At 41.3% G+C, this 465574-nt stretch overlaps 3 protein-coding genes across 7 annotated transcripts; 2 read left to right on the top strand and 1 right to left on the bottom strand.

Annotated features, from left to right (window-relative positions):
* Positions 1–35481: 35481 nt before the first annotated feature.
* PLCB1 (phospholipase C beta 1) lies at positions 35482–370579 on the bottom strand. Its single transcript, XM_062490621.1, has 32 exons — positions 370481–370579; positions 359457–359534; positions 276893–276961; positions 173638–173778; positions 167664–167743; positions 165124–165177; positions 164537–164612; positions 159378–159478; positions 157860–158026; positions 142180–142326; positions 135525–135682; positions 132186–132268; positions 126453–126537; positions 125806–125983; positions 120055–120125; positions 119384–119480; positions 115661–115745; positions 114439–114563; positions 114013–114167; positions 112105–112269; positions 110884–110983; positions 108755–108859; positions 108143–108252; positions 103654–103786; positions 102779–102832; positions 102034–102253; positions 98739–98919; positions 96580–96656; positions 96400–96489; positions 94250–94307; positions 93188–93274; positions 35482–38793 (listed from the first exon to the last, which is right to left on the bottom strand). Exons 1-32 carry the CDS (start codon positions 370577–370579, stop codon positions 38563–38565), a joined length of 3660 nt encoding a protein of 1219 aa, XP_062346605.1. The 3' UTR covers positions 35482–38562.
* A 46127-nt stretch (positions 370580–416706) lies between these two features.
* Positions 416707–437635, top strand: TMX4 (thioredoxin related transmembrane protein 4). 3 transcript variants are annotated; one of them, XM_062490619.1, is made up of 8 exons: positions 416707–416968; positions 425630–425745; positions 428870–428915; positions 429571–429699; positions 430395–430440; positions 431854–431955; positions 433624–433687; positions 434121–437635. In XM_062490619.1, exons 1-8 carry the CDS (start codon positions 416784–416786, stop codon positions 434402–434404), a joined length of 972 nt encoding a protein of 323 aa, XP_062346603.1. In that variant the 5' UTR covers positions 416707–416783; the 3' UTR covers positions 434405–437635. The 3 variants fall into 3 exon arrangements, with proteins under 3 accessions (XP_062346603.1, XP_062346602.1, XP_062346604.1); XM_062490618.1 differs by having other exon boundaries at positions 434118–437635; XM_062490620.1 differs by lacking the exon at positions 416707–416968 and adding an exon at positions 422321–423425 and having other exon boundaries at positions 434118–437635.
* Positions 437636–441830: 4195 nt separating this feature from the next.
* On the top strand, positions 441831–464255 carry HAO1 (hydroxyacid oxidase 1). Of its 3 annotated transcripts, none has more exons than XM_062490614.1 (8): positions 441831–442018; positions 448253–448404; positions 454908–455163; positions 458550–458725; positions 459214–459305; positions 461839–461997; positions 462270–462339; positions 462719–464255. In XM_062490614.1, exons 1-8 carry the CDS (start codon positions 441882–441884, stop codon positions 462787–462789), a joined length of 1113 nt encoding a protein of 370 aa, XP_062346598.1. In that variant the 5' UTR covers positions 441831–441881; the 3' UTR covers positions 462790–464255. The 3 variants fall into 3 exon arrangements, with proteins under 3 accessions (XP_062346598.1, XP_062346599.1, XP_062346600.1); XM_062490615.1 differs by lacking the exon at positions 441831–442018 and adding an exon at positions 445016–446023; XM_062490616.1 differs by lacking the exon at positions 441831–442018 and adding an exon at positions 446612–447676.
* The last annotated feature ends 1319 nt before the right edge of the window (positions 464256–465574 follow it).

Here is a 465574-nt window from a genome sequence, read left to right as displayed (position 1 = left end):
CGAAGCTTGGAATGAGAGCCCCCATCCCGACACCAGTACTAGGTGCCTTCTGCCTTCAACGCTCCTAGGAAGAACTAAGCAAAGGGGGGAACTGGGAACAACAGCAAGGATGACACGTGATTCCAGGGACAGCCTGTCAGCAGAGCAGACCTGCAGTCTGAGGGGTTTCTGCAGCCGAGGCAAGTGCTGTGTTAAGCAGATGTTTGTGTTTGCTTAAGTATCCTCAGTTAGAAATTCCTCACGGGCACGGTGGCAGAGGCAGGGCTTTAGAAACCCACGAAGGGCAGTAAGGCTGCAGCGAGGGCTGGGGTGGGCTTATCACGCCAAAGGAGGTGCAGGAAGGAAATAACAAAGGAACCTGAATGAGAAGCACGTGAGCTGGATGAAGGCCAGTATTGCTGGCAGGGCTAAAGGGATCTAGTTAACAGGATATGGGAGCAGCAATTACAGCTGTTAAAGATGGAGAGTACCAGCTTGAATGTCAGATGGACGGGGGTTAGCGAGGAGGTTTTCTCGTCTGTGGTTCCAAAGTGTTTTTTTCTATATGAACAGGGAGATGGATGCATTTGTGGGTACACAAATGAAGTGCTCCATGTCCTTTTCATTGCTTTCTTTTCCTTTAATTTGCTTTTTCTTTTTGTCATTGGACTGTATGTAAATTAAGTAAGTTATTATATAAGTAGTAACAAAAAAGTATTTTAATTCTAGTGAGGCATAATCAGTTACTCACTAGAAAACAGCATTGGATTCTCCTTAGGAATCCCTGTGTGGCTTCCCCTCAGATCTCTAGAGCTAACAGAATCTGTAAGCACTGACATTGTTATTCTGGTCCATAACTCTATCTTGGCTTTTCCCATGATTTCTTATCTCCTTTTCCCCAAAAAATGGATTCTACATGACAATAGATCATGGTGGCCTGCCTGTGCAAGTAGATTTTATTCTAAAATTAGGTAAAATTAGGCCTATTATCTTCATTATTGTTGTTCTAAAAACAGTTTTAGCAAAATCTAGGGACCTGAAATGTTTGGGTAACTGCATGAAATGTAGGCAAGTAGTGGAATCTCAGAATTAGTGGAAGTACAGTTTCTTTAGAAAAAGCTACTCTTTGCTCTTTCCCAAACAGTCCTTCCGCTGTCATTCCTTGACCTGGCTTATCCACTGAAAGAAGGGCAGCCATCAAAGAAACCCGTGTCAGGACCCTGGGTCTGTGAGGGAACAGAGATACTGAAAATGTCAGTTTTAATAGAAGGGTTCTGCACACTAAAAGGTGTTTAAAGTCATAAAAAATGAGGCTGTATCAAGGGTCTGAAACTCCCCACACAGTTGAAAATGGCTGGGTCAGGCCCCCACATCAAGATTAATTCTCACTTCTGTGAATTTTGTTGTGGTACAACCCTGTTTGCACACTTAGATTTCTAAACGCAGCACAACTGGTGACAAAAGTTTCATCTTTGTTTCTCCACTGATTCCCTCCTGACTTCAGCAGTCAGTGTGAGCTGGCTTGTTAGGGGTAAGCAAGGAGTGAATCCAAGAGCCTCCAATTTTCTATCTAGTTCTTAGGTTGACTTGCTGCCTTGCTGTGGACAACAGCTGTCCTGTTTCATTTTCTTCCAACAGGACATTTGGTAGTTATAGCTTTAGGAACAGTAAATATAAACATATGCAAATGCTAAAGATTATACCCTCATGGCTGAGTAAAAAGATTTAGGGAAAGATGAACTGTGCCAACAATTCATATCAGCTGAAAACAGTATGTCCCAGGAAACACAGCAGAACAGTCCTATCCTCTGCAGTAATCAGTTGAAACCTGGTACAGTTAAAATGGTTGCCTCATAAAGGTAGAGTGCCACCTCACCTAACCATAGTCAGCAAAAAAACTACAGATGCCTTCACAGCTCAAGCTGCAGCATACTCAGAGTGAAAAATATTTTTCCAAAGACATAGAAATTTTGGTAAGGTAATATAATTTTCTATTGTTATTTCTTCTGTGATACAAGGGTGCAGGACATTTCATAATCTCAGCTCCACTGGGTCTTAGAACATCCACCCAAAGGAATTTATTTTCAGCAGTTTGTTTTTGGGCTGTGAAAGGCAAAATATTCCTTGGATATCAGCATGTGCAGTGATCAAAAGCAGGCAACAGACATAGAAACATGGCAGGTATTGGAGTCTGAACCTGCAAAATTCAGTGAGAATGTTGAAGCTGTGGTTCTATACCATTAGGTCACTGACAATCTCTGACAGATCCTGTGTTGATCTAACCTGTATGTGCTTCTCGGTGATTTATGCCACCTCTTGGTCAGGCCATTGATTATTTTATTTCTCAACATGGATGGCTCTAGTTAAAATTGTTGACACTGAATACTAAGGTAAGTTTCACGTACATAATTAATTGCCATAAAAGTATGGTTTATTAACCTGGGCTCATTGCTGCACACAGCAGCTCCAGTGTGTGTAGCTATGTGGATTTACATCCACACTCTCCCTAGGGAGAGCATGGCTGCTGTCCATGCTGCCACAAGGCTCTGCTGGATGTGTTATTATCTGCCACTAATGGTGCTGAGGTTGGTATTGATGGGGAAAACACTGGCCCCGCAGAGTCAATAGCAAAGCATCCACTTAAAGCAGTGATTTTACAGGTCTCACACTGCAGCCAGGTCTGAGCATCTGCAATGCAAAACGGGTAATCAAATGGTCACTCGATGGGCAAATTGCAAGCTGAAGTAGACAAGTAATTTCAGGTCTACTTCCAAAAAAAAAAAAAACAAAAAACCTTTTGGTTTTTTTTTAAGCTGTTTTTGTGCACATTGCTGGGCCATTTTGTTGCAGCTTGAGGCAGAGAGCAAACATAGAATATTTTAGTCTGGTAGTTAAAATTCTGGCAAAATACTGGAAGTCTTGGCAGTTTTAACTGTAGATGTCTCTACCAGCTCTCCCTTGCAAAATGTTCATCTACACAAATATTTTGGTTAGGCAGGACACAGCAAAATTAGAGATTTTAGATTTGAAAGTATCCTTTCTTGTAGGCTTTTTGCTCAAGATTGTTAACTTTTCACACCCATAAATACCATCCTGTTCCAGACCTTCATAGCCCCAATCATTTGTATCAGCTGCAATCCCTTTGTTTTGTGCACCCATATCCCATCAAATGCTTTGATTTAGAAAAATCTGAGGTTACTTTACTGAAGGCAGGCTCTCTGAAGAACCAAAATTTCCTCTAGTATCAGATCTTTGATTTATTATAAAATAAAATTATCTGTGATCATTTCTCAAAATGACTGTTAGCTTCCTTCTAGTCTTTTCAGCAATACATACAGAGACTGATCTAATAGGAATGAGTGGGAGCAAAGGGAATGTTTTTCCTCTGTCCACAATGTAATATGAATGACAGACATTGCAATTATTTTTTTTGAGGTCTTTCTTATTAAAGGAGTGAATATTACTAATCAAGAGTGCCGTAGTGGATCTTTCAGGATGTTAATTAGGCTCTTCATTGTGCTGGGATATATTTATCTTCAGGCTTGTGCTCCAGGTCTTCTGAAAGCAGCACAACAGAAGCTCAGGGCTTGAGAAGAGTTCCTCCAGTAGCTGCATAATGCAGCAGAGAGGAAAACAGACCTTTCAGGGTAATGCTGCTAATAAGATTGTGTTTTTCCGTTTAGATGTTAGGGGAAGAAAAGGGTTGAGTTTCTTTGTCTGATTTAATGACAAGAAATTAAATTTACCATTGAACAATACTTTTTGTATCTTTTAAGGTACCACTAAGGCATCTCCACCTTCCAAAGAAATGGCATCATTATCAAAAATAGCACAGTATTGTTCAGCCTTTTAGACAAGGAGACAGTCAAGGTTTATGTGTGCAAGACAAGGGGCTCTGTCCTTCATCAGCATCCCTGTCCCATCCACCATGACCCAAACACGATTTGTCCCTGCCAGACTTTGCTACATGCCAGGTTCAGCAGCCCAAGTAGGGAGCCCTGGGTCTCATTCCTCACTTTTTAGAGCTCATTCCTGTCTGTAGAAGAACAAAGCCACACTGCTCCAGTGTATTAGAGAGTGCATTTCACCTCCAGTCTCACCCTCCGTGTATTTACATGGCCAATGAGACTCAGACTGCCTGCTGAGCTCTCAAACCTGCTTCTGCTCCTCCTCCTCAGCTGAGTGGCTGCAGGGGTGCAAATCAAGTTGACTTTTGCCTAAGTGTTCAGGAGAGGTGAATGCTTCCACCTGCAAGGAAATTGTGAGTGTACAGGCACAACCAGGCTGAAACAACAGTGCTCAGTGTTGTAAATGAGGTACAGAAAGACAAGCAGGTAAAAAATGCTCTTTGAAAATCGTAAAGGAAAACTTATTAATAAACTGTAACAAATTTGTGTTCACTCAGAAGTACTCTGCTTTAAATATTAATGCAAAATGCAATAATTTTTTAGTTCAGGATTTCTCTGTCTAGAAAAAGGCTTTAAAGAAGTCACAGAAGACAAAAGCAGTCCAACCGATGAACCTTCCTGTGTGACTTTTAGTTCTGTAGTTGACAGTCCTTTGTTTTCAGTCCCATTAGATGCTTTTCAAAACCCATTTTCCTAGTATCTAAGAACTTGTGATTTGTTTATAGTGATGGAGGTAAATTCATCATCAGTGAATTTTAGTGGGACATCCAAAATTGCTCTCTGACACCAGCAGCAAGTTTTTCCATTAGCCCTCCAGTGTAAACATTGAAGTCTAGGGACTCTTCTACTTGTGGAGTTTGTTTTTTTATTGTGGATTGTATGATACAATGCTTGCAGTGGAAGGTCCCTTCCAGATGTCTGTACACATTTTCTGTATCTGTTTCTCTGTATTTTCCATTAGATGTTCTAGGAAAGGTAACTTATCCAATAACATTACTCTATATGTTTCCCCTCCTATAAGCATGTTCCTGTTCTTCCTGTCCAGGGCTCAGGTTGTTTTCTCTTGAAACTTCTCTGAGTTGTTGGATGATGTCATTGATCTTTCTAAGGAACAGAAAGCATTTAGATGGCACCTGAGTTTGTATTTGTACAATGCAAGTTTAAGTGCTTGTAGAGCATCCAGAGGCTTTCCATACTGCTTCAGCATCAGAGATGACCCTTGAAAATGGCAGTGTGTGTAGTCAGATGTGATTCTGGATAGAATAGTGAATAAACAAACAAACAACAACAAAAAATCACATCAGCACACTGTCTGAATAGCCGTGATATCTCAATTCTTCTGCCACTTGTCATGTTTCTGCTCTGGTACTATTGCAAAAAGTCAGGTGGACTCGCCTGTGTTTGCTCCTCACCCAGGGGAGGGGGACAAGCTCCCTGGGACCCAGCTAGCCATGTTTTGTGTGAAAGCGAGTTCCTGTTGTACACTTCACCTGACAGGAACAAGGGGCAAGGCTGTCAGCTGGTGAAAGGACAGGGTGGAAGGACAGGGCAGGGCACCTGTGTGCCAGAGGAGCCCAAAGATATTAATGCCACCCACTGCTGAGCCATCTGCAGGTTATTACATGACTTGACAGACAGTCAGTTATTAGAAAGGAGTCACACCAAGTCCAGTGCGTGGGCTTAAGCACATCTCCTCCTGCTATGCTGTTATTTATCTCTTCCCTGTACTTCCAGCATTTATTTTTAATTCATATACTGACAGTAACACATAGCAGGAGTCCACAAATGCATAAGATAACAGCTGGCTGAGCCCCAAAGGGACTGTCTTCTGGCAATAAATCTGAGGAGCTGACAGCAAACCACACTTTGATAGGAACAGAGCAGGTTGGTCACTTGAATGCTTATGTACCTGCTTGCTGCAGGGCATGCACATCCTCAGGCAGCAACAACGCACCATCAGTGCCCTCCCAAAGCAGTCCCTGGGGACCAGTGAGGTGAGGATCACACAAAGTCCACCAGGTTACCACAGGGGAACTGCGTTTATCTTCCTCCTCCCTCCTTTTGACGTGAATCGTTGCCACATCCTCTTCTTCCATAATTAAACTACAGCTGAATAATTCAGAGTCTATTCAGATTGTCTATTGTCTGGTGCTGAGCAGGGGATAACTGGCTGCAGCAGCACACCATACACAACAATGCTGTAATAAAATATTCTTGCTAACTCCAAGGGTAACTTTCTTTACTACAAAGCCACCTTTGGAGTTTTTGGTGTTTGGTTTGGGGTTTTTTTTTTGCTCCCTCCCTTCTCTATACTAACACTGCCCACAACCACGGATCTTGAGATATCAGTGATCAGTCTGCCTTTGCCCTAAAGAGGAGAGCAGTCTCCAGTATCAGGCTCGTAAAAAACTTCCTTCAAACGTCACCTGGACAACAAACTGCATCAGAAAAACAATGTGGTGTCATTGCTAGCAGCCTTGTTCAGGCATGCAATAGGGAGGTTCTGGATTTCTCCTCAGGCTGTGTGACAGGGCCCTAAAGAGCTGACAGTGGATGGGCTTGAAAGGGGCTTTGTGATTGCAGCCAGGAGAACATGACACGCAAAGGGAGATTCCCACTTGTCTCAAGTAGGAATTGGTGGGAGCAGCACCATCTTCACCAGTCTTCATCCCTACCATTGCTCCAGTGGGGTGTGTTTCCTCTGCACTGGGAGCACAGGACCTGATCCTGCTTGTTGTTTTGACTCCAGGCTGGAGGGTGAGATACACTCATTAAAATTCATAATTGCCAGCCTCAGAACATATTCAAAACGGATAGTAAATATATTGTTTCTGTCTTTCTTTTTCTGTCATCCTCCCCTCCCCCTCACTTTCCTTTCCATCATCTGTTGCTACTGCTGCCCCCCACAAGGCTTTCCCCATGTTCTGCTCTCCCAGCAAAGGCAGGGGCTCTCCCTGTGGAGCAGTGAGTCTGCCCCAGCAGCACAAAGGGATTTGCAGCAGCAAGACCAGGCACTCACTGGCTGTGAGGAGCAGAGATAGGTACCAAAAGTCACCTGGGCTCAGCAGAAGCTGGGGACAGAGCACATGCCATGCCAAGCAAGCAGTTCTGAGCAAATGAAATCAAATAAATTACTGATGAAGTATCACCAGTTTCACCAGCTCTGCTGAGGATGGATTTGGCCCAAGGAAACAGCAGGAAGGCAGCACATGAAAAAGCCACCCTGGGGACCGGAGAGCTGAGCTCCACAAACCACACTGACTAGGCTGTGCACACAAGAGGAGCCGCGCAGCTCCACAACTGCTCATCTTCTGTTCTCCAGCTCTGTAGTATCCTCAGACTAAAACCTTAATGAGTGCTTGCCAAGTTCTTGTAATCACACCAAATTTCATAATTTAAACATGTTTTGAAGCTCCAGAGAAAAAAAGTACATCAGTGGGAACCAGCCATCTGGAAAGCTTTGGAGTCTTTTTTTGCTCATTTGTTTGTTTGCAATTCAGCTATTCCAGTCCTGTAAGGGTAATTTAGTTATTTATTTAATTATAAAGTTTTAGGTTACAACATGAGTTTTAGCTAATAGATGAAGGCACAACTCAAGCAGGGCTAAGTCACCACTATGAAAAGTAAATGATTCCTGAACGATGAATGAGGTTTGTGGTTATGCCAAGGTTTGGGCCATACTGTTAAAACCCATTACTTCCTGATGCTCTTTGCATAATTGTTTTCTGTAATGTCATTTTTCTCTTGCATCCAAGTTGTAAGAGAGGGGTAGGGTCATAAACTTAGGGCACAATAGAAGAGACAAGCAGCCTCACCAGCCACGACCTACTCAAAGGTCAAATCATCAAAAAGAAAGATAGTGATACAGAATGCCTTCTGAAAACATCCTTTGCAATACCCCATGATCCCAGTCCAGGTGCACTGTATTTTATGAAATTATGTACTACAGTATGTGCCAGCTCTGCTTTCAAACAAAATCAAAACTGCTTTAAGTAAGTGATTAGATTATCTCTTCCATATTCACACATTTTTTCAAAAAATTATTTATCCTTGCTGACATGAGTTTAAGTACCATATTATTCCTTTCATTTTCTGGACGGTGTTTTTTTGTGATGATTTGTTTCAGTGGTCCTCTTGAGGCACCTAAACAAGAAAAGAGTCAGGAGAATTCAACATGAATTAAAGTGAAGGAAGAGAGAGACTAACAAGTGAGCTATGACAGCAAAGATTACTTTTTGGGGAAGGAAGTCAGCACAAGCAGGGGAATGAATGGACACAGAGGAAGAAATAATGACAAGAGAGAAAGAGAAGACACAGTAAAAGATAAGCGGTGCAGGATGTGTAATACGGAAGAAAAAGGTACACAGCAATCTGCTGTAGGGGAAAGAAAACCATTAGGCTACAGAGAAAACTGAAACGGAAGTCAAAAGAATACACAGTTTTATTCCAAAGCCAATTGAGAGGCCAATAAAGTGTCAAATATAGAACAAAATCAAATAATCTTTTAAATGACAAAACACATGACCTTGAAGAAAAGGTGGCAGTTTTCAGGGTTTTATTTCCCAGCCATATCTCAGGCAAAAACTGGAGGTGTTGAGTAAATTTTTAATTGAGAGCATAAATTATTTACATGTTCTCAGCAATGTAAATCATCCCTCTTTCCTCTGCCACCAAGAGAAATTCTTTCACAGCAAGCATCAAACCTTGATTTCCAATGTCATTGTCATGAATAAAGGCTACTCCTCTAAGCTTTCTCTCCTTTCTGACAGTACATTGCTTTGTGCCCACTGTCCAATTGAGAAATTTCTCTTTGAAAGTGTGTATTGTAGAAGAACATGGCAATCCAATCAAAAATAGCTGTTTATAGCCTTGGGAGGCAAAAAAAAAAAAAAAACAACTGTTAGCATTTGGATGTTTCTACAATTAATGTTTGTGTGATCTTACATCTTAATGTGAATATATTTGAATGCTTTTGGGTGCTGCATAATAAAGAGCTGGTTACTAAACTTAGCACTTCATGTAGATTAGACATTATAATTGATACTTACAGAATAGGACCCAGAGAAATGAATTTTATGCTGCTCCAATTTCACTGGTTTAAACTAAAGAGTTCAACAAAACAAAAGGTCTTTATGCCATGCAGGAAGAAAAAAGAAGTATGCGTATACACGTGTGATGACAATTATTTGTTCTCTGGAAGTGGATGATGTCTTGTTATTCCTGCCCAGGGTGAGCTCTCCCAGCTCAATTCCCTGTGCTGCAGTCTTGCTGCACCAGACTTTAGCCTCCTCCTCCAGCATCCCTGGTCTCTGATATTTTCCCTGTTTCCTTGCCCTTTGCTTCAGTTCTTAAATAGTGACCGTATTACAACCTTGAGAGACACCCCTGTCCTGAAAAGCCAGAAGAATACTGCTCACACTGAGGTTTTCTTCAATTCTGTACCCACCCTTTTCCAGCCTGAGACCTTTGATGTGCCATGGGTTTTCAGGTCACAATTCGGGAGCAGGCTGGCTTGGCTTGCCTCCTTTGGCTGGCCTCCCCAAAATCCTATTGTACTGGTGCATATTCTTCTGCCCCCTTCCTTCCCCATCTCTGCTCCCCTTCATGCTTCATTCAGCTCTTCCAAAAATCCAAATTTTTGGGTCCAAATCTGTTCTAACACCTCCTGTTAGTCGAAGCTTTAGCAATTTTTCAGTCAAAGACCTGGGTTCATGCACAAAGTTTGGAAGAGAAGGCTTTGCCTAGAACAGAAATACTCTCTTTTTCCAGAGCCTGTTTATGTGCCAAAAGCCTTTATTGATCAACCTATATAGATCTGCTGGCATTATGTTTTGCCTTCAGCAGAAGAAAGACTGCCAGAGGCATAAAGTGGGAATAATTAATATTAGTCAGGCTGTATATTAGGATAGATAACCCAAATCATCCCAATATGATCTTCGTGGAAGACAATTTCCTGTCCAGATGCCAGACCTGAGGTCAAGCAGTGAGATTTTCACCTCCTGAGCCAGGAATGTAATTCAACTGCAGCTGATCAATGACAGCCTGAAGCAGATAGAACAGCTGCAGGGCTGTACCCAGGTACAAAGCCCTCATCCTGAGCACAGACTGCAGCCTTGGCCAGCTCCCTCTCAAGCAGATGCCACAAGGCTCCCAGTCCAGCATTGAAAGGCAAAGTGGAACCGCCACGGTATGGAGCAAAGGAATGACTGGGATATCTGTCCCCAGGAGAAGGCTTTGAGTTGTGCTGGATTCATAAGACACTAAGGACAGAAGCCTCATCCTTCTTTGCATATCCCACAAAGAAATATCACAGAAGATGTTTTGGATGCCAATAAGGAAGAAGGAACTCCCTGAATTTAGACTTTACCACCATCACAAATAATCCTGAATAAACACCATTAATGAGAACTGACAATGCTAGTATGAAATTCTGTCCCAGCAGTTCCTTGTTAAGATGGCCTGTTCCAAACACTCTAATCTAAAATTATGTTTATCAGGGAAGTCATAAAAGCAGGAACTCCAATTACCAATGTTTGATGAAAGAAAGGAATAGATAAGATTTTTTGTATGCCTAGTTAAATAATGGCAGAAAAGAGACATGAAGACAACCACAGGCAGGGGAAAACCTGTAATCATGCCTCATTAATACTATAGTTAATTGATTTTCTGCTCAGATTCCAAGGAGGAGCAGGAAGCTTTCTTTAAGGTGGGTAATAGATTAACAAACACTGTGAATTAGAGAAACAAAAAAGAAGAGGAAGGGACACATGTATGTAAACAATGTGAACTTTTCCAGTTTTGAAAACTTCATTTGCTTCAGAAGTTGGCATGAAACTTGTTGGTACAACGTTCACAGACAATTTTAAACCTTAAAAGATTTTTTTCCCAAGTTTTGCATTCTTAACAAAAAAATTGTTTTTCCCTTTTTGTGAGTCTTCTCTCTTTTTATCACATCTGTGGAGCCACAAATTGAAGAAGCCAGTGTTACTCAAGTCTGCTAGTCACTTGGCCTACATTTGATTCTCTTTTCAAGTGGTGATTCAGATGCTATGACTAGTGAGACATGGAGAACCAAAAACTATTTTCCCAGAAAGAAAAAGGCCTGTTTTAATTCAGTTCAGGTAAACTATATAGATTTCTTAAGTGTTTGCTGCTGACTGAGATTAAATAGGAACAATACAGTGCCAGAAGCATTGTCCAAGAATATTACCAAAGTAATGGTTTATCTAAATACATAAATGTCTATATGGGATAGTGCTCTTTGAAATCCCATGGGCTGCACAACAGGCAGAGATATCCCATGGCATCTCCCTCAAGCCCTGATATGTCCATTATGGCAATGCTGAATTTATCCCAGTAGTCCAAATCCAAGAGTAATGCTGCCTTACATATCTGTTTACCTCAAAAATGCACCCTCTTTTCCCCCACCTCTAAAACCTTTCCCTATTTATGCCTTGCTTCAACAGCTGTGCTTTATTCCCCATTCAACAACCATTTTCCCTTAAGAGAGAAAATTAATTTAGAACTCCAGGCAGTCAGACATAGGCGAGAAACCAGCTTTCCCAATGTTGCCTTTCTTTTCTTTGTCATTAAATGGTGCAATTTTGCCTCACATTTACATGAGAACAAGGGAATACACCCAAAATCAAAACCAGAAAATAATTCCTTTTAATGCTATGCTAACATAATGAGCCATCAAAGCGCAGAAGTCATATTCTTCTACTACAGTATTAATTCATCCTGGGTTCCTAGGTACTAGAAAATCTAGAACTGACAAAATCAGTCTTTGATGTGTCATTTTCATTTAAGCAACCAAATGCTTGCCCAAGTAAATAGTTTCCAGAAGTGTTTTCAGGAACCTCAGGTGCAATAATATTTCAGAGATTTCTTTTTCCCCATCAGAGCAGAGCAGCCTGTTTACATTTATTGAAGCTTTCTGTACAGGCTCCCTGCTTTTAGTCCTGAAGGCTGCCAGCAGTCAGGTGCTTCAGTTACAGGGTGAATCTCAGCCCTTCCTTACCCAAAGTGATGGATGCAAAAGATCACATTGACACTGCAAACAGGAAAAATTAGTACCCAGGTAATGTGTTCTGTCAGCTTAGGCGTTTTGTCTGAACTGGTCTTGGGGTATTATAGACCCTTAGAAAGAAACTCATCCTCTGGGACTTGAAGAGGGGAACCAGGAAACAGTTGATGTCACTCTTCTCTCAGGTTTTAGTCTCAGATTATGGGATTATCTTCCTTGCTGCCTTCAGTGACCTTGGTGCTCTCAGCCACCTTGTCCTGCTATCTCAGAGAAGGAATACAATGCAGGAATCAGGTCAGAGGTGTCCTAAGAACATATAAATGGACACATATTGGTGATCTCAGTTATTTAATGAGGTCTGTGCTCATGTTTCATAACCCTAGACTGAGGTCAAATCCTCTTTTGCTTTTAGTGCATAAAAATCTGTTTCTTGATGCTGTAATTATATTATTTATTCCATAGCTTGAATGCAATGAGTGACTTCTGCTAGCCTGCTTTTTGCATGATTTCCCTTTAGAGCTAAAACTGTTGCAATAGTGAAAAATATATTACTTGTAACCTCCCACCCCTCCAGTATTGGCATAGTGTGCAAAGCAGGAAAGCGAAAACATTCACACATGCAGCGTTCTATCACAGTGAGTCTACATGGACTCCTCTTTTAATAAAATCCAGGTGATTCCATGTGATTCTACCTTTGCAACACAGCATGTGCTCAGGCTGGATGCACTGTGTTTTGCAGACACTGCGGGAGAAGCCTGATGGAGAGGGGCTTGTGGATGAGAGCGAGAGAAAACCACATTTCCATAAATAAAAGCATCACACACAGAGGATCTCTCAACTCAGTGACCTTTGAAGTTGCAAGGATGCATGGCCTAGACAGGTAAGGGAATTACATTACTCGTTATTTTAAGGTGGTTTTGTGCTGTGAAACATGCTCATATAAGGAAAGAGCAGTTTGCAAAACTGTGTTTTAAAAAGAACTGAATTTGTCAGCCATGACAACAGCTAGGGGAAGATTGAAATAAAATAATAGGTGTTTTTTGCCTTTAATGTCTATAATTACTCAATGCAGCATAAAAACAAGCACATTATTACTCTTCCTCTCTCCACTAGAAAGAAAGAAAAAACACCCATGCAAACCTAGTATTTTTTAACTTGTCTTTTAAGAGCCTGGCTCCTGTTTAGTATGTGTTTAGTAACGATGCATTCAAATGAATAATTTAGACCTTTGATGACAACTTTTTAAGAGCAGTTTTATCAATGTCAGACAGCTTCCTGTTTTTTACCATACAAACACAAGACAGAAACCACCATTGCCATTATTAGTTTTGGCTCATCTCCCTGCTGTTTGGATAGGAAAGCCCCATTTTATTTTTTTTTCTGAGAGTGAATTGGCATCATTACTTTTAGAACTTCCTGATTGTAAAAGCTGAATCAAATGTATTACTACAAAATAAAAAAAAAAAAAAAAAAAAAAAGCCCAAGCCAGACACTCCCGGGAAATGTTAGAATTTGAACTGTCTTAATTTTGCAGGTTATTATTATTACTTCTGTGTTCTACAGCACAGACAGTCACCTTACAGGCTTGCTTGTAACAGACCCAGTGATGCCACATTTACTCACAGATGCTGGAAGAGGGAACCATCCCCACTCAGCAGAGCAGTTTCAATTGACAGTACTTTTGGTGGCAGACGGGTGAGGAAGGATTATTTTAAGGAATTTTATGTTCAGCTGCACACAATTTCTCCACATTCTGGTGTTCATACCGACCAGCCTCACAGGGGTTAGTTTTAAATAAAGGACTGTGTCTGTCCCTTCCTGTTATGGTCTATGGATCTAGCAGGTGTAAGGAGTTCAGCTTGCCCGACATGAAACAGCTAAAGGCAAAACAAGCTCCAAACCTTGTATGAATTTTTCCAATCCCTGTGGTTTTTTTTTTTGGGTTTTTTTTTTCAGGTTGTAGCTTACTACTTCATTTACTTAGGGGAGGATATTTAGAGTAAAAAAAACTTTGAAATCAAGAGATAAGCTAAAAAGATGACTAACATTCCCTTCCACATGCTCATGGAGATTTTTCTAGCTTTTTCTTTGAACCTTATTGATTCCTGTTATGAACATAATCTTATGTAGGTGCACACCTTGCATGAGGTGCCAAGCTGCACAGTGTTCTGTTGGATTCAGTAATAGACTTAAATTTAGCAATTTTCTGATTGGAAATAATGCCATTATTCATGTGCCCTTGTACCAACTCCCAAGCTGCTGCCTGGCTCTCTTGACAATATGACGTTCCTGATGCACATTATCTCAGAGGTCAGTGCAGAAGGAAAGGTGTTATACAACACTCAAGAACAAATCCTCCAAGGAGGAGGTCTCAGGCACAAAAATGTTATATACCAATCTTGGCACAATATCTGCTGGGTCCTTACACACATTAAATATATGCAGTGCTCCCTGACTGGGAGTTACACCTGAGACATCAGCACTAGCTCAGTACACACAATAGAGTCATTGGGACAGCTGGCCACAACAATGGTGAGGAGCAGTGACTGGTGGGCTAAACTGGGGAGCACATGAGCTTATTCTTAGTTTCTGAGGTTGCATGGAGGTTTTTCTTATAGCTTATATTACTTTGTGAGCAACCTGCTAAAGCAACTAAAGACAGCAATCTAAATCCACATCACCTGAGCAGCAGCAGTTTGTATTCAGAATTTTGTTTCCCCCTCAGATCTAATTTTAAGATTTTGGGTCCAGTTTATCAGTGACTTGATTGCTATATCTGAAAGTTATATGAAGTCTTCAGAGTATTGTGAAAAAAGCAAAGGCTAGGTCTTCAGCAACCCAGCAGCTTAGGTGTGAGCACAGAGTAAGCTGGGGGTAGGAGAGATATCCTTGGAGCAGCCTGGGAAGCAGGACACAGCTTGGCCTACCCTGAGCATCCCACTGCTGCAGCCAGCCTTCTTCCTGCCTCCCTGAGCTGCAGCTCAGGCACAATTCAGGGCTGACACTGCAAAGGGAGAAGCTGTGTAGCTGCAAACAGTTCACACAGCCTGAGACAAGGAGCCACCAGCTCAGGAGCATTAATGGGGACATGAGCACCTTCCGGCTCTGACCTGCCCAGCCCCACAGCCTCTTCATTTAGGGCCTTGCATGCAATTCAGCACAAAAGCTGTGAGGACCTGGAAAATAAAATATTTGATTTGCTAGAGCAGAAAGGACATACTGAAGCAAACCAGGGCCTGTGATGAGATCTTGTTTACCAGGCAAGTGTGAGGCTGGAAATCAATATACCAAAATTGCTGTGACCAGAAATTAAACTCGCTTAGTGAACAAAATTCATTAAAACAAGCTATGCCTTACATTGCACCTTTCGCATGACTGATTTAACACTGTTACTTCCTTCTTGCTTTCTCCCAGAATGACCTTTTTAAGAGCAAAACATTCGTAGAAAGTCACTTGTAAAAATTATGAAGGAGAAAATAATAAGAAATGAGTTTTATAATGAGGCATTTGCTAATAAAGGCTTTAATTAAATGATGTTGAAAAACATAAAAGAATTTAAATACTACAGATGTATGCAGCAAGTCAACAACTTGTGCAACATCTTTAGCAATTTCTTTCAAGAACCTTTGATGGGTTCTCTTTATATCAAAACTTTCTTTATTCCTTTCCCTTTAAACATCAGTTGCCCCACACTTGCACTGGCCATAGTCTCATTAAATAAGTTTAAAAGATTTTATTACCAGGAGTTACTCTGCAAAAGTGCTCTGAAGCCAAAGGAAAAAGCTTTGTGATTCAGAGATGCAGAAGACAACAGCAGGAGTGTGTGAAATCGTAGAACAAGGGGAGAGGCAGGAGCTGGTGACTGGATTACTAATGGAGCTGGGAGAGAACCAAGTTTCAGTAGCTGATAAAGTCCTTATATCTCTTATACTAGCGTGCTTTTCTTCAGAAAAAGGACAGAAAGCACCAAGGCCCTGCTCACAGAAGTTGGAGTTGTGCTGCTGACTAATACCACCTCTGGCTAATTTAGGCAAGCATGTTAAAATAAACCTGATAAAAGCAACAAAAGGAAAGGTTTGAATCCCTTGTATCTTCCTTTCAGGTTGAGATTCTTAGTACGGAAAAGGAGAGGGGGCAGGACCACCAGTTTGTGGTACAAGCATTTGGTGTGTGTGCTGTATACATGTTTTTATGAAGCACATTTTGGGGGCTGACACTTCTTTTTCTCTAACTCCTTCATCCAAACAGAAATATTCTCTAGCTAGTGCTCATCGCAGCAAGAAGAGTAGTAGTACAGCTACACATAGATGGTAGAGAAAAAGAGCTTCAGTATCCATTGTAGTGTTGGCAATCAGCAGAAATTGAGAACTGTCTTTTCTCTCCTAAATCCTCATCTGCAAGCTCATCTTTCACCTAAACACGTTGTGTGTGGTGCACAAACCTGCTGAACCCTTAGGCACAGTTATATGAGAGATGTTCATTGCCAGCAGATTAAAACTCAGTTTAACTTCTCTTTGCCCACACAAAGCTGAACTGGTAGCAAGGAGCAGGTCTCATTAGCACTCTGCCATGCTGCTCTGCAGACCCAGGAGCTGACAGTAGTTATTTTCACTTCTGGAAAGTAGGTATAAACCACAGAAATTACTACAGCTGTGCTTAGACTGGGACGTAGAAATTATGTCAAGACAGACTGGACTGACACCATCATCAGTCCTTCATTAAAAACTTTTCATGCCTTCTTTTAATGGACTACTTTCACACAACTCTGACTCCTTCCCTCACAGGCAACTCTACACAGCACTGACTTCTCCCTGCAAGATTCCTTCTTCATGACCAGCTAACTCCAAGTCATCCCTTACCCAGCCCCCTAACTCCATCTGTCCTTTACACAGCATCTTCTTACCTTACCTGTCCCTTAGCACAGCCAGCATACTCCATCCCAAACTCCAGCAGATTCTGGTTCTGTAACTTTTAGCTTGCTAACCCACTCTTTTATAACCCCCATCCTCATTGGACAAGTACGGCTGTTTCCACTCCTCAGAAATCAGTACAGCTGTAATTCATTGGGGAAGACTGCCTTCAGCACTATCCTTACAAACCATCCTCCCATACCAGGAGACAAAGGTGTGTTGGCTCACTCTTTGGTGCTAGGTCCCCCAGGATCTGGGATGTAAAGCTGAATAAGGGATATGCAGGGAGAGAACATGTGATTCACTTGATTGCAGAAGCCAAGAGATGCTATGGAATCCTATGGTCAGGCCATGGCTCTGGGCAGCATCTAACAGTGACAGGCAAGTCCTCTGAGTTACATCAAAAGAAAGATTTTTATTAGGAAGAAACCCTCTTCTGACATGGAAATCACGCTTTTACTATTATTAAATATTAATTTTTTAAAAAAAAACAGTAGGACCAGGACTTCTAATTTCTGAAGGCACAGAGGTCCAGAGCTATAGAGCTACAGTAACTGACTTTCATTACAACTGGTTTCAGACTGGGATTTTAAGAACCCCATTCTTTGTACAGGTCTTTCTTCCCAGATTTCAAAGAAGAATGGAAACTAAGTTGCATTTGAAGCTTGACTACGAGCTGTTCATCCGCACGTCCCACACATTTGGTAGACAGGATATGGCATTACATTTGCATTTTGCCTTTCTGATTTAAACAATGGCACAACTTACCTAGGAAACCAGCAGTATTTAGGTGCTGAATTACAAGCGACACTGAAGAATCTGGTTTTGCAAGGAAAAAAATATGAAAAAATTGCATTGATTAAAGTTACCAGCTTAAAATTATTTGTTCAAAGTTCATCTACTGCAGTGAAAGCCCCCATAAAACCAACCTGCAATAGAAAGTGTATGCATATAATTTGCATAGAGCCAGACAGTGTAGGAAATAAGAGGTTGCATGCTATTCAAGCTCTAACCCCAAGCCTCAACTCCTTCCACAGTCTCAGCACAGCTGGAGGTTTTTTGCTAAATTTGTCATCAGTGTAGTAAGGAACAACCAAGAAAGATGGAAAGAGCGTAATTAGGCTTCAGGCTCAGTATCTTAGGGGTGGGAGCAGAGAAGCTCACCACCCCTTTGGAACTAAAAGGTGATCTCAAGACATATCATAAACCCAGCCAAAAAAAAAAAAAAGATGTCACTAAGTGGTTGCATTTATATTTAGGATAGTTAAAAAGACAGAACTGTATTCAGTTGCACTGTTGAAAGAGAGAGTTTAAACCAGCTAAGGGTTTGATTTGAAACTGAAATGCTGAGTTCTGTTTAGTTTTATGAATGTCCATAAATGCTGCACTTTTGGGGGATTTAAAAAAAAAATAAGTTGGTGAAATATAGCAACGCTTTTTTCAACATTTTTAATGAAATAATGCTTCAGGGGTAGTGAAGTTACGGTACATTTTCTGAAGGGTGGATTAACATTGGGCAGGACTTCCCATGAATGCCAAATCCTACTGTCTTCTACATTATTGAAGCATATCTTCATGTTTTGGAAAAGGAAAAAGCAGTCTATCTTGAAAATTTTTCCTATTCATCCTTTAGTTTCTAAAAAACCCCACTTCATTTAGGGTGGTATTTCTGAAGTGGATATTGAAAAAAATGCTTCTCTGATGTGAGGATCCCCAGTTTCTCATGGAATCAATATTGTGTATTAGCTGTCCTCTCCATCTCTGAAAAAAATCCAGTCATAAATCTTCCTGGCACCTCTATTCATACTCCTGATTACACCATATAATGATGAGGAACAAAGCAAGCATTTTTTGTTTGCTAAATTGCATGTCTGGAGAGACTTGTGAGGGGGACTGTGTAGCTGTGGAGATAAAGCATCTAACTCCACATTAATATATAGCTCAGAAAGAAAAGAAATTGGAACAGCCATGAAATATGGAGTACAGGATACACCTTGCATTAGTATTTCTGAGCTGAAGGAATGGGCTATCAAGATTTAGGTGGCATAATATTCTGAATTCTATTTTAAAAGGATCATTATCATCAGAGAACACTTAATATAAATCATTCCTACAGATTCCCTGCAGGAATAAGGTGGCCTAGCTAACAAAGCCTTGATTTATTCAATAAAACATACTCCATTTTCCTATGAAATGTAGACAAAGCACCTGCTTCTACCATCTCCATGGCTCAGCTGTCACTGCACAAATATTCCTTTATATCCAAGGAGTACCTGGGCACTACCACATGCCCTGATGTACAAAGGTCTCCATTCACATGCCTTGCAAGAAAGAGCAAACAAGGACACCACAACTACTGAACACACAGGAACTTGTTCAGCTCCAACAGATACAGCATTTCCCACCCCCTGCCAGGATTTGCACATAGCAACGCCGTAGCAAGCACATGAAGGAAGCCAAAACAAGAGCAGGATTTGCTGCCTTAGCTCTTCCCTTTTACAGCCTTGCAGGAGGGAAGGGAGACAATCAGGGTCCTTGTAACCCATAACCTGTAAAACCAGGGTCAGTGTACCTTTACGTGTACTCCAGAGAGAATTTTGCTTCTCATTTATTAATCCTGCCTCATGAAGATGCTGTGCCATAAACATATGTTGATCTCTCAGTCGTTATATGCTGTCACTAGAAGCATGAATGCTTTTTTACCCATTAAATGCCACAGACTGGGCACACCACATAGCTGGGGCAATCCAGCAGATTTGGATCTGGTCTGTGTTGTGGGCTCCTGCTGGCAATGCCCATCAGGGCCAGTCTTCGGGGTGATCTAAAATAGCAGGTCTATAGACTGAGTAGGTCTAACTTTTCAGTAGCCTGGTGGGTGCCGACTCGCTGGCAAATTTCAGCCCTAAATTGGGCACACAAGGAGCCTCACTGAGGTCAGGGAGACTGCTCAGCTGAGCAAGGCTTATGTACAAGAACTGCAACACAAGCTTCTGCTAATTGCAGTGAGAGCAGACTTGGCCCCAAGGAAGGGATGTACCAAAAACATCCAAGAGGATTCTCTCTGAGTCCTTGCGTGAATTCACCTGTGGAGTACATGCCAAACATAGATGTGTACTAGGAGTGAGAGATACAGAAGCTTGAATGGCATCCAGGCAATATCCCTATCATGCAGTACACTGATTATCCTCCTAGATCCAGCCCACTGTGTTACAGCCCTGCTTCAAACCAGTGTCTTACATTAGCACGATTTTTCCAAGGCGGACTTCCCAGTGACCACGCACCAAAATATATTTCATGAAAGAAGCTGTGATGCTGCTTCTGGTACAGCAATCAGAAACCCAACAGGGAGAGGAATGCAGCTCACCGAGTGTAACTCAGAATTCCATTGCTGCAAGATGTCTACTCTTAAGTCTATGACTCTGATCAGATCATAAAGAGCACCTGTTGAAGAGTAACCTCCAGACACTCACCAATGAATCTCTAAATGCACATGTTGCCACCACAATCAGGCTGAAGACACAGGGGGGTTTGGTACTCTCATTACAGATTAGAACAATGGATCACTTCCATTCCCACAGCTTTCACAACCTGACTTTAAGAAAGTAAATTGCAGCATAGGGAACCAGTGAGTTACAGTCCGTGTTTAAAAGAGGAGGAGATGGCAAATAGCTATGTGTAATGTTTAGTGATTTATGAAACCCTTCCCTATTTTTGTCTAAACAATTATGAATAAAATAACATCCTGTTTTAACACACCAAACCCAGCTCCTCTATGATAAGGATTTAAAGGTGCTTAACCTAGTTTGTAAGCAGCTTTGATTCTGATTAGGATTAAAATGTATCCTGAGTGTTAATCTTGAATTCTTCAGTAAGCTTAAAAGAAAGGAAAATATATAGTCAAAAATTCTTCACTAACCAATCAACCAGCCAACATTAGTGTCAGGATGGCTACAAAATTGCTTTCTACGTGTTTGCGATAATTCAATTATCATTTGTGCTTGTGAAGGAACATGAAGTGTTGGTTACTTTGGGACAATACTTTTTCCCAGCTCACTTTGGAAACCATTTGTGCTATTAAATTATTTATTCCCAGCACTGTGCTCAGCTGACAGTCCCATACATCAGCTCATCCTGAACAGAAGATCTATATAAATCTTTGGGCAGCTCTTCCCCAGCACAGGATGCTCATGTCTTGTCTGCGGCCAAGAGTTCGGTACAATACAGCACCACCTTCTTTGGTTTCATCAAACCTCAAGAAGGCTGGCAATTTCCATTTCCCCCCTCAACATCCAGACCTACTTTCCTTTAAAAACTCTGATCTTTGCATCCCTTTCCACCCCCTCGTACACCGCAGTTTCTATAATCATCACCTTATATAAGAGACCCAGAACCGGGAGCAGTTATTTATCCATGTTTGCGTGCCTCGCTTTCTCCCCAGAGAGCACCAAAATAACCTAACAGGTCCCCATTTGGTACATGTGGGCTGGCATACCCTTGTAATCAGTGGTGTCCGCTGTCACCCTAAGGGGAACAATGCTGGGGACAGAGAAAAAGGGTTCACGCTGAAGGTATCATATAGGATCCTTGCTCTGGTGTTGTTTTTCCAAATATTCAACTCTACTTGTGTGCTACACAGCAGGTGATGGGGTGCCTAGCTCTGCCAGTGCCCTGGGTTTGCACAAAGGGATTCATGCAGGAAAGCAGGAAGGAGCATCCACTGTCCCAGAGCCACTACAGCAGACAAAGCTGCACCCACCCAGAGAGTCAGGCTTCTGACTCGGCCCTTGTGCAGCTTTTATCGTTAACCTGTTTATTTTCAGGTGGCCCTGTTGCAGCATTGTGACTCAGCTAGTTTCTAACTGACCTGGCAGATTTTTACTGCTCTTCTGTCCTGCTTGCTGGCAGAACAACAAAGTCTGGGGGATTTATGTGCCACGACACCCACACAGGAGCTGTGAGAGAGACCTCCTCCCAAGGAGAGAAAGTTTTTGCTGACAGATGCCTCTGCTTGAAGTGTCCATATGTATTTAGGCCCTGATCCATCGGAGCATGGGAGCACTCAGCCTTAGGCACATCCATATTGCTGTCACCAAACTATGTAAAGTAAGGTGGGTGTTTAAGTCTTTCCTGGGCTTAAAGCTTTGGTTTATTGTCCTGGCAGCTCTTGTAGCCTGCAGTGCTCTAGGCTTATGATTTACAGAGTAGCAAAAGAAGAAAGTTTGCAGCATAAACATATTTCTGCAGTGAAAAAGCGCAGGATAACTTGTTTAAAACCATTTTGGGGAAGGGCTTTTACAAGTAAGCAGGCATTTACCCTTTTTTATTAGGCATTTCAGCCACAAAATTTATGACCTCAGCACAGTTGTGCCCTGTGCAGAGCACCTGTAGGCAAGAGTTGCTGCAGAAGTCAGTGGTGCATGGCCTATAAATGCCTGTAGGACAATGTAAAGGGTGCTAAAGTGTAAAGTGTAAAGGGGTTAGCAGCAGCTTCATAGGGGTAGACACATCCCACATTTAGTCACTGTTTCAACCCACTCCTTATCTTGCCAATTTGGTTCCTGCCAAGCTCTCCACTGACTTGGTTATTTTGAGGGAAGCAGATGAGAACGAATGGTATTCCAGAAGTTCCCCAGAAACTGGAGGAGTTTCTAATGGGCTCAGACAAGTTTCACAGCAAAAATCTAGTCCTGAAGAAATGCTTTTCTCCTTTAAACAAAAACAAAACAAAACAAAACAGACAAACAAACAAACAAAAAAAAAACAAACAAAAAAGTTTGAATTTATTGGGAAAGAATCTCAACTTATTATCAACATGCAGATTTTTTAGTGCAAACCAGCACCCCAGCTTGAGCTTTGTGCTGCCAGTACCCTCCATCAGCTTTGCTCTTTGGCCAAACCATTTCTTCAGTGAGCTGCTCTAGTCTGGTGCCCTCAAAAGCTGATTGTCCCTGCCACTTTCCAGACCATCTTCCTTCAGTTTCTCCCTCATTTCTGCAGAAGTGAGCTCCAGACTCTACAATCCAAATTAAAAGACTTAATTTTTATAACTTATCAGCCAGACAAAATTAGTTTCGCTGATAAGGGAAATCCGCTTGTTTGCTGGGAGAGAGACGGAAAGTAGCTGTGCCAGCTCAGGGGATCATACCCAGCCAGGACTGGAAATAGCAGCACTCAGCCTCAGAGTTCATCAGTGAACCACTTCTTCAGTAAAATCACCCAAACAATTTCCTGATGCTTCCCTAATCATGCCTCTCTGAAATTCTTCTCCCACCCTCCTCCCCCCACCCCCCCCACCCCCACCAACCCACTGATTTGGAAAATTAAGTCCCTTTTTCTTCTCTTCAGAAACTACATTTCTTTTCTGACAGGGCTGAAAATGGACATTATGGTTCTTGACTGTCTTATTCACTCATCTTCCACAGTGGTGGCATACAGCAGTGATAAGTAAATATAAGTTTTTACATTTGAAATGTAAGGCTACCTGGTATCATCATCACCTCTATCTGTGTTGTAATAATGCTTGGTTTTCACCTGACCTTTAGAAATCATCAGATTCAACTACTTGTAGCATTTGCTGAAGATCCTTCAGGGATCTCACCATCAACTGTACTGTATTCTACAAATAGATATGACAACACTAATCAGCAAATTAAATGACAGTGATCATTCCTGCAAAGATACTTAAACATCTGGTTGAGCTGGTGCATTGGATCTATGCAGCCTTCAGCTTCAGCCTGCAGAGCCAGTGCTCTCATGCACAGGAAATGCTGACCCTGCAAGTAGGCATCTGTAGGTTACTGAAGATGTCTGATAAAAGAAGGGACAAAAAGCCTGATGCCTCCAAGCAAATGGAAATTGATGGATGGCTGCTCCAGTCCCTTCATTAATGTTTTGCTCTAATATTGCCACCCATTTGACTTTACACAATTACTCCCAGACAGAGAAGGTCTAGACACTTCCTAACACTCTTTTCCCCAGGCATGGGAGAGCCATTACTACCCAGCACCAAGATGCTGCCTCCCTTCAGGCAGTCATTTCCAGGTAGTCCTAAGGCACTTCCTCCTTGAGATATATTCCATAGCCTCCTCAACAGCCATTTTGCAGTGGATAAGGACTAGATCTTGTCCCACTTCTACCCTCATTGATTGCCCTGTCAAGCTGCAGCAGAATAATACTTGCCAAAACTCCAAATTATCAGCTGACTGCATCTGTGACTGTGGTCCATGTGTTGCCTGCACAGTGTGGTTAGATCAAAAATGCTGGGCAGGAAGGGCAGGATCAGCAGAACTGTGAGGCTGGAAGGTGCAAAAGACCTTCTACAGATCATGGGGTAAAGGAGACCATAGTTGGGACCAGGCTTACAGTGCAAAAGACCGGAGAGGCCTGAGGCCATGGCTCTGCTGGGAAGGTCAACCAAATGAGCACTGAGCCATGTCCTGCACTCACAGCCAGTGTCACCTTCATTTGGCCTCATCCTCCTGCCATTCATTAGAAGCAGGTGCTGTGGGAGAAGGGCAGCATGGAGCTGAGAGGTGCGACTGCATCCTCTGCCACAAGCTGTTATTTTGACAGCTCTATTACAGTCATATAGAAACAACTCCTGGGAAGTGTAAAGCACTATAAAAAAAACAGGCAGGGAAGTCATCTGTCCTACAATATGTCAGCTTTCACTGCAGAAGAGGATGGGATGCCAATGAAGATCTGAAATGGGTTCTTTCCCTGGCTCTTTCTTTGGCCACAGTTTGGCCACACCCCCAAACCACTATTTTTCCTGTTAAGTCTATGTGGTTGACATATCTGACACATTTATTTCATGCCAACCCTCTCCCCCAGAAGATTAATTCATTTTTCATACAAGCATGAAGATTTCAGCTGAGTTGAAGGGATGAACAGCCCTTTCTCCAGCTGCCTCTCTTAGTGAAAAACCAAAGACACTTATCCCAGAAATCACTAGCTGTGCTCAGTTAAGGTGCAACTCTGCATCCACACAAAGGAGTACAGACTTTGGAGATACCATAGTGGTTTCCTACCCCAGGGGCCATTGACACAAAATCCAAGCTGCTGCTTGCTGTGCATGTCATGCCAGGATTTCAGTGAGGGATTTTGGGAATTCAGGTGCTTTTCTGAGTTTAACCAAGTGTCAGGTGCTGTATGGACCAAGGTTTATCTCATATGAAAACACAGCAGCCCTCAGAAGAGCAAGAAACTTCTGGAGTCACCTCTGGTACAGAAAATAAGAGTTGGCACTCAGCCCGGCACCAGCTGCAGCAGTGCAGCCCTGCTGGGATCCCAGCCACATGTTCCCACTGCTCTGCTCCTTCCAGAGCCTGCAGCATCACCTGAAGGGTTTGGTCACAGGAGATGTTTTTCCTCTGCACACCTGTGGGTGCTAGGAGTGCATTTTCCTAATCCAAGTATGTGCCAAGAGCAGATACATCAAGCCACTCTAGCACCAAAAATTCAGTATAAAGTTTCTTTTTTTTTTTTTCTTCTTTTTATCACACATAGTACTTGGTAGCAACACCATCTGATAACACAGCATAAACAATCCTGCTCATTTGTGTTGCCTCATTGGCATTCTCCATAGAGACACACATACACACACAAAAGTTTTCTCTTTATGTGCCACTCCTCCCACCCTGGGGAAGGAAATTAGAAGTGTAGCTGGAGGATCTCCAGTCACATTTCCTTCCAACTTCTGGTGGCATCAGCTCAACAGTGACAGTTTGTAAGGCAAAACAAATGGCTTGTGAAGTGAGTGTGTGTTATGCAGCCCTACCCAGAAGAAATGCCTGTCAGGTGTTCCAGAAATTCACTGTGACTTTGGTACATTTTTGTTGACAACAGCTATGCTGCAAAGTTTAGCTTTCACCCTCATTACTGCAATTTATTCCCCCAGCTGAAGTGCCTTTTCTATCAGGCACTGCACTGCAAATTGGTGCAGTACTCTCAATCAGCATCACCCTTCTGTCAAGCGAATGCCTTCAAGGGCTTCACTCTTGAAGCTTCTTTGCTTCACTCAGGGCACCTGGCACTTCTTTTGGAGAAGCCCTTGCAGCAAAAATTTTCAGCCTGAGGAGCAACTCCCAAGTGCTGCTGGCAGGAGAATCCTCACTGGCAACTTAGAGGAGCTGTAACTACCACATAGACATACAACTACCCTCTTTCATCCCTCTATAAACCAACGATACAATGAAACAATTGCACAGGAGATCTGAGGTAGGAAGCAACATTGCATCCTACTGTACCAACTCTGGATGCCAGCAAAATGTGATTTGAGTTTGAGACAAAACACAGTTTTATTAATTTGTACCCTCATTTATTTAAAAACCACATGGCTGTTTGGACATTATCACAGAAACAGCCCTTGTCCCTTCCTTGCCTTTTTTGTCCACATATTTCTGAGGCAGCATCAGTCTTCTAGGGCTTTGCTGGAGCTTCGTGGGAGGCTCATAGTGTATATTAATATTACTATGTTAATATTGTAAGAACTACAAATACTGCCTTTTGCTTTCTCCCTTCCCCCTCTCCTGTGTCTTCTGTCATGAATATCATGGCATTGTTCTGAACCTCTACACAGCACCTCTTGTGTCTGGGAATGGTTACAGGAAAAAATCAAGACAAGATGGATATTTCAGCCATGGAACACCAAGGAGAATTTCATTTGTCATGAGCTGCAGTAATTAAAAGTAATTTTCGCATGTTTTGGATGTTGACTTTGGTCAGAGCATGAGCTGTGCAAAATGCTTATTTTTATAGTTTTGACGTAAATCATGGAATGTTTTCCTTCTTAATTTGGAACACTTGCCCCAAATGTTCCAAGTCTCTGTAGATAAGTCCAGGCTCTTTTCTTCCTCACGACATCCATCCATCCATTAAAGTCCCAAGGTTGACTGCCCAAGTCGTTTTGCTGGACTGAACACAGGACCAAGGCATTTTTAAAAGTGGTAACTTCCAACAGTCTTGTTAGACCACTGATTCCAAGTTAGATGCACAGTTTTGCTATCTAAAATCTGCCTTCTCTGCAGAAGTGCCATGGGTCAGTTGCTTAATAAAACAAACCCAGCCTCCTCCCCCAAGTCCGGCACAAACACAAAAATAATTTCCTTGGTTATATTTTTCTCTGGGGATGTTTAAACTGTCAGCTTTGCTGAGCTACATTCTCCCCTCTCATTCTTTCTCATGGGGAATGTCCTGTCACAGGGGACTCGGTGCAAAGTCATATTTTGAAATTTTCCAGAGGATTTAATTTTATTGTATGCATAAAAGACTTGCAAAATCTTTCTCTTTTGACATGATCGTATTCTATCAATAGTTGCTAGAGCTGGAGTTGTTCAGTTTTGGCAAATAATTCAAAATACAAGAATCAAGCACTTCTGATCCCAGGGTTACATGGATGTATAATTTTTTCAGATCAGTCACTGTCTCAGGGTATGGGCACATGATCATTGGCTCACTCACACTGAGATCCATTTGAAATTATCCCATGTGATTGGAATCAGTGTTGAACGAGGAGCTCTCTGTCTCCAGTTGTGTCTTCTCTGACCCATGTAAAGTCCTACTTGGCCAACAACAATAAACTCTTGGAAATGATCGTACTCATCCTGAAACCTCTACAAGTGAACGTGGGAAAAGCAGAAGCTTTAGTTTTGTTTTAACCTAGGACACTGGCTAAGAATCAATTAATGTAATGGATATCAATGCAAAAATGTGAACCCACAGGGCCTGTCTCATATGGATACACATTTGAGAGTTTCCCACATTTTCAGTATCAGCTGTCATCCTCTGCAGCCACCCACAGCCAGAAGTAATGGTGGGAGATCATTGCCAACACCCTCACATTGAGACTTGGGCTCAGTGTTTAACATCCATGATAATCCATCAGTTAAAATCCACTGAAATTAAGTCTCAAAATACTTGAAATTATTAATAATTAAAAGCTGCCTGGATAGGAATGTAGCATGCCAAAATGTTGGCTAGCATAGGCAACTTGGCACAACAATTTGCATTACAGCCTTTTCATCAGTTCATCAGTTACAATAAACGAGTGTGGTAGAATCACTCCTCCACTATTTAATTAATATGCTTTTTTTTTTTTTTGGCTCACATATGGCAGAAATATCCTTGTGGAAATAGGAAGGGTCTTGGCAGACCTGTGCCCAAACTGTGTGTTGGTGCCTGGGCTTCTTGCCTTACAAGTCTCCTGTAGGGAGAGCAGTGATTTAGCCTGAATGCAGCCACCATGATCACAAGTGCCTGGCTTTCAGCATGCCTGGATGGGCTCCATCTGCAATCAAAGCCACAGTGTGGCTCCCATAGAAAGCTGCCTGGGAAATGGATGTGTTTTATTGTGAGTCCTGCTCCCACTGTAACTTGTGGCAAATTGCAATTTTGCCAGGAAAAGCAGGATCAGGCACTGTTGGTTGATGCCTGTATTTCTGCTGGCAAGGAATGCTAGCCAGAAAACCCAAAATGGTTGTATAGAAACATCCTCCAACATTTCCCCCCCATTTTATATAAATGCTGCATGTTTTAAATCAATTACCTGTCTTCTACAGCTCCCTGTTTTAGCTGTTCTGCAGCCTTCACTGATTTAGAGTTGCTAACTCTGATTTTACTGCAGGTGCTATGATGTTTATTGATTTTTTTTTTTTTTAAGTATGATCTCCTTGAGTCATGTGTAAACAGTTCCCATTTCACAGCTCAGGAATGGTCCCACATATGCTGCTGGTCAAGGAAGTTTGCAAGCTTGCAACTGGTAACTGCTGTAAGCACCAGTAATATTAGTAGGGATGCTTCTTATAATGACAAATGAAAATTATTTTTTTTTAAAGGAGGTTTTATGAATGTCCCAGTTTAGGTTTTGAGTGGGTGGTAGTACAGAGGAGGAAACCAACTCCTGCCCTACTTGAAAGAAACATACTACTGCCCAGTGCTCCATCACCCTGCAGTGTACACACCATGCTGATTTACACCATACTGACACTTAGCATCACTACAAACCCGGTCCAAATTATGAGGACTGTAGTAAGAAATTAATTTGCGTGGCTGATATTGAATTCTGATCCTCCAGCACTTGCATTTCTCCAGGAATCCCCACCATCTGCATCCATGATTCTGCTGGGCTGCTGAAAGATTACGTGGTTTGGACCAGATCCTCCTCCTGGCTCGGGGCAAGCACAGCATTATTTTCATTCCACTATCTGAAGGAGGCAGTTCTGGTGGCAATTTGAGAATCATATATTATCACAGGCTATGAAAAGAATAATTTATGCCCTTGAGCATTTCTCAGATCTTTCAGCAAAATCAGACATCTAAAGGAAAAATCTAGTTCTTTGGAGAGCCACAGGGATGAGCAATGCACCCAAGAGGAGTTGGGGTTCAGACATGAAGGAATTAGCTTGATCCACCAGTGTGGTTTTGTCATCTCAGACAGACCCAGGCATATCATGTTTCCTTGTTTCATAACAGCCATCTGGATGTGAAAATGGAAAGATGGGAGCTTGTTCTATGGCTCTGGTTTGCCTTCCCATGGGCCATACGTCACCCTGGGCTTTTGCAGAGGGCTGCCATTTGTGCTGGGAGCTTGCACCCCTCCTGTTTCTCTCTGACACATTGTGCCATAGACTGCAACAGGCCTTGGTTCCTGTAGCTCTGAAAGAGGGGAAATACTCCAGGAACACCTCACCCAGTGTGATCACAATCATCCTGAAAGCTTCTGGGCTGGGGTGGAACCTGCTGCTCTGCTGGGCATTTGTCAAGCAGTCCATATATAAAATTCTCAGTGCTTCCCCAGAATCTTGTTGCTTTCAGACAAGGAGTTACTAATATAACTTTGCCTCTGTTGGCATTCACCTTCTGCTATTATTTCTCTTCCCCAAAAAGCAACCCCAAAGCTGCCCATTAATTGCTACAGAACTGACAATTCCTACAGCAATTGAGGGATCTATCTGCAGTTCCCTGAGCATGTGACACTGGACAATCACCATTAAGTAGTACTTGACCTAAGGTGAATCAAAGATGATCTAACTATTAAAAAAAAATAAATACCCCCTCTCCCTCCCTGCCTTACAGGAACAATGCCACTCTGAATTTGTGTGAATGCAGGCTTTCCAGTTTGTCTCCCTCTCTGAACATTTGATAGTTCATTTAAAAGAAAGAAAAAAACCAAACAGAGCAGAGGGTTCCCTTGTGGAATGTAAGACCTCCAAAGGACTTTTGGCAGCATCTGGAGATATTATTAAGTTTTCAGACTAGGTATGCATAGTACAATAATTAGGTCCCCTGAAGAGACCCCAGTAATTGATGGAATTTCATGACATCTATTATGAAAGTGTGAAATGGCTTTTCATAAAAAAAAAAAAAAACACCAAAAAAAACAAAAAAAACCCAAAACAGTATTGGATTTTCCACTCTTTATTCCACATAGCTAAAAAAAATCAATATTAATACCTGGCTAGTGAATTCTGACTCTTAAAGAAGTTTGTGGCACAAAGAACTCACAACACTGGGTACTAATTGCTCTGGAGCTAATGAGAGCACCATGGTATGTGCATTGGATTAGACCCACTGCTCAAGAAATCTCCTTTGTCTTTCTTTAAAAAATATTGGAGAACTTGCCTTCTGGAACAAAAAGCTGCAAGTGTTATTTTGTGGAACTGGTTCTTTACTTCTGGCAATGCTGCAGAGTGCTGAAAAACCAAGTGAAGAAATAGGACGTGCACTGTTGCATCGGCATTGCAAACAGAGATCAAACATTAGACAGTTCTCCTGCATTTTGGGACTGAGCTGGAAACAGCCACTCAGGCAGAGGGCATAAGTGGAACTCCAGGGACCACTGGATCCTGCCTGAACGATTGTCCTCTGCTGGGGACAGCCAGGCTGCCTCGTTTCGTCCAGCCTGCTGTCTGCCGAGGCTGCTGCAGAGCGGCAGCTAGTGCCAGCAGATGGGAAAAGGCTGGGAAAATGAAGTGAACCCGAGGGGAAGGCAGCAACGTGCAGGAGGAATCAGTTTGTATAGAAACAAACTCCGCATTTCACATGCAGGCATGTGCTAGTTTTCATACAACCGTTTTTAAGGTGGTGCTGTGTTTTGACAAAGAGGGCTTTGCTGCAACGATCTCAGTGCTTGCAAGTAATAGGAAGATGGATAAAGAGGTATTTATTAACATCAGCAAACACCTGTCCCTGTGCCTTGGACCCCATCTGGCACCACTGGCATCCCCTGTCCACAGCCAGTCCCAGTATGAGCGTACAGGCAAGGAGTTGCAGCTCTCCTCAAATAGCCGAGAACAGCAGTATTTCCACGGAGAGCCAGATAATTTCCCTCTCATTAGTTACCTTGACACAAGAAAGTTATCACAGCTCCTCAGTGTGTCACTGGTCTGAGGGAACAGGAATACAAGTTTTAATTTATGGCAACAGAAAACAGTTGCTTTTTATAGAAAGGGAGAGCCAACACCCAAAGTTGGATTTCCTCAGGGAAAGCAGAGCAATCATTTTGTTGCTACCAAGGCGATACCAGGGTATTTTCTTCCTATTTCTAGACCCATAATAAAATAAAAGGAGTGAGTAGCAGCAAGATATAGGAAACACGCACTGGTGAATGCTCTAATGCACGGAGCTAAATCAGCTCCTGTGCCAGAGGCAGCACAGGCTTTCTCAGCAATGCAGAGCAGAGGGCTGAGGTGCCACAGCACAGTGGTGTTTCATGGCATCACTCCACGTGTGATCACAGCACAGGTGACATGGGACAACCTGTGACACTCTGCCCCACTCCCAGCCCTGCCCAGGAGTCCCCAGCCCTGCTCCCAGCCCAGCATGTCTGCAGGTGCAGGAAAACCCCTCCTGGGGAGCAGGAAAAGACTTCTCTCCCTCCCCTCATTTCCAGCCAGGCCTGGCAGCTGCCTGCAGGTTTCTGAGCATGGTATGGAAGCCAGCAGTGGCATGAAGGGGCTCTGTGGTCGCTTCCAGCCCATAAATCAGGGCAGCAAACAGCCCCGCTGACGGCCGGGCTGCGGTCTCGGGCTTAACGATCAGAGGGAGCACTCTGCGGTAGCAAAGTGAAAGCAGAGTGTAGTATTTATTTACTGAAAGGAACACAGGCTGTTTCCTACTTCTACCAGTCCCTTCCCCTCAGGAAGCTTTTCACCTAGCTCGAGGAACTGAGCTCTCCGAGCTGAGATCATTGCCCTCTTGGATGGAAACTGTGGCACGCCGCAGCACTGCCTCCTCCTCGCTGGAGCTCTGTCTCCAGCTGTTTCCCCGAGGCTGACAGGCTGCACCCTGTGAGTCAGAGATGCATCTTACCACAGGCTTTACAGCCTGGGTTTGCTTCCAGCCAGGGCATTCGTCTGCTCCACTCAGTTGGTGATGAGCTGCAAGAGCACTTGGGCTGGGTTTATTTATTGCTGAGGGCTCCTGGGACGCCACAATTTTACTGATTTGCACCCTTGGAGAGAGGTGACTCGTTTTCTGGGAGACACCCCATATGGCTGAATCACCATTCAGGGTTACTTTACTGACCCTGGCAATTAAGAGGACATTAGAAAGCCTTTCCAAGGGGAATCACGGCCCTGGGGTGATCAAATGTGAAAGTGTCCTCCTGGGGGAAAAAAACCCTCGGAGAAAACAACATTATACTAAGAACAACAGATCTGAAGGCCAGGAGATGCTGTGAGATCATCTGGTCTGGTCTGTCCATCACAGTCCCCTCTGCTGCATCCACACTGACCACATGGTGCAAGTACCTGATGAGGCACCATCCCATGCAGTGCATCATCCTCTTCCTGTCTGTGCTTACAATCCATCATCTTTGCTACATGTATTCAGAAAAGAACATAAAGATTTTGGTGCATCTCTAACTCTCTTGCCTCCAGCTTTCATCTGGCAACTGGTGTTTTGCCTTTCCACCAGCCTCTGGTGGTTTTCCTGTGAAGCCCAGCTTTCAGCTATTGGTCTGTATAGCCTAGGGACTGTACAGGGCCAGTTTTTCTCTGTGTTTTCCTGAAAATGTGGTACAAAACCTGGACAGATTGCTTTCCAGCTGTAATCTCTTTCCCGGCTGAAGGCAACTCACCTCACAGCTGCTTACAGGTCCTGGCATCTGTGGGTCAGATCAGTGCAGCAACACTTGTCAGCTAACTTTCATCTTTCCCAGCAACAAAGTTTCATTCACACCTCACCCTGCCACTTTCTTCTCTTTTTAAATTATTTGATCCCCCTTGCCCAGCCTATAATCACTTGTTGAACAGGCCAATTATCCCACAGCAGCTCACGACACTAATTACATTAGAGTTTTCAGCACTGGAAGTTGCCAAGCTCTCCTGCTCATCAGCCAAGCTTCCTCCACTGATACAGCAGCAGGCTTAACATTTCTTCTCTTCACATTCATGAGGTTGGCTTCAATATGTTCTGAATTAGAACTTTGCTATTTAAAGCCCTTCTACCTGCATGGGAATCCAGCCATAAGGATTAGTACCTCTTACCACAGTCTTCCCACCATGTTTTGCAGCCCCACCATTCCAAAAACCCCAGCCCTATGAAATCATATGGATTATACAGTAGTTAATTGATTACCTCCAATGTTTTCTTTACTTTCTGCAGGCTGAACACTTGGTTTTCTCATTTCTTCAGTATTTTTTTCCTCAGATCCTGCTTTTGATCATGCTACCCCCATGATACTGATACTGAAGAACCTGCAAACTGAGCTTCTAAACCCTCCCACTGAGAAAAAGTACAATGGAACTACACTTGGGAAAGCAGCACAAGCCCCAAGCCTTTCCAGCTGTCTGTGCAGCAGATACCTTCTCTCTAGAGGACCATTTTTGAGCCAAGATTCCTTGTTGCAGTTGGCTTCCTTAACTAGTGACCATCACCTGCTGCTTTTTGAATGTGGCTTTGATTTCCTGCATTGGCCCTCTCGCTGAACAGCTCTTCCTTCTCCTACTGAGCCCTCAAAAAAACAGAGTATGGGCAGGGAGGCACTAGGTCTGATGATGGACAAAAGAATCCTGCTCTGTTTGAGCTGAGTCTGGCAGATTTGATGTGCAGGTCCTGCACACAGAGCTCTCCCAAAATCCAAGGGTATGACTTCGCCCATAGGGGTTTAAATCTCCACTCATGTCTTTCAAATGCACAGCTGCTTACATCAAAATTACTTTCGTGGGTTCAAATGCATGCCCAGGTTTTAGGGGGGCTGGCTGTCCAGCCTTCAGCCTGCTCATCCACTCCAAACTCTTTCTGCCGCCCTCAGCAATGTTCCCCAGTGCTCATCCCAACATTTCAGCTGAATCTGGCTACTCTCCAGCCCTTTCCTGGAAGCTGCCCCACAGTGAAGGGAACAGTGTAAGGCTCAGGAAACTGTTGTGGTGGGCCTGGTTTTCTTCTGGCCATCACCAGGAGCTTTTACAGAACCCACCTGAACCTCAATGACCCACTGGGCCTCTCAAAGCAGCTCAGGTCCCACTGCCTGGCTTCTATGACACCAACCTCCTTGCGCTCAGCCTCCAAACAGCTTTTCCACACATCCCAACCTGCTCCTCTCTCCCTCCAGAAGCCAAGTCAGCCTCCTGTGGACCAAGTACAAGCACTGAAGTCACCTGCTCAGCCAGCTGTGAGAATCCTGCCTCACCGACCCTGCAGGAGCCAAGGGTTCTTTCCCAATCCTTCCCATGGCCTCCTGACTTTTCCCTCTGCGTTCACCATCACCACCTCCACCTTGCCCCCAAATGTCTTGGTGCCAGGCTGGTGTCCTGCCCTGTGGTTCCATTTGCCTCCTCTCACCTGTGTCACTTCATGGTGGGACTGGCTAAGGGGGTCTCCACAAACCCCACTCTTGATTTCACACCCCACTGCTCTTTAGGGAAGGAAATGTACCCAGTTTTTATTCTTTTGGCTCTCCCCCTCTTCCCCATTTCTGTCCCAGTCTTATTCCTGTCTGTCAAGACTCATGGCTCTGCTTTCAGCTCTGTTCCTCCCTTCCTTGCCCAGCCTCATCCTGTGCCATGCCCATCCCACGTGTCAGGCCCCATTTCCCTTCTAGTGAGTGATTTGACTCCAGCTGCCTCAAAGACTATTTTAACTGGTATATCCTTCAGTAGACTGGATTAATATACCTGCTTATCTCTTCTCCCAGAGATAATTTTGTACATTGTAAATTAAAATAGGCAAGTCAAAAGCCAAAGGAATAGATTTATTTTTCAATGCTCTCAGTGGAAGGCCCTGCAAAGGTATATTTCACAGCACATATATCATTGGACAGATGATGAGTGAAACAGCTGGGGCAGTGGAACAGAAGTAAAGAAAGGTGCTGTAATTTGTCGAGACAGTTTATTGGTATGGCTGGAAATCACATACCAGCTCTCCTGCAAAAGCCTTCCTGTAAATCACCACATTTTCTTACCAGTTCATTGGCTCCCTGCACACTGTTTTTTGTTTCCCATTGTTTCGGAGTAGCAGCAAATGCTCATTGTGCTGGGACAGGCAAGGGCTGGAAGCACAGGCATGTGCAATTTCTTGTTCTTGGTGGTAACACAAAAGCCTGCAGGGAAATTTCCCTCCCTTCTCCTGGCAGTGCCCCTCTTGTCAGCGAAGGGGTCAGGGTAAGGTCTCCTGAGTCAACTGCGGCTCTTGAGTCAATGAACAGAGAAAACTGGACTTGTGTTAAGAAATTTTTATTTGTCCTTTGGATCTGTAATGTAAGCACATAAAATTACAAGTGGAAGAAACATCATGCCACAAAATTGCATAGAATTTTTACAAAAATGTGAATTATGCCTCTGAAACAATCATAGATTGAGGAACCGAAAAAATATGTACATGTTAACTAGAATATTTCACCCTACTCTGAAAGCAAATCATCAAGGACTAATCAATCACAGACACTACTAATACAATGTACAAGAGCAACACTGATTTCAAAGAAAGGCAAGCAATGATGTCCCTTTAGTTATTTCTCAGTGAATGTTTAGCTAATACATGAGCATTAATTAACATAATTATGAACATGTTAAGTCTAAAATGTCTGGCCTTCATTAGAATTTTTAAAATTCTGTTTATACTGCCAAAACCAAGCTATTTTCAGTAGTGTAAAGATATCTGAAGTGCACGACCTAGTTTAATATAGACAGCTCTATTCTATACAGCAGAAAAGTCCACAATACAGCATTTCCACACATTCAACACGGAACAAGGCAAATACATAAAAGGCACAAGACTTGCACATCATAAAGACCCTTTTTTCATTATCTTACTCTAGTTCAAGTAATATCAATATTAAATGATATCAGTTTCACTGAAATAGTTTGAACGATGCCAGATGTACAGGATTACACACTACCTTATACCTGCAGAAAGTGGCACTGTACAGATATAAAAAAATGTGAGTACAGGAAATGGTCAAATACAAACGTACTGTAAAATGACTACAGCTGAAAGTATATTTAACCCAACCAGTCTATTTACTTCTTATTAAATATAAATAAAAGCTTAATTGGTATTTGCCCGAGTTTCTTTGAAGACTGTGGCGAAGCCCTGGCACCCCTGAAATCCACGGGCATGTCACGCTGTAATCCAGAGGAGCCAGGATTTTCCCAAAAAGCCTGTGCTGTACAACGGTTTCTATAATGCAATAGTTTCAGTTTTAGTATGAACACTGCTATCAGTTTATTCTCATAATAATTTAGACAATACGTCATTTTAATTTTATAAAATGCAGCATTAAATCTCGACTCTACATTTTCAATGAATGATTAAGATTGATTTCAAAGTGCAAAACTAGGATTAGCAGAGGAGTCACCTTTCCTAGCGTTAAGATGAAAGTCAGATTTTTGAATTTCATGTGCACTGATTTCATCATGATAAACCAGAACAGTTTAATTCAAAATATGATCTCCAATGTGCAATTTTTCTTTCTTTCTGCTCTAAGTTTAAAAAGGAAACATCAAAATACTGTTTATTTTCCAAGATTTGAACTTATATATATATACACCATTATTTAACTGAAAACTTAAGCTTGATTTGTATTTTATTGCTTAAATTTAAATAAAATAAGTTATTTTAAGTACTAAAATCCTGAGGGAATGGAAGTAAGGTAACTTAACTGTTACAATGTCTTAAAATGCCTCCCTATTAATTGATTGCTTTCTCCAATTGCCATTTAACCCTAAGTAAGGCCCTGATCTTGCAAATGTGAATGTGAATTATTCCCAGCCCAGCTCCTGAGCCCAGTGGTGCAGGAAAACACAACTTTGCAAGATCAAGTGTCTCAAGGCCAATCTGGGGCTTCTGGGCTGGTTTCTCCTTTGCTCCTTTCCCTCCACCAAAGAGGGAAGCATCGTGCACTGGCCCAATTAATCCCAATCTGTTTGAGGTGTTTCATAATTCCAATTTCTGCTAGGATGGGAATCCAGAGAACAGCATTTCTTTACCTTTTCAAATATCCTGACTTTCATAATGTCTCTTTGTCATCTGATGTAAATTTCTCAGAAAGTGCTGTTACTTCTCTCATGCATATCATACAGTACACTAACTTTTATTGTTCTTATTTTAACAAGTCAGTTAAACAGATTAATATACATTTTTAAATAACAGTGGTCAGGTTTTTATACTTTGCTTTTAAATTTTAGACCTTAGTAAAACTGAACCTCAGTCTTAAAAATAATGGAAGATTCTGTTAGATTTCAAATACTGTAGTCCTAAACATTTTATAATCCTATCAAATTCAGTAAGCTTAAAATATGATACTTAAAATCAATACTTTCGAGTCTGCAAAATATATATCAAATTTATATTCTAAAACTACTTTGATTTACAACACTAACACCACAGAAAGAATTCTATGATTCCATGATTATTCTATAGCAGTATAACCCAGATGTTAGCTCTTGGAAAGATTCTCCCTACTCACAGATCCCTGAAACATTTCATTTGTCCAAGAGACCACATCAACTCCAAATAGAAACATGCTGTGTGTGTATATAGACAGATGTGTGTGCGCATATAGCTATACATATATACATATACACACACACACACATATATATGTATAAACATATATGCACTCACACAGTGTAACAAACACAGACGGACACAGACACGGACAATCTCCACGCAGATTCTTCTCTCTGTTTTCCTCTCGTCCCCACAGTTCCAAGAATTTTCAGCAGCAAATATATGTCTCTCCATGGGATAAACATAATATCAAGACAGCAAGCCACCAGTGCTTGCAGAGCTAAAAAGGATCCAATGTCTCAGTGCAAATGTAAAAGGATGGTACAGCTGTCAAGGTGCAGTTATAAAGAAGGAAACAAATATGGTTAAGAACTGTTGTAATATGCGCCAGGATCTGTATTAGTTTGGAGCACTTTGCACTGGTACTCCAAAAGGAAATCTGCACACATTTGTCTCTGTACAATACACTGGTCTTCATTAAACATTCTTAACAGGGAACATTACCCATTGTAAATTGGCCAAAAAAAACAAAAACAAAAAAAAAGGGGAGGTTAACATATTAATTTTGCCATTACAACTGCACTAAGCTTCAGAATAATAATCAGATGAAGAATGAGAATGAAGACCTTGCAGAATACTTTTTATAAAATGTTCCTTTGGGGAAATGTGCACTTGAACGCAGATTGCTCCTGCCTCCCAAAGTGCTCCAGCAGCAGCTCACCCCGGGAGAGTGGAGACGGGCAGGTGGGAATGGAGTGCCCTGGTGCATTGATTGTTTCTTGGGCAGTTAAAAAGTAGTATCGAACACTTTTTCTTGATTATCTTCTTCCAATTCCTCTTCACTTTGTGGAGGTTTATGATTTGATTTTCCACTGTCAGATGCCAGGGAAGAAGGGGCAGAACTGTGGTCTCCATCTTCACTGATTTTCCCTTTCATGGCTTCCTGTACGAACTCCAGAATTTCCAAAGGCAGTCTTTTGAATTTGTCTTGATATTCCTGATCAAGTTCCACCTGCAACTACAACAAAAGAGACAAGCTGTCTTCAGGTGTGTCTGATGTGACCAGTGCTACAGGATGGGGAAAGTACCACACCAGGCAGGAGGGGAATTAACAAGGCATTTTTGCACAATTCAAGAAAGTATTCCCTTCTTTCCCATATTAGCACCACGCATCCAAAGTGCCTATTAATTTCCATGCAGTCATTGCAAAGCTGGAGGGACGTGCAGTCATAAGGCTGGTTTTGGGTACCATCCTTGGGTACCCAAATCCTTCAAATACATGTGGATTTAACCATAGTGGTGTCCATACTCCCACTGGCTTTGACAAGACCCCATTCAGGTGTAGTATGGATTATGGATAAGCCTTTGAAAGAACAAAGCCTTCATTGAACTTCAGGTAGTTAATCACACATCAAACACACCACAAACATTGCTCTGAGAACAATAAAACAACTTTTGCCAGATTTCTTGGGTTGGAGAAACCATTAGGAAAAAGTTAGTTGTCAAAGGGAGTCAGAGAGGGAGGGAAAACAAATTAAATTACATTTCTTAGGGCTAGATCATGGAAAGTTACATTATCGGATTAATGCAGAATGTGTCTTGGACATTACTGGGGAAAAAATGTCATATCATCAACAGGATGCAAAAGGCATGCAGAAAGAAATCTGGCTATCAGTCTTCAGGAAGCAGTGGGTCCTTTCCCAGTATTTATTAGTACAGCCTTTGTTTTTAGTGCTCATATTAGGATCTGCATGATCCATTATTTTAAAAAAACATTAATATGTATCAGTTTCAACTGAAGACAAAGCCAATTTTTTCATCATGACCAATATGAGCACAGCAGGAAGCAAAAGGGGTGAGTTACAAAGCCAGACCCGCTCGCTCCATCCATCCACCCATCCATCCATCCATCCATCCATCCATCCATCCATCCACCCACCTTCTTAAAAAGAGGGAGTCAGGTTCTGCTAACTGTAGCTGCAGCAGTTTTGCAATAGTTTCTTAGGCAATTGTGTTTTCAGCTATGTATTTTCCCAGGATATCCAGGATAAAGGTGCTAGGAATTCTGATCCTTCAGCTCTAGGCCTGAGTCTATCCTGTGCAGTTCCAGGTCTCCTTCACCCCACTGCAACAGCTCTCAATAGGCAGTGCAAATTTTCACTTGAACATTAAGTCCTATCCTAGTCTTACCATCCTTGACCTGTCCACACACAACATGTGGCTCTATCGCCACCCCTCCCTCAGAGCCCTTCCAATCCCATTCCCCATGCTTCTGCCCTGGTTTTCATCCTGCATCTCTGACTTTATTTTTGTGAGGCCTCTTCTCCTTTCTCCTGATGTGCAAATCAATGTCCTTAGCTCACCCGGTCTAGTTCTACATTCCTTAATTAGACAAATTCTGCAGCTTTTCTTCCTCAAGATCTAAGATCTGCTCTTTTTCCTTTTGGTTTCCCTACTAAAGCTCTTTTCCTGCCTTCTTTCTGGCAATTTTCCTGCTGTCCTATTCTACCTCAGAAAAAAAACAAGTCTGAGGCACAAATGGTTCCATTAAAACACACCCTGCCTCTAAAATACATATTTCTATCAACTAGAAATACATAGTTGTTGCTGTGGTAGTTAATCATTACCATAACATCCTTCTTCTTTTCCTGAACCCCATTATTTTCTGGCTTTGTGCCTAGATACAGATTTTCTGAAGGGATCCTCCTTTTGTCTCCATTTTGCAAACACTTCCACAAGTACAGGAATTATCAGAGGAACAGTGCCATAGGGTGGCTGGTGGAGAAAACTGAAAAATGATGCTGATCCTCCCTCTCTGCCCTGCTCACCACAGCCCCAGGACCCCATTCCTGCTGCCCAGGGAGCTCCTCAGCCCCCTCAAGATCACATCTGCTCTGGTTGGAGTGTCGGCAGCATGGCACTCACAAGGTCACACTGAAAAACCAAAGATTAAATTCTAGGCGAAAGGTCTTCTTTCATGGTGCAGTTGTGCTTGGGGTTACAGTTCATGGCTCAATACCTGCACTGCTTAAAAACACAGGCATGTCCAAGCCAGCAATGAGCTGCTGCATTTCCCCCATCTCATTGTCACAGGTGGCATTTATCAATTTTGGGCACCTCAGGTATAGAAGAAGGTATTTAGTATCATAAGTCAGGGAAAATTCTCCTGGCTCTCAACTTCCTTCAGAACCTTGATTTGCTTAATTAGGTTTAAAAGCAAAAGAAATATCTGAAATCCCTCAGAAACTGAACGTTATCTGAACCCAGTGCAACCATAACCATGGTGTTAGCTAACAATTGTGTCTAATATTCTCCTAAAGTGCCTCCAGTGGCTAATCCCCCTTAAGTCGAGTGTTTAATAGAAATGACATGAATCTGGAGCTACCTCTCTGTCTCCAGAGACAGCCTATATAGATATCTAATCATGAGAAGATTGGAGTTAGCTGAGAAAGAGCAGACAGCAGACAAGGAGGGTTGATTAAAACTGCATCAGTAAAAAATAGTTTTCTTTTTGACTCCAAAGGCACTGTCAGTTCTTCCCCGTGCTCACCGTTCAACAAGCCCCTCAGATCCCATCCACTCCCTGGCCCCTGAGGTACCATACAAGGTTAAAGAAATAAGTTGCCTGCTTAAAACCACTGGCCTAAAGAAATCCAGCTGTTTTTCTTTTAAAAGCCTCAGTGTCCTTCTATTCATTCTGTAGCATTACACAGACATTACAGTTCATGGCCGTGAACAGAGAGCTGCCCTCCCAGCGGCATCTCTCATTTGGCTGGCTGATGGCAAGACAAGGTGCCACGTTAGTGTGTGAGTAGAAACCTCTCTGCTCGACCAGCACCTCACCAGACTTCCCCCCAGGGTGGCCTTCCCACCCAGTTTGCTGTTCCCTTGGGTTGCTTCCCATCACAAGTCCACCTACCCCAATTTCTCTGCTCTCTAGCTACTGAACAAGGTGACCTACACTTGCTGTTAGGATTTTGGAGTCAGACAAGGTGGGGGGAATGAGACTGATGATTAGAAGATCATTATCTGGACCACTGTCCTCATTAACATGTAACAACCTTCTTCCTTCTGTTATCTCACTACCTGCCCTCTTACAGATCCTCTGTCCTCTCCTTAACCCACAACAAAAACAACATGAATATCACCTCCATGTAGCTTTAGTGTCCCCCAGTTGGACACTATTTCTTGTTCAGGTGGATCTCACTCCCAGTGACAGGCAGTGAGTTAAAACTTTAAAATTCAGAGCCATCATTAGGTGTTTGCTATGGGATCCTTGGGGACAGGAGATGAATGTGTTAGTTGCCCTTGATGGCTGAGGCCAAAAGCTCTTGAATGTGTGCTGCATCTCCTACCTTTTATTTTTTTACCCAAAAGTGCAAGTTTAAAAATGCCAGCTGATTCTCACCTCAGCTTTACGCAAAAACTGATCAGGACAAACAGCACCATCTGCACCTCGAGTCCAACCAGCACAGCCCTGAGCTGAGGAACAGGACACAAACAGGGCTCAGCAGGTGAGCAGAACTCCTGGTGGTCAGTCAGCTGTCCAGCTCATAGGCTCACATTCATTCCCTCCCAATTCAAAGGGCTCTTTAGAATCCTCGGCTACAGCCACTTTCCAAAAAGGGTCATCAGTCAGGAAAAGGCCTTGCAGCCCTTCCTTGGAATGTGGGAGGGGACAGTGATTATGGTTGCTCAGCTTAAAGCAAGGGAAACACATTCAGAAAAGGAAACAGATGGTATTATCAAAACTATTTACATTTATATTTATACCTAGCTGTTATTACTAGAGGTCCCAAATGAAACAGCATGAACAGCACTAAAAGCAGTGACTGTGATCAATAAAGGATTACAGAAGCAGAGGTTGTGGGTTTAGACAATCCTGAACAAGCCCCTGTAGATTCTTGCATGCTAGCAAAGTGATCTAATGAACTCCTGCTTCTACCAAGAGACAAAACAAAGCGGCCATGTGGGAGATGTGCTGTGCTGTCAGCACAAGTGACCAGAAGGGCTTTGAGACAAGAGGGGGACACAGCTGGCCCACACAGCCACCTCCACCTCACCCCCTCCCTGCATTCCGGCAGCCCAAGGGAAAGGGAAACCGGGGAGAAACACGTCCAGCCCATCTCCCTTCCTGCACCACCTTTGAAGTCCTGGATGTGAACATTGCAGCTCCTTCCCCTTGTACCCTGAGAGTGGCCTTTCGGAAGTCACTGTGCAAGGGCTTTCCAAACTGCTTCTCCCTCTCTTCCGTCCCCACGTGTTTTGGGACACCGCATGCTTGGCCTGTGACCTCGCAGCATCCTTCTCCTGCTCTAAACATCTTATTTGATGCACAGCCAACCCACTTCCACCCGCACTGGGATTCATTCCAGCTCACACAGGTTTTTAGAATTATATTTGCAACTCAAAAATAATGTAAGGGTCACTACTTATAACGCATCTCAAGAATTAATCTTCAGCCAAAAACGTTTTGAGAAAGTTATGTATGAAATACAACAAATTACACATTTTGGTGAAAAGACCCCCACCAAAACACAGTTTTGTTGAAACAAAAACATTAATTATGGCCATATTTGTTTTGATGAAGTTCTTTCACTGTGAAGATTTGATATAATATTTGATATGTGATATTTCCAAATAAGTCACTTTTTTAAGTCTCAGGTTTTTCCATTCCACTGGGATTTTTTCTCTAAGGGCAGCTTTTTGAGTTTGGTGTTTCTGTTATATCTCCTTTTAAATTTATCTTATTTTGTTTTCCTGATGGCTTTCTTTCCCTGAATGATGCAGTGAATTATGAATGGAAAATTATTCAAATATCCTGGCTCAACAATTTAGGTAAAAATAGACTCTGACGACTAAATAGTTCAGTATCTCCAGCAATCTCTGACATTTCCACCAGTAAACTCTTTATTCTCAAGTTTTTTCACAAATTTTGAGTTAAAATTTCAAATGCGAGAGATTTTAAAGTTGTGTTATTTCTCTTTGAGGCAGAGCACAGCAAAATATAAAAAAAATTACTCATTTGGTATTTGATTTTTGCATTTACCAGTTGAAATGTGATACTCATTTGTATCCATAATTACTGTGGCACTGCCCACATGCGGGATACTATTTAATTCCACATGGACAGTGCCTGTTCTTTTTTTTTTACTGATGAGAAACTCAACTGCATTTGTTTCTTCTGTGCAATTTCAACAGAATGTATTCTGACAAGAGGCAGAAACTGGTCACTGCACCATTTGTAATCAAAGGGGGGCTGCAACCTCTCCAGGGAGTTTCTGTTTAGCAAAGCTGCCGTTTTCCTTATCACGTGCCATTGGGAATGTTTATTTTGTTAACACCAGCAACACTGATATTTTCAGTGGTCAGTGAAACCACAGTGCAACAGCAACACTGGGCTGGGACTGGGGCCCCAATCTCACTCCTCCCCTCCTCCTCTAAATTTGCTAAAGCTACAAATACTTATTTTTCTTCCTGCAAATATTTGACCCATGTGCCTAAAGATACTTTTAAATAGAGGATTTGGGGCTTTTAAGCCTGCATCAGACAACAAATATGCATAATGTCAGTGACCTCGATTTAGCTTCCAAAATAGCACATAGAGGACTCCCAGATTAAGGGTACAGAAAGCAAGAAGGCTGCTGTTCCTCTGCTTTTCATTTTCAGAGCTTACTTAATTAGAAAGCCATTCTGGAGGGATACGGCATTAAAGACACACGAGTAGCAAGAACTGTTAAAAGCAGATGGAGGCTCAGTAACAGGGAGAATGAAATTGAGGAACGGAGCTGCGGGATCAAGTGATTTATAGGCAGCAATTTTTGTTTAATTGGAAACAGTAGGAGTTCCTTATTAAGGACCATGCTATTCCCTCCACTAAGCAGATTTGTGCTGGGAAGGCAAAGGAGTAACCACTGCTCAGATGTCCTCATGCCTCAAGGCCACAGTCCCTCTGCAGCACTCGGCTGGAGACCTCTCTGCCCTCTGTCAGAATGGCCCTAAGACAGCAGCTGGGAAGAGCAGGTTCTTGGGAAGCTGCTTGCCCAGGCTTGGGAAAGGAGTTAATTCTGCATGTGCAGAGAGCACCTAAATTCTCCTCTTTTTATCCCAGTGACATTAAGGATGTGCCAACAACGTTAACATTTGGGCTTAATACAGTTTAAGGACAGCATTGCTAACCCTGAGATGAAACTATTCAGGTGGACAAGGTTTTTCTCTCAGAAGATGTGGGAGTGTGGAATTATTAAGGGCAGCCTAAGGCCACTTTGGTGTCTGAGGGGGCACGGCGAACAGCACGCACCAGGTAAACAACAGCAGGAATGTCTTCATGCTGACCGGAAAGCTCCCATTAATGATTCCCATCCTCAGACAAGGACATCTCTGCATTTTCAAACAATGGTTACTTTCCAGACCATGAGAGACACCAGGCACATCGATTCCAAGACTCCTTCTCTGCCTCCCTACTGGAAGGTGATGCTCCCCTAGTCCTTCACACAAGGCCACCAGGCTGATCTCACCACCCCACAAAGTCTCCATGCTGTTTTCCTGAGGCCAGGGCTGCTGGCTCAGCTCTAGGTTTGACTGCTCCACTACTGCCTCTCTGCCTTCCCATGCCAACAGGATGCACAGGCCAGACACTCTCCTTGAAGAGAATCACCAGCAATCACCTGGAGCACATCACAAGCCACGGAGCGGGTAACACATCCCGTGTTATCTCCCCGTGTACAGACACTTCCCCTCCCACTGCCTGCCTTATCTGCCATGTTTCAGCTCAGTGTCTCTTCCCCTTCAAGCGAAGGTGATTTGCTCTGCCTCCCCGAGGGTACAACAAGTCCCCACATAAACGAGTCCCTTTAACATCTGCTGTGTCAAAGCACTAGACTATAACCTTGGGGCCTCCATCAGTCTGTGTCTCTGGCTTTATTAAACTGCAACCTCAATTAAACCAACAGCACTGCAGGGAAACCTGGGACCTGGGCACCTGGATTTTAACTTTTATAAGGCAATTCATATCTACTTTCTGTGTAGTAAACCAACATTTGCTCCAATAACTGATTAAAAATAAACGTTTGGGTGGTGATATGCCCATCAGTGCTGCCCAGGTGATACACATATTAAACACATAAACACTTGCACAATATCTCTGCTGAAACCTTCTGGGTTAGAGAAGGTCCTTACAAAAAAACCGTAAACTGGTGATCTTTTCCTACTGGCAATTGTATTATTAGCAGCAATTTCAGATCTCTTGCATTTTCTTTAAAGAAATTATTTAAAGAAATAGCTTGTACTGAATTCTGTGGGAGGATTTTCTTCACAGTAACTTGTTTCCTGTTTCTTCAGAAGTACGTCAGTTTATTCTCATGCAAAGCCTTGTAAGCTGCATACTTGGAATTACTCTCTTTCTGAAGATTATTTCATGTAACAGTTTGCTTTTGTGGATAAAATGCTTTCTTAAGCCGTCAAACAGCTCTTAGTCAACTACATAAAAGCATGATCTATGCACCTCATGATGCATATGAATAAAAATAATTTGAGCTAGAACGAAAAAGAGAAAAATCCCCTTTCTGTGGGCATTTAAAGGGTAGATTCTGAGATTCTGATTTTTTTCATCATCACTAGAGTAAGCTATCTGCACTGTAAGCAAAGGAAAATCTGCTCAGTTTCAATGCAATAAATCCAGAGAAACTCCCCTGAAGTCTCATCTATCAGCAGATACTGCCCTTAGTTTATTGGGGTGGGTCCAAGAGTACATAACTCGATGACAGAGCTCAAAGAGAGCTTCTTAGCTGGTCCTTTTTTAAAGTGCTGTCCACATTTTGGATGCTGCAAAACAAACTAGCAAAAAAAAAAAAAAAAAAAAAATCAGTGCAGCCATTACCTTCTAATAAATGATGTTTTTCCACTTCCATAATGCCTCCAAGGCAGCCTGTAAACAGGCAGCTCACTGTCCAACAGCACAGGCCTTCCAAGAGTAGCAGCATTGTAATTCTCATCTCAAGAGGTCATGACAGTCCCTTGGAAACTCATTTTTAAATGACATCTTGAGGTTACAACAGCAACAATGTATTCCAGAAATATTCCAAACCCGGATGGACCAGTGAACGCAGGACTCAGCAGCACCACAGCAGCAGAGCAGGCTCTCCCCAGTGGGCCATGGAATCTGCAGGGCCACTTACTATTTATTGGGGTTTTTTGCCTGAAAATGGTGTTATCCTGCAAAGTGAGAAATTCTGGCAATTTTGGAGAGAGGAGAGACAAGACAATAAAGTTTCAGGTGCTTAAGGCCTCTAGTGTGAGTGCTTAGGAGCTCATGAAGAACAGATCTTAAAAAAAGGTGGTGGAACCCACAGTTTTTGGGCCTCACGTAAATTGAACTCTGGATTCAGTTTAACAAAGCACTTTCCAGTCTCTCATATCCACTTTGCTAATAGGTAATTACAGTGTTGCCTGTTGCCTGACTCTTGGCAGGACATCTCTAACAGGCCCCATCAGTGTCACAGAAAATTCCCTCTGAGCAGAGAGATTTATCCTCCAATACGACAATGAAAAAGAAACAAATAATCTCTTTTTGTCTCTCTCCAGTAGCATCAGTGTGCTCCTCAAAGCAAAAGGAACAGCTCACCCTGGGATTAAGTCTGGCACCTCCTTTCACTGCCATACCCTGCTCTGCCCTGACTCTTGAGCCTATTTTGAGTAATAAAAGCTCCAAACACACACGGAGGGCTGTGCATCTTGAGACAGCAACTTTCATAAGGTACACACTCACTATGATTTCCATGTCACTGATAACTGCCAGGGAGCTGCATGGAGGTTTAGAAGTAAGCCATCATTAGCTCAGAAATAATCACACTGATAAAGCCTCTGCTGCACTTTGAAGTTTACCTTGCTCTGACCATAGCACTCCACACCAGAGAGCATCCGCAGGATGGAGCCCTGCTGAAGTGTCTGCTTGGAAAACTACTGAGCAGTCAGTCCTTCTCCTAATATCTTGTTAAAAATGAATGTTTCTAGACTAGAAAGCAAGCACACTCTGAATAAAGATCAAAGTCTTTGAAGTTTCTTTGAAAAATCTTTTTAAGTAGTTGCAGTTCTATAATCCCTTGTAACAGCGAAGGCTATTACAAAATATTTCCTAATTCATCAGCAACATGAATCTGGCTTCTTCTTAACTATTAGCAGAGACTTTTGCACTGTCTCTCCCCAAATAATGAGCAAATTTAGTGAGACCCATTATTTTTTAACATATTAACAGGCTAATGAAAAAAAAATCCATCCAGAACCTGGCAGCAGTTTAACCATGGAGACAGAGCTGCTATCCCGCATTTTCCATCATCCAGAAATGATGGATCAGTATTTTGGCCTTCGTACTTCCAAGTGTCAGGGAAGTTTTGAGGCTGGGTTTAACAGTGACAAAAAAAGCTGGGACTCAGTTCAAACTTATGTGCTGATGTATATGTTCATTATAATCTAATGGCCATCAAATGGAGATGTATCATTGCTACTGGGGACTGAGTCAGCTAAGTTTATGGCTGCTCTGTGTTTATATCCTATTATTATCTTCACATCCCTCTACTTCCACTATGAGTTCATCCATATATCCAGGCTTCTCATGGTTTCATGCTGTATTACACAACACACTTGGTGGTTTTTCTTTTTTTACTTGAGAAGCAAAATTAGTGTAGAATTTTAACTGCAACTATTAAAAACTTTAGAGTTAATGTAAGAGCAACACTGCCCAGTGGCTCACCCTAATTAAAAATAGCCTGAAGGTTTTTACTTCGTGATACTACAATGAGCTTTAAAGGAAAAAACCCTTCTCTTGCTATCTGTAATACTGTTACTGGATTAAGAAGTACAATGCAATAGGAGGTTGACTGGGCCATGCTCATGACTAAATTCAAGGGATTAATATTTCAGTTCAGTTGTTTTTCATTTAAACATTTTCTCCAAAGTTCATATTAATGCTGACTGCTAAAAACTTGGGCAACTCTCTAATTACCCCTCAAGTTTAAACAACCCGTGCAGAAAACTTTATTTCGGTGATGTTCAGCAAGCATCCCATGATGCAAAAATTGACATATAAGGTAATTTAATCAAGCCAGATCAACAGGACAAAGCCCATCCCACTGCTGCCCAGAGCAGCTTGAACTCATGCCTGGTAAAGCACATACCCAAAGTTCACTCCGGTCTACAGGACAGTGATTGGCTTTAAAGGGGGCTTGGATGTACAATTTGGATCTACAACCACACAAGTACAGATGCAAACAGATCAGATCAAGTGAAGGAACTGCTGGCACAAAAGGCTATGAAATGCTTGCTCCTGAGCCAGCAGAGATCTGGGGGTAATCATAATCTGCCTCAGAAAGGAGAGGTGCAAAGTTGTGTTTCAGTGGCTCATGGTTTTCACCTGAAAATCACTCTCTTTTTCAATTTAAGCAAACTCCAAAGCATGAAGGAGTCTGGGAAAAGGGACCAGGTTGCTGCTTAAAATCCAAGCCTGGTCCAACAGACAAGAGATAACTTCCCACAGAGAAAGGCAGATGCCTTTCTCACGTCCAGACCTCGCTCTCTCGGTGTACAGCCCCATCTGGGTTTCTGTCCAGCACCTGAGCTCCATGAGGAGGGGAAATTGCTGAGGGTGTTTTTCCCTCCTAATGATTATTCTGGGTGAGGAACTGCCACCCTGATCATGCTGCAGCCCAAGCAGCCTCACACCCTTGTCTCAGGTGTGGTGGGATATGTCCCATGAGGAACCGTGACAGAAGATGTGTGTCATAGGACCTGTGTGTGAGTCTGTGCCACAGAACACTTTCCCTCTTGCCAAGCAGTCAGGCATCTGAAAGTCCTCTTGAACACATCTCTTTAAAGGGATTGCCATTGAGCTCTGTGGTTGTTGCCAGAAAAAGGGATACACTAATTCCTTAAAAGCCAGCAGAGACAGGAGGATAAGGGACACCACAACTTTAAACTTCCTGAGAATCTGTTCCTCTGGTGCCTCCTGTCCCTGCTGAGCTCAGTGGGCACGAGAAGGTCAGTCTGGGGCCTTCCCTGCACCTCAAGTCTACCACAGGAACCCTGAGCTTTTCACTGACATCACTCACTGTGAGTTGGAGCTGGTCCCTGGCTTCTCTCCTCCTCAAGTTAATAGAGTTCATCAAAGTTCAGTTCACCAGAGGGTCAAGCCTGAACTGAGATGAATCTCATGGAACTTCGCTAAGCCCTTTGCTTTTTTTTCCACTGAGAGGCATGCCATCAAAAAGCCTAACATGATCCCCCTAGAGCTCCACTTTGTTTTTAATCTGATTTCATTTATGTGTATCACTATTGGTAGCTTCTCTCTTGGAAAACCTTATTTAAGGAAAAAAACCACTAGCAGTAGAACAAAACCTCTTTCCATTACAAGAACTTATATTTTTAATGCTCCATCAGTGTTTTATTATTATTTCGATACTTGACATCTTCCAAAAGCATTAAAAAGTTCTTGAGAGGTCGTACAGCTTTACAGTGTATTCTCTGATGACAATTCTGATCACAATCTAGCTGAAGATAAATTTAATGAACACTAGAAAAATAAAGGCCTTTCATAAGTGATCAAGTGATTTGAAGAAGCAAAAGAGCACTTTTAAAACATGTGTTTCTTGCTTTAGAGCCCTATTTTAAAAATGTGCAGAGTACACATCTCTCTTGAGGATAACAGAAATTAATCTGTAACTTAGGGAGTATTTATTTCAAATGATGGTAGACAAGTATCAGAAACGAATGAGATTGTTAACTTGCAAAAACACCTTTTAGAACAATGACTATAAAATGTCATCTTTTCCCCGCCTTGTGAAAATCTATTTAGTATTAGAGAAATACAGACAGACATTAGATTTAGTGATGGTGAGTGAATAATAAAGTCATCTGCTACTCTAAATAACTTTAAAAAGATTATTCTGAGTTAGTTACAGAAGTTATTCCTAAAAAATTCTTACCACTTGTGTTATTTAAACTTTCTTACATATCAATTAGTTTGAAATAATAAGTCTTTAGGCTATCCATTAATTGCAGCACTGTTGGCACGATCTGTATTTAAAATTATGCAATGAAAATTAAGCTGAAGCACCAAGCTGTCTTGGCTAACAAAAAAGATTTCCTCAGCCCTTCGGATAGAGGAGGAGAGATAATGGGGGCACTGAATTCACAGGAGAACTCTTTCTCAGTTTACAATTCTCTCCTGTCACACGTTGACACTGTGGAAGCCACAAGCTTAAGAATCCCCATGTTTAACTTGCTTTTCCAGTGCATCCATTTTCTGATCGATTGGCACGGCTGCTCTCAGGCAAAAGGGAAAAGAGCTCCCATGATTAATGCAAAGGAAAGGCAGCACCATACAGAACCTGGAGGAGAGCTGCTTCAGGAGATTCTGCAGAGGATAATCACAAATGCAGTGGATGGAGAATGTAAATTGTTAAGTTACTCCTTCAGAAGTCAGGGGAAGGCTGTTTGCAGAGAAATATCTGGTCCATAGATCAGGAGAAGACACCAATTTTAATTTCTCCTGCTGTTATGGCTTCAGGCTCTTCAAGAAACCTCCAACCCCCACTTTTAACTCTTCCTGTCTTTGCAGAGCAAATCTAAGGACAACTGAACTCCTCTTGTCTGGTCATATTTTGCTTCACAGATACACTGAAGCTACACTTTGGCATTTGTCCCATTCCCTTCCTGCTGGCACCTGTCAAGAGGCACAGCAGGGACTGCCACGTCTGGCACAGCAGCACTGACCAAGGAAGGGAGTTTTAAAAGTGCAGCCATTCCTTGGTAGGTGTTATTTTCCCAAAACCTCCATGCCTGCAGCACAGATGTGTCAAAGATAACACTCAGCTGGTTCAAACAGATCTTGGAAATGGCATCTTCCTGCCACAGAAATTAGAAGAGCAGCTAAAGTATTCTGATGGAGGGAACCATACTTGGGAGAGAAACTTCTTTAAATCAGACCAGCCTCTGGAGCTCACTCCCTGTCAGCCTCTGCCTGCTCCACCAGCAGTTCCCTGTCTCCTGCCTCCTATGGTTAATTGTACTTTTAAATAAGGAAAGGCAGAGCATCCTCCTACTAATATTAATGAGCTAGGAAGGAAACAAGGGTGAATACTGAGTCAGTCCTCTTGTGGCAGGTTTGTGTGCTTGTGGATGGATAGACACACACCTAAAAAAGGGAAGACATCTGAATATTTTTAAGTACATCAATATAATGACTACACTGGCATAAATATGGAAAAAAAAATCTTGTTACTGAAATAGTCATACAAAATATGCAGTTTGCTCAGGGAGGACAGGTACAAAGATGATCTTTGGTGAGATATTTATCAAAGATCTGTATTTTTTTCTTTTGTTTTTGTGTGATCTCCAGCACACCGTGGAGAGAGATCTGATCAGGGTCTCTGGGCAATGACAGAATTGGACATGAAAACGCTCTGTGGGCACTCTGACAGACAACTGGGTGGTGAAGCTTTATTTAACTTGCCCCCCCAAAAAAACTTTTCAAAAAAGGAATTCAGGAGGGCAAAGAATATTTCAACTTCTGAGCAAACAACATCCACATTTACAGTCTGTCCTCTCTACTGGTGATTGGATGGGAAAACAGACACCTCTTCTCATAAAGGATGTGGACCTGTGAGCAGGCTTACTGCTTTTCCACATTAAATCAATTCCTGCAGTAGCCAGCAGAGAGGACCCCGGTCTATGTAAATCCTCAAACATGGTTTATATCACTGAATTAAATCTGCTTATGAGTTGCAACCATTACTCCAGTCTCAGGAATAAAGATCACTTCAAAAGTAAAAAAGCTAAGCAATAATTTTAAAATTTGAATTCATTTTCAACCAATTAGCATTTTCAAGAGGGAGCTGCAGTAGTGCCTGTCTGAATACAAATGGGAATGAAGGGTACTCCAGGCCAAGAGGAGGCGTTAACACTGACATGGAACTGGGGAGAAGTCACTGCAGAATTTATTTCTTTATGGCATGGAAAGCACAAGCCCCTGTTCAGAATTACAATGATCCCCTGGCAGAAAGATTGACAGTGAGTTATCATTCCCAGGAGCTCCTACAGTTTCCATGCTATTTGGCATTATAGGCTGCTCTCTCCCCCCTCCAGCAGCATCCAAGCTGTATGGTGTGAAGTGGATTACTGAAATAGCAGAAAAACATTTAATTGCTGCAAGTCAATCCCACCAGGAATACCGATTTCTGAAACTTGACCTCTGCTTTGGAAACTGAACCTGCAAAGTTTTCAGCAGAAAGGAGCATTCTGAGAGCAGATATACTACAATGGGATCTCATCAACCTATATAACACTCTGCAGAATAAACCTGATCCAAACAGGCACTGCTACATTTACTAATAGAAATAATCTCAAGGAGGACCACAGATGAGTCACTGTAAGCTGAAATGCTAACCTTCAGTGTCAGCAGACTGAAGTAATTTGCCCTATAAGCTCCACATCATATGTTTTATTCAGGCATTAACACCTCCTTTGTGAAAATAAAGCTGTCAGGGTAAGAGGCAGCACAGTGCAGTATCATCCCCACAGGCCATGCAGTAGCTGAACCTGGAGGCTGAAGATGTACTGTGAAGAATTCTGGATGCGTGCAACAGCTGCCAAAAGACTTACAAAATTCCAGGTTTAGGAAAAAGGACAGCTTGATCCTAGACAACACTTGCATATGGTTGAAGCCTCTCTGAAAAACTCTCTCATACACTTAAGTGTCCATTTGAAACACAGCTTAAAGGATGAGGAAAATGCAGCAGTAGCTTTTTCATCCTGCTGTTTAGACTTCTTAAAAGCCATTCCTATCCAGCAAAAAATCCTAGTGCAAAAGTATAGAATGAAAAAAAAGGCTGCAGGTTCAGACTAGACTTGTAAGTCTACATTCTTTTCCTTTTGTTTCAAAATTTTACCATGTGCTGACAAACAAAACTGGGAGCTCTTCCTGTAGCTGTCTAACATTTAGTCACTAGAGGATTCAAACAGCTCCTGAATGAAGCTGTAATTTAGGTATTTTCTCTATATTTCTGCATAGCTATTAGTGTGGCTTAGAAGCATTTTGTGCCTCTCCTGCACAGAAATATTCTCTAAGGTGATCAGTTTTGTTCAGCCCAAAGACAGTGGTTTGCCACAGCAGAAGCTGAGATATTCTTTTCTGGCCTGCAGGAAAAATGTATTCCCTTCTTGTGCCCTGCCAGCCCTCCCTTTTCCTGGTACTTCACAGCATCCCAAATGCCTTGTCCTGTGTATGTAACAGTGGGAGTTTAGAACAGAAAGGGGTGAAAAAAATGTTTCTTCAAATCATTCTCATATTTGCTTTGGTGTGCTGGATTCCTTCTCCCCATTTTGGAGCTCCCTGAGTACTCAGTGCCAATCCATTGTGTTTCCCAGTTTCCATGCACAGGTAGGGTGCACTGAATGACAATTCCACCATGCAGAGCTTCTCCCAGTCGTTTACACAGCCTATGAGGCTGAAGTCCTGAGAGCAGGATGAAGCCAAGGAAAGAGTAATTCCAGTGGTGTAATGAGGAGCTCCTTCTCACTGGAGGAGGTTTTTCTCTGGGGGTCTGATTTCCTTTTAACTGTGCAGGAGCAATTGGATTTGCCTGGGTTCCCAGCATCCTCACAAGATATCCTAACTTGACCCAGGCAGGTGATATGAGGTTGGCTTCATATTATTTAAAATGTAAGTGATGTATGACAAGAAGAGAGTTAAAACCAGTTCTTCTGTTTCTTTCAAATGTTCAGTGAGCTGTTTCAAGGCAGCTCATCTCTATTCCCATCTTCCTGCTTTTCAGGAAAGGAAGACAGCACATCCCTCAGGAACAGAAATCAATATTCTCCTGTCACCTAAACACAAACAACAAAGAAATCCCAGTCCCCTAGTGAGCAATTGCCAGTTTAATCTTGCCATCTTCAGTAAGTCACTCCTTTGAATACTGTGGAGGTGCCAACATATTCATTATGGGCTCTGCTTTCTTTTGTCACAATCACTGTGCTCAGGAAACACATGTTTAGTTCCCTTGCCTGTGTCCAAGAGGAAAACAGCACTCATGAAATCAAGGCCCCACCTCACAATTTTAATCTCTGACCCTGCCACAATAAGAAAACTAAACAATACTTGCAATTGTGTTATTTTAACTAGAATTTGAGAAAAATGTTCACTTACTGTGCAACAGTAAAAACCTTTAAATTAACAGTAATGATGTGAATCTATACATGAGGAATATGTTGGGGTCTGTGTGAGCAGAGGCAGGTGATTCACAGAAAGAAAAGCCTGACAAATCAAATTACAGTCACTTCATAAATCAAACTTAGCACTTGCTGAGTCCTGTAAAGCACAGGACTCAATCTGTGTTGTGTAAGGCACAGATCAAACACCCAGAGTTGGTTCCTTGTTCCTTGCCAGTGCATGTCCACAGAAAGGGACATGATTGGTATTGAAAAAACCGAACGACACCCCCAGACAGGCTAAGAGAATAAATACAGCCCTCACTGAGAACCATGGCAGTGGTTCCAAACAAGCAAAGCATATCAAAGCAATCCAGAAGAAATGAGCAGAAGGTGAAATAGTTAATAAAAACACAAAGCAAGCAGGATTCCCTGATTAAATGACAAAGGTGTGTGGATGACTGCTATCCCCTTGACAGTCATAGCCCAAGCCCTCCTGGCATGGCTGTGTTTGCAGGATACAAGAAGTTTGCTTATACATAATCATATCTCCTGATGAACACACCTGAAATAATACTCCATTCTATCACCATCTTTAATCATTTGCCCTTCCATAAAGCAATGAAGAAAACTCCCTTACTTTAATCTACTCTCATCTTTTTTCCAGGAATGGCTGCCTTTCCTCAATTGTCTTCTGTTCTTTGCCTCCTCCCTGAAAAATTCACTCTCTTCCCTCCAAGTCTTCCCCTTCAGGCTTCACTAATCCTGTTTTACTGATACCCATTCATCAATTCTTTCTCTTTGTACCCCAATTCTTCCTTCTGCTATGATGCCCTGGTTAATCCCGTCTTTATCCCATACTCTGGTGCCCCAGATGACAAATCCTTAATTTATCTACTTGGTAAGCTTAATCTTCAGAAGTACCCAGAATTCCTACCTTCAACACCTTTCCCCACCTCTCACTTCTACATTCAGATGGTCTCAATTCCTACCCCCACATTAATCAATCTTCTTTACCTCTTCAGAGAGAAATTTCACAGTGCCTGGTGTTCTGATCTGAGAGTACTGCAGCTACTGTAAGCAGAGAACAGAGGATATTCCCACGACTCAAAGGGCTGTGGCAAGAAAGCTGGGACAATCATGCTGTTACACACAGCCCCTGATGGCTGCACTGAGGTGGGGTAGAAGCAGCAATAAATAAAACAGGCAGGGAGACAATGGGGTGGGGTATGATCCGAAGAAGGCACAAATCGCTTTTGCAGTATCAAAGGGATGTAATGGTCAGTGGCAGCTCATGTTATGCAGCTAGCAGGTAATCAGGACTAGAATTGCTCAAAGATTTCAGAAAAACCACCAGGCAGTTAATTGTGGATGATCCTGACTTGGTTTTGACATGTAAAATGAAAACAACATCAGCATTACTGGATAAAAAGGGGAATTTTTCACTCACTTTCACTATAGTCTCATATTCCATTTCTACTTCTGTTTTTCCTCTACTTCTTGTTCTTCTATGCTCTTTAAAACAAAACCAAGGATCATTTCAATTTGAGGTGATTAACAATTACTCTAAGCTGAAATGACATAATTCTGTGCATTACAGTAAAGCAACATCTCTTTTATCTATGCACTTAATGAAAAACAAAAGATTACTTCATGCTTCTGTGTGCCGGCTCATTAATATTTGACTAGGTACATTTTAGTCAGAGAAACAGTCTATTTATCACAACCTGTCACTCCATGCTACAAGAGGACAATATTCCAACTGTATTATGAGGGAGATCCAGCTTTAGTTGAAGTTGCATCTTATGCAGGTTGCAAGAAGCGTCACTTTTTTCTGGGAAAGGGAAGGAAGTGTGTCTGAAGAGAAAAATGAGCATCAGCCATGCCACCTGAAGTATGTGCTGGAAGAGACACCACTGGCCTTAGACTGTGATCATGCCTAATGTCATGAACTCAGAGCAGTTTGGATAGAAAACCTCCAAGGACATCACTAAGTGCTCAAAGGAATGGTGCTGCTCCAGACTATTCCCTTGGAGTCAGTCTTGCATGAGTGCCTGAGCAGGAAATGTGTGGGACACGCTGCTCATGGTGGTGTTACAACTGTTCTCTTGTCTTCATCCCAAGCTGGTGTTTACCCCTGGACCTGAAACTTATGTTTGGCAGTTCAAGGGGCAGCAGGACTGTCAGACTGTCCTGAAGCCCGTGCCGGGCTCCAGGATTGTCAGATTGTCCCAAAGCCCTAATGTGCTCTGAGCTGCTCAGAGCTGACTCACTGGGACAGCATCACGCACCACTCTGAGCACCCTGAACTCAAACCCTCTCTCTCTTGGAGAGGTGTCAGATCTGGAGTAGAGAAGTCCTGAAGGTAATCCAGCAGCAACCAAAAAGACATAACTTTGTTCCTTAGTTTTTGCAGTTACTAGAAGATGGCTATGAAATTATAGCCAGGAAGTGAAAAAAATGGGTGACTTTTCAGTTGTTGCTACGTGCAGTCCATAAACAGTCCTACCATTTTCAAGTGGCTGCAGCATGTTCCCTTCTCTGTTGTGTAAAATTATTATGGTAACTGTCTTGTCTGATTCTAAAATCAGTTTTATTTCAGCATTTAGTGATTTACTGCTCCATATGGTAGCAATTTCATGAGTCTATCACTGAACTTGGTTCTGCTTGCAGAGGTTACATTGCGGCTATCTCATGACAGAGTTGGTGCCACCAAAATCTTGACACTTCTCACACCATATACTTTATATTTTATCATTTATTTTGGACATTTTGGAGCTGCAGTGGCGTCCCCTGTCACACGCAGGTGACACGCAGGTAACAGCCAGCCACAGAAAAATTGCATGTGATCTCACTGAGGTAACCTGTGCTTTGTCTTAGGTGTCAGGTTTCTTATGAATGAAACTGAAAGTGCTAACCTTTAAAAAGAAATACAAACAGACAATAACACAAAATAAAGTTTCTCATTTAATATGTAAAGATGAAACACCTTAGAAATCGAGGTAGTACTTTTAATATTTGTTACAAAACATGTCCTCTCAAATAATTTTCTTAAACTGAATGCAATTATTGAGTCACTTCCTTGGTAATGGGTGAAGAAGCAGAACAATATGTCTGAACACTGTGTCCTCATTTTACTTCCATGCAGATTCACAAATTACTTCTAATTGAGTCACAATGCAGGCAGAAAATACATTTAACTAACAACTGGCTGGATTTGATTGAAATGCTGTGTAAGGGAACCTATGTCACCTTCTTATGTTGCATTGCAGCAAATGAATGAAATGCATTTTATTTATGTTCTCCTTGAAGTCTTTCTCACCATGGTAGCAGTGGGCTGTAAAGCTACAGCATTAACACTGACACAAAGGGTGTTAGGAGATACATGTGGGGCATAAGATGCTCAGGAAATGGGTGCCAGTGGCTGAGGCAGCTTGCACCATCTTGACATGCACAATGAACCTAAAATATTAGCTGAGGAAGCAGAAGGTGACAGTTTGTAGCAGAAAAAAACATAGCAGCAAAGAAGGTGAAATGTAAAGTGAAATAAGAAAGCTACTTTGTTTTGCACAGTTCATTATGGCTCCTCCTGATGCACTTCATTTTTCTGCCCCTTTGATCTATGTACTTCACTGGTTCTGTGCTCCCACTGCCAGACAAATCAGATAAAGCAACTCACAGAAAATTGGCAATTTTTACAAAATTACATGTAAGTTTGCAGCACACAAACATTTTGTTGCTGGGAATGTTGGCCTAGTTACTTCAGTGAGGTTTGTAACTACTGAAAGCAGGTTAAGATTTGATTACAAATTCCCTTAAAACCAGCCTTGGAAAACACTACTAAGCATCCTCTTGCTAAATTTCCTAGTTTGTGCAACATTAATACTTTTCCTTCCTTTTGGCACTGTTTTCAGCCAGCCTCCCTGTTAAAGGGCACATTTTAGTTTGGGAAAAGGTCTGCGTACTTTGTGTGATGTGCTCACACACCAAGACTTGGGTTTGCAAATGAGGCACAAATTTGCCAATATCCAGACTTTACCTACCTGCAGGATGAACATCAGAAATAAGTAAACATTTCAACAAAAGCAACATTCAGAAATTGTAACAAACCCAACTCTACTTAACCGAACTGAGGAATTTTCCCCTTGATTATTTATCAAAACACAGTCCACGGAAAGTAACAGAGATATCTGGGTAGCATGAATTCCACAGGCAGAGGAAATTACAGGGTTACCAGATACAGCCAATTAGCTGTGAGTAGAGTATGCACCACTCAAAACCTCTGTTTTTTTATTGAGCTTTTAACAATATAGTCTATGCACTTGCACCACTGGGATGCTCCTGATCCAAGTGATGGTAGTGCAGCAGACATGTATTGGATATTTACCACTGGGGTGCTCACTAGTTTGGGAGCTCCAGGTATGGCCTTGCAGCATAAGAAAGAAAAAGCCAGAGAGAAACACAGGGATTAAAACAAACACTGAATTTTTCAAGCTCTTTTCTATTCTGATGGTCATGACTGTACTTGCAAAATTGTCTGGTTTTGAAAATGCCTGAGCAACTTCTTGTTTCTGGTGTAAGCAGAACCTCTCTGTTTGTACAGACATTGCTTTAAGCAGCTCTTAGTGAAATCTCTAACACAGAGATATTAAAACACAGAAAATACATACACTTTTGCAAATCATAAAGCAGCCATATATCTGTTGCTTTTATTAGTGCTGAGACAACATTTTAGGGAAGACACACACAGAAACCAGACTGCAGAAGAGCACTGATGACAAGGGGGAGTACTAGAAAACTATCTGCTATTCATAGTTGCTGTCTACCTAATACTGGTTTTCCAGAAGCTTTCTGGAGACACCAGAAATCAATCCAGTAAATGTTTAAGCTTTTAAAACATTGAAGCTGAATATAATCTGCTTTATCTGATGGTCCTAGATGTGTCCTCACCTGTGCAAAGGGCCACAAAAAAAGCTGCATTTTATATTTCTGGTCTCTAAGCTGTCATGAAAAGCTGTGTAGTGTTCTCAGTTATTGTGCCATTACTGTAAAGAACTACTGCCACAATTAGTCAGGACTTCTCTTCTTGCTGGCACATAGAAACAGGGCATACAATCTTGTCAGTCCTCACAATAAATTATGCTGATCTAACACCTCCAATCAACTCTTGTTAACGACTGTTCTTCACAATTATCCATTAATGAACCTCTAAAACCACAATGAAGAAATGTGTCTCAGGGAGAAGAAAAAGGAAATAGTGGTTATCCACAAGAGCTGCCTCACAGCACACGATTTAGTTTCCTCAATAATTCACACACATCTCAGCTGTTCAGCAACTCACATGTGGTGCTCTGGCTCTGTCTTTGGCAGACACTTGCAGGGCTTTCTGAGACCACAGCATCACAAAACCACCACGCTAAAGACAGCAGGAAAGATTTGTAAGAGCAGTTTGAGGGGAAGTGAAAAAATTTTAAGCAGTGGTACAATTGAAGTGAGGTAAGATTTTTAGAAATGAAACATTCCTGCCTAGTGCCTTCTCCTTTTTCTGCAGCGTACTGCTCTCACCAAGGGTCCAGCTGACTAAAGGTTACTTCTTCTCTTGGGGGCAACTCTTCTCAAACTCTGGGCAGCTGAAGGAGAAGCAAGTGTTCACTGGTCACTAAACTGGGGAAAAGCCCATACCCCCTGGAAAACAGCTCATTCTCTCCAATGGACCAAGAAAAACTTTCTTATGCTTTATAGAAGCAGCCCTGGCCTAAATTCCTAAGCCATGACTCCTTTTCAAACTTTGTTTCCAGCTGTGTTGTGTGTTGTGGAGTTAATCTTCACTAAAATGTGCCTGATATGCTTTAGGTTCTTTTTCTGTAAGTATCTACTAACAGAAGATGAATTGCCAAACCAAGAAAACAGAAAAGCCAGGGGGCCAGAGGATGTGCTTTCCCACGGGTGTCATCTACAGTAGGGTGGCACAGACACTTAGGACAAAAATCTACGTCATGGCAACCTAGAAACAACACAAAACATTTAAGGCAGCAACTTGTATTCATATTTTGCAAGCTGTGAAACCCACTTATATTCTCGTCTTCCCTGGACCAGAAAAGATCCTTCACAGCCCTATCACAGAGACAGCACAGATTCAGGTTTGTTTATCAATTGATCCAAGACTGACTGTGTAGGAGGCAGAGGAAGAAATTCAGGAGCAAGAGCTTAGTCCTGGCTTTGATGTCACTCAGTGAAACAATTAAAAAAAATTATTCAGATTAATTCTACTGCATGTCAGTGAAAATCACTGATTTAACAGCAGCATGGTGTGGAAGCCACCCCTGTGCAATTCCATCCTTAAGTTACACACACACACAGCCCAACTGCAGCAAGAACAGTCTTCCTATGCACTCCTGTTTCTCATCCTGGGCAAAGAACATTCCCATTCCTGCTTCATATTGACTAGTTTAGATATAACCTTTAAAAAAAATCAACTGCAATTACATATCAGCTCCATAAATGCCAGAGGATTAAGTCAGAATATGCATCTTTCAGCTCAAAACAAAATTCCCAAACCTCAAGACAAGGTCCAAGCAGAGCATCACTGAAATTCTGTCCGCAAAAAAACATTTTATTTATTACCTTTACCATTTGTGGCATAACATTTACTAACTTTCAAGATAGAGATCAAGGGAATGGAATTTATTTCTCAGAATTGTATTTCCATTAATACAATGAATGTTAGACAGAAAAAGGCTAATCTGGGACTCTAATCCAGAGTTCGTGTTCCTCTGGTCCAGCAGGAAGAGTTAATGCCCTCTGGTTATGTGGTGACCAGATTTTTGTGAATATCTCATTGCAGGATGTGAACTGAAAGTCTCATACTCATTTAGGACACAGGCTTACTCCACTGAAGTCAGTGTGAATTTTGCTATTGATACCATTCAGAGCACAATAAAAGTTTGCTCCCCAATCCATGGATGCATTTGGCATGTTGCCATAGTGTGAGATGTAGCTCAGCAACTCCTATGAATCAGCTACTCATCAAAGAAGTAAAAAACTGCTTTAAAAATTGAAAGAATGTGAGGGGAGCCAATATTTCTACAGCTAATCCAGTACAGCAGATTGGCAACGGATTATTTTAGGGCAGTTTTGAAAGCAAGCATTCCAATCTGGCCAACTAAAAGAAATGAAGGAATCAAAGGGACTTAGATTATCACTGGGAGAAGGCTAAAAGAAGAAAGGCACCATAGAAGCATTTTGTGTTTTCACTAGGCAGAAACAATTTTTTATTATTCAGTAAGCACTAAAATAAGTGAAGTCAAGAGTTCTCTCCCTGGCCATGGCTACACTGCCACCAAGAGCTTTAGGAACTGCTGATTGCCCCCTTACATGACAATGAAACCTTTTTGTTGTCCTATAATGGCCCTGTTACTGTAAAGCTTGAGTACCAAGGCTGCTGTGCAGAAACCCCTCAGTGTTCCCCAAACCTGGTTCCTCACAGGACAGCACTCAGCTGTCTCAGACTTCCTGCAGTAATCTGCATTACTGAGGACACCTCTTCCCTTGTAAAGCCTCGGAATGTCTAGAGCACACATTCCAATATTCCTTTGATACAAATGAAGGCTCTCAATATTTCATGGTAAGTAGTGCTGAATTCCCACTCAGCTTTTAAACTTCCAGTTTTACAAGACATTCATATATGTATATAGCAAGGACCAGGGAGGACCTCTGTCCTCTGAGGTGAACCATAAAATAAAGAGAAATCAATTCCACCTTAAACTCAGCCTTCTGTCCACACAGTGCATGAATTTAAAATAAGGTATCCAGTATCCAAAGCTGGAGCTGATTGCCTGATGGCTGAGCCAAGCATGAGCTAACCCAGTCATTTCTGCAAGAACACAGCCTGCAGCAGTGTCCTGCCATGGTTCCCCCTTCCCTCTGTCCTCATAGTAAACAGGTCACAGGGAGGAAAGCCTGAAAGCTTTCCAGTGAAATGTATTCTTTGCCCCAATTCAGCAAATGTTCCACTGCATTTCATTGCTTTAAAGTGTAGAGTGGGAATACAGATTATGAAAGTAAATTCTCTTCAGGGGATGTAAAGGACCTGGTCCTCTGATCCTGATGGTGAGACAGAATCACAGAATTGTTCCAGTTTGAAGGGACCTCTGGAGCATGCAGTCCAAGCCCCTGCCCCAGCATGGTCACCTGGAGCAGGTGACACAGGAACGTGTCCAGGTGGGTTTGGGATGTCTCCAGAAAGGGAGACTCTACAGCCTCTCTGGGGAGCTGTTCCAGTGCTCTGCCACCATCAATGTAAAGAAATTTCTTCTTCACATTGAGGTGAAGCTTCTTATGTTTCAGTTCGTGGCCATTGCTCCTCATCCTGTCACTGAGCACCACAGAAAGAGTCTGGCACCTTCCTTGGCACCTCTTTGAGATACTTACACGGATTCATATGATCCCCTCTCAGTTCTCTTTTCTCCAGACTAAACAGGCCCAGTCTCTCCTCAAAACAGACCCCTCATCATCTTTTTGGCATCCACTGGGCCTTCTCCAGTAGCTCCTTATCTCAGAAATTGCCTTTCTGGAAATGATACTCAAAATAGGAAGACTGCAAATTAAAGAAAATTCTCACCCTATCCCAAAACGTTGGTCTAAATCACACCAGTACCTATTTAAAAGGATTCCCGTAACACCTCTGGAAAGATTATGTACAAATGCCAAAGAAACTAAGATAAGCATCAGGCTGACAATGGACATCTCATTGATTCAGCACCTTGTACAAATGAAAGCTGAGTTGTCTTATCCCACAAATTGATTTCCTTTGCAACTTTCCCCTACTCATTTCACTGCCAAGGTCTCAACTCTCCTGTCTGAAAAACTGCATGAAATACACGTTACTGGTTCAGATTTTAGCACTATTAGAAGTGGAAAGCAATAGCATGGTCTTGTCTTACAGACAAGCATGATAGCATGGGCAATTTTAGAGCCTTCTCTGTATTAAATATAGCAGATTGCACAGTTTTCTCTGGGGTAAAAAGAGCTTTATTTACTAAAAACAGTCAAAATCCAAATCCTTTCCCTAATGAAGCGTCAGATGAAAGGACCTTCTTCACAAACACATTAAGAGAATGTCATCTCCCAAAATTTCATTAAACATTAAATGACTGTGAATTAACAAACAAAAAAATGTTGACTTTTTTTTTTTTGACAAATTGTTATTAGTTCCATTTACTTGCTAAGACAGAATACATATGACAATTAGTTCTTCAAACGACTACACGGGGGAAACTTCTTCTGTCCTGATGCTCTGCACTCCACAATAAGCTCATTTGTTTGTGTCTAAGAAAAGATATTCAGCTTCATTCCTTTCTGAAACCAAAGTTAGCCTGAGACAGATAATGGAGCTGCTGTTAATAAACCCAAGATGTCTTAGCATCAATTTGCTGAATGGAAAACCCTGCTTATTTTGAACTAATTTAGTACAGCAGTACCTGTTTAAGATCAATTCGCAGCAGACTATTTCCTATTTATTGCTAATTAAAATCACAGATTTCCTGTTCCAAACAGCATATAAGCCTGAAAAATTAGCTCCAACCCAGTGTGCCATTGACTCATCTGGGGCATTAGATCTAGATTTACCACCTCATCCCAAGGTTTATAAGAACAGCTACTCTCAGAAATGACAAATCAGCCAGAGGGAAGTCAGGTGTGGAGGGAAACCAGGAGGCAATCACTGAGATTTGTCTTCTCAAGGTTATGGAGTGCAGAATGGCTCTGCTGTGCTTTTCTACCCAGCCTGAGGTATCTAGAGCATGCAGACTGCAACTCTCCCTTGGCACATTAAATCTGGGGACCACCCTGCCTTTCTGCCTCAATTCCAGCCCTTTCCGGCTTTGGAGAGAATAATATTCCAGCTGTGTGCCAAGGGGATATCTGCAGATGCCATCTGGGCTTAACCTTATCCACCCACACTTCTCTTGTCAGGCCATACAAAAATGTTTTTAATTGATTGTGCTGGGCAGAAACAGGTCAATTCTTTCTCTTCTGGAACACAGTTCAGCCAGGAAAGCACACAAGCTTGGGAACAGCTATGAAAAATGGAAATATTGGAGTGGTCCTGAATTAAGGGCGATCCCACCCAGTGCTTTCGGTACATTACTCCAGAGCATTCATGTCCCTGAGATCTGAGACTGCCTGAACTGCTGAGTTCCCAGGAAAGCAGCATCTGCTGGGCTCCATTGTGATGCTACCAAACTTCACAGGGTAGAGAGAAGGGCTGTGCCATCCCTGTCTCCCTAACCCACGTAAACTGACAGAAGATGCACTTACAGCAGGAAAACGCTTATTCATAAATCAACCTTTCTTGGTTTTTCCTCCAAAAATCTTTGCCTCATTCCCACATCAAAAGTCTAAAATCTGCTCAGGCTCATCTTACGGTGATTCAATCAATCACAGCAGCCTGGACCACATTTCCACTCAGAAGTCTGAGTTTAGGACACCATGTCAAAAGTGACATAGAAACGTAAAAGCTCTCTAGGAAGGAGCCCTGCAGACCTCACCTGGCAAACCAGATGCCAACAAGTGCTTCTTTATTGGCACCAAAGCCTCTGTCAGACAGAGATACACCTCCTTTAAAATTTTATTTCACGCCCCCAGATAAATTAGTTGTCTGAGCACTGCATATGTGGACAGTTTTAAACTCCAACCATTAATTGTCATGAAAAATAACATTAATTTTTGTTAATGTTATCCTGTTTTTCAATTTATTGAAAGATACTGAAGATCATTCCGAAAGATCTGGTCTGGAAGTAACATTCAAAAGCAATTATTAGTTACTTAGTATTATCAGTCCAACTCTTTTACTAGCATTTTTCTTGACACCCCCAAAAATACTTATTCAAACACCTTTCCCAGTCAGTGTTTTATTAATTTCTTAGTTAGACTGTTTGTTTTTTAAACAGTTCTTGGTGAAATAACACTGCAAAAATAGGTGCATAATTACTGAAATAATTGTGTTGAATGTATATTCACTATGTTTAATAAGTGAGAAGCACTTCAAGTTGTTTTTCATTGTACGAATGCCTAATTCCTGCTCAAATATTTCTATAATTCTTTTGGTTGAAAACTGTGTTTAGGAAGCAACTGGGCAGGGACTGTTTGTGAGAGGCCACTGCAGAGCCAGTCAAGGGTTTTAGGGTCTCTGTTCATGCACTAAGCTATTGCCAATTCATGAACATTATCATTTCTTGAAGAGATGGAGTCCTACTAATACCTGAAAAAAATACAAGGATGCTGAAATGCTCTTGTATTTCAAATTGACTCAGAGCCCAGATTTTTTACAGATAGAGGACTTCAGTTCAAACTTATAGATGACTTAAATTGGTGTAGCTAAAGTAGACAGCATCCTTAGCAATCCTCCTTTTCTCTCCCCAAGATGATGCCATTCTTGCAGGCATGGCTGAGCAAATTCTGCATCTGCTTGTTAGCTGCTGTAGCTTAAATTAATTAAGTGCATGAATGTAATCTGCTGCCAAGTGGAATTTACATTAACATGCAGGACCACAAATAAGGAAGAAAGTTTGGGTTACTTATTTCACTGCAGGGGAGGGAAGGGCAGAGAGCTGAGGTGAGTGCTGGACCCAGCTCACTTGGGACACAGCTCTCTGAGGATCAGACAACCAGAACCCACAGACTGCTGCTCACTTCTGACCAAAAAGAAACACTTTGGTTTCCTTCAGTCTCATTCATTCCAGCAGTTCAAGCTGCCTGGCAAGTTAATAAAACCAGCAGTGCTGATACTGTCAAAGAGGGAATTATGAAGTGATAGAGGGCATTTCTCTTCCCCTTGGGGAAAACCTGAACCCTGCTGGAGAAGGGCTGGAAATCTGAAGCTGTTTAGTGACAACTTCCTCCATGCTCTGGGGAGCTGCCCCAGCTGGGGTTAGTTCTGAGCTGCTCAGCAGCACAAACCACTGACAACATGCAGAAATAATGGGAAGTGGTATGAATGCAAGCAAATATTGCAATAACATGTATTCTACCTGTATTTCTTACTAAAAGAATGCAATCAAATTAATATCTATAAATATAAATATTAATGTATTGATATTTAGATGATAAAATGTAGTTTTGTTGTACAGAGAACTAAGCTGCTCCTTTTTTCTCCTGTCTTGAAACAACCCTTTGTTTATCTTCATCTTGTTTTCCAACATAACTTATTTACTAACAGCACGTCAAGGGAGAAACCTAATTTCTAAGGACATTTTTCCAATTAACTTTCCTAATTAAAAATAAAAGTTAGACTTAATTGGTTTGTAAATAGCATTATCTAAACCCCCCAAAATGAATAGATTCTGGAAAATGACTGCGAATACACCTACACAAGTACAATCAGAAATGTTCCCCATCTTCCATCTCCAGGTGTTACAGATGTTGTCTGGCATTCTGAACATCTGCTCCCCTCCTGCCTGATTTGGAAACAATGATATTTGCTCCTGAAGTCTGTAACATTATTGGGGAATTGCTGCTTCCTTTGGTTCCTGTTAGACAGCCCTCACATGGAAGTTTGTACTTCCAGCTAAGGGCTTTAATGATTTTTGAGCTCTGCTCTGAATTTGAATCTGTAACAAGAGTCTCTGCTGTGATCCAACTTCATGAATTTCTGCAAGAATCCAGTAATATACCAGGAAATGCCTGTTGCTGCACTGATTCAAACCTCTGCCATTCAGACTGATAACTTTAGAAAGAATTCACAGTTTCAGCATGGACCACAATTTTGTCTTGAGTCCCCTCAATGAAGTTTGTGTAAGGCTTTCAAATTCTGTCTTTGAACTTAAACCAGACCCAGGAATTGGAACTTAGAGATCATACTGTCACGTCTGACTTGGTGATCAATTAGAAACAGACTCACTCCACTGAGTAGTTCACAAGAACTGGGAAAATATTTAAATCCAATAAAGTCAAAAGAAGATGGTTGCAAACCACTTTAAAGCCCTGAAATTACGTATTTCCCCAGAGCATTTATGGCAGTGAATAACCATAGTCTGTGGATGCAAGAGCATTTCACATCTAAAAATAACTTACACTGTGCACTGATCACAAATCTAGATATACTCAAGGCAGCCTGGAGTTGCAGATCAATTTACAATACTTATGTAAAATTAAAAATCGAATAATATTAAAGCAAAATTAGATGTTCTACTTGCTCCATATATTGTGGACATATGCCATGGGTTATTGCGAACTTTCCCTGAGACACACTAATTTAGATGAATGTACTTCTTAGCAGTTTCAGTACTAAAAATGCCTTTTTTTTCTCACACATTGAAAAACAAGGGAATGTATTTCCCATATATTTAACAGGTATAAACACCTGGCTACGTCCTGCTCACAATCCTGACTATCTTACAACAGCTTCACACCCACTTTTAAGCAGCACTTTCCTTGCTTTAGTACTAGAGAAACAGATAAATGTGCTTTGATGTATTTGCTGTGCAAGAAGAGTAGTTGCTATGTTCCCATAAAATGCTTTCAGAAATAATAATGATGATGATGATGATAATAATAATAATAATAATAATAATAATAATAATAATATTGACGAAAGAAGCTGTAAACTCCAGTAGGGACTGGCTATAACTGGAGAAACCAAATGACTCTGAATTTTGAAGACAATTAGTCCCCACACGTTTTAAATTAGTGTGCTTGTGTGCAGACAGCAGCATTGTATTCTGATTTTGTGGTGGTGTTTTTAACTGCATGAGTCACAGCTTGGGAAGGCAGCTGAGGAAACCTGATGGTTTCCATGCTCCACATATCCTTGTGTCAGAGGAAAAATGCTGCTTCTGTTCACACAAGGTATGAGGGAACCTCTCTGCTGTAGGTTTGGCATGTGTTAAATCCATTTTGCAGATAGCATGGAACTGGGAATCCATAAATCTGCTTTTCTCCTTTCTTGTTTTCCATAAAGGGGAAACTCTGACTTCATTGTTAATGCAGTCAATTAGGAAAACTTGAGTAGACCACAAAACTCCTTTCTGGGATTGGTGGTTTCAAAACAGGACTGGGAACCATCAGAACTGGATTCTAATTGTCATGCAGATAATTTGCTCTGAAAGATGCTTAAGCCAAAGATTTCAAACCTTGACACCTAAAGTAAGGCAGCAAAATGCAAGTTAGCCAAGCAAAGCCTTCAATACACAAAAAACACTGCACTGGTTTGAGTTGGAAGCACCAAAAGGAAGTTTCATCATACACTCTTTTCCTTTTTGGAATTGTTTATTGATTTTTTTTTCAAACCCACACATTTAAAATTCACAACTAAATTTGTCTTGACAGTTCAACTGAGGTACAAATATCTTCTATTTGCTAGGTTAAGCTCCAGAAACTCTTAAAAGCAGGATGCTTCAAAAGCTAGGTTTCCTCAAAAACATATCCTAGGGTAATAAATATCTGGAATCTCTCTCTTTCTAGAAATTGACCATAATGACCAGGGTTTTTTTGGCATCTTCCATCTCATTTACACCTGCTCTGAACTCCAGTGGAGTCTTGGCCATTCACTGAAATGTGAGTATCCATGGAGAGATTAAAGCAATCCATGACTTGAAACTCTATGGACTGCGCTGACGAACAGCTGACTCCCAGACTGGCAGTGGTGGCCCTAAGGGTTCCCAGACTCAATTCCCTCTTCCTTTTGGGTTTTCCCTGCCAGGATTGCTGTGATTGCAGGTGAGCCTCCTGCAGTCCCTGCTCCTGTTGCCAAGGTCACCTTTGCAGAGTTCTATTTGCATCCAGCTGACGTTGATTCATGTTGCCAGATGGCAAAAGACAAAGCACAATCGCTCAACACAACGTGTGACCTACTTACACTCCCAACAATCTGCTGCCTAATACTTGGGAAATGCACGGAGACTCTGATTAAAATTTTAATTTTGTTTCATAGTTGGCCCACATGTGGCATGTACATTTTGCATCCCAGATACATCTGCTCCAGCAGGGAAGTCATGTGATGCCTCCAACTTCCTTCTGAAATGTGAATGTGTAAGTGCCACTTCTGTATTTCCTAAAGGCATTCTCAAAAGTAATTACAAGTTATTGGTTTACATATGGACAGCTAATGAAGAGCCAGGCACTCTCAGGCTGGCACCACATAAAGAAATAGTGACGACAGTAATGTGTCTGCTCTAGAGAAGAAGAATAAAGAACACCATACTGACAAAATTCATGTAGGGTTCCTAATCAAATCTGTGGGAAATCATGGGGAAACTCTCTGCCCATGCTCAAAGTCACAGATATCTTTATAGGATTAGCAGGACAAGAGAATTTCTGCAATAATTAACTTCAGTGTGAAGGTATGTGAGAATAATGGAAGTGACATCTGGCCACTGCAGGCCAGATTCCCCAAATTGCTCAGGGCTTTGGGAGTGCCATAATTGCCAGGCTGGCTCAGACCCGTGGCTGGCTGAAATTTGTGCTTTGCCTCTGCCTTTGGCTGGTACCAGATGCTGTCCAAAGGAAAGAGAGTTCTAGAGCAGACAGAGATAAAACAATTCCCACCCTTGATCACACCTTCCTGATCCTAATCTCTCAAACACTGGCCTAAGTCTGGCAATTAAAGTTTTAGTAAAGCTTTAGTTCCTGTCAAAGTATCAGTCAACAAGAACTTGCTGAAAATGCTGAAGAACGCTGAAAACATTTAATTTCTGAAGTAGTCTCCAATCCCATTTTGAATCTCCTCAGCTTTTGATAGATTTTTCAAGGGCTTGGCACCAATAAGTGAAGTGGAACTGCTAAAAGTCTCAAGTGTTCAGCAGCTCCTCTTGTGAAAGTTCACCACCAGCCCCTCAGAGAATTCAGTGATATATGAATCTGGGCACACACAACTCAGTAACTCTCCTAAATGAAAACAGAACGCTTGTTAAAACACAAATCCTTCGGGTCATGAGAAAAAGAAAAAAACAAAAAGCCTGCAGAGAAGCATGTCTGACATTATATTTTACACTGAGAAGGAGGTGACAGATCCTGGTTGGAAACCATCCCATTACATATCAATACTGTTTACCTGGGGAAAATGAGAAGGGAAAGACAATCACAGGAAGAAGAAGTTGCATCATACTGTAGACACTGCTAATGAGGTGATTATAGGTGGCATAGTAAGTGAAAATAATTGGCAGAACATTGCCTAAAATAAAAATTTATCAGCAAACCAAATATTTTATTAATGAATAAAGATTTGCAGGGCTACACTCAGTATATATCATTACATTATCTGTGTGCCACATGTGGCGTTATCTTCAGCAAGAAGTTCTCAGGACTGGGAAGATGACTAGAAAGGATATTCCAGTTGTGGATGGAACAGAAAACAGAAATGCTTTGTGATCAAAACAAACAGAAAAAAGAAGCTCATGAGTTTGTATCTCTGACTTTCTCTTTTATGCTTTTTAGAGAAGATCTGCATGGGAAAGTGGTATGTCTTAAAGTTCTGTTCCTTTGCCATAAATTAAGTTTGGAGAGAGAAAAGAATACAAAAGAAGTAGCAAAAAATAGTGTTTATGTCATTATTGAGGAAAGCACAACAGTTCTGGAAAAAATACAAAGCACCACTTTTAAAAAGAAAAAATCAGAGAAATCCCTTCTTCCTTTTAGATCAAAGGAAGCTCAAACATAGATTTTAAGCTGAAACTTTAGGCATAAATTGGAGCTTTTATTATCCATAGAAGAATAACTTGCATGAAGTATTTGTATGAAGTTGAATGTAATATTATGAGTACTGTGCCATAGCAGACACAAGTGTCTTTGTACTTGTGCCGGTTTTACCTTGAAGACACCTGAGGGGAGGGCACACTAGGAAGTTTTTCTCCATGAGAACTTCCTCTGTGAATTGATGGGACCAATTGGAGGCTGGTTTAGTTGTTGACAGCCTGAGAAACCAATTGGAGAAGTCAGTTCGCTCCGTGAATCGCATTTTTGAAGCAAGTAAAGGCCGGGGAAGCTCTCTTGCGTTTCCAGCCCCTCACAAGGTAACACCGGCCTGGGGGGAGGCAGCCGGGCCCGGTTCGGGAGAGCCCCCAGGGCTTTGTGTGCTGGGCAGGGCAGAGGGAGAACCCCCGGGCTGCGGCTGGAGCTGGGGGCGGGCAGCGCCGGAGGAAAGCCATGGACACACGGCCTTGGCACCCATTTCTCCTCTGGATGGACTCTGCAGTTCTCGTCCTGCCCCTGAGATCCTGACACAGCTCCAGCATGGCCTGGCCCAGCCCCTGCAACTTCTGTGTGAGGTTTGAACTTTTCCAATGCTCAGATAAGACTTACAGACTTTCCATCTTTCCTTGGGTGAGAGGAAGAAGAACAGAAAGGATACACCAAAGGCAATGAAGCAAAAGCTAAGTTTCTAGATGGAAGGAGAATGAGGAGATGCCATGAAGGTTGGCTGAAAAATCTTTTTGTAATCTGTAGGGGTGGACTGTACTACACTAGGGAATTCCTTTAAACCATGGAGAAAGACATGGGGGGTGGGGTGAGGGGTAAAGTGTTTGGAGGATCCTTTGCCCTGAGGGAAAAAGGGGATCTCTGTTCCTGGGAATGAGGAATGAACAGAGAGATGTGAGCTGAAGAGAACTTTTGCCTTTGAGTAGCTCATCCTTAAAAGTAATACCCTGTGATCTTTAACATGACCTGCAACTCAGCTCTGGGAAGGCTGCTAGGGTCAGAGGAGTTTCATGATGGCAGATCCCAGGCGGCTGCTATTCATGAAGAAAAGTGAAGTCAGGAGAGAACTCATTATTTCCCCTCTTGAAAAAGATCCTTATAACTGAACAAGAAGAAACTCCTCTCCCTAAAGTGAACTGAAAAAGATTATTTAAGTAAGGAATTGACTGAAGTGTCTCTGTATGTTATTAAGGAGATGTGAAAATGGGGAGGAGGGCGTGGTCTGAAGTTCTATTCTGAATTTATTATTACTTTTCTTTGTGTTATTAATAAAGTATTTCATTATTCCCTTTTAAGTTTTAGGCCTGCTTTACTTTTATTCCTAATTCTATTTCACAAAAAAAGGTAAATATATTACAATTGGCAAACCCAAACTATAACAGTCCTGAGCAGTACATCAGCTTCAGACTCTGGGAAAAGCGGATCCTCATGGTACAAGTGAAAACTCTCTGGACGAGCTGATTCCACAGCTCCTGTTCCACACCAACCGTTTTGTACAGAATGTCTTCACCTGCAGGCACCAAATGCACATCTGGAGCCTGGTTTGGGCAGTGACCCTGTTACGAATTTAAAGTCCCTTCTTGCCCTCAACCCACAGTGACTCTCCCACAGCTTTGCAGAGACAGAGCCTGCCCAAAGAACCAGAGATGACCTGACCTGCCTGCAGGAGCAGTGCTCTTGCAAAGATACAGAACATTTTACTGCATTAAAAACTCCCTGTGCCTTGAGCCCACCGGGACTGAGCAGTGGCATCACAAACACATCCCAACCCTGGCAGCACTTGCTGAGTGAATCAAAGAGGCTCTCCTGGGCTGCTCAGCTAAGAGCACCCTCCTCCTCTGCTGGCTCTGATTGTTTTTTGGCTTAAAAGTCTGTGGAGGGGACAAAGTGTCTGTTTAATTTGGTGTTGTGTGGGAAAGGGGCCAAGGTGTCTGTGACACTATGCTGTGCTGCAAAATTGTTTGCTCTGCAGTTTATAAGCAAGATGCCATAAAAAACAAACATAATTGAAGAGAGTCTTTAAATGAGAACAAAGTAAACAGAGATGCTTCATTAGAAGTTACATCCCCCGATCCTTCTGCTGTCAAATCCATTGTTTTGTTCCCCTCTTTGGCTCAACTTAAAAATTAATTCAATCTTTCATAGAGAACACAAACTGCTACTGTTATGTTAACAATACTTTGAAGAAAAAGGTCTTTTTTGGGGCAAGTCTGTCTTCTAAAAGAACGAGGTAAATTTAGTTAAACATCCTTGCTTTAGATCCTTCCAACAGGAGTTTGCAACTGCTTCACCTGCACTGAACATCACAAAAGGGAAAAAAAAATCTCTTAAATACTATGGAACTGAGGTAAACTAAGAAGAGCAATACAACTGAAGAGCTTTGTTTGGGTTACTGTTCTGGTTTGTTTTTCTGGAAGAGTTAGATGGATAATATTCAGGATAGTTCTTTATTTAAGGAAGGGAGCACACACCATAAATTAGAAAGTATAAATATTTAAAGGTTTGCTGAAAGTGTACACAGCCAACCTATTATGGCTGAACTGCTTTTTCTAGGCAATAGCTACAATAGATGTCCTTAAAAGTGATCCCTTGGTATAACACTGGGCAAAGGCCAAAAGAAACTCTGTTTCCATAATGGCACACTAGGGAATTCTTTATTTTAAAGTGCCACATGGAATGTCTAAATTAAGTCATAGGAGCAAAAAAAAATTATGGTACCCAAAACATTTGCTTGGGCATGCAGTCCATGGCATCACCCTGTTAATCACACTGGAGATAAACAGCTCTTCCCTGATTCCTGACTCTGGTGACAACTGCTCTGGAGCTGTTACACCTGACACCAGCTCTGCTCCCTTCATCACAAATTTGGATGTGCTTATAGGGTTGTAAGGCATAGTAAGCCAAAAGGGGAAAAAAAGTGCCCAAAGTCCCATAGCTGAGTAGCAGGAATTTCAAACAGTTCCCAATTTGGAAATGGCTGAGAACAAGGACACAGTCAAACCCAGTGTCCGGGAGCACGTACCTGGAGAAAGCATAGTTTGTGAGTCTGAAAAAATCCTTAAAAAACACAGAATAGTGAAGGATAAAAGCAAGTGGGGAAGATCAACAGGAGCAGTTTTTTTCTCTCTGTAAGGCTTACAGAACTAAAAGACCTGGTCTGTTTACCGTGAATTTTTTTCAAGTCATAAGCACTACTTTAAGATTCCTCTTGCTTTGTCTCTCTGCTGTTCCCAGGGAATTGAGAGCACTGTGCCTGTGTCCCTACATGTACCAGTGCCAGGCAGGTTTCACCTATAATCACAAAACACTTCCCTCTTCTCTCACACCTTGTCATTTCCCATCAGCTGTGAGCTGGAGCGATGGATCACCCTGCACAGCTCTGCTCAGGGAAGCAGGGAATGTTTCTCTTCACAAGCCAAGGAGCTGGCCTTGATTTGGGTCTTTGCACAGCCATGGGCACAGTGGGGAGGGACCTGCGGGGTGGCATCCAGGGCACTCCCAGAGCTGTCCAATGTACCACCCAAGGCTGCAGGACAGCTCTTCCAGGGATGGACCTGGTCTGCTTGGAAACTGAAACTCTGAGGACTGGGATCAATTTTCCAGTCCATGTGCCATTTTACACTTCCACATCCCAGCCTTTCTCTTTGCTCTGCTGGTAAAGTGATGCTGCCCTATTTTCCATGGATTAGAGGCAAAAGGTGGTTGATACTTTGCTGACATTTTATTTTTTTCTGAATAAAAGCTTTTTCAAACAGTTTGTAGGTGAAGCAGACAATGAGCAACAGAAAATCAATTCTGCTCTTACTGCATTAAAATCAAAACTTGAACTTAAACCTAGCTTTAACTTGTTTTCACAAGCAAATACAACCTGTCTTTCTTCTTGACAATAAAAACTACTCTCCCTTACTTACTTAGATACTCTTCAAATTTTAGATTTAGAATCTTAGTAAAGGTACCTGACTGATCAAAACACGGAGCTGCTCCATGCTAAAGGAATGCAAGAGAAATGGCCATCAGTAAAGCTCAGATGAGAACAAATAAAACACATCTGTAATACAAACCTCTGTCTGTCAGAAAACATCTCAATACATCCAAGAGCCTTTTGTACAAATTGAATCATTCTGACAGTAATTCTTATAAAATAAAATAATTTTATCTGATGGCATGCAAGGTAAAATTCACTTCTTGTCTCTGTAGATGAATGGTTACTAGAATGTCAATTTTCACTCTTTAAAATAGGGTTGGCTTTAACTTAACATCATGAGTACAGTCTGAATTTCTCTTTTAAAATTTTAGGTTTTCTAAAACCATTCCTGGATTAATGAAATGCAAATGTAAACATTTAGTCTTAACTTTTATAATTTTTCCTTGCTTTTTGCTATTAAATATGTATATAAAGACATATGTCTATCTGTAATGAATGCAACAGAAAAGAGTTTATTCCTTCTGATTTGAAGGTACACAGTGCAACTCATAAATCTTATTTAAACTTTAGATTCACCAATTTGGGGTAATTGAAGCTACCTTGGAACAGCCTGCACCCGAGCACCTTGGCATTGCTTTGTATTGCCAGGCAATGGAACACTGAAATTTGCCTCCCAATTTTCATCTCCCTCCTGCATCTCTCCAAGCCTTGCTTTCCTCAACACCACCAACAAACTGTCCATATCCTCATTCTCTCATGCACTTCCTTCCTTCTATTCTCAATGTTTCCTTTTCCCTGGGAGCTGAGGAATGTATTCTAATATAACTAGTGTATTTTTTTAAACATTTGCCTTCCTTCATTCCTGAGACAGGATTAAAACTTTGTTTGAGCAAAGAGCTGTGCTTGCTGTCCACCCATGGTAAAAGGCAGGAAATTCCCTGAGGACACACACACTGGGGGAAGGTCTAGAGAAGGAAGTCTGGGGGAAGGTCTAGACTCCAAAGAGTCGTTGTACGAGACTTAGTGGGGTTTACTGAAAAGCTTGAAAGTACTGCAATCTAGTGGTACTACATACATTTAGCGATTAAAAAATAGCCAAGATAAAACACTTTTTTTGTTGTAAAGGGCCATTTAAGAATCTTCTATGACAGCTAATCTAAACCACAAGAATTATTCTCCTAAAGAAATCCATTTCATGGACAAAAATTAGGTGCCGCAGTTTGGAGGGTGTCCTATATTTGTTTTCACATGCATTGAGAAAGCTTCACACAAAAAAGGGGTTATTTGAAGTGCTTCCTAGCATTTCCTTCCCTTGGAGGACTTGAGACCTGCCCAGATTTCTTGTAGTATCTAAATTCAGACCAGATGAGCTTTACCTCCCTTCCTGCACCTATCGCCCTTGGATTATTCTTCAGCTCCATTATTTCATGGCCCTTTTAATTCATAAAAATTCACTTTAGGACTCATCCTTTAATTCAAGTGAATTAAACAGTGCAGCAATGTGGAAAGATAAAAGTGCTGGAAATGCAAAGTCTGAGGAAATGCAATTAGAGCATCCCACTTGACCAGTTCTTCAGTTGGCACTCATTGCATTTGCACAAATCCACACAAAAACAGGAGAAGATGAAAAGGGTGAAATATTCCCAGGATGACAATACTCTTGCACTGCCAGCTAGCAGCAACATTAGACTTCTATGAATGAGCTGCAGAACATGCTACACTTCCACCTAAGTGTGAGACTGAGACGCAAAATCCCCACAAGGCAGTGAAATATTATTTTTATACCAAAGTTCAGTCTGTCTCTGATGTTGCAGCAGTCTTTTTTTTTTTTTCAAGAAAGGAAGCAGAAGTAATCCCTGGCACAAAAAAAACAGGTTAAGTAACAGCAATTTTCTTCAAAGACATTGATGATGTCTATCAGTGCCCCAAGAATGCCACCAAAAAAAAAAAAGAAAAAAAAAAGAAGATGGCAAGATTTCAGCCAAATTTTTAACTACAATGAAAAAAAAAAACCACTTTCAGAAGTGCAGAATGGGGTGATTACATGATTACAGCCCACAGTTTCCTGCTGTTTATGACACCAGATGAATTTCAAATTATAAAAAGGGTCAACATTTAACAACCAGAAAGTTATATGGGATAACACCAGATGGAGAATCTGGATGTCATTATAGGTAACATTTGCTAAAGGGCATAACTCACTGAAATACTTCAGAGATGGTGATTCAGTTTTGAATTTTACCTCTCTCTGTTTAGGAACTCTACAGGTCTCTATGCTATGATGGATTCATTAGGAAAAATCAAGCACTTCTAACCACATAATGATCCACCTGGTGAACTATGCACCACATTCTTTAGTTTATGGTGTTAGAAATCAAATTTTCAGCCTAAATAAGCCCAAATACCCAACTAATCTAAAAGACTCATTTCATGTGTTGGATGTTTATAAAGCACAGTATCCAAAAACTACAAATATGAAAGCTCAGTATATTAAAAAGACAGATATCAGCTTGAAAGCAATCAGTGATTTATAATAACATCCATCTCCAAATATTATTATTATTATTATTAATAATAATAATAAATATTTCAAATATTCTATGAAAAATAGAAAAAAACACGAGAATTTGTTGCCATTTATGAGCAGTTTATCCAGTCTCCTTGTTCCAGCAGCTTTTCACCATTCACACTGCTCATGCTGTGGGCACCTCCCTGTCACTGTTATTCAAGAAATCCCCGTGGCCTTTTTTGATGTCCCTGCATGGCAGGAAGAACCAGGTGCAGGGGTCAAGAACACCCTGAAAATGACTGAAACTTTTCTGCTGTTAAATTGGGACAGAGGCAAAACCAAACCACTTCATGGAGCCTGTAACAGGGAGTGTTTTAACAGCACTTCTACTCAAGCTGCCAAGAGAGCTTGGCAGTGAAAAAGTACAAACTGGGGAAGGACAAGGAAAAAGTGGAAACTGGGAAAGCCTGACTCCTGGCAGCTCAGAAGAGAAACTGCTTCATCTGATGGGCTGAGATCCAGGGAAAGCTCAGGCTGCACTGAGCTCTGTGAACAAGGCAGAGCAGCTTTGCTGAGGCACCGGGGCTGTCTGGTGCCTCTGACTGATTGTTCCGAGGAAGCCAGGGGGACAGAAAATCCTTCAGCAAAATGCACTGGAAAAGAAATGTCCGCAGAGCAGGTAAAGGAGAGAGGGAAACCACCACATTCTGTCTCAGCGGTGAGCCCCCAAAAAGGGCTACTTTCTATTCAGGCCACAAATTGATCCCAAATATTAACACTACAATATGCAACAAACTGCAGGGATCAATGCCATAACTGAACTTAACTCCACAGAAATAATCCCCCAGTATCACTCCCAGGGAACTGAATCCTAAGTTTTTAAGGGCGAATAACAGAAACTGAAATCCAGCAAGAAGTAAGCAATTTCAGTGGAATTAAGGCGTCACAGGGAGGTCAAGGGCAACATTTTGGTGTGAATTCCAACACTGTATTCTGCATCAAAGATGGAAGTGCAACACACAGGGTAAGAAAGAAATAGGGGAGACATGTTTTAGTTGTGCGTTGAAAGTTGGTTAAGTGGCAGCTAAGAGGCACTTAGAAGATGGGTTGGAAATTTTGTTTCTTTACCAGTTAACAGGCTGAGGAGACAAAACCCCTAAATTCTGTATCTACTTGCATATGAAAGACCCCTATAACTGAAACAGAAGGTGGTAAGTGTTTAAAACATTTCTAATAGCCACTATGTGACATGAATAAGAAATATATAATGTGCTGCTGGATATTGCTCCCTTTCCTCCTGAGCCAGGATGGGGGTGCTGGGGGAAGGCTCCCCTGAGAGCTGATGTCTCAAAAGCCACACTTGTGGTAACTAACGAGTCAGGGCTGCACAGGCACTCAGAAGAATTCTGGTTTGTGGATGAAGGACTAGAGTATGAGTGACAGGAAGAGTAGCAAGAGCTGCAAATAAGACAGAGAGGGCCAGCTGAGAAATATTGTGGAATCCTGTGTCTGCTGAGAGGGAGACTGGAAAACTCTTATTAAATAAGAGTAATTTGTGGTTCACATACTACAACAAGAGTGTTTTGCACAGAATATGGGATAACAGAGATCATCTTATCCAAATACTTGCTCAGGAAAATGTAAATCTAGTCAGGCAAAAGATGGAGTGGGATCAGTTACTGCTCTGAAGGCAGGTTTTCACATAAAACATAGGCCAAGCTGTGACTCTTCCCATGACATGAATAATACACTTCTGATTTTGCCTGCTGTGTTATTAATATTGCATCTTGTCACAGGCCTGTGCACTAGACAATAACTGCCCAGCTCTCAGAGACAGAAACAGAAGCCTTGACCTGAAAAGCCACCACAGAAGTTACTGGAGAGCACAGCTTTTGGTGGAAAACAATCAGCTAGTCAGGGCAGAGAGGACACTCCTAAGTGCCCTCTGCATACTGAGTAACATCATCTGCACGTGAGGCAGACAATGAACTCAACAAAACAATACAAAATGTATTTTCCCACAATATGTTATTAGCTCTAAATGTGACATTTTTTCTGAGCTAGAAAGTCACATTATTTTTTATGATACAACAGTGAGTGAATCTGATTGAAATGGGTGAGGGAAGGGTGACTGGGGAAGCACTGGCACAGCAGCATTACGGTCAAGGTGGACGTTACAAAGCTTTTGTACTCCATATGTAAAGAAGATAAAAATGTTGAGATGATGCCCTTCAGCAAAGATAAAAATCAAAGGAAGACCCAGGAACTCGAATCACTGGAGGGTGTTGATCAGCCTGTAAATGTACTTGCACAACTCCACAGCTGAGCAAAGGGTGGTGGATACAGAGTAATTACTCAATTAGGGCAATAAGGAGTCAGCTCGCCTTGTCTGCAGGAGCAGGAATTGCCTACCAGGATATACCAGAACATAGCAGAAAGCTCAGCGCAGGAACAGAAAATGCTTTTTTCATTACCATATCAACACAACAAAGAGTGTGGAACTGTGGAACTATCGCTGTTGGTCTCAACCTTGGTACAAGAAGCTCTCAGTGATGGAGCTCTCCCCATCCCCCACACCAGGTGGGGAGGCAAAGGCATCTACATAATCCCAGGAAAGAGGAATGCTGGAATAATAAACATGAAGGCAAATTAAAAATGCTATTTCCAGTTAGATAAATGGAAAAGGAAGGTGATGGGGAGAAAGGGAACATTTGTTTTCAAGCCATCAAACTAGGCTTTCACAATGAACTGGAGGGGGAAAAAATGAACAGTGTTAGGCAGAATGGTTTATGCAGCTCTAGAGGTAACAATCCCATTAAGAGGAAAGATTCTGTGTATTAATTGGGAAGCTGCAGACATAATGAATGCAGGATGACATTTTGATGCTTCACTTGTCTTCTCCCCTGCCAATCCATCTCTGCTTTGCAATCTGTCACTACTGATGATGTGTTAATCTTTGGACTGAGGAGATAAGTCTGTTTGGGCTCTTTCTGAGAAGCAGGTACCTGTTACCTGTTAAGCACTGCAAAGAGCCTCTCCTAGGAGGGAAGAGCCACTGCAGTTTGCTGAGAGGAGAATTTATCTAGCAGATAATTCTCAGTGAAACCCTTCATGACTTCCTCCTATATTTACTGTCTAATTTGCATTTATTACACCCTTTTTTATTTGAACACCTCAAAATCTCCCATGTGCTTAACCTAACAAATCCATAATACAATTCAAGGAGCATTAGGGTGGTTTCAGAAGAGACAAGCAGGGATGATGGTAATTGATGTTACTGGAGCTGGAAGGTCGGTACAGAGATACTCCGTGCTTTCTATAGGGTGAAAGGAAGGCAATGAGCCCATGAATCACTGCTCAGCTGCTACCCCAGACATGCTCCAGCACAGCTCCTTCCTGAGCTGGGAAACGTGTGTTCAGTGCTCTGGGTTGCCTTCTCTTGACCAAACCTTTGATTCTCATCAATTGCCTGAGGTCCTTTTCCTTGTGCCATTTTGTGTGTTCACAGCCAAGGAAGGCTCCCAGTGGGCAGGCAACATTATTGTCCTTGCAGAAGGGAGGCAGAATATTAAGGAGGCCATTTTACAGGATTGGGGGGGGGGGGGGAGGAAAGAAAGTAAAAACCAAAACAAATTAAAAAAAAATGGAATCACACAGTAATTAACATGGTGATCATGCCAGTTTGAAAACCACTGACAGAATTTTATGATACTGAATTTTCCATCCTGCAAAGCTGTGAATAAATGTAGTTTAACAGATGCATCCAAAATGTACATATCAAATAAAATCCCTAAAATTATAGCATATGCATGTTCTTAATATATCTAGTGAGCATGTGTGCATTAGCATACATAGCCAAATATTTACTATGACATACAGAAACCCACAGTTTTAGTGTATGGCTTTGGGTTTTTATGTATTTTTATTCATCAGTATAAATAAATGTATTATATTTACTCCATTTCCTTGTACTGTGATTTAAATTTGTGCTGGCCAGGTTAGTGAGGTTACAGGTAACAGCTTGGCTCCTAAGTAATGCTCCATTTATGAGTTTTCAGATGTCAGAAGACAATTTTATCTGCCCTGTGGGGACCAGTGTCTTGGATCACAAACCTGTGGGCCTGTTCAGCACCTTTGAAGATGTAATTCTCAGTGTAACTGGCTATCAGATGCACTATAAACACTGCTGTTGTGCTTTAGGGTATCTGCACATTCCTACATACATTTTGTCTGTTCTATCAGGTGAATTTACAGAGCACATTTTGCAAGAGAAAAAGAAAGTGGGTGATGTTATGGTACCACAGAAATCAGCTTTCCTCATTTTATCTCATCCTAATTGAAGGCTCTTTCTGTTGCCAAGTGAGGTCTAAGACTTCCTTGATATATAAATCAAGGGTGTTTGTTACACTAAAACTGGCATGTAATTGCTTGTCAGCAGTCACCTTGCTTTAAGAAATGTGAAAGAAATCAAAGGAAATGTAGAATATTACTGGAGACTGTCTTTGACAAAGAATAGGACTGTGTGAATGGCTGATCAGGTCTGAAAGGGAAATATACAGTGAAGGGTTCTGGTATAAATACGTTTAGATTTAGACATGCTGAAAATTTAAGTTAAAAAGTTTTGTATTCAGTGAAATTCAATCTGTAATCTCTAAACTCTGCACGTCTTTAGAGAGTAAAACACACTCTCAAAACCAAAGCACAACAGTGGGAGCTTTTTCCCAACGCTTCTGTGCCCAGGATGCTCAGCCTGGGCTCTGCTTAGCAAGACTCAACTGCCCCCTGTGCAGTGAGAAAATAGCCCAGCCACTGTGAAATGGGCTGATCTGCCTTAGGCAGCTCCCTGTCTCTGCAACTGGAGCTGTTCCACGCCTGGAGCATTTTCCATACATCTTCGTAACCTGTGTATCATCTCTTGTATCTGATAGAAGGTTTCAGTACCCTCCCACATTCCCAGCCAAGCTCACAAATATGCAGACCACATCATGGCAGCTCTTTAGCATCCCTCCCCTTCAGGCTGCTCCTTCAAACGTGCTGTTTCATCTAAAAGAGACACCATTCCCACAGGTACTTGTAGATACTCCTTGAAGCAAGTGATGGCAAAGAGAAAGGAGTATAAGAAGTGCAAGTAAATAAAGTCTATAGAAAGAGCAGGAGAAAGAAACCACATACTGTGGAAAGAAGCTTGATGCAAGGTGGAGAAGGACAAGTAGGATAGCAGGTAAAATGGGGGAAAGTGGGGATATAGAGAAAAGGAGAAATAAAAATGCCTTATAACCTTCTCTGGTGAATGGCTTCATTTCTGTAAACCAAGGGCCAATCAGGAGAGCTGCAAAGTTCATTGAATGAACCAAGGCTGAGATTTTCTGCCCCATACTCAGTAGGTTTAAAAAGAAGGCCTTTTTTTTTATCACATGAACATCAAAACTGTTTTTTCTTTCATTCCTTTTAGGGAGTAAGGCAAAAAGAACAAAGACCACGAACTTCACCACTCTCCTGACTTGGCAAACTCAGTATTACAAGATTTGGCTACAGTGTTAAAAGATAATGTTAAAAAATTGAAATTTTGCCTTGACCATACTAGCACCCAGCTCTGTATCAAACCACGTCTGGATCACTCCTCCCCTTCCCAGGCACATCCATTTATTCCACAAAGCTTCCAGATCTCTGGGTCTCCACAAAAGAGATCATTTTCAGGTACAGAGCTGCAGTTTAGGTGCTTAGTCACACTCCACATTCTCTTGGCAAAACCTCCTTCCAAACAAGGGCTGAATAATGGGAATTGACTGAGTCACTCCAGTCCAACCTATGGACTATCATCACCCAAAGCTCCTGGATTATGCAACTGCAGCAACCCTCTGGAACTCCTCTGTTAGAAAATGCTGATTTGTTGCAAGTGAGTCACAGGAGTAATTTAATGAAAAGTAATCTTTCTAGGGAACATCTTCCCCAGCTATTCTGCTACTGATTCCAGAGTCCCGACAGACCCTTGAAAGCTCACCCATGCAGCACAGGAAACAATGTGGAAATGACGCTGGCTGAAATGTTTCCTTCCCACTATCTCTCTCTTCTGGATTTGCAGGGCTTTCTTCCCCTACCAAGCTCAGGAATTTTAGCCTCCTGGGGAAGAGACTGCATCTCGAAACAGTAGCATTTTCTTCTTATTTTCGTTGTTTCTAGAAAGAAAACTTCTTCCCCCGAAACAGGCCATACATTATTTTTAACACACTCTTTAAATCAGGTATAGTTTGAAAACTCTAACACTAGTTTTCAGATTTCTGTTACCTTTTCTAACAGTATATTTCTCATCCTAAAGGGTCTCGGTGTAAGATGAACCCATCACCCACCTTGTCATGACTGTACAGTTTAAGCAACTTGCACCGGTCCCTCCTGTGCAGACACCCATCATTGTTTCCCTGAGAGCCTCTGCTTTGCAGGGTGAATCTGCACAGAAACATTGCCACTCTCCTGACAAATGAGTTGCATACACAAAGCTGTTAGTACACTACAAGCTTTGCAGGACCACTGATTTTATTTCTCTGTTCATTAAAGAACACATTTTTCCCTCCATTTCATGCATTTTAAAGCATCTCTGTAATGAGTTCACATATTAAGCATTAATATTTTGTTCAACACTTTTCCATTAGCTGTGTCAAACTGAGTCTCGTGTCATTTGTCACATAGCACTGAGGCACTGAAAATGAGGAAATATGTTGCTACTATTGCTGTTATGATGAGCACAGTTGTACAGGAGTATTTGGTTGTGCCTCTGTGGCATTTCTGGCTCAGTCTGAGAGCGATAAGTGTGTACATGGTGCTGTGTGTGCACTGTGAGGTGTCTCTGTGTGCTGCCATGCATTACAAACACTCTATCTATGCCCACCCCATGCATAATTCAGCCTGTGTTTTATTATGGATTTTCCTGGAGTGCCAGCCTAGCTCATGAAGAGGGGAAGGGAAGTCAACAGCTCGTGGTGCCCTGTTGCTCCCTGAGATTTAGCATGCAAAGCACTTGCCTTTGCAGAATCACAAATATTTCCACAGCACAGACCTCTCTGGGCAGGTTTAAATATTGCAATCTAAGCTAAACATCCTGACACAAAACGTTTGCAGTCCCTGGCTTCTTAAATTTTTTAGCATCACATTTTCAGAGACCACAACATGAACACACCAGTTAGTTCTGTGCTCTCTCCTCTCACAGGCAGTTCTACTTGGCTGGCCACCTGTCCCTACTCTGGGAATTTTTTGCTGTGGAAAGCAATACATGTGGAACCACAGGGAGTGCAGGAGGGAGTCACAGGGGTGCAGGGACAGAGTGACAGAATTCATTCAGCCCTAACCCCTACAGAGGAGCTCTGTGGTTGGACAGGGAATGGGACAGCACAGGGGGAACTGTTTGAGAGGCCACAGAGAACAGGTAAGGAGCCTTTCAGTGTTACACTGTTCACTCCAGGGTGACATTTTCTTGTCATCCTTAACCACAGTACCCACAGGAGCATCTTCTGCACAGAAAACATGCTCTCTCTAGAGTGTCATCATCCTGAACTCAACCTCACAGAAAGAAGCTATATACTTATTCTTCACACCCTTTCCCCAGTTTTAACTTAATGGAGAAACATGAACATAACTTTATGGAGAAACACACCGCACTCTTCTCCACATAGGAAAATCACTTATTTTGAGAGGGATCAGCTATTCACAGATGTTAAAATTAGAAGATAGGTCTGCTTATGGAAATTGCATGTGTCCAGAGAAGCTGTGGATGCCCCATCACTGGAAGTGTTCAAGGCCAGGCTGGACAGAGCTCTGCGCAACCTGGGATAGGGAAAGGTGTCCCTGCCCATGGCAGAATGTTGGAACAATTTGGTCTTTAAGGAACCTTCCAACCCAAACTATCAATGATTCTGTGTTAGAAAGGAAAAAAAATAAAACCAAAAAACCTTGTTTTTACTTTTTTGGTGCTTACTATACAGCTGATAATTTAATGGCAATTCATTACTTCACTTTTCTCCCTTTAATTGATCTGCTTTGTGACTCAAATTAAGAATTAGAGGAGCAATGCAGTACTGTAAAATCTGTTACCCTACAAATGAAGCAATTCCCTTACTTTTAACAAGTGTGTTTGTTGGCACGTTGGCATGCAAGGTTATTCTGGGACAACGCCCCAGCTTTAAGGAAACAGGGTCTGTTCCCTCAGATTGATGGAACATCATGGCACTGGGAACACACATTTTTCATCTGCATAATGATAAATAACTACACCTTTATTGTTCACCAGTCACACACAGTTGGGCTCATGTGTGCTGCCATAAAGCACCTCTGGGACTGTGCAGGTGTAGTGAGGGGCAGAGTGGACACACTCCTTTGTGCTGCCATGGCTGGTGTTGGATGCAAAGATGGATTCCAGCACCTGACCCAGTAGAAGGTGTCCCTGCCATGGCAAGGGTGGAATGAGGTGGTTTAAGGTCCCTTCCATCCCAAACTGTTCTGTGCCTCTCACCCCTGCACTGTCCCAAGGCAGGACTGTCCCAGATGCAGATGCACTTGCTGAGGGTGGGCAGAACCTGGAGATTCTGGCTCTGGGAACAGAGAGCTCCCTCTGCTTTCCCTCCAGCCACGTGGAGCTCCTGGGCACCCTCTCAGTGCTGGCTGTGTCACACAAATCTGGACACCAGTGGGGAACAGCTGGGAATGCAGGACAGTCCCAGGTCCACTTTGAGTCTCAGCTTTTTTGCATCAGGAAGGCAAATTAACCAACTACTCAGACAGGTAGAATACAGAACAGATTCACTTCGCAAATTAGGAAAAAAAAATCAGTGAAGTTTCTTTCTTTTTTTGCAGAATTTTGGAAGAATTCTCACATTTGTGTCTTTAAAAAAAAAATAAAATTCCTGTGAGCTCCTTTGTCCACAGAGAGTAGGTGAATTCTAAAATCACTATTCTTAAATAAACCAAATACCACCACCCTCACAGTTCTAATTTATTAGCATGTTACCCAGGAAGATCTCAGTAACCTTCACAAATCAGGTCTGGCTGCCACATGCCCTCCATTATGGACTTCACTAATATCTTTAAATCACCAGTGACACTGGTAACTTGATAATGTTCCTTCTGATTTACAGTACTGCAAAACTGAAAAAAATTTGGTCTTTCAGGTAATTAATTTCCCCTTTTACTACAGTTCCAGAGCAAACCCAAGATTTTCTCTGGCTTCCAGCAGAATGACCCATGTGTGAAAAGTATCTCCATCTATCAATAAACTTCAATTTAAATTTATCATATTTTCCTATGTGTCCCATTAATCAAAGTATTTCTTTACATTTACATTCTTCCTACAATGAGCTTGTGACATTTTTATTTAAAAGAAAGTGATATCAGAATTCAATTAAAAAAAATTCAAAGGCATTTTGCATATTCACACTGGAAATGTGAAGCTGTTGATTTAAAAGTTAATGTTTCTAAGAACATGTAAGAGTTACACTGAAGACATTCAATTAACACAATAAATATCACCTCAAATTGGTAGATGCATCTTTTGTGACCTGATACCCATTTCTCACACTGCAGTATTTATTCTGCTGGAAAAAATAAACAACCATTTCAAATGTGGGTCTGTGAAGAAAAATGTAAACAAGCAAGGCCCAAATCGAAAATAATCCTTTGAGCATCCTGTTATTAGACTGAATTGTTTTGGTCTCAGGCCTGTGATGTGTCAGTCACTTCAGAGAACTTAAGGAAGTTTTACTGGTATAAAACTGGCATAGGATAAAGGTCAGCCTATTTATTTTTAATGAGTGAAGTGAGATTATTTACTACTCAAGTTTACAGGCTGGAAAGTGCATTTACATCGCTGAAAGTGCATTCTGTAGTATTTATTCTATAGGGAGAAACAGAAAAAAAATGGGACCACTCTAACTTCCCCAAAGCAATACTCAGCAATTTGGGACAGCTTAGCAACTGCACCAGTACAAGATTTAAATCACATCAGGGCTTCAGCTATTCAAAGTTTGGGCTGACTGTCACATGGGGCTGGATGCTGAGAGGTGCTGAGCAAAGAGCCAAGATCCTGCAGGGATGGGCCATGAATACTGTACCCCAAAATTTAAACACAAGCTCTGATTCAGAAGTGGGAAGATGCCAGGTCAAGTCACACAAAAATTTGTAAATCTCACTTTTGTGTGATTTTCTTTTAAATATTCCTTTCAAATATTTCTTAGTCACTGAGGCTATGAAAATTCCATTCATTTCTCCGTGCTGTTGCCCACTTAATGAGGTAAAGAAACATTTTATTATTTCCCTCTGATGACTACACAAGCACCAAAACCCAAAGCTGAACAGTGAAACAAACAATAAATTATTTCAATCCTCTTAATTCTCTGCTTTTTTGGCAGATAATACCATAAGTCATTTTACTTAGCAGCCACAGATTGAAGACAGACTTCTTTTTAAACTTTGGAAATGTTAAAATTGAATGAAATAACAAAATATTTTTTTACTTAAACAGGGAAAAACAAAAGAAGAACTTTTCAAATATTACATTGGCTACAAGGTAACTGCTATGATTTTTTTTTTTGCCATGAGTCTGAATACTAATTTTTACTTTCCTGTGTCCAATCCGAATCCAGACAAGTCCCATGAATCCCAATAAACTGAAATAACCTTTTCCTCCAAACTCCATCCCCAAAATTCTTGAAGAGCTGCCTGTGGTTAAACTGGAATGCATCTGGAAGTGTTTGAATTAAGTGCAGCTTGCCCAAAAGACAGCTTGGCTTCCTGCAGAGGTGTCAAGGATAAAAAGGGGATTGTGGTGGACAGAGCATTGTTGTTATGAGTTAACAGGGAGCTGAAGAGACACTGGAATACTCATTAAAGTTCCTAAGGGCTGCTCCCTTCCAGAGAGTGGCTCTGAGGGCAGCTGAAATATCTTCTGGAAGTGCTGCAGGACACATTTGCTATTTGACCCCCCTGAAGGCAATAGCTCCATTTAACTCAACATCACCTTCACTAGGTGACCACAGAGTTTCACCTAAAGCATCAAAGCTGCAGAGTTACAAGAGGCTCTACTGCTGTAAAAGGTCAGCATCTTGTTAATTTTGCTCTGCAACTGGAAAATGTATCATTCTGATACATGAATTTTTCAGGTACACTTAATAATGTTAATTTTTGATTGGATGTGGAAGTGTCAATTCCCATGGGGTGCAATTAATAACTCGTGCCAAACTGGGAAATAATAAATGTAGGAAAGTGAGTTAGTATGCATCAGGTGCTTGTATTTTCCATTAACAAGAACAGATTAATAATTTTAAAAAATTGTTTTCATTACACTTTTTGAGGAGAAGAAGGAATTTCATACATTAAGGCTGTATATTCTCTCCATTCACTTGAAAGACCACAGGGGTGCAATGCTTAGAACAAAGTCTGTCCACCTCCTGATACCTCTGTACCGTTGCACCTTTTCCCACAAAGCCCCACCCTGAATTGTGCCATTTTCCACATCCCTCCAGGAGCCCAGACCACCTGGCAGCCTTGGCTACGCTGGGGCTGTGCAGAGTAGAGCAGCTGTGGGCAGAAACATGGGCTGCAAGCTGAGGAACCACATGAATTACACCTTCCTTGACAGCTAGGGTTGTAAGAACATGGTCCACTGGAGCCAAAAGAATCCAGACAACTCAGCTGAGAGCAGGAGCTGAGTGCAAGAGCACAGGAGTCTCAGTATTACACTGAGATGTAAGTGTAGCTCTGACCCACAAGCACGGGTAACAAAAGTCTCATTGATTCCAATTAGAGGAGGCTTGGATCTATTTACTGTAACTGACTCGATTCTCAGAAAAATAATTAATTCCTTGTCATGTCTCATGTGCATTGATTTTTGTAATTACAGTGGAATTGGAGGCAAGGGTTCAGGGGGAAGGAAATGCAGTTGATTTGTGTTTAATTTGATGCACAAGCTGCAAAGGACAAAGCAATTGAGACATGGCTACGGCCATGCCCATCCTGGATGCTCTCTGTGCTCAAATGTCGTGTGCCAGACGTGCTGGAATGCATGATCCAAAATCACACCCTGCTCTGACATAATGCAGTGTACAGAGCTGGCTGTCTGCAGCAGCCTCCAAAGCAGGCAGGAGAGATGCCCGGGTGGAAGAAGATAAGAACGGGACAAGCTTAATGTGTATCAGTGACTAAGAGGAGAAGACAAAGAAGTAGGATGGGAGAAAAAGAAAATACAAGTTGCTGCTGATAATAGAGCTGTCAGTAGATAGTGTAAGGAAAAACAAGGAGTAAGAGAAAAGAAAATACAGTATGGCCTTGCTTGGTAATGATGCTGTTAGGAAAAACCAGGAGGGAATTAATTTTGTTTCCCATATGATTTCACAAAAATGGCAAGTTAGGGAGTTTTTACCCAGAGGCAAGTCAGTATTTGACTTCTTAACAGGTGACAGTCTCCTTCCCCAAGCATGTTTGTGGGAGGGGCTGGTCTGGTTCCACACACACACAGACCTGATTTTAACACTCAGTTTCTGCAGCATCACAGATCAGTTTGTCACAAAGATACTGTCATCACCTACACAGACACATAACCACCTTTTGGGCTCATTAAAGTCAGTACCTGCCTTGACTCCTGCAGGACCACAAGAAGCTCTTTCCAACCTTTTGCCTGAAAGTACCAGTCCAGGAAGTCTCCAACTCTCATAGGAGCCAAAAAGCTGCTTCTTATACAATAGTCCTGCAGATGAAAGCTGCAAAACAATCTTACATCCAAACACTAGAAAGAAATTATGTATATGAGGCTGAGCTTAGGGGTATAAATCAGTCGTGAGTTAAGCACTTTCAGCTAACCATGTGGTATTTTAAACAAAACAAAACAAAACAAAAAAGCCTCTAGGACAGGGAACTACTCTGCATCCAGTTTGTGCAGTTTCTAAAACCTGTTGCCTAAAACGACAGCAGTCAAAGGCAAATTTGCTCCTGGTGCCCTGCACACACCACAAGAGAGGAAGCTGCTAACTCATTCTTTGAGAAAAGCCAACAAAATGTGAAAGGTTAAGGCAGTGTGTTGGCAACACTCGGTGACACGATATCCTCCAGCTCTTGGCTGGGCAAGAGCTCTGAGCAGAGTCAGAACACAAGAAACTGTGAGGTACTAATAAATAACAAAATGGCAGTGATGGATGACAGCAGATCTGTCTCCAGTGGAATTATTGGTGAGAATACTGAAAATTCTTTCCCTCTTAATATATTAAACTCTCTGTTTGGGGCTGAGTTGATGCTGCCAGAAAAGCCTTTTAACACAGCCAGCATAAATTTCAGTGGGTGTTTGAAGCAGAAGAGCCTGGGTTGTTGAAAAAGCAGCCCCCAGAAAGGCTGCTGCCTGCACAAAACACATCAGCTCTGCTCAGCTGGGAAATCATTTGATCTATTTTATATCATCCGCCCTGTCACTGAGGAGGCAAATATGGCTATGAAATATGGACACAGAGCAAAACATAAAAAGAGACTTAATAAAATGAGTAATTATGTTTTCCTTAAACCTTCTCAAGCAAGCAGGAGGCACATACCATCATAAATTCAGCACAGTGCCCGTTTCAGTGTGTGGGAAAGTGAAAAATCCCTGGAGCCAGGCCCTGTGAGCACATCCCTGCAAGGAGGGATGGGGAGGGCAGGGTGAGGAGCTGGCAGTGTGGCCAGAGGCAGGGGGGACAGGGATATGGAGCTGCTCTGTGCCAGGACCTAACACTGGGCAGAGAGAGAACTGATAAAATAGTCAAACATGGCTGGCCTAGCACCTTTCAAAATTCAGCTCAAGTCCTCGGTGACAAATTTCCAGTGCTTTGTGCTACTCCTCAGTACATCAATATATTAAAAATAAAAAATAAAGGAAAAAAAAAAAAAGGAATGACGCAGCCAAACAGAATAATGAGTGCCAGAGGATCCAAGGAAGGCTGGTGTTAGAAGCACTAACTGATTATTCTCTGGCATTTTAAATTCCAGTGTTTAAATTCCATTTCACAAGCCATGATCCTACAGCACCAAACATAAAAATACGTATACTTTTTACACCCAGATGCCACAACACCAAAAAGTTCCAGCTTATTAATAAATACTATTTTAAAAGGATGAGTAGAAAACTGGAAATGCAAACATTTTTATTTTCCCAGACTATTGTAAACTTCTGGCTATTCAGCCCTCAGCCTAATTTATTCTCTGGCTACTTCACAGAGATGACATGACAAGACTGATTAACTCACAGCCAATGCTAGAATTCAAGTTGTAACACAAGCACAGAAACATTGGGACTGTGGACACAGACAAGTAATGAGGACTGAAGCCAAAGACACACGTTTCAGCAAGAGCAGAAAAAATGAAAGCAGACGTGACACTGTGGGCTGTGAAGAATTACACTTGGATATGAACCCTGTTGAAAACAAGTCTCCCTCCATGTGGAAGTCTGATTATACCTAGGTCTTCCTACAGGAAAATGAGGTATAAGTGCAGGACTCTGAACCTTCTCCACTGAAGCTGGTGGCAAAACTGCCACCACCTCCACTTGGAGCAGAGTGAGCCCCCAGGCTTAAGGATCAAAACATGCATTTCAAAATGTTACATGTAGATGCAGTGCATACAATCAAAGAGAGGAAATCCAGCAAGCAATGTAGAATACAAAGCACTATTATTGTAAAATAGCTCATTGTTTCCCACGGAAATCCATCCTGGTGGATGGTCAGCAGGACCTGGGGGTAGCATACTAAAGAGATATCTCTTTTTCCTTTCAATGGGAACTGTGTTTTGCTTCTGTGCAGCTCAGGCACAGGGGAGGGAAGGGCACACTCTTCTGGTCACAGCGCCTTTTACAGTGACAGCTTTTGAACAGCCTGAGTGCTGAAAAATAACCCTCGTGCCATTACATCTGATCTGAGATGGTGCCCACACCAGGCTGCTGCTTGACTTCTCTCGCCCTGAGTGTCAGTGAGGGTGGCTCTGATGCTGTCAATGGATTCTCTCATGCTTAAACATCAGCCTACCTGCTGCAAGAGCTCTTTCTCTCCTGAAGGACAATTTTAGCAGTGTAACATATGTTCAAAAACTCTTTACCTTAGGCTTTTCATCCAGTATTTGCTGACGAATCTCTTTGTGTTTTTCTACAAGTTTCTCCTGCCTTTTACTCTGAGCATCTTCTAGCTGTCAGAAAAGAGCAGAGAATATTTTTTTTCATAGATTGCACATCCTCACTCTCCCACCTCCTCCCCAAAAAACATTCCACCCATCAAAATTTAAACATGATCATCAAAATGAACAATTCCAATATAAAATTACACACCACTGCCTCGAGCATCCCTGAGCACAACTGTTCAACAGTTGGGTGTGGAAATGAAATACCAGATTTCACATGTAAGATTCAGGGTCAGAAATGCCTAAAGGACTTGCTACAGACTTCCAATGTCATTAAATTATAAATTTTGTGCTTCACTGCATAATGCACTCAGAAATAAAACATACTTTATTTGCTAATTCTTTAGGTTGCTTCCTAAATCAAGGCTCTTCTAAGCAAAAATGAGCCAACTTTTGAACCTATCTTTGCATTGAAATTAAGAGGAAAATTCAATGGCTGCACACATTCCATAGTGATTTTATACCCAAAGCACTGCAGTGCACGATTTCAGCCTGGTGTGAACCACCCATAGCTTCAGAAAAGCAAACAACTGTAATGGAATTCTTTAATTTGTGTTCACAGAACTCACAGAATGCTTTTTATATTTCAGTAATTGTACAAATGCAATTAAAGTTAAAATATACTCTGCAATTAAATGTTCATTGACTTTCCTCTGCCATCTTTGCATTCGTGAGACAGCAAGCCCATTAAAAAAATGGGTGCATTTTCCATGAATATACACAGGATATTCAGAGATTAAATTGTATTAAAATCTTCCCTTCTCAGCACCATCCCCCAAATGCTGACTAACAATTAATGAGGAGCTGTCTGAAATCCCAGTTTTCCTTTAACTGGAATGTGAAGCAAAGTCTATACTGCATCTGCTAAAAGTCAGCAGGTGCAGAATCTTTATGAAGCCTAAAATCTGCAGTTGAACATAATAAAAAAATGAAAGGTGACATTTTATTCCCCCAGATGCAGCATAAACCCTTGGCCTGACATACCCTCTTTATGTACTGCACCACCTCCTGGATGTAGGACCGGATCATTTCCGTCTTCTCCCTGGTGGAAGCATCCCAACAGTTATAGGAGTCAGTAAGATCACACTGATGTATTTTAACTCCCTGCAACTCTTTGCCTAATCAAGGCCATGTTTAAGGATCTGCCTAACTAACTTTTCTGCACTCCCTGAACGTGTCCATGCACCAGGCTGCACCTTTATTGCACGAAGGGCTCAGACTTCCCCATGACCTGCTCAACATCCCCCTGCTCTTCCCCAGCAGGTTTTTCCCACAGGATAATGGCATGTTTTCCAAGTGCTGGTGGTGCTCCCACAGTCCCGAATGGCAGCCTGGGAGCTGCAGAACCCTGAGCAGAGGCACAGTGCCACGGTGTGGCAGAGGAGCAGCCTCTGACAGAGCAGAACTCAGGGGAAATGGAACTTTATGGCACACTGAGAGTTATTTGGTAACCATCAGTCAAAGGCAGAACACAGGAACCCCCAGAGAGGTAAACACTCATAAAATAACAATTTGTGGCTACTTCAGTTGATCAGTCTCAGGACAGTTACTCCAAATTCTGATTGTGTCACCCAAGACCAGTGAACTGCTCCTCAGGTGGCACTAAAATCAGGAAGATTTAGGCAAGCGCTTGCTGGATGTTAAAACATTAGCAACAATTAAAACAATGGATCATTATCTCTGTGCAATATTCCTTCCCAAACTTGTGCAAAAGCTTTAGATGAAGTGCACTGTAGCTAGAGTGACTCAAAAGGGATTCACCAGAAGGTCTCACACCTCTCTGCCCTACTCCCAGAGTGAGGACAAGCTGTGTCACGGACAGGGGAAAGCTAACTATCATGGAGTTCCTATCTCACCTCTCTCAAGGGCTCTTTGAAAAGCCTGACAGAGGAAAGTTCTTGGGAAAAATGAGAAAAAAAATTGAAAGGGAAAGAAAAAATAACTGCTACTTGTCTGTCCCTGAGCCTTTCTCACTAGTGCCTCATTTACCTCTCAGCAAATCATTTCCTGCTGCAATTGATTTTTACTGCTGCACCATTTCCGTAACAGCCAACTGCTTTTTTCTAATGTGAATTCCATGCCCTCTGAACAGCTCTAACTATATTAAGCATTTCTCCCTCTTTTTCATAATACATTATTCTCATCTTTTTTTATAGGATGTTTACTGAAATTTTTAATGTGTTGATTCTTAAACTACCTGAAATACTTCACTGTGTGTATCTGATTTCCTTTCAGTGTTACCAAACACAGATTCTCTCTTGAGAGGCTCCAAAACCTGTGTAAACCCTTTTACCTGCAGAAAACCAAACACAGTTGTGCCTTTGTTACCTGGTAAAACTCAAATATTAGAGGGTTTCTTTTTTTTGTTTGTTTTGTTTGCTCCTCCTGTATTTCTAACTGCTCTAAAGTAAAGACTGGTAACAAGAATAGCAGTGCAAGATTAAAACGCCCCATTTTCTTTTTGAGCTGCTTGCCAAAACAAATTAAGGAAGACAAACAAACCTAGGTAGTCTGCCCTTGGGAAGAACATAGTCAACTTGTACAACTGCAATTTGTGTTGTCTGGGGGTGCATAAATGGAATTAGTATTGTTGTGCCTGCACAGGGACATTGCACCCTCAGAGCTCAGCTTTCCCCTGTCTCCCCCTCAAAGTGTCACCAGTGGAGGATCATTAGCAGTGTCTGAGGGAAGTTTATCCCAAAAGCAGAGTAAAGGTCACAGTATGGTGCTGCCATTTCTTCTGGAGAGCAGCTTTAATGGAGTTAAGAAGAAAAGACAGCTCACAAATAGAAACCCAAGTTAAGATGAAATCCAGCCCTGCAGGAATAGGAGCATTAAGGCTATTTGTACTCAGAGGAACAGTGCCTGGATGAACAGCATTTTGGGGAACTGCTCCATAAAGTTCTCCCAGGAACAAGCCCACTCCACACAGCAGCACCTCTGCTGCTGGCCCAGGCTCTCCCTGCTCTCAGAACAGGAGATTGGATTAGCCCCAGGAAATGAAATTATTATCAGGAAAAGGATTCTGAAGAGGTCTGACTAAAGGCGGCCTTGGATTTATGGTCAAGACCCTCCTTTGACTTATCAGCCGTGAAAAATCTTGTATAAGGATACGGATCTAGGGATACACTTACTCTTCCATTTGATTTTTATCCTTGGACTTTGCTTCTGTGATCTTCTCCTGTCTCTTCTTGTCCATTTTTTTCTTCAGTTCTTTCTTTTCTCTAAAGTATGAAATATAAAGGAAAGTTCCAAAAGTATCTAAACAAATCCCACAAGGAGCAGCAATCAATGATAAAGGGAACAGCACTTACTTTTCACATGTTTCTTTCAGTTTCTTTAGCTGGTTGTTCTGACACTCCTCTGCTACATCTGTCAGCTTCTGAATTAGCTAGAAAAAAAATCCCAAGCAATAAAAACAGGTATTTTTTGCTAAACATCATACAGGCAGTTTAATTTCCTCAAAAGTCTGCAGCAGACACAAAAGTGTTACGCCATTCACAGATTACTTACCAACAATCAAAAGTCTGTATATATACATAATTATCAGTATAAACACATTAATTGTGGAGTTCAGCCAGAATGGTGCATATCCAACTCACACAGAGAGTGCTACTTTTCTGTACATCAAGGTGATACAGTTTCACAATATTAAATGTAAAACCAAAGTATATTTTAGGTGTTTTACCTCTGCTAGGAATGAAAATGCCTGCGAAAAATCAAAAGGGGTCACAAATTGAAATTAGAGTACGCTAATTGCCAACTGAATTCCTGTGTCACTGAATATCCAGGTTTTTCTGTGAGGGCTGAAAATGTTCTTCTTGTAATGAGGATTATTACAAGGAATGCTTTGGATTTTGGGGTGGTAGGGGGGATGTTGAAAATCAGGGGTGACAGCTATGAAAGCCAAGCACAGAGAAGCATAACCTACATTTTGGTCACAGAATGAAAAAGCTCTGAGTCTTTGGTTTGAAATCTGCTGTGGGTTCAATCCCCTTTGTGCCCAAACCAGTAACAAAAGCTATGCCTGTGGAGGGGATGCTGACAGGAGAGGAGTCATGGGCAGGGCTCCTGTGCTAATTCAACAAACAATGAATAAAGTGGGGAATGGGACCCATTTGGTTTGATCACCCTTCTAGGTTAAGTCTGATTTTGTAAAATCACCCTCTCAGGGTGATGAAACAGGAATCTATAACAAGGCAAAGCTGGTCTGATCCAACTTTTCATTCCTTAGATAAAAGTAGAAAGGTACCAACAATAGTGTCCTTCCTGAAAGAAAGCCATCAGAAAGTCTCCCAGCTGAAAGGCAAATCCTAATTGGACTGTAACTCCTGCATAGCTCAGAGGGAAAACTACCCAAAAAGTTCTGTGCTAAAAAATGAATTTACTGTGCCACCACTTAAGAGGATAATGCCAGAAATACAGCTTTGCTTTGAGAAATGCCATTTCCCAGTTTGGAATGAGAAACGAGTTACCTCATGAGATAAGCCCAACTATGTGGGTCTAAAATGGTTCTTTATTATAAAAATTCAAATCTCTGAGATGCAGCCACCAGCTGTTACTGGGATGGGGACTGTCCCCCTGTGGTGCAGGTAACTGTCTCCATACATCCACCCTGGAGCAGCTGTGATTCACACAGGGATGGGGATAAACATCACAGCATTGTGCTGTGATCCATGGAAATCAGTCTGTGCAGGGGCCTTCCTGAGCAATATCCACACACAAATCACTCTTCTGACCTGCTCTTTTTGGCTGGCAGAGCAGAGGAGACAAATCACTTCACCCAAAAGGAGTGAGGCAAAACATCAGGTAATAGAAAAAACTGCAAGAGGGGACTGTCTGGAGTTGAGAAACAGCTTGCACTCCCATAACTCCTTTAAAAATGTTCATTTCTGCCTACAAATATCCACTAGCATCAGCTTCCATCTGCCCAAGCTCCTCTATTTCAGCTCAGAGGGCTTATGATCTTGCTGTAGCTGTCAGCTAAACTCCAGCTGTAAAAATAAAGCTGACTTGGACCAATGAATGCAAAATATTTCTTCACCATATACAGAATATGTCCTGCATCTCCTTAGAGCATTCATCTGTCACAGGAATACTCTTTGGCACAACCCTTTGTCCCGGGGAATGTTTGAATTTATTTTCATTCTGTTTTGATTTATTTGCTGGCTAATCCTGCCTCCTTGTGTGTTGCAGGTTTGAAGAAGTGGCAGAACAAAAGAGGAGCCTCATCCAAAAGCTGCAGTAAAATGAGAGTTATGTAACCAGAGGTAGCAATAATCCTGTTGCCTTTGTGCCTTCCACTCTGTTGGACAGGCCTTCCAAGCTGTTGAACACAACAGCCCCTTGAAGCTGCAGCAGAACACAGAAAGTGAAGCTCTTGAAGGGACTCCAAGTAGGAGGAAGCCCCAGTTAATGAGAATTTGTCCTGGTGCTGTCAGTGCTCACCCTGAGCTCGACACCACAAACCTACCAGCTTGATGTGCTCCCGTTTCTGGTACTTCTCACTGTAATACTGCTCCTGCCTGAGGTTCAGCAGCTGCTGCTGCTGCTTCTCCTTCAGCTCCACAAGCTTTTGGGTCATCTCAGAGTCGAGTGCAGCCAGTTCCTGCTCAATGGTGGAAGAGCTGTGGTCGGGGCTGCTCGTCTCAGACCTGCAAGGATACAGCACACTCCACAGGGTCACCAGACATCTACACCCTGCCTTTATTTATTTAAATTTGCCTTTTAAAGTCAGATATTTATAAGCAATCCATTAATAAGTTCTTCAGCATCACACACGGAGCAAGAATATTGGTGATTTTAGCCCAAGTAAGTTCAAGAATTTAATTAAAATAAGTTATTAATGATTTATTAATGGGATGGCTACTGCTTTGAAACTTCATCTAACTGACCCACCAGGGTGGTGTCAACCAGACTTAGTAAGAGTGAGCTATAAACACAACTGCCAAGATTTCCCATGAACAGATGCTCATGGAACTTGTTTATCCACTTCCAGACATAACTTGGATTTCAAAGCTACAGAGCCTTCAGCAGAAAGGGTGAATGCAGAATATTTTGGAACTTGAGTCATCCCTGCAAGCATTCAGCAATAAATTCAAAACCTAAACGTTACATCTGCATTTACAAAATGCTTCACATGGTAGGAACATCCCTTTATTTGGTGTTTTCTCCCCCCTACAGGAAATGCCATGCATAGCACACACAGGAAAGTGCTCCATTGGACTGCTGACTTCACAAGGAAAGTTCCCACACTAGGGGGGAGCAAACCTCAGACAGGTAACTCTCAGGAGCAAGGGAAAAACACAATAAGGAATCTAAAAAGCAACACTAAGGAACAGTTTCAGTCTGTTTTACTCCTGTTTAAAACAGAAGGAAGGACAGTTGTAACCGTGAAAGGAGGTAACACTAAACTGCCAAGAGAAAAATAAGCAGCAAAACCAGTATCACTTTCAGGCCAGCACTAAACCAAGACCAAGGAAAACACATTTAAAAAATAAGATTATGCTGTGTCCCTGCTCCTCTGCTACTGTATTTACTGCCATGCTCAGGTGCTAAATCAGTTGCCTGGGAAACGTCAGAACAGCGCAGGAGACGGACAAAACAACAAAACCTTGAACAGAGAGGACTGACATGGGGAGAAAAATGAGTTTGCCCCTCAGAAATATGCTGAGATTACAATGCAGAGAACTGGCTCTGCCTCTCTTCTCTCTCCCAGGTTCAAGTGTGCAGCTGCTGTCACTTAGAGTTACTTCACCTGAAATAATGCGATCCTGCTATCATCCGTCCGAGGACACGAATCCCAAGGTAGCTTCCTTTTATGTCTTGTATTTTTATTGTATTTGAATATCCTACTAAGAGGTTAAGTGGTGTCAGTGTGATGGGTGAGGGTAATTTAAACATTACAAAGCCAGAAGACAGCATTAATGAATATTACAGTCAGCATATTATGCCATTACACGACACATTTTAAAGCTGACATTTCTCTTGTATTTTGGAAAAAAGAAATCAGGCCTATTTCTAAACACTGGCTAAAATACTGACTGTTTTTATGGGACATGATCATTAAAGAAACTTCAGAGCAACACCAAAAAACAGTTGTGCATGTGTATAAATAAATATTTCAAACTTCCTGTAGACAATGGCTTTACTGTATCTTGGCTCAATTTTAGACAAGGGCAAAAAGCAGAGATTGCTTCTGACCAGAGATAACACATTTTTATGGCCATCTGATACAGGGACTCCTGTGAAGTTGGGATTTATATTTCGCAGTTAGGACAAATAGTTGCAGCAATAATTTAAAAAGATAAAAATTCCCTTTCTCCTTGGGATGCAGTGCTCTATTAGAAGTCTGCTGCTTGAGATAATATGTACTTGCAAGCTTGAAAATCCCTGAAAACATATTTGCGCCTTTTTAAAAACTTAACCTCCAGACCTGTCTGTATCTGCACATAAAACTTCACATCTCTGACCCCACTGTGGCAGCTCCACGTAGGACACTGCAGGGTTTTACTCCCTGACATCATCAATGGTTTGCAGTCTGATCACAACACAGTAAAAAATCTCAAATTCTTTTTTGCTCTAAAACAGATGAGTCATTTTATTTATTCAGCTTGATTTTCTACTTAAATGTGAATAGGAGGAAAGATAGAAATGTGCTGTTGTTTTGCCTGCCACTGTCACACACTTTGGTGATGGAAAACACTGCAGATAAAATATCCCTGAGCTTGCAGTTGACAGCCAGTCATTAAAGGGAGTTTGTTAAACTCAAGTAGACAACCTGGAAGCCTGAAAACTGGCAACAGTGAAGGCCAGCAGAACACAGATATATTTTGAGTGTCAAGCTCTTATTAAGCCCAATGACAATCTGTTGTCAGGAAAGCAGAAATTAATAAGCTCCTGCCCAGGGACAAGTTATGGCCTGAGTCCCAGTCACTTACATTTAGAGGTACTGTCAACAAGGTTGGCAGCCAGATCAGGCTTGCAGCTTTTTTCTCTGATCATCTCCTACCAAAAAGTATTTTTTTTTACAGTTCAATCAATATCATAATATTTAAGAATTGCAGCTATATCAATTTCATGTAAAAGTTAGGAGGACTTTTGTGCTTATCTAGCTACTCTAAAAAATAAATAATGTTAAGGCAAAAAGGATGCACCAATGGGAGAAATAAAAGTTCAGTTGCAAAAGTATCTGACACTGATTGGCTGTATGTGTGGATATGTGCTTTGCCAGGAGTTACAAATTGATCTTTAACAACATACAATTCCTTACCATAAGAACAAGGCAATAACTATGGAAAGGTAAGTAAGAATTCATTGCAGCCTTTGCATTTCAAACTGATAAAAAGAAATAATTAAAAAGTAAAAAATATAAAAATTGTATCAGGACAGAGAAAGAGACAGCGTGGTGCTAGGCTTGGAAAGAGAAAGCACAGAAGCAGTGTTCATGCAGAGGCAAAGTTCAGGCAGTCATTCACACACTCCCAAGCGCTCAGGATTGATCGTAATTTAAACAGGAGCCAGATGTTTACAATCTCCAGGTGCTTCTTTCCCCTCATTCTACATTTGATGCCTTCTACTGTAGCCTGAGTTTTTTTCCAAGGCTCTAAGTCAGAGCCATCGCTCTCACCTCCCCCATTAACCTGGAATCTGCTGCTTTTGATTTTTTTCTGTGCACGGCCACCTCCATATGATTTCTCTAGTGTAAAAGAAGGCCCGAGTAAACATCTCCAGCAGCACACTGATGAGGCAGGCTGTGTTTCACCCACCTTTTCTTGCTGTCCCTTTTTGCAGTTTTCTCTAGCACTGCTCTCCGCCGCAGGTAGTCGTTCTGGATCTCGTTGTACTTTGCCGTGTGCTCTTTGATAAGGTCGGTGGTTTTCTTGTGGTGCCTCTTTACCAGGTCCTTCATTTCCTTGTAGTGCTTCTTCTGAAGTTTAACAAAGGACTTCTGTTGTTTCAGCTCCTCAATGGTCTGTGCTTCCACTTCTGCAATGATAATAACAAAAATCACTTCAATTTTCCAGCAGTGTAGGATTTAAGTCAGAGAAGCCAGGGATTGCCATGAGCAGGAATGAAACAAAACTTGCTTGTTTACTGTGGGTAAAGGAAATACGGCATAAACTGAGTAGTTTTACCTGAAATAAGCTGACTGGCTTGAAAACACTGTGATAAAATGGTTCCATTACCACTCACTATACTCACAACAAATTTAGCTTTTGTTCTTACAATCATGCTGCTCTTTTTTCTATGTTAGATGGTAACTTGGTATTCATGAAACTACAGTAATCTCTAAAAAATTCTCTGTTGGCACCCCATCTCATGAGATGTGCCCAAACATTGTTTACTTCAAACCTGAGGAAGAACATTTGGCATGTATGTTTTCAAGGAGTTATTGCAGTCCTAATCACTAAAAGAAATGCCTAAACCAGGTGGCCTATTTAATTAAAAAAAAAAAGCTTTTCTAGACTAGAAAGATTATCATTCATGCAGTGTGACTTGTGTATTTATTACCTGTGAGGACACTCTGGATAAGGTCTTCTGTCTTTGCAGGTGCTTTCACAGAACCTAGAGGTAAAAGAGATGTTTAATTCTAATTCTTTTAAAACAACAGCCATGACTGTGCTGCTTGACTGAGCATTAAAACATGGCAGGTGACACAGGACACATCCGGACACAGGCAGTTATTAATCACTGGAGAAAATCCATCTTTTGAGCAGGAGAGGAACAAAATGAAAACATCAACCCTCTGGACCAACAGAGAAAGGTGACCTTCCAAAAATTCACCTGAACTGTGTTGTTTTACTGATAAGGATTGAACTCTCTGATACCACTCACACAAGTCATACGAGTGGCATTAGGCTGACAGTACAAGACATTCCACATTATGACATGAGTGCAAAATTCCTGCACACAGGATGAATCCAGCTCCTTGGAAGTCAGTCAGATCATGCCGTAGGGACTGCAGTCCTTAAATTATAAACACTGTTTTTAACAAACATTTGCTTTATGAGATGTATCAACACAAAACACTGAAGAGCCTGTGTTTTGTGTGTGGAATAAGACGTCACTACGTGCATGAATTAGACATAGTTGTAAAAACAATTCCAAGAGATTCCTGCACTTGCAACAACAACAAAAATACCCCAGCACGTTTTCTTGCTTGTAATGAATTTCAGTTTCACCACTAATGCACCTGTTAAGTAGAAGATCCTTGTATATTTGAAGCAGAGAAAAGTTTCTACCTATTTCAGACAAAACAAACACACACAAGTTCCCACCTTTGTTCTTTAAACACAAAGCACTTGAAAAATTATTATCCAAACTCATTTAGAAAAGATGGGACCTTTTTTTTTTTTCCTTTGTTTTGTTGTTTTGGTTTTTTTTACCTGGTGCTGGTTGGCTGTGGACAACCTGAGTTGCTGGTTTTGGTGTGAGTGAGGCAGTGAAATTTACCCCATTTTCTGCTGGTGTTGGCCTGGGTTCATTGTTAGCTTCAGATGGTGCATCCCCGTGGTCAATCTGAAATCACATGATAATTCACATTATTTTTCCCAGTTAACAGACTAAATCTATTTGCAGGTCCAGTTTAGCCTGGTTTTTAAATGTAAAATTCTGCAAGTGTTGTATCTAAAAATCAATCTAAAAGAAAACAACAGAAGAAGACATCCTTAAGAGCTGCGGTAACCCAGGTGGCTCATTTGTGCAGGGTAAATTTCAGGAAGAAATGGAGCATGTATTATTCAGAAAAAGTATTTTAAGCAGATATAACTCATCAGGGACATTTTTCAGCACAATATACATTAGCTGCATCAGATGTGAAGGTTGTATTTCAGTGAAGAGCCATAAGATCTTGCTAGAAATACTGTAGGTGCTGGCAGGAGAAAGCTCCTCAAATCTCTGCTGTGAACAAAACGTGTACACAAGATTACTTTTAAATTTCATAGATACACACAGCACTACCATTATTCACCATTCTCACAGAACAGGAACATCCTTCTGACTCCCAAGATCTTACATTCTTGTAACTACACTCCAAGGATAACATATAAACAGTACCTCCATTCTGCTGCATCAACACATCTGTGGTATCCAAGTATTTCAGCATTTTCCACAATCTTTTCCTTCTCTCCAGTCAATTAAAGGCTTAGGCTTGCAGCATGCACTGTACTACACAGTGAACATCTGAAGCTGTCCCTGTGACCATCAGGTTTTCAGCAGGCACCCAGGACTCAGCAAACAGAAGGTCATTCAAAGCAATTTTTATTTTGAAATGGCCAGGCCCCGCTTCCTGCTGTCCCTGCAAAGGGCCGGTTGCCATGGAGTCTCAGGGAAGTTTTGGATTTGTTCCTTCAGCTGCTTCCATCTCCTTCTTTGATGGCAATTACATTACATGAAGAGGCAGGATACCACAGCTGGTTTTTTTTTTGCCCCATGATTATCCCACACTTGCAAAATATCAGCCTGTGCTGCATCAATAGAGGCAAAATGGATTTTGATCCAACTGTTTTGTGCTGCTCCTGTTGCTGGTTTCCTTCAGCCTGACCCTGACACATCGTATATTGCAAAACAATTCCTGTCTCAACAGCCTATTCCTATTAGAATTACAGGAGAGAGATACTGTAGGCAGAAACATGATGCAATTGAAAACCAGTGCCAACAACGTCATTTATATCAAGCAGGAATGACTGCAATAAAATCTGGGAAAACCTCATTTAGTCAACACTTATATCAGAGGAACCATGTGACAGGAAAAAGCTGTAGCTGTGACAAACACACACACACACACACACACACACAGATGTGATTATCCTTGCAGTTCTCCTCAGTCTGCAGTACATTAGTTTAATAAAAACAATGCTTGCCACACAGATCATCAACATTTAATACAAATACAGCCAGAATTCCTAAATTGTGGTGGCTCTGTGCCCCACTGCATGGGAAGAGGGTATTATCTTATTTTGAGACTTGGTCTTTATATGCTGTGAAATGCTGCATCACAGCTTGTTGAGGAACTATTAATATAACCTGTCAGTTTGGGACATAAAACATCTGTTTTCAGAAACCGAAGCAGAAATGTGAGGCAGGATCACTAAATAAATAAGGAATAATTTTCACTACATCAAGCAATTTAATCTCATTAAAAAGCATTTTCCCTTCCCATAATTCATCACACTAGGCTAAAAGAATGGTAAAATAAACATGATTTTTCCTTTTGAAAAAAAAGAATTATTGCTTTCGGGCTGTTTTTAAAACATTTTGTAATCCAGCCTTCTAATTTGCAGTTTTAATATTCACATAAACTGGTTTCTATTTCTCATTGCCATGTCTTTTGCAATACAATGCATTTGCTAAGTAGAGAGATAGAGGAATCTATATGGTCTATTTTTATTTCTACAGAGAAAAAGAGGTATTTCAGGCTGAGATTACTTCTTACCAAAGAATTCTCTGCAAATTCCTTTGGATTGTTCCTCTTGTCTGTAAAGGACACTTGGCAGGGGAAGAGAGGGCAACCCTCACTACCTGTATGCTCTCAGAGATTTACAGTGTGTTCATTGAAAGGTGAAAAACTCACACTGCAGGCATTCCATTCCCAAAAACAGCTCTTCTCCAGCCAGGCTGGAAAGCAAGAACTGACCAAGAAAAGTAAAGGTAGGAACTCCTGTCATATTTATGATGGGAACTTTGTAAATAAATCCAGAAAGGATGCTAGAACCTCATTCAGTTCTTCAGCATTTTTTTTGTTTATGTGATTACACTGACTATTAACAGACAAGGTAATGTGAAATCTGAAGAAAAGCTGATTTATTTGTTTGAAACAATTCACTACTGGGTAGCTTATTTCACTGTTGCTCTGTGAGAAACCTGTGGAACTTCCTGCAGAGGTTGAGTTTAAACTTCTACAGCAACGAAAGAAAAGCAAAGACCTCTCACTTTTCCTTTGCCAGCTGCTCAGATCAAAAATGTGTGTGAGGGGAAGGAAAGAGGCATGGGAAGTGGAATCTGTGCTGGGAGACAGCTCAGCTGGAAACTGGGCATAGGAAACATGAATCCAGGTGCAATCAGGTGCTCATTTCTGGCAAGCACACTTGGGTTTGTTCAGCTGTGTTGCCAGTGAATGTACTTGCAATTATTAATTGGTGTGATTGTTGGGGGCCAATAAAAGTGAAGAAAACATACTGACAAATGAGGAAAATTTTATCATCACAAAACATGGTCAGGGAATTCAAGATTTCCAAGTACAGACCAAAATGCCTTACCCAAAAAGTGCCTTTAAAATAGAAGGTAACAGTGGTGAATTCAGATTGACGCTCACAGTGGAAGTTTTGTCCCTGTTCCTTGGTGCTGCAGCTAACTCAACCATTACATATTTTTAGCAAGTAGACCCTAATCACTACAGTTTTCATTAAAAAAAATTTTCTGTGCTTCTCAAAACAACCTCCTTTATCCTGTGAACTTCCAAGCTCCTTGACAGTCATCTCTCCTTCTTCGATTTGCTGCAGAAGATACTCTATGACAAGAATTTTTCTAACTAACAAATAAGTTGTATATATCAGGAAAATCTGTAGCTTTTCAAAAGTAAAAATGACCTCTAAGGTATTTAAAGGATTATGTTAAAAAAAGGCTTTGCTATTAATATAGAATCTCATGTGTAGTGTGTCCTAGATAAATGTCTAAGATACTACTGAGCATTTCACAGTGTCCTCATTCAACAGAACTTGTGACACTGCACAAAGAGTAAATTGTTGGCTACTGAATTGTAATGACTTTCACTCATCTGGTCTGCTTTGGGAATGTATTCTTGGTTACAAAATCTAGTTCAGCGAGGTTTTGCACATCTGAGAATTGCAGAAGGCAGGCACCAGAGCAGAGGGCAGTTTAGGATTAAAAAGCATTTCTCTGTCTTTGCTAGAGACTGCTAAGAGCCTTTTGATCACCTGGTGTGCACAACACCTGGCACAGCCACCTCTGACAGACAAAGCTGGTATACTCAAACACTGCTAGAAACCCCAGTGACAGTGTCTGGAACAGAGACTGAACGTTTGAACATGCAGAGTCCATCAGAAACCACAGCTGAATTCTCAATTACACTCAGAACAGCATCTGTGCATTTGGGTGTGTAACACCTCCAATTATACAGAAAAAGGGTTCACAGGTTAGTCTGTAGGTAACCATATATATCCAGATATGTAACAACTGAAACTGTGGCTTGCATAGCTTTCAGCTGAGCTACAATAGGTCTGACTATTTATTTACTCCATGGTCTCCTCCCTCTTCATTTCTCTTTCTAACATCTATGAAGGTTTGGATCAGCTGAACTCCAGAGGCCCCTTCCCACCTAAATTATTGTATGATTACTCTGTTTCTCTTTAGGATATGTTTTGTCTCAGAGACTCTATAGAGACATCATAATCTGAGATACATAAATGTTTCTCAACAGAATGACCTCTCCAGAGACGGCCTGAAATTCTCTGCAATTTGTGATATTTTCAGGAAAAACTCCTGACACAGAGTTGCCTTTTTTTTTGCAAGGGGAACCAGCAGCACGCTGGAAAACAAATGAGCATTGACTCACAAAGATTTCAGTTGCTCAGAGAAAAGTTGCACAGCACACAAACAACACAGTTTTTCATTTCTTTCACCTCTGAACAACAACCTGCTCAGTGCACGCCATGCTGCTTTTAGTGAAATCACACTCACAGTGCAATGCTGCTGGGGTGTCCTGTGTTCCAGCTTCCCTCAGGGTGGGATGTTTATAGCTGTTCATGTAATCAACACATAAAATTCCCAGGAATTCTCAGTATTTGTCTTCCTAAGCAAAGTAGGTGCTTTTAAATACTATAGCATGATTTCCAGAGGCTCAGAAATCTCCCTTACCTCTTTCTTGACCTCTTCCTCATCTTCCAGAGTCAGTGCAGCCAGTTGCTTAGCTCTCTGCTCCATCAAGTTTACATATCTGATTGGATTGGATAAGGCCTCAATCACATCTAGGAATAAGGCAAATACTTCAGTTGCAAAGCCCTGATGTTTTGGCTCCAGCACTCAAGTTTTAAGCAAGAGGCAGAATAGTGTTTTTCCCTGAAGATGGTCTTTCACTGCATGGCATTTAAACCTACCCCTGTTTAGAGCCAATGCCAAAACACAGTTCTCTCCCTCGAGCATAGCACTTTGCCCAGGAAACAATTACATCCTCGTGTGTCCTACATGCAAAGTTTCATTTGTGTTCCAGTGGCAAGTGCCTGGGGTACTTCCTTCCTCTTTTGGAGTCTGCTGAAAATAAGAGTTGGCCCTAATCCTAAGCCTCAGGCAAGGTGCTGTAAATCAGGCCATCTCCTAGGAGTGAAGAGACACAATGATCCACCAGATGCAGACCTTTGCTCACAGGACTGTTATCCCAGCCTGGCAAGTCATCCACACCCCATGCATTTTGTGTTTCAATTAACCTATTTATTTCCCAGTAGGAAAATTACCTGCATGATACAAAGTTACCTGCATAAGTGTCAGGTACGTAGTCTTTGACCTCGATGTACACAAAGAGAGCTGGCAGTGTCAAAGGCTGGTTCCTCTCATTCCTCAAGCAGATGTAGTGATAGCCTGTAAAGTAAGGAACAACCAGTTCACAGCATAAACCCTTCCACAGGCATTTCCAATGCATCTCTCTTTTCATTTGTTATTTATAATGTGGCACCAACTGAGCAAGCAGCTCCAGCTTTCTGGGATGGAAAGGTTTACCTGAAGGGTTTCAGGGGTAAGTGTACAATCTACTAGAAAGGCACATGGCACTGCAGTTTAAAATTATATTTTCTGCTTATTCTTACATATGTGACTGATGCTAAAAACGGTAATTAATTTAAATTTTTCATGCATTCTGTTTTAGTACCTATGTCTGGATTTTTTTAGTTTAGTACATCTTGTTTAATTTTCAAAATTGACTGTAGTAGTACTCAGCAATCTGAACTGCCAAAGTAAACCAAGATGTAACAGCCCATCTACACACAGTATCTAATGTAAAAAATATACAATGTAGCATGGTGGCCACAGAGTGTGTTTGTGTCTATAAATCCTACTGTGTGACCATCCTTAGGAATACATTTGTAAAAAGAGAAATTCCAGCCTGTTTAGAAAGCTGGCTGTCTAACCTTTGACTCATGACCTTGTGGCACAGAGTGCCACGTTCAGTTTGGGAGCCACACATGCAAGAGGTGTCAGGATCCAAGTCAGGAGCAGGATGCATTTATCTGGGGAAATCCTCACCTGGCTGATGTAAGCAATTATCTCTCCAAATAATGGCTAAATCCTTGCTTTGGGAATAGTGACAAGACTGTGCATTTAAGTGACAGCATGGTGTAACTTTCAACAGCATCTCAGAAAAGAGAGAAATTACATATTTTTTTAAAATTACATATTACAAATTACAAAGAGTTCTCAGTTCTCTCAACCTCCTCCAGCAAGTTTTCAGCACGGACATAAACCCAGACCAACAGGCTGCTCTCCATCCCATGCTGTAAACTGATGACTGCTGGAGCCAAAAGGACAGAGAATGGGCCTGTGGGGAACAGCTCTGGTAAGACTTCACTTACCAGAAGAGGGAAATCCTTCCCACCCCTTTCTCCTCTCCAGTTCCCCACCCACTTTCCTCTGGCACTCAGTAAGACAGCTACATGCATTAAGCCAGCAGAAAATGCAGCTGGCATAAAAAAGGTGTCTGCTGGATTGATAAACTAAGTTTGCTTGTGAAAAAGTTGTGGAGATTATTCCTCAGGAATAATTTGGCCAACTGTAAGATATAGGGACGTGAGTTTTGTGCTGGATAAGGCACAGGGTAGATACAGATATTCTTCCTTTTCCAGTGAGTAAAGCTGGGAGCATGTTCATGGCCCATATGCTTGCCCTAATTCAGTTTCCTCCCCTGTCTGGAAAATCTGGCACTGAATATGAACACTTACCTTGCTCAAACTGCCAATGTCACTGCATCTTTCTGAAACAAGATCTGTAACAAATCTCTGGCCTGGAAAATGTGGCCAGAGTTGTCACACAAGGTAATTTCATTTAAGTGGCCACTAATTATAGTAGAAACAATGTGATTTAGAAGAGGCCAATAATTATATTTTTCTTCTAATTTTCAGCAACGAGGATGAAAGTAATTTTGGATTGATTTAAAGGTATTACAAAGATATAAGAGCTGGCATATAGGTCAGTCTTCCATATTGTGGAAGTTCAGAAATTACATTGACAGGAGCAGGTTTTGCTTTCACTCCCAGCCATATCCCATTCTCACAAAGATGACATCAAAAGTGGCTGTTTCTGCTCTTCTTCCTCTTAAAAGTCTGCAATTATACTTTTTGGCAAAAACCTGTAAGCATGAAGTTGGTGTACTGGAGATAAGGAAGTGCCAGCTATGCCTCCAATGCCTTAATTTCACGGGTTTTCCTGGATGGTTAAAAATTTAAATTTCTGATGAAATATGGCATTTTTCTTTTTCAAACCCAAGACAGATTATCCAAGTCCTCAGTTGCTATGAGGCTGCAGAGTGGCTGCTGATTTAGAGCAGTTGAGATTCTGCCTTGCTGTCTCTTTTCACCACACAATGTCTGTCTGGATGGGGAAAAAGATTTTACCTGGTCGAATTGCTGAGACTGGCAATATCCGATGGCCAATGAATTTCCCTCCTTCTTCATACACTGCTAGTCTTAAACAGGCCAGGGAAGGCAAAACCACCTGGAAGGCAATATTGCTACATTATTAACTTTCAGCTCTGAATGAAGCAGTTCCATCCAAAGAACAGAGTCATAGAACACATGTAAAATTTATCTAGCCATTGAAAGAACATTAAAAAAAACCCCAACAACAAAAAGAGATTTTCTGATTTATTTTCAACCAACTAAAAATAGTAGCCTATGCTTCTCTGAGCACATGGGCAGTCATGCATGATCCTTAACTAAACAGAGAAATGAAGTACACTAATTAGAAGTTCATTACAGAAGAAAAATGCTAGTGATGTTTTCCAAACTTAAGCTCTGGCAGGTTGCCAAAGGAAAGCCATTCAGAAGGCCAAATATTCAGGGAAAAGAGCACTGCAGCAAGGACCAAGTGTCTAAACATCTTTGTGAACTACCCTTGCTGAGCCAAATCTGAAAGAAACTGTTTTACAAGCACCTGGACTCAGGATGTACTTAACCAAGGTGATGTGCTTAGCCAAGGTTCTCAATGAGCAAAACCCAGAGGTTCTATTCAAATATTGGCTGCAGGTATATTGCAAAGTGCAATAACACATTCACATTGCGTGGTGCTCAGTGCTTTCTGCCACCTTTGAAGTTTAGAGAACTGAATCTGAGTAATACTGCATGAGCAGCTCAGGAGTCTGTGTAGATGGGATTTGTGTCTTCATCACCTGGTGACTTTATAGCCCAATCTAGTGACTAGCAGGGCCAGCAGATTGCTTTGGCAGTGCTAGCTCAACCAGCCAGGCTGCATTCCCATTGTCCTGCTCCCAGGCTCCCAGGAGGGCTGCTCAGCCAGGGCACATTGCAATGGCCATGGCACTGAACTGCTGCTGGATCTGTGGCTGCTGCCCACTCCATCCATATGGCTGCTGCACCTAGCTGTGCCACTGAAACAGCCAAGGGGACTTCAGACTCACTTCTTTTAGCAGGAGTTGCCACAACTGGAGCAGCCAAAGTTCAGCAAAAGCAGCTGAAATATGAAATACTGAAACTATTCAGAATCTCTTTTCCTGCTTTCTAACAAGTGCAAGGTTTCAGTAAGCCACAGAAAGAGCCCACTGGACAGGCATAAAAAAAAAGTACAATTCCTTTTTGGGAAGCAAGTGTTACACCAACCTTCTTAAACACTATGGCTTCCTCTTCCCAGACTGGATTCACTGCGTTGCCTTGAGAGGTCTTGGTCTTCAGAGCTTTTCTCCTGGTATCCACAGGCAGGCCAAACATGTCCACTTCCACATAGGTACCGACTTTTTTATCAGAAAGGAACTGACCTGAAATTATCTAAAGCCAAAGAACAAAAGAGCATCATTAGAGATCACTGTGGTGGATTAGGAAATGAGTGGCTGTAATGCAGATGCACAGTTCTCATTAATGATCATATAGTGGGCATTTAAGATAAAACCAAAACAACACTAAGCCCACAATAAACAGAAAAATACCCCAATATTTAACTGCAGACACAGAAAAACAACTCCTGAGGCCTGTTTTTCTGTGACCCTGTGGTCCTGAATTCCCATATGAGCAATAATGTGGTTGAGATCACGCTGCTGCCCTTCCTGCAGCAGGAATACCCATTTGGATCTCTTCCTCAATCTGTATGCCTATTTCCTGAGAACTTTTAAGTTCTATCTAGTCTCAACAACAGGTTCACAAAATGCTTGAAAAAAACAGAGGTTTAAATGGCAGAGAAATTATATATATGCTTTTAGATGTGAGGGAGAAAACAACCTTAGAAGTTTGTATTCCAATAAAAGCTCTTCACAAAGGAGTTTTAATATGAAAATAAAATTGTAAAATAGCTGATCTTTCCCAGCTCTTATTTTAAACAGGCAGCACAACTTTCAGCTTGAAAAAGTGAAAGAAAGGTCTGCAATTACTTCAGAAAACTGAAGAGGCACAAGAGTGTGCAGCAGTGTCACTGTACCTTAATAAATTCAGGCTTGCCTAAAGCAAATCTTAATCCAGTGCCAGGTCTGCCTGTGTGAACACTGACACTGTGACCAGCAGAGCCCTCCCCGAGCAGGCAGAGGCTGCTGCCTTTTGACAGCTGTCTCCTGACTCCTGCATACTCATCCTCTTAAAAAGCTGTGCACTTCCTAATAGCTGCTGAATGACTTCCACCTCCATTTGCTCTAATTGCAGAAGAAAGTGCCTTTAAACCCAGAGGAGGGGCCTGAAAGCTTCCATGATTGCAGGTCACCAGGAAAGGTCACCCCACACATCCTCTTCTGTTACTGTGCATATCACCAGATTATTCCTTTATCCACATCCCTCCCACCACAGCTCTGCTATGCTTCTGCCTGTAGCCTGAGACGAAACACTTGCTTTCCCTCAGTGAAAACAGGAGGATATTTTGCAGATGGACACTATAATACAGAGGTTGTTCTAATGGATGAGTCCATTAAAGGAGTAACAGGACTCCAGAAAGTTTATGATTTTATAGCTGAGATACACGAAGTGAATTTGTCACAGCCAATGCAATCTATCCCCTTAAACACTTATGCAGGTAATTCTTAATCTGCAGATTCCTGGCAGTCCCTGAACTTCATTAGAGGTCCTTAAAAACAAAAAAGCTAAAACAAGTTAGCAATGAATTGCAGCTGACATTTATGGTTCCACAGTTCTGCTGGAGAACTTTCAGAAAAGCAGAAAATTTTATTTATATTAAGCATGGAGTGTTCTAGCTATTCTAGTCCAACCTCCCACTTCAAAACATCATGTTTTAAATACAGTCCTTTGTTTCTAAAAACAAGGCCAAACTAGTCCTAAATCCATTGACTTCCCAGTTCTGTGATTCTGTATTTGCTTCTATGCCAAAGAATACTTACAATAAAAATATATTGATTTATCCTACAAAGTGAAATGCAAGGCAGAATTTAAAAATTAAATGCCTCTCCAAGAAATTAAATTAATTATATTTTCTTGGCTTAGTATAGTCATTTTATAGGCCTTTTCACCACAAAATATAAATATAACCATGCTCTGGCATTGCCATGAGAGCACTTCCACCAGCTATATACATACCTTGACAGACAGAGTGTTGGCTACTATTCCATCCACTATTCCTTCAGTAAATGGATCAAAGTGCTTGTCTGGTCTTCTCATGAATTCCGGCTTTAACCTGTATCCACTTTTGCCATTGTACTCATACATTCCCATGTTTATTTGCATAGACAAATCTGGATGTTGAAAATATTTCTAAGAGTTATCTTCTGGACAGACAATAATTTCAAAAAGCATTCAATTTTTAAAAAAATCACTGTAATTTCATACTGACTGTCACAGAAGCAGTACAAGCATGGGTTAAACATTTTAATTAACAGCTCTATAGTATACTTTAATCCCCAGATTATTTTTGACAAATAAAACCTTTCCTATCTATGAATCAGCAAGGTTATCAGAGAAGTGAACATGTACAGCTTTCCAAATCCAGAGAACAGCATGACTTACCTACGGTTTGGAAGTTGAGGGCGACCATCTGGCAGCCAGCATTCCAAAAGACTTGTGGCATGTAGTTGGAAGAGTCTACTCGTGTTCCCTTTGGGTAAATCCGGCTCAGCTGCATTTTGTTATATCTGAACAGTGAGTAGTCAAGGTATAGAACATGTGACAAAAATCACCTGGCAAGTGAAAAGTGTAGCTGCAGGGTTAAATGCAGGTAATTCTTTACAGAACGGCAACGGGTTCATCACTGGATTTCTGCAACCATCATGCTTCCAGATGTCCACAGTTTTGTAGGAGATATGATAAATATGGGGCAATTAAATGTGCTGCTTGTTTCTGCATAGAGTACTCGGGATAAGCAAGGAAAGAGCACAGGCAGATGCATTAGGAAGATCACATTCATAAAATTCCATTTATCTTTATGGTTCCTACTTTGGGATTTTCCTAGGATTACATTTACAGAGGCCAGTTGGCTGTAAACAGTGAGTCTTCCTCTGGAGCAGGGAGAGGTGTTCAGTTAAAAAGCGCTTTTCTGGAATGAGATTAGAATTGGCCTCTGCATGGATTGAAATGACAAGTGTATGCATCTTATGGTTGAGTCTACAAATCTCTGAGATAAGAATGTGCTGCAGGCAATCTTTGGAAGCAGCTTTCCATTGTTCTCATTTGAGGCACTGTTATATCTGTTTATTTTACCTCATTCATTCTTAACTGCAACCATGAGGAGAGATATTGAGAAACATCAAAAGGTCTAACCAGAATGTTCCTTAGCTTTTATTTAGAACTTATTAAAAAAAAAAGTGAAAGAAAAAGAAAAGAAAAAGAAATTGTGTGGCAATAAATCAGTAGAGGTATGATGGGAAAGTGAGCATTCTTATGTAAGTTTGCAAAAAAGTCAGACACATTTTGACAATTTGCTCACCATAACTCTTACCACTCCATATAGGATGATAAATTTAACAATCAGAATACAAAGAATTAGGTCTTCAATATGTAATTTATACCTATTCCCTCTAGTCCTAGCCCACAGCACAAGGACTCATGACAGTTTTTAAATTAGCTCATCAGAACTCAGGCCAGTTAATTCATTTAGAAAGACAGTCAAATCTACAAATTTCATTTGGGTTCCCTATTTCCCCAGCTCCTGTGTCTGAACTCCAATAAAGCTCTGTAGCAGATCTCAGATATAGAAAGACTTAGGAAGCTGTTTTCTGAAAGTCAAGGATACTCCACAAATTCCACAGGAGACTTTGTAAGTTGCTCAAGCCCTTTGGTTTCCACAAAGGAAGACATTTCAAAGCTTTTGTTGCGTTCTGCAGGTTTAGAGGGGAGACAAAACCAGTGACAGGTTAAAGCATGAACTCGCTTGGTTTAGTCTCAGTCCCCTTATCCCACCTAAGGTTCACCAGCTCTTTTCACCCTGATTCCAAGGAATTTACACACAGGTTTGCTGACAGCAGTGACCTTGCTCTGCACACGCTCAGAGCTCCATCTGCACTCACATCAGCAATGCCCAATTAAGGGCACTTGTGCTGCTCGAGGTTGATGCTGGATCAGCTGCAGGCAACAGTGGGGGCAAAACACCATGTGGGTGTACTTAAGAGGGTGAGCACAGAGATCACATCTGTGACACAAAGGTGCTGCAGCAGCTTGCTGTGGGTGCTACTGGATCTCTGGCTTGTCTTTGCAGGCTGATGTGAAGGCTGGGAACCACTTGGAGTTGTAATAACTGACGTCCATATCAGATTAAAGTGAGCAGTGCTGTGTCTGCAGTGGCTCTCAGTACATCAGGCGCAAGGTCGCAGCTGTCAAAGCCATGAGACATCACCATCCAACCATCCCTGAAGGGGCATTCCTGTGTCCCAGCAGGGATTCAGACCTACTCTCCAGCTGATATCAGGCTTTTATGATCTCTTCAATTTGGCCAAACTTTCTGATCTGCCAGTGGTGAACAGCTCCTCCTCCACATCTGAGCCAGTAGGAGTAAACATTAATTTCTGCATCACTTGTCACTCACCTTCGCCTGATGTGGGCACAGCCTTTTAATGCACCCAGACATCAGAATGCAGCAGCGAGCTAAGTCAAGACCCTGCTAGCTTCAGTACCTTTACTTCTGTTCAGAGGTGAGCATTTCTGTAAACTAACAGCTTCCCACTTCATCCCAATCAGCCGTGTGGTTGCCTAGAAGTGCCACAGCTCTGGAGGTCAAATCCATTAATTCACTCAGCACTGATCTGTTCAAAAATGAGGGGATCAGTGCCTGCATTAGAGCAAGATCTCTCCAACCTCACCACTTTATTGAAAGCAAAGAGTAAGGCAGAGAAAAGGCCTGGCCTCATCCAGGTTTAGGAATGATTGTAATTGTGCTGCAGTAATCCAGGGACAGCCAGGAGGCAGGACTGGCCAGCTCCCTAAAGTCAAACTGTGAAGCTGCAGGGGAGGGATAAAACTGAACAAAAGCACAGAGGAGCAGGACAGAAACAGGTGGGCACTGTCCTCATAGGGAGCCAAAAAGGAAGCAGTGGATCCAAAGAAATGAGGAAGTGGATTGTTTGGGTCACTGTGAGAGGAAAATGTGCTGCCAGCCTGGGAACTAGAAACCATTCTCAGCCTGTGCTGAAGAGTCAGAGAATGAACATGGGTTTCCAAAAGTAATTCTCTGTCTCTAGGAGACCTGAGCCTCACCCTTTGTGGTGGTCCCTATTTCTAATCAGCAACCATCATGCTATTGGGTATTATTCACAGCCATTATCTCCTAATGGTGAAAAATTCCTGTTATTCCCTAAAGGCTGATCTCCTACCACTCCCTCTTTCTTTCTAACACACAATATCCTTTCTTTCTCCAGCTGGCTCTGGTCCATCTCAGCTTCTCATAAAGACACTGTGATTATTCTTATTCCAGCTACCTCCCTACTGATGGCACAGCACTAGCAACACACGTATACTGTTTTTATCCTATTTAGAATGTAGGTGCTAGAATTTCTTGCAGTAACAAATTCTTATTTCTCAGCCTTGTCTTTAAGTAGAGCATTTGTGGGAAATCAGAGCTGGTAGTTGTTAAAGGATTTGGTTACCAATTGTCCAGAGCTTAATCAGACTAGTAATTAAAATAAGAACAATTATTTCCTTGTAGTAGCTGGAGAGGATTAAGGGACCTGCCCTTTGAAGAAAAGACTATGCAGGAGACACATTTCTCTCTCGTGATAAATCACACTGTGCTATCTTATCAGGAGCAAATTACTGCAGAGTAACAGAGTGAACAAATAACACATTGAAAACTGTCTGAAAAATGTGGAAAAATAGTTACAGCTATGTGCTGCCAGAGAAGAGGGAACCTTTCTAGTGAGAGCAGTCAGGGGACTAGTACAGATCCACTGCTATTCAATATTTCTGTTACCAACTTGGATGCAAGACCAGAAAATGCACTTTTAAAATGTGTGAATGACAGCAGTGGTTAGGTACTGTTATCACCACAGAGGTCTGTATCGCAAATCTAAACAAACTCTGAATAAAAAATAATAAATTAGGAAGGCGGTATAACACAGAAACTACAAGACTGTATAAAAAACAAGTATGGATCTCTGTACTTAAGGAAGTGAGGGCAAGGGAACAAAAGTAAAATTTTTGGGAAACAGTTGGATAGATAGCAAACTGAAAAGCAATCCTCATTTAATCCCTTCTTTATTCAGCTCATTTAATGAAGATCCAGCAGTGATTCCAGGCCAAAACTAAGACCAGAACACCCAAGTTGTTCTTTAGCCAGCCAGCAACATTTACTACCTAGGGCCATATTTGTCACATAATGATTTTTTTGACACAAGCACCAACAATTTAATTCCTTAACAATAGAAGTTCACTGAAACTATTATTGATCAAAGGTCACATCAGGACTTAGATCTGGACAGCAGCAGATCTTTACAAAAAGAAAACTCAGGCAAAGGTATGTGAACAGAAAAAAAAGCCCTACATGAGACAATTTTATAACAGCTGCATCTACTTGTATGCTAGGATTCACATGGCTTCTTTTCCAGAAGGCACATCTCCTTCCCACTGTGTTCTTGTAACTTTCATTAGAACTGGAGGAGATTATAAACACCCAAAGGGACACTACTACAGGGAACAAGCACAGTTCCCTGCGTGACTCTGTGACTGCTCATGTGTGATATCTGTATAAATACCCACTTAGAAATGAACAGTTGGGAACTTCTTACATGTTTATTATTTGTCACAAGCAAATGCCAAATCTTGTATAGAGACATGGACTTAAGCAAAAACTACCTGTCCTCTGCCAAGGACACCACAAATCTGGAATAAATTAAAATGCTGTACACTTCTTTAACTAAAAAGCTCCAAAAGCACATTAAAACCTGTCAAAACAAAGTGAAAAAGGGCAGGCAAACAGTGTGGGGGGGTGTGCATCAAGGAAGACAGAGATGCTGCAATGTTTACTGAGGAAGCCACTGAGTGCATTCCTAGCAATGCATCTCCTGTAAAAGCCAGCAGGGGGTGAAATTATGGCCCATTCTTTACAACACACAGAGGCAGGAAAGTGAATTTGCAAGTGGGGAAGGGCAGACTCTGCTTGCCCTGAATCTTCTGTAGAAGTACCAGAAGCAAAATCAAAGTATGAATATTTATGACCACCTTTCTCAAACTGCTTAAGTTACTCTTCAGTCATGGACAACAAAGACAATGTAAGTACATAATTTTCAAAACTGTTTTTGAAATGTCAGCATGTTTACTGCTGACAGATATTTAGTCGGATATTTAGACTAAAAGAGGTTTCAAAATACAAATGGCTGGATATTATTTGGATTATTTGGCTGGATACCAAGGGAACATTTTCTGTCCGTGTTCCTGTATCTAATTGAGAGGAAGCCAAGCAGCATTTCTGCAGAACTCTGCCAAACACTTGCCAGGTAATTTTAAGTATAAGATGTTTCTTACTTACTTTTTGATACCTCAAATGACTCAAACTTCACAGGCTGAATGTAGTTTACCAGGTTAGACATCTCTTCTGTGGCCATAGCCTCACTTCCAGCAGTACCCTAAGGAAGAGAAGGGAAAATGCTGCGGTTTGGTCTGTCCATCAGAGGCCACAAATGCCAAAGCCAATTTTTCTATCAACTGTGGTGTCTTTCACTGCCCCTGGCAACGAAGGCAATGCTTCATGTAGGGAATGTCACATAGGAAAGAACAAAACAAAGATGTAAATCTTTACATTAAACTGATGCTGTACTCGTTTGTTTTATGTGGCTCCTAGGCAAGGGACTGCATCAGTATTGAGCACATTTATCAGTACTCTTGGATAAATAATAAAGCTCTAAGTTTTTGATGTCAAGTTTTTCATCCAACAATGCTAAATGCACCACAGGCAGCTGCCTAAAAGAGACCTGCTGTGGTGCTGTTTGTTCTTAAACTTGAGAAAATAAAAGAATAAATAAACAAAACAAAGACGTGCTTCCAAACCAACCAACAACCAACTTGGAAAAGCTGGTGCTGTGCTTCCTGGTGCTCTGCCTCCCTTTCTCCACTGGATGGCAGCCCCACTCCTGGTAACACGCACGAACCCGCAGCTACTGGAGCCGACCCAATCCCCAAAACACACATCCCTGCCCTTACTTCATCCATCGACGACTTCTTACAGTCATCATCGTAGTCATCATCATCGTCGCTCTCCATCTCTGCTTCCCCTGAAAAGTTTCAAGCAGAAGATAATTACTGGCTGAGGCAACAGTCACAATTACCAGCTACAAATCCAAGGAAGATTTGCAAGTAGCACTGCTCGGAGCAGCCTGCACTGTACATGTGATTTTTGTCACAAAATCACACCAATCACACGGTGCTCTCGAGGGACTCATCTGTCTTCAGTATTGATTTAGGTTCTTATTGCCCAACCAAACAAGAACTCTTCCTTTGCAGCTGCTTGATGCTTATTCATTGGCAATCAGCGCTGAGAAAAGAGTGCAGTGTGCTCAGTGTGTGGGTAGAGTTTCATGGTCTGCTCTGAGAGATATTCCCGAGTTCAGGACACAGCTCCAAGGTTTGGAAATGTGAGTTCAAACTCCTGCTGTTGCAGGGTCCATGCAGGACCTCCAGGGTTCCACTCTGGGAAGCAACAGCCTGCACAGGGTGAAGAAATCACGATGAAAATCGATGAGCTTCTGCTGTGTTGTGCTACCGAGGGCTGCTCAGCAGAATCCATCTGTTCTGGCCATGTCACAGCCCCTGCACTGAGGCAGCACAGCTGGGAGGGCCTGGCACAGAAGCCAAACTGCAGCAGATCACACCAATTCCCTTGGCAGAGCACTTGGGGTGCCCGTCAGGGCTCTGGAGCAGAGCTGAGCTGTGCCAGCTGAGGGCAGTGCAAACCAATCAATGGCAGGAGATGTCTAGGGCTCATCCTTTCCCTGAAAACTCGAAGTAAATGGGACCAAATAAAACACATTTACTGCCTTGCTCCCAATTGCAGTGCACTCATCAAGTTTGCACGGGCAAGACATAAATTCTTTAATGTTAATTAACAAAGGCCTCCCCTTGCCTTCAAAAGGTTTCGATTGGTTGCATCAGAAATTAAACCATTAAGGAATATCAAGCTTATCTTTGCCTTTAGAAAGTCCTCCTGTGGGCCTGGCTGTCATAAAGCATACCCTGTGCATCTTAGGGCTCCGGAAAGGAAGATTTACTTATCCTGCAGTCACCTATCCACACCTGTAAGAGTGACAGCTCTCCCTGAAGATTTTATTCCACAAACCTTCCAGCTTTCTTCAGCAGCTGCACCACAAAAATCTAACTACTGTGCAGCACTCCCAAATTCTCCAGAGACTGGTAATTCAGTCTCAGTTCCTTCTGTCAGTTTGGGGCCTAATCCCAAGCCCAATGAGTCAATAAACTCCTCTTGGCTCCAGCAGTCCCAGTGGGCCCCTTGTGAGCACAGAGAGCACACATGACTGTGCCTTTCCCAACTTAACGATGACTACCCACCCTGCATTTCCTTCCAGATGCAGATGTTGAAATGTCAGGCTTTTATTCATCAACACATTTCTTCCTGAACATTTCATTCAAGAAAATAACATGATTGCTCAACAGACTCAAGGGATGGCTCAAGGAGCCTCAGCACAATGCAGAGAGCCAGCTAAGCTCTCACAGGATTTGCACTGACAATCTTTGGATGGAGAGCTCTCAATTGATTTAACCAGACTGGCAAAATAATCCTTTGCACAGAGCACAAAAAGGGGGAGGTGGGGAGATTTTGGCCAGCTTGCACTTCTGAGGTAAGAGGTACATGATAGCTGCTCTTGCTGGAAGTGTCCAGAGAGGAAAGTACACAATGCACAGTTCGTTTATTTGAAAACATTGAACACAAATTCTCCCAAGGAGATCAAATCTAATTTTCAAGTTCTGCATCAGACAGCAAAACCAGTACAAGTACCACACAGGACTGCCAGCATGCAATCAAAATGAGTGTTCCAGGAGGCATGGTACATCTGTACTGCCTTTCCCCAGCAGCACGGTCCTGTGCTCACCCCCTCCCTGATTCATGGCAGGGACACAGAGCCACCCTGAGGGTGCCTAAGGGACAATTGGCTGTAATACCATCATTACTATCTGCATTTAGATGGGACTTCAAACCCAGGTCAGCACAGGACCTCTTCAGTGCTCTGTGGCACACAAATACAGTGAAAATAGAGTCCTTCTCCAAGGAAGCCAAACAAAAGCCCATGAACAGAGGCAGACAGAAGAATATCAGGAAATGAGAGGATTCTGCTCCCTGCCTCAAGTTAAAACACAGATACTGCCAACCACTCACAGACAGAAGGGCACAGGGAACTCTGGTAAAATAACAGGGCAGTTTTAAGGATGTTTTCAAGGAAGTGATCCCTGGTGAGTGGGGCAGTGTGGAAGAGATATAAAAATGCTCCTTGGGAAAAATAGTGAGCGGACACAGGAGGGTGAACCCCAGCTGATGGATAGAAGGGTTCAACACAGTAATACTGACTGGACGATGAACAGGAGCTGGGAATGACAAGCCAAATCCCTGGGTCAAGGAAGCAATGAGCTAAACATTATCCATTCTCATCATCTTGACAGATACGGAGAGCCTCATAAAACCAAAGGTTAGCCAGTGCTTGAAATTCAGAGGAATCTGGTAATCTGATTTCTCAGACCCTTTCAAAACAATGGCCAGGATGAATTATGAATATGGTACTTGTTGGTGCAGCTTGTTAACTCTGCAACATTTAGGCAGCCACCAGCATCCCAGGGGGCAGTCACCTTTTGGGTTTCTTCAACTGTACATCAGCACTTGCTGATTTTTGAAGAGGGAAAAATAAACTTTGTGCAGTTTGATAAAACATTTTGCTTTGTAACAGCTGGGCCATGGTCTCAGCCGGCATTAGCAGCAGTTAAATATACTGAGCCTAAAAGCTTTTATCCAGTTTTCCATTTAGGCATCATGAAACCGTGGAGCCAATTCTGCCCTCTCTCTCTCTTCCATGACTCCTTCCTTGCAGCACCCACTGCTCTGACCAAACCATCATCCTATCAGTGAGAAACTAACAATTTCCTTATTTAACAATATTTAAATACTGCTCCATTAGCAAGTTTGGGCCTGCTTTTGGTGAAATGCATGTCCCTGCAGAACTGCCACTGCTCCTTCTGCACTGCCATAGAACCTCTTTGGAAATTTTGCTTGCTTACTTCTGTTCTTTGTTCAAGACCAGCCAGGTCTAAGATGCTTGTTTACCAAAATTGCAATCTATCTCGCAAAGGTTATCTCAGAAATTCTTCTTCTGCTTTGTCAGCTTTGCTCTACTTTCGGATTAAGTTTTTTCCAATGACATGTGTTGAAGTCATTGACTACATCAGTTTCATGGGCATCCTGCAAGGCATCCTACAAAGCTCAGAATTCTTTCTTTAATTATTGCTACTCTTTCACCAGAACTATACTTTCATTCTCTTATAACACATCAAAACGTGGGTTTACTTGGGTTTAAATTTGACCTCAAGCAGTGTAAGACACAGCAAATCTTGATATCAACTCCAGTATAAATTTCCACTTTTTTTTTTTGCACTGCTGTGAAAAAACTAATTTAGAATCTCCTGAAGGCTAAATCAGCACAACTTTCTCCTGGAGATCAGCAGCAATTCTGACAGGAGCTAAACAACCCAATAGAGTAGTTTGAATAATATATCCAAGTGGCTAAATGTAAAGATTATATGAAGGTTGGGGTACTGGAACACTTAATGTTGAGAATCAGGCTTCTGATTAACTGCATTATTCCAGAAAGAAATTGGTATTGGATGCAGATGAGTACAAGACTTGCAGAGCTCCAGGATGACACATTGCCAATATGGAGATGTGAGAAGGGTGTCATAGTAACTCTTGGGCTCTGCCATGTGGAATCTCTTCACTACCACAATGTTCTTATAAAATGATGAATATTTTTTTAAACTGTCCACAGACAGAAAAACTGGCACCTGTTTTACAGAAATGCTGCATTCTCATAGCTGTAAGCTGTAGCTGTAATCTCTGGAGCTCTGAATACTTAAAAATTCAAAGTACTCTATAAAGATGACATTCTGGGTGTTCCTCATCAGTCATCCCTAAAGTGTTCTTAAGTTCTGTCAGATTTGTCTGTCCTTAGATAAAATTGGTTTAATATTATTGCACTTCCCACAGGTATCGTTCAGATAAATTCACTGCTGTTTGTCAGGAACTCACAGGCAGCCTGGATACCCCCACAGAAACTCACTGAGGATGTTCTATGTAGGATCAAGTATTGAATGACAGAGAGAGGAAAAATATTGACTAATTGCATTCTCAGAAAGAGGCACAAATCCTAAAGGAGAAACAGGCTGACACAAGAACTACAAGCAATGTGTTTTGGAAGTCATGGATGAACCAAGTGACCACAGCAATTCTGCAGTCTCAGTTCCAGCATTTTCTAATTTATAAGTGCTCATCTTCATAATCAGAGGCTGTTACAGAGGTAATACAGGCAAAACAGTCACAGTTAATTTGTAAAATTATGCACTCTATTATGGGACCAACCCTTCTGCCCCACATCATCATTATCATCATCATCATCATCATCTTATTCTTCTTCTTTATTCACAGCCTGGGTCTTTTCCTAGAAAAGCTCCTAGACAGGTTCCTGAAAGACAAAGCTGTTGCCCCCTATGCAGCCCAGGCCCTCAGAAAGCCAAGGCTGTGTTCTTTGCCACTGTCCTCACCATGTGCTGATAACAAAAATGGAGAGTTAGGAATGCAGGGCTGATTTCAAATTCTGGAAAGGAGGCATCTGGAACACACACTTATTTTTCTCCTGTTTAGGATTTGTCTAAAGCAAATCAAGAAAATAGTATTAAGTCATCCCTGACACCAGGATGAATCGTCCTTTGAAATTCAAAGTGTATTCCAAAGCATGCCATTTCCATAGTTTCTTAAAAACAACAGTTGAAAACTCTTTCTTTGCTGCTAATAGGATAAACAATGTTATCCACAAATTAAGCAGGATTTCTTTCTTGTTAATTAAGCTTAGGGCAAACTGCCAGCATGAAAATTTTTACCCCAGTTAATCAGAGTTTAGAAAAAAACTACAAACAATGGGGAAAAGTTTTAAAATGGCAAATTACAATGAACTTATATTTCAGCAGACCTTTCAATTTACTCTGTAAGTCTTCTACTACTGGGGCATAAATGTCTATGCTTATAGGAACACAAAATTTCAGTCTCGATAGGAGAAATTCCAGTGCAGGGAACAGACAGTGGGCTGGAAATCAGGACATAAAGACTTGATTATTTTTGTCCGTTTCCATCTCTGGAACAGAAGAACATCTTATAGCAGTTTAAATAGAGGTCCATGGCAGGTACCCAACTACTGCAGGACAACAGCAGGTTGAGCCTTCCCTGCCTGAGGAACAGGGATCTCATCCCTTTATCGTAAGCCCTGGGGAACTGCAGATGCTCTGCAGCTCTCCTGGGCAATGGGCTCAGTCTGAAAGGGCACAAAATAATGGCAGGCACGGCCCAGAGGCAACAGGGAAAAGAAAACATTTATATTTGATATTGGGCTTGGGCACACAGGAAAGGCAGCCAAGGGTGGAGGAGTTGGCAGCTCCCTATCCTTAATAAGCAGTGCAGAGAAATGTTAGCACACACCAGTGAGCCCTGGGTCATTCCATGAGAATTCCTTGGCTGGAGCCCTCAGAACAGACTCCAGGATCAACAACAATTTAGTGCTGTTTCCTGCCCATCAACCCACTCAGGTGCACCTTTACCTTGCTAGAGCACTGCAAGTGGATGGGACTGGAGCTGTAATTAAGCATTTGTGCTTGAGGGAGAAGAATATAAGTAGATCCAAGTCCTACCTGCTCCAGGGGAGGAAGGCTCAAACATACTGGATGTATCACTGCAAGTGTTGGAAGCTTGCTCTGACAGCTTCTTCTTTGCACTCCCATCTGCTGACTTATGAGACTTCTTCTTATTCTTCACCAGGATTTTGTACATTAAATCCATAGGACTTGGGAGAGGAACCCCAGCTTCCAGCTTCCAGGAAGACAGAGAAGAGATTTGTTAGAACAGCAGAAGCGACAAGCTTATGGTAGTTTCTTAGGGACCACATGGTACAGGAGAGTTCTGTAACCTCTGTAAGTCCTGTTAAAATGAAATTAATTTTGCACAAGAGGCAATGTCAACATTAAATGAAACAGGGCTACTGAGGGCATTTAAGAAGAAAAATGCTTTATGAAATATCTGCAGTAATAACCAAAATAAGTATTAGCTCAGATATGAGAGTCTATGTTTTAAAATGGCAGCTATGAGGATCAATTGCACTTAAAATATCACAATTCACTCTATCAGGGCAATCTCTGCATCAGAAATGATGCTGAAGTCACCAACAGCTCACGTTGCTTAACTCCCTCCTAAAGACTGAAAGGCTTTATATGAAGAATGAGACACTTAAATAAAAATTCACACAGACATTTGTGATGTGTTAAACACCAAGGCACATTACCGGGTATTTTTCCAATGGATCCATAAGCAGTGCATCTCCAAATATTAATCTGCAATACTCTGCCATTTTTGCCTGCTGTTTAGGGCTGAAGGGAAGAAAAGAAAGAAAGAAATGAGTCCTACTAATGCTCCAGAGTGAAAGCAGCATTAATGGAGTACCTAATAGCCCTAAACTGATCCAATAGCTGTCAATTTTTCAGTGAGACCTACATTTATCATGCAATTATTTCAAATCCTCTGATGTAGTTTATCAAATGGAACATACACAAAGTAAAGGCATAAGTCAATGGAATAGCAATGAAACAACCATAACATGAATTTGCCTCTTTCAGACAATACTCTTATTCAAGATTTAAATATTTTCCCCCTCATGTTACTTTATACATATGTCAGGCATTTTTCTTGCACTACAGCAGTTTTCACAACATCTTCTATAAGTAAACTGAACCTCAGCAAACTCTACAATTTTCCCAAAGCGCAACCCAAAGATTAAATAATTCCTGCATATCAGTGGTGGATGTTTTAGGACTGAAGATAGGTTTTATGGCTCAGAAACATTACTCCAGTCATCTCAAATATGGCTCAGTACCACAGTCACTCTCTAATTTTAGAAAACTGAAGATTTTTGTTACATGTGCCTGTTTAAAATGCGTAGCATCTGAGCTGAGGCATCTTTCAAAGTTTCCTTTTTTGACACGCTGTTGGGAAGTCTCGATTAAAGGACAGGTTTATATGGCTTAATATAACTTCCTCAGCTCCTGTTAATTAGGATCTGCATATCATGCAAGAGACAGGGATGCTATAAGCCCTTATGTTACCATGGAGCTACTTTTCATGACAAAATAGAGCTGGATATAGAAGGAAAAAAAAAAAAAAGCAAAGAAAATGCTCATTTTTCTCTTGCAAACCAGGAGTTCAACCCTGGCTATGCCCAGCTGGTCAGTGGTTACCAACTCCTAGGGTCAGCATGGCCAAACCAGAGCTGAGAAAAAGGTTGGGTGGCCAAATGACATTTCAATCAGAAAATGTAATTTCCCTGGGATCAGCATCCTGACAGCCCCTGGAAGCAGACAGGGGGTGAAACAGTCATTAGCTCAGTCACTGACAAAAAAATACTGTGAGGAGGCTTTAAATTATTCCCCAAAGCAAGAGCTGCATGCACTTTAAATCCCAGCAGCATTCCACAAATGCTGTGTTTTGCATGCAGCCAATTCTGCACCGCAGCTAAAAGGCTCTTTTAGCTGAGGATGGAAAATAAAGCTGAAGACAAGCAAGGCAGCAGAACAAAGAACCCACATGAGAGAAGATGATGGAAGAACAGATCAGACTGGGACATTGTGTTGGATATTTCAGCCCTCAGCTACCAAGGGAAATAAAGGCACCACTCCAGCAGAGCGTACATGTGCCATAAATCCAGGGGTCATTAGAGTGAGTTTTAGTTCAGTTTTCTCCACCAGTGTATGATTTGAACAGATCCATACTCAGAACCCAGAAAGTTCAAAGGACAACTTGAATCAAAAGAATGCATTTATTGAAATAGTAGTAATTAATGTGACATCATCATCATCCTTAAATGGCACAACTGCAAAAAAACCTCTTCCTAGGAATTAAAAAAAATAAAAGGCAAGAGATAAATGTTATAAATTCCCAGCCACTACAACAGCTAGAACAAATTCTTCTGATCTTCTGTGTTTTAATTGCATGTTTACCTCAAAGAGAGCACAGTGAGAACTTTCATTTTTACAAATGAGAAAAATGTAATGCAACATTATGTTGGTTCAGCATATAAATTCCAATGTCACTGCATCCTAGAGGCAGAATGTAGGAAAACTACGTGAAAAACTAACAGATTTTAATGCCATTAAAAAAACCCTTCAGGAAGTAAACAAGGCCAAATGAAGAATATCTTGACATTACAAAATTATTTGTCTTTGTGAACTGGACTGTATGTATAGATATTTTTAAAAGCTTCTAAGAGGGAATAAAAAGAATTTAGGAGTACCAGCACTTAACTGTGTGATAGATCTTTGTGCTCCCTCTCTCCTTAATATATATATCTATGTATGTATTGTTGCAAGAGACAGATCATCAAGAATAGCAGATTATTTATTCCTATTTAAGTATTTAAAGAACTTGTAATACCGGTTTCTTATATCTTCCATTCTTTGAAAATTATGAACCACAGCAACAGAAACACCAAATTTTCTAAATCAGTATGTTCCCCCAATTTTGTTATGAAGTCAAAACTCAGGTATTTCTTGGTCCACATCTGGTACTGGAAATTCTCTCAGCATTCATGCACTGTAGTGAAAATTGATTGTCTGAAAAGAGCTGACTTTATCTGCCTTATGATTTTCACTGTGCAGACATTGACAGGTAGCACACAGACTAATTATAAGTGCCCCCAAAATGTGACTGGGTAAGGAGACATAAAGTAGGAACATGATACCTGGAAATATAAAGAATATTAGGAAATGTTTTTATTGCCATTATTGTATTGCCTGCACTTTGTTTTACTGTGTTTTTATCATGCCTATTATGAAGGTCAACCACAGAGGCTCCTTGGCAGAACTACTGCTCCCAACATTACATTTTTATCACTTCTGCAGAGATACTTGCTCTGCATAAGACAAAGGCACAGATGCTTCCCAGAAGAGTCTAAAATAATTCAATGTGGGATAAAAAAGTTATAAAAACCCTGCTAATATTTGAAGCAACAATTCCAGCCAGAAATCAGCAGTATGAACAACTGTAATTAAATTTAATCTTGGAAGCAATCTTATATGGATACTGCTCAAGGACCACTTAACCTTTTTGCTATGTCATCAGTGCATTTCTAATTATAGAGTGTCTGCTCTCAGATTTGCAGATTGCTTATCAGTTTGCAAGCCCCATTTCAAACGACAAGGTCTTCTTGAGGTCTTTTTAACTTTTTCAGGGCACTTCTCTGCTTTTTTCACAGAACCCCAGCTAGTTTTAGTGGTCTTTTTTTCAGTGGGCATGTTTTGACTTCACTAGAAATGATGGCATACGTAATATTTTATATATTCTAAAAGTTACATGCTTGCCTCTTTTTCTTAACTTTTTACTGCATATTAACAGGCAAGAAAAAATACACTAACAGTGGAGTTATAGTAAAGAAAATGAAAGTCCTTCATGTGCTATGAAGGTATTGGAGAGGAGCCCTTCTAGGAAACACATCAAAGGAAAGCAAATGAGATGATTTATACAATGTGCTAAAAAGTGTTTTTTCCCATAGGTGAACAAAAAGTATCAAAAATATTCCCATGAACAGAAAGCAGGAGGAAGAAAAACTGCATTTTAAGTCCAGTGGTGACTAACACTGTCATATCTGTGGTGGTGATGTGAAACTTATTTACCTCTGATAATTGCAGTCTGTTCAAAAGCCATGAACACAGGCTAAAACCATATTTTTCTTTAAGCCAATGCCAGTTTCTAGGGGACCAGAATTTCACAAACGACTCTTTACAAGTTTAAAAGTAGAAAAAATATTTGTTCTCCTAAAAGTAGGAATTGATGAAACAGGATTTGTTTGACAGCAATTCTAAAAAACATTGGCACTTTTTGTTAACATTTAGGGCAAACTCCTGCTTTAAGATCTAGGAGAAAAACAACATTCCAAGTAAATGAGAAGTCAAAAGGAGCATTCCATGAAATTAGATTAAATTTTCTGTGAGTGGCATGACTAATTGCAGATTTCTCCAGCAACTAGTGAAGGAATTAAGGGGTAACTGTAAAAGTTGGTAACATAACTAGAAATTATTTTCAGCCAAAGTAAAATTAGAAAACACACACTGGATTTGATAATTTACAATAGCAGAAAATAATCACTAGCAGGAAAGCTTCAGAAAGAAAACTTTTGGTCATGGCTTTGAAAACTTGTTTAGCTAAAACCCTGTGTCTTAGCAATGTATGGAAAAGGATTTCAGAGAATACACATAAAGTTAATTCCTTATTCCATGGGTGGAGGTTTCTGGAGAGAAAGGTCCAATGCCTTCTGTTGGACAAACTGTAAATAACAGTAATGCAGAAGGAACTCTGTTCCCCTTCTGTCACATTCCTGCAGTGTCACACTGCCTTTAAATCTGACACTGTTTCATCTTATAATTTTAAAGACACTTTTGTATATAACTTACATCTGACAGGAGTTTATTTCATAAATCTTTTTACTTATTTACCTTCCTAAAATAGAAGAGATCACCCTGGAACAGCTGAAGATTTAAGTCATGGTGACTTTAAAGGAAGAAAAATGTAACCCTTGTGTTTAAAATAATTTAGCTGTTGTTTTTTTCTCTACCTTATAGCACCAGAATGAATGTATATTATAATAAATCCAGAGGAATGAGTACAAAATACAATATATTGAAGAGTGATGGTTAAGATCTTTCCTGAGGGCCAGAGGCTGCATTTGGAAGCACTGTGAGTTCAAAACTATTGGAGTAGGTGAGTACTAGTCCAAAGGGACAAAATGTTCACCAGAAAAAAAATGAGGGGGCCATTAGAGAAGGAAATTAAACACACCATCTGTGTGGTCTTTCAGAGGAAGACAGGAATAACTAAGCAGGATTTAAGAAGTAGCTGTTTGAATAGTGATCCTGTGGCAGAGCAAACACATATTTGCCCCCAAAAGGTAAATGTATACTCTGAGGTGTACAGGCAGTGGAGATCAATGCTCATATTTTAAATTTTTCATCTACAGAATTTTTGATCAGTATTGCTGATTCTTAAATCAGTATTTAAGAACATCTGTTCTTAACAAACATTCTTACATAGCTTCTTCTACCAGTTCTTTCCCTTATGGTAAGAATGCTCTCCCTAAACCAATGGAAAAGAAATTAGCCCTGACTCTTTTCCTCTTTCAGAAACAAAAGTGCCAACCTCATTTATGATTTGCACTAAAACATTCATAGCTGCCCCCAATAATATTTTTATTTGACATTGAAAAAAAAAAATCCAAAACCAAAACCAAAACAAAACCCAAAAATTAGTTTCTTAGTCCAACCTGACCCCAGAAGTGTTGGAAATGTTTCCACAGCAAAAAAACACAAAAGGGGAAAAGGAAATTCAAGTGAAGGCACATGTTATGTGTCAATGTCACCCCACTTTGAACCATGTGGTCTCTGAATTCAAAACCAAAGTTAAGGTCAAAAAAAAATATCAGAACTATAAAAATAAAATAGATCACTAGGACAAAGCTAGAAGGATTGTAATTTATTTTTTCTTTTCTTATACAGAAAAACTGTCCTTGTGACTAAAAGTGTGTGTCCTAGTGACCTTTTTTGTGACTAAAAAAAAAGAAGAAAATGAAATAAACTTATGCAAACTGTTATTTTTTTGGCAGAAAGTAACAGTTCCATACCACCTATTTTGCAGTCCTAGAAGTCCATGGTTCTGGCCTCTGCTTCTAACATGAGAGACAGACCAAATTCTGAATATGTTTATAGCACAGAATAGGGTCACAAGCAGGTGAAATACTGCCTCGTTTTCTTTGGAGCATTCCTACATTCCAGCAGGACATTCTGAGAGTGAAAAGTTAACAATCTAACTTCCTCTCTCATACAAAAGGTTCTGATTCAGGAAAGTTTTCAAGAACAGGCCCAATTTCATTTTTGGATAAGAGCTGTTGTTTGTGTCACAAGTGCACACACAGTTCCATGCTTAGACCTAATAAAAAATGAAACATCAGACAAGAAAAAATGTGGTAATTACTTACGAATCCACATGATTTTCAAAGGAAAGGAGGATTGGAAAGGGTGATGTCTTAAATGCACATTCAGCAATAGCTTCTATTACTTCCTAAAGAATCAAAATAAACAGTTACAAATTTAACTCTGTAAAGAAGTAGAGTTTTAGCCTTTGAAGACAGAAAAGACCCAACAAGCTCTGAAATCATTCCCTGAGATCAGACCTTCCTTCCTAAATATCCCAGAAAGCTCTGGATGTGCTCTTGCCACAGCCAAATTTTTCAACCTGAACTATAATCAAATCTCCAAAACTTCTGATGAGTCTCTAGCACCACATTTCTCAAGAAGTGACTTATGTTCGCCAAAGTCAAGAGTTTAAGTGTAGAGCTTGGTTTTCGTGTGGATTTGTTCCATGCCTGCAGCTATAGCTTTCAGGTGCTATAAAAAACATGCTCTGACAAAGGCAGAACTTCTAAACATCATCAGCACAAGCACATATCCATAAAATCTTTAGTTACTCTGACTCACATTATTTCAGCTCTTTTTTTTTTTTTTAATATATATATGACAGAAATACCTTTAAGGCAAAAGAAAGGAAAAAAGAAATCTTTACTCAATTAAAACAGTTGGTTCTGTGGTAATTATCAGAGGACTCAAAAAAGGAAACTTCTGTAAAGTTTCCTGTCTACTCTATGGAAAATGGAAACCCTAAATCCAGTAGAAAAGCCACTTGATAAGGATGATTTTAGTGAAGTGCACAATAAATGCACTCATTGTTACAAATTATGAAACATTTCCCTCTTGGAACAAATCTCTCTTCCAGAAGAACATATAAAACACCAAAGGCTTTTCATATGCTGGCAAACTCTGGAGTTTCTAAGAACCCCTAAGTCTATGCCATACCAAATCATAAGGATAACTAAAACCTAAAAGATGTACTTATTTTAAACAAGATTTCTCTGGGGATTCCTCTTGTCCATTTTCTGTACTTTTAGAGGCTCAACTGAGAAGCGTAACAGTAAGAAATCCACTTCCTAAAAGAAAAGCTGAGCATCTGGTACATTCTTCTGGCCCACTTATTTTCAACTGCCTTCCTACTGTAAGAGGGGATGGAATCCTGCATGAGTGGGGAAAATAACCTGGAAGAGTAAAATTAAGATTGCACTGATGAGATGTGAAGATGAAAAGCTCAGACACTGGTTCACCAAAGGCAAATGTTCCAGAGAAACAAGCTGGTAGGTTCCATACTTGGCTCCAGCTGCAGAATGACTTACATAAAGCAGCTCTCCTAGGTGAAAAGATGGTTACACACACACAGATCCTTGGTTATGGCAAGAACATCCATGGCTCTTCCCTACAGGATCCCACCCTGGCAGCAGCTCACAGTCTACAGCTGAGACAAACCTGATGGATTTCTGAGTCATGAAGCAAGGGGAAAACCAAGGAACCAAAAAGCCCAGGAACATAAGGATGGGAAGTGCACAGTGCTGCTGCCTCTGCACTTCAGGATCTCTGAGGTCGTGAAAGCCAGCAGACTGAGAAGAATCTTTGCGCTGTGGTCATTGATAAATGATTCAGCATTCAAGACATGGATTGATTCTCACACTCCTACACATTATTTCACTGCCATTTTGCTCCTCCCCAGCCAAGCAGCATACTTTGAGAGTTGAAAAGAAATCAAGATGTTTTTCACATTTCTCTGTGTGGATTAAAAAATACCTGCCCTGAAATGACCGATGAAACACTCATAAGTAGGTTTAAATATCTTCCAATATCTCTCCTGCCAGCACAATGCCAAGGGTTGAACATCTAAATATCCAGGGATAATCCTTGTTCCTGCTAATGATCCTTTTAAAAATCAGATTAACTGTTTTAAATTCCTGCTCATGACCAAAGCAGTCAAGAGCCATCTTCCTTAATTAAAGGACTTCCAGCAATCAAACTCCATGCCTATAAACATAATTGCCTTCCCATAAACATAACTGCAAAGTTAATAACAAACGTGCAAGAAGGTTGTTTTACGTGTTTCTGTGATTAACTCAGTGAGGGAAAAATTAGAGAAAGCAAACTGGAAAAAAAAGGGAGTGTTCTGGTACAAGTGAAACTTGGTGTTCTGTCTGTGGCAGACCTGTTTGTTATTTTTCCTAAAGAAAGGCACTAGAAGACCAAAAAACCACCCAACAACAGGGTTCAGGTATGGGTAAATGTCTCAAAGCTGTAGCTGGCACAGAAGCCACACATAATCCCTGGAACACAACCGAAGTCAGTAATGAACATTTATTCTTGCACATAGCTAAGGCTAGAAATGTATTTCCATGGTGAGTTAGTGTCTCAGATGAAGAAGAATTATTTCTTCACACTACAAAAATGATTTCCTGAGGTATCATTATAAGCTGTGCTGACTACCAATATTAACACTACAAGAAAACACCTCTGTTTTGCTCCTCTAACACCTCAACATCTTTAAGAAGAACACGATAACCATTTAAGGTTATTGCTAAGGCTTTGGTCTCTACTTTATACTGTAGAAAAGGAAATGGAAGATGAAATTCAATAACAAAGATGACATGTTTAGGGTTTGAATAGCACAAATATCCCTTCACAGTCTCCAAAGATACTAATTTTTTCTTTTTCACCCTCCAATGCTTTGGGTCTGATCCCAAGTATCAGAGATAACATTGCACACACACTTATTAAAATATAATGCCAAGTGTCTGGGTCCTGTGCATGAAGCCTGCCCATCTGGCCATGAGCAGCCTATTCTCTGCTCACAGGAATTTAAAGGCTTGCAAATTGTTGAGATCTAGCTGCTAGTTCTTGTCTCAGTTCAGGACTTCTGTCTCCCACTCCCAGCGACCAGGCAGAGAGGAGAAAAGGAGTGAACTGATGTGCTGGTTAGTGCTGTCCAAACCCTGTGGCCTCCAGCTCTGTCCCATGGAGCTGTAACCCCACCAGTTGTCTTTCCCACTGCCTTCACACCCCCATTTGTGTCTGTGCAGAACCAGTTGTAGTGGCTGTGCCTGGTCCTTCAACCCTGGCTGTGGTCTTGCCTGGTTCTCTCCCTGTGAGATCTGCTGCAGGGACGTGCACAGGAGCACAGACCTGGGCACGGAGCCCAGTCCCCAGATGGCACTGCTATCACACCACATAATCCCTTTCCTCACACTGCCATGACCACCAGGAAACTCTCCCCATGCAAGGTCCAAATGCTGCAACCTTTCTCTTCCAGCAGCTGCTCTGTAATTTCCTCTTACAGCATCTTTTTGCTGTCACATTTCCGCCCTTCCCACCTTTGCAGTGATGTTTGTGTGATGGTTTTGCATAAAAAATAACCCTCCCCAGCCAAACCAGCTATCCCAGTGCTGTACCTTGAAGGAGATCTCAGTTGTCATGGTGAACCCATGTGTGATGACCGGCTCCTCCTCCGCTGTCCGTCCCTTCCAGCAGTCCAGCTCCACGCAGCGGCAGCCCGACAGGAGCACCTGCCGGTACATCTCCACTGAGGAGTTGCCAGCCAGCTGTCCAGCTGGGACAGAACACAAAAAAGGGAAGTCATTCTGGGCCTCAGGGATAGATACGACTGATCTAACAATAATTAGAGTTAACAGCAGCTTTTACCCTTGGCTGAGAGGAATAACAGTCCAAGGAATATGAAAACTGTAAGAATGCAATGGAAATTACTTTGGCACAGTCAATGTCATGGTTTGGATCCTGCCCTCAGTCAAACAGAGAAATAACCCAGCTGAAGCCAGCTCAAAAGCTTCTGATGGGCAGCAGCAAATACATGAAATAAAATAATAATAATAATAATAATAATAATAATAATAATAATAATAATAATAATAAACAGCTTAGTCCTATGAGATTTTGTTATCCCTTGACAAGCAATGTGAAATTCAGAGGCAACTCAGCAGATCAAGACCACATTTTGTCACAACATGCAATGCAGTTTGGTACAAGATGAAATAAACCCCCTGCAGTCACTAATGGCACCATCATTAGGCCTCAAATCAATATTTAATATGGTAACCACTGCAATGAGTTGGTCAGTTAAATTTCCTGATGTGATACTGTATTATGTAGGGAGAAATTCAGTTAAACTGTCCTTTTCCAATAATGAGATAATATAAATCTAAAAAATAAGAAGGAAAACTCATTTTTTCCAAACCTGGGAAATATTAAAAAAAGAAACAGAAAATAGTTCCCAACCCAAGCCAACAAAGAAGTCCAACTGCATTCAGGGAAGCATATCCAGCCAGGTTGTCTTCATCTGCTACCACAGATTTGATTCCAGTCATTCAGATACAAATTTCTTGCAGCAGAGAGGTAACAGTAATGGAAGAATGGTTTGTGGTTCTTTTAGATGTGAAGAAAATGGATGCAGTTTCCTGCTTTCTAGCAGATTTCCTGAGAAGATGGATTTTTTTGAAGGAAATAAATTTTCTTTTTAAGGAGGCAGTGAATTTGTTTACAGAGAAGATTCTTTGCTGACTGGGGACATATAAATATTTCATCTAGACTGGCATATACTATAATACAGATTAATCCTCATTTTATTGTCTCTCTGATTCTGTGTTTAGGTTTTATGCTGGGAAATACACATTTTGGGATTTGCTTCACAAAACAGCATTGTCTGGTTTTGTTCTGTTTTTACCTTGTACTAAAAACTGCAACAGAACCCCTTCTTATTTGAAAATCTCTGTTTACAGTTTCTGTCTGATACATGAGGTGGAGCAATCATAAATGCTCCACAAAGTATTAACAATACTCCTGTTGAAATCCATAAGAAATCCCAGTTCCTGCTGGAACCAGTGAGAAATACCTGCTAACAACAGAAGAAATTGGCCAGTGCTGGAAAGCTCTGAAAATTCAAATGGAGTCAGCAAAGTGACAACGTATCTCTTTTTATTTGAATTTAGCTTTCTCCTGTTTCACCTTGATTATGGCAGATTATCTTTCCTCACACAAAAGCTTTTTTGGTGCAATTCCAGTGTCTGAGTTAAGTAGTGGCTCTTTTTCTTTGCAGGATGCTAACAAGCATAAGCATGGATCAGGGAATAACAACTAATTTCCATGTACTTATCCCTAAGCATCTGCTTATGAAATCTTGGCTCTCATAGAGATCCACTGAACTCTACTGCCTAAAAGAACCACTTTCACTTAGAAAATGGTTCTAATGTTGTCCTTCTTTTCCCTCAGTGCATTTTGAGTTTGGATTAACAAACTATTCTATGATTAACAAACTCTACTTCCCAAGAGACTCCTGGTGGTTATCACTGCTAAGCGGTTTGGGCTCCAAGATTCTTCACCTTCAAAAGTGCTTAAGTAAATCATGACATGCATCACTTGCTATATGACACTTCCCACACTACCTTATTAATAAGGCTCAGACGTTTTGGAAAGATTCCTGCAAAGGATAAGAGAATGTTCAACCTCCAAACCATACAACTTTCAGAAAGACCCCCAGGCAGAGTGTAAAATGCTAGCACATATTTTAATAGTCCCAACAGCTTGCTTTTCTGAAATACAGAAAATGAGGAATGTTGCCCCAAGTGTGGGGGTTTTGCATATATTATTTAGAAATTTCTATTGTGTGAGTCCCTATTTGCATTTATTTTTAAATATCCCTTTTGCATTCTAAAATGTGATATCACAGACACTAAAGGGAACACTTTACTCTTTTTGCAATACAATCAATTTAGAGTACAGATCAATTTTTTAATACTGGAAATTGAAAGCATTATATATTCTGTTTTACAGTACAAGCAGTGTCTATAGTAAAACCATACATAACATTTGCATCCCATCACACTATGTGGGCTAAGGAGAAATGGATTTTGACAAAAAATTGACTTTTCTGAAAAATGTAATTGGCTAAATGATACCTGACAGAATACTATGGAAAATGAGCCGGTTCTGGTTGATCTAAGCTGAGGATATGACCCATGTCCCCACAAAGAGCAGTTCCACACTTCCACAGCTTTAAGCTGCTCATTTCTCAGCAAGTGCATCCTTGTTGGGTTAATCCACCACTTTTTCCAAGTGGAAGTTATTTTCAATAAGTGGATTTAAAACGTGGTTGCTATCTATTTAAGATATCTTTCCTCCACAGTCTGGGGGGAATTTGGATCCAGCTATCTGGAACCACCTGACTCCACTATTCAAGAACCAGAGGCTGCGTCTTCCCTCTCTCCCAACACCTTCTCCCAGCATGAAGTGCCTGTATTCTCCCTTTGCTGTGCACAAACACCAGTTACTAAATCTCCTCTCCCCAGGCAAGTTATGGAGAAGCAACAAGTGCCCTGGATCATACACTGGGGTTTGCAAGGTGCAAATTCAGAGCCCCCACTCTGCTGGGAGCTTGGCTCCTCACTCCAGCAGCCACACGAGGTGCTGGCAGCTCAGGATTTTTTAGACAACAGCATATTTATCTGAATTTATTTTCCTCCTGAGTTGTTTCCCCAAGCACAGGACAAGCAGATCAGACTCCACACTGTGCCATATTCTACTCCTGCTTGTATGTCAGTCAGAATCAGGCTCTCGGCCTTGCCTGTTGTTTTTAACACTTCACACTGGACCAAAGCAGGATGTATGTCAGCAGCAGGAAGGTGTCACCCAGATTTCCATTCCTTCCATATGGTGCTGTCAGCTTGGAAACTGTTCTGGAGGCTTTGAAGGTGGAGAATGTTTCAAAGAAGTGCTGGATGCAGATAATAAGCAGCGACAGAGACGATGAGGAATCACTGAGAACAGAAAAGCTGGAGGATGGTAGATGAAAGGTCACAGGCAGCAATGGAGAACTGCCCTTCATGAGAGATTTTTCTAGAAACAACTGAAACATCAGATTGTAAGCAGGGAAGCAGATGCTGAGGGTGGAAAGGATAGTTCCACATTGACTACATGTGCTCAGCTGATATCTCAGCAACCTTTTGCTGATTATGGTTTCTTTTAGCCAAAACATATGTTAACGACATTTGATTTTAGTATTTTGCACTTTTAGCCAAAACATATGTTAAAGGCTTGTGATTTTAGTATTTTGCATTTCGCATAATCAACAGCAAGTTGCCCAGCCCCCAAAACATGCAAGGCTGAGTATGATATGTCATCATTTGTCTCTGACTTTGGGTGCTGCTGAAAGAAATGTTGCAAGGTCACTCCCCACTGTGCCCAAGTAGAAACCTGAGGTGAGACTCCAGGAAAAAGCAGGGTTGCACTTTAAGGGTTCAAAGGCATAAAGAAATAAATATGATGCCAGTGAGAAAAAAAAAAAGATGAGACAGTAAAAAAGGGTTCTCAAAGATGACATTTCTTTAAGTTAGCCTAGGTTCACTGCAAATCACTTCTTTCTTCATGGATTTTTACCTTTATTCTTAAAAAATTACGTTTCCCTAAGAAAAAAGAAAGCAGTAACACTTCTAAATAAATAATCAGGACTTGATGTACTGCCAAGGGCTTCCACTAAAGTCTAGGAAAATTATCAGCATAATTAAAAAGAAATTCAGTGTGCACATGGTGCTTTTTCTGTTATAATGTTGTTTCTTTGTGCATGCTTTTTCTGGGTTAAAAAAACTAACAAAGGGAGAGATAATTGGTAGGGCATTAAGCTCAGTAATCATAAAGTAATGCCAGACTGAATGGTTTTCTTATTGTCCTGATAATTATCACATAACTAGTTGCTATTTCATAGCCTCAATCAGGGCAAAGGTGCTTCCAAGGCTTCCTTTCCAAAGCCATGAGCCCTTGAACAGACCCTTCAAACTCTTTTGGGAAAAAAGGAATAGCCTGCCACCAATAATTGTATTAATTTTACTTTCTTGCTGGAAGAAAGCAAATGGGAATGTGATTACTGTATCTGATGTAGGCTTATAGCAAAATCCAAGGCTGTCAGTTTTTGTAATGCACAGATAAAAATCAAATTGTTAATCCCATTGTCAGCCAGCTGCCACACATTCGCTGAACATAATGAACCCACTAAAAGGGAAGGGCTTGAGGTTTGTGCCTGTAAATGTGAAAACATGCACTCTGAAAAGGAATTTGAAAAAGTTTCAAACTTCTCTTGCATTATCCCCTGAGTTTATCCTGATTTACTTCCCCTGGTTTATTATTTTGTCAAATTAAGACTGAAATCATGTTTCCAAATATAGCCTCTGAAGTTACTTGGAAATACAGGCAAAGAAACATGTAGATGCAATCTAGGATGATTTACAGACTTTCACATACAAGTCAAAGCAAATTAAGCAAGTGTCAAGGTAAATAATTAAACATGCGAGGTCACTTGTAATGCAGCTAAAAAAAATTAGAATAGGTTGGACTCATCATGAATTCCCATCCTTAATTCTTTGGGTTTTAGCTTTTGTACCTCTAAACCTTTGGAACACATCTCTGTCCTGAGCAGCCCTGATAAAAATCTGTGGTATGGACCCAGCTAAAAATTCCTGCAGGGGAGAGCAGTCTTTTAGCTCTTCAGATCAACCTTAAATTGCATGGTCTTTAAACCTTCTGTGGGCCTGTGCTTCTCACTTCAGTACTACAGCTTTACTGTTTTCTTCCAGAATATCTGTATAAAGCTGCAGCATTTGGCTTAAGCACCAACTAATCCTCAGTGACAGAACAAAGTCCATATTGGAGGTAAGAAGTCTGCAAAACATCATAGTTAAAAATTGCTTTTGCTTTGGCCCTGTCTTTGCTCCACCAAAGAGCATAAATTTCTGCATATTGGAATCATAACTTAAAAGAAATGAAAATCAGTGTGGCCGCTTTTAATTCAGAGAAAGAAAATCACTGTCCAAACAAATACTTATGTGACAAGTTCTAGCACAAAACACATTTTACAGCCGAGATATAAACCCTTGAAAAATGGTGTCTAACGGAAACAATGACAGTTCATTCACTCCATGAAAGCTGGCAAAGGTGCTGGAGAAAGAGCTGTAACAAACATAAAGCAGATGAAAATAACTCCCATGAGGTCTGTTTAAAGTGGGCATTACCACTGCCTGGGGTTGTTTATGTTCTGGAATACTGGCATTCTGAAGGAGTTGGTCAGTTAAGGCCAGTCTATTAATAGTATTAAAAAGCCTACATTAGCATAAACCACATTTTTAGCACTCAATGCAGCATCCTTTTTTAAATTAAACATAATGCTAAGTCATTAGCAAACATGACAGGACAAAGCAAACATCAAATCAAACAGGAGAAAGCTCCCTGTGCTCCCTGTTTGCCCCAAACATTTGTTCCTGTGTAAACCAAACTAAAATAGTAAATTTACAATTATTTTCTCACAAGTTAAGAGAACCTTGGACTAGAAAATAGATGCCAAAAGTCGAATTCCTAAACTGCCATAGCTTCTTCTGAGTCTTAAAGCATTGTTGACTTTGCTGTGCAAACAATGCAGTTGAGGCTATAGCTCTAATTAACGGGAGCTTCTGGGTGCTCAGCCTTTGTAAAAACATGACAGCACCTAAACATTTCCACTCAGATGTTAGATATTGTCAGAGAGCAGATCTCCACTCCTTGCTTTTATGGGCTGTCAGAAAGTTATGTGCCATGTTGGAACCTCCCGAATCTCTGAATCAAAGCAAATTTCATGGAGCACAAACTGCCAGATTCAATGTTTAGGGGCAAATTTATGAGCTACAGAGATGTTTCCTGTATTATGCTTTGCACACTTGCTATCTTTGCTCTCTTGCTATCTTTGCTGTCATAAAAAGTACAACGTTCATTCTCCTTCCTAAAGACAGGCCTTAATCTGGAATCCTATTTGAGGGAAACTTTCCAGGGACTTCACGGGTTTTCTGACCAGGCCTTATATGAGCCATGCAACTGCTGCTCACCTGTTAATAAAAGTATATTTGATGCACTTGTGTTGCAGCTGCAACAAAAGTCAACTGCCACCCTTGCTTCCCTGAAGACTGAACTCCATTGTCCATTTAATGCTGATGCTTTTAGTGTATTTTATGTTACCACTGAAAATACACTCAGAATTTTTGTAAGGTAAGAACTTAGATCTGTCCAGCACTGCTGTACCTGTGAGGTAGGTGTTGTGTGAGGAGTTGATGAAATAGTGTGACAGTGGTTGAGACATATCTTCATTTAAATCCAGTTTCTCAGGTGGAACGACGCCATTCTCTTCTCCACTCAGATACCTCATAAATCCATCCACAGATATCTGTCCTGAGAGAAACACAGACCCAGGGAAAGCACCAATTAATTTCAACTACAGATTTTGTGACATGCAGATAAATTCAATATACACTTACACAAAGGCACGTGTGAAAGACCATATAACCATCATCCTGGCTTTCACCTAGTTATCCAAACATTCTTTGTTACTACTACCTCATTTTCATCCATACAAGTTGCCAGTAACACACATTCCTTTAACTGTAACAAAGATAAATCACTTCCTAATCAGCATACACAGAAAATCAAGTGCATAGGGGAATCAGAGTTACAGTGAAAATAGATCTAAGCCCATCAAGAAAAGGGGTCTTTGAGAGACAAAACAAAGCCCACTTTCCAGAGGAAACCAAGAGACCTGCAGAGAGCCACAGACACAGGTAACTCTGACCTCTTTTAATTGGGTTCAGTGTGTGCATGCACTACCTTTCAAGTGGGAACTAAGTTCTGCTTTGTAATTTTTGTATTTGTCTTCTAATTAATAGCTCACTGGAACGCCAGCATAAATGATCATTCCATATGCTGCTGTCTAATTAGGAAGCTGAGTCCTATCCTCAGCTAAAATATCCCCATTCATCTCAGTGGAGCTTTCTTACTGCATCAGGAGGACTTTTCTTGTCAAGCCTTCTGCATAAAGTTGACTTTAGGATGTCAATTTAGACATTTACACTAAAAAGAAATCCAGTAATCTATAATTGAAGATTTTTGCTTAATTGAACAAATTTGAGACATTTTTCTTTGCCTGGTATTTTTTGTCTAAATTTCATCTGTTTACTCGACAATGTATCTTTAGTTATTTCAGCGTGTGCCTACAGTAAAACAGATCTTCTGTATCTCTGAATTGCATGTGTGGTGACTCCCAACAATGAAAATTTCTTACTTCTTGTGCCCAACCCAAAATATTCTGAACAATCTGTTAAAGCAAAATCTCATTTGCCTGTTGATAGCATTGAAAATTTGAAGACTACAGTTATAATCCTGACTTTGCTACTCTCTCCTTTCAGGACCCTTTTTAAACTAAAACATATAAACTTACAGATATTTTTCTAGAATGTCAAAAAAGTAGCAGAAAACCCTGTCCTTTTTTTCTTCCTCTTTAAGGCTTGTAACCACATGATGCAAATACTGCATGTAAAGCATTTACTTAAAATCTGTGCTTGGACCTGATTTGGCTCTTGCTCAGAGAGAAAAAACTGTAACAGTCTTAAGTGCATACCCTCATTTTCATAACAACACAAGACTGCTAGCATTAAATGAACTTATTAATAAGACAAGAAATGCAGTGACAATACAGAGCAATGCAGTTGCCATTCATTCTTATGACAGCAACTGTAAGATGGTTGGAAAAAAAACATCAAGTCCATCCACTATTTTAAGGCTGTAAGCTGAGTGCAGTCCTGTCAGGATCCACGGCTGCTTTGTTATAGGGTAACTGATCATCCAGAGGTGGAGGCCCATGTACCTTCCTTTCCACAAGAAAAAATGTAAGAAGGTGAAAATCAGGAAAAAAAAAACCCCACCACCGAGGTTTTTCATGACACTAAAGGTTTAGGAACCACCTTTCCACTGCCTGAATCTATCAGAGAATGCCAACAGTACCAGTTGCTGTCATGGGGTTAGCTTGACCTAAAATCCACCTAAGAGAAGACTCTGCATGAAGTTGACTGGGATATAGGTAGAGACTGTATTGTGTATCCATAGAGAGGAAAAAAACAGTTAAGATCCAAAAGGGATAGATGCCACTTGCATTTTCTTACACAGATAGGCTGATTTGTGCAAGTCTAGTTTTCAAGGTTCTCAAAGTGATTTTTGTGTTCAATCTTCTGAGTGCACCTGACAAACAGAGGCCTTGTTTTTCAGATGGAGATGGTCCTCCTGTGCATTGCTGCTGGTATTAACATAAATCACAGCGAGCATTATTCACATGTATAATTAGGCAGCTTCTGAGCTACACACTTGTCAGAGCTCACAGCCCTAGAATGAAATTTCCCCTATCACAATTAAGCAGTCAGCATTTCAGAAAGTGAAGCAATTGGCAAGTTCAATTACAGCCAATATTGCACCAGTGAGAGTTTATCTGCAGAATGGAGATGGCAGGTGTCAAAGGGCCTTTGTGTCCTGGATATTGAAGAGTAGATTGTTTGTGACCAATGTCAATAATATTCTGAGGCCAACTGCAGAGAGGATGATGCTTGGTGGACAGTCATCCAAAAAAAAAAAAAAATAGTATCAATTAAGTGTTAAGAATTGTTCTCTGTTTCCTTAAACATATTAAGCCTCTACACAGATACTGGCAAGAAAAAATAATTTGTGATCAGAATTTTTTATTACAGTTGTCACCTTTTATCTTAGAAAGATTTAATGGTATGTTTAGGTGTAAAAACTAGAGAGACAAGAGACACATAATGCAAAGACACAGAGACATGACAGATTCACATTTTTCTTTTTCTTTCTTTGGCTTTTTGTATTACAATTATCTTAGCCCTAAAATTTTGATGAAACTTCCAAAAATAACTAGTGTGCTTTATATACTTCAAGTTGTAGAGTTAATTGGCTTGTCTTTTTCACTCACCACTGCCATGTTAAATTTGATCTGATGTCACTTCTTGGCATGGAACTCACATCTGTGTAACCACAGCAGAAGCCACGTCAGCTACAGCGCTCAGCGAAACCCTTCTCTCTGCAGGGTTTGGAGTTTGTCAGCACAAGAAATTTATTTTTCTTCCCTTTCAAAACACCTCTAATTTATTTGATTAAATACAATTTGCCTCCTTATGGGGTCACTCAGTAGTGCTTTACTAAAACACTTATAACCAGCACAAACATAAAAATGCCTCTTTTTTCCTGAGGTACCTGGCCAGCTGAAATGTTCAGCGCAACTCAGTGCCACTGAGACACCTCCAGCTGAAGAGGACAAGAGCTTCTTCATCCTCCACTCTCCCTCAGACCTCTCCCTTTTCCCCTCTCACTTTGTCCTCTTTCCCTCACATGCTGCACATTTTCCTCTCACACTTTTCATATTTCCCCCTCACACAACACATTTTCCCTCAGTGCATTTACCCCTCACTCCTGGAACCTTTTTCCCTTCACACTTTCCACCTTCGCCCTCACACTTTGCCCATTTTCCCCTCACACTTTGTACACATTTTTCCTCACTTTGCACTTTTTTCTATACTTTTTCCCTTTTTCTCTCACGCTCTGTACTTTCTTCCCCTCTCACTTTACACCTTTTTCCTCACAGTTTCCAAATTTCCTCCTCACATTTTGTACTTTCCTCCTCTCACTTTGCACTTTTCCCTGTTTGCATTTTCCCTTCACACTTTGCCCTATTTCCCCTCACACTTGGCATGTTTTTCCTTCACATTTTACATTTTTCCCCTTCCACTCTGCACTTTCCCTGCCTCGCTCTGCATTTTTCCCTTCACACTTTGCATATTTTTGACTCGATTCCCAAAGCACGCAAAAGTGGCCAGCTAAAGTTTGGTGCCAGCCAAGCAAATAACAGATCAATTTTAATGTTTTTATTGTGTATTGGAAAACAAAAAAGGCCTGAAAATATAAGAACAAGTGTGGAGGAGAAATACTAAAGTGCCTAATGTATTTGTTGTCACAGATATTCCCAATACCTCAAAATTAGAAATGTGTAGCTGCTCACTTGCATTAAGATTATATAGGCTTTGATCCAACTAGAAAAGTACCTGAATTAAAAACTTTCAAGAGTCTGGAAAGGCACTGCAAAGTCTGGGAATGTCTCTCTATGCCTCTCTCTGTATTTGTACACACATGCCGAAAAAATGTGAAGCAGTTTCTTAGCAAATGGTTCCACAGAACACCTCAAACTGCTATCCCATACAAGCTTCATGGTGGTAGAATTCATGCAGAGATCAAAAAGGAGCACCACATTGGGAACCAAGTGAAGCCAACCAAATTTGACATTTTTTCATTAAAATTTGATAGGAAAGAGAAGTAATTTCCTACTAGAAGAGGAATACATTGAGAGATTCTATTGAATTTCCTGACTGTGATCAGCTTCATTATATGAAACAGGGGAAGTGTTTGTGCAGCTTGATCTTTTTCTGCATCCCTGGATCCACCTGATTGTTCCAAAATAATTACAAGGGGGGGTGGGGGGGGAGAACATGCACAAATGAAGTGGCAAGTTCTATGCATTTCACAATGATTTCTTATTAACTCCAGCTGCATGATCCCATACCTCTCAAGATCTATTACAATGGATCAAATACTTGAATGTTCCTGGTTCAGGAAAAACATAAAAATGTAACTGTTGCTTTGTCCACAAGTGTCAAGGCTCTTTTCTAGTCAACATTTGTCATCTCTAAATACAGCAGGAGTCACTTCTGCTATCCCAGATCTTTTTCATGGAAGCAGTCCACAGGCAAGTGACACACTTCTGGCAAACGATCTATTGAAAATTCACAGAATTTCCAGGGGTAATTAAGTGAATCCTCTTCTCTATGGTTCTTGGATCTTGTCAACATTCATCACTCAAAATGTTTTCTTCTGTAGCTTATGAGATCTGGAACACCCCCATCCCTGGGAGACGGTGATCACATATTTGCCATGAAGCAGAAGTCCAGCCAGCTGAAATGGCTGTTGATAGGACAGACTGCACCTTGTGAATTCACTTCTCAGAGGCTCCTCTGTTTGAAGACCTACCGTGTTATCACAAGACTGTTATCACAAGGTTCTTCTTAGTCCTGTCTGACCAAATCCAGAGAACAGGCACATTTCTCTTGTGGGGCCTGTGACAGTGCTAGGGCAGACACAGGTGACAGCCCTATGGAAAACTGTTTCCATGCAGTTTCCAGGGCTGGAAAAAGCACAGGCCGCTTTTGCCACAGAAATTCTTCTCTCCCTGCCTAATAAGACACAGGTAACTTGACAAGACCCTGCTTTCCCAACCCCTCTAGCAGCCAGCATAACCAGTATGTTGCTCTGGATGTGGAAACACTCCGGTGTCCCTGGGAGCTTGCCAACTCCTCAACATGAGGATGTAAACAAACCCCTGCTCACTCAACGCCTGCTAAAAGACATCAGGGTTCAAAGTAGGGTCGAGCTTCCAAAAGAAGCTTCTCCTGCAGTTCAGTGCCCTCTGCAGAGGTCCAGGATCCCGACCAAAAACACCAGCAGTGCAGTAGTCTGGGGCAGATATAAAAGTGCAGCTAACCCTGAGAACTTCTCAAACAGCTGCTTGATCTAAACTTCATTCCCTTATTTTGGCAGGTATGCTGGATGTGCAGCTACCTGATTTTCCTAGGGTCTGCCCAGCCTGCTCCCAGGAGCTTCCAGTTCTCCAGGAAAAGTCTTGGGCCGGAAAACAAGAGAAGCGCACACAGCAGACAGCAGAAAAGACAACTTATGTGAACACTCCTCTTTGCACTCCATTCTTGCAACTATAAAAACGGCCCTCACTTGTCCCTTAAAATTTGTGGATGTTCTGTATGACAATTAAAATGTGCATTTGCTTGTACACAGTAAACAGGTTTGGCCACAGGGATCTTAAACATTTCTTTCCATGTATTTGCAAACTTCATAGTGCTTTCCATTTGTTTACAGCCATGCTGTTATCCACTCAGTTATAATGAAACTGGAAAGCAGGATTGTGCCAAGAGATGTTATTAAAGCAGAAAAGAAAACAAACAACAAGGAAGTGAGACAATTAATTGGCACCTTGTATCTCCCAGTCAGCAGAACAGAATTATAACAGTATTTTGTCTGACAGTGAAATCAGGTTTATTCCAATGCAATCTGTAACAATAATCACATTTGCTGTAATCCCACACAATTGAGAAGTCCTCTCAACTCGAAGATAAGAATCCAACAAGTAAAGCAGATACTTGATAATCCAGGGAGAGATCTGCAAATCATGTCCCACTGAAAATTCTCTCTCACAAATGAGCACTGCAATCTACAGCTCATTAGGTATTAAAGTTTCATGCACAGTGTGGAGTAGGATGCACAGAATCCCGGTGTGTGTCTTGACCCTGGGCACAGATTAGCTAGTCTCTATTCTCTAGCTTTGTGAGCCAGCAGAGAAGCTCACAAGATGAATTTACATAAAATTCACACGGTGTGGGATACAGTGTGCTAGAGCTGCTCTGGTGGCACTTGCAGCATTTGCATCCAAGTGATGCTGAAACCTGCTTTCCTTTCCAGACACATGTTCTACTACCACACTGCTATGGGGTAACTGGAATTTCTGTCTGTATTTAGTTTTGCAAACCAGGGCAGGGCAAGACTGTCCTGTTGCACCATCCAAGGGACATCCTCTCATCACAAGGAGAGAATACGGTACAAGCTCAGCCCAGACCAAAAAGACCCAAACCCTACAGCTGGGTTACTAAACCTTACCCCAGGAATCTCAGTGCTGCTCTGTTTTAGAAAAAACACTGAGGACAGCAAAGATTCTCAGACCTCAGGTCAGAGCCTGCAGATATATAAAAACATCAAAGTACCAACCACCATTTACATAACACATGGAGAAATCATCAGCAGCTCTTCCATTTCAGCAGTTCTCTCAATCACCAGTAAGGGCAAAAATTCACATTATTTAGCCTTACCAAATTAATAAGTGGAGCAACAGCTATATATCTGAATTATTGCATCTGGATATTAGTGAAGCATTTAATGAAGTTTTAAACTCAAATTTTTCCTAACTGAAAAAACTAATCGGCAAAAAAACTCAGATAGAAATAAACTGAGGTCAGCTTAAAAGATCAGGGTTTCTTTGAATTTGCAAGCTGAATCACAGAAAAAGTCCAGAGGCTGAACACCAATCAGCAGTAGGTCTGGTTTCATAAAGTCCTTAATAATGCAAAAAAGTATAATCAACAACACGGGGTTTAAAGAACAGACAATTCTCTGGTGGCGGTTAGCAAAACAAGAGGTCAAAGTTGTAACAAACCAGGTAATTGGGACACAAATCAAATGAGAGCACACAAACAATAATTCAAGCTACATAGCTAATTACTAGAGAAAAGAATAATCAAAGAGGTGAATAGGAAAAAAGATGCCTAGAAATCTATTGCCCTGAGAAGCAGATGAGAGGCAGAGAACAGCAAACCATCTGTATAAGAAGCTGCATCAAAAAAGGTGATTAAGGAAAAGGAATTAAACAGGTAATGAGACCAGAATGAGCACTAGAATAGCTGGGGTGAGTGTCTGAAAAAGCTTGGCAGTGCTTCAACTAAGTGTGCTAGGAAACAGTCTTGCAGTAGATTTATTGGTTGTCTCCTTCCTTAAATCCTTTACAATCAAAGTACGACAATATCCTGTTGTGTTCAAATCTCATTTCCATTCTCTAAACTTGGAGGAAAACATAATGGATCCAATTCTGCCCTCAGTTATACTTCTGTATATTAGATAGTTACCTGACCACAAACCAGAACAAGCTGTCTTGGAGAGCATGCTCTTGAAACAGAAATGGAAAACTCAGTAAGAAAGGAACAGAGCAAGACTCCTCGCTCCAGTCTTGAACAGGAAATCTGAACACAAACAGAGAATGATAGCTCTGATACAAGATCTGGATAAATGCTTACCGAATGACAAGCAGTCAGTGAGGGAAAACACGGGCAGGCAAATATGTTGTGCCTAAGTAGCCTACATAAAAGAGCTTGCTCAATATCCATTAATCCATGTGGAAGTATCGCATGCCCAAGGACACAGAGATCCAGAGCTTTGTGCAGAGGAAGGCTCATCAAGTAAAGCAGAGTTCAGTGTGCCTAAATCAGGAATGCTTGTCATTCAAATGAAGCTACCATGTCCACTTTATCATCTGTACAAGTGCACAGAGAAAAACAAGAGTGGATACAATTATTTACCTTTTTGAGGGGAGCAAGAAAATATTTGCAGATGAAAAAACACTTTTCTGAACTATCAAGATGAGGCACTGCAGCCCAAGACACTTAATTCATTCCAGTGAAGAAATATTTCCTACAAGCTTCCATGCAAGCCATGCCAAACAGCAAATCTACTTCAATCAGGGAACATTCCAAGGACACTGCCATCTCCAAAGGGAAAGGAAGAAGGAGTGTCACCTGAGGAAAAAAAACTGGATTTCAAATCTCACTGGTGCCTGTAGGCATGAACCATCTGGGTTTAACAAGATTTTAAAACTACTGTGCAATGTTGAGCATGGTATTTATTATTTTATTAGAAGTCACAGGATTTTTCAGCCCTTTTCAAGCTCTCAGGAAGGTCTCTAACCCACAGGGGCTACACAGCCTATGAAAAGGGTGCATTTTTCTCCAATAGTGTGAGAAAACAACAAAACACACACTGAAGCAGGGAAGATTCCAAGCACTCAACATTTTCTCTCCCTTAAAATTTATACCTTGGAAACACATTTATTTTGATGGGTATTGATCCTTTAAATGCCTGTACCAGCTTTAAAACCCTCTGCTGTTACAATGCAAAGTCACAGTTCAGAGATTCTGGTAAGCAGAAGTTTCGTTAAAAGGACATCAAGTCTTGGAACCGTTTCTAAAACTTTAGCAGGCAGATGTATACAAACTTGAATAACCAGTAATTGTTTAGGAGTGGGGGAAAACACCAAGCAACTGATCTCTCCTAAGTCTCAAGACTAAAGCAGGGTTTTATGGCCACAAGCCCATTCTCTGCTCTTGACTTGCCAGCAGAGATGTAGTAGAAATTGTTTCTGACAGGATATCCCGTACAGAGTATCAGAAGACAGTTCATTTAGATCCAGCTAAATCCAAAAAACCACGACAAAGCCACCTTCACACCAGTCCCTAGCTAACAGTGGGATGAGCACTTTGCAACATGGCAGGTTTCTAAGTCAGCTGAGTGGAAAGGATTTAAATCAGATAAAAACACCATTCATCACAGCAATACTACAGTTATTTCTGACAGACTGAAAGAGGGACACCACTGGAATATGTCACTATCTTGCCAAACCTCTCAAAAACATCCGCTGTACAATCACTCAAAAATATCACTCTGCCTAAGAGTGATCCTGGGAGATGGAATAATATTAAATGTTGGCTTAGTTCCAATTACTAATTTGCACTAAAAGACATCTAAAAGTATCTATATATTTTTCTGTTAAGTGATACTTCTCTACATAAGCTATTAATGCACTTGCCAAAAAGACTGTCCTGTAGTATCGTGGGAAGAGATGAGTGTCAGTGTGCTATAAGTGCTGAAAAATAATCTAACAGAGAAAAATCACAGGTGACATTTTTACTTCCAGAAACTCCTGCAGCTGAAAAAAAAAAATAATATTAACTAGAAGCAGAAAAGAATAAAGGGCTGACACTGCAAAGACAGTGCAAATAAACTGAAAATAAGGGATTTTAGTCCCTTTAAAGGGCCTTCCTTATTTGTTCTTTAAACTTGGTTCGGCAGCTGCAGGCGCTGCAGTGAACAATCCCTTTCATAAACAACTTGAGCTCTCTCCTAATAACAATTGCTTTTTCTGCACTCTTTACTACCTCTGGCAGTCTGTGCCAGGACCATATTGTTAGGAAAGTTTCCCTCATTTCCACCCTAAATTTATTCAAGGCCACTTGATCCCTCTGTGTTCTTGTGCCAACATTGTCCTTTAGTTTACCACTTCTTTCTGCCTCCCCAGCGTTTAACCCCGCTGTATTTATAGGCTTATTCCAGTGAAAGGATATTGTTAGATGATTGTGTCTGACATGAGAAGGGAAACTTCCTCATATGGATGCTGTGTTCCAGAAGTGCCCAGGCTCCAGCTCTCTGAGAGCCCTGCTCTGACAGATACCACATATCCCAAAAGACTCCAGGGTCAGGACTGGCTCCTCAAGGCACAGACTGACTGTCTGTGGAGTCAAGCTGACCCGAGGACAAGGCAAACCCCAAAAATGACACACAAAAGGGGATGGCCCAATGGCAGTGAGCCCAGTTGTGGCTCCTGTGCCACTGGTCCTAGATGTCACCCAGTGGATCCCAGCAGCTTTCACTCCCTGTGTCCTCAGGGGCCCCTTCCAGCTGAAAGCACTACATTTGTACAACTCATAAAGAAGAGCCAACCCATGCCACATTTGTCCAAGCTTTATCTACATTTATTTCCTTCAGCACTTGAGTCGAGGCTCCTTTATATTTTCAGAAGTAAATTTTATCTAATATTCGTCTTCAAATAATAAATCCTGCTGCTAAAATAAAATACTTCCCCATGCTCCATGAAAGAGACAGCAACAAGCACAAAAGAAACAGTTTTACTGTTGGACTAAGTTTTCTGTTTATGACCTCTGATAGTCTGAGGCAGAGTCAAACACAATGCAAGCAGGCAACTTCAGAAAAATGTCTCCATAACCCCTGAAACACAGTATTGACATAAGAGTCTCCTATTTCCGGGCAAAAGTTCCAGCTGGAGGGAATGAGGTGCTAAAACCTCTAAAACGGTGTTTGCTTTGTGGTCCTGTCAGCCCAAGTGTTTTCAGCAATTCTCAGTGCTAGGACACAGGGTTGAAGGCTGCCTGTAGGGTTTGATCCCAAGGCCCACCAGGTGGCCCCTCTGCAGGTCATGGAACAGGAGTCACTGGTGTGGTCACTTCCATGTTTGATAGCACAGGGCTGGCCTGATTTCACAACTTGCATTATCACCATGAGTTTAAATGCTCTGCAGCTCTGAAGACAGATTCCACAGTAAGTCTGGGCCATTTTACATTCTGAACTGTTTTACTGATATCAACTAAGCTATTCCTGGTACCAGATACCAGGTCCAGAATGGATTTCTGCAAAGCTCAGGCTTCTTTCAAAGTACCTGCATTATACACTGAAGATCACAAAACTTGCCCTCCCTGGAACCCTAAATATATTTTTGGTATTTTCATTATCCCTAATGTCAACAGCAGTGTTCACTGTTGCAAAATCCATTATCACTAGTCCACATCACTGTTCAGTTGGGACAGTTCAATGAAGACACAATTTACCTGTAAAGCAGATGCAAAAAAATCCTTATAATTGCAGATTTTCCATTCTAGAAGATTTTTACATTTAGTTTTTCACTTGAGATGCAATGTTCCAAAACAACTACAAGATCTGAAATTAATTTTAAAGCCTAACTAGAAAAAACAACCTCCAGTGTATTGCAGAAATACATTTTGCAAATTCATTTTGACAAGTAAGTTTCTATTAACTTATTTATGTTGACACATTATCCATACTAACATTTGTTGCAAAGATATATATATATTTTTTTTGAAACAATTTTGTAAAAAAGGTTTTCTGGTAAGCTCCCCAGTTTAGCACTTGCTACTGAGAGCCTGGGCTAGACTATGACTTTGATGTGGCTTAAACATTTCAAAGAGTAATAAATCATGACTGGGGTCTATTGTTCTGTCAATTTTTGAGACAGAAACAGTGCAGAGAGCTCTTCTCTTATACAGCTGGAATGCTGGAAAACACTGACAGTCCCAAAGTTAATGGGCTTTTGGGTAAGTATTCTTACTTTCCACTGTTACAATTGGGAGGCCAAAGAATTTCAACTGTTTTGTAACACTTCCTACAAATGTTTCATACCAGAAGGCCCAACCATTTGCCTGAATGATTTATACATCAGAATTTATGCTTTAAATATTATGAAGTATGTCTTAAAAGTAGAGCTATGGCTGCACAGTGCTTGTTTTTGCCATTAAACTCTGTTACCCAGGAAATGACCCCCTTCTACCATCAAAAGAATCCAATGTGTAATTATGGTTGAGCAGTTTCTAAGAGGTGAATTTAATGCAGTGGGGTGAAAATGTTTAAATTGCATAGAAGTTTAAAGGAGGAAAAACATATTTATGCTGGAGTGAATACTGCCTGGTATTAAGGCTGCCATGGGAAAAATTAATACAATAGATGCTGTATAAAATTAAATGTATCTTAATTGAATGGTAATGACTTAATTTATTTTATTACCTAAGAAAAATGCAGCGCAACAACTACCAATAAATGTGCACTGCAAAATAGAATTAATACTGGAATTATGGATAGAGCATTATGGAAAGAGAATTATACAACCAGCTCCTCTACAATCCTTCTAAATATATGTCTAACCAAATCTGACATATAGCAAAAAGATACAGAGAAAATCTGGAGAAAGAAACACTGTGAAATATAAGAGCAAAGCTCTTTTCCTCTGTGCAGATCTAAAGGTTTGGCCCTTTAACATTCAAGAAGCAGAGATAATATTTAAATAAATGCATCCTTAAGAGGAAAAAAAATCAACATCTTTATGCCATTACTTAAAGCATTTGCACACTCTGTTTTTAAATCTTCCACCACAAAAACCACTCTAAAAATAAAGGCTGATAATAACCTAACCCTTGTCTTGCTCCCTCCAAGGACGATGGTGGAAACACATATTTTGTATAGCTTTAGTTTTTTCATACCTCCTTTCCCTAGCAGACCTTGGGTTTGTGTTCTTCCCTGCTTTCATTTCTAATCTGGTACATGGGTACAGCTCTTCTTGCATGCTTGGAGTAGAAGTGACACAGGATGTCCCCAGAGCCAGGGCTGCAGCTCTGTGGTTTCCAGAGCACTTTACCTGGTTTCAGAATGAAAGGTTGAAACTGAGACATTGGGATTTGAGCTGTCAAAGCTCCTTTTAAACTCAGAAACCTTTAGAAACGAATTGCATCATTAAGTAAAGGAAGAACCATCATGCTTCTGCAGAATGGGAAAAAAATATATATGGTAAATTCTTCTCCAGCCTCACAGTCCCCAGCACACTACTGCTGACAGGGAGAGACTGCTCAGCACTACCAGGGACTTCCTCCTGCTTCCACCTGATAAGGGACACGTTCTACAGTGAATTAATCTCCTTCACTGCATGACACAAAACATTAATCACAACAGCTTACCTGAACCACGATAAAACACTACTCCAGATACTTAACCTATGCAGATGTCAAGCCCACCTATCTGCTGATTTTGCAAAAGCTCCACCATATCCCATCAATAAATACACCTAAAATACATCAGTGACAAGCAGGAACACGGGCAGGATTTTTACTTAGAACTCTTTAACCTAAGGAACTTCACCAGCAGCAACACCAGCATTAGATTTTACCAGGTACCTGAGGAGCTGCAAAAATTTAAAATACTGTGGACAGCTCTTGCTTACTGTGTTCATAATAGCGTAGATGAACAGCAACAGGTACAACAAAAGGGCTACAACAATGACCAGGGGAATTAGGAGATCTCAAAAGCATTTAAATAGTGCTGTGAAAGGTGAGAGACAGCATAACAACTCAATAGAAATTCATTTAGTTAACTATGAGAGAATAATTAGAAGAGAATATTGTGGTCCAGTGGATGTGCACAGACCATGAACTGGGACGGGAAATTAAGAACAATCATCAGATGAGTGAAGGTCCAGCACTATCAAAGCAGGGAGCAAGGAGTCAGGTGCTGTACATAGCTTCCACTTCATGTACTTGGATTTACATTTTCAAGGAAAAAAATGCCTGATTTTATTTAAAAGAACTTTTCCATGTATGAAATTTTATTTGCTAAGAAGCATGTGCAGCACACTTTTGGAGGTTGCCTGGGTGTCTGTGTTCATGTTTCTGGCCAAAACTGTCTGGAAATTTCACTTCAACAACCCTGGCAGCAGGAAGCCTAGGTGATCATCCCTTTTACAGAGCACCAGATTAAAAGGTTAAATCACTGCTCTAAGTATGTGGTTATATTTTGGTGACATTTTATAGACATTAAGCATTTTTTGACAATTATTCCATGAGTGCAGAAATGAATGCACACCTACACATCATTTAATATACAGTGAATTGCATTTCCAACTTGGAGCAGATGTACAGAAAATATTGTGTCCCCATGTCATTCCTGATTAGCCAATTCCTGTCATTTTAAGGCAGTAAGCTTGGGATTTGCACTGGAGCATGTGCCAGTTCCTGCAGCTCAGCTGCCAGACAGGGAGGTGGCGTCTTCAGCACAGAGGTGGTTCTCAGGTTGTGCCAGCTGTACCCTAGTGCACAAGTCTCAAAAGCGAAAAAAAAATCCCACAACAATCCCATGAAAAGAATTAACTCTCTATGATCTGCCTTTCCCTTGTTCAAGTGAGCATTTTGAGAGAGAAGTGATTCTTTAAGAGCAACATAAATCACACCTAGGAAGAGAGGCATCGATGGAACAGCAAATATCTGCAGCAAATGTGTGCACCAAGGTAAATGGGGTAAAGCTGGAGGTGTGCCACAAATCCCATTGGAGGGTGGTAGCAAACACCACCACAGCACCCTTCTTCCTGGGCTCTGTTCCATGTTTTCTCCTTATTGCTAGTCAGAAGGCAATTCCATTTTGACTCTGGCCTTCTGCTGACACACCAACACACCTACTTCTAATAAATCCTTTATTTAGTTTCTAGGAAGTGCTAATATTTGGGTAACAAGAATGATCTTTTAGGTAACAGACTTTCCTGCCTCTGGTGGGAAATAAGGTAAGCACAGAGCACAGTCCTAATATTTGCACAGATGAGAAAGGAGGTCACAACATGTTTCCATTTACTCAAGGTACTGTTCCTACTGACATCAAAAGACAGTTTGCATAAATATGGCAAAGAAGCAGGATTTAACCCTCCAGCAAAATCTCTGGAAACACTCAGTTTGATTGGACTAAAAAAATAAGAAGACTTAAGAGAAAAATTAGAAGTGTTTGAGAGACAACATTGATCATGACATCAATTTCCGTCAGGAAGATGTCAAGGTGAGAAGGCTTCCAGAGAAAGATGGGAGTGCCTTCAGTTAACCTCTAGACTGTTAGGTCTTTTTGGACTTTTTTGATGCACAGTCTCTGGACCAAACAATCTTTTTGTTCCTGGTTTTCAGGATACTCCTATGCCTATAAAATTTCCAAGGTGTAAACACCTCAAAAGCTGGGCTAATCATTAGGATATGTGGAATGGAATAAAACAGGACGCAGACACAGACTGAATACTCTTTTAAGACTCGTGGTGGTAGCAAAAGTCTGCAGAGATTTGTGCAGGAGTTCTTTCACTGGTTTTGGCAAAATGCCCAGCTAAGTCTTGACAACACTTGAGATGTTCAAAAGGGAATTGTCTGTGATTATAGCATGAAATACACTGAGTTGATCTCATATCTTGCATTGTACACCACTTTATCCAAAAGCACAGGGCTAGACTTAATAGTATTATTAATGATAGAATTATCATGCTCTTAGTTGCGTTGTCCCTGATTTTTTCTTTCAACTTGACATTTTAGATGCTGGTAAACAGTCACTGTGATAGTCAGGTTTCTGCTGAGGGTTGCATACCAAGCAACTCTTCTGCCAATCACACACACCTGCAAAGCAAGCATGAAAACCAGCGCCATCCTTCCTAACCTCATACCAACCAAACACATTTAAAATTGCACCACATGATGTCTCACACATCTGTATCATCCCCAAAGCAGACAGCTGGGAAAGCAACTGGATTTTGAACCAAGTTTTGCTTTAGCATGTAGGATAATTGAGTTCTGTTTCACATCAGGAACTGAGTACAGCAGGAGTGTGAATCCACTGACCTTTCTTTGCTAGGTTGCAATTAGGTTCGTACTTCTCAATCAGCACTTGAACTTGTTCTTGTTTGAGTGGCGGATAAAGAATCTCATTTAATCGTGGATCCCGTTGCTTCAAATTTATAAAGTCCATCATCTGATCAACAGTAAGGTAGGGTTTGCTCTTGGCACCACTAGAGAGAAATTAAAGCAACAGCAAAGTTACTTTAATACATTTCCTTGAAATCTTGTTCCATGTCTGAAATTTCCCAAGGAAACTGAAACAAGATTAATACAAATCTATCATATAACAAAAACATAACCCCACTGTGTCTCTGGACTAATTTTTTTTGCCAAGGGTTCTTCATCAGCCATCTAGTACAAAGATCTTTGACAATGTTCAGCATTACAGGCATCAATGGGAAGGATAGGAGCAATGCTAAAAGCCTTTCATTCCTCTTGAATTCTTATTTTCAAAAGTAGAAGAGAAAACAGCAGTGGAATTCAATCCTGAGCTTGCCACAAACATTCTGCTGGCATTCCTGGCCCAACTATTTGGGTTTACTGCTGAATAACAGCAGCCCTGATTTCATTATTTTGGTAATTTGTATGGGTCTACATTTTAAAAGCTCCAAGGTGCTGTATAATACAAGCAAAAAGATGTCTATTTAGAGAGTCAGTGAAAAGAGTAGAGTTTGGGTACAAGTTGTGCCCAGATAGATAACCAGGAAGTCTCTGGGCCACGTAAGCTCAGGGCTGTCTAGAGCACTCAGGCCTGGCCTAGTTCTGCTCTGCCAGGGAGCAATGGGAAGCCTCTCCTGGGTGCAGTGGGAGCAAACTGGGACAGGGCTGTGCTCCTCTGAAACCCCTTTAGGGACAACAACCCCAAAAGGAGAATGTGAGCACAGTGGTTTTGCTAAAATACCTTCACCAATTACTTTGGAGATCATGGGGTGTATTTGGAAATTGCTTTCCTCTCATATTGCTTAATGTTCTGACTCCGTTGATCAGGCTCTGCTGAAACTGGAAGTACACATATTGCTGGAAGGGGTAGAAACACCAGGAGTTACAGAGCTCATAACTGAACGTATGAAATCAGTTGTAGCTGGCTGCTAATTTAATTTCACGGTGTGAATTCATCATACACAAATCCTAAAAGTTACTGCATTTTTGCCAGTCCTAATTAAGCTTTTGGGGGTGATTATACATATGCCTATTTCATGATGTTATTGCTTATTGTTATTTTTTTCTTACTTTCTTAGAAACCTTAACTATTCTGATCAATACAGAAAACAAGACCTGGCGGTTCTTCTCCTCTAGGAAAAAATTCCTTTAAAACTCAAGCCATCAGAAGTAGAGGTAAGAGCCTGGGAGAGAAAGAACCCTTGATCCAAGATTAAATAATAGCCCTGACTGACATTTAAATCTGTGACTAGCAAGCACTGCATGCTGCTATAGTATAAATAATCTACTTTGGCATCTCCAGCCCAGAAAATCAGTGAATGAGAAAAATAAATAAATAAACCAACGAGAGTCTTTCCTTACAACTCAGAAAAGATGTGGTCGATCTCAGGCCGAGGGCAGAGGTTGTTTAAGAACACTCTGTACACTTCTGGGGTGAAGTCGTCTTGAGGAATTGAATCATTCTGTGAAATGTGGAAAAAAACAGTGAAAGAGAGACACAGCACTTTTATATGTTCTTTGCAAACAGATCACTCACTTCTTGGCTGCTTGTGATTTCCTTCCTGCAAGCTAGAGGAGCCCAGATTCTGCAGGAATATAAATTCCCTTGAATCACAGGGCACCTTAAAGAGTACATATTTTAAAAAATATATACAAACACATCTATTAGCTTCCACGAGGCACAGTTTTCTCTTTCTCTGAGCACCTGTGAAAGAGGAGGAAGGGACATCTCCCCATCTAACCCCCTCACCTACAGCAGAAATAGGTATATCAGCCCTGATAACGCCTCTGAGTTCACCCCAGCAGTGCTGAGCCTTGTTTTTGAGTGAGCAGAACAGCAGCATTACAGAGGATGAGGATGCCACTCATCTTTCCAAAACTGCCACACAACTAGGGAACAAACTGGGTCACTGTGTCATTACAAATACACTTGTTCCCTGACTGCAGCAGTGATTTTGCCTTTTCCTTCCTGAAGATACATGTTCAAGATGCCACAATTCTGGGCAAGACTCAAGCAGCACAGCTTTTCCATCCATCTTTGTCCTAAACACTCAGTGTAACATATTTGGCAACCAGATTTCTTTTAGAGGAATTGATAAAAATGCACTCCTGTAGAAGACATGCCAGTATTATTTTTTCCTTAGATTTTCTACAATTTAGAGCAATTTAAATTTAGTCCAACTTCTATATGGCAATTTCATCATCCTCACTACATTCTTCTCTGAAAAAATCAAATTACTGGAGGCAATTACTGTACTGGGTAAGTCCTTTGCTTGAAGCTTCAGAGTCTTTCATCCAAAGCTATGACACGTGGTCTCTGGGAGCACCATGAACCCACAGGATGCCTCTCCATGCTCCAAAATGCAATGAACTAGAGGAGGAAAATGGTAACTTGGGCACAAAGCTGTTTGCCTGGCAGGCTGTTGGAATCTGGATGTCTGGGAAGCGAGCTGCTGCTGGGGCAATCAGTGCTTGTATTTATTCTGCCTGTTTAGCACTGTTGCCAAGGGAACTGGAAGCATCCATTCAAACCTATGTCAGACACAAGGAAACTTTTCTATGTTTTTCCTGCTTTGGGTTACAGTAAATAAATGATACCACAGGCATCATTTTGTCTCCTTTCATCTCAAACCTGCAGGGGCTTGAGAGGGTTTTATTCTGTTTCTGTCCAGAAGAGCAGATTGACCAAGACGGGCTGATCCTCTGCTCTGCTTGGATAACCATCTCCAGGCTCCAACATTCTAAGGTGACACCATCAGACCCTTGTGCCCTCTTTTTTTTGGCAGACCGTGAGTGGCTGCAGGATGAGCTGGTTTAAAACTAACCCAGCCAAAACCTCCCTGTGTGTTTTACAAGGGACCAATCCCTGATCCAGGTAATTCGCCAGTGGCACTGCTGCCAAGTCCAGTGCAAGGGTGGATGGAGAAGTGGGAAAGCTGAGGGCAGAGGATGAAAATAGCTCCTTCTAGTGAGGGCTGCCAGTGGTACTGAACCTGCACCCGTTACACTGATAAATTCAAGCTGTGCAGCTCTTGGTGCCAACACCTGTGTTTTCCTTAAGGCTGGCATTCTCAAAACTTGGGAATTTTCTTGTTAGAGTTGGCACCTTGCCCTCCCCTGCTCCCTCTGCTTATAACCCCTGTCCAGCAGGGGGCTGCCCCTCAGCAGAGGGCTTTCCAATGATTCTCTAATTATCACAGAACTACAGTCCCCCATCAAGCCACTGTTTTTTTTCTTTACAAGGGATTTGAAGGTGCTCAGCTGAACAAATGTGGAACCCTTCCAATGACCTAAGAGCCAGGCTCTGATTTGCCACTCAGACCAAATTAATATACATCAGTTTGCCTCCCTATGTTTCCAAACACCCACTACAAAGAGAAAAACCAATATGAGCCTTCAGATATAAGTATACAAAACATTTTAATAGGTATTTCCTACCAGTATCATAATCAGTGGGCTACAAAACAAATGTCTACATGGGAGAAAAAAGCCACCTCAGGCACAACCTCATGCAACTATATTCCAAAATCCTGTCTGCCCAAAGGGATTAAAATACACTGCCCCCCTACTCAGCCCGGTCTGAGCCATCCCTATTTCAGAGGAACCACCCACACACCTTATGGGCTCATCTCTTGTTTTGACACCAACGAACAAAGCACAAACCTTCTGTACCACATGAGAGCATCCCCCATTTCCAGCCTGGCTTAATATTGGCATTCAATTTTATTCCATGATTAAGACACTCTACTAATTTCAAGCACTGCTGATTTAACCTGGTAGCCTGCCTGATTTTATAACATCTGTATCCAGTCTGTTACGTATTTGGCAGCATAAGAGCTAATTCAGATTATTTGCACAGACTGGACTCAAGAGCTGGTTATTTTATTTTAACAGTCAAGTTCACTGGTGCTTCACTGTGAACATCAACATTAACTAGAAGGCAAAAACCACTCTTCACAGCCAAAAGGCCAGCTAAAATAAAGCTCTTGCAATTCTATTTAAGGCACCTTTAACCAAAACAAACAAAAATATCCAACAACAACATAATTCTAGTTCCAAAACGTAGCCGAGATTTTAAAAAAACAAAACCATAGGGGAATCAGATGGCAAACTCAGAAATTCATTGGGGTATTTTAAAACTTTGTTTAAACATTTATTTAAAGATCCTTCTGCTTTCAGCTCTGCTGGATGAAGACTGCTTCAAAAATCAGGGCTTGATAATGCAAGACTCTACACAGGCCAGTTCTGACCCAGAAAGAGAGAAATTAATAAAGCCATGCTTTGAAAAAGTGCTTGACTTGAGGTCCATGGGCCATCCCATTGTGATCATGCTCTGCTGCTCAGCCGAATCAGGGCTGGAGTGCTCAGTACCACAGAGAATCCATCCCTTATTAAGGACCTTAAATACAAAATAAAGGATTTATTTTCAGCAGTTCCAAGGATCCTCTCTGGTGCTATTCCTCAGGATGAAAACAATTATCCAGGCAATGAGAACTCTTCCTCCTCCAGCACTAAATGCAGAGCCTGTATGTTATGCCAAAGGCTCTCCTGGCAAACACACACAGGGAATAATTCCCTGAAAGTGGGGCTGATGGATGGGGATACTTGTCGTATCACAGAAAAGTCCACACAGGGACACTCTCCTCTGGCACCTGTTCCCAGATCACTGCAAAAGGCAGATGAGGGGCTGTCCCCAGCTTGAAGATTCATTCCTAAGTTCCATGAGCTGCAGCCAAACATCGTGTGAAGCTTGTGGCCAATGAGCTCCATATCTTCCCAGAGCAATGAGAGGGGTGGAAACTCAGGGAGAAAATCCATGAGGCATGAATATGAAAACCCAAAGAGCCTAAACTGCTAATGTCCATGAAAGACTTTAATGCATTCTCTGAAAAATTTGGTGTTATTTTGCTGAGCAAGACTCCCTGACATTCATGTCTTGCATGCTGCTGAAGTCTATTGCTCTTCCAAGGCTTTACAGGAACACCATTTGTCCTGCAGTACAATAGGGCAGAAAAGCTGGAAGTTGAAGCTAAGGATTTCACTTCTTCAAATAAACAGGAACACAAAGGAAAAGAGTTGCAGTTGAAGTTCTGCTTTTCTTCTATTCCATTACCTCCGTGAGATCCAGCTTTGCCCTTCTACAATATTTTTCAAAGATGATCAACACAGTTTTCTTTGGTGCATGCAATACATTTCCCTTTTGTCCCAACAAAAGAAAGGTTCTACTTTATACTCTGAATAATTTTGAAGGTGGTATCCCAGCAACAAGCAACCAGCAGTATGTATGTAAAACTGGCTCTACTTAGATAAACAGCAGAAAAAAGATGCAGTTTCTTCCAAAGACCCAAATGATATTAAAATTTTCTTTTCAGAGACATGTAGTAAATGGAAGAAATAAATCAAATAAATTATTCAGGAAGCAGCGCTTCAGAGATTCTTTTTGGTGCATTTTGTCTTGTTTGCAATCAGTCAAATGGAAACTCATCTTTAAAATTTTTCTCTCCACATTTCTAACTTCACAATATTACTTTAGATGAGATTATTATAGTATTTTATACCTACTCTGCTGACATTCCTTGGAATTTTATGGAACTGAGCTCCCAAACCTATGAAGGAAGGTCTCACTGTAAGTAGAGCCTGAGGTATGGCTGGTGAAGATTTTGCTCCACTGTTCTTCTGGAGCTATAGGAGTGGGCTCTATTAAACCACTTAGGGAGCAAACGTCAAGGAAACCTCACAGCATGGAGTTTTGTATAAGTCAAGGGATCGGGAGATGCAGGTTCTCCTCTGCTACAGAACAGTTCTGCCCCACCTCTTGGACCCCTGAATGAGGACCCTGCAAGAAGCTTTCCTGGGATTAAAAGCTAGTTTGAGCAGGGAGGTAGGACCAGCTGTCCCACTGTGGTACCTCCTAGCCTTACCCAATCTGTGATTCTGTGACTCCAGCATTAACTGGAATCACCTGCTTGAGCTCATTCCTTCTGAAAAAAGCCTTCTTAAGGGCAAGATCCTATCCTGGAAATGCTCTGGGCTGAGGAGAGCTCCTGGATTAGCAGGATGCAATAGCTACATCCCTGCAGCGTTAACAGCATCCACACCACATTTCAACGTTTCCTTCATGCACCTTTTGGATAAGCCAGGGTGAGTTTAGCCTGTCACTTAACCTCCAGCTACAGATCACACCTCAGGCTAACACTGCTCTGAAACCATGCCTTGGAAATTGTGCAACAGTCACCTGTTCTTAAATGTCCTCACAGGATTCCTCCAGGACAGCTCATGCAAACTCTGCCCTTTCTTTGAATCCTTTTAGGCTTCTTCCAGGTGCTCCTGATCCTACACAATTTCAAATCAAGGGTACTCATATACGGATCAGGAACTTCTGTGTGGGAAAGCCAGAGCTACTGCTGAGGACCCATCCAGCAGCAAAACCAGCACAGCAGGCTTAGCCATGAACAAACTCAGAAGAGAAGAAACAGCACCAAATCCAAGCAATGTTGATCTGAATAATTGCAGATGCTTACCCTGGAAGAGGGAAGGTTACAGGCTTCTAATGCAGTCTCTACCCGTTTTCTGTCAGAGGAGAACAAGCGGTATATGCTGCAAAATGAGGACAAAATAGAGGGACTTGGCTTAAAGACATGCCTTGATGGCCCATGTGGCTCAAAGACTGAATATCCCTTAGTAGCCTATTACATCTTTAGCTATTTATTTCCATTTGCTGGCTGCTCAGTAGTAGAGGGGAGTTTATCAGTGCTCAGTTTTAACTCTACCCCATACCAGCCCCTATCACAGCAGGTATTTATTTCAGCTATCACTGGTCTCCTCATTCCCCCAGTGACATGCAATTTGAATCTGTTCATTTTCACGTCTCTAAGATTTTTTATTTTTTTTTCATTTTCACAAGTGGAAAGAACCAGGGCAGAGAGGCAGAATGGCTGTGCTAAAAGGACATTTGAACAGAGACATCTCAAGGATCACTGGCCCCTCTGTTACAAACAGAGGTAAAAATTATTCTTCTAGGCACGGGGCTCCTATGCTTATCCCAAGCACATATTCATACCCCAAAGTCAGCAGAGAGGACATGGTAAGGAAGGGGAACAGCACTTACTTCTTCAGAGGAATGCGCCCCTCTGGAGTCACCTGCAGTTTGAGTTTTGTGTAGCTGTAGAGAGAAAAGAACCCTGCTTTATTTTTACAGCATTTTCAAGGACCTCTCCCCCAACTTTCTAGCTCGGGGCTACTACTCTGATCATGTGGCAAGTTCCACTCAGCTCTTTCTCCCAGTATGAAAACATACTGGGATATCGTTATTGACTAATCTATTGTCTGTCCTAACTGTAAATGAGTTTTGCAGTAACATCATCTGGTGAAAAATGCGGTAACACTTAAATATTTAAGAGGATTTTTTTTTGTTGTTAAAAAACTCAGCTTTTTCACTTTACCCACTGGTCTGCCAAAAGAAGAAGAAACTGCATGGTTCTAATAAACTTTTCTTTTCTCTCCAACAGAAAATGCCATTAGCAACCACTTCAAAAACAAAGCACATGCTAAGACTAGGATAACTGGGATAGGAACATGCCCACAAATCCTTGACTCCCCACATTCATCTTCTGGAAACTGAAGCCTTCCATGCTACTGTGTCACCAAGCACAACTTCCAGCACTGAGGGAGATTAAAACAAAAAAATCACAGCAGTTATTTAAAAAAAAAAGTTTCTTTTACTTTGCCTTCTATTATTTTTAAATTTTGACTATATTTTGGTCACATTTTTTCCCTCTATAACCAAGGAAGTTAGAAATTACAGAAGATGGGGAAAAGCTTCTCAAGATGTTTATTATTGCACATCCAATGCTCCAAGGAACTGAATGTCATAAAGAAAAAAACATTCATTCTACTGTAATGCAATTTGGTTTTCTTTTTCAACGAACGGGTTCTGATAAGACTCCAACCAACCCTTTGCTTGGTACACAAATTATAATGGGGAAATAATTTAATCTTCAAAGTCATAGATTTCTTAAGTGACTGATTTGGCATCTGTGCAGAGGAGCTGGGAAACCTTACGGTTTCCAAGTGATTTATTAATTAGCGGAAAAAGACACAGGAATGCCATGCTTGCCTGCTACTTCATCTACGCAGTGTGTCCAGTGACTTCATCTTTAATTAATATCACTTGAAAAACTGCCAAAGAATAGCTCCAGACAGGGAGCTCTGCTGTACTGCGTGATGACACATTTCTCCTCTGATTTGGGTAGGAAATGGCCCATTACGAACAGCCCCAACCCTCCCCACCACAGACCTGACAGCAGAGCCCACAGGGCACCTGGGGATTTCAGGGGCAAGGAAATTGTAGAACCAAATCACTCTCAAAACTCATTTCCAACCTATGGAGCTGAAGGAAGTCACCAGCTCAGGTGAGCACATTGCTCACTGCCAACATGCAGGGCCAAAAGGAAATGCTAAATGTTTCCATACATTTGGGATTTTGTCTGCCTAAATACATCCCTGCTGTCCCAACACACCATTATCAGACACAATGCTGTAGTTCCAACAACATGCACCCTTCAAAGCTGCCACAAGAATTTCTGTGGACTCCAGCTGCACCACAACAAACACCATAAGGAGGAAACACACACCCACAGATGCACATCCCTCCTTCCCAGAACAGGCACCTATGATTCTGTGGGATTAAAGTTAAGCACTTTGGAGCATAGTGACTCTGGGTCCAGCTAATCAAAGTAGCCATTCACAGCCTCAAAAAATCCAGGAAAAGGGGAGGTTAATTTTGGAGGAATGAAAGTTTTAGGAATGTAAGTTTAGTATTTAGCTGGACTGAGCCCCTGTCTGTGAGCAGGAAATGGTATCTGGGGGAGAGACTAAGATGACTTTAAGTGGCTAACTCACAGGCTGGGGAAGGTACATCCCCTCTTTTAGAACCCCAAAAGGCCAGTGAGTAGCCCAGTTCAACACCAGCACTTTCTGGCAGGCTTTGCCATGCTGTTCTCAAAGCTCTGATTTACACAAAACTGTCTCAGCCCATGCACTTCTCATCAGCTGAGAATTGCTAACATCAGGTTTAACTCTTTTCTCTTTTAGGTGTGTATTTCACCCCAAATTTCCTTGTAAATAGCTTTTGTACTTCTTGGAAAGCAACTCAGAATCTGCCCACTCTGCCAAACATGGCAGAGGAATGAATTCTCTGTGGATCACATGGTAACCAGAGAGACTGGACGGAGGAAAAGGAACTTCTGGCATTTCTCTCTCTCTCTCTTTTTTTTTTTTTTTTTAATCAATAAAAGACAAAAAGGAAAACAAACCAGAAGCAAGTCAGTCCAGAATATTCTTTCTTATTGAATGGAGACCTTCAGCCTACAGCTGAAGCTACAACTGTACAAGGGGCAGGGAGCATTCAATTCTGATTTTTCCTGCAATGATTTAATAGTTTGCAAGGAGAATCCAAAAATGGATTTTTGTTTAGATGACTTTTAAGATAACAGGCTTTTTAGAACCACACAAACAAGGAGCTGTGTTTACAGAAGTGACAAGTTACCAGAGCAGAAACAATAGATGACAAGGTGAGTAAGAAGCATGGAGGAAAATGACGCAGAGGGAGGAGCAACACCCACAGGGTGACATGCGAGGGCCACTTACGCTTTTTCCAGAAATGCGTCCCTTGACATGTTCTGTGCCAACAAATTTGTTGCCAAACTGAACACTTCATCTGACCATTCCTATGAAGAGAAAAAGTGAATAAATGGGGATGAGTTTAGATGTTACTGACACAATACAAAACATTTTTGAAAACTATGCTTTCAAAAAAAGGGCCTAATTAAAGCCTGAACTTGATTTTTCCAATTACAGCTTCCTTCCTCATTTGTGAGACCTGATTTTCTCATGCTACAAAAGACTGTTACAAATTAAAGTCTTGACTCTATCCAAGATCTTCCCAGCCAATGAAAGAAACAAGCTTAAAAAAGTCCCAACCAGCAGAAATATACAGGAATACATTTCAATTACCCTGATGTGCAAGGAAGATGCAACTGCAATGAACTCCTTCCCCCTGATTGTACATCCTTACACTGTGGTCCTATCCCTCACTAATTTATTTTCCCTCTTCCCGATGTAGGGAGGAAATGCCATAGCACCATGGAATGGTTTTGGTTGGAAGGGATGTCCAAGAGGATCCAGATCCAACCCCCTGCCATGGGCAGGGACACCTTCCCCTAGACCCAGTTGCTCCACATTGCTCAAGTCCTTCCCTTACATCCCTGACCTTTCCCAGGTTCCCAGCAGGGCTGATCCATGATTATAAACTAAAGTTTAGACTTTAAGAGTTTGTTCTGCTCTCTTCCCTTATAGGTCTCCCCTGCAGCTTTTCATTGACAATTTCATTGTGTTTTTCCTTGCTAACTTGGTGCTTATTCACAGTCTTTAATTGCAAACCTTTTAAATCACAACTGTGGTTTTGGATTGGCTTAATTTTACCCCCTTAAAAGAAAGGGAAGAAAACAAGCAATGCCTTTGCAAACAATATTATTTGTTTGTTTGTTTGTTTTAGCTGACAAAGCTTTCGGAGTTTTGTTCCAAACCAAAGTTATGTTTCCTTTCATAACAGTCCAAATCCAAAATTCCCACTGCCACATTCTTTGGGAAGTATTCCCCTCTCCTTTTTTTCTCTTGAGAAAAAAAGAAAAAAGAGGATTCCATTCCAACAAAAATGGATAGGGATATATAAAACAAATGCTCCTATGTAACTTTGGAGCTTAGAGTTGGTTTTACCTAAAAAAGCCTCATTTTTTCACATGACCAGGTGATTGATTTGAGAAGTTGGGGTTTTTTTCCAACTTTTTAATATGCTAAGGTTTTTTCCCTGATGTTATCAGACCTTGTTCCTGAAACTGGTCTCTCACTGCTGTTCCTGAGGAATAGATAAGGCTGCCTGTATGCCCAGTATTTTAGTGGCCTTTGATGTCCTCCAGCTCTCAGATGCTGTAGCCCGTCCCATTTGCCACCTCACCCCTAAGCAACAGAGATAACACCTCTCCTGTGGCTGGTGTTTCTGGAAGAGAAACCTTCACTTGGACACAGATTTGTCCTGGAGGCAAATCAGTGCTGCTCGGATAGTCCTCCCCTCTACCTTCTCATGATCACTGCTATTTTTCTTTTTTAATTGTTTTTCCTTCTTAGGTCTAGTTTGAAAAAATGAGGGGTATGAGAAAGTAGAGGAGGAGGAATTGGGTTCATTAGCAACAAAACTGCTTTGCTGTGACTCCTGGAACAGAGAGCGTATTAAGTGCAACATCTGTTTTTCTTCTTGGCAACTCATTTTTCCAGGCTCAAAATAGGCTCATCTTGTAAACACTGCTTTGTTTAGGCACTAATAATAGCTGCTCAAACTTCTCCCTGTGACACTAATGGCCACAGAGATTAACAGCAACACAAAATACTATCTGGAAATTGCAATTACACTGGCTTTTAACAGAACACGATAGACTGTTTTCATCTTGATGCTTCTGCTGGGTTTAAAGCTGGAATACTTTGTATAAAACAGAAGTAGGGCATTTCAAGAGTATCCCACACCCCCAGCTCTTCCTTTTCTTTGTCCGAATGCTTGTTGACAGGAATGCAAGGGGAACTCACTTATTATGTGCCTGTCACACACATTATTTATATAAGCAGTCTTGCCATTTGTTCCGTTCAGTTCCTTTGCTGGCTTTTCCTGGCTCTCCAAAGCAATCCCATGGCTCTTGCCAAATATTCTGAGGGCTACCTGCAGGCTGAGCCATTTCTAACCAGGCCACAAGCAACACTTGCTCATTGTCTCTCCCACTTTGGGGTCCAGCCATCCCAGAGCCACAGCCAAAAAGCCAAGAACAGAATATCTGCCAAGGGTCACATCATCTTTCCAGTGACTGAGCTGAACCCTTGGCAGGAGGAGGAACAACAGCATTGAGGACAGAGCTTAAAAAATAAAGAGATGCTTGGGACTGACTTTGCAGGGCTCTCACCAAGCTTTGAGCCAAGGCGTGCCTTGCTGCTTCAGCTACCAAATATCTCCATTTCCTTGGGTTTGGTGCATGGCAGAGAGCAGAGCCCACACTCCAACTCTGTACCAGTGATTCCAGCAGACAGCATTTGGGGAGAGCACTCCAAGGGATAGAAAGCTGTTGTGTATGGAGAGAAAACAGCCAGCTGTGGGAAGGTTACAGCAGCCTCTGGATCACCACAGGTGCTGCAGCCTCTTCACAGATGTTATACAACAGGAAAATATAAATCTGGACTTTTTGAAACATGGCTACAGCAGTGCCAACAAACCCTGAAGCACTGATCCCTTCTAGAAGCGGAAGGACCCGGCTTTCTGATCTTCAACTCCAGGCATGTCACATCCATCATAAGAGCTTCCTGAACTTGATCCCCTCCTGGCTCTGTTCTGTCATGCCAGTTCATCTTCTATCATCCTGTGAACTTTGCTGACAAATAATTCAGCTGTTCTGTGCTTTGACAGGTAGCACATGAGCTGCAGCTCATTTGGAAATGTGGTGCTCAGTGAAGTAATCTCTCTTCCACTGCAGGCATCAGGATACCATAAGATATTTAGTGCAACAGAAGAGATGAGACCTTTCTCATAAGAAAAGGCAGCACAGAAACTTGAAAACAATTACTTCAAATCAGGCCTGACTATGTGTGAAGGCAATGTTCCTTGCACGTTTCTTTTTGGGAGGTTAACAAAGCAAGCTGCTGAAATTCTACACTTTCAGAATTTCATTAAAAAAAAACAAAACTTATCAAATGGATGTGAATTTATGTGGTTTGCTTTAGCATTTTATTCTACTCATCAAGCTCTTACATACACTGGGAAAGCTAGAAAAATAAAATGTATGCTGGAAAGAATAGCATAGTGTGACTTGTGAATCATCCTTGATGACATAATTTTACTTATGGAGGAATTAATCTGTTCTTACTGATGCATTTTACCCAAAACTCATCAAACTGAGGATAAACAGATTTCCTTGGGCTCTGGACAGGGGCCTGCATGGCCAGGACTAGCAGTGCAGAAAGAAGAGAGCTGGCATGAGAGGCACCAAAGCGAGTAAGAGGAAAGAGATGGGAAAAACGAGATGTTCCCTTTGGAATCTGCTGGATTTGGGAAGAGAGCAAACTGCCTATAGAGCAGACAGAGGTTGATGGCTTGGACTTCTTCACGGTGGGAATGGAAACAGAGGAAAGGAATGCAGAACAGGGTTTGAGAATAAAACTCTGCTGCTTCTGCAGCACTCTGTGCATGCTCACAAATAAATCCTACCCCTGACAGGCAAGCAAAATGAAAATGAAAATAAGTGAGTGCTCTCTCAGTGCTCTTCTCTTCCCACCAGGACACACCTTCCTGCCTGCCCTTTAGATTGGTGCCTAATGAATTTCCAGCTTCATTCTTTCAACAAACCAGGTGCCCTTCAGTTCATCACTGATGTGCCTTAAACATCAGTTACTTTCTCCTGGAAGAATGAACATAAACCAGCACATTGACATTTCTGTTTAGTGCACCCGAGGCAAGCTTAATAACCCAAGACTTGCATTTTCCAAATTTTCCCATAACTTGGCCTGTGGATGTAACAAGCAGAGTTTGTGGCAGAAAAGGCAGCTTTCTGCACAGGGAGAAAATCCTATAATGGAATAATTTTAACTGCCTCATTAAGACCATCACAGTTTACCTTGCCTTTCTCCTTAAGTGAGGTCTGGTCAACACTTGCCACACAACTTGAAAAACAAGGTATCACAAATGACGGGTTAACCAAAAAATATTCATGCATTGAAAAGGATAGGTGGCGCTTGCTTTCCCTAGAACATCAGAAGGGTCAAAATTTGCAAGTGTGGCACTGAAAATGTCTTGTACTGATGTTCTTCCTCAGAGCTCCCTGAAGACATGATTTGTGCCAGATGTGCTTATTTATTACAACTTCTCTGAGTCACCACATGGAACTCAGAGACAATAAAGACCAAATTATGTGCTCTGGTTCATATGAAGTTGGTAAACAGGTTAAAAAGGGAGGAATTTTTAGATTTGTTCAGCAGGGATCAAAACTGTTTTGATTCAAACAATCAGGATATTTAACATGACCTCAAAACACGCAGTTAATCTACCATGCCTTAAAAATTGCATCACCTGGCCATAATGCCCAACTAACCAAATATTAATTGATTTGCTCTATTGTATTTGCAAATAAAAAGAAAGACTCAGATTCTTAGTTAGTCAGATGATAGGAGTTACTCAAGATTTAGAACAGGCAAGCTTTAACAAAACATGATTTTATCCATTGTACTTTAAGGTTCCATTATCAAACAGAAAATAGCCCTAAAATACCCTTTTCTGTGCTGTTTTAGCAAATAGATTATGGCTCACTGACTGCTAGCTAGACAGGAAAGTGAAAAAGAAGGACATAAGCTTTTGATTTGGGTGATTTTCCCTGCTCCTTGATAAGGGACAGCAATTTCTGCTGGTAAAGCTTTAGCATACCTTTTCATTTTCCTTCATAAACATAGCTCTTTTTTTTTTTTTCTTGAACAGTTATTTCAATTGCTTTCATTTCTGCCGTGTTAATATTTCTCACCCTGTAGAGCTCTGCATTTTCAAGTCTGAGAACAGCACTTCCCTCTCAGCTGTTCATGGACCACCACAAACTCTTTCTGTTTCTATTCTTCTATGTCAAAGAAAAGTTGGAAATCGTGTTTTTGCCAGTTGGCTAAAGAAGATGAGCAGAAATAGCAATCTGGCAAGCAAAAATGTCCCCTCCTCCCTGAAGGCTTTCATTCTATGACCTTTTTGCACCTGGTCTAACAATCCTTGTGGCCTGAGAGGTGACAAAATAACTCCTTGCTGTTGTTAAATCACAGCAGGCAGCAGAGAACCTCTTTTTAGCATAATCTAGTGAACTCCAGGATGTAAAAATGCTCTGTGGAAAATGTTCTGTGCATGGATGTCTGGAGGCTAGGACCAGAGCGTACCCATATGAATGGAAGTGGAAAGAGGAGAAGCTTTGGAATGTCTGCTTGAAACAGATAAAGCAAAAGTTCTCAGTTCATTAAACAGAACTGAATTGTAGAGAAATTGGGAGGAGAAAAAAACCCAAACGCAAGTGTACTAATATCAGTGTAGTTTTATGTTGTGCCTTGGACAGTGCAAATGGATGGACCTGCATGGAAAAATACTTTTCTAAGGGAATGGTGTTGACTACAAACCTTATCAAGGACTCTCAGCAGGCAAAATGTGATGCTACTACTGAAATACTGATGCGTGTTTGGGGAGCCACAGGGTAACATCTCATTCCTGAGTTAAAATATGTGTGCAGCACTCCTTTCACTGTGATTATTTGGGCTTTATGAGCAACGTTCTGAACATGAACACACTTACCAGAGGCATAAATCTTGCTGAATAAACTCCTTGGGAAAAAAAAAAAACAAAACAAAACAAAACAAAAATTGCACCTTTTTTCCTGGGAATTGGGTGGCACAGCTCCTGAAATAGAACTGTGCTTCATTTCATAGCAATTCCCACTTTATCCATATCTCGAAACACTACTTCCAAAGCCTGAATTTGATATGACAGAACTTCATCTATCAGGTGTGTTACCTTTGCTATATCATCTTGGAATGCCACCAGGTTCAAGTAGGATATATTGACCAGGTCTGGGCCATACACAACAGTTATCATCCGATTTTCCAGCCGACCTCCCGCGTTCCCAGCATCCAGCAGCTCGCGCAGCTTCGGATCCTGCAGGGGAAATAACGATGAAATAATTCAAAACCTTTTGCAAATATATTTGCACTAAAAGAGGTGCAAAAATTGCAAGTACTTCCATTTTGGAAAAAAATGTGTTATTTTGAACATTTAAAACATGTTGGCACTAGGTTCTGATCTGGTAAATGACTCATTAAAATACTTAAAGTTATTAACCCAGAATAAAAAGGAAATCACTGCTGTAAATCCTTCAAAGCCTGTGAGGTCTGTATTGGGGCTGTACAGACTCAGAGCTGTCCAGCTGATGGCTGCACATTCCTATTTTCAGTTATTTTGCCACAGAAGTTAAGCAAACACAAACTGTGTTGCTTGTCAGAACAACACAATCTGTCCAAAGGCTACTGTCCTCAGCAGAGAGATTCCCTGTGATTTTAATGGATTTTAGATAAAACTGAAAATGAGAACTTAGCTTTTCCTAAGGAATTAAGAAGACTTCTGGAATTAACTTTCTTAAACCCTATGAAATTAATAACTCTATGAAATGAATAAACTCTATGAAATGAATAACAGTTGCCCTCCTCTTTCTTCTTCATGTTCAACAGATCATGTATTATTTAAATTATTCGTTATATTTCATTTAGATTTAACCCTTTTTTCCCCCTCATTTGCATCCAATACAGAATAATTTAGGTTGGAAAAGACCTTTAAGAGAATCATGTCCAACTGTTCCCCCTGCACTGCCTAAGCCAGCACTAACCCATGTCCCCAAATGCCACATCCACACATCTGTTAAACCCCTCCAGGGATTGACTCAACCCCTTCTGTGGGAACCTTGTTCCAGCCTTGGCAGAGGAGTGACTGCCTACCACTTCTGTGAAAGAAAAGTACATTCAATGATTTTTATCAGCTATTAATAGCCTGAACCTCAGTTTCATTGGCAATCTAAGTGTGTGAGTAAAAACCTCAGGTTATTTGGTGACTCTCCTCATTTCTATTAGGCTGCACTACTTCCAAGAAATGCACTCAGTGCGTCTGAAACTAAAAAAAACAGGTCCTTGGCCTCATGGTGAAGTTTATAAAGACAGATGAAAAACTGCCCTGCATGATCGGATTCGGTCCTTTGGAAAGGGCTCATATAATGTGAAAGCTCAAGTTCCTAGAAGGCAAGATTGTTCAGTCTCCTAAAAAACTAAAAACTTGCTAGCAAATAGAACCCTTGTGGGATGACAGATGCTGTGTAGAGACCAAGTTATTTCAAAGCTGATACAATAAATGTACTGCATTTTAAATTTCACTCTTCCCCTGAACCTTCTCCCTGCACTGTCTGCGTATGTTCAGTTTGTGGTATTCTTAATATTTAATAGCTTTTTGAACATGTATCAAAATTTCTACCAACTGATACCAATTAAATTTAATATAACAAGATTAAGATGATAAAAAGGGCCATTTTTCATGTATCTTGCAGGAAATCCTGTACCAACAAGACATCAACCTTAAGGGCATCTCCTGAGTGGTATCATAACTTCTTGGAAGGAATGGAGCTGTGTGTGTGTTCACCAAACACTTCACTAGATTTAGGAAAACATTTTTAGAGCATGAGGTAGAAACTGCAAAGAAAGTACAATGCTGTCTATCATAAATACTGAGTCTCTTTAAATACTGGGTATGATGCCAAGTGTTACAGGAGAACAGACAGAATAATCCTATTTAAGGGCTCTGTAAATTGTGAATATCATTGTGCTCTGAGACAAAGATGGTTTCGTGGGTAAACAAGTTAATCACAGCCTTTCACAGGAGAGAAAAACAGGAGAGAGATACAAAAATAGTAGTTGTGTTTCAGAGATGAGGATTCAAAGGAGAAAGACAAAGAAATGGTACCATTTAGATCTGGGAGAAGAGCTAGAGAAATGCCCTGCAGTTGCTAAGTCAGTCATGGTGTATTACTAGATGGGTTCCTTTCTCTTTTATTTACAGGCTGGATGTTTCAAAGCTTGGTTTTATGTCTCTGGGAGATGAGAATCCATCTCCTTTTTACCCTCTACCGTTTCAACCCCCAAATCAGACAGATAAATGCCTCTGCTCAAGGGCCTGTCTGGGAACAGCATCATTCTTTGTGGGCTCAGACAGAATGGGTTTTCTATCTGCTTTCACTCCATTCCACATCATTGTCATTCCTCTCTCCCTCTCCCTGGCTGAACCTCCTGCTCACACCTTCACTAGGGATGATGAACTGCAACAGTAGCAACAAAAGAAAAGATAACCTTTTACTTTTGTATTTACACTGGCCAAGGTATGTCTCAGTGATGAATCACACTCCAATTAGACTGAGATATGCATTAGCCATGCACCACAGAATAAAAAAAAGAAACATTTGAAATGAGATGCTTTTTCCAAGCAAATTCATCAAAAGAGAAATTATCTGGCACTGGCTCAGTTTTTAGAAGTGCAAATAAGTGGCAAATCAAGCAATGGGTGTGCCAATTTGGTTTTCCAAATCAAAGATGTTTCTGCCAGGTTTTACAGGGAAGCAGTTAAGACAGCCCATCGTCTTTAGGTTGCTGTGTTTGAATGGTTAAAATGTTGAATTTTCTGGTCTAAGGCTTGTCTAGCAAAGTTTGAAGCACACAGTCTATTCCAGCAGTGCCTTGTCCAGCCACCATCCAGCAGCTGTTAATAAAGGGAGTACACCACATGTCCTGGGCTGTCTCAGCGCAACATGCTGTGGGCTCTACAGACTCACAATACATATTTTTATAGCTGGTTTTTAATATGTTCTAATTTAAAATTATATATTTTTAAGTTAATTGCAAGAGAATAAACATGATTCACACCCTTTTTGACTCCTGCCATGGGTGTACTTGCCCTTTAGGGGTGACAGATGCACTTGTCAGTGACAACCTCACCCTTAGCTGATGATCTAGGTCATAATTAGTGCTTGGATCTGAAGTTCTCAGATACCAAAGCCCACCGCCAGCTCCCACATTCCTCATGAACAACTCTGCTCCCTTGTTACCACCCTTTGCTGCTAACAGTGCTAAGGAGATGAACAAAATATCCTTTATCAACATCTTGAAGACTATCAGTGCTCTATGAATCAAAGCCCTTTTGAAAATGTCAGCAGGTTTTCCTGTGGAGATGGCAGGAAAGCACATGGGAGAAAAAAAACAAACCAAGCAGCAAGACCAAATACAGCTTCTTTTATGTAAATTGGATTGTTTTGATTTTGATAATTCCATTTCAGGGAATGACACTGAAAAGCCTGCTGTTGGTTGGGGATGTGTTTCATACGTTAGCTCTTGAGTTTTGGGATAGGCTCTTTGCTAGACTTGGGCCTAATTAGCAACATATTGAGCTCTTGGTGGGCATTCAGAAGAATTATACCTATTTCATATTGATTACAGTAACTTTTGGAACACCTAAGCTGCTCGGGTTTGGAAACACACCCATAGGATGGCAAATAAACAGCAGCAATTGGCAACACCCACATAACTCATCCAAGTTCCCTTTGTAGCTCAATGTTTTCAGTCTTTGATGTTTCCTTTTGCTTCTTCCAGTCAAAAGGCCCAGGAAAAAAAACAGCTTGGTTTTCCCCTTCCACTGTAGTCTGGTAGGAGCTTAAGCTCAAGGACTGGAGGCGCCTGAAGGCTGTCCCAGAAACAGGTCAGGAAAATCAGTGTTTGGATGTGACAGTGCCTGAATTCCCAGAGGGAGACAGAATTTTTGAGCAGGCAAATATGGAGGAGGTGATAAGGATGGTGTTGGCAGCACAAAGAGCTTTAGAATCTATCAAAAATCAAATTAGTCATGTCAAATTGCGGCTGAAGTTGGTCAGAGGATTACCTGCTCATTGGAAAAAATCTCCCCTATTTGGTTGTGCTGTCTTGGGAAACTTATCAAAGAAAATATACCTTAAATCAATGAGAAATAAAGAGAGAATAGAGAAAAAAATTAACAAGAAACACACACACACACACACACACACAAAAAAGAGCTTATGAAACTGCTACCATTTTCATGAGGAAATGAAAAATAATGACTTTTTGTTAGAAACCGGGGTCCTGTAGACAGATGAATAAAAATAGATTTCAATCAGACTTCCCAAACTTTCTGCTGCTCTATTTCCTTTTCACTGGAAATCACAAGAATAACATAAACTTAGAGAGGCACCTCAGTCACATTACAATCCCTGCTTTCCACTGTGATTGGTGTTATTAAAATGTAGGTCTTAACCCTGAAATCCCAATTAGTGTGTGCTCTGCACAGCACAGCAAATGCCACAACATCTTATATTAGCACTACCAGCCCTTCAAATTTTTTTTTTTTTCCTTCTGAAAACCTGCAACACACCATCTGTCTGTGGAAACATTCTGGGCTTTTTCATACACAGTTATAAAAGGCTGCCACGAGGTTTCCAGGCACTCAAATGCAGATTTCAACACACCAGGGAGCAGCAGGTCAGCAGCCTTTGCTTACTGGTGCTTCCCAAAGCCACAGCACCATCTTAGAGAACAGCTTCTGACCCCTTTAAACAGGAAAATCTGTCCAATGCTAAAGATATTTGTGGGGTTAGATAGTTACAGATAATGTGATGGAGAAACCTGGTGATTATCAAGAGAATCAGAACTTCTTGGGTAGCTGGAACAGGTGTGCACCTATATATCGGGAATTTCGGGTGAAGATATTAATTTACAGAGCAACAACTCTCAAAACTATTTACAGAGTTATAGGGTACTTCAGAATTCCTTACACTGTAACTATCATAGTCTATATTACTACCTGTAACCATCATGATCTCAAATCATTGTATTTATGTCCTGATAACTTCAGGAGAGATTTCAAACAAAAATGGCACCAACTTTCCTCTGAGTTTTCTGCTTATCAAAGTGAGATTTCCACGCATTCAAAGGTGCATTTCTATATTTCTACCACTTTTTGTGTCCCAGAAGAGGGAATATAGGGGAGGAAAGAAGCACAGTTAGCTAGCTACACCTGTGAAGAGTTTTCCAGGAAACATTCGAGTTTGAGGCTTGAATTAAACAAAGAACCTTGCTAAATTAGAGCTTTATATTGTGACTCCATTGAAGGCAGAACTCCCAGTGTTTTTCTACAAATAGAACAATGTCTTGTCTTCAAGAATTCATTATCACAGAGTGTTTATCAACAAAAATGTATAGACATGCGTATATACAGACAGCATGGATATCTCATATATTTGACCCAGATATCAAAATACCAGCTCTTAAAGCTTTAGGCACCAGGTAAATTGCTGTTTTAGGGGAAGTAAAATAGGAAATAATAAGTGATTCCTAAAATCAGACCACTTACCCCTGTGGCTAGCTTAAGGACTGAGTTCCCAACCCTCAGCTCTGCTGCACTGACTCAACCAAACTCCTCAGTGCAAGCTGCCCAGCACAGAACACCAACTAAAGGTAGGAATTGATTTCTAAGGCTCTCAAAATTATTTTGTACCAACTGTGGCACGTGAAGCATACAACTCTTGTGTGCCAGACTTTTGGGATCCATGACGATACCTAAGAGTTGCTTCTCATCTTTGTGTCTGCACCAGCCTAACCCTCAGAAACAAAACTTCCTTTTTAACTGGCTGAAATTTGCTGCTAACAATCCCCACACAGATTTCACAGCTGGTTCAAATACCCTTTGTGTCACACATCACTAAGAATTTACCATCAAGTGCATCAACAGACTCATCCTTCAAAGAAATCTTTCTTGACTCCCTCCTTTGTTGAGACCAAAGTCAAAACTCTCTAGTCTGTCTTTCAGCAATCCCTCTCACTGATTAAGGACAATGTCCGTGCATGGGAATCACACCTGCAAAACTCAGTGACAGGATTTTGTCTGTCTTAATGAGAGTCATGTGAAATGAATAGACTCTAATTACAACATCACAGATATTCAAAACAGCGTTCTCCAAACTCTCTTTCATGACACAGAATACACAGGAAGTTTGATAGCTAAATAGAGTTACTTGTATCAAGTTATCCTTACCAAAATTGTTGTCATTAAACCAGAAATCTATTTAGCCTAAGACACACAGCAGTATGGTTTCAATACAAATAATGTCTTCACACATTTCACAAAAGAGTATCAGATCAAGCTACAACCAAAAATATTTGCACATAAATTTATCCTCCTTTCTAAGGTTTCAGAATGGATTCCAAATTTGGCATGGTATCACCATAGCTACCTATGCACAGAACCAGAGCCAAAATCTTGTTTAAACATCCAAGTCATCTAGACAACATTTCTGTGAAGACCAAGTCAGTGTGCACAAAACAAGAAGAATTTTCTCTAAAAAATAATCTCAGTCATCTAAACTGGTCTCAATTTGACCATCTGCTCAGTTAATACAGTGGAATATTTCTGACATATAACACAGCATGAGGTAAAAGGAGTCAGAAATGCTTTAGTCAGTCCCTAGGGAAAGAGATCCAAAGCATCCATTGACTCCTACAGATCTGGTACGTGCAGCAATCCCATATACCTCAGATGTAACTAAAATCCAAGGGCTGTTCTTCCCATGGGTATTATCAGGGAGGACAGGATGCCATAAATCACACCTCAAACAGCCAATGCTGATTACCACTCTCTATGAAACACCTAGTCTGGAACAGTGGCTGTTTTTCCTAAAATAGCACAATCCAATTCTGTGCTTGAAGTAAGAATATCAATATATCAAGTTTATCAGGACCTGGTTATGAAGAAGAGTGAAGATACCTCTTTTTCTGTGATGTACAACTTTTGAGGAAGAGAGAGCACAAGCCAGCTTAATACATATTTTCGTTGGCAAAGGAATAAGAGGGAAGACAATCTCTGCCTGTACAAATAAACTTTGGAAAAGTGAGGACTGTCCACAGGCATTTCCAAATATAAATCTAACTGTGAGCTCTGAAAATGCAGGATGAATTCATGCTGACTTTCTACAATAACCATGTTACAAGAAACAGGTTATTTAATAACACAAAATGTGATAAATCAGTATTTTTATAACACTTAGGGACATCCCCACAAAAAAATAATGTAGTCCTATGTCAGCCACATCAAGAGGACAGAATGCATCTTTTGGAAGCTCACAGACCACAGCAAGCTGGAGGGAGCAGCAGATGTGCTGGACAGCCAGGCTGACAGGTCTCTTTTAACCTACAATTTTCAGTGACACTATAGTTTCTGTACCAGATGTGCTGCAAAAGTTTACTGGGGACAACACTACAAATTCACTGACGGTTGTTCAGTGCTAGTCTTGGTGAAGATACTACCTAGAGTACAAAATCAGATTGATTTCTGGGGGAAAAGGAGAGAGATACCCAAATTATATCTATGCCATACACAGTGAAGCAGGATTTTATCTGAAATACAAAGAGAATTAATTGCACATGCTGAGAAAAAGCTCAGGGACAAAACCAGGGCCACCTCATTCCTCTTTTTCTGACGTTTCTCACAGTTCAAGTGATCCAAATCCAGCTTCCCTGGTCTCTCATGCTCTTGTTACAGAACGTTAAGCAAATATTCAGGCTGGATTTTTTTTTTTTTTTTTTTTTAGTTTTCCATCCTAATGTTCATATTTCTCAAGATGTTTTTTATTCTAGGCTCGTGGTATTTGAGTTTTAAATTGTTTGCAAGACTGTGTGTTCTAACAAAAAACAAGTGACAGTATAAACCATCTAAGTAAAATCAGACCAAATGTGGTGTTTTTCAGTGCTTTTGCATGTGGTTGTGATTAACAAGAAAAAACCATTACATCTCACAGTGTAAATCTTCATTTATATGACAACTCTAAAAAGGTGAAATACCAAGCAGCTACAACCTTCCTCTAGGTGTTTTCTAACTCACAAACATTTTTTACCAATTTTTATCAGCTGCAGATGCTCATTATTTTAAAGATGACCTTTAAAAGCATACACTTCCCTTCCCTGCCTTTCCTTCCTTAAAATTCCATGAGTTTTTCTTCAATTTAATTTTAAAGGAAGAGATGAACAGACAGTGATGAAAAGAAACTCATTTTCATGTCACTTTTACAAACTCATTTTCTTTGGTCTGTATGAGACTATTGAAAAATCTATAAAAAGTCTTCATATGAAATGATTTCTACAGCAACTTGCACAGCACCTAAGGGAAGGAATAGCTGGAACAGCAGCTTAATTTTCACTTATCTATAAATCTCACATGCATTGTTCTTCCAATTTGGAATTGCTGTGTAGCATTATTTTAATAGGGTTACTTCAGAGGTTGAGGTACAATCAGCTCTTCATTTATCTGGCATTTGTAAAAATCTGATATGCTTAAAACGAGCTGAATGAGAGATATTATGGGAATCCAACCAGGCTGCTCTGGAGTGCTCCAAGGGCTGCAGGACAATCAGTTGCATTTTAATGTGTTATTTTGGTTTTTAGTTGCTGGAAATGTGTACATCCAGACAGTCTCAAATGCTGAATGCACCCACCCCACACAAACAGAACAGATGAAACCTGGAAAGCCAGAATTGAAAACATCTTACTAACGAGCTGTTTATTATTGCAACATTTCACACACACTCATTGGCAGAGAAAAATAACAAAAAAAAATTTAAAAAAACAAAAACAAAAAAATAAACAACCCCCCCCCCAAAAAAAAAAAACAACAAAAAAGCCCAACAAATAACCAAACAAAAAATCCAACAAGAAAAGAGCCTGTGTGCCATGCCAGCAATATTTTATTCTCTCTTACCTGTCTGTGAGACACATTCTGGTGTCATTTTTTTCAAATTACAAAGTCATGTGGGATGCTTAATGGTAAAGGTTTCAATTTACCTGATTTTAATTATTGTAAACACTCACTGTTCCCATTACCTTTAAGTATTTAATTCTAGTCAACTCATTTGCAGCATAGGAAAGAAAAATAAACCATTTCAGTGATGATGCAATGAGGGTGGAAATTGTTTCCTTCTTGGGCTGAAGCAAATACTCAGCTCCTGCAAATCAGTCTGAGAGCTCAGAACAGGCTCTTAATGGCATTTTACTTAATTACCGATGGCTAATTACAAGTTGTCCTGCACTGTCACACTGTCACAAAACTTGCACTGCACCTTAGCTCATACAAGTCAGTAGCAGAAATACATGTGGACACTTGACACAAATTGCTGCCTAATTAGCAAGAACAGATGAACTTATTCCCTGTAGATCTTGATGGAGATGTTCTTGTTCCTGGTGACAATCCAGCTCAATGAGAATCAGAGAGAGGTTACCACAAAGCCAAGGGTCTTGACTCTGAAAATCCATAAAATCAGCTAAATACCACATGACAAAAATCATATGGCAGATGCCACTCCCTCAGATGACAAAGTTAATAGAGAAAAATAAATGTATAATAAAAAAAAACAAATTAAGACTCCTTTTTAAAACTTGGTCAGTTTCAATTTACTCCAGAAAGAAGTATTTTCTCTGAGTACATTTTAACGTTTAAAATAAGTATTGGGAAAAAAAAAAAAAGCCACCACCAAAAAAAACTAGAAATAGGTTCCTGGTTAAGGAGACATGACTACTGAAGGGGAAAAAAAAGAAAAAAAGAAGGAAAATCTACAAGGAGTATGAGTAAGAACCACAAACATGTTTTGCTGGCTGAGGAGAGAGAGACAACAGTGAATAAATGCAGAATCTGGATTTGGGTGGTTTGATGACAGATTAATTTCACCACCTGTGAAAGTACAGGAAACATATTCAGTCACTGCTAGGAAAAGGACATCCAAACACTGATGTCTCTGGCAAGCAGTTGCAGAGAGGAACTCTTCAAGAGATGCTATGGACATTATTCCAAGGCATTGGTTTTGTACTCCATGGTTTTGAGAACTAATTGGTGAAGGGAATATAAAAAGGGTAGCTGGATCAATTTTAAGTCAAGCTTGAAGAACACAGCACATCAACTCAGAGAACAGTGCTAATGAAAATCCTGAGTGTCATGTATTTGTTAGCAGCCAAACAACATGAGAATACCAAGACATGGAAGAGGACAAATCAGCGCAAGCAGAAAGCGATGGAAATGGTCCCAAAAAAATCCAGATGCAAACTTTTGTGTGAGCAGTTTTGGGCATCTGAATTACTCACACATGTTGTAGAACCAAAATTCACTCATAAATGCATGTTTCTGCTTACACATCTGCAGATACAGAGCATTAAGACAACTGGACGAAACTTGGTACTTCAAACTTCTCCATTTCCATCAGTTTTCCTCATGGTTCACAGGGAAAGCAACATGGACAGCAGCTGTTGCTCTTTAAAAAGCAGACAGTTCACAGTGAACACCTCTGCATCCCTGATACCCATGGATGCCTCTTTTCCACAGCAGAAATAATTAAACTTGGGGAAAGTGCAAGGAGACAAAGGATATTTTTCACCCTAAAACCTCACGTGACCCTTGACTAAGTACCAACAGCAGGTGATGCACTGAAATCAAAAGATAATGGGAATTCTGCCCTAGTGCACAAACTTAACAACTCTCCCCAGTTCAAAGAGGTTCACCTAGACTGACAGGAGTTCAGAAAGGGTAAAAAATTGGCAGAGGAAGTTTAACCGTGATTGTTTTTAAAGCTCCTTGTACAAATCATGGCAGCTTGCAAAAAATTTCTTACATTTAGAAGGTAGATCAGCACTTCTCTTCCTAATTTCACTTGCTAAGTGTCAGACAGACTCCCAGTTATCCAAGAATTTAATGAACTAAATCCAGCCATTTAAGGCTGTTTCATCTAGATAAGAAGCTTTCCAACTTGAAGGATAAAACAGCCTTAAAGGCAATGGAAAATAAACCACACTTTGATGTGTATAAACTACCCAAGCAGTTAATTTTCAATTATAAAAACAAAATTTTAGCTGGGGGATGTCAAGTAAATAGGCTTGGCAGGAGAAAGGAGACCAGAAAAGAGAAGAGGAGGCTGGAAAAGTCCTGCATAAACTCCAGGCCAGACTTTGTGCTCCCCCCTTTGCTGTACTTCCCAAGGATCCCCAGTGGAACACTTGAGCAAAGCTATGAACTCCAGGGTTTGACCAAAATATTTCTGAAAGGTTACATAGTCCAATGTTTTCTGAAAAGGGAATTAAAAATATTTTGTGCACATAAGATTATGGCACTGAGGGTATACTTCCTCCAGTTGGATTTCTTCCAATATGTCCTTGGGAAAACAAATAGTTATAATGGATGCAATTTGGAAAGGGACATTCAGCAAATATGAGAATATTCTAAATGTTATTTCTCCAAAACAACAATTTGATGCTGGCTTTTAAATAAAGATGCATTAATACCTTGCCGTTCTTGACTTCTTTTTTCCCCCCATCCTTTAACAGGAAATAAGGAGAGAAACAAAACCTGGACATCTCTTGTGATAAGAGAGGTGAAAAATCCTGAGTTTCAGCGTCTTGATTTCCTTCTTTTGTAAACTGAGTTTTTCTCTTTTCCTTCTCTAAAATCTACTGAATTTCATTTTTCTTATATTCTGATCAACTGTTCTTGCCTCACTGAGAGTGTTAACACAGCAGAAGTCTTTTTCTTTGAATGGTTTTTATGAAGAAGAATAAATATATGCTTCATACTTACACATCTGAATAAGCTCTGAAATGATGAAGCTCAAAACCTCATTGCATTCACATGAGCAGAGACTCAAAGACTTTCCCTTCCTTGCCTCGCCGTGTTGCTGAGATGCTGCTTTGAAAAGCCACTGGAACCATACCCACCCTGGCTTACAACAGGAGGAGAGCTTGCAACAGAAAATGGCATGATGCCATTTTAATGCATTTATACCTCCTGGAATTTAAAAGCATCAAGATACACCTCGGTGATAATTGTGCCTTCCTGGTAGTGCTTCCCACTGGCCATTTCAGAGGCTCCCCCATACTGCAAGGATTTTAGGAATGCTGCAGTTTGGCCATCTCCCACCAAGCAGATGCAGGGGTGCTGTCATGCCATCTACACCTTTCTATATATTCATTTCTTTATTCTGGCCCCCTCCAGAGCAGCCTCTCCTACCAGCACAGTCACTGAGGAGTTGCTGTAGAATTTTTCCCTCTAGATTTCAAGGAACGTCTCCCAAGGCGACCCAGAGGTGATGCCTCTCTTCCTCTGCCATGAGAAGCAATGTGCCTTAGGTCTGCTGAACATTTCAGCACCCTTGGAAGAGTATGAAAGTGCCAGATTCAATTCTGTGGAGATGTGTGTGGCTGACCACGGTGTGGACACAAAGGCTTTTTGTAATTCCCTGCTTTATTCAAATTTTCTTATTACAGAAAGCTGAATCCCAACAGTGCTTTGAAGAAATCTCCCAAGCTTGTGAAATGGGACCTTTCCAGCAGATCTGCCTGGACTGACAGTGACCCCCAACCCCTGCAAAGTAGGTGAACTCACCCACAAACCAAACAAATCTCCAACAGATAAAACCTCGTGTGTAATGGATTGGCACTATAAATAGAGAGATCAATAGTGCCTGGAGTCAGGCATGCTTGAATTAATGATTCGCCAAAATAGCAGCAAGACAAGGCCACATGGTAAACTGGCACCTACCTGAAACTACAGAGCATGAGCAATGCAGGGTCAAAATCTTCTAAGGACCTTTTTTTTGAAAAAAAATCCTGTCATTGGCAATCTGTTGTCCTTTCAAAATAATGTACATTTTTTACATATATACAATAATAAATATATTTTTTAATATTTCTGTTAACGTAATTTATATTGGCACCACAACCTGGTTTTACTCTTTATAGATGGTGGTGATGCTTGTGGTATTTGCCCCTTTCTGTGGTTGTGCAAGCACAACTAACTACAGGGATTAAATTCTCAGAAAATTTTTTAGATGTCTGTTTTGATTTTGGTTTTCATCCCAACTCATAACTAAGCTCCTGGAGGAAGAGAACTGCAGGATGTTTTGAAAGAGGGGCAAATGTAACATTGGGAAATGCACAATTTGGGCAGGAATTAAAATACAGCCTTACACCTTCTCCTGGAAAAACAACCTGTGCCAATAAAACACCCGGTGAATGGAAGTGTGCTTGAGCAGCCTTGTGGGCAGGATTCCCAGCAGAAATTTATTTCTGGCTTATCAAGTTTCTAATCAGTTTTTTAAAACCAGGCTGCTGAATAGGTGTAAATCTCCTGAATGGTAGGAAATTCTCTATGGAGATGGAAACTTTCAGGCTGCAGTGAATACCATCTACCCAAAAATCTGACCTCTGAGACCTTTAACTGCAACTCTGATGAAATCCTACAGGAGCTTGTCCACAACCAGATTGTACTCATGATTCAAATGGATTTTTTTAAAAAAAAGTTAAAGACTTCAACTAAACAAAATCTTTAAAAACCCATGAACAAACAAACAACTCACAAAACTCCCCCAGTCAAACTACAAAAACAACCAAAAGACCCCCAGTCTAACACTGCTGGGAAATTCAATACTAATACAAAAGATTTGAGAAATTTAAATTATATTGGAGAAAATTTCAAAAAATACAGAAAGTTGATAGAAAGTTAGGGCAATTGACACAAATAAATGTACTGCTTTCAAATCAGTTTGCTAGAACCTTTATCCAACACACCTTAATGTGTTTAATCATGTAGCATCTTTGAGGGGTTATCTGATTCTGCTTATCCCTGCCAGCCCTAAATAAAATCAAATTTCCATGTATTGGGTGAGTCTTTCCCTCAGTACCTGATCTTTTCTCCTGCCATTTGAAGTTTTATTTGCTTCTTCCATGTGTAAAACGCATCCACTGATATCCACATCTTCTGTCAAGGGTGCTGTGATCTATAAAGCCAGAAAGTGCCTTCCAAGATCTGGATTTGTTTGACACCTTCCAAGGAAAAGCTACACTCTTCTTGACAGATCTAATATCTAATAATCTCTTCTTCCATCTTCCTGCCAGAGCCTCTTGTAAATGCTGTTTTCATTTCTTTACATTTTGTTCTTTGGATCTTACTTAGCCTTTCTGATGCTTTGGATAATAAATACACCTACATTGTCCTTCTTAGGAGTCAAAGAAAATCATGGCTTAGTCCTCAGCTGGTGTGCTAAGACTGTGAGGGGAACATTCATAAACTCACAAGGCACAGAATTCCAGAGAGATGGTTCTCCCAGTTATTTAGTGTTCTATGGTAACACCTGAACGGAACTGCATTCCCTGGACACCCCATTGGGTTCAGGAGATTTGGCTCAGATCAGATCCTTGTGGTGCCACACATGGACATTCTGCACATTCCTTCAGAAACCTGGACGTGTAACTGCATGTTTGTGCTCCAGTGAAAGGAATTAATTAGATGGATAAGGAAAGCACAGAGCACAACAAATCTATTTGCCTTTTAGTGCACTCAGTACAACCTCTGCCTCTGAGATGAGTGAGCTGCTCCAGAAGGATCTCCTGTATGAACCAGGAGGAGAAACTGAACAGATCTCAGCTAACTGTGATGAGCAGAAAGCTGAAATCTCACACCTTAAACAACAAGGAAAAAAAACCCACTCCCATGGACACAAAAAACATGAGTTTGCTGCTGCCTCTCTTGAGGCCTCCTGAAGGATCCTGGCCAGACAATGATGTACCAAAAACAAATGCTGAAAAACAAGTTCCTATTTTTTTAAAGCTCAGAGAAGCTCATTGTGCTCTTTCCTCTCAGATCAAGTGTCAGCAGCAGCAGCAGAGCAAACACCTGATCAGAGCATATTTTATTAAATCAGTTGTCAGGCAAATTCTCTTTTGCCTTAAAAAAAAAATAAAAAGCAAAATAGGGCAGACTTTTCTGAGTAGGTTTCTATGAAGGCTGCTTAAAAAGCTTCCAAATACAGAATTAATGCTATTAATGGAAGCACTATGCAAGAAGACTTAGGAGATGCTGAAGGAAGGGCTGTGCTCAGGACTTAGGGAGTAAAAGAGCATTTGTGATAAGCTCTGCTGGTGCACTTCCAGAAGCTGTGCCACGGGGAACACAATGTTAACGTCTGCTTTTGTGAATAATCCCACTGACTGTAACATGTAAAGTCCCATATTCCCAAGACAAGAAAGAAAAGCAGATGCTCACAGAATACAGGAGGAGTTAAATAGGTGTGGGTTGCTTCAGCGGGATGTCCTTGGGGCAAAGGCTGCCCGTGGATGCTGCAGTCATTAATTAGGCAATAATAAATCAAGCCACCAAGAAGCAAAATCATGCACACTTCCTCCTCGTGTTTCCATTGATTCCTCTGATGATCTCTAGTGGGAGCTCTGCAGAAGAGGGGAATGAGCCAAGAGATGAGAGTGATGGGCTACAGTTTTACCCCCAAGTTTCTGGTCTAACTCCCACCCATGGTGGGAGCAAAACACTGGGGCAGACACTGACCTGAGGCACCTGAGCAGCCCTGGTGAAATCAGTGCAGATTCATGAAGAACGTGCCCAGAAACTTCACTTTAGATTTGTTTTGCCATTTTTGAGGACTTCAATTACATTTACAATTCCCCTTTACACTACAGACTTTTGCATTAAAAAAAAACAGGTGGGTTTTTTTTCTTGCTTTAATGTATCTGTTTCTGACATATTTCTTTTGCCAAACTGTGACATTTTAACATGGGCTTATGAAGAAAAAAATTTAGAGAAGGCTATAGATTTTTGCCAGAGCTCTGATTCAAAAGGAGCTGAAAATAAGCCCTTAAAATCTTTGAAGAATTCTATCGCTGAGGCACAAAATACTGAAAAATCCTAATTATTCTTTAGGCAATAGAAAAAATTAGTAAATGGCTTTGATATTTCTAAGATGATGTAGACAATGTCACTTGCTTTTCCTTTTCCAAACCTTTTCCTAAATATATGGACTTCAAAGTAGCAAAAAGCCTCTCCATATTTTCAGAAACACAAAAAAAATAAGTATTTCCTAAGAGAAAAATAAATGTTTTCTGTTAACTCCCTTGCTGTCTGGGAAGAAAGCAGCAGAAAAGGGGATGGGGAAGAAGTCTTACACACCTGAGACAGTTTTTCCAATTAGGATATATTTCAAGATTAATTTTTGACAGTGGCTGCCAATTGCTCACCTGAAAGTCTTTCTTAATCTCTCAGGACCTTTTCTTTCCATTAGTCTTTCGTATCACTGCTTCTTACCAAAAAAAAAAAAATAAAAAAAAAAAAAAAAAAAAATCCTCATTTGTGAAAAGATATGAATTCTGAAATTAACTTTATGAGAGAAAATGGTAGATCTTAGATGACACCATTGTCTATGGTACCCTGGATGTAAACATTAGCAATTTAAAGCTTTCAGAGTGATGTTTCTTCTATTTTTTTTTCTTCTTTCCCCCAAGAGACTCCTGCTGTATTTCAGTTCTTTTTTCTTCAAATTTCTTTTAAGAGCCCCTACATACTTGATTTTCCTGGATCATTGTTTCAGCCCATGTGGCTCACATTATATTCAGTCTTCTGTGAATTTCAGGAGCTGACATACTTAATTTTCTCTGGTTGAAAGGAAAAATCAGCCTACATATGCTCCAGTTTTCCTTGGTCCCAACTGTTGGGGTGTAATAGCTTGGGTTTTATTTGCTGTTAACAGGCTTGTAATTGTTTTTGATAAAATAATACAGTGTTTGTTCAGCTCTGCAAAACAGAAACACATAAAAATACAAGTTTTGTGTACAGCTATTATGTGGGATAAAGAAGGGTTCAGCAGCTAAGTGCTCCTAGTGACTATCATATTGAATCAGTCTATTTTTTGAAGTTCTACAAGGAGAATATGAATTTTAAAGTACTCCATCAAAGTGTACCAAGTTGTTAGAATGCCATTTGCTGTTATTTATCCATGCCACTGCACCTCAGTCATTGTTTAACACTCCTGTAGTTTCCATGCTCACAACATTGTCAATCCCAAGTAGTCAAAAAAACCATGAGTCACCTCCCTTCCACTGAAAACAGCTACTTAAATTCCAGGAGATGCATGATCACTGTTAGTGCTGCCATTGAAAGAGCCTGGATGATCACCCTGGGCTCAATCTTTAGCTGCTGCGCAGCTAAAATTACAGGAAATGAACTTAATTTCATGGATAAGAGAACTGAAGTGCTCAAATGCTTAATGACCTCAGAAGAGGAACAAGGAGACACAATTTGCAGCTCAGAAAGATGCACATACCTTTACAGTTTTGCTCCTATTTACTGAAAACACTGAACAGGAAATCCAGACATGAAAATGAAACACAAAAAAGTCAGGCAATAAATACTTTGAGGAGAACACAGGTTCTCTTTTACTTTTCAAAAACAATTTTACTGCAATTATTTGCTGTTTAAATTTTGCATAATGATATTGAGGGAACCATTCCAAAATTCTATTTGTGGTTGCTTTTGACATCTTACAGAAATGCTCTTTTTTCTATGTAGGTGACAGCAAATATAGATTAAATAACAGAAATTTCAGCTCCTTGAAAGAAATTCAAAGGTCTCTCTGGTGTGAGAAACAGCATTAAAATTAAGCAGTGGAATTCCTCATTAGACAGCCCACAACACAAGCACAAGAATAGAAAACTTTTCATTCAGTAAACCATATGTCCCTAAAAATACCTGGCCTAGCACCAAATTATCCAAGGTGCAGTTCTCAGGATTTCTTCTCCAGCACAGCAATTATTCCCCCCATTGTACTCTAATCTCTTATTTTTAGCAGTGAATGTATCCATACAAAAAGTTGATTAACTTCTCATCAGCATCTGGCACAGCACGGGCTATTCTTTCACCAGTAACCAAAAGCTGCCCTCACTTTTTTTGCCAGCAAAAATGCCCCAGTGAGCAATTCAGGAATATTTACCCCGGACATAAGATTGTTCTCCTGTTAACATGCTGACGTACCTTGAGATCAAACTGTAAGAATAAATTTCCACTCCTGAATTGTGAAAAGGTTTTGTGTGGAGTCTGCACACTGCCTTCCCTTCCCCTTGGCAGGATGCCTTTGTGGATGACTGCTAATTTTTAAATACTAAAAGTCTGTTCTGCTATTGCTAAACACGTTCCTGAGGCAAAGAAGAAATGTGGAAAAAACTATGAGGATTAAAGCAAAGTATCTAAAATCTCCCTTTTGTTAGGGGAATAGAAATATATTATGCCCTGAGAGCCTATGGAAATCATATTGTGTTATTTTGTTGGCCAGGGGATTTTTTCCCCTCTGAAAATGTTAGCAATGATGACCCTCATCACTATTTCACAAAGCAATGCAGAAATCACAAGTGTTTCCTACCATAGTCTGGAGAGCATCTCATAAATTCAGGCTCTGATCAACAACCCCTGAAAAATCCCCACCAAAATAATCGTCTTTTCGATCCATGGGAGCCATAAATTCACCAAATTGAGATGTTCCTTCAGTTTTCAACTTGCAAACTCCTCACTATCAGAAAAGTTGCCTTCCTGCCACTAAAAGAAAAAAACAACAAAAAAAACCAAACAAAAAACCAAACAAACAAAAACAAAACAAAAAAAACCCCAAAAACAAAACAAAAAAAACCCCAACAACAAACCCCAAACGAGCAAATAATAAAACTAGAAGAAAACTCAAATTCCTAGAAGCTTGGAAAACGTCTGCCTGATGGAATCTGGACATGCAAAAGTGCTGTTTTTGTACAACCTGCTGCCATTAATGCAGCCCTGTCACCTGCCACCCTCCATGGCTTCACCCCAAAACACCCCAGAGTCCTGGCTGCCCTGTCCTGGATGAGGGTGCCTCCCCCATGGAATAACCCATCATTTATGCCTGGTAGGAACTTACTGGAGAAGGAAAAAAATGCACATTTTTTTTTCCCCTCCAATGAAATACCTGGAAGTTTTTAATCTGAGCAAAAATGAACTTAAATTTGCAATATCCACTTTGGAAGATTTTATTAATTCAGAATGTCTTTAGTAGCTTTGTTTATTTTTAAAAATCATGCAATACTCTTAGTGCACAATCACATCCTAATCCATGGTTGCATTAATCACATTTTAACTGACAAGGACATCCGTGATCAAAGAGTTCCATCTTGCTTGATCATAATAGTTCCTGATACAGCCTGACACTGATCTAGACAAGAAGAGGTGTCAGTGTTAAAAACAAAATCAGACTGCAGTTATTTTCCCTTCTTGTTAATAATTTCAGTCCTTTCCTATTACACCACGCTGGATACATCAGGCAGATTCTCAGCCAGAGGCATCTGTAAAGTATTCAGGTCTAATCCATGTCCAATCCATTCAGGAATCCTAGAGATAACCTGCAACTCCCTACACACTGGCTCTGTCCCTGGATGATCATTTCCCTTCCTCATGGGATGCAAAAGAACATTTTTGCTCCCCCAAATATCCCTTAATAACACATTTTTAAGAAAAGACTTTAAATTATACATGGTAGATCGATGTGACCATCCTGACACCACTTCTAATTCTGAGTGGAATTATTTCATTTCTTCTTTTTCCAAGTTCACAAACACACCTCATTCCAAGTTCATAACTGAATTCAGGTTTTGGCAATCACATGCTCATTAAATGGCACGTGCTGTAGGACGCAGTCAAACACATTGGCATTTTAGCTGGCTGTGGAAATTGCCTCCTGAGGATTTTTATAGCCCAGGCTTTGTCCCTGGAGTTAGCAGCAGCACGATGTTCCCATACACGAAGGGCTTCACACTTATTGCCTCACCAGATTTCCAAGCTGTTTGTCATTCTGCTGGGTTTTCTAATTGTGAGCCCAGCAAGCTCAGCCCAGGCTGTAAAATCCCAGCTAATTAAAGCTACCAGAGAAAAGGTGTGGGGAGGTAATTTCTCAGTGTCTTGATCCTCAGGTATGACAAGCAGCAGCACTAGGGCTGCTGCCTTGCAATTACAGGAGCTCCCTGCACTAAATTAATTCATTTAAAGTCTAAACATGGTCTAACAAGGTATATCGTAAATAGCACAAACACACAGGAAAGGACCCCTACTTATGATGCTTCCCAGCAGGTAAAAAAGTCCATTGATAATTACAATGTTTCAGTACAAACAGAGGTAGAAGGCCAGATATAAAACACATCCCCCCACTGGGCCAATATCATTTTGCTCTCACATTTCTACAGCAAATTCCCTCTGAAGCTCAACATTAGGCAGCTCCAGAGAGAAAATGACACCTGGATTAAATACAAACACTTGCTCATACCAGGTAGCATAAACATTTATTTTCACTGCACCCAGTGCTGTTTCACCACTACAACAAGCAAGTGAAGAAACACCTCTTCCATCCAGCCCTGCGTGGAAACTGCAGAGGCTTGAATGGACTTTAAGAAACTTTCCATGAAACTTAAGATGACATTTCCTTTTCCTATGAAGACCTGGGCCTCGTGGGGAGACTGGAGAAGGAAAGGTCTACTCTGTCTACAAAAAGACAGAGTGATGGAGTTGCCTGACTTTATATTTGGTTGTGAAGAGCCAAAGAGCAAGGGAATAATAACTGGGACGTTGCATGGAAATCCATCACAAAAATCCAGTGTGGTGCTTCATCTCAGCACACTTCCCCAGAAGCAAAAATTTGGTCTTTTGCCCAAACTCATAGTGTAAATCCTCTCTTGGCCAATGGAACAAGACGGACACTTCCAGAAGGAGACAGCTGCTGCTAGAGCCGTACCAAGACACACAACCTGGCTGGGTGCCCACATTTTAGGTAAGTAAAGCAACAATTAATACAGAGGAAAAATAATCAGAGATGACCCAGGCAACACCTGACTAATCCCTGGTCTTGGATCACTTTACAACTCACCCTTTTCCAACAATCTGGCTGTCAGTTCACTGTGGAGATGCTCCATCCTGGTGGAGACCCACACAGGAGTACTGAAAACATCTGAAAATACAAAAAACACCCCATCCTTTGTGCTTGTAGACTCCACGTGTAAAGCTGAAGTGATAAAGGCACAAAAAAGTAACAACCTTCGGGGTGTCTCACACTCAATTTTGAGTTCCCTGATGCCTCCCAGGCTTTCAGATCAGAGCTGGAGTTTTCCTGGAATGTCACTGCCAAGTGGCTCAAGCCCCTGGGCACTCCTGTGCTCACAGCCATCAAGTCCTAAAGGTCAAGAGTTAAGACCCTTATGGCTTTTTAAAGGACTGTTCTCTTTTAGCAGGACAACATACAAAGAAAGGTGCTTCCCCAAAATCAACAGTATCCATTAAATAATGAAAGCATTCTGCCTGAGCCATGAAGCTCACAGAAGGCAATAAAACTGTCCACTGGTCATGAATCAGGTACTTTAAAGCAATATAAACAGCAATAAAAACGTTAGAACGTAGTTCTGTAAACTTCGCTGCTAAAGCAGTGTGACAGTTGTGCCTCAGCACACAGACTGAGAAGGAAATTCTTTTTTAATAGGCAAAGCAAATGCCAGGATAGAGAGAACCTCGGAGCTGGGCTACAGGGATTAGGGCTCTGTATCAGAGAGCTGAAAGCAGCTTTTCATGAGGATGGTTAAAGGAAACCCTCCAAAATTAGCTCCTTTAAATAAAAGCTTTCCTTAGTAAAGCAGAAGCATTAGCAGGGAGTGGACTTTGCATTGTGGGCCTGATCCTGCTGTCAGAATTCTCTCCAGGCTGTTGTTGCTCCAGCCATCCACCAGACTCTCAAAGCCACGGTGGTGACACGGTGAGCACGGCCCTCTGGAAGACCTCCTCAATAAGGACATTTTTCACAGTGACTGATTTCCCACACAGAGAAAATAAGGTTGTTTTGTTTTTGCAGTGGTTCATGATCAGTTCTGAATCCCTTCCCTCCCAATGAATAAATCCCAATTCAGATGCAGTTACACCCATGGTCACAAAACAAACAGCTCCCCAAGAAATGACAGGTGAGTGCACGGACAAAAGGTTAAAAATAAAAGGTAAAATACATATTAAAAATACATTACTATTACTGGGGGTTTTTTTTGCAAAGAGAAGAGCATTACACTGCACTGAAATTTAATAGCATTTTTGCAATATTATGCAACTCTCAGCAAAGAAAAGGGCTCAGTGGTGGAAGTGCTCAGCAAGCAGAACTACTGAAAGGCTACTTGACAGTGAAAACAGTGCCTAATTAAAGCATTAGGGCTTTGGAACATCTTCACTGAGAGGTGTAACTTGTAATACTAAAAAAACCCAACACTGGCCTTGAAAACTGACAGATCTTTAAAGCCCCGAATTCCTTCCAAAATGAGTATTATGGTTTTATCTGGGGGGGAAAAAAGGGATTTCAACTCGAATTTATGACTGAGAACAGATACTTCTTTAGACTGGCAGAGGAATGGAACAGACCTTAAAGAGATATTGTCTGATTTAAACTGAGGCAGTAACAACCATCAGTACCAATATTTGGTGTCAGTGGAAACAATTTTAAGCACAAAGAGGCTGTAACAGCTCCTACAACCTGTGAAGAGTGGTAATGTCAGTCCAAAGTATTATAAAATAAAAACACTGGCTTGGCAGCTATCAAGAAGTTTGAGATCCATAAGAAATCCTGAGAAGCTGGCAGTATGAAGTAAGTGGAATTTATATATTTTCAGGGAAAAATATTTGAGAACTCTAAAATAAGTGTGGCACAGCAGAGAAGTACAGGACAAAGCAAACAGCTCTGATGAGTCCATCCTTGAGCCTTTGTAAATAAAAACCAGGAAAGGGTAGGAAGAATTCTAGAATAATCTGCAATAAAATTCAAACCCAACCAGAGCCATGAAAGAGCTGCGTCAGAAAGGTGAATTACCTGAACCAAACTCAAATCTCACTGCCATTATCTTTTTAATTACAGAGAAAGGTTAATAAAATGCAGCAGAAATACATTTATGTCACTTCAAAGACAAGACTCTGCTAAATTCCAGTTCCATTCTGCAGCAAGTGCCTAAGACAGAATTAATAACCTGTAACTTAAGAGTCTTTCTTTTTAGCAATAAATACAGAGAAATATTGCACAGAAATTCTGCCTCAGGGACAACAAATCTATGCTGCAGTGATTCAAGCCAACAACATCAACAAAACTTTCACAGTTTTCAAAAATCCTGTCGATCCTTTCAGACAAAGATCTTGGAGTAATACAGGCAAACCAAGTTACAGCATTTATTCCCTGCTGCACACACAACCTCCGTACACAGCCAGCTGCACATGATAAGCACAAGAGTGACATTACATCACCAAAGGAATTCAGAGGAAATTCAATAAACTCCAACTTAATAAACTGAATATCCTGAGCACCTACTTCCTCAAGCCTGACAAAGCCTTAATATCTGCAACTGATTATAAATGCCTATAAAAGTCCACAGCTTGGAATCTCAGATGCTTTGCAGACTCCTGTTTACCTCCCAGACTCAAGTGTGCCTTTTAGCAGCTGGTTTCATTCCCTACAGCTCGATATAAAGTGTGTACAGACCTGCAGCTGCCAGATCAGATTCTCCTTATTTTTGGTGGCAGAACCCACAATAATCCACTTTGATAATCCACACAGGGTAAATGATATCCTTTCTTCCTGAAAGCCCAAGGCAGAGCATGTGGAATCCAGTCATTGATCTGACAAGTAATTTGTGGCTTCGCTTGACAGAGATTAATTAAGATCAGAAGAGAAATGGGAGCAGGGACAATAAGCAAGAGAGATCCCTGAGGGGGCTGATAAACCAGAGGGATGTTTCACAACTAACTGGCACATCAACAAACCACTGAATTTCGAAGTCCCTCAGAACAGGACTGTGCTGAGACAGCAGCCTCAGCCCTGGGTCTGCAGCAGTAGGATGGATGTTGAAAACAAGAATATGAAGATGGAGAACTGAGTCGACTGATCTGGCTACAGAATGACTTTTGCTGTATGAGTCCAACCAGGAATTGCTCAAGGAGCAAACATCCATTCTGTCAAGTGTCTTAAAAAACTTAAGTCCTACTTGGAACAGAATGCCATAGGTGAGTATTTATAAGCATAACAGTGTGGCTTTCTAGACAAACTATTACCACTTCAAGCTGGCAGGCAGGCTCTGGAGGGTGCTCTGCATCTACCAGGGTGCATTCTGATGAAAATGCTTTACTTTCATCTTGTAGAACATATCTGCAAGGCTTGAAGGCACACCCAGAGCTGCTCAGAGAAATTAAAATTACAGCATAACTATAAACAGTTGGTGCTGGATACAGACATGGTAACAGCACCTTCCACGCTTTTCCTAGGAAAGGGAAGAAAGAGCAAAAGAAGGCTGGAATCCATGCTGCACTTGGAGCAAAATTCTCAGTGAAAGTGATAGCTTAATTACAGAAATTTAATATGACCAGATTAGAATTACTTACCTAGGTTCATTGCTGTAAATCAGCAAAGTCTTCTGAATGTCAGCTCCAAATCAAGCCAATATAAATATTTGATGGAAGTTCACAAGTATGTGTAAACAACAATACACAAGTGACACTGAATTTTGTAACACTGAAAATGAGATTTTACTTTTAATGAACCTTCTGCATAGTCAAATTATTTTAAATTATTTGTTCTACCTCCATTTTTTCTATGAGATTATATTAATGAGGTGTAATTGTGATGCATAGTAATGTGTAAAGTATTCCTCAGTATTCAGTATACTGAAAAGTATAAATATCAAGCAATCCGGAAGTTTATGGACAAGTAAAACCCCACTGATGACAGGAAATAACACTCAGGAGGAACTGCTCTGCAGCCATGCATGAAGATTTCAGTGGGAGAAAATTCAGCCCCTGCATCCACTTGAACACCACGAAGCAATTAGCACATTTTAAACGAGCTGAGGACAGAGGCAAGACCTTCTTCAGCATGAGCAGCAGTAAAACGTGAGCCTAATTTGTGTCAGGTGCTAAACTAAACCCAGAGCACTGACTGCCAGCTGTGCAACCTCTGTGCTCACAGAGCCCAGAGATCAAGACCTGAAAGTCTGGCTTAACAAAATACTCAGGATCAGACATCCAGGGAATAGGAGGAAGTAGCTACTGCTTCCAGGAGAACAGAGTGGGAATGGCTCCAAAGCAAGGAATTGCACCATTTCATCAGTCAGGCAGCCACAGTAACATTTGACAGAATTTTACTTTTATGAAGAAAATTGTGGCTGAAGCCAAAAGCAGATGAAATGCAAGACCACAGCAATGTGATTTCTCCTTTTCCATGACAGATCTGCCCCACTGAGTTTCCTCTTGTACATTTTCTGTGACCAGCAGTGTCCAGCTCTGCTCTTGAGATGTCTGTGTACTTGCATAAAGGCTTTGCATCCGTGTGTCTCACTTTGGATACAGTACTGCAGTTTAATCCTACACGAAAACCGTCTCTTGCTCTGTGTACTTGTAGTCAGTGCTATTAACTGGCTGTCCCGATACTTAATTAATCTTCTCAGTGCCACATCTTCATCCTATGTAACATTTGCATTTCCCTAAGTTAATGAAAGTGGGATATCAATTAAGAGACATAAAAAGAGCAACTTAGAGAAAACCAAACCACACTCCAAGCAAGACCCAAATACAAGAATGAAGCCTTGCTTTATAACCACCCTTTCATCAGATACTTTTATTTACCACACTTTGCTATTGTTCTTGTAAATTGAGGTGGGTTCATGCACTAAAATTCACCTGACAGATCCAGTACAGGCTTCATATACAGAAGTTTTGTCCTAATTTATAAAAGAAATAATAAACATTTTCTAAAAGGCCTTTACAAAAGTCTGTATCTGCCCACAGGTGCCCAGTGGGACTCCTGCTAGCACCTCCTCCCTTTCTCACTGAAATATCTTTACAGATCTACTGTCCAAGCTCTACATTGGGCAAAAGCTGGAATAAAGATTCCAGGTTCACATCCTCCCCCCTACTATATTCAGCTTAGTCCCTTTATGTGTCTGCATTTAATTTTGGTACTGGGACTTCTGACATTTTGGAAAACTTCAAGCTCTGATCATCTGATTCAGATGCAACCCCAGACTCGTAGACACCTACGTTGCGGGGGTGGCTGGATTCTCAACTTTGCTTTAACTTTCTCTCCTATTTTAGCATTACATAACACATCTATTTCAGTCTGTGCTATCAAACATTAAAATTAAGAAAATCCACGCTTCATAGCTGAATATAAAGTGAGTTCTGGATGCTCATGTTCCTAGCAGGGACATTTAACCATATCCAGTCACTGCCACAGCCACCTGTGTAAAGAGGGTGTAGCAATCTTGCCTTCACAATAATTTTTTTAGAATAAGAATTGCAGGTGCACATTAATGTACAAACTGCAGAGAATGCAAACTGTGCCATTACAATTATTTGCCCAATACCAACATAGGATTTTTAAACTTAAGGTTTTTACCTATTCTTTAATTCCCATATAATCTGTGAATTTTGTGAAAATAAAATACAACAAAAAGATGCTTAATGCTAAAATTTACATGCTTAATGAAACAGTGAAAGACTAGAAATTAGACAAAAAAAGCAGCCCTTTCATATTTTACTCACAGTGTAGTTTTGAGCAGGGAATGCTTACCAACTACTTCTTTGGATAACCTATTGCAACAATGCCAATTTTGAAAGGAAAGACATAATTTTACAGCAGAGTTGTAAGCAGGGGAAAGTTGACATAAAGGAAATAAAGTGTTGTCTCCTCTGGCTCTGAGCAGAGACAAATGTTATTTGTTTTAATGAAAAATGGTTCATACAAATGCTCTTTGGCTCTGTTTTGGATTTTTTACAGAAAAACTTTTGTCAGCTAATGTTTTAAAGTATTCCCAAACGTTTTATATTTTGCAGCCGATCGAATTAATTGTCTACTATGAAAATGTCCAGATTCATCTGTGAAGCAGAAAGTACTTGCAAAGTTAATGGTATTTTATAAATGACACCTTCTTCCCCAGCCCTCCTTAACTTGATGCAGTGATCACACATCTCCCTTCCCAGTGGAATATTCATTTCTGCTGCCTCCCAGCTCTGAGAGCTCTCACCTGCCGGCTGATATTAAGCAACAGCCTGACAGCAGAGGGAACAAAATAAAATGAATTTGCGCAATTCAAGAGTAACTGGAAATATTCCTAAAGAGGGACAGATTAGCACAAGAATGACTGCTGGTAATTAAAGGCTGTCCAAAACACTCTGCAGTGTAGGTCCCTAGTACTTCATCTATTTCTACTCTGGGAAAAGTGCTCTGCTTGCAGAGCTGTCTCTATTTTTATACTTTCTGAAGAGAGGGAGTCAATGGGTTTCACGCTGCTTTAACACACCGCACTCCGGAGAATTTTGTCCAATATTATGTAGTCAAGTGGTTACAGCAAAAAAGAAAGCCAGCGCCACACATTTTCCTGAGAACCAAGCTGGACTTTACCTAATACTGAGCAGCAATGGCTGGTACTGAAGACAGTCTCCCACACCACTGCAGGGAAAATGCAGAAAAATATACAAACTTAGACCCAGGTAAACTCATTTGAGCAGCAAGTCAAGAGCTACAATACTGGGAGACAAGATGTGCTGTCAGATCCTGTGCCTCTCTGCCAGTACAAACATTTCTATCTGCTTGTAAAAATCATCCCAGGACCAAGCTGCAAAGAGCTTCAGGAGTTTGGGAAATCCAGCTCATCTTCTGCCAGCGAAACTGTGCTGAGAATTGCGTATGGCAAACCCGAGAGAGACGTTTTATCAAGGAATTCAGAGCAGGAACAATAGGCTTACAGATGTCCCTAGACCTCAGCTTAGCCTAGTTGTCCTGTGGGGGTTTCCATAAAGCTCAGCCATGAGGAGAACAATGCTGCATTCAGCAGGGTGGAGTTTATCCTCTCCTGGGAGGAAGGACTGGGGTTAAATAAGACCTCAGCTTCTTCAGATGCTGCCTCCTGAGAAGCAGCTCATTCATACTCCCAGCTCTGTGTGCAGCCCTGCCTGGCAATACACACCCAGTGCAGGGGCTGGGCCCCAGCAGGAGCTGCAGGCCCTTCCTGGGGCTGTGAGGCACAGGCTGCTGAATTTCAGCTGAAATGAGAGGCGCTCCTCATTTCAGGCTTCCTAACGGCCCCTGCCTTTCCAGCTGTGAGTTACAGCTGCAGAGGCCCAGTTCCCTGAGAATCCCTGGCTGTAAATTCAGACGCAGCCTCTTCTTTATGGCCCTGCAGGTAAACCCCCCCCTCAGATACATCCCAAAGGTCTCCCCAGTGGGACTTCCAGCACAGCCCAGTGGGAATTATCCTGACTTCATAAACCCTCGAGGGACACTCAAGGCAGGGAATGCCTTCCCAGGAGCTGGGCTGCTCCAGAGCTGCTCTGAAATCCCCCCTCCAACAGGGGAAGGCACCAAGGTGTCTCTCCCCATACCAAAGCACACATCACTGCAGCCCAGATATTCCCCTGGCATTTCAGCACTTCGCCAAGGCTGGCAGAAAACTTTTACCACAAGCACAGGGATTTTCTCACTGCCCTCCTTGTCTGACATTTTTTTGTTCAAATTTTGTCTAATTGTCATAAAGTATATGTATTCACTTAAAAACACATCAGTCAACCATCCAGCACTCTTGGAAATGCATATTCAACAGGAGACAGGAAACCCAAGTCTTCTTAAAATCCTGGGAATACTTTCCTCATGGAAAGAAATGTAATATTTTCTGAACATTTACTATTAATTACATACTCAGTTACTACAAAACCAGCAAGTATCAGATCATTTATATAAAATGAAGTATACACAGAATGCCAAATAGTATTCTCCTCTCTCAAAGATTAGACCTGTAAAACCAGTGGAACAAAGGATGCAGTGCAAGCAGGACTCAGCAGCCTAAGAAGCCATACAATAAGATTAAACTCCAAAACCTTTATGAATACTCTTTCCTGGACAAAATGAACTAATAATTTCTCCAATTTCCTTCAAAGGCATTACTTAAACGCAAAGCTATGCATGTACCTAAAAATATTTACAGGCACAGAAGTCTTCCTGTAAATTGAAAATAAACTAATCAGCTCAGCCAGTGTTTCACCAGGGCCCCTGCTGAAGGCAGAATATGTGACACGGACCAAATAAAAGATGAGGTCGTTCCATAATCTCCATGGATGCAGTTCTTGATGAGGTTCTGAATAATATCACTTCTCATTATATCTCATGGCTGTTTGAAGTCATTCTGCATCTCAGCGTGCACGAGCTGAGTATCGCTCCATCTGGAAATGCATTCCTTAAAGGAAGCAATTTTGCTCATGTAGAAAGTCTAATCCTACAAAGTCCCCAGGAAAAGATTCTGCCAACTTCAAAGCAGACCGCAGTTCTTGCAAAATATGGTAATAATTATCCATCCCTTAAGTATATTAGAAATACTCATTTCATCAAGGTCAGGCAGTGAGATCCACTTGAGGGACTGTGACTGCTCGCTCATTTTAAAGCCCGATTTCTATATATTGCCCCTTAAGTCTCTGGGAAGTGTGAACATGAAGAACGTGCTAAAACTACCAGGTTGTTAAGTAGGAAAACTACACTGAACCCATTAATTTAAAAGGCTGTTTAATTTTGTTAGACTAATTTAAGGAGTTTTGTCTGTGTTTTTACATTAAAACACACTTTTCACTCAGTAGCTAAAATTAATTAGAAGCTTATGCATATACAGAGATTCATTACGAGCAACAGCAAAAGAACTAAATACAAAAGCAAGCAATTATGTTTCTTAATTGCTGCTATCTCATTTAGGGTCAGAGATACCAACATCTCTTCATCACACTTGATATCCTTAGGCAGCACATTCAGAGCTGCTCAGATGCTTCAAATGCATAACTACAAAACACACAATCCTGGGCAGCACTTTGGTGTTTAAGTTTTCTAAATTATAAACTTTTATCCCCAGCACTGCATCAATCTCTCCATGGGTTCTGGTCAGAGAGGTGGTTAATAAAACTAAGTTGTTGTTAAGTTGCTAGTGAAAGATTTTTCATAAAAGATAAAGTTGCAGCAGAGTTGTTTTCATTACAGTAACAACAGTCCTATGGGGCAAAGAGGGTTTCCAGTGAGATTTTTGCAGCTTTTCTAGCAGGAAACTTTCAAACATGAGACATCCACACTTCAACAGAAAGAGAAGTAGATGCAATCAACAGACTCCTTAATTGTCTTTCCTATGGTTCACTGCAGAAAAAAAAAAGCCCACACCTTTATTCTGCAGATGCTAATTTCAGAACATGGTATTTTTAGGAAAGAAAAAAAAAAAGAGAGAGAGAAAAAAAAAAGGCACATGACTGACATATATTAATTAAACCCTGCTGTGATGTTTATTAGTTTGGGAATAATTATTTAATCAAGAACTAGCTGCCAAGCTTTTGATTTGATGCTGATGAATAGATATGTTCAAAGAGATATTTGAAGCAAACCAAAGTAGGAAAAAATCCAGAATAATTCATAGGAATTTGAAAGCAGTGGCTCAGCAGCACAAGAACACTGACCCTGCATTTATTCATGTTTTGAGACCTTTGGCTTCTTTTCTGAATAAACACCATTGTGATCTGCAAATGTTTACTGGCATGACTGAGGCAAACATGATAACAACCCACAGCACAGCCTGAAGGAAACAGGACAAACAACCTGGCAGCTTGCTGACAACTTGTGCTGCATGTTGTTCCACTGCTCCCACAGAAAACACACCTAGGGACTAAAGAATAATGGAATGAAAAAACAAGGAAATCCAGAAAGACAATGAGGAGAAGGAGGAATGGCCCAAATATAAAGCTTGTATTATTTCTCTAGAGTCAAGCAAATGCCATGGTGGATTAAAAACCAGTTAAATATATATATATATATAAATATACATAAATATATATGTGCATATATATATACATGCACATACATACAATAAATGTGGCTCAGAATTATCTTTTTAGACATTTGTTAGGCATTGTCTTTTTAGACAATTGCTTTGACACCTTTCTAAGTGATCTGGATCAGGGAATTGGACACGAAAGATCTTTCCTTTATGGCCAATTTTTCTCTTCCTGAAAGCCATATACTAAACTGTGGAAGGGGTTGTCAGTTCAGCAATTCATTTATGCTTCTCTAAAAATGCTACAACCTTCAGGGGATCGATCTTATGCCAGGAATGTCTGAGAAAGGAGCACTGATTCCCTCTGGAGTGGCAGGACATACTGAGAAAGAGACTGCAGCTATGAAACCAGGGCAGGTTTCCTTCACAGGTATCTTGTGCCGCTGCTTCAACAGACTTGGCTTTTTCCCACTGAGGTAACAATCTTCTAATTTTAAAAGGAGTGGGAGATTTTGTGAGCCTGAACATCAACAAAGGTTTTGTCTGTCAGAGTCAGGAGGCGTAGCGGGAATCAAAGGAGGAGGAAGGTACCACGGTGTAGAAAAGGTGCCCAAGCTCTCCTGGGCACAATTTTCTCTTTCCCAAGAAATCTGAACTCAAATTTACTGTGTGTGGGGACCCTCTTGAGAATACACCATTGGTCCCATCATTTCAGACCCACTTCATTTGTCAGCTAAGGCTTGGGATTTCAGTCTTGGCCTACTTTGCTGAGGTTCACTGCCAGCTCTTTCTGTGAACATCTTTTCCAGCAAAGCCAGGACTTTGCAAGATGGAGTCTGCACTTACTAATGAGGTGCAGGTAATTTTAGAACTGCTGTTTCTTGAGCAGTTTAGCACTGCCCTTTCCTGTTGAGCAGTTTAAAAGGATTCCCACTGGCAGGGCAAGGGTTAGAACATACACAGTCCATCTCTCCCACCTCTCCTATATGCCTGAATATCACAGCCAGTCTTAGTTCTGCCTTTCCCACACTTCTAAGAAATTAATTTTTTAATATTAACAGATTTCCTCTTAGACAGTTTCCTGTGTTTAACTCACCCAACTAAATAAGCAAATGAAATACCTAATTTACTGACTTCTAGAGTAAATTATGAACAAAGGCAAGCCACAATAAAAACCTGCAATTAAGAGAGCAATCTTTACACAGCTAACTAATACATGGTGATTGATATAGGCTCAAAGCCTGGGGAAGATAGGAAAGTTTCTGATTTTCACAGATTTAATCTCTTCCACAGTATAGGGCAGTGTGTTTTCAGTGGCCAATATATATTCAGTTTACGAGCAGACTGGTCTCCACTGAGATTTTACTTCAAGCTGAAAACCCATTTCCCACAGACAAGATTTTAAGGAGTGTCTAGACAAGTCTTCAACCCAGGTGTCATCTGTTGGAAACACAGACATTTCTTTATGCTGGGCAAAAAGAACCCAGTGTGGGGTATACAAACAACTCTGCAGAAGACTTTCAGGAGAAAATAAAAGACCTGCAAAACCTTAGAGGAATGCCAGAAAATTCAGATCCATGATTAACAAAACCCTGTTCCGTGTATTTATCATTTTAAGGACACCCCTCTCAGCAAGGATTGCATGCACAAAGACTCAAACCCAGTCCCTATCACAAAGTACTGTCACAGGCACACACAGTCTGTTCTTTCCCCCACCCCACAGAAAAAGAACATGAGGTTAAACTGGGTTAATGTGTCACTGTGACAGCAGCTTTTCTGCTGAAGACGCACCATGCACAGAAGAAGGACCAAGAGAACAACAGAAAAATGACATCGTCCTTTTGCTGGGGCACAAGCTTGGAAGAAAACCAAGCACAGCAGGTTGCTCATCTATTGCATTAGTTTGTGTTGTTTGATGCATCATTTCAGGTGCTCAGCGTTCTCTCTCAGGGTTCTGGGCTGGAGCACATCATCACCACCTCAATGAGGAGGCTACAGGCAAACCAATGCAGAGTCACTGTCCATCCCTTCATATCATTTCTCCTTGCACCCCGCTTTCCCAATCCACTCAAACTCTTCTCCTCCTGCAGATCAGAACCATGGCACATCAGGCAGAACTAATTATGAAGGGCACCCAGGTGTATGACTCTGGTTTGGGTTTGCATCTCAACAGCTTTTCACGGCATTCAAGTCTCTCTAACTCTCCATGTGCTCTTTAAACAGCTGTGGAATCATGGGTGCATCTACAGCAGGACATGAAAGCTCTCCAGACATGTAACAGTGCTGGGGCCCCTTTGGCAGACATCCTTCTAGCCAGAGAAATAACAAATAATAATACACTTTTCAGGTGTAATCTTGTAATTGATTACCTGCCTGCAGTGACATGATGGCATACACAGAAAAGCATTAAAAAGTCTAAAGGAATACAAGGAAACACATCTTTTAATGGCTTAACATCTCAGGAGGAGGAAGAAGGAAGCAAGCTGTGAACACAGCAGCATCTGACTTAAAAACACAACGCATGATCTATTAATTTTGATGAAGGTTCTTGTAGCAAGTGTTATGCCAGTCTAATTTTAGAGAATAAAACATTTAATACTGCGCAATCTTGCTGAATATGCAAGCAGAGCTCTCCACCACTGAACCACATTTCTGTGTACGGCGTATTTTTACAGAAATGTCTGAGCCTGGACTGAAAACTGTGCAAGCAGCTGTGGGAACAGATTCAGGAGAATCTTCCTTCTGAAGAGAGCTGAAAGCTCAGCCTTGTGCTAGTGCTGCTGTAGATGGGGCTTCTGTTTCCTTATGGGCTGAGCTAAATCAAGTCTCACTTTAAAACCCAGTTATCCTTCAAAGCCTGTGTCAGCTCTCACAGTATACACAGCACTGCAGGTAAATTAGCTGAGCACTGCTTTGACTCTTCCAACAAGAAAACGTGCAGCAACATACTAAACAATGATCCTATGAGAGCTGCAATTTGTGGTTATCACTAAAAGCATTGTGGAAACAACCTGTGGGCAACAAAACTGAAATAAGACAAAGAGGTAGAACTATGCAGATGAAGCAGGCATTGACATTATCTTTAATAAGCCTTGAAATGTGTTTGTCTGCCTACACATGGGCACAACAAACATTATTTTTCCATTGCCGCTGGAAGAACACCTCCCTCCCCTGAAACATTGTTTCATGCTTTATTGTATGCTTTATTTTCTCTATTTGCAGACAGACACAAAAGCCTCGTGAGCATCTCCTACAATAGAAAGGTTTATATTCATTATTTGAAGGTGAAGCCCCATGCTGAACCACATGACACAGTGTAATTTTTATTGGGATGTTCCAAACATGGTGCTCTTAAAGCAGAGTGGATATGAGCAGTTTTTGATGAGGATATGAGCAGGATCAGAATAGAAGTAAGAGTCTGAAAATCATCTTGGCTTTACTTCACACGTGTAAACAGCTCTTACAGTGACTTAAAACTGAGCACTATTTTACAGCAACAAATGCTTTCTCTTTGCTATCCCCGAGCAGCCTAAAGTATAAAATTCCATTCTTCCTAATACATTCCAAATAGTTAGGACAGGTATAAATTTCAGGAATAGCTGAGTCTTGGGAAACAGGAGAAATGAAATTCTAATGCTGTCCCAACATACTGCAGTAACCAATGGTGATGAATCTCTCCTGTCAATGTTACTTTCACCCCCAAACTCTCTCCAGTTTAAATAAGGAAGAGTGATGCAAGTTGGAAAGAATCCTGCATTATTTATGCAGTAATGCAGTAGGTAATGGAGACACTAGGGTTTAGATGCACTTTTGCCAAGCAAACACGTGCTCAGGTGTTACACAGTCTTTCTTGCAAGTTTTACCTGTGCAGTAGTGCTGCACTGCTTGACCCAAAAAACTGCTATGAAGCTCCCAAAGGGAAACAAAAAAAGCCCTGGGGGAACACACAAAGCAATGCAGGAAAAGGAAGAAAACTCCAGCCTTGTTCCTTTCCGGAAAATGAAAGACCTTTCCTCATGCCTGCTCCAGGTATTTGGAAGGCTATAGTCAGGACCAGGTAAGGATGAAGCAGCACCATATTCCCGAGGCACAATTCTCTCTAAATATCCATTTGTTTCTGTTAATACAAACTCAGTGGCTTTTCCTAGAACTAGCTTAAATCCAGTGAAAGTGCCTATATCCATGGTGCATACTGAACCAGGATGTGCCCTGAGAGCTCGGGAATGAAGCCAACTATCTACTTTTGCACAGGTTATCCCAGGCTTTGCCCTTCCCAGTTGGGTGTTTCCATGCATGAGCAGGAGTTGAGTGAGGGCCAAGGGACAAAATCAGAATGGGAGTTAATCCCGGCAGTTCCAGCCTTGGGAAACAGAATCAGCCAAATATTCTCCTCGTAAAAGGGAACTTGGCTGAGTCCAGCTTAATGTTTATATTGCTTAGGGACTTGGCTCCAGTTTCCCAACTGATGTGCAGACCCATGAAAAGCTTTATCTTGCTTTCCAAAAATGCTCTTTTATCCTTAGAAAGAACAGGACTCTGACATGAGGAAAGGCTACAGGCTTGAATGCCTTGGTGCTCCAAAACACTTTGCAGACTTTCAGGAGAAATTACAGGCAAGAATCTTTTAATGTCTTTTGCAAAAATAGCCATTGTCCTGTCTCCAGTAACCTCAAGCCCACAGCTGAGACCAGCCCCACCATGGCTGTGGAGATGCACAAGCACCACAAGCTTTGGAGCAGGACTGGGAGCCTCCTGGCTAAATCCAGACTCTCCAAATATTCCCAGCCTCAAAAAATTTCCAGATGGCAAGACTGGGCAGAGAGCTTGAGGCTTGACTTTTGTTAAAACCTGAAAAAAACACTGTCCTTCCCAACAGTGGACAGGGAAGGAAGGATCTGTTACAATTAATGTCCCCATAAAGAAAATTTATTCAAGTTATAAAAGCTGCAGCATTTTAAAAAGCAGCTTTCTCTTGTTCCTTAACTCCTCATTCATGTTTACTGTGTATTTCAAAGAGATTTTGGCTTAGCTGAAAAAGTCCTAACATGTTTCTCTGACAGTGGCTGGTCAAATAAAATGGCAACAAGTGGCCTGTGAGGTAAAATCCCAGTCCTGCTTCTGACAACAAAATGCTGCTGTTGCCCTCAGTGAGGCCCAGGTTTCACTTTTGATTCCCTGCACACATAATTTCTGATTTAAACAAGTTAAAATGAGGAGAGGCATGGTCATATGTGAAAATATAAGAGTAACAAGAGTAAAGAGTAAAAAGAAAACAAAGAGGAAAAGCAAAAGCAAGGGAAAAGGGAGGGGGAGAGAAGAGGAAGAAGAGGAAGAGGAAGAGGAAGAGGAAGAGGAAGAGGAAGAGGAAGAGGAAGAGGAAGAGGAAGAGGAAGAGGAAGAGGAAGAGGAAGAGGAAGAGGAAGAGGAAGAGGAAGAGGAAGAGGAAGAGGAAGAGGAAGAGGAAGAGGAAGAGGAAGAGGAAGAGGAAGGACAGGAGGGTAAAGGAGAGGGGAAGATTGGGGAAAAGGAGAAAAAAGAAAAGATAAAAAAGAAAAGAAGAGTAAAAGAAGACAAAAAGAAAAAAAAAGTTTTTAAAAAGAGAGGAAAAAAAAGGGAAAAAATGAGAATAAAAGGACCACAGTAATTGCAATATATATCCCATTCAGCAGATTTCTCTTCCAGAGCAGTATGTAAATGTGAGCTACATCCTTTAGTAATCACCAGCGTATCTTGCAACTTCATCTTCAGAAAGAGCCAAAGTTTAAAAAATATTATCATAGGGGATGGAGCCTGAGTATGAACTTTCAATGACAAATGCAAGAAGCTGATCTCAGAAGAACAGTTTGAGCTAGTTTAAATCCATATATATCTCCATCAGCATCAGGGAAAGCACTGTAATGAGAACAAAGAATCAATCCCAGCTTCCCATGCTGTACCAAAAGCAGGGGAGATGGAAGCAAAGGTAAATTCCATTTAAACACAGGTTCACATTTAATTATGCAGCTGCTAGAGTTTGATCTTATCTGGACCAGAGTGAAGAAAGGGCAGTTTCTGTTCCAGCATCAGCTACAAATCACAGAAATGAACAAGAATTAGCTGCCTGCAATATTTATAACTGGGGACACTCTGTGAGGATCTCCAGAGCACATTACACTGCAAGTCAGGCACATTCATCCCCCACTGCAGAACTAGCACCACTTTTTATCCCTAAATGAGAATCTCGCTACAGAACTCCAGAGAGCAAATATCTGGGTTTATTTGAAATTATTTTAGAATTTCAGCAAAACAATTTACTCAAACTGTTGCTGCTTTAGTAAAAGCAATTGACTTTTCATCCTGATTTTATTGGTCCTGCTGGGGGAAATGAAATCAACTTTTCATTGTAATTCCAAATAGGGAAAACTCAGCCCCTAAATATTCTTCTCCCTTGTTAAAATATTCTTTCCTTTACAGAAAAGCAGTAAAAAGGCCTTGTTGTTAGTACAATACCACGTATGAAGAGATTTCTCTGATCACCCTTTATATCTTGGCAATACAATCTGATTGAGTGCTGCAGATGCACTCCAAGGGCAGTCCCTAAAGCCCAGAAGCACCCACAAAATTTCGGTTAATACGTCACACAAGCTGTTAGAAAAATTCATAAGCTTCAGAGTGTTATGGCAACATTTTGTCCCCAATTTTGCTTTTTCTTCAATCTCTGTAAGGAAAACTGGCAGGTGTAGATGGTAAAAAGGGAAGCAGAGCAACTGGAAATATGATATTCCTCCCCAAATGAGAGTGCCCCAGAAGAAGTCGGGCTGTTCCAGGCAGGGAGCTCTCCATCCCTGTGAACAAACCATGGACATTTCCCTCCCACAGGATCTCCTCATCTGCTCAAATGCTCTGTGCTGGCAGAGGCAGCTCCAAATTAACAACTCCCTGAAGTCAGACCCCACGTAGGGAGGTTGGCTAAACAACTTAAAGGAACTTTTCATCTAACTCCTACTCATTTTAAATCAATGGAAAGGTGCATGGCCTCTGCTCTTGGAAACCCAGACTTTTATGCTCTCTGTTACCACTATTTTCCCTTCAATCTCTGTGGAATTTGTTTACATCAATCATGAGCAAACAGCAATACATTCTCTACTTTTTTTTTTAAGTTCTTTAAGTGATGAAAAACTAAAAATTACAGAGCTAAAACTAAATAATGTTTAATTTGATTTTTTTTCCACAACATTTTCTGATAGCAGCTCCAATCCAGCTGCACTACTACTGCACACAATTTCTCTAGTTCCAAGGAGGAGATGTAAATCTCCTATATTTAGCTGGGAGACATTATCTCGATTAAATTTAGGAAGAGAAAGAAGGAATTTTCCTTACCCAAAAATACAGAAACCAGTGAAGGGAAAATTAGAACTCACAGGGGCAAAATGCCTCACAAGCTGTGCAGGGGTTAGTTAAATATAAAAGCATGCTTAGAAACCAGCTCTTGGCCAAGCAGGCACCTAGCAACAAAATGCTGCACGTGATATGTTTTTAAATAGGAGTGAAAGTGATGTTGTTAAGTCAAACAAGAATTCCTCTTTGAAACATCTCTTGCTACTGGTCTACCAAATGCCACAAGGCTAAAGATACTCCCATGACACCAAAGCAAATTACCAAATTCTCTGTTTCCTGCTATGTTTTGGCAGCAGCTGTACCTTCTCCATAGCCACAGATAGGTTTTCCTTTTCTTCATGGGTTTTGTCCAGAAAGTAGAAAAAAATTTAAAGGACCTGATGTTATGAATTTGTGATGCTCACATGGCTGCGACATTTCCAGCCATGAAGGGATGAAGATGGCATTCAAGACAGGTGATGTGTTTTGGGGTGTGTGGAGAAAAATCCCTTGAGGTTCAGCCAAAAAAATCAAAGCATGTCCCTGGGATAACTTCACATCACTGCCTGTGTATGCATATTAGCAGTGGCTCAATTGTCCTTTTCCTGATTTTTCAACTTGATATCCTCAAAAAAGCTGCATTACTGACCCTGCAATCTGTCACTGTAGTGATGGGCTCATTATAGACCTTGAATAGGTATAGCCCTATTCTCAGGCTGACAATATAATGTACAGCTCCATATATGTGTAACAGCTGGAATTAAGAGCTTAAATCTACTTTGTGAGATGTACAGCCATTAAAATGCAGGCAATGATGGGAATAAAATAAGGAAAAGAACAAAGGAAGAGGCTATTACGCACTTGTTAGCACTAAACATCAATTGACTTATAGTTGTTCCCCGAAAAAAAGGGGGGAAAAAAAAGAAAAAAAAAGGAGAACTTGCCAAGTGTAGCAATGTGTGCCATGAAATCCCAGCAGACCCAATAAGTAATGAAAGAAATCCTTGTGATGCACAAGATGGAGTTAAGCTCTCAAGGTACATAAACCATGACAATCTAACAAATATAGAATGAAAATAAGTGCTTTGAGTTGTGTAAAAATACAGCAGTGCTGGTCATACTGAAAATGGAAAATAAAAATGGTGAAATGGTGAAAAGAAAGGCACAAACCACCAAGTAAGACATGGGTCCAAACCAACATCCTTCAACTTCAGCTATCACAATAGCAGTGTCTAAATACCACCTTTGAAGCGCTTCTCCACTTTCCTGTTTTAAAAGCATATTTTATCAATTCCTCATGGGACTTGGGAAATGTTTTCCCTCATACAACTGTTAAAACTCTGGGTTTGGCACACAGGGATTATCTGGTGCCATCAGTTCCAGTGTCAGTAGTAGAGAACTGGAGAAGTACCTCAGCAGGTCCTGGGCAGCGCCCCTAAAAGGCTGTGTTTGAGCAGAATGGGTGTAAAAGCAGCCCAAGTCTTCTATAAAACTGCAGAGAAGTCAGTAAATTTACAGACACTTAACCATGAAAATCTGGCCATGAAAACCAAAAAGGTTTCAAGCCATAACAATCATTGTAACAATTAATTTAGTGTGTGCTTAACTTTTAACACACAGACAAAGACACAGATGTTCACTTGTGGTTCCTTCTCACACCACTGACATTCTGCCTGTGGGATGTTATATTTCTCCTGGATAATGTTATTACATATTTTATTGACGTCAATAGCCTTGTTTTTCGAGGACAGTAATAACTTCTGGCTATTTTTACTTACAAGCAGGAATTTGCAAATATTAATTGAGGTCCATGATCCTTCATGATAATAATTACCAGAATGTTCAGAAGGGAACATCACAACTTCTCCTGTAAATAGTGCCAGGCCAAGAACAAACATAAATTTAAGTTAGCTTTCCAGTTGCTCTCACTGTGTTGTTTTTTTTTATTATTCCATGAGCTACTAAAAGGAGAAACTACAATAAAACACTTCTATTTTACCCTTTTCCACATGATCAACCTTATTTCAGCTGCAAGGGAATAACAAGTGTTTTAGGAAATGTGCAGGAAAGCAAAAATTATTAAATTCTATTTTCTCAGCTTTCAAAATGCAATGTGTGAAGGCAGCAAATTGGATGAGGAAAGGGAACATTCTTATTCCCTCCTCTCTGTCCCTGTGCAGCCCAGCTCTGCTTTCTTAGCCTGACACTGACAAAGGTGGACAGAGGGGGTACAAAAGCATAAAACACCTGTAACAGACCTGCTGCATCAAGGGACAGCATGTTATGAAGCTGTTCTCCCATTTCCAGGTATTCCATGTCCAAAGTAATAATAATAACAATAAACAATTTATGTGTTTTGCCATGGGCCACTCTAAAACATCTCAGACTTTTCCAAAAGCACCTTGTTCTGCTCTGATTTAGCTCTCCCACTTCATTTCTCTCTTCTCCTGTTGCCTACCTGTTCTACTGATCCCCTCTCACCAGACACCTTGATAGAGCAGCACACTACACCTAGGCCACACAGTCTGTTCCCTTTTTGGGCACCTCACAGTGAACTTCCCTTTGCCCCTGGTTTCTTTTCCTTCTTGCCATTTTTCAGGGAATGAAATCCATGAGAGGCTACAGAAACCTGTGGTAAGCAAACGTAGCTGAGGTTACACCAAACCAAACACCTTTGGTGGCTGGAGAAGCTGAAGAGGAACAAAGTCACACATTCAGGTCCTACAGAATCAATCAAGGCCTTTATAATCAGCCTGAATGGCCATTTATTTTAACACCTGGAACATAAGTAAGCAAAAACTTTTTAATGAGGACACAAACAAGGACAGCAAAACCTCACTGTATCATAAATAAAGAGCCCTTTTGTACAGTGACAATTGGAGTTTTTCTCCTCAGTATAGTCTTTTGTTCACTTAATTGTTCACCCAATGAGCTTAATGCATTTATAATTCAATCTTTGACTGCTTGGCTATGAATAAAGGATTAGGCCTGATAGGAAAGGTCATGTTGACCTTGAGAGCTATCAAGTGACAAGACACTTTAGCAATGAAGTAAACAATTTAAATACATCCTGGGAAATAGATCCTAATGATGGAGCCAAACATACAATCAAATGATACTTTGTTCTAATAAAAAGTATATCCTGTATCTTCCAACTCTGTCAATGCTGTGATTTTGATATATTCTCTGTCAACTGGACAACCCAGTTTATCAATTACAGCTCTTTTACCAAGCAGTTTCCACCACATAAAATTTGCAACCCCAAAATACAAATCTTCAGAAATGTACCTTATGAACACTTGGCTTGTTATAAAAGTAAACCATCTTCAATAATCTTTATACAATCATGATCATACCTTTATTTCTAACTCTTCTATAAAGTAACTCCCCCACTAGCCAGAATTTGCACAAATGCAAATGAAGAAAAAAATATTTAGCAACTGGAGTTTCTATGCACTTTTCTGGAGGGGGAAATGTGTCTCAAATACATCTCAGTGCTGCTCCCAGTCGGAGAAGCAGGCCCTATACTTACACATAGATTGTTTCATGATGCATTTCTGCACATAACAGGGAAAGAATTCCAAAAGTAATGAGAGGTCAGTTTTTGGTAAATTCTGTGAATGATGGAAATTACAAAATTTCACAGCTTCTCTCCTATATAAAATCACTTTTCCTTTTCCTCCAGACTAACGTCTGGCAGCTGTTGACAAAACCTGACTTTTTAATGGTCTGCATAAGCTTGGCTGACAAAATTCCCAATAGATAACACCCATCTACTACACAGCACTGACAGATGACAATGCCCTCCGAGTTAGGATCACTGCTCAAATAATCTTCTCAGCTCTTCACAGCACCATCAAAACCCATTTATTTACTAATGAGCTTGCAGGGAAGATTAACACTTATCCCACTGAAGCTGGAAGACAGAAGATGTCTTTTTCCTTATCATTTTCCAGATAAAACCAAACAACAGATCACAACACTTACTGCTGATCACAGCAATCTGGTACTTGAAAAATTTAACCTCAGAAATTACAGCCCCACAAATCACAAGCAGCTGAAGGACGGCCAAAATAAAATTCTGAAACGAAACCATTCTGGCCTGTCTCATCAAATTATTGGAAATATAACAGGAATGGCATCTGATAAAAGACATTTAAGGAAGCACTGCCAGACTGTCCCGGGGCTCTGTTTGGCAGCACCTCCTTTGTACCTGCTCTGGGAAGCTGCAGAAGCTTTGGGTTCATCCCCACAGCCCCTGAAGGCTTTCCAGCACCGCTGGATCAACAGCCAGCCTTGACACAGTTGGCAGTGATGTCTACTGAAACCAGGGCAGGTCTGCTGACCTCTCCATTTCTTGAAAGAAAGAGATGTAACAATCTCTTCTATGAGACAAAGCAGGAAAAAAGCAATAGAACAACAGAAATCTCATGGCAAGCGCTGTTGGGAGGGCTACAGCCTTTCATTTCCTGCCAGGGATTTTCTCCAAGGCATTCTGGTTTTGTCTTTTCTTCTTCCTGGATAAACAGATCGGGGAAAGGATGTCAAGGGCTGCCCTGCGATGCTGGACATGGCAAGGCAGGTGAAAGGAACTGCAGCAAGCCGTGTGTGCTTGTTTGCAGAGCAAGGCAGAAAAGGGCATATCCAAGTGGACACTGATCTAAACCAAAAGCAACAACTTATAATATGCTCTGAGATCCAGGAACATCACTGTAGCATGAGATAGTGAAAAGCTGCCCACATTCAGCTGTACCACAGCAGCTCTGGTTTCTAAACTCTAGGAAGTAAAAACAAATTTTAATTGGTTTTGCACATTTCTTAATCCGTCAAGAACACTGACACACAATTAACCACATGACAGCATTGGCCAAGCTCATAATTTCTAAGACATTACTGAAAACTTGGTATCAAACCCTATTTTGTTTACATACTAAAGCAATTCCATGGACCTCTACAGAACTAGTCAGGTAAGCTGAACTGCTCTGCTTTCTGGTGTTTATGATCAGGAAATTAGTGATAATTTTCTTCCATCCTGGTAGATTTACTTGGAACCTGATTTATAAAAGCAATTTTCAATAATGCACTAGGTGCATGAACAAGCCTTCTCCATAATAACACCACTGATTTAAGAGGGATGATACTTCACAGAGCACAATCACATTTGAAGAGTTCTTATTATAGTAACTCCTCTATAACCGGAGCATTAAATAAGTTCTACTGTGGCATTAAATAAGTTCTACTGTGTTATTAAAAAGTCTTGAAAATACTCTTTGAAGTTACTTAAAGCTACATTATGGCCCTGTCTCTTCTTTTGTAAGAAATAAGACCTGGGATATGGGGAGAGAGACAGAATCACAAGGTTGGTGTGACAGCTCCACTACAGGGAGCTGTACCACTGTAAGAACCACCAAATCCCCTTTGTGCATGCCACCCTGACCCAGGGGCAAAGCATTTCCTAAGACACAGCAAACCTGGCTTATCTCCTTCCTTATCTTCTGGCTTATCTTCTGACCACACAGCAAGAGACCCAGCCCTTTTTACATGATTTTGCAGTGCTTTTTGTTGCCTTGGGATAAATCTTCTGCATGTGAAACAAATGAGTGAGGCCAGGGGAGAGGCCTCTCGCTATAACTGACTGACCTTTTCTCATTAACTATGTTTTTGATATTGCTTTTGATATTTTGGAGGAGGGACTGATGGCATTTTTTGTCTCAAATCTCACCTGCTGAAATGTCATGCTGCACATCAGAGTTCAGGCAGCAAGATGAAGACGACTGACCCAAACATCTCCATTAAATACACATCAGTCAGAGAAACTTGACTTCTGCCCTTCCAATTGAAGTCCTTTAGGAAATCAATCCCATTAAGTATCATTCACAGAAGTGCCTATAAGCAAGTGGCTAAACTGACTCAACAAAATCTCTTGCATTTTGCTGACTTACGTACAAGAGTTTACCTCACATGGAGTAAAAATACCCACAATCCCCAAACTGATGTAGGAATGCTGTCATAGATTACTCAAAGTGTAAGAAAAAATCAGGTGGGGATAAGTGTGCATTGCTGTGATGAAGATCATAACCAAGAGAAGCAGGAGGGTTATTTTCCACTGCAGAGCAAAGGGAGGTGGGCAGATCCCAGCTTGCCAAGGGACGTTTCCAAATGGCACTAAGTACTTGCAATTTGTGTTCCTAGCCCCGTACTCTCCACATGCAGAATCTCTCCTCAGCTTCTTGGCTCATTTTAAACCCCCAAGAGCAAAGGCCTGGTTTGAACAGAGTTGTGGAATTCTTCCCAAAGGAACTTTTCAGCTGCAGTCTCTCTACACATCATCTAAAAGACTATGAATCTGTTGCTTGACACCCTGTGGTCCCATTAGGAAATCACAAAGCTGAAAGCCCATAAAAACCAATGCCTGTCGAACCTTGGAAATTTAGGAAATACAGTTTCATGTTCTCAGTGTCTCTATCTGGAATGGGAAGTAAGATTACTTTTCTGCTTCACCTGATAATGCTGATAAATTTAAATCTCTAGTCTCATTTATCATTATTGATAAATGAATCAATAACATTATTTCAAACTTGAAGACACATCCCAGTAAGTTTTAAAATCAAATTATTTTGTATATTTGGCTTCCTGACAGTGATAATGCATCACATGCCCCTCTGCTATGAGCAGTGAAAATTCAAGGGAAATTTTTTGTCCCAGGATAGCCCAGACAAGGTGCTGACTGCAATACTGCATTCCCTGGATAAACGTTCACAGATTTCTCTATGTTTAAGCACAGAACCGACAGCTTTGCAAACCTGAATCATGTGGATTTTCCACCACACACAGCAATTAAGTAAAACAAATGACAACAACATTTACCTCCTTTACACCCTACATGCGCCAGAAGGAGGTCAGCAGGACTGCCTTGCTCTGCAATTACAGCTGAAAAGCTCTAATACTTTAAATAGAACTTTACCCAAATTGTGGCTTTGCCAACTCCAAAACAAACTGCACAAGGAGAGGTTATGGTGCCTCGTGGTTTTGATGTACATGAGCTTTAAGTTTAGTTTCCAGACTGGGCAAAAACAATTTAACACATTTGCTGATTGCTTAGAAGCAGGGAAATCTAAAATACAGTTCAGAAGTGAAAATGTCACTACCCAATGTCACAAACTACGAAAGTATAATGAAAAGTTTTGCCAAGATAATTGAAATTATAACTAATGGAAAGCACCCACCCTGCCCGTTCTTACACTGTCAAATCAGCAAAACGCACAAACACTTTGAGGGATGTGTGGGATATACAGCATACAGCAGACCATGGAAAGGAAAGCACTGTGAGCAGGTTCACAGGAAACAAAGCAGATGGTGGCACCTTCTCTGCTCTCTTGAACAGCTAATGCAGCACCGGCATTTTGTGAATCCAGCTGGAAAATGGGCAATTACTCCTGGTTTTGCATCCTGGAGGTTTTCTGCAGAACTCCCTCTCCCAGTCCTAGCAGTGCCAAAGTAATTAGTTCTTCCCAGATCCCCGCATGCTAATGGCTCCGTCGATGACGAGGTCTCAGATAAATGTTACTGTGGACAAAGAAACCACCAGATGTTAACTCGAGCCACAAAGCTCTGTTCCAGGACAGTGACTCACCTGCGAACTCCCTCATCAATTTTATTTGGAAGTTTGAATCAGAGAAACAAAAATGGAGAAAAGGAAGTGCTGGATCCAGCTTTTTCTCATTATCAACACCCATAGTCAAAGAAACCTATACTTTATTAAGTCTCAACATCTTGGTTCAAAGTTCCTATTCTCAGACTAGCTAACTCAAAAGGTATCTATTTTGTGCACTCAACTTCAGAAAAAATATCCAAGCACATAAATCCATGTGAATGGAAAACTTGGTTTTACCAGAAGGTTATTTTTTGGCCTTAATAGCAGAGGAAACTCAGAATGAATCATTTCATGATATTATCTGAGAGCATGCTGGTAAACCTCTAACATCACTGAAACTGGCTCCAGAAAGATTTGCTTTACCCAGGTATCATTTAATAACAAATTATGTTTAAGCAGTTTGATTCATTTTAGCAGACCAACATTCCACGCTCAGACCAGACAGTGGTGAAAAAATTCTCTCTAATAAACTGAGACTGCAAAGAAAAAGTAGCTCACCTCTCTATATGAAAATTTAATATGTATTCTTGTATTTTTCCTCCAGCAAGAAGGAAAAATAATCAGATCTGACTAGCTCCCCACAGAACAACAATTCTGGTATTTGATTACCTTTTAAAAGGCAATTCTAACCCTGTTTTTTAAAGTTCACCTACAGCAAATTGCTGCCAATAAATGGACAGCCATTTTTTGAGAGTTATTCCTTGAAACATTTCCCTAAACCAACACAGTTCATGACAGACCTGCAGTAAGTGATCTCTTCTGAACAGACTGTGCCTCCTGTTTGCTTTTCCATCCTTCAGGCTCAAACCCATCCTTAGGAACTGAGAATGTGGTCTGGAGTGTTACATAAAGTTCACAGAGAAATATGGCATCTTCATGAAAAGTTTCTTTAAGGATACAGGAGTGAGGATCTTGATTAAAAGTTTAAGTAAGGGATATTCTGAGGAACAAGAAGGGGAAAGAGGCAGAGACAATTTTAATATTCTGACAGGAACACAGCAACTTCCCACCACACTAATTACATCCAGGTTTTCCCTGGATTTACACTGTCACAGGACAGGTGAGAATGCAGCGGTGAAGTTAAAGATGTCACTCACCTATAAAGTAATTATACTGAAAAAAAAAGAAAGCTACTCCACTTGACTGCAAAATCTGATAGAAAACAGTGTGCACTTTACCAGTTTATACCTCACTGTCTACTTTCCTAAAATTAGCTTTCCTATGACATCCAGCTGAGATTTCTAAAAGCCTGTCCTGTCATAGTTCCATATCTGAATCCGGAAAAAATCTGAATCTGGAAAAAAATCCACAAAAATTGCTTGCTGAAACATTTTATTCAAAAGTAATTTAATGAAAAGGTCTTATTTCACAGCCCCCCTCCCTCCCCCCCAGCTTCTGATGGACAGTTCTTACCTATTTTCTGCAATTAATTTTTAAAAATTCCCAAATAACCTGTGATTTGTTCAATGCTTGCTTTCAAAGCACATAAAATTGTTTTGTAAATGTTTCCTAAGAAGCCAAACAATGAATGTTGTTTTTAAAAAATAACACCTCACAAACACCCCAAACAAAGAATGTATTTAAGCACTGGTGTGTTTGGAGGGAGGAAGGCTGCAGCAGGTTGGAAGTAAAAGGAAGTTTCTCTGCTTTCAAGGGAAGGATCCTACTCTGGTAGCCGCAGGAAGGATGGGATGCTGCCATTGGCAGTGCAGAGATGCAGAGCTGGCAGCTCTGGCTGTGTGGGATTTTAGACACACACAGCATGACACAATTTACAGGCTGGGAGTGGGAAGGAGACACTGGGAGGAGGCAGCTCATGGGTGAACATGTGGGAAGAAATGAAGAGACAGCAAGGAGGCTATTCCAAGGTAACTCCTGAGGGTCTCTGACCTGATTCTGAAATCCAGAGGAGGTGAAAGCTTTCCTGCCAGGTATCAGCCCCAAACCCCAGTCTGGACACTTCTTGAAGGGACTAAAACCAGCAAAAATATAAAAACCTGCACAACACAATTCCATCTACAAAAATCTCCCCAGTTTACATCAGTGACAAATTTGGTGCAAAGAAAAAGTGCTGCAGCAAAGGAAGACCGTGGAGATGGTGGGAGTTGGAAATGACAACCTCATGGAATCCTCAGCCCCCACAACTGCCCTGAGCCTGAAACCCTTGAATAATCCCCAGCCCACTCGTGCCATGCCCAGGAAATAACATGGCTTTGAGCTCGCCTGTCTTGGGTGAAACAAAAGCTTTTGTGAGTCACGACAGAAGCCTGAATGCTAAAATATCCCGCAGAACTATTGAGAATGTCTTTTGAAACAAAGTGCTTATTACCAGGGACTTGTCCTCCCAAGAGTAACTGTAACCTTGACATCTGATTATTTTCTTTCAGAAAACCACCTTGCTCAGTTATTATATATTGAAAGCTTGATGGTTGCCAGCAGTTAGAAGGGTACAAAGCACCAAGCAAGTGCCACAAAGTGGTAATATTGAAGCTGCAGGATGCAAGGCTGCTGAAAGAACAAATAAATACTATTGGTACAGAGAGCTTTAAGAAGGAAAGAAATCTGGATTTCCCAAAGAAAAACATAAAGCAAGGCTTGCACAACTTCATTCTACAGAAAATTTCCATGAAATACATCCCTTTGCTTTTGACATTGCTTGGCTGTTGCCTCATGAAGGCTGGAAAGGGAAAGGATGCCAGAAGAAGAGAGTGGTGAGGTCTGGCTGGGCAAGGCTGAATTGAACTCCTCCCCTCCTCACCAACAACACCTGACAGCTGGTGGCAACCAGAAGAAGAGTTCTGCTGTGCAGAGCTCAGTAAAACACCCTGCAGAGCTGCAGGACGCTGAAGGTATCTCTTAAAGCTGTGCTAATGATACCCAGGTGGGTTCTGCCAGAACTCTTTGTGCCATGTGCATCCCTGAACTGATCCACAGTCAGTCACTAAAACAGAACACACTCACCACCTCTCCCTCCCAGTCCTACACACCTGAAGGGACAATATCCAGTTCTTCTGGCTTTTCCTTCATGTAGTGCGGTGCTAGAACAGGTGCAGAAGTGGTGAGAGAAGTGGTGGCTCCTTCACAGTGCCAGGAGGTTACGGAGAACAAGGACAAAGTAAGTTAGTGACTTTTGGCTGAATTCTCTAAGGAGGGGAGCACACTGGCTCTTCATGTCCCAAAGGACACTAAAATCCTGACTATGTGCAGCCTGGAAACCTGCTGGCCGTGAGAACAGAAAACAAGGCACTTGCTTCCCTCTGGATTTAATAGTGCCATGTATGCCAAGCTGGGGAAACTTCAAGGTCACTGGACAATATTCAGGATGCTGATACTTAGTAATTCAATAATAATGTCAACTGCAATTAAATGCATTTGAATTGAGGGCCCTAAATGCCTTGCACAACATACCTTTTCAACTGTGGGGATTAAAACATATTTTAGGGCTCATTCCAGAAGGGTCTGGTACAAAATGACGTCCATAATTTTTCATATTGAAGTTAATTCAGACATTTTTAAATACACTTGTAAATAAAGCACTATTGGGAATCATCTCAGTGATTACACTGGAATCCGACACAAAATGTGTGATGGTAGAAAGACATCATGATCATTAGGAAAAAATGGCCTTCCACAGGTACCATTTCCATAGTGGTGTGCTCTAAACACCCCTGTGCAAAGATGGTCAAGGCTCTAACCCTGAGGCAGGAGAGACTCTGCAGTGAGAAGAGCAAGGATTCCAGAAGGCAAAGGGAGCAGTCACAGTGGGGAGTAACTTGATGGTGCCTAGGCCATTTCAGTATGGGAATTTTTCTGCCAACAAATGCTGCAAGGTTAACTCAGCTCTTCTTCCTCCCCGATAATAAAAAACAACTTTTGCGCTCCAGGTTTAAGCCACTGTTTCTCTCCTCCAGCAAGTGGAGAAATCTTCCTGCAGCTCCTGCCCTGAATTTGGCTTCAGCAGCTGAGTCCTTCTCACAGTTACTCTCACAGCCCTGCTCAAAGCCTTTTGCCTCTCCTCCAACATCCTTGCCAAAATCCCCTCGGGTCAGTTGGCAAAAACAATGGCAAGCTCTTGCTCAGCTGCCAAACACTCCTCCAGGTCTTTCTCTTCCCTCTTCCTTCCCTTAATCAAAATGCTTTCAGCAAAACCTTCCTGGTGCCTCTCTGCCAGTGCAACTTGGTAATAAAGACTTTTACTCTGAGCCCCTGAACCTCTGCCCCTCTGACAACTTTGGCCTTGTCTATGCCTAAAATAGCTTTTATTTTTATTTCTTTCCTCCCTCTCTCTTCTTGCCTGCACCTCTTTATTTCCTGCTTTCTCTGTGCATCACTTCAAGAGCAGCAAAGATTTGTTGCTCAGATGTTGAGGAACATTGCTTCTGTCAAAAGTGCTATTTATAAAGATTGGAAGGCTTTTTCCTGATGAGAATTTCTGGCAAGGTTTTGGTGTTGCCAATCTTCTTTCCAAACAGATCTTTGAAAATTAGCTTTAAAAGCCTATAAAAGCAAAACAGTTGAACAGAAATTTGTTTTAAAAACCCCAAACTCTTTGGAAGTATTTTTATAACATGTGTGCCGTGTCTTGTGAACCCTCCAAGCAGCTAAACAACCAATGAGTAATGAAAGCATTTTTTAGCTGTTGGGGTGGGATAATTCATCCTGCCTTCATTTTAGGGACATGGCCCAGATTGCCCCTAGGTCATTTGTATTCTTTGACACATGGAGAATTTATCCTTCCAGAATCAGGCAGTCTGAATCACACCTTTCAGGATGCATCATGTACCTAAGGACAGTCTGTGAATACCTGAGGGTTCTGGAAACACAAAGCTCCTAAAGCCCTTTCCACTGGAGATGGCAAAACCAAGAGTTCCTGAGCCTCAAGCCTCCAGTTAGGACAGTTGTTTTGAGGCTTCCTCAACTATTCCAACAATAAAAATATCCACCTTTTTTTGGAAGAAGTTCTTTTTTCAAGGTAGATATAAAGCAAGCTTTAAATCTTGTAAGGTACTTGTGTCCTGTTTACCCAGCTAGAACAATAGAAATCCAAGTAAAAACAGAGGTTTGTTGACAGGCAATAAACTCTGAACTCATTCTATTCCACTGTCAGGAACTGGGAAAACAGGCAGCAGGAAGATTTGAACACCCACAAAGCACCAAGAAGAGTTTGGCATTTAGCTGAAAAACACTGAAAGACCCATCTCTATTCCAAACAGCAGTGTGTGGAGGGATTTAACCATGCAGGGGATGGGATAGAGCAACAATTCACCCTTTCCCTTTATTACCCAGCTGGAAAAGGAGGGCAGTGCAAAGGGAATAACCAGGTCAGGATATGACACTTTTAATTAAGGGGCTGTGAGTTCCTCAAAGCAGAAGTTCCTCCCCACTGATAATTCCTAAAACCCCACCTGGTGCCAAATCCTGCCCCACCCATGGTGGGTTTGCTCATTAAGCTTTTAAGGAACTTGGAAATAAAACGCACATTTCTCTGCTAGTTGTAAATCCTTTGTCACCTGGCATAACAGGTTTATTTTCCTACCACTTTTACTCATAAAAGTACTACTGTTCTGCTTAAATTTGCATTGTGTTTTTATTGTGGAGACTGTGGAAGTTCAGAGTTCTCAGCAAGGTTGTCAAAACTCAAATTAAGTTGTGAGGGTTTCCAGACAAATTCCTTATATTATTGCCACTGTTAAAACCCAGAGAAAAGAAAATTACTTGTTAGGTTTAGGGAAAAAAAGAGCTATGGAGCTTTAACACGACATTTCATTAATATTCATTGGAGTGTATACATTACAAGCTCATTAAAAAAACACCAACCAAAGTAATTATTTTGTTGAGTTTTTTTCCTAAAGTATAATTTAATATGAGGATCATACTTTGCATTTCTGGATTTGTCTTTTTAGTTTGTCAATAAGATATCAAAAGTGGGAATGAAAGCGTTCAACTAAGAAACACTTTGAAAAGAATAGTCTACCAAATTAATTCTGTGACTAATCAAAAGAACAAACTTTATTAGTTTTCTTTATGTGCCTGCTAATGATGTAATTTTCTTTATTCCTGAGGACTACTAAAGTACTAATCTCCAAAAAGTGCTTGTAAATCCAAGAAATCAATAGGTAATCAGGTGGAATAAATATTAAATAACTTCACAGCAGGACTTTGCTGCATGCTTCAAACACTGACAGCCCTGGAACAAGGAAAAAAATGAGAAACCAAGAGTTTTATTATTGAAGTCAGTGAAATTCTTGCACTTGCCTCATACCAGTTGACTAAAATGAACATCAAGTGACAGGTCCATGTTGATAAAGCTCTTAAGAACATAATCAGCCATGGACTAAGCAGGACTTGTTTTAAAAAGAGCTGCCCATTCTGAAATGGAAACAATTTCTAGTCCCTTCACCACCTGCATGACAGGTCTGCTATCAAGCAAATTCCAGAAATAAATGAAAAATAGGAAAAACTTCCAGTTGCTTGCAAAATTTCAAGAAATTTTAAAACCCTTTATTTAGTTTAAGAAAACAAAATCTTCAAAAATCTAGACTTGGACTACCAAAATAGTAAAATCCCATCAGTATTTGTTTCATCTTAGGTAACTTTTTCTCCATGTTTTCTATGACTCAGTGATAGGACAAAAAAAATCCAACTAGTTTATTTAGACAAAAAAAAGCATGTTCTGTTTGAAACAATAAGAGCACTACATGGTATTTCCCTTCTCCAGAATTGTGAATGACAAAATAAAAGAGCCAGTCTCTGGAAGATTTGTTTTCTTTCTTCCTGGTGTTTGTGTGACTCAGCCAGTACTAAAGCAGTCTCCAAAATGCCTACAAATGGGGGCTTGAGAGCAGCACACTCCAAATCCCAGCTTAGGGTGAGCACTTTCCCAAGGGGATGCTGCTCCTCTGAAAAAGTCAGGCATCCATAAACAAATTTATGGAAATCACTGTCAGTCTGAAAAGCTGCCCATTGCTTTCAAGTGGTTCCCTTTCTCTTGTCCCTCTGCCTACCCCGCAGACAGGCTTTTGGGGCACTTAACTAAGAACAAGCAGCATCTTTTATTCATCACCTGAAAACTCCTCGTAGTTTCTGCTCCACACTCTGCCAAGCAATCAACAGGTCTGTGCCACAGGGCCAGGCTGAGGAAAATCACAATACTGCAGGAAACAATATTGATGGTGCTGCACATAGAGGAGTAGGGGGAGATGATGCTGTTTGGACGGGAGGAAAATAGCACCGTGAGATGGAAACCCAGGAAGAATTTTAAGCAGGTTGGATGAAATATCTGAAACCAGAGGAGGCCACAAAGTTGATGTGAAGGCTGCAGCACCTTTCCTAGACAGGGAATTGTTGTTGTGCAGCCTACAGAAGAGGAGGCTCCAGGGAGACCTTACAGCCTCTTCCAGTGCCTAAAGGGGCCCCAAGAGAGTTGGAGAGGGACTTTCTACAAGGGCATGGAGTGGCTGGACAAGAGGAATGGCTGTAACTGTCAGAGAGTAGTTTAGATTGAATATTAGATTTTAAAAATTACTCTGAGGGTGGTGAGGCCCTGGCACAGGTAGCCCAGAGAAGCTGTAGCTGCTCCATACCTGGGCATGTTCAAAACCAGGCTGGATGGTGCTTGGAGCAACCTGGGATAGTGGGAGGTGTCCCTGCCTATGGCAGGGGGTTGGAACAAGATGAGCTTCAAGGTCCCTCCCAAGCCAAAGCACTCAGTGATTCTATGATTATGTGAAAATGTAATATAATTATAGCTCTGATAGATAAGAGGGATGCAAGGTCTGCAGGGAAAATAATATTGTTTATTAGAATAATTGATGCAGTTGGAAAGGATATAAATTTCTAATAGAGCACATTTTACTTTGTGCTATCTATGTATTCCTTTCAAAATGTGTCTAGATGATTACAGCTTTCCAGCAAGGCAGAAATTGCCTCATTACCAGTAAAATATTCAAAGCGATGGTATACACAGCATTGTCAAATGTGGGAAATCATGAAAGTGGGGGGTGAAGGAAAAAGAGAAGATTCCAGATTTCAGCTAAGATTTCCAAATCAAGCTTCCTTTTCAGAGTCTGATAAAAACCTGCGCTTTTTGAAAGCAATCACAAATTGCTGTAAAGAAAGATAAGACAAGACCATGGCTAAATCTCTGTGTACATCAAGGGGGCAAAGCCTGTTTAACCCCAGCACGCAGGTGGAAAAACAACTAGAAAACTTGCTTTACAGTCAGCCTGTAGTTCCTGGGACACTTTGCGTGAACACAGGGAGACCTGAAACCCTTTCTCCTGGCACAACCACTTTGCTGCTTTCTTCCTTTTCCCACAACTGTCAGTATCAGGATCCTTGTCATTGATAAGAAACATGTTGTGAGAATGGCTTTGAGCACCAGCCTTCTCCCCAGAAGAATAAAATATTAGAAAGATCCAAATTCAGATCAACTTCTGTGGTTATTTGGCTCTAAAATATAGAACTATCCACATATGTTAATTTTAACAATGCATCAACGCTCCTTCCTAGCTCTCAGGAGTTATTCTCTCTTTCAGATGTTCTCCCAAATTCATAAGAAATTAGCCTAATTTCTTTCCGCACTAAAAGTGAAGATTCCCTCTCAATAACATATATCTGTTGGAAGCTGGATATTTTGAAGCTCTCAAATTATTCAGTCACCAGAATCTAATTCATTTAATGATTACACGCAAAACTGAACCTTTGACCTCTTTCAGTCCACTGGCTCTTTAACTGCTCTTCAGCAGCCCCATAATAACTGGTTATTTTCTTAAACCGTGGCAAACTGTACTGAGATGTGTAGAGTGGAGCTCAGACTTTTCAGATTTTTCTCCACAAATACTTCATTACTGTTGCCACACACTTATTTATAACATTATCCTCAGAATTCTTTCTAGACTGCCAGTACTTTGGGAGAGCTCCACACTGAAAGTATTCACTTTCATATTAAATTCTAAGTTTCATATCAAATTCAAAAGTTCATATTAAATTCAAAACCATGAGGGCTGGACCTTCAAGCCAGGATAACTCAGCACAGCTCCAGTGATTCTAGAGCTGCTCTTCCATCTGGCAAAAAAAAGCTCATGCAAAGACTTGCTAATTCTGTTTCCTCAGGAACATTGGGTCGTTTTGCTTTCCACAAGCTTCAAATGCTCCAACACTTCAGCACAAAGGGATTAGAAAAGCAGAATTAATTCTCACATAACTCACTTGACCATACTGACAACTCTCACCAATTACAAGCACATAACCCCTGCCCACGGCTGATGTTTGGAAAAGAGGGGAATAAATTACAGACTCCTCTGGTTAGATGGGTGAAATATTTTCAGTAACAAAAACTGCCTGGAGATGGGTGGCATTTTTAGTAAGGAAGCACGCACACAACCCTGTAAGTAAAGCTTTCTTGCATCTTCTGCTACCAGTGGCTCTAGGTTTCAAAAATAAATTATTCATCTTCCCCAGCTCCTGGACAGCCTTTGCATTAATTTTAAGAATAAAAGTAAATTGCTTTGAGTGGAAGAAGAAGCCTGAAGTACAGACTTACTGAGCTCTATCAGTAGGAATAAAAAGGTCTAAAATAAGTCTAAAATTCAGATAATAAAATTTGAAGGTGCCAAAAAAAACCACCAGCAAGATGCTTCACCCAACCTTCTCATTGCTTACACAACCATAAAGATGTCCTACAAGACATAATCCCCTTTTCCTTACTTCAGATCTTCAAGCTAGCAAAGTGGGTGCAAGAAATTACTGCCAAACCAAATCCAAACCATCACATTTCATAGCAAAATCTGCATTCTCTATAAACAATGTGGGAAATCTGCCTAACCAAGACTAATTTAATTCCTTACGGCAAGACTAATTTAATTCCTTAAGGGTTGCAATTGTGACCATGTGTCACAATGGTCATGAAAACATATTAAAGGAGTGACTGCAGAGGCTTTTAGAAATAGGCTTTTAGAAAAAGGCTTTTAGAAATAATTATGGATTATTTGAAGGAACAGGCAGTTTTTAGTAAGGCAGAAAGTTGAGGCAGCTTGAAGAGCAACACAACTGAGCATGAGAGTCAAGTTAAATCCTTATGTTCCTATTGTGCACACCCCAGATGAAAACTGCTTCTGTCTTTTAAGTCTGTGACCTGCAAATTTACTGATTTTAATAAAAGTTTTATGGAACTTTTATGGAAGGACCATTCTGAACCATAGATACATGTAACGTTCAAAGCACAGCTGAATCAGCAAGTGCAAAGCAGGAGCATGTGGTGAGTGAGATGAAAAAAAAATACCCATGACCACTAAAACCTCTTGGAAGATGTACAAGAAAGCAGTTTCACTGAATTCAGTGGCACCACAACAATTTGAAATGAGCAAGTAAAAGACTCCAAATTAGCTATCTGAAGTTCTCATTAAAAATACTGATGGTCTCCAAACCACTATGGGAAAGTTCATCACTTCCCTTAAAAAAAATTCTCCTTTCCAATTTTCATTTTGCTATAATGCATGCAATTTTTATCTTAGCAGAGAGTGACAGATCATGTTCTGATTTTTAAAAACTATTTATTATTCTTTCCCCTCAATAAAACTTCATTAAGGTTATTAAACAGAGAAGAATTTGTATTTGTTCTCTGCTGTAACCCTGTATTCTGGCAAAATGTGAACTGCATCTGTTTGACAGTATTTTGATACACAAGGGGACCCAGAAATGCAAATTTAATATTTAAATCATGTGATAAAAGCAGAAGAAACCACCCATGCAATTACATGACTTCTTGCTTTCTCTAACTTCTCATCCCCTTCTCCAAATCTATTTTGTTTGGTATAATTGAAAAACAGGAGTCTAGGTGTGAGGCTCAGTCTTTAACTGGCCTTAGTGAAGAAACTTGTGTCAAAGAAAATGAAGACAGAAGGCAAAATGACAATGAGAACCATGTGTCTTAAGGCATTAGCACAGCAAATGTGCATTCTTGATCCTTTTCTACAAAACACACTTATTATTTTTAGCCTGGGTCAGGAGTGGCACTTTGATGCCAAGATAAACCTTCTCTGTGATGGTACTGGCTCTATAACTCCTATTCTGCCTCGAAGGACTGTCACCTTTCTGTTGATAGATTTTATTTTTTAATTTCTACAAATACCATCTTTTTAATGCTGACCAAGTATTTTTCCTTACAAATGACAGCTTAAGCAAAACTGTGTATTACAGTTCATTTCTATAGATACCTGCCCACTCTATATCCAGGAACTGTATCCAGCAGGAAATTGGAAAACCTGGAGAGCTTCAACAGGGCCACAGACAACATTCTGCACACTTATGACCATCTTCACAGATGATACAGAACAGTATAAAAAACCCTCACAGCCAAGACAAAGCCAAACAAATTGAGAACATTTTAATAACTTTTTCCCTGGTACAAATATAAGACAGCCAAAAACCCACTGAGATGTGAGTTATTCCATGTCTGATCTCCTGTTTTATTTAAAAGCCTTTTCCTCCACTGATGCTCTGATGTGTTTGATACAGAAAGATGTTAATATCACCTGCTGCACAATGCCACGGAAATGTCTGGAATTTGTCTGGACATTTGTGGGGGATACAGGGAGTTGCAGGGCAACAGCCCTGCCAAGAACAAGCCCTATTGCAGCTTGATTGGGATAAAATAGATCTAATGCTAGCCACCTAAATATGTACTAATTTAATCTAATAAATCTAACTCATCTGCCAGAAAACTTCCTGGGGAAAGAAAGCATCCTGTTTGCCAGCTTAACAACTTCCAGGCATTTCGTTTGCTTCCAAATACGACATTGGTCATTTTAGCCACAGTTTAGGACAATTTGATCCAGGTCCCACACTCCTACAGATAATGATAATAAAAGTGCTATTGCTACATAACTTTCCTCAAGCCTAATATAAGCAGACACATCCCAGCAGTTCCTTAGGGATGCCAGAGAAGTCTCTCAACCAGCAGACAGGACTTGTTTAAAGGTACGCTTATAAAAAAAAAAAAAGGCTCAGCCCCTAGGCAATTTCTGGTCTGCTCACTCATTTATTTTGCACAGGAGAGCACAAAAGCATAGTTTCTCACAGAAAACAAAATCACAGTTAACACACTAAATGCCTAAAGAAGAGCAGACTGATTTTTCTCCCTGAAACAGGCCAGAAAAAAAAGATCGATCTGCCACACAAAGCGACCAAATAAGAGCTACGAAAATAAGGCACTTCAAAAAGAAAATTAATTATTTTATAATTCAGAGAACAGTTACTGAGACATTTGACATTCAAAAGCATCCAGTTTCTCAAGGACAGGAGGACTATTGCCATAAATCCAGCTACCACTACTCCCTGCTTCAGCATTACCCCACTCCCATTTTCCCATTCTCACTGATGTACAGCTTGATTAAGATTATACCCTCTGAGCAGCCAAATATGAGGAAAATTCTGAGTTTGCTACCTAAAAACTGCAGGCTAGAATCCCTCAGATACAAGTACAACCCCTGAAATCACTGAATCAGTAACTTCATCACACAAAGAACCTGTCTTTGCTTCTTTGTAGTTCAACTGATTTTAGTTTTTTAATCCAAATTTTGAGAGTGACCTAAAATTTTCATCATGTAAAATATTACCAGTTTTCCCAGGTAATATTTAGGATTTAGCTGCTGCAATAGCCAGCTATTGTAGAATTACAGATGAGGCCAAACCATGAGGGAGCAGCCCAAAATCTCTCCAGTTAGAGGAGGAGATGATTTTGCCAATTACAGGAATCTACTCCAGGTACTGATGCTCTCCATCACTTGCATAAAGCTTCCTATAGAAAGTATGGAAATATTCCTTAAGCCTCAAAAATGTTCCATGCTTTTACAACGGAATTTAAGTAAGATTCAGTGAAGTTATGAAATGCTAAAATAATCATCATTTTACTTCTTGGGACAATGTCAGCAACAAGGCTAAACAAGTAACATAAAACCAACACTTCTACTTTTCCAACTTGTTCTGCCACTCACATAACCTTTAACTTTTGTGTTTGGTAACAAAACATGTAGATGATAAAGAATTAAGAATTAATGACTTGGGAAGTCAACTTCTGCCACAATTCCAGTGGAGTTCAGGACACAAAATCTTCAGGGTCTTCTGAAAATATTAGGCTTTAATCTTTATACAAATCATCTCCATACTCAAAACATGACACTCCCCAGGGTTGTCCTTTGTGGGTCAACTACCAAGATATGGAAGAAGAAAAAGTTTCTTTTACGCTTCTGGGGAACAGAAAAAAATCAAACCCACTCTGAGCATCTGTTTCCACACCTGCAGCTGTGCTTGCTTCCATCAAACTGAGAATGATTCCCGTAATCAAGACATCCAAGGATATGTGCATCCAATTTCTTTTTATTAATAAATTCAGCTAGGTGAAATCTAGCTTTAATAACACATTCATCTTCTATCTTTGTGAAAACATGGCACCTGGGAAAGGTAGGGATCTGGAGGGAGTTATGTAATTGCAGTGGAAGATATGAAAATATAGGGTAAAAGACAGGAACAAAATACTACAAATCTTCAATTTTCCCAACATAAAGTACAAATATCACATGAAGACAAGAGCAATGTAATTATTACTATACAGTTTAAATTTATTCATTATTAGCTCACCTTGCATCACCTAAAATATCAGCAAGATTCTGTGGAGCAGTAGAAATATAATTACCAAGATCAATTCAATGCACTGTGCCATTAACACCTTATTATAATGAGGCCACAATATGAAAGCATCTCATAGACAGATCTGTGTTTTGCAATTCATGGTGCAATTTGTTCTAGGTCTAATTCAATGAATCCAGTTCTAAGTGGGATGGAAATTCTGGATGTCTTTGTCCTCAGAGATAAAGGTCAGTCATACAAGTCAAAATTAACTTCAGTGAGAAATTATCCGGATTAAGGCATGTCACAGCAGCACAGGCTGCCTAGGGAAGTGGCAGAGCCACCTTTATTGCAGGTATTTAATTGATGTGGCACTTGGGGACGTGGTTTAGTGATGGCCTTAGCAGTGCTGGGGGAACAGTTGGGATTCGATGATCTCAGAGGTCTTTTCAATTCTAAAGGATTCTGTAACTCAGAACATGTAATGGCTTTTCCAGCAAGAAACTACAGTTTAACACCCCACCCCCTCCCCAGATACACAAAACTTGAAATCCTGATAATTAATGATTTAGTCAAAATATTCCTTGACATTTCCTTTTCCCCCATCCTTTCTTAATCTTCTCTGTATAGTAGCACAGATTTGATAAAACAATGGACATGTCTGAAGCTGCAAACCACAATTTTCTGCATCAAGGTTTCATATTAGAATCCTGGATTCCTGTTTTATGTATTCTAATATTCAGAGATCCATACCTTCATATTAGACGTATTTATGAACTTTTCCTAAGATCTACAGCATCATTTAGCTCTGTGAACATTTAAGCACAGCCTTTGATTCCTACAGGAGTAGTTAGGATATTCATTTGGAGTATATTTCAGCAATGTACTGGACAATTTTCTTTATTTCATTATACACAGCCCTAGCTCAGAGCAGCAGAGAGAATTTGTCTACAGGCTCAATCCCAAAACAGCCAAGTGATACTTCTAAGTACAGATTTGCTATTATCAGTCATTACCAGCCCAGATCTCATAGCACAACACAAACTGCTGAAAACAGCAAACGCTTGATGCTGCTCTGTTTTCTTATTTTGTCTTGCACAGCACAATACAAAACAAATACATTACATGAATCAAACCCTGAGAAAACTTCTGAGACAATGAAATTAAGCATTTAAATGTTTCCTTTGAATTGAAATGCATTCAGAGATACCAGGATGAGGCACAATGCATATTATGATTTCTCCATCTTAGACGCAAACAAACCACTCATTGTAGTATTGTTTGTCCTGCAAAGACTAAATGCCCTCTGATTAAACAGAGTCTTTGCTTTGCAGCATGCTCTTCTCAAGCACCTGAAGCTTCAATATAAGCTCATCTATAAAATGAACTTCTACCTCAGTTACCCCTTCTGGCTGAAAACTGCTTTACTGGAGATACAAGGTCTCCTAAATTCAGAAAAAAAACCCAAAAACCTGCAGCTGCAAATGGACACTTTAAACAGGGAATTGAATTTTATAAAACCTGAACATTTTACAGCTTACCAGGTAGGAATGTTGTTTTCAGGAAATATCATAATGATACTCTTAAGCAGCTTTGGTGACTCAGTGGTAAGTCTCCGTATTGCCGTGTGGGAAGCTGGAATTTGAATTTGTCTTCCCCCTGGGTTGCCACTTTGGGATTCTTGTGCCAAAATAAAGCCGTGGGTTGTGCAGGGGAGGAATTTTTTGTGTGGTCCCAGGATTCCACACTTGCCGGTGGAGGCTGTGTGGGCTTGCCTGGAGGGGGCTGTGCTCAATATCTGCCTGGCAAAATGGGGAGGATTTAGGGGCCTTCAGGAAGGGCTCAAGGAAAAAGGTGCAATGAAAAAAAGCAGACTTTTGTTTCAAAGTCACTTTTTCTTCTAAGCACAGTGGGTTTACCAACTAGAACAACCAGCCCATCCTCTCTTAAGTTGATATTTTATTCTCCACTGAATGCTTTTATTGATTGTCCTGCTGAGGTGAGGGTATTTAGCATCTCCAGAGGTGCCAGAGATCAAGGATTAGAACCTGAAACAGCTTCCCTCCCCACACTCAGCTTCCTTGTGAGTCTTGCAGTCCCTCTCCTACTCCTTCCATCTCCTGGAAACCTCACCAGGCAGAGCTCAGTGTTTTATTGTTTGTTAAAGGCATCAGGAGCTGAATATTGTTGTGCTGTTTGCAAAGCTGACAGACACCAACCTGGGACACACACACACACACACAGGATCAGGGATAAACCACCCATCTCTGCAGAGTCCCAGCTGGGTGCACTTTAAGATAAGGACTGAGGGTACTGATATTAAAGGAGAGATGAACAAAAAGGAAACTGAAAAAATGGGGAGTGAGAAAGGAGTAATTTTTTTTTTCCTCATACAAGATGAGCAGAGCAAGAAGCAGTGAACATGAACTACAAGATTTAAGCTGCAGCTTATGAGAAGCTTGGAGCTGTCCTAGATAAAAAACAGCCCTTGCTGAAGGCATTCAGACAGGTGTGCCTGATGCAAGCTCTCTCCTAAAATCCACACTTTGGCCTCCCAGGTTATTTGGACCATGAAGCCTAAATGAATCAAGTGACTCAGCCAATACCAGGCATTAAAAATGCTGAGTTTTGCAGTGTTACAGGAGGCTCTGAGGACACGGGCACCAACACCCTCCAGCAGACAACACTGCACTTCTGGAGACCTTGCACATGCTAAAGCAGAGCCTGCTCTAAGTGGATAAATCCAGATTTGCTCAGTAGCTTGAGGATTGAGCCACAAGCGTAATCCACAAATATCAGTCTAGAAAGTAAGGCTAATTCAGCCTTAACATAGCATGCACTATCACCTCTAAACCAGCTTTACTTTTTTAAATTGTCTTTAATTTGAAGCTTATGCTGCAATGTTTAAGCAGCTCTATATAGGCCAACAAAACAGCCAGGAAATTCATCAGAAGCATTTCATATTTATCAGGAAGTCTTTCCAGGCCATACACAAAGACACAACTCTTGTTATTCAGAGTCTCCTCCTTATCTTACCCCTACTTTCAGTGGCATGTTAGGGGCAGATCTGTGCAAGAAGCTTCTTCTCTGGAGAACAGTGAAAAGGGATGATCCTATAGATGAGTAAGTGGGGCTGAACAGTGCAGGGCCCACATCCCTGACTTCAGCCTAGCCTATGGATGAGACAGAAAAAGTTTTGCATCTATTTTAAAGAGGAGCAGAAATTCCTTCTTCTGCTCTGCAGTCAGAAAAAACTCCAGAAATTAGTTCCTTGAGGACCATTTCTCCTATAGCCACCTCAAGAACAACAAAAACAAACAGGCTTGAAAAATACAAAGTAGGCTCTGTATTCTACAATATGGGAAGCAAACCTGATAAACCATTTGGTTCAATTAAGACAAGCCAGTATGGGAGCACCTTCAGTATCCTATTTGGTTCCCAAACCACAATTTTATTTGCTCATATTCTCATGTTCTTAGCTCCTGGGGATACTAAATTAATAAAAGCTCTATCCTGTTTTGCCAAAACTAGGGTTTAGTTGTTATGTAGTTGATTTGATAAGGATTTTGGTAGAGCAAAAAAAAAAGCAGGATGAACACATCCAGTTTTAGTAAATTAAAGAGGTGATAACAAAAAGAAAAAACAGCTTATTTTTTCTTCTTTAATCAGAAGCTGCATTTTATCTGTACAAGCTGATATTACAACAAAGCTCTAGTGATGAATTCAGCTCATGTGACATATGTGACACAGTGACACATGGGACTTCAGCTCACATGCGACCTGTGAAAATCCCATCCTGGACAGTAGAATTTTAGTCACTAAAGGACTATTAACTTTCACACATTACTTTAGGCAGCTGAGGAGCTGCACAAAATAGACAAACAGACCAACTCAGAGGGTCACCGGCCTTAAGACAAAATAACCATCAGCCACTATGTGCCAGGGCCAGTGGGCAGCTGCAAACTGGAGACCATCTACAGGAAGGAAGGGTTGAAGCTGCTTGCCCACTAAGAGAGCTTTAGTCACAGAAAATACAAAATCAGGTGATAAAAGAAGCAAGTGCTGAGTGTCCCGATTGTTGAATCCACAGGAGTCGTCTGGATAAACACTTTCCCTTATCTCAGGATTTCGGCTGGCACTACACAATTCACACCTTTATTCCCCACTCCAGAGAATAAACCAACACTTAGAGAAGAGGGAGCAGAGTGGAAAATGGGCAGCTTAGGGAAGAGGAAGACATGATACAGAAGGGTGCAGGGAATATTCTCTGATTCCCCCTAGACCTCACCACCTCCTGCCAGGGCCTCTGATGAAATCTTCTAAAACACCAACAAGGCTACAGCAATGCTGGCTTGAAAGCACATCCAGAAGAAGATGAGGAAAGAATCAAACCCAGCAGCTCCCCTAAAACCTTCATTTACCTTTGCAGAGAGTGCCATGTAACCTACAGAGACAACAGGGAGTCTATAAAAGCGAGGCTCCAGCAATGACGATGACAAACCAGCTAACAGGGCAGGCCTTTAAGACTTCATCTGTGAAATTTAAACTAGTTCAAACCAAATGGGAAAAGGAGGGAAGTAAACCATGTATCATGGTACAGACATGGGTTGTACCTTAGACTGGGCACTGCAAGGCTGAAGAGTCAACACTTCAAATCAGATACTGCGGAGTAAGCATTGAACTTCTGCACTTCTTTTTCACAGCTGTATAGCTGTGTATATATATATTCCTTAGCCTGTGTAGTTATTAAATGTGAGATCAGGAGGGTTGAAATACATGAAACATTTACATAGGCACACATAAACCCATCTATGAATTAACCCATATCAGAGCTTCCAAACCACATCTTCACAGAGCATTTTTAAAATTCACAAAATGCAGATTCCCTTCATCACATGAAATGCCTCAGGGATAAAACAAAACAGGAAAAGCAGCTTGAGGTAAGGATTTTCAAAGTATGAAATGTGCCAAAACTGGAGAAATGTCCTTATCTCCAGTGGTGGAAATGCAGCAAGTGAAACACCTCAATATTAAAAAAAAAAAAAAACAATGTTTTTAGGACAGAGCAAGTTCCCCAGTAGTATATTAATACAAAATTATGTGCTTTGAAATGGGAAGTGGTTAAAAATACACCAAATAAAATCAAAACATTGAAAAGCTTTAAAGATTTTTTGATGGCAAGATCAAATTAAGAGTAATTCTTATTCCACTTGGAGGGGAAAATGTATTAACATCCATTAAAATCTATAGTAAACTGATTAGTGATGACTGCTGTGGTTTAAATATGCACTTTGCTGACTTTGGGAAAGTACAAGTCAAAAATTAATCCAAAAAATACCCTCCTAGAGCCTGGCTATGGCACCTGAGTGATGGATCAATGGGGATTTTTCACACCTACAGCCTGCTCAGGAGCAGCCACAATGGAGGAGTTGTTGGTCACTCATCCATAGGGACCAGGACACCCTAAAGCAACCCAGCTGTGACACAGCAGAGAGGAAATATACATGTCTGTGTCATTGCAGTAACCAAGAATTCAAAGAAGTTCTTTAAATAAAAGGAAAACTGTGTCCTTGGCAGACAGGCAGCACACAGCATCCCTTGCAGGCTGGAGCATTTCTGGCTGCAGAAGACCAAGAAGACTGTGGTGCTTTACTAGAGGTAGCAAATATCTCCTTTGGTGTGTGACTGGACTTGTGTTATGTTAAGCATCAGGGGTAAGAAACCCTAGAGATTTGTAAATAGAATACAAATGCTGTTAATATCCTTTATCGATTGAACTGTGTCTCAGTAAGGAAAGAAACGGCTTCAAAAGGCATCTCAGAGTACACAGGAGATGGGCTATGGCAGCTTACGTGCTATTGCAGAAGCCTCGCACTGACCCATATTTGTAATCAAAATAAAATCCTCCTCTGAAGGCTATCAAAGCTTCACTTACCAAAACTCTACTAACCCACAAGATAAACCCTTTAGTCTGGAAGCATTCATTTGACCTCATTGTGTGCAAAACTAACATGGAGCGAGTTCCCAAGGCACGCTTAAATGCAAAAATATCTTTTTCCACCCAGTTGTAGATGGATTTCCCATAAAAAGACACCTTGTACACTTTCACTGTATTCAATCAGTTGCTTCACAATGCTCAAATGCAGATTACAGATCAATGCAGCTGAACGCCATGTGACAGAAAATTTCACTGTCACAATTAATCAATTTGCAGTGCCTTGTTCTCCAGCAGGCACTTAAAATACAGGGAACAGACAGAGCCTTAAACTGCTGGGAGAATAATTACCACCCTGACTGGGTCCTCAACACAATGCCACTCTGCTGTGGTGTTCTGACAAATACATACAGACACTCACAGATCCAGTGACATTTTCTTTTCTTTTATTAAACACTCTGTGTGGGCAAGGAAAGAAAGGAGGCTGGAGTATAATTTTTGACACCATGTAATATCAATACCAAAATACAAATGAAAGACTTTTAAAAGAAAGTTATAGTGTTTCTTCCAGTAAGTTCCCCTTTTGTGTTATCAGTAAGTCTCATTTTTTTATATTCACAAGGCAAATTAATGGTTTTCTTTTCTGAAAGGGAAAACTGAAATCACTGGCAACAAAATGATCAAGAAACAAAGATGATACGTATTAAAATTAAGATATTAAACAGTTAAAGACTAAAATTTCAAAACTCCCCACTACAACGAGAAGGAAAAAGTGCTAAGACATGATGTGTAGAAGACAGGGTAGGTAAGTAACTCCAAGCCTAGAATTCTGCAGCTTAGAATCGATGTTAGCAAAGTGGTCAAGAACATCACAGAACCACACAGAGAACAAGTAGGAGACTATTATTCCCACAAAAACCAGAGAAAACACCTAAAATAATCCTATATAGTGCAGCAAGCAGTTTTTATTTCAAGTCCTGCTGCAGGGAGCTGGGCTGAATCAGCTTAGCAGGGATCAAGGAGAGGTTTGCAGCTGCATTCTGCATTACCATGGCTTCCAGCTGTGGGGCAAATTCCTCACCCTACATCCTTGCCTGACTCCTCACTTGGATGAGAGGAGGAAATGAAGGACTGAGCTCTGGAATTAGCCACTGCACTCTGAGAGCATTTCCACACTTACTGCAGTAGGGTCACCCAGGATTTAAATCTGTCTGTTCTTTATTAATTTATTTACTATTTACAACTTATTTATGTATTTACAATGCCAAGAGAAGGTGCAGATGCCCACTTACACAATCTCACCTGCAGGACAGCTGTGTCTGTGTATCCCTTCACAAGATGCAAACCTGGAATTTTAGCTTCAGAAGCAACTTTCAGTTTTACATTAGATAACACTGCTCTAAACTGTTTTGACACCAGAGCCCTAAGAGAAGACACAGCATTGATATGGGGTGTTCCTATCTGAATTTGATGCAAAAATTGAGTTCCTCACAGTGATAACACTGTTAGGTAGTTATTTACTACTTTACATAATTGGTGCTGACCTGGGGACAAGTGTTAATCTGATAATCAAAGGGTTAAGAAATGGAGATACCACCAATAAACAAGAACCTTATTAAAGAAATTTTGTTGTTCTAGTATTTCAACTGCTGCTAATCTTAAAGAGAAACCATTTTCAGTAATTTCTTGGGAACTTGTCCTCAGCAACTTTTAGGCTAAGAAGGTGATCATTTGTACTGCCCCTCAAATAAAAAAAAAAAAAAAAAAAAAAACCACTGAGAAAAATTGTCTGGGTCACCTCTATGGGCAATTCATTTGAATGCACAAGGTCTTTTCAATAGACTGCAAAACTACCCAGTTCTCTGGCTTTGTGAGGCCCTACACACACTGAATTTATGAACTAACAAGCTTAGTTAGCCAATTTCTGAATGCACACCTGAAAGAAAAGAACAGACATAGCAGTAGATTTATTAGTATAGTAATGCCTAAATGTTGATTTGTTCAGCATCAATTGGAGAAAACCATATGTTCTCCATGGGAGATAAAAATAAAATGGAACCAAACCCATTAGCATTTAAACGTCTGGAATTTACTCTGTTCTTAGAATGATATTGCCAAAGAACTTACTTAAGAGGCTGCTCCAGCAAAAGTATTCAGCAGAGGAGAGGAAGAGATGCCAAATGCAGGAGCTGCATCACCCTTTGCAAACCCTGTCTTAGGAAAATGACATCATGTCCTGACTGCTCTGTCAGACATCATCATTTGCTGGACAATTCACACAAAATGGCTTAGGCACTGTCATTTTCCATTCAGAAGCTGCTGCTGTTTTGCTGGATGGCTGCATGCTGCCCATTAATGCTCCCCAGCTGCCTCCCAGCTCTCTGCTGGCATGCTAATGATGCCCAGCATGCTAATGATGCCCAGCAAAATAACAGCAAGATGGGACTGTCACATCCAGCTCAGGCACTGCCTCCATCACAACCTGATTTTCAACCCACCTGCCTGAACACAAAGCTCACATTCAGGCTGGCTGCTTGTTGATGCTCACTAGGGTGGCATTTGGGACAGTACCCTGACCTTATGGACTCTTCTCTCTGTTTCTTTTGCTGCAGTCAGATCATCTGATCAAAAACCATCTATCCTTCAGCAAAAGAAAGCCTAGGAATAGCTTTCTACTTGCATGAATACTGGAAATAAACTTTCAGCAGCACAATTCCAGTGTTGCTTCTACAGAGCTAATGCTGAGAAAGCGTTTAAACTGCCCTTATGGAAAATCCATCATTGAGATGTTTCACTTGTTTTTCTTTTGCTTTTGATGAAGGGACTTCAAACTCACTGTATGGGGAAAGGAAAAAAAAAAAGGGGGGGGGGGGGGGAATACCCCAACCATACAGAACAAAAATATCCAACCCCCTAAAACTGAACAAAAAACTGCACAGAAAAGCCCCCAGTCAAATTGTAATTAAACCAGTGCACCTTCTCCCACTTCAGAAAGTCTTTTATTTTCCTGGGGCAATTGAATCACAATTTAGATGCTTTGGAAGGAAGCAGCAAGCCTGGCAGCTCTAGTGCATTGCGCAGGACACCAGACTTCACCTAATACAATAACAGCATCCTGAACAGTACCAAATCTCCCCAAATCCATCTCTCCACTATCTCACTCCACAGCTTTCCTGCTTGAAATAGGCCTCTCTATTTATGGTTTTAAAGATATGACCATGCAATCCAGATATTACAAGAAATACATAATCTCTTCATATTTATAGAGATAAATTAACACAGACCCAGTCATTCCTGGGAACCCCACTGGAGAGTCTGTGGAGTATAAAACTTGGAGCATTTTAAGGTCCTAAAGGAAGCTCAGCCTCGGGGGTCTGTATTACTTTAAACAATAAAAAACAAACCTTTCCCACTTCTTACATCTTCCTCGAATAAAGTTTAAGACAGGAAACAGCAGCACAACCTAAACATTCTGTCCTTTAAAGAGGAGAGAAAAAAGGAGTTCTTTTTATTGTAAAAATATAAGCACTGAAGTTTGGTGTGGGGTTTTTTTGGACACCTATGAGCAAGGAGAAAAGAAACCACAGCACAGATGATCTTCCAGCTGTAGTCCACTCCTTGACATGAGAGGCTTATAAAATAGAGTTGCAGGTTGTATCTTTACACATTAATTTCTATGAAGAGATATTACAATACAAAATTATCCCATCTGCCAACATATCAAAATGGAGAATAAGCTTAGAGTCAGAAAAAGAAGTTGGCTTCAGAGTGGATTTTGGAAGAGGGCAGGGGAGAACTACACTTACCCTGCCAAAATGTGGAAGGGCTACTTCCCAAACAGAAAGACTTGGGAGGTATGAAGCATTTACACATCTCATAGGAAAATACAGAATGTTTTTCTTAAAATATTTTAAGAAGAAATAAAATGCATATTTCAAAGACACTTTCATGACCATGTGTTATAGTCCAGATTACACAACACTGCTTCTATTAAAAACAAAGCCTAGTCTAAAAAGAAAAAAATAAACAAACACCCAACAATATTCATGGTGTTTGGAAATGAGAAATAGATGACTAGGAGCATTTTCTTCATTAAGTAACAAATTGCTTCTCAGAGATGGATATTTTAAGACATCCAAATGGCCAATTGTCAGCTGGTGTAAATTATCACAGTTGCAGGGAGCTCTATTTTTACCAGCTGAAGATTTGCCCCTAAGCATCTGCCAGTGAATCCAGCCAGGGAACCATGGACATATATATGGAAAGGCATTGATTCTAAAGAATGACAAGATAATTACAATGTGTTGGACAATTGCAAGGACAGGAGGACAGGAAAAGGATGAAGAAAGTCACAGTAAGTAACAAAACAAGCAGGAAAGCAGACAGCAATCCCTATAACTCTGTCGGCTTGGCATTACTGTACCAAAAGCTGTGTTAGAGCCCTCCCTTCCCAGCCCCGTGCTGCAGATCCTGTATATAAACTGTGCTTAAGCATCTGGGCTGAGTCAGCACCAGTGTTCTTCCCTACAGCAGTCAGGGACAGCTGTTGACTGCTAAAACCAAGAGAGTAGATATTCTGAAGAAAAAAAAGCATTTACAAGGTTTTAAGACAGCAATTTTCCATGGGCGTCTTGGGTAAACGAGTCTAGTGAGCTCATCCAAAACTGCCTCCCTGATGCCTGGAGCATGTCCCCGTGCTCTGTGTGCTGTGCTTGACTGGCTCCTCCTCACATGGGACCAGGCCTTGGGCAACCTGACTGAGGGCTGGGTATCAGCCCATTCCTGCTAACAGCTGGGGCATCCTCCCAAAGATCTGGACTTGCTTGCTGGGGGTGGCCATCCACAGCCATGGTCTGGGTTTCTGCTTGTTCTCCACACACCCTTTGTTGGTGTAACCCAACACAACCCCTGTGCTTGATACGGAGTTAAGAGACTGCAAAAGAGCAGCTTCCAGGGCACCAGAGGCACTGGAAACCTTCAGATTTAAACAAAACACCTTCCCCAGCATTCCATGTAATGCTTCAGTACTTTCAGAAGACAAGAGGAGAAGACAAAGTGTTTCCCAGAACGTCCCACGTCAGCAGTATCTTTTTACCTGCTGAAAGCTCACCTTCCCCTGCACTGACAGCAGATGTGCTTCTGGCAGTCACCTTCCTGTTGCTTCATTTGCAGGAAAACAAGAGACTGGAGCTGATGCATTTTTGCAGAAGTGAACCACATTAACCCAGCTCGGCAATGCTGCCCCTTAAAACTATAAATTTTCATTGCTTTAAGTATGTCACTTGTTAGATACAAACACCATTAGATTGAGTAGCGCAGCTACGGGTAAAGAATAACTTCTAATTACATGACATAATCATTAATTAGCATTTAACCAGAGATGAAGCTTGCATTCATGGGTGATAAATGAGTGATACTGAACGTTAAGGAGCACTTAGTCACATCCCTGGGACATGACAGCTATGCCACTGCTAAGCACCTTTACGTAAACTCTGGGTACCTTTCTACATGGCCGCTTACTATCAAAAAACAGTGACAGACGTAAAATATGTGGATTTGGACTTCAATTCAGAACAGATAATTCTGTCAAGGAAACATTATGAGAAAAGATAAAAACCGCAGAAGGATTATTAAATTTACGCTGTGCTGGATTCACTGCCACCACTTTTAACAACAGGCTTTATCCTTCATGTAACCAAATTTATGTTAATCTCTTCAAGAGTTCCAGAAATCCAGACGAGAGAAACTCATCATTTTCAGTGTTTCAAAACTCACTTCACAATACTCTGTGCTTCATTTTTATTTTAACCTCCCCACGAAAGCCTATTTCAGCCAGTAAATACTGTAGGGTATTTACTCTGGACGTCAAAGCACTGGCGGTACTTCCATTTTGTTGTAAAAAGCCAAGATAACAAATACAGATTTATTATGAAATGTCCCACCTTTCACACTATGCAAATTTGCCCAGCCTGCAGCCTACTTTTGGCAGTCCTCTTTCCCAAGGGCCCTTTAGGAAGAGGCTATCAGCCAGATTAATTATTTTAACAATAGCAGCCTTTTCCTACTGCCATTTTTTCTGTCACCATTATATGACATAAAGCAGGGGGGAGGCAGAATGAATTTATCCAGCTTGTAATATATCTCAGTCCAAAGCTTCCCAGAAGCACTGGATTCAGTGTGCAAGAACAAAGCTGCCAGCCTTGCGTGACAAGTTACAGGAGACAAAAGAAGAGCATTGCGTGTCCCTGACTCCGGAAAAAGGCTGCATGGTCCATCTGGCTGAAAAGGCTGACCACCACAAGAGAGGGAGGGACAACTGTTAAAAACCCAGAACTAAAATAACGTACTCTGCCTTTTGTCTGTTCCTTAGGACACGTTTGTTTTCCAGTGGAAAATGCACCTTGTAAATGCTTTGATGCTCGATGATTTACACACGGTTCATTTGCCAGTCCTGCTCTCCTGATGGGATCATAATTGCAGTGGCATGTGACCTCAGAGCAGCTTGTGGCACAGGAACACACAGTGACCTTCCCAGATGTCTCAGAGCCCTGGGACACTCCAGGACTGACCAGTGTCCTGCCCAGCAGTGCTGCTCCAGGTCCTCCCAGGGCAGGACAGCCTGGGGCCATGAATGCTCCCAGGAACCAGCCCAGTACTGCTGCTGCTCAGGCTTAGGCTGGGAAAAGGAATGCTCAGAGGTCCTTGCCACTAGATGTGTTTATGGGGAAGAAAAACTCATGTATATTACTTTTAAAAACGTAAAAATTAGGCATTTTCTCACTTTGAGATAACACCTGAGTGCAGCAGCTCATAGTGGGTAGGATAACACAAACCCAAAGATTCCATAACCTCTCATTATTATTTTTTTTACAACTCAGAGCCTCAGATCTGCATGGAAGGAGAGGGAATCATTCCTCTGCCAACCTGAGACACTGCAGGTATCAGGACCTGCCCTTCCACTGGGGTGAGTAGAGCCTTGTGGCTTTGTATTCCAAATTCACCCTTTTTGGAGATCTTGGTCCCAGAGCTGCAAAACAACTCGGGCACAGGGGATTAGGTCATGTGAACGGGCTGCACAGTATGTTTGATTTAACAGAAAACATAAAGCAGTTGGCACTCTGCAGCCTGCTCTGCAATGTTTACAAAATGATAATAACCGCAAAGAAACGCCAACAGGAACTTAAGCACAAGTTAAACAAATCACCCTCAAAGTGGCACTCTGACACAATGGTGTCAAAACACATTTACTTTCCCACTGGAGCAATCCTATTATTTCATGCTGGCAAATGGAGGGGAGAAAAGTGGTTTTAAACCCATAGGAAAATAGCACATTTACAGGGACATGAGTGAGGCTAGTGAGCTCACAGAACTACCTGGGGGGATGTTGGGCTTCCTCAGGGAAGAACTTCTGAATGCAAGGGGTTTGACAGAGAAAAAGCCTAGAGGGTTATCCCATGTCAGCATAAGTCCATGAAAAGACAATGTCATTTTCATTAGTCCAACAGGCGCCAAATCATAACGTTCCTACAAAATGAAAAAAAAAATTATCTGCCCCTCCTCCTCCATACCAGCAGAGAAGTAAGTGAGACAGAGGAAAATAAATGGTTTTCCCCAGTACTCCAAGACTAGCCAATGCAAGGGTCCACAGGAATCAACACAGCTTTGTGCAGACTGACACAAATCCTCCCTGGCCAACAGGAACATCTGATTAGGAGAGGTCCAGGGAAGGGCTCACCCATCCAACGGCACAACCTGCGTTTCCAGCTCAATTTTTCAGCACAATATTTCACTACCATATGACTACAGAAGACTCAGTGCTTGTGGAGTGAAAGACAAACATTTCAAGGAAAAACGGAAGTCAAAAATCAAGGGGAACTTCCCCTGGCACTTCACTTCTATGGGAAGCATCTCCATCTCTCCCCCTATTTCTGTGTATGGTGTGAAGGGCTCAGATGGCGGTTGGACAAAACACCACATCCATAACCTTCAGTGCCAGTCAGGGCTGGGATGGAGAAGTGGGCAGCTCAACTGATAATCTCTTTATAGAGTAACTTGGGAATCAAAAGAATTTAAGAAGTCCCTGAACAGGATTTTAGGGCAAAGCTTGTTGAAACCAGGGGATTCAGAACCTAAAGACGAGGTAAATCTCTGCCAACTCGACCTTCCCATGAAGCAAGCATAGGGCAAGCACAATAAATCCTAAAGCAGCTTTAAATGAAAAATCCAGTGACTACAAGTTGAGTGTGTCTAACACTGCCAGCAAAAAGATACAGTGAGATTAAGATCACTTTTTATACAAGTTCAGCACAGGATGTCATAATTTAAATCAGGAGGGGAAAAGCTTAAGATAGCCCTGGCTTCCTGTACCTTAGCAGCAGTGAGGATGCCAGGAGCAGATCTGCTGGTGCTGAAAACCTGACTGATGCATGCCAGAGGTGAGGAGTTGATCAGCTGCATCCATAAACAGGAGTCCATTAGGAGGCTCCTGAAGCATAACTCTAAACTGAGTTTCATCCCATTAGTGCATGCCAAACCTGCTCTGCCAATGTGAAACGGGAGGTGTGCTCCAAAAGCACACTCCTGCAGCACTGGAGTGCATAAATCCTCTGCTGGCATGACAGGAGCTGGCCAAGCACCCTGTGCAGCATGGGCTGCTGCTGCAGAGAGGGAAGTTGGACACAACAGAAGTGCACTGGAGAGCAAGGGAGTGAGCAGTGAACCAAAGTGTTGATACAATGCTGAGCTTTATTCAACACTGAGGTGTCCCCTCAGCTAAGATCAGTGACATCTGATGCCTGGAGTCAAAAGTTCTACTACCCAGAGACAAAGGAAATGTGTGCTGATGTTTAAGGATGACTGGGGCAGCAGGAACTGAGGTGTGGAAACAGCTACATTGAGTTATGCGTGCGGACAAACAAATCCAGGAGTGCACAGGCAAAGCAAAAGGCACACCTGAACAAGTGCCAGCAAGAGTTAAGCACTCAGCTACATTAATTCCTCTTAATAAAAAGAGCTGAATTCAGAAGAGACAAATGCAAATATGGCAGCTCATGCAGGAACATGTTATTTTATGTAACATGTCAAAAACATGACAAAAATCACCTCTCTTTTCTTTATGTTCCAAGACTACTGCCTTCCCTGAGTCTCAAATTAAATCATTATGACATTTTGCCTTGGGGCTCAGGACCAGGAGGGAGAAAAGTCTCCCTTGAGCTCTGTCCTTTCCTGGCTTCTTGTGTGATGGGCAGCTTCAACACAGAGTTCTGCTGTAGAGCATATTGTAACTCCTAAACGCCTAAAGGGGTTTGGGGCACCTGTCTGTAATGTTAAAAGGAAAAAAAAAATCAACCCAAACCATTAGCATGCCACAGTTCTGGATATTTGTGAAACTTGTATTTATAACATATATAAAAGACTGGTGAAATGACACTCCAACATTCCTAAAATGACACAGCACAAACAACTATCTGAATTCTTGCTTATATTGAAGAATTTCTCTCAAATCTCCTGGCCAGAGATCAAATAGTCACACCACTGAAGATTAGTCAAAACTATGTAAACACACAAATATCCCAAAATTAAGGAGGAAACTAACAGATTGTTAATTTACATGTCTGAAACAAAGCAACACCAAGTCCACTGTATTACAACAGTTATTGCAAAACTTCAGGCCAATTACTAAGACAGAACCCCAATAATAAATTTGTACTGTGTGACCATCGAAACTCAAGGAGTGCTGGAATTGTTTTATTGCTTCTTCTTTGAGTTCACCAGAGGAAACTTGAAGCAATTACATGTGGGGATGGTGAAGGGGTGGGAGGAGAGGATGAGGGTCAATTGCACCATCGCCTCTGAACATTTCTAAAGAGAAATCTTGGAGATGGAAACCCCAGTATGGACATTTCTGGCATCCCAGCCAAAGCCTGGCTGATATGGGAGCACCTCACAGCAGGAGTTGACATCTATTCACTGCTAATTATGATAGTGTCCCTAATACACAATATTGATTTTCCTCTTCTGATTGCTCAGACTCTAGAATATCTCTGTTTTTACTGAATGTTCCCAGCTGCTCCTGGGCTGAATGGGCTGATTCCCTCAGAAAGCTATGTGGCACCTTACTTGTCTCTAGAGGCACCTCAGCTCAGTAATTAGGCTGCCACCTTTCACTTCTTTCTGGTTCCAAACAATGCTTCTGCAGGCTTGTTCCGAAGCAAACCAGCCATTTAGACACATGCAAAGGGACTGTTGCCTTTCCAAAGAAAAAGAAGTCACATTTGTGAATTTCCTTGGAGGAAAAAAAAAGTATAATTACCAACCATTAGTAGCATGTCCTCCCCTCACAAAAGGCTGAACACTGATATTACTTAAAGGATTTCCTGAGCCTTTTTTGCTTAGTAAAAATATCCCAAAACGGTGGAAGAAAGAAACCCCTCCACAACATAAGCAGCATGGCGTCTTTTTGCCGGATAATGCATTTCTTATTTTGGCAATAATGAAAGGCACGTTGGGCGCTTTCTAAAGTAGTTTGTTCCAGATTGCTGGCTCCCACTGTTCAAAAAAAATAATGACCCCTTCCCCACCCCTTCCAAACAGCAGCACGTAATCCCGGCGGCACAATATCCCATTGTAGTGCTCTGAATGCCTGCCTGGCAGAGGAGCTGGTGGGAAGGAGGGAGCACCAGCGCCCCTTTGCCCTCCAGCGCTGCCAGTGCCAGCTCGGGGTAGGATGAGACGCTGCCAATGTGTTGATCCGAGGAAATGAGGGAAGGGGCCACGCAAAGATAAATGCATGGAAAGATGCCACGTCCTGCCCTACCTCCTCTGAGTTGCTGGAGGAGGTGGGGAGAGGAAGTTTGAGATGGACTGCACATGCATTTCAGCAGTGCTGCATCCTCTGCTCGCAGGGTTCTGCTGCCTAAAAGTGACAAATCTCTTTTTCTTGCAATCCTGGAGTATAAAATAGGATCCCTATTTCAGCTGGCCTTTTTTTTCTTTTTTTTTTTTTTCCCCTTTTTGTCACACCTTCCTGTCCTCTGCCCTCCTGAATTTATCAGGCAAGTATGGGGATGGATTTAAAGGTCTCCCACAGCCCACACTGAGCTCCTGGAAGCCACACTGAAAGCTCATGAAAAGGCTGAAACCACCTTGCAAAACCAGAGCTATACGGGAAAGGAGGGACACATCCATCCAGTTCCTGTGTTCAGTGAATCACCTATCCCCAAGAATGCAATCAAAAAGCAGCCTCTGTGTTCAGGTAAAGCAGAGGAACTGACAAGCAGCACTGGGGTTTCTAAATGCCTCAGCCACTTCCAAAGATTCCTGTCTAGGGCAACATGCCTGGCTAAGGCCTGTGATGTGGAAGGCAGTGTGGAATCCCATCACTAGGAGAGTCTCCTGGCAGAACTTGTGGAGTGAAGGCAAGGGAAAACCCATTCCTGCATGGAGGGCAGCTGCTGTTCCCCAGCTCCTCCTGGCTGACCCTGCCTGCAGAGCCCAAGGTGGTTTTTCCCCATCCCATCTTTGCTTCCCATGACTCTCCTGGCAGCCCTTTTTCCACAAGCCAGCAATGGTTAGGCTCTCAGCCTGTTGCTTCCTGCAGGACTTGGTTGACAGTTCTGTTTTGTTTATGGCCCCTCTCAGTTTAGCCACATAATTACGTCCATTTGCAGCACAGAAATGAATTCCAAGAACAAAGTGACTCACATTCATTAAGGCTGTTTGTACAGAATCTGACGATGTTGCTGCTCCATCCAGAAAGGACACTGTGTCCATGTTTGTGGAAAGGCTGGATGGACCCATGACAGTTGACAAGTTTGTAAACTGAGATGTGCCCATCACCACCTCATTAGCAGGAGCAGAAGAAAAAACATTAAACACGTCTGGGGGTTTTTTTACCTGCCTAAAAAGCACATTCCATTTTCTCTTCAACTCTGTTTTAGAAATTATTGGGAGTTTTTGCTCCAAAAGAGCTATGGCAATTTATTGTAATAATCTTGCATTAAATGGCACATTTTTTATTATTTGAGATGAACCCAGGGTAACATAGTTCACAAACTTTAAAGTTTTAAAATAAGTATATAACCACAACAACACTTCTGGACAGGCAAAGAGCTGATTACATGGAACCCAAGCAAGGACACAAACAAACTAAAATTCTCCATGAACTTCAGCTGCAGTCCACAATCCATCAGCACATTCCCCTGAACCACAGGCTTTTGCCATTGCACCAGTTAAAGAGAAATTTTAGACACTTGAAAGCCCCAATGTAGGGACAGTATGAAAACTTTTTTTTTTTTAATAAAAGAGCAGTAAGCTTATAACTTAACATCTCTTTAAAATATTTGCCCATAAAAGCTACACAGCTGACCTCAGGGAAAACATAATATTGTTCTTCAATAATTAGGTCAGAATCTGATATTTTGACCTCTGTGTACTACTGCTGAGAAATATGAGCAAAAGTCAGTCTAACCTAAGGCTTTCACGATTGGATTGGAACCTCTGCACTGTAAAACATTCCAGCTGACCCCAAGGGGATTCAAGTTATTACTGGTTAGTCCTTCTCGCACACAAACTGTCTTCCCTCCCACTGACAGCAGTGTATAATATTTCCATCAGCAAAAAAACATTCCCCAATTTAAAAAAATGTCCTTCTCATTCACAATCAGCAAGTGTCATCTCTGAGATGTATCTTGTCCTCCAGCAAACACAGCAACTGTTTCTGTACCAAAGTGGCAAATAAAATCTGTGTTTGGTGCTGAGTTCGGTTAGAAAAGTGTTTTGTTTATAAAAAAATAAATATCTCATCTTCAAAATCACCCAAGTAATACTAAGGCTGTGTCCTGCTGACTGTCAACAACAACTAAATCTCTAGGAGGTGACATAATGACAAAATTGTTACAAGCAGAGAGAAGCAGAAAGACTTCACAGACTGAATGTGGTTATTTGCCATTTTTCAAAACACATTTGCTATTTGCAGTTTTTCAAAGAAGCAACAGTGAGTGCACAGCACTAAGCCCAGAACATTTTTCCAAAAATACAAAAGCTCTAACAGGAATGTGCACATGGCTTTTGCTCCATGAAACAAGATGAAAACCTGTTGGGCTGACCCAGGCTCTGGAGCTGGTTATATTCCTACTAATAGGTACTGCATGTCTGCAAGAGAACTGACAGTTTTCTTTTTCCAAAATTTTTTGAAAAGTTCACATGCTCAGGCTAAGTCTGTCTTATAAGGCTCCATGGAAAAATGTGGTTCTCTGCTCATTTTTCCATGTGCCAGAGCACGAGATAGATAGTGATTGTATTGTGAAGCCAATAACCACCTCACTTTATTCATTCCTCCCCAAAAGACTAACATTGTTTAGTTTTCCAAAAGCTTGATTTATTACTTCCAGCAACCCGGATGGGAATTACTGGGGAGAAAATGCAAGAGCTGTCCAAACAGAAGCCTGCACAAGAGCTACTGCCTGTAAAGCAAAGTTGAACTAAAAGCTGGAAAAGGTCACATCCTTTTATTTCTGCATACAATTAACCATCAGAGCAACTTATTCAGGGATTCGATCCATTCTTCACGCAGAAATACCAAATAACTTCCTCAGTTTAATATTGATAGACAATTTTGCTATTGAGTTAACTCAGCTTGTGACTAATTTTCAAACACCTAATCCACCTCAACTGTGAATTCAGCTGGGGAATCATGGGCAGGATTTCCACAGCTCCTCCTGGGGTGAACAGCAGAGCTCCCACCACCAAGGTGCTCACAGAGGGCAAACACCTTATGGTGCCAACATGGAGAACCAGAACTGCTGAGTTCCAGAGCACTCTGGAGAAACTCTGGGGCAGCAGAGCAGACTTTATAAATGACTGGATGGATCTCCTGGGGTATAAAGCTCAATAAAGTATTTTAGAGGACAGAAATTGTCAATAGCTTCTTTTATACTATACTTCTGTTTACAAAACTACTGAGAAATAGATTTTTGGTTTTTAATTTTATTTTAAAATGTCCTCCTCTCACAAAACCAATGGTGAAATTCTTTTCTGTTAGAGTGGTGAAGCCCTGGCACAGGTTTCCCACAGAAGCTGCGGCTGCCCCATTGCTGAAAGTGTCCAAGGCCAGCTTGGATGAGGCTTGGAGCAACCTGGGATAGTGAGAGATGTCCCTGCCCATGATGGTGGGGCGTTGGACCAGGTGGTCTTCAAGGTCCCTTCAAACCCAAACAATTCTGTGATTCACTGTATGATAAAAATGACACTATCAAAATAAAAAAGAGCTAAATGAGGCACAGGCTTGGTGCTCATGGCACCAGCTCCAGCCACCTCCTGTAGCCAGAAAATCTCCTGTATTGCATGAAAACAACTTACTACTGGGAAGCATGTCAAATAAAAAATGATACCCTTAATAAAGGCAACTTAAACATACATTTATCGAAAAAAAATAAAGCCTCAACTTCACTGTTTTCAGAAAACGTCCTATTTGAAATAATACCATAAGCTTCACAGAAATTATGTGAAGACAAAACACAGCTCGTTTCTCTCACCATCAGTGAAACAGAGGAAAAAAATCATTTACTGTTCAGCTCCAATAGAAAGCACCACCACTTTTGAAAGAAAGCCAACCTGTTCACTTAGTATTTTCTAGTAATAAGCATTTACCCAAGACAACCATCCCAGTCTTTTGTTTAGTGCAGAATCATTGCCTGTATGCCTTGAAAACTGAGCCTGTCATGCAGGTTTTTTTTTTATAAACAGTAGCTCTCACACCCATTTAATAAATGAAAGTGTCTCAGACACAATCATAACCCTGCACAGAGCAATCAGACAGAGGAACGTGGACATTTTACAAAGCATTGAATCAGATTTGCAGGCATCCAGCTTCTCCCCCCTCCCTCCACAGTAGCACCTCGACACTGCCAGAATACAGAGGGAGCAAAAGGGAGTCAGCTCAGAAATCGGCACCGATACTGAAATCCACACACCTGCGTTTCACTCAGATGCCAAAAACTCCACCTCCACCCAGCACAGCAGTTTCAGAGATAAAGAATACACAGCACACCCTCAGCTGGCTCCAAAGCTGTGGTGTTTCACACCTGATCCTAACCCAGGAAAGGTGATTTGATCACAAAGGTACACAGAGACTTGTTATGTAGATGGATTACTTGAATATAGTTCTGTTTCTGTATGCAGATACATTATTCCCTACATTTATTAAACAGAAACACAAAAGCATTCTTTCGTTGCTATTTTATATTTAAACATCTACTTTCAAGCACCCCCTTCAAGATGCGTAAAGTAAGAGAGCTTGGGCCCAGTACGATCTTAGTTACATGATGCTAAATGGTTTTGACAAGCTCTATTATAATTACTTTAAAACGTTTTGTCCTAATGTTTGTGTTTGCTGAAGTCTTTGATGGGAGATTAAATTACCTTCACCCGAAATTCTTATAATAAATTAAAGAAAACAGAAATGTAGTGTCAATTTGTGTTCCAAATCTGCTTACAAAAGAGAATTAGCTCAGGCCTTTGCCCAACCAAGCACTTAATCACGTGCATAATTTTTATTACATCAATATTCCACTGATGTCAATGACCAATTGCAGCTACAATCACAAGTTCTATACATGCCTGAGTGCTTTGCTGGATTTGGGCCTGAGAGAATTCTCAACACATGGCAGTGACTTAGGACAGGCAGGCCAGGGAAAATCTCTTGGGACTGATGTCAGGAGAAAGCTCAGCACACAGTCTGATGCTCCCTTACAGAAAGAACTAAGTTCTGCATGATAAAACTTCAATTACATTTGTAACATAAAAGGAAAAAAAATAAAACAAAACAAACAAACAAACAAAAAAAACCCAACCAAAAAAAAAAAAAAAAAAAAAAAAAAAGCACCAGGCTGCCCGGAGGCAATGAAGTATCATCCAATCTTGAGGCAATTAATTGATGATTAGAGCAGTGCCACTTAAATAAATAAAACCATGACAGATACAAAACACTGTGAGGTTTACTGCATTTCTGTATAACCAAGTACTACCTTATCGCACTTTATGTAGTCCCGAGGAACACACGGGTATCTCCAATTTCCAAAGGAACTACTTGGGGAAGAGCTCATTTGGGTAAAGGACTTTCAGGTCATTGGGCACTTGCCTGGAGATAAAAAGCGAATGCCGCTGACTCTCTTGAAGCCTCCGTGTGCAAGTCAGGAAAAGCAACAGTGAGATGCATCCTCAGCTGGGAGACAAAGAAACCAGAAGAGCTCGGGAGACTTGTCTGGGAAAGCTTTCACACCAAAGTCCTGGGTTTCTACAGCAGAGACCAGGCTGAGCTCCTGCTCAGGCAAGACATTTGATCAGTGCTGCGGAGTTGAAAGCAGGCTCGGGCAGGCACAGAAAGGGATTTAATTCTCTCTCTGTCACCCACATCCTGTCCTCAGCCAGTGCTGCCTGCTTTGAGGGCTGCGGCCACTTGTTCTCCCCCAGAACATGGCAGGGAAGATAAGGAGCGTTTGGGTTCTTCTGGCTGCAGAGGATATTGTTTTTCTTCCCCTTGTTTTATAAACTCTGCTCTGTCGCAGCTCTTGGCCATTACTCAGATGAGAGAAAAACAAACATTTTCTGCTTTCTGCACGAAGCAGTGATTACACTTGTAGTAATTGGTATTGTACTTCACCCAATTCCTTTTAATTTTCCATGAATAATGTGCATGTGTCCATTAACTACATACATAAACACATACTTACACATGTGTAGTTGTAATATTTGGCTTGTAGCCTACAGATTTTTCTCAGAATGACTACTCTCTGACATCCTTCTTAAACAAGAAATGTCAACATTTAGCCATTACTACTAATACAAAGAAAAAACCTACAATTTTTCAATTTGGAGACATGCTTGAACTCATCCTAGTACAACTAATTTTCCATGCTGACCAGCACTTATACCTACATGGTAAATCGGTGGCTTTTCTCAATTTTTATGTATGCATGTTTCATTTCTGCACAACAAACCTATAAAAGACTTGTGTAACTCTCAGCAAATACCAATCATTGCTTTGAAGATAAAGCATTAAACATCCTCTGCTTGGTACCACCTTCATCCATCTTGTACCATTATTCTTACCTTGGTGACAGCTGCAGCTTCCAACTGTTGGGAAACCAGGAGAAATGATAACAAACCCTTCCCAAACTTCACACTTAATGAAATTAATCCAAAGTATCACACTAAGCAGCACAACTCTTGCAGAACAAGTGCTTCAGTCTTTTTGTGATGGTGATTTCTTTCTTGTACACACCAAAATACATTTAAAAATATTTTATAAATATATACATATATATTTATAGTGGGTCACTAATACCAGGCACAGATACCCTGACAGTTCAAACATGCCTTTGTTGATGTTCAAAGAGGATGAGCATGAGATGGATTTATTTTTTCCTTCTCCCTTAGGAATAGATTATTAAATTTGCCCTTTGTGGAAACTATTCCTATATTAAGAACAGAACCTATATTAAGTCACAAATCTTCATTCAGCAGTTGCAACATACACAAACACATCTGGTTCAGAAGATCCCTTTTCATTATTTTTCTGTTTGGTTTTAAATTTCCCTAATTTCTTCATACACCTCTTTAATAACAGTTCAGCAGTGTTAAGTATCTCCTGGTGGGGGAAAGCAGCAAGAGTACAAAACCCCTTCACAAGAGGCTGTTTTTGCATGTTTATTCACCCTGCTATGAAAACCCCTGGTGAATTTTTGATTCAGTGGCGGCTTGTCTATGAGGTTTAGCTTTAGTTACTTTTAAATGATTAATGGTGAGCTAGCCAGAGACCAGTATCTCTATTAAAGTCCTGCCTGTGTTTACAAAACCCCAAAAAAGAAGGCTGCCTGCCCAACATTATTTCCCAAAGGAACACAGAGCTCCTCTGCTGCAGCAGCTCCATCCTACATCAGCTAATGACAAAGAAAGAGTTTATATGGATCACAGGGCTTGAAGTCAGGCTGCAACAGAAACCAAAATTCACTTTCTCACTCTTTCATTAGCACTTCAGAGTGCAGAATGTAAACCTGTTCATCAAACCAAAACCAGCAGATGGACAGCAGTCAGGAAATAGTTCAGCTGTGTAAAAAAACTGCAAATTTTTACGTGGAAGCGACATAGCTGTGAATGTTTTCCCTTTGTATACCCTTAGTAAAAGACATTTTTGAGCTATTTTATGAAGACAGTATTCTTAAATTAACCTTGAGGTCTAATGGAGGTACTAAATATGAAAAATTCTGGAAAAACCTACCAGTTCTCGCTGATCTTTTATTCTGAATTCATAACATTAATCCTAATATTTAGATTCTGCTCAATTTTGAAACACAAATTCCAGACAAGTAACTCTAATGCTTTTTAAACTTTATCTGAAGTTCCTAAAATGTAATTTTCCAATTTGAATCATCTCAGCTTAAAAAGGAGACCGGAACTGCCTCAGTACAATTCACACATATATTTAAGGACACATTTCCTAGTGCTAAAATAAAACATTTTATAATGATCTGCAGGAGCTCAGATAAGATGCCTCATGTGTTTGCCCTTTGCATCAAGGACCAGAAGAAGATGCCAAAGGGGTTTAAAGATGCTACATGAACACTTTCATAGTGGTATTGATTTGACAGAAAGAAATGCCTGCCATGACACAAGATGGGTGACCTTAAAATCTGTCAGCAGTGGAAGAAAAAAGAACTATTTACAGGTTTAAACTGCAGCTTTGTAAGTTTGCAAGTGCTCTCTGGGACACCTGAAGATTATTAGGTCTTACCATCCTTTTAATGATTTTTTAATTATTATTATTGATTTTCTTTTTAATAACAAAGAGTCTGTATTAGAGACCTGAAAGTTAAAAAGACAAATTATTCATCCTCCACCAGGCCTCCAAAGTAATAAGCAAGAAATCCAACATTTTCTTCTCTTTAGGTCATTAGAAATGTGAAAGTTAAATGTTTTCTAAAACACAGGATAAAAAATAGAATGAAGACAATTTTTTTTTTGACAAGTCCTCAAAGGAAAGGAAATAGAACCAGCATTAAAAACAGGGGCCCAGAAAAAGCACCAACACTTCTCCCTTGCTTTACAAAGCTCACTTTCAAGCATATAATCTGACATAAGAAGAGTAACATAAATCCACATGGTATAGGAGTCCTTTTGTTTTTTTTGTTTCCAATGCCCACTACACTTCCAGGCACCTTTGCTGGTGGAGAGGACACTTCCTCAAACCAAATCATAGGGGCTCCTTTTTGTGTTGCTAAAAATCTAGACGGCTGTTGGTGCCAGAAGTCAGGAGTGAACTAAAGACAGAAAGATATAAAACATATAAAAAATACACTCAGCCCTTCTCAGTTCTACACAAAGAATTCCATTTTTTGTCTCTTGTCTCCAGACTCAAACATTGTATTTAGGAAATGACAGGACTCCTCAAATAATGTTTCCAGTTCCTAAATTGTTTTGTCCCAAGGCTAATTATATTAATAGACTTCCCTGGGTTTAATTAGCATTTTGTATAACCCCAGCTGATCATTAAAATTTCATTTAATCTGATCACCAAAGTATATATTTTAGGTCCAGTCCAGATGAAGGAATTGCAAGTATACAATTACAACTGAGTGGATGAGCCAGGGCATCTTTGACTCCTAAATTTAATTTCAGTATCTCAGGTCCATTAGTGTGGATTGCCAAATCTCCCTCCTTGTTTAACTGACAGTAGCAATCAATCACAACCTCTTGTTTTGTATACTGGGAGCATCAGTTCTCAGTTCCTATCTCTCAGCAGTTGCAGGTGGCTCTTCCCTACCCAAAATTCAAGGTCTGCCAATCTTTGAGCCTTGCTGGAAGGTACCAGCAGACATCTCAGTGCAGGCAGTTTCATGCTCACATTAAGTTATTTTGCCAATAAAACTATTTCACCAAAGAAAACACGCTCCAGCCAGTAAAAGAACTTAACTGCTTCTACAGTTGTATTTGTAACAGAACTTTTACTGCCCAAGATTTTACAGAAAAACCTCTAGAAGTACATCAGGCTCCCCAAGAGCCAAATCTTGCCTCAGGTTTCTGAGGAGCCATGCTTCCAGGTGAGTTATTGGGCTGAGAGCTGGGGAGGCCCAAGAGGGGAATTGTTACAAGCCCAGAGCTCTGAGTAAACATAACTCCACAGCTCCTTTGTCATGCCTACAGGGAAGCATTAACTACTCTTTTGGAGGAGCGGTACATGAAGGATTGAGCACACTCACTGCCCTGTTTTTGAGGCTCAGCCACTCATGGAGTCATGCATCCTGCAATTCCCAGCAGGTGGGGAATAAAGGCACCAGGAGAAGCAGTGTTAGAGTCCCAGTTAAGTCCTGGAAACATGGCAAACAGATGAAACCAACTCTTTAAGAGGGAATGAGAGCATAAGCACACATACATTCAGCCAAAAATAACAGCAAGAGCAAAGCCTAAATTGTCTCTATTAAAACCAAAATCAAGCAACAAAACCAACTGCATCGGCACTGTTTTATATCATAATCCTGTACTTCACACTGAGATATAAACCCCATGAAATGGCCTTGCTACACAGAATTGAGGATGATTTTCTAAAATGTAACTGGACAAATCCCACAGAGTTGTAGACACACTTCTATATAACAAGTTCCCACAGGAGAGCTTTCCTCATTCCCTGAGCTCATAAGGACATGGCTAAAAAGGTGCTTTGGACAGACTCTGCCTCTAAGTCATTATCTGCCATCTCTACTTCAAAAGAAATCACAGGGCTGGATACAGAGCCTGACACTGAATAACTTATGGGCACCATTAATTCCTCTCCTTCTGATTTCCTTACAATGTATCAACTACAGCCAACACCTCTGTGATTAAAGGACTTTACTCATGGAATCTCTGCTGCTGGTGAGCACTGATTTTCCATGATGCTAAGTGCTCCAGTCCAGGTACAGAACAACTTCAACTCCCAAATCTCGATTTAGTTTAGATGGAAACTTTATTCTAATGTGAGGTTAAGTCTTGAGTAATTGCTGCTGGGTACTACAACTTATGCAGCTCATATGTTTACAAGGCCTGGTTTACATATACTTGTGGTAGCAGCCTTTAGGTTAAACTGAGAACAGACAAAATTGTTTGTATTTCCAAGAGTTTGCTTTAATTGTCCAGTATTTTAATAATCTGCTTACAGCCTGTCTGGTTTTGTTTATCTGGAAGAAACAGTTTGCATGAGTAAGATAATTCAATTAAAAAAAATACATTCCCTGTAGATGTCTGCAATATGTAGAAAACTTTGGTCACTGATGTTCTTCAAAAAGGCTGTGCTGCACTTTCTACACTGAAGCCATATTACTCTTTCCTTGTGGGGAAAGGCTATTTGGTGCATGAGAAGTTTTGGATTTCATTCTGTTAAATATTTTGTTTCTGACCTGAACTCCTTGGGCCATTTTTGTTTGCACAAATCTTCCCACCGAGTATTAGTCATGCTCTGAGTTCTGTTAAAATAGTTTTGATGAGAATTCTTGTAGCTGGCACAGGGGCTGAGAAACAAAATGAAGCTGATTTGTAAGCATTTATTTTATCCAAAGTTTGTGGCTCAGCTGCTTATCTGAACTTCCATTATAAACTTTGGTTTGCTTGTAAATCTTAGCAAAGATCTTTTCATTAAACCACCAGCCATTAATGTGAAAATTCAGTAAGGAAAAACAAGTGCTTTGAAATTAAATTTTAAGAAGCAACTCTTATTAAACCTATTAGTACTTAAAGAACTTGATTTCTAGATACAATCAAAAGCAATTAAACTCCAAAATGCAAGGATGCAATCAGAGCAGTGTTGAAAGTGCTGATATTTCTCGCATCTTTGCCTTTTAAAACAGAGTCACTGCACTGGATGCTAGAGGGGGACCAAGCAGCTGCATCTCCCACATTCTGGAATGGCTCATCAAAAGCAGAGAGCTGCTGTCACTTCCAGAAGAAACTCCTGTTCCATCCTCTCTCTGTAAATCAAATCTCCACACGTGGTTCTTCAGACCTCACCTGTTCCTCAACAGCTTGCTCAGGTTGTCAGATTTCAGCACCAGGTAATCTGTATTCTTGCCAGGCAGTGTAACCTTATGTATGACATGCTCTCCACACAGCCTCCTCTGCTGCTAATTCCTGTACAATTAGCATTTGGTTGCACATCCTTCCATGAACAGAGAGTCCATGTTTAATTACCAGCACCCTCCATCAGAGAACACCCAGGTATACAAACAGGAACTGGCTCCGTGGATCCTGGAAGAGAGAACAGCATTTGCAGAAAGGACTCTCTCCACTGCTGTTAACTCTATGCCCAGGGCAGTGTTTATTTAGCCACTGTTTCACTCAAGAGATTCTGAAATAGCTTTTTATAATTTGCTTTCAGGTACAGTCATCATCTTGGTTTAAATATCACAACTCAAATGAAGTACCTTATTAAAAAGACACTGATCTTCCATCAAAAAGGAACATGGTCTTGGCTGACAAGGAAGGGTGGTGTTCCCACAAATGCTCCAGTCGAGCTGCTTGAAGAAGAAACTTGTTCTACACTTGTGCAGAAACCTCTGCCATCGAAAAGGAAGTTTGAGACAGGACCAAATAAGCTGAAGGTGGACAGGAAAATGAATATAACAGCACCACATCCAGCTGATGATTTCAAGAGCTTTCTGTTCTGTTGGCAACTGAGCTTCAGCCCACTCCACTCACTCAGTGTCTTTCCCAGAAAGTACATTTCAGCTCTGGCACTTTTCAGCCTTCTATTTTTTCAAGCAGAAAATCCAGCATCCTGGTGTCAATACCATTTCTCAGTCAGGAAATAACAGACAAAGCTCAATTAAGAAACTGTGCTACCAGGACATTTTACATTATTGATAAAGTGATACAAACTTGACATAAAGTTCATTTTCTCAGTGCCATAACATGAACCACTGCATCATTTACTTATCTCCAGCTGCCGCAGATCCTCTGAGCTGGAGGCTGGAACTAGAACAGCACTAACTCCAGTGTTTCCACGTCAGGCAATGCCTTTAGGAAGCTGCCTTCCTGCAGGTCCTCCATCTGTATTTGATGTCAAACAATTCAGAACAGAAAGTCAATGAATCACACAAACCAAGAGCAGCAGATGTGTCTTCCTTCAACTATCAGACATGAACATAGCACGAAAGTTCATTCAGACAAGCTTTCTTATGCCTCCTGCAAAGCTTTAGAAACCTTTGGTCTCCCAGTTGCATTTTCCTGAGTGCTGACAGTTAAGAACAATCTCATTTTCTCCAAGAAAAAAAAAAGGGATGATTCATAGATGCACAGTTAGATTGAGATATTCCAGGTTTGGGAAAGCAAATGTGACAAGGCTGTCAGGACTTTCCTCCCAGATTTAGGAGAAACAGCTGAGATGTTACATAAACTCCTCACTGATCACCAAGGTTAAGCTCTACAGCAGATCAGCAATTTAGAACAATTTACTCTTCCAATGTGAAAGATTTACTTAGAATTACAAGTACTCTCTTCCACAGTTTAAAGGTTGTTGGAGGAAAGAATGAATTAAAGCTTATTTTTTGTAAATAAGATTCATAAAATTAAAGAAACATAAACTTGGAAAGGACTTGAAAGTTCATTAGCAATGACGTGTAATGGAGGAGAAATACTTGAATAACACAAATGCAAATGCCTTGTAAATACTGCTCCTGCTTAGTGCTTGACTCCCATTTTACAATAGCCACACTATTCCTCCTTCACTGCATAAAAAGCAAACAAATATTGAGGGCACTCTCTGATTTAGTTACTACTGGAAAATTGCATTAGGCACAGATCCCAAAATAATAACTATTCTGCTCCTCAGCTTTTAAACAAAACATACACATTTGCAAACACTCTCCATGCTGGGCCTGCCAGCCTGCAGCCCATTATAAAGCACAGCAAAAAAGCTACACTGGTAGTAGTGCAGATAACACATCTGGATCCTTCACTTTCAGTCACCTCTTTCATCCCTGAAATGATTTCAATAAATAGTCATGCAGCTACAGAAGCAAACACAGTTTGGGCTTTAAATACACCAAGAAAAAACACAAATAATTTATGGAATTAGACTGCAATGCTCTGAAGGGGAAGCTCAGACTGGCAGGAGGTCAGGGATTTGTTTCTATCCATCTTCCCACCTGCCTGGTTCTTTGACTGTGATGTGCTGAGCAATGGTAATGCACAGTTACTGGTCATTCCTGCTGGTTTGGACAGCAGGATGACATGAGGGTTTTCATTAACAGAAACATAGGAGCCAGCTTTCTAGGATCAGACAAATTTGATTTCAACTCTTAAACATGAAGTACGCTATCAAACACAATTTCTTCTTCAAAGAATCATTCCTTTATCTAGGACATGTAATTGTAAATAGATTATGAACCATATTTAAACTGATTACAGGTTAATGAAGGATTCAGACCAAAGACATGCAGTGGTGCAGGCACGTATCACTGAACTGAGCTCCTGGGTTCAGGGTGACTTCACAAGCAATTTTCAAGAAACAAGACTAACTACCAAGAGACTTTCTGAAAGGAAGGGGAGAAATGCACTAAAAAGAAATGTCACTAAGTAAAAATGTTTCTCTGGGTTGGGTGTAGCTACACCAGGTTCAGACTGGACATGAAGAAATTTCTTCATGGAATAGGTTGTTAAACATTGGCTTGGACTGCCAGGGGAGGCGATGGAGTCACCATCCTTGGTCAAGGAATGAGCAGATGTGGCACACAGTGCTCTGCTCTGGTTGACATGGTAAAGGTTCAGCCACAGTTTGGACTCCATGACCTTAGAGCTCTTTTCCAACCTTAATGATTCTGTGATCCTGAAATAATCCAACAGCAGCTGAACTCCATAACCAAAGGTGCTTCACACAGCACTTCAAAGTCCTTCAAAGGAACAACTGCTTGGATTCCAGCTAAGAGTTAAGTAAATACAGATGTAGAAAAAGTAGAATAATAAATACATCAATGCACTAAAACTGCATCAGCATTACTAATTGCTGCTTATTGGACTCTTTCCTGGCTTAGCTGTTTCCCAATAAAAACACAACAGCTGCTAAGATTGCACAAGGACCTCTTTGCCCCCACATCTTGTCCAAGCTTTGCCAGATGCTATTTGGAGAAGACATCTCCGCTGCTTTCCAGGCTCTGAGGGCTCCCTGGTGCTCTGTGCCCATGCTCGCGTGCCTTGCTTGGAGTGCGTCCTGGCACGGGGTGAAAATCCATGGCAGTGCTTGCAGTGCTGGCACCAACTCACAACATCTCAATGTTATTTCAGAGCTCTGCCCCGCTCCTTGGGGTCTGCATTTTAAAATGTTTCACCTCCCCTGGCTACCACTCCAATTTAATGCCCCCTGTCTGGTCTGTGGTGGCCTGTCCAAGACAATGTAATTGCAGTCAGTTGCTGACACTTCATTCCTACCAGACAAGGCATGTGAGCACCACCCAGCTCTTCCCTTCAGGAGAAAAAGTAACTTTTAACAGATGATAGGCACGTTAAAAAATAGACAAAACTATTTCCCACATTTCTAAAGAAGTCTATTTTAGACAGCACAGTTCATGCTTTGTAACAGCACTCCTATCTGTAATATGTCAATAAACAATGAATAGAAACAGATTTCAAGTTAGAAATAGAAAAGATTGTGCTTGGCTCGGATGACCCACTGTGGTCCCTTCCAACCATATCCATTCTGTGCTTTTTCAAACTTAAAAAAAAAATTCTATTTTTTTTTAATAGAAATCTGTCTCCGGTGTAGCAAAATGTAGATGATTTCCACTGATATCAAGTACTTAAAATGAGAAAACCAACACATATTTGCAAGATATTTAAATTAATAACCACTTTTCTAAAATATGAAACTTTAGATTAAATGTGAGTTTACACTGAATTTCCACCAAGTCTCCCCTGTGATGCTGTTTGCTAACAAAGCTCATCAGAATTGTTCTTGTCTTGTTCCATTCTCACACTTAAGAAATAAAATTTACTCTACATTTGTTAAAATGCAACTTTTAATGAAGCTCCCAATGCAGAAATACAAAGAAATCAGAACACACGCATCAAATTATCCTGAAAACCAAACCAACCCATCTGAATGAAGCAGCCCAACTCTGCTCTGTGTGTCCAAGCTAAACTGTGTCCTCCCAGCCGAGGGTTTGCAGAAGAATTTAAACCCAGAGCCAGCTGCTGCCCACATCACTCATCCCTGCATTTCAGGAAGGCTCTTCGAACACAATAAGCCTATTTCAAACATTAGTGCTTTTGTTCTGAGCCTGCATATTATTTTCTCTTACACAGGACATGACCAGCAAGCCAAATTTTTTGCAATGTGATGAGGTTTTTCTTTGTTATATCCACTAATCAGTGTTGGGAGCAACTTGGGAAAGAGATTCTGGATGAGCAGAACCCACTCAAGCTGGCTTTTCAAGCTAAGAGTTTATATTTGAAGCAAAATTAAAAGGAAGCCAATCAGCTTCCTCTGGGTGATGGGAATTTTAAAGAACGTTGCTACACATCTCAAAAATAAATAACTGAAATACAGCTTTCCCCCCCCCTCCCCCCCCCCTTTCCTTTGCTGATTTGCCTGTTGATTGCCTTTTCATTTCCTGGAGACATTTCTAAGCCTTCTACATCCCAAAACCCAAACAAAATCAATCCATCCCCCCAAACTGCAATAATACACTGACGGGAGAGCAAAGAACTGGAGGCAGCACACAAAGCCTTGTGCTCACAAGTCCAGCTAGAAAAGCACTTCTTTATTTCACTTGGGGGTGGGCCACTCCACCATCAAGACTACTGGAAAACACGTGGCATACTGATAAGTGCCCTATAAATAGATCTTGGCTTTGCCCAAGTGCTCTGATTTGCAGCAATTGATGTAAATAAGCTCTGGGTTTAAAGCCTGTGACAAACACTACTCTAAAATGGCTTGGTTGTGTAAACAGCTGTCTCCATGGTGCAAGGGAGGATGAAATCCACTCCTCAGCTCTCTCCCTGCAAAACCAGGCACATGGGTTGGAAACAGCTTTTGCTGTGTGCCACCAGCTTTTTTTATTTTGTGTCCATGCTGCTGAGACCACAGAGCTTGTATTAATACTTGAAAGGTGTTCCTTGCAATTCTCAAGCATAATCCCATGAAGAAAAGCAGAGAAAAAAACAAGTATTTAACTTTTTTTCCATCTCTCGTTCTCTTATTTGCAGCAGGTAGACCAACTGTACCACAGTCATCTGGCCAGACTGAACTATGCAATCATGCAATTCAATTCTGTACTCCCAGGGGCAATAGACAAAGCTCACCTGAAGAAAAATATTCATCTGCATCTACATCAGGGGTTCACTATTTTAATGCAAATAAAAACATCTCTCCTCATCTTTTTCTCTGGTTTATAAGCACATTAGAATTCTAAGTATGTCTCTATAATTCAGCTGCAATTGGAATAACTGTAGATCAAAATGGGTTTTATCACATTTGACATAGCTCAAAGAGTAAAGGAAAATACTTTTTTTTTCTTCATACTCTAAATAATCTTGCAAATAGTTTTGAATTTACCATCAGGATAAACTGCATGACTAACAGGCACAATTCCTACTCAGGGGAAAGCTGCTGACAGCACTTCTACATTCTCATCACTCATCTTAATTCTGGGCTACTTAATATAGAATTTTCTTTAAATGACACTTTGTCTCCCAGTTCTCTTATCCTGGGATCACACCTTTCCTGGATGTGCTAAACAAATACTTGGTCATTGCAGGGTTTCTTCCTACAAGGCTTCTGGAGTATATGCCAAGTGTCTTGATGAATCAGGCTCTGCAGGCAGGCAGGGCAGGAATCCACTTCCTTTCTTGGGATGTTCAATCCTAGCTCAGGCAATTCCCTGTCCAGGCTCCTCAGCTCCAGGCAGGAAGGGAGCTCACAGTGGATACTGATTATCACAGGAATCTTAAAGAGGATTGAGCAAACCTGTACAGGAGCACAATGGGTGCTAATGTTAGTCCTCCCTGCCGTGGAGTCGCACAAGCTCTTCAGTCTGCTTAAAGATATTGAACAGAATCTGAATATTATTCCAAATATTCAAACAGCTCAGAAAGATGACATTTCCTAAAGCCATGGGGAGGTACCCACAGTGCTAGCAGCAGGTCTGGGAGCAGGGGAGGGAACCTCATATCCCCATCCCCTACGAGCATAAGGGTTTGTTTTGGTCTACACAGGGACAGAAGACAAGCACTTGTGGCTCCTCCTCCACACCATCACCTCCCCTGGCAGCACTGCCAGCTACGGGCAGCTTTTCCCATGTTGCCAATCACAGCACTGCTGTGAAGAGCACAAGACTGTCTGAGAATCATTGGGTTTTGCCAGATGGCTGAAAGCTAACAGAGATTGTGTAACATTTGTTTACAGCATGATAAGTTTTACCTTGGCACTCATAGTTTGTCCAAAGTTTGCAGTTGAGGTAGAAAACACAGTAGCTCCCTTTCAAACATATGGACATTTAAATGCTCTCAATCAAGCTGGTATCTGATTCCTATAATCACCAGTAAAGGGTTCCTTTTAATGACATAATTTGCCGGTGTCACACACAAACACTTAAATTAGCAATATCAAGTGATTATGCTTTCAGAGAAGACTTTAAATATAAACCAAAAGGAAAAGCCAAGCATCATCAAAATATGAGACCTAAGCACAGCTCTCAAATTCTCCTTTTTTATTATGTAAGCAGCAGTTAAATAATTCCACTTCTCCTCCCACCATTTCAAACTCTCCTGACTCCAGCAGGATGAAAAAAAAAAAAAAATCACTTCCCACAACTGAAACACTACCACAAATTTATAAGTGTCTTAAAAACGAGCTAGATCATATTCAGTGTTGCCTACAAGAACTCACAGCAGCAATAGTTCCTAAGAAACATGCAGAAGTGCTGCCACTTTTCAGTACAGGGACAAACATGATTAACCTGCGAGTTATGAGAAGTTGCAACCAAGGACATCAGAGAATTCCAGAGTGGTTTGGGTTGGAAGAAGCCTTTTAAGACCATATCTTTCCAACCCCCCTGGCATGGGCAGGGGCATCCTTCCACTACACCACGTTGCTGAGAGGTCCATCCAAACTGGCCTTGAACACACTTTCATCAGATTCCAACTCCACAGCATCAGCAGCCTCAGCTCCCAAAGCATCCCAGTCCCCCTACCCTGGGAGGGCTGGGATCTGCTTCCACAGCTCTGTCAATTATCCCTGCACACCTTAGCTTCTATTTGTCTCAACATGAGGGTAACCATACACACAGACACTTTAGCTGAATTCAGTGTTGTCCTTTTGTAAAGCATTTCAACAGCATGCAAATTAATCCAAGATTAATGTTTCCCCTTAATATCATGACCTTCCCTAGCACGGCTGTTCTGCTTCTGCCACTTCATTAGCAAACACCATTTTGAAGCCATTTACACTAAGCATTCCCAACTACAGCACACAATTTCTCATATAAATTATTTTAAATGTATTTCATTAATCTCAGAGAAAGGAGGTTAACTCCAAGCAGCAACAAGAACAAAAAAAAACAAAAAACCTTTCTGTAATTTCAGTTATGGCATTATCAATATTGGATGTGTTTCAGAAAAGGGAAAATAAGCATGGGATGCATAGCAAGTCAGACCCACCATCAGCACAGCTCCCCTGACCTACCAGAACCTTCCATCACAGTATTTTTTTATAAAAATGACTTAAGTTGATAATGATTTTTCCATGTTTCAACACAACAGAAAAAACTCATTTCCCCTGAACTATTTTTGAAATCCAATTATTTACCAGTTGCAATAAACTATGTTTAACACTGACCTAGCACCAGGACTAGACATATTTCATTAATTCAAACAAGATCATGATGTATTAGCAACTTATACTGACACTTGTTTTATGATTCCGCCTGGAAATAATATGGAAAAGAAACGTTCTTTTAACAGGTGTTATGGTAATTAACCACCAGTGGAAGTCTGGTGTGTTGAAATCAGTCTCCCTTGATGGGAATGAGCCCCAGACATGGAGACAGTGCACAGCCAGGGTGGGAAAATATCAGCTTCCATCTAGGTCTAATTTAAATCACACCTCTGAGTTCATTCTGATTCAAAAAGACAACAAAGAAAGTTGTTGGATACTGCCAAATATCACAGCTAGGAACTTCCTTAGAAACTTCCAGCCAAGGGGATTTCTTCTCCAAAGTAAGGCAAATGTGCTTTATCCAAATTCCTCCAGATAAGCAGTGTAACTCAGAAGCTCACAAACCTAAACCATACAGAATGTGTCTTCAAAAGGGCAAACCTGCATTTTAACAGATTGCTGCATGTTACAAACTCAGGGGTTTTTACGTATTGTTTGGCAGCTCGGGACTGTGGTACCAAATGAATTGAGAGTGACCTGAACTTAGTGTAAGATCAGCATGGAATCATCCCTTTCTGCACCTGGGACACACAACAATCCCAGAGCACGGATACATTTCTGTATTTCTGTAAGATTCTTCACGTTTCAGGCTGCTAATAATTCAACCTACACTTGAGCAGTAGGAAGGCAAGCTCATACCCAAGAATGTCTAAGTTTGAGAAACACTTAACTCACCTGCTTTCTTACCCAGCCCCTAAAGTGGTTTCCGGTAACAAAGAATCACACATATGTACATTCACAGGTCAACCTTCTCCCCAAAGACATTACTTTTGCCATCTAAAGCCAAATTATAAGGGGTATGGGATGCTACCAATGCTATTAACCACAGGAAAGAAGATCCCGATGCAGCAAACTGCTCTTAATTCTGTCTCTGGGCAATGCTAGTGCAGATCAGACATGGAGGACCACCTGTGCAACTTCTCCAGGTTGGAGCTGCAGAAATGCTTCTCTTCGGAAAGATCCAATCCACAATGCCCTCCACAGTGAGAAAATCATGTATAGCTGTGCATCAGTCTTAACACAGCAGTTTTCACCTGGAATTCACTGCACTTTGTTTTTGTGAATCACAAAGAGTGGGAAAATGTATTAAGCCAACTTTTGGCCCTCAGAAAATGTTCTTGTAGCTCTGGCCTACAGAGAACCATTTTCTTCCCAGTGCCATTCATTTTGCAAGAACACCCCTGTGGATGGCTCATTAACAGCCCAGGAGTGGTAGAGTGTCTGAACTCCCCAGCAGCAACAGCTGATAATTTTGTTTATTTTACTAGGATTAGTGTGGGAGGTGACAAAGCTGAGAAAGCCACAGACAGGAAACTCACACTCAATACAGCTGTAAGTTTTTTTGTTATCACCACACAAATACTGCCCAGGACTTATTTAAATATGAAGTATTTGTAAGTCTTACTTGGTAGCATAATCATATTTATAATTAAATAGGAAGGAAGCTTTGTTTGGTTTGGTTTCAGAAATAAGGTACTGTGTTAAAAACCCCAGACATACCTGGATGCACTTGCCCATTTTCTTGCACATCCACAGCAGACAAAGCAAAAAAGTGTCCCTTCTGCTTGATGCTTTGGAAAAATGCTGACACAGATTTAACATGAATATACTCATATCACTAATAAGGAAATCCATAGTTTTCTCCTGCTTTATCATTCAGATGGGCCCCTGGCTATTTTCATTTGCTCCCATTGATTACCTTACTTGTAGCTGAATTTTAGGTCCTGCTCTCATATCCCTAACAAAATGTTCTCCAGTAATACTGGTCGAGGTCTCTTTGCAGGACAGCTGTGCCCCTACAAGGTCTCTGGTGCAGCTGGGGCATCCCAGTGGCACGCCCATGCCTTGGGACAGGCACAGACCAAAAAGCTTCACAGCTCCATCAGGAGATGCCAAAAAATCCATTTACATGCAGATGATAAAGTATCAAACCCTTGTAACTAATTAAAACCTGACAGCTTTTTCTAAATGGCTGTTTACAAGCTAAAGGATGTAATGACAAATCACCAAGCTGGATTCCAATAAACCAGGAAACTTTTAATCATTTGTTCTAAACAGTTGCAGAAAGAGGCATCTGCTGTGACATTTTCACTAAAGCCTGTTGATCCTACATTTGAAGCTTGAGGGTATGGCACTACCATCAGATCTCTCCACACCACTGCTGAAATATGTACTTTAATATTTATGGAATGTTTTCTAGATGGATATTATGGCTGCGAAAGAGAGACTAGCAAGGTTCAGTTATTGAATACCTTTACATTTTCCAGTAAAAAGTTTTGAAATTCTTTCCAGACTGAGTGCTCATGAGAGGCTAAATGGAGCATTCCTAATTTTTATGGACAGCAATATTTATTAGCTTTTGTATTAGTATTGCACTAGGGCTATGCTTTGCCAAGACTTTGTAATCTTGCTGCAAGTCAAAAGGTAACATGTGGATCTGCAATGTAACAAACAGATAATATTGGAAAGTATCAACACCTTAGCATTGTTAAAAGTGCCTCCAAAATAACTTTGTCATCCCACCAATTTTTAAATTTTGTGCCAGCCACTGCAAAAATACCATTTGTCAGATTCAGGTGAGTTTTAACACAAGTGACAGGGCGTAGGGGTTTGTGACAGCCGTGGCTGGACATACTGTCCCAGCTGTACCCTCAGCCCATTAACATCATTAGTTGTGAAGGCAGGAATGAGACATCCCTGTCCTGGATTACTGGGCAGCAACACTGGTCATACCAAAAGGGGCAAGGGAAAAAAAATAAATAAAGTGTATAAGTACAAAGGTTTATTCAAAAGCAGCAGCAGCATTTCAAGCGCAGCTTTACTGATAGTTTCTGGTGTTTTCAGGAACTTAAATATCACATATTTAATTGAGCAGTGCCTACCTTTTCAAATTTAAGTGTCAACTTTTACAATCACAGTTGTAAGAGCTCTCTGTGCTTCTTAAAATATAGAATTTCTTATTACAGGCTTGGCGCTGCAAACTTTGGCAAACAAAAAGAAGACGAAGGCTTTATAAATATAACAAAGCAAAGTATAAAACCAACCAGCTCAGAAAGCTAACTGAAAAAGTCAGCAAGCAGGGGCAAAAAAAAAAAAAAAAATTCCTTCTGGCAATGATTCATAGCTAAATCCTTGGAAAAAAACCTGTGATTTCTGCCATGTCCTGAATCTTAGTAAACAGTGATTTCAATGAGCTGCCCAGACAGGGCTAAGTTGTACAGTGGGTAGCACACTGCTGAAAAGGTTCCAGTTTGTCTAGCATTAGGGGTTGTGAATAAAATCACCTATTCGGGCCACTGGAGGGTCCAAGGAAAAAGCCCCTCACCCTCAAGGCCCACAGCCCCCACACTCCTGTGGCATTTAAACCACTTCAATTTCCACATGAGCACTGGCCAAATACCATCCAAAGAAATTAGTCTTAACCTTCCTTACAAAAGTAAAACTAGACAAAATGTTTATGCAACTCAATCATTAAGGAAAAAAAAAAAGCAGTTATGCAAAAGAACAAACATTTGGGGTGGATATTTGTGGTTGTTATCCCCAAGGTGAGTGGGAAGAAGGTGAGCTGTGTGCGCATTCCATTTTTAATTCCTTTTGGCAGAAATAGAACACTACTTTGGCATAATTTACATTTTCTAATTTCACATCAAGGTTGTTGAAGGGAAAGCAGGATGCATTTATATCAGCAGACAAAAATAACAGCAAAGGTGGCATTTTGAGACCAGCAGAGCAACAGAAGCTGGTGCTGCAAAGGGCAGCAGGTGTGTTGCTGTCCTGTGCCATCCATGGACATTGCTGGCTTTTCCAGGGAAAGGACTGAGTGCACGAAAAGGAAAAAAAACCATAAATCTGCCATTTCCCGCAGGCAGTCTAATCAGGGTGTTACTAAACTCAACATAAATGTCCCTGCACAGACTCTTAGTCTACTGCCTCAGTCGTGCCATGGAGTGCACAGCAGCAGAGGCAAACACTACAGTCCAGAGAGCTATGACAATTCAAATAGACTTGCACATCTTCATTTCCCCCAAACCACCTGATTTCCAGTTAAATAATTATTTAGACTTTCCTTGCTCGTTTTCCTTTTAGTTTCTGAGCCCACCCAGTTCAGGAAATGCTGCTTTTCCTCTACAGATGTTAGAAGCCAGTAAACCTTCCACAGCAATTTCTAGATTACAGCTGAGATAGGCCCAAAATTATCTCACTCAAGCATTTAAAGAAAAGCCACCAAATACAGAGGGACTGGTGCTGATATTAAAATAGTACTTGGGGTCTTGGCAAATTTCTGACATTCAAACATCTAAATAATTTTTCTCTGTAGAGTTGGCTTGTTAAAGTGAGAAAACATGGGGCAGGGGAGCCACAAGATTTTTTTAAAATTGGGGATTACTCTCTAAATACATCTTGGCATGAGAGTGTCATTCATAATTTCATCTCCTACAGGTTTTACAGTATATGTTATTTTAAGAAATTCATTTCCTGCTGAATGATTTATGAGGGAAAACAGGATGCTGAGGGAAAACAGACTGATCAAATGCATCAAAAGTTTTCAATATGAGAATTTACCATGGGGTTATTTCCTTCTCCCTGTCAACTCATCCTGATATTTCTTCTCACTAGTAAAAACACATAGTTGCTTAAGATTAGTTTCCATAGAAACTGTTATTGGCTAAAGTAAATACAAGATGGTAAAAAGTGTGACTTCCCTAGTCCTGTGAGCATGTTTGCAGCTGCCAAATTTTTACCACCTGACCATTAATTTCTCAGTATTTACTGGTGCCTGACATTTTTAGCTACAGCTCCCTTTAAAGAGCATGAACACTCTTTTGAGAAGCACTTCTATGCTTTCCAGAAGGCATGTGAATATTCATAGCTATTCCTATGCCTCCTTGTACAAAAGCACATTCTGTGTTTCATTTTGCAGACCGTGTCACTGAGCATTACAAGGGAAAAGCTGTCTCAGTCTGCACATCAAACCAAAGCTTGAGAGAGCTTTACCAGGTAATGTAAGAATAAAGGGAAATAAAACCTCGCTTTATCACAACTAATGATTTTCTCCCTATTCCCAAAATTCTTCTTGCTCCCTTTTCTGATTCTAATACAAACTAAAAAGCAAAGTCATTGTAATAATTTTATAACTCCCTCACTTGTTTATAAATTTCATTTTCCTAACATACACAATCAATGTGTCTTGTCTTGTTCCCATCAGAACATGACTTTCCTTTTTTTCTCATATGGAGCTTTACTGCAGTGCTCTGTGCTGCCTGAGATTTTGCCTTTCTACCAAGGAATCATCCTTTGCATGTATATTGCATTGAGATGGAAAACTCTGTTGCCATTTCTGAAAATAGCAGCTGAAGACAGAAGGAGCCATTCTTGACAGTGTGCAAAAAGAAGACGATTCTGGAGCTTCTCAGGATTTCAGGGTCATTTGAGTAGACTGCTTTTCGTCTCCCAAGCATCAAGTGCCTTAGTACCCACTAAAATATCCCTTCTATATCACTAGAAACCCAAGTTCCTGCCCTCGTGGTGACAGTACTGCTCAGGGGGAACCACAGATTTCTTACAGTACCCCAAAAATGTGTTCTCAGCTCATTGCTTGTGCCACATTAACGTGAGGACTGCAGGGTGAGAGCTGCACTTCTGTGCCTTCAAGGGAACTTCTGAGGCTAAACATCGAGGGAAGGGAAAAAGCAATCAGACCAGCTGGATGAGAAACCCAGCAAGATGCAAAAACAATCACAAAATATATGGGACTGGACTTACAGAAAAATGCTATGAAAACTGACTATCAGCCAAAAAAAGAGGAATGGTAAAACCCTTTGTGCTTCTCAGTCCCTTTTTCAGAAATGAAAACTACTCATGGCAGTGCACTGAATGCAGCATAACAACAGACTGAGTTTTGGGAACCAGGACTGCCTACAGTCCTCTAAAATAATTTCTTGCTGGTGGCCTTGTGTAGCAGCACACCTCACACATCATAGTAGCTCACTGCAGGTGAAGCTAATGACACTGAAACTTGGCTTACTATAAAAATAAAAATTAATTTTTATCAACTTTCATTTTAATGGGGAAGTCAAGGGTTATTAAAAAAGACACTTCTGTCAAAAAGCAGCAGATCAAAAAAACAAGAAATGAGGTTTAAAAACTCCCATTAAGTCAAGTTTGTAATGACAAGCCACAGATGAAATCTACTCTTAAAATTCTCAAAATAGATTAAAAAACTTGCATAAACTGGCACAAGCCCCCTAATATAAAAATTGTGCAAAACCATAGGCAGGAGGAGAGGTGGTGGGGTGATGTAGAGAAAAATCACCTCAGTCACTTGGTTTAAAGTAAAAGCAGGGGGTGCTGCCACCTGGAAGTAGAGCTGTGGAAATAGCCCCTGAAAAGCTTTGGTGAGTATCCTCCATTCCCAGTGCTTTCTCTTCAGCCAAAATTCCATGAGTTTTACTGGAAAACTCTGTACGATCCCAGCTGCTACTGCCTGACTCGGAGCCAAGACTTCTTAAGCTGAGCTTTAGATCCTCTGTGGAAGTGACACACAGAGGGCTCTGTAGCACTGCTCACCTGCAGCCAACACTCCTCCTCTCAGCCCCACAACAGGGATCAGAGCAAAACTGGCACGAATGGCCCCAAAAGCAGCCTTTTATTTCACACCATTTGCAAGATGCCATCAACAGCCAACCCAGGTGCTGTTTAGCTGCTGCCCACACACAAATCAATGACAAAAAGCAAGCTCGTTCACACAGGTGGTGCATTTCACCACCCTGAGAGCCCGGATTTTCTCATACCCTTGGTTTTAATGCCACTGCTGTCAAACCTGTAACGTGCTCTAACAAAACCAGCCTTTATGTAACCCAATAAATAAAAGTCACCAAGGCAATAGCTATGCATAAATTTTAGCTAAAAACATTTTGTTAGAAGAACATGAATGTCCTCTGTAAAGCGGGTAGCATTTTAAAATAATGTTCTAGACATTGTTAATACTTTATTGCTATTCATCATAGAACCATTAATCATGGTGAACTCATTTGGTATTAATGTGGATGTCATAAAATACTTCTGTTGCATTTCAATTATAACTCAGCCTTTAAAATGCTGCCAGCACTACATGGAGCGCTTTGAAAACCAAATATGAATAGTCTGTTCAGAGATAACTACAGCTGCTTTCTGGCACGGAAAAACAACCTTTTCCTTTCCTAATTGCCCTTGAGGGTGAGGAACCCTGGGGCTGTGCCTACATCCAGGGTTGCAAGGAAGAGAGGTCATCCAGACCCAGGAATATTCCTCCTCCAAGATGAGAGTGGGAGAAACATTCCTTTGGTCTGTTCAACCAGGGCCAAGCAGCAGCAAGGCCAAACTTTGCAGCCCCCGGGGAGATTTTATTTTTTCCTGTCACTCCTGGGATTCCCTGAGGCACTCTTGCTTCCAGACCTGAGTGCTGGGATTTTTCCTCTGATGTGCTGTGCCCAAACAAAAACACCAGAACGTATATCTACAGCCTATCATCTGTAGAGACTGTAAATGAGTACACAATACATCAGGGCAAACCCAAAGGGAGCTGATATCCCAAAATCTCTGATAGCAGTTTAAAAAAAAAAAAATCCTCCTCCTTGGCCTCAGGGAAAAGAGGAAAATCTCCTGAAAGAGGAGAATCACCAGCACAAAATACAATATGGACTCAAATATCAGCTCCCTCCCATCAGGGAAGCCAAGTTGTGTAAGTATACTTTGACAAACCAGGATTTTTGCTCCTGAGCTGCCAGCACACCTTCCAGCAGGATTTTACACACAGAATCCAAAGACAGCAGCTCAACAATCCCAATGCTTCTCAACAGAAACAGAGTTAAAGAAAAGGCAAAATACTTCTTGTTAGGTGAAGGAACTTTTTTTCTTCTTTTCAATTCTTGCATATAATTCCCATTCTTTTTCACCTAGGTCATCAATGTAAGAAGGAAGCATGCAGCAAAAATTCCTACCTTGGGAGCTCTAGCATGTTTTCCACATCTGGCATCTTTGACAAGGCTGATATCCAGCAGCTCAGTCTCCTAGAAGGAAAAATTGCAGCACAAGTAATTATTACCTTAATCAAGAAGCCCTGTGTTATCAGTGTCCCACTTCCCACATCTGTTTGTCCAAACTGACTGCAGGGAGAGCCACACCACTTCCAAGCATTTCAGCTTTCCAGAGTAGTAACTGCAAATGATGTGCAAGGAACTTGAAATCTTCGTCCTAGACAAAGCCTCAACTACTTTTCAATTCCAAGGAGAACAGAAGAAATAACTCGATGGACACGTTATTTTGCCAGGGATTACCTGGAATTTGTTTTTCATTTTAAGGAACCAACTCCTGCTCAGCTCTTGCAGATCTTTGTTTTCTACTAAGACAAACTCTACCAACAAATTTTCATGTGACTGTACATTCATCATATTTCCCTCTGTCCCCCCTAGCAATCCCAATTCCCTTCTGTTCTAGTACTTGCTGAACTCCATGAGCACATTTCCCCCCTCTTCAGGGAGCCTGTTTAGAGGAAACTTGCGCTTTCAAGACGGTTATTTTTTGCTCTTACTTGCCTGAAAGAGGACAAGAGTATCAAAACTTGCCAAGATTAGAAAGAAACATTGGCAGGGTGATAAAAGATAGAAATAACCCAAACTCCACCGTCACTCAGGGCATATGGACACAAGCACTATTCTGACAGTGCAGGTGAAACTTTAAGTGAAAACAATTTACAGTTAAGCACACTGGAAGGCTTTGAGTCCTTTTAACTTTGAGTTACTCCATGTGGCCATTAAGATCCTGGGAGGAATGGAAATAATAGAATATGGCAGAGATACGCATCAGAGAGTTTATCACACTCAGAGCAAGAACTCAGGTGGGAAACAGGAGTTTTATTTACCCTACTAAATAATACCCACTCCTCCAAGTGGTCTCAAGCCCACAGTGAAATGTTCCACAGAAGCTCCAGGAACATGCAGATCATGTTATAAAAATCAGATTTCCTCAACTGAAAGGACTAACAAGCAGTAAAAATAAAGGCTTTAACAGCAAACACATGAGGGAAATTAAATATGCTGAAGAGAAATGGATCTTACACTGGGATTCTGAGCCACACAGAGTGAATTTCAAAAGCTTGCTTTCTTATTTGTCTGGTATTTTGGTTTCTTAAAAGAGAGAAGAACAAGAACAGAATTTGCAATTTAGTTACTTACAAAAGTGCAACTAGACCTCCTGTAACACAAACACAAAAAGACCCTTGTAAGTGGAATAACACATGAAAGAGAGACACAAAATAAAGGAAAAGGCAATGACCAGCATTCCCAAGGACCTGAACAACCCTCTCCAGGTCTGCATCCTCCCAGACAGAGGAGGACGAGCAGGTATAGGGTTGGTTTGGAGTTTTGGCTACTGCTTTCAAGCTACCTGCATGCCACCAGGCCACGTGCAGAAAACGTGACCCCCTGAGGCTACAAGAACTGGCAAGGGCAGTCTAAGAGTAAGGGACAAGTGAAGTTTTGTGGGGCTGCTTGGCTCAGTCCATCTGCCAGTGCTGTAAGAAACCTGATCCCCAAACATGCACCTCAGGGCCTCCCTGCCCTGTTACCTCTCTGGCAGAGAACACAGGGTTTGTAATCCTATCCCCAGCATCCTTTATATCCCCATTTGACAACATCATTTAATATAAGTAGATGGGAGCAGGACCTGCATCCATGGAAGTGCCTCTGCAGGCAGCATTCAGTGGAGCTTGGATAAACCCGAATTCATAATGGGCCATTTCTTAGTACTTTGGTTCAAAAAAACCTCCTGGAACTCCCTCGCCCCAGGCACTTGCTTTCATCTTTTAAAAACTAATTAAGAGGGCAGAGATCAACTTCCTTGCAAGTCAGAGAAAATACAATTTCCTCTTTCCCTATTGAAAAGTGTGGGGGGATTTTTGTAAAGGGAAAATACATTTAAGCAGTGGCCTAAGAAATGCCCCATTTCCTGTGCAGCAAAACAACCCAAGCCCTCCTCTTCCTCCTCCTCAATAATCAGGAGCTTTGTTAATTACTTCCTCCATCCAGGCTTGGAAAATGCACTCTGTGTGGCAGGGGGCATGGAAGCCATAGCACCTGAGGGGGAAAGAAAGAATCCAAATCCTCTACAAGTCCAACTTTTCCCTGTTTAGGGACCTCCAGTCTTGGCTGCTGGGACTTAATTCCGCATTAGAGTAACATCTCTTAATGCAAGTCGTAGATCCCTCCAATCATTCAGAACACAAAAATTCTGGAGCAGTGAATTATTAATTCTTCTATGTTTGTTTTCAATTAGCAGCTGAGACAGAGATGCATTCAGAAAGGGCTGCATTGTGCAATCTCACTTTTCTGGGTGAGCACACACTCAAAAGCAGTGGATTGTGCAACCCTCAGTGTCTGCTTGAGCACTTGTAATTAGGCCCATCTGAATTTAATATAATAACACCAATTTATACCAGCTGAGGATCTGGCTCACTTCTATTTTAAACTGCCCAAAATGATGCCAACTGAGTCATGGTGCCTTGGGAACGTGGCTGTGACATAACCCCAGCTACAAAGCAGGAATTCTCCTGGGTACCACCGGAGAGCTCTCCTGGAGAGCCATCAGCAGAAGGACAGGCTGAGAGCAGGATCAACTACAGAACCTCCCAAAACTGTGTCAAGGAGACCCAGCAAGAACAGGTGTGTACTGCAACAGCTGTACAGGTTAGTCCAGAGAGCAAATTGCTTTATAAACAAACCTAAAAAAATAATTCCACTCTTCTGCAAGCACTCATTGTGGCTGAGGAATTGTGTACTGCTCTGACCTTAACTGTTCAACCTCTGTTTTCATGACCCTTCTGGCTGGATGTTCCTTTCCCCCAATCTGTGACACAGCTCTCAGCCAATGCCACTTAGGGAGAAGGTCTAGCCAATTAAACTCTGCAAACTCATTTTCCCCTTAGCTAGAAAATCTATGGCTTCACAGTTTCAAATCTGAAGACAACATTATGTGCCTGAAAGCTTATCTAATTCTTTAAAATATTACCAGTCAGTCTACTAGAAGACACAAGATTGCCTTCAAAGTTGGCTTGATGCACTGCTAGCAAAATAAACTTTTGAATGCTAAGCCAGTTTTCTAAACAAGCACCATTTAGTGTTACTGGATGGCAACATCTGGTCAAATTTTTCAAAGGGGTAAAGCCAGTTGGTTGAAACAAACCTCAAACAGAGTCAAACAACAATTTCTATTGGGAATAGCTAATCAAAATGAAATGATACTTTAATATTAAAAGTCTGTTTTATCATTCTCTGAACAGCAAAGCACTAAATACCTCTTGAAGAAAAAAATGTATTTGTGCTATGCTTATTTTTATTCAGTATTTTAAAAATATTATTTTAAATAAAACCACGTAACTACTGTCCTAACAACATGTAAAAGAAAATATTAAGAACAACAATGGAATCTGGTGAGGAACAATTACACAATCACAGAATCACCTTGGTTGGAAAAGACCTCTGAGATCATTAAGTCCAACCTTTGACCAAACACCACCATGGCACCAAGTGTTATGTCCACTCTTACCTCAAGGACCTGCAGGGATGGTGACTCTACCACCTCCGGGGTGGCCCACTGCAATGTCTAATCACCTCTTCTGGAAAGAAGTTACAAGTTACAAGAAACTGCAAGCTATGCTAAGGAACTAACTATTGTATGGAAATTGATCAATTTACAGCCACTTATGGAATACACCTCACTCAGGTTTCAGGGATTTTGACAGTGATCCATCAGCCACACTCTGATTAACTCCAGGATAATTTTTTCCACAGTGGGATTGAATACTTAGTGCCAGTTCCAAAAGGGTGCTTGCAGAGCTAGGGAATGTCATGTATCATTCCCCTCCTCAGAACATAGCTATTTTCCTTATTACCATTAAGAATAAGTTTAATGAGACACAGAAATTTGTCTCCTCATCCCAAAGGAAAACCAGAGAGGACTAGTGAGACTGATTTAACAGAAACCTGCACAGACAGCTACAAGTAGGAACAGCAAGGTTGTCAATGACCGTAATTGGAGCTGTGCTACAGCAGTGCTGTGCTTCCCCAAAAGTCCTATTATGTAATTCATAAACTGCATCCCACTAGAGAGACACAGTCCCTGAAGAAGCTGTCTCCATGCTTCCTCCTGGCAGCACACAATTCAATTATCAGGCATGAAAATTATGGGCTGTGTCAATAAGGCAGCAGCAGAGCAGCACGTACACCTCAAATCAACAGGAGAGCTCTCCTCAACAACAGCAAAGTATTTTGCTGCACAGTTGTCCTTCACAAGTTCAAAGTAATTTGTTACCTTCCCACAAACCCTTTTCAAATAAAAAAAAAATTAAAATTACATTAATGCTAAACTCACCAACCTGCCCAAAGCAGCTCTTTGTATGTGATGGATAAAGCAGCAGCAAGGCACTCAAATGATGGAACAAAGACTCTTACTCCTAGAGTAGCCACTGACATCAAGGGTCAATTAAACACACAAAATTTAAACTTGGTTAAAGTGGCTTCTGAATTCTCTGCATTCCAAGCATCTATTACAAAATCCAAAACCCAAAACAAATCCACCACCCTGGCACATAAAGTGAAAATTTGAGTGAGAGGCACAGCTATTCATGAGGGGAGAACACAGCAAACACTCTGGTGCCTTCACTACTTCACTCAAAATCACTTCTTCTCAAGCTTTTCCGTTCCAGCCAATGAGCACTGGCAGAAAATCACCGCAGTCTCATCCACGTCAGGCACGTTTCGCCACACACTCAGGGGAATTTCCAAACCCCCTGAGAGAAGGGTCCAGAAGAGGGGACTGTGTCATCAGCAGCACTACAGCTCCCCATGGAGCTGAGGAGGCATTGTTGCCATTTGTTCTGTTACCTGTAGTGACAAGGGACATCCCCCGAGGCAAAGAGGAGGTGGGAGAAAGGACAGAGATGTGCTCCTCTTACACAGAGCAGCAGCTTGGAAAACAAGAAGGGAGGGGTTTAAACCCTGCTTTGACCACACGGCTCCCTAGGTCTGGACGAGCATTCCTGAACAACCGGCCGTATCATGGAGTTTGGTATCACAGAGAAAGGAAATTTTTCAAAAAGTCTCTTTAGCAGAAAGAGAACAGAATGGTTTCTAACTACCCAAAATGTATTATCTGTAAATTTGAACTTGTGCTAAACTTTACTGGGTAATCACTAATTCTTAATTCAAAAAGGCTTGGAAGACCTCAGCAAGGCAAGAACCAGCACTTCGTATTTGACTCAACTGCTCTAGGAATGAGCTCTAAACACCTTGACAGGTTTCCTGGCATTTCAGGAAGCATCTCCAAGCAGAGCTGCATGACATCCGTGCTGCAAGGCCCTTATAGGAAGCATTCCTACAGAAAAATAAGCCCCAAACTGAAAAATTTTGGCTATCTTAATACCACAGAGTCTCTCAGTGTATCCCTGGAGTTGTAAAAACAGCAATATTTTCTAGTACAGAGAAAATAATCTGCCCTATATAAAGCATAAAACATTGAGCTATTAGAATAAAAATGAGAGGGAATTTTCATGCTAAATGCCCTTTTAATAATGCAAGTGAAACAATTCTTCTGCAGCTATGCGTAGAGTTCTTTGCTGCTTCATTAGAGGAAAATTTTGTTTACCTGGATTTACAGATGCTGTGGCTGAGCAGTCTAGAAATGGGCACAGAGATTTAGAAGTACAAATCTTAGTGCAAAGAAACAGGAAGATTTAAAAGTAGTAAAGATTTGCTGCCTGCCTTCATCCCAGCAAACTGAGCACCACAAATAGGCAAAGGACTCAGGGAAGGCTCAGCGTGCTATGATCAGTCATCATCCCAGGTGCTAGAAGTAGCGCACTGGAAAAAGAAAATTTCCATACCAGGTAAGACTTCAGCCATTCATCGGTCTCAGCCAACTGATGGTACAAGTTCAAGTCTAAACCCACCAGTGTTGACAGGATATAATCTGAGGTTGATACATATAAACACTTCCCCAGTGAGTCAGAGAGTCAGTACATACTCAAAAAATCCAAGCCACAATCCTTAATCTTACAGCCTATATATACAAGAGAGACAATCAATGAGGGAAAGAAGCAATTGGTTTGTCAAGTCATCTCCCAGCAAGATAGAGAAAAAGAATGGCAAAGCTGGAGAAATACCTCCCTATCCTAATCCCACACACATTAACATGGCATTCCCATATTCCTCTGCTGCCTTTGCCAGGGCTCTCCCTTTCCAAGAAAGGGACACAGTGTTCTTCCACAAGAACACTCAAACCCAGAAGTTTTTCATCCAAACAACTTGGATTTGTTGCAGCTGGCAGTGGGAATCGTACGGACAGGAACACCTTGAATGTACCTGGTTGCAACTAGTATGGATCTGCTAAAATTGCTCTCACACCACTGCTCATCCCACTCACACAAGCAGGGAAAAAATAACAGCAAAAGGAGAACTCATGAAGTGCAGCCATACTCAAAAATTAAAAGAGCTGAGGGAGGACCTGCTCCAGAAGAAAATACAAAAGCACCTTGTAGGCAGAGCCTTCATAATTGTACTTGACTGATTTTTATTCACATAGCTGAGAATAACCAGGCAATTTGTAGCTTGAGAGTCACAAGGAGGAGTACAGTGAACTGAAGTTCAAGCAGTACATTAAAAAACAACCAAAGAGAGCAATATTTCTATTAAGAAGCTTTTCCTTTCAAATCCCAACTGAAACATGCATGATTATGGTGATTAAATGCCTGCCCAAGAAGGGAACTACCATATTTTGGGGGTGATGTTCTCATGCCATTATTTCCCATTGACAGGGGATCACCGACTACATGGAGACTGTGCTTTTTCCTTTGAAGTAAGTAAAATGTATTATTTTCAACAGAATGCCCCAAACAGTGAACAGAAGAGCAGATACTTTCATCCAACTTGGAAAAACCACTGTACAACTCCTGCTCTACCACACCTGACGGTGCAGCTCCTCCTCAGGAAAATTTGTCCATCAACAAAAGGCTTTTTCCAAGACTGAATGAGATTCAAGGCTTTTGAACTTTTAGAAGAGCACTTTTTTAATGCATGCAGTGTAATTGGAGGCATCTAAACAAAAATCAACAAATTAATGGCTCTGGCTGTTTGATTCTAGAAGCTAGTTCAGCAGGTGAGGGTGCTTTTGGCAGAATTCTACTGCTCTGGAATAGTTCTTGTTCTGACCAGTTGGGTTTTGCGGAGGGGTTTGGAGACTGCGCATTCATGTCAACAGCACAGAGCTTTTGGCTTGTCTATATTAAAACAATAAATGCTTTTTACATATCTAAATTTAACACAACTAGGAGACTGGGACCTTGGAGTTGCTCTGCTCCTGACATAACATGGGGAGTTTTAATGCTAAGGCACAAACACAGCAATCCATGCCCTACTTAACATGCCTGCCGCTTCCACGGATGGATAAAGAGAATCCACTAAAAACTATATGGAAGTAGAATGTACATCCCTGCCAAGTCCTCTAGCTACAGCCCTGGCATGTGTTACTTCACTGGAAAAATCCACAATCCAGGCACAATTCCAACTGGAGACTTCAGTTATAACATGCTGCTTAAGCACTAACAACAACATCTGAAAACCTGCAAAACCTGGAGACTGGAAAAAAACAGAACATCTACAATTTCGGAAGAGGGAGGAGAAATAACCCCAGCAGCTGCATGCATATTAGTCTGATAGGCAAAGCTTTGGACAAGATGATGAAAGAAGTATTAATTACATGAAGGTAAAACAACAACAGAAAAAATGACAGCATGAGCTTGCTGGCCAGATCATACCTAAGTGTTCATTTTGCTTTTTTCTTGGCACAGGAAGCTTTGAACATCTTCTCTGCCTGAATTTTGATTAATGACTGAGCCAGAACTGACAAGTCATCGTCCCAAACTCTGGTCACCAGTACTCTGAGGTGAATTTAACCTGAAGGAGCTACAGAGAAGGTTCCAGAAGTGATCACAGAACCCAGAGCAGGCTCTTGTTAGAGGAGACTCGGAGAGCTTGGCTTCCACCAAACAGCTAAGAGGAGGGATGATTATTATCTATAAATACATGCATTGTATAATCAGCTGAGAGGAAGAGGAGCTACTCAATCTAGAAAGACATAAGAACTGAGTTATATGGCTTCTAATAAGTGTGGGTTTATTAGGACTATTTTTCTTCAGATATTGAAAGCAAAAGTCCCTTTTTAAAAGGGGGTTGAGATGTGTTTCTGAATACTAATACATGCAGTACACAGTATCCATAAACACAAAGCACAGAAAATGTTTTTCTACAGTAGTGATCTAAAGAAACGGTATTTATTTACAGCTAAATCTTTGCATTCTCACCACTCCAACCACCAGGCAGCTTTATCTACAAAGTTACCACTGGGTAGTTCAGGGAGTAATTCATTAAATACTAATTTGTAAGTGGCCTGTCTAGCAGGTGTTGATACTCCCAACAATTTCAGAGGAGATTTGTATTTCCAGACTCTTTATATGAACATCAGAAAAAGGCAGCAGAAGCTGCACATGCAGAGGGAAAAGCTTTTCCCAGCCAGGTCCTCGACTTTTTGCTGCTCTTAAGCATCAGGTGCAGGTGTCCACACACACCAGAGAGATGAGAAATGTGCAGGTGAGGGCACAACAGATCTGTGAGGAAGCATTGGTTTGTTCTGAGGGAAATCATTGTGCTTCTTCAAAATGTGCAGTCCCTAGTGCAGGAGCTGGGCAGCAATTTTCCATGTTCTTCTCCCTGTGCTGAGGCACAAACTGTCACTCCATCTTCCCACAGCACCTTTCACTCCACCTGCTGCTGCCACACTTCAACTTCCCTTAATATCTCCATTTGTTGCTTACCTTGTAAATATAAATGAGTTTAAAACAGTTATTTGTTCGGTGTTTATTAGGGAATTAATTAGAGGGGAGTAAGAATTGCTTGCTAATTTATTCTTTACAAGCTGTAATCATTATTATTTTTGCATGCTCTCAGGGTTTATGGATAAGTGCATCTTAAAAATCAAAGAAAAAAAAAAGAATCCCCAGATCAGAATCAGTGGATGAATCTCTACAGATTTCATTTATATTCATCTGCTATTAATCTAAATGCATAATATTCATCACCATTATTTTATAAATCTCTAGATAGACCTGGGAAATTATTTTTATTGAAGTATTTGCATGCGCATGCCTCAGATTCTTTTCATCTTGGCAGCTATGCCTGAAACTGGAATTTACACTGAATGAGGAAATACGGGTCATTCTGCAAACACAGAGATGAAGTCAATGACAACTTGTTGGGAGACCTTGAATTCTTGCCAAGCCACGTTTCCCAAAATATTTTGCCCTACACCACATTCAAGCCTCAATTACCAGCTACTCTCTACTGCAGGAGCCAGCTGCTCTAAGCATCAAAGGCACATACTCAAAACATAACCAAGTTGTAATTCAGCAAAAAGATGTAAAGATGGATGATTAGCTCTTATCTTTCAAACTGAAGAACACACTTTTCTTAACAGAGACTCACTTCAGCCTACACCTGAAGTGTGCCAATAGTTGGCTGTGTTCAGCATGACACTCTGCACACTCCAAACTTAGCATTTTATTCCTTGCCTGAATCCACCACTTCTTGGGGCCGTCACAAGATGGGAATTTTTTACTAACTCTGTCTTGTTGGCAGCACAGACACAAGAGGATATTTTTCTCTCCTATCAGGGCGCTCTCTGGTTCTTCCCTGTTTATATTTTCTCTGACTGTGTGGAACTAAAAGCAAGGCAGTAAACCCAAGGTTAGCCCTGTTGTCTAATGATGTTTCTTTATTTAGCAGCTCATTTGACTGCAGTTGCTGTTTTCCCCCCCAGAAATGTTCTCAGTTCTGTTCTCTGGAGCATAATTATTCCAAGTACCTTTCCCCCAGCATCAGCACACCAAGACTTCTTGACTTTGCGAAAGAAAGTTCACGTTCCTGAAGGTGACTGAAATGAGACTTGAAGGAAGTACTGAGTGGCTCAGTCCTGGCAGGGAAATGCAAAAGGAGACGACCCAAATACTTTGCAGGTCCCCCAAGCCTCTATGATGCACAGTTTTTAAAAACCTCAAGGGCATTTTTCATGGCACAACCAACCGGCAAGCCTGAAGGGCATTAAACATCCAAATACACTGATCTGAATCCATTTGTATCTCATTGTCAGAAAAATCGTCTCACTTTTCCAGCGCTCTCCCTGACACAACCTGGATGCCAGCTCTGCATTTCTTTTCCAGACTTGAACCACTCAGCATGAAAAAATCCTGCTGGATGATTGCCTGGGCTGGGGTGGGTTGGTTGTTATTCTTAATGTAGCAGCCAAGGTGATTTCACCAATTTCTTCAAATGAAGCTGCAATTTCTGAAATAAGGCACATCCTAGCTAAAGAGATGAATGGGAATCAGAAATGCTTTTGGGAAATGTTTCATGCATGCTTTGAAATACCAACTACCACTTGTATGTGGGAAGAGGTAATGCCTTCCTGCTTGGAAAAATACCTTTGGATTTCAACAGTCAGTAAGGTGGTCACTAGCACATGTGTGAAAATACAGCCAAGTTTGGACAAGCTACTGAAACATCTCCTTTTGCACATAATGAACTCAAAAAAACAGAATATATATGCATGCTGTTTTTCTCAGAATAATAAAAATAATAAAATTATTGTAAGGAAACAAGGCTATGCTTTAGCATGCCTTTCAAAGCAGGATAGGTTGCCTCCAGAATAATATCAGAAAGAGCTATTATTGAGTAAAAAGCTTGAGAGTTGGTAAAAAAAGGCTCACATGCTTAGAAAAAGGAATTATTTTTCCATAATTACGTAGATTGAGAAACAGCTATTTTTGTCAACATCTTCAAAGAGACTTTTCAAGTTATGGAAAGTAAACAAGAAAATTAGAAAAACTTTCTTCTTCTTCTTCTACCAGAAAAATGAAGGTTTGAAAACCAACAATGAGAAAACAAATCTGTTCAGGAGAACAAGTAGAACAGCACTGGGTAGAAGCTGGAGTCAGTGGCATCACCAACTGGTTTTAGTCCTTGGACACAGACCAGGATTTTACCAGTAAGAATTGAACTGCAGCTTGTCACCCACAAAAATCCCTCCCACAACACACAGCTGGGCTGGCTGTAAGTCAGGACAGGAGGGGTGATGACACAAGACACTCAAAATTAGAACCTGGGTGCCAGCTAAGCCCTATAAAAGACAGGTGGTAGAGGAGAGAGCAAATAAACAGAAACTTACTAGAAGGTCATGTCTGTGTTTTGTGGTCAACCCTTGCAGCCTTATAAAGATAATTATGATATTTAGAGTTCTACTTGGAGATTTTTTTTCCCTACTACTGTTTATGAGTCCAAGGTTCTGTATAAGAATTACAGGATTAAACACAGATTGGGATGTGTTGAGGGACACAAGTTTTTAGGCACGTATCTCCTGGTCTGTGCACACAATAAAATGACTTTATCCAGTTAAACAAGACTCACAGATTCTCATTATCCTTCCCCAGGATAAGCAAACTAATTATAAGTCACAATTCAGCACGTTCCCATATTTTTTTGCAGAACGTTTTATATGAAAAGCCACAAAATATCTCATAGAAGGGTCAAGAGTGACCACAGTGAACACATTCTCCTTAATAATGAGCAAACAAAACACTGGCATAAACTGTGCAATTCCCTCAAAAACAAGCAAATAAACACATGGACTTGTGACACTCTTTCTTCCCTTCCACACCTTTACATATATTCCTGTTACAAAACTTGCCTGTTCTGTAACAAAGAAAATCCCCCCTCAGACACATGATGCAATACTTTATACTTCATTTTTAGTCTGTATTATCTCCAGGATCTTCCAAACCTGGTTCAAAACACTAATCTGTCTATCAACAGTTCTGGAAATGTGGGTATAGGACAATGTAATGGCATTCTCAATTCCTTTCCCACAGCAAATACAACTTTCCTTTCATAAAAAAATTGCAGAAACAGCTTTAATTTCTCTGAAAATCTGGCTTCACTGACAGTCCAGATCTAAATTTACCTTCTTCTGTACAGAAAGGTCTCTTAAGTACTAACAGAATATATCTGTTCTTTAAAATAAGTTTTTATTTAGGCTGGTAGAGGCTTAGTCTCTCTCAGTAGCTTCCACCTTTCAAAAGGATTGTTTACCACTTCAATTAAAGGAGAAGAGAATAACATGACCAATTAAAAAGATGAAGGAGATGGGGTTTTATATTAGACTTGAAATTGCCCTTATGGATAAACAAACCTTAGCTATTATTATTACAGCAGCAAAATAAGATACATTCTCAAACCAGATTTAACACGAGACTAATTTCTTGAACAAGTATGTGCCCAAGATGGGAGAACTCAGCAACCACAATCATGTGTGTCCCTGTCATTACAATCCTGAAAGATGAATACAGATCATTCAGGCATTGGGAAAACACCAATAGGAACGTTATTTAAATACTTTTTGCACTATTTTATATAACTTTTGTTATGAGTTTAACAGACTCATTTGTGCTTCAGGAAGATCCTATCAATATCTGAGGAACACATCCAACCTCCATCAAATAAATCCACCATTCTTGACTTTTATTGCCCTGGATATAGAATCTACATTTGATCATCCCATAAATAATTGCTCACCTCTGATTCTCAAAAGAGTTTGAATGGTCCATTATCAGCCAGAAGCCTAAATAACGTGCTATTACTATTCCATTGATGGTATATAGTCTCTCTGCCTACAAAATTCATAATTAAAGAAGCAGGCTGGGCATATCGACTCTGTTCATTTCAGAAATATTGGAGACATTTGTTTCTTCTGCATTTGCCACACAGGGACAGGAATCTGCATGTTGTCTTTTCCCCTAGCAGTAAAACCCAAGGAAACATCAGCAATGTAGGGAATAGATCTCAATGTCCACTACTGTCTGATTGATTTGGTTTCTGAAGGGGTTTCATGCTCCATCAGAATCCAAGGCAAACTAAACACCAGACACTATGAAGAAATAAGAAAAAACATTTCCAAAATGGATTTATAAAGGAAACTTTGGAAATAGCCAGAGAGTTAACATTTACTTTGGCCACATAAACCCTCCTGAAGTTTTCCTGGAATACAGAAATGCTGCTCAAGACTGTCTCAGTCTGTTAGTGCCTCTGGCAGCTGCTGCAGAGTGGGTTTCCCTTCAGGACCGGATGCAGGGATTCCTCCTGAGCTATCCCGTACAAAACCCCGCTGTGTGGATAAAGGAAGTGCAGATGCTGTTGGCTGCACACGCCGAGTGCCTGCACTTGGCTCCATGGTTCATTCCTGCTGGGACTCCCCACAGTGCCACGAGCCTTTGGGAAAGCTCAGAGGACAGGAAAGAAACACGTACCATGCCTTTTGCTGCTTTACAAGTCCAGGAACCAACCCTGGCTTGGTAATAAAATGTGCCCTGTGCAGAATCATCACTTCTCCCTTCAGATGTGCATGGAGCAAGTCCCTGCTTCTCTTCTCTTTCAAGCCCAAAATTAGTTTCCAGAATGCTTTAGGTTAATTAAAAAGGAGGAAAAAAAGAAGGCCAAAAAAACCCCCAAAACCAAAAAACAAACAAAACAAACAAAAAACCAACCAAACAAAAAAAACCCACAAAAGCAAAAACAAAAAAACTTGCTTCTGATACTTGATATGAAAATGGATGTATTTCTACAGCAGTAACTGCCACTAACCATAGACCTTCCTACAACTGCATGTACAGCTCCCTGAGCATAAAGAGATGGTGGGGAAATCTCATTTGAATTATGTCATCTCTATGACTTATGTTAGACATGTTAACAATGGTCTGCTATGCATGCAGGTTAACATAAGTCTCTCACATTATGGAGTCAATATCCCACCAGTGTAAATCTCAAAGTTCAGCATGCCCCAAATTAAATCCTGTAATGACTCCTAAAGACAACCGTACAATCTCTAATGTCAATACCGTACTCTAGTCCATGGTTACAATTTGTTCAGTCAATAATTCACCACAGCCTATTAAACTTAGTAGTGGCTTCCTCAAAAGCACTAAAATAAATGTTTAAAAGATTCCCCATTGCATATTTATAGTTATCTATAATTGGCTCTGCAATATCACAGGAGCACATCACAGAAATTATAAATATAAATCAGACCACAGTCTTAATTTCACACTTATTCTCCAAGGATTGGCATAAACAATTGCAAAACCTCCTGTAGTTCATGATAGCCTTAATCCACAGCTCAGGCTGCACAGCCAGCAAGACTGCTGCAAGTTTTACTATATCAAGAGTCTGAGCAGAAGCCAAAGGCCAATTCCCAGCTGAAATTACAGGATAGCTCTTCATTAGAAAATTTCTGATTCCACAGGGTAATTCAGCCCAAGCAAGCAGCTATGAGCATTCAGGTCTTTGGGAGGTAGCAGTCATGGAAAAGGACTGACTGTGGGACCACACGGAGTGCCCCTGCCCTGCAGAACTCCACAGATCCATGGAGGAGGACTCCCTCCTATTCAGGTGTAACCTTCTTGGTGACACACCAGTCCTGATCAACAACAGTCACAGCAAATCTCTGATTTTCAGAAAGGTGACCAAGTATCAGCTTGGTCGTCTCTGTTACCTCACTCTTCATTACTAAAAAACAAAACAAAACAAACCAATGCAAGCAAGCAGTGCAGAAGTGCTGGGTGTTTTCAAAAGCTTGTATCTACCTTTGTCATAGATATGAGCTCCATGAGAAGTCAAAAGACAAGGAGCAAAAAAAGGCTGGCAAATGTTGATGCACAGCAGCTCATGTTATAACACGTGCTGCTGGATTATTTTTGCCATCCATATGCCAGGAACAATTGACCTAAGGCAAGGCTTTTTTATTGCAACTTTTGGCAGATCCAGCCAATATCCATTATTTACAATTATGCTTTTGTGTGTGTGTTTCCACTGCAGTGTATCTGCCTAATTGTCAAGTCCAGATATGACTTTGCCATATAATTATTCAAAATGCATTTAGTAAGTGATGCTGATGGAAGATACAGGAGGAAAATAATACCAGTATGAAATTACATTCCTAACAGCACTTTGCAAGGCATCTCTAAACAGAAAGTATATGGTAAGCTCGCACTAAAAATCCTCTACCAAAACCCCTCTTTGTTCATGTTTCCTTCAGTAATTCAACACTGTTTGTTTTCCTGATCTGTGGTGACCAGCAGCTGCCTGGACCTGCACTGCAAAATCCCACTTCTACCACCCCACAGCACGGATCCGGTTAGGGCCAAAACCCACAACATAATTGGAGTCCTCTAGATCCATGCTTTAAATAATAATTCCATATTCCACACCAAGATGACCTGAGCATGGATGATGGTATGAGCATGGACCCAGTGCCTCCAAAAAGTTACAGTTCAAAAGTTAAATTCAGCTTGATTCAGTTCAACTTAGCAGATTATGGAGTTGCTTTCCACTGACAAAATTGATGTGATATTTCAAGAGGGCAATACACTTAGTGTAATCTGATTAAATTTGTCCTGTGACAAAACCATCTAATGGCCAAAGGTCCTGAACTTTTCCTCTGAATAGCTGAGGGCAGACCAAGCAGGTAGCAGTTTAGTATCCAGCTACATCCAAGCTTCTCTCTTCTACTCCTGGGACATCCAAGATATTGTCTATGGAAAGGGAAAAGTGAGAGACAGGAGGGAGCCACAGGAGTTTCAATATCAAACATAAAACACACTCTGTCTGTACTTGCTTTCAGGGCTCTTTGCAACTAACCACATCTTAATGTCCCTTTCCTTGCTTTCTCACTCCTTTATGTGAGCATCTTCTAGCAAGTGATAAGAGGAAGCTGCAGGCTGGAATTTGCAAATGCACTGGGTGTGGGTGTTGTTCAGTTCCCCCTGGAATAAATGGTATAAGCACTAGCAGTACTAATGGAGGATTCCTCTGAGACAGGAGATGGTCTGAATTACCTATCCTGTCAGGACTCTTGGAGGACAGAGGAGCCCTGGCAAAGCTGCACTTCCAACATCTTTCTAAGCCAGCCAAATTAGTGCAAATGAACAATGGCAGGCAAAAAAAACTTCAGCAATATAATTTGGCTCTGTGCTAAATATAGCACAACAGTGTGCATTCTGTTCTGAAGTACAACTCTAAAAAAAGCAAACAATAACTTCTAAACCCTCTCAACATTTTTCTTTGCACATCCCTATGAAAGGTGAAGGATCAGGCATTGCCCAGTACCTGATTTACAATCCTTAGGCAAAACCATTGCAGACTGACACCAATGCAAATAACATGACCATAATCAAGTGGAAGCAGAGTCCAGTGTCTCATGCACTGTTCATGAAGGGATTATAGGAAGGAAAACTGGAAGAAAAAAACATTCCTCAGCAAGCACAAGAATGGACTTGTGCAGTGATCCCTCAACAAACTCTGTGCCCTTTGTTGTTCTCCTAAGATGAACAAGTGATGGAAGGAATCGTTCTCCTCCTGTATGCGCATGTGTCTCCCTGATGCCACATCCGAGCAGCTCCTGCAGCCAAGGCAGAAGCAGGCTGATGTTCCCACTAAAGCAGGCTGTTAGACACCTACTCCAGGCTGGGAAAGGAGTGGCTGCACACCCACAGGCTGCCAGTTCTGCTTTGAGCTCTGCTGAGAGCACCCACCAGCCCCTGTTCCTGCGTCCCCAGGCAACATAACCTGATGAGCTCAGTCCCACTCCAATGGGAGAAATTACAAGTTCACACAATCCAGGGTGACAAGCATTTGAGCAGGCTCTCGTCGGCATGCTGAACCAACAGACCCCATCATTTCCTTTCTTTTTTTTTTTCTGTTTGCAGGTACTTGTTAAAAAAAAAAGGCACCAAGACAAGGTCAAATACTTCATACTTCTAGGCTTGCTGCAGAAAGGCTGAATAGTGAGAAAATGCTAAGGGTCAAAAGGAATAAATTCCCTATCCAGCTCCAGCAGCCCTGCCAACTCTCAGCATCCCTGAGGTGCTGCCCATATTGCCACAACTGCTCATATTTTCTCTCCTTCATCCTCTCCTCTTATTCCTCCAAAGATTCCCCAATCTTGGCATCCCCTCCTCAGGCTCACCATCTCCTAACCCTGCCAACTCACCTCTTGTCTATTCCAAGTTTTCTGTGCATTTACAGAAGTGACATCATGACCTCCCATAAGTCACCTTGACAACACAAAGGGATAGCCAGAAGACAAACACACTTCCCAGTGCTGCCTGTGGCATCAGCCTGACTTGCTAGCACAGGAACTCTTCTTCCCTGAGCTATTCCCGCTCTCTCACATCCTCTGTCCCCACACAGCACTAGCTGGTGGATCCAGCTGCTGCCTGTAGGGTTTAAGGGAAGGTGGTGCATAATTCAAACATTCTACAGGACTGGAAGTTCGGCCATACAAATGCAGGTCAAGACATTGCAGCCAAACAAACTTGCTGGCAGCCCTCACATCATCACTCCATATATCACAGTAAAGTTCTCTGCCAGCAATTTCAGCTGCACACAGCCTGGGATGGAGTCACCTGTGCAAGGCAGGATTTCACAAACAAACCTTCCTGCTAATAACATGTCCTTCCTCATGCAATCCCACAAATGCTGTGATTTCAGGCTCAGGATAGTTGCTCTGGCCATAATGAAATGCCTGGGGTATATTCAAATGTCATGATTATACAATAAGGTGTAGCAAAGCACAGCTTTTGACTGACCAGTACATGGAAGAAAAGACATGAAAAACACATTTTGGAAGACCAAACCTACTTTCTCCCATAGCTTCTACTTTGGGGGGACTTTGGAACAAGAAGAAAATGCAGCTGATTTCAGAACATTCACTTGGAAAACAGGTAGGGCAAGGCAAACGCAAACATGATTTAAAAATAAAGATATTGAGACATTCACTTTTAATACTGATTGAACACTTCCTATAAGAAATTAACCCTATCTTCTTTCTTCATCTTTAAAGAAGCTCATTACCTTCCAGTTGCTATCTTGCAGAAATAATAGGTCTTGACTCACAAAATTTGTCTTTAGTAACCTAGAGCAAGCAACAGAACGTGTCTGTACTTGGAACCTAACAAAAAAAGGAAACTGTGTTAGTCCTCCCACAACCAGACAAGGCAAAATTATTTGAGGGATAAAATTAAACCACCCATGTGTTTAAAAATATATATGGAAACATGCTTTTGGTTTGTTTAAACCAATGGTGCATGTCAAGGACCATTAGCTTCAACTCCTCCTAGACTTTGATGGCTTGTTTAGCCACAAGGGAGAAGATGAAGCTATTTCTTTCTGCAGTAAAAAAGAAAAATAAACAACCCCCCTCCACTCCTCCTCACATACACACACACCAGAAGACCCAACCTCAAACAAACAATAAACCCCAGAGAAAATAAACATTAAAAAAAAAACCAAAACAAGCAAAAGAATTCTTTAAAATGTCCCACCTTTAAAGAGAACATTTGGCAACCATTTCAAAATAAATGGGGATATGCAGCCAGTATATCTCCTCCCTTTACAGAAATAAATTGAGAGGTGTTGTGACACTTAAGAGATCCATCAAAAACAACAAAAAAATGACCAGTGAGGCTTTTGCATATGTGTGTGTGTGCAGACCTACAGTGTTGACAAATTCTGCCATCTTTAAAAGAGATTAAATATCGTTTGAATTGCAGTTCAGTATTTAAAGTTGGCAAGTCACACCTAAATTTTCCAGAATGTAATTTAGATTACCTGGAAAAAATAATGCTGCTTTGGGTATTCTCCACAACACCAAAAAATACACATTCAGGGCGTGTGCATACACATGACAGACATACCATCTACATGACACTTTGCATTTTATAGTTGTGACCAGTGATCCAAAAGGATGACAAATTTATAAACAAGCTTATGTGTTATAAGATTCTTTAAACCATGCATTTAAGCTGGTTTTTTACATGTTCTTGATCCATTTTTTACACCATTTTAAAATTTCCACCTACAAGAGCAAGAAAATTCCTCTTTCAAAACAAGCGAAAACATCTGTTATGTCATGATGGGACTGCAGAAATTGGGACTCCTAACAAAACACCAAATATGGTAAGTTTTAAGCTTCAGATGATCTATGAACATCTTAAGGAATCAATGAAACCAAAGGTAAAATAACAACAGGAACCACACCACTGATTTCAAGAGGATCAGGTTCGTATACTGCCTGCCCAAACTTAATTTCTTTTGTGTCAGTTGATTATGCTTTGGCATTCTGCCCTCCTGTTGTGAGCCACAATTTGTAAATTAGTTTTCAAGGTTAAAAAAAGTGCAAGGAAATGAGATTTCCTACTGCCAACCAAACATCACAATGAAGTATTGCAGTAGGATTCCCAAAAGTGCACACATTGGTCACTCTTTTGATAAGAAAACCTTAAAAATAAATTCTCACAGGTGATTCATTTGCCTTTTACCACAACCCCAGCACAGCCAGTGAGATGTGCTGATCCTCCAAAGCCATGGCTCCAGCAGTAGCTCAACATCTGTATTTGCACAGATTTTCCAGAGTAGCCACCCCAGAAATCCTTTTCACTGCATGAAAAAAGCCCAAGCACAAAACAGGTGCAACAGGGACAAATTCAGGCAAAAATCCAGGCAGTGATTCTCTTCTAAGCACAATGTTCTGTCTGTTCTACAGGATAATCAACATCATCATCATCGTCGTATGTCTCAGAAGAAATCCGGAGTCATATTTTGCTGTCTGTTTTGCAAACAAGAGTTAATGAGAGTCATGTGGATAATGTTTTTCATTAGGTTGAGGATATGAGCCTGATTCAACTCCACTGAAATCAATGGCAGGCTTTCCATTCATCTTAATGAACCTGAATCAACTTTTGTCATGTCAGAATGCAAAACCCTCTGCTCCTTCTGCCTCACAGAAGTATCTGCTGTGTTCAGGAGTCCTAGGACAAATTTAGCACACCAAAAACCAGTAAAATTAAGTCAGAAGAAAAGAATACACAGCCAGCGAGGGCATTTTCCTATCAAAATGCCTTGTGTCAGTGGGAAATAGCTGCATATTTCCCTTACTCTACTTTTTTCAGGGTTATCTTAGAACTAAATTAGTCATATAAAATTAAAAAAAAAACCTCAGCAGGGACTGACAGAACTCATGTGCATACACGGGATATGTGCAGAGAACTCCAGGGCAGTGCAGCCTTCCAGCATCACAGAAAGCCCTGCTCATTTTATCCATGTAAAGAAAGTAAAATACAGTATTTAAAAAGAACAGCTAAAGAAACTGCCTCTTTCCAAGCAGAAACAGCTGATTAGTTTCAGGCACTCATTTACAAGAAGGAAAAACAAAGGAAACAACACTTTTCCTCCACACAAGCTCTGCAAATGATGCATTTTAACAGGCACAAACTAGGATTCCAGCTACAACAATGGATTTCTGTGTTCTCTTGTTACCCTCAAGGGCAGAAAGTGGCAGCGTCCTCACAGATAAATCTTTACCAGTTTGTTTTAGAGCTTTTCTTGTTTTAATACTAAATAATAGTCAGGTGATGGGAGGAAAGGAAGGCTGCATCAGACCTAAAGTACGTCATGAAAAGCTGCAAGGATGTACAGGGTTGTTATTATTTGGATCAGTGCTGTTTTTTGGCTGGGTCCAACACAAACATGCTGCAGGACAGACCCCTCCTCGGAAGGACACAGATTACAGGGATGCTCATTTAATTGCTGTCCATTTGATATAGACTTGGAATGAAAATATTTTTTATTTAAATGTTGACTTTATAGCTACTTCAACAGCAGCTCTACCACTCCCAGCAAATAAATCTTACAACCAACTTGAAGCAATGCCCTCCCTCCCTAGTTTTTCTCATTGCTAGAAAAGCCATGTATATTATTTTTCCTCCTTGTTTTCCTTGTAAACTGTGTGCATCATGCCAACCCCCTTCCAGCCCTGTGGAAGTTCTACATTTCAAAAGGACAAAAACAGTACTGAGGGTTACTTGTGGAAGTTCATTCAGGGAGGCTGCTCCAGTTCCTTGCCCATCTCCTGAGCACTTGGGGATGCAATTCATCTTGGTCTAGTGCTTCGTCAACTTTTCACAGCTCTAATTACCTCATTACATGCTTCACTGCACCAGTCAAGCCTTTTTCCTTTCTACATCGCCTGTTATGGTCCTACTGCTTATCCTAAGGAACTTGATTTTTTTCACTTTTTTTTTTTTTTCCTATCTGTGAAAAGCAGCACTGGGAAATGAAGTGAACTTGCTCAGTGAACTTCCTGGCTCTTGCCCGGCTGCATGCCTGAAGGCACAGGATAATTAGGCACATGCCAGACAGATCACATCTGATGCTTTGCTCTCTCCAGCTGATTGCCTTTCATCAGCACCTTCAGTCATCCTCAGCTTACTTTCTTTTCCAGGTCCCTGTGTGCCTGTCACTTCACAAAGAATTATTTTAGGAAGAAGTATTCGGAGACAGGTTGGAAATGGATCTGAGGAAGCAGCAAACTGAATACAGAAAGAACAGCAGAGATGGTGACATCAACCTCCCAATTCTGGGTTTCCATGGCTAAGAATAAGTTATACCTGCTACCATAAGTATGGAAAGGCTCTCTGGAAGGCAGAGCATTAAGCATGCACCAAAGAGACAACTGACTTGTATTTGCTATTTACCCCATTAAAGGAAATCCAGTGCAGCAAGAAAAGGGTTGTACTGAACACTGTGTTCAGATCTTCTCTACTCCAGAATGAAGTACAGGGAAGATGAACCTGCACATTATGGAAGTGGATTGTGGCTACCAGCTCCAGCAGTGACTCCTCCTGCTCCTTTCATTCCCCGTTTTGTCCCCCCCCACCTTTCTACAGCCCCTGCAAATGAGACATTGCCAGCAGGAAGACCGGGCTGAGCTCTGCCTCGAGCCTCCCCTCATGTGACACACACTCCTGAGTAATTCACTCCATCTCCATCTTTCAGTTTATAAAGCACATGCAAAAAGCCATCTTGGCAAGAAAGGAGAGCTACAACTCCCCTGTCCGAGGCAATTAAACTTGTAAGTGCAAGTCAACAACTTCTCCCTGAAAAAAGAACAGGAAGGGACTGAACTGAGAAAACCGAAGCCAGCATCTCATGGAGTCCCCCTTTCAGGAGAGGAGAACACCCAGCTTGCAGGCCCTGTACCACGGAGTTTACTTTATCAGCTGTTAGCACAACCTGATTTTTATTTCTGTTGACCAGGAAGCACCAACTGAGAACTAAGCAAACACAGGTCTCTGCATTGTCAGTGGAACAGAACAATGTCAAAATACATCCAAGGAGCTACAGACAAAAGCCTGGTACATAAATACACACACTGCTCCGAACAGTGAGCCTACAAAGAACACTGGTTTCAATAAACATCACCGAGTATCTGCACTGTGAAAAGATGCCCATTAAACTAACCTGCTCAGACCAGTTTTCAAATTTAACAAGATCCTGACCAGCTACTTTCAAACAGATCAGGTCTAACCGTAAGATTATTTTCATAAGGTGTATCCCCCACCAGCAGACCGAGGTCTTCTGAAAAATGTTGACTTTGGTGCTGATGTGACCCATGAATAGCTACAGCTCATAAATCCTACCTTCTCTTGCCTCATCTGACACAAGCCTGGGGCTGGGAAGAGCTGTAGATGACAGAACTTGTTCTGAAGTTTTTTCATGTCCAGCCACTGCTGCTGAGCCATCCAGGGAAGCTGCCATGGGGCAAACCTGGGATGCCAGGGAAGTAATGCTGAATATACAGCTTTCAATTTGGGTACCAAAATCCTTCTGGATTTTTCTGAAAGGCGGTTGACAGACTGGAAGGTTCATCAGGCACGAGGGAAAATTATCTTCTCCATTTTCCTCACATTCTTTGTTTCCTCAAGCTTCCTATCCCCAGGATTTGTTCTCCTCCACATCAATGGCACCTATTATTCCTTTCTTCTGCTTACCCTTTCATCTGTTTTCTTTGGCATTATTTTAGTCATCCAAACAGCTGACTGTCTTCTTTTAATAAAAAGTGCCCTTCCTCTCTTATCTACATGGTCCCAAGACATACAGCTCTGAAAATCTGCAAGGTATGGGGGCAGAGGATTTGTTCTTGTTTTGTTTGGCTTATTTGGATTTTGTCTTCAATTGCATCTGTCCTGCTCTAGGGCATATTTGGATGAACTGAACAGCAGCGATCTTCTAATATGGGAACCAAATACAAGCCCAAAACAGCCCTTAAAATAAGTTTACAAACCACGACAGGATTAATACAGAAAGGCATGGGACCAGCAAGATAGGGGGGAATAAAGCAAGTCAGCCATGCCCCAAAGGATGGCTGCTGCCAAGGAAAGAATTCAGACTCTGAATAAATTACAGCGTTTTGATCCCTTCTACTACTCCAAAAGTATTCAACTCATCACTGGGACCAAAATTTCAAAAAGAGCTCAGTTCCCACTTGGGCAAGAAAGGAAGTGTAAAAACCTCACAAAGAATGGGACATGTGGCAGTGAGCTACTCTAACATCTACTAAGAAAAATCTGACGTTAATTGATATTTCCGCCATTACTCTGCATCTCTCCTGAGCTTGCTGACAAACCTCATTTTTCAGCTATGCCCAATATCCACTCTGTTAACATTCACAGTTAGCTCCTTCACAGCTCTTCTACTCCAAATCACTATTCTCCCAGTTGCTGGCATTGCTCTCTCCTCTATTTCATATGTGCTCCAACTCTGGAAGGGAGCCAAGGCAAGCTGCACACCCATTCCTCCCTATTTCCTTTTTAATAAAGCACAGCCTCTGGTGCTCAAGTAGCAAAATCCTTCCATTATCTCACTGACCTTTCTGTATATTTCAAGATGTTATTTTGTGGCTTGTGCAAGTACCAGCAGAGTTTGGGGAGGTTTGTGTTGTCTTTCCCACATCCTCACCTCTCCCATCACATGGCCCCTCAGTGGGCACCTCATAATCAATGGATGTGACAGGTCTGACCCAGCCTAGTCTTGAAGTACACCAGCACTGCAGAAGGGAACAAGGAAAAAAAGATTTTGATGCATAAAGAATTACTGCTTTGCACTGGAGCACACTGGTAGTTACTTTCTACAGGTCAAGACACCTGGGGCACTGCAGAAGAAAAGGAGGAACCACTGTACTGGGAATGAAGTGAGAACAGAAAAACACAGGGCTGCCTTTACTTACTGCCAAGTTCTGCAGGTTTCCTTCCTGTGCTCCTGTGGGACCTGAGGCAAGGTGGGCTCTGGCATGGCTGAAAGCAAAGGATGGCCACTTTAGTGGGGTCTACTGTGGAGAGGAAAGTTTTTCTGCAAAGTCTGGCAAGGAGGCTGAAACCCCAAAGATTAATTTTGACAGCCTTTCCTTCTGTCCCTCTGCAGCTGGGCTGGATGCAGTGCCAGACAAGCTCCCCTGGAGCAGTCACACCTTAACGCCCACTGACCTCCAGGTAAAGAAGAAAGCTGTGTTTTTACTTCCACTCCTAGACTAACATTAATTTTCTGTCCTTGCTTCATCCCTGGGACCATCACCAGACCACTAACTTCCCCCACGTTTCAGACTTGCTTTAACAGGATGAAAATGATAATAGTTTCTTCCATTCCAGACTTTGCTTTGTCATTTATGAGTTTGCCTGTTTGTTTTCCCAGAATAAAGGCTAAATCCTATGTTTGTTTGGAACTTCATGTACACGGAAAATTGGAAAAAAATCAAAAGAAGCTGCATATCTCAGTAATTCACTACAACACTTGAAAGAAAGATTTAAATTTTGTGCCAGAATGGGAATTCACCCAGTTTGGGAACATACCTTAATACTGTAAATATGTGTCAGTAACAACTCCACCATTTCTATGGAAGTTTTTAGTTCTGCAATATTAAATATGGCTCTAATTAAAGATTTATTACAACCTGTCCCTTTGCTGTGGCTTTGTACTGCAAAGCTAGAGAAGCAATGCAAAAATCAAATAGCTGCTGTAATGCCAGCCATGCTTGCTGTGATTTCCAAAATACCTTTGAACACCAAGCTTGCAGTGTAACAAAATAATATTTGTATTTCAAACTCCAATGATCCATTAAATGAGTGTATGGCATGAGGAGGGAAGGGTGTTGTTTTTGCTGTTTATTTTTATAAACATCAATAGGAGCTAGAGTGTAATTAAAAAAAGTTTGCCAAACCTGACATCAGGTTTCAAATGACACTTTAGTGAATTTAAGAAAGGTTATTTTAGTACAGTGGAGCGTTTCAATGCATAAAACTTGTCCTGGGGTAAAAGATGAACATTTTCTGTTTTTCTACATTATTCAAGGCCAAGCAGAAAACAAAACTAGATTCAAAGGTAAAATAAACTTCCACCAAAGGACCAGACAGAGCTCCAGTTGCCGATTAATAAATACAAAGTGCATCAAAAAAACAGAGTTGATACCTCACTGGACTACAGACCTTCTGCACTGGGATCTAACTCCATGTCAAAATAAAAATAGGAACAAAACAGTTGCCTTTCAACCTGCAGCACTGGTTCTAAAGACTCTCCCTGCACCGCAAGTGAACAAACATGAAATGACTCCTCTCACAAGCACATGGTTGCTAGGAAAACAGCTGTGAAAACCTAGAAGTCTGCAAACAAAATGTTAGAGCAATCAGGGCCATGAAAATAGTCAGAAAAGACACCTGTTTCTTAGAAAACCAAGATGAGGAAAAGGCAGCTGTGAGCAGTTGCTTTGGATGCACAAGGCACTTGTATGGATTGCACATGGCACCAGTGGATGGACTCAGCCTCCAGGCTCCCAGCAAGCTCCCACACTCCAAAGCCTTCACTTTGATGCCATTTCTATCAGACATTTAATAGAAGTTTTCTGTTAGAAAATGCCCACCTCCAGATCTTTACAGAGAGAGCTGATTAAGCTCTTCTCCCAAACTTAATTCAGCACTGCGCGCTCATCAAATAAGTCACAACTGGATTTTGTTATAAATCAATAGGGACTGTAGGACACATAATCAGATCAAAAATGGAGAGGGACACAGCCTGCTCAGCAGAATACTGACACAGCAAACCTTCCCATTACAGGGTAAGTTGTGCCATGGGAAAAGGAGGTGTTTTTCTGGCCAGGGAGGGAAACAAAGGTGGACAACTACCATTTTTATTCAGGACAGCAGCAGAGCACAGGCACCACAAACATTCTGGCACTCTATTGGCTTTCAATATTATCCTAAGACTGTTAAATCAATAGCAACAGAAGGATTCAGCTGTCCCAGCACAATCTCTGTCACTCTATTTTACAGCTATGCTCTATCAACTATCACTAACAAACATTCCCCCTCCCCACCCCCCCAAAAAAAAAACCATCCCAGCATATATAGAAATTCTAGAGTAGTTAAGGATCTTTGGGAAGTCCTACATGAGTGGCAAACCTAATGAGAGTGCTGATTCGCTAAGCCTTTGGCCAGCTTTCATTCACAGGACTCTTCATACCACTAGAAAAGATTAAAAGTTCCAAGTGAGATTTGAGACTGATCAGAGAAAGCCCTGCACTAGATGAAAAGAAAGGAACAAAAATAGCACTTATTTTTGAGATTTGCACCTATTGCTTTCCACTTTAAATTGATTTTCCCTGTGTTTAAACATGGCCTCCCACACTTACTTAACACCTGTTTAAGCACTGTTTAATCACTTGATACTCACTGAATGTATTCTTGTTAAGAGGGATTTATAGCACTGACCTGATTAGGCAACAACCATTGGCATTGATAATCATTAGGCTACAATGGCTCCCTGGGAGATGTCCCAGTAAAAGTGGCTGTCTCAATTAAGCACTGCAATTAAGTGGACCATATCTATAGGGTGATCTCACAATGAGAACAAAGCATTTCAGATGCCTATTTTTTTCCCTGTGTTAATACATTTTTAAATGCAGAATTAATTATTCTGATTGGAAAACACTACCTACAGGTTTCTCTAAAATTTCTTTTTACAGGAGGTAACTACAAACTCTAATGTTGATGCTGAAGACTTCCTGATCAATCCCCATAAACCCTGTGGAAGCACAGCTCTAGGTGTCTGTCACCCAGAGTGCACTGGTGGATTTGCCAACCAGACTGTCCCAAGAAAAACCCGCTTTACCCAGGGGATGTGCAGTGACAGAGGCTGCTAATCCCTGCTTTGTTTATTCAGGGAATCCAAAGAAAATCAGGAAATGAGGCTGGAACATGCAGGAAGACAAGCTAGAGTCCTATGATCATAGTCCCAGTTTTGCCCTCAGCAGTCCTCTTTTCTCCAGAGCTTCTCCAGAAGCAGCCAAGCAGCCTGTCGGGGTAGGCCTAGGTAACCAAGCTATTCCAGTCCAGTATGTAGAGGCTGGTCCCAAAGCCATCAACTCCCACAACCCTTGTGTGACCCTGGTGAGCTGGCTGGGCAGCATGATGGGCACATGCCCAAATCCATTTCTATTTTGGCTCATAGCCAGCCCCCCTTGAGCAGTAGAGACATCTCTTAACCCTCCAGTGGTATCCCAGCCTCCCTGGTGTTTAGGAAAGGTGAGGATTTATCCCATCGTTCATGACATCAGCCAACCACAGCCTGGAGACCCTCAGGAGCATGGGTATAAAGACATGGGGGTTTCAGCACATTGAGCCCTGCAGCCTGGGTGCCAAACACCCCAAAACCTTTGTAGGGAGGAGGATTTTGATCCTTGCACAAAAGGCAGCCAATGCATTCCCCATTTCAGGGAAAAGGGAGAAGATGCATGGCAGGAACCCGTAAGACTCATTTACTGCAGAGCCAGTATCTTTAGAATCAGTGGTAGTTGTGCTTGGAAGATATAAAATGTTGCCCAATTTCAAGAAGCCTGTTGTTGGGAGTTAGGATTTTTCCTTTTGTTTCTTTCATGGCATTTTGTCCCATCTCTTGCTAAGAGACTCTAATGACCAATATTTGAGAACAAAAAAAAAAAAATGGCAAAGGTGTGGGGAGGGTACAGCTGGTTACCCTCTTACCCGAGTGGTTTTCTCTTTGGAATGGCAAAGATGCAAGGAGATTTTGGCTGGGTGGTGAGGGGCTGGGCTGAGCTCCGCTCACTCTTGCCATCAATGGAGGCACAGCTGATCTGCGGTCACTGCCCAAAGGATTCGCTGCCGCTATGGACCTTTTGTTCTCCCATTGCTTCTCCTCCTGGGGGTGAGCCTTTGCTCTTTAGAGAAGCCATTACACTGGAACCTTATTAACACGAACCCTTGTAGGTGGAAGGGAACCTCACCATCTACTCAGGTGCCTCAGGGGAAAACAGACAGAAATTGGCCCGAAGCACAGTCACAGCTGTGTGTGGCAGTGGCTACGGTGGAGCCCAGCTGCTGCTGCCCCCACAGCTCCTGCTAGAGCTGCAGAGTTTCTGCTACGTTTCCTCTGCCACTCCGGGGCCTGCTCGCCCCCGCCATTCCAGCAGTTCCCTTCCCTCCCCAGCCCGCCCGCCATGGCCGCCTGAGGGAGACGTGGCCGCGCCACAGCGCCCCCTGCAGGCGCGGGGGAATCACCGCCCCCGCCCTGCCCGGCCGGGAGCCGGCAGCGCCCCCTGCCGGCTGCGGCCGGAACTGCAGCGCAGGGAAAGCGCCCGGGGCCGGGAGCGGCTGGGACTGGGGGTCTGCTCCGGCTGTGCTGCTGCTGCTGGGGCTGGGGCTGTCTGTGTGCCTTGTTACACACACTGTGAAAGAACTGCTATTGCTTTCCCCAGATCTCTGCCTGACAGCCCCGTAATTTCAGAGTCATAATAATTCAGAGGGAAGGGGGTCACATTTTCCATTCCAAAGGCAGTTCCCGCCTTCCTCTGTGGTCTTTCAAACCGAGACACCTGTAAAGTAATCCTACCTAAAGGTGTCAAAGTCAAGGGACACATTCTGCCTCCTTACTCTGTGTTTTATGCTTCACTTTCTTAAAAATAACTACAGTTGAGGTGGAAACATCTCCCGCATAACAGCAGCGCAGTAAACAGAGAACAAATGTTTGTGGTGGTTCTCTGACATCACAGCAAGGTTTGCCAGGTAAAATTGTCACAAGACAATCAACACAACTCATAAGTAGTCAGGCAGTTAGCCTTCTTTACATGAAAGATCTGGGGTCCACTTACGTATGCCACGAAGTATCCATGGCACAAACTTCTTTAGAAAGTTTTAATCCCCTCCTATATGCTCCATGTGCCCACCAGCACAGCAGCTGTTCTCATCAAAGCACGGGAGACAGCACTCTGAACCACTAGCAAGAAAAAAATTGTTTTTAAAATTGCAATTTACTCTTCTAAGTCACCAAAATTCTTGAAGATACTACCCTAAATTTACAGCTTAATCCCTAACCTGTAGGGAAGAGCAAAATGACACTCAGAGTAAGACAAAACTGCTTTCCACTCTTTTTAGAGATATTGCAGCAAGTCTTCAGTCCCCAGCAACAGGTTTCTGCGGAGCTGCAGTCACTGATTCATACCTCATTTCTGACTTCATCGAGCCAGTTGAGCTGATACCCCTTTCCCAGATAAGAACAATTAAGACAATAAAATGCACCAGGCACACGCTCCAGCACCGCTTCCACATGCAAAGCAGTGCCATGGAAACAGAGAAATGCTGGTGTGGCACACAATCAGCACTCACCAGATGAGCAGTGAATTGAGGGCTGAGGCAAGCAGCTGACAAGATTACTGACACAGATTGCATTTCTCAGGGCAGCTTACATTAATACTGCAGGATGGTATTTAAAAGTCTGAACAAGAATTTGTTACTTCATCATTAGCTACCACATTATCACTTGCCTGAACAGATAGCACAAAAGGCAGTGGGCCTGACCTGCAGGTTGGAGAAAGAAAGGATTCTGCTTCAGATTTCTCTCTCTTCACTTCAACAGCCATTTCTACTTGTTTTCTACAGCCCACATTTTTACACCTTTCTATGCAATGCAAGCGAAACGCTTTTGGTTTCCCTGCAAAAGAAAACAAGACAGTCCGTGGATTGTCCTAATGCCCTTTCTAACTTTAACAACAACAGACAATCCACTTGTTTCCAAGCTTGGAAACTCTGTATCCTCTGAAGCAGATCTATAAACAACTCTGCAGCAGAACATTAGCCCTCTCCAGCTCCACACAGATGCAAACATCTGCTCCTGTCTCCTGCAGGTTCCTGTGCCATCTGACCGAAGATTTCAGGGAATGCTGCTCCTCTGCCATCTGACCTCACTTGTGATCACTCCCTGCGTTGCAAAGCGAGCGCTGAAGGCTATCAGAATGGGAGAGCGATAAACACAATGGAGAGGAAGTGAAGATGAAGAGGCAGCATGTGCTGAAGAGGCAGGCAAGGGCTCTGCCAGATGTTCTCCAGTGAAACACATTATGAATGTGTCAGACCTACCTCTCCATGGATGTCTGCTCCATCAGAGGTTAACAGGACACTGCGTAGAAGAGAAGTTTGAGGCATACCCCAGGGCCTGGAGCCAGAGCTGAAGATGAATTTTAGCTCTCAGGCCAGACTGACCTGCAGCAGCCTTCCCACCTGCTCTGCCACCAGAAGGGCCCTGAGCCACTCGAGGTTTCCTGCAAGACATCAGCCAGAGCCTGACTGTGCCACTTCAGTACAGAGAGATCACAAATTCACTCTGAGCTCAGCGGGCTCCCAGAGCAGCTGCAGCAATCCAGCCTGTCTAGCCTTATTTATCTGAATGTTTCACAACCCTCTAACCATTCAAATGCTAATAAACACACGTGCCAAAAATACCAGAAATTAGCCATAACACCAGCCATACATGCCTTTCATTGTTTTTTCACTACTATGTTACCAGTGCTATTGTGAGTTGGTGAGAATTCCTAAAGGATTCAGCCTTTCATGTTTTTGGAAAATTCACCTTCAAATTAGATGCTGTGTATATAATCATAGAATGTTTTAGGTTGGAAGGGACCTAAAAGGTGATCTGGTTCCAATGCCCTGCCTTGGAAGGCACCTTCCCCTGTCCAAGGTTGCTCCAAGCCCCATTCAGCTTGGCCTTGGATACTTCCAGGGATAAGGCAGCCACAGCTTCTCTGGGCACCCTGTGACAGGGCCTCACCACCCTCATGGTCAACAAGTTTTTCCTAAAACATCTCATCTAAGCCAACTCAGTAGAGACATTGACTGTCTTTCAAGTTCAAAAGGACACTTGTAGTACTTTGGATGGCCAAAACAAGAGCCAAAGGAAACCCAGACATCAGCTCTGTACCAGGACTGAGCTCTCCAGGGGGAAGCAAACGCTGGGCTCCAGCACACCTGACATGCAAGCACACAGAAATCCTGCAGGTACAGGACATGTCCCAGAGCTTACCTGAGCAAGTGTTGAAAATTATCTACAAAAGAATGTGGGAGGGGGAAAACCAGAGCACACCTGCAGTGATTAGAACAACTATGATTTGAAAGAAAAATCAAGGCATTTTCATTATAAGTGTCCGTCATGAATATTTGTTCATGTCAAAACCTCCCTTTCTGTGAAAGAACTATGTACTCCCCACCTCTTCTCTTTTCTCACAAATCATAGCAGTCCAATAAGAAAAAAAAATAAAATAAAATGAGTCTTTTACTATAACCCAAAACAAAAGCATGATGCTGCCACTTGTGCTACATTTCTACATTTCTCACACCTTCTCCTAACATTCTCTAACAACATGTTTATCTAACTGTTTATACAGTACAGAGTGAAATAACCAGTGGCTAAATTTCCATCATTGCTCAAAAAATCTGGCTTTTTGAATTGGTGATTTCCTGTTTTGCTCTCACTATAGGACTGATTCAGATCTCCCCTGACGCCAGCGGAAAGCCATTTCAGCCTTTATCAGCCCAAGGTTCCCAGATTCTGTAATTCACAGCTCACAGACACAAGTCCTGCTTATTTGGCCAAGAGCTGCCCAGCTGGGAAGCTCCTGAAAAAATTTGGCTGCCTGGTCTGGAGAAGCTCAGCACCCTCCTTACCTCCTATGTTTCTGATGGATATGGGCTGTAAATGGGAGGATCTTGGTCATCCACAAGAATATGAAAATAAAGCAACAGCATTTTCTTAGTCACATTCCAAATGCCTAATTTCTTTAAAACCTCTTTAATCGTAAGTGTGTACTGTAGCACATCTCTCAGTTCAACAAAAAAATTTGAAGGCATTTTCCATGTTACTAAAAGTACATGGCTAAGAATAACAAACTTCTTATTTCTATTTGCAAAACGAAGCCTAGATTTTTTGCAAGGAAAAATACTAAACACATCTGTCTCACCTGGAATGCCACAGAATTTGGAAAAGCTATCAATCAGTTGTGATCAGGGCCATTAAGAAGCTTTATGTTTTTTGTGCAGATTTTTATCCCGAGGCTTTAAAAACAGAGATGCACATTTAAGGCTCGGGTTTCTAGGAAAAAAAAAGTTTAAACCTGTTCTGCCAATAAAAAAGTTAACATTTTGTTAACAGAAATTTTGGTCACTTCCTACAGCAGAACAGATAAACTTGAAATTGTGTCATTTAATAGTGAACAATAAATAGTATAAACACATTAAATGCAATAAAAGCAGCTCAAGAGAAGTGAATACACACAGCTCCAATAGAAACAGAAAACTTCTGACAATTCCTACAAATCAAAAATTTTGACAAACACTTGTCCTCCTTGGTGAGTGTTTTTTCTTCCCTGGTCATTTGACAATTCTAGATTAGTAATTTTAGTGAGGTTTTTTTTGGTTTTGTTTTTTTTTTTTTTTTTTTTTTTTTGTTTTGTTTTTTTTTTTTTTTCCCAAATGCCCAAGTCCTGCATTGAGGGGAGATGGCTTTAGGAGTTTCAGATGGTGGTGAATAAATGAACTTCCCAGCACATCAGCAGCAAATGTGACATTTCTCAACTTCATTCTGTACAACTGATGATTTTCATACCCATATCCTCAATTTTTCTCTCCCTGAACTATCCCAAAAGGCTGCAAAATACTACAGCTTTTATAGTTGCAAATATCTATGACCAGATGCCACTTTTGGATTTCCTAAATTTCAGAGAAAAACACTGAAGTTGTTACTCCAACATTTTTCTTTTCCCTCCCTCTTTTTTGCTTTAGCAGACTTTTATTTTTAGGTTGTTTCTTCTGTTATAATGGCACAACAAATCTAACTTTCAAGCACAAACACACAGATAAGAAGGTAAAATGGAGGTAGGATTCATGAGAACTTTCGCAATAACCTCTCATGTCATCTCTTCCCTTCACACCCCAACTCATGCTTCATTAGTTACGTTCATATTGTCCTCAGTGATTCATGTTGCCCTTTCCCTACCTCTCCAGCACAGGAAAACCAGAACGTGGAGCAGTTTGGCACAACTCCTTCAAGCCCACCAAAGAGCTTCTTCCCCAATTTGTGACTGCCCTGGCTGCAAGTCCCCAGCTGAACCAGCCCTAGGTGACCTGCAGCTGTATAAACCTGCCAAGAGCACCAAAGCCTTCCGCAAAACTCTCAGCCCCTCCAGTTTTCTCTCAGACTCCAAAAGCAGCCTCTGCTGCTTCCACCCTTCCTGGCTACAGCTGCTTTGCTTCCCAAGGGGCCCAATGCTGTTGCTGAGGTCCCATCAATGTTTTCTTGATAAAAAGTCCACAGTGGGCTGGACTGTGCTCCAGAGTCACAGGAGCAAGCACTGCTGTCTTCTGACAGAAACCACAGCAAGGTTTTCTTTCCACCCCAAATGTGGGCAGTGGCTCTTATTGACATATAGGACCATCATGCTGCTACATCACTCTATACCTGCAGGGCTCAACCCTTTCTAGGAGAACTGGCAAAGAAATAAGAGCTGTGGCATCTTGCTTGGAATATCTGGGCTTCTGGGTCTGGCCAGAGGACTTTGAGCATCTCTTACGGCTGTAAATGAATGAAAGACACAAGTTCAGGCTGTAGAAACACAAGAGACCTGAAAGTGTCTCTGCCACTGAAGCTGAGCATGGACCAAATGACAGCTGCACACCCTGAGGGACAGGCTGTGGTCCAACCCAGGCACACCTTGTGAGGGAGCTTCGCTTCCGTTTAAAAAAGTCTTTATTCCTCTAGTTTTGAAAGTACAGAAGCAGATAGATGCTATACTTCCCCTACAGCTTTCAGAACTACTAATTCTGTTCCACAAGTCTTTATTTTACCCTTCAGGAGACAATAAATCTCAAGGTATAAATTGGGAGCAGATGGAGCAGGATGTAGACTGTCATCTTCCATTAACAACACCAGGAACTCGCCACAGCCAAGCCAGACACTTTCACCTCAGCCCTGCACAGCTGGGGGAGGAGCTCCTTGTCTGTGTTGGGCTATTGACAGGAGAATATCAGTTAAAGCCAGATGCAACTGCACTGATGGCCAGGCAATTACTGGTATAGGATGACTGCCCAAAAATCACCAGATCATGGTGCAATCACTCAAATCATAGGGAAGCTGGAACAGGGCCACACAACAGGACAACAACAAAAAGCTGCATGGGAAGCAGAGACGGATTTCTGGCATTTTCTTAAAAAACTCCACATTGCATTGCTCAAATGGAGCATGGAATGGCTAGTTGGTGATCAAGCACACTGTGACACTATTATGTGCTGTCCCATGCAGCTGTAAAAAAGCCAATTTTGATGAGTGGCCTTCTTAGCACTTTTCACTCCCAAGGAAGGGGACTACTGGGACCTGCAAGCCAGGCAAGAACAGCAGGAAACCAGGAAGACTCCTTGAGAGAAGAGCTCCCTCCAGCTCCTGAGAAAGAGCAGTCTTGCAAAAAAGCCAGCCCAAACCCCCACTTAGAACCTCCTGTGTTGCAGCCATAATTGCCTTTCCCAGACTTTCAGGAGTATGACCGTACAAAGGAGCCAAGCACACTGTGTTGGCTGCTGGTCCCTCCTCTCCTATCTCAGCATCGCCCCACAACTCCTGGAGTTGCCCTATCCCTACTCAGCAACAACCTGCAGCTCTGTGCTCTGCCCCAGCACCAAAGGCACTCACAGCCCGTGCTGAGCAGCTGCCAACTGCACCAGTCCTTTTCCATCACTACTCCCAAACCACTCCTATCCTGCCACAGTCCAGGGTCATAAGCACCTCACTGGTGTGAGTCGAACCCCATGGTGGTGCATGGAAAAACTGTCACCCCAAAGAGCCCTACATCTGTACATCCTTCAAGACTACAGATTGTTACCTTCATCCTTTAGGACAGTTAAATGGTCTGCAGCATGAGAGGACACTCACTGTGAAAGATTCACAGTCATCCTCCTCTCTTTTTTAAAAACACAAGGGAGAATTGGTTGCAGTGACTGAGTACCATCCTGCATCAACCAAACTCCTATACACTGTCAAACCCATCATCAGGTTTGTGCTTTAAACTTTGATCACTTTAAACAGATACAAAAGCCTACATACTTTGGAAAGCAAAATTCTGGAGATTGAAAATGTTGATTTGGCACCACCAGCTTTCTCCAAGCCTCTCTGCCTCTCAGTTATTTCCTGTTTAATCACCAAGACACACACGATACAAATTTTGCAAACTGGAGTGGAACACACGACCATGCTGCTTTTATGAACAGAAGAAATGTAGCCATGGTGTCAAGAAATACTGAATAGAAAACGAAAGAAAAAAATTTTGAGCAAATCTACCAATTGCCCTAGTCTGAAGTAAGTCACAAGATCCATCAGTCTGTGGAAAGAATCTCATTTTTCAAATATGCAGTGAAATATCACCTCTCAAGATTGTCTATACTACACAATTAATAAGAAATGGTTTGGCAGAAATTCAGGTCGCACGGGAAGCGGGAATTAAAAGGAGGCATTTAAAGAAAAAAGTACAGGGGAAAAGGTTACATTTCAATTCCTAAACCTTTAAGATACCTCTTCCTGGAGGGAGAGAGAGAGAGACCTTAGTCAGGCCAGTAGATGACAGCGTGACCTGGCAGGATGCAATCATCCAGCCTCTACCCCTGAACAACCAGTGCAGCCTTCAGCATCTTCAGCCCCGACTTCATCACTGTAGCAAACTGATTGCTTGTGACAGGTGACAAAGGACACAAGAGGACAAGGAGTGCTGGGGCAAACAGCTTCTCCTCAATCCTGCTGATCAAAGCATAAAGTATTTTTGAAGTATTATGCCAGCACTTTGACAGAGTCCAAAGAAAGAGCCAAGTGTGCAAAGTCAGGGAAAATGGATTACCTCGGCTGATGAATGTCCTGGTGCTTACAGACCAGGACAAACTCGAGTGTTTCTGGTAGTAGCTCTTTGTCCTTGCACCAAGAAGCTCAGGCCTTGCCCTCCAGCTGTGACAAGGTGTTCAGTGGTCACACAACCCCTGTCCTGAGCTGGGCTCACTCACAACCTCTATTCAACCTACCTGGCAACACTGACCCATCAGTGCTATCCCAGATGGAAAGCAAGCTAGAATATTTCACGGGGAATTCAGGCTGGGCTAGTTTGTAGGTCAGATGGGAACAGAGGTCGACTCTGGTTAATGCTTGATTTTTTTCTACCCTTACCACTAATGTGACCCTAAGTGTAACTTACTCCACCTCAGACTCAGAACTGGAAAGGAAATTAAACACTGGGCAAATTTCTCTAAGAAGGATTTAAGAGAATAGACCATGTAAAGACAAAAATAATGCTTTGAGTGGTGTTAAGGAAGGAATTAAAAGTAAACACTTCAAATTCACTTTTTTCCTCTCCAGTAAACAGAAGATGATTCTAGAGATTCGGGGGTGCTGGTGCATTTGCAGAGGTAAAAGCAAGTTTTCAGAGGGGGGAAAGATCCTGAAATAATTATGATCAGTTAATTTATGCCTAACTACAGGGAACAAGGTGAGGAAGTCAGAAGGCGCCAGAGATGAACATGAGTCACTGAGCTTTCTGCTTGCAGGCAGTCACTGCTAATCCAGCCTGTGTAGTTGACAGCAGACCCTGCTGCTCCCTGCTAGTGGTTGGAATTAATGGCTCCTCACCAGCTCCTCTGGAGACTTCCACATTCCCGTGCAGCAGGCAGGACCATGGGAAGAAGAAGTCCTTGCCTCCCTCTTCACATGTAGCAGTTTGAGGCAGGCGGGACTGATCCTTTACACACTGGGACTTCTGACAGAGGTCGTCTAACATTAACTCCACACACCCAGGTCTAAAGGCAGGAGGGTTCCACATGGAGAGAATTGCAATGGGATGAAGCTTTGGCACTACAGCATTGACACAGAGCCTTGCTAGAATACCACTATTAACCAGCAGTGAGAAGTTGAACACCATAAAAACAATTTTAGTCCTTTGCATCATCATGCAGACCCCAGCCGTGCTTACACCTGGCTGAGTTACACAACAATGTGAATTTTGCTTATGGCAGAAACCAGAAGTGCAGGCCTAGCACCACACTGTTCTCCACACAAAATACCCAATTTGTCTGCTCTGCTTTTTCCCAGGCATGTAGCTTTGGGAGCTACCAGTATTTTCAGAGGAACTTTCACCAGCAGCAGCTGAAGCCTTTCACTCTCCTCTTATCAGAGCTGTCAACAACCCATTAAGGCCCAACACCAGCCTTGCAATACCCACATTCCATCCTCAAAACCTCCTGAAGGATTCTTCAAATGTGCTGCAGATCAAAAGCATCTGCTCCAAATGACTTCTTAGCTGGTCATGGTACTACATCTGAAATTCTCTTACCCCTATCTACCCAGATTTCTGTTTTATCATTAAAACATGCCATAGCCCAGAGAACACCAGTGGTTACAGATGGTCTTGCTCCTGCTTTAATGTCCTACCTCTCCACAAAAACTGGAGAACATTTTTTTCCTAAGACTATGGAATAAATGGGAAAAACGCACAAAACATTTCCAGTTACATCATCAAAAGGATCTCAAAGAGGTATCATCCGAGGGGATATTCAGGAAGAGACAAAGGAAGTACTATTAATCCCCACATTGGAGATCAAGACCTAAAGTAAAGGAAAATTAAATGAACCTTCTTTGTTTACCCAGGAAGTCTGTATCTAGCCTGGAAGACAAGTCCAAGTCTCCTAATTTCCAGCCCAGCCTCTTAGCCACAAAACAGACTTCCTTCCAACTAATAAAAGCTTACAGGAATTTTAGTCCAATGTTTGCATGCAGGCAAATCAGCACATCTTTCATAGTAGGAAGCAGAGTGCAGATGTACACAAGGGAAAAAACAAAAAGAAATAGATAAAAATGCTGGTTGAGATTATCATTTTAGGCTTTTTTTTTTCCTGGCCCTAACCCAGCACATCCTCTCCTGCCACCACACAGGCCAATAAATCATCATTTCTCCACATCATGTACACACAGCTTCTGTCTCTTGCTACACTGTCATAACTCTACTGAATTTATCTTCCTTTGTTCAGGGAGACAAATGGAACGATGCAGAACTCACTAATGAAAGTTAAAGGAAAGACAATTAGACAGATAATCACAGTAATGTGAATTAGTTTGAAGAGCTTTCAGGGCCCTGTGCAAGTACAGCACCTTCCCAGGAGCTGAACAGCCTGCTCTGCATGCTGGAAGCTGTGAGATTGTCCCTAATGATCACAAAAATTCCTGGGCATTATCTACTGCCTGTATTCCATCACGGAAGCATAACATTCTAGAGTTCCAGCATGCTTTTGAGCTTTACAAGGCAACCACAGAGCCAGGCTGAAATTCAATCAATACAAATTAGTTCTAAAGTGAGAAGCTGATGTTACTTGAACAGGCAAGGCAATTTCACCCTGGGAGGACAGAAATGAATGAACCCTTTTTCCTTTAACTCTTTGCTGGCCTAACATCATGGTTTGCAGGAGCCAGTCTGGAGACAGAGTGCTCAGGCTACAAAGTAAAAGCTGAAGATCTCCAGCTCATGTGATGCACTGTCCCTGCTGCTGACACTACACCTTTACAGTCCTGTGCAGCACATTGAGAATATTACCCCAGCAGAGAGATGGGCATTTATTTACACAAAATACATGTCAAGTTAAAATTGTGTCTGTGTGTGTGAAGATACCTGCACTTTGATTATAAAGGGAATACTTCAGTCGCAGCAATGACTTGAGGTGGTCAGTGCATATCCCGAAAAGCTTCTGAGCTTTGCTCCTGTCCCATCACCAGTGTTTGTGTCTCCAGTTCGATAGAAACCCTGGACACAGCCAGAATTACACCTGGACACAGTCCAGCAGCAGTGAACATCGTCTGCAGACTTTCAGGCATCACCACTTGTAAAGTTCAAGTCACACTCCAAGGTATGCTAGCACCATTTTAAAATGTGTAATTTTAAACACCTCTAAATATTTCTCTAAAACAACTGGTAAAACTCCTTCAGAATTCTATTCCTACAGAACAAAGCAAATTTTACACATCAGGAAACAGACTGTAATGAATGTTCCTTTGCAGGATCTGTTCTCTGGTACTTTTACAGATTTATGCTATCACATTTCTTTCAAGAAGAAAAGAGAGCAGGAGACACAATGGTTCCCCAGCTGATCAGCTCAGGGACAGGGACTGCTTTCACAGCACTGCACATGGCCTTGGTGAGGTAAAGAAGAGCTTTGATGCAGCACTCAGAAACCAGGCAATTCTAACATATGCAGCAATCAGCATTACAAATGGCTTTAGTGAAGGCAGAAGATAGCAGCTCTGAAAAATCTCACATGGAATCCTAAAGGGGTTTGATGCCTTTTAGCACAGCTGGTAAAAAAAGCAGGCAAAGGCTCATCCAGCCTAAGCTCTACCCAAGCACTGTGGGCCTCTTGGACAAGGATTGCTGAAGACTTGCAGAGCAGGAAGGTTGAGGATGGATAAGGCTTTGTAGCTGCACAGGGGGATGAATCCAAATGGGATGGGAGGCAGACTGGCCCTACACACAGAAAGAACCAATTGGTTCTATCAGTGATGCCAAATCTTTTAAATGCAGCTCTAAATATCAGACTGTGCTAAGCAGGAAAGCTAACACACAGTAACTGCAGAGACACAAGGAAAATTCAGGAGCTGAAATGCAGCAAGCTCAGCACATAATTAGGCAAAAACCAACAATTATCATTGTAAAAGATGCACTGTATCTTTTAGATCCTGGTCATAAGGGGAAAATGTTTAATTTCCACATCTTTAAATGGACTACATTAAAATCACCTAAGCTGCATAAGACATGCCCAAGGTGATCCACAATCACATGGGAAAAACCCCAGATGAAAAGCTGTACAGATTTATCAAGATATTACTTCGCTATTAAATTCTTATAAATTACTAACAGTAAATTGTACAAATGGTATCCATTTGCATGGGATGCACAAAATGGAATGACCAGAACAAGCCTTAGGTTCTAGGAGACCTGGGGTGAGTTGTGCCACCCAGGACTTTGGGGAGAATCTCAACAAATCCATATTTTGCAGTTCTGCTGCAAAGTCTAATCTTTCTCAGAGGTTGTTGCTATAAAAGACCTTCAATATACTTGATCTCATTTACTTAAAAAAGACTGTCAGAAAGACTTGTCAGCAACTTCTTAGAAAGGCAGCAGAGGGAGGGGAAGCAGATTGTTAACATTAGAATATCACCTTCCATCTGGATGTGTTTAACGTAGGATCAGATACAAGATTTGGACATAAATTTGAAGTCCTTGGTCTCATGCCCAGATTAAACTTGAACTTAAGAACTTGAAGACATGTTCTCATCTGTGGGATGGAGCACGTTAATAAAAGCTCCAAACACTCAGGCAATTTCACTGCTTGTACTCCCTTGCACTTCTTAAAAAAAATCTTAAGTACATCTAAAAAGAAAAAACTATAAAAAGCCATTAAACACCTACAAGCTCTGTTGTATGCTGGAAAAAAGGGAAAAAGAGAAAGTGAATAGGGAGAAGTAATACCTCAAGTTCTGCAGTTTCAAAGAGTCTACAAATAAACGGTCTTATTGACAAGCACCAGCTGAAAAGAAGTTCATGACTGCCACTTCATGATCTCAGTCCCAGTTTCTGCTTCTGAATAGAAGGATAAATGTAAAATATATAGAGGGATGGAGAACACCATAAAGTAACTACTTTTCAAGGGGGCATTCTGAAGAAAGTAAAAAATAAAAGTACTAAATGTTGCACTCAATGAGGTGGCTTATTACTGACAGCATCTGAGTAACTCCAAAGGATGTGAATTTCAAAGGGAATCTACAGCTGCCTATAAAAATGTTTCTTTTCAGAGCAGAGGTCATCCAGGCTTCATCATATTCCTCAGGAATTCCTCATTCTCCTCACAGACACCAGTTTCTGTCTCCACTTCTCCCCATCCCTTTGGGACCACTTCACCTAATGAAAAAACACATAAACCAAGAACTGCTTTTTACTAAACATTGATTTCACGAAGTAGGTTCAGTAAATAACTCAATGTACAGAGAAACAACGTGACTTTGCCTGAAAAGCTGAGAAACACAATTCACCTGATCTGCCAGGTAACTTCAGCCTTTCCAAAGCAGCAGGACCTGTCCAACACACTGAGCACCAGCAGCCAGAGCATCCCTCCATTAGCTCTTCAGGTGCACTCACAAGACTAGTCTCAAAAACCAACCACAAAACAGCAGCACAAGTGCACAGGGACAGAGGACAGGGACAGGACAGTAATATTCCACTAGCAAATAAAATCAGAATCAATCACCAGCCCAAAGACTTGGGCATCCCCTTCTCTCTCCATGGCAGCAGGAAAGGCTCAGAGGGGCTGGGAAAGAGCCCTCAGCCCACCCTATCCATCAGCCACCCTCCTGTTTTGTTAATGCCCAGATTTACAGGCAGCACAGAAAAGCATGGCTATGGTGAGCTCCAAGTGCTTTAAATACCTCTCACACTCAGAAGGCATCAATCTGAAATACAGCTCTAATACCCAGGGCAGGCAGCTATCTTGTCAGCAACACAAATTCACAAACCCCAAATAAACTTAAGGAAAATCAGCCTTTCCCTCACAACTCCTCCTATCTTTCTGCAGCCCAAAGCATCCAACCCTGGTTAAGAACATCTCTAGAAAAGACATTTTAAAGTAAAATCCAAGCTAGACCATGAAACTTCTAGTGACTTATTTAAAAGAAATTATTTCTACCTTTATTTTCAACATCACCACCTAACAATAACCTGCCATTACCCATCTGAAAAAAATTGTTTTGCACTTGCCATAATAAATCCCTGTATTTATTATCTTACGTAAATAAAGAGAAAGAGCAAGAACAAAACAGATTTCTATGGATGGAAAAAAGTGATCTGGTGGTCAATCACTTGCTCTTCCCGTTGTCTTTTTTTAAAGAGAGGAGAAGGGAAAAGCATATTTCTGATCAAAAAGCACTAAAGATTAAAATAAGAATTTTAAAAAGTTAAAAAGAAAAAAAAAACCCTAACACTTCCAAAACCAACTCCATCCTGTGCTGTGGATTTTAACCATAACCATTTATTCCACAGCCAGATGTCACTGCAAACTTATCCCACAAAAGCTCTGTCCCTTTCCACCCTGCCAAAACAAACCCTTGCTTTCCAAAGCAGAACATCACCATGGCTAAGCAGCCACCAGTGCCCCCATTTCTGATCAGGCTGCACCCACAAGAAGCTGCAGCACAAGAAGTCCTTCCCCTGGGTAAGCTGAAGAGTTGATGACCAGGAATTTCTCACAGGAAATTTTGGTGAGAAGTAACACCTTTTCAGGCTTTTATTTAAAAAAAAATATTTTCTTGCAGAAAAAGGAAACATTTTCTCTTTGGCAGCCCAGAAAAGGAACAGCTCCATGTTTTCCAGCATAACCGCACATATTTCTTATGAAAACAGAAGTGTTTTATATAAGCTATTTGATGAACTAAGCAATCTCTGTTAAAAAGAATTACCATCTCAAACACTTGGAGAAAACATCTGCTACCAGCTCCACTTTAAAAGCAGGAGCAACCTCACAGTAAAAGCTCTTCAAATGTACAGAACATCACATTCAGAAACACTAAATTTCACAAGAATTAGTCAGGACAGGTAACTATATTTCATTTTATGTCCAAGCTAGGATTATAGCTGGTTTAAAAGGTAAAATTGTTTAAAGCAAATTATCTGGAGCACAACATTTCTAACACTATTTCTTTTCCAGACACTGTGACACAGAGCTCAGCTGGGCATCTGAACCACAGCCCCACATGCAAACAGTTGTTCAAGGCTTCCTTCCACTGTGAAAAAATATTGCCCTTCATATGTAATATTACCTTGATTTTGTATTTCCACCCCATTCTTAAACTGAAAAGCTCCACTTAGTCACAAATCATTTAAAATGCAAACACTCCAGTGCCAGCCCCAAGTTTTGTTATATCAAGCTGCACATGAAGTACAGTGAACAAAGAGCAAAGCTCACAGAAATCTTGATAGTGACTTAAATAGAACCTGGGTTTTCCCCTACTGCATCCACATTATCCAGTTTCTTTTTATTCTCATTAATTTCTATTTTCATCCAATCCAAAGCATTAACTTCACAGTCCAAGTGTGCTAAAAGCATTAGTGGAAGAAGAGGACATCTATCACACATTCAGGAACTCCTCAGCACTGACAAAGGCTGGGGCAGCATCAGAATCCAAGCTACAGAACAGCATTTTATTGTCTCTTTACCTTCCTGAAAGCTCCTCCAAAATCAACAAATGGACACGGCTTAGAAAGCAACTGCTAGTTACTGCTAAAGAACACCCAGAGAAATCAGCTTTAATAGTTCTTTCAAAACTGTAATTCAGCCATGGGCAAAGCTGATAATTTAGAGCTATTACATGTGACATAGGCTTGGCTTATTACCTGGACCTTTTAAGTCAAATTGTCTTTCACTTATTCTCAGCCTGTATCCAGAAAAATACATGGACACATCTCCATCCCGTACCCAGGAATATGTTAAACAGATTCTAACTTCTGTCTACACCCCAACACTGGAAAGTATTTCTGAATCAGCACATTACTCTAAAAACACAACAGTCAGAGCATCAACCTTTATTCAGGGAGAGATCATCCCCTCATTAAATTTCTCCCTATTTTCATAAAAAGCAGCAAACCCTTCAGCTGCTCTGCACCACTGGGTAGACTTTAATTTGCCAAGCACTGCTTAACAGGAGGACAATTTTTTAGAGCACCTGAGATTTAGAGGAATTATCTAAACCACAAAGCAGCATCGATTTTCAGCCCAAAAAAAATGGTGACTAAGAGCACAAAAGATTCCATGTAATTCAGTTGCTTTCTCCTGCCTGCTTTGACAGGAAAACTTGTGCCACAAACAAAGCCTTTGTAAATTGTGTTTGTTTTCCATCCTTCATAATTAGTCCTTGCATTCTCTGATTTGTCAGCGTGGTATTGAAGAATAACAATAATTTTCTATTATAATGTAGTGCTCTAAAAGCATTTAACAGTTCCTCTTTGCTACTGAATGATAAGAGACTGCACTAATTAATTGCATTCCCTCCGTTTTATGCTTCATAAAAACTTTAGAGGAGGTTTCAAAGGCACAAAAGGACATTTAAACAGCTTGCACTCCTTGGAAAACAGTAATGAGTGCCTTGGAAAATTTCTTACTAAAAACAAATGGCCACAATGAATGAAATTAAAAAGACTTCTGGTTCAGAAGGACTTAAGAACTCACGCTCAGTTACACCTAGAACTTTAATTCTAGAGATGCTCACTCCTTCCAATTGACTGGACAACATTGAAGTTGATAGCATTCCTCTCTCGCAAGTCTTCCCACAATTGAAAAGGTCCAGTATTTCTCAAACTTAGTGTACAAAACTAAGCAACAGAGAGTGGGTAATTATTTTCTGGTTTATCCATAAATACAGGATGGAGCTCTTTTCTGGCTATCAAAAACATTGTAAAATTAAGAAAATTTGAAGAAATAAATCCAATATAAAGCAGAACTCCAAAGGTATCAGTTTCAGAATTAAGGTGTTCAGGTACAAATCCCTGATGAGTAAGTATTTTCTGTAATAATATCTTGGAGGGGTGAAGTAAGGCAGTGCAATCTGTGTCCCATCTGAGAAGTGCTGAGAACAATGCCCAACTCTTATTTAACAAAACATGAAACTGTAATTTAATGCATCATAAACCAGATTTAATTCATTTCAAGATGTTTCAAAGAAAGATGGTAAAATAAGGGACAGAATCTATCTGTGCTTCTTATCCTACAAGTATATATGAGCTCATGTCAGCTCTGACTTTTTTCTTATATAATTAGGATGTAGGATGCCTATTACTGAGACACCTACATAAATATTAAATTAGGACATTTATTCTTCTCAGTTATTACAGTCAAGCCACTGGAAGAAATCACTTTCCTTCTACAAATCCTGCATTAATCACCCTCTCAAAGCAAAGCTACTGCATAAATGCATTGCACTCACACATGTTCTACTCAACTTTGAAGCTAAATAGTCCAAATAAATATTTTTTTAAAGATGGCGCAATATTGAAAGCAGCACTTGGGAGATTCCCATTCAAAGAGAACTCACCACCATAGTCTATGGTGTTCCATGGGGTCTGTACACTGGACAGAGTAATTGCCAGACTCTGGGTAGTCACCACGCAAAAATCTAAGCCACAGAAATTATTCAGCCACTCGAAAGTATAAATTCTAAGCACATTAAAGAAAGAACTCTGCCTATTTCTATTAGGCAAACTGGGTTAGAGGAGAATGCATTGCCACAGAGAGAGAGGTACAGTCAGAGGAGAAAATGTCACCTTGGGGGGCAGACACTGATGACGCACTGAAACAACTCACAGCATTTCTATCCAGTCACCAGGCCAGGGATTTGTTTCCTTCAAACTGGGTTAGCCCAGCCTCTCTGAAAGCCAGGGGTTTCCAGAGACTCATCACCACCCTGGGGCAACCAGGGCTCCAGCTCTTCCCCATAAATTGGCAGATGCTCAAGGCACCGCCTTCGCTCTAAGGGACGTTTTGTCACACAGCAAGGCTTCAGCCTCAATCTTTTCTGCTCATTTTTAATGAATAAACATAAAGTGTTTTGTGACTTGATAAAACAAATTAGATCTTATCAGGTCTTTCTTGAAAAGAAAATACTCTCCCAGCCAAAGTATGACCTTGCATATTGGCTGAGCTAATTGTGCAGCACACACAGGAACTCCAAGGGATGCCAGTTCCTTGTGCTTCCAAGGGAAGCACAGTTTTTGAAAGTAGAGCACAGAATTGCTCTGGTGAGTTAAATGCAGTAGATATGCACAGCAGAAAACTCAGAACTAGCTCCAAAAGCTTTTGTAAGGTGAGGAACAATAGTGTTGTCTACTACCAACACCAACACTCCTATCTTGGAATAGCATTTTAATTTCTTTCCACCACCAGACCTGCTTGGAGCATATTGAATTTTCCAGCAGAAATTCTAGCCAGAAAGCACTGAAATCCTACGAAAAAAATTGCTTATGCTCTCCCAGCAGAGCTAACAGCCTCCCATCCTCTTCTCCCTCTGCTTTGGACACAAGAAATTACCTCAAAATTGGCGGGGGCACGTGCCTTGTTTACCAACACAGACAAGGAACAACTCTGAGGACAGCCCTGGAATTGCTCCACCTTCACCCTGCAGTACAGGAGAGCAAACCATGACACTTTCCCCTCCCAGATGGGTACTGTTCAATAAAATGTGTGAAGGCTCCAACTGAAGCATGAGCTGGTTTGTCCCTAACAGGAGTCCTGTGCCACATTCCACTGACCCAGCCGCCATATCCACACCCGCTCCCAGCTCCTGGAGGTTCCTGCATTTCTGAGTTACCTCCAAGGCTTGTATTCAGAGCCTCCATCTCTGCTCTGCACAGCAGTCTTTATGCTACAGCTTGGAAAAGCTGCCTGGGGAATGCAACGGAGCAGCACAGGCTGGCCTGACCCAAGGATCTTATGCCCAGAAGCTCCCAGTACCACAATCTGGCTGGTGTCATAGCAAGCACAGTGTCCCACTGAAGCAGGAAAAAACAACTTTTCCTTTCTGAACTGAACTATTTCCAGCCGAGCACTAAGCAACTATTTAGAGATGTAACCAGCTGGGACCAGTCTAGATGTGATTAAACTCCAGTCTGTGCACCAGCAAAGGTCACCAAGCTGGACTGCAGCGTGGCAGAGAGGGCAGAGTGTGCTGCCAGCACGATGCTCTGGGGGGAACCCACTAACTCCACATTTCACACCACGGGATACTGCCTGCTTGTGTCAACTCTGGGGGCAGACTGCAAAGCACATCCACCCTAAAAAGTCTCTCCTGGAGAAGGGGAGATGGCTGGGTAAACACCTCAGCTGGAGTGAAGTACTGGATTATTTGTCGCTCAGCATGGCTGTGCAATTTTAAAGGCAAGATCAGCTTCAGGATTTGATGTTATTATAATAAGGCTTTGCCCATGACACAGCTTAATTGCTTTCAGTCCTGTGTAGACACTAGAATGAAGTAAGACTACACTAAATAAACTAGCCACAGTTCATCAAGAAATATGATTATAGACAAACTTATTATAACTATTTATAGGCTAGCTTTGTCAACAAGGTTCACAAAACAAACTGAGCTGTACCAAGAAAAACTAAACAAAACACCTTTAAACTGGCATAGCAATCTCTCTCAGAGCTTCTTCATTATAAGGTGATAAAAACAGAGTCAAGGATCCTTGTGCTCTCCTATCTCTGTGTCACAAGACAAACGTAGCAAGTGCTGACTTGGGTAGGATATGGAGCAGCCCCTACCTTGAGGAGTTTACTAATCAAAGCAAGAATTACAGAAGAGTGTTACTTGTACTCCCCTCCTCCAAAAAAGACCACAAAAAGTGAATTGGCCAAGGTAAGGCCAAAGCTCTGCAGCTGAAATGACAACAGGGCTGTGTGTTCAACAGTCTCAGGCCCTGCCCCACAAGACCAAACCTCTCTACACTGGCAGAGTGCATTTTTAAGCATGCACCGTTTTAGCTCTGTATCTTTCATTTTAGGAAGGTTCCTCTTTCATCAAGAGGGATGCATGACAATCATTCACAACAGATAGAGTCTGAAGAAGAGAAGGTACAGAATCATCTCAGCAAAGGATGAATCACCTGCTAAACATTCTTCCCCTTCATTCTTTTATTGGGAAACGCAACCTCCCTAGAAGTCAAAATACCAGTATCATGCATATTTACACTAATGGTAAGGAGTTACACTAGGGCACCCAGTCTTGCCAATGGCACCATTAACAACCCAGGGAAACAACAGACATTTCAAACACAACAAGCACAAATTCACAGGAAACAGAATGTGGAGAAATGGGAAGCTCGTGCAAGCCTGCATGAATCTCTGTCTGATCATCTGCATCAGGAGACAACTGACCAACTCCAAGAAAGGCAATAAAACACGTGAAGTTCTCCACTGATAAGATTGGAACAATTTTCTAATAAGCAAACAAAAATTCAGTATCTGTCAGTGAGTGTGATGAACAGATGGGGCAATGCAGAGAGGAGGATCCCCATCATGACAAGACAGAGGACTCTCTTCAGAGAGATGACAAGACTGTCAGCAGGAGTAGCTGCCAGACAGGGTTATGTTGGATCTGGTCTGCTCTGGTCAAGATAACCATGCTGTTAAAAAAAGGAAAGACATTTCCAGCCATAAGCAGGTGCATAAATCAGGAAGAGAAGCTGATTCTGTCCCACTTGCTTGGTAAATCTCCCAGACAGCTCTGCACTTCCAAAGGCAATTTTATGTGACACAGCTCTTGACCCATTTCAGGATTTCAAGGCCACCAAGTCACCTATGGATTAGGCTGTGATTGCTGATGGTTGCAATTAGCACATATTAACAGACTGTAAATGCTCCTCTCAGGTCAGAGATCAAGTGCTATGACTGCCTCTAAACCTGGCATACCCCACAGCAACCACAGACTCATTTCCAGGACAGTCTGTCACAAATCAGCCTAGATGGTAAATTAGGGCCCAAAATCCACCAAATCTTATGCTGGTGTTTGCCTTGGACACTCAGCAAGTTAACAGAAGTACACAGAGCTCCTGAAACACCAGTAGCTCACACCCCAATTCCGTGGATGCCTTGCCAACAGTGAATTCCACACACAGCCCTAGTCCCAGTGTGCTGAACTAGAGCTAAGATTCCTTTAAATATTCCAAATCTGGGAATTCAACCCTTCCCTACCTCTGACAATCATTTGCAACACAGTCTTAAAGAGGGGAACTGTGACATGATGATGCAAACCCAAAAAAACAGACCCACTACAGCTGTTGGAAATTATTGTAATCAGGGCACACAGATCATAGATGTGAATCCTTGGATTCCTAGTTGCCAAGCAGAATGCCAGCTCAGCCAGAGCAGGACTTCTTGGAGGATTCAATCTATATACTTCTAATATTTTTATCTGCCAAGATACTCCTTTCTGGAGTCTGCTGAAAGGAATATATGAAAACATTAGGATTTTTCTTGAGGGTTGAGGTCTGCTTCGAAAATACCAGTGATCTCAAGACAAGTCTTTGTTAAGCTCCAGCTCCAGACTTGAGGAAAAACACTGAAAGAAAAAGTTGAACACTCGCATATGACTTCTGAAATAAACCTGGGCTTGTTCTCTGCAAAAAAATTTTGGGACAACAGTACCAATACTTAGAAAATCACCTCACCTTGGATCACATAATTACATGATTATCACAAACACACAATGGCTTCTACCAGTAGAAGACATTTATGACTGCATTTATTAAGTGATATCTATAAGATGCCTTTCATAGCCTGTAAAACGTTTATTACCTTTTTAAAACCAATAAATCAATCACAGAAAGGTTACAGCTACTTCAGTGCAACCAATCCAAATTTTTACATTCTGACCAGTAACAGGTACTATCTCACCTGGACCAGAGATGTAAAGTGCACTTGGAATATTTCACATGTACTTTTTATTTCAAAAGGCTGCAATAGTCAATATGCATAATGATGAAACAAATTATAACATCCTACTTGAAAAACATTTCTTTAGAACTTCATTAACTCAGTATTAAACCACATTAGGATATAGCAAGCATATCTACAGGGTAGAAACTAATTACATATTTGCATTTTTGTCACACTGTATGGTTATACAGAGGGGCCTGACTGCCTCATTTATCTGAAATAAAATTCACTGAAGCTGAGGAAAGCTCTCCGACAAAGTTCCCAGCTCTCAGGACATGACTTTGCAGAGATGCCCAAGGAAGCCAACAGACATTAGTTTAGAACTTAAAGAAGATTAGCTAAATTCTAGGTGGATGCCTTCCTTCAAAACAAAAGTGACTTTAATATGGTTTCTTTACTTAAGCTTGGAAGTGAACTCAATTGGATCAGGCCACTTTAAGGGTGAAGAAAAGCATCCACACACAGTTTTGATGCAGTGCAACAGGTCGCTTTAAAAATCAACTTATATTAGAGTTTTTCCATGTGCTCTTCCACTCACTAACCCTTCAGGAAGGCCATCACTTTAACACTATTAACCTGATTAAGTGAAATTTCACTTTCTCACATTACAGTGTTCTACTTGCTAATGTGAAGAAAACACTAAATTAAAGTGAGCTCGCTGGAGAAGTCATCCAGTTTCAGAAGAAAGAATGTTTTTGCTGTGGTATTTCAGCGAGTTATACTAAAGGACTAGAAAAACACCCTTTTTTGGAATTTGATGAGTGACACCCAGTGCAGTATTTGAGGGGGTGGGAAGGGAGGGGGTCTGAAGCACCTTTTGGTTTTTCTTTAAAGCCAAATAAGCTCACTGGCAGAGATCACATTCCATATGTACCATCACAAAGCACATTCCCACCTATAAATGGCCTCCAACATCTTATCCAGCCTTTCATATAAACCAGTCCAGGAAAGTCAAATAACAATGGCTAAATCAGTACCAATCATCTCAGAAGAAAAGACAAGGCAGGTAAGGCTGAAAGGATGTTTTGACATGTACTGTCTCAACACTAGAAACTCCTACTGGCAGAGAACGAATGAAGATGAAGAATCCAGAATGAGGTCTCAGGTAACCTCTTAACAGTACAAAAGCATCACATTTTTAACCAGACAGTTTTAAACCTCAGCCCTTCTGCCATGTTTGCACAGAAATCCTGCAGACACCATTGCACTACAGGTGGAGAGGTCTCTCAGTAGAGCTGCAAAGGAAACATCTGTTCCCAGAACAGACTTAAATCATGCAGGGCACATAAATGTATTTTTATAGTACCTTATTGCACCAAATTGCCACCAGAACATATCAAGTGCTTTAGACATTCAGGAATCTTACCAAGTAATCAACAGTAAATTACTCCCCATAACTCTTTGCACTCCTGAACAAGAAGTCAAGCACAGCTTGGATCAGGACACCCAGCTCCCAGCAGAACACAACCAGACCCACCATCCCTGGGATGAGCTTACAGTCAGATGCTCTTGCATCATGATGAAATAGGGAACAGCAGCACAGAATTAGATACAACCCACAACTGCATTTTCTTTACATCTTCCCGTAACAGCCACATTCACAACTAAGCTGTTGGCTAGATCTACAAGTTATTCAAGTGCTTTGAAAACTGCCCTTGTAGTCTGATACAAGTTCATAGCTCTTAAAACAACGAAACTAGAACTGGCAGGCTCAAAATTATTATAACCCCTCAAATAACAGTACAAACAAAACCAGTGGCTCACAAGCTTTTCTTTAAACCTTCCTGGCTCACTGAGCTAAGAACAGGGCAATTTCAGCTCCACAACAGCTCTCCACACTGAATGCTTAGGATGTGAAAGATACATATTTAATTACAACAAGTCTGAAGCAGGCATCAAGATCAAAAGGAAAGAAATGCTACATTGAAGAGAGTTGATCTAAAGCTACAATTAGAAATAATAACCCAGGGGAAGGAGTTGTTTGAGTTGGTAAGAAGACATTATACACAAAATTAAGATCAGTGTTATGGTTTTAAAAATGGAGCAAGCAAGCAAGATAAGCAGCAGCACATAAACTGAGCATTTACACAGCTGTAAAACATCTACCAGGAGAATTGTGAGAATGTGTGTTTGGAATGGTGAAGAAAGGAAATCTCCACCTGATTCAGTACAACAATCTGCTTTATTGCCTGGCTGCTCTTGAATCCAACACAAATACCAGAAAACATTCATTGATTTAAGCCACTTGTATTTGAGCAAGATATGGACCCGAACTACCCACTTATTCAAATTAAAAAAAAAAAAAAATCAAACAATAAGACTATTAAAGCTTAGATGAAAATGTTTATTTAAAGCTTAAAATGGAGGAATATTTGGCTTAAAAACCCAAAACTTTTTCACCTCATTATGTTGCAACCTGGTATCAAGAAAAAGAACTTTATTACCTTGCTTGCTACTACTGTGCACAGAAAGACAAAGGCTGAAAAATTCTATCAGGGAATTGCTTTCACAAAAAACCTCTTCTGGGAAAAGAAAGTGCTCAAGTTACTTGAACTAACAGGCTGACCAGTTCTTTGATTAATTCATTAGCCCTCACTTAGCAGGAGGCTAACTTGTTTTCATTTTTCTTACTTTCAGATTGTTATATAAGAGGAATTTATCAATTCTGTATGCTTATTCATTTGACAAAAAAAACTTGAAACTTTCTCAGGTTTACACTTGTAATAACCTTGGAAATTATTTAATCACTGTTGCTTTTAGTAGTGCGCTTTAATACAGAGTATTTGATAGAAGATGGTGATAATATTTAACACAGATGAAAGTGGTATTACAGGAGATAAAGAAGGACCTGCTCATACCCACAGTATCTTATGCCTTCTACTCACAGCAACTTCAAATAAATCTGGAAGCACACAGCCCAATGCTGAGCTGCAGGGATCACAAAGGTTGTCTCCCACACTCATTTCTGCCCCACACCCTTGCTAAAGCTTTCAGTGGAAACCCCACCCATGGATATCAGTCTCAGCCACTTAAAACAAAGTGGTCAAAGTTTCTAGCTAACATTAAATGTGCTGCTATGGGAGGAGGCAAACACTTTTTTTAGCTTTCCTGGGAAGACTGTGATGCTTCAAAAGAAGTTTGCAAGCACAAGAGCCGGTACAAATTTCCTAATACAGTCACAACCAAAGGATTGGAATACTCCGCATCAAACTTGACTTCTCCCTCCTCTCTGCCACTTACTCCCAGTACCTGCCACAAGTAGGGTACATTCTCTGTTGGGTTCTATTCCCCTTTCTCCCTCCCTGCACAGCAGAACAAGGGATGTGCTGCCCTGCACATCTGATACACAGCTCCAGACACTCCAAGGGCACTGCTGAAATTCCTTTTCCTCCAGCTACGCTCTCCTTACAGGCCCGAAGCCAAGAGCAGGAAACATATGCTGGGGCAGAGAGCAAGAGCTGGGATCTCTCCCTGCAATCTCAAGGAAGCAGGTGATTCCTCAGAGGCCACTGCCAGCTCCCACATCCCAGCATGGTCCATGGCCTGGGTGTGGCTGGGGCAGAATCAGTTCTTAAACATCCTTCTCTTCCCCGCACAGCAAAGCCTCCTTCTTGTTATGTCTGGTGACACCACGGTAGCAGAGAGATTCAAGACACACAAGTTTCCTGTTTTCATTGTTTAACAGGCTCTGGCAGTGATACACTCCAAGCCAGCTGATTCAGGTCATTAATCAAATCAGCAGAGCGCCTGCTTGCAATCTGTTTTAACTCACTCAGCAACTGAGAGCTGTCTCCAGAGCTGAATTTGGGTAGCCCCAGTTACTTCTGATCAGCTGCACAGCCCTTGAACCACCCTCCTTGCTCTCCAGAAGAAGGAGGCAAATTCTGGGAATCAAAACTTCCCATGTGAACAGTTACACTTGCTCCTTCAGAGGGCCCTGAGTGAGAACACTCTGTGTCTGTCACTCAGATTGGCCTTTTCCCTCAGCCTTGCTGCCAGTGAGCTGGTGAAAGATGAAAGCCAAAGGGGAACAAACACAGGCAAGGGGACATCCACATATGGTAAAATCTTGGGACCTTGGACTCAGTCCAGAATTTATCCCTTTGCCAAAGCTAAAACACATCTCAAGTTTAGGCCAGAAAATTAAGAATGATGGTTTTGTGTTTGGATGATTTAGAAACAGGATGTGACTGTCAGTCTTGAGAGAAATACACTTACCTTAAAAGAACCAAATTAATAAAGTGTTATAAACTACTAGAAGAAATAAATACTAAGAAGATATTTAAAAATAAAAGTAGTAAGTTATTGCACCTTGCCAAGCATGTGCTACTGCAGGGCTCTGACCAAATAGCTTTTCTACTTCCAAATACATGACACATACAAGCTATAAATAAAGTTCAAGATGCACATTGATATCGCAGACAACATTTACTCACTCCACTGTCCTTTACTTACTGCAGCCCATTTCTGATGCTGTCTTCACCTTCTTCCTCTCTTCAGGCATAAAAACAAGACAGCCTGTCAAACACTATCAGGTGTATTAGCATTCATATTTTACTCATTGCATATAATTTCTCAGCCTGGATTTTCTGTATTCAAGTACTGCTCGCAATGTCAAGTCAGACCCTACATCCCTCCAAAAGATGGAAACTCCCCAGATCGTGTGTGAAGCTGCCAGTTGTTCCTGAGAGAACATTAGACACATGCTCAGGCATTTTAATTATTATTCAAGTCATAAAGTGCAGGTGCAAAGAGAATCAACCAGGAAACAATTCTGCTCTAGTGTTGCAGCATCATTGGAAACAGTCACCAAGCACACAAAAAGAAACTGCAGCAACTGTAGATAGATATTTAACAAGAGTGTCAGAATAAAAAAAATGTTAAATAAAAAAGCTTCTATATTTGCATAAAATTGGGGAACAGTCAGATGATGTCCCATTCCAAGTCCCATCCTTATGTAATGTCATCAGCCAAAGAATTCTGAGGTGACTCATTCAAGGTCTTCCAGAGTGTAACACGAATTTGCACTGAATGCGTTCTGCTAAGTCTAAGGAGCAGAAGAGGGTGTTTGACCTTCCCAGTGCTCCGAGGATTCCTACAGAGCTTCCGCAGAGCTCCCCTCAATTTCCAAGAGGGAATCCACTTGCTTCTGTCTGTACTCAGTGCTGGTACTCAGTGGTGTCTCTCAGAGATGCTGATTAGTTCAGGCTCAACAAAAACCAGTTTAAGTCTTCTGAGTAACTCAAAGACTGAACAAACATTTGGTCACCAGAGCTGCACCATGAAAGGTCTATGACAGCAGCAATCCCTCAGCAGTAGTTTGAAATTTGATACTAGAAAGCTTAATTCAACTCATGGCAAGGTGCTCTTCTGCCCAGGTGGCAGGAACATAAGAGAACCAGAGTGAACTTGCCTTTTCTCTGAGTACTTCAGGAGAATGATTTATTTAACAGAAATCTAGAAATCCAGTGATACTGCACAAGATTCTTCAAAATGAGGCCTGAACATGCAAGTCTTTGAAGTGAAACCCCAGCTGTGTCAGGAGTTCCTCACATGAATGGGGAGAACAACTCCATTTCAGAGCCCCTACACATCCAACACAGGCTGAAACTCTGATGTTAAGCACACTCTGCTCATTAACAGGCATTGAAGAAATTACCCATCCAATAATCTGAAAACACACACTTCATTTTCTGTTATGGCTGACGTCGAGGTCCTAAAAACAAACCAAAAAACCCAAACAAACAAACAAAAAAAATAAAAAGCAAGCCAGATGCACTGAGGCAAGAGATTGGAATGACTTACAGAGGTTTGGCTCCAAGTACTTACACATACACAGGGCCTGCAGGTATTTAGAACTTTTGGTGGCAAAACCCATCACTGCAATCAGCTATTTATTTCCAAGCTCAAGGAGCATGTGGCTTCTTAACATTATTACACTTTTTCCTCAGAAAAGCATGAAGGCAGTTCTAGAGACAACAGTGGTTTTCAGCACCAAAGATATTTTACACATTTAAGTTTGTTGTGGGAAAGCATGTTATTTTCCAGGAGCCTGGTATGAAAGGCCCCACCAGACAGAACTTCTATGGACCATGAACAAAAAAACAAACCAAACAAAAACAAAAAAAAAAAAAAAAAAAAAAAAAAAAAAAAAAAAAAACCACCAAAAACAAAAAAAAACACCCAAAGGGTTTTGGGCCATGTATGAAATACCCAGGCAAATCTCATCCCATGCCTGCCTGGCACTGAAGCCACTGCCAGTATTCCCAGTAGAGTCTGAGCCTTTCTAGCTGGACAAACAACATATTTTAAAAAATGGAGTTGGATTTGGACAGTCTTATAAATCTGATGGCTTCATAACTTAGTAAATAACTTCTGCTTCTGGGAAAGTGAAATGACTCCAAAAATAGTAACATTTTATCTCAAAATGTTAAACTGCAATCCTGCATCCATATAACCTCAGGATCCAGAATCCATTTTGCTTTTAAAGTGCCTGGTTTTGTGCATGCACAATTTATAAGGAAAGTTATAAGAACTAAGGGTTAACTTGAAGTGAGAACTCTCAATATGACAGTCCTAGATGTTTCTGAATGCTTAAGTTTTTGCTAATATGCTGCATTAGAACCATCTCACCCTAGTGTTATTTTGTAATTCAGTATCTCGAAAGAAAGGAGCTTGTTTAGAAGTTGCAACTCTCAAAAGCTGTGAAGAGTACCCAAATCCAAGTTCTCCATTTTATATTCCTACATTGAATTAAAAGTCATTAAATGTTAGTTCCTCCAGAGTTAACAGCCAGCAACTAAAACTCCTCTGTGCTGGCTCACAGCAGGAGCTGCGTAGTCAGTGCTGGCCCTGGGTGATCAGTGGCCTTGCAGGGACAGAGGTTGAATAGGCCAGGAGGAGGTCCCTGAGCTCAGCCAGCCACTGGGATCACTCAAAGGAGGTTGAGAAGCAGAAACTCCATGTTGAAGCCATGGTATCTAGGAGATCTCTGCCCTCCTGCCTTCACTCTGCCACCAAAGCTAAGGCAGAGCAATGCCCTGACCTGCTGAGGCTCCCAGATCTGACTGGCACCTGCTCTTCTAAAGGCCCACCAAGAGCTACAGGACTGTCACAGCTACAGGCTAAATGCATTTGAGAGCATGGAAAATCCTGTATTCCCTTAATCCATAGGCTGCAGAATTCTAGAATTAGGTACTGTGTTAACTTGCTCTTCAGAGGAGCTAACAAGTATAAAAGAAACATCACAAGAATGCATTACAGGCATTTTTTTTTCCCCTTCCTTATTAAAGTGCTGTAAGAACAGAAGAATATTTTCCCCCAAGTATTTACTTAGCACGCCTTTACCCTCCTTTTAGGCTGCTTATTTTCATTTAACTATAACAGATAAAATATTTAAACTTCACAGTGTAAACAATGTATCAGATACATCAAATGCTGGACTAAGTGGGCCAACATAAATTGGAGATAGCTTGCATTCTCTTTGTTGCTGCTATAATGATCTCCAAATGATAGCACAATCTCCCCTTGCAAAAGGCAGCCCTGAGTGTTCCTAGCTAGCTGAAGGGATAAAAGCAAACCTGAGTCTTCTCATTACAGCACCCAGACTATTTTATTTCATCCTGATTAGATCATTCATTCTCAGGGGCTTCATTGTAGTATCACATACGTCTTTATAATCTGTCTTCCACCTGTATGGCAGCAAGGCTGTTCATTCCAATAAATGCAGGTTTAATTGTGTCTATGGGACATAAAAAGCAATTTTCACAGAAATAAACAATCACTCAAGTCAGCTTCTTGCAAACCAACTCTGGGCTCATACTTTTTGATCTTGAGGCAACTCCATGCCTAAGACTCATTCTTACAAACATGGATCTGAAATCAGAACGCCTTGAATTGAACAGGGCATTTTAACAATAGTGTCATGGACAGATTAACATGACACTTTCCACTGCAAGCATAAAAGAAAGCTTTGCCTATGTGAGCTACAGGAACAAAAGAACATTCCAAAAGTGTGATTTTACACTGTCCTTGCAGCTACACTGGCTGTGTACAGTACAAAGGAAAGATGTCTTTCCTGCCAAAACAGGACAATATTTCATGTACTTCAAAGAGGTATCCAACAGTCCTCATAGTTGGCAATTAATGTCTCAACTGCAATTCTGGATTAATGGTTAATACACTGCTTATTTCTTGTGCTATAAGGAACGTGACTTATTACATAAGTCATGTGCACGTAAGTCATGTGACAATACACCTAAGGGACCAGCATGTATGAGACAGTAGAATTGGAAAAACTCAAACTCAGTTCTGTTCTCACACCAATTTTCTTTACAGAGACAACAGCACTAAGTGGAAAACAGATGTCAGGGACAAAGACTTGCATGATGAGAGTTGTCTGATCATACACTAGAACAGTTCAGTATTTCTAATTAAGCAGAGATCAGAAGTGGCATGAAATAACAAATGCCTCTGGCAGTAACTTATTCAGTCACATTTTAAAAATATTTATTAAATTAATCTCTGATGATCACTTGCTGCCAGTACTGCTTGAAATCTATGTTGCACTCAACCTCAGAGACAGCAACAGCAAATTTCATGCTGATGTTACATGAAATTGGTATTTTTGAACAAACAGCTCAGCTTTTGCTGCTTGTACCATCCATGTTCATTAGTTGGCCAAGTCAGCTGGCTGACTGTTGCCTGTCTATTTAGTCACTAGGAAGCAGATGGAAAGGTAGATAGGACAGCTGTAGTCCACACTACCAGCACAAATCCTTCTTCCAGCCTTTTCAAAAGCTCCCCTTCAGACCTTTATGGCATTCCAGCAAGAGAATGCACATATGCTGGGGATGGACAACAGGGATAAGAAATTTAGATAATGTCATTAAATTATATTTTAAGTAGTCAGCATCAAGGAGCAGAAACAATCCCAGTGCATTAAACCATTCACCTGACTTCTCATTAACTGATGTGAAAGCCAAACATGAAGGTCTGTGGATGCAAACTTCTTCTGGTAATGTCAAGCTTTATGAGTACAGCAGACATTCTGGAAATAACACTGTATTTCAGCTCAAGAACAGGGCTGTGTGTGGCCCAGACAACTGTCACTTCTCAGAATGATGCAAACACAGAATGAATACCTACACACACAACCAGGCAGGACACTCATGGAAGTAATCCCCGATTTGTGTACCTTAGCAGTCTATTTCCCTCTGGAACAAGCATTCTGGAAGTTATCAGCCAATTAACATAATTTGATAAAGGCATGCCATTGAAGCAACTGGGTGCATAATGGTGTGGATGCATAGTCACATGGATTTCATGTGCAGTAAAGGAACTTGGGGGTTTTCCATTTCCTGAAGTAGATCCCAGTGTGGAAATCAGCTTCAGAATAGCAAAGCCTGACTGGAGGCAACAGTGGGGCAATGTCAGGCTCTGGCAGCAAGACCCTGAATCCTGCACAAGTACAGCAGCTCCCTGCAGGAGCACTGAGGGTAAGGCACAGGAAGAAGCACTTCATGATGGGGAGCACCAGGAATCCATCACTTTTCACCAATACTAGGAAGCACTGGACACAAATATGGTGGGCACAGGCTTCACATGAACTCCTGTACTTAAAACTATATTAGATCAGGTTTCATCCTAGTTCCTGCTACACCACTGGGCTGTAATGAGTACCTAAAACTATATTAGATCAGGTTTCATCCTAGTTCCTGCTACACCACTGGGCTGTCATGAGTACCTATCCAAAATGTTATTTAATGCACTTCTGGGGCAATGAGCTGATGACACCCAGGGCCCATTATGAGTGATGTGGCATCACTCATCTAGAATTATGGTATAATATGAATTAATTAATCTGATATATTTGAGGACTCTGTATTACAAACATATTATATTATAGTTGCATACAAAAGCTGAGGATTTCACACTGCATACAGAAAACAATGACCCATGTTCTTTGAAGCTGCTTTTGCTAAAACAGGAAGGAACTAAATTATAGCCTGCAAGTGCCAGGTAGGCCAGGGAGCAAACAGAAAGAAAGAAAAACTAATAAGAAAATTTAATTTCTGAAAATAGCTACACTTAGAAGTTTAAGATTGGTTTGTGTAGAGAGGGAATTAATAGTTCCTAGAAACTGAGAACACAAACTGAAACTCAAATGTAGACTGGCCTAGACCTGTGAGAGTCAGGAGACACATTTGTCAGATAAGATGCAGGACACATCTACACTGCCAGCACACAGCCACCAAAACACCCCATATTTTGCACCAATTCTTCCTTCCTCTTCCACCTTGTCACCTAGACCGTACATAGAAAAAAACCCAAGCGCTTGCTGTTGAAGTAATAACATTTTTAGCCCAGAACATTAATGATAGAAGAGCTATTTTATTCTGCCCAAAGCATCTCACTATTGTGTGAAGCAGAAACACAGCAGTTATTACATCGCATGAATTCCAACATTTCCCATGTGCATTTTGATACTGATGCTCCAACTGACAAGAGCTTGCAGAACTGTTCTTATGGCCAAAGGAATATGTCCTTCCATCCCTACTGCTCTGCAAAATTGGGGATTCTTTTGTGATCTAACCAGCATCTCACAGGGCACAAATGCCCAAAGACCACAAATATCCTTCCTTCCTATCCAAGTGTTTTTCCTGCCTAAAAGCACTTTGTCAAATTTGAACACACACCTGCCATGAAATCACCCAATTCAATACAAGAGGCCATGCCCTCTTTGGCCAACCCAATGCATGCTGAGGAAAAGTAGCACAGCAAGATAGGGGATCTGTGCATTTCTCACGTAGAACAAGACCACAACACTCCCAGAACCTAGAAATATTCCAGCAACACCCTGTTTGGATATACCAAAGACACCAGACAGATGACTGAACAGAGCCAGTGGCTTGCATCCCACAACAGTCTGCTCAGGATTTAATTTAGTTTTTTTTTTCCTCAAAAACAATAGTTTTATTTCTAAAAGTTAGAATGGCAATCTTAAAAGAAAATTCTAAAATACCTTGAGGATTTGACTTCACCATTCTAAATCATTATTTTCCCATCTACATAATAGACACCTCAGAGGTACAAAACTTGTATTGCAAGCATTAATATTTCTTTGGAAACACACATGAGGGTAAATGAGAGTCTGTTACCAGCAAAGGAAATCACTTACTTAAACTTTAATGGAGCCACAGGTCATTGTTTCATTAAAATTCCTTCTAGCCTAAACACAATGACAATATTTGTAAATATAAGTAGAACTGGCATTTAAAGTCAGTTGGCCTTAGCACTGGCATTTAAAATAATGTGGGGATAATTCCTGACATTTACTGAGCTGTAGGGAGACCAGGAAGGGAACAAGCAAGGATTTGAGTTCTGCTGATGCCCAACAGTTCAACAACATTATTAGTGTCAGTGCAAGGCCACACTGAATTTGGTACTCCAAATCTAGTCCAAGTTTGGAGACACTCAAGGAGCACTCATCTTCCAGTAAATAAGAGCTCAAACACTGTTCAAAGTACTTGAGGAGGCATATTATAAACTTGATTCTGGCACTGCTGAGGATTACAGACACAAAGGACAAAACTCAAAGGAGTAAGATATTTGCAAGCCCTGGTGTGTCTAACCTGAACTATCAGATGACCAAAATTGCTCATGAGTAAGGTGTCAAGAGAATACAAAAAAAAAAAAAAAAAAAAAAAAAAAAAAAAACCTGTGTTAAATAATTATTTCTAACTTGGAGTGTTATCTGGAAGCCATCAGGTAAAAGCTCCACCATCAATTCTTGTGGCTGTTCTAAAAATACCTGCTGAAATTATTTACACAGCTCTGAAATGTCCCCAAACCACTCCAGAGACAAACAACACTTTCTGCTGGTCAAAAAGAAGTTTCTGCAAATGTCAGGACTCTGCCACCTGTCACTACATTTCCCCACCTTCGTCACTTGAAAAAGTTAGACCAGCAGTGTTGGGCTCTTCCACTTATCATCCCAGGCTCCATTCAACTCTATTTATGCATTATGCTTTTTTTTTTTAACCTTTTCATGCTATTCTACCTGTTAAACTCAAAGAAAACTCCTATGTAGCCTTATTGAACCCTCTGAAAACATTCCAGAATAAATTCCTTATTCACAGTACCTCAGGAGCTCCTGTTCCATGATTCTACAATTTTTACCTTAATTTGTCAGTGACATTGCCAGCAAACACTTCCAAGGATTGTTTACTTACAATGGCATTTGAAAATGTTAAGCATCTGAGGCATTGCTCTCTGAACACAGACATACATCTCAGACATGCTATCTGGAACATAATCACTTGATTTTCAAGGTCCAATTAATTACTTCAAAGTTCATTCCCTCCAAAAAAAAAAACTTCAAGGACACCAGCAAGGACAAAACTTTCCCAAAGCTTACCAAAGCCACATGGCAAAAGGCTCCTTTTCTCACTTAGGATGGTACAGAAGCAAGAAACAGCCTGTGCTGCTTCTCTGGCACTTTTACACACACAGGAGTGGGACTACAAAAAGGTTCTTGGAAAAGGCTCTATAAATAAGAAAGTGGCAGCAGGATGGTGGGAAGGAGGAAGACTTCACAGCACACTGATTTTTATGGTAATTCCTGACAGGGTTCTCAGCAGAAACAATTTGCTGAGAGGCAAACTGCCTTCCTGCAAACCCCTTTCCCCACTAATGAAAGCAAACAATCCAACAGCGCCTGTGCCCACTGCCTCCACACCCAAACAATCCCTACACCAAACACCACCCCTACTCTCACAGGGATTTGGCAGCCCCTCAACTCAACGAGCTAAGTTATTCTGCTTTTGGTCACAAATCCAGCCTTCGGGGCCCTTCTGATCCCTCAGTATTTGGGACTGAGAGTTTTGGTGAAAATCTCAGCAGCCACCCACTGATGCCTGAAGGGGCTGGCTAGAGACGGAGCTTGGCTGGACAGCCACGTGCAGAAGACTCACAGGAAAAACACAACAGCTGAGCAGGGAGAAGACAAAACATTTTCCAACTAGCTCATCACACTAAGGTTTGGTTACTGGCTGAAGGACAGGATGCAAGCTGGAAAATTGAATGTTTGGGATGCTGCTGAATACACTTAAATCTGCTGTTTTCTGTGCCAGTTATTGTTTGTCTTGCAAGAAAGGCTTGTGACTTACACATTTCATAATAAATACCTGATTAATTAGAAAATAAATCTCTATGTTTAGCATGACTTAAGCTCGCCTTCTTTGTCCACAAGTCTACTTCTTTTTAGCAAGTCCAACAAGAGTTTGAACAAAAGCACTAACCATTCACAGACGCTTCCTTTGGAACTTTCCATCAATGTTGGCCAGGCCAAGCCTTTCTTTATTTATTGCATAACTGTCCTAAAAGGTAAATACATATAATCCAGGAAATAACAACAGGGCTCTTTTCTCCTGACTTCCTTTACATAGATAAAACTCTTGGGGCAAACCTGATCTCAAAAAAAAAAAAAAAAAAAAAAACATCCTGTGATGTCCCACCACAACACATTGCCTTGAGAAACATACACAAGCACACATGGATGCATTTGACTCCCACAATTTTTAAGTGTCTGCACTTCCCAAGCTTTAAAAATTCCTGACACTATGTTTACATGCCCAAAACAATCCTTTCCCATGGAATTTCACCAATTTTATATGCCCTGGGAAATGAAGAGCTGGAACACATTCAACACAAGCAAATACACCCAATAAAACAAGCTCAAACAGCTGAAACTTCTAGGGATGATACACAACAGAAGGCAATAGAAATTGATTTACTATTAATCTCTATGCAAAATAAGAGATAATTTGCAATCAGAAATATATATTGAATCAAATGGAAAAGTGCTGCATGAGTTGTAACAACATTTTCATTCTTCAAAGGTTATCAGTGAAGTAACAACTATATGGAAATGCTAAGTTCTAAAGTTTCTGCCCAACAACACACATTACTACATCTAATTACTTACAGAATTTCTTTCAGGTAGGCATTAAAAACACAAATCTCAATCCAAACTTCCCCTGGTTTCTAAATTCCTAGTGAGAAGTAGCATAACAGCCAACAAAAAAGTATTTAGGTAACAACTGTTAAAGGAGCTTTTTACTTTTGACTTGAGGCTTCAAATACTACATACACGCACTCCAGACTGCTTAAAAAATGGATTATTGGGATTGCAGGATCCCATTCTGTCAATTATTTTAGGGTTGGGACTGGAAGAGAGCAGCAGAACAGACTTAACTGGCACAACCTGTCAGAGGGGGACTCTTGGCCCATCCACACACGTTATCAGTCCCCCTTTCCAAAGGAGCTGTTTCTTCACAGCAAGAGGGACCTTGCTTTAATATTTCATCTAAAGGATAGAACTCAGACTAGGGACAGGCTCAGTCTTACTTCTACTGATAAAGATTAGTTATGAGCTTTCAAGAGCTACATTAAAAATCACAATTTTACAGTAAAATGACACTATTTCAAAGCATTTGTGTTGAGAACAAACACAAATACCAAAGTGGACCTTATAAAACACTGATTTCTACTTAAAATACTCTGAAGTGTCTTAAACTCTTAAGTGTTGTACCACTAAGCAACTTTCCATTGCTTCACCTGAGGTCTGTGCTGTCACAAAGCAGGGAAGGAGTCCAGCCCAAATCAGCATTTCCCAAATCTCAGCCAGCAGCCAACACACAATAATAGAATCACTCCATGGACTCACGCTGAAACTAAATGAAGCATTTAGAAACATTTTGTCCCTTTTTAAGCCCCTGCCAATATCAAACCAATACTCATGTCAAAAAGCAGAGGATCTGAATTCTGCTGCTCAATCTCTTGGAGATCCATCTATGAAAGCTTTAAGATTTCACAAGGACACAGTGAGATCTGCCACAACAGCTGTACTCTGTGAGCACCTTGAAGGATTTAAACTTCATTCATCCAGGTGCACCCACTAATTTTCTCACTTTTGCACATCCAAGTAAACAAATAGTTTTATACTGACATTCTGCCTTTAAAAACACAAAACCCTTCAAACATAAAGGGCTGTGGAAAGGTCTAGGGACCTTTTCAACAACTTTTGCTTGATGAGTTAAAGACAAATGCTCTAGGTTCCCTATGAATACAATTATAGCTTTTTTCCTCCCAAGCTGTCAATCAGTCTCTCGCAAAGTAATGCCAAGGAACTTGACAAGAGACCATATTACATTTCTCTTAGCTTTAAAGTTAGAAACTTACTTTCAATAATTACTCCAGTCAATCTAAAAGGAAAAAGTAGTTTTTTCTACCTTATACTTTTACTTTTCTTCACTGAATGCATGGATTGAACCACTGGAGCAACTTTACTTTCAAGATAAATTACTAGCCCCAAACACACAAAAGTTAAACACAAACCTCCAATCTCAAAGTGCTATCTATGACCTACATGTCAGGGCACTGCCCAGAATTCAGATATGGTTATCAGAATTGACCCTGTCCCAAACTGGCATGAAAAGGTGGAATCCAGCAAGATATGGCTCATTCACAGAACTCCTCTCCCAATTCCCCACAGCTCAAACACAGTTTTTCTTTTTACTAGGAGGCAGCTTCACTTTCAATCTACCTACCAATGTAAACTAACAGGTCATTCTTCCTAAAAAAAATAAGCAAGCATACTCATTAATTCCACATTTTTTTTCCTTCAGTGGATGCATCCTGAGCTTTGGGAATTATACCAGCTCATACAGCAAGCACAACTGCTTCTGTCATCACACAGTGAAATCATTTCTCTCTCATACCAACAGAGGAGAAACCACGAACAAAACTTAAGCCTAAAATCAAAATTCCAACCTGTTTGCCCTTTTTTGAAAAAATATTTAAGGAATCATACATGCCAAACAACAGCAACCCAACAAAACTTGCTTAACATTTCCCACATTTTTCATTTTTTTCCAATGGCAGTATCAGAAAAGCTACAATCACCAGATCTTCCACTACAGCTGTACCTCTATTTCAGAATTTTGAACTGTTGCTGGTTTTTCTCAAAATACAGCATTACTTCATTGGACAAAACATTGGTATGTCTGCTAGAGAGGCATCACTTCAGCCATTTTTACTGCCAAATGCAACTCCATGTGGATGCTGAAGAGGTTGCAGTACCACCCATCCAAACAAGGGTTATGCAACAACAGCTAGTGTTTTGTAGTCTCCCCAACTCCAACTTCTGTGAGAGGGCAAGGAATTACATAAGGAAATTATCTGAACTGCAGAGAAAGTTGTAATGGCAACAACAACCAAGAAGCAACCAGATCAAGTCCCTCTTCGGATTACAAGTTTTCTTGTTTGGCTTTCACACTCAGAGAGAAGCTCAGCATCACTGAGTACACAACTTTTCAACACCTCTCAAGGGCTACACACAGTCAGCCATACAACCACTCCAGAAGAAGCCTGGAAGTTTTCTTAGCACCTAATATCCTGATAATTATTTCCAGTCACTTTCAAAGGCCAAGCTAATGATTACACTTGTAGCAACAGGTGTGCAAGCCTTTCCTCACTTCAATTTTGCCTCATTGCTATTCACCTGCAGGAAACAGGAAGCCCAATGCCCTCAGGAGAAGATTCAGACACAGCTAATGATTATCCACACAGGTGTGACAGGGCCAGGAAACAGACCCTGTCAAACAACACAGCTCCTTAGGAAGAGATCAGTGCCTCACACTGCTTCAGAGCACCACTGCCCAAGCACACTCTTGATTTCCACTTCCTAAAAGTGCATTCATAGCCACCCTTCAAGGGCTTGTAGCAACCGTGCCCACAGCAGGCTATTTAATACCGTCTGCTCCTGTAGCAATACCTGCAGTGGCTCTGAAGAGTTACTTGGTGCTAAAAGCTCAGGAAAAACTTATTTCCCAGTCCCAGGAGCCTGCAGTGCTCCACACAGACAGGAGATGGTAGGACAAAGCTTCACTCTGCAGAAATTCTTTGGCAGGAGGATAAGCACTGTCCCCCAGAAGATGCCACTAACAAACAACTACATTTAGCTTCTGGCTGAGAAACTGGGGATTCTGTTAGAGGCTGCCTGGTGGCCCATCTTACCATTCTCCCAAATGACCAATCAACTTCAGAAAACTCAAAAAAGCCTAGAAAAATTCTAGTCAGGATTGAATAATCTCCCATTTTCCTCCATCTGCTGTAGGATTATAAGGAAGGAAAGAAGTTTAGTCCAACGCTTTGAGAAATTTCAAGGAAATTTCTAATTATTTGGGCCGCCACTTATCTGTCACTCCAGGATTAGGCAGCTACAGGTGATGAGGAAATGCACATCAATATCTCCATCATTTTAATTTACTTTTGAGTTGTCAAGGAATGGAACACTGCTGCCAAGTGTCAGGTCCCAGAGAAGAACCTGTCTCATGACAGAGGCAGGAGTTAAACAACAGCAACAGTGTCAGTCAACAAGAAGCAGCCTTGTTCACATACAGGGTATGCACTCTGCAGAGAATGGCTGGAGATGTGGGATTTAAAAATGGGAAAAAATACCAAGTCTTTATTCCCTCCTCAAACAATGAAGTGCAGTGAATTCTGCTTTAATACAGCTGTACACTACAGCATTTACTTTTTCTTCCCATGAGGAATAAGGGTGCTCAGGGGAGCTTGCTTAACTGAAGCTCAGCTGCATGTTGGATGTGCATGTAGTGTGACACAGCACAGCCACAATGCTTTATAGAAATCATCACCTGCCTGATGCATGAAAAAGTTCTAGGTGTGTTTTTAAGGATTATCTATGACAAAATCCCCCCCAACCCTATCTATTTTGTGTGATCCTGTGAAAATAAGTGCATTTCTGAGCTATCAGACACCCTTTGTTACAGCAGCACATCCGGACAATCATGGAACCAACAGAGTCTCCTTGCTCCCTTGTGTCACCTTCTCTGGAGCCAGCATCACCCAGGCTGTTTTCCCTTTCCAGTGCCCCAGGAGAGTTTGTAGGGAGCTGTTTGAGCTTCGGGGTCACCCTCAAGCAAATCCTGCTGGGTGGGAGCTCTTGGTGGCATCCCCCAAGCCCCAGGAATGAACTCACATGGATGAACTGAAGGGTCAGCAGCTCACCAGCAACACCTCACAGAATTCAAGACATCAGCAAGGGCTGAAAGGAGGGACAGCCCACAGAAACCTCAAAAACAACCACCATGAAACAGGAACACTCCAATTATGCCACAACACCAAATTAACATCCCGAATTCAGCAAAAGCCAGAAGCACCCAAATGTGATTCTTCTTATTAACGCAAAAGGCTGGGCAATGCCTAAAGACCTGATGACATAAATGGCTATGCCAGTGTGTGCTGGTGATGTGGATACTCATGAACTATCACTTAAATTATCTTCTCTTAAGAAGGCACCTTGCTGGGAAAAAAATCCTTGGGTACAAATCTAAGACAACACATTAAAGCTCATCTCTGAAAAATGACATAGCTTCAGAGACCAAGCTTTATAACTGGCTTACTTTCTATCTTGACAGCATGCACAACATGAACTTACTCGAATACTGCATGATTTTGAATTTGCAGACACAAATTTATGCTTCTTGCTTAAATTAAATAAATAAAACTAAAGAAGAACAAACATGTTTTCCTCCTTCAGTGAAGGACCTTTCCAGTGCCCAGCTGTGCAACTGTACACCCATACATCTTCATCTTACTCTGAAGTTTAAAACCCACACAGTTTAGCTTTCCTGCTTAGAAAATCGTCTAAGTGAAAAAGATTCTGGAGTTCAAACAAAATGCTCTAAGCTATCTCCCCATCGTTTGCAAAGGGAAGAATTTTTGCACTTTAATGCAATATTCATTAGTTATTTGCCTCCTGATCTAAGGCTTCATTTCAAAAGCTGTTTATCATCAGTGTAACATTTTGAAGTGACTGGAAAGCAGGAGTCTGCTTACAGCCGGGGTTGCCAGGTAAGCAGCAGAGCTCCTCCATCCCCAATTCCCACTCTCCACAATACCAGCAGTCCAACACTGCACTGGGTGCCATGCCACAATTCCATATGTTTCTGAATTATCTCTGATACACCATTATTAAGTCATGTGCTCTAAGTAAGACAGAAAAAAAAACTAGAGTATGCAGTTTGACACAACACTGTCAACAAAGATTTCCAGGTCACACAATTGCAATATATTGAGTTGTTTCTCATGTTGATTTGTGGCTTGCTCATGAGTAGCTGCCTGACTGGAATTGAGCAATCTGGAGCAAACACTGCCATTTCTATCATAACATCAGTCAAAGACATTCTCAGGCCACTCCTCGGAGGAGATCACACATTTCAAACTACATTAACTTCTTGGGAGCTGAGGATGGCAGCGGGGGGGGGGGGGGGGGGGGGGGGGTGGAGAAAAACAAAAAACTTAAGCACATACAGAGATCTGTTTGTGACACATTTAAAACTCCAAAATCTCCTTTTAGACAAGCTCGGGGGGGGGGGGGGGGGGGGGGGGCAAAAAAATAAAATTACTCCAGGCACATTTAAACACAAGAGGTACAACTGATCTCTAAAGTCAACAGAACATAAATTTATTAATCCACACAATATGGCTTGCATATTCTGGCAAATTCAGGTTACAGTACTGGATTGTCACCTCGACTGATCAGTATGGGGTAAAGTACAGATGTAGATAAAAATAACATCATTATTTGTCTTCAACAAAATCCAAGTAAATTTGGATTTAAACCAGAACTGCTCATTCTCCTTACATGACAATAAGCATATACTAATGTCTATTCCTACTCCCTGTGACTATGACTGAAGTCAAACATGACAGTGAAGATTTCCAAAAGCATTCCATTCCTTAGCTCAGAGTAATGAGTCTGATTGCACAAGTTAGCCTATTTAATTTGATATACACCTACATAATCAAGTACTAAAAAACACTGTAAAAACCCAGCTGCGACATCAAGGGAGTATATCTGGGTTTTGACATTTCCTAGAGACTGAGCTACAAAAGCCTGGTCCCTTGTCCTTGACACTCACACAGCAAGACATGCCTGGTAAATTCACTTGAACTCCACACATGTGAAGGGCATTTATGAACTCTTTCATTGCCCAGGCAGCCAAAGGAAAGCTCTTTACCTCCACAGGTAAAGGCAGATAAAAGCCAGTGGAGCTTTCATTCAGCAATTCCTTTCTCAGATGATACAAACTTTGCATCCTACATCCACTAGACCTGCAGTGGTAGACAAATCCACCCTTTCAGTTTGAGTCTTTGACTTGAAATGATGCTTTTATTTTTTTTTAGCATATAATTCTATTAGGCCATAGCAGCTTGCTCAACATTCTCAGGTTAATTCTGTAAATCATTTGTACCGAAGTTAATCACATCAATATATGAACATTTAGATCACCCAGCAGGCTATATTCCCAACATAAAGCCAAGCCAATTACACAACTTATCTAATGCCACTAGATAATACATGGATGGACTAGATTTTACAATTTCCAAAACAGTCCATGAAGATTATGTATAATATACTCCCATAGAACTTACTCTTCAAGCTATACCCATATAACTGACATTTTTTAGTCTCCAGAGAATTTACTGTTAATTTAAAACACCCTCATGATTCAGAGATTATCCTCATGTTGGTGTCATCACCATGCAGATTAAATTCAAATGTACAAAATTAATATGTGGTTGAAACGCCTCAGTTTAAATCTCAGATATGGACATGCTTCAAAACACACTTTTGAATCAGGCAGAGGGAGATGGGAGCTCAAGTCTCTCCAGATCCTGAGGGATCTCACACTGGTCAATCACAATTTATACAACATCAAAACTCAAGTATTTTGTTCTAAGGTTTCCAGAAGCAAGTCTAGTCAGTGCCACCAGCTGGATGCTTCCCTCCCATCTCTCCCTTTTCTCTCCAAGCCCACTGTGGAATCAGAAGGGGAGTGACCTGCCAGCCACCATCACACTCTGCACAGGCCAGTTAAGCTGAATGAGTCAAGCCTGTGAATCCTGGGATGCAAATGCAAGCTCCAGGTGTTGCCCATCTGTCCTTCAAGGGCCACAGTCCAAGGTCACAAAATTGCAACAGCAACATGAGCCAAACATGTCTCCAAGTCTCATGACACAGGACAGTTTTAGCAAGTTTGGATTTGTATTTCAAGCCTTGGAAATCCTCAGATGCCACCAGTGTCTGACAGCCACCTACAGAGCTGTGCTACTTGTGCTACTAGTGGCACCCAAGAATCATTCCTTAGGCTCTGAGCTGAGACTACTGCAGACTGGCACTTTTAACTTGGTTCATTAAAATCACCACTTCTGTTTCTCATTGTTCTGATAATATAATACCATGGCAACAAATGAGAAGTTAGAGATTATATGCATGACTCTGAAAGGAAGTGCATAGTTCCTGTATATGCAAACTTTGATCTACTGCAAGATGGTCAACAGCATCTGTTACTCTAATACACCACATTATTACAGCCATTTAGCTAAACAGATCATAAAAAGATTGCTCCATTAGCCATCTTCCTGGCAGAAATCCAGGGAAGTTGGTGAGCAGCTATGACCAAGTACCAGCATAAATCCAAAGGATTTGAAGTAATGGCTGGGGCTAAATTCCTGCATTCTTCGCTAGTAGGAGCCTTACATTGTCATTTTCAGGCCCATATTTTTAGCTACAATATTATCCATGTGTCTAAGCACTCTAAAGAAGGTGACACCAAGTGACATGCTATACACAGTTACATTTGCAATTGCCAGTCCAACCATATCCAAGTCTGCCACATTTTAAACCTATTCTGAAGGCAATTTGTGAAGAGCTGTTTTATCCTAACATGAACACAGAGTGGCACAGTCCATGTGCACTGTACAGCAACTCCAGAAATTAAACAAAAGCCAAAAGCCATCCTTTGGCACTGACAAAATTCCTGCATGAGGACACAAGACATGCCCAGTAAACTTGGATATCACTCCAGACAGAGCTATGAAGCGGCATTTGAGGCAGGAAGAGCAAAGAGGAAGAAGGACCCCCAATTTCTAGGACCCCCTTTAAACAAAGGCTAAAAAGCTTAAACAATTTGGTGAAATGCAGGCACACTATGGAGGAAAGTACAAATATTTCAGTCTGCCAGTCAGAACAGCTGAGCTGACCTCCAGCTTTCTTTACCTTACCTGTACCTCCCTCCTGGCTCCCTCACGTCAGTAGAAACATTGACTGAAAGTCCAAATCATGTGAAAGAGGGATCTAAATCTGGGTATGCAACACACAGGTATGCAAAAGATACTGGTATGAGTTGTCAGGGACAAGCTAAACTAGCAGTCAGTGCACTGAAAAATTCTCCTTCTGGCAGGAGAAAAGCCACTCTTCAAACTGGGTTCTCCATATTTTAGAGCATCCTGCATGCAAGTCTAAGGAGGGGAGCTTTCCACCTCATCCATCTAGCATCTATGGCATCATTATGCTCCAAGAGTCCTACTGCAGCATCTGACAGACTCTTCCAAGCAATTTTCACTGGCAAAAGTGTCTGTAGATTTGTGTCTTCAGGTGCCTGCAACAGGGAATGATGCAAAGCCACAGATTTAGCTGAGATAATTTTGAACTATGACACTTATTGGTAGCATTTTATGTCAATAATCCAGCTTGCTCTGCAACAAGTATTTTCCAGCCAACCCAAAGCCAAACACTGCAGTGTGGTGATGAACTGTGCACCCACAGAAAGGGCACTACCTGCTGAGCTCCTCTGAACACAATTTTCACAGCACACTAACAGACACATAGCACTTATAGCAGCTGCTAAAGCATTTTCCTGTGCTGCCAAGCGCCAGTTACTCAAACACCTCAGTGAATTATGGACCTTCAGAGCATTATAACAAATGACATTGCTTTTAAGGAAATGCTTTTTTTAAAGTAAAGAGCAATTGAGGATCTGCACCTAAGAAAACTCAGCTTCAGGGGAAAAGCCTTGAGCAAGAAACTGAGAGGCAAAGTTCCTCTATCTTCAAATTCCACAATCATCATAACCAGGTATTTTCCTGTGTGAGGGAAAGCATTTATGATATGAAATTATTCAGCCTGGTCCTCTACTGTGGTGTGTTACCCCAGCTGAGAAGGATTTTCTCCATGAACAGCATGGCCCTATGCTTATTTTACTAGTTAGCAAGCACATCTGGATTCAAAGCAGAAAACCCAGCTTTATTTTACTTATCTGTATTTTTAGGCAAATTAAAGAATAAACCCGTCACTGTATTGTTCTAAAAGTTGCCTTCAATACAGAGAATTTTTTAAATGTCCTAGTGTCAAAGTTGACAGTCCCAAGATAAACTACCTTGATTTTGGGCTGTATTTCTAACTTCCAAGCATTGGTGTTCCACTTCATAATGTTTTATTAACTAAGGCCCAATGTCTAACTGTCCTGGGTAAACACAGGGCAGCTAGAATTAAAGAAAAAGAGCTTCCTTTAGAATTTCATTACTGTCTTGACAAGGCTTCAACAAACATCACTCAGTACCAAGCAGCTCTACCCTGCTAATCAATATTTTCATCATGATTGTCATTACAGCACATACTGCTGTTTATCAGTCAGAGATAACCAGCTCCCTGGGTAGTGAAGCACCTGTCCAAATTATCCATAGGCCCCTGAAGTGACAAATAACTCTGCAGTAACCACATTAATACTCCGACAGTTTGTTCACCTCAGTCAGTGGTGAGCTGGCTGTCAATAAACAGAACCTGAAACAGCTCCCAGCCCATGGAGCTCTCCAGCTTTGGGACAGGCTCTGTCACCTGGAGCAGTCAGGGATGTCACACCCCAGTCCAAGGGCAGCCAGGGATGTCACACCCCAATGGTGTCTGCACAGGCAGAGGCAAAAGGCTCAGTAAAGCTTCACAGGCACACTGTGACCAGCCTCGGGATCAGGGGGAGATGCTGGAAATCCCCAGCCTCGGAGAGCACAAGAGCTCTTCGGGATGTGGCACGGGGGTAGAATTTCACTTTTGATGTGAGCACAGCCTTAAAATACCAGGGCTATATATACCCCCAATTGCATTGGGATAATTGGGCAGCTGAGTGTCTGACATACCCCAGGGAGTCAGGATTCACAGACATTATCCAGCCACCAATAGTTCTCTGGGACAACAGAACACCCTGTTCCTCTGGCATGATGCAGAGCACACCTTGGATAAAGGCATGGGCCAGCCTTCACAATAAAAATACAGACACTGGAAATGTTCCTGGGATAGAAATGAAGACAAATCTACATCCTCTACATGGCAGCCCCTGCTCCTTGCCCACACGGAGTGGAGGAGGAACAACTCAGCAGAGAGCTACGACATCACAAACTGGGTCTCAGAGATGAGAACATGTCCCTGCTATTGGGTTTTCTGTTCACAAGTAAAGGATGGGAATCAGGAAGTTACACTGCTGAACATGCCTACGTGCAAAGATTGACTGGGAGTAGTGATGAAGATGAATTCTCACTTCCTGCCTGGTATAGAGCCCTAACCGTGGAAATGCAAGACAGGAGGTTTGCTGCTGGCAGCACACATAGCACAAGCCACAGCCAGGAGACAGTCTCCCCTCTTCTGGGGATTTGACACCCTCCATAGCTTGCTCAGAGATTCAGTAGCACAACTGATGCCTGGCAAGGAGATACAGCAGCACAAAAACACAGGAATCTGCCCGTGGATTTTACATACCTTCCAATCCAGCAGAATATTTGCAGGAGACTGGCAGTGCAAGAAGCATCTGTACAGTTAGAATTATTCAAAAATAACAGACACAGTGAACTTAAAACTCTTATAATTTGTAGCATTTAAAGCTGTTAATGTGTTTTCCCAATGCCAGGTTAATACAAGCCTGTCTTAAAAAAAAAAAAAAAAGACAGTGGGTAAGATGATTCCCTAGGAAAGGAAGCTACAAGAGTGCCTTCTGTCCTTACACAGTAACACCAAACCAAAGAGGAAGGCAGTCTAGTACAATGGAGTGCATTGTTACCACTGAACATCCAGGCCAGGGCATTTCTGCCCTGTGTGATGCCAGCTGGAGGCATGCAGAGTGTGTAAAACACCAGAATTATTAGGAGCAGGCAGGAGAGGGAAGCAGGGTCAAGTCCATTTTTTTTAGTGGAAAAAAGCCTTAAGGTAAATAAGGCAATAATTAGTGAAAAACTGACATTTATTGCCACTCACTTGTATTTCAAGAGCATCTTTCAAACTCTTTAAATCAAAAAAGGCCCAAATTTCTAACATATTTATCCCATAGCACTGATTAGTAGGGGAGTGCATATGTTCACACAGGAAGATTGCATGTATGCAGACAGACTATATCTTATTTAAAGGTGATTATTTTTGGAGCACTCTCTCTTACACAGCTGAGAGAGATTAAAAAAAAAAAAGCCCAGAAAGCATAACAGGGAGAAGAAACAGCCAGGATGTGAAGCATTAGGGAGAAGTCAATACAACAGGCACACCAGGAGATCAGCTATCCTTCCTTCCAAAGATCAGGAAAGCTGATGTGCCAGGAGCCAATTTTTTAACTATGCTAATAATAGGTCAGTCAGCAAAGCTGATGCTGCACATTCAACTAAATCGATGTACAAGCTGCAGGCACAAACACAAGAGATTTTTTTTTTTTTTAATTAAGAAGGCAAAAAAGAAACTGCAGGCTGGTTTATGGCACACCAGTGGCTCTGTTTACTGCAAGCCCTGCTCAGCTAGAAAACAGACACCAGCCCAGGAAGGCACTTGAGGGGATGCTGGTCAACTTGGACACAAGCCTTCTTCACCAAGATATTTAAATTGAAAATTGCAACAGCAAAACAGTCTCCAGCTGACAGATCATAATACCTTGCATAAAAATTCAAGCTTCCAATTTTTTTATAACATTAGACATTTGCATCCATCTACAGCCAAAGCTTCCAAAGTCACAGTCCTTTTAAACAAAAGACAACCTACAATCTCATCTTTACAAAAAAGCCACAACCCATGTTCAACAGACAGCAAGGATAATATTCTCACATGAAATAAAATGTTAGGACACTTCTCAGTGCCCGAGAACTCAGTAGCACATAAATTTGGCTGACTTCAGAGTCATCCTCACTGTCTGAGGTTCTTTGGCTCCTTCACTTCAGCAACTGGGCCTGTGTTGTGGATTAAACCCAGCACCTCATTTTCTATTCCCGCCTCCCTCACAAGAAAGGAGATATTTTAGCAGTGGGAAAGGCTTATTAGAGATTTGTGTTTGATGCAATACCATTTCCCTAATGGGCCTTGAACAATTTCCATGTTTTGAAAGCAGAGAGATTTCCTTTAAATTGGCAGCCTGATGGGAAGCTGACCTCCATGAAATATTTCCTCCCATTTTGACTGTCTGTGGCAATTCCCAGCCTCTTTCCCTGTCTTCTTTTATTCCATTCACATGCCAATTTTTAAGATGTTGGGAAAAAAATATGAGCTGTTCTCAAGTTCCAAATGCCACCATGGTGCCTCCTGATGTAACACCTAAATTTATGAATCACAAAGACTGCAAAACCCAGATTATTTGCTGTGCTATCACTATTATTTCACTGTCTGCTTCAGGTTCACTCCCAATTTCCAGCATCATTAAGAAGCAAAATCTCACATCACCACAACTCCTTGCCCCAGGGAAGTCCTCATTCACATTTCCAGTGAGAAGATTAGCAGCACCTCCACAGAACCATTTCTACCTTCCAGAACCTGAAATACCTTATCCTTAAATTTCCAACTGAAATACAACAAGCAACCCCTGCTCTTGAAAACCAGGGACAATCTACTTTTAGCTTCACACTCAGTTCACACATGCAGGAATGGAGAAAGTTTAGAGCAACCCCATTCACTAATCAATTTTACTTTCCCCTCAGTAGGAAAGGATTATGATCTGATATCAAAAGTCTCCTATGGATAAAAAACATTCCCAGTTTCAGTATTATTTCCCCTTGTGCCCATCTGACACGGGAGAAGGCACAGATGCAAATCAGAGTTTTTTTGTTTTCACAGAAGCCCATGGAAAAGCCTCAGAAATAGTAGAGTAGTAGAACACTGAGAATACAAGGCACCTCACCGTTTTTTTTTAAAAAAGCAACAACAAAAAACCCTCCACAAGGCTCACTCATGTCTGGTAGAATGCTGGGACATGGACTCAAGTAATTCCAGCTCCTGTGTTCTACAGCTAAAGCAAAGACAAATCATCTCATACAGCAAAACATGATAGAGGCCCATGCATCCAACACTCATCATGAAACTGAATTAACAGAAAGGAATGGTGATTGGCGAAATGCTAAGGATGCTACAAGAAAGAGCAAAAAAAGTGAGATTTTCACTGCACTCATTAAAATACTCCTTTATAAGGACACATATGCATTATTTCTTTTCTCATTCAATTAATCCCATTTACAGTCTCAAGTTTAAGGGTTTAAGTTATTTAGCTTTCTTCTGTTTACATGCCAGAGAGAGATGTGCAAATACATGTTTACTGATACACTTCCTGGATGTTTTCAGTGCTAAGAAGCAGGACTGAGTAACCTTGCTCTTGAATAAATTAAGCCAAACAGTTGAGATTTGGAGCAGGTATTTTTAAACCTGGTACTAGCAAATATTGCATTCTCATTAAATTACTAGGTGTATTTTAAATATTGATATATTGACTTCAGTCTTGATTGTATGCTTGTCAAATGTACTGCAAAGCATATATAGATGCAATGCCAACATTTTTGACACATAGGGCAATACAAATACTGGTCCAATTGTTTTAAACCCTGCTTCAAGAGACACAAAAGAACTCTTTCATAACAGGCCAAATGCCCAGCAGCTGGAAAAATGCCACATCATCTTCCATTTGGATGAGGGCAATGGGATTGTAACAGAAATTACAAACATGCTGAAGCCAAACCTAATCCTCCTGAATCCTACCTACAGCCCTCATCCTCAGGCTCCACTTCCCACATTGCCTCTGTCATCTGTGCAGGGTTTTTCAGGCCCAGAGGAACTCAGGATTACATCAGCACACAAGAAGGGTAAGGACTTTGCAAGTCAGATAATTCCTCTCACCTTTTATCATAAGGAACCACTTCATGCGCTCTGATGGCACAAGAGAGCTGCAGCTCAAGGCACAGGATTATTGCTCCAGGCTCTTGTATCAAGCTCATATCATGTGGCTAAGCTGCAGCATGCTGGCACCAGTTCTGCCAGTGATGTTCACACATGGAAACAGGCTCCTGTTAGTCTTATACTTTTTCTCTTGAAAACCACAAAACTGCCATTAAAAAACTGTATACCCAGAGTCTCTCTGCCTTGAGATACCCTCAGCCTGGCAGGACTATTTCTGTGGCTTCACCACCCCATTTTCCCTCAAACACACTTAAATCCTGAGGTAGGTATGTGCCATGTACACCTGGATTTCCCCGTAGCTAAAGCCCTTGGCTGGGCTGTCCTGCTGCTCAAACTGCAAAGGGCCAACAAGGGAAGCTCCAGCCTCACATCCTCTCCCACAAAGTATCAGCACCCGCAGTAGCTTCTCAACAAACACTTCCTCTGGACAAACAGGATCATCATCTGTTTACAATAGGCACTGGAGATGGCTGCTGACTCCCAGGAACTTGGCACTTATGTTGAGTTTCACAACACAGACTGTTATATCTTTTCATGGTGCAGTAGATGAGACTAGGTTTGCATCCTCTGTGTCATGCCATGCTGTTGCCCAGCTTTTCAAACAAATGGGAATAAATCAGTACGTGCTAGTGAGAGGACAGCATATTAACCATCCTCAGACTTTTAAACCCCTAAATGGATCCACCACAAAAGCAATTATCTGCTTGCTTTCTTTCCCTCCTTTTCTTGCACAGTGTTAGATTTCAGAGTCAATGGCTAAGTGCCTTCTCCCAACATTGTTTTGATGGCATAACAACTTCCAGACAAAGGATGCAGGAATAATAACACACAAACTGCCTGACAATACCTTTTTCTCTTCCTAGTCTGCCTATGCATCCATTAATATATTTATCCATAGACAGAACTCAGTCTTTGTCTAGCTTTGCTTTGCTAGATGGGCTAAAAACACCAAATGCTTCCAGCCTCTGCTCATCTCCTGAGAAATGCTTTTGATTATCACTCCTTTTTACTCTAGCAGACTCTCTTCACCTGGTTAAATTTAGATTTATCTGTCTTCCATGCTCATGACTAGAATAAGAACAAATAGAAGAAATGGCATTACACATTAAAAAAAAATGAGTTATGTTTTAGTTAGGTCATAAAAATACAACACCACAATGAATATTGTCTGGATTTGCTGTAGTTAAGAAACATTACCTAAACAATAAGGTAAGTAACAGACATAAGCTTGTCACATTAATTAATTTTTCTTTTTAAAGCCCATGTTGAGAATCAGTCAAGTAGCAATATGGAATGAGCCAACATTCCGCATACAGATGAAGAAGGAAATGTTCCAGAATCTTCAGCAACAAAAGAATTTCATACTGAAAAATAGAATTAGCATCAGAAAGCTGTCCTGCCATCTGTTCAAAACAAAAGGTATCAAATGTTCTTGCTGTTAGCAGAAAATAAGGAAATGCTGTGGATGCCTTGATTTTGGAGGATTACCCTTACTGATGACAGCAATGATGCAGGATACCACATGGGTCTTACCTAACTGCAAGACTGGAGCTTAAATGAAAATACTTAACAGACCTTCACACCACAAAAATTGCCACCCAATTGAAATTGTCTTTCACACAGAACATATCCAAAGTGGAAAGGATCTCCATGGGGCAGAAACTACAGATCTTGGATTGTTTATGAGGGGCACAGAGCTGCTGAGACTAAACTGGAAACCAGTACTAACTTATTTATCAGAAAGCTACAAGGGAAAGCAAGTGAACAGTGCACACTAGTCACGTATATAAAACTTGACCCTCAGCAGCCTTTTGGACCCTCATCTGCTTGACTGCAGCTTACCCAGACTCGCTCACTCACTGCAAACTCTGTGAGCATCACCAGCTCACCAAGAGCTACAACATGGGGTCCGTGACACTGCGGGAGGGCTGCTCTCCACAAGCATCTTCACTAGAACTTTGGGCTCTGACTAGACCAACAGCAATCCCAAAGACTGTCCAGACCCACTGCTAGACAGACACTACACTTTATTTGCCTTTGCCTGCAACAAAGAAGAATGAGAAAAGGAAGGGAACAAGAAAGCCATGCCAGAAGCACCTCAACCAGCCAACGAGTCAGGGAAAGCTGAAGGGCTACAACCACCAGTTCTCTAAGCTAAATAAAAAAACATAGCACAGGGGAGTGGTTTTCTGTCTGTTTTGTTTTGCCCTCCCAGTGATTCATGTAATTTTTGTACAACTTTACTGATAAGGCAACAGCAAACAAAGGAGGCAGATTCCTGTTTTAAGCAGCACACCATTACCCGGGCAGTGATTTACTGTTTCACACAGTGTCTGGCAACAGGACACACAAATGGCATGAGAGATGGCTGCTGCTCAGGTCTCATCTCCACACCTTCTGTAGTCAGCTCCCAGAAAAACGTGCCTGATCAAGGAAGCTGGCAGCAGGCTTCTCCCACTTCATCACTTTGTTTAGCAAGGCTTATCTTTCCACACACAGAAAATAATAGAGGCCTTGCCCACAACAAAAACAGCTGCTTTAAAAAAATAACATTGGGGAAAAGAGAGAAAGTGATCATACAGAGGTTGTATTGTCCTCATATTTCTTCACAGTTCCACTATCATCACAGGATCATCTCTCACACAGAGAAGGAAATTAAAGAGAATCTCCTATATAACCTCATTTTTTTATGTATTTGCAATTTCACAATCAACATGAACCCAAATACTCTAAAAACAGAAAACTGCACTTCCTTTCCAGTCCTTGCACTATCAGCACCCAGTATATATAAATCTACTTTCTTGAAATAGGCAGTGCTAGAATGGTGTTTAGAAACAAGCTTCACCTAGTTGTCGTGAATTATTAACCAGAAAAAACCCATCTTGTTCTTTACAGAGTCTTGATTTGCAAGCTTAAAAATCAAGCTGACACTTAAACCTCTTGCAGAAACACCCAACCTTTACAAAAAGGCTCTGAGCATTATAAATACATTTTTTCATGAATATGGGAACAACAATTCTATAAATAGCTATTCTTCACAGAGTTGCTTCAAGACATTGTTTTTACAGACAACAGTAGGAAACTGAAGGAGGTCTTAGTGCCAAACACATTAAAAGTGAAATAAACTCTCCAATCAACACTGGGTTTCCACTTATTCTCACAAAGTTCATAGTTATTTTTTAGCTTATACAATTAGTTTATGCAAGGGAAGGAACAAGCCAAAAGGCTGCACTGTGTCCTGGCACAGCCACCCAGTCAGTGTAAATCACTCACAGCCTTCAGCTTCTGAGGGCACTCACTTGGCTGCTCTGGGCAGTAATTTAAAACAACTCTGCACTCCCAACAGATGAACTCACTATTACCCACCACAACCTTGCACAAGCACAGGCAAAGACAAGATTTTCATTATAAACTCCACAATACGATTTCCAAATGCACTCACTCAAAACCGTGCTCCATCTCCTCTCAAAAGCAAACATAGGAAGATAAACACGATCTAACGTAGTAGCAAATTGCCTCTTCAATGTGCCTGCACATTTCATGGTTGCTATCTCCTCAAGCTATTTTTGTCCTGGTATCTAAACATAAAATCAACAAGAACTCCTGAAAAACAGCTACACAACTGGTAAACCAGCTTTCTGCAGCCAGAATGCTACAAGCACACATTCAGTTTTTCGGCAGATCCTTGCACAAGGCCAAAGCTCAAGCACTACCAAGTTCAACACCATTTTCAACAAGGGAACCAGCACAAGCACTTGATAAACACTTGAAAATTCATCTGTATAACAAGGAGAAAATCGTTCAATTCCCAGTTTCGTCACAGTGTTTTACAATAACAATTGCCACACTAATATTCTACTATAAACCTGAGTATGAAACAAACTGCACCCAAGTGCTCAGGGTGCTGACCTCTTTGCCTGTGTTTCCTTGGCTTTCCGGCCTCCAACAGCTGGGAACACAACAGTGGTGGTTCTGAGTGGTGACAGGGATGTGAAACTGGAACAGGGCAGCAATGAATCAGGCCAGGAGCTTTCCCAACTGCTCCCCAGCCACGGGAGTGAGCTCAGCACACCGGAATGTTTTTGAAACTGGCCAGCAAAGATTAGGAAGAACTTGGTGACGTGGCCCACCAGACATGGCCAGGGAGCACGTGACTGTTAAGGAAGAATTCAAAGGGAGCTATTGCCTCTGGGAATCCAGGCTTGCCATGCACCACAGCCAAAACTCTCAATGTGCAGAAGGCAAGAGAAACCAAAAGGCAGCTGCAAGTGAACCGCAACAGCATCCCAAATGAATCCTTCCTGTCCTTGCCAGGACAATTATGCACCTCACTGGGCATTCCAGCCTCTTCATGGCTGGAATTTACCCAATCTTCCATCCATGTCTCCAAGATTTGTGCACCAGGGATGAGCCACAGACCTGTTGTCTTTGCTCTCCAAAAGAGCAGAGGAAGATAATGCTGATCAAATGCTGTGCCAGGACTGCACATCACACCACAGAAAAGGAAGAACCATTCTGGAGCTGGAAGCTTTTCTCTTACCTTATTTTGATCCGTCCAGTAGAAGAAAAATCCCTGTGGGTCTGTTCGGAGGATAATTGGAGTCACAACAGTAGAGTCCTGGCAAAGAAAGGACAAACAAAAAAATCCATGTCAGCACACAGAACACATAATTACGCACAAGCTGCTTTGCCATTCATGTTAATGAATTGCAACATCTAGAAATTACCCTGAAGGTATCACTAGCAAGATGCCACTGAAAGAATTTAGTATCACCTGCCTCATCTCCATTTTTCTGACATAACGTATTTCCACTACTGTGGAGACAGCACCAAATAACTCCAGACTTGTCAACACATGGGGTTAACCCAGAAAAGCTCCAAGCACATGAAGTCAGAGGTATAACACCCTGAATGTCAAACTAGAGCCCACGCTGTAAAGCATTACAGTTAGGTGTCCACTGCCCACCGTCATCTCACTTCACATTCAGGTATCAACACTAAATACCTACAAAATTTACTTTTACAAAGGCTGAATTTGCCTAGAAAACACAGAACAGCATTATTTACCTTAAGACTTTTGTCAGCAACATTCTTTTAAAATATCTTTTTTTTAATCAAACCATGAAAATTTCAGTAATGGGAATATATCTATTCCACCTCACTTTCAAACTAGTTGAAAACCTGTCTAGTCTGGTAACATTCCATAGCCCAGGTCATTTAAAAACAAGCCCATTTCTTAGTACAATGAGCAAGGCAGCTTTGCTACCTACAAATTCATGTCTTCTGACTGACAGCAGTGCCTGACTCAGGAGGCACAAGCTCTAATCCAAGCCTTTTCCACAGATGGGAGCTCACTGCACCTCTCACATCAAGGTTCCCTGGTACCTAACAGCTGACATCAGTGCAGCCTGCTCTTAGTAGGATTTTTTCCTCTCTCTCTCTCTCTCCTATTTTTCATGACATCTGTAAAGATACTGTTGTCTCAAGACCTCTACCCATTCTTCACACTCAATTCAGAAGTTATGGAAGAGGCACAGAAAGGAAAAAGACAAGGATACAGAACAATTTCCTAAGCCAGGCTAAACACACAGTTCCTCCTCAGAAAGGATTTATATTTCTGTTGAAGTGCTACAGGTATTTTATAGCTTGAACATTCACCTATTTCCAAAGCAGTAATGGTATGAGGTCAGTCTATTGCTTTGAGGAAAAAAAATGGGCTGCAATAGATTCAAATTTAAATCAAACATATTTAAGTGCATCATATGAGCACAACAAGAGTTGATCGAAGTGACACTATTATAAATAAATAAAACTTAGCTTCTCTAAGTGTCATTTTTGATGCAAGAACACTTATCTGTATCATGTCACCAGTACAATCCTTCATGACATAGCAGCAAACACCCAGCAATGGCCATTCCTGAAATAGGGAAGATGAACTACTCCCAGTTCACAGTGAGAAAAACTGAGAGCCAAAGGAGCTCAGTGACAGGCCCAGAACCAGCCAGGAGCCTACAGGGCAACAAGGTGAAAGAATAAAATGGCATCAAGCATATTTTTATCTCAGCATAAGAGAAATGCAAATTGAAGGGCAAGTACTACACTACAAGGAAATACAAGATCAAACCCTTCACTGAGTGTAGAAGGCCTTTTTATAACTGCAAGATCCAGGCTTTGCATCTGTCCAGAGGTGCAGTGACACTGAAAAAGTGCCACAGGAGTTTTCAGAGGCTGGGAACAACTGTGGCTGGGCCATGGGAATGTTCCCAGAGTTAAACCTTCATTAAAACACTGCCCTTCCCTAAGAGAACAGACATGCACAATTTGTAGAATCTTATTTTTACTCCCATTTATTCCTAGTTTTTAAAATCTTGTACACCTGAGATTTGGATACTGTTTGAAGCAACCTGCAAATCTGGTTTTAAAATATATCAGACTCTGAAGAAATCTGTCTGTATCCACAAGCACCTAAAAAAGGGTTCTTAGACCTCCACCATTCAAAATGAGACTAAATCCCTGTTCTGAAGATAGAACTCTCCTTTTTTACCTTATTTTGTAGTGCCATATACAGCATGAAAACACAAAAACGAGGAAAGATAAAGACTAAGTGTTCTTCTGCCTTTGGATGAGATATAAACAGCTTAGGGGGAAAGAGAAGGAAGTGATGGGAAACACACAAAGCAGTTATCTCCAGGATTAACTGATATTGCTGGTTAATCATTTAAAATCAGTTGCTTCAAACCAAAGTGTATTTGAAGACACACAGCTACCAGATTAATACTTTTGTACATGCAGGTTTTGAAATGTTGACTAAAACCTGACTCAAGAAAGCAGAAGATGAAGAGAAAGAAACTTCCATATTTATTAGGTGGCCTAAGGGAAACTTTATCATGACAGGGTGAGTTTTAGTCTGGGAATCTCTGCTCCAGAAAGCTGTTTAGAGACTTTATTTGGGGTTAATTAACTCTACTACTCTGACATAAGGCACAGCACAATTAACATGCTGATGAACATGAGAACCCCACACTGTTACAGGATCTGAGAATAACTCTGCACGTGTATTTGTGCAACATGTGCCTTAGAACTCTTCCATACAGCCAGCAGCAGCAATAAAAACCATGTGCATAATGCTTTATATGTTCTACAAGTTAATTATCACTCTTGTAAATCCCTGACATCAAATGCCACACTCTGTTCTGGGTGTGGAGGAAGAGGAATAACCTTTTTGAGTCAGCTCTGCAAGTCCTTCTACCCACTCCAGAGAAAAAGCACAGTCCTTTGTCACCTGGGACAGGTCTCTTGCTTTTACTACTACTACTCTGCAACGGCAGAAAATAATCAACAAATCTCCTGAAAAACTCCTTTTGCAATACACATTCAAGAAAAGCAGCAGTTCAAGGCTCTGAAATAGATATTTGCTTCAACCCACGATTGTCTGGTGCATTTATTTACAAACATTATTGTACTATTAAAGGAATGACTGTGGTTTATGACCCATGAGACACACCTGCAGTCATTTATGAGTATCCTGAAGTCCATTAATTCAATTTCCTCACCCAAAGAGCTGACCTCATAACTCTCCTGAGCAGACTGACCAACAACGCACAACTCCAAAGAAAAGTATTATGAACAGGACACAATAGAGGGGGAGGAGAATTTAAATAAACAAAATTTCAAGGACAAACAAATCAGGAGCAGACATCCTTATCTCCCCTAACTCAGTGAGATCCAAAAGTGAGAATAAAATAGGCAATCAAAATGTGCTGCCCATCTCTAAAGCTGAAGGGTTTGGAAATTAGCACATTTAAAATGTGCAGGAGAGTAGCCTATATCCATTCCTCTGGCTATCAACAAATGAAGCAGCAGGCCAGATTCCTGAGATGCTTCCAAGCAGGTAAAGGTCTGGGAGGAGATGACAATGCAAAAATCAGTTGTGATCAGAAGAGGTCAAGGAAAAGTAAAAAGGAGGATGTCCCAGAGAGTGGTGCAAATGACTGCATATTATTAGGATTTTTAAATGCCATCCTTGGATGGTGCCAAGCAGTGACTTGCTTTCCAGGCAACTGATCCTGCAAATTCCTTGGAAGAAAGAGTGGCCCTAATCTGGTTGTCCCAGCATGCTGTGTATCACACCAGTCTCAGATTAACAGAATAATTTTCTTGAAGGGCTTTTAATTTCACCTTTAAAAGTCCTCCACCTTTTTATTTGCTGACTTAATGCCAATTCTCTACTTTCCTCCAATTCCAGTCTCAAATGAATAATGTGGCTGTTCTATACTTACTCCATTAAGTTGCCTCCTAATTGGCTGCCCAACCTCAGATCCTGCATTAGCAATATTCTTTGGTTTATACTTTTAAATGAAGAGGTTTCAACTTCATGCCCAGAAAGTACCACAAGGAACTGTGGGAGCCCTTACCAGCCAGGCACAGCAGAACACAAGCACAGAGGACCAATGCACAAATCCATAACTAAATGACTGCCAGGGAAAGGCTTCAAGGTTTGATTTTAAGAGTGGGTCCCTCAGACTACCTCCAACACCAGTGAGCAAAAAGTGCCACCTCCATTTCATTACTACTGACCAGTAAAGATGATCATACAAAGATAATTAGTGAAGAGGGTGAAAACTTTGGTTTAGCTCCTTTCTGACCATATATATCACAGCACCACCATGACCTGGCTGTACATGAGATGGAACCTTTTACTCCATGATGAGCCAGAAGAGCTTGTGTTTTAATAAATCACACATAGATAATGATGATGTTTCTTAGAAACAGCTGCAGTCAAAATTCACATCAACAGATTTAAAAAGAAAAGGCAGAGCAGCCTCTGTCCTCAGCTCTTCTGACAGTGAGGCTCATGATACTGCCTTATTAAGGCTGACTGTTCTTTCCTGGCTTTGCCTCAGATTTCCAGAGGCATTGAACATCACCAAATATAACCTGAAAACTTTTGCACATCATTATTTCACTTGCTTGAATCTTCTCAAAAATTTCTGCCAAAATGCTATGAAACACAAAGCTAAGAAATATGGACTCTTTCTGGCAAAGGCAAAATATTCTTGAATATTTCTTTCATTTTGGCCAAAAGGCCTAAAATCTGGTTGATCAAAGGTGTAACATGTGGGCACAGTCCCTAAAAAGAGCTCTCCTGCCACTCCTCATATCAGGTGAATTCCAGGTCTAGGGGAAGCTGAGAAGGTGCAAAAGGATAGCAGAACTCCAGTTTCCACAAGGTCAGCAAATATATTAGCTGTGAATTCCATAATACAGTGGGTGTACTCAGACTGGAATCAAACAGGATTACCCAGACAAATAGAACTATGAACTACTTCAGGCTGAGAGCTGAACTACAAGTGAAAGGGAGAGAGTCCCCATCCCACTTGCAGTGAATCTCTGAAATAATCTGAAAGGGTAAAGATGCCCCCTTTTACTGAGGGCAGAGTAACCACATCTGCCACAAGTGAACAGGCTGCAAAAAAGAAAGCATTGGAGAAGGTGAAATGACTGCTGGAAGGACCAAAAAAAAAAAAAAAATCAAAACTGGAATAGATCTTTACAGAACTGTAAAATGAAATTGCACTTCTTCAATGGGAACATGCAAGAAGATATCCTTCACTATTAGAGTTGTTAAACCCTGGAGAGACTTCAGTGATGGCACCCCAGGACAGAAATCATCGTTCTGCTGATCAAAGACTTCATGTTTCAAAGATCTGCCCTGACTGGGATTTCACATAAGTCTGTCCTACCCCAACCCATTTCTCAGCATATCCTCACACTCAAGCTAACGATCCTCTTACTGCATTTGTTTGCATGAGTCCTTAAATGTTGCAAGCTTAACAGTCAAGAAAGACAGAATAAAGGGAGAACTTCAGAGCAAAGGCAGTGAAATTCCAACCAGGAAGATTTTGACCACGGGCAGAGAGTTCTTGTGATGCTGAGAAAGTAACTTAAACCAGTCTGCTCATCAGCATAAACGCTACATTTTGATTTTGAGAGAACACTGGAACTATATTTCAACATTTTATTTTCTAGTTTTAAGAGATGCTGAGCTCAAACTTATCTGAAATCACTGGGGAGGCATTCTGAACATCTGACAGTATGGCATTGCAGCCGGAAAATCAGGTCCAAGGTACCTAATCACAGATTTAAAAAATCTAATGTTGGTGGTCTTTGGATCTGCAACAGTACAACTGGAAACATTTTGTCATTTAATGGGTCTTATGAAAATAAATTAAAGAGTGCTTACAATGCATTTACTTTATAATAGATCAAAGACTGCGTAGTTAGAAATAGACTGCAATAGTAAATTATGCATTAACTATTTCACTCCAGGTTTTTTTTAAAAAAAAAACAACAGAAGAGTCTTAAGCATTCAAACACTGAAGTGAAGAAAGCACACAGTGCACAACCCAAATTCACAGTTAACTTCCCTTTCCCAAAGAATGCTCATTTATTTAGAAGTTTTCTTGTTTTCACTTCCCCATGTATCCACCAGCACTCCAAAGGGCTCCAAAACTCCACTAACAGATGTTATCTATGATGTGAACATCAGATCTTCCCAGGCAGGCTTCTAACCAATCTGCAGCAGATCCAAATTTTATTTTCCCCCTCTTAAGTTATAAAGAGCTTTCCAACAGACTTGACCAAGCTCAGGCTCTCCCACTTATTAAATATTAACTCCTAAAAATTGTAAATTCCATCTCCTGTGTTGCAAAAGACCAAAACCACAACTTACAGTCATTCAGATAAAATACTTTTAAGCAGCCCAGAGCTGATACTTGTTTACTACATAAAGATTAGCAACAATAAAGAAACAACAAGAACTCCAGAATGTCAGACTTGACCTCTTCACTCCAGGCTGAAAGTGTTCACAAAAAAATAAACTCTTCAGCTTATTGTTTTAGTTTTATACACACAGAACAACGATTGCTCATTTTTCATGTCCTCACCAATGTACTCAAGTGGTAGGCTTGTGCACAGTTTAAAAACAAACAAAAAGAGGCAGGGGGGAAAAGTAACTTAAAATAACTTCTGAAAAATTCCAAGTCGTTTATTTGTTTCATCTCAGCTTATCCAGAATAAAGATGCTCTGATGTTATGTTTACTTATAAGGGTAAAGGGGATACTCATGATAATGTTCTTTTAAAACATTCTAAACAGATAAAGAAGCCTGCAAATTTCTAGAGCATTCACTCTGAGCTCAAAAATGCTTTACTAAGACCAAGTGCTCTAAGAGAAAGGCATTAAAGAAGATTTGGGTTCTACTTTGCTGCTCACCTGGGGCAGTTCTGTAGCCACTATGCTATGCTACCTGTCCAGAGGTTTTCTGCAGTAATGCAATGCTTAGATAAAAGATATGGCTAGAAAATTGGAATACTGGCCCTCAATTTAGGTAGAATTCACTTTAGCAATATAGTTAACTTAAAAATGAAAGTAAATAGTGTGAGCTACAGAGAGATCAGTGAAAATCTTTATGCAAAGTATATATCACTAGGGAAGATAAGAAAGCCTTTAAGCAAGAAATGAAAACAAACCTATTTTTGAACATACATCATCTTAACTTGCTACAGTATGCCAATTACAGCTCTCAGAAAATATCAGCTCAGCTGTGCCCTGGCTGTTGAGCTACTTAAAGACTCAGTTATGTCTATCTTGTTCCCACTACAGGCCAGACAAAAACAAGCAAAGAAGTCAGGGCAGATTGCAGCCCTTGAGACAGGTAATTTCTGGGAGAAGTTGCTCTTTATATTCAAGTTTCCTTACCCTTCTCATCCCAGCAACACTTGCTGCTACATTAAGCTTAACCCCTTATCAAAAAAAAGTTTCAACTGTAAACCTTACTTATTAAATATATTATTTATTAAATTTATTACACTTTAAACTCTCATCAGGAAGAGCTGCTATAACCTGGGATCACCACAGCAGAAGGGATGAAGCCAGTTCTTCCCGAGCCTTCACCCTCTCTCACTTCTCTGTAGGAATACAAGAGTACAGCTGTTCAAAGCCAGACTAGCAGTCAGGAGACCCAGGCTCTCCCAGAAGTCAGGGAAAATCAGCTATAGAGTCTCAACTCAAGAAACAACTCGAGGAAGCAAGAGCTCAGCCAACTACCATCTGAACCAAGCACACACACAGATACAGCAATAAAAAAGACTGAAGCAATCTGCCACATTTACCTTCCACAGATTCTACGGAGCAGCTATTTCTGCTCAGTGCCTTGTGAATCCAGAGCTACACACCCAGAGCAACAAATCATTCTAAAATTTGCTTTCTGACCTGGAATACTGTTACAGAACACAACAGAAACAGCACAAAGAAAAGCAAAGTTACATGACAATAATAATCTGTTTAACTTTAGTACTTTACACCCTGATCCCAAATGGAATTTGTGAACAGTGTATTAGGCATTGGATGGTGGGAGCAGTATTACATCCAATCCCAAGGTATGAAAGAGTGACTAATATGGCAAATCCAGAATTTCTTAATTGATCCTAATGTTTTTTCAATTTAGAAACTGAAGATGGTCTGCAGAGGAAATGGAATTCCAAGCCTTCCACCTGCCTGCCTGTGATCTGGAGTGGCTGATGTGACCTCCTCCTCTCCCACCAAGCTCAGGCACAGCATTTCTCTTTCCAGCTGGATCATCCCCACAGTGCAGGGGCAGCAGGCACTGGACGAGGCTCGTGGGTGACACATAGATTTCAGTGCTGCTCTTCAGAGAGGGGGTTCATGTGAATTGTCAGCACCACATCTGCTATCAGCACCTCAGTTACTGATCAGGCAGAGCTACGAGAGGTTCAGGATGGGAAGTCCATACATGGACTGGTTTCCAAGTCTGTAGGACCACAGCTTTTGTCAGGCTGTTCTCCACACCTTGCCACACAGTGTCCTTCTCAAAGCTAGTAAACACTCTCTTTAATGTTACTCTACACAACATGAAATTCCTTAAATGCCTCACATGCTCTGGTTTAAATGCTTCCAGCACTCCCATTTAAAGAGACCCATTTAAAAAGTCTCAGTGGTTTAAGGCTCAGCTAGAAAAATTTTGCTTTGGGCTGGAACTTGGTACAAGTCATAAGAATTCATAACAACCACTTCTGCTTCATGAAATGCAAAAGAAAGTCAGTAGGAGCATCTTTAAACTGGGACAAGAACAACGCCAGGAGAAGATAAAGGCTGCCCCAGAGCACAGTTGATATGGAAGAACTCAACTCCCACTCACACACTAAGTGACAAGAACGGGTGCATAATAAACATCACTGTGTGAGCCTGGCTGTTCTGAAGAGCCCTGGTGGCACAGCAGAGCCAAAGTGCTCATTATGGTCAATTGTGTTTTACAGTTACATGTTGTAGTTCACTACTTTTTATTAGACCCTATTGTTTCGCTAGTAAGTTTGTGCATGCCTATTGCATCAGAGTCAGAGGTTGACATTCATCAGCATCCTTTTAAAAACCCTCCATCAGATTAATTTCATAGAAAACTAAGACTCCAAAGTGGTTAATGGCTACTCAATGGCAAATACTTTTCAAAACCACTGAACACGCACTTGTCTGAATGCCTTCATACGGTCAGAGTGGCAGAGGACACTCCCTTCCCTTGAAACCCTGGATTTTTTGGGGCTTCGGCAGCTGAGAACACTACAGGCAAGACAGGAGGGGGGGAAACATGCAGATATACACACAATGCACAGTCAACAATGAGTTAATGCTAGAGTTCTTCATCACAGTGTGGCTAAATAGACATCAACTTGCACAAGGCTGCCCATGAAAGCACTCACTAAACACAACAGGACGCAACTCAGTCACACATTCCAGGGAGCACCTGTGTACTGCTGAGTTATACCTTTAACCCAAAATACAGGTCTTTCTCCAGAATTTAGCAATGTTTTATTACTGCAGGCTTTAGGTTTACAATTTTAATTTTTTTTACCACCTAGCCTATAACAGACAGGTTATACAGTGAACATCCACTGAGCATAGAGAACACCTCTTCATCCTTTAATTCTATCTACACAATTACTATTTGGGAAATAGCACTCCAATAATTTAAACTGTTGCCTGATGGGCTTGGACTTCAGTCTGGAGACTCGAATCATTGTTAGCTTGACCTCTGCGTATACACACGGAAATTCCTTGGTAGCTTACCAAAAATAAAACAATAACTGCAATGACAAGGCTGCCTTTTCCTATCCTAAGGAAAACATCAACCAAAAGAAAACATTTTCTCAGGCAAGTCATTCAAGCCTAGTTCCTGAACATAAAGAACCTGTATCAAGCAACTGTTTGGTACTGCGGACAAGGTCAGTTTGCTGAGCCTTTTAAAAATGTGTTAGCTTATTACTGTAAATAAAACTTCACACCACAAGTTGTTTGGTTTCTGATGTTCTCTCTCTCCTTGAGAGTGTTTATCACAGGTTTACAGGGGTCAGGCTCACAAGTTTGGCTGCTGGACAGGCTGCAAGCAATGGCAGAAGAGAGAGACGTAACAAGCCAAGAGCAGTGGTTACATATGAACTGCTCCTTTTCTCTCGCTGCTGTCCCTCCAGCTGTTGCTGCGAATGTCTTTAGCACAGCCAAGCTCACAGCAAAAACACAAGAGCTCTGAAAACAACCCATTCTCAACAATTCTCCTGACACTCAGTCTGCCTGCCTTCTTTCCCAACCATTTCTGTATCACAGCTTGAGTCTCACGATGCCTCTGTGCCTCCAGACACCACTCACACACAGACTTCCTGGGGCACCTGCTCCTCCATGCACAACTGAGACACAAACAAAGTGTGTTGTACTGCCGGAGCAAAAGCTGGCAGAGGACTCATCCAGCTTTCCTTCTCTGCAGGCTTTGAAAAAGGCAACTCTTCTGGTTCACTCCCCCCTACCCCCCAGCACTGTCCCGGGCATAGCCAGAATGCCAAGAGAAAAATCCCAGCACTCTACCAAAGGTGAAGTGGAAACAGCACTCTCTTCCTGCGAGAGGCCATACAAACGTGAAGGGTTGGGAAGCAGCAAGGGAAAGCAGATGTGATGTTGAGGCAAGTCTCGTGTCCTAAGGAACCAAGAAAGAAAAGTATCTTCTACGGAGGCAGTAAAATGACCAAGGGTACCCAAACTGCAAGCCCTGGGAGAACACATCCAGGACTTGACAACTCCACCAGAACAAGAGAGACAGCGAGAGGAGCAGGAGCCAGAAGGAAAAGGACAAGCTGGGAGGAGGAGACGGGAGATGGAAGGAGAGAACAGGTTGAAACAACTATGTTACAAGGACAGAGGCGGCAACATGCACACTGAAACACGGGAGGCGGGAGAGGAAGGCGCTCGCGAAAGCAGCCAGCTCAACACAGTTCGCACCGGCCAAGCACAATTAGGCAGGAGAGCCCTCGGAGAAAGTTTGCCCGGCATTCAGCCGCCGGTCCAACACCGCCGCTCGGCTCGGGCAGCACACGGCAGGGACACCTCCGGCACCGCCCCGCACCTGCCCTCCGCACCGAGCAGGGCACGGCCCGGAGCCCTCCCACCCGACCGATCCGTAACCCCGCCGTGCCCCTGCCGGGGGAAGCGGGGGCTACTCACATCGTCCCACTTGACGAATTTGACGCCTTTCTTGAGGGTTTCCGAGACGCAGACGGGCTTGAGCTGCAGAGCGTGCACCCCTGGCTGTGCCCCGGCCATCTGCACCGCATGGACGCGCTCGCTCTGCCCCGGCGCTGGGAAGCCGCGGGAAGCGGCCGCTGCAGGAGGGACGCCGGGGCGCCGGAAACCCGGGAGAGAGGCCGGCGGAGGCGCCTGGAGCGGGCAGGGAGGCGGCTGCCCGGGCGAGAGGCTTCACTGGCGCTGGCCCAAGGAGCTGGCGCGGCAGCGGCCGGGGCGAGCCATGCGGCGGCACATCCTCTATATACCGCCGGCCCGCCCGCTCCTCTCACACACACGCACGCACGCAGGGCACGGAGCCGCGGCGCTGCCCGCTCCGCTCACTCCCTCCCCTCCTCGCCGCTCCTCCTCCCGCCCCGCCAGGCTCGGCCCCCGAGGTTCCCCCGCGCCCAGGGCAGCGCCAGCGGCGCCGCGGCGCCACCTCCCGGCCACGGCCACCTCCCGGCCACGGCCACCTCCCGGCCACGGCCACCTCCCGGCCACGGCCACCTCCCGGCCACGGCCACCTCCCGGCCACGCTCCCTCCGGAAGGTAGAAGCACGGCGGGGAGACGCTGGGGAATGGGAGTTCCATCTCTCTTCTCCGCGGGAAGCACGCGTGGGTCTCCGGTACCGCGCCGCAGTGCCCAGCAAGGGAGCGAGGGTGACTGTCCGCGCATCTCGTCCCACTGAGAGATATGGCCAGGAGTGCTCCCGCGAGCTGCAAAAGGGATGAGCACTGACACACACAATGGGTGGTCTTGGAAGGGCTCTCTGGAGACCATCCAGTCCCGCAGCCCAACTAAGGCGGGGGCACCTGGAGCAGGTGACACAGGAACACGTCCAGGTGGGTTTGGGATGTCTCTAGAGTGCCACAGCCTCCCCTCTAGGCAGCTCTGCCGTGCTTCAGAGCACAGCTCTACAGTGCTCTGCCGCCTTCAGCATAGAAATTCTCCCCACGTTTAGTGAAACTGCTTGTCTTTTACTTTTGAGGGAACACTTATTGTAAAAGCAGAGGGACAGCGCTGAGCCTGCACAGTGATGCCAAAAGAAGAACTTCTAATTGAAAGAGTGGCACAAGCAATTCCCAAAGCGTCATGCTTTAAACACACAAACTGCTTTACCACAGCTTTTTGATCTCAGAAGATGAAGAGGCTTCCTCAGAACAAAGACATACGACCTTAATTCAGTTTTAGGTATACTCAACTCAAAAGGCATTAAGATGGCAAATTGTCCTCTCACCCAGCAAAAATTCTAAATCCAGAGGTTTTAAGGAAAAGTTTTTGAAGAACAAAGTTATATGTGCTCCACCAATGACCTTCTCTCTGTTAGAGCCCCTGTGCAGTCAAAGAGATAAAGCATCAGATGACAGCGTGTGAGATTTCTAATTTCTCCGTAGGGGTTTCCAACTGACCCTTGGGATTTCGGGGCAGCAGACCAAACTTCTGCTACAAACAAAGCAGATGACACAGAAAAAAATATGTATTTGCATGTATTTTTAACTTTGTACTACTCTGAAATATCATTCCTCCAAACTAAGTATTTTTTTTCTTCAATCTGAGTGTGGAGCTGTTGGTTCTGGTTTTTTAAATTAAAAAGCTACAAAACTGGCATACTGTACTGCTGATTTGCTCTTATTATAGAGAGTTGCTAAAGCTTCTCCTCTGGGCCTTTTCCAGATTCTTCCCTTTCAATGAAAAACTTTTGATCGCCTTCAGCAGGAGGTGAATCTGCTTCTTTACAATAGCCCATGTATGCATTTTAAGGCCAATTAACCCATTTCATCTATTTTTTGTTCTTATTAACCTTCTGTGCAAATGTGGGTGTCACATCAGTCAGAATGTGAGCCTGCTCTCTCCCTGCTGTGCTTAATTCCCAGCCATTTGCCATGACTTAAAGAAACAATAACCAATTCTGCCTTTGGATGCACTGACGTACGGGGTTGTTCTATGATAGGGGAAAAGAGACAGATTTTCAGGACCATTTTAACAACTACCTTTTTATCTCAATTCATATAGCATAAAAAAGAATGAAAACACTACTAAAATCCCCAGAAAATAAAAGCAGAGAGTACTGATGCTACAGTACTTACTCATGATCCTTTAAGCTCTTGCATTCCCAGTAGTCTACTGACATTAGGCCTTGGGAAGATGTAAACCTGCCAGGGATGGTGGCACTCCTGTGGCACTTTTCTCAACAAATCCACAATCCACTTGCACTTGGCCTGGCCTCATTTACAGGCTTAGGGAAAAACAAATCACAGTTTATGGTACCTCAGGAGTCACAATGATGCCATAGACTCTCAGCAACCATTGAGCTGAACATGGACCAAGTGGCCCTATCGATTAGGATAGGTTCTGATACTGGTGCCTGTCATTACAGATACAAGGTTTTATCTGGAGAAATTTTATGGTTCTTCAGACTAGAGTATTTTAATCTGATTGTTTTTGTCTGAAGACCAATATGCCTTTTACATAGCAGGTATCTAATGAATTTTCCATCAAAAGGAACAAGCAGCACACAAGGAAATGGCACTACGCCTGGGCATTTTAAACAACAGCTCTGGAAAGTGCTTATGATTCAGCCTGTGCTGAAATCCTGGGCTCTGAGAAATCAGTGGGAATTTTAGTTTCAACCCAGATAGTTGGCTCATGTGTTACTGCTATTGCTTAACTGGCATCTGCTCCAGCAAGGAGCACATTTCTTGGTATCTGGTACATATTGCAAACACAAATTCAAAGTGTGCCTCACTCTAGTTCCTTTTCCACAAAGCTTGGGATCAGTGACCTGGAAATCAGCTACACTCAGCAGGATTGTTACACCCAGAAAGAATACAGAGATCTTGTCATTAAATGGTTGGACCAAGCCTTGCAAAAGAAGAGCCAGACACCATCCAAAGCCTCAGTTAAACATCTAAATGCCTATCTTCTATTTCTTCTTCACTCAGCCCCTTTTGGTTCCAAGAATGAAGGAAAGATGTAGTGTTAGGAAATAAACCCACTCAGCAAGAGGCGTACTTAAGTAGTTATTTCAAATCATACAAATCAGATGTGATACCTGCTGGTCTCATGCTACTGCAAAAACTGCCTCAGGATATTTTCATTTCTCTAGACTCAAGCATCTCAGCCTAGAGAGTAAAGGGATTGCCTTGCATAGATAATACTTTATCTAATACTAATACTTTATCTAATACTAATACTTTATCTAATACTTTATCTACTTTATCTAATACTTTTACTATAGATAATAATAAGTTGTTTGAATGCAATAAACCCACAAAGCATATTTTTTAATCTAGGGGGCTTAGGTACCAATATTTCATTTCCAGGGGAATAACCAAATACACGATGGTTTAGATACACATCTGGAAATGTGTGTAAACATATCAAGAAAGAAGCAATAACTGATTTAAACAACAGATGGCTTTGACCAAAGTCAGGTCAAACAAAGACATAGCAAAAGCTACACAGAAAGACTGTGAAGTGATATGAGAAATGCACTAAAACCCAAATTTACCCTTTTAAAATTGGGTTCAGAGAAATATATATAAAATCTCTGTTTCTCTTGATATCCTGAGTTTATGGGTACAATTCTAGATTTTTAAGAGAAGCAGGGGCCTCAGCCTTGTAAATGCTTCACTGCAATGGTGCACTGAACATACTAAGAGTTAAACATAAGTGTTCGCAGGATTTGGGATTGAAGATAAACTCAGCTGTTGCAGTGTGTTTCTTGTTAATGATGTGTTCTGTTATTGCCCAAGATAATGGTTTAGTCCAAAATTATACCCTCCCACCTATCTTCTCAATCTGTCCTAAACTATCTGTCAATCCTGCTTTGTGCCAGCCCCCTGCTTGGAATGTCTCTTTGGAAATCCCCTAAAACTGGACATCTCATTAGTCCATGTGACCCAGTTTTCCCCCTACCTCTCTCACTGGACAATGCCTTTGTAAACCCTACCCTTGACCCCTCCTCAGAGTTTCTCCAATTTGCTAAGAATTTATATCTTCCCTTTGAACCTCCCCCATATACAAGTAGTTGCAACTTGCTCATTTTTGTCATTTGCCCCCTGGATTCCCCAAAGTAATAAATCCTTTTTATCCCATGCAAAAGACCTCCCCCTTCCTCCTTGCCTCCTTCAAACACAAATCTGTCAGCCAAAATTCCATGGAGCCATAGCTCTAGCCACATCTAAGGCCTCCTGTTCCCAGAGTGGAACTCACTCTAGGACCAAGACCATAGTGGCAAAGTGAGTGCAGCTCTGGCCATTACGAGACACAGCTCCAGCAGAAGTATATCATCCTAAGTGCATTTTAAATTGGGTCAAATTACACTCTAATTATCAGTGGGAACAGGATCATTTAGTTCTATAGAACAACTCTTAGAAAAGAAATATAGAAAATGTGACCCTCTCTCTCTGATTAAAGCTCAGTCCTTCTGATAAAAAACTCCTTTCACGTCACGCAGACAGCAAAGCTCACACCTGACCAATGAGACGAGTGCCACAAGGTGTGGCAAAGCTGCTTTGTGCGCTAAGAAATGACACCCTCCTAATACAAAAGTTACTCATTTACTGAGAGAATTAATCTGCTAATTCTTCCTTAAATTCATGGCCAGAGGCCATTGGAATCTGTTTATGTTTAATCTGCTTCTTTTACAAGTTGCCATACACATGCAACAGCTGTCAGATACAGCTTTTATCCTTACGAGTGATCCTGATAACTTTTGTGGCACAGCCACTCAATCAGGTGACTCTTGAAGAGTGAATACAAAATTCTGGCACACAAACCACCACCATAGCAACAAAGACAGCCTGGCAACAGCAGCTGCTGCACAGAAATTGGAAGGGGAGGGGAATCTTGTACAGGAGTCCATTTCCTGTTGAAGTCACTTTAATTTTTTCCTCACATCAAAATCACAAATGCCTTTAAAATACCGGGAGAATAAACATTAATGTACAATGATGGAAATAATGACACAAATAATGTAATTGTGTAAATGAAGTGGCTGGATCACTGCTACACTCACTGGGACTGTATTTTATTTTCAATGGATTTTGATCTGATGTATAGCTGGCACCTCTGGAGCTCCATGTCACCAGAAACAGTCCACAGTCCTCCAGAAAATACCCTGTGTGAAGAAAAATTAACTCTGGATGGTTTAGACAGAAGATGCTGCTACCAGAATTCCTCACCCACTGAGACCTCTTACCCTGCTCTTTCATTGGGGATGTGCCCTGATTTGAAAGGTCCTTCTCTGATCTGCTCCATGGGCTCCGATGGGCCCCTCTCCACATCCCCCAGTGAGCCCTGACAGTCCCTGCCTACTTAAGCTCTGCTTAAAAAAAAAAAAAAAAAAAGCCCACCCAAACTATTACTAGAAGAACCCAAAATTATTGCCATTCTTGCAGCAGTTTAAATGGCAAGTTAAAAAGTCAGTTAATGCATTCCCTAGGAAGTGTTAATTCACCTTTTATGTACTATAATCTGTTCTTACTTCCCTGTTAAATTTACAACATAATACTTTTTCTTTACAGATGGTTAAAATCAGTCCATAAAACATACAACACATTTAAGAATGTTGACGTTAATTATGAAATATTTTATGGCCTACTAGGTTTGTTAAATCACAGGTAGGGTAAACTGCCAAAGGTCCACTGACTTCGAAGTTGTGATTTGTTTATTCCAGTTTAATGTATGCAGCTTAGCCTATTTTTGCTCTCTTCTGGCTCTTAACTTTTGTTCCAGCTGTATAGGCAGATTAGAACCCTCTCAAAAGCAGATCCTCTCACCTGCTTTAGTTTACATCCAAGTTGAGCTGTGAACTAAAAGACAAAAATATCACATGGGCTGCAAAGCAGAAATTGCCTTGAAAATGCCCAGCCCTTTTGTAGAGGAGAAATTACATGCTCTGGATGAGGTAACTACTGCATGAATGGGACCTCTGTGCTTCATGAAAAGAGAAAAACACTGATTTGTGCTTTTCTTGCAGTGTCTGAAAATTACAGAAATCTCATGGTATCTTTCAGAGGCACAAAGATGCTTCTGTATTACATGCCCAGCATGCACATAATGAGTCAGCATACACTTGCTCTGGATTCCCATCTGTAATTCCCACAAAGTTTCTGCATGTATTGCTATGACTGAGCAATATTTAAATAAAAGCTCTCAGCTGTATTTCCCATTACCGTGGTGGAGTCATGTCCCATGGTGGTTAACTCATCTAGGCCTAGTTCACAAGTTTGGTACAGTTAAAAATTAAAGCTAGTGGCAGGATAGTTTGTCTTTTTATAAAGACAGGAGATTACAAGTCTCCAGAAGGGTTCACAGATCTGGCCCAATCCTCTTTCCTTAAAGTTAACTAAATTCATCTTTCCAGTCCCTTTTAGATATCTCTTGCCCATTTTATTCCTAAAAGCAAAGAGCTTATCATACACATACCCTGGATTCTGGAGATCACCAGGGCTTAAAAATTAAGAGTCTGTACACCAGCAGGGGTATTTCATTTCCATTAAACATTCAGAGAAAAAAAAAAATGTTTACAACTCTTTCAGATGCTAAAACTTAAGGAGAAAATTTATGTTGAATTTCTTGCATGGGAAATTTGACATGTTTTCAATTTTTATATTTCCCAATTGCTGTTTTATCTCACAATACTCCTAAATTAATACAAAAATATTTTTATGGCATATATTCCCTTGAAGCAAGTCATTTGAAATTTTATGCCTTTCCCACTAACACGTTTCTCTAAGCTCATTTCAGAAATATTCTTATAATACCTTCTCCTGAATCAGACTTTTTTTACCATTCTGGCTATTTTACAGAACCTGCAGTTGTAAAGGTAAAACTCCACACAACCGACAAAACATTAGTCAGAAAGCAATAGAACATCATTTATGTAGCTGAAAACACTCACTTTCAGCTATGTCTCTATAACTTAGAGCAATTTTCTTGTGATGTAGGTCTTTAAGCCACATCTCCTAGAGTGAATTGAAACTCCTAAAGGTAAAAAAAAAAAAGCCCAATTCCCAGTTAAAGTTCAGAAGAGCTGGTTTATATCTAATGCAGTTCTTAATATTGCTAATCTGAATAAAGCTCTGGTCACTAATAACACATCTAACAGAAGAAAGGACTCAGCCTCCTGCAATCTACGAGCTGCCCCAGACCAACTTGCAGGGTCAAACTAAGCACAAGTGTCCTCCACAACCATAAAGCTGAATAATAAGCTGAAAGCTCTTATGGCATATCCAAACTCTTATGCTCTTAGTAAAATCCACAATAAGCATTTTTCAACATGTAGTGCATCCTCTTCAGAAAAAATAGAGAGCCCTTCACTAGGGACTAACAGTTTCCTGGGATTTTAGGTAAGAGATACAAGGCACAAAATGCAGATTCAGGAATTGCTCTGCTGATGGTGCTGTCACTGTGTGGGGAGGAAAAGCACTATCTACAGCTCTTGACTATCTGGGAGGCAGTCTGCTCTAACAGTATGCCTGCTGAGCAATCAGAAACATCATTTACCAACCTCCCAACCAGGAGACATTGAGATATTGTCAGAGAAAGGGAGGAGGTTAAACAGGAGACGAAAAATGCCTTTTAAAAGGCCACCATGGGCTGCATCTTGATATTTATAAGCAAAGCACAGCCAGGAGGAAGAAGAGAGAAACAACCACTGTCTCTATTCCATAGCACTGCAAGATCACCATTGAAGTGCTGGTTGCCTTACTCACATTTTGTATCAGATATTCAGCTCTACAATACCCAAAAGTCCTCTTGTTCCAGGAAAAGTGAGAATAAAAGGACTAATAGGTTAAACTGAAAGGCCCCAGTCATACTTGGGTTCAAGTCTTTCCATGAGCTTTGGTTCAAGTTCAAAAAGGCACTCTGAAAACAAATAAATTATCTTACAATTATCTTTTATGAGATTATGCAACGGTCTTGATGAAACAGCTGATGATGAATTTAGGTTTCAACATTCATTTTCCCAGTAGTCTTGTAAACACATAAAAGGTCATAACATATAATTTCAAATAAGGAAAAGCAATTATTGTAAGGAAACCTTATGTTTCAGAGCAGCCAGCAGCTAAAGAACTATGAGCAAAACAAAGCTGAGTGAATGTTGCAGGCTATAATAAAAAACACCTCTTGACTTCTCTACACAGTGAGATTTGCAGCAGCCATAAGGAATGCTTGGCACAAGTGCTCATTTGAATTAACATTCCCCCTCCCAGTGTTACCACAGTGAAATCTCAGATCATCTACCAGCACGTTGTCTGGTTATAAAATTAATCTAAATGTAGATGCCAATTAAAGAAAATATATTTTCATTCATTTAAGAAAAGACAGAATAACAGACATTATTTGCTTTTACAGTGCCAAGAAGATGTTAAGGGATTTCTACACTTGTAATAGACCAAGGATTCAGGCAGGAGTGCAGCCTCCTTTTGCACACACACATTTTTAGCAGTTTGGACTGTTTGTTACAGTCTCAGTGACACAAAGGAAGTGTACTCAGAGCAAGGATTATCACTGCCCTAAGAGACCATTATCTTACAAGAAGTCTTAGATAAGCTGAGACCCAAGTCCAGATTTCCAAGAAACCTAATCAAGTAGTTTCTCTGTTCTCCTGCATGCCTTACAATACTGATAAAAAAAATAGATGCTTTCAATATGATACAATAGCAAGAATCAACAGAGCAGTGTAGGGAAAAGATCTTGTGAGTAGCACTATACAAATACCAATGAATAAGTAGTGTTTAATATATACTGGTACCAAGTCTGTCAATAACATTCTAGCCATTGATGCCATCTCAAAGCTGGCATAATAGGAGCCATTATTGAAGAAGGATTTAAATTAAAGCATAGCTGCCTTTCAGACTAGTTTAGAAATACCACCTAAAATAGAAGGGAAACAGCAATGTGACTTCAGCTTGGCATTTCAAACAAAATCACCACAAGTTCAATAACGTGAGCTCATCACTACAAAGCCAGAGCAATACATTCCTGCTTCAAATCCAAGTGCCTGATCACACAGAGCACTGATCCTCCTTGGCACTTCACTGATTTCCATTGAGCTGTAGGTACTGATTTCCTTTCAGGATCAGTTCAGGACAAGTGATTTTCACAGACAGAAATGGGACATAGGAGCTCAAGAGACCATTAACAAGGCCCTTTTCACATGCAAATTAATAACTGGAATCCATTTTTTAAGGAGATGCAAAATGCTGCCATATAACTGCATTCTCACAAAGGTGGGCTCTACAGTCTCTGAAACAGCAATTTCATAGTCAGAACTCCTTGCCTTCCTCTGCCACTGTTCATCAGTTAAAACTTTCTCACTCACCTAAAAATGGACCATGACTATTACCTGATAAGGGTCTTGCAAGCTATAATGACTCTTCAATTATACCATGGAATATTGTTTAAAAATGCTGGCTTTATTGTAGAAAAAAACCAAAGAATATTTTGGCTGTGGAGACACAAGCATTGGTTTGGGAGCAGTTTGCTGCTCCCAGTAGAAAACTCTCTCCCTCTATTAGTTTCATGGAAATAATCAGGCCTTTCATTTACATAAAGTGTGAAGGTGAGGAACTCAATCCCCAGATTCCATGCCTTCAGAATCAGCTCTGTCGCCTTGTCTCTTCTGTGGGTGAAGTCTCTGCACCCAAGACCCTCTAATTTTTCATCATCTTCCTACACTGGGAAAGTCCATGTACCCCTCAGACCACGCCCCAGTACCTTGGCATAAGATGATTTCACTTCATGTTAGAAGTGTTTTAATACTAGATTTTGAATAAAGGGGACTAATTCCAGTTATTGTGGGAGCATGGAAAACCTTTAGGAGTCACCTAGCAAGTTCAAACCAAACTGCAAAGATCCAAGACTAGAGAAATTGCTCAGAGCCCCAGGAGATAATCCAGCAGTGCTCTAACGTCCTATCACTCACTGGTAGGAAATGGCTGATTTCCAACATGCCACTGGGGTGCCAATCTTCTTAATTTTCTTCCTCAGCTGTTCTGGAATATAGTCATCTACACAAACTTCAGCTAGAAGAGCTTTAAAATCTTCCATTCTCATATGGTGGACAGATGACTGTCCTTCAGTACTGCACCAGCCTGAGCAACTTCTGAGCAGGATGTGTGAGTAAGATTTCATCTCTCTGGGAAGGCAGGCATTGAATTTGAGGAGCTTCAGGAAACAGAGGTTTGCAGGCACTGACTGGCCTGGGCAGCAGATTTCCAGTGTGATACATGACTTGTCTCTGGCAAGGCAGTGTATTCTGTACTCTCAGCTACTTTTGTGTCTTTCTGTTTTGTAAAATGGCTTGGAAGGGATGCTAAAGACCATCTAGTTCCATCAAAGCTAAAAGTGCAATTATCTGACAAACGCAGTTTATTCCTCCATTAAAAAAAGGCATTTCAAATAAAACTAGACACTGCTGGTGGCTGAACTTTTTTTTTAAATCTGCTGTTTTCAGGCATATATTTTTTGCAAGAATTTGGGATAGTATTTTCTCAGCATACTATGTTGTCAGGTATTTAACAAGAACATTAGGTATGGAATTTTCTAATGTATGAGAAAAGGAATTGGTAGGCTTTTTCCCCCTTTATGTGGATAACATAAGTGTAACACATCTGTCATCTATGCGTGTACACATTCCTACTTTTATTTAACTAAAAAATGCTGCTTGCAGCACAACATAAGTATTCCTCCTAGACATCTCACTGATGATTCTAAAAATCAAGCTATATGCAACATTATCCCTTACCAACAGAAGGAACATTTACTTCCCTTACTGCAACACTTAAATCCTCAAGCCCAATTACAGTTGCTTTTGCCAACCTCTTAAAACCCATTTCTGCCATTAAAGAACGAGCCAGCTAGACTGCAGCACAGACCAGTAGGTAAATCACAGCTGAGAGCAGCTTATGAGGCTGTCAGTTCAGGAAACCACCAGCCACCACTTCCCGAATGAAGCAAAACCCATCAGTTGTTCACCTCCCTCCTGGTTGTCAGAAAGCAGCAGTTGGCCCTCTGCTACAGCCCTCTCTTCCCTGTGACCTGCACCTATCTCTTCCCAGGTTCCTCTCCAAGTCACCAGGAGGTTACATTTTCATCTCAGCAATGCACAGCTGCTGTATGTGTCAAGCTCTGCCTGTATTCCCAAATAAAGGTATTCCTGTCTTACCATTCAAATTAACGTCTGAGTAAGAGGCTGCCTGTTAAGATGACCTGGAGAAGTATTTGGAGTTACTTGACATTTTGGCAAAAGCAGAGGATCCATACTCAGGTAGCATCTACCATATGGAATAGGTATTTGAATTTGGCCATACTGCTTCTAACAGTTCAGCTTCAAGAGGCTTTTCTGCATAACTTTTTTCTTTAAGACATGTCATAGCTTAGGAAACAGATAGGACTTGATTTTTGCTTGAACATATAAATGAAGAATGTAATCAAAAGTCTTAACCCCTGTGAAAGACAAAATCCTTTTAAAGAGAGACAGCCACAGCCCTCTTCTAATGGCAGCATTTCTATGTCTGAGAAAAGGCTATTAGGAAGATACTGCCTTGCAGTGCTATAAAAATGAGTTAAAAGCCATCTTGCTGCTAGGTATTTTATATCTTCAGCTACTCAAAAAAAAAACCCAACAACTCCTGTCATCTCAAATTCACGAGAAAGGAACACACAACACGTCTTTATAGGTGGAAAATGAAAGAGGAAAGGTTGCCTATGCATAATATATAATATCACCAACAGGTTTCAGTACCTGAAAATACTATTTAAAATTTAAAGGGCTATTATGTGTCCCCTAATGCCAATGATGCAAGGTCAGCTGTGCATGAAAAATAATGACATTATCAAAGGGAACTTTATCTAGTAACAATATTGTGGAAATAATGGAGTTGCTGTCATTATGTCTTTGACTATGTTTTGTTTCTAACTCCCTGATCTTAGGTATTTAGTTGTTTACAATAAACACAGACAATTTTTGTGCCTTTCCTGAAGGCAGGCTTTCAGAAATGGGTGTGCTACATGCATAGAGACCATGCTACACACCTTGGATTTGTTCTACTACAGTATTTATTCCTTGACAGCTCTTAAGGGCTATCAAACTTTGACACAGGCAAAACAGGGGTGCTTTGTTTGTGCCATGGCATACAAATGGATTTCCCTAGACACAGTAAGCTTACAAATGCAATGTAACAATTTCATTTCCCATAGTATTACTGCTCATTCTTGATTAGCTCTGCTTTCTTTACCTGGATCACACATTTGAGTCAAAGATTTGTTTAATATTCCAGGTAAGCATCTTTGTGGGTAAAATCTGACTGTCTGCAAAATACACTCAAATTCCCCCTCCATTTATAATTTAAAAGCCAACCATAACACAGCTAAATTCCACATGGAACAAAGACAAAGTGCATGTAGAACGCTGCCAGAAGCTCTAAAGGAAATTGTACTGTCTCCACACCTCCATCTGCCCATCCTCACATCAGCAAGCAAGAGAAAATTTTATGTTCCTCTGTACCAGTTTAACCCACCACAGCACATAGCAACTGCTTGGATGCCCACAGGGAAAGGATAAGCTGCATTTGGAAGCTCTGCCCCCACAGCCCCTCTAAACCATTATGGCTGGCTGTGCCCAAACAGCTCTGGTGCACTCTTAAAAATATATCCAGCTGACACTGCAGCATCAAACCCTCAAGAGCTCAAAGATGTGCCTGATTTAACAACATAGTCAAATATGTCCAAGGCAAGGGAGTATTCAGCCAGTGAAGACATTTCACAGGCTTATTAGTAACTGTTAAATAGCCCAGTAATAAGGGAATATAGTGATCCTCAAGGCCTCATGCAATAAAAAACACCAAATTCTAAATTCAGGCGTCTGAATGTTATAAACCTAACTGCCACAGTTTGTGATCCATTAGTGAACTATTTTGTATAAACAGCTGTAATAGCTTTGTGATTTACACTCACTATTTAATACTCTTTCCATCAGCAGCATTTTGGCAGTTATTCTTGTTCCAAGTGTTCAGTAGAGAATAATTTCCTTGCAGTCAGTAATTGCCACCTCTCAAACCATCTCAGACTTTTAGTATCGATTTTAAGAGATCTTTATGAGGAGTCGCATATGACTATTCATCAAGTATTGTATTACAAATATAACTGGTCAAGCACAATAGATCACATTAAGAGATCCTTACTACAGTAAATAGTACAATAATTACAGCATACTCTTAAAATATGAACGGAATTATTACTAGAGTATTTCAGAAATAAGGCTCCTAGCAATTGCATCTTCATTTCAGTCAAGCTTATTCTCAAATCAAAACCTTTGTAGGGTAATTCTAACATATATTATTTTTAGGTTGGATTTACAACACATTTGCTTTACTCCAGGTTCAGCCTTGGTGTTTTTCATAAATCACTTTTACCTGAAAGTTTCCTTATGGACAAAGTCAGAAGCTAATACAAATCTGCTGTGGATAACATGTCAGTCAACAGGCATTTACTACAGGCAAGTCCTGCATAGAAGTGTGAAGTGAGAAGGATGGATAACCAGACCTTGTTTCCATTAACAGTACACATTTCCCAACTGTTTAATCAGACTGTATCTTAAGTGGCTCTAGATGACAAAATCCTGACACATGTATTTTGAAAAGTACAAAAAATGGTGCTTAGAGACAGAACTTGTGCAAAAGGAACAACTTCAGGAAGGCAGCTTCCATAATTTGCAGGACTGTGAGATGGCAAGAGCAAAGACATATGGTCCAAGTATGTCTGGGAAATGCCTGCATGTATAGGCTTCAGAATTTGCAAGAGGTGAGAGGATGAGCATTTCCCACAAGTCCTCCTCCTGTAATATTAGATCTTTCACCATTAATTTGCCACTTAGGAGTAAACCAACATCTAACCACCAGGTGACACCAACTGGTACAGAGCAACACTTAAGGAGAACCTCCTTCCTTTGTTGGATGCAAGGGGAAACAGTGACTAAGGATGAGGAAAAGCCAAGTTTAACCCATCATTTCTTAATTTATTACATTTGAAAGAACAAACTCCAAAGGTTATGCAATCATTGAAGGCACAATTTGTGTGATATATATAAATTCATAGATTTCGGTTAACAGAGGGAAAGAAAAAAATAGATATTGATGAACATCCTAGTTTGGAACATTTAGTAACTGATATTACATTTTATCACCTTTGTGACATCCCTTCAAAAATGCAGGACACATTTCTCAAGGATCCATGTTCACAAGGAATATTGAGATACCAGGCAGTGGCTTACCTATAGGAGATACCATTCCTGTTTAATGTCATTTATCAGAATGATATGACCAACTGGTAAAGTAATGTTAGTCTGATTACAGATATTTCTGTTCTACTGTCAGCTATCAAGGTTACAGTTTAATTCCCTACTTTACATATTTATGCTGATATGAATAAGCAATGTATTCTAATGCGCCAGTGATTTAACCTCTCTCCTATTTAATCAAATAATTTTAATACATAATTACAAGTATACATTCAATGTTTGCTTGGAGTATAAACACAGTTTAAACACACAGTTAAAGTGTTGAATGCTTTCTATGTTAGGTATTTCTGAACATATAGCACAAAAAGTAAAAATTTGATTTCCTAATCCATTTATATGCTATTTGAAGGGACAATTTTCTCCTAGAATTTGTTGATATGGCATGGCTTAAATAAGACCAAAACCTGCTGTAATCACAGCAAAACAGCTGAAAATCATCAGCCTGTGTGTAGCTAAGTGGGATAAAGTAAGCACTGGACTACATCAGCACATGCACTGTCCTTGTGATTTGACCAGGACTTCCCCAAGACCTCCGACACTCAGTTCAGGATCCCCTAGGAAGGTCCTTGTCTTCATGAACACTCAATGTCAAAATATCCAAAGCTATTTAGCTGCCTGGATTACATGGAGAAATTTAGCTCTGCTTTGTATGCTGAGCTACTCACTGAAATTGAACTAAAATAAACTATTCAACATTTGATTTACCATCCTACCCACCACAAAGATGAGAACAAGCAGCTATAATTCAACTAAAACTTGCTTTAAAACACTGAGTTCTAAAATCCTTCTGATTTCCACATTCCACTGGCTGTGTTCTCACTGGAGATACACCAGAACATCATAATGCAGGACTGGAACAAATCCCAACATGCCAACACTCCACCACGGAGCATCCCTACTGGCCACGTCCTGAACTGAGAGTGCCCCACCTTGCTGGAAGCTACTCCTGGTGCCCACCACAGAGGATGCTTGGCCAGGGACAGGTGGGAAGATCTTGGTGCCGCAGGAAAGCTGTTGGCAGTGCCAGATCCAGTTCTCGTCTCTCCCCCAGTGCTGCAAGTTTTTTATGCTTTTTTAAAAACACTGCTTTCCCAGCCTTGATTTCAGAAGCCTCCTGGTCTGACTGCGGGCTTCCTCACGTCCAGAAAAGCAGTTTGGGACCAGGGTGCTCTGAGCCCTTTAAGCAAGCTAAGCCACACACCCACTGATGGTGCTGCTCCCACCTCGGCAGGCGGAACATCCAGGCTCTTTGCTGTGGGCAGGCTGAGCCAGAGCACCATATTCTTGTAACTTTGTTGACAGCGACATTTATAAACAAACCTGAATTGGTTGAGGTGAATTATATTGCAGGCAAGAATGTGGGATATTAAGATTGGTTACTCTAACTTGCATATTTTTTAAAAAGCTACACATTTTTCCCACTGACCTGTAAAGCCTGTTTTGAATGGCTAAGTATCACCATGCCTTATATCAAGTCTATTAAACCAAAAAGTTCTGATGTTTCCTGCATCCATGTGCTGTTTCAATACCCAAGGATCTATTACTAGTTCTGACAGCAGAAAGGGAGCTTTTCTTTCCTTTCTGTAGGATATCTAGTGACTATTTTGAGGTCCTTTTGTATGAAAAGCTGATCATCCAGGAATATGTCTCCACTTGCAGCCATGCTTCAGGTCTTGTCCCTCCTCCCACCTTGCTTTTATCTATTGAAATGAATGCATGTCTTGTTCTCAGAATGCTTGCTCCTCACACAAGTGCCTGAAAAGCAACGGGAATGCTAAGTGCCATGTGAGATCATCTTGAATAAGATTGAGCCTGAAGGCTCTTCAGAAATTCAGACACTCTTGTAGCAAAAGAATATGAAATATGTCAGGCCCAGCTACTCTGACCACTTACTTATGCTAATGGACTTTGACAGGAACGTCTCTCATCAACAGTTTTTAATGCCTCTTTGGAGTGTTTCAAATTCTTAATAGGCCTAATAGTGTGGGGAACTGAAAGATAGCCAGATAAATTATGCTTTCACAGTAACATTAGCCTGTCATTCTCTCATTGTTCAAACTTGAAATCAGCACCTCGGGTTAGTGACCTCAAATGCACATCAGAAGCTGAGCCTTTTAGCTTTCATTACAATTTCCTTTATTCTGCTCATAGAATTTACTCTAAAATCTAATCTGTAAGAAAACAGGAATTAGACTTGAATGGGAATAGGAATAGCCACAGCCATATTGACTATAACAAATAGCATTTAATGAAGAAAAGCCATTCACCCAATGTCCTCCCAGAGCAAAGTAGTGACTGTCTCAATAAAACACTGAAATAGATCCCAATACAGTTGGTTTGTGCTGCCCCAATTCTCCAATGATACATTGACTTAAAAGCAAAAGACAGACAGACTTCCCAAAAAGCTCTCTCACACAACTTTACAGATGAGAAGAATCAGAGCAGTTACAAGTGATACAATACCAGCATTTACAAACAAGTAGAAATAGAAGGTGACCAAGAATATAATTGCACTGGCAAGTGCAATCATACAGCGAAAGCACACAAAGAGGAAAAAGTCAGACTTTAACAACCATGCCAGTCCTAAGCCTACAGTAGGGCATTTTGGAAAAATGAGCTAAGCAAGAAGCTCCAGAGGGTTTTCAGAACATTACCTATGTGCTCCTTTAAAGAGGCAGGGGCTACTGTGCTGAGCACAACAAAAAGAGAGCATCAAGGGTCCTCATATCAAGCTGTTCTCTCTGACTTGGGAAGTACAGCTCTACAAGTTAGTTCAATAAATCCATAATTGTTATTTTCCCAGGAAAGAAGATAAACTGTCTTAAGAGCTGCATTCCAAGAATCATGGGCAATTAGCAAACAGAACTGTCAGAAGATTTTGGCAAGCCCAGGCAATAACAACTCAACTTCAGCCAAGGAACTCTCTACCCCTCTCATCCCTCCTTCCTGTTACATTGTGCAGCCTCCAGCTTTCCACTATCACCTGCAGCTCATGGTTTCATGTGTTTGGAGTCTACAAGTCAATCAAAAGGGGTACATATACAAAAAAAAAAATAAAAAAAAACACAAAGCCCTGCTCTTCTGGCAGCTGTGGGTCCTTGCTAAGCAGGATGTTCTCAGTGTAAGACCCAAGGACAGGCCACATCCATTTAACGTTTTCTTGTTTGCATTTAGCATTATATTAACATCCATGGAGTCAAGCCCTTCAATAAGGCAGAACAATCTTGGATTCAACTAACCCACTCCTTATTTCAGGAACTCAATTTTGGGGCTAAAGGAAGGCCTATAAATATCACATTATAAAAGGTAAACAATTTGAGGTTTAATTCTGATTTTGATATTAACTCCCAAAAAACGGCTTCTTGTAAATATATTTCATACCTGCAACCATCATACTCTGCAGACATGCAAGGGTTAACTAGTATAATTCCCCTTTAAAAACAAAAATGCTATGTAAGTGCTAAATGCCATAAACTTCTCCAATAATGAATTGGTCTAATCCCTAGACTTGATTACTACTTGTCCAAAAAACTATGTATAATGCATATCATACACAGAAAGGTCCATCATCCATTATATATAACCTTGAGCAGCCTAGAGAATGGCTATTAGCCCAAGTACTCCGTTCATTATTTTGCTCTCTCTAAAATGGCCCAGAATTAATAGATTGTAAAAGATCTTTGTTCTCTCTTATCTTTGCTTGCACCTAGTATGGTAATAAAAGGTGTTTAATATAGGAATTATGCATTATATAGGAGTATGAACTGTGAAAGGCTCACATGCAGCCTGAAGACTAAATTGGCTGTCATTCAGTTTACACAAAGGGCAAAGATAGTTACTAGTAGGAGTAATAATGCTATTCTGATTATACAAGTTCCACTTCAATACTATGTACCAACACAGCTTAAGAACCTTATAGGAGTTAACAAGTTACCACATGATTAGGCATTATCCCCACACTTGCAAAGAGCAAAAAGAAATTAATTGAATTGCCCAAGACTAAAACGGCCAGACAGAGTAGAAACACACTCAGTTTTCTGGTTAGCAGTCACACCTCCAGCTCTTATCAAAAGGATTTCCTTTCTGATATAGCTATTCTTGTATCTTGTTATTTGTCAAGAATTAACATCTCCACAATGGTCACATGGAGAGACAGCTCTGAAGCAAATAGCTATTAAAATTTAAAATTCAGAAAACTTTGTGGAAGAACAGCAAACAAGACAAAATACACCAGAACTATGTTTCAACAGAAACACAAATGTTTGTGGGAAAAAACAGCTTCTAGCAGGAAGCTGCCTGGACTATCAAGGCCAATAAAAAAAAATAACTCTGGTAGAAAGGAAGCATAGTCTTGGAAGCTCTGATTTTATTTCATGTGCATGATAACACAAGAAAGTCTGGTGCTTCAATTGTGCACAGTAACTTGTGTTTATAATTGCAGACAATAAGGGCTCTGGCTTCTGGGAGTGACTCGATTTCTAAAATAAGACCATAAACATTTGTGAAGCCACATAGGAGTAAAATTTCCTCTACCAACTTAAAGTCCTCCTCTTGGGCAGCTATGACTGGCAGGAAACTTCAGGGGTAGATTTTCTTGACTTTGCTTCAGCTCTCAACTACTTCCCATGAGTTCTCTAGGACCCTCATTCACAGTACTAGTAAAAAACAGCACAGTCACAAAAGGCTCTTGTCTCTACCACTGCAACTTAATATCTCATAAATTCAGGCATTCTGAGTGCTGGAAAGGAGGAACACGACACAGGAATCCTCCTCCCATCCTTACCTCCATACCCCACACACACCTGCCAGTTTGCTGTCTTGTCAGGAGAAATGGGCTGGCAAGAAACCTCAACACCTAAATTTTCATGCTCCCCTCAGTTTGTATCTGTAGTTAACAGCTGCTACACATTCAGCCTCAGAATAGCAAACCTTAAGAACAAGAACTATTTAGGCTTATCTTTTCTCAGACTTTTTTCTTGCTAAATTTCAGCTGGAGCTCCTTGCAGGGTGTTCTGAGTCTGCAGCTGACAGCAAAGCATCACCACTCCAGCCTGACTGCTGTGCTCCAAAGGGAGTATTCATCCCAAATGCCCAGAACACTATCCACCAACAGGAACAGCACCTCTCCAATCTGCTGCTGGCAATGCACTGCAGCCTGAACTGGGCACTGCTGGTGCCACAAAGGCAATTAATCCTTCATGACTATTTGCTCCTTGGCTTCTCTGAGGATTCCCAAAAACATCAGGTAATGCCAACTACATAACCCCTTTGAGATGTGCCTCCTGTCAGCTATGAGAATGGATCTGAGCCTCACTATTTTCAGGGAATACTAACAAATAATACTTTAATTTGCTTACATCTTGCATCTCAGCTCAAATGAGCACTAAGAGGAACAGCTGAGTGACTCAGATTGCCCTGATTCCTGCATCAAAACTGCTTATAAATCCCATCTTAACAGGCATCTGGTGAAAACTTGGCAGACAACTTTGCCCAGTGGCAAAAAAAAAAAAAAAATAAAAAAAAAAATCTGTTTAATCCTTGGAACATTTGCAGTGTCCAGACAGCTGACCAATGAATACTAAGCTCCTTTGCCCAAATATGCAACTTGTTGGCAGTCTCCAAAGGGTTAAGGGCTAGATTTAATTGCTAATAAAGTTGAATAAAACATTCTCGAAGGAATTAATGAGAATTGTTTCAGGCTCCAAACACAGCTAAACCAGTTTTTAATTAAGCCATATTTAATAAATAACATCTAAAACTACTGTGCTGCTTTCTTAAGGCTTACTAAGGAAAGGCTGACTCTCAAAATGTATTTTTGCAGACTTGCTGAATGCAGCATAGAGGAGATTGGACAGTAGAATAAAGCATTGATTTTAATGAGATCATCCTTGCTTTGGAAGCTTTGATTTCAATTGAGTTAGGCCATGTTTACAGCAGATGAGAAAAATCTGAGTATTTTATAGCACTCTGATCTCATCTCAATACAGTAATGCAAGAGGCTCTTCCTTCCACACAGACTTTCATATTGCTACGTTTTCCAAACCAGCATAGAGAAGCTTTTGAGCACTTGGATCTGGGACTCTGTTCGGTTTGTGGAGTTCCAATGCTCAAACAGGGATGAGGGGTATTCCAGTAACACAAATCCAAGTGATTTACTTATATTTCACACATTTTCATGTCACAGAGCAGATGCTTCTCCTGTCACGTGCCAAGGGTTGCATGCAATATCCTTCTGATTGAGCGTGTGTGAGAAGCAGCAGAGACCTCCCTGACAAACCATATGGCACTTTTATTTATAAAGCTGTGTACTTTGAGATGTACTGCCTGAGAACATGCTTGCCAAACAATTGTGTGGTCTACAGACACAAAATAGTCTTAATATGGTGGGAAGTGTGGATAAAATGCAGCCAGGCTCCAGCTCCCTTCCTGGCTCTAGCATAGTCCCACTGCAATGAGCAAGGCAGCCTATCTAACACCTGTATCACCAGTCAGGTGTGCCAATTCCAACCCATCCTAATCCTCTCACCCTGCTCATACCTACTGCTATCAGTCATGAGTCACTGCCACGCTGAGCTCCCCTCCTGCCTCTCTGGGACAATCCCTGAAGGAACCGGGATAGTCATCCTGGAAGCCAACATGCTGCCCAGACCATGTGAGCCACTGCCATCAACTGGGCAGTTAATTAAATCATCCAGCTGCACTAATGAACTCAGCAGCTCATTAGTGCAACTACAACAATGGTTTGTGTACACCAAATATTAGCAAAGCATAGTTCTGCAGCCCAGGTGCCCGTACTGCTGGATTAAAGACTGCTCTGCATAATGCGCAAGGAGCAAACACTATGGAATCCCAGGGATCTTCTTGCTTTTTATTATCTGCCTATTTACACAGGTCCTTGATGACAGGACCTAGAGCATCTCCCTCCACCCTAAACTTCCAAAGGCTCTGTGAATATAGCCAGGAGCTGCCTCAATAGCTTTGCTAAGTTATACTGGGAAGAGCCCTCGCCCTTTCCTGCCCCCAGCTCCCTTCTAAGCTGGGGCTCTCACCCTCATCCCTTCCTCAGGGTCTGTCTCAGCTGTGTCACACAGCCATGCCCATTCCCAGCTATCGAGCCCCTTCATCCAAACCTTGATCCACAGACTGGCATCCCAGCTGACCATGGCCGGTCCCCAGAAGAACCTGATGTCCCCAGAGGCAGTGAGACGAGGTCTGGCTGACAAGGAATGCCCAGAGCCTGCAGCTCCTGGTCCCCCAGCCAGCCATCAGTCCACACTGAACCTTGATAATTAGATTTAATAACTGTATGACAACTTTATATATACATGCATTTCTTACATGTCTCAGAAAATAATCTCAAAGTAAGAAAGCTAAAAGCACCCAAAACAGACATGCACAGTTACCCAGGGGGCAAGGGAATGTACCTCTTAACTGGGATTTTAAACTTCAAGAATCAAATAGTAGCTCAATTACTACTCTTAGCATCTTAATATATCCAACTGGAGAATTAAGATTTATTTCCTATCACAACAAACCCATGGAGGCTGGGTTTGTTTCCAGCTGAAACCTATGGTGACTTGCAGTCAAAACATGATATCTACTCCATCAGCCATCTGAACTACAGGCAGGAACATTTCTATTATAAAGAAAATCATCTGCACATCAGCTTTAGTTGCGTGGGCAAAGCACTCTAAAATAAGGAAGTTGCTTTTTGTGGTGCAACAGGGTCACAGCAGAGTTTTCAGAATGAACAGCACGATAATGGGACCATTTCTATTTGCCTTTCTAACAGAAAGAGTTTCTCAAAAGACATTCTGCACAGGAAAAGTCAAGCAGTTCTTTATGCCAATAGTAATTTTTCTACTGCTCACACACGTAGGCAGTTTGCTTGCAACCTTCCCAAACAAAAGGTTTCTGGTCCAGGAAGAACAGCAAATATTCAGTGCTCTTTTATCACAGAAGAGCTGGGAAAGCACAATTAAAAGAAGAGGTCAACAGTGGAGAGTATCACAGAAGCTGCAGGCTTCGTAAATAGTGTTTAAGGGCCTGCCTACCACTACTGAAATGCACTCTAATTCACTTTGGAAACCACAAAGTGCTCATTCCACACACCTAAACAAGTCAGTATCCTCAGAGCCTAGCTCAATTGCTCTTTATGCACTGGTTCCATTCACACAGTGCAGGATTTGATGACAAGCACCTTACACCAGCCAATGGGGGAAGTTTGCTCAAGGGACCTGCTTTTCCAACTCTCCACTGCCTGACAGCAATTGATGGCTAAGGCACCTGTGCCCCAGGGGGCCCAAGTTACCCCAACACTGCTCCCTCCTCACTGCTCTCAAGAGCCCTTTATCTGGGTCCCTGTCAGTGCCTGCCTAAGTCAGCCATGAGCCTTTGCCCCTTGCACATGCTACAGCCATTACAGAGCAGACATTTTTATCACGGGCAATCCAAAGTCAGCTTGCCAAGTCCTGTCTTATAGTTTGGGTTTACCAATATATTTACCCTTAGTTGTGAAACAGAATTAGGAGTAAAAGCAAAGCCGGCTTAAAACTTACCATGAGCTAAAGAAAAACTTTATTAATAAACACAAAGAAAAATAATAAATTCAGAGCAGATCTTCAGACCACTTGCTTCTTCCTCTTTTCCATATCTTAACAAGCTACATAGACACTTCAGTCAATTCCTTGCTCAAATAGTCTTTTCAGTTCACTTTAGGGAGAGGAGTTTCTTTTTGCTTAACTATAAGGATCTTTTCAAGAGAGGAAATATTCAGTTCTCTCCTGACTTCACTTTTTTCCATGAGTAACAGCCACCCAGGATCCATCATGGAACTCCTCCCACTTCACAGCCTTCCCAGAGCTGAGTTACAGGTCATGTTAAAAATCACGGGGTATTACTTTTAAGGATGAGCTACTCAAAGGCAAAAGTTCTCTTCAGCTCACATCTCTGTTCATTCCTCATTCCCAGGAACAGAGATCCCCTTTTTCTCTCAGGGCAAAGGATCCTCCAAACACTTTACCCCTCACCCCACCCCCCATGTCTTTCTCCATGGTTTAAAGGAATTCCCTAGTGTAGTACAGTCCACCCCTACAGATTACAAAAAGATTTTTCAGCCAACCTTCATGGCATCTCCTCATTCTCCTTCCATCTAGAAACTTAGCTTTTGCTTCATTGCCTTTGGTGTATCCTTTCTGTTCTTCTTCCTCTCACCCGAGGAAAGATGGAAAGTCTGTAAGTCTTATCTGAGCATTGGAAAAGTTCAAATCTCACACAGAAGTTGCAGGGGCTGGGCCAGGCCATGCTGGAGCTGTGTCAGGATCTCAGGGGCAGGACGAGAACTGCAGAGTCCATCCAGAGGAGAAATGGGTGCCAAGGCCGTGTGTCCATGGCTTTCCTCCGGCGCTGCCCGCCCCCAGCTCCAGCCGCAGCCCGGGGGTTCTCCCTCTGCCCTGCCCAGCACACAAAGCCCTGGGGGCTCTCCCGAACCGGGCCCGGCTGCCTCCCCCCAGGCCGGTGTTACTTTGTGAGGGGCTGGAAACGCAAGAGAGCTTCCCCGGCCTTTACTTGCTTCAAAAATGCGATTCACGGAGCGAACTGACTTCTCCAATTGGTTTCTCAGGCTGTCAACAACTAAACCAGCCTCCAATTGGTCCCATCAATTCACAGAGGAAGTTCTCATGGAGAAAAACTTCCTAGTGTGCCCTCCCCTCAGGGTAAAACCAGCACATGCTGTTTTATAGCACTGGTATCCTTGAAATCACAGACGAGCTATCACACTAAATATACAGACATCCATTTGATTTCAGCATCACCTCCACTGAAATGCATGGAAAGGTGTTCAAGAGTGTCAGCTAGTGCTGCATGTCCTGTCACCTCAGATCCATTGCAGATCTGAACACAGATATGAGAGTTATGCTGTCAAAAACACCATGGATGCCAGAAGAGGAATGCAAATTCCTCAGTTCCTGGGCCATCACACCACCATGCACACAGAAAGTGACAGTGTCCTGGATGCAATACCTAGGGATGTTCCAGGTGCCATACATAAGCACTGTTTAAAAGCCAATCAGTGCTGCTAGAAATAGGCCCAGAAGACCCCAAAAGGTTTATACAGGCACTTTAAAATCCATCAGGCAACAGCCATGTGTTGATTGTCTAAATACTACCAGGTATAAAAGAAATTCCACAGTGATATAAATGAAAAAATGGGGTCTCAACATCGACAGAACTAGCCACACTTTCCACAGTATTGTTTGTACTAAGGACTCGTTTAAAAGGGAGGGAAAAAAATGTTTCTCAAATACTCCGAATACTTTTTTCTCCAAGATACCCACTTTGAAGGTGCTCTTACATTAAGTCTAACAGTCTCAGAGTATGCACCAGGAACTGTAGGTATAACTTCATTTCAGATTCTTTCATCAGTTGCTACACCTTGAATTTTTTTGATTCCAAATGGATGATGTTAAAGTTCAGATAACCATTAATTCAAATACTACAGATTCATCCTCTATATTTTTATGTAGCTTTCCTTGAGAGCAGCCCATGAATAACATCATGCCAGGGTGGCTTCATACAGTTTGTCCACAGAACACACTTAAATTGTTCTAGAACACTTGTTCTCCCCTTCACAAAGACACGTAGAAGATAAGTAAATTTATAAAAAATTATAAAGGGCAATCTTTTTGCTTTTCAAAAACTTTGAGAACTTCAATCAGATGAAAGTTAATTGCATGCAAATGCATAACAATTCCAAGATTCAGCTTCCCCTCCTTGTATACATCTGTAGCTAATTTCTGTCCCCTTCAAGGTAGTCTGGAAATTATTTTGAAATCTGCTGCTAATACTTCAGCTGGGAATTCAGGATTTGAGACTAGGAAGTAAATACATCTTGGAAGCTTGATGAATCAAGCATGAAGGCTTGGATCCCCAACTGGTTAACTTGGTCCATCAAAACAGCCTTAAGCCTTCACACTGAGTTTTTCAACTTGTGGAATGGAAAAAAAAAACTGAAACAGGATAAAATACTTGACACAGAATTATTTGGTAATTCACTGACTGCACCAAACTAGGAGCCCATGCACCTCTCTGTAATTCACAACAGAGGATTTTGTGAGCTGGGTTAATCAAGTTGTCCCAAGAGTGAAGACTCAGAGAAGCCAAACTAAAATATGCCACAGCCTAGGGACAGGTGTATTGGAGAAGTCAGGCAAAGCCTCTCTGGCAGTGTTTCAGTTGACAGGACCTCACAATAGCAAATGCACTGTCATTCAGCAGTTCTGAGCTTCCAAGAGGAAATTGTAAGGGAAGAGGGCATCACAGAGGATAAGAATGATTAATTCAAAATGTAATTTTATCTTTTTACTCAGAAAACCAATGTTCGAACAACAACATCTATTCTTAAGAGATAAAGGTGAAGCTGCAGACAAGAGCCAAAATCCATTAGTACAATGAGTGCTTCCAATTTTAGCAGTGACAGGCAGAGCTCTTCCACACAGAGGTTAGCTAAACAGTTATTTTAAGGACTCACTGTCCTTCGTGGAAAATTAGTAGAGCAAGTGTCAAAAGCCTTTCAAGACTTCAAAAATTAGAACAGTCTGTCTCCACTGGGTATCTGTCCTGCATAGAGCCCTCCACATACTGAAACAGAGTGGGAAATTCATTCAGCACCTGGAAATTAGCACAGCTGTTCTGGAATCATAACATAAACATATCTCTATCACACACTGCATTTGAGGAGGACACTGCCTGTGCAGATCAACACCATTCCTTTGCTCAAGCCACTGACATTCACAGCAGCAGAGAATTAGAAACACAGCCACTTAAACAGAGAATCAGCACACACTTTGCAATCTCCCTTGCTGGAGAAGGCATGGGCAGTTATTAAACCTGCAGAAGAGACAGTGGAAAAAGGAAAGGGAACAGTGTGCACATCTGCCAAATTTTCATTTGAAAGTAAACTCCCAAAACTGAAGTTCTTCTCTCAGTGGGGACTGAAAGTTTCGCTTCTCTTTTTGGAGGAATCAGGTGCATTTGAACGTAAAACAAGGCTTACAACATGCATGGCTCAGAGGAACACTTAATATTTGCCTTTACATCTGACTCCTGCAAGAAAAAAAAAACATGTCTGGATGTTTCTTAGGGAATATTTATTTTTGCATCATCTCCACAATAATCTATAGATTTGATACACTAATAGCAAACTATTGTTGGCATCATTAATTTAGCTGTTGTTTAAAGTGCATTGCACAAGAAACAGATATAAATTATAAACGTCTGGACATTTGTGTCCAAATGTTGACATTACAAACAGTTGCACTTCAAACCTCATTTTGGTTTGATTATGCAAGCAATTTATTCCTAAAATAAAGCCCACAAAATCCCCACTTTTTCAAAGTAAGCCTCAAGAAATCTGTTTGAAAGTTAACCTTGAAACCAGTTTTACAATTAATTTGAACTAAATTTCTATTTAGCAGCTAAAAATTTCTTCTAAATGGCGTTACGCCAAATGTGATCTCTAGTCCCTTTTCCACTGGCAGAGAGCTCATTACTATAAAATAAGTGAGAAATCCAAAGGCTGTAGTGTGCTGCAAAATGGTTCCTGAGGGAAAACAACTTGCTGTGGATGTGGAAATGAGATCTTTTTTTTTCTTTTTCTCCCCCCCCCCTCCCCATAGAACAGCAGTGGCTCTTCATCCAGGGGATACTCTGCACTTCCACTCCTAAATTAAAAAACCCAGGCTAGATGAGCACATGCTGAAATTGCTCGACACCAAAGAACTGCACATACATTCTTGGGGATCTTAAAATAATCTCCCAAGGGAACATTGTGGCTCTTCTTTGAGGCTCAAGACTACACGAATGCCAAATAAAGTTTCCATGTACTGATTCATCCAGTAGCTATCCATCATTCTGCTGGCCTGCTTTCAGTTCCAATTCCCTCTGTTGCTTTCTTGGCCTGGTTGAACCACTTGTTGTCCTTTGGGTTTGCTACACACACAACCAGTGGGAACAGGTTTTCCCTCTGGGAAGCTCCCACTAAAATCAATCTACATCTCTCAGTGGCCTCTCCCTTTCACTCACACAGAGCTGCCTTGCCTTCAGTACTTTCAACCTGAACTGTTATAAGAATTTAGGTCCAATTCTGAACTGCATTTCTCCATATGTAGCTGTGAGCAGGTGAGATTATAAGAATACCTAATGGTTATTCATACCTATGGAATTGACATTCCCCTATTTATAGGTATGACAGTCCTTCAACTCCAACTGCAGTGGCCTAAAGTAGTTTAAAAAGTCCAGACTATCACAAAATACTGAATAGTGTCACTACCCAGAAGCAACAGAGCTGCTGTGACTCATGAGCTGGGAGACAATCCACCAGAAGGTAAATTTTTCAAGGAAAAGTCAGATTTTTAACTTAAATGTTTCATGGAGACTTTTAGGCAGAAATAGCACTTTCTTAATAAGCACTGAATGCCTGAAACATGATAACTATTAACCTAAAATGAAAAGAGAAAGTTCCACTACACACCTTTGATTATGTAAAAGACCAGGGAGCAATGACTTTGAGGCACTTTGATAACAATTCATAGGTGAAATAATTTATCTAGGGATGAAATGCCTTGATCAAATCTCAGTTTCCCTAGTGATGACAGGCCGAATCTACTGACCTTCAAAGCACTCATTTGAATCATAGTTCTGACCTGTACATTTCCTATAAAAGAACTTCTCAACTTTAAGAAGCCATCATCTTGATGAACAAAATAATGCTTGAACAAACAAACCAATAAAACTCACTCTTCAGCTCCACACTACTTTATAATGATTCTATAATGTTTTTGTAGATCTAATTAATTACAAGTTCAAAGTTTTAAACACTAGCATTTAAGACTTCAACCTTGGCAGACTGCAGTTCGCCTAAATATTCACAATCTAAAACCCTGGCAGGGCTATGGCAAATTTAGCAGAGCTGCAGCTATGACCCACAGTTTGTCAGTGATAGCCAAAATATTAAAATCCATGGAAATTCATACTAATGTAGCAATCACTAAGAATTTAAACTGGTGTTTGTGGATACACAAACAAAAGGCAGGAATAAAAGCATACAGAATATATTTCCTATTTTAAAAAAGACAGTTCTGAGTCTGATCTGACCCCCTGATCCCTCCTGCCTGCATTATCCTCATATTCCACTCCTGGCTCCTTTCTCTCTGGTTTTTGAGATTCATAGAACATTTAAAATTCATTCTCCTATTTCCCATGCACAAATCTTCAGAAGTATCCAATATCCAAAGAACTAAATAAAATATATTCCCATATGCTCAGGGAGGTTGCTTTTCCTACACCAATTGATTCCTTTTCTCCTTTGCCTAAATACATGGTAGTCTTGGCAGAATGGAACGGGGATCAAATCCCTTAATTAAAAACAAGCATTTATTCACTTAGGTTTGGAAAAATGCTTTGATATTCCCATTTAAGTAACTGCTTTGTGCACATTAATTAATATATCCACAGTTAAAATACAGTTCCCTCAGTTCCACTACCCTTCTGAAGATAATGTGATCTAGTAAACTATTGTTTCATCAGCAAGGCCTCTGACAGGATACATTTGCATTGCTGGTTTTCATTGATCCTTGGATGCTTAGAGGCAACATCCCTCTTTCCAATTTTTATTCATTTTTAAGTACTTATCCACAGTGCGTAATGCAGGAACTTGTTCTCATCAGCAAATCAAGCAGAACTGATAGAATCTGCAAAAAGAGTAAAAGGAAAGAATTGGCATTTTCCAGCACTCATTTCAACATCTGCACACAGGATTTCACTGGAGTGGATTTTTTTTTTTTCTCCCATGAGCTCAGCATATCAGCATGACTATCAGTCCCAGATTGCTCATCTAAGAACACACCACGAAGGGAACTGGTGACTATTTGTCTTCAGTAACAATGAAAATTGGATCACTTGGAGCAATCTGGGATGAGCTGTGCCATCCATTTGCAGGAGAGAAGCAGTAAAATCTCATTGCTACTTCCAAAGACCTTCTAGTTTCAGAAAATGTGGGGTCTAATAATATTCAGTAAACATACTATTACATGTACCCAAAAAACTGATCAGTTTTAGGAAAAAGCTACTTTTAGGAAATGATGAATTTCCACTGACTGCTTTGAGTATTTTGATGACAATAAAACAAAAGAGAATGATAATATTTCAAGTATTGAAATACAGTTACTTTGTACTGAAGCTTTTCAAGCTAATTTCTTATAGAGGCATTTCAAAAACAACAAGAGCTGAATTATTATGGTGCCCACAGAATCACAACTCTTGAAAGAGCATAACATGTAACAACCTTAAAAATGGCAAGTGGCCACATCATTGCTACTCAATAATAATCTTTCCTAATGAAAGCAAAAAAGAAAAAACCTCAAGTACTACAGTAAAACCCTCAGGAGTGTAGAATTGTTCTCTTATCTGTCTTCTAGAGAAAGCTTTTTATCAGTGCTCCTCCATCCATTTACAGACAGGGAAGCAAATGTGAGGGGAATTGTTCAGTGTCAGAAGGGAGCAGAGCTCTTTCTCCTCCTGCAGCTCCATCCACCCTGCCACACACCTGAGCAAACACCAACTCGGAGCAAGCATTCTTCAAGCAGCATCTTAGCAGAAACAGCCTAACTTTACCATTCTTTTTTAAAATATGCGCATGCGCTCCATTGTATGATCTGACATTCAAAGCTGACTAAATTATACAGTGATCTTAAGATATTTTCAGTAAGACTTATTTTACAGCTGGAACATGCCTGACAAGTAGCCTGCAGAAGCTTTAGAGATCAGAACTTATTCAAGTCTCCAGTATTGTTTTTGTTTCCTTCTCCTTTGTGTCCTTGTGCAACAGACTCAAAGTCAGTGCTTGATTTAAATATAAAATTCAGAATCGAAATTCACCCAGGAAAACATCTGATTTCCAATGCTCAGCCTGATTACCTTTTTAAACCTAGCAAATAACCTAATTCTCTTGGGTTTCAAGGAGGTGCAGGATACAAAATGCTCATTAGTCACAGGGCATTTTAAAACCACAGTTTATTCCCACAGGAGCTTCCTGATTGCTCACCTACTCTTGGGCCAGAGGGAAGAAGAGCAATTTGAAGGTCTGGCTATTCCTATTCTCTCCATGCCTGTGGCTGGTCACCTCCATGGAAAAGAAACAGGCAGGAATGCATTTTCCATGCTTCCAGGCACATCATGGGAGGAACTGGCAGCAGAGTGACACTGGCATTTTCACTCCTTCCAAAAAAATGTACAATAACTCAAATCTCAACCTGTTACCATGCCTTGCACAATTTATGTCTTTTTAGCATTTTTTCCTTCAATTCACTGCAATTGAAGTAATGCATTAAGAAACAGTGTTTCGACAAGAAAAGCCAAGACCAAAAGACAAGACCATAGGACTGCTCCTTTTAAAGTAATTATCAAAGTCCAAATTCATTTTAGCAAGGAAATCTGATCTTTAGCCTGGTAATTACTGGACATGATTCCAGAAAGAGAGCTCATTTTTCATATAGTACAATGACAGATCTTGTTTTCATAAATGAGGTGAACAGGCTGATGCTGCCAAGTTTCAGCCAACATAGACTGTTTAATACCAGGGCCTCCAAGAAGTAATTTTATTTCCCATGTTTATGTACAGCTAAATTTTCTCTTGGGCAGAGAATATTTTTGACTGACTGTCAAAAGCTGTCACTTCCAAAATCCAAACACAGCACATTTTGTTATATTTGATTTATTCCCCTTGTTTTCAAAACTAACTAAAAATGCTGTAGATCCAGGCAGGTAATTTAGTTTGTGGTTTTAGTTGGCTTTGTCATTTATAATACATCCAAGGGCGCTAGGTGACAAGTTGATTACTTTTGTAGAGGCAGCAAAAGATATTCTCAGTAAGCATTGGAGCAACAGCCACCAAGTGTCCAGTACTGAGCTCAAATATATCCCAAGAAGAAAACAATAGGTTAGTAACACACTACTTTGTTTTAGTAAGATTCTTACATTCCCTATGGTTGAAATCAAAGTAACTGCAATTCAAGACCTACAAGGAATTGTCCTCTAAAGTTCCAAATCCTCAAAACACATATGGTTACAAAAAAGAAAAGCAGTGTCCAGTCCATATTAAAATTTTAGTCTCATGTAGGTAATGATACCAAGTCCATTGCTTTGATGCCACTAAAAATGGCAATGTTAGAAACCAATCTCCACTGCCATCAGTGAAGCTCTGCCAATGTGTATCTGAACAGAGTTCATCAAGCACTCAGCATGACATCATTCAAGTTTACACCTGTCCTACAGCAAATGCCTCTAGCCTGGAAAAAAGTCCTATTAAAGTAAATAGCTCATGTGATTTCTGCCACAAGGAATTAGGGAAGAGAGGGAGAGCAGGGGAGAGATGTCAGTCAAGTACCCAATAAAGATATCATTAGGCTGCACACTTGTGTGACTTGAAATAAGGTTCACCACCACACACATCTCTCACTACAGCAAAGTCAAGGCAGAAAATCTCCCAACATCTAAAAAAACTCAAGTCAAATCACTAAATGCTTGGAACAATATTGTATTTTCCAGAACAGATGGATCATGAAAGAGGTTTAGCCCCATATTAGGGGTTTTTATCCCTGAAGCAGAGTACACTTAAATCTGTTTAATGCAGCTTCATGTGGGCATCCTGATCTTACTTTTTTGATTGTTTCATGTTAAGCTTTCTGAATAAATCTCAAAACCCTTTGGGCCATATTTGATGTACAATTATTAATTATGTCTCTGCATATTTCCCATCAACATTCCATCTAGACTCTTCCCTGGGCTACTCGCAAACAAAAGCAGAGTGCAAACTGTATCAAGCCAGGATGAATAGTGAAAGGAAACAATCACACAGATTTCCTCTCCTTGCCTCAGCCATGCAGAGATGGAAGGATGGATGTAGAAAGGCTCTCTAGGCAACTTGGCCTTGAGAAGCTGCCTCAACTTCAGCAGTATCTCCAAACCACAATATGACTTGGAGTGATGCCTCCAACCTATGATCCTTCCTTCTACAGTGAGGAAATCTCCATAGAGAGTCTTCCCTTGCCATCCAAGTTCCAGGCTTAAAGTTTTCCCCACCTCCCACTTCTACTCCAGCAATATGGAAGAGGCAGAGCAGAAAAGAAGTGATCTCATTTTGAGCCTGTGTAGTCCATTTGGTGGTGACCTATAATTTTGAGAGCAAAGCAAGTTGAGAAAGTGATCTTTACTTTGTACACACAGTCAGATAATGATGTTCTCTCTGACTGATAATCCGCCCAGGAAGCCTGGGCACTTATGCATTCCTGGAAAAAGTGGGAGCGTCCCCCCCCCAACTCTACATCAATAGAAATATTTGCCATAGAATTAGCCCATACAGCTCTCAGTATCTTCCATCAAGAGCAAAAATGGAAGTGTCAAGACAACTCACTACTATTTATCCTTGAAGCACTCTGTGCCTCTATTTGTCTCTCATTAGAAGCTAAGGAAATTTATGAGTTGCCTGGTACCTGTACCTCACAGAGAATTGAATCTATACACATGCACCTTAAAATGCTACAAATAAACAGGATGCTGCACACATAAAAAAAATCCCAGGCATCACCCTAGCATCAGAAAACAGTTAATGGAAAAGGGTCTCTAAAAATATGGATATGGCTAAACAGATACTGAGAAGCAAACATTGACAATGAAAGGAGAAAGAGTCAATCACTCTACTTGCTGCTATAGACTGGCATCAGGTTAAAGAGAAAGCTGCACATTTGGGATAAAGCCTTGGGAAGAGTAGGACAAGCAAGTCCTCAAAAGCCTGCAGTTCTGCTCAAGAGGAAGCACATGCAATGCTCATATGTAAGCTGATATCTCACAAGAGAGCCCACCTGCCTCCCAGGGCTGTGGAGACACCATCACTGGAGGTTTTCAAGCTGCAGCTGGACAGGGGCTCGAGGGACTTCTCTCTTCTCCCTTTGCCATGACAGGCTGGACCACTGGAATTTTTGAGGCCTTTCCCAACCTCCTCTATGACTTAATTACTAAAATAGCCCCTTCACTTTTTAATCAAACAGCATTTTTCCACAGTGACTTCAGGCTTGATTTGTCATCAAAAAATTCCAGTATTAGTGTTGTTTTTTGTCAGAAAAAGGAAAAGCAAAGAAAGCCTTCCGAGTTGCCACAACTTCAGCAAAATTGCTCATCAGGCTCTGCAGCAGCAAGGAAACCAAGCTCAGCATCATTACCAGGGGACTGATATCCTAAGGGAGGTAAAATACACTTAGCAGGAAGTTCTACCTTAAATTTGCCATCCTGTAATCAGCTGCTGACAAACTGTTAATTGACTGGAGCTCAGCATCCCCTAACACAAGTGTTGAGGAGGACATCAGTTGTCTAACCGGATGCATTCCCGGTCTGTCATCACATGTGCAGAGAAGTACACAACTGTTTCATCACACAAATGGAAATCATACCTACTCCAGGCTGTCATTAACATACTACAGTGCCAACTATCTGGGAGAGGGGTGGCAAAGACATGGAGAGCAGGAATTTACTTCTACTTCATAAATCATCAGCCCAGCTTCCACCACAGTGGAGCAGCACTTGGTCTACAAAATACTAGAAGAGAGAAGAATAAATAAAATGTGTTAACTAGTTCTTACAGTGCTAGATCTAGAAGGCCACAGGTCTTAAGCAAAAGCAGGAACTACTTTTGTAATAGAAGGCACAATTAAGTTCTGGAACCTCCTGCTAAAGGATCCAAGAACCATGAATAAGTGCAAAGGTACACAAATTCATACAAGTCCATTTCTGATCACTAAAGCTAAATTAAATGCTCCAGAAACCCCTATCGGTGCCAAGTGTTTCCAACATGAAAACAAATTACACACAGCCCTAACATGTACTCCTTCCTCAGGAAATTGTTATTAACCTGTGTTGAGACAGGACCCTTAGTCTGACAAGTTTTTCTGATCCAGCTTCCAATCCTCATATTGAAGGTTAGACAGATGAGAAAGAGGGGCCTGGTCTGACAGTCCTAACACAGAACTAAGGGAAATTCCACAACCTCAATCTTAGCAACATTTTCTCTTTTAACTCCATTAATCCAGGATGAGTTGGCATAGGCCATTTGCTATAATTTTTAATTATTACAGTAATAACATTAATATTCCTCACTAGGGCATTCTGATACACAAGTGTTTTCGAAGGTTCGAAGGCAGACACTCATACAAAGCACTAGTGAGTGATACATACAGCAATAGTGACCAGTAGGAATAAAAGAAAGTACTTGGAATATCCCTCACCTTATGTTTAGTATCATACAGCTTGTCAAACACATCTGAGGACAAAAGCAACACTTTAAAAAAAAAAAAAAAAGGCCAAAGTGTTTCCAACCAGCCCCCCTGCCTCTCTCAGGACAATATTTCCAAATAAAAAGTAGACCACAAAATTCCTATTAGCAAATCCAACACTATAACATTTGTCCTCACGTGAACACTAGCCCATTGGAAATGGAAGAGCAGTAGGTATTTGCTACATCCAAATGAATAAAACACCAAGATGAAATGCAGAAAACACAACTGAGTTGTTAGAACAGTCCAGTGAAGCAAGTACATTTAACTCTGCTCTACTCCAATGAGCTTGAAAGCTCAGGCTTGGGCTACATCTGTCATTCTCTATTTGCATCAGCTTCACCACCTTTAGGTGGTGAAGGAGGTATTCAGTACAACAATATATTTGGGGTGTGCACAGAGTATTTCATATAAAAAGGCCTACACAGACCTTTTCAAGCCTCTTAAAACCAGATGCTGCAAAAGAAACTGCTTGATTTCCCCATTATCTTCATTAAACCCCTCATATACTCCTCTGGATGCCTGAAGAAATGAACTGAAGTGAGACTGAAAGCAGCTCAAAGACAACAAGGCATATTGCAAATTTGTACAAAACAGCAATAGACACTGGGAGAGGGAAAGATGATAGTTTTCAGTCAGAAAGGAAGAAAATTTCTGCTCTGAAGATCAGAAAAGAAAGTTCAAGAAAGTTCGCACGTCCAAACATCCTAAGTTCTTGCCTCCTCCTTGTTTGGATTTTAACAATATTTCCATTTCCTCAGAACTAAAGCAAGTTGACAGCTAAAGCTGTGAAAGCAGCATGGCAATCTTATTAAATATGCCAGGTTTGCTATGCTGCCCTTCAGAAAAACACAAAGTGATGCTAATTAGAATCCAACCATTAGCAGCCAGGCCAAACTGATGTTCGCTGAAACTACAACACTTCCAAAAGCTTTAACTACACCTGGCCTAGGTGTACTAACACATTCACACTCCTTATCTGACTTCTCCAGGAAGCTGCTGATAATAATTCACAGAGATCAGATACTCTGCAAGTGGGTGTACGAGGTAAACATGACACCTATATTCATGCTTTCAGAACCAACATACAAGACACAGAAAAAAACTCTGGCTACTAAGAGCATTAAATAATTCCCTTCTCAGCTCTCCTCTTTTGAGGAACCATTAGTAATCTCCACTCCTCTGCAGGCTGAGGAACAGTTCTTGCAGAAGATTAGTTTGGCATTCAGTAATCTGTTCCTCTGAACAGCCTACTCTGAAGTACAAAAGCAAATCCCACTCTCTAATCCTGTTGGTTTCAGGGACAGGAGCCTGTAACAAGCACACAGCCTAGCATAACAGGATAGAGCAGTTGACATCTGATAAGCTTTCTCCCCTTGCTTAGGCCAATTAAACAAAAAAAAAAAAAACAAACCCCAAAAAAACCCCCCAAACAAACAAAAAACAACAACAACAACAAAAAAAAAACTTAATGAAAAAAACTGCAGAATGCCCATAACTAGAGACTTGAAAGCAAGTGTAGATACCTTCTAGGGCCACTAAAGGCATCAGAAACATAAGTTTCACTTTTAAAGTTTCCATTCTCACCTCCCAGAGTTTCATTCCCGACCTTGTCTAGCTATCTCCTCATATCAGATAGCAGCAAAACTTGAGCAGGGCTGAGGAGGACCCAAGCACAGACCTAACCAGAGCAACAACCCACAGGAGCTAAACCAGTTCAAAATAACAAAATTAATCACCTACCTCAAACACAGCAAGAAAACGAACCAGGTACAGGAGCCACCTGGCCAGGACATAAAACAGCAGGCTAAACACTAAAGACAAGCATAAAACACAGCTAGAGGCCAACACAACTACAATCCCCACCCAGGCCCCAAGCTGGAGCTTAAACAGGGCCCAAGGACGTGTGGGAAGGGTGTGGGCATGGGCCCAGGTGAAGCTGATCAGGAACAACAGAGTTGGTTGCTCTCAGGGCTCTGGTACAGCTGTTTCTTTTTAAGCCTCCTCTGCAGCAGGCTTTTTATTTTTTTTTTTGTTTTTGTTTTTTTGGGGTTTTTTTTGTTTTTTTTCAAAGAAGGTTCTAGTTCTTACTTTTCTGGGAAATAAGCAGGCTGTTTAAAAGCTATCTGTGCTTTTACTAGAGACTCTTAAGAAAATAGGAGTTCAATGTAAAAGTAGCAGATTGATGCTGCAGTAATCCTAAGGGAGGGGTTATACTTTCATTACAGTCCCCCATTATTTGATTTTTGGTTTTTTATACTTATGTTAAGTGCTGAGCCCCAAAAGAAATTCAGGGCATAAAATCCACAATTCTTAGGAAGAAGAAGTAACCAGTACCTGTTATCAGCCAAAAAAGTTGTAATTGTCTGGCCTTTTGTTCACAGCCTAGATTTTACTGGGAAATACTGAACCAGAAGTTCAAATGGTAGGCAGACAGGAAGACTTACACACAAATGTCTGGTACATTTCCAAATGACAGCTTTCTATTTTAGAGAATGCCAGCAGAGCTCATTTCTTAGGGTGCGATGGGACTTGCCTGACTCCCTGCACATCCTTACAGCTTTTTTTTCTCCTCTCTGCAACAGAAAGCACATGGTTGCATTTCAGAAATTGCTTGGAGGATTCATTAATTTTAAAATATTTTTTACTGTTCTCTAAACTGCAACAGAGTATTCTTCTTTTCTACCTCAATGAGGCATTAAATTCAGCTTCTTCCCAAACGTGTGTGAGAGGACTGGGAATGCTGTTAGAAGCTGTGATTTAGCAGGACATGTTTCTTGTGTATAGATCTGTGTTTAAATCAAAAAGAAACTATAAATTAATAGTTATAGCCTAACACTTTGCCAAAAGTACAATTCTCTATGAAGCCAAATCAGGAAGTAATCTTCCCCTATCTTTATGGCCAAGGCTCTGTCAGAGTTACAAGTGTCAGTGTCTGCTCAGCCACTGAAAGTGACTTTTTTTCAAGATGCCTTTGGCTTCAGGTTTACACTCCTGGTGGTTTTCTTTTGCAAATGCATCTCCAAAACAGAAGCAAAACAGCTCCCTGTGGAATGTGAGACATAAACAGAGAATGCCACCATTGTCTTACATGTTCCCATTTATTCCTATTCATTTATCATGGAAAAAAGTCACAGAAATGGGACAACAAAACGTAAATATCAGATTAAAGAATATCCATCACTTTCAGTACTGGGCTTTTCTGGAACAAAAATAGAACTGTTTTTTTCTGGAACCATATAAACCTATGTATTTATATCCATTAGATTGTTACCATACATAATGCAGTTATTAGAACTGTTTTGCATTGTCCACTTGTGAAGCTGAACAGTACTTAACCTGAGAAGGATGGTAAATGAGCCTCTGAGCACTTACCAGCTCCAACATATTCTATATAAATCCTGCTATCTCCAGATATCTGCTAATGCATTCTTTGGCAAAAGGGCAGCTCTGAAAGAAACTTTTAAATCAGCCTATATCATCAGCCCACACTTCAGATAAATGTGCACTTTCTACAGTTTTCTTTCAAAAGGAAAATGACCCTTGTGTTCTAGGGCTGGATCACAAGTGCTCTGCTCAGGAACCCCTCCTCCAGATCAAAATCAATAGTTTTCCTTGTGGGGATCACCTTAATTATCAAATCATATGTCTGAAAATTGCCATAGACTTAAATATTTATGGACATTCTGGAAGTTGCACTTACTTATGGGTTGCTGATTGCATAAGTGAAGATTTCTTTGGCCTTGGCAAACAAAAGACTAGAATTTCAGCTTCCTGGAAGTTCGAGTAGCCTTGTCTTTTTTTTTTTTTTTTTTTTTTTTTTGACCATTTGCATTTTAAAAGACTTCTGCTTTCATGCGGCTCAGCAACAAGATACAATTTCTCCACTGACCAATCTACAGCCTAATCTAGCAGTGACTCCTCAAGCAAGACTCTTGCCAAATCCGACAGCTCTGCAGGAACAGGGACTGCCACAGCGGGCCAACAATCACTGTGCTACTACCTGAAAGACAAGTGCCACCCCAGGTGACAAACTGCCTAAAAGGCTCTTTTGACAGCAGCAGTGTTTAGGCCTCTGGCAACTGTCAGCTGCAGCAGCAGCAGCACAGTGAGCCCTGGGAATGTTCTGTACCAGATGGAGCCTGGCCTGATAGCATTTGTCTGAGTGGCCCATTTTCCTGGGCATCCATGAGAGGCAGTTGCTCACCAACAGCAGAGGGAACTCATAAATGCACCCTTAGCCAGGATTATTAATCTCTACACCACTTATTTTTGGAGCAGAGCTACTTCTGTGACCACAGAAATTACTATGACATGTAAGCAATCTTTACATTCTGTTTCATATGAATTCTGCAGCCTTGTAATAAAATCACCTTTGTTCAGCTGGCTCATCATTTACCAAGATTTTTGGTTATGAAAAAAATATTTTCTGGACCAAGAATTTTGAACTCCACCTGCTTTACACTGCAGTATAGAAAATTTTTTAGAATTATTCCAATTTTCATTCAACTAACTTACATAAAATCACCCCACTGATTTTAGACTCTAACTGAAAGTGATCTTGTTCCTAAAATTCCAGGAACAATTTGAGATCATTGTCCCAAGAATAAATGGCCTGAAATGTCTATTGGACACTACTGATGTAAGATAAGTGCTGAGTTAAACTCAGATCATATTGCATGTAATTCTTCTTTCAAATAACTTATTTTCAACAGTCTCTGGGAAAGGGAGGAGAATTACAGTGGCAAAGCTATGGAGTGATATAGTTACATAATTGCATTTCTCACATTCGGTGGGAATTTCAATAAGGTTCTCCGGGCAGATAGGTTTTTCTAGTGCCTTGCAAGGTCCTGTGCAGTTGTTACCTTGTTTAAATGGCAAACAGGGTAAAAGGAAAAAAGAGGCTGAGTATTACTTGTCCGTGGTCCACATCGTGCACTGGTAAGTGGGAAAGGAACAAGAGATCTGGTTAAACTGGAGGTCGAGGACAAGGATCTTATACCTGTTCTGAAACACCTGGAAATGAACATTACTTTCCAAAACTTGAAAATTATTAGAGAAGACATATCCCATAGGAGCCTCAGAAGGCTAGAATAAATATCAAGGCAGAACATCCATTATTTGTTCAGATGGGGGGCAGAAATACTATTTTTCACTTCTTTTCAGTGAAGACATTTTCTTAGTGTGGGAGAGAATGGCTACAAACTCTGAAAAGGTAGTGTGGATGCAGCAATACATTGGAAAATATTGTTTCATGTATATCCTAGTTTCTTCATCAGAATAATTAAGCACAATTTAATTAATTAATGAATCATAGATAATTATATAAATATTTATTTATAATTAATTCAGCACAAATCCAGATTAATAAATAAGGATATTTGCAGTGGTTGGGACTTTTGGAAGCTTTGCTTGAGAACTACATGCAACAGCATCTGGATTTATAGCTCTGCTGCACTATGTTTCCGAGATGCTTATCCAAAAACTGACAACAGAAAGTCTGGCTATAAGCAAGAATTTGGCTTTTGACATAACAGCTTTCATTTCCTCAAACTTGCCATCCTGTCAGGTGAGCTTTTACTCTTTTTGCAGGAAGTCTTGATATATTGCAAGCTTTGAAATAACAGCATCTATTCAGTGTGTTACAGAGGGCACAGCAGCCCCTCTACCATAGGACATCTGTGAGCTTGGCCTGAGTTTCCCTCTGCATCTTCGTTTCACTGCTGAGCTCCTGCAGAGTCAGAGCAGGCTTAAAATGAGTTTGGCATTCCTGAAGAGGGACTGTGGCACTGCCTGGAGTGGAAACAGCACTTGCTCTGCTCACAGGACACAAGGCAGCTTTTGGATACACAATTTTTGTGCAGTCCCTGCTGAGGGCAACAGGAGATCTCCAGGTCTGCCTGACTAACTCAGTTTGATTCACTTCTTTAACACAGCATGTGGCTGCCAGACAGGAGCTGGAAAAAGATTACTGTTGAAACAAGAAGTCATTGATGGCAAAAGCAATGTCTAAATAATACCCATGACACATCTAACAAGGCTCAGTTGTGTGATTATGGCCCGAATTTTGGATTCCTGTATTGTGTAAGGAAGAATAACTTCTTCCTTTAATAGAATTATTACTGATTTAATTTAGGAGCACAATCATAACTGCTCTGTCAATGACAGGTTGTACCATAAATCCTGCCCTGGTACATGCATACCCTTCTCACAACTGACAGAAAATCAGAGGAAAACTGACCACCAGCAGTAACAGGTACAGGAGAAGGATTTGGCCACAGCTGTTGGCACTAGATTTACTGCCTGATGAGCCTAGCCAGCTTGAGCTTGCATCATAATCTAATAAAAACCTAATAATACCTTTCCATATAACTCAGCCACATATATCAGGCTTCAGAGGTGTCAGGCCTAAAAAGAGAATTGTCCTGCTGTCTTGATGGTACTTTTATTGCTGAGAAAAATATATTGCAAGCAGTAATTCCTTACATAGCACTTCTCTCTCTTCCAGTTTGGAAAAAAAAAAAAAAGGTAAGAAAAATAAGCCAAAACAATAAAAATTCACATTTGATATCAGATCTGTCCAGATCTGATGCACTCAAACCTGAAAGCTTGTTCTCCTATCTCTTGTAAGTTCTTTTAAATTCTGAAAAGGCTTGACAGGCAGAAAATGAACAGATGCACGGTAGAGGTGGGAGATGATCTTGTGGGAGGTCTCTCTTGCCTAGTGCAAAGAGAAGGGAGTGGAGGCGTGCCTGCATGCTGGGGCGCTGTGTGGGGAGAGGGAGCCCCAGCATGCACCTCTTTACAAGGCTGGAGGTTACATAAGGCTTGGCAATGCCTTCCTCCTCCTCCCCTTGGAACCTTCAGAGAGAGGGAAGATGCCAACACAGAGGCATTGCACGAGGAACAGGCTGCCCTGCAGGCTCCACACTTGTTCTTTCTGTGCCGGCTCCCCTGCTGAGCAGTCACCTTTCCAGAGGCAACAAGCAGGCAGTGTTCCTCTTGCTCCCACAGGGACGTTTCTGCTTCCGGGACACGGTGTGCTCTGGTATTATCCCTGCTCCCTGGAGCTTGTGGACACCTCTGGCTGCAGGAAGTACATTGAGCGCTGTTGTACTCTGTTTCAGACTTTAAAAGACAAACTCCACCTCTGGACATGCAGGCAAGGTGACAAAAAGCAGATTTTTCATTGTTATTTAACACTACAAAATCAAGAAGAGTGGCTCAGGAGGGTAGGGAAGAAGTGTTGATGCATATCAACTTCCCTGTGTAAGAAGCATGAGATGAAAGGTGATACTTTTTGGAGAATAAGATATATTTTTCAATGCTGAATATCCTTGGTAACTTGTCTCCAAATCTTAGCAGGATTAGTTCTTCACATTTCTGGAGAACAGCAAAACTCAAGTTAGTCAGAGATGTTCTTGAATATCACATTCAACTGGATGCATTCTGAGGACAATACTCTGTAAATCTGACTTCTTCCTCTCATTGCACACCTGCCTTTTGGTGATCAGTCATTAGATTGACATTAACTTGATAAACATGAACAAGAAAGCTCTTTATGTATATTCTTTTAATATTCCAGTTAACTCTTTAGTCTGATTTTTGAAGCACAGATATGAACATTCCTTGCCAAAAGTCAAAGTTTTGTCTAAAAGCTTTTGTTCATTTTTGTTGGATATCAAAGGCAGAGCCATGGTGACTTCCCAACATCTACAGTGTTGTGTATTTATTGATTTATCTGTTCTAAACGAAACTATTCTCCTTAAATATATCAAGCTTTATTGTAAACAAATCCATGTTAAAAAATGCATCAGATGTGTATTTTTGGCCACATCTTATTTACTCTCTACTATTTTATTTAAGTTATAAACTTCTTTTAGCATTCACATTGTGAAAAGTACATCGCAACTGTTATTTGTGTTGTTTTGTTAGACATATGTACAAATTAAAATTGGAAGTATCAACATTGCTATTGTCTGTGATGATAATATCTCGTTTTCTAGTTTCACAACCAATCCATCAAGAACAAATTCCAAAAGTTTAGGAGAATAGTTCTGGAAATCCAGTAGAGGACTGGAAAAAGTTACGTAGCTGGTGATATCAAGTGTATTTTAGGAAAATGAGTGTTGCAATAATTTAATCTGCTCTAGGCAGTGTCATGAATCCATCATGGCACACAGTGAGAGAAAACGTGTCAAGAATGCTGGAATACCTTTCCTTACCACAAGACACCCACACAAACTAATAATAGGACAACATGCAATAAAGTAGAATTCAATAAAATAGAAACCAAGTTACAGAGAGAATTTTCCAACTTCATCCTCTGTACCACACACCTAAAATCTCTGAAATTTTTAACTCGTTTCTTTTTCCACTAGAAAACCACTCTATCAGAGGAGGCAAATTTTAGTTCAGTGAAAACAAAGACACAGAAGTTTGAGTGGGAAGGGACCTTTTAAAAGTCACCTAGCTTGAAGTCACCTTCAAGCTCCCTATACAGAAAACAGTGGCATAACACAAAGCCCTGTCTTCCCCACATAGTTCAAGAGAAATAGTGAAGTTACTGGTGGGGAAATACAGGAAACAATGTATTTTGGTGGTATCCTCTGTGCAGAGCAAGGGCTGGTCACCCAGATAAATTATCATTTCAACACAGAAATATTTGTGAGCTGAGTGTCACAGAACAAGAGAAAGACAGGTTGGCATTTTTCCCTTCATGTAGCTTCACTTTTTCTTCCTATATCTAGTTGAACTTTACATTTATAATCAAGAATAAAGCAAATAAAAACAGATTAGAACTTGTTTTTAATTAAATTCTGTCCAAAACTTACCTGAGGCTCATGGCTACACTTCTACCAACAGCTGTGGAAACCTAAAGAGACAGCTTGATTCCTGAAGCTTTTCTGTAACAGCAGTGGGAGTATGGAAGCTGGAAAACTGTAGCTCTCCAGGTCTTTGCAGAGCCAACAGAGCACCATACACACAGTGTAAAAGTTGGAGCAGTCAGGTTAACAGAAGCCCAATGAGGCTAAAGGAGAGTAAATTGTGTAAGGAACAGAGCAATTGAAGTCATCAGAGAAGCAAGAGAAGATCTGGCCCAGACACTTGTTTTCTCTAACTGGCTCTCCTTGCTTTCTCTTTTTATCCATTTCCTAATGGATGTTCCTAATCAGGTTCAACTGAGGTGTACCACCTCCATCTTGGCAAGCCTGACCTACTTCACAGGGATTAGCAGCTCCATGACATGTCTCCCCTGGTTTAGGAACACTCTGTTCTCTTTCAAGAACAAAAACAACTCTGCCTTCTTCCTGATCAGCATTTGCCTGAAACACAAACCTCCTCTGTGTTGAATGTGGCTAGAAATTACTGATAAATTAGTTACAAAGTAAGTTTTGCATTCCTGGTTCTTTGGGATTCACAGGAACACTCCCATTTATTTGGAGCCATCACTTTACATATTGTTCCTTCTCAGCCCCTTCATTTGCATGTTCTTTAATGACACAACTATAACTATTCACCACCCTGTACCACCACAAATAAAATGTTCCTCAGCCTTCCCTTTTGCATATCACTTCTTTGTCACATAAATTCTCTTAATTCAGCTCCAGCAGACCTCAACCCTCTCTCTGCTTTGGCCAATCACTTTTTCTTCTTTCCCTAGAGAATCTACAGAAAAATCAGCTTGTTTCCCTCAAGTTTCCCAAGTTCTTACCAGCAGCAGAAAAAAAAAAAAAAGTCCTTTCTGTATTATCTTCTCACAAAGGAACTTAAGGTACTTCAGCCAAGTGTGTCTTCTCAAATAATTTGTACTGCTGTATTTTTTTTCTCTTCACTACATATCCCAGGTCTAAGCATTGCTAAACCATCCAATTGTACACTATCTATTTAGGAAAAGCAATGACAAATTAGAGAAAGTTTTGGGTTTTTTTTTTTCTTTTACAAATCACAAAAGGATTCAAAAAATTGTAATATACAGACTCTGAGTTCATGAACCACATGGAAAATATTACAAAAATTGTATTCTGAGAGGCTCTTACTTATTTAATCCTCAGCTGGTATTAATTGCAGTGGCAAGACAGCTCAGAAAGTCAGGGATCTCTGCAGTGCTGGGAAGCTGTCAGCAAAACTCTTCTTTGGTAAGGGCAAGTACTGTTGGAATACCTGATGAGGAGAGTATCACTGAGGTCTTGTTACTCCTGAGAAGTAACAAAAGAGAAAAAACATCTGTCATGGTTCCATTTCTGCATAAAGAGAATGGTGCTAGGGGCATCTTCTGCTTCTGACACCAAATGTTAACCCTGGATCTGCTTCAGTGTCAATAAAGGTCAGACCAATACTTGGGCTTCAAAGATTGGTTGGATCAAGCTCAGAATCCTATGGGGTAATACAGGAGCGATGTAAAGGAGCCTCATAAAATGAATTGGTAAAGTGCAACAAAATTCACAGGTGGTAAATGCTACTATTTCCTCTGCTGAGGGAAAAAAAGTGGGAATGTTTTACCAACATGATTTACCAGCACTGTGGTGCAGTAACTGTTAGAAAATTGTTCAGCACAAGTTACTTCCATGTCAAGGTAACCTCCAGCTAGACAAGAATTTTCCCAACAGACAAGAGGGCAGCCTAGACCTGTACAGTGATCTCTTCAAATTTTTCCCTGATTAATTTACCAGGCAAACCAAAGAAGTCAACTGTCTTAATTTCCATTAAGGGGGCACTCATACCACTCCAGGATAAGGCTGCTTTTCAGAGGGACCTGGACAAGGCAAAAAGATGGGGCAGGCAGGAATCTCATTGGAGTCAAGGAAAACATAGCGTTATGTCTGGATGTGTCTGGGATGGGGCAGGGGATGCATTGGGATGGATGCGCTGCCTGGCTGGGGCAGAGAGGTAATGCCCAAAGACAGAAGGAGCAGCAATGGCCATAAACTAAAACACGAGAAGTTTCATCTCAACATGAGGAAGACATTCTTTATGTTCAGGTTGACGTAGCACTGGACCAGGCAGCTTAGGGAAATCATGGAGTATTCCTGTCTGAAGAGATTCCAAACCCACCTGGACGCATTCCTGTGACACCTGCTCTGGGTGGCCCTGCCTTGGCAGGGGGCATGGACTGAGGCGTGCTCCAACCCGAACTGTTCTGGTGTTCTGTGAGTCCGCGACAGTCCCTTGGAACGGGGAACACTTGCTTTAACGTGATCCTACAGGGCTAGCGCCTCACAGCAACCCAGCGAAGCCACCACCCCTCTTTAACCAGCTCCCACAACACGGCGCCACGAGCGCGCACAATTACAAGAAAGGCCAGAAAACCTGACCGAGCGCACCGCAAGCTGTGGCCGGAGCAGGTGCTCAGAGGCCTGGTCGGAGCGCGATTTTCGGCCCGGCACCGCTCGGGGCCCGTGCCCGGCCTCTCCCGCCCTGAGGAGCGGGCGGGCGCCGGGAGCGGCCACGGGCGGGGCCGCGGCGGGAGGAGCCGCCCCTGCCCCGCGCAGGCGCCGCCCCCGCGGCTGCCGCTCGTGCCCCGACTTCCTGAGGGCGGGCGGGCCGAACATGGCGCCGGGCCGCTGGCGCCGAGGGCGACGATTCCTCCGCGCTCTGCTCCTCGCAGCGCTGCTGGGTCCCGCCGCTTGCTTTTCGTCCTCCTTCCACAGCCCCTTCGAGCCGCGGAGCAGCGTGCGAGTGTTGTGCGGCTCCAACTGGAGCCTGGTGTTGCAGGGCCAGTGGATGTTGGAGTTGTGAGTAGCGGCCGCTTTCTCCCCCGCCTCGGAAGCAGCGTGGCCGGGTGGGGCGAGGGGGGTTCCCTGCGAGGAGCGGGCATGGCCGGTGACTGCAGCCCCGCTGTGGGGAGAAGGAGGCTGGGCCCGCCTTCCCGCCCTGCAGCTTCCCCACCCCGGCGGTGGCTGCCCGGGCACTGCGTGAGGGAGGCGGCGGGCGGTGCCCGCGTCCCCTCTGCCCGCCCTCAGGCGGCGGCCACACCCTGGGCCCTGCTGGGACGGCGGACAGAGAAGGAGCTGCCCCGCAGGTTCCCGTCCTGTGCGGTCACCGAGTACCCAAGGTTAAACGGGTCGCTCCGGACAGAGGGGGATGAGGGATATGGAGTGAAGGACATGGAGCTGTCGGAGTGAGTCCAGAGCAGGCCACCAGGTTGATCAGAGGAATGGAGTATCTCTCTTTTGAGGGAAAGTTGAGAGAATTGGAGTTGTTCACCCTAGAAAGGAGAAGGCTTTGGGTAACCTAACTGCGGCCTTCCAGTACCTGAAGGGAATTTACAGGGAAGACGGGGAAAGACTATTTATGAAAGCATGTCTTGACAGATCAAGGGGGAGTGCCTTCAAACTGACAGATAGCTGGGTTAAATTGGATATTGGGGAAGAAATTATTTACTGTGGGGATGGTGAGGCCTGGCACAGGTTGCCCAGAGAAGCTGTGGAGGCCCCATCCCTGGAAGTGTTCAACGCCAGGCTGAACAGGGCTTGGAGCGGTCTGGTCCAGCGAAGGGTGTCCCTGCCAGAGGAAGGTGTCTCTGCCCATGGCACGGAATGGTCTTCAAGATCCCCTTTCAACCCAAACCATTCAGTGATTCTGTGAAGTAGCTGTCTCTCACATTCTCATCTGAGTGTCCAAGGTTAAATGGGTCACTTTGGGAATAGTGTCCAGCACTGCTTCTTGCCCTGCTCCTCACCCAGGCACTGGGTTCTGTGTGAGCTCCAAGAGGAGTATTCGGTAGGGAGTATTTAGCAGGAGTAGGCTTCCAAAGCAGTATTACATAATATCCGAGCCTTGACTTGAGCTCAGAGTTCTCATTGAAGGGAGATGCGTCAGATTTCATTAACTTCTGACTGACTGTACTGGAAATGCATGTGACTTTATTTTTGGTGGAGCCTCGCTCACCTGCTTATATTCAGAAGGGGGGAAAGGAGCTCGAGGTTTTTTTAAGGCAGCAATGAATAAAAAAGTAGTTTAAGTAGGCAGTACAGTCACGTGGTACCTGTGGGCCGTGCAGCTATAAAATAGGATTTTACTGTGGCAAGTGTGCTGCTCTGTGCAAGTGTTCAAGTTTAAAACAGTTTGAACACCTGAACTCGTGCTCCCTCCTTAATACTTAGCTAGCTACTTAAACTTTCGGTTTGCTCTTGGATTTGATTTGATGAGATCTCCAGTCTCTTCTTAGTGAGATGGAATATCACTTCTCTTAGGCACTTAGTGCTCAGACTCCTACTGGACCCTGGTGTTAATCAGTGAAGAGGTGATAACAATCTTGAAACAGCTAATAGTGACCCAGGGCTACCAACTGTTGTGGCTGAGGATTTAGAATGACTTTTCTTTCTTCATTTATTGTGATCTAAAAGGTGGAAGAAAAAAATAAGTTTGTTTTCTCCCACTCCAGCGTTATGTTTTAAATTGAAGTTTTTTCATTTTTTTCACTTGGTACATCTTAGTCCAGTGTGGAAGCAATTGTATGAAAGTTACTGATTCACATATTGGTGAGTTTTAAGGAGGAATGTTATTCATGATGACTCTTAAGTTTTTATTTCTAAAAGAAAATATTTATGTAACTAGTGGCGTGTGCCTCCGAAGAAGAAAAAGAGAGGAACTGACTGAAATCAGAAGTGGTTGGGATAGTGAACAGTTCAAGTCCTTTGGAAGCCTTTACTCCAATTGAGAAGTTGATCTTTGGTTCAGAGTGAGAGGATGATGACGATAGCGATGGTGGCAGAGTTAGCTTTGGTGTTAGCTGGGCATTGCTTAAATCAGACTCTGATTAATGTTATGCAGTGTTTGATGTGTGAAAGTTCCTCGGGTTTCCACACTGTTTCCTGTGGTTCATTACTGGTGCTTTCTGCTTTTCCCCTGAGGAGGAACCTTTGTCTTTAATGAGGATGCAAACTCAATGCTGCTGGTATGGAATTAGTGAGAGTTGGAGCTCTAGGATTGATTTTTAAATGTTTCCCAGGCAGAATCCGGTCCGGAATTTTCCCCCTGCTTTCCGGGTGAAATCTGATCCGGGTTTCCCCCCATCCCTGCTCCGGGTCCTCTTCGTCAAAATACCCATAAGAGAAGGAAGAAAGTTCGGTTTTATTTTGGGAGTGTAGCTGGGGCAAGCAGCATCTTATAGCCAGTGAGTTTTTCCGTGGGCAGCAGCTGTGTCCCTCTTGCCTAAATATTGCTGATTTGGCTCGTGGCAGAAATTCCGTGTGAGAATTCTCAGCCCAAGTGGCTTCAATGAGGAGAACAGCAAATGCAGACTAATCTGATTCTTGCAGCAGTTTCCATTCTGGTGGATTTTGGCTTCTCCTGGCTTTTGTCTGGTTTAGAGCTAGTGATCCAGACAGGGGTCCTGCATGTCAGTCCATGAATTCCTTCCATGCTGTCTCAGGCTGGTTGGCAGGTCTGCAGTAATGTTCATTAAAACCTAATTTGTTTGAGGAACCTCCTATTTATTTATAAGACCTTTGTTTTCCGAGCTGTACTTTTTTAAATGCAAATGTTACTATAGCATCGTCGTGGAAAAAAAAAAAATCATCTGCTGCTCTTTTGAAGCCTCCTGCCCTGGTAGGAACAGGTACAGCTGCTGTTTAATGTAAGTTTTTCTGTTTGGGAGAGTGGAAAATCACTGTGTAATTCCACTTTTTTGTTGTTCCCAGGGGCAAAAATAGAGAAACTTAAATTTGAAATTACTTGTGTGTGACATCTGTAACAGATATAGGATTTTTCTTTCTTCTTCCTTCCCAGCTGAGGTGTATGTACTTGGCTGGCTTTTTGTAAATATTTGGTTGTTCATAGCTGGAAAAATTGCAGGCCCTGGAAGCGCTGCTGCATTTTATTGATAAAAATGTTTTGGAGAAGGTTCTATATCTGCCTGACATTGCACTGTTTTTTGGATGTTGTTACTATCACAGCACACACAGCACTCCAGCCCGGACCTGAGTGTGATGCTGCCATGAGCTGTGTTAAAAAGTTTCCCTATTTCTTTATCTCTGTTCTGTAGCTGTGAGATAATGATTCATTAATATGAGGAGTTTTCTTTTTGTCTTAATATTAACGTCTGTTTGGAACACAGAAAACTAATTTCTGGTCTGCTTACTTAAAAGTACATTTTGCATTTGTAAACAAAACTTGTTCCAGGCTTGATTTATCTTAGTTTAACATCCTCTTCTTTTTAAAGTAAATTAAAACAAAAAAACAAACAAACAAAAACCACAAAAAACCACAACCCATCAATGAACTTCTTGTCTTCGTGCCTCTGGTTGCAAAAGAAACTGTTTATGCTCTTGGTGCATCTGCAGTACTTCATGTGCTTGTTCCCATGTAGGGTGTTAAATTAAATAGGGTGTTTTGGTTCCCCTTTGTTTCAGCACAGACTTACTGCTGTGTGTACCTGATAAGGAATGTCTGCATTGTCCATTTTAATTCTAACTAGTTGAAAATCAGGAGACCAGTTAATAGTCACGTTTGCAAGCCTTATACTTAGAGTGTAGGCCCGTACTTTTTATTTTTTATTGTCATTTATCATTAAATGTTGCCTTGCTCTCTCGTTGGCCAGCTGATTGCAAGGGTTCAGCCCTCCCACCAGCACCTTTTGTCTGTAGCTTCAAGTGAAGGTGTTAAAAATGAAGCTGAACATTTTATATTTAGATGGTTTAATGCTTTTAATCTGTTGGCTTGAAGTACTTCGTGTAAATAAAATCCCAGAGGATGTGCTAAACTATTTAACAATTACTGTAAGTTAGGTTAAGAATTCAACAAGATTGAGAATTTTCTGGCACTTAAGGGTTTCTAGTCTCTTCTTGTTAGTGTCCAGGCTTTTCTTTTGCTTATTCTTAAAAATACTCAACAACCCAAAACTCAGTTAAAACCAAAAAGCAGGGGGAATGAAAATCTAGTTATCAAAACTCTGTTTTGGTTTTGAAGCCTCTGCAGCTCTGCTGGCTGGGTCCAGAGGAAGTGAGCAAACATTTTATTTAATAACTGAACACACAGCTGAGTGCTGTGCAGGGTATTGGCTGAACAAAAACTGCAGAAATGTGGTGCTGAAATGCCCCTTGTTGCAGAAACAAAACAAAACAGATGTGGAAGTGGACATAAAAAATATGTATGAATGATGGAACCTAATCAGCTGAAGCTCTAGAATAATTCACATAATTTTTCATTGGTTTGCTTTCTATTTTAAAAATAATGTCTTCTCCTTTACAAAATAAGGTTTGTCTGGTTTGGGGGGATTTGGCACTCTGCAGGAAGCTCCTTGTCAGCTGCCAGGGCTTGTGTTGTGGTGATAGAGATCCGGGTAAATGACAGGGACCAACTTCTGTATCTTTGGCTGCCACCTGCTCCCTTGAAAAGTCATTAAAACCACACAGTTGATCTGGAGTATTTATTCTGTTGGAATTACAAAGCTGCCTATCTTGCCTCAAGACCTAGCTGTACTTAGAAACTGTCTTTTTTAGTTTTTTTTTTTCTTCTTTTTTCTTCCTTTTTTTTTCTTTTTTTCCTCCCCCCCCCTTCCCCTCCCCCCTTTTAAAACTATTTAAAATAATAACAGTAAGAGTTTCATTCTGATACTTCTTTTACCATTCTGTTTCTCACTTTCGTTTTAATATCATTCCCAATATGAACTCTGTCAAGCAGCTTGGTTTAAGAACATTTAGCTGTTTTATGTTTTTGCTGTTTTCTGTTTAGCAAATCCTCTCGTGCTTGTATTCATAAGCTGTTTTTCCTTTTTTCCTACATTCGTGCAACTTGGTGAAATTGCCGTTAGAGCGAAGTGTGGAATGCTACTCAGGGTTACCTCTGTTCACTGATATTGTTGGTAATGGTGGTGAAAAGGCAGATAAAACAGTGAGTTCAGTAGGTACAAGAAGAGCATAAGCAGCTTGGAGCTGGAAACGGTGTGTCAGTACATCTTAACAAAGTCCTTCTATGTTTACTGATCCTCTCGGGCTCACACTGAGCTGAAAGGCACCTTTGCTCAAACTGGTTTTAACTTGAGTGGGTTCTTTTGTATTGCCTCAGTGAAGTTGTTGGTATTTGAAAGCCAAAGCTTGTTCTTTTGTGCTTTAGATCAGAGATGAATAGAAGTCAAAAGGAAAGTCTGTCTGAGAGCTTCAAACTTTGCTTTTCAATTGCTTTATTTATGCCTTCTGCAAAAAGCTTTAGGTGTTGTAATGGAGTAGAAGCAGGAGAAATCACCTGGATATTTGGAAATAGTGATTTTTTTTTTTTTTTGTCCACTGAGGTCAATCGTTGTTGCAGTAAGAGGCATTTGCAGCCTTATTTATGGAGGGCTGACCGTGTGTGAGAGCATTTCAGCTGTAAAACTGTGCTGTGGAAGAGGTCTGGAAGCATCAGAAATGAGGTTTTCGTTGAGGAACGTGCAGTACCTGCTTGCATTGAATACTTTGGCAGTGTGTCACTTTTAGCTGTGATGGAGATCAGCAAATTGCCTTTTAATGTGTGACAGGCTACTGAAAGCTTTCTTTCCTTAACCGAGTGCCCAAGTCTTGACTGAAGTTCCAGCGAGCTTTGATTTTTGATTTGGAAAGGCCTGTTTTTTTGGCACACCTGTTTGCACTGCACCACGTGCCCTAAAAGTTAATAGAGCTACCCCCTTATGCAGGGGAGAAGGAATGGGAGTGGCAGCCCTAAATTGGGTGGTGTTGACAAAGTGCTAATTGTTTCCTGGTCTGTCTGGAATATGGCAGTAGAAACTTGGTTACGTCTGCTTTTGCCAGGGAGCTACTCTTGCATTTTGTGACTTGAAAAGTAGCAAAGGCTGGTTCCACAGCAGACACGAGGGTCTGTTTCCCTGCTCCTACAGATTTTTTTTTTTTTCCTATGGATTTAAGAATGATAGTTGTGCCATAATTTCTGTGGAAATACAAATCAGCCGCAGTTCTAAAGGATTCATTAGAAGACCCTGTTGAAATCAAGTACATCCCTCAGTCATCCAGGGTGCATAAAGATTTTTAAAACTTTTGATAAAGATGTCTGGGGTATGAAGTATTTTACTCTTCAGCAACTTACCTCCCCTTACACTTACTCTTTCATTATTTTAAGACCGAGAAGGAGACAAAATAAAGTTTTGGTAATGTAATTTTTGTGTTATTTCCAGGAGGCAGTAATGAACTCCTTGATGCCTCAAATGCTGCATGAACAATGCAGACATGAGACCTTCAGGCAAGTGAGGGTGTTGAGGTAAACAGCAGTGGTAACTCTTGCAGAAATCTGATGTCTATTGCAAGTTCTATCATGAACATGTGGCGACAGTCTGTTTCCTGGCTGGCAAGAATGGGATGTGTAATTTGAGCAACATAAAGCAAATATTTTTATCCTGATTGTCTGTGCTAATGTTTAGCTGGAGTGGCTGGATCTTGTAGCATGATATGGAACTATTGCCATCCCATGTCCAATATTGATACTAAAAATTAGACAGCCAACAACCACAGCTTTTTGTGAAGTTCACTGTTATGTCCTGTCACTGCTAAGTTGTGACATGGATAGATTCTCATGCTGCTTTGAACTAAAGGAAGTCTTCTCAATCATGTGTTAGTTGTGTATTGAATATTCCACTTCATTCAGGAAAAATGCTTATGCATGTCAAATGTAAATATAAATTTTGATGGGGTCGAAATTTCTATTCCAAAATCAGATTAAACAGGGTAAAGGAGGTGTTAATTTTGAAAATCTCATGGTGTGAATTTGAGATGTCTAGAGAAGCTGGATTTAGAAAACAGTCAAACTTCTCTCTTTGATTTTAGATCAACACTAGCTGCATTATCTGATGGATGTTTGCAGTTCCTTATTTATCAGTCAAGCTTCTATAATAAAATAATCCTGTTTGTAAAGTACAGTATCTGTCAGACTGTTATTAAAAGCTCTCTCTGGGCCATCATCACAATGGAGAATATCACTGCATGTGAGACTTGTTTCCAGCATCTTTTGGAAAGATACTGAGCGTCTGTCTCTTGACAGGCTAAGATTTATGTCCTTTTTTTTCAGATCCTTTCACACAGAATGATGTTGACTTAAAAAGACAAGATATGGGCTTTCATAGAATCATGGATTTCTAGTACAGTTAAATACAACAAGTATTTTTGTGTCCTTTTAACTGCAAAGTGAGCAGATTCCCTTTTTTAAATGCAGGGATTTAAAAACTACCACAAAGCACTGCAAGTAAATTGAATTCTGCCTCTTCTGTGAGAAATGACCTGTTTTACATTATGCTTTATTCATATGAAACATCTGGGGGTGGCTAGGGATGTCTCTGTCTGCAGGCAGTACAGAAGTAAGTATTCCTGCTGACAGCCAGAGAGCAGGGATTGTTCCCTAGGTCAGATAGCAGTGGTGGCTGACCGACCAAAGGAGTAGAGAACCTTGTAAAGGTTCCCAGTGGTGCTTTTGTGCTAAGGATCTTGGACTCTGCCCAGGAGGGAATGTGCTTCTATGGTTTGCAATGGATGGGGTGCTCAGTGGCATTTGTGGAGCACTGTGACAAGGAGAGTGTCCCTAGACTCTCTGCTTTTGCTGCCAGAAACTTCCATTCCCCCCTTGGTAAATCAGGTTAAACCCCATAAAGGTCTCTCCTCATTAGTGAAAGGCTGAGTCCGGGCAATTTCCCCAGCTCCGTCTGTACCTCCCAGTCCTGGTTCCCTTGAGTGTGTCTGACAGAGCGTGGCAGGCTGCACAAGTTTCATGTAGACTTGGCCAACCAAGTTAGGCTAAAATACAGAAAGGTATTTTATCATCAATTGTATCTGTTGTTATCCTTATATTAGCTGTTCTGTTTCCAGATTGATATTACCAATAGGTGCAAAATTGCTTTAATTATTCTGATAGCGTACAAAATTCAGCTCTTGAAAAGTGCGCTCCTATTTTTCTGAAATATAGCCTGGGTAAAAACAAGACAGTAGAGTATGAGCAGTAGGAATTTGATGTGTGCTCTTTTTAAGTCTCTAATGACTGCTATCAAAAAGGGTATGTTGTGATGTATGGAGTAGTGGGCTAAGGCAAATGCAATTTTTGGAAGTTCTGAGGTGTGGGAAATACAAAATGTTGTGATAAAGGATACTGCTTCAGAGGACAGCTTGGCTTCAATAATTCAGGGAGCTGCCCTGGAAATGGATTTCAGTTCCTATGTAAATAGAATAAATCACAAGTGATTAGGAGTTTGGGTATGAATTTTTCAAATCTGTGATTTGTTTTGTTTTAATAACATGGGGAGGAACATAAAGATTGATAAAACAACTTTGATTGTCTTATTCAGTAGACTCAATTAAGAAAAAATGTAGGTTTTTCTTCTTTTGTGATTGATGTCTTTGTATTTTCTCTGTATGAAAAATCAATTTGAATGTCTTGAAGTGAAAGAGTATTAAAATATTTACCCTGCCTTCCCCCTTTAGTTATGCTCCTTGGTGTCCAGCCTGTCAACAAATTGAGGCGACCTGGGAGAGCTTTGCAAAGGAGAGCGAACGGCTCGGCATCACTGTTGGAAAAGTGGATGTCACTCAGGAACCAGGTGTGCACAAAACAGAGTGTTTTAATAACAGGAATTATTCAATACAGGTACCATTTACTGCTTATTTAGGCTTCATGGTCAACATAATGTTACCCACAGTTTGTTTCTCCATACAGTTCATATTTCTGAACTGAAGTTTATAAACTCAGTTTGAAGAAGTATTAAAGAACTGGGGGGGGTGTGATCTGGCTTAATACTGACTTAAGAGGCTTATTCTCTATTTTAATCTTCTTCACTGGAAGTTGTTGCCTGTCTCGTTCCTCCAACCTGTCTGCAGAAGATTCCAGCTCTGTGGCCTCCTGTTAGGAGAATTTCAGGGTGTGGTAGAGTGAGCCTGCTTTAATTAAAGTTGCTAGCTGTTTCCAGTATGTTGCTGATTTATGGACTCGTTTAATTGTGGCAGTGCTTTATATTACAGATGTTATTGCTGTCTTCTGTTGGTGATGCACATATGCAAATATGTTTATAAAAACACTTTCCTAACTATCCACAGAAGCATGACTGCAATCTAATTTATTCCTTTGGTGACTCCCTTCAGAGTTTTGAATGTGTCTGTACAAGTAGTATTAATATTCTATAAACCTCTGCTTCTCCTGGGAATGGTTCATGCTTGTTTGGGCTTTAAGGGGGATAAAAGATTTTATCAGCAGTATCAAAAGACTGAAAGATGAGATGTTGTTAGAAAAAAAAAAGGCCAAACTTTACTGATTTTTCTTTGTTTTTGCTTTATGAAGTGCATGAAAAATGTGTTTACTTTATTAGTTGAAAACATGCTGAACAGATTTGCTGTATCAAAACTCTTGCTCAGAATCAGCAATTCAGGTTGACAAGAAAATGCCAGCTGTTCTAGACCCTGTGTAGGTTCATGTCTTGTTAGAAGTTCACAATTACACAAAAAATCTGGTATCAAAAAACTGCATATACTAATCATTATATAATGTAATAAACAGATGAGTTTTAATATTACCTTGTTTAAACAGATGTAACCTTAATACTTGAATTTCTTATGTTTCTGAGAGTCCTGACCCCTAAGCATGGGTAACTTGTTAGTCCAAGGACTGACCAAAAGGATGAATTTGTACCAAAGCTCGTGTAATAAACCTACAACATCCAGTTCAGCACTGGAAGCTGCAGGCAGTTCTAAAACTAAGGAATGCTGAAACTGGAATACAAAAATTTATTATGTATTTGACCTTTGGTGCTGATGTAATTTGGAAGATAGAAGTTTCTGTGGAGCTCTCCAAAGCTACTAAGGTATTTTTACTGTGGGCTTTGCATCAGCCTTTCACTTGTATTTAAGTGCTCTGTCTCCTTTTTTGCTTGTACAATGGTGCTTTAATTAGTTTTAGTTATGTAACCCCTTCTTGAATTGAAAGTAGTCAAAATGTGTTAAATTAGGGGAAAACCATGAGATGAGTGCAGAGTTACATAAAATTGCACTTCCCAAACTGGCAGGATAAAGTGGCTATTCATGGTGCTTAATTGCAGGAGATGCCTGAAGAATAAATCCACCAGAGTCTTAATGGCTTCACAGGAGATTGCAGTCCCTTGATGTTCCAGCCTTAAAGTGCTTCCTCTTGCCTCATCTTCTCCCTTGGAACAATCAGTGTGGAACTAGCAAATAGTGGAGATGCTTGTGGACCCTTAAGTTCTGCATATTTGTGTGGCCTTTAAGCTCCTGATGACAACATTTACTTGTGCATTACAGCAAGACTTCTTGGATATTCTGTTTTCTTTGAGTAGTCGGTGGCTGAAGGCAGATGGAGTTTTAGATGACATCACTGTTCTCTGTACATTTTCAGGGTGTGCATATACAAATAAAAGAGTTTGTAAATTTTTGATTAACTGTTGATTTTGTAGGGGATGTCAGTTTCTGGTTGGCAGACAGAGACAGGTGCTTAACTGTAGCCAGTTCAAGATTGTACTAAACAGACACCAGAACAATTTAATGTGTTCTTAAATGTTGTAGCTGACTCACAACTGGTTTTATCAGTCTAGGGAGGTGATAACCAAGAAACCCTCACCTAAAATGTTGGGGGTGCTTAGATGCTTTTCATAGCTTTTAGATTTCAGAGTTGCTTCTGAGGTGTTCACTCTAGCATAGGCCACAGGTAAGAGGATTGAGCTGTTTTATTTTCTTTGCCCACGTGGTATTTTTAACAACTTCAGAGACCCTTTCAGTGTTCCATGACTTTCACTGTTCTTAAGCTAATTATGTACTTTGTGATTCTCCACGCAGTTTTCCTGGTGCATCTGTTCTGTCTGTGTTATTAATTCTGCTGTCACACTTGTGGGTTTGTTTGCTTTATATCTCCCTGTGCTGGCACAACTTTTAGCTGTTTCAGAAAGTTTTTTATCACGCTTCCTCTCATAGCTATCAAGACAGGGAGCTGAAAAGTTGAAGTAAAGAAGCTTTCCTTTCTGGAACTTTAAAGATCATTTGCTTTAAACATCTTCAAACAAAGTACCAAACAACAAAAAAAGCCGTAACCCTTTTTTGTCTATTCCATAGAGGAATTCAAACTGAGGAAAACATTATCACTGAAACTTTTAAAAATACCTGGCTTATTTCAGTATGGCTCATCTTTGTCTCTAAAGGCAGAAATCCTTTTGGTACAATACTTTTCCATGGCTAATCCTGTTGCCTAGAGCTGTTTGCTTTATTGAAGGCTGAATAAGGCCTTTATTTCTGAGAAGATTTTCACAGAATTTTATGAAAGGCCAAGTTAAATAACCATACTCTTTACATTGGTGCTTTATATGAATTGCAGTTGATGGCTATAGGAATTCGGCCCTTTCTAATGGACTCTGAGTGCATCTAATGCTGGGCTGGTCCAAAACTTCATCTGGGTTCAAATACTGAGGAGGCGAATCCATTAATGAGGAAAATTACCTCTCAGTAAACATTCTTCAAGCTAACATTTTTCCTTAATTTGTAATCAGTGTTTAGTATCTGTTACTGTGTGTAGCATATCTGACAACTGTTAACCTGTATTTACGAAACAGTGATGAAACCTGTTCAACCTGCTCTGAAATACACATTTGTAGGTATTTATAGATAAGTTAGAACGCTGAGAAATTTCAGTTTTACCGAACTGTTTATGTTATTTTCTTCCTTTTCTAGGCTTGAGTGGTCGTTTCTTTGTCACAACACTTCCTACAATTTACCAGTAAGTATGACATACTGGAGACTGCAGCTGTTGACTCCTACTTGCCACTTGACTTAATCTGTAACTGAAAAGTAGAGGAAAATGAAGGAATAGTGACTTGATTTCAGCTCAGGTTATTATAGCTTTGATTGCATGATGCAATCCTTATCTGAGGCTTTTCTTTAGTTTAAGTGACTTTACTAAGTTTCCCTGTTACACCTACTATTAAAAATGGATCAGTGAAAATGATATTTTTGACAAAATACATTTGAAAAATGGCAAAATACTTTTGCTATATCTCTTCATCAGCAAGACGATGTCATCCTTAAAGTATTGAACCCTTCAGTAAGTGAGAGCATTATGAGTTGTGCAGATATATAAACAAATATGTATAATATGTGCACTTCTAATTCTGAGTTGTATTTAGAAATGGTTTGGTTTTTAACCTCATGTGCTTTGTGTATTTGCTGTAGTGCCAGTAAATATTTAAGAAAAACAGCAGCTTTATAAATGGCAAAACCCCATGCTGTTTAAAAACTGAACTTTCCATCATGGATTACAGCTCCCAAACACTCAGCTCTGAGCCAGTGAAATCTATAATGTATGTGGGGGTTTTGGTTGGGATTTTTACCCCAGAGTTTGGGGGCTGTCTGTGCTGATGAGGTTTCTTTTGCAGTGCCAACGATGGAGTGTTCCGTAGATACCGCGGCTCCCGGACCTTAGAAGATCTTCAAGGCTACATTGTAGAGAGGAAATGGGAAGCTGTGGAACCTGTAGCAGGATGGAAGTCTCCATCTTCTATAATGTACCACTTGGTTTTTGTTAACAAAAGCGATGTTTTATATCTCATTATTCATTATGGGTCCTGTGTTGACAGTTTAAAGACAAAAGGCCTTTATTCCTTAGACTTGCAGGCTTTGCAGAAGCAATCGGTATTGACAGTCTGATTCCCAGCTTCTCACCTATAATGACAGCTTATTTTCTGCATTTGCTTTTGTTTATGCCTGCTAGGGCTTGTTTATGTCATCTTTGAAAAGAGATTAAAAGAAAAAATGCATCCACTGAGCATTATTTAAAGTGGCGTTTCCAATATCTGCGGAGTCCTGGAATGAAGCGTGTGTTTATGTAGATCATTTCTTCATGACTTCTGGCTACTGGGCAGCCTTTAGCTTTAAGGATGTTTTGTTAATTTCTTTGCAGGAGAGACTTTTGTCTCCCTTTGGAATAGCAAACAGTGTAGTGCTTACAGAATATGTAAGAATTTGTTTTTAGAGGGAGGGATTTGCTTAGAAATATTGTAGAAAGCTTGCATGACACAAAGGATGTCAGTGGCCTGCATTCCATTCTGGCTGAAGCTATTATATATAAATTCATATCAATGATCCAGAGAGGGTCCTTATTTCTCATGTGAGAAGGAAGAAGAACTGTAGGATATTTAGCAATGGGGAGAGGAGCTACAGGGCTGCTGTGAACATGTCCTTCTATTTCCTTGTTTTCCAGGATGCATGGAATGGCAGGGCTGTTTCACTTCTCAGGATGGATCAGGGTAAGTAACCATATAGTGTTTTCCATAGTCCCTTTTTATGCTTAGAATAATAACTGAGTATTTTTACTATCTTTTTATAAGAGGAATCGTGTATTGCACAGGAGAAGGGAGAGCAAGGGTTTTTTTTAGTAATAATTTCTGCATCTAGGGTTCAAACTGGCAGCACTACTTGTGTCGAAACATGATGAATTTGGATAATAGAGTAATTATCAGAACTAAAGGAGAAATGCTTAGCTACACTGAAGTGTGCTTTTAAAGTATTAAAGCAAATTTTACTTTAAAATATTTCAACACCCTTTCCTTTGGAAACTATCCAAGTTTTTCCATGGCATCTAAAAACCGTCAATTTTCAGACCTTTCAGATTCTGGTCAGGAAACATCCTCTCAAAACCTTCCAGTGTCAGTGGGATTGAGACAGTATTTGATTGTGGCAAAATGTTACTATTGTAACATGTGCTTCAAGAAAGAAATGTACTTAAGAGTTGGAACAAGTTTGTATCCTTTCTGCTAAGCCTATAACATACACAACTCGGAGCTCTGCTTGATTGTATCTTTGATTCTTTCACTGGATAATATTTATTTCTTGTAACCTTCTGATATTTCTCTTCAGTGGTTGCTCTCAACTGGTGGTGTTTCTCTAAGTCTCCTTCCTGACAGATTAACTGTCCTGGGAAGAAGCCACTAATTTGCCTTCCACTTTGATGAGTATTTCAGGTGTACATTTCCTCATTCCTCCTGCTCTGCTGTCTTATGCTTTAATAAATATCAAAAGATGTCCTGACATTTAAAAGGACGATTCTGGAATTTTTGTATTTAAACTCTTGTAATTGTTGATTGTGGTTTGTTTTGAAAGAGATTTAATGTCATAATTGACTTCCTACCAGCTCATCTGATTTGATGTGCTGCTTGACTCAGCCAGTTGAATTTGTAGGTTTCAAAGAAATCTTAATACTGTATTTGGGTTATTATATTTAAATTCAGAAGTGAAATTATTTAGTGTATGCTTAGAGTATGTGGCTCCTTTTAAGAGCTAAAAAGCTTAAGTATGAGCTGGATGGCTTAATTGTAGTTAATGAGCAGATGCCACATAAGGATGAAGGATGTTGTGATACTTTCCCACAAGCTCTGAGCCTCCTCATCCATCCATCTGCAGTAAAGGTTGTGTATGGCATCTCTAATGCTGAGTGTCTTCAGAAGCAGGAATTGTGCATCCTCTGCTTAAAAAGCCTTTTAATGTGAACAAATTAGTAAAAAAACCCCAAGATGTAATGGTGCCAAAAGAGGAAGACTTCAGTATAAATGCTGTTAAATGAAAGGTCTTAATCAGACAGCAATTTATGTAATGGTGTTGGCAGTAGAAATCCTAAGTGATTTTAGGTATGAAGTTACTAACTATCTTTTTCTAATTTCCAGCAAATTCATAACTACCTCACTGGCACTCTTGGAGTTCACGTTTGGGTTTCTTATGCCATCTTCATCTTAGCTACCTTACTGATTGGCCTGCTCCTGGGTTTGGTAAGAAAACATTTTTTTTCTCAGTTAACTAGAACTCTTGCTTTGCATTATCATGTGAAAAAAATAAAACTGACTTTGCTCATAAGATACACTAAAATATACATTGCTTTAATAATATATTACTAAACACTAATACCTCTTCCGTGTGACATCAGGAATGTGTGAGAGTGGATTAAAGCTCTGCCAGGGAGGTTTAGACTGGACATTAGGAAGCAGAGGGTGGTTAAACACTGGAACAGGCTCCTCAGAGAGGTGGTCAGTGCCCCAGGCCTGTCACTGGTTAAGAAGCATTTGGACAGTGCTCTCAATACAAATCAGGTCACCTTCTTATGAAATCTTATCAAGTTCTTATGAAATGCTTCAATTTAGATTTGTTTAGTCCATCCACTAAAAGGAGTGATTCTTGTATTGGCCTTTTTGTATCTAAGGGTGGAGTGTGTGTGGTCTGGCATGGTCAAGACTCCAACTTTCTAAGAGCACAGGCTTTGTGCAGAGTTTTAACCACAAAGGAGTTGGTTTTGTGGGAGTCAGCAATGTAAGGATACTGCCACACTGTTACTCAAAATCAAAGGATGAAAATATTTTTTAAGGCTTTGAAGTTCTGTGGGTTTAAGTTCTTTTAGATTAGTTTCCTGTTCCACAAGTGTATTCTGCAACTGCAAGTACAGTTCAAACAGTTCTGCTGGTAACTGGTTTAAACTGCTGCCAAATCACTATTCCTTGTAGGAAGTGTAAAATTTGTTTCTGGGATGTGAATCTCTGCCCTTCAGCCCAAATATTAATGAAATAAAGAAAAATTTTGTCAGTGTATTTCTCAGTAGTCCTGGGAAGTGATTTCAATGCAGCTGAAAATTGAATTTAGGCAAAACCATGTTTTTATATATGATGTGCATACAGAATTGTTGTATGCAAGCAAATGTTTTTGATTATTCAATTCCAACAGCTGCATTTTTCTGGATGGTAGATTTTCACCAAATAAGAGCAAAACAAGTTAATATAACTAGAAACAAGTGAATATCAGGTTCTAAAAGAAACTCTTCTTCTTAATCTTTCACTAAAAAACCTCAAACTGAAAAAGCTGAAAAAATGTGAAGTTAATCTCCCAGCTCTTTCCAAAAAGCTTTTCAATGCTTGAAATATATTTCTTTTGCATGGTGTCAACTCTGTCTTTTTCTTTGCACTTTTCTTAGCATGTGACAGTGAGGCACAAATATCTTTCTTGCATTTTGAGTGTCTGTGTTCTGCAGTGGGCTGGTTAAATAATGAGTACAAAAGGTGGAACACACATCTGTATTGGGGAGCCACAGAAAGAAATGGCATAACATCCCAAAATACAGGAAATCTTGACAAAGATTTTTTCATAAATTTTCAGAAAGTAAAATTTCTCAACTGTGTTCTGAGCTGTTCTTCAGCAAGCGTCAGTACTGGTAAATTTAGGAAAGTAGGAGGAAGAAAATGGGTAGTAGAAACAGGGAATGCTGGTTAGTACACACTGAGAAAGCACTTTTTTCCATGTTTTTATTTAGCTCTTATCTCTAAGCAAGATGATATAATTTTGTAAGTTTTATTGTGTATATCTTTCTAAAGAGAATGATTGCAGGGACTTTTGCAGTTGCTAATAAATCCCATTTTTATTATTGCTAATAAATGTCTTTTTCCTTTCCACAGATCCTGGTTTTGATTTCAGACTGCCTCTGCCCAGCCAAGTCAAAATACAGAGCTGAAACACCTGGTAAGAATTCTTTAAGAGGGTGAGAAGCTGTAATTTAAAGTGCAAATTTGTAGGAGGAAGGGCAACCCACTGTTCAGATCTTAGGTGTGAACCAATAATCCAGGAACCAAGTAAGAATGGTTTGTCTTTAGTTTAGTTTGTAACTCAGTAGAATAAAAATCAAGTGTAACTGTGCCTGACATGCAAGGAAGATAAATTGAAGTGGAGGAGAAATCTCCTGAAGGTTTAATGAAATAAATGGAAAGTAAAGAAAAGTTTTCAGTCAGAGAACCACAGAATGGTTTAAGGATCCTCTGGTTGCAATCCCAGTTGGAGTAATAACCTTAATAAATTATGATGTTGATCAGTATTTCAGAGCATGTCCCTGGTGGTGCAACTTTAAAAGGCTTGTTGTGAGCTTCAGTCTAACTGCAGTCTCTGCTTTGTTTAGAAGAAGCAATTACCAAGGAGAATGTGGAGAATGCAGCGCTGGAAGAACCAGAGGAGGCTGCAGAGCTTTCCATGGACGATGCGGAAGAGGCTGCGGATGTGAAAGATCTCTCAGATGGAGAAGATGCAGCAAATTCAAGTGCTGATGAGTCGGAGGAGGATTTAGCACTTGGAAAAGAATCAGGGGAAGAAGAAATAGAAGACTTAAGTGAGCAGCCTTTAGCTGAATCAGAGACTGAAAGCACAGTGAGGCAGCGGAAAAGTCAGGGGGCTGAGAAGGAACTATAGTTTTCCCGGTGGTGTATCTTGTACACTTGGACCAAAGAAATGTCAGACCCCTTGAGGGTCTGAAGCTGGAGCTTACACTTGATTTGTCGTTGGTGTTTACGCAAAGCTCTGCTCTGCCAGCAGGCTCATCTTTTTTTAAGCTTAGTACTTGCTTACTTTCTTTGATAAGCACATTTGCTGTGTGTTGTGTGACCTTAGCCGTGACAATCAAAATCAGTGTCTTATCTGTTCCATGTCCTCTCAGAGAAAAAGGGGGTATCAGCCTCAGTTCACCAGCTCTGAAATGATCATTGTGTGTGTCACCCTAAGGACTGACCTGGGCAAGATCAGGACTTTTAACTCCACAGTAGCTTGGCAGGATTATGACTTTTCTGTCTGAATGTTGATTGTTCCCAAATACCACAGAAGCACAGAGACAATTCACTAGTGAAAGGAGGCACCTTACTGGTCTTCTGTCGAAAATGTTGTTTACCATGGGTTTGTTTTTATCTCTTTCAACTGAAGCACCTTTCTCTTCCATTTTTATTTGTGTTTGTTTTGGAAGTTGATCCTGCAGCTCACCCCCAGATGTGTCAGTTTTTGGTGAACCAGAGGCTGTGCAGCTTGAGTTGTTTGACCCAAGGAGTTGGAGTAATTTAAAACCTAAGTCAGAGTCGCAGCTAAATGTGTTGGAACCTTTAAGAGGTTTAAAGAAAATTATTTTGGTCGGGAGAAATTTTGCCGAAGCATGACTATTCTTTTTTTCTTTTGGTAATCTGTTTCCATCAGGAGATTGTAGCAGGAAACACTCACTTTGGAGTCAGTAAGTTGCATTTTTCTTGCAGTGCAAGTTTATCATGTGCAGTGCAGTCCTGCCATTTCCAGCTCGGAATGCTTTTGGCAGAACTCAAGCTGCTTTAGTGGTGTTATCTGAAGAGGCACTTAGGGTTTTACCTTTGATCACTTTTCTCCTTTTGGAATGATCACGTTGAGAAAAGAGAGGGGGCACAGGTGGGTAGTGATGAGAAGCTTTGGGTTTTGCTCCTTCTGTCAGAATAAACGTGTGTGTGTGTGTGTTGAACTGCATAAGGTGAAAATGGCTCATCAGGTAGAGAGCATTAGATGTGGTTAGATTTGGGTCATTAAACATATGAGTGTATCACTCCTTTGGGTTAATATATAAGTCATTTTTGGTAAGGAGTACCCTCAGTGAGATCCTGTATGTTCCTGCTTTGTTAATATATGACCATGAACATAAGATGTGTCCTAATCTTGATATTATTTTTAAATATATATACACACATGTATAAACCTTGCTAACATGCATGATTTTCATCTATTTCTTCAAGAACAAAAAGTAGTCAGAGATGAGATCATCCTTCATTAGAAGAAGTGCAAAATGCTGGTTTCCTTTGAGACTGAGATTAATAGGGCCAATTTATGTTGAAAGCTGTTTTGTTGTTGTTTTTTTAATGCTCTTAAAGAACGTATTTGCCAAGAAAGCTCTACTTACCCATTTCTGTCCTGTCAAGTATGTTTTTGATCTATATGGTAGAAACTTCCATTTGTCTGGTAGAGCTGTTCAAAGATAAAAATTACACTTCATATCCTGAATTTGAAATTTCTTGAAGAATACTCCCAGTCTGGAGTTTGAGTTCCGTACAGTGGACACCTCTAAATGTGCTTTCTCATAGGTGCAAGCATAGACTTGATAATATCTATACATTGCACTGTCTTGAGAACAGTTTGTGATGTTTGGGTGTTGTCCCGTGTAACTCAGCAGTTGCAAAGCTGGCAGCCACAGAACTCAGCAGTAGGTGAGGCACACAGAAGCCTTTTAAAAGCTATACTTTTGTCTGCAAAAATCAAGAAAACTTCGTTGGCCACAGTGTGAAGAGAAGACCTGTGCGCTTCAAAGACAAAAAGGTGTTCCTGCAAAAGTTGGGTTTCCCTGCAGTGTCTTTGGATTTCACAAGAAAAAAAACAAACCCACCAATGGCACTTTGTCCTAAAAGGCACGTGGTTTTGAGATGCTGTGGCAGGGATCAGAAGCCCCTTTGTGTGGTGTGCCTGAATTCTCTGCTCACATTTCCTCTGTTGCACATCACAGTTGGTTTGGATTATTTAAACCAAGGATATGAAGTGTTTTCCGTCATGATAGACTGAACTTTAAGATCACTGATGAGCACAGATTAAATAAGCAGGCAGCAGATGACAGCATCCTAGATCTAGAAGTGGGCTTGGCCAGGCTTCTAAGAGTTCTTGAACATAGGATGGATGTTGTTCCTGTGTTTTCATGAATAAAGTAGGGAATATTAACGCTGACTGGGTTTGACCATATCTGACATATATTGGTCTATCTTATTACAAAGATCACTGAATTGTGATTAGGGCTTTGCTTAGAAAAGGTGATACAGTGCAACCATTGATCTCTCCAACTTAATTTTGCATTTGTAGGAAAATTACTGTGGTGTGATACTGGAGATACTCCATTTTGACTGATGTTTATCTGGGAAACAGCGAGCAGCAAACACTGTAAAGGCTAAATTTGTGTTTAACAGAAAAACTGTTAGTTGTGTAGTAGAAGTGTCATGTTAATGTACCTTCCAGGATCAGGTTTTTTTCCACTAAAGCACATTTTAATTGAATCCTGTGAATTGCGCTAATTAGACTATTACAATAGTTTTAAACTTGGTGTGTTTCCAAAAGGTCGTGGTCAACCTTTTGTGCAGTCTGGGTGTTCTGTTATCTCTCTTCTGTTAGGAGTAATTGTGAAGAAATGGAACTTATTCTTGCAACCTCCGTATAGACAAAAAGGCCTTGGAGAAGCTGCTGCTGGCACTGTTCAAAATGTTTTGATGAAGGACAGGGCCTTAAGGCTTGTGAGCTAGAGCTGTGTGTCAAAATTAATTTAAGGTTGTTGAGAAGAAATTTAAATATCAATTGGGCTGCATGCCACTGGAATGGGAATGCTTAACAGCAAGCCACAGAAAAAAATCTGGCAGGTTCCTCTTTCAAGAGGCTGAAAATCCATCCAGCATTCCAAACCTCCTGTCCTTGGGATCTGTGTGGAACTTGTATGTGTGTCTTAGAATGCTCTGTATCTACTACCCCTGTGGGGGTGGCACCTGTTATATGAGTTTTCTTCCTGGAAATGTTACACAGGGTTGTCTGTTACATGAAAGTGTTGCAAATTTATACTTAGGCATATTTTTACTGAAATGCCACATAAAATTTTGTATTTATGACCTGCTTGGAGTAATTTTCATTTCCTCTGTGCAGAGTTGGCTCATCTGTGTCATTAACAAAAGGTTGTTGTTGGTTTTTTTTTGTTCTTTTGTTTTTTTAATAATGCTGATCTTCCAGTTAATTGTAGAGGTTGTGACTTGTGAAGATTCCTTAAAATCTTTAAAAGGAGCTGGACATCAATGAATTGCTTCCTTTTGGAGGGCTTCCCTGGAGGAACCCAGGGCTCTCAAAGGTTCAGAATGGAGCTGAGCAGATCAATGTAACTGAACCCTTAAAGGCTTCACTTCCACAAGGTAGTTCTTCCCCCTCCCTGAGAAATCCCCTAATTCTGCCAAAGCTCTGCTGACTCCCTCTGGGATTTGGAGGCCAGCGAGAAATGTACAGACCTAAATGAGCCATCCTCAGGTTGTGGTTCATATTCCAGACAGTGCTGCAGGAATAGGGTGTAGGGGCAGCTGTGCCAGAGGGAGAAGGGACTGTCAAGAACCATCCCTGCGACCTCCTGGGATGGTGTGAGCAGCTGCTGGATCTGGCACCTGGATTCATTCTGCTCAGGTGAGTTACCTGAGTTGCTTCTCCCTGTGAACAGAGCAGCTGCAGGGCCTGGGCCATTTGCCTCTCGCTTTGGTTTTCTTCATTTCCACTGTGTTCATTTCTGGATGCCAAGTGGAAGTTAGAACAGTATCAGATGAAGCCTTGTGAACATTTTGTTTGCTGTTTCATCAGCTGCTTCTTGTTTGCTTTTGTGACATGAGAATACAAAATTTTCTCCATGAAAACAGCACGTGGAATACTACTGGCAAAATATGATCAGATTTTGATCAGGTTCAAACAATCAGACAAATCCAAGCTCTAGTTTTGTAGAGGAAATGTTGAAGATACTCTCCAGCAGCTGAACTAAAGTGATAGAAAAGCTTGATTTTTCTGTCTGGAACTGGATCAGTGGTAAGTCCCAGCTCTGGGAACGTAGCTGCCCAGTAGTGTGTGCTGTCATTCCCTTCCCTACTGGGAAGTTAATTGTGTTTTACTCCAATGAGCACTGTGGTGATTACTTATTTTTAACCAAACATCTTCATTCCTCTCCCATTAGAAAACCACCTAAAACTTCTGCTTTTACTTTCACTTCATCTTTCCTAAGGAAAAAGGAAAGCTCTGTATTTAAGCATACAGGGAACAAATGGGGATGTAGTTATCCTAATGTTTTCATTTAAATTTCCATTTTATATGGAAGGTTGTTTTTTTATGGCTCATTAGAATTACTTGGAGCCTGCTGGTACTTCAGACTTTTGCATCTGTTCATCTGTATTCCAGGGGAGTGTGGGAGCTGAACCTGCACAACATAGATTTTCTTGGCACAGGCTGGGCCAGTGCCTCACGTGCTTGCAGAGGATGCAGAAGGGACAGTGGCCATTCCAAGTGTCAGTCACACATCAGGAAATTAAAAGATCACCCTTGATAAGGGCACTTTTTGTGTCTATTGCTGTGGTTGCAGAGACAAGAGTAACACTGAGATCTTTCTAAATCTGCCCTGGATTAGTTTCATTGTACTTGCAACCATCTAGCTCCTCTCAGGAGAATCAGACCTCTGCTTAATGCTCCTCTCTTCTGCCATCATAACAGTCTCCATACTTCCCAAAACAGACATCCAGGGGCCTGTTCCAGCCACCTGCTCATTGCTGAATGGCCAGAGAACTATCCTCATCTCAGCAGCATCTTTGTGCTTTGACTCCCGCAGTGGAGTTGCCAGATGGCTGCTGGGGTAAAAAACCCCCAAAATTTTCTGTTGGTTCTGGCTGGCTTGGAGGGGAAAAAATGAATTGGTTCAGCTTTGACTGATGTGATATGCTGTCCAAAAACATTCTTGAAAATGGGTATTTTATGACTTTATTTGGAGAAATTGTGGGAAATCTGGATGCCAAAATAACTTTTACTTATGTAAGGTACTTGATAAAGTAGCTTTGCACAACAGTCCTGAGAAATGGGCAATGGCTTGAACATTATGATATTTTAATTGTATGCTGCAGTTAACTTCCCCAGTTAATCTTTACTGCAGTTAACTGAAGGGAGAAAGTCCCAGCTGGGTCATCTTTCCCCTGCAGAGGTTTTCATGTGCTAACAGGAGACCGTTGATGCAGAAGGACACCAGTCCAGACTAAAATGCTGTGCAAAGTCTCCCTTTCTAGCAAGTAACAGACATCAAGATAAGCATGTCGTGGTTTTTCTCTCGAGTCTTTTTGGCTTTTGCAAATAGTGCTTTCTAAGCCACAAGTTGTGTCTGTTCAATAACTCTCTGTGGGGTTTTTCATCCAGAATTTGTGATTGACCTTTTTGAACCACAGTGAAAAGTTTCCTTTGCAGAGCCTGGTTCAGCTGAGCTCCAAGTGTGACCCCATTCTGTTTGTAATTCCTGCCAAAGGAACAAGGGAGAAGCAGGAGATGTGGGAGGAGATGTTCACACTAACCTGAGACTGCTGAGTTTTTTGACACTGACTCTGTCAGTGAGGTTTGTGTGGTTGCTCTGGCAAGCTCTTTGCTGTTCAGTCAAGATGCAGTTCCTTGGCTCCAGGGCTGAAGGTCAGACAGCTGATGCCTCATTAAACAGCCAGAGGAAATCTCATCCAGAGAGATTCATTAAAATGAGGAGCCAATTACTTGGAGGGAAGCTCTGTGTGTTGGAGTCAGATGTGCTGGGGAGACCTGGCATTAAATTTCACGTTTTCCTTAGTTTTGATTCCCTTGTGCTGATACTGGCACCTTCCACCAGCAACAAGCCAGCATGAGAAGTAGTGAATCCTGCTGGAGGCTTCAGTTCCAGTTGGACCCCTGAGCACTGTGGAGCTTCTCAAGGTGTGTTGGCTGGATTGCAGCAGGAATTCAGTGGTCCCAGAGGGGCTATGGGGTGTGATTGGCACATGTGGGAGGCTCTGTAGAGGGTGGCACCTGAGAAACTTCACAACAGAAGAGGGAAGAGGAACTTTTAGCCTGAGTGGCAAATAATGGCAATTAAAAAAATCACCAATATCCTGTGAATATGGCAGAGAAGCATCTAAGTGGAAAAAGAAATATCAAGGTGGGAAGAGTTCTGAAGAATACAGACGTTACAGAACGGGGAGAGGGAAGAGTGGTGCAGCACTATTGCTGCCTCCAGAAATTTTTGCAACTTCCCAACATAAAAACCTTTTGAGCTCATTAAGGTTGAGTTCAGATGCACATATTAAAATGTTCAGCTGTCATGCAGCACTTCCTGTCTCATGCTTGAGGATAAATATCTGTTTTTAGAACAGATGATGCATACTTCAAATAAATGCAAGCAGACATGTCCCCACATTTTTGCTAAAAGCACAGTGAAATGCCAAGGTTAAAGTAGTTTGCATTTGAGTTATTTCTGACACTGATGTGTGACAAATACCCTGTGGTGTAATTCTGTGTAAAGTGATATTAATGTGCAGTCTGCAGCTGAAAAAATGGATTATATGCATGTGATATACTCTTAATTCCCCTCTTAAGCAATTAGTGTAAACCTGTTGCAAACTCTGCATATTTTTAAAAATTTAAACCAAGGAGAAACCTAGAAATGTTAACCAAGATTTTACATTTTGGGTGAGGGTTGTCTTCTTTGATAAGATGATATTTCCAGCTGATTGAGTGTATCTGACTCCTTAACATTTTAAGAATAACAAGAGCCCTCTGGGTTGTGGAGATGGAATTACCTGAAAATCAGGAGCTGTATGCCCAAGGATGTCTGGCAGCTGGGTCTCTGAAACTGGCCTTGGTATCCAGGATTCTAATGGAAATAACTGCAGTCTCACCTGTGTTAGGTGTTACCCTAAATGTGCAGGCTGGCACCTGCTTTTAGAAATAATCTAAATCATGATTTTTCTTTTTTGGGTGTGAGCAAACTCTTCATGCTTTCAGTCTCCTGGATATTTTGGATGACAGAGGGGAATGTACGTATATTCCTCTTACTGGAGGTTTACCTACTTATTTCTTTTCTTGCTTACTCATTTTTTTCTCTTAACCATATTTTTATTCTGTTATGTTCTAGGTTGGCCTTTCCATATGAACTAAAAGACAGTGCTGAAGTCCAATATGACACAAGAAGTTGGTGTATTTATTTTTTTTTGGGGGGGGGAGGGAATGTAGATAAATTGAATCCTGATGAGGTCCCATATTAATGATTTACAGGCAAAACTCTGGAGTTTAAAAGAGTGGGAAATGGGAATAAGCTAACCCAGTGAGAACTGCAAACATGTCTGGCAAGCCGGCGTGCATTGCAGATTTTGAGGAGTATGCTAAAACCTTTCTGCCCAAATCCGTGTACGATTATTACTGGTCTGGGGCCGATGACCAGGAAACACTGGCAGATAATGTCGCGGCATTTTCCAGGTAGGAGGATGATTGAAAGCTGGGGTGGGAGGCAGGGGGTGTAAGTTCTGCTTTATTGGTAGATATGGTGCAATTTTAGATTTTTCTCTGTGAACAAAACTCAGTTTTTCTGCAACTTCTGTCTGTTATTTAGCAAAAAGATTCGCAAAGAACTGATTTTCAGTACAACTCTCTCTCCCCTTTCACTCCTCCAGTAACATTTTCTGTCAAAAAGCAGTCACTAAAATCCATTAGCACCTTTTTAGCTTTGCCTGCATTTGGGTTCTTTTGTTAACAGAAATTCTCTCCAGAGTCCTTCAGCTACAATATTTCATCAGCCGGTGAAACTGAAATTTCTACATTTCAGATTATAGTGCCAGCAAGGGTTTCTTGCTGATTCTTGGGGTGGGGTTGTACTTTTTAGGTTCTTAGTCAATTTTGCCTTTTCCGTAGTTCTCCTAAACTGAATTGGTTCTGTGGCTTTCCCAGAGGATAGCTGCAGGGCCCTGCAGGAAGGAGTTGCATTTCCCAGCCCTGGGGTGAGCTGGGAAAGGCAGGGCTCAGTCCTGGGTGAGTCCCCTGTGCTCAGGGGTTTCCATCAGGAGGTCAGCCCTTCATCAGGAGATACTGTAAATGCTGGGAACTGTTCTAAACCAGTTTTGACTTTGACCCCCTGAACTGTTGTCAAAACCTGGGCTCAGGTCACCCTTAGCCTCAGAAGGACAAGGTCAGCACGAAGTCAGTGAGCACATGCTGTGGGATTCAGTGGAAGTGTCACAGCTGTCATCAGTTGGTTCCCCACTCCCAAATGTCCCTGAGCAGGGCAGAGGGAAGGAGGCAGCTGGAGGCTGCTCCCCTCAGCCCAGCTGAGCCCAGCCAAGCTTCTCAAACAGCTGCTGACACCTCCTTCCTTCAGGGGCTGTTAGTGCAGACGTTTAACCCCCTGCACTTGTCTTTGCAAAGGCTTTTTTTTTTTTTAGTTCCTCTAACAAACCAAACCATGTTTTATTCTTAGTCTTTCTCCCTCCCCACTTTGCTTTTCTGCAATCTTTCTCACTGCTCCAGTTGCTTTTCCATAGGCTGTGGGCCATTCAGCTTCAAAACTGATGCAAGCTGAAGGTTGTAGAAAACTGTGATCATTCATTTAGCAGGATCTCAAAGGTCAGAAATGGGCCCAGAACCTTAATTTTAAGGACCACATAGAAAAGCTTTATAATGTCAAGGGAAGACAACTCACTTCCACTGATTATTCCAGACCTCTTAGCTCCATGCAGAAGCTGCCATCACAGAAATTTCCCTGCTCAAACACGAGGAAAGATTGCCCTGAGAACTGAATAGGAGCAGGAGAGGATGGAGTAGTGCTCACCTGATTTTTTTTATTGTACTTTTCTTAATGCTTCCAGATGCTCTGATGCTACTTGCCCTCATAAAACCATTATGAGACATCAAGGAAAGGACACTCCAAGGAAGTACTTGCAGGCAATAAACTGCAGGAGCCGTGAAGTTTTTACTTGTAACTGCTAAAGCAAATCATGATGAGGTGGGATCTAAAGGTGCTAGAGGCAGTGTAACAAAGAGCTGGGCCTGTTCCTTGCTGTGCTGGCATCAGCAGAGATGGGTGTTTGCAGAGAGATAAGAGCAGCTCTGCCCTGAAGCTGTTTCCCTCCACGGGGTTGGATTCCTCTGATAAGGGTCCTCCTTATTTTGGGCTGGTTGCCTATGGAGTTCTGGCTTACCTCATCTTTGCTGAATCTTCTATCAGATTTTCAGTAAAACCCTCTAGTTTTAGGAGTTCAAAACTGGGGCATTTGCAGGCAGCCTGGGACTGAAGGAGATGCTCAGTAGCCGTGCCTCGAATGGCCTGAGATGTTAAAAGAAATCAGTGACATTTGGTGTGGCTGAAAGTTGCTCAGTGCTGGGTCCCTGCCCCTCAGCAGTGTGGGGATGGATGAAGGGGCTGGGAGGTGTTTGTCTTTGCTCTCCCTCCCTTTATCTGAAGTAAAAGAAGATCCTATTTTCTCAGCACATGGGATGCTGCCATTAACAGTCCTTAGACCATGTTTGTAATGGCTACCTGAGAATACATCTCTAAAAGGTGGAGGCTGCTACAAAGACTTAATAATGTTTTGGTTTATAAGACCTATTTGACACAGGGGACTTTGAAAAACCTTTCTTTTCTCCTTGGATGCTGTTGGGAGAAGCGTGGCCCAGCTGTTACAGATGGGGAAGTGCTGCACACTCTGACCCTCACACAGTCCTGGTGTTTCTGCCTGTTCGGACTGCAGCTTGTGGGTAAATAGAAAGTCAGATGGACTTTACACCCCTGAGGCACAAAGATCACCAAGTCAGATAATTCTTTGGAAGGTAGTATGTTCAGCTTTGTTTCCCACTGATTTCCTCTGTCAGAAGCTTATTTGCAGGGTTCAGTCTGATTTTAAAAAAATTTGCAGTTTATTAAATATAAACGTTTATAAGTTTAAATGGAAGAGAGAGCACAAAACTGAACCAGAAGCAGGAATTGTTAGTCTCTACCTTTATGGTGTGGGATGATTCAGGTGAGGTGTGAGGATGGAAAACCAGAGCTGGGTTCATCTGTGAATTCTTTATTATGTTTTTGGCAAACAAATGGTTTCATTTCTGGAGAAATAAATATCTTATTAATGACTAATATTAATGTTGTTACTAAGAACTAACCCTAATGGATGGTTGTGTTGCTGGATCCTGCAGTATCTTTGGATCATTCCATGCAGTTTTTGGAGCAGTACAATTCATACTCATTGGATTATAAAATTAATGTCTTGGCCTTTTGACCTTGAGGCACTTTGTGTAATCAGACACCAGAGTACAAACTGCCTCCATAAGTACAGTGTTTAAGAAGAGCTTAACACCAGGTACAGCAGCTCTCCCCCAGTTCCCAGTTCTTCTGGGACTGAGGGAAGAACCAGCACTTGGATATTGACATCAGTGTGTTCTTCTCAGGCCAGATAAGTATTTCTTATTCATAGTTGTCAAATGGCCCTGGCAGAAGTGAGGCATTAAGGCCAGAAGGGATGATTATGGATGGCAGAGCTTATGTCATTCCCTGTGGTGCCTGCCTTCACCTTGCCTTCCCCTGTGCCTGCCTTCACCTTGGGTTTGCTCTGCATCCTGGAATGCCGAGTGTCCTCCCAGTCCTGTCTGCAGCTGAAATCCCCTCTCGAGTTGTCACAGGAGCGAGGGGCCTGAATGGAGAAGAGATTTTTCTGACAAGCTCGGGAAGCTTTTAGCTCGATGGCATTCAGGAAATCAGTCTGAAGTCTCCCCTCTTAGTATGGCCATGCCAAGGAAAGGAGGGACGTCGGCGTGTGTAGGGGCAGACTCCTGCTAATCTGCTCTGCCACGGAATTTCCAGAGGCTTTGGGAGAAGCTGCCTTGTTCTGTCGTGTGCAAGAAACAGCAGCTGCTGCTTCAGAAGTGCCAGCATCAATGCAGGCTTGCTGCAAATGCGGTGTTACCTTATAGCAATTAAAGACATTAAAATGGCCACAGAGGTAATTTGAACACTGGTTTAAAAGGCAGGGCTTAGAGTGGGAATGGGTCAGACAAGTCTGGGAAGTTTAGGGGGAGAAAAGGAAAGGAATGCTTGGAATAATAATGTAATTATGTTGTTGTGATGTCTTTCACCTCGCATTTCCAGTGCACTGTGAAAAGAGTGTGGATGGCAAGACATGCTGGGAGGGAAGATAATTTTCCTCAAGGAAAAGCAGCTGTTGCTTAGCCTTGGACAACACCAGCCCCTGCTCCTTCTGAAGGGAAGTTGAACTGCCCGAGAGAGAAGGGCAGAAAACTGGGTTGTGTTTAGGATGGAGACTTGGCCTGAGCAGTGTATCTTTTCCCAAATGTGCTTCTTGCCCTGCAGCATGAGGGGATTTGGGACAACTCAGGAGAGGAACAGGAGGACCTGCTTGAAAATATGGTGCAGTTTGAAAATGTCAATGTTTTTCCCAGCTGGAAACATGCAGTGCTTCCCTCTTATCCCACTGCAAGGTAACTTACAATCAGATTTTTTTTTTTTTTTTTTAGCATGGAGAAAAAAAGGAAAAAACCCAAAAGTTTAATCCCCCTTCCTTCCTTTTACTCCTTCCTCCAAAACAGCTTTTAGCTGAAGTTGCCTAAACTGGGAATCCTCACTGTCTTCCCCACTGCAGCATCTCCCACTTCCAGTTGGGAAGAAGGATGCATTCACTCTCAGTTGCTGATTGTAGCACACGAGTGTGGACTTGGCTAGAAAAAGATGTGGGTGATGACAAGATGATGAATTAAAAAGAAAAAAAAAAATCCAAGTTTTTTTTTTTTCCAAAATATGCAGGAAATATTTCACCGAAAGACTTGGAGGAAGCAGGTGCTGTGTGGCAGCTGAATGAATGTGTGCCCTGGTGACTGGGAAATTCTGCCTGTAAGGTTTCCTTGCTGCTGTTAAATGCATTTCCCTGTCCAGACAATGCCTGGTTTCAAGTATCTGAGAAACTTGGAGCTGGAAACACCCAAGTTTCCAAAGCAAGATCATGTTTTGTTTAAAGGATGATGATGCTCAGGGAGTGAACCTGTTTGGTGTCTTTGTGGGACCAGTGAGTTCTGGGTCAGGAGCACTGACTGGATGATGATTGAGAGGATGTGACCTGATAAGGGATCTCTGCTTGGGACTGCATCATTGTTCTTGCTTGCGCTGCTGGGAGGATTTTGGCTCCTCCTGTTTCTCTTCCCAGATAAAAGCACCGCAGGGATGTTGTACCTCAGGACTGACCCTCACAGGCTGTGAGATGGCAGTGGCAGGTACCAATCTGACAGGTCAGAGAAACCAGGGAGATGCTTCTCATCCTTTGTTTTTGAGTTTGATTGTATAAATGAGCAAGGTTACAAAGGGATTTTTGTTTTCTTTCTTTGCTGGGAAAAGATACCTCAGAGCAGAGTGGAAGCCTTTGGAATCAGGATTAGGAAAAAAGGGGGAGAAAAGAAATCGTGTTTGCTTTGTCCCACCCGCAGCCCATCCTCCCCTGAAAAAATAACAAACTGTTACAATTGCATGAAAACAAGTGTGAGATGTTCCTGCCGTGTGTGTCTTGGCACTGAACAGCACAGCTGAATTCCACAGCCACACATCTCCTTCCAAGCATTATAACTGTCCTCCTCCCTGAGGAGCACTGCCTGGAGAACTGCATGGCCCCAAGCTCCAGGCCTTCAGAAAGGTGGGTCTCGTCCTGGCTCTGCCCCAGGCTTTTTGAGGAAATGTCTCTTGATCTTTCTATAAAACAGAGATTTTTGTCTTTTACCCCCTGAAATGTCATTTTAATGCTCAAGCTCACCCCTAGTCCCTGTCAGAGGGTAGCAGTGGCTCTGGTTCTCTCTCCATGCTTGTGAGTATAATATTATCAGTCTCAAGCATTCTGGTGCTGAGCAGTTGCTCAAGTTCAGCAGTATTAGACCACACATTTTTAGTTCTCTGTAATTACAGTTCAGGAGCCATGGGAGCCCTTTTGGAGTGAGGGAGGCCTCAGTGAGAGGTGGCTGCTTACAAGGGAGGCTTTGCCCTGGCTGAGCTCTTGAGAGGCACCCCCAGGTGTTGCACCCCATTCTTGTGGCTTCTAATGGTGGCAGTGCTGTGACGACACCTGGATGATGGAGCAAAGTCCCATGGCACAGGTATCCCCAGGAATGCAACCCTCCTCTTAAAACTCTGCATGTTATGGAGTCTGTAATAGGGATGCTGTTTTGTGTGGGGGGAGGAAAAAGGTAAATTTCTGTGTGTGCAGACATGGGGTGTCCAGCCTAGCTGCAGTAAACGGTAATTTCGGGTTAAGCATGGTTTAGTTCACTCTGGTTTGGAAAAAGGAATTCCAAACATGCAGGCCAGGCTTGTGTTATCCAATAATCCCAAGTGTCTGGCATCCAATTCTGCCTCAAGGCTTTCAGGGGACTGACACCCACCATGAACCTCATTGTTTTACATTGCTCCTGTTTTTCCTTTCAAACAATACCAGCCAATAATGCTCAAGGGATCTTTGTCTCTTTCACCCTCGATGCTCTTTGGTCTCTCCTTCCTGCTGCCTCCAGGTTTTGTGCCCTGCAGGGGTTTTGCTGCAGCTCTGGGATTCTGTTCCAGTCCCAACACAGCTTCCACCGTGTGTCAGCAGGAAAGCCTGCTCTTGCCCATTGGGAACTGTAAATTCCCCTCATGCTGCAGCCGTTTGAAATCCAATTTATTCATGTATGTGCCAGGTGGAAGCTGTACCCCCGGGTGCTCAGGGACGTGTCTGTGATGGACCTGTCCACCTCAGTCCTGGGACAGAGGGTCACCATGCCCGTGTGTGTGGCTGCCACCGCGATGCAGTGCATGGCTCACCCCCACGGAGAGACGGCGACTGCCAGAGGTGAGCCCTGCCACGGGGTGGAGAAGGACAGGGCACTGCTGTGCCTGCTGCCGGGCAGCCCAGCTGGGCTCCTTGCTCCTACCTGGGCTTGAGCTGCTGCTCAGGGTGACCAGGTTGATTCTCACATTTGTTTTTTTACCATTTCACTTGTCTGAGTGTGGTTTCTCTCTCTGTGAAATGAGGGATGCCAGAGGGGAATGATTTGTCGCATATGAAATTGAAAGCATCTATCTACTTACCCATACATTCTATGTCACTGTAAACACTGTCAGAGCAACACATTTCTATTAGAGAGTTGATCTAGAAATTCCAAGGTCTTAATTTGCCTGGGAAAAATCCTTGCTTTGAAGAGAGCTTTTTGGGAGCACCCCAGGGAGGCAGTGAGACAAGGGCTCCTCTGGGCTAGAAACTGCACAAAGATGTTGCCAGCACAGAGGCTGCGGCTTAAAAGGATATTAACCAGAACTGAGATGGGGAATTGTCGCCTACTCCTTTAACTCCAGCTGCAGAATGGCACTAAATCTGAGCAAGAGGTGTGGGCTGTGCATTTCAGTGCTCCAGTGCTAAAAGGAAAAGGGTACAAAACCTAAATAGGTGATATTAAAAAAAAAAAATCCTGTTCATGGTTGGGTTATTCATCTAACAGTTTCCATTTCCAGTGCAGCAGATACTGGTGTGAAGAGTCGAATTCTCAGCCCTGCAGTGGGAGCTGGTCTCAGTTCTCATAGCTGTGATGTGCACGGGGGTGGGTTACGGCTATCTTTAAAAAACACACCTCTCCAATTTTACAGCATGTTTGGAGCCTCTTTTTTCCCCTTCCCAAGAACTTTTTTATCAGGAAGCCGACGCTGTTGTTCCTGGTTGTAAGTGCCGGCGCACTCCACGCGATGGCGCTCCAGCACCTCTGATCGGTTTGGGAAGGGCTGCTCGGTGCTGTCCCATCCTTTGGCAGCTCCTGCGGATTAGCTCTGGGCCAGGTTGTGCAGGGAGGAAACTGAAACATTTAACGCAAACATACTAAATGCAATGGTGAGAGCGAGATTTGAAACACAAAGTCCAGGACATTTCCTAGCAAAAATTCCCACTGATGCTGCAGCCCGGCCACATTTTAAGGTATAAAATCCACAATGGCATGCAAAGCTGAGTGGCACAATACAGCTGAGTAGCACATTTTCAAATTTTAACACATGATTATTGAATTTAATATTCCCAGGTTTTCAAGCTGGACAGCTCTGTGTATTGGCACCAGTTGGAATGTGTGGTCCAGTAAACTTAACCATTGGAGCTGGGGAATTTTTCATTGCTTTCAAAGGAGGGCAGTATTCAAATCACACCCTCAGTATTGCATTGGCATTTGGGGGAGAAGAAAATGGCTTTGGCTTTGTGCTGTTAGAGGTGGAGCGGTGCACTCAGTGCCAGGCTTTTGGTTTGACCTTATAAGATGACAAGAATTAGCTGTAAAATACACATTTGGCTTAAAGGTTCTCTTAAACTTGGGATACTCGGGATCAGGGGGTTTGCCACATCCAACTTCTCTTCTGTTCCAGAGCTAGCACTGAGTTTAAGTGGACAAACTGCTGGTTGCTTTAATTCAGCTTCTCCAGCTGTTTGCATAAGCCAGAGAAGTCTGATCCATAGTCTTGTTGCTTCTGCAAAGCCTGGCATGCTCCATAAGCCTGGCTTTTTTTTGGCTCTGGTGTGCAGGAAGTGCTGTTTGAGGGGGTGCCTCTGCTGTAGTCATGATCCTTGAGAAGCATAGCCTGGCCTGAGTCTTGCCCCTTCCCAGCCAATGCCCTGGCTCATGCTGGGAGCAGAGCAGCTCCCAAAGGAGCCTCCCTGTGTGCTGTGCCTGGCTGGCCTTGAACCCCAAGAGATAATCCTGGTTCACACCACGCTGCCCTACAGAGCAGGGTGGTGAAGAGAGCAATGACAGCTCCCTCCCTGAACTCCTGGTGTTTTGAGAACAATGCTTGAAGAGTTTCCTGGAGTGACAGCCTCTTGCTTGGAGCTGCTCTGCTCTCTTGGCAGGTTTGCCCACATGTTGCAGGGTAAATGTTCCTCTAGGGACAAGAACATGTCACGGCATCCCCTAGAACTCCCTGCCTTCACAATTTCTTGCTCTGAGGCTTGTCAGGGTTTTGGGGGCTGCTGCTTCCTGAGGGATGCTCTCCTGCAGCAGCCAAGCTGGTGGAGAGGAGAGTGCACCTTCCCAGAGGAGGGCAGGATCTGTCAGCTCACATGAATTTCTTCTTCATGGGCAGTTCTTTTGCAGGAGTAAAGAATCTTTTCTAGGAAAAACATCCAATTGTCATTTTAAGAGTTGCTGGTGACAGACCAGCCAACATAATGTAAGTTATTCCAAAGGTTAGGTGACCCCACTCAGAGCAGAATAAACTGCAGTCATGGTCAAACCTTGCACAGCCTCAAATCCAGGTGTTGGGTTTGCTTGTACTTCTGTTAGCTAGACTTTAAAATAATAAATGAATTTTTCAAAAAGTCTATGCAGGCTGTAATAAGGTTGTTCCTCAGCTTTCTCTTCCTTACAGAGAAAGCTTTCTTGTCCTTGAAACAATTTCATGCACCCTGGCAGCTGTCCCAGTTTTTCTAGGTCTTCCTTCAAGTATACTCCTTGGCATTTTAGTTGTAGCTCATCAGTGTATGTGGCAATTTTCCAAAGAATGGATTTTCTGTTCAGTAGAAACTGAAAAATTGGGAGGAAAATTGTTTTGGATTAACTGAAATGTTTCATTTGATCCAAAACATAATGTTTTATTTCATTTTCCTACTGGCTAATGCTTTTAGCTATAGTTCTGTTTTGAAACAAAAGTGTCAACTCAGGATAAAACATTTCCATTTTGAAAAGATCAACACATGACATTTTGACTTAGGTGTTTTTTTCTCATCCTTCCCACTCCAATTTCAACCTCTTGACTAAAAATATTTGCCAAATTCGATGAATAATCTTAGCCACTAAAGAGCAAAAGGTTGTTCTCTAAACACTTTTCAATAGAACCCTTCTGATTCTATGGGTTCTTTTCTTCTTGCCTGTCCATCAGCAGATTCACTGTTTCTCCATGCCAAGGCATTCATTTGCCACCCTGACTTCATGCTGTGCTTGCAAACCAAGGTGATCCCCGTGTCAACAGGACCCACCTCGAGCATACCGACTCAAAATCTTGTGCATCATCCAGCTGCTCAACAAGAAATAGTTTTTTTTGCAACCTTAATTGATTATAAACAGATTTGTAGCATTATTTTGAGATTTGTGTTTATAGTCCTGCTTATTCCATACTGCACTTACTGGGTAGTGTAAATTCCTGTATTTTCATCCCACAGCAGCATTGCAGTGCCTGGCTTCTCCATGAATGGCTGAAAACCAGGCTGAGAACCTAACTGTTTTCTTGGGCAGGTCTTTTGAGAGCAGTCACAGTTCAACTGAGAACAGTTGCTCAGGGCTGAAGTTTTCGTGTTTGCCCTCTGCAGCTGCACTCAAACCACTCTGCAGGCTGCTGCTGACGCAGGCAGGGTTTCACCATCACCTGCGATGTGACTGCACTGTTTGCTTTGCCAAATGGAGAACAGGAATATTGACTGGAAAGCTGTTTTTCCCCCATGTTTTAGCTGAGTTTCTGGCAGCTCTGTCATTCCCACTAGAGCAGGAGCAACACCTTTATTCCTTTGGTTCTTAACAGGCTGCTACTGTGCTTTTTCTCTCTGTGATGCTGAGCACTGAAATTTGGGTTTCTTGTGCCCATCAGACATGGTCATGACTAGGAAGGAGGGATTTGGCCATTTATTACATTTTGTGCTCAGCCACAGTGAAAACAGCAGGACTTTGTACTTACCTGTTACCTATGTGGTGATCAAAAGATGAGGTTAATTTTGAGATAGGAAAATTTATGTCAATCTAGAGTCATGTAGAGGACAATATCTACATGGGACAATGTGGCCTGGACTGACCTGGCCTGGATTCAACCCAGCATGCGATGTGGCTGGGGGGACTTTGTGCTGCAAGTGTGCCCAGGCAGCCTGGCATGCCAGGCAGATCCCAGATCCGTTCTGGCCACGTGTCCCTTTCCCTCCAGCCCTCCAGCACAGCTGACAAAACACGTTCTGTCAGCAAGAGCATGGCAGGCACTGCTCGCACGCAGGGTTTTGTAAGGGCTGAGGGAGGAGAGGCTGACGGGGTCCTCATCCAAGCATGGTTTGTCAAGAGAGTAATGTGAAGTTTTTTAAACAACTCTGTTTCTCAGGAGATACAGCTCCAGGAACATGGCTGCTGCTCCTGAGAAATACCACTTTGACAGAAAAATATAGTGTGTATCCCAAGGAGTGTCCTCTGGCCCTTGGCTTGGGGACAGTGGATTCACTGGTGGATTCAGGGAAAAATGCCTGCAGTGGGGCAGTTTGACTGCTGGGCTTTGGAGATGTCCCTAGAAGGGAAATGATGGGAATGTGCCCAGCTAGAGGAAAAAAGCAAGTTCTTATTCCCATACAAGGTTACCCCAACAAAATCTGCAAGCTTGAACTGGGCTCCTCTCCAGTGCCCTCCCTGAAGTATTTTTCCTCTGAGCTGCCCACAGGGACAAATTCCATACCCTTCCCCAAACCACGGAAGGCAGTAATGCCCCATCAAATGGGGGGAGGATGCTCTGAGGCTTCAGGATGTAAAAAGGGCTAAAGAAGGCCTCTGCTCTGTTCCCCACTGCAGCTCCCAAGGGTGCCCTGTCCCATTTGTTGTTATATAAAGTACTTCAGTTGAGTTGCCCAAGAGTGAATAGCTTCAAACTGCCAGGGGGCAGGTTTGGATTAGAGATGAGGAAGAGATTCTTTAACATTCTGCAATTCCATGGACTTCCCCAGCTCCCTGTGTGTGGCTACTGCTGTGCTCTCTGCACTGGCATGGAGCCCAAGAGGAGCCTGCAGCGTGTACAAGGGTGAATGTGTCCTCTTGGCAATGCTCAGGATTAAAAGAAGACCTGGGGAAAAAAAACCCAAAAACATAAAAAACAAACAACTAAAAGCAATCATGAAATGACATGAGGAAAGGCTGGTTTACAAAAACATCTTATGCTTTAACTCTGGCAAATGTCACATATTGCAGCAAGAGCATCCTGTGGGAATATGGTTGTAGTTGGACTGATTTGAAATAATAAATAATTTGTAGCACCCTAAAAGTGAAGTGCAAAATACGATTGTTAGAGGAAATGAATTGCTTCTGTTTTCTTCAACTGCAGCTAAATGTGTGAGAAGTGGGAATGTATTTTTAGAGAAACCTAATTTGAGGTAGAAAAAAAAAAATCCTAACCAAACCTGGCAGCACTTCAGGCCTCTGTATCTCATGGTTTTAGAAGTCTACAAAATTTTCAAGATAAGCTTTAAAATTATTAAGATCAAGCACTGGAACTGGGAATTTCTAAAATTTTGAAAAATCTTGTCTGTGAATTTTGGATTGGCCTGAGAAATCTGAACTACGCGTGTTGAGCTGGTTCTTCAACAGAGAGCTGTGAACTTTACAGGAGAGATGAGGGGAATTTTATGAGCATGCTTGCATGAAAATGCCATAACCCTGTTTGGCATGACTGAACTCTCATTGAACCACACTGCTTAAACCTAGTCTTAAATAAGAGAAAATCACTATTTTCTCTGTTGCTACTAAGTTATTTACTCTGTTGCTGCTATATGCAGCTAAGTTGAAAGTATATGGTGATATATATCTGGTGATTTGCATCTTCTCTTTACCCAAAATGTTTTATTGTGCAGTTTCTGACAAAATTTTTGCTTTTGCAACCATAGGGCTGTAGAGGTAGACTTGGGCATAAAAAGGGAAAAATGGAAATAAATGGATACCTAAAGGCAGATTGAACCATAACATTTACATTTCTCCCTTATCTGATGTGAGGGTTTTGCAATTCCTGGGTTCACAACCCTCCCGTGCATTCCCAATATAGAGGGAACTATGTCCAGTAATTTTAAAGGAGAGGAACAGAATGGTTACAAACTAGAGAGGTTTGGGTGATTGCTGCTGTATTTCCAGTGAGGGAAATTTGGCTGGTGGCCCTGGGAGGGTGTAACCAATTTGTTTGAATAAGCCGTTCATAAGTTTCCACTCCAAGAGGCTTGTAATCCTTATTTAATAAAATGTTGTCATAAAGACCACTTTTTAATTCCTCCATGGGCTGGGGATGACGTCTTGAAACAGAGGTCCATTTATATTAAAAATATGCATACTGTGGTAGACCAAGGAAAACAAGGCTTTCTATAATATTTATGAGTTCTACAGCATGTTTTCCTTTATTTTACAATAAGTGACAGATTACTCTAAAAAGAAGTGATAGATTCATAAAAACATATCTGTATGAGGTTAGCTGGTGCAGCCTGGGTTGGAGCTTGTGCAAAGGTTGATTTTTGGGAGGCAATGTGGCAACATACGAAGAGCTGGAAGTCCTAAATGCATTACTTTAACGCTCCTGTTTAGAGAATCTCACTTTGCGTTCCTCCAGCCTGCCAGGCCGTGGGGACAGGGATGATGCTGAGCTCCTGGGCCACCTCCTCCATCGAGGAGGTGGCTGAGGCAGCTCCGGGTGGCCTTCGCTGGCTGCAGCTGTACGTGTACAAGGACCGGGAGGTGACGGAGTCGCTGGTGAGGCGTGCGGAGAGAGCCGGATACGGAGGGATCTTCGTCACCGTGGACACCCCGTACCTAGGCCGGCGCCTCGCCGACGTCCGCAACAAATTCCAGCTGCCCCCACACCTCAGGTACTTCTGCTGCTGGGGGGGGGTTGTCCTGGGCAGCAGCTCAGTGGAGTTGTGCTTGGGATCTGCTTTGGATCAAGCTCTCCTGGCTGTTTGCACACTGTAAAAGGCGTTGTGCTAGGCAATGTGAGGATGCAGGCTGCTGAAGTAAGAGATACGGTGTAACGGGGTGGTGTTTAGCACTACTCAATTAGTGATTTGTCTGGAGTTTTGTTTTTTTCTTTTTTTTATTCAGAGCCAAGATTAAAAAAACACAGAGACGAATTTCCTTGTGTTTGGACTTGGTTGTTTATTAAATCTTATCTAAAGTACAGAAAGTTCAGCAACACTTCTAGCCATCAACTAGAAGCAAGCAAAATGGAGATGAACTTAGCTAGCTACAAGGTTTCTTAAAGCTAAACAGTCCAATAGAGAATTAACACTTATATTTTTTATACTTTTAACCTAATAACCAAGCTCCCACGACCTTCAGTGCAGCATTAACAGTCCAGCCAGAAACTACTACATGAAGAAGAAGGAAGATGAACACTGAAAAGAGACAATACCCAAAATTTGTCATTTTGTCCCATACCTATTTCTATATTATGAAAACTTCAAAATCAAAACCCTTTACCATGTGAAATTACACACTTCTATTTAACTGCACACCCATGACTTTAACTCCATCGCTCAAATTTGGAAGCTTTCTCCAAGGCCTCCAAGGTCAAAAACAGTGTTCTTCAGGGCGTCAGTGCCAGAAAGCACAGAGAGCTTAAAAACCCCAGGTTTCTGGGATCCAACATTTCTTCATGCATGTATCAATGTTTTCTTGGCTATCTTCAAATCTCAGCTGGGTAGAGCCTGCAGCGACCTGCTCTGATGTTGAACTGGGATCCAGCAGCAGAACTGGCTGGGCTCTGAAAGGGGACTGGACTTAGTGGGCCAAAACTGCCTTCCAAAAGATCTTGTGGTCCTTTCTGTGTCATCATGACACTGCTCTGGGTCCAGGGCCATGTTGCTACCGACTGCAGAGCCCCTTTTTGAGCAACTTCAATTCTTTCACTCAAACACAGAATCACGTGGGTATCAGTCTTTCTAAATTCCCCATAAGGACAATTTTTAACCCAAAGTGTGTTTTGGGACATTTTCTGTGTTTCAGAATTTGCGGCACCATGACTGACTTCAGCACTAGCTCTAGTTCCTCCCCACTGCAGGGCCAATGAGTAATTAAATTTTAACAGGGTTAAGCCAGAATCTTTACTCTTACGATGGTGTTGTAAGGGTGCTGATTTACCTGGCCTTTTGTAAATATGAATTGATTGCCTGTAGAAACTCGCCTGATAAACATATGCTGAAGTGCTGGCACAGTTCTAGCAGCCAAGGATTGGTTCAAAGAATATTTACTTGATGGGATGTCCAGGACTTGAAGCTAAAAACCTTGTGAGGTTCTTGCATTTAGGTCTTAGTAACAACCACCGTCTACCATTGCACATGTTAGGATTATTTAGAGCATGAAAATGAACACAAAAATGGAGAGACAGAGAAAAAAAGACAGCTTGATGTATTTTGAAGCAGATAAACTTTAAGGTGAGTTCTGGGTGAAATAGTTTTGAATATTATCAATGAAATTGAATTGTTCTTCCTATGTCTCCAGTGATTGTTGTGTTATACTATGCACACATTGTATGTAACGTGTACTTAGCAAGAATGATACCTAGAGCTTTTTCTTCATTTCCATACTATTCAAAAGGAAGATAAGCCATGGGGCTCTGCAGTGCATCTGATTTTTTACCTCACCAGCAAAAACTCCTCCAGAGCTTGAGGTGCTGGCTCTCTCCTATGCACTTGTACTTGCAGCTCAGAGATGGAAGTTAACAAGATGACCTGAGCTGATTTCTGTGTTAAAGTACAGTTTTAGGAGGAAAGGACCGGAAAGCAAAAAAAGCCCTAACACATAAAACATGAAAATGTACCACACTGGTATGCCCCATGTTGTAATTGTGCTAGAGAAGTGTGTTTGGCACATTATCAATATACACTGACCTTTTACTCTAAAAGATAAAATTAAACAATTTAAATAGCGGATTTTTTAAGGACAATAGAATTTTAAGGCCTGGGGTTGAGGAGTTCTTAAATGTGAGTCCAATGACCCAAAGGCATTTGAGGAAAGCGAGAAAGCGTTTCTGAAGCACTTTGACCCCACCTGCCCAAATATAACAAGGTTTAGAGTGAACCATATGCAATCACATGAAACTGGAGTAATCCTTAAAGGTTCCAATTAATCACTGCAGATTCTTGGGCAGCGCTTTGTTACAGAGGCCGCGGTGAAACTCTCCTAGAGCGGGGCTCTGCTCATTTATGTGATAACTTTTTCTTGGCTTAGGGTTTTCAACAAAGTTTCAAAGCAACAACAAGGTGCCATTGTGCTCTGAAATGTATGTAAGGCAACATTCATCCAAGTGTTGATCTGCATTTTCCAGGCCAAGAAAAACAACAGTTATTTATATAATCTTATCCATGGTTCTGTTTTTCTCTGGGCACCCCACCCTCCACAAACCAACAGCTGAAAAGCTGGATCTTGCTGAGAGCCCGCTCCTTTCTCATTTGCTTCTGGCCTGGAGCTGAACAGAAAAGTCATGTGAAATGCTGCTTGTTGCAGGCATGAAATCAGCAGTGAAACCAGCCAGGTTCCATGCAAAAACACTCATGCACTTCCCAAAATATGAAATGTGAGTATTAAATAGCCCCATGTGGAACAGGACAGAGTTTCAGAAGAGCAAGGCAATTGGGACGTGGATGTGCTAGAACCTGTGAGATTTTGTTGCTGAAAAACTCAAATAACAGTAATGTTTTCACATGAACTTCTTTTACAAGGAAATGTACAGAAGGGACACAAGGTAAACAGGCTGGCTGCTGGCTTTGTTGAACAGATGAAAACTCTGAATTTTCTGCAGGGCTTCATGCACATCCATCTATTTCATGGAGCTTAAGAAATCTTCATTTCCTCATCCCCTCTACCTCCCTGATCCCCTATTCCTCTCATAACTGAATTCCCTGTACCTGACAAACAAAGCCCAGCCTTATTTCTTTTTCTATGGAAGTCAGACTCTTACCTTGGGCCAGAGAAACTTGACCCAAAATCATCACAAAACCATCGCAGAAAGATAGAATGGCCTAGGTTGGAAGGGACATTAACAATCCAGTGCTTATGTTGATTACCAAATGCTTTGTCAGCCAAAGGCTTTGGCTCACTGAGGAATGGGATCTGACATGCTGGGATTGTCTGGTTTTCCTCCTGCCCTGTAGTGCAGCAAAGCTTTAGCTCAGGTATATTGAATGTTGGCATTTCGGACCAATTGTGGCCACAGAAAATCTTCCTCAGGCTATTTTTTTGTCTTTTGTTACTTTAGATTAAAAAACTTCTCGAGCAGGGACCTGTCATTTTCCTCGGGGAAAGACATTGGAGAAAACAGTGGGCTGGCTGTGTACGTTGCCGAGGCCATTGATGCCACCATCAACTGGGAGGACATCAAGTGGCTGCGGGGGCTGACCTCGCTGCCCATCGTGCTGAAAGGGATCCTCAGGGGTGTGTATCTGTACTGCTTCCCAGGGGAAGGCAAAGGAAGAGCTGTCACTTCCTCCTGCACCATTAGAAACCCACCAGTGAAGGTGCTTGTGGGAGCAGCTGCTTAAATAAGTGCCTGGTGTTGTCACCAACACCACCATTAATGTGATCTTGCCAGTAATTTTGCAGTGGACAAAAAATCATTTGGCAAAAGAATTTGTTACTGATGAGTTCTGGAAGATAATAGAGAAAATAAAGCCTAGCAATGAAAGTGGCTGCTGATCCAAAGGGATAAAATGCTTTGCTCCAACATTTCCAACTATTCTTCTGGTCTTATTATTTAAAGATAAAACTTTTTTTCTGTATTCAGGCAAGGCTTAGGAAGTCTGAAGTTCTAAGGTGGCTTTGCATGAGCTGGCAATGGTTTTCTTAGTGATTCCCTCATTGTGGTGTCTACAAGCTCCCAGTTATGGAGGAACACATCCTATTTTTTGGCGCTTTTTTCTTAGCTGATGATGCCAAGGAAGCTGTAAAGATCGGGGTAAATGGGATCCTGGTGTCAAATCACGGAGCACGACAGCTTGATGGGGTCCCAGCTACTGTAAGTACTGATGCCAATATACTCCAGTAATCTCTAATTTTCTCTGCCTTTTGGCTTTTTGTTTGCTTTCTCTGAACATGTGGAAGCTGGAGGAAAAGCCTGCAGTAAGTGTTCTGTGCCTTAAGCCATGAGTAATAACCACTCTCTACTTCTCTATGTATGTCACATCATACTCTGAGTTAGACACAGCCTTTCCTTGGTATATCAAATTGAAAAATCTTTCAGATTCTTTTTTCCCACTCTCTTCTTTCATTTCTTCTTTCGCATTCTTTTTTTGAAAAACCCTTGTTGCCATTTGCAGCACACTGAAGGTTGTATTAGGGTTGTTTTTCCTCTTTTAATATTCTTTGGAGGTTTCTAAAAAATTACTGTTAAGGAACAGCTAAAGGCAGAATGAAACTCTCAATTTTTCTGCTTTCAAGTATTTTCACCTTTGGAAAACGGAGAGAGTGGTTAAATTACAGTTTTTCCTTTTTCCTTTTCCTTGTTGTGCTACCCCATGACTTTTCCAAAGGTGAAAGGGATTTGAGAATTTCTCAGTCGGCAATAGATAAAGAAGTAAAGGAAAATGAAAAAGTATGTGCTCAGGATGAAGGAAAAAACCCAAAATTCCAGTCATCACTCATCTTGCTTCATTTCGTGTGGGAAAGCTACACAAATAAAAAGAGAATGAAAGGGAGGAGAATCAAAGCCCATTTGTGCCTCTCTGAGTACTTCCAACATGTTCCCAATGAAAAACCTCCTGTTTTCCATGATAGTTTCCTGAAGGAAGAGGGAAACAGGTCCTCTTGTCACTTCCTGGGAATGTATTCCCCAATTTCACTGACAGTATTTTAAACTCTTGGGCAAGCCTGTGTGTGAGGTAATCCAACAGCAACAATGTATAAAGTTGTTAAAAGCATCATTTGGAGGAACGTGGGAGAGCTCAAGAAATACAAATTAATTTTTGACAGCTGCAGCAGAAGAAAATCTGCAAACTCCTTGTTAGGGTTTACTTCTTTGCCACACCACAGGGCAGAGAACTGCTGAAGCTGATGTATTCCCTGGATTTATGGTACAAAGAACAACACTTCACAATGCTGGTTTCATAATGTATCTGTATCAGATCATGTTAAATGGTTCTGATTTGGAAACATAATAATTTGCATCAGTTTTGTGGAGTTTCAGATCATGAGTTGAGCCCAAGCTGGTCAATATTTCTAGTGTCTAGTTACACATTGAGGAAATCTATGTTTTAATTATGGTTTGCATCATGCTTTAGTTATTAGAGCACTTTAATGTTGGTACAGTTTGTCAGGATGTAGAAAGTGGTCTCTGGATATGGAAATAGATCCAAAATATGTCTGGCAAGAGAGCAAAACCAAAGGGAGGGGGAAAATCACAGCAAGTGCCAAACTTCAAGAAAATTTTTAATCCAAATCTAAAAACAAACTGCACTTTCAAGTTTCCCCCCTACCTTCTAGTAATTTTTATCCATTAAAAAGGAAATTAATTACATCCGTATTCGAAATATATGAATTTGTGTGTCTTTTGTCTTACTTCCACACACTGTTTCCAGTCTCCTTAATACTTGGCTTCTGGTGGTGTTCCTTTCCTGATTTTCATGAATAGGAACTATTTAGGTGGCCTTATAGGAAAAGTTGCCCTATAATTAATGCTCCAGGCTTGAATTCAGGAGGCTCATCCTTTCGTTGGGACCTCTTGCATGGCAAGAAGAATTAGTTCCCTGGTTACTTACTTATAACTTGAGAACAGTAAAAATACTTTCCCCCCTTGCTTGTATCACTGGTGGAGGGGTTAAGTTGAGAAAGGGGAGATCAGTAAAAGCAATACACATGTACATTAAAAGAAATTATTTCCCAAATAATTCTTGCTCAAAACTCAAAGGAAGTTAATTTTTTCTTATATTAAGAAGTTTTTCTCTATAGTCATTCCTGTTATAAGATGTATTTTCAAAAGGGAAAATACATTAATTAAAATTTTCCAGCCATCTCTTGAGTTCCTACAGGCACGTGTTTCTCTCACTCCTTGTCTACAGGTCCAGTGCCTGCCTCTGGGCTCCCAAGCTGGCCCTCAGGATAAATTAATGGAAAATTTAAACAGGGAAGCAAAGATGATTATTTGAAAAGTGAGCTGATTCAATTTCATCCCCAAACTAGTGAAGACTGGAAGTTCAGGAGGTAACACCACCAAAAGGCTTCCTTAGTGCTGCTTTGGTATATTCTGCATAAGAATCAGATACTGGCTTGTGTCAGATACGTGTCATGGGGTCAGATGGCCATTTTGTGAGACCCTGCTGATTCTCATTTTGTTTATGTGACTTTCCAAATAAATTTGACCTTTGCATGTACCTTCTACCCTACAAAGTGACTGCTGGTTCTCAAGACAAAGCTGAGTTATTTGGGTATAGATTTAGGCATGCAACTGTTCATTAAGCTGCTGTAAAGTTTGTATCCTATGTGTAAGAGTTGGCTCCAAAAATAAATAGGGTTTCAGGAGCAGCCAAGCTGTGTTCCTGGTTTCTCTCTTTTAGATTGATGTCTTGCCTGAAATCGTGGAGGCTGTGGAGGGGAAGGTGGAGGTGTTCCTGGACGGTGGTGTAAGAAAAGGCACAGACGTTCTCAAGGCATTGGCTCTCGGTGCCAAAGCTGTTTTCATTGGGAGACCTGTCCTCTGGGGATTGGCTTATCAAGTAAGTGAGGAGAAGCTGAAATGCATTACTTTAGATCCATTCACTCACCATTCAGCCTTATTACATGCACATATATGTGTCTGTGTGTACAGAGGAGCATGTATGTGATCTGTCTGTGTGCATCCAGATCATCTGATTTGCTATTTGCTAAAATTTGCTATGACCAGCTCTCAGGATTTATTTCTGTGAATAAAACTTTTCTTGGCACAGGTACACATGTCTATACCTACACACATATACGTAATAGTTCACATTGTCTCCTAATCTCTCAGGGTGAAGAAGGAGCAAAAGAAGTTCTCCAGATGCTGAAGGAAGAGTTTCGCCTGGCAATGGCATTGACAGGTGGGACAGCAACATTTCCTCTCTGTAATCACATTTTCTCAGAGCTTTCATTTGCCCCAGGCAAGATGCTATAGCAACTTGCACAAGAGGAATGTTTGCAATCCAAACAGGTTAGTCTGTGGAGAAATTGGAATAAGACTTGTTATCCCTGCCTTATAAATGGGGAACTGAGTAGATTAGGTGAAAACATTACTTTGGGATTTTTTTTTTTTTTTCGCAAGGAGAGCAATAAATCCATAGAAAACTAGTGGCGAATCTTCGGTTGCTAAGGGGTGGATTTCATCTGACAGAATGTAGATTTTTATGAGACAGAGAAAGAAAAGGCTTAGAGTGGATTGGAAAATCAGGGGCTTGAACTGATCTGCAACTTCTCCTCCAGGATGCCGGAAAGTAGAAGAAATTGGCAGGACACTGATCCGAAGACATCAAGTATTGTTTTCCAAGATTTAGGTCTGAAGACTCTTGCTTTGTGTGTTGCCTGTTGTGCTTCCAGACAAAATCCAACTGCATTCCCTCTGTGGGCCTCCTCCTGCAATCCCGACTGAGGGAACGCTCTGCTTCGTAGGAGATCACTTGTTGAAGAAAGAACTCAAAGCAAATTTTACAGGTGTTCCCAAATCTCTTGGGCTCTTAAGGAGAGCTGGTACACTGGGAGGTGTGATTAGAGATGGGCCTTTATCCAAGACCAGCATAGAAACTTCAATGTGTATTTGCAAATGCTGATAATTAATTTCTATGCCTGGGAGTAATTTAGCTGTTAAAGTGAAACTATAAACAGAAATGTTTTGATAGCAAACAGAAATGCTGAAATTTAAAATGCAAAAGATGCTTCTTGCTCACTGTTTAGAGAAACTAGACTGTGGATTGTAGAGATTAAATCTTGCTTTCTTATGAACAGAGTGTCCTTTCCCTAGTGACTTTATAAGCATCTGGGGCTTGTGGCACGTAGGCTCTAGGAGCCCAGAGGACTCTTTGTTGCAAGGAGCCAAAGAGCAAAGCAAAACTGGGGAAATTCAGCTGTTTAAGTGGCACAAGCTCCCTTGCAGTCAGACAGCTGTTATGTATGTGCAGTGGATGTACGCCAAATCCTTGGCTAATGCACATCCCTGTAGCCCAAACTGTGCCAGCTGCATCCACCTGGAGCTCCAAGATACATTTGTCACCTGGATGGATTTGCTAACAGTGGCAAGGGAAGGCTGATGCTACCTGGGAGAGTTTGTAAAATTTGCAGCCATGTGCAAAAGGGAAACTTGAGTAATTGAGGCATTAACCCATGACTTGGGAAGGGCCTAGTGGCTCTATTGAGTTTCCATGTACACTCCTAAGTCAGATAACTTTTAGTGTTCTTCACTGTGCTTATGATGAGGATGCAGAGACACGCAAGATCTGTGCCTCTGTTCGCTAAACAATCCAAATATCCACTGAATTCAGGAGAAATTTTGCAACTGTAAAGAACAAAGGAGGTAAGACTACACTGTTCTCGTCTTGGTTAAAACCAAGGGTAGCTCTTCACTTGTCTCACCTACCTTGCAGGTGTGGCAATTTTACAGGGAGCAGGGAGAGGACACACAGGTTTTGAATATCTTGCTGTGAAAATTTAATGTTCATTTTTAAAGAAGACTAAAAAAGAGAAAAATCCCTTAATTTCATGGTTTGACTGACATCACCAGCTTCACCATTTGTTTCCCATCAGCTTCGTGCATTCTGGCTCTCCCACTTTGCTCACTTTGAAATATCCCTTATTGAGCTTTAGAAGCAGCTTTGTAATGAAATGATGGAATATTAGAATGTGAACTAAAGCTGGGGCTGGAACTTGAAATGGGGAGAAAACCCAAAAGGCCACATGCTTCCCCTCCAGTTGTAAAATTTGTACTCTTATTTACTGCAGAATGTGGTCTGTTGTGTGAGAGTTGCGTAGCAACAAAATAAAGTTTATCTGTGCAAGGAAATATGAATGTTCCTTGGAGTACAGAGAAGCATAATTTCTGCTGTTTACTGCACTTATCATATCTGTTGCAATGTGGACTGTGTCAGATGTCAATTACAGATTAACTTCAGCAAGACTGTTTATTTGAGATAATATAAATGTTACTTAAAAGACAGGGGCATAATATCTTATGTTTACATGTTTAAGATCTATTTCTAAAGCTCAGAAGATGCAGTTTCCTGTCTTTGCCCCAGCCAGATTTGAGGAAAGTTCTGAAACTCCGTGGTTCAGTAGAAGTTCTGATGGTGAGGGAACTGGTTTCGTTACTTGTGTGTAATTCACTGTTTCTAGTTCCTCTGGGATAAGGGGTTTACACTGTTTTTTCCTGCCTGTTATCTGAGAATAGTCTGACTGCCTTCCAGTTCAACTCTAGTAAGACTAGACAAGTATTAAAAACCACAATTAGAGCCAAATACTTAAATTCTGTGAGACTGTTATGAGAAAGTAAATTCATTAGCCAGGTAGAATTCTCTTTTTAAAAATATTCCATGGTGAATAGAATTTATTTTCATCTTGAGACAGCCAAACACAACTACTTTTTATGATTATTAAATAAAAAAAAAGGTAGGCATTCTGTTTGAGCTGGGTTAAAAAGCAGAAAGACTGAGTGCCCTCAACCATTTTAAAAGTGGAACAATGTCCAGGCTAAGAAAAAAAACAACTATCTCCACATCTTCATCTGGAGAAGCTGAGAAAAAAGCAGTGCACACAGGTGATAGTAGATCTTTCTATGGTTTGTGAGAGAGTTTCTGAGGAGAACATAAGTAATGTTTAAAAAATAATGAAGTCTTTGTGAAATATGTGAAATAGGTATAAAATAATTTGTCTTAAGTAGCAAGTGAACCCAACAAACTTTTAGGAACAATTAGTCATAGTCCTTAGATGAAGGCACAGAAGTGGAGGGGAGCAAAAGTATTTATCATTTAGGATGCTTTAGTGTAACTGCCTATCCAAATGTCAAATAGCAAACATGATGAGTTTAATAGACAAATTATTTTCTGGCTTTACTTTGGCTCCATATTAAGTCACAAATACAAAGTAAAAATGTTTACATGGAAAAAAACTAAATAGGGGAGAACAGTGAGTGATATTTCTGTACCTGGAAAGACAGCACTCAGCTGGTGTGCTGGCTACTGAAAAAAAAATCCCAACAGGTTTTGGAGGCTGGTGAATGATCGGTAACTGAATGGGGTTCCCTAACCACCTCCCAGGATGGACCAGGAACATTCCCTGGAAAAGGAGATTGCA

The sequence above is a fragment of the Cinclus cinclus genome, chromosome 3, assembly GCF_963662255.1.
Source record: "Cinclus cinclus chromosome 3, bCinCin1.1, whole genome shotgun sequence".
In the NCBI taxonomy this organism is placed as follows: Eukaryota; Metazoa; Chordata; class Aves; order Passeriformes; family Cinclidae; genus Cinclus; species Cinclus cinclus.
Note: the sequence above shows the minus strand (reverse complement) of the source record. Positions and strands in the feature narration are given on the sequence as shown.

Coding starts and splice junctions, on each gene's coding strand:
- PLCB1 (XM_062490621.1), bottom strand. CDS start 370,579: ATGGCCGGGGCACAGCCAGGGGTGCACGCTCTGCAGCTCAAGCCCGTC. Junction 108,860..110,883: donor AGTCTCAGCAATTCGACCAG/GTAAAATCTTTT, acceptor CTTACTTTACAG/GCTATCACTACATCTGCTTG. Junction 96,657..98,738: donor AACGGGAGCACATCAAGCTG/GTAGGTTTGTGG, acceptor TTTTTTTTCTAG/CTAATTCAGAAGCTGACAGA.
- TMX4 (XM_062490618.1), top strand. CDS start 416,784: ATGGCGCCGGGCCGCTGGCGCCGAGGGCGACGATTCCTCCGCGCTCTG. Junction 429,700..430,394: donor AAGTCTCCATCTTCTATAAT/GTACCACTTGGT, acceptor CTTGTTTTCCAG/GATGCATGGAATGGCAGGGC. Junction 433,688..434,117: donor ATACAGAGCTGAAACACCTG/GTAAGAATTCTT, acceptor TGCTTTGTTTAG/AAGAAGCAATTACCAAGGAG.
- HAO1 (XM_062490614.1), top strand. CDS start 441,882: ATGTCTGGCAAGCCGGCGTGCATTGCAGATTTTGAGGAGTATGCTAAA. Junction 442,019..448,252: donor AATGTCGCGGCATTTTCCAG/GTAGGAGGATGA, acceptor TGTATGTGCCAG/GTGGAAGCTGTACCCCCGGG. Junction 462,340..462,718: donor CCTGGCAATGGCATTGACAG/GTGGGACAGCAA, acceptor CTTCTCCTCCAG/GATGCCGGAAAGTAGAAGAA.